Genomic DNA, 487,587 nt, shown 5'->3' with positions numbered 1-487,587 from the left:
TTTCTAACGTTACATGGTCTAATAAAGCCATTTCCAGCATGAACTGAAATTATCATTTTTGACTGCACAAATCCTTTAACAAATATGTTTCTGGTGCATGAACACAAGAAAATAAACTTTTAATCTGTAAAACTAAATATCAATAATATTTCATAGATGTAAATTTCTGCACGGCACAATATTGCATTTTGATTTTTTGATTTGTTTGTAAGTTGAACAAGTAGCTCTCTCGACTGACGATCAACGTTTACGGAAAATGTCGAAGATACCCGATTAAGCAATGTTTACATTTTGTTCAGTAATGCTGTGCAAAGGTCCGAGAGGTTCCGAAGACATTGTCTCTGCGCATGTCATGTATATAATGAGAGAATAATGGCGGAGAAAGTAGGCAAGACGAGTGCCGTGGGAACAAAATCCATGCCCATGAAATTATTTGCTACATGGGAAGTGGAAAAAACGTCTCCAAACTGCATACCAAGGTATGTTTTAATTGTTTTTACATGCATGCACTGTTTCCTGATATCTCGATTACAGCGCATGTCATCGGGTGCACGTAGCTGATTCATGATGAGAAACTTGCAATGATTGAAGAAATCTTTGGATTATAAAAGCATCGTCGATCGCATAACATGCATTCTATGAATATGTATATTTTATATTTGTTGTCAATATGTAACGAAAGATGCAAACGAATACTGCTATGATGTATATGTGTGCAGACGAGTCAGTGGGAAAGAGTGTTGATAAATTTAGAATCGTTTTGACAGGTGTAGACTGTGGTGTGTATTGAGGTGATTCAGTGTATTGACTGTCAATCTAACACTGCCACTGGATTGATTACGTAACAAAGTGATTAAGTAAATCCCCAGACAGTCAAAACTAAGATAATATTGCCGTTGAGTATCTCTGTAACCTATATGTTTTATTTGTCCGTGTTACTTCAATTTTTTTATTGTTAGGCTATAATTTTTCATATCCAATTCCTTATACTAGATTTAATTTCATAATATTTGAACTATGGAAAGACAAAATAACATGGTAGATTTGGTTGAAAGACTGACTCTTGATCCCTTTTGCCCCATACGCATACTACAAGGTGTCACCCGTAATCAACACAATTAATTGTTATACTAAAAAAAGTATTTATGAATTATTTAAGCCATAAGATATACCAATGAAATTAATGAATTTTATGTTGGAAAACAAGCTTAGTGTTTATATAATTCCTTTCCTTGAATGAAAAAAGGGAATGTTTAGTACATTTGTACTCCATGACTGGAATAGTATACAAAATGTACATACACACATATGATATGTTATCATCATGCTCCCTTTATACATATAGATGGTTTGTTTAATATAGCCTACATATATGTATACTGTCTGGTTTAATTGTTTAAGGGCCTCTATGGCCAAGTGGTTAACATGTCCTGACATATATACCAGTTTACCACAAGCCCTACCTCTCTTTGTGGCATGTTCGAATCCGATGTGGGGCAACTAGTTGCCAGGTACTGACTGTGATTATGACGTCAAGAAACTCACATCAAATGATGATGCCATAATCACCGGAGGATGGAAGGACTTATCAATAGTAAATTATATTTTACCCACATCATTTTGGGATCTCGAAACCCTCGTATTATAGCATTAAAAAATTCCTAGGGTCATGAACATAATTCAATCATAAACATTTACCAATAACCTTTTTTGACTTTATAATGTATTAGTACATGGGCACAATACAAATTCTATTGAGGCCTGAATGGACCTAAATTTAAGTATAACAATTACATTAGGGCTGTTTGTGGTAGAATAACTAAGTCTCATGGTGACCTATTCTAATCGCCTTTTGCCCGTCGTCGTCCGTCATCTGTTGTCCGTCGTGCGACGATAAACCATTACATTTTTGACTTCTTCTCCAAAACCAAAACCGAAGCAATTTCAATGAAATTTTGCACAAATCTTCTAATGCATAAGGCCAATCAAAATTGTGAATTATATGACCCCTAGCCCCCAGGGGGCTGTGGGAGGGGCCAAAAGGGGTAAAATTGGCTAAAATTTCAGAAATTTTCTTCTCCACTCATTGATTTGGTAGAATTGTATACTTTTCATGGATAGAGAGGTCTCAAGGCCCTTTACACAAATTGTGAATTATATGACCAATGGTTACCATGGGGTCTCAGGTTTCCCCCTGGGGAGGGGGTTTAGTTTACTATAGTTTATATAGGGAAAACACATTTTTGAGCATTATTTGGTCATTTGTAATAGGAAATTAGTCAAATGTTGTCAGAATTATCCCTATGAAATGGCCATTGAATCATATTTACAAATTTTCTATGACTGATCCCCACGGGCATATAATTAAAAGGGGCAGGGCCAAAAGGGGTCAAATAGGCTAAAACCTCAAAATTCTTCTTCTAAAATTCTGGAATTGGTAGAATCAAATACTCTTCATGGTTGAAAAGGTCTTAAGGCTCTTTACAAGAATTGTGAATTTCATGGCCCTGGGATCTCAGATTTTCCTTGGGGAGGGGGTCAAATTTACTAAATTATATATAGGGAAAACACATTTATGAACATTATTTGCTTAGTTTTCATAGTAATTGAGTCAAACTGGGTTAAAGTTATTAGCCTGAGATAGCATTTTAACATCTTATCAATATTGGTCCTAGCTGACCCCAAGGGGCCAGAGGGGCAGGGCCAAAAGGGATCAAAATGGCTAAAATTTCAAAAATCTGTCTTCTGAATTCACAGATTTGATGGAACCAAATAATCTTCATAGATTAAAAAGTCAAATTTATAAAATCACTGATTGACTTCAAAGGCCTGATGGGCTAATATATAGTGTTTATATGCCTTTGTTTTATTCTGTATCCGAACTCAGGTGACCATTAAGGCCCTTGGGCCTCTTGTTAGCTGATGCTTGTGAGCTTATGCCATACTGTGGCGTCCACCGTACGACGTCCTTCCGTCTGTAAATAATTGACTTCTTCTCCATAACCGTTGGTTGGAACTCAACAAAATTTGACTGGTAGCATCCTTATTGGTTACTGACTGAAAATTGTACAAATGATGGGCCTGAGGGGTGGGGCCAAAAGGGGTCAATTTAGCTATTTCCATATAACCGACTTCTTCTCTGAAACTAAGCATGGGATAGCACTCATAATGCAATGGTAGCATTCTTATAGAGTGGGGATTCAAAATTGTACCAATGATTGGGCTGACCAACCGGGGGCCTGAGGGGTGGGGTCAAAAGTGGTCAATTTGGCTATTTCCATATAAACGACTTCTTCTCTGCAACTGAGCATGGGATAGCACCCATAATGCAATGGTAACATCCTTTTAGGGTGAGCATTCAAAATTGTACAAATGGTGAGGCTGACCCCCCGGGGGCTGAGGGGCAGGGTCAAAAGGGGTCAATTTGGCGATTTCCATATAAACGGCTTCTTCTCTGAAACTAAGCATGGGATAGCACTCATAATGCAATGGTAGCATCCTTATAGGGTGGAGATTCAAAATTGTACAAATGATGGGGCTGACATTCCGGGGGCCTGAGAGGCGGGGACAAAAGGGGTCACTTTGCCTATTTCCATATAAATGATTTCTTTTCTGAAACTGAGCATGGGAGAACACTCATAATGCAATGGTAGCATCCTTATAGGGTGGGGATTCAAAATTGTACAAATGATGGGGCTGACCCCCCGGGGGCCTGAGAGGCGGGGACAAAAGGGGTTAATTTGGCTATTTCCATATAAACGATTTCTTTTCTGAAACTGAGCATGGGAGAACACTCATAATGCAATGGTAGCATCCTTATAGGGTGGGGATTCAAAATTGTAAAAATGATGATAGGGCTGACACCATGGGAGAACACTCAAATGGGGCCTTATAGGGTGGGGATTCAGTAAAATGATAGCACAGGGCCTTAAAAAAAAGTTTAATTAGGTTACTATTTTTATTTAAATTACTTCCTCTCTGAAACTATGTATTGGAGATAGCATATTCGTATACTTTGGTGATACTTCCATTAGTTTGGCAGCCTGGGGCCACAGGACCACTGCTACATCTGTACTATACAACTAGGTGGTCCCAATCCAGCATATGTATAGGTCGATCAATGTGTATGTGTAATGCAGTGTAAACAAGTCTTGTTGCTGATCAGTGGACTTGACCTCTGTCAGATATTCTCAGTATCATCAAACCATCAAATGGAATGCTGGTAGGCTAGGCTCCATATATACCTCTTACTACCTATGTACTTACAGTATAGCTCTAGATCTCTAATACTTTTCTGTGCTAAAATTAGTTCTAGATCTTTAATACTATATAATCTGTGCTAAAAAATTGTATACAATTACAATTAACATTTAAAATTAAAAATTTCTCATTTATGAATGTTTCCAGCCTTGATGGAGTAAGAAGTTGGAATTTCATATAAACTAATATTGATCTGTATAAATACGTGATGATAATATGCATCTTTTAGTTGTCTCAAACTCCTGAGAACAAGGTAGATGACTAACCTAAGAATGACCCTCAGTACATCTCTATATCACTGAGCCATTAAAACTTAGAGGCTGGTAACTAATTATAGTAATAATGTAGAATATCAGACGTCTGAGGCACTAATCTGGAGGGCTAATATATGGTAGTGGCAACATTTCACCTTCTTTATAGATATTAGTTTAAATGGAACTTAAATGGTAAAATTTTAAGTGTGTCTTTCATTCAAGATGCATGGCATATGTTTAAATCTGCATGAACACCGAATTCCTAATCATATCAATAAGGCATTTGCTGGTCAAGTTTGATGAGGATCCAAACTTAAATAAATAACAGTCCTGTACATGTGTCATATTCAAAATATCTGAAGATTCAGTGTTGTCAATTAAAACTCTCATTATTCTGGGGCTGCAGTGGTCGAGTAGTTAAGATGTCCTGACATATTACCACAAGCCCTACACCTCTCTGTCGTGTCTACGAATCCCATGTGGGACAGTTGCCAGGTACTGACCGCAGGTTGGTGACTTTTCTCTGGGTTCTTCAGTTTTCCTTCACCATCAAACCTGGCATGTCCTTACATGACTTAGGCTGTTAATAGGTCTGTACATATAACTAAACCTTATAGATTAATCAAATTCAGATCATTATTTTGGCTATCAGACTGTAAGGTAGCACCAGGAACTTTTCAAGTATTTACTATAGGCCTTAATTTTATCTATCACCCAGTGATGAAGTGACCATACATACTAGAATGATGTAAGACCTATAAGTATAACTATCACCCAGAGGTGAAGTGACAATACATACTAGAATGATGACCTTTAAGTATAACTATCACTCAGAGGTGAAGTGACCATACATACTAGAATGATGTAAGACCTATAAGTATAACTATCACCCAGAAGTGAAGTGACCATACATACTAGAATGATGACCTATAAGTATTACTATCACCCATAGGTGAAGTGACCATACGTACTAGAATGATGTCAGACCTATAAGTATAACTATCACTCAGAGGTGAAGTGACCATACATACTAGAATGATGACCTATAAGTATAATTATCACTGAGAGGTGGAGTGACCATATGTACTAGAATGATGACCTATAAGTATAACTATCACCCAGAGGTGGAGTGACCATACCTACTAGAATGAAGACCTGTAAGTATAACTATCACCCAGAGGTGGAGTGACCATATGTACTAGAATGATGACCTATAACTATCACCCAGAGGTGGAGTGACCATATGTACTAGAATGATGTCAGACCTATAAGTATAACTACACTCAGAGGTGGAGTGACCATACGTACTAGAATGATGACCTATAAGTATAACTATCACCCAGAGGTGGAGTGACCATTCGTACTAGAATGATGTCAGACCTATAAGTATAACTACACTCAGAGGTGGAGTGACCATACGTACTAGAATGATGACCTATAAGTATAACTATCACCCAGAGGTGGAGTGACCATATGTACTAGAATGATGACCTATAAGTATAACTATCACCCAGAGGTGGAGTGACCATTCGTACTAGAATGATGTCAGACCTATAAGTATAACTACACTCAGAGGTGGAGTGACCATACGTACTAGAATGATGACCTATAAGTATAACTATCACCCAGAGGTGGAGTGACCATACATACTAGAATGATGACCTATAAGTATAACTATCTCCCAGAGGTGGAGTGACCTTACGTACTAGAATGATGACCTATAAGTATAACTATCTCCCAGAGGTGGAGTGACCTTACATACTAGAATGATGACCTATAAGTATAACTATCACCCAGAGGTGGAGTGACCTTACGTACTAGAATGATGACCTATAAGTATAACTATCTCCCAGAGGTGGAGTGACCTTACATACTAGAATGATGACCTATAAGTATAACTATCACCCAGAGGTGGAGTGACCATACATACTAGAATGATGACCTATAAGTATAACTATCTCCCAGAGGTGGAGTGACCTTACATACTAGAATGATGACCTATAAGTATAACTATCACCCAGAGGTGGAGTGACCATTCGTACTAGAATGATGTCAGACCTATAAGTATAACTACACTCAGAGGTGGAGTGACCATACGTACTAGAATGATGACCTATAAGTATAACTCTCACCCAGAGGTGGAGTGACCATTCGTACTAGAATGATGTCAGACCTATAAGTATAACTACACTCAGAGGTGGAATGACCATACGTACTAGAATGATGACCTATAAGTATAACTATCACCCAGAGGTGAAGTGACCATTCGTACTAGAATGATGTCAGACCTATAAGTATAACTACACTCAGAGGTGGAGTGACCATACGTACTAGAATGATGACCTATAAGTATAACTATCACCCAGAGGTGGAGTGACCATACATACTAGAATGATGACCTATAAGTATAACTATCACCCAGAGATGGAGTGACCATACATACTAGAATGATGACCTATAAGTATAACTATCATCCAGAAATGGAGTGACCATACGTACTAGATTGATGACCTATAAGTACAACTATCACCCAGAGGTGGAGTGACCATACGTTCTAGAATGATGACCTATAAGTATAACTATCATCCAGAAATGGAGTGATCATACGTACTAGATTGATGACCTATAAGTATAACTATCACCCAGAGGTGAAGTGACCATACGTACTAGAATGATGTCAGACCTTTAAGTATAACTACACTCAGAGGTGGAGTGACCATGGAATGATGACCATAACTATCACCCGAGGTGAGTGACCATAGAATGGAGTGACCATATGTACTGAATGATGACCTATAATATAACTATCACCCAGAGGTGGAGTGACCATACATACTAGAATGATGACCTATTACTATCTCCCAGAGGTGGAGTGACCATATGTACTAGAATGATGACCTATAAGTATAACTATCACCCAGAGGTGGAGTGACCATATGTACTAGAATGATGACCTATAAGTATAACTATCACCCAGAGGTGGAGTGACCATACATACTAGAATGATGACCTATAAGTATAACTATCACCCAGAGGTGGAGTGACCATACGTACTAGAATGATGACCTATAATTATAACTATCACCCAGAGGTGGAGTGACCATACATACTAGAATGATGACCTATAAGTATAACTATCACCAGAGGTGGAGTGACCATACGTACTAGAATGATGACCTATAAGTATAACTATCACCCAGAGGTGGAGTGACCATACGTTCTAGAATGATGACCTATAAGTATAACTATCACCCAGAGGTGGAGTGACCATACGTACTAGAATGATGACCTATAAGTATAACTATCACCAGAGGTGGAGTGACCATACGTTCTAGAATGATGACCTATAAGTATAACTATCATCCAGAAATGGAGTGACCATACGTACTAGAATGATGACCTATAAGTATAACTATCACCCAGAGGTGGAGTGACCATACGTACTAGAATGATGACCTATAAGTATAACTATCATCCAGAAATGGAGTGACCATACGTACTAGAATGATGACCTATAAGTATAACTATCATCACAGAGGTGGAGTGACCATACGTACTAGAATGATGACCTATAAGTATAACTATCACCCAGAGGTGGAGTGACCATTACGTACTAGAATGATGACCTATAAGTATAACTATCACATCCAGAGGTGGAGTGACCATACGTACTAGAATGATGACCTATAAGTATAACTATCACCCAGAGGTGGAGTGACCATACGTACTAGAATGATGACCTGTAAGTATAACTATCACCCAGAGGTGGAGTGACCTTACGTACTAGAATGATGACCTATAAGTATAACTATCATCCCACAGGTGGAGTGACCATACGTACTAGAATGATGACCTATAAGTATAACTATCACCCAGAGGTGGAGTGACCATTCGTACTAGAATGATGTCAGACCTATAAGTATAACTACACTCAGAGGTGGAGTGACCATACGTACTAGAATGATGACCTATAAGTATAACTATCACCCAGAGGTGGAGTGACCATACGTACTAGAATGATGACCTATAAGTATAACTATCACCCAGAGGTGGAGTGACCATACGTACTAGAATGATGACCTATAAGTATAACTATCACCCAGAGGTGGAGTGACCATACGTACTAGAATGATGACCTATAAGTATAACTATCACCCAGAGATGGAGTGACCATACATACTAGAATGATGACCTATAACTATCACCCAGAGGTGAAGTGACCATACGTACTAGAATGATGTCAGACCTTTAAGTATAACTACACTCAGAGGTGGAGTGACCATACGTACTAGAATGATGACCTATAACTATCACCCAGAGGTGGAGTGACCATACATACTAGAATGATGACCTATAAACTATCTCCCAGAGGTGGAGTGACCATATGTACTAGAATGATGACCTATAAGTATAACTATCACCCAGAGGTGGAGTGACCATACATACTAGAATGATGACCTATAAGTATAACTATCACCCAGAGGTGGAGTGACCATACGTACTAGAATGATGACCTATAAGTTATAACTATCACCCAGAGGTGGAGTGTACCATACGTACTAGAATGATGACCTATAAGTATAACTATCACCCAGAGGTGGAGTGACCATATGTACTAGAATGATGACCTATAACTATCTCCCAGAGGTGGAGTGACCATACGTACTAGAATGATGACCTATAAGTATAACTATCACCCAGAGGTGGAGTGACCATTTGTTCTAGAATGATGACCTTTAAGTATAACTATCACTCAGAGGTGGAGTGACCATACGTACTAGAATGATGACCTATAAGTATAACTATCATCCAGAAATGGAGTGACCATACGTACTAGAATGATGACCTATAAGTATAACTATCACCCAGAAATGGAGTGACCATACATACTAGAATGATGACCTATAAGTATAACTATCACCCAGAGGTGAAGTGACCATACGTACTAGAATGATGACCTATAAGTATAACTATCACCCAGAATGTGGAGTGACCATACGTACTAGAATGATGACCTATAAGTATAACTATCACCCAGAGGTGGAGTGACCATACGTACTAGAATGATGACCTATAAGTATAACTATCACCCAGAGGTGGAGTGACCATACATACTAGAATGATGACCTATAACTATCACCCAGAGGTGGAGTGACCATACGTACTAGAATGATGACCTATAAGTATAACTATCACCCAGAGGTGGAGTGACCATATGTACTAGAATGATGACCTATAAGTATAACTATCACCCAGAGGTGGAGTGACCATACGTACTAGAATGATGTCAGACCTATAAGTATAACTATCACTCAGAGGTGGAGTGACCATACGTACTAGAATGATGACCTATAAGTATAACTATCACCCAGAGGTGGAGTGACCATTCGTACTAGAATGATGTCAGACCTATAAGTATAACTACACTCAGAGGTGGAGTGACCATACGTACTAGAATGATGACCTATAAGTATAACTATCACCCAGAGGTGGAGTGACCATACATACTAGAATGATGACCTATAAGTATAACTATCACCCAGAGGTGGAGTGACCATACGTACTAGAATGATGACCTATAAGTATAACTATCACCCAGAGTGGAGTGACCATACGTACTAGAATGATGACCTATAAGTAAGTATAACTATCACCCAGAGGTGGAGTGACCATACGTACTAGAATGATGACCTATAAGTATAACTATCTCCCAGAGGTGGAGTGACCTTACATACTAGAATGATGACCTATAAGTATAACTATCACCCAGAGGTGGAGTGACCATACATACTAGAATGATGACCTATAAGTATAACTATCTCCCAGAGGTGGAGTGACCTTACATACTAGAATGATGACCTATAAGTATAACTATCACCCAGAGGTGGAGTGACCATACGTACTAGAATGATGACCTATAAGTATAACTATCACCCAGAGGTGGAGTGACCATACGTACTAGAATGATGACCTATAAGTATAACTATCACCCAGAGGTGGAGTGACCATACGTACTAGAATGATGACCTATAAGTATAACTATCACCCAGAGGTGGAGTGACCATTCGTACTAGAATGATGTCAGACCTATAAGTATAACTACACTCAGAGGTGGAGTGACCATACGTACTAGAATGATGACCTATAAGTATAACTATCACCCAGAGGTGGAGTGACCATACATACTAGAATGATGACCTATAAGTATAACTATCACCCAGAGGTGAAGTGACCATTCGTACTAGAATGATGTCAGACCTATAAGTATAACTACACTCAGAGGTGGAGTGACCATACGTACTAGAATGATGACCTATAAGTATAACTATCACCCAGAGGTGGAGTGACCATACATACTAGAATGATGACCTATAAGTATAACTATCACCCAGAGATGGAGTGACCATACGTACTAGAATGATGACCTATAACTATCACACCCAGAGGTGAAGTGACCATACGTACTAGAATGATGTCAGACCTATAAGTATAACTATCACCCAGAGGTGAGTGACCATACGTACTAGAATGATGACCTATAACTATAACTACACCAGAGGTGGAGTGACCATACATACTAGAATGATGACCTATTACTATCACCCAGAGGTGGAGTGACCATACGTACTAGAATGATGACCTATAAGTATAACTATCACCCAGAGGTGGAGTGACCATATGTACTAGAATGATGACCTATAAGTATAACTATCACCCAGAGGTGAAGTGACCATACGTACTAGAATGATGACCTATAAGTATAACTATCACCCAGAGGTGGAGTGACCATACATACTAGAATGATGACCTATAACTATCTCCCAGAGGTGGAGTGACCATACGTACTAGAATGATGACCTATAAGTATAACTATCACCCAGAGGTGGAGTGACCATATGTACTAGAATGATGACCTATAAGTATAACTATCACCCAGAGGTGGAGTGACCATACGTACTAGAATGATGACCTATAAGTATAACTATCACCCAGAGGTGGAGTGACCATACGTACTAGAATGATGACCTATAAGTATAACTATCACCCAGAAATGGAGTGACCATACGTACTAGAATGATGACCTATAAGTATAACTATCACCCAGAGGTGGAGTGACCATACGTACTAGAATGATGACCTATAAGTATAACTATCATCCAGAAATGGAGTGACCATACGTACTAGAATGATGACCTATAAGTATAACTATCATCCAGAAATGGAGTGACCATACGTACTAGAATGATGACCTATAAGTATAACTATCACCCAGAGGTGGAGTGACCATACATACTAGAATGATGACCTATAAGTATAACTATCACCCAGAGGTGAAGTGACGGTACGTACTAGAATGATGACCTATAATTATAACTATCACCCAAAGGTGGAGTGACCATACATACTAGAATGATGACCTATAACTATCTCCCAGAGGTGGAGTGACCATACGTACTAGAATGATGACCTATAAGTATAACTATCACCCAGAGGTGGAGTGACCATACGTTCTAGAATGATGACCTATAAGTATAACTATCACCCAGAGGTGGAGTGACCATACGTACTAGAATGATGACCTATAAGTATAACTATCACCCAGAGGTGGAGTGACCATACGTACTAGAATGATGACCTATAAGTATAACTATCACCCAGAGGTGGAGTGACCATACGTACTAGAATGATGACCTATAAGTATAACTATCACCCAGAGGTGGAGTGACCATACGTACTAGAATGATGACCTATAAGTATAACTATCACCCAGAGGTGGAGTGACCATACGTACTAGAATGATGTCAGACCTATAAGTATAACTACACCCAGAGGTGGAGTGACCATACGTACTAGAATGATGACCTATAAGTATAACTATCACCCAGAGGTGGAGTGACCATACATACTAGAATGATGACCTATAAGTATAACTATCACCCAGAGGTGGAGTGACCATACGTACTAGAATGATGACCTATAAGTATAACTATCACCCAGAGGTGGAGTGACCATACATACTAGAATGATGACCTATAAAGTATAACTATCACCAGAGGTGGAGTGACCATACGTACTAGAATGATGACCTATAATATAACTATCACCCAGAGGTGGAGTGACCATACATACTAGAATGATGACCTATAACTATAACTACCCAGAGGTGGAGTGACCATACGTACTAGAATGATGACCTATAAGTATAACTATCACCCAGAGGTGGAGTGACCATATGTACTAGAATGATGACCTATAAGTATAACTATCACCCAGAGGTGGAGTGACCATACATACTAGAATGATGACCTATAAGTATAACTATCACCCAGAGGTGGAGTGACCATACGTACTAGAATGATGACCTATAAGTATAACTATCACCCAGAGGTGGAGTGACCATACGTACTAGAATGATGACCTATAAGTATAACTATCACCCAGAGGTGGAGTGACCATACGTACTAGAATGATGACCTATAAGTATAACTATCACCCAGAGGTGGAGTGACCATACGTTCTAGAATGATGACCTATAAGTATAACTATCACCCAGAGGTGGAGTGACCATACGTACTAGAATGATGACCTATAAGTATAACTATCATCCAGAAATGGAGTGACCATACGTACTAGAATTGATGACCTATAAGTATAACTATCACCCAGAGGTGGAGTGACCATACGTACTAGAATGATGACCTATAAGTATAACTATCATCCAGAGGTGGAGTGACCATACGTACTAGAATGATGACCTATAAGTATAACTATCATCCAGAGGTGGAGTGACCATACGTACTAGAATGATGACCTATAAGTATAACTATCATCCAGAAATGGAGTGACCATACGTACTAGAATGATGACCTATAAGTATAACTATCATCCAGAAATGGAGTGACCATACGTACTAGAATGATGACCTATAAGTATAACTATCACCCAGAGGTGGAGTGACCATACGTACTAGAATGATGACCTATAAGTATAACTATCACCCAGTATAACTATCATCCAGAAATGGAGTGACCATACGTACTAGAATGATGACCTATAAGTATAACTATCACCCAGAGGTGGAGTGACCATACGTACTAGAATGATGACCTATAAGTATAACTATCACCCAGAGGTGGAGTGACCATACGTACTAGAATGATGACCTATAAGTATAACTATCACCCAGAGGTGGAGTGACCATACGTACTAGAATGATGACCTATAAGTATAACTATCACCCAGAGGTGAAGTGACCATACGTACTAGAATGATGACCTATAAGTATAACTATCACCCAGAGGTGGAGTGACCATACATACTAGAATGATGACCTATAACTATAACTATCCCCAGAGGTGGAGTGACCATACGTACTAGAATGATGACCTATAAGTATAACTATCACCCAGAGGTGGAGTGACCATTTGTTCTAGAATGATGACCTTTAAGTATAACTATCACTCAGAGGTGGAGTGACCATTTGTTCTAGAATGATGACCTTTAAGTATAACTATCACTCAGAGGTGGAGTGACCATACGTACTAGAATGATGACCTATAAGTATAACTATCATCCAGAAATGGAGTGACCATACGTACTAGAATGATGACCTATAAGTATAACTATCATCCAGAAATGGAGTGACCATACGTACTAGAATGATGACCTATAAGTATAACTATCATCCAGAAATGGAGTGACCATACGTTCTAGAATGATGACCTATAAGTATAACTATCATCCAGAAATGGAGTGATCATACGTACTAGAATGATGACCTATAAGTATAACTATCACCCAGAGGTGAAGTGACCATACGTACTAGAATGATGACCTATAAGTATAACTATCATCCAGAAATGGAGTGACCATACGTACTAGAATGATGACCTATAAGTATAACTATCATCCAGAAATGGAGTGACCATACATACTAGAATGGTGACCTATAAGTATAACTATCACCCAGAGGTGGAGTGACCATACGTTCTAGAATGATGACCTATAAGTATAACTATCATCCAGAAATGGAGTGATCATACGTACTAGAATGATGACCTATAAGTATAACTATCACCCAGAGGTGAAGTGACCATACATACTAGAATGACGACCTATAAGTATAACTATCACCCAGAGGTGAAGTGACCATACGTACTAGAATGATGACCTATAAGTATAACTATCATCCAGAAATGGGGTGACCATACGTACTAGAATGATGACCTATAAGTATAACTAAAACCCAGGGGTGGAGTGACCATATGTACTAGAATGATGACCTATAATTATAACTATCACCCAGAGGTGGAGTGACCATACGTACTAGAATGATGACCTATAAGTATAACTAAAACCCAGGGGTGGAGTGACCATATGTACTAGAATGATGACCTATAATTATAACTATCACCCAGAGGTGGAGTGACCATACATACTAGAATGATGTCAGACCTATAAGTATTACTATCACCCAGAGGTAGAGTGACCATACATACTAGAATGATGACCTATAAGTTTAACTATCACCCAGAGGTGAAGTGACCATATGTACTAGAATGATGACCTATAAGTATAACTATCTCCCAGAGGTGGAGTGACCATACATACTAGAAGGATGACCTATAAGTATAACTATCACCCAGAGGTGGAGTGACCATACATACTAGAATGATGACCTATAAGTATAACTATCACCCAGAGGTGGAGTGACCATACATACTAGAATGATGACCTATAAGTATAACTATCACCCAGAGGTGGAGTGACCATACAATACATACTAGAATGATGACCTATAAGTATAACTATCACCCAGAGGTGGAGTGACCATATGTGCTAGAATGATGACCCATAAGTATAACTATCACCCAGAGGTGAAGTGACCATACGTACTAGAATGATGACATATAAGTATAACTATCACCAAGAGGTGAAGTGACCATACGTACTAGAATGATGACCTATAAGTATAACTATTACCCAGAGGTGGAGTGACCATATGTACTAGAATGATGACCTATAAGTATAACTATCACCCAGAGGTGGAGTGACCATACGTTCTAGAATGATGACCTATAAGTATAACTATCATCCAGAAATGGAGTGACCATACGTACTAGAATGATGACCTATAAGTATAACTATCACCCAGAGGTGGAGTGACCATACAATACATACTAGAATGATGACCTATAAGAATAACTATCACCAAGAGGTGGAGTGACCATTCGTTCTAGAATGATGACCTATAAGTATAACTATCACCCAGAGGTGGAGTGACCATACAATACATACTAGAATGATGACCTATAAGTATAACTATCACCCAGAGGTGGAGTGACCATATGTGCTAGAATGACGACCTATAAGTATAACTATCACCCAGAGGTGAAGTGACCATACGTACTAGAATGATGACCTATAAGTATAACTATCACCCAGAGGTGGAGTGACCATACGTACTAGAATGATGACCTATAAGTATAACTATCACCCAGAGGTGAAGTGACCATACGTACTAGAATGATGACCTATAAGTATAACTATCACCCAGAGGTGGAGTGACCATATGTACTAGAATGATGACCTATAAGTATAACTATCACCCAGAGGTGGAGTGACCATATGTACTAGAATGATGACCTATAAGTATAACTATCACCCAGAGATGGAGTGACCATATGTACTAGAATGATGACCTATAAGTATAACTATCACCCAGAGGTGGAGTGACCATATGTACTAGAATGATGACCTATAAGTATAACTATCACCCAGAGGTGGAGTGACCATACGTACTAGAATGATGACCTATAAGTATAACTATCACCCAGAGGTGGAGTGACCATATGTACTAGAATGATGACCTATAAGTATAACTATCACCCAGAGGTGGAGTGACCATATGTACTAGAATGATGACCTATAAGTATAACTATCACCCAGAGGTGGAGTGACCATATGTACTAGAATGATGACCTATAAGTATAACTATCACCCAGAGGTGGAGTGACCATATGTACTAGAATGATGACCTATAAGTATAACTATCACCCAGAGGTGGAGTGACCATACGTACTAGAATGATGACCTATAAGTATAACTATCACCCAGAGGTGGAGTGACCATATGTACTAGAATGATGACCTATAAGTATAACTATCACCCAGAGGTGGAGTGACCATACGTACTAGAATGATGACCTATAAGTATAACTATCACCCAGAGGTGAAGTGACCGTACGTACTAGAATGATGACCTATAAGTATAACTATCACCCAGAGGTGAAGTGACCATACATACTAGAATGATGACCTATAAGTATATATAACTAAATGAGAGTTATCTGCCTGTTGATACAATGGTATTATTGTAGATATAGGGTTGCAAGAATATGTTTTCACTGTTTTGTTTCAATACAATTTGTATCACGATATGTGTATTGCAATTGAAATGGATTCGTAAGTTTGTACATAAAATTATGATTAATTGATTGGAAGTTTTGGGTGGTTCATGCACTTTCTGTTCGACATATCTTTGGGATAAGATTTTGTGACTTACCATTTAAGGGTCAATTAATTTATTTAACATATGTTTCAAATAAATAACAAATAACAGTCATATATTATTTTGTATCAAATCAACATTGATGTATGAAATATTGTATTGTGTGGAAATTATCACAACTTGATATGTATGGTGATAAATTGTTGCGGCTCTAATTGTGGATGACTAGATGAAACCTATTTTATTAAATTGATATGGTACAAAATATAATCAATTGACTTCTACAAGTATTAGCTACATACATGTAGATATTATTAAATTGCAGGTACTAAATGCAGATCTGTATACATCACTTTATAGATGGATAACAAGTTTTCTTTGTGTTTCAGATTGTGTTCCCTGACACTGAACCGTCTCATCGTGTTGAAACCCCTGGAAAATGAAAATCATTCATTAATAATAGCAGTGAAAATGCAGGTAGGTCTTACACAGTTATCATTATCTTATGTTTTATAACACTGATGTATACAGTTTCTTTAAAATTTCATCAGAAGAGTTGGACACAGTGTTTTATATTTTCATATTACAGAGGTATCTGCTTTTGCAGTTAGTTATTTATTATGACATCATTATTTTGTGTACATGTAAAAGTCGTTTTCTCTGATATAAACATGGCATTACGCCTGTAAAGCCATGACAGCACATATGTACCAGCTCAATCAATACCTGCATGCAAGGACAGAGCATGACTGTACTATACAAATATAGAATAGTTTAGAATCAAAGCCATCATGTTGGATTCATGGAAGCTATATATTGATCAATGACTTAATTTAAATTCACAATTAAATCGAACACAAATCTGATATGTAGGTTTCTCTAAAGTTTATAACAAGGTATTTATGCCTTGAAATAGTGAAATTAGTTTATTAGGCTTTATGTCTTCTGAAATAAGCTTTAAATTTCAGAAATTATAAGGGTTTGTTTGAAATACTCTAAATGAAAGTTAAGCTAGATCTTTAGATTTGATAATGTAATAATTATGTTTTGAAAAAGTTGCCAGGTACTGATTGTAGATGTTCATGGTTTTACTCTGGGTACTCTGATTTTCCTACTCACCTTCTAAACCTGGCATGACCTTGAATTACAGACGTAAAACACAACCAACCAATTTAAACTAGCCAAGATAAAAGCATCGTCTGAGGACGTTTAATCAATACACATTTTTATTTTAAATAATGATATAAATTTGTTTAGCGACACGATATATAAAAACTTCCCGTAAAAACCTGAACAATAGAAACGTGTACTACTGAATGTAGCAATGTGATACATTGAACAGGGATCAGCATGCAGTAAGAATGGATATTGGAGTGAAAGCTGTTGGTAATTTGCCTCTAGACAATCAGTGCTCATCATGACACCACAATCATGTAACAAAGGAAATATTCCATTATTAGCTCACCTGGCCAAAAGACATATATGTGAACTCAACACGTAGAACTAGCTAGAGTTGAAACATCTTTGGGGGAAGGGGAACAGAACTTGTATAAAATTTGGCTCTGACCCCCCAGGGGCAGGAGGGGCGGGGCCCAATAAGGGAAATAGAGGTAAATCCTATAAATCGCTACTTGTCCTAGAGTTCTGCATAGATTTTAACCAAATTTGGCCAGAAACGTCCTTGGGGGAAGGGGAACAGAAGTTTATAAATTTTTGCTCTGACCTCCAGGGGGCAGGAGGGGCGGGGCCCAATAAGGGAAATAGAGGTAAATCCTAAAAATCGCTACTTGTCCTAGAGATCTGCATGGATTGTACCACCCAAATTTGGCCAGAAACATCCTTGGGGTTAACAGAATTCGTATAAATTTTGGCTTTGACCCCCTGGAGCAGAAAAAGTGGAGCCCAATAGGGGAATTAGAGGTAAATATTCAAATTCCTTCAGAAAAGAAACAATGAACTTGTATTCAGAACATTAATTGGCATTACAAACCAGGTGAGCGATACTGGCCCTCTGGGCCTCTTGTTTTAATAACTTTGGTACAGTAGTTGTTGAAAGTTCATACTTGTTAACATGTCTTCATTTTAAACTGATCGTCAAAGAACTTTCAATATTGTCGAGCGGAAGTTGGAAACTTCATGACCCGTTCTCAGAAGAGTTCGGACAGACGTTATGTAGTTACGGTAGTCACATGACGTTCTCGGCAGCGACGCTACAGTGTCGTCTTAACTTTGGCTAAGTGGGACCCACCTAGCGATGTTCAATATTTATTTGATTTTTATCAAAAGTTTCCGATCATTACCGCTCATTTTGACTTTGATTTAGTCTTGCCTCTGCATGATTTACAACAGGATTTTTTCCCCAACATTTTTCTAAATCATGAAAAAAAAGACAGAAATGGATATTGGGACTTTAATCTGGAACATGCTTATAAGTCTTAATTGACCCTGGCTGTTAATTAATAGGACAATATAAGCAATCCAAAGTAAACTTAACATTAAACATGAAATGACTGCTATACATTAGAAACACATTGACTTGGCTCAGCCAGGATGTATATTCCTAATACATGCTGACACATATAGATCAACAAGAACACGACTTTTAACTTGTGTTAGATGTCATTACATGCATTGTTCTATGAGGCTTATACAACATGTGTACCTACTAAGTTAGGCGCACCTATTCACGGTATGCTCGCTATTTGAGGATTCCATCTTTGTTGTGCCTTGTAAAAGACACCTTATGGATATACATTGTTTGAGCTTTGACATTGATTAGGACTGTTTCATCCCCATGGGGTTCAGGACGGGGATCTCAACATACCATTGTGGGCAGCAAATATAAGACTTTGAGAATTTCTGTTAGCTTCTGTTAGGTATGTAAAATTCTTCATTATTAAAATATTTTTAATACTATTACTATTTTCTATTTCTTTAAAATTGTTGTGCCTCCAGTATGTAAACAAAAACAAATAAAATATGACTGTAGGCTGTTAAAAAAAGCATGCCCCATGGGAAAAATATCCCAAACAAAATCTAAAAAAAAGATTTAAAAAAAACCACCCAAAACAAATTAAAATGACTGAAGGTCTGATACAGTGACCAGTGGCCTTCCTTTGCCATCATAACCTCTGGTGCCAAGTACCCTTTATAAGAATGAGTCAGCAATACAAAACAATGTTGAATCGTTGTTGTCAGCATGACATCACCATATTGTTAATTGGGATGTCATGATATTGGAGTTCCCATGTAGCTTGTCTAGATCTACCCTAGGGTTACCTCGCACCATGAGTAAAATTGCAGAGTAAAAAGGACATTAAATCTTGGATCTTGGTTATCAATAAAATCCCTTTTTTTCAGAACTCTAAGAGAACACTTCGCTCCAACGAAATTAGCATGCCGTCATCTGGACTCCTAGACGTGGAGTTAGATCTAGCCTTCTCTCTACAGGTAATGTATATCATTGAATTAATGTCTTTTCCCTGCACAATGATTGGTCATGCATCGTTTATAGATATAACTTAGTATTCCATTAAAATCTGCCATCAAGATTTGACTAGGCTAATATCTTGACCTTGTGAAAAATACACACGTAGCTTTATTTATTTTTATAAATTATTGTTTTATTCAATATTTGATATTTAACTTATGATAATTTCTGTCCCGTACAGACGACTTTGATGTTCTTATTGATTGATATCTGCAGGCCCTATACACCAGAATTCTGCTGATCACAATGTTCAAATGTGGTGTCTAAGGTCAGATGGAACTTGGATTAGTACCAGGGTCCAATTAAATAAAACATATACGTGTATATAGGAAATACAGGAATTATTGAAAATTACAGACCTCATAAAGTTACATAAAAGTGGGCCTAGAGATGTTGTACTGGTGGAGACACTTAATTATATATATAGGGTGTCTGTGACCTTTCATTCTCTCATTGAAACTTTAACCTATAATATAGACATAATACATGTTTGGAAATTTAAAATGAAATATTTGTGAGGATATTGGTGTACATGTATTGATCGCTGTGTACTGTACTAAACATAGTGTGAAGGTCAAAGTTAACAATGAAATTGAGGCAGACATTTTCATTGCATAAAAACCTCTTTTGTGTTAAGCCAATACAGAGATTGACTTGCATTGGCATGCACAAATCTTGTTAAAAATGACATAATACGATTACAGCCAAACAACTCTATGTTAAAAAATGTGAGTTTGGTACTCCCACCCTGTAAGAAACTTTTGGAGTCTCTTAGTGCAAAAGCTAGAAGAGTCCAAATTGACTTCAGGGGTAAATCAGTTAAATATTGATAACTGAGTTTTAGCATATTGACTTGTAAGTATAACATCTTGTTTCATGCTTTGGTGAGCTAACAAGACATTACCCAACTCATCCATTATGGATTACAGTCAGTGTTACGCTATAATTGCTCAATACAATTCATGGAAAGCAGGATCTCTTGGCTGTTTAATGGGAATTTTTCAGATTTATTATACTTGATGATAGGCTTCATATGATCAGATAGAGAATTAAATCTTAATTTTGCCAGGAGTTAATGTTTTTTTGCTATGAGTTGTTAGAGAACATGTTTAGGCATACAACATATCTATCAACTGATAGGAACACTTACTTTGTTATTGAAACAACAAATACTGTATGTATATTGTATATTTCTGTATAACAAGGAAGTTGTGCTCTCCCATTTACGAGTGTGTAGTATGTTTCCTCGTTCGCTGGCTGAGGTATAGAAGTTATAAACACTTTAAGAGCTATAAAGTGACTGATACTGGTTTAATTTGCCTGTTAAGCTTGTTGTGGGATGTCCCCATAATACTGCAGGCATTAGCCTATATAGTATGTGTGTGGGATTTGTTTTGTCTTAAAGCCTTTGAATACCCGATGTCATTTGAATTTGAAGATAGATTATCTCTCTGTAGTTAAAAAAACCCCAAACAGACACAAAATCAAAGGGATTTCATGAAAGTATTTGATGTTTTTACTGTAGACTGTTTGGGTATTGTTTAACAATCCTATAGATATGAAAATTAACTTATAATATACACTGTCTGCAGACTTTATATCACGATCAAATGTGAAAGTTTAGGTGGTCAGTATAAGGCTTAAAGCAATAAATACATCAGTGTAGTACGTACAGCTCATTTAGCTACATTAGCATTCTGGTCCTCAGGAAACTCCATCAGAGTTTGGTTATATATGAATGTATAAAAAATTGGACAGGCACCATCAGAAAATTGTATTGGCTAGTACATTAAAGAGAACACTTCTCTCGGGAACACTTCTCTCGGGACTAATTAACTCTAGGCTCATAATCCCTGGTACATTGGAGTACACAGGAACTCTGTGGCCGAGTCTAGTTAGCTATATAAATGTACCAACATTTTACCTTCACCTCTAGATCTAACTTCTGAGTCTGATGGCCTTGCACTGGTTTGTTGCCAGGTACTTATAGTATGTGACGGTAGGTTGATGGTTTTCCTCAGATACTTCATGGTATGGGCTAAATGGGTCAAATTAAGATTTTAGAAATTTTATGTCTTGATTTGATTTATTGACATGGAATTGAAACATGGAATTGAAAGAAGCCTATCAGAACCAAACGAACACTCAATTACTGGGCCCGGCATCAGAGACAGTTTTTTTTTTTTTTTTTTACTTAAGTCTATGTAAAATCATATACTTGAGTGAAAAATCAGTATGAGAATAGTTTTATGGTGCCGGGTCCTGGTCCTATTCTGACTCACAAATTGATATATTCACAGGGTACTGTAAACCAATTTTTTGAGATTAAATTTGATGTTTTTTGTGGACAATAAGAAATTGTGAATATAAATCAAAGCAAAAATTACAGTTCAAAATGAACAGTTGTGTCCTAGCTAGTGTTAAGATTCTGAAAGTGAGAATTATGAAATTCATCCTTTTTTGTCCAGCTTTTCAAACTTCTCTTGGTCTAGCACATATATTAAATGTGGAATTTTCGTTCAGAAATTAACAATGTATTAGGCAAGATGCAATTTAAGACTTCATTTCTTTTCATCCAAGAATTCTAGCTTTCATGATCAAAACTCATAATTTCCCAACTTGAGAATCCATTTCATCATTTCTCAATCGGAAAAAATGTCATATGAATCATGATCGTTAAATCAAGAGCATGTACAAGATTGGTGGTAGGGATTTCTAATGATAGGAATTGATACTCAGGTAGATGGGGATTCTGTAGTTAATGAATCATTTTACTTCACATCCCTGATCAAAAGTATGTACTGGTGTACTGAGGCTGTCTGCCTGTAGTGAGCTCATCACTGGATCAAAATTATTGATGAACATGTGACGATGATGTCTAGTACAACGCTGCTTTCTGTTTGTCTAAGATCCCTAGAGTAGGTTCGAGTTAAGTATCACCGAAGTATTTAACAATTATCCTTCATGAAAAGTAAAAACAATCGTAACAAACCCCTGGGGACCAGGAACATTAGTGTGGGAAATACATAGTTTACTAATCATGTATACAAACATTTCATATAGTGTTTGTTGGGAATCAAATATACTATGATATGCCCATATATAGTAACATTAAATAGGTTTGTTGAGTTACTAAAAACTGGGGCACCCATTTACACTTAGCTGTCGCAAACGTACATTTTATTATACAGCCCTGAAGCTTAATAAAAAAGTGTAATGTATGTGTAAAAAATAATTTTAGGCAACTATATATCTATTTTGAAAACTTAATGTTATCATTGCAGTATCCACATTTTCTGAAGCGGGATGGAAACAAACTCCACGTCATGTTACAGCGACGGAAAAAATACAAAAATAAGACAATTCTTGGCTATAAAACACTTGCAGTCGGCCAAATAAACATGGGACAGGTAAGGACAATGAGTTTATTAAGTACATATAAGGGTCAATCTCCAATAGACCATGTTACTGAAACAATTGATTTGTTTAATTTCGTTTTAGATTACGGGATATCTTTAGCATTTTAACAAATTGATTGTATTCACCTAAATTTTCACACATTTTCTCATCAAATGTCTAATTTTGATAATAAAAAGTCAATGTTTACTGATTTGTTGATTGTGTATGATCAAATATGCCTTCTTATGATAAATTTTTAATATGACCTAAAAAATAAATTTCTCGCAAGCCTGTTTCCAAAGTCAGAACAATTTTAGGCATATGAACTTTAATTGTAATTGTTTGCACCAGACTATAATATGAAGGTATCCATTTTGTATAAGAAATTTCATTGACATTTGTTTAAGTAGAGGTTTTATTCAAATCAACTATGATCCTTGCAATTAATGACAATCTCAATGTAATAATAATTTTGAGCTGATATATTCATGAAATTAAGTATATAAAGTCAGGTTTTATACAATGGTCTAAGTTAAATATGTATATTTATGAATATAAATAATTTATTTTCAATTTAGAGAATGATAGGTTACATGTTTTGACCTACCGTAGTTGCATATGGATATTTACAATTGTATGTATCCAGGTAATGCTGGCAATTAGTTATAATTATTTACTGAGATAAAGATGACTTTTTATGAACCCTTAAGTAGTTCTATTTTGACTTTGTGGTTTTCAGGTTCTACAGAGGTCTATAGACAAGGACCTGAATCTGTTCAGTGATACCAAAGAAAACAGTACAGTCCTAGTTGCCAAATTGACCATGGTGACGGTGTCCAGTCAACCAGTTGACCATGTCGAAAGTGACCAGAGGAAGACAGTGTCATCTGATGTTGGTAAGAGGTCATATTGCCATGTGGTTACAAAGTTCTTGTGCTATCATGCCATTTCTGTTCATTCAGAGTCTAAATTCATTTTTAGCCCACCATCAACAGATGGTGGGCTATTCAAATCGCTTTTTGTCTGTGGTCCGTCGTCCGTCCTTCCGTCCGTCCGTCCGTCCTTCCGTCCGTCCGTCCATCCTTCTGTCCGTTAACAATTCTTGTTACCGCTATTTCTCAGAAAGTACTGAAGGGATGTTTCTCAAATTTCATATGTGGGTTCCCCTAGGGCCCTAGTTGTGTATTGTATTTTGGGACCAATCGGTCAACAAAATGGCCGCCAGGCAACCATCTTGATTTTGATAGTTAAATGTATTTCTCAAATGTACTGAAGGGATCTTTCTCAAATTTCACATGTAAGTTCCCCTAGGGGCGTAGTTGTGCATATTGCATTTTGGGACCAAATGGTTAAAAAGATGGCCGACAGGCCGCCATCTTGGATTTTGATAGTTTAAAGTTTGTTACCGCTATTTCTCAAAAAGTACCAAAAGAATTCTTTCAGAAAGTAGTCAAGGGATCTTTCTCAAATTTCGTGTGTAGTAATATGTAGTAAAAGCTTGAAAAGCAGAGAAAAGATCCCTCTTTCCTTTGTCAGACAAAGATCATTCTTAGGTGGGCGCCAAGATCCCTCTGGGATCTCTTGTATTGTAAACATGTGAAGGTCTTTGACAACTAGTTGCTTGGATTACGAAAAAAATAATATGACCTTTGTTCATAATCCTCTTTATTAAAAAGACTATATAACATGTTTTATCAATTTTTTGTAACATTTTTGGGCTATTCAAATCGCCTTTCGTCCGTGGTCCGTCGTCCGTCCGTCCGTCCGTCCGTCGCCGTCCGTCCGTCCGTCCGTTAACAATTCTTGTTACCGCTATTTCTCAGAAAGTACTGAAGGGATCTTTTTCAAATTTCACATGTAGGTTCCCCTGGGGCCCTAGTTGTGCATATTGCATTTTGGGACCGATCGGTCAACAAAATGGCTGACCGGCGGCCATCTTGGATTTTGATAGTTAAAGTTTGTTACCGCATTTTCTCAGAAAGTACTGAAGGGATCTGTTTCAAATTTCATGTGTAGGTTCCACTAGGACCCTAGTTGTGCATATTGCATTTTGGGACCGATCGGTCAACAAAATGGCCGACTGGCGGCCATCTTGGATTTTGATAGTTAAAGTTTGTTACCGCTAATTTTCAGAAAGTACTGAAGGGATCTTTCTCAAATTTCATATGTAACTTCCCTTAGGACCCTAGTTGTGCATATTGTATTTTGGGACTGATCGGTCAACAAAATGGCCGACCGGCGGCCATCTTGGATTTTGATAGTTAAAGTTTGTTACCGCTTATTCTCAGAAAATACTGAAGGGATCTTTCTCAAATTTCATATGTAAGTTCCCCTAGGACCCTAGTTGTGCATATGGTATTTTGGGACTGATCGGTCAACAAAATGGCCGACTGGCGGCCATCTTGGATTTTGATAGTTAAAGTTTGTTACCGCTATTTTTCAGAAAGTGCTGAAGGGATCTGTCTCAAATTTCATGTGTAAGTTCCCCTAGGACCCTAGTTGTGCATATTGCATTTTGGGACCGATCTGTCAACAAAATGGCCAACAGGCGGCCATCTTGGATTATGATAGTTAAAGTTTGTTACCGCTTTTTCTTAGAAAATACTGAAAGGATCTGTCTCAAATTTCATATGTAGGATTTTGGATCAATCTTGGATTTTGATAGTTATCGCTATTTGTCAGAAATTACTGAAGGGATATTTCTCAAATTCCATGGAAAGGTTTCCCTTGGGCCTTAGTTGTGCATAGTACCTTTGGGACTGATCGGTCAACAAGATGGCCAACCGGCCTCTATCTTGGATTTCACCGCTGTTTCTCAGAAAGTAATGAAGCGATCTGTCTTAAATTTTGTATGTAGTATGTTTGAAAAAGTTTGAAAAGCAGGGGAAAGATCCCTCTTTCCATTGTCAGACATAGAATCTAGATCACTCTCTGGTGGGCGCCATCAATTTTTTGTAAACATTTTTTGTCATGGTGATTACATGTTCCTGTATAGATCGTTCCCCAGATGTAGACAACGACAGTGACGATGACTACCCTGATCACGAAGAATGGTCCAATGATGGCTTTAGTGATTGTGATCATACCCTGATGGAAGATGATGGGCGAACCAGACCTAGAAAAGTCAGTCGGGGTAACATACGACCGGTTCCTCGAGGACGGGTAAGTACAGAAAGGAAATGTTAGAAAAAGAGTATGCAACCTTGGGAGGGGGGGGGGGGGGGGATAGAGGTTACTTCCCCACTCAGTCTCGCTCTTATATATAGATACAAGGGCATTTATATGTTTCACAAATATTTCTAGTTTCTCTTAGAAATGACTTATCCTTGGTAAAAATTCTTCCTTTTTTACAGAATTTTCTTTTTCATTTATCTTAGCAACAAATTGCCAGAACTTTAATTTGATCTATAATTGTTAAAGATTTGCAAGAAAAGCAAAGATAGAGATAAAGTTGGTGTATCTCACACAGGCATAATTTCTATCTCCTTTCTGCAGGAATGTCATCTGTCAGTGTTATAAGTAGCAATGAAAGTGTGTGCAAGTATATATTAGCTTACATTTAGCTGGAAATGTCAAAAGCCATTTCTCAACATTTATGTTCTTTCTCAAATGTCAGAATATAGTGCAGATTTTAGGTAACACATGTCAATGTAATTGTGATTTTTATTATTTTATATCTTTCAGCTACAAAGAAATATAAAACAGAGATTTATAGCTTTACTGAAGAAGTTTAAGGCTTCAGAAGATGTAAGTAATATTTAAAATGCTATCAATTCATAAATTTACTGAAAGATATTCAAGGAGACATGGTGGCACAGTGGTTAAAGTGGTAGAATTTTAAAGTGGTAGAAATTCTACCACTACTGCTTTTGGGTCACAAATTGAGGTCCATACTGGAAACCAACCAGTTGTTGTGACGGAACAGTAGTCGTAATTGTATGCATATTCTATTGTGCATCCAGATTTACAAATGTCTGGAGATGCTGAGGAACATTCATGATGGTGTTGTTTTGTTTATGTGGAAATAATGTGTTTCATGATATGCAAACTTTTATTTTTTCCCAAGTCACAACTACAGTTCCTTCACGACTACTAGTAGGGACTACTAATAGGTCTATGTTTAGGTATATAAGTCTCTTTGGTTTTCCTGTCACATCTATAAATGACCTTTGCTGATCAGACTATATATATAAACACTGATACACAGACCAAAAAAAAAACGCAGTATGCTGTCTGATTATCCCTTTTTAATGACTTGGATATTGATATTTTAAGCTGGTTGGAGTGATACAGGTTGTCCGAGTCTTATGTTTTTGTTCACATGCCAGTTAAGTTTTACACTGAAGGATCATCTAAATGTGGTTAGAGCTCAGGGTCTCCTGTCATTGTTTAAATACACAGATCAGTTTAGTTTGAACTCTTAGGAAACGTCAAGTTGTAGTGAAATATTGACATGCTAAGCTGGTAAGTATACCTGGCGAAGACAAGAATGTGAAGAATGTTGCATAATAATCATAATCCATGGTAGTAAAGTATTGATATTCATGTAATGACACTGATCCGTATTCTCTGTATTGATTATTAAATACAGACAACAGTTGTCACAAATCCTGCAGGTCTCACAACAGCATTCATTCCCCACAACTTAAAGGTCAAGTAGGGTTAGGTTTAAAATTCTTCTACAAACGCTCTACCTCTGATTCATGGTTATATGTTCCTTGTTAGGTAGCTGCTGGATGTAGGTTGCTGGGCATTTTTTCAGTACTCTGGCTTTCCTCTACACAAGATCTTTCCTATCCTTAAATGACTAAGCCGACTTTCCTTATATGTACTAACAAGATTATCAAATACCTAATGAAGTATAAAATGTTTAAAAAAAAATCCTCAAAAGACTGAAAACGACATTAAAATTATAAATGTGCCTTACAATAGTCAAGAAGAAAATGTATTGACTTTATAAATGGTAGGAGAGTTGGTGTGCCGTAAATGGTGAGGTATTGATACACTTTCCCCATTTATGACTAGAAGGAAAATAATTCATTTAATATGTGTGCACCTTTGGGGGCAGTTATAGTTCCCATATTGTAAATGTATAATGGCCTACCAACTAATCTTCCAGATGTGGGAAGGATGCAGTAAATCCTGTAAGCGATACATATTATTCATATTCACCTAGCAGATCCACACGATAATCATAGAAGGGTTTCTTACTTTATTTTATGAAAGAGAAAATAGGAAACATTTGACTCCGACAGAATTCTCTAAGGATGACAATATCTTAAGGCATAGTATTTAAATCATACATAGTTTATTGTTTAGTTATTTAAAGTTAACTAATTATATTCCTTGTGTGTTATATATACATGAATATATGAACGTCTAAATCTGAATTGTACTTTAAGGGAAACTGAGGTTCATACGATAGAGCATGCATGGGTTTAGATGGAGATATACTAAAGTATGTGGTCATCGAGTGTGTAGAAGGTCAAAGTGTCATATGTCATTTGATTGGGTTAAAAGGTCATGAAAGGCCACATTGGAGTGCATAGGGTCAAAGTTGCAAAAGAAGATCATTAGGAGTCGAAAGAGGTCATTTAGACTTGAAGGGCCACATGGGTCAAAGGTCAAAATGCATCACTTTACCGTAATATCAACAGAAGATTACATGTTAAATTCAGTTAAAAAAAGGACAAAATTGAGGTCATTTGTAAGATTGCAGACTGTATATATTAAAACTTTTGATTATAATTAATCTTCATCATTTTGCCATCATTTCCAGGGTCTAGATTCAGAGGCTGACCATGAACTTTGTGACCATGATGCAAATCCAGATCCTGCTGATGCAGATGACATCGAAGATTTAATTGACGAATTAGAAGATTTGAGCGACAGCGGAGCAGAACCAGAATTGGATGCCGTCAGTGTGGTGTCGACACCCAAACCTAGATTGAGGTAAGGTCCATTTCATGTAGGGTCCTAAGAGAGGATTAATGTGTCCCTATCTCTGTATGTCCTTACTTTCGTTTCCTTGTCATTTTGCTCGTCACTATTGATTCATACTTCATGCATGATTCTGTGACACAGTTTACTTATATTTGAAATTTGATCTACATCTAAGGCAAATTTTGTCCAAAATCAATCTTTTACATAACTTTGCCTGGAATTTCATACATTGGTCACAGGTTCACTTAGAAATGGTAATATACCATGAGCTGAACTAGGTTACTGTGACCTATATTTTATTGGCCCATGACCTTTAAAAAAACCTCATTTCACAAATACTAATTATGTTACATTGTGTTGTACTAATTACATAGTGTCTAATGTTTATATTTATAGTTTTTGATACAAAAAATTGTGTTTGTTGCAGGCCATTTTTTACCCGTAATGGGTTTGACCCCTCCGAGTCAAGTAAGGTGAGTACATTACCTATGGTGGCTATGTTTATAATGCATGGTAGGGTAGTCGCCACCAGTCGTTACGCCCTTTGTATTAATCCTCTTTTGTTTTATGCTTGGTCAGTAACGGATAGACCTTTTACATATATATAACTTGTCTTTTTGTCTCTTGTTAAATTAAAACAACCTACTTGTAGAAGGTGTGTCTTTTGAAAGTTTCAAGTGTATAATTTTTCATGCATGTAGAATTGTCTGAATTTTAGTCATAGGTCTGAATTTCAGACATAGCATTCATCATACTGATACATTTGACACAAGTGTAATAAAACTATTGGTAGTTGTAATACCGTAGTGGAGTAAGTGTTTGTATCATTACTAGGTCATGTGTTGTAACACATATCATAAGAGGAAAATTGAGTTGTTGAATGTAGTATAATTGTCTGGATAAGAGATCTTTACTGATGTATGTGAATAAGATATTTAAGTAGTTATGTGTAAATTGAAGATTAATTTGTATTTGGATAAAATATCTGAGTGGTGGCTGCATGGGAATAAGATGGGTGTTTGGTAGTTGTGTGATTAAGAGATTGAAGTAGTTGTGCATTGATAAGAGATTTGTGGTGCAGTTGTGTGGCTAGAAGCAATGTATCTGGATTAAAATTATCTGTATAGTTTTGTGTGGATTGGTTTTATTTTGCAACAAGCTTCTGATAGCTAAGGTGTGTGTGTGTGTGTGTGTGTGTGGATCTTGAGTATATTATTGTGTCATTGATATGATTTTTGGGTAGTTTTATGTGGATAATAAGTTTTTATGTTATTGTATATGGATAAGAGCTTTTTTGTGTATGGATAAGATATTTTTGTGTGGACAAAAGACTTGTATGTAATTGTGTGTGGATAAGAGATTTGTATGTAATTGTAATTGGATAAGAGATTTGTGTGTGGACAAAAGAATTGTATGTAATTGTGTGTGGATAAGAGATTTGTATGTGATTGTGTGTGGATAAGAGATTTGTATGTAATTGTGTGTGGATAAGAGATTTGTGTGTGGACAAAAGACTTGCATGTAATTGTGTGTGGATAAGATATTTGTATGTGGACAAAAGACTTGTATGTAATTGTGTGTGGATAAGAGATTTGTGTGTTGACAAAAGACTTGTATGTAATTGTGTGTGGATAAAAGACTTGAATGTAATGGTGTGTGGATAAGAGAATTGTATGTAATTATGTGTGGATAAGAGATTTGTGTGTAATTGTGTGTGGATAAGAGTTGTATGTATGTAATTGTACCCAGTCTGTGTATCAGAAATCTGTGTTTGAAGTATGATATTAGTACCAACTAGCACATGATAACATTCTATTTGCATGACTTGTGTTGTTGTGACTATAACCCAGTAAATAACAATCTGTGTGCATGACTTCTGTGTTGTTGTACAGGAAAGTGGCAAACTCAGCGACGACAACAGTTCAAGGAAAAATGACTCAGACAGTCTAGCTGTAAGTACACTTTATTTAGCTCACCAGTCTGAGTGACAGTCTAGCTGTAAGTACACTTTATTTAGCTCACCAGTCTGAGTGAGCTTATGCTGTGGTGTAATGTATGTCCGTCATCATCTCTTACCATTAAGTAACTTCTTCTCAAATACAAAAGGCCAAGGGACCGAAAAGCCTATCTATTGAAATAATGTTGATGTTTGATATAATTACTATTATCAGGTGAGTAGAGGCCAGCAAGGTCCCTGTTAATTTTTATTTATTTCATACAGTTTTTGTGTTCATTGATGTGTATTTGACATAAGTTGATGAACAAATATCTTTATAAAGTAAATAGAACATAATATGTAATATGAGTGACATGTTCATCGCTTTTATTAGAAATGAATATTATGCATTTTCAAGCATTCAAAAGATTTATTGAGCTAGAATTAATTTCCTTTTATAAAAAATTAAAATTAAAGCAATCATCTTTAGGTCACCTGAGACGAAGTCTCAAGTAACCTATTCTAATCGCCATTTGTCCGTCGTCGTGCGTCGTATGTCTGTAAACAATTTACATTTTTCAACTTCTTCTCCAAAACTGCTGAAGCAATTTCAATGAAACTTTGCACAAACCTTCTAAGGCATAAGGCCAATCAAAATTGTGAATTATATGGTCCCCACCCCCCAGGGGGCTGTGGGAGGGGCCAAAAGGGGTAAAATTGAGTAAAATTTCAAAAAATCTTCTTCTTTACTCAGAGATGTGGTAGAATCAAATACTGTTCATAGATTAAAAGGTCTTAAGGTCCTTTACAAAAATTGTGAATTATTTGACCCTGGGGTCTCTAGTTTCCCCCTAAGGAGGAGGTTAAGTTTATTTTAGTTTATATAGGGAAAACACATTTTTGAGTATTATTTGGTCATTTGTAATAGGAAAAGAGTCAAATGTTGTCAGAATCATATGAGATGGCCATTTAATCCTATTAACAAATTTTCTATGACTGACCCCCAGGTGCCTTAGGGGCGGGGTCAAAAGGGGTCAATTAAGCTAAAACTTCAAAAATCTTTTACTGAAATTCTGGAAATGGTAGAATCAAATACTTTTAATAGATAAAAAGGTCTTCAGGTCCTTTACAAAAATTTTGAATTATATGACCCTGGGGTCTCTAGTTTCCCCCTGGGGAGGGGGTCAAATTTACTATAGTTTATATAGGGAAAACACATTTATGAGCATTTTTTGCTCAATTTTCATTGGAAATGAGTCCAACTTGGTTAGAATTATTAGCCTGAGATAACGTTTTAATATCATATCCATATTGGTCTAGGCCGACCCCTGGTGGCAGAGGGGCGGGGCTAAAAAAGGGTCAGATAGTCAAAAATCTTCTAAAATTCTGGAAATAGTAGAAACAAATTATTATAGATGGAAAGGTCTTAAGGTGTTTTACAAAAATTGTGAATTATATGACCTTGGGGTCTCACGTTATCCCCTGGGGAGGGGTCAAGTTTACTTTAGTTTATATAGGAAAAACATATTTGTGAACATTATTTGCCCAATTTTCATAGGAAAGTAGTCAAACTTGATTAGAATTATTAGCCTAAGATATAGCATTTTAACATCCATATCAGTTCTCGATAACCCCCTGGGGGACCAGAGGGGCAGGACCAAATAAGGTCAAAATGATTAAGATTTCAAAAAATACTTCTTAGTTCACAGGTTTGATGGAAGCAAATACTCTTCATAGTCTAAAAAGTCAAATTTATAAATCACTGACTAACTTCAAGACCCAGCATATAGTGTTTATATGTCTTTTAATTTGTTTCATTATTTGTTTCATTATATATTCTAACTCAGGGGACCGTTAAGGCCCATGGGCCTCTTGTCATTAAGGCTAAACAGCAAATGTTTAAAGAATTTTTAAAATAAAAATTAAAAATTTTGATGAAAATTTCATTGTTAGAAAATTTTCATTTTGAAGATAACCTAGAAAAGAATTGGTGAGACTCTTCAATGAAAACTTGTTCTTTAGATTTACTTATGAAATTTTAAGCTTGCTCTCTATTATCTCCCAACTCTCTCAGAATAAACAAAAAGGGGAAAATACTAGAAAATTAAACAGAAAGAACATCATTGTTTTGACATGAATAAACACTTTTAATGTGTTCTAGTGTAATGTCTCTGTGAATTTATGTAATTAATATGGCCTGGATGAGTTAGATCCCAGTAGGTTTATTAATATCTAATACAGCTTTTCAGCATGAGAACCGCATGTTTATCAGTCACATTCGGCTGTCCTGTCTCACTATAGTTGTACGAAAAAAAGTCTCTCGCTTTTTCTGTTAATTTGCTTGGTATGTCACTATTTCATTGTTTCATTGCTGACTCAAATCTGAACCTGTTAAGATCATTTGTAGGACTGTTTTCATTCATGCTATGGTGCAACTTCAATTATTTGTCGTCCATATTTATCAATTTTATCCTATGTCTGCAGAGAATTATGACTAAGGACGGGATGAAAAATGTATGCACTCATAATAGTAAAAAATGAAAGCATTTGTAAAACCAGAGGTTTGAAATTTTCTGAGAAATGTAAGATGACAGTCTTGATTTCTTTTGTGAAAATTCAGAATTGTTGGTTTTCAATTGAAATTAGTATACATTAAGGGTTTGGGGAAAGGGGCACTGCATATCATGGTTTTAGTTTTAAAAGAGTTTTGAAATTCCAAAATGGGTGCACTGACCCTTGAATAGGTCAAATTATGGAAATCTTTTGATTTCAATGAAACTAGTATTCTATATGGTGAAAGAAGGCTGCTTACTCAAGTTAGTAGGGACAGGGCCTTTTTGACGGATGTAATTTTTTCTAGTTTTAGAACTTCTTATGATTCTTTTGGTTCTGAAAAAGGTTTTCAAAACAAATTCTTTTCTCAAACAACCATAATTTTCTGATTTTTCCTCTGTCTTGGTGAGTGACACAGGCCCTCTGGGCATCTTGTTACATTGGAAATAAAAACAGTTACATAACTATATCAAAATATGATATTTTGCATGTTGTTCTTGAGTAAATGTCACCTAGGAAGAAGTATGTTTTTTTTTTTAACCAAAGCAGCTAACTTGTAGGTAGAATCAATGTTTATGTAATAGCGTGTTTTGTTGGTAACGCTTTTCAGATCAGCTTTATTAATTTTAGTATAAGGTTTTATTGTGGATAATAAGTTTTGAGATTCAACACAGATTCTGTTATTCAGCACATTTGATTTTGAACTGGGTGCATTAGATCTGTTAAGAATTACGGGAGATCGGATGTTAGTTTATAAACCTCTAAATCTATGGCCCATATTAATTGATTTAGGAATGCGTCATACAGCCCTCGATTCAGGGAAGCCAAGAGAAGGCGACGGCATGTGAGGTAACGTATGGCCACAATGTCCTTTTGTTCCTACCTTTTGTAGTTATATCTCCACCTCTCAGGCACCAACAAATGTCTGCATGGATTTACAGGTCATCAAGTTTTACTTATAAATAAATTGCCTTCCAAATACCTACAAAACAACAGATGAACGGTCAGATTCGGCTAAATCAAGCTCAGATGGTTGGAAAGACTTGGTTATATATGTATATGAATGTAATTTGATGGAAATTGAATTAAGAAAATCTTTTATTTTTTCAAATCTACATAATGATAAATTTAGGGTGAAATAATTTTGAAAGGTTCTGAAGAATTTTTCAAATTTTGGTTGGTTCATATATCTTTTTCTGTAACAATTCTTTCAAGATTTGTCAATCGATGTAAAATAAATAAAGTTTATATTTTAAAAGAAGATGTCAAACATTGTTTCTTTAAACCACATTAGGTAGTGCAATATTATTTCTAAAATGTTTTTGGAATTGCATCCCAACTCCCCAAAAAAATAAAAAGGATAAATGAAAAGGAATAAATACATGATTTGAAATAAATATTGATAAATGAAGCAATATACAAAAATTATTCACATGTTGGATAACATGAAACATTTCCATAGTATCCGGTATTTAGATATATATATATATATCCATTAATAAATTTATGTTTTAGTCTGTTTACCACAAAAGTCTTCTTGGGTTTATTTCCAACCATATACATATGAAATATTACTGTTAGGATATATTTAAGTACCTGCTTAACCAATTCAAGCACCTGTTTGTGTTGATGCATTTTGTTTAAGATTTTGTTCCTTTGCTTGGTGTGTGGGCGGGGTGGAATTGCTGCATACATTATCAGAGTATATTTCATTGAGGTCTGTTTTATGCATCATATTTGTTATAAAACAATATAACAGCTAGCCCATGCCAACTAATTACTGTATTAGCTAATTAGGTGAGTTAACTGTGATCACAAGCTCATCTGTTTGGGTGTATATAGGACCGCGATACTGATGCGGACCAGGTCGAATCGCACAGCAAGCCCAAATCTCCAAAACTGAAACCCAAGATGTCCCGCATGCGGAGCCGCTCATACCGAGAAAAACAAGTGAAGAAGGATGTGAAACAACTAGTTCGCCGGAATAGTACTGGAGTGGTTGAGGGTTCGGTCAGTAACCATTTAACACAGTGTGGTATTGGACTGACCAGACTCATTTGCATATTCATACCATTAGGCTGTCGAAACCTTGCCAGCATACATTTACCCATTGTTTTCTCATGCCTTTCACTCAGCTAGCTTTCACTGCACTGTTTTCTTCAGTCTTCTCTTGGTTTTTTTTTTAAAAACTTATTTTTTTCTCTCTTATTTTTTTTCATCTTTGGTGGTTTTGTTTCTCCTTTAAAAGAATGATAGAACTATACATGTATTTTAGATTTAGATTTCGGGTTTGTTTTTCATGTGTGCACTTTGAAATGTCAGAGACACACGCGGGAGTGATGGATACTAACCCATATACTTCACAATCGTATATATATACACCAAGCATGTTTTTCAGCTTGATTTCACCTGGTTTGGAATGCAAGATTTCCTGATTGAAGTGGAATTATTCTGTTTTTACTTTTTTTTCCCAAATCATGTATCTAATAAGAATCTGTAAAATGGAAAGACATTTTTTGGTTAAATTAATCAAGAAGATAGGTGGGAAAAGATGGGGGGGTACATGATTTACTTTGTTCATCAAATTGTGGTTTTATCAGTCATAAATGTATAGTGGGATTCTTTGACAGACCTTAATCAAACTTAATACATAATTAGGTCAATTAAATATCAATTATTTTTAGGGTGTTAAGGTTAATGCCAAGGTGATTGCTGCACTTTTGATTCATGAAAATATTAAGTAGCTTCCTACTTTAACAATTTGATTAACCTTCATCTTTGTGTTTCTAAGCCCCAAGAGTCTTGGTAAAGACTGACGATAACTATAGATATGAACCAAATAGGTTTGAACTTTTTTTAGTGTTAACCAGTTTTAAAGGCAATCTTGGTTATATATATAGATATTAAAATCCAACCCGATTATTTTGTACAGTACATTGTGTAACAGGTAAAGCTTCAAACCATGCTCTTATTGTTTGTTCTCTGCCAGTTTACAGTAATAGATAGACGTTTGTATTTAAGCCTACAGGACATTCGATACCAGATAGAATTTTGCAATTTTAGGTAAAGTTTCAGTTATTTGTCATAGACCTAACTTACTTTACTAAGTTACTTACGATGAGATAATCTTAATTGGTCCAGTTTAAATTCATTAAGACATCTAGATCAGTGATACAGGCCCAAAGGATCTCTTGTTCAATTTAATGTAATTTTGATTATATATTTTGAGAGGATTTGCTGAGAGAAAGCAGTGCTTGTGACTCTTGTAGAACCATAGATATCTTAATGCTTTATATTTCATAACTATTAATCATTTGATCAATCTTAACTGAATCTAGGCCAACAGAACAATTATAAGGGTAACATTAAACAAGAATATTTTAAAAAGAATTTTTATCTGTTCCAAGTACATGTATTTATTTGTGTATCACCTTCAATGTAAACACCATATATATAAGATCTTAAATGAGGGTTCATTTCATATGAGATTTAATAAAATGAGTCTTAGAAGTTTTTATTTTTGCATGCGTTGGGGAGCAAAAATTAAAACTTCGAGGCAAGTTTCATAAAATCTCATATGAAATGAACGTAAATTTAAGATAATTTTTCATCACATAACTACAACAACTTTCATTTCGAAGAATTTCACATCAAAAGGTATTGCAAAAATCCAGCGACATGGTCGCCATTTTGTCTCGTCATTGTATTGTTTCTGTCATGACGTCACTATAAATTTCCAACCAAGGAAAAACGCTCCAGGTCATATTATACTAGTGACAAAATATTACACAGGCAAAGTCACTTGATATCAAGAGGATTATGTGATAAATACATGTAATAAGACCACCACCACTTTTGACCTTTATTTCTTCTCTTGGGGGGGGGGGACTTCATGAAGTTTGATAAGTAAATTAAAGGGTTTCAACACCTATGAATTTTAAGATCGCCTTGATGATTCAGAATCCATATTTTATCTTAATAATTTTATAAGTTCTATGTGTGCTATATTACAGTTTTAGTTCACATGTTCTTATGCCTCAGATAAATGCCATCACGTTTTATGAGGAGCAGAAAAGCATTTATTAACCTTTAAATTTCATTTATTTTGTTTTTGCTTTAATTTTGTTGAAGCCTTCCATCAACCACCTATACACATTTCATATTGATTCTAACTGCGTTATGATCTCCTTCTAAAACAACTCTTCTTGGGAGTGCTATAGTTTAGAATTTCATGCAACAGAAAGTGCTTTCACGAGTGGCCATAAATTCTATCGCTCTTATCCATAGTCCTTGCTTGTAGTGTTCAGTTTTCTCCAAAGAAAGTTCGCTATGGACCAAACTCTGTATGACTGTGGTAGTTATAATGCCAGGATTCTACACATTCTATAGTACTATACACAACTTTCTAGGAATGTATTATGTAGTAGTGATCGAGGAGAAAATGGTGTTCTAAGACCCTTTGTCATTTCTGATATTAGGTAGATTATGATATTAGACCAGATATTTACCTGCTAAGACTTAACTTACATTATCTTTGTATAGTTATACCATACTCAATGCCACTATCGTTTGCTGATGACCTCTGTGTGTTTGTTTATCACGGAACACCAACTAAACACAAAGTGTGCCATTGTAGTAAGCTTGATGTTATAAAAACCTGAAAGTTGTAGGTTTATGCTTTTAAATAGGTTGTTTTCCCTTATTTGTGAAATTCAATATGTGAAGATTGAAAGTAATAAAAAGCGTTTTGATATATATGTTTTATTTTAAATATGAAATATTTCTGTGAAAAACTGAAAGTAAGGTTTTTTTTGATTGGTTGTTAGTCTTATGTAGAATTTGTTCTATGAGTAATTGAGAGAAAGGTTTTCTGATTGGATGTTTTTTTTTCACTTCAAATTGAATACATGTATGTATGTTACTCCTAATGAACATTATAACTCTATGATAAAAACATCAGTTGTCCTGATCTTTTTATTCCTCAATCATCTGTTGTTATTGAATTATCGTCTGATGTTATGATGCATGTATGAAGGAATGACCTACATACCCAATATATAAGGAGTGGTATGCATGTCAGGTATGAAGATCACATTTCCCATATACTAACCATTGTCTGTTTTATTGCATTTGTGGCTCCAACTTCAATACAGATCCACAATTTGACATCTCCTGATAGTTCTGCATGAGATATAATTAATTTTTAACTTCAAATTCGATGATAATAAGTAAATACACTCAATCTGTACAACATAAGATGATGTTTAGACCTGAATTTTGTACTACTATGAGACACAATTAAAAAGATAATATCAGTTTCTGCGTGAATTCAATTCATTCAATTTAGTATTTACATGTACATATTTCACTCAATCTTTTCCATATAAAATCATGAAGGTGCCTTACCTATCCCAAGATATTCTGTCATTACATAAATGTCATTTAATTCTAATATATTAATCCTTACATTGACTTCAATGAATTTTCTTTAATCTGTGAAACCACTTTGAAAATAAATGAATGATCTCCCTTATGTTATAAAAGGGTAGAACATCTATGAAATAAAACATCAGGTGTTGTAGTGTAGTGGAGTCTCATCTGTGTGGAGTTATACAATTTTGATGCTGCAAGTTCCATAAAATACCTTTTATTTTTTTTTAAGTTTTCAAATTAATGTCCAGATTTTATGCAGTAAAATAAAAGCATTTTGATTCTTGTCATTGTGTAAACCTCAGAAAAGTTATTTAGATTGCATAGTTCAGTGATCTTTTGTATTTAATGATCCATGAGTGGTCATTGATTCTAGAGTTATTGACTTAAAATCAGTCATATTTTGACTTTCAATAATTTACAGAGTATTTTGAAACTTTGATTTAATTAGTATTAGAATCCGGTACTCTACTGTATGATTCATTAATATTTTTTTCCTGTGAATATCATTATATCTAAGAAAGTGAATCAAGCATTTGGATTCGGCTTTCTGTCGAGTTGAATGTATTTATATAGATATTGTCAAAATATATTGCAAAAATGTGTTGATAGGAATTGTGTCACATCATATAGAATATATACACTTCTATATACAGACTTGTAAATCAATTGTATACACATGTACATTCAAATATTTTGTAACAACTATTTAGTGACTTAATTAATGAAGTGTTAAAATTAATTCTGGGCAATTAGTACAGTATAATATGTTTTGAGTTATATAGCTTTCAATTAACATTTTATCAAAACTGATTGAATTCTTATATTTAGTCCTAGATTGAACATTGCTTCTGTAACATAATATCAGCTTTATTCATTGTTTCATATTTTCCCATTTTTTCATCTTTTATTAATACAATGGTGTTCTAATTCCTACAGTGAAAGTAAATGTGATAAAATCAACTTTTAACCTAGACACTGATAAAAATGTATTATAGTTGAACCTCATTATCTTACACCCTATTGAGGATTTCTGTAACATTACATTCCAACTATAGAGTTGCAAAAATTCTTGGATGATCGATCTTGAAAATTAATTTTGTTTAAACGCTGCTAAAAGCAAGATAATGAGGTTGAGCAATTTGTTTCATGAATTTAACATATTTTTCTTAAAGTTGATGAAATATGTGTATAAAGATTATTGATGTGTTTTGTAATTTATTATTATGATATTAGAATAATTGATGCATAGTTAAAATATAGATATTGTTTCCTCCTTATGTTCTTCGTTTTGGTGTAATTTTGAGTATACAAAACTCGCTACCTTACCATTCAAATATACACAGACCTTCATCAAAATAATTAGGCTGATGTTTTGATGTTTGCAGGTAAAAAAAACCCACCAGGCTTTGATACATATACATGTTACTACATATAGTACAACTTAATCTAGGCTTAACAGAACAAAGCTTTTGTTTTTAGTTTTGCATTTTGCATGTTTTTGTTTTGCAGCTTGGTAAGTAGTTATAGCAACAGGTTCAGTGTAATTCAATGAGGCATTTCTGTGGTATATTTTCAGCAATTGTTGTAAAGTTGACGAACATTGATTTACCTAATCGTCATAGAAATTTGTTACAAGGTTTATTACCAACAATGTCGTTTTGAAAATGGTTAAAAACATAAAACAATGTGTGAACAACTAGTAAGCGCAATGAGCCACACAAATATCTCATTGAATCATGCATATGAACCTGGCAGAATTAAACTCATATGTCTTCTATGCCAGTTATCCTCTGTCTATATTAATACCACAGCATGACGATATTGGTTATAAGCTACTGACTATATATCTATATGGTTTTCTGTTTCAGCCCAGAAAGGCCTTGTTGGATCAGTTAAGTGCTGTTCTAGGAGGTTCAGATGATCTTCTTCCAGAGAATGTTGTTCTCGTCAATACAGTCGAGTGGCAAGGACAGGTTGGTATACCCTCAATGTATCATTATACATCCTCACTGTATAATTAATATATACCCTCAATGTACCATTATACATCCTCATTGTATAATTAATATATACCCTCAATGTACCATTATACATCCTCATTGTATAATAAATATAAACCCTCAAAATGCCCAATAATATTTACCCTTAATTAATATACCCTCAATTTACCATTAATATACCCTCAATGTACCATTGATATACCCTTAAATAATATTTTCCCTCAATGTACAGTCAAACCTCGATGATTCGAACTTCGATGAATCAAATTTCTCGCTGTATCAAACTTTTTGTCTGGTCCCGAATTTCTTCACTATATAACATTACTAACTAACCCATGTATGAATCGAAGTTTTATGAATCGAAGTTCTTGATGTATCGAACTTTCATCATGGACCATTTGTTATAGAATCATAGGTAACTGACACTCGATGATTCGAATAAAAATTTACCTGTACAGATCAGGTGTTCGCCGATACCCCGAGGCATGCTGTCACACCTAACTGTCTCACGACGGCCCTTTCCCGGACAATAGGGATTATGACAGCTTGTGTTGCTTGCTTGATATCATAAAGATATTTAATATCACTAATCAGGCCGATACCCGGTGCTTTGTTTTTACAAGCTGCGTTAGTAAATCATTAGTACGGCAAAGATACAGTCAGTCGTTTTCGATGTTCGCCGCCGCCATTGGTAGCGGTTTGTAGAATTTATGGAACGGTAAATAGCGAGCGACATTATTAGTAACTCATACTCAAAACTGTTACATTGCACAACTTTGGCATAAATACTGGAGCAAGTATTTTGAAGGTGTTGTAGCGCTTTCGGTTCCTCCTGTTTAGTTTATGTTTTTACAACTTGTCTTCGTTTTTATATTCATTCCGTAATATTAACCATCGCTTAAAAGTCACCAAACGAACACTTGTACATGGGTTAGGCCTAGGCCTAGTTCACGTAAGTCTTGTTTATAATATACGTATGTATTGCTAACGATAGCAATACATGTGATTAATTGCATACTTCGTTTTTATTTTGTTTTGCTTGTGGTAAACACAATAATTATAAAGTTTACGGAACGGAGACAACATGTAACTACACAACTACCACAGTTGGTCATGGGGTAAAAAAAATTGGTCTAATTTCAACCGCAAATAATTCGAAGTCTCGATGTTTCGAAGTTTTTCTGACGGTCCCTTGAACTTCGATACATCGAGGTTTGACTGTACCATTAATTATCCTCAATTTACCATTAATATACCCTCAATGTACTTTTATTATACCTCCATGTACAATTAATAAATCCTTCATTAATATGCCCTCAATTTACCATTGATATATCTTCAATTATCTTTATATACCCTTAATTAAGATAAACCCTCAATATACCATTAATATACCCTCAATGTACCATTAATATACCCTCAATTTATCATTAATATACCATCAATGTACCGTTAATATATACGCAATTTACAATTAATATGCCCTCAATTTACCATTAATAATATCCTCAATTATCTTTATATACCCTTAATTAAGATAAACCCTTAATGTACCATTAATATACCCTCAATTTACCTTTGATATATCCTCAATGTACCATTAATATACCCTCAATGTACCATTAATATACCCTCAATGTACCATTAATATACCCTCAATGTACCATTAATATACCCTCAATTTACCATTAATATATCCTCAATGTACCATTAATATACCCTCAATGTACCATTAATATACCCTCAATGTACCATTAATATACCCTCAATGTACCATTAATATATCCTCAATGTACCATTAATATACCCTCAATGTACCATTAATATACCCTCAATTTATCATTAATATATCCTCAATGTACCATTAATATACCCTCAATTTATCATTAATATATCCTCAATGTACCATTAATATATTCTCAATATACCATTAATATACCCTCAATGTACCATTAATATACCCTCAATGTACCATTAATATATTCTCAATATACCATTAATATACCCTCAATGTACCATTAATATATCCTCAATGTACCATTAATATACCCTCAATATACCATTAATATACCCTCAATGTACCATTAATATATTCTCAATATACCATTAATATACCCTCAATGTACCATTAATATACCCTCAATGTACCATTAATATATTCTCAATATACCATTAATATACCCTCAATGTACCATTAATATACCCTCAATATACCATTAATATACCCTCAATGTACCATTAATATATTCTCAATGTACTTTTATTATACCTCCATGTACAATTAATAAATCCTTCATTAATATGCCCTCAATTTACCATTAATATATCCTCAATTATCTTTATATACCCTTAATTAAGATAAACCCTCAATATACCATTAATATACCCTCAATGTACCATTAATATACCCTCAATATACCATTAATATACCCTCAATGTACCATTAATATACCCTCAATGTACCATTAATATACCCTCAATGTACCATTAATATATCCTCAATGTACCATTAATATATCCTCAATATACCATTAATATACCCTCAATGTACCATTAATATATCCTCAATGTACCATTAATATACCCTCAATTTATCATTAATATATCCTCAATGTACCATTAATATACCCTCAATTTATCATTAATATATCCTCAATGTACCATTAATATACCCTCAATATACCATTAATATACCCTCAATTTATCATTAATATACCCTCAATGTACCATTAATATACCCTCAATGTACCATTAATATATTCTCAATTTATCATTAATATACCCTCAATGTACCATTAATATACCCTCAATGTACCATTAATATACCCTCAATGTACCATTAATATATTCTCAATTTATCATTAATATATCCTCAATGTACCATTAATATATCCTCAATATACCATTAATATACCCTCAATGTACCATTAATATACCCTCAATGTACCATTAATATACCCTCAATATACCATTAATATACCCTCAATGTACCATTAATATACCCTCAATGTACCATTAATATACCCTCAATGTACCATTAATATACCCTCAATGTACCATTAATATACCCTCAATGTACCATTAATATACCCTCAATTTATCATTAATATACCCTCAATGTACCATTAATATACCCTCAATTTATCATTAATATATCCTCAATGTACCATTAATATACCCTCAATTTATCATTAATATATCCTCAATGTACCATTAATATACCCTCAATGTACCATTAATATATCCTCAATATACCATTAATATACCCTCAATGTACCATTAATATACCCTCAATGTACCATTAATATATCCTCAATGTACCATTAATATACCCTCAATGTACCATTAATATACCCTCAATGTACCATTAATATACCCTCAATATACCATTAATATACCCTCAATGTACCATTAATATACCCTCAATATACCATTAATATACCCTCAATGTACCATTAATATATTCTCAATATACCATTAATATACCCTCAATGTACCATTAATATACCCTCAATTTACCACTAATATATCTTCAATTTACCATTAATATTTACTCTGTCTACCATTGATATTTACCTTCAATTTACACCCTCAATATACAATTAATACACTTATTATACCATTACTATACCCTTTATGTTTCATTAATATACCCTATGTATTTTTTACAATCTGATATACCCTGAATGAAAACAAGATTTTTCGTCTTGGTGAGCTTTCCATCCTTCTCCTATTATTCAGCATGTATAGTAGGACTGTTTTTATTTAGACCCATAAAACATCTGAATATGAATCCAAATATACTGGGCCCAATTTCATGAACATTCCTCGACTTAAATTCCCCCATGGGAAAGCATTACAAAATTTAAGGAAAAAATCTTAAAGTTATGGAGCCTTCCTTGAAATCTGTAATGCTTTCCTATGGAGGATTTTAAGTAAAGGGATTCCTTAAATTTAAGGAATGTTCACAAAACTGGGCCCTGTTTATAAACTGTACCTAATACTAAGATCCCTGTGCATCATGCCACATACATTTGGGGGACTCCGTCTAATTTGTCAAATTGTCCTGTTTTTGAAAAATTAATATTTAACTGTATGGTTAATCAATTGATTTTAACAGACTATTTTCCCTGATTGAGTGCTGACAAACTTACACCAGTAACACGACTATTTCGTTATTTAGTGCATGTTTAGTAACTATTGACTGTGTTTCTATCCAGTGACTACATGATCATAATTCTTGGTACAGTTGATGGTCCAGAAACTTCAGGAGAAGCAGCTCAAGGTGATCTGTACGTGTGGGGATGCTGATGTGAAGGCAGCCATGAGTTTTCTTGTAACGAAAATACAAAAATTGTAAGTATGTTTTTCAGTGACACTGCCATAACCATTGTTTAGTTGTTAAGTTTCTGGATTTATTAATGTTTTGCAGAAACCAAAAAAATTACATTTTAACAATAAGACTACATAAAGGTTCAGGTTAGCCTGATTCAACTGTTTAAATTGTGCTTACATTAATACTGATACAAAAACTGTAGTTGTCAAACAGATATTGTAATGTACCCCCCAGTATGTTAAAAATTGTAGGCATTTGCATTGTGTTGTTTTGGGAAAATCTAAGCATTTGTGTTTTAAGACAAACAAGGACAGTATAGGATAAAAGAGTTGTTAAATTTCTATATTCATTATACATTTGATTTGTGAATCTGAGTTATCTCCCTTTACAGTTGTAACAGTAACTCCAAAAGTCCACATCCGGTGAAGGTCGGCATCGCTGGGGGAGATGGTTATATCAACTCAGTACTACGACCATATGTAGAACAGTTCTCGGCCAAACCTCATGACTGGCAGAACTATGTGCGCTTTCTAGTCATACCATTTGGTAAGTAAAGTAGGGATATGTAATGTTTGATAAACCCTAAAATCTCGATAATAAGCCACAGCTTATATTCTTAAATTCCAGGCTTATTTTCAGGACCGGCTTATTTTTAAGTCTGTCTTATCTTTGAAGTCATTTATCCTGTAAGGTATGATAGGCTTACTTACCAGACTGACTTGCATTTGACACTTGTCATCAGTGTTCAAATGGAATATTCACACCAAAAGAAAATAAATATATAAAAAGTACATAGATTATTTATGATAATTAAGTTCTCCAAACATAGTGGGGAACTTAGTGTGTTTGCTCCGTTTCTTCTTCTTTTTCTTCTGGTTCTTCTTTTCCACCGCGACTTTGTCTGACCATTTTCTCAAAAACTATAAGTCGAATCACCATGAAATTTTGCGAGGTCATATTTGGTGACCTGCAGATGTGTCAACCGGTGTCATTTTTTCCGACCAGCATCCAAGATGGCCGCCACAGCCTTTCATTGTTCAAAATTGAACCGCTTATAGATATTTAACTACTGTTCCGATTTGTCTGGAATCTGTTTCAATATGTAGTTTAAATCAGATTCTAAATTTTTGAAGTGAAAAATAAAAAAATTATGAGTAAGAAAACAAATTTTGTGACTGTTTCAAATTTTCTAAAACCAGTAAGAGTTATTATTCACTGATCAGCAAGGGATCCATTTTAGGTCCAAATTCATATTCATTGTATTTTTAGGTCACCTGAGACGAAGTGACCTTTTCTAATCGCCTTTTGTCCGTCGTCGTCCGTCGTATATCCGTAAACAATTTACATTTTCGACTTCTTCTCCAAAATTGCTGAAGCAATTTCGATGAAATTTTGCACAAACCTTCTAAGGCACAAGGCCAATCAAAATTGTGAATCATATGGTCCCCCCCCCCCAGGGAGCTATGGGAGGGGCCAAAAGGGGTAAAATTGACTAAAATTTCAAAAATCTTCTTCTCCACTCACAGATGTGATGGAATGAAATACTCTTCATCGATAGAAAGGTCCTAAGGTCCTTTACAAAAATTGTGAATTATATGACCCTGAGGTCTCAGGTTTCCCCCTGGGGAGGGGGTTAAGTTTACTGTAGTTTATATAGGGAAAACACATTTTTAAGTATTATTTGATCATTTGTAATAGGAAATGAGTCAAATATTGTCAGAATTATCAGTATGAGATGGCCATTGAATCCTTTTAACCAATTTTCCATGACTGGTCAAAATTGGTCAAATAGGCTATAACTTCAAAAAATTTCTTCTGAAATTCTGGAAATGGTAGAATCACATACTCTTCATAGAGGTAAAGGTCTTGAGGTCCTTTACCAAAATTGTGAATTATATGACCCTGGGGTCTCAAGTTTCCCCCTGGGGAAGGGGTCAAGTTTACTATAGTTTATATAGGGAAAACACATTTATGAGCATTTTTTGCTCAATTTTCATAAGAAATGAGTCAAACTTGTTTGGAATTAATAGCCTATAAATATCATATCTATATTGGTCCTGGTCAACACCCTCGGGCAGAGGGGCGGGGCCAAAAGGGGCAAATAGGCTAAAACTTTAAAAATCTTCTTAAATACTGGAAATGGTAGGTAGAATCAAATACTTTTCATAGATGGACAGGTCTAAGGTGTTTTATGAAAATTGTGAATTATATGACCCCGGGGGTCTCACGTTTCCCCCTGGGGAGGGGGTTAAGTTAACTATAGTTTATATAGAGAAAACACATTTTTGAGCATTATTTAGTCATTATAATAGGAAATTAGTCAAATGTCGTCCCAATTATCCCTATGTGATGGCCATTGAATCTTATTAACAAATTTTTCATGACTGATCCCCAGAGACCTTAGGGGCGGGGCCAAAACGGGTCAAATAGGCTAATACTTCAAAAATCTTCTTCTGAAATACTGGAACTGGTAGAATCAAATACTCTACATAGATGGAAAGATCTTACAGTCCTTTACAAAAATTGTGAATTTGATAACCCTGGGGTCTCATGTTTTCCCCTGGGGAGGGGGTTAAGTTTACTTTAGTTTATTTAGAAAAAACACATTTATGAACATTATTTGCCTTTTTTTCATAGGAAATTAGTCAAACTGGGTTAGAATTATTAGCCTGAAATAGCATTTTAACATCATATCCATATTGGTCATGGCCGACCCTCAGGGGCCAGAGGGGCGGAGTCAAAAGGGGTCAAAATGGTAATTTCAAAAATCTTCTTTTTGAATTCACAGATTTGATGGAACCAGATACTCTTGATAGATTGGAAGGACTTAAGGCCCTTTACAAAAAATTGTGAATTTCATGGCCCTGGGATCTCCGATTTTCCCCTGGGGAGGGGGTCAAATTTACTATAATTTATATAGGAAAAACACATTTAGGACCATTATTTGCTTAGTTTTCATAGGAAATAAGTCAATCTGGGTTAGAATTATTAGCCTGAGATAGCATTTTAACATCATATCCATATTGGTCCTGCCCAGCCCCCAGGGGCCAGAGGGGTGGGACCAAAAGGGGTCAAAATGGATAACATTTCAAAAATCTTTCTTCTAAATTCACAGATTTGATGGAACCAAATAATCTTCATAGATTAAAAAGTCAAATTTATAAAATCACTGACTGACTTCAAGGGCCTGATGGGTCAATATATAGTGTTTATATGCATGTCTTTGTTTCATTCTGTATCTGAACTCAGGTGACCGTTAAGGCCCATGGGCCTCTTGTTAAGTTCTAGATCATATTGTTACTAGTGACATTAAACTATTTTGAGGTCATTTTCGGTGACCTGTAGATGTGCAACTTTCGCAGTCCAAGAACCAAGATGGCCGCCACGTCATGCAATTGGTCAAAATTGAACAAAAAGGAACATGGTTAAGAACACAAATCATATACAATTATAGACATTGCTGTTCCTAATATATCAGATTTAAATGATGTGACTTTTCAAAAACCGTTTTTCTTCTGCAAAATAATTTGTTTACCGGTAAAACAATGTCACGTCATCATTCAGGAGAGGTCACTCTTGTCAAGTGAGGCTCTGTGGAGATTGCGGGAACTTTATGTGACAGCACCCGTCACAATTAGATCTTGTTAATACAAATATGCATGTATACGTATTTATGCATATAATAAAGTAAGGTATTAGATGTTTAAGGTAATTTTCTTGGAAGTAATCAAGACTTACTAATTAAGTGCGGCCTATTTTCAAAACCGGCATGTTTTCAAGATACAGTTGACTGTAAAAAATCTAAGGCTTACTTTCAAGAGCGGCCTATTTTCAAATCAGGCTTATTATGGAGATTTCAGTGTATGATATCTATTTGATTGTCTGCATTATTTCACCAGGGGAAGTAACCAAATTGTATTGGATTATTTCTATTAACATAGACAGAAGCCTGTGATAGCTTTATTTCTCATAGGAGAATCTTGTGTTGTTATTGTAAGTGAAGGTACAGTAAATTTATTGTGTTTTTGGTATTTAAGGGGAGACAACTATTTAATGTTGATATATATAGTATGTTACTAAAGGAGAAAACAATGTAATGTGTATCTGGTATAGCAATGTCTTGATGATTAAGCATCAAATAAAAATATTTTTGTATGTTATTTTATCGTTACAGGTGCAAGTTGTATAGGGAAACACCTGGGAGCCTTGGATAACATGTACAGTTCTCTGTTCCTGGATTCTCTATGGAAGGACACATTTGAGAAACCAGAGATATCTAAACTAGGTAAGAAACCACAGATATCTATGACAGGAAAGAAACAAAAGATATCTAAGCTAGGTAAGAAACCAGAGATATATATGATAGGAAAGAAACCAGAGATATCTAAGCTAGGTAAGAAACCAGAGATATCTAAGCTAGGTAAGAAACCAGAGATATATATGATAGGAAAGAATCAAGAGATATCTAAGCTAGGTAAGAAACCAGAGATATCTAAGCTGGGTAAGAAACCAGAGATATCTAAGCTAGGTAAGAAACCAGGGATATCTAAGTTAGGTAAGAGACCAGAGATATCTAAGCTAGGTAAGAAACCAGAGATATATATGATAGGAAAGAAACAAGAGATATCTAAGCTAGGTAAGAAACCAGAGATATATATGATAGGAAAGAAACCAGAGATATCTAAGCTAGGTATGAAACCAGAGATATCTAAGCTAGGTAAGAAACCAGAGATATCTATGCTAGGTAAGAAACCAGAGATATCTAAGCTAGGTAAGAAACCAGAGATATCTATGTTAGGTAAGAAACCAGAGATATCTAAGCTAGGTAAGAAACCAGAGATACTAAGGTAGGTAAGAAACCACAGAGATATCTAAGCTAGGTAAGAAACCAGAGATATCTAAGCTAGGTAAGAAACCAGAGATATCTAAGCTAGGTAAGAAACCACAGATATATCTAAGCTAGGTAAGAAACCAGAGATATCTAAGCTAGGTAAGAAACCAGAGATACTAAGGTAGGTAAGAAACCACAGAGACATCTAAGCTATGTAAGAAACCAGAGATATCTACGCTTGGTAAGAAACCACTGAGATATCTAAGCTAGGTAAGAAACCACAGAGATATCTAAGCTAGTTGAACAACAAAAGTAATTTATAACCTTTAACTACAATGTAGATGGAAACCCTCTGTTTTCCCCTGTTACCATATGGTGTCCTGTAATAGTACGTAACATGGTCACCTGGTTGAATATTTTTTTCACTGTGGACTCCAACTGTCCCGAAGGGTCAGGATGACCTATAGTCATCATGTTTCGTCCGTCGTCGTCCGCCGTCCGCCGTGCGCCGTGCGCCGTCCGCCGTGCGCCGTCCGCCGTGCGTTAACTTTTCACATTTTGAACTTCTTCTCAAGTTCTACCGGTGCGATTTGGCTGAAACTTGCATGAAATGATCCTGACATGGTCCCGACAAAGTGTTGTTATTTTTCGGGTCGATCCGAAATCCAACATGGCCGCCAAAGCCGCCATCTTGAAAACACATTTTGAACTTCTTCGCAAGTTCTACTGGTGCGATTTGGCTGAAACTTGCATGAAATGATCCTGACATGGTCCCGACAAAGTGTTGTTATATTTCGGGTCGATCCGAAATCCAAGATGGCCGCCACAGCCGCCATCTTGAAAACACATTTTGAACTTCTTCTCAAGTTCTACCGGTGCGATTTGACTGAAACTTGCATGAAATGATCCTGACATGGTCCCGACAAAGTGTTGTTATTTTTCGGGTCGATCCGAAATCCAAGATGGCCGCCACAGCCGCCATCTTGAAAACACATTTTGAACTTCTTCTCAAGTTCTACCGGTGCGATTTGGCTGAAACTTGCATGAAATGATCCTGACATGGTCCCGACAAAGTGTTGTTATTTTTCGGTTCGATCCGAAATCCAAGATGGCCGCCACAGCCGCCATCTTGAAAACACATTTTGAACTTCTTCTCAAGTTCTACCGGTGCGATTTGGCTGAAACTTGCATGAAATGATCCTGACATGGTCCCGACAAAGTGTTGTTATTTTTCGGGTCGATCCGAAATCCAAGATGGCCGCCACAGCCGCCATCTTGAAAACACATTTTGAACTTCTTCTCAAGTTCTACCGGTGCGATTTGACTGAAACTTGCATGAAATGATCCTGACATGGTCCCGACAAAGTGTTGTTATTTTTCGGGTCGATCCGAAATCCAAGATGGCCGCCACAGCCGCCATGTTGAAAACACATTTTGAACTTCTTCTCAAGTTCTACCGGTGCGATTTGGCTGAAACTTGCATGAAATGATCCTGACATGGTCCCGACAAAGTGTTGTTATTTTTCGGGTCGATCCGAAATCCAAGATGGCCGCCACAGCCGCCATCTTGAAAACACATTTTGAACTTCTTCTCAAGTTCTACTGGTGCGATTTGGCTGAAACTTGCATGAAATGATCCTGACATGGTCCCGACAAAGTGTTGTTATTTTTCGGGTCGATCCATAATCCAAGATGGCCGCCACAGCCGCCATCTTGAAAACACATTTTGAACTTCTTCTCAAGTTCTACCGGTGCGATTTGACTGAAACTTGCATGAAATGATCCTGACATGGTCCTGACAAAGTGTTGTTATTTTTTAGGTTGATCCGAAACCCAAGATGGCCGCCACAGCCGCCATCTTGAAAACACATTTTGAACTTCTTCTCAAGTTCTACCGTTGTGATTTGGCTGAAGCTTGCATGAAATGATCCTGATATGGTCCTGACAAAGTGTTGTTATTTTTCGGGTTGATGCGAAATCCAAGATGGCCGCCACAGCCGCCATCTTGAAAACACATTTTGAACTTCTTCTCAAGTTCTACCGGTGCGATTTGACTGAAACTTGCATGAAATGATCCTGACATGGTCCCGACAAAGTGTTGTTATTTTTCGGGTCGATCCATAATCCAAGATGGCCGCCACAGCCGCCATCTTGAAAACACATTTTGAACTTCTTCTCAAGTTCTACCGGTGCGATTTGACTGAAACTTGCATGAAATGATCCTGACATGGTCCCAACAAAGTGTTGTTATTTTTTGGGTCGATCCGAAATCCAAGATGGCCGCCAAAGCCGCCATCTTGAAAACACATTTTGAACTTCTTCTCAAGTTCTACCGGTGCGATTTGACTGAAACTTGCATGAAATGATCCTGACATGGTCCTGACAAAGTGTTGTTATTTTTTAGGTTGATCCGAAACCCAAGATGGCCGCCACAGCCGCCATCTTGAAAACACATTTTGAACTTCTTCTCAAGTTCTACCGTTGTGATTTGGCTGAAGCTTGCATGAAATGATCCTGATATGGTCCTAACAAAGTGTTGTTATTTTTCGGGTTGATGCGAAATCCAAGATGGCCACCACAGCCGCCATCTTGAAAACACATTTTGAACTTCTTCTCAAGTTCTACCGGTGCGATTTGGCTGAAACTTGCATGAAATGATCCTGACATGGTCCCGACAAAGTGTTGTTATTTTTCGGGTCGATCCATAATCCAAGATGGCCGCCACAGCCGCCATCTTGAAAACACATTTTGAACTTCTTCTCAAGTTCTACCGGTGCGATTTGACTGAAACTTGCATGAAATGATCCTGACATGGTCCCGACAAAGTGTTGTTTATAATTTTTCGGGTCGATCCGAAATCCAAGATGGCCGCCAAAGCCGCCATCTTGAAAACACATTTTGAACTTCTTCTCAAGTTCTACCGGTGCGATTTGACTGAAACTTGCATGAAATGATCCTGACATGGTCCTGACAAAGTGTTGTTATTTTTTAGGTTGATCCGAAACCCAAGATGGCCGCCACAGCCGCCATCTTGAAAACACATTTTGAACTTCTCAAGTTCTACCGTTGCGATTTGGCTGAAACTTGCATGAAATGATCCTGACATGGTCCTGACAAAGTGTTGTTATTTTTCGGGTCGATCCGAAAATCCAAGATGGCCGCCACAGCCGCCATCTTGAAAACACATTTTGAACTTCTTCTCAAGTTCTACCGGTGCGATTTGGCTGAAACTTGCATGAAATGATCCTGACATGGTCCCGACAAAGTATTGTTACATCTCTGGTTGATCACAAATCGAAGATGGCTACCATGACACTATATTTAATTAATTTCCTATATGTTAAGGCCCTTGGGCCTCTTGTTTGAAATAAAATTTGTTGAAAGAAATTGAAAATGATCCTGACATGGTCCTGACAAAGTGACACCATATATAATTAATTTTGCTATTGCCAAGGTAGTCAGATGACCGTAACATGGTCACCTGGTCGAATATTTTTTTCACTGTGGACTCCAACTGTCCCCACCACCTTTTCCTGGCACATCCTTTAATGATCCTGGCAGCTGATAAGACATTAAACAAATCAAACCAAAGAAACCATAAAGTGATACATAAGTTATGACTTTTCAATCAAATGTAGAATGAAAAGATTAGTAGCTTAATAATTGGTATATATCTTGATAAATTATTGTTTTCATCAATACTTCCTACTTATACCAGTAACAATAGAATGAGACTATCCTAGATTATTAGATAATACTTGCATTGTGAAATATTACATTGTGCATAAAATGTACATCAGGTCTGCAAAATACATGGATTTATGAGCCAATTTTTCCTTTTGTTTTATTTATGTTTGACTTAGGATTTGTTATTTTGTAGATTCTCAGGAAATACTGAATAGAGTGTCAAAGTATTTGAGTAATGCTAATGGGCTATTACAAATCCCAATCTCCGAGGCAATGGTCATGTGTCGTGGTAAAAGGTGAGTGTCACACCATGAAGTCTGCTTTGGTAGTCATTTAAACGCTCAATCTACTCCAAGTAATTAGGCTTTGACAGATAGATAGTCTTGTGTGTGTAGACAAGGGTATTCTGAGTGTTAGCTCAGTCAGCGATAATACTGAGTCTTGTGTTAGCTCAGTCAGTGATCATATTGAGTCTTTGAGTTAGCTCAGTCAGTGATAATACTGAAACCTTGAATTAGCTCAGTCAATAATAATATTGAGCCTTGTGTTAGCTCAGTCAGTGATCATATTGAGTCTTGAGTTAGCTCAGTCAGTGATAATACTGAAGTCTTGAGTTAGCTCAGTCAGTGATAATATTGAGTCTTGAGTTAGCCTAGTCAGTGATAATATTGAGTCTTGAGTTAGCCTAGTCAGTGATAATATTGAGCCTTGAGTTAGCTAGCTCAGTCAGTAATAATATTCAGCCTTGTGTTAGCTCAGTCAGTGATGATATTGAGCCTTGAGTAAGCTCAGTCAGTGATAATATTGAAGCCTTGAGTTAGCTCAGACAGAGATAAAATTGAGCCTTGAGTTAGCCTAGTCAGTGATAATATTGAGTCTTGAGTCAGTTAGTTCAGTAAGTGATAGTATTTAGCCTTGAGTTTATAGCTCAGTCAATGATAATATTTAGCCTTTAGTTAGCTCAGTCAGTGATAATATTTAGCCTTGAATTAGCTCTGTCAGTGATAATATTGAGCCTTGAGTTAGTTAGTTCAGTCAGTGATAGTATTTAGCCTTGAGTTAGCTCAGTCAATGATAATATTTAGCCTTGAGTTAGCTCAGTCAATGATAATATTTAGCCTTGAATTAGCTCTGTCAGTGATAATATTTAGCCTTGAGTTAGCTCTGTCAGTGATGATATTGAGTCTTGAGTCAGTTAGTTCAGTAAGTGATAGTATTTAGCCTTGAGTTAGCTCAGTCAATGATAATATTTAGCCTTTAGTTAGCTCAGTCAGTGATAATATTTAGCCTTGAATTAGCTCTGTCAGTGATAATATTGAGCCTTGAGTTAGTTAGTTCAGTCAGTGATAGTATTTAGCCTTGAGTTAGCTCAGTCAATGATAATATTTAGCCTTGAGTTAGCTCAGTCAATGATAATATTTAGCCTTGAATTAGCTCTGTCAGTGATAATATTTAGCCTTGAGTTAGCTCTGTCAGTGATAATATTGAGCCTTGAGTTAGTTAGTTCAGTCAGTGATAGTATTGAGACCAATCTAAAAAAAATAGTTTACCTTATTTCTTTTTAGAATGTGCTTCAAGTATTTAAAATTCCAATATTGTTGTTTAAAATATTCCTATTTCTTTTTTTCAGCTCAGACGATGAATCATCTCAGATGTTTCTACCATTCCTGAGTGTAAGTGAAGGAATAGTTTTGTCTATGGTCAAATACTAAATAATACTTGTAAGGATAATAACTTACTATAGCTTTGAATCATACTGTATACCTCAATCACTCACAGCGGGTTTACAGTGTAAAGTGATTTGATAATTTAAGCCTTGACCTGTAGATCACCCGTACAAAGGTTGATAAAAATGTCATCAAGATTTTTTCAAAATTGGTGCCTTACTTACATTGTTTTATAATTTATCTTTATCTTGTATCTTTACAGGAAGTAAAAATTGGAAATCCAGAAGTACTAAATGCATCCAGTAGGTATTCACCCAGTTAGGATATTTTACTGTCCTTTCTGAGTAACTACACATTTTTGCTCACTGCACTGTCTTAATTGACACCTCTTCCATCTGAAATTTAAGATATGGTGTTGTTGTACTTGACTAGCAGATATAATCAGAATTGATCATGGATTTGTTATTGAGTTATATGGTAGATGGCTATGGTCATTAACTGTTAGAATAAGAAATAATTTTGATAATTTTCTTCCATTTTGTAACAGTGTGATCACTATTAATCCAGATAACTGTCATACATCGCAGTAAAACATTGATAACCTCCCCTGACGGTCTCATTGTAGTGGACCTGGATGACTCAAGTTGTATGGTGAACTCCCCCTCCTTGTCCAGCTCACCTCCCTCTGCCATGATTCTTCTCGATAAACCAAAGGAGACTCAGACCCCTCCTAGCTCACCCAGTGTCAACCTCACACCCACAAACCAGAGGTATGTAATAAAAACCACCCACTCACAAATTAGAGCTACGTAATAAAAACCACTCGCCCACAAACCTAAAAAAAAATATAATTAGGGCCCAGAATCAGAGTTGTTGGATTCCTATTATTATCCCTGTGTGTATGTTTGTCTTTCTATTCATCTACAACTTTTTATTTTAGATTGCCTTCTCCAAGGACCAATGTGAGCTTATGCTAAATCGTGGTGTACGGTGCCCATCAACAATTCACAAAATTTTCTTCTTTTTGAAAACTTTGGTCAGAATATTACTATGACTGCAAGCATCCCAATGGGGTGGAGATTCAAAATTGGCAGAGCCTTTGTTTTACCTAATTTAGTGACAGCTTGAACAGAATATTCCTATCCTTCACACTTATATGAAATAGTCTTATAAGTTTTATCTCTTACAGCCAAGGAGGCACCAGTGGCCAGACTGGTACGGGAGAGCTTATGGAGCTCCAGGTTGATTACTGGACCGCTACCAACAAACCCGACAGTTCAGAGAAAACCGACAAAGCCAGCAAAAAGGACAGCAATAAGTCCTCCCTCAAATCTACCTTCCGATCCCTCCAGGTGCAGCGAACAACACAATTACCCATATCACCCAGCGACAGCCAATCAGCATGCTTCTCGATGGTTGTGGTCACGAGGGAGAAAAAACAAAAAAGTAAGTTTAAGTTGGATAAGTTGGAACAAACCAACAAAAAAAAAAGATTTTTTGTTTTGTTTTTTCATGATCCTGGACCCAGATTATTATGTTGATAAACTTAAGCTTTAAATAAGAAAAGACAAATAAAACAGATATTAAAAATATTCTTGTTTTATTTCAGTTATGAGGCTTGGTAAGAAGGCCAAAGAAATTGAGTCAAAAAGCCAGGTTGTCGAGGGAATCAATAGACTTATATGTACCTCCAAAAGTCAAAACTATTCCCTCAGAGGTGAGTAAAACAATTACATTACCCCAGATATAATCCAGCTTTTAAAACAATATTAATTACATGTGTCTCCTATAACAAATATTGTAAAAGAACTATTTATTTACAAAGCAAGGAAATTGCAAGGAAATTGCAACCCTAAAGAGTAAAACATTTTCATTTTCTGTGAGTTTTAGACACTGTTATTTTAATGGCCGAGGGGTATTCCTCTCCAATGGAATATAGTAGAAAGAAGTAGAGATAGTGAAAGTTATAACACTGATAGTAGATTTGTTATCTTTATAAACAGATTTCAGTTGTTCTATATATTCATTGAAAACTTTAACTTTGGGTGTATAAATCTGTAAATTAATGTGTTTAACAGTTATGGTGGATGGGACGGAGTGGAGAGGAATCAAGTTCTTCCAGTTGTCATCACAGTGGCAGACGCATATCAAATCTTTTCCTGTTGTTGTCTTCTGTAATACGGAAATCCTTTGAAGTATCTGGCAACCCAGTATCATCTATACTGTTTGGTGGAGCTTATTTCAACATCATGTTGGGTCAAGCTTATTATAAGCACCAATTAAAGCTTGCTCCATTTTACACCACATTGAACTCAAGCTTGTCTTGTATCACATGGAGCTCTGTTGTATTGTGATGTGGACAGTGAGTCATTACATCGTTTTATTGGGCTCAAGCTTTAATACAGCATCATGTTAAGCTCAATTGAATTACAGAAGAAGGTGGCGCTTTACCCAGACATTGTTGTGTTTATGTCCAAAAAATGAACAATACAGAGGTTGTTATGTTAGCCAAAGATACATGATTTGGATAATTATAATCCTTGGTGACTTGACTGTGACTAAGACATGGTAACAAAAAGTGGGGCTTCCTTATCACCATGGTTACCATGGTAACAAAAAAGCTTTAAAATATGCAGATAAAATGGTCTTCTGTACTGTAGACATACCAGTCTCCATGACTACTGTGACAATGTCCATAGGTCAGTGATGTGACCTCATTTGCATATATGTAAAAAGTGGTGATCAGCGGATAAGGATCTATCTACGATTGAGTGAATTTGGTGTAAAACACCAATAGACCCTCTAATTCACTACAGTTGACAGAGCTAGTTATTGTGAGGCTAGATTTGTTTGTACAGAACCCATACCCAGCTATATATTGACAAAGCTAATGTGTGTGAGGTTAGATTTTGAGAGAGCTGGTTCGTGCTAGGTTTAATGTGTTTGTACAAAATGTGTAAACTTTTTGATGAACATAAGAAATAACTTAACTCTATACTTTGTACTGAACTAGTTTTGAGGCTAGATGTTTGTAAAAAAAACATAAACCCAACTGTCAGCAGACCTATTTTGTGTGAGGTTAGTGGCATTTGTATAAGATTCACTATAATTGACAGAGCTAGTTTGTACAAAGTAAGCAGGTTATACAAAACCACCCCTATGATAGACTTAGTTTATGTGAAGTTAGCTGTTTGTACGAATACATACCATCCCTATGGGTGATAGTCCTAGTTTGTGTGAGGTTAGCTGTTTGTACAAACACATACCATCCCTATGGGTGATAGGACTAGTTTGTGTGAGGTTAGCTGTTTGTACAAACACATACCATCCCTATGGATGATAGACTTAGTTTGTGTGAGGTTAGCTGTTTGTACAAACACATACCATCCCTATGGATGATAGACTTAGTTTGTGTGAGGTTAGCTGTTTGTACAAACACATACCATCCCTATGGGTGATAGACCTAGTTTGTGTGAGGTTAGCTGTTTGTACAAACACATACCATCCCTATGGATGATAGACCTAGTTTGTGTGAGGTTAGCTGTTTGTACAAACACATACCATCCCTATGGGTGATAGAACTAGTTTGTGTGAGGTTAGCTGTTTGTACAAACACATACCATCCCTATGGATGATAGACCTAGTTTGTGTGAGGTTAGCTGTTTATACAAACACATACCATCCCTATGGATGATAGACCTAGTTTGTGTGAGGTTAGCTGTTTGTACAAACACATACCATCCCTATGGGTGATAGAACTAGTTTGTGTGAGGTTAGCCGTTTGTACAAACACATACCATCCCTATGGGTGATAGACTTAGTTTGTGTGAGGTTAGCTGTTTGTACAAACACATTGATACCATCCCTATGGATGATAGACCTAGTTTGTGTGAGGTTAGCTGTTTGTACAAACACATACCATCCCTCATCCTCGATACTCCAGGTCACTTACGATCTCTACACCCCTGGACTATCTCATCGTAAAACTGGAGGCAACAGAACAGAACAGGTAATTTAGTCCTTTGATGTACATCAAAAGAACCGTATAACGGTACACTGTGGTTGACTATGTGGCTTTGAAGTTGGGCGTCGCTCTCTCTGTAGTCTTCAAAGGAAATCTTTGCTGGTCTGTGATTGGTCAAATATTTTCAGCTGAGCTGCCTTCAATTTCACTATGAGATAGTCCAGGGGTGTAGAGATCGTAAGTGATCGGAACCCCTGGAGTATCGAGGATGACCATCCCTATGGATGATAGAACTAGTTTGTGTGAGGTTAGCATGGTTTTTTACACTGTATTACCCAGTATTGTTTATGGTCACTATATTTGTGAGGTTGTACACCAAGGCCAGTAACGGTCCAGATTGCCAAATGGTTATTGTGATAGTGCTTGTGTGAATGTCCTGTAAATAACTATTTATTTATGATACCCATGGCAATGTGATCAGCTTTTCTATATGTTGTACCAATGGTCTGTGTCTCTCTCTTATATGGTCCCCAGTTACTGTATTCACGATTTAACGTATTGACTTCACGCTTTCAACGGACACCTTTCAGATGGGACACAAGGCTTTCATGCAGAGTTAACACACCTGTCCTCTGTCCTCTTATTTTGATACAATGAATCCTAATACGTGTACAGGATCTTTTTGTGCTCAGCAATCCTGAGATACTGTGAATTGTTTAGGACATAAGACTATTCCAGTGGTAGGTCTTGCACCAAAGAGTTCAATAATAATTGCGACTTATTGTCAAAATACAGTTTCAATAACATTTGATTTTCAAAGGGCCACATTAGTTCCAAGTACATGCCCATTATGTTATAACTACATGTCCATTATATATTATCTACATGTTCAGTATATTATAACTACATGTCCATTGCGGTACTTCCAAGAATACACACAAGATATTGTTCCTCCAGTTGTATTTATTATCTCTTTTTAGCATCACACCTTTTCCTCTGTTAATCTGTATATATACAATATATGTTGCGTGTGTTTGTCTGTCTCTTCTGTGTGGCTTTTATGTGATAACTAGTGCAATAGTTTTAAGATGGAGTCAACCTATCTGTATTCGCTGTTTATGGGGGGGGGGGCTGTTGTATTACACACTAAATATGTAACTCAATACCAACCTTTATTTGGAGTTGTAATCCGTAATTTTCTACGCATAGACCCACCTTTCATTTACTTTTGTTTGCTGTATACATGTGGTTTTATGGTGAATTACATATTTTATTGCTCTGTCCAGTCACACAAGAATCTATCATAAAATTATATCCCCAAATTTATATTCTGTATTACGCACATATTTCAACATGGGATGGAAAGTGTGCCAAGTCCCTGTGACTGACAGCACATTATCAACATTGAATTTAATTTTGTGATTCCCATCACATCTTTATATGTAGGATTGAAGACAAGTACTGTGCAGAATGGTTATTCCTGCAGATGTGTATCAACTACTGATAGTTTGTATGCCACTCAACTGTAGAATCAAAGAGTTCAAAGTTTATATGACGTTTATACGTCTCTATGAAATCCTACCACTTCTCTCTATACCAGTATTAATTGGCTAACAAATTGAAGTCTACTTCTCCTGACCTATTGATATAATTTCAACCAAATCCTTTAAAATGACTTACATGGGAGTGGATGTTATGCTAAGGCAAACTATGCTAGCCAAATAAAAGTTTCCCTGATAATTAAACTAATGTTTTGATGGACAGTCAGGTAGTACAGAATCTTCCCAGAGTCTGTCCTATGAAAGTGCTTTCTAAGTTGATCATCAATGAATTACTGAGTGAAGTACGAGTATGCATGGCATTGTTTTCATTAGTGTGTGGAAGCAGAATAATCCATGAAAGGAAGAAATATCATTGAATACTAGATGTTATTGATGATACAGGTTTTGTTTTAATATGCAGGTCTTCTGTGCCGCTTTTGTTTAAATCATAAAGCATTAAAAGTTATCATTTGAAGTTTGTATCTATCTTTAAGCAATATAATATGATTAGTTTTGCGGTTGACTGTAGATGTTTGTTTTGTTGGTACGTTTGTATTTTAATTGTTCAAATATCTTCTTTTTTTTCATCCATATTTTTAATTATATGATTTTGTTGTTAAATATTTTGTCATCCTTTCATATTTTTATTTGTTTTGTTGAGTACATTTATCTTTACCAACCTGCTGATTTTAAGGCAATATCTGAACATCACTCCTTTACCCCTTAAGACACATTTTGACTCTCTGAAATCTATAACTGGAACAGTATGAAATTCAAGGGTGAATGAGTAAAAGTCCTGAATATCTTATATGCTGTGTTATCAACTATACCTTCTAGAAAAACCTTTGATTCCAGATACATTTCCCGCTATATATATACTTTGCTTCAAGCTCATTTTTCCTACCTGCAAATGAAGATGTTCCTGTGTTAGTATTGCACATCATGTAGAGTAATATTCAGATGATTAACATGTTTGAAAAAAGTTATTCTTTGAAACATGTACTGAAGAAGTTTGTTTGCCAAAATTCCATATTGATGTGTATGGAGAAAATATTTGATTAAACCTGAACTCTGTACAAATACAAAATTGTACTTCATAATTTAAACCAATGCATAGATATATTGATTAAAATCTTTGGTTAAAAACTACCACAATGAGTACGTAAAGTGCTAGAAAGGTTGATGCATTATTTAGTTGTAATGTTTTGAATTTGTTTGATAAAAATTTCAAATTAAAGAAGGATAGCAAAAAATGTTAGTTTCACTTGATCTAATTTAAGTTGAGTGATGTTCACATATTGATAATGTTTTGATATTGCATGATGGCTTTTCAAATGAATTAACATGTAAGTACCGTTAATTTGAATGACTTGTGCCATTATGTTGATTTGTGATAGTATTATTTGCCCTGTCAGATTAATTGATGGGAAGCTCATTTTATTTTTTTGTCATTGTAAAAAAATGTTGTCATCTTGCCAGAATACCAAAATAGATCTTCAGTATTGACTTTGAGTTATCTCCCTTGTTCTCTTAGGTGTGACTTATGAATTGCCCACCCACCTACCCACCCCATTGTTCCTTATGAGTTAACTCCCCTTTGACTAACACTGTTCCTTCTGTTTAAACTGAAGTTACAAGAATATCCCCATTGTCCTATCTCTCCTTTGATTTATTATATATCCTATCTTAGTTTCAATTTGAGTTATCTCCCCTGATCCACTGCTGTTTGCCTTGTTTCTGAGTAATCCCTTGTTAGCTCACCTGGTCCGAAGGACCAAGGTGAGCTTATGCCATACCGTGGCGTCCGGCGTCCGTCGTCCGTCGTCCGTCGTCCGTCGTCCGTCCGTCCGTCCGTCAACAATCGACTTCTTCTCCATAACCGCTGGTCGGATTTCAACAAAATTTGACTGGTAGCATCCTTATGGGCTACTAACTGAAAATTGTACAAATGATGGGGCTGACCCCCCAGGGGCCTGAGGGGCGGGGCCAAAAGGGGTCAATTTGGCTATTTCCATATAAACGACTTCTTCTCTGAAACCAAGCATGGGATAGCACCCATAATGCAATGGTAGCATCCTTATAGGGTGGGGATTCAAAATTGTACAAATGATGGGGCTGACCCCCCAGGGGCCTGAGGGGCGGGGCCAAAAGGGGTCAATTTGGCTATTTCCATATAAACGACTTCTTCTCTGAAACCAAGCATGAGATAGCATCCATAATGCAATGGTAGCATCCTTATAGGGTGGGGATTCAAAATTGTACAAATGATGGGGCTGACCCCCCGGGGGCCTGAGGGGCGGGGTCAAATGGGGTCAATTTGGCTATTTCCATATAAACGACTTCTTCTCTGACTAAGCATGAGATAGCACTCATAATGCAATGGTAGTATCGTTATAGAGTGGGGATTAAAAATTGTACAAATGATGTGGCTGACCCCCCGGGGGCCTGAGGGGCGGGGCCAAAAGGGGTCAATTTGGCTATTTCCATATAAACGACTTCTTCTCTGAAACCAAGCATGGGATAGCACCCATAATGCAATGGTAGCATCCTTATAGGGTGGGGATTCAAAATTGTACAAATGATGGGGCTGACCCCCTGGGGGCCTGAGGGGCGGGGTCAAATGGGGTCAATTTGGCTATTTCCATATAAACGACTTCTTCTCTGAAACTAAGCATGAGATAGCACTCATAATGCAATGGTAGTATCTTTATAGGTTGGGGATTCAAAATTGTACAAATGATGTGGCTGACCCCCGGGGGGCCTGAGGGGCGGGGTCAAAAGGGGCCAATTTGGCTATTTCCATATAAACGACTTCTTCTCTGAAACTAAGCATGGTATAGCACCCATAATGCAATGGTGGCATCTTTATAGGGTGGGGATTCAAAATTGTGCAAATGATGGGGCTGACCCCCAGGGGGCCTGAGGGGCGGGGTCGAAAGTGGCCAATTTGGCAATTTCCATTTAAACGACTTCTTCTCTGAAACTAAGCACGGTATAGCACCCATAATACAATGGTAGTATCCTTATAGTGTGGGGATTCAAAATTGTGCAAATGATAGGGCTGACCCCCCGGGGGCCTGAGGGGCGGTGTCAAAAGTGGTCAATTTCCATATATATATGACTTTTTCTCTGCAACTTAACATGGGATTACGCTCATAATGCAATGGTTACATCCTTATAGGGTTTGGATTCAAAATTTTGCAAATGATGGGGCTGACCCCCCGGGGGCCTGAAGGGTGGGGTCAAAAGGGGTCAATTTAGCTATTTCCATATAAACGACTTCTTCTCTGCAACTAAGAATGGAAGAGCACTTATAGTGCAATGGTAGCATCCTTATAGGGTTGGGATTTGAAATTGTACAAATGATAGGGCTGACCCCCGGGGCCTTAGACGGCAATAGATGCGAGGTCAAAAGGTCAATTAGGCTACTATTTTCATATAAATTACTTTGTCTCTGAACCTATGTATTGGATAGCATATTTGTATGGTATCAATAGCATCATTGTATGGTTGTGATTCAAAATTAAACTTTGGGAGTCAATTTTGCTTATTTTTCTAATTGTCAGAGTCTTGTGATAATTACTAACAAAAAACCAGGTGAGCGATACAGGCCCTCTGGGCCTCTTGTTCCCACTGTGATATCCCCTAAATACCTATGTGAGTAAACTATTATATCTATCCCCTTATCCCACTGGAGTTATCTCCCGTTTGCCAGTGTGATTTATATCCCCATATCCCCTGGAGTTACTTCTTTTATCCCTAATACTAGTTATTCCCCTGATCCCACCCTCCTATGTACCAAGTGGTGTAAGCGATGGTGCTATTTTTGTATTGATTTTTATCCTACAGACAAGGCTGTCCTTGTAGATATGAGTGTTTTTATTCTTTTATTACTGTGCTAAATAGGCTGGATTTTTGGGCAAGAATTGTGAAATTTGACCGTAATTGATAAAAATATGATGTTCTGTTAGCAAGCCTTTCCTTTGAAGCTATACAACAAAAGTATCCAATTTTTGTGAAAATTTCATAAGATGTAGAAGGATATGACGAAAGGAATTTTGATTAATTACTTGTTGTGAGAGATGGAATTGATAGGCCAAAGGTTCATTCATTTCATATCGGTGTTTAATTTCATTTGGTACATGTGCTTCATTTTACTGGTACCCAATATAATTCATGATGTACTTTCATTGAGAATTAATTCTCTAGTCTTAAAGCTATTGTCATGTAGTCCCATGATTAAACATAAAATGAGACCGATCACACTTCTTTTTGAGTTTTTTTACTGTTATTCTTGGATTGACATATTTTTGTCAGATTTTGCTGCAATAGTTATTAGATCCTTTGTGATAGAGCTTTTAATTGTTATCGAGGTATCACAGTTGTGTGCAATGTTTTTTTTTTTAAATGCAATGAATGTGCTGATGTAAAAAGTAGTAGTACTGGCTCAGAGTTATTTCCCTTGCGTAGTTACCAGTGTAGTTTAGGTATGGGCAGTTGATCAGTAGGAATTATTTTATGAGGTTACTATCTCATTCCAATCATCACTTTTTGAATGTAGTTATTTCTTGCAATGCATTGAGATTTTTGTGAATAAACTTTTAGGGAGATAAGTGCAGCACTGACTTGGGATTAGAACAGACAAATTGAGTAGCAGATAGATAATATGAAAAATGTCAAATTATTTAAGTTAAAAAAGTGTTAGAAATTTGTCATTTAGTTGTCAGATTATTTTAGATAAATGACAGTTACATCTTGTAGTATTATGTCACCGAAAACAGCTGTTTTCTTTTGTTAATTATCAATGGCCATGATGTATCATGGCCAAGACCTGATGATGATTTGCCCAGAATATGTGATCAATCACAAGGGTAATCATTTAGTTATAGCAGATTTTCTGTTGTTTTGTCATATATTTTTTTCATGTTGTTTTTAAAAGTTTATATTTTTGCATTTTTATTCATCAGAAGAGTGCTTTGTTTTTATTTTGATGAAAATGTACAGCTTTTTCACACAGAAAAAAAATAATAGTGTGAATTGTTGGAAAAAGTTCCCAGATTTCAGAAATGGTGGTATGCATCCTATAGAATTGGTGTATAAAGGAATGCATTTGTAAAAATAGTTCACACAATGTCTCTATAGATTGATTTTCTTATTGTCTCTGTAGACTTTTAGTTTCATAATAATAACATTTGTAGTAGTAAGAGATTCTAAAGTTGCATTTCTTCCTTCTGCCACACACATTACACAGAGGATTCTGTCGATCATTAAATATACTACAGGTACCCGAGTAGTATTTTATGTGTGTAGTAGTAAGTGGCTACCTCACAGCTTGACCATATTATTGTATTTGCTGTAATTAGCGCCCAGGTAAGGGAACCAAAATTTTAAGTTCATGTGGACGAGAGAAAAAATGTCAGCAATAGTTTTAATTCTTTCCGTACTCATAGAACATTAATCTGTCACATTTGCCTTCTTTCCTTGATTTGATACACATTATTATGTCATGATTCAAATGTGAAAGACTGTAAGATTATTTAATCCATGGGATGAGGGTTGTATATTTATATATATAACACTGTAAGATTATTTAATCCATGGGATGAGGGTTGTATATTTATATATATAACTTTAACTTCTTGTCCACAAGCAATCTCTCCCAGGGTGCATTGCAGTCCCAAAATTTCACCTCTGTAAACGGCCCAGCGAAATTTCAAGATTTTTGAAAAACGTATTTCGGAGACATACTAAATTCTCAAATACATACTGTATGTTTCCTTTTGTATCCTTTTCCTGTAAATAACTGTCAGTTCTGACATAATATAATATCATTTAATATCAAACCACACAATTATGGATTCTTTTGCAGATACACTTAATTTACTTGTGAGTGAATAGTCACGATTTGCATATGATGCCCGTCGTTTCAAAAACAATCATTGTGACGTCATATATACAGGGGGTGCAATGTATTAAACAATCGTCAATGACGTTATGTTCTGTGACCCGAGGTCAACAGACAGCCAGTTCGTGAGCTGTTGACAGAGGTGAATGTGGGGAACCAATGAACTTTGGGAGAGATTGGTCCAGAAGAGGGAAAGAGACCTTATAGGAAGACAGATGCTAATTATGGCAAATACACTGTGTGGTTACACTGCACCATTACAGAAATCTCAATTTCTCATACTCCACAATACATAGTATACTGGCATTGATGTTTTCAGTAAAATGTTATAAATTCTGTATTTATTCAAAATTCTTCTGAAATGTATACATTCTCATACCAAAAAGGTCACAACTAGCCTGAATATATGGATATTGAATCTTTGAAGATGTTGTAAGTTCTGATTTTGGAGTTATGTTAATTAAGTTATTGTACACGGACATGTATAACAATTCTGTTTGAATCCTATAACTTTAATCACACATCTTACGAAACAACACTCTGTCACCTAAACATATTGTTAAAAACAGTTCTATTGAATGTTTCCATTACTATGTGAGACATGTCACTCATGCACATCACACAAGGGTTCCTTTCTAGCCATGTTAGTCATATCATACAACATAAGCTGTGTTTTCTGTTACTTAACACATTCTGCTGCACTTTCTATCAAAAACCACATTAATTAAGTATTCTGTCAAAAAATGCTACTTTGTCAAACGATTGATATTCTGTCAAACAACACATCCTATAAAATAGCACTTTTCCTGAAGCAACCCAATCTGAAAAAGCAACAGTTACACAAAAAGATGTATAATTGACTAAACTTACTTTCTATATAGATATATGTTGTTTGATTGTTGTTGTTAGGTTTACAGTCTGCCTTGTTTGTTTTCTGATGATGATGCCCACTATAATCATGGCATTAAATATTAGAAGTTGTGTGCAGTACCAAACATTTGTCAAATCATGATGAACTATATAATGTAATGATGTTGTAAAATGATTGATGGTAGTTTTGTCTTTTCCTGTGTCAATATATATATCACTGCTGCGGATGTGTATTACTAATTGACACACTAATTAACATGCTTTTAATGGAATACAAACCTGTCATCGAGAATAATTACAAGATTTTTTTTATGAAGAGAGATGAAATGAAAACCCGAATTTTAAGCATGTTTTATGGATACTTACTCCCACATACAATCTCCCTGTACCAAATATAGGTTACAACAGAACAATAGGTGATTGTCTCATGATGTCGACCTTTCCATGACCTTTGTATTATAGAGTTCATGGAGATTTAACAAGGTGACCTCTAACTAACACAGGCCTTAATGGCTTTTGTTACTAATAGACTGATAATTCATGTAAAACATTTTTAATGAACAATAAAAGATCAGTCATAGAAATGTTTGTTATTTTCATATGTGTATGCATGTATGAATTGTATTTGTTGTTGTGTGAATGTATATGGGCCTAATTAAATGATTGTATTTATTTACAAAGACATAAAACTTACAGCACATTCTGTCAGTCAACCTTATCTGTCACTATGTAAAACAAATTCTTTTTATATCCAAAGTTAGGGACTCAAGGGTATTCTGATATCATTCTGTCCATCCATAGAAGAAGTTTTTCCTGACAACTCTTATTAAACTACTGGATCAATTTAAATGAAACTTGCCAGCAATCAATGTTGAGGGCCATATGTAAATCTGTAGGGTGTTGCCACAGGTTTTTGTTGAGATAAAAATGTTCAGATAACTCCACATAAACTACTGGGTTTAATTTCAATGAAACCTTACAGCCAATTTGGAGACCATGTGTAGTGTGTATGCAGGTCATTTTTTTGCCGAAATTTTGGTTGCCATTGTAATTATCAGGCACCATACATAGGTTTTGTAAAATGTAAATAGACTTATCAGCTTTTTGATCAATTTTCTTCACCTTTAAATTTGTGGAAAGTGAATTGTTGTAACATATGGATGTCTATAATTTGACACATTCCATGTTTCATTAATCTCAATGAAAGATACAGTAAAACATGTTTATAATGAACATGCTTACAAATTCATAGTTATAACATAGGTATATAGATATTTCTCTCATACTTATGTAATACTGGCTGGTCCAGGGCAATACACTCATGTCGCCTGAATCTTTAGTGAAGGCTACCCATGCAATAAAGCCTTGTGGCTTCAACAAAATTACTATAATACAAACACTGCGTTGAAAATATCACGCATGTTTTCATGTATGGAAAATTGACTTGCAGTCACTTTTTTTCCAAATTTATTTCAAAATGGCGGAAAATTATAGAAGGAAAATTGTAATAAAACGTCCAGGCATAAGAGAAAAACACTCTTTCATATGCTGATATGAAAGATAGGGATATAAAATTCTATCCTCGGGATCAAAAAATGTTATAAAACCCTCGGCAAGCCTTTGGTTTTACACCATTTTGTGACCCTCGGGTAGAATATCCCTATCCTTTATATATATATATAAAAGAGTCTTATAGTAACCTGATTCCCTGTTAAGGTTCATACAAGATGTTTAATGTACTATACTTATAACAATGTAATTTTGTTGGTCCTCGGAAAATTAAACCTTACTGTTATGTGTACAACACTTGTTATCTGACTATATGAAGGCCAAGGTAGAATTCATTTGGTAACTAAATATAACATGAAAATATGACACCTGCATTAACTTTAATGTACACTACTACAAATCTACTTGACTGTAATTTTAATGGCATTTTTGTCCGACACAGTGTACGAGTCCCATCTCTTCTCTGGATCATAAGGCTCCCAGCGACTGGCCGGGAAGATATGTTTATTTCTGTCATACCAGCTACGTAGACACACTTTACCCGCGTGGGATTCGTCTTTCTCTACAGTAGCGTCACTAATAATCCTGACATCAGCATGAACATCAAAACTGAACAAGGGTCCACTCTTACCGCGCGCTTTGGTGACTATGAAATCATAGAAACTGTAGTGATGTGGTATTATCAAATCCTCTTTGACATACATGAGTTGGTCAACAGTCACACACTTGAGGTCATTAAACTCTCTTCGTAATGTCTCAAGACATTTTTGCAAGAACTGTTGCATCGTGTTTCCTTTCCGCATCCTCACCTGTCTCCGATGTCCTGACCCGTCCCAGTAACTGTATGTGATGTCTATTTCTTCATTCTTCAGCTTTTCTTGTTTTGCCACCCATTCTTGTCGAAGCTGCTCTCTGTAACATTTAGTCAAAGAACTGGGATTACTAAATTGTCGGGTGGTGTAGTGGTTAAGCCACTCGCCTTTCACCTAGCCAGCCGGGGTTCGATCCCCGGCACGGACGTGAAAAGGTTAGGGGGTCACCTGCCCGATCACGCGGGTTTTTGTCCGGGCACTCCGGATTTCTCCCACATTAAGACCCCTCGCACACTTACATCCGGACCATCGAGAGTGATTTACATAAGTTGTATAACATGTTTCTCAATCGATGTAAAATAAATAAAGTTTACATTTACATTACTAAATTGTCAACAGGGTGCCAACCTCATCATACCATCTGGTTTTTTTGTATACTGTATAAAAAGTCAATGAATATAATTATGCATAAGGTTGGAAATATCCTCCCAGTATTGTCAACTAACATTAAAAGCTACATAAAAGGGAAAAATGTCTAAGACAAACATCCAATAATATCATTTTGGCGAGTATTTCATCCAGAAAATGACCGGAGACTACTGAAAACAAGAAATTTGTATCCTATAACTACAGGTACCATACAATGTCAGTATAAATCAAATCTTTCACACATTACATAAGATTATCTCAAGGACAGTATTTGATTTAATGTGGCAAGTGTTGAATGAGATAAATGATGGCTATTTTTCTCATTTTATAAATATCAAAGGTCATCGCGACCTACTTTTGGTACGTGACAAACTCCCTTGAATGGGTGAACCTGTGATTCAAAAATGAATTTCTTAAAACTTTAGAGATAAGGCTCAGACAAGTTTGAGTGGCAGAATTAAAAATCCACAACAATAGACTTCTTCACGGGTACAAAGGACTAATCATAAATGGACATGTTACCTGAGTTTATTTTCTTCCTCTTCCCTGTCTCTGTCAGGTAAAAAGCTAGTGTCTACATGAGGATCTTTACCTGAGAGAAAAAAAGTAAGAAAATTAAGTAACGTTTCATCTAGAACACTGCTGCTTGGAAGTCGATATTTGATGCCCAGAAATCATCATGTACAACATCATCAATTTTTGCAGTGTTGATCTTGATTCTTGAGATAATTTGACTCCACTTTCAAAATCTACGCAAACAAAAGATTTGCCAATTTAAATAACAACAGCTGATATTTAATTAATTCTATTGGTCTTGTAACTCATTAGAAGCCAGAGGGTACCTTGATTTGCCCTCTTCTTCTTCTTTTCATTACTCCGTTCCTTTTGAGAAGAGCGTAAATCGAGTTGGCCTCAGTGCTTGAGAAAGCTGTTATGGCTACAAATTTATTGAAGGGAAATAAGCTCATGCCTAACTCATTGAATATGATTTATATGCAAGTAATGAAATAAGTTGCATGCCAAAGGAATCCAGCCTACCAAGTCTTTTCTTTTTTCCTTTTTTGGCATCTTTTGTTTCTGTTTCTTCTAATTTCTCTTTGTCACCTTCTTCATCCTCTTCCTCTTCTCCATCATGAGGATCGAACGACAACATAGCCATCTGAAAAGTTAAATTTTTTATCTCATACCTCAACTACAAGTGCATTAATTGTTAGGAATACAAACATAAAACAATACTACCACAATTAATTAATTCTGTTGAAAGGGATCAAACATTCTTTAATGTCACACAATTGGAAATAAATTGTCATTTTTCTTTCTATTTAATACCTACATATTAATCCTTTTTGACAATGAGGAAAGTGTGAATGTTCTAAACTCAAGGTAGCAGTCTCTCTTACCTTCCTTTGCTCTTTCTTTTTCCTTTCTTTCTTCTGTTGATCCAGCAGCTGTGCCTCCGAGTGTTTCTTTGCAAGCTGTTTTTCTCGTTTTTTAATGACATCTTCCTGTTTGGCTCGCATCTCATCCAGGGTGACAAGACCTATCAGGGACAGAAATTCAAGGCATCCCACAGTATACTCCCATAACATGAGAGTCAACTGGTCAGCCGTTTTTTCATCGGACGTTACTTTGCTGATTTACACAAATATATTAGACCCTGTGCCACTTGAAACTATGTAAATTATTGGTAAAATATTAACACAAATATATTGGACCCTGTGCCACTTGGAACCATGTAAGTTATTGGTAAAATATTTACACAAATATATTGGACCCTGTGCCACTTGGAACCATGTAAGTTATTGGTAAAATATTTACACAAATATATTGGACCCTGTGCCACTTGGAACCATGTAAGTTATTGGTAAAATATTTACACAAATATATTGGACCCTGTGCCACTTGAAACTATGTAAATTATTGGTAAAATATTAACACAAATATATTGGACCCTGTGCCACTTGAAACTATGTAAATTATTGGTAAAATATTAACACAAATATATTGGACCCTGTGCCACTTGAAACTATGTAAATTATTGGTAAAATATTAACACAAATATATTGGACCCTGTGCCACTTGAAACTATGTAAATTATTGGTAAAATATTAACACAAATATATTGGACCCTGTGCCACTTGAAACTATGTAAATTATTGGTAAAATATTAACACAAATATATTGGACCCTGTGCCACTTGGAACCATGTAAGTTATTGGTAAAATATTTACACAAATATATTGGACCCTGTGCCACTTGGAACCATGTAAGTTATTGGTAAAATATTTACACAAATATATTGGACCCTGTGCCACTTGAAACTATGTAAATTATTGGTAAAATATTAACACAAATATATTGGACCCTGTGCCACTTGAAACTATGTAAATTATTGGTAAAATATTATTAACACAAATATATTGGACCCTGTGCCACTTGAAACTATGTAAATTATTGGTAAAATATTAACACAAATATATTGGACCCTGTGCCACTTGAAACTATGTAAATTATTGGTAAAATATTAACACAAATATATTGGACCCTGTGCCACTTGAAACTATGTAAATTATTGGTAAAATATTAACACAAATATATTGGACCCTGTGCCACTTGAAACTATGTAAATTATTGGTAAAATATTAACACAAATATATTGGACCCTGTGCCACTTGAAACTATGTAAATTATTGGTAAAATATTAACACAAATATATTGGACCCTGTGCCACTTGGAACCATGTAAGTTATTGGTAAAATATTTACACAAATATATTGGACCCTGTGCCACTTGGAACCATGTAAGTTATTGGTAATGTATTTACACAGAGTCAGCAGCAATTATTTTACAAAACCTTTAGATACACAGAAAACTCAAATTATTCAACAGGTCAAAATTTTGGAGGCACCATAAAATCTCAAATAAATTCTTTAAAAAATCAAGCAATTAGGAGATCACCATAATCAGAATCAAACCAATTAGTATTATATTATTATTTACCAATAGTATTTGATTTCAATTGCTGTTCAATAGCATCATAATGCGTTGCAAATTTGTTCTGTATGCTGCCAATTTTCAACTCCTCTTCAATTTTTTTCTTCTTTATCTCCATCTCTTCCTGTTCTTTCTGTCGTTTCTTGATAAGGTTGGCGGCTCTGCCCCCCTCCGATGCAGCACCCTTATACTGAGCCATGGTTGAATGGGAAACGTCTTTGTAGCTTTACCTGTAAACAGTAAATTGTTTCTTTGGCAAGTCAAGCATTATATAAAGGTGAAACTAAAGAATGGATGTCATCAACAATAAATTCTTTTTAAAAATTGACACTTGGGACAGATAGGATATATTGTATGGAAAATTATCACACTGCTGGCTACTCATCGATCATGACCACAAATTGGAGTTCTATGGAATCAAATTAAAAATAAAGCTAATTTAAACTTGAATTCAGGATTTTTTTTCTTTTTATCAAAATTAAACCAAAGCTGGAGTCAGTTCATCAACTTGCACTAATAAAGTTAAAAGTTATGCACAGTGTACCAAATTAACTTCAACAAGGAAGAGTATTCAGACTCGTGTTATTATTTTATTTAAGCTAAAGACATTCTGGAGATTATCAGATAGTGAACTGTGTGAAAGAAAACTATTTGCTGACGACACCAAGTAATATAAAAAAAACATCCCAACAAGACTGACAGGAACTCCAGAATAACTGATATTATATATCGGGTTGGACAGATATATGGTTTATGGAACTCCCGTAACTACTAGCAGTAAGCTGCCAGATTTGTACTACAACCCCACCTTTTCAAGAGCAGTAGGTAGCTGACCATAAAGAGGCAATCAGTCAAAATTTTGAGTCTGCAATTATGCTTTGTTACAACCCGGCCCTTCCAATATATAAGGATTTCGATGTACTACAGACATGGTTTTTAGTCATTTTGGTTAGGTCTGGTTCACAGTCAGCTGCAGGGTTCTGAGTCATCATTGGGGACTTACACCAAGAGTTTTAACTCAAAGTTAAAATTTCTCTGATGTCCCGTAGATTTTCATTATTCGCCATATAGATATATGTATCCTTCACACATTGTTTGATATCTGCAGCACTGGGTATCGAGTGATACTGTAATCACACAGCCCGACATTTCTAGATCTAGGCTTGACCTGATACAGAAATCGTTCGCTGTCCGTTGGATATTCAAGCGATAGTCGTAGGATGTCTTGAGAATATAGGCCAGTTATCATTCCGGAGGTCATATGATAATCGGTCAATTAGCATTTGAATGTTCGGTCAGTATTCACTGCCTCATCGCCCGCTCCACCCCCCTAATGTTTCACTAACTACCGGGATAAGCCGAGGCATAACTTAACTAACGTTACATGTAGGCAGCTTAGGGCAGTTTCAGATGTTTGAGGTTCTCAATGTAAAATTAGAGTACACAATAAGAGTCAGACGTTCAAACACGCGTGTTTTTGGCGAAGTGTATATACCTGATTTACCCAAAGTATTTGGGCGGCTCTGAAACCGTTTAATTTTAGCGGATTTAATACCTTTCGCCTTACCTAAACAACTGATGAACAAACCAAAACGTGTGTATCCGAAGTCGTTATCTTTAAAATAATCACATAATTGAATTGTCCGAGATGCGTAAACAAATTGGTGTTGAAGCGGAAGTTATTGCAGGAAGTTCGTATCCACGCGCATGCGCGATTTACATAGAAACAAAATGGAGTTAATGACGCGCCTGAAACAGGCTTCTGATGAAGCAACTCCCGTAGATATTGCTAACAATTTAGAAACATTACAGTTTGAAAGTGCGTTGTCTGCAGAAGAAGTTGAACTTCTTCACCTCCGTAACAGAACTCATGCCATCACAGTATCTTCATGTGCACAAGCCACATATTTCGCGAGTATTCTACATGAAGCAAGGTACTTGTTTATAATCAATGTACAATATTTATTATTGGTTTCACATGAAATTGTAGGCTTTAAAATACATGCTGACCTTTATCGATCCGCAGATGAATGTTAAAATTAATTCCAATATACTGTATTTACACATTGTATTATGATAATGGGGTTCGAACCTGGGACATTCAACAACATTGAACAACTTGGACCACTGTACAGTAACGATTCTAATGTAAATAGTTATGCTACTGTACTGTAGAAGAACAGGGAAAAACACACATATGTTTCCTGTCGTGTGTCCTAACCAGGAATCGAACCCGGGTCTCCGGTGTAAAAAACTACGGCTCTACTGACTAAGACAAAGAGGCATGCTCCATCAGGTGATTGACAGACTGTATTTAACATTAACATGATTATGTACAAACCGCATCGACCCACTCGTTTAACACTATTCCCCCTGTTTTTCATGAGATTTCCTAAATCCTCATCCCGAGACTCTCTAACTACCTTCAATGGGATATTTATTGGGGTGTCAATGTAGAACAGGGGAAAACACAAATATGAATTTTTGTCCCAACCAGGAATTGACCCCGGGTCTCGTGTGAATAATTACGACTCCAACGACTGAGACAAATAAGCATGCTCCATCAGTTGAGTGACAGAGACCGTATTTAACATTATTTACAAACCACACCGACTGGCTCCTTTTACAAGTTTACATGTACGTAGGTTTGTAGTAGGTCTTAGATATCGCTAGTATGATGCTGTGGTGGCAGTTCATACACTAATGCCAGAATCCTTTGGGCTAATATAAGCCAGATGCTCTACCAATTGAGCTATATGTACATTATGTGCATTTCATTTGCGGGTTTGTACCAGTTGTATCAGTACACATCTTCTGTATCCGTTAATGGAATGCAATGTACCTGCCAAACCAAACCGGTACAAGTGGTCATTTCTTGATGCATACCACTTGGATCCAAAAAATTTAATGTCGGACCCTTGTTTTTCTTTTGTCATCAAAGCTGTATCAATTCGGTACCACTGGTATGAATCTGCAAAAGGAATGCACAGAAAGTCACTGATTATCAACACCCATCACCTATAGTAATTACTGTAGTTATGTGCCACCAAAAGTTCAAGTGTAGGGGAACATCTAGTTAAGTGTTGGCTAACACCTAAGCTTAAAAATTAGACTGTGTTTTGAACCCAGAACTTCTGAATGCTGGCTTGTGATCATTGATCTATCCTGTTAAATTCCATGAACGTATGAAAGATATCAGATATCAATGTGATAGGAATAAACAAATGTTATTTCAAACATTGATTAAATTGTATCGATAATAGGGGAATATGTGCAAACTGCATTAATACTTTGACCCTCCAAACTCTGAACAGATGCTCTACCAGTTTAACTAGATTGTAGGCTATATCTGATTGCTGACAGTTGGCCTTATCTAATTAGAGAGAAATTCCCAGTTATATCAAGGTTGATGATACAATGTCATTTATTATGTTGTTTTTGGTGAATTTTTATTAAATAGGTTTTATTATTGGAAAACACATTGTGTACAACGTGTACACCTAAATTGTACTTGCAGGTAGAAATTTCTAACTACTTTTTCTCCAATTTATTATATTTAGTTCAATGAGTTGCAAGTATTTTGAAAAGTAGTGAATGTATTGCATTTTTTAAGCATTTGAAATGTTGAATAAATTTTCTTTGAAATTCAGTGTTACAATATACCTATCCGTTATTAATTTTATAAGGAAAGCTGCAAATTACAATTCAATGTTTGTTTTCATCTCATGTAGAGGTCTGACAGACTGTTCTGCTAAGTTTTGATATTGGTAGAGGATAACTGTTCAGAAATCTTTTGTCTATTATATTAATTTTAAAACTCAGAAAGTTTAGCAACATAAATCCACAAGTCTTGATTGAGAGAAATATTTGCGAATGCTTCAGTTTGAAATGGTTTATAAATTCCAATATCATTCCAGACAACTGAAAAAGCAACTTAAAAGTCCACAAAAAAGAACTGCGAAGATCTTACAGGATCGTGAACCCCGTGACCCTCTGAAGGTGGGAATCATTGGATGTGGTCGCCTGGGCAGTCAAATTGCCCACTGCCTTCTTACTTATGGTGATATGAATCCTAAAGACCTAAAGATTTCTACAAGGCGACCAGAAACCCTAGGTAATGAGATGTTTTTGCTATCATAGGAATTAAGATATAATGGTTCATTCATGTTCATGTTAAAAACTTTCTTTTAGTACAGAGATCCTACTTTCTCCTGCCTATTTTAAAACTTACAGTATTAAATAAATTGTATTGTTTTTGTTTTGTCTCCAAATCTTTACTATCTGCTTTTAATATATTTGTTTATTTTTGTCTTTTCTCTGCTTTTTGTATCGCCCGCAACGACATTTCACTTTGAAGTTTTGTGTTTAGCTCTGTTTCTCAAAAAGTGATGCTAAACTATACTTAGCTCTTTTTCTCAAAAAGTATAAGTCCAATCCTCACCAAACTTTAAGCATAGCTGAAGGACATCATTATCACCTGAGCACAACTAATTTTTGCAGGATTCATTTCAGGGTGTGGGATTCATAGGCCGTGAAACTTAGTAATGCTAACTATACTTAGCTCTTTTTCTCAAAAAGTATAAGTCTAATCCTTAACAATCTTGGAATATAGCTAAAAGCCATCATTATCACATCAACACCCAATGCAGTACGGTCCATACTTATAATTACACGTAATTCTTGTTTATAATTCACTGGTTAGTTAGTTATTAATTGTAAAAAAAAAACAGGAATTATTTGTGGCATGGAAAGTTATGCTTAATATATTTTCTAAATGCATTATTTTGTATTGATCTCTTATTTTGGAACAGAATATTTAAGGAACAAAGGAGTAGAATGTTGCCATGACAACATAAAACTGGCGTCAACCTCCCATCTGATATTTTTGTGTGTGCTTCCATCACATATACAGACAGTTGCTGAAGAAATTTGTGATCATTTACCGCGGGCATCCATTGTTTTCTCCTTTGTCAGTACCTATACAACAAAAAGACTGAAACAGCTTCTAGGGACAAGCAATGTGATAAAACCGGAGTATAGCTGGTCAGAGGAAAGTGAGAGGAATTCTTGGAACTGTAACATTAATGTAAACTCGGCCCTTGAGGATCCGGACATTGTTGAAAAGACATGTCCTATTGGACACAAAAAATCAGGTAAGGTCACATGTTCATTTTTATGTAGATATTTGATAATACATGATTGCACAATCTACAAAGATAGATTATTAATTTATAAATCAAAAGACAAAACCTCAGAAACCCCACTAACTGGCAAAAAACAAAAGGGAATTCCAGATTTCTTCCACCATTAAATTATGATATGCCCCAAAATGGTAATTATTAACAGTTTATAAAATAGAAAATAACTAATTTTAGCAAGAAAAAAAATGGTATCCTTTACAGGTTTGTAAGTTCTTTGTTTCTTTTACAACTGGCTTACATTTGTTCCAGAATGTGTTGTAATGACTGCGGAGAAACTTGCAGAGATAATGATCTTTGCATTTATTAACATGGTGACGACTTTACGAGTCAATAAAGAGGATTCTTTAAGTATCCTCCACATTGTCATGTTTGAGGATGCACCAGAGGATCATTTACGAGAGGAGGATTTTATACGGAACTCACAAGACCAGACAGGGTAGGTCATGTCTGACTCAAACAGGATAGGTTATGGCTGACTCAGACAGGGTAGGTAATGTCTTACTCAGACAGGGTAGTTCATGTCTGACTCAGACAGGGTAGGTCATGTCTGACTCAGACAGGGTAGGTCATGTCTGACTCAGACAGGGTAGGTTATGTCTGACTCAGACAGGGTAGGTCATGTCTGACTCAGACAGGGTAGGTCATGTCTGACTCAGACAGGGTAGTTCATGTCTGACTCAGACAGGGTAGGTCATGTCTGACTCAGACAGGGTAGGTCATGTCTGACTCAGACAGGGTAGGTTATGTCTGACTCAGACAGGGTAGGTCATGTCTGACTCAGACAGGGTAGGTCATGTCTGACTCAGACAGGGTAGGTCATGTCTGACTCAGACAGGGTAGGTCATGTCTGACTCAGACAGGATAGGTTATGTCTGACTCAGACAGGGTAGGTCATGTCTGACTCAGACAGGGTAGGTTCATGTCTGACTCAGACAGGGTATAGGTTATGTCTGAGACAGGGTAGGTCATGTGTGACTCAGACAGGGTAGGTTATGTCTGACTCAGACAGGATAAGTCATGTCTGACTCAGACAGGATAGGTTATGTCTGACTCAGACAGTGTAGAATATGTCTGACTCAGACAGGGTATAGGTTATGTCTGGCTCAGACAGGAAAGGTTATGTCTGACTCAGACAGTGTAGGTTATGTCTGACTCAGACAGGATAGGTTATGTCTGACTCAGACAGGGTAGGTTTGACTCAGACAGGATAGGTTATGTCTGACTCAGACAGGGTAGGTCATGTCTGACTCAGACAGGGTAGGTTATGTCTGACTCAGACAGGGTAGGTCATGTCTGACTCAGACAGGGTAGGTCATGTCTGACTCAGACAGGGTAGGTTATGTCTGACTCAGACGGGTAGGTCATGTCTGACTCAGACAGGGTAGGTCATGTCTGACTCAGACTCATGACAGACAGGTAGGTCATGTCTGACTCAGACAGGTAGGTCATGTCTGACTCAGACAGGTAGGTAGTGTCATGTCTGTCTGACTCAGACAGGAAGGTATGTCTGACTCGACAGGTAGGTAGGTCATGTCTGACTCAGACAGGGTAGGTTATGTCTGACTCAGACAGGGTAGGTTATGTCTGACTCAGACAGGATAGGTTATGTCTGACTCAGACAGGGTACAGGTTATGTCTGGCTCAGACAGGGTAGGTTATGTCTGACTCAGACAGGGTAGGTTATGTCTGACTCAGACAGGGTAGGTTATGTCTGACTCAGACAGGATAGGTTATGTCTGACTCAGACAGGGTAGGTTATGTCTGACTCAGACAGGGTAGGTTATGTCTGGCTCAGACAGGATAGGTTATGTCTGACTCAGACAGGGTAGGTTATGTCTGGCTCAGACAGGGTAGGTCATGTCTGACTCAGACAGTGTAGGTTATGTCTGACTCAGACAGGATAGGTTATGTCTGACTCAGACAGGTAGGTTATGTCTGACTCAGACAGGGTAGGTCATGTTGACTCAGACAGGGTATGTTTTGTCTGACTCAGACAGGGTAGGTCATGTCTGACTCAGACAGGGTAGGTCATGTCTGACTAGACAGGGTAAGGTTATGTCTGACTCAGACAGGGTAGGTCATGTCTGACTCAGACAGGGTAGGTCATTCTGACTCAGACAGGGTAGGTCATGTCTGACTCAGACAGGGTGTCATGACGGGCAGACAGGTAGGTCATGTCTGACTCAGACAGGATAGGTTATGTCTGACTCGGGCAGGATAGGTCATGTCTGACTCAGACAAGGTATAGGTTATGTCTGTCAGCTAGGCTCGAGCAGGGTAGGTTATGTCTGACTCAGACAGGATAGGTTATGTCTGACTCAGACAGGGTAGGTTATGTCTGACTCAGACAGGGTAGGTTATGTCTGACTCAGACAGGGTAGGTTATGTCTGACTCAGACAGGGTATAGGTTATGACTCAGACAGGATAGGTTATGTCTGACTCAGACAGGGTAGGTTATGTCTGACTCAGACAGGGTAGGTTATGTCTGACTCAGACAGGGTAGGTTATGTCTGACTCAGACAGGGTAGGTTATGTCTGACTCAGACAGGGTAGGTTATGTCTGACTCAGACAGGGTAGGTTATGTCTGACTCAGACAGGGTAGGTTATGTCTGACTCAGACAGGGTATAGGTTATGTCTGGCTCAGACAGGATAGGTTATGTCTGACTCATAGTAATACAGATTTATCTGCTATTGTATTAAAGATAGACAGGATATTTGTAATCAATACTAGCCACAATATACCTCTTGGCTACAGAGAACCTTGCTTTAACTCACTTGAGAAATATACTAGTAAGTCTAGAGGTTCTGATTTGATCCCTAGCAGAAGTAGTGATTAAACTTGTATGACCACTCTGTTATATATGCTTATCGTTTTTGCTGTAACATGTAAGAAATTGTAATCTTTTACAGGATGTTTCCAAGGTTCCAGCTAACCCAGCTTACAGAGGTCACCACATCTGTTCTCAAAAGAATAACAACATGTGCACCCCTCAGAGCAGCATTTGTGAAAAAATACCTGGGAATTTTCGACAATTATGTGCAACAAAAAGCTTACGAAATGATGAATGGAAATATTTGACATCCATTTGAAGACACTGCAGTATTACAAAATGTGGTATATTGATGTTTTATGTTATATTTATATGTCATTAAATGTTGTATTTTTGTCTGATGTTGTTGAATTTTATTTTGGCATACCGGGTTTTCATTTGATTCTTTGTCAAACCTAATGTTACTTGTCTAGGGCTGTGTACATGAAACCATTATCATAAGTAAAGAACCCTGGACACCTGTTCAAGTTGGCCTTCAATCTAGATCTAACAAGATTTATGTGACTTGGTTAATTAGTAGACTTCATCATTATTCTATTATCAGGGAAGTTAAGTTATCCCATTCGATAGAGGCTATGGTCAAATCTAAGGCAGCAATGTGAGGTGTAGGTGATAATTACTCATTATCAATGTCAAAGTGTATTCAGAGATTACATTATTTGGTATAACTAGATGTTATGTAATTATGATGGAACTAATCTTTGGGTTACAGTGTAATGGTGTAACTGGAAGTTACATTATATTGTTAAAGTGTAACTGGACATTACATTGTAATGTTGTGAGTGGAGTTTACACTGTAATGGTATAACTGGAGGTTACAATGTAATGTTGTAAGTGGAGGTTACACTGTAATGGTATAACTGGAGGTTACAATGTAATGTTGTAAGTGGAGGTTACATTGTAATGGTATAACTGGAGGTTACAATGTAATGTTGTAAGTGGAGGTTACATTGTAATGGTATAACTGGAGGTTACAATGTAATATTGTAAGTGGAGGTTACATTGTAATGGTATAACTGGAGGTTACAATGTAATGTTGTAAGTGGAGGTTACATTGTAATGGTATAACTGGAGGTTACAATGTAATGTTGTAAGTGGAGGTTACATTGTAATGGTATAACTGGAGGTTACAATGTAATGTTGTAAGTGGAGGTTACATTGTAATGGTATAACTGGTGGTTACATTGAAATGGTGTAGCTGGAGGTTACATTGTAATGGTGTAACTTGAGGTTACATTGTAATGGTATAACTGGAGGTTACATTGTAATGGTGTAACTTGAGGTTACATTGTAATGGTATAGCTGGAGGTTATATTGAAATGGTGTTGCTGGAGGTTACATTGTAATGATATAGCTGGAGGTTACATTGTGATAGTGTAATCATTTTACTGATGAAACTTGAGTTTACAGTGTAATGGGAGGTTACATTGTCATGGTGTAATTGGAGGTTACATTGTAATGGTGTAATTGGAGGTTACATTGTAATAGTGTAATAGGAGGATACATTGTAATGGGGTAATTGGAGATCACATTGTAATGGTGTAACTTGAGGTTACATTGTAATGGTATAACTTTGTTTGTTTGTTTGTTTGTTTGATTATTTTAACGTCCTATTAACAGCCAGGGTCATGTAAGGACGGCCTCCTATGTATGCAGTGTGTAGCATGTGTGAAGTGTGAGGTGCATGTTTTGGAAGACTGCAGTATGTTTGTGTTGTGTCTTCTTGTATAGTGGAACTGTTGCCCTTTTTATAGTGCTATATCATTGAAGCATGCCGCCGAAGACACCAAGCAACACACCCCACCCAGTCATATTATACTGACAACGGGCGAACCATTCGGCCCACTCCCTGTTTGCTGAGCTAGTAGGAGTAGAAACTACCACTTTTGTAGACTTTGGTGTGTCTCGGACAGGGGACAGAACCCAAAGCCTTCCTCACAGGGGCAAACCCAAGGCCTAAAGTGAGGCGGTGCCAAGGTAGCCATTAGGAAAGATAAAGTCAGTTAGGAAGAAGAGAAAAGATTAGATCCTGAATTTAGTCGCCTTTTACGATCATGCAATAGGGGCAGCAGGTACAATTCTAACGCCCTACCTGCAGGGCAAATGGTATAACTGAAGGTTACATTGTAATAGTGTAACTGGAAGTTACATTGTCATAATGTAACTGGAGGTTAAATAGTAATGGTGTAACTGGAGGTTACATTGTAATGGTGTAACTAGAGGTTAAATTGTAATGGTGTAACTGGAAGTTACATTGTAATGGTGTAACTGGAAGTTACATTGTAATGGTGTAACTGGAGGTAATAGTGTAACTGAAAGTTACATTGTAATGGTGTAACTGGAGATTAAATGGTAATGGTGTAACTGGAGGTTACATTGTAATGGGGTAACTGGATGTTACATTGTAATGATGTAACTGGAAGTGACATTGTAATGATGTAATGAAGGTTACATTGTAATGGTGTAACTGGAGGTTACATAATGGTGAAACTGGAAGTTACATTGTAATGGTGTAACTGAAGGTTACAATGTAATGATGTAACAGGAAGTTACATTGTAATGAGGTTATGAAGGTTACATTGTAATGGTGTAATTGGAGGTTACATCGTAATAGTGTAATAGGAGGTTACATTGTAATGGTGTAACTTGAGGTTACATTGTAATGGTGTAACTGAAGGTTACATTGTAACGGTGTAACTTGAGGTTATATTGTAATGGTGTAACTGAATGTTACATTGTACTTGTTTAACTGTAGGTTGCATTGTGATGGTTTAATTGGAGGTTAAATTGTAATGGTGTAACTTGAGGTTATATTTTAATTAGTAACTGGAGGTTACACTGTAATAGTGTAAACATTGTACTGATATAACTGGAGGTTACATTGTAATAGTGTAATGGGTGGTTACATTGTGATGGGTAAATTGGAGGTTACGTTGTAATGGTGTAGCTGAATGTAACATTGTAATGGTGTATCTGGAGGTTACATTGTAATAGTGTAAAGTGAGGTTACATTGTAATGGTGTAACTGGTAGATACATTGTTAAGGTGTAACTGGAGGTTACATTGTAATAGTGTAGTTGGAGGTTACATTGTTATAGTGTAATTGGAAGTTACATTGTAATGGAGTAACGGGAGGTTACATTGAAATGGTGTAGCTGGATGTAATATTGTTATGGTGTAACTGGAAGTTACATTGTAATGATGTAACTGGAAGTTACATTGTAATGAGGTAATGAAGGTTACATTGTAATGGTGAACTTGAGGTAACATTGTACTTGTTTAACTGGAGGTTGCATTGTAATGGTGTAATTGGATGTTACATTGTAATGGTGTAACTTGAGGTTATATTTTAATTGCGTAACTAGAGGTTACACTGTAATAGTGTAAACATTGTACTGATGTAACTGGAGATTACATTGTAATAGTGTAATTGGAGGTTACATTGTGATGGGTTAATTGGAGGTTACATTGTAATAGTGTAGTTGGAGGTTACATTGTTATAGTGTAATTGGAAGTTACATTGTAATAGTGTAACGGGAGGTTACATTGAAATGGTGTAGCTGGATGTAATATTGTTATGGTGTAACTGGAAGTTACATTGTAATGGTTTAATTCGGGGTTATATTTTAATAGTGTAATTGGAGGTTACATTTTAATAGTGTAAACATTGTAATGGTGTAACTGGATGTTACATTATAATGGGGTAATTGGAGTTTACACATTGAAATGGTGTAGCTGGAGGTGACATTGTAATGGAGTAATTGGAGTTTACGTTGTAATGGGGTAATTGGAGGTTAAATTTTAATGGGATAATTTCAGGTTACATTGTAATGATGTACCTGTAGGTTTCAATGTAGAGGGATATACATTTTTGCTGGAATTGTTTTTTATTATACAATTATGATGAAACGGAAGGCTTAATTTGTATTTGCCAATTGGCTAATGCTTATTAAAATTGTTATACCTAGGTGTTATATTTAATGGTGTAATATTTGTTCAGATTTTATATACTGGTTAAGATAGTCATTAAGATGTATTTGCTGAAAGAAGTGATTGCCAGTACATTCTAAAAAAGACAGTGATTTTTTTCAAATACATTTTTATGTAAGAATAGTAATTTACATATCAGAAGAAAAGTTGTCTTATACATTATTTTCGGAAAATATTTGCGATGTTTTCGAGTCTTTATTAATTCAGTAAGAGTTGCTTCCCTTACAACGGTTTTTTACACTTTCACAGTCGTGTATTTCAAGCCGGTGCCTAACTATTTTTCTTCGCTTTAAAAGTAAAAGGATGAATCAGATAAATAAATTGACAAACACAATAAACTGTTATGGAAATTATGAAGTCACAAATGCGACAGTTTTAATTTTGGATTGAAAACAAATATAGGGCTGTATCAATACATAAATCTCTGGCTTCAATTTTCCTAAAACTGCAACCAAGCTCCAGGGAAAACTTATTTACGATACTTATAGGTATTAAATTTCTCATCAACTTTATGGAATTATCTTAATAACTGTATTATCGTTCAACTTTTAAGCAGAATTATAATGCTTTCAATATATGTTATATCAACAATGTTAGCAATGAAACCCGTGTCATTTGGTAGGTAATAATCGTAGGTCAGTGGTTTTTCTTCTGATACTCCAGTTTCCTCCACACCCAAACCCTGACACGCCATTAAATGGCCATGGCTGTCAATCGGACATACATAATTTTTAAAACCCTCTCTCTTTTGCAAGATTTACTGCCAAGTTGTAATGCAGTGGACAAGCTTTTTAAAATGTCATCAAAGAAAAGTTTTTTCATTAATTTATCAATGAAATAATTTTATTTATAAATATTTACTTAATAATTTCATAATTTTTATTAATCTCAAATATTTAACCTTATATCAAAATCTAAATAAGAAGGTGAGTGAGTGTCTTCAGTTAGTCAATTACTAGTTAAGTAACTCCCATCCACTCACCAGAGTGAAACAATGAGCTTTTGAAAACAAGTAAGGACAGTTGTTTTTTTAAGCTAAAGTCTTTTCTATCTAATTTATTTTTTTGATATAAAATAAAATCAACCATTATACTTAATTTTGGTTTCAAACTATACTGTAATGTGATAGCTATATGAAAATAACTCAAACCATTTGCCGCTATGCCATGAAGCACCACTTTGTCTGGGTATAAAGCACGACTTCCTCTGTCTTCAAAACCTGGTTGCTTAATCAAAGCATTCATAAGTATCCGGGCGATGCTTTTTTGTGCAATTTTATCCCGTCGATTAGTATACGAAAAACGAAAACATATATATAAAACATGTACGAAAACAGCTCAATTAGATAATTTTGTGTTTTGAAAAAAAAGCTTCGAAGAACGTTTTCAATTTGAACAAGCAGAATGAATGTCAGATTAATTATTATATGGGCAAACCTCAATTACTACTTCATGCGAACGATAAGAGCATGAGACACGGAGAAATTTAAAGCCATTGACAAATTATAGATCATCTAATCAAAATTAACAACTGTAATCCGCAAAGATTTTTCTCACTGCAATTCAAAACGATCGATAGTAATGATTTCCGCTGTCAAATTTCCCAAGGTTTTGTTTATTTAAAATGAGAACTGTCCCGATTTTCACCCTTTCGTTTAACCCGACGCACTTATAGTTTTAATTTCGATGTCTAAAACTTCACTGTTTAAATAAATGCTCGTAAAACGGGAAGAATGGCGTGCTCGATTTGTCCGTGATGTTACTAGGCAATATACAAATATTATCCACGACCTCCGGAGATGGTGTATGTAATTTTAAAGGAAATTGGCGGTCAGTTTCGCGAACAACGGGAGCGGGGTTCATTAAAAACTACACATTAAGCCCACTGGCAAATATTGACTCTATCTACAATTGCATAATGCCTTTCCAACCTTTAATTCTACACTTAATGTTTGTTCGAAAGCCTTTGAATAACACTTAAATACAGATGTTGAGTGGTACTAGGGATATCGAACGATAATATTAAAGATCGAACGCGCCTGATCGGAGGCAATGACCATGGTTGGATGCGTCCAAAACAAGAATTTCATCATGTAAACGAGATTGGACGTTTCTAATCATGAGCTTAAGGAAGTACATTTATCATATGTCAGAAATTGGACGCGTCTAAACCATAGAAATTCCACGAACAGGAAAATGGGCGCATCTGTAGCAATGCCACATGGACCTATGACATAGAAATCAGATGTGTCCAAATACTTTATATCCTATAGATATATACACATGTACTTGAAAATACTACAATGCAAAAACTTGGGCGCCTCTAAGAGGTGACGTTCTTCTGTAATGACCAATAAAATAGACGCGTTCAACGACCAAGAAATATTAGACACGTCTGAATCATTCAGTGGACGCATAGGAACTGACATCAAAATTCATGCAGAACAGAGCAGATTTTGGATAAGTCCTCTTTTGATACGCCTGGATCCGTCAATATATTCATGCAACAAGGGAAACATAAAAAAGACACTGTTAATCAAAACACAATATCTTTTATTCAATCAATTTTGACGTTTTGCCTGATATTCATACTTAATAATGAAGTATTAATGACGTCACGAAGCGTCTTGACAGCCCCGCAAAAGTGCATTAAGTTTTGCCAAAAGTGCACGCGCCCTATGGTATACAGAATACATGTAGTTTGTTAAAGGAACCAAAAGGACGCCAGATATTGACAAGGGCAGACAACTGTGCACTGTTGAAACTCTGAGTAAACAAACAAGCAAATACTTCTAAGACACCTTTCTGTACAACTAGATGACACGAAATAATTAAATGTTGAATACGATGTGCACACATATTAAATGATCATTTATGCGTTCAAATTTGACACTATCTTCTAGATTTTTCCCCATATAAGGTATGGTTCATAACGTCAATATTTATTAGTCTTATCGGTCTAGTCTATAATCTTTCCATGTATCAAAGAACTTCAAGTCGGATTTAAACAAATTAATATTCGAAATTTGAACATTGATGAGCAGATCTAATATGCATGTCAGTTAAAAACACGACAATGTTATGTTCTCTTTATAGAAGTATATATGCTGTAGAACTTTGATCATTTTTTCCTCACCACAAGTGTATCTATTAAACGGAAATAAGACTGACACACAGATTTTTCACGACTTCCTTTTACCTATTGTAATACCACAATATTTATGTCAAGGTTCGAGTTGAATATTGTGATCTCTTCAAAACAAGGTTTATATACGGAAAATTATAAAAAAGAAAATAAAGGATGGAAAACAACCACATTGAAACGGCGACTTAAAACAAAGTGAAAAAAACCCAATTATATTAAGAAATAAAATAAGATTAAAGAATCTACAAAGTTTTATGAATAAATAAAGTGTATTTCAAAAAGGCCTATAAGAAAAGTACGATAAAATTTACAAATGTTGCTATGCAACCAACTCTTGCGATCAATGTTATTCAATCAAATGTTTATATCACGAATTCATGCTATCACCAAAAGCTTTTTTTCTAATACAGATACTGAAAAGTTTGGACAGGAAAATTGAATATTTGAAAATGTTGACAACTTTATTTCAAAACTCCTTTTGAAAACTAATGTCACGCTTGACTTCTCTGAAAGGAATCCCCAAATGTTTGAAAATGTAGAGAATTCAATTCATTCTGAAAATTATTTTCTGTTCGAACTTGTTTTATTATAATCGAATATCTATATTTCTCTAAAAATAAAATTTATTTAGAAGAAATCTTTCCTTAAAAGTGACAGTTGCCGCAGCAAAATAAACAGCAAAAGTATCAGTAGAAAAAGCAATCTACGTAGCTGCAGAAACAGTGAAAGCACATCAGCAACAGTACCAACAACAGCAAAAATATCAATAGGGAAAACAACTCTTACTGTATCTGCAGAAACAGCAGCAAAACAACATCAGCAAAAGTAAGAACAATAGCAAAAACGTCAACAGAAAAAACAAATATAGCAAAAAGCAAAAACAGCAAGAAACAACAACAACATTAGCAGCAACAGTAGCAACATCAGCAACAGAATAATTACTTTATTTATTTCAGAAATTGGAACCGTAACTATAAGCAACCTCACCAACAATGGCCAAACATAACTACAATCCAGTAATTCCTTATTTCGGTCAAATTGAAATTTAGACGTGGCCGTTCACGACCTGTTGACCATGTACGTACTTGTCTCCGGCCATGTGATGTCCAGCAACAAGGGTCACCGGTACAGTACCAAAGCCGCGTATTGACACAGGCGGCCGAACAGAGGAGGTTGGCAGACTAACTGGCGTCCAGGTTCCATCTTAAACAAACATCTGACCACAGTGTCCAGTATTGACTTATGTCAGCACTCTCTCGTCTTTGTGGAGCGTGACGTAAAACGAAAACCTACACCAAATTCAGTCTCATTAATAATTCAGAAACAAGTTTCCGACCTCCTTCCGCCGTGTCAATATTTTTGTGAGACAGAACTTTACCCCATTACACCTTTAAAGTCCCCCTTCAAACACAAAGGTACTTAGCTTTGAAGAACGCTTATGACTTACACGAATTAGTTGTCTGACTTACAACGCGAAACATGATAGTTAAAATAACCTAGTAATCCCTGCTGACACTTCTGAGTACACCAACCGTGTCCCCACAAGTTAGAGACCAACCCGTGTTGATTGTAAGCCACAAGCTTTTGGAATTTCCTATGTACCCACAAGTTTGAGGGATGCAACTCCATCTTGTATAAACCACTAACTCTGGGTTTGGAGGACCTTCGATAATGCCAAAAAATACACCATGGTCATGTTGCTACACAACATATCCCACTCCCGTTAAGAATTTCCAAATTTACAAAAAAAAAAAAAATAGTGCATTAGAAATGAATAAAAGCATACAAAGATGAATGGGAAACAATGCTTTTAATTTTCAATTTCGACCGATTGCTAAAAAGTCATTAAATTGCTTCTTTGGAAAAAAAAGAGCTTAGCACAGGTTGAAAATGTTTAGAAAGCAGGTCGATGAACGTTTCTTGATATTTACCAACTCGGTTAATCATTTTCTTGATTAAATACCAAAGTAGGGTTCATGTCATGGCATACCTTGGTTTGTCTTTGTATTTCTGGAGAAGAAAATCCGACATGTTCGCCACACTACCTTTTGGTGCGAGAGAACCATAAACAAATGAAAATATTTCTGAATTCGACTAATTATTTCTTTTCTAGCTTTGATTTTTCTTGAACCATAGCCTTTATAATATTTATAATCTTTATAATATAATACATTGTATCTTCTGTTTCCTAAATCAAAGCTGGTGTGAAGTAACTGTATATTGTACTTAACTTTGCACGTGATCTCAGTGTTAATATCCCATTACTTAAATATAAACATTTGTTTATCTCATACACCATTTAAAATGAAAAACATTTTAATTAAGCAAGGACGTAAGTGATCTACATCCTTAAATTGAGCAACACACATCGTGAAACTGTAGAGAAAATGAGTTGATTGCAAAGTTTTCCTATGATGTTTGTATGGCCGTGCCATCGATGAAGGTGACAACGCTCACCCTTTGTACCATCTGTCTCTATTCTTTCGATATAAATCTGTTCATCTATCCAATATGTATCTTGTTTTTGAGGTTAGTTTATATTATTATGTGGATATTTGTTGTTATTACTATCATTATATCATGAGACTTAAAGGGAGGGAGAACAATACTATATTTAAGGATGCTCCACCGCAGACAGAGTATAAATGATATTCGTCATTTGAACAATAATTGGTGTTTAATCGTGTATATATATGCCTAATTAACACAAAAATAACATAAAATAATTTATTTCGCCTTTGGTGCATGCGCAATCATCACTTCATTCCATATAAGATATAGTACCACGGAATTTTTTCGGGATGCAATTAATTACTTTTTATATTCTTAACTTGAAGTAAAATTAGAAGCTCAAACTTTTCAATGGTGGTAATGATGTAAAGTAAGTAACTTTTGTAACTATAGAAAATACTAAATCGTCTGCTCTTGTTTTTGATAGTGAAAAATTACCACTTGTCAGCGGTGGAGCATCTTTAACTAGACCATAATGTTTCTAGGGTTCATCTTCCCATCAAAAGTGTTTGAACAGTCTACCATTTCACACATAATATGTCCTTACATAATAAAACGGGCGTGAAGTACTGTCTTACTTCAGATTTCATTCACTCATCTTTCTCATGTTTTTATAATCCTTTGGTGGTTTTTTATCTTGTAAATATTCTCTGTATCGGTCATCACACTTGTGTCCCATGCTTTGTTTTCCATTTCTTTTTAAAGCCCACTCCAATAGTATTTTAAAACTATTTAACTGACAATTATTGTTTAGAATATGGGTCAGAATGTTATTTCAAGGCCAAACACGTTTGTAAGACAGTCGGGATACCCGGAGAGTAGAACATGGCTTGGCAACCAAAACATAATAGGTACGCAATGTATGATATACTGGTTTGTGTAAAAATTCAATGATATAATATGTAAATCGTAATTCGCTATATGATATGTGTATATATTTGTTTTAATGATATACAAAGTTGATACCTTTTAATTATAATAATTATTGTAAATAATTATACTAAATAATTTATACATTGTATGTAACCATGTTATTATTTCACACCTTCCACAAAGAATGTCTATTGTAAACAATCATATACTTTACTTAGTATATTTATTCCGTGGTAGTCTACACTCAATTGCTATATTACATATTTACGTAACGTTTGCGTGAATTGTAGATTTAATCGACCGCCTGAAGAACTGAAGCTGTCACGAGATTTCATGAAAAAGCAAAACATTTACTAATCACAAATAAAAACCAGATACATGTTGCTCGTGAATAAGTGTTTAACGCAAACAGATTAAGGTGTTTCAGAGATTATCACAAAACAAAGGTCAATATACAATACAAGTATTTGACAAATCAAACTTACTCAAAGCTAGTTCAAACTAGCAGTGTGTCTACATAGAAAGAATGCCATCACCTGCTTGTTTTTGATCAAAGATTTGTGTACATAGTTCCGATATGTATGTATATTGGTTGAATGAGTTAATATCAAATATTGCCGTGTTTGATAGGTTTACATGTTTAATTAATGCCAGTGTTTGATAGGTTTACATGTTTAATTAATGCCAGTGTTTATGGGTTTACATGTTTAATTAATGCCAGTGTTTGATAGGTTTACATGTTTAATTATTGCCAGTGTTTGATAGGTTTACATGTTTAATTAATGCCAGTGTTTGATAGGTTTACATGTTTAATTAATGCCAGTGTTTGATAGGTTTACATGTTTAATTAATGCCAGTGTTTGATAGGTTTACATGTTTAATTAATGCCAGTGTTTGATGGGTTTACATGTTTAATTAATGCCAGTGTTTGATAGGTTTACATGTTTAATTAATGCCAGTGTTTGATAGGTTTACATGTTTAATTAATGCCAGTGTTTGATAGGTTTACATGTTTAATTAATGCCAGTGTTTGATAGGTTTACATGTTTAATTAATGCCAGTGTTTGATAGGTTTACATGTTTAATTAATGCCAGTGTTTGATGGGTTTACATGTTTAATTAATGCCAGTGTTTGATAGGTTTACATGTTTAATTAATGCCAGTGTTTGATAGGTTTACATGTTTAATTAATGCCAGTGTTTGATAGGTTTACATGTTTAATTAATGCCAGTGTTTGATAGGTTTACATGTTTAATTAATGCCAGTGTTTGATAGTTTACATGTTTAATTAATGCCAGTGTTTGATAGGTTTACATGTTTAATTAATGCCAGTGTTTGATAGGTTTACATGTTTAATTAATGCCAGTGTTTGATGGGTTTACATGTTTAATTAATGCCAGTGTTTGATGGGTTTACATGTTTAATTAATGCCAGTGTTTGATTGGTTTACATGTTTAATTAATGCCAGTGTTTGATAGGTTTACATGTTTAATTAATGCCAGTGTTTGATAGGTTTACATGTTTAATTAATGCCAGTGTTTGATAGGTTTACATGTTTAATTAATGCCAGTGTTTGATAGGTTTACATGTTTAATTAATGCCAGTGTTTGATGGGTTTACATGTTTAATTAATGCCAGTGTTTGATAGGTTTACATGTTTAATTAATGCCAGTGTTTGATAGGTTTACATGTTTAATTAATGCCAGTGTTTGATAGGTTTACATGTTTAATTAATGCCAGTGTTTGATAGGTTTACATGTTTAATTAATGCCAGTGTTTGATAGGTTTACATGTTTAATTAATGCCAGTGTTTGATAGGTTTACATGTTTAATTAATGCCAGTGTTTGATGGGTTTACATGTTTAATTAATGCCAGTGTTTGATAGGTTTACATGTTTAATTAATGCCAGTGTTTGATTTTTACATGTTTAATTAATGCCAGTGTTTGATGGTTTACATGTTTAATTAATGCCAGTGTTTGATGGTTTACATGTTTAATTAATGCCAGTGTTTGATAGGTTTACATGTTTAATTAATGCCATGTTTGATAGGTTTACATGTTTAATTAATGCCAGTGTTTGATGGTTTACATGTTTAATTAATGCCAGTGTTTATGTTTATAATGCCAGTGTTTACATGTTTAATTAATGCCAGTGTTTGATGGGTTTACATGTTTAATTAATGCCAGTGTTTGATAGGTTTACATGTTTAATTAATGCCAGTGTTTACATGTTTAATTAATGCCAGTGTTTGATGGTTTACATGTTTAATTAATGCCAGTGTTTGATGGGTTTACATGTTTAATTAATGCCAGTGTTTGATAGGTTTACATGTTTAATTAATGCCAGTGTTTGATAGGTTTACATGTTTAATTAATGCCAGTGTTTGATAGGTTTACATGTTTAATTAATGCCAGTGTTTGATAGGTTTACATGTTTAATTAATGCCAGTGTTTGATAGGTTTACATGTTTAATTAATGCCAGTGTTTGATAGGTTTACATGTTTAATTAATGCCAGTGTTTGATAGGTTTACATGTTTAATTAATGCCAGTGTTTGATAGGTTTACATGTTTAATTAATGCCAGTGTTTGATAGGTTTACATGTTTAATTAATGCCAGTGTTTGATAGGTTTACATGTTTAATTATTGCCAGTGTTTGATGGGTTTACATGTTTAATTAATGCAAGTGTTTGATAGGTTTACATGTTTAATTAGTGCCAGTGTTTGATAGGTTTACATGTTTAATTAATGCCAGTGTTTGATAGGTTTACATGTTTAATTAATGCCAGTGTTTGATAGGTTTACATGTTTAATTAATGCCAGTGTTTGATAGGTTTACATGTTTAATTAATGCCAGTGTTTGATAGGTTTACATGTTTAATTAATGCCAGTGTTTGATAGGTTTACATGTTTAATTAATGCCAGTGTTTGATATGTTTACATGTTTAATTAATGCCAGTGTTTGATAGGTTTACATGTTTAATTAATGCCAGTGTTTGATAGGTTTACATGTTTAATTAATGCCAGTGTTTGATAGGTTTACATGTTTAATTAATGCCAGTGTTTGATAGGTTTACATGTTTAATTAATGCCAGTGTTTGATAGGTTTACATGTTTAATTAATGCCAGTGTTTGATAGGTTTACATGTTTAATTAATGCCAGTGTTTGATAGGTTTACATGTTTAATTAATGCCAGTGTTTGATAGGTTTACATGTTTAATTAATGCCAGTGTTTGATAGGTTTACATGTTTAATTACTGCCAGTGTTTGATAGGTTTACATGTTTAATTAATGCCAGTGTTTGCTGCTGTTCAGATAATCTACTAGACCCTTACCTACTCTGTTTGATGTTAGAAGGAGGAGATACAAATTTAAATCATTCAATGGTGAATCACGTAAACTATAATCTGTCTACGTGCACATCACATTCACAAAACTCAACAGATTTTCTATATATATTTGCCTATAATGGATATATATTTTCCTTCAAAAACAAATTTAATTCCTTCATTCATTCATTCATTCATTCATTCATTCCATTTTTTAGTTTATTCAGAAAAAACATAAATGTTTTATTTAATAGTGTATACAGCTTAATCAAGATTTCCAAATGTTAAACATTTCTATACATGGGTATTGACAGACATCGTATGGTCACATTACGCTGTTCGGGAGTTGTCGATTCCAATCACACCTTTGTTACTCTCTTGTTTTTCTATAAAATTCCATGGAGTCAGCAAGCTAAGCAATCGTTCCTATGAACTAATCATTATCTTGACATTCTACGAATGAAGATAGTATATTCTTTAAAGGGAAATATAGTATATTCTTTTATTAAAGGAAATATTTTAGCTTCAAAATAGGTGTTATAAACCAATGTCCCCTTGCCAAACGCGAAAAGATAAAAAAATGACGAAATTGATAAAAGTGGACGACTGATTTGTGTTAAAGATGTTGCAGCAATGCTGTGTTGAGATAAGGAAATGGACACGCTCAGCACTGAAGCTATTCCAGCTAACCATCTGTACATTGTATATACCATGCTAATGGGAGAACAAATTTGTTCTTTATTCCGTGATCATTTACCAAATATGGGAATGTGTTATTTGGCAGTGTTTACTTACCGTGGCGGGACTACGAGAGGGCTGGACTTCTTAGTGATACCGGGGTTGTTCAGGCCACGCCCATCTCACACCAACTCAATGCTGTCAATCAAACTGAAAACTGGCTGCTCAATGTAGGACGAGCAGGAACAATGATTGACAAAAAATAAAGTTGTGAAGGTAAACACTACTGCTTTATGGGTATTGCATACTGAATATTTAAGGAAATATAGTTAAGTTTGCACAGCATTGTGGTTTTTTTCCAAACAATCATAAAAAATAATGCGAGGAATGACGTATTTGTGTCAATAATTTACAAGTAATTACAATCACCATTATAATAAAGAACAGCAATTGTATATAGCATATACTAACACGTAGCTAGAACAAAAAGAAAAGTGCAATTGGAGGTACCATGTCTGTAGGTTGATCTTTTTCTCTCTCTCTCTCAAAACTCGTATCTTAAAATAACATGTGGTGTAAATTACGCATAAAACTAAAACCAACAAAGATGAATGTATTAACTACAGTTGGATATTTCGAAATAATGTTGTAATAGAGGGACAAGTTTGAAGCTAAACATCTAACTGGGGAAAGAAGCATATTTCATATTTTTTTGGAACATATATCAGATCACAGATATGGACCAATAGTGAGAAATTATCTACGGAGATATGTTGTAAAGAAAGATGGAAAATAAAACAATTCCATACATGTCACTTTTTCATTTTTTCTTTTCACATCTCCTGAATGTCAGTAAATTCAAATTAAAACGATCATCTTGATGTTATTATCTTCATTTTTTTAATTAAAAAAAAACTAATATAATCTGTACATACATCACATAGAGTGTACACGTTTTTTAAATGTCCTCTCTACCTGTTATTCAATCACCAATACGTAGCGATGGATAAAAAAGACATAGTATGTGGAGGCATTCTCGAGCCCCCAGTCTGTAACGTTTATTTACACGGGAAGGATTATTGTACATTACACAAAAATAAGTGATTGCATACATATGCTATGTGAGTGATAAAACACCAAACTCAGCCAATGACCTACTGTTACTTAAAAACTTAAAAAATATATACTACCGTAGAGCTGATATGCCTAGATGTGCAAACTATCATTTAGCATTTAGAATGGAGAGTTTCTCACATGGACCCATTACTGAGTGTCCGTGGTTGATGGGAAGGTTTCGGGAGCTGTATTTGGAAATTACAAAGGTTTATATGGAAAGTTCTTAGTTATTTGTTGTAAGGTCGAAGAATTGAAGGCGAAGTAGATAAATCTGCTGACAAAACAGGTGAAGTATGAATATTTGATGAAGAAACAGGTGAGATGCTATGTTGTATCATGTGACACTCATCATTTAAATCAGATATATTGGTATATTGTGTACAATCACTATCTCACGATGAACGTTACCATCACTGGCAATGTATAAAGAATTAATAGAGCCATGTCACTGATGCCGAATGGATATTTTACATTTATTTGTTTTGTTTTATAAAAGCTTAAAATTTGGAAAATATACTTTACATATGATTATACACGTAATATTTTGTCTTCTGTCGCGAAAGACCAGAATTAACGTTATATCAAACATACAACCTTTTTACAATTTGATATTTATATCAGATCTCTCCACAAAATTATGATTTGTTTCATATACAAAGATTTACAGAATTGCATATAGATTCCGACTCCGAGCCTCAACAAAGTATGTTTTACAATGCAGCTTTCGAAATACACTTTAAGTGTAAAATTTCCACCTGTAATTTACAATTTGAGTGCAATTATGTTTCACGTACATTTTGATAAAAAAAGAACACCAACATCTATTTATATTTTGCTTAATCTCTATTGTAAATCCACATAACTATAGAATTGAAAAAAATGTTTCTTTCCCTCGCCTGGAAATACAACAGAAATATTGTTTTTATTTGTTGTTTTTTTTTTTTTTTTTTTTTTGGGGGGGGTGTAAAACTCATATAAAATGAATATCGAGATAAACAAAAACCAACACGGGATACAGACATAATAATTGATATATATCTTTGATGAAATATCAAATAACATAGGAATAAACATTAGGAAGCAAAGAACGCATATATAGATGTACAGAGGTCATTTAAGTATCATCTTTATTTCTAACACACTACGTTACTAAATTGGTCTTCATCGTAATATCATGCAAAAACATATATCAATACCAGAGTATACAAGATGAAATAGAGTGCAATGTAAATTGAAACAACGTGAAAGATGATACGTTTTATTATCCGTAATTTTGACATTCAAGTCTTCATGTTTGCAATGTTTTGATTAGAATGACGTATTTTCTATGTTTTACTAACACCAAGTTAGTGTTTTACTTACATACATAATTTATAAATTGTTATTGTTTTTAAAGTTGTTTACATTCCCAGTCCATGGTAATAAGATTTTTACCTTCAAGTTAACAGTTTTGATTTACATGTATATTTGATTTGCTACCGTGAAGAATTTTAAAAGTACTTTTGAGTAAAAAAAAATAGTTTGATGACGTTGCCAGGATGCCAGGAACACCCCCCCCCCCCCCACACACACACACACAAATGACTGTATTCTCCCTCCCTTCCAGGAAATCTACTCTGATGGCAGTGGTTAAATTGGAAGTCTTCGTCCATCTGTGTTTGTCATGGAAGCTCAGCAACACGACCCGAGTTCCGCTCATACGTGAATATGATATTATTATCTGACTTGAAATGGTTTATTTTGATTGCTTCAGTATGACCGTCAAGTCATGTTGTTTGTATAAGGGTATATCTACTGATTACTGTTTACTGCGGACGGTGATGGGGCATCGTCATAAAAAAGAACAAACTTATAAGGCTAGAAATAGTCTAATGCTGTAGATTAAAGGAAGCTCTTTTTATATCTTAAAGATTAATCGATTTATACCAAAATTGATGAATGTAGCTGCACTTAAAGAGAAACAACAATCAATCTGACATTTATGTCATAAACATTAAATTAATTGATATTAAATTAATCATCCTATTAATATTACCAATCCATCAGCACGGATTATGAAATGCACCTTCTTCTAGTAAACGTGGAGCAGGTAAATCTGCAATACTTCAGCTGAAAATCTTGTAAATTGAAAACTAAGAGATGTTAATCACATAATATAAACATGCTAAAGCAAACATTTCTTACTGTTTAAACGAAAAAGAAGAAATACTACGAGTGAATTGTGTATAAAACACAAAGCGTACTAGTATTAGCACACATTAAAAATAATTTTTGATCTTAACATTTCAATCATCAATAACATGAAAATTGCAAAAGCTGTACAGCAATTTCTGGCAAGAACTGGTAGATTCGATTGATCGTCTCTCTCTCTCTCTCTCTCTCTAATGGTATCACACGAATACTAAGAGTACAAATCAATTGCTTAACGCAATGAATGGGAATAATCTCTATCTTTCTCCCTCTCTCTCACTAGTTTAATGTTCTTGGTGTTTTATTTGAATTCATACTGTTTTGTTCCATGTAATCACGTGACTATTCATTTATGTATGTGCATATTCTATATTTCAGGAGAAGTCACATATAAGTTGGAAAAACTTAATGACTTATCCTTTTGTCATTTTATGTCAATAAAATATGTTTAAACTAAATTAAAAATAATGCACGTCTAATTTCAATCAATGTTATGCAATGCACTATGCTATACAGACAATTATTATACTTTTCAAATGTCATGTCATTAAGATTAGAAAATATCAACTATGGGGAAATTGTGTCTTTATTACAAATATAAAGATTAAAGATATAAAATAAAGATTTTAATCTTATAACATATATTTTTTATGACGAAAAATTTGCTTCTTTCAGTAACATGTAATTAAAATTGATAAATTACCATGAAAATGTCTTCGTGTATATTGATGATTGGAAGTATTACACTGCGAGACAATTACTTAGATGTTTATTATAACTTTTCTCGGAAAATTAGATTTGAAATTTTCAAATTGATTTTACATACTATTTTCAAGGTTTTAATGCCAGATTACTAATGAATTTGTAACCAAGCGAAAGTTGTTCTTTTTAGCAAGTTTTCTTACTGTTTAAACGAAAAAGAAGAAATACTACGAGTGAATTGTGTATAAAACACAAAGCGTACTAGTATTAGCACACATTAAAAATAATTTTTGATCTTAACATTTCAATCATCAATAACATGAAAATTGCAAAAGCTGTACAGCAATTCCTGGCAAGAACTGGTAGATTCGATTGATCGTCTCTCTCTCACTCTATAATGGTATCACACGAATACTAAGAGTACAAATCAATTGCTTAACGCAATGAATGGGAATAATCTCTATCTTTCTCCCTCTCTCTCACTAGTTTAATGTTCTTGGTGTTTTATTTGAATTCATACTGTTTTGTTCCATGTAATCACGTGACTATTCATTTATGTATGTGCATATTCTATATTTCAGGAGAAGTCACATATAAGTTGGAAAAACTTAATGACTTATCCTTTTGTCATTTTATGTCAATAAAATATGTTTAAACTAAATTAAAAATAATGCACGTCTAATTTCAATCAATGTTATGCAATGCACTATGCTATACAGACAATTATTATACTTTTCAAATGTCATGTCATTAAGATTAGAAAATATCAACTATGGGGAAATTGTGTCTTTATTACAAATATAAAGATTAAAGATATAAAATAAAGATTTTAATCTTATAACATATATTTTTTATGACGAAAAATTTGCTTCTTTCAGTAACATGTAATTAAAATTGATAAATTACCATGAAAATGTCTTCGTGTATATTGATGATTGGAAGTATTACACTGCGAGACAATTACTTTGATGTTTATTATAACTTTTCTCGGAAAATTAGATTTGAAATTTTCAAATTGATTTTACATACTATTTTCAAGGTTTTAATGCCAGATTACTAATGAATTTGTAACCAAGCGAAAGTTGTTCTTTTTTGCAAACTTAAGCTTGGCAATTACTGTACACGTGATAATGGTCAATCTGAACTACCATTTGAAAGGGAAAGTAAACCAATCACAACATTAATCTAAATATATATATAAATGTACTTATGTACCTGGTAATGTTATGTAAACGAAAAGAAAACATTTTAAAACATGCTTTAAACTATCCCATACATAACAAGAACGTATATACGCAAATTACATTTAGAAGACATATTATACACGTCAGTGAAGGGCTGAAAAGTTGATATTAGGATAAATACTAAAAACATATTATCAAGGTATGAATAGAAAGGGTATGCTACTTGCTGATAATCGTCTTCTTCTTTTTTTCTCCATAGATTATTGTGGAGAACTTCGTTATTCGTTTGTGTCTGGTCTACTGGAATACCCAAGTATATTTTCTAAAAAAAAATTGATACCATCAAGGAATTCAAAGGGAAAATGTATCATCTGATGAATTTTGAAATAAATATCCGGTAATGATACTTGTTTAGTTTCATGCTTGAAAATATACAACAGGACACTGTGAAATGCGATTGTGCAGAGGTGTGGACCATCCTATAAACTTCAACTGTATAGACAGCTACGTCATCATGGATATCCTACAAGTTGAGGTAAGGACAATTAATTTTGTATGTATATTTTAACGTATGTTTTGTCTGTGATATGTTTTTGTTTTGTTCACTATTTATTTGCCTCATTCACAATTTCATCTGTATTGATTGTATCCACAGACATTTTCTCCTCAAGGTCGGTGATAACAGATAACTATATAGAATCCACTCCACAATTGACCACTTTCATAGACAGGTCCAGCTGTTTTGTTCTTTATTATCTAATAATTAATTTTCTCTTTGTTACAGGCTTTCTGATTGGTCTTTTCATTTTTTTCATTCCACGATGAAAAAAAATCCGAGAATGGCGCGGAATTCCCAACGTTATCATGACGTCACAATAGAAACATTGACGTTGCGTATTGATTTGGAAAAAATAATCCCTTGGAAAAAATCAATGGAATCGTACGTGTAAATGTATTTCATTTAATAAAGTAGCCTGGGAAATTAATTATAAATATTGAAGTCACTATTTTTTAAATTTCATCGGGGTATTAATTAATTATTTCATCACAGAAAATTTCCATACCAAAGTATGTTTGACTATTTTCTGAGAATAGCTACAACATCAATATGTAAATGCAATGATCTAGAACATGTATCATTCATATTCAATATACATATTAATATTCACAATATTCACTATGCTAAGATCTTTCCTAAAGTGTACATTTTGTTTTTGTGTACGATGCATATTTCACTGAAGAAATAGCACAAAAATGTTTGAAAAATTATTTCTTTTAGTAATCTATTGAACCCTACACTTAAAGATGCTCCACCGCCGACATAGCATAAATGATATTCATCATTTGAACAATTATTGGTGTGTAATCGTGTATATATCTGTCTAATTAACACAAAAACTAATATAAAATAATTTATTTTGCCTTTGGTGCATGCGCGATCAGTACTTCATTTCATATAGGATATAGTGCAACGGATTTTTTTCGGAATGCAATTAATTATTTTTCATATTTTTAGCTTGAAGTAAAATTAGAAGCTTAAACTTTTCAATGGTGGTAATGGTGTAAAGTAAATAACATTTGTAGCTGAAGAAAAATACTAAATCGTCTGCTCCTGTTTTTATAGTGAAAAAATATCATTTGTCAGCGGTGGAGCATCTTTAATTAGTTAACGTATTTTATTTAAAAAAAAGAAAAACATTAGATCTCATAATTTCAAACAAATAAAAAGTTCATGATTTACAATATGTTGATTTTTGGGGGTTTTTTTCGAGAAAGATTTTCGTCATTAAACAATAATAAGCTACGCATAGATGATTTTGTTTTGTTGTAAAAAAGATTCGCCTAATACCTTTAGTTTCGACAAGATAAGATTACTGGTAGTTTTATTTGCGTTGCGGCATCAACAAAGAGGGTTAGCAACACACTTTCTATGAAAAAGACAGTCGTTAGTGGGCTGTACAGAGTTTGATATGGTATAGTTTAACTATTCTAATTCTACAGAAGTTATATATAGTGTTAATTCATTTGATACCAGGTCTATGTTATTATGGGTATTAAAGCTTTGAATAGTACACCATTCCCTAAGTCTTCAGGAAGTTCAACCCCAAGGTTGACACATAGAAAAGAGTTTTGATAGAAGTTTGTTCTACAGCGGACATCTTTTTACATGTATTTGCATCTCTAATGTTTTTTGGTGGTTCTAAAAAATCATTCTGATAAAATGTTTCTACGATATTGTGGTGTAACATCATGTATTAGTTTATGGAAATTGCATCTATCAGAGATTTAAAAAGATATGAAGTAAGTACATTGCTGAATGCCTGTGATAAAAATTTGTTTATTTAGGCAGCCAATCAGCTCAGACAAGGATTTAAAAGTAATGACAGTACATTATTTTTATTTTCTTTTCTGTCGATATTTACAAATATCCGCCAAATGAAATGTGTATGGCATGCGCCGACGTTTAAATTAACAACACAAGGTTTTGATTGATCGACATTATCATCTTACTATATATCATGACTTATGTGTGGGTTCTTTTTTTTCGTGGATAGAAACTTTTTATTTTGTGGGTAGAAATATTTGTGTTTCATCTTTATAACAATGATTCCTCTATTGCATTTAACACATTTCAATGTTTTTATTTTCATGGAACGATTTTATTTCCATTGAAGGAAAAGTTTATGTTGTACACTACTCTGAACTTAGATATGTCTATATCTGGATATTTCTTTTATTTATTTTTTTATTCATTTATCATAAGTAGGTTTTCTATTATAATTTTGTGCTGCACATCCTTTGTCGAATTATTTGCTTGTCAAATCTTAAGGTTGCTAATATACTCGCTTATAATACCATTTCTACAGTATATAAATACCTTTGAAGAAAATATTTTATTTGGCCCATTTACACTTGTGAAAACCATGCGAATCACAGCAAAATACATGAAAATTTGCCAAAGTTGCATACAATTTTTTATTACACCTACCTTAACTTGAATATTTCTTTCCTTATGGCAGAGTAGTGTATATGTTAATTTCACCATAACAATCATTACTGAAGACTAATGGAAAGTTTTAAGGTGGGCATGTTTTCATTGCGTTATTCTATATGGTATGGTGTAAACTTCAGTGTTTAATCACAATAGTAATTTTCTTTCCACTATTCCTAACAATAAAGGTTTGGTCATTATTATATATTTCAGAAGATCTGTACAACTTCAGATTTTTATTTTTGTTTTATTTTATTTTTATTAATTAATAGAGTTTTGTTAATAACTGTATAGCTGGTCATTTTTGTGAGTGTTTCGAAAATTTAATCAACGGAATAAAAGGATTAACCATATAAATGTATACAAAAAAATATGTATGCATATTTGTTTTACAATTTATCTTTTAAATTTCTTACGTTAAATGAAAATTGTCAGCGAAAATACGTGTGCAGATTTTGGTTTTTTACAGTAAGATATTGTTAACAGATTTTACCAAGATACAGGTATATCATTTCAGAAGACCATTGCACTCTATTTCTAATAGCTTTTTGACTGAAACATTTTGCCGAAGTAAACTGCATTTCATTTTTGTGACGTGGCATAATATTGTTAATTGGCAAGTGGTATGACATTGATACTTTATATGCCTATGAATAATCCAATTGCATATTGAAGTTGAATGATGTAGAAAGGTTAGGCGGACTTGTCCGGTCATAGTCCTTTTTCGTGACAAATAAGGGGTTTAATATCGAGAAAAGATATATTCGATTAAATAAAAAATATGTAGTCATTCATAATCGATAAGGGGAAATAAGTGAGAAATCAGATAGTAAAACGCCGAAATAGCCCTGTATTGGGAAACGGTACAGAAAGTGTTGGTTTGTTTTATCAAGATCCTTTCATTTGAGAAGAAATCGATTAACATTTTCGTAGTTAAATTGATTATATCGTCGAAAACGTAGAATAATCAGAAAATTATATTAAATATTATTGATATGGATCATTAAACTGTTTTTTATGTATGCATGGAGAATCTGATATCCAGGTCAACTTTAAATAAAGTAAGGAGATCATGTTCATGACACACTTATGTGGTGTTGGAGTATATGCACTCGTGTGTCACCATGAAAAGTGATATTTTACGGTCAATTAAATATTTCTAAGATATAGATTGCTGTAATTTACGCGCATACTTTGGAAAAATATTTTGAACGGAAAGCACTTTTAATCAAATCCATATTAGCATATTTAGGATCCCTAGAGTGAACTAAGTATGTTTCTTCTTGTTTCCTAATAATTATCGAACATGTAATGATGTCATGACCAATCAAAAATGAATGACCAGTGAAACATAACAATCAAACGTACCAGTGCCACCAGGGGAAGCGTGTTTTAGAAATTTAAAGATAACTGTTATAAAGTGCATGCATTAAATGGCATTGTAAATATATCGATAATCTTTTATTAACTTCCGTTTTAATTAAATTCGGAGTTCGTCTAGAACAGCATGAGAACATTTTGATTTAAAGAAGTAAATGTTCAATGATTATTTATTAATTAAACATCGTCTGCATTGTTATCACACATTCTATCGTCACTTTACCAATTACAGTGACAACAGTAGTAATTAAGCGTAATTCATCATGTTATATTTTTTTTATCAACGTAAAATTTGTATAACGAACCATAAAAAACAGTACTATTCCTGCTACTTCACAGCTGAGGCGCTGTAGGATTCTATTCTCTAGTATCCTAGTTCTAAACTAACTTTAGTATTTTACTGAAATATATCTTAATTTCAAAACATTTACTTGTACAGATCTTAACAGCTGGAAATAGATACTCAGACAGAAAATAATTACAAAGAGATATTCTTATCTTTGAATAAAAGCCACAAAATGAACACTAGGTCTTGATAGGAAAAGTATGTATTCTAACGTTACATCAATATTTACATAAATGCATTTGAAACAAAAGAGCTGGCGTCATTGTCTCCCTATGTACACAGCTGAGTTCAAATCAATAGTATGTCGGTGTTATTTAAAAAAACAAAAACAAACAAACACTATGGTATTTAAACGAAAACGAACCTCAAGCTCAAAATGTATCAAATGAAAATATGACAAAATATCACTACAAATTCTTCAAACCTTTACGAAGGTTCCCGAAAACACTAATTCTTTCATTAATAAAATAGATATTGCGCGTATAAGATAAAAACATCCATCTCATGTTATTCTATCACACACAAAGCACTAAAACTTTATCATCTTAAGAATAACTTTACAAATTGTTTTTTTTATAAATAAGCCATTCACTTATTATACCCCATAATACCCCAGTGGTTCCTACCAGGGAGATTTACCTCCCCTGCCACCGTCACCATGCCCAGTAACATCTCTTTTTTACGTCTCTGTTTCATTAACTGATATTTCTGTCGTCTTCTGTCTTTCTTTTTGTGGGTCTATCGTTCTGTCTCTCATAGAATCCCATTCAACATCCACTCTGATGAATGAGAACTAGCTGGTATACTAGTAATATGATAATTGCTGATGAACTGTTGTTTTTGAACTTAACGTTAAGCCAAAGTAATTATTACCGCAGAAGGACGACACGATGAGGATAGAATCGACATATAGTAATGGCATAGATATTGGTATTTCACAATACACTCTAAATAAACAAAATTAATAAAGATATCAATTGAAGTAATTCATTTTGTGTTTATTTGTATTTATTCTTAATTGATGTATTTTTTATATTTGCTTATTTATTGTTTGTTTGTTTATCCATTAATCTGATTTCAGAAGAAAATAAAACATGAATATGTAAATGATTGTTGTGCTGTCCTGTTGTAAGGGTACATTTTAATCAATACGGACTGAGAACGGGGGTCCATTGATCAGGGGATGCTGGTGAATATAGCACTATTGTTATATATGATTACAAACGTTTGAAGTGGAGATCCCTTCTCTGAGTACTTAGTCCCACTTTATGTCACATGGAATCGCAGGTGTCCTATATACGCGAGCCACGCCCCCAGGTTCACACCCGTACCCAACTATAGTTTCCCGTACAAAGTACTCTTTATAACCCATCTCCGGTTAAATGGAAACCCAACCGTTCTCTGTATGTGCTATATGAATATAACTGATCAGAGATATCGCTTATTCTCGAGCACATATTGATCCTGACCTTACGACGGTATTTCGAGTTTCAAGTGAATGGGTTCTTCATAACGTTATGATGATCAAAGAGTTGCCTGTATTGTTATAGTCAGCTAGATTCGATATTGCCGTAGATCGGACAGGTAATATAGAACAACTTGTTTCATACCTGTCAGTGTCTATCAAAGTCACGTGACCACTGCTAGCTACATTTAATGCATATATGTCACAAATCGTGTCAAAGTTTTTAATAACAAATTTGTATCGTTCCTGGGCAGTTTTCATTGCCGGTTAAGTTAGATAAAGAGTTGAGTGAAAGGTGTTAATCCAGAACAAAATTGTACCCCTTTAATACCAAGGAACAATTTACGCCACATATATCCCACTGTTTTAGACCTAAGAGGAAGATGAACCCATGATATACAATTTGATCGGCCTTTATTGACGTATAAATCTACGTTTTTGGTTCAAAACATAAATGTCATTTAAACTTCTCATAACGATGTCATTGCTGGTATTGCATTAACATTTCGGTATTATAGTGCTGTCCCAACGTTATGCCATAACCTGTGTCGAGCATGTGAGAAAGTGTAAATTCCGTATTTGCTTATTACAGAGTTATCTGCCCTTGCGGATAGGTATTGATTGTGACGTCATGTGTTTGTGAGCATAACGTCATACTTTTTTAGTAAAAATGACGTGAGTTTCACTCACAAAATAATAACGTCACAATGGAATACCTAACCGCAAGGGAGGTTACTCTGTAGTATACAAAGACGTAGTAGTGAGTGTGATTAGGATGACTGTCATCTGTAGTGTACACCGTATTGATGAAAAACTCAATACAATGGAAATTGTAAAAAAAAAAAAATGTTATCAAAACTGATCAACTCTTAAACTCATGGATGATCAAGTTTATCATCAAATGAAAGTGGTTGCTATAACATCGTTATTTTTCAAAACACGGGACAATCAAGGCCATGTTTTTATTTGGCATCATTAAGAAATTCCATATCAGTAAATAAAATCTTAGACATGTCAAGTTAAATGATCACCAGCAAGACATCATTTCAATATACTATAGAAAGACGTATCATTAGAAAATATCGACAGTCAATCTTTTCACAATACAACTATGTAAGGAAACCGCAGATGCGGAAGCAGAAATGCCACAAATTATCCAACACAGGACAATAATGTTATATAATGGAAATAGAAAGGTCAGGGTCAAGATCTGCCACAGATAATTTAATTACAGATGTTTTGTTTGGGATGTTGGGGGTTAAGTCCAAGCTAAACAGCTGTTACACAATGTAGATAACTATAAATGATCTAGTAAAGTGTACTTTAAAATATCAATATATCTGTAATGATGGTAGATAATAACCGCAAATGATTAAAAATATAATGGTTTTAATAAAGGGAACAACCATCTAAACGAAAACAGGACCTTCGAAACGACCACTTTTATCTCAGAAAGATTGAGCCAGAAATAGAGTTTTGTCGGAGCACTGGTTGGCTGGTTAATTATTTAATATCTAAATAAAAGTAAAATTGTTTTCTAACCGGTAATTATCTCTAGATAACTATTATATGAATTTGAAAAGTAAAAAAGTCAAAATATCAATTACACGTTGAATAGCTTCAGGTAAAACCATGAAAATTTAACGATTATTTTAGTGCAAATTTTAGTGGTTTTTTTTTCAAAATAGCTACCCTGGTGAGAGTTTGAGCTGAAGGACCCCTTTTTTCTATTACGTATTATATGAGAACCTTGATTTTAATTATATACCATAATACCTGAATTTGTTTTAACAATTTTAATATTTCATTCCAAAACTTTAACACTGTGGTATATGGAAACTCATTTCGTTGGTTGTTCTCTATATGATGTTGTACAACAATTGGAAATACATCATTGGTTAAAGTTTTTAAGAGTTGTAAATGAATAAAATTGTGATTTAAAGACGTGAGAAAGAAAGATTGTTAAAGAGTAACACATCTATGGCCAGCAGCTGTGTTTATTTATGTAAGAAGATAAGCATTATTGCGATACAAAGAATGATGATTTGATTCAAGATGGAAAGAATTGATCACTCTTTGCTTAGCATAAAGATAAATTATACCATTGCAAGGAAAGAAAACGGATAAAACAGTTATGGTACAAAGGTTATTGGAAGAGGTCTTTGCAAGCTATAACATTTTTATGAGTAGAACCTTTCATCAACAGTTCGAAATCTTCTCTTTTCAGCTTAAACGACAAAATGATATTCCATTAAAGATATGACGTTGCTCTCGGATACAGAACCGTCGCATTTTGACCGAAACTTCGGTCTCGGCCAACACACGACAACGAACGGCCACACGTGCCAGACAGAAATTGCATAACTTATCGTTGACACGAGAGCTTCACGAGAGCTTGATATCAACATATCACATGACAAGAGGACAGGACAAAGCTCTGACATTTCTGGAATTAGTCTCTGTTGCATTCGCGCATGCGTGGTGAGACGGACACAGTCTAACCTGCATCATGCCAGAGCTTATCGTAAAAGGAACACGTATTTGTTTTTCAGCTTATTGTGATGGTTACCAATCATCAATCACTTTAAGTAGAACATTTTAGCAGAATGAGGGAAAACGCATTGGGTTTTGAGAGGATAATCATCCATTAATTGTACATAATCCAGCCGTGTGTTGTCAACGTCAAACAACAATTACGGGAACCGCTCTTTAAGATGTCTTTATCGAAACACCTTTCTTAATTTCGTGACATTTCAATTCATTAAGAGCCACATCAACTCCCAAACAGATCACATTTATCTTTATTTCACTAAATCGTCTGTATCTATGTTGAGCGGATACCTTATCAGTAGTTGATACAGAAAACCAATTTAGGCAATACAGCCCGCAACATTGTTTTAAATACATATGTTCTGCTGGATATAATTCTTAGCCTTTTATCGAATTATGTGTATTTTTATATCATCTCAGCCGTCAAAAAGTTTATGTTTTCACATAAGGATTACCTTTTTCTGATTCATTTATCTGCTTTTCCCACAAAAAACACTCCAACTATACTTTTATGTGATCTGTATATTCTACTACAATTGCTCTTGAAAAATATCCGAATTTTTATGGAGAATCAATTAGTGTCTTTTGAAATATATCTCAATTACGAATATGTTCTTTATCTCATATCTTTCCTTGATGTGAGAAGGTTAGCCTTTTTTGTGATTGTTCTATACATAATGCTTTTTAATTTGATCATCCATTTACATTAATTTTTTGCTATTGATTATTTGTGGACGACAAATGAGTTTTCTGCAGAATTTTTAGTTTCCAGCTGCCAATTTTGCTTGTATCAGAAACATATATACAAAAGATTGGAAACTCCTTCTTTGTAGACAGGCAGCGGGGCCTCCGGTTTATAAGCATTTCCCCTTGGCTAACAGCTTTAAAGTGTATTTTTGCATCAACACAAAGTCTAAACATTATATCATGGTTTGATGAGACCAGTTTTCCGAATTGATGTTATTTAATATGATTTTAGAAAGCATGATATTCAGTAATTTTACCTGGTTTTCCGAAAATCAGACATTCAAAACCGGAAGTGCATTTTGTTTTATGGATATAAAAGTTGATCTGAAAACCCCTAAGCACATACAGAGGTACATCTGCCGATCGTAAAAATTGGCGGAGTTCCCAATCTCTATGTAGATATGTTTCTGCTTGTATCATTTAATATTCTTTTCCATATATTTCGCTAAAGCTAAGTGAAGATGCGTTTTAAGATTGAAATATTCAGTATATATAATGTATCTGAGGTACCAAAACAGTAACAGGACTGTAATAAATATTGGTATAGGTCTCACGGATGTGGTCAACGATTTTAGTTATATATATTGAGACGTAGGTCACAACATTCACGCGTGATTTTACTATCAATATATCTATATACATATAGCCCAACTGCATATCAACATTTTGCATGATAACCATACAATCGTTATAGATATTACCGGTCTATCAATAAACATTGTGAGTTATCTGCTCTCATTTTCAAACAATAGAAGGAAAACGTGGTACCATTATTACCTGTATGGCATTGTCGGTAGTATTCAGTTCTCTGTATAGGGCCCATTGGTACCTCAGATGTAGGAATTGTGCAACTACACAAGTACGTCTGTACTGAAATCCTTTTAATGAATATTGAATTATTTAACAGTAGCACATAGTTAAAACTTGTCGCGGTTATTGAAAAAATTTCTTTTATCAACTTGATAAATATTCTTACAATCATAAAATATATATTGAATATATTAATATTTTAGGTTTCAGAAGCGCTAATATTTTCTAGAAGCACGAGGACAATGTATGGAGTCACACGAGTCCTAAGGGAACATAATAATTTGCAATTCAATTAATATTGGTGAGTCAAAATAAGTCTTCTGTTCTGCTGTGTTTCTCACACATTTTCTAATATGTTTTTCTGTTTTAATATATTCTTCTTTGGCAAACATGGAATAAAATATTTACCATTCTTTGTTGTGTCGAACATTTTTACCACAGTGTCACGTCTACATTAGATTTATGTTGCATGCCTTGCTCCTTGATATCGTGAATTACCTTCGGTGATATTCCACATGTATTTTTTCTATGGACAAATGTATTTCAAAAGTAGATTTATTACCAAAACATGTTAGTATATTAAACCGAAAATGTAAGCATCTCACAAGATACAAAAGCTGATACAAACATTTTTCATAGTTTAAACAACTATATACAAAACTAACATTTGAAATCAAACACATGATTATGAAAAGACAGTGATCTTAAACATAAAAATATGCATGATTGATTATAAAACATGGAATCCAGCATAGTAATGTCAAGTAAAGTCATAACGTAAAAACCTCGTAAACACAGAAAATGCATCTCAGAACATTATACAAATAAATTAAATCTCAATATCTTCTATTCTAAAATTGTGAAAATGGATAAAGCGCATTTGAATGCAAATGGTAATATTTTCCCAAGTATTATCATAAACTCAATTAATTAAAATTTTATCATCAGATTTATTTCTGAAATTATTAAATAAAAAAAAACTTGTTTGCTGTAGATGCTACTTTACATATATCTACACGTGTTTATCTATGTTGCAAATGCTCGTTATAAAAACAACATGGATTTTTAATTGGAAAAGACGTGGATCTAAATCAACAGACTGATCCCAACAATACTTACTAACAAGCATAAATAAGATAATAACTTTTGACATTAAACATGAGGATTTATGAAAGCCCTGTAAAGCCTACTACAGAATGTGGTGTCTAGTCAACGCTAGTGTTTGGTTTACCCACAGATGCTAACGGTGTAATACACCATAGCTTTAACTTGTTTGTGTGTACTTCCACTATATTACTGACAAAGTTGTGTGTTTTTTCTTCTCGTCGCCATTGACAAAGTTCTAAGCCTTTATATAAAACTCAAATACAGTTGTTTGCCCTCCACATGCCAGCTGAGAAGTCTGCAAACACTCGCTCAATGGAGGGGTACATAAATAGTTAGCCATTACGAGCTCCGCTGGTTTAAGTCTGAATAAGCTTAACAACTCTTACACTCCAAATATCTCCTTCCCTGTACCTCTTGAAGGTAAAACTTAATATGAAATGTTTTAATAATTTGCACATTTCATAATGTAAGTGAGATTTTTAAAATCAATTATCTGTCAATGTTTAATTATCGTTACATGATTTTGTAAAGCTTAATAATTCGGAAACCAATATGACCCGGAGTTTGATATCACATTGAAAAAACCCAAGTCAATCAAAGTCTGCAAAGTTCTTCATCAATAACCAGACAAAACACTTCCTCCAAACCCCTCTCCGACCCTGATCAAACATCAACAGATAGAATATGCAAAACATATTTGCATGTTTATCAAGCAAATAGTTTTGACGTGGTAAACACACAGTGACAACTGTCAATGATATATGTGTGTATGATAACATTATATACTACACGTGAGTCAACACTTTAACTCAATTAGCAATCATATGTAAATAAAACTATGTTTTATAGCAAAATCCAACATGTATTATTTATGTTGTTTAAATCGGCAACATTGTGATATAATTATTGAGAACAGCGAATCATCATTCACACTCCATGTGTACACCCTTGTGGAGCTCTCAAAGCCACAAAATTGGTTCAATCGGGCGAGGAAAATCCAATTTCATGGCAAATAAAGCAATTTGCACGCCCAATTTAACTTCAAATCTTTGTTAAAGTATAATAGCAAATCGAACAGGGGCCAACATTTATTTGAAGAGATGCTAAAGTAAATGTTATTATGGGTTAAATTAACCATGTAATATTTACTAGAGAGATGAACTAGAGAGAAAAATGAACGAGGTCCTAGAACAACTGGTTCATATAAGCAGGTCTAGCTGTGTTGTAAATGGTACAGCACTCGGCAGTGATTATAGATATGATAATGACCGGAGAAATCACAAAGAGAACTTTGGGATTAACGGGGTTATAACGACCCCACAGATGCCCGGGTTTAGTGTGTAATTTCGTTTTTTTCGTGAGTGCCTGATCGCAGGGCCTAACACGAGCCTCACATTCCATGTCCCATTAATGTCCTCTATTTTTCAAGCCACTTATTTCTCTTAAGACTGAGTGGAATAAAACCGGTCCATCTGTTAGAATAATAATGCAAAGAAAAAAGAAGTTAGACATCTTTAACCCGGGGCAAATTTAGAAGAATTTGCCTGTGGCCGAGACGGCTTTGTATCCCAACACAAAACTGCAATAACGTGGAAAGTCCCCCGTGCACCTGAGTAGTATCAAAAGAAGATCTGAAGTGCTTTCAACTGCGGAAGAGCAACTGCCGACGTTTTTCTAGATTCACAATGAATAAAAAGCTGAAAGGACATAATGAGTTGATTGTGGAGCGTGATTGGCGGGCTATCTGGGTGACGAATGTTCTCCTCTGTGTCCTCCACAAGTACTGGGGAGGGACGTGACTGTGTGTCAGGGCTATATAGCATCCATACCACGTGTATTCCGGGCTACTTGACTTTTTCGCTCCCCCTTAGTTCTTGGCTTAGTGAGGCGTGAGAATACATTAGCTTTCGAAGTGTCCGTACTGAACCCCGTGCTTCCATTACTAACGCCCTGCCTCATAATTACTTGTCATACATTATTTGTTACACACCATCACTTAATTTTTATTTCTTTATTTATCTCGTAACATTTTCATAATAAATATTATTTCGCCAAACGTAAGAAATAAATTAATGTGTTTTCCACATGTACCTGTATAACAAATCAAACTTTTGTCCCAAGAAAACGAAGCAGGTTTAGAGAATATCATGTTATTCACATTAACTACATCTAATCTTTGTCTTGCATGATTGTTTCAATGAAAGACATATATAATACTAAAATCATCTTTGCAGTCTTGCAATTCACAAAATTGTAGTCATCTTTTTGAATATTTTCTCCGTAGTATACTTCTAAAATTCGTCAGTCATCAAAGACTTAGGCCAAAAAAAATAATATGTCTGTTTAGGGTTACCCGACCGACCCTTATTTTTTTCCACTTTTCTACGGAAAAAAAAGAAAAGTCGGGATTTCTATCTCAGACTCCGGTTCTGTCCATTATTTTAGAGTGGAAGACACTAAAAAAATCCACCCGATCTACCGACCCTTTTTTTTGCCAATGTAACCCTAAACAGACATTTTTATTCCGCCTTAGAACATATCAGTTTTTTTTAATATATCAATGTGTCCAGTGTATCTTTTAAATATTCATTAAACTATTCAATAATTTTATTATATCCCCCTGTTTATCTTGCGCTTTGAAGTTGTTGTTGCTTCTGTGCAAAAGAAAAAAATATACAAATTATATACATTATTCTGTTCATTCAGTCACGATAAATATTTCAATACTTATGATAAATGATTGGAACATTTTAATGAGATATAAAGAAATGTCATACTCCGATATCACGTAATGATTTCTTTTGGACAATTTTAGCTAGACGTGTGCCTATACATGGAATGAAGGCGAAGACAGGAGTGTCATTACGATGGCTGGGTGTGATTTTGCATGTTAATGATATCAGATCACGAAACCTTGTTTATTTAACCATCTTCAGTGTTTGCATTCGGTCTCGATTCGCTCTTGGTAGTTCCGTTTTGCCACCTTGGAGAAATGTATTCACTATGAATTGATTTATAAAAGTATATTTCTAAATTTCCTTGTTGGCTTTTGTTTTATATTTATTGGAGCCATAGTCTCCGGTGATCAGTCGGATTCAGTCTATTGAAAATTAACAATAAAGAATTTCGCAATAACTTTTCTCGAATCTTGACACGGGTCACAGTATACATATTGTACTTAAAGTTATTTTGGAAATCAAAATTGCTAATCAATTATATCGAAATAATTCTCTATTAGTTCTTTTTAACTTTCCCTTTCCATGTACTTGACATTTTTTAAATTATAAAGTTTCAACTTGATTTGTCTCTACTATCATAGTGTTAATCGATACTTTGTCGTATTGTGCTTGATAGTTTTATATATTATGTACAATCTGGTAGTCATTTAAATAGTGACACTGCTCGTAATAAATGTACATGTTTATATCTAATTTCATGGATGATAGAAAACATGATAAAAATGGGTTTGAAATTACTTTAGAATATAACAAATTTATTGGTTTTATTGTATCTTTCTCTATTTTGATTAATCTTGCAATCTTAATTCTTTTGAAAAACTAACGACGTAGAAAAGGCAGTGTCATTATTGACTATTTTTACCTTTTTTTTATTTCCCACTTATATTTCCCAACAGGACACTTTTGGAAAAGTAGGTACTAGGGGGAATATTTTATTTTATATTTTCTAGTTGATTGTATTATGCATATAGGAACAATACAAAAGCATGTGATAAAACAAGAATGGAATAGTTGATTAAAATGTTATCACTACCCCCCAACCGTAGAAATTAAATAGTCATGGTTTGTAAAATGCCAATGATTTATAATTTGGGAAGGAGCTATTTTGACAAACAAACAATACTTAATTAATGTTTTACTTTGCAGTCTTTTCATTTTTAAAATATAACATTGACGCACTCTTCTGTTTCTAACTAACCATATTCTATAAAACAAACCAGTTTTATTTTCAAAATACCATATTTAGCAACAGTGAACTGCATTTGAACTTAGCAAGTCTTGTAGTTTCGAACCCAACATTATTTAGCGTCTAGCATATTAATTACCAGGTATATGGTTTGGTTCTGCAGTTGATAGATCTGTGGACATGAGCATTACTTTTTGTGTTCATTAGGATATTAATGTAACTGAAGCACTGAGACGTCTCTGCCCTAGGCTGTGACGTTGATGGGAGATGCTCGTGTGCTGAACACTAAAATATTTTATTGTTCGGTAATGGAAAATTGGTGATTTATTAATCTTGTTGTAATTTTGTACTTTGAATTCGATTATCGTTTCCAGTTCCGTATCAAAGCGTACGCTGACATTTATGTTTTCTCGGCAATAAAGCAAACTGCTAATGGCGGACATGATGCACTCCAGGGCGAACTGTAGCGTGACGTGTCTAGGGTTACATCACTCAGATGATGCATTTACCTGGATGATTTTTACCTGTGTAATTTCATTGGGGTCACGGAATATTGACTTGCAATTAGTGTTAATTGTATCCTTTTCTGACCTAAAAACTCTATTCAGTATAGAGTGCCCCTGACTCGTACAATTACTGTGATGTTTAGAGAAATGACTTTGGGGAGGGGGAGGAGCGGGTTAACGGTACAATAGGTGATGACAGCGGGTAACAATAGGTGTCAACCTAGATCCTAGTAATGTTAAACTTCCACCTAGTCCGCCCGGGGATACATAACCCAGGTCTCGTGACCACGTGAGGAGGAAAGGGAACTACCCGTAACAATAGGGAAACCGAGAAGCCAAATGGGGTACATTGTTTGTTAATTGAAACAATCTTTTTTTTGCCACGCGTCCTTTGTATGAGAACAATAGGGTCGTCTACAATAGGTATAGGTAAAAGTATTGTCCGGAGTAGCGGAAGGTAAACATCGGTTGTCACTCTGGCACTATCTCTTTCCGTTAAACTTTCACCAGGCTGTCGAGAAAACTTTACTTATGTAACGGCTAACTTGGATAAATAAGTTCAATTTACAGTTACGTACCAAGTGTCAAAAGGTAATAGGTTTCCGTTGGATTTTCTATTCTTTAATTGTTTAGATCAGGAGAAGCTTTCGGAGTTGACACCAGAATAACGGCCAGAATTTGATACAATGGAATAAAATAGATTGAGGACTTTTAGTGTATATCCTGTCCATATTCTTCTGGAAGTAAGAAATATCCGGCATCTTTTGTCTTACATATTTACTGTAGATAACCACAACACAAGGCCTTCAACACCCTCAAGACTCGGATAATTTCTTTTTCGACTGCATCGATTTTCATTACAACCAACATTTTTCTAAAATCTGATAATTTTGCTATAGCAAGGAAAATAACGAAAAAATCTGGGTCATTCTGGTATTGTCATTAAATTGTCATTAAAATAATTTCGAAAAAATGAAAATGATCAAATGTTCAAAATGAAATGCTTTGACATGAAGGTGCTATAATCGACACTTTTTGTTCCGTATTTCTGAATATAACTAAACAGGTCAAATTATATCAACTCCACTACATGGTATTTTTACGCAGAAACAGGAACAGAGGATTTGGCAGTTTTCTTCAGTTACAAAAGTTAATTACGTGTACATTACACCATTCCCACCCTTGACAAGTTTTACTTCAAGATAAATACACTAAAAATAATTAATTGCAATCCGAAAAAAAATCCGTGGCACTCTGTCCTATGGAATGAAGTATTGATTGCCATTCACCAAAAATGTTTCATATTATTTTTTGTGTTAATTAGACTTATAAATTCACGATTCAACACCGATTATCGTTCAAATGATGAGTATCAGTTATGCTATGTCGGCGGTGGAGCATCTTTAAAGCGCAGGTGCATGAGCACTGAATTGATGCACGTAATATGTTTAGTGTATAATGGATTCAGCATAAATGATAGCAGATGATGATAAAATATAAGATTTTTTCTTAGCCTTATGAGTTTCCGTTTCGATTTAACCTCGCCGTAGCATTAATACAATTGGTCTCAACATCATTGACAAGACTAAGATAGATGTTAACCTTTAGTATCCATTATTTATATACTTTCAAAAGGATATTTGGACAATTTACATTAATAAATCCTTACAATTTTACACACAACTCGAAACTATTCTTAGATAAAAATACATACCATACTTTTCAACTACCATTTCAGATGTACAATAAGTGAGAGATATCTAACACAAAACATTATCACATTGAATAAAAGATGTTCTGCAAACTAACTCTCTCTCGCGTGCGATTTATTTCGCGAATTTACTAGAATCCCGAAATTCGCGAAAGTTTATCTATTATGTGTACGGCACTTTCAATTCTTATCAATTTTTATTCAGTTTTAAAATCCGCGAAAGTTAATCTTCGCGAACTTGTTCTGAAATCGCAAAATTTAATAGCCGCGAAAGATAGTTGGTTTATAGTAATTAATATAAGCACTGATGACGTTTTGTATCACACAACAAACTATTTGCGTTATTTCATGGACAAAAAAATACAAATTGACTTCCGATTTCCATCAATAACTAAAAAACAAAATTTATATAACCTAAGTACAAAAACTGTACTTAAAATAAGGTGTTTGACCCTAGGGACCCTGTGTATAAATGACATTAACAAATAAAGGAATTAATAATGCATTCATCAATCGTGTTAGTGAGGCATCATGGTGAATGAATTGTTATCCACAAATGCAGAAAACACCAGAAACTTCACTAGCTTTTATTGCTGCAAGTTTTACATAAGCACTGTAAAATATTTATCGCATACCCCTCCTTTAAAATATGCAAAAGAAAATCCTTATTAAATCTTCTTGACATTAACGAGTCTGACAAAGACAAAAGTGATGCACGGTAAAATCTAATTTATCTTTTGCTCTCATTTCAAAGAAACCATCATCAAATTTGCTTTATATTAACATATTATACATTCCGCATTTTCAATTTTGAATTGTTGCACCATGACCTTATTATGACTTTATTCCGGATGGAAACCACTCGGGTTAGATTATTTTGGTTTGTTTGCATAGATCAGGATGTAAACCACTCGAGTTAGACTATTTTTGTTTGTTTGCGTGGATTGCATTTAAAATCAGGAAGCATTCTTTGTTAATTTCTTTAACAGTGAAACTGGTTATATTCTAGAATATTAATAATTCCACTTTATGTACATATTTTGCTAATATCTATGGCGCAAAACCAACATAGCCCCAATAAAGAATTAGGATGATTATCCCGCGTTTGGCCTCATTCTCACGAATTTTCCAAAACATAATGAAAATGTTAGTTTATGACTAATAATAGACAACACATTAGCTGATTAGTCGCTTGAAACAACGCTATTAATAGACGGAATTGAATAATATTCGCCTTCTACACCTTGGATACGACATGAACTGGTTTTCACTCAACATCACATTATAAGTACAATATGACATAAATATAAGCTGACACCAAAACATATTGATATTTGTAAATGTGAAACAAATTATTGCGAGAAAACTTATCATTAAAACGGCTTACATATTTTAATGGCACGATCAGAATCGCATAAAAAGTGGGAAAAAAGCCACAAGGTTTCATTGTCTTCAAATTATCAAAATAGTATACTAGACATTAAAAAAAAACTGTCATGTCAAGGTTTCATAAATACAAAATGACCAGAACGTCAAAAAGTCTACCATCTCAAATATTACTCTTGAATGACAAAGGCTGTGTGACAAAATGTACAAGTCATGTAAGTATACTCGTTATATTTGCTATCTGAAGGTTTTGTTATTTCAGTATATTGAAAATGTATTTGACTATTTATAATTGTTTTCAAAAGCGTGAAGTCGTTTGACAAAAAACAAGACCCGTAAAAAGTATCTTGCCACCCGGCCTTTGTATTCGCCTAAATTACTTAATGAGTAGTCTACAATTTGACATGTTTTACTCCATTCATTGTCACTGTTAGTATTTATTCAAATGGAAACAGTTGAAACATCGGAATGTATGCATAACGTCTGAGCAGTTTTCGAGATCTTGCGCGCGTGGTAATTTGAATTTGTGAACTTTTTTTAGTTGTTCAAATATTCAGTAACCTTTTTTCCAGATATATGCGCTAGTGGTACTGCAGTTGTTACTGTTGGCAATTTTATTGAACCGTATGAAAGATTGAATTTTAGTCACATATGGCTTTCAATTAATAATAGACAATTATTATATTTTATTATATTGTTATTGCATTATTTTTGTTATTTTTAAAATCCTTAACAATTACTGGACATGCGCTTATTATTTTAAATATGTTTCATAATACCTTTTCGTGTCCTTTAGACTCTAAAGAATTTGGTGCTGGATTGGTACTTGGTGTCGTGTGAAGGTATGGAGAGCGACAGTGGTATTCCACGTGTGTGTTTTGATGTGCTATTGTAATGATAATTATTATACCAACAATCGCATTCTACCACTTACACTCTACCGCCTTTAGGAAGAGCTGTTTACTTTGTAAATACATTGCGAAAACATACGTAATTAAATAACTTATGTATTTATCTTATCTGCTGGAACGGGCTCTTAATCGTTAAAATAACGATAAAATGCTTGTTTCGCTTGTTTTCATTACGTGAACACATTATAGGCAATGTTTGGTGACGTTGTCGTTTGGTGTGCTTTATGGCACTAAAAACACAACGTAATGGTTCGTCGTTGTCTGAGCAAGATCTGTCAATGCCGAAATTAACAGTATTGCACCAAATCACAATTGCCAATCGCTTTCCCGAGATTTAAAACACCTGTAAAAACACGTGGCCTGTCGGGACCTTTCACTATCAAAGTGTGATCTAATATCCGACAATGCTAGTCGCCGGGGACTCGGCCAAACTAATTCTGTGTATGGAAAACAATCGCCGGTTTAATGATTCCGGACCAACATCGCTAAAACCTGCCGTATAGCCATTACCAATAATGAGTGAACCTCTTTCTACCAATTTCTACAACACAATGCAAAATAATTGCTTTTCGCTCGGGTACATAACAGATATCGCTTAGATATATTTGTCAACTTAATATTTCAATACATCATTAAAAATTTTACTTTCAAAAAAAATAAGCACAATGAGTATTACGGGTTTTATTTCGGGATCATTACTATAAACAGATGCTCAAATAACGATATGTTTATTTAACTGACACTGTCAATATACACCAGAAAATAAACAAATTTTCTGAGGACCAGTTTAGGGCTGAAAACGATCAAGACCATTGATCAACTGAAAACGAAATCCAAATCGGTTTCGTTGCTTTACCAAATATAGTCATCGACATATCGGGTTCAAACATGACAGCGCGTTTAGCTGTGTATTACGATGACGTCATTTGTTGATTAATCAGGCAAATTTTGAATTAACCGACATTCGCCACCCATGTCGGTGGGGTTTTAATGTGTAACTAACAGGTGTGATTTGTGTCTTGCTCACCTGTGGCCTTTCACCAGGTATTAGACAGGTATGTTACGAATACCATGACTCTGATGAACACATAGTCTCGTGCCTTATCCAGATTTACAATCTCCATGGCGATGGTTTTCTAGTCGACGTGCACCGGTGCTCGGCAACAAAACCTACCACTCGATGTCGGCGCTTTGATGACAAAACACTATGATAAAGCGTTTCGGAGAATGCATATCTTGACCAGTGTGGTCATTCACTGTATTGTTCTATCGTGACGAACGGTCACCCATGATTAGGGTGCTAAAAGCTTTATAAAAGAAGTTTAATCGGCACACGTGCAGCTTAATTAAAACTCAACAAACACGGAAATCAAATGAAGGAATCGTTGCATTTTCAGTTACTTGTTGCTAAATTCGAATATCTTATGCTGATGGCTTTAGAATATGAAACCGTTCTGGAATGCCATTGCTGTTCTTTCTTTTGTTTATGATTTTATTCAAATATACATGAGTAAATAAACGAACTCACGAAAGAACGCATGCAAGAACGAACGAATGCTTGAATGAATGAACGAATACGAACAAACGAATGAAAACAGAAAACGAATCAGTTCAAATCTAAATGAAGTACGAATATTCTGGATAAATCCGACACGGCTTACTGGTTTTGCCACTTTGCGTAATTCCTCAAACAGAGGTCATTCACATTCTGATACAATAACATTTTTATAATTAATCGACAGGTATCGCAAGTACAATTCCAATAAAAATGGTTTATCCGACAACGAGTTATTAGATATTCAATATTAGAAGTCCCTCGTTGTATATTGGCGATGGGACTGAATTGAAAGTGTTGGGAAGTCTGATCCCAGTGGGGGTAGAAACGTGATTTACATTTCCTAGAACTTATGTAAATTAAGTATGATGTGAGATTATCACCATGACAGTTCGTGTCCATCTCTCGCGTCCGTGATTTCACGAGATACGGCTGCTGATTTAGGTGGCTGATTAACGTCACATCTCCGATACCTGTTCAATTTCACCTGTCCGACGCCATATTGGAAAAAAGGCACCAACAATGGGATTTATCCGAGTCCGAGTCAGATTTCCATGGACGATTGAATGAGCTGAAGTAATGCATAGCTCTGTCCCGGGTCGGGAGATGCTATCGGAACAAACTTGCGCGACTAACTTATTGTCCTGTATGTTAGGCAAAACAGAAAACAATAGTTTTCATTCATAAATCAGATCTAAAAACGCATTCTTAAAAACACAAGGTATATCATTTGGGAAAATGAATGCATATCTAATACAATATGATCACTTTTTCTTTAAAATTTTACTTTTAAGATAAGAATTTTGTATCCGATGGAAATTATAATTAAACATAAAGCTGACAGTACTAGAACCAGCAGTTTTAATGTCCATCAATGAATAGTGTAGATGAGTTCGTTTTTAACGATAGGGTGAAATAGAATATTTAATTACTGCAGAAAAAAATGTCGATTTAACAAAGCATTAAATGCATGCCATTGTGAACCCCGATCATCGCTCATTCTGGAGCGATAAGAATCAATGTTTATTGAGGGGGAGGGCTTACAAACAAAACACGGACAGTTTACCAACAGCCTTCATACCGAATCGAACGCACCAATTACATGGCGTCAACAGCGGAAAAGAAGATCCGGTGTATACGGTATCAAATAATGTAAAAATGTTTTTAATGTTTTCCATTGCTGTATAAACTGTAACATATATAGTTAATGTTAACGTAGATACTTTAATCTGCGTGTATACGTATTTGTGCCGTTTGTGTTTCAACAGAAAGTGGCATGCGGCATATTCAGTAATGTAATTAAATTCGATGGAAATGACACACAGAAAATTGCATTTTTTTGGCTTTCGTACAGTCCATCATAAAAAGAATTTATTTTATTTCATTTTATTTTTTTTTTTTTTTGTGAAAATTAAGATAAAAAATAGTAATTAAAACAATGCACTTTAATAACACTAGATCATCGACGTCACACCAATTCTGCAAAACATAATTGTTGATTTGTGAATATTATATAGGTCGTCTGGTATTTCAGATTCTCGTCATGATATGGAACATGTTTATGATAAGAGAGAATGTTTTAATAAACACAATGATGACTCGCCAAACAGGAGGTGTTCGAGCACTCGACAAGTTTATATGCTCACCAAACATGCTTATTCTTTATACAAGATCAATTCTCATTATAACGGGACAACTTCTTTAATATGGCGGACTACACGTGCTAATACCATAAACAAATATTAAATATTTACCAGCTCTCTTCTTTATCAATCTTGGATTATGGCGGTAGCTCCGAGTAGGCGATTACAGCAACTGAGAGAATGACAGATGCACTATATGACTGGAAAGTTTGATGGAGAAATATAACAAATCTAGGATAAACTATTTTCTCGAAAATGTACGACCAGTTTACACGCAGTTTTTTCTCAAGGTTTTAATTTAGTTTTCCACTTCAATGAATCGCGTTTTAATAACAGCTGCCAAACATAGCAAACAATTGTAGAATATTTCAATTGATAAAAATGGATGTAAAGGGAACCCTTGTCTTAGACCGTGCGCGAATCCCTTACATTCAATGGGATAATGTTTTACGGCATTCATTTCCAGTATTTCAATTGTGCAGTCACTATTTCAGGGTTAGAGAAACTGATGAAATAAATTATATTGTCGAAAAAAATGTGAGTAGGTATTGGATTTCTAACATTGCCTGCAACATTAATTAATGCCTGTAGGAAATGCATGTTTAAATTATCGGGGCCTGGTCGCACAAAATTGGACATAAATCCAATCAGTAAAAATTAAAAATGAGTGTTGATTGGTGATGATGAATTAACGCATATAAAACAGAATGTAGTCGATAATAAATCGCATAACGGAGTGTGGGTTGATTAGACTATAGGCGAGGTGATGATTTAGCGAGGATACTGATCACACCTGTGTAGACTACCTGGCTTTTTAATCGTCCCGATGATGGACGCCAGTATCACTAGCATCTCTCAATTAGTAAATCTAGGAATAACATTTAATTACATTTGTATATAACCGGGTAACAGACAAACGTCCGATAAGGCCTGTCCCCCGGGCCGGCTCGCGCGCGCGGGTATGCACGACAACCATTATGAATGTGAGAATGTTTATTTTTCCTCATACCTCATTGGTGTTATCGCTCGATTCAATATATAATCTATATTTTTATCATTCTGTCAAACTCACCTGAGACCGGCCTGGCCGCCATTCTTTTTAACTTGTTACGGCCGTCGCGCGCTTTGATCTCATTCATCTAAGTTACACCTGTGCTTTAATTTCCCAAGTTGAAGCCTTTAAATTTAATTGCTGAGAGGAAATAATGACATGAAATCGATTGCTATTAGCGGAGGCAATCGGGATTACGTACAGGTAAAATGTCATTTTTAAAACGACGAGCAGTAATGTAATCAGAAAAACAAAAAACGTCCGATGATAAAGTACATCTTTAATTATCAAGCGAAAGGGTGATTGTCTCGAGCCACAGGGAGCTTTATGATAAAATGGTACTTATGTCGAGTAGGGCAACAACATGAAACGGTACTGATGCTGACTTTGACAAATGTACTAAACGTCATAATTATACTGATGCTAGGCCGGAAATAAGACCTTAATATTTTTCTTTTGTCCCTTTCTATTTCTGTATTTAGTCTTTCAAAATCCCCAGAGGAAGTGTCCGAAATACATAACAACTCATCGCTTTAAATATCATCATTGTTGTCGTTATCGTCGGCGTTATACAAGCCATTACCGACAAAATAAAAATCATCATAGAATCAAACATTTATATTTTAAGTATAACATTAAAATAAGCATATGTATTACTCTCTCTCTCTCTCTCTCTCTCTCTCCCTCTCTTTCCCTCCCTCCATCCCTCTCTCTCTGGCCTCCACGAGGTTATTTTTAATTTATTGTAAATGTAAAGCTAGTGTTTTCGTCTGTATCTTATTTATAAATGTTTTTCAATGTAAAATCATGATTACCAACGACCCCTGTCTCTAGGGTTGCATGGATATCTTCTATGTCCAGCTGTTACGTTTCTAACACCAACTGAAGATCGTTTTTAGGAAAATATTTGTTCTCTAATTATTGAAAATATTAATTACATGTTTATACTACAATCAATTTCACTCGGCAGGTGCAAATGAATACAGTAGAGGAATGTTTACATGTATGTAATCAATCAGAAGTACTAGTGCCCCCTCCCGCCTTGGCGCGGGTTGTATTAGTGTCGGGAGGGGTACTTCACTTGGCTGTCAGTCAGTGACAGATCCCTGTTACGTAGTGGGTATATAAGCACCTTTTAGGACAGGTGTCAAACCTTTGTTGCCCCGCGATAAAGCAATAAACAGATCTATAGAGTTGTAATGGTCCCTCTCACTCACTAAGCCCCGTCCCCACTCAACCATAAACATTGTCTGTTACCAGAATTAGCATCACCTCCTCCAAATTATTTAATTAGTAAGTTATTTGGGAAAACACGAAAGCTTCAAATTTTGTACGCCGATTTTTGCATTATCTGCAGCGCACCTTATTTTTGGAAGATTTGTAGCATATGCCGTTTACATTGTTGTAAGCGCCGATATTATAGAAGAATATAATAAGTTCGCACACTAATTTTGTAAGCCAACTGCGGACATTTAATTGTGTAGGACATGTAATGTTGATAACGCAAAATTTTGTAAGACCTAAGGTACCTTGTTTTGAAGTGCATGTTACAGGAACATTGAAAGACATACAAAGACGTACATTTTATGCAATTTCCGGAAATTGCATAAAATTCATGCAGCTTATTGCAATGTTTCGGAAGATTTGACATGCACGATCTTTGTGCTCATGGTAAGTGTGCCCGAGCTTTACCAACATTAACACGTACAGTAATACCTAAGCCCGTGGGTAGGGGGGATACTCCGTTACCACCCCGGGCCTTCTACAGTTCCGGAAATTGCATAAAATCTACGTGTTATAGTGACATCGAGGAGCCCGATTACAATTTACTTAGAAATGAACTGTCGAACACAATGGGATGAAAATCCCTTTTATATAATGTCTGTCTGGACGAGAAGGGGACAAGATAAGGGGAGCTCTGCACCTCGATTAGATGACATCTTTTGCTAATGGCCCCACGTGCGCGAGGTGAGGAACACCTGAGATATAATCGGCTGCCCGGAGACGGATGTATTTATCCGGAATACATCTCTGTCGGCTCCCTCCCTAATAACATCACCGTGACCCGCTAACCTTCCGGTTCATTCAAACTCACAAACCATCATCAATCAGACTTTCTAATTTATTATAAATCGAAAACATAACTTTCTGCCGGGTTTTTCTCCTAGATAATTTCGATGATAAATTTTGATTAAACTCGTTCCGTTTTATTAATAGTTTGACGCCTTAAACTGATTGATGATTTCCCATTTAATTATAATAGCAACCCTCTTTTATTGATTTAGATATCTTCCTTTCTTAACTTGGTCAGAATCATAAGCATATATACTAATAACTTTCGTAGAACATTTTACACAAACTACACACAAGCATTTCCACTTTAAAAAGAACAAAATAAGAATTAATTGTTGAAGAAATAAATGGAAATATGAAATATGATGAAAGGAGAATTGTTATAATAGGCCATTGTCATGTGATCGTTTTTTTCCAATAATTTTAAATACATAATTGGCAAAACAATAATTAAATGAAAATATAAATAAACGAAATAAAAGATTTTCAATATGCTTTCTCTATTTCCCTTTCAATTGCTTCTATTGTGAATAGGACAAAATTCCAATAAAATATGCAGATATTTGATAACTTTGTACCGTTAGAATACAGCCGATGAACAGTCATGATATTGTGATATCAAAGTTTTTGATGACGACAGGTGCGCTGCGAGTTAAGAACCGAGCTCGAACTGCTCCGTAAAATACGGTACCACATTTAAACCTTTACGGCGAAACATTCAATATCTCTTTTAACACCGTGGTCTGACAATCAATGAACGTTTTCACCCAAACCGGACAATGGAACAAGCAACTAAATATAATAGTGATCAATATTAGGACGATTTGTGTTGTATGTATCCCTTTAAGTGTGGTGTACCGGGCCTCGTGCCCCTCGGCTGCGGGGATAAAGTGGGACTTTTACGTTGGAACAATTTAAACGATCTTAATCGAAATAGGTTATACGTATTTTATATGTGGATTTATTTTATACGTATAAAAATATGTGAGAATATAGTGTCACTTAATTTATCCAAAAATTAAGCATTTTCAATATGATTCATTTTAGCGCTAAATCGTAATTAACTTTGCTAATTACAATACAATTAAAATGTAAAAATAAAAAAAATAATAAACCAATTTTGATCAAGATAACAAAAGGCTGTTGCAATTTTGCATTTTTTTGTGTGTTCATGACAATAAGGTTTAGCAAATAAACAGTACTGAAAAACTGAATGCTCTTGGCATAGTTAACGACATGAACAATACAAAAAAAACTATTTAATAGTTAAAACATACTAAAATTTTATTCTTTGAAGCATAAATCTTTGTTTGCAGGTAAAGAAATAAATTAGTAACACTACCAAACAATACTGAACGTATGCTTCATACTAACTTACGTAAGGTAAACATAGCAAATTAATCAAAATAATCGTCGATGGAATTTTATGGAATTTTGCCCTTCCGAAAATATGTTTTTCCTCAAAACCGAAGACTGCTGTTGCTGTGTTCATTCTAATGGAATGGTCCGAACAAATTACAATTGGTTTCATTCCTGAAAAATGTAGCTTGACTGTTGACTGTATTAGTGTTTGTGATGCTTCGCTTTGATTTTTGTCAACATGATGTTATAAAAATCTTTTAGTTTAACTCAATTACGTTTATTTGGCGAATTCGGACATAACATTGGTGTTAACATGAGGAAATGTTTCTTTAAGTGTCCTGCAAACGATAGGCCGACAGTGAGCCGAGTAAATCTGACTGACTAGGAAAGTTTATCTAACAATCATTGTAAATTAATCATTATTAGTGACATTCAGTTGATGTAGATATTTGGTGATTTTGTGTACTGTATACCGTACTGTTATTTACCCGGGACAACACTACAGAAGGAGGGCTAAATCCAACCATTGACAGACAGCCAGCCTGATCGAGCGACGTCAAAAAACGTCCCGGTTAGTTCAATAAATGGGCGGGGCTTACAACCGTAACGACCGCTACCACTGGTGTCGTAGTTCAATATAAGTAGGCGGAGCTTAGAACTGTCACAGCCGCTATCACTGGCACTCGTCGTAAATTTACATAAGGGGGTGGAACCTTACAATTTGTTGGTCCAGGTACATTGTATATTTACCCGGGGTCAAGCAAGTTTGCTGATATCGTTTGGCGTTCGTTGTCGAGTGCTGTACTATAGACTACACAGTACTTTGTGTGTTTAACTTACCAGTGTATTCAAATGTACGAGAAACAGCCTCTCGGACCTGAGTGTCCGCAATCTGGCGACTATCTGACAATGTTGACCACTAAATCTCCGTATGATGCGGTCAGCGGCAGCAACTATCCGACATCTTTACCCAGCATGAACAGCATCGGTAACATGGGTACAATGACCACCATGGGCATGAGTAACGTTAGTTACTCCCCGCCAGCCATGGGAGGTATGGGCACCATGACACCCCCCGGGATGACAAGCATGGGAATGGGCGCACCCATGGGCATGCACGGGAGTATGCACGCGGGAATGAACTCCATGAACTCTATGAATGGCATGTCCGGGATGTCCAGCATGGGACAAATGCCCATGAACGGGATGAGTGGAGCAATGTCCCCAATGAGGATGGATACTTTTAACAGGGCCCAGGCCATCAATCGAGCCAGGGACAAGACGTACCGACGAAGTTATACTCATGCCAAACCGCCATACTCCTACATCTCGCTCATCACCATGGCTATTCAACAGTCGCCAAACAAAATGAACACTTTGAGTGAAATTTATCAATTCATCATGGACTTGTTCCCGTTCTATCGCCAGAATCAACAACGTTGGCAAAACTCTATCCGTCACAGTCTATCATTCAACGACTGTTTTGTGAAAGTTCCACGGACCCCCGATAGACCCGGCAAAGGAAGTTACTGGACTTTACACCCAGACTCTGGAAATATGTTCGAAAACGGTTGTTATCTCCGGAGACAAAAACGTTTCAAGTGTGTGAAAAAGGAAATGATTCGTCAAGCTTCCCGTCATGGAAATTCCGTGGACGGAAGTGAGGGTTCCATGTCCCCTAGGGGTGATCCTTGTTCGCCTCCTCCGCCTCCTCAAACTCCACCAGGAAATGTGCCTGTTACTCTAACGGAGACGAAGAGGGAACCTCTACAGCCGATCGAGCACACCCCTCCTCCACCCCCTCCGCCTCAGCATCAGCAGCAGGCCCAGCAGCCCCCTCCAGCCCCGCCCGTGTCCCTGGGGCACGAGATGCCGCCACACTCGATGCGACATATGCAGCATGACCCTATTCATCAAGGATACCATCCTCACCACAATCCCACCCACTCATTCAACCACCCGTTCTCCATAAACAGTTTAATCACAGATAGCAAAATGGACCTTAAAATGTATGAAATGCAGGGTGGTTATGGGTACAACCCCATGGGACTCCCGGTGATGGGAGGCAAGGACACTATGGGGGTCGGGCCCATGCAGCCCGCCCCTGACGGATATTACAAGACGTATGCACCCCACTCAACGGCAGCGTTATGACTATAGACATATAAACAGACTTCTATAATTATGAAGGCAGGAACAAATGCTACGTACCAAAGATTTTATTGTTTTATTGTTCACAGATGAATTTTGAAGAATATGATTTGCATTTGAATTCCAAATGACGTGTATATGTGTATGATAAGTGATAAATATATGTGTTGCAGCGCGGTGTTTGTAATATGACTGGATGTGTGCGAACTATTGTCCGGGAACGACTCGGAAGGTGACTTACGACATATATTTCCTTGGGAGGTATGGTTTAATTTATTTGGTCTGGACAAAAACACTAAGAGTTGACGCTATTTGTGTAAATGGATTTCTAGAAGATACTCTATTCTTTCTCTATTAATTGTGATCGGTCGAAATGACTGGCGAGTACGACCGCTTTCTACTAGAATGTGAACTCTTTATCATTCAGATTTATATATTATTATATATATTTAAGAGTTATTATTTTTGCTGTTGTAGAAATGGTTCGTCAGAATTATACTATTTTCAAGATAAAATCTGTCTTTTATTTATATTTATGAGTTACCGATAAGACATTTATGTTTAATAATATTACAGACGCCTTTTGAACATTTTTTTATTTTCTATAAAATGGGGCTAAGTCCTTTTAGGTGTGTAGGTATGATGATGACCGTTCGGCGAATTTCGGGCGGTATATGGTTCTAGATAGGCCAACCTAATCCGGGTAGAGCGGGTCACTGTTGCTACGCATTCAAAGCGGGTGGACTATATATCCCAGATTGTACGAGATACGATTTGATAAATGTTTAAACTGACAGTTTTGCCCTAACTCACCAAACCTTCAACTCAGGCTGCCGGTAAACTCGCTCATTTTTAGCTAATATATATTCTCAAACTTGAAAATACTGTTACACTAAGGTCGATTGCTTAAGCGCGGTGACTGACGAATTTTCACATTTACGAGTGAAACTCTCGTCAAGTTGCCAGCTTGTAAAAGCGAAAGGTGGGACTCTTTCCTACATAAACAAATATTTTGTCACTGCATTTTTAGCGATCATTCGCTTAGTAGGGATTTATCTGTTCAGATTCGTGTGTTGTGTGGATCTATCTAAAATGTTTATTTTATCTGGGCTGTGATTTTCTACTTGAATTGATTAGAAAAGAATACAATATAACGTATACAAAAGGATGTTAAAATGTAAAGAAATATAACAATTATCAAAGAGAATCTTTAAATAAATTTCTTATGGCAATTTAGGAATTAATTTGTATGAATAAGGATCAATTTTTATCTGGTTGGCGCTATGAAAACAGTGCGGTTTGAGCGAGTGATGACTTTCAGGTAAAATATTCACAGGTGTTGTAAGAAATCCGCAGGTATTATCTCTACATCTAAAAATTCAAAAGAGTATTTATTTGTTTAAGGAATCAGAAAAAATATCAACAATAAGGCAAAACATATAAGAGTTTGTTTAGAGATTTTCAGGGGATAAATACTTATTTTTGTAATAACCGCTTGTTTATAGATCTGCTTTATGGTGTCACTGTCAACTCTAGTACTAAAGCATTGATTTGTCGATATTTACAGTCGTGAAATTATATATCTGTTCAAACAAAAACTTTGTAAAATACATGTTATGTATAGAATGATTAACAGATCGAAATATTAAGCTAAAGAGAAAATAATAATGATCAATTATTGTATAAAAACACACTTTCACATGCTTCACAAAAATGAGCGCTGAGCCGTGAGTTAATAAGTTAATTGTGGCATTTAGTAATGGGTTATTAATTTCACATTGTTAATAAATACTGGTTGTCGAAATAAATATATATAGGTCTATCAAGTACGAAATATAAATAATAAATTTGGTGAGAAGGTCGAAATTTGGGACGATGTAGCCGGTTTGAATCTGAAATTGAAACAGTATTCCTACTAACAGAAGTTTCAAATACTTAGATAGAATGCTAACTTTCATAACAGTAATGATACTTATACATTTATACATTTTTAATTTTCATGTCTATTTTGTGGAAATAATTTTATTCTTTTATTGAAAAAAGTATATATATATCAATTCTTATAAATCAACTGTAATGTCTTTTAGAAAACAAATTCTTGTGATAAAAAATATCAAACAATTCGAAACAATATGTACTTTACTCATATTACCATTTCAGACTTTATCTGCTCAGAATAAATTAAGTTTTAATGCTTCAAATTAATCTCGCTAAAACAATGCACTGTAAACTTGCACTGGATTTAGTGACGATTTTCAGATAAATTTAACGGCCCCTATCAAGGAGTTAAAACCCTATACCATTACAGAATTACACTGTTGTGGTCTCGTGTCGTAAACACGCAAACATTAAATTGTCTGCTTCCTGGATAATTTGATTAGTAAACAAACTGATGTCGTTAAATTAAAACGGATGACAGTCACGATATTTGGATGACTGCTCCCTATAACTATGATCATTTGAGCTTATAGGGAATTTCTAAATATTCTATTTGAGTACATCAAAATATTATAATGAAATGAAAAAATCTAAACAATTAATTAGATAGTGTTCAGATATTACTGTGACTATTATTTGACTGTTATACAAAGTTTTAGAAATTTTTCTTCATATCAATATTACAAAAGGGAAAACAATATGAATATAGTAATCATTGGTAAATATAATAAAATAATTTATAATTTTGATATTATAATGCTAATTTTTGTCATACTTCTAAATAAGTCTTCATTACCATTACCAGAAATGTAAAACTAGATACAATAACATACAAAACATGCAGTATTTACTTAGATATAGTTACTTATAAAACATACTGTTGGTACATTGTATATGATCGTAGCATGATATCCAAATTTATTTTCGTAATGTATGTAGAGAATTGCATATCTTACATACAGAGGGGAGTATAAAACAATGACCTTTTGTCTAAAGGAGCTGTTAAAATTAGATGGAGTAATATAGAGAATAAGGAAACATTCATTCGATAATTCTGTTATTATTATCAATGACATTTTTCTGCGATAACGCACGTCGCCTTCCTTCACAACGAAAATATGCCTTCCTGTAACGAGTTGGAGCTGTTTAATTCAGGAGGCGAATTCTTTTTTTTTTCCGCCGCGGATTTTAGACTGCATAATCTGCACAGAAAGATATCGTTTAATTATAAATAGCAACAAATGAATCTACTGGCTCATTTTAATATCACATACGTTGACCATTCTTTACATTCGAAAAATATTTTCAAATTCATCATGTAACTTTAAAGCAATGGTTTTAAACACCAAACTTGGAGTGGATGTCCTAAGTATGGATTGTTTGTCTAACAATTGCTAACAAAGATATTGTTAAGTTTTATTTAACGTGTATATAGTCCAAAAACACGGACATTTCGGCAGAATTTACTATAATTTACTATACATACATTACTATACAATGCAACTGCAGAGCGAAATTATTCGAAGTACCATTTTATATAATGACAAAAAATTATTTTCTTCAAGCTGATTGAAATAATGCGGTATTGGTGCATATTCCAACGTCAAATACCCATTGTTTTATTTTCACAAACAATACAATCTAGAAAATAACCAAACAATCATTTGTCGACAATACACATAATTATAAAACTGTTCAAGTTTTTGATACTATAAGATATTTTCTTGGAACTGGTGAGAAGTCGAGAACTTTTTCCGGAGGTCAAGGCCATCCGTCTACGCCAGTGTTCAGAAGTGTCCTGCTGTACGCGTCTCCAACATGGCCGCTCTGACGATTCTTTCACAGACAACCGACTCGGGCCCAAACCTCCTTTGAAACCCAATGCTCTATATAAATGTAATGACTGTCACCAGCGCTTGAGCTATAAATATGTTTTTGTATCATTCAAAATTTAAAACGATGCTATTTAAGAGAACCCTTTTCTCAGACAATGGTACAAACTCTCTAGAAATCTTGAGGTCCGCCCCCAATGCAGAGCTCTGAATGGAGCTTAGTGAATTGTGACCGTCCGGTATTGCCCATTTCTCCATTTCTCACCGTGCTAATAGAATATGTTTGGCCGGTTTTTATTTCCACAACTGTATAAGGTATTGTTCTCTCGGCTCTTGTGGCGTTCGCACAAGACTATAGTGATATGTCTAATTTATAATTTGTTTTTCACACTATGGCTCAATGCTTAAAGGAAATATCATTTCTTTATGTGCCGACGATTTAGCGCTCCAGTTTAATACTCTTTTTAATTTGGTGATTTAAACGTAATTTTTGTAACGGAATTGTATCTCAATGATCGTCAGTGTACGTGACGCGACGGGCAACACCCGTCTAGCGAAATCAGCTTTTTTCTTTGGTTCCTTACAAAAATGAATGCCTGTTCTTCTGTTATTTTCAATACCGATTTAAAACCTTTTCATGTTAAGCCCTTTAAGTGTAGTTTATATTCCTACCACCAATTACCAACCTCCGGGACTCGGACCGTGTCATCAGAGTAAATATTCAAAGACATAAAATTGGATTTCTTCTCAGTACTCATTTCCCTCGCCACATGACGTGGCCGACGGCGTAACCAATAAGCGATTGAGTACTCACTGTAATCGCGTCACATTTAATTTCAAGTTTTTTTTTTCAATTTCTCCCAAAAAGTAAAGAGAATACGGTGTATTTTTTATATTGGGTAACGTACTTCGCTACCCTGGTGATATTGAGCGTGTCTCTGGAATAAAGGAAAGTTATTGACCGCCTCGTGGGTAAGTGCTGTTCGATACTCTCCTCAAGGGATCACAGACTCACGAAAACAATGGCAGACGACTGAGGAGGCTGGAAAACACTTTTCCCGCCTTTCCGTGCCAGGCTACAGATGGTCACGTGGTGTCGATATGTCACGGACCGCGGCAAAACAGCAGCAGTTTCAGATTTTGACGTCAAAGCAGAGTGTTATGACATAAGTAAGAGGATCTTTACAATGAAATTTATTGGTAAAAACATAATCGATAAGTAATATACAAAGGCATTAATGTATACATCAAAACTTCACACACGAATTTACAATGTGTTTATGGACAATTGTTATCAAAATTAGTATTTCAGTACAATACTTTTAGTTGCTTTGAAATGGTAGCATAATATGTACAGTGGAAGTAAATGTCAAAGTTGACTATGAGGGTATTACACAAAATCACATTGGTTGCTAGTATTCCGTATTTGCATATTACAGAGTTACCTGCCCTTGTGGGTAGGTATTGATTGTGATGTCATGCGGTTACGAGCGTAACGTCATACTTTTCGGAGAAAACGACGTGAATTGCGCTCACAAAATAATGACGTAAAAATCGATACCTACCCGCAAGGGAGCTTACTCTGTAATATGCAAAGACGGTATAGCAAAAAACAAATGGTCACACCAGAATTCGGATGAGAAACACAGGAATCAGTTACAACGTACTGCACAAATTATACCGTTAATCCGTTACCATGTACAACCATAACGTGATGTACATACAAGGACGTAGATCCTTGCTACGTATAAACCATACCGAAACAAAACATACTATCCATTCCGTTACCATGTATAAACCATATCGTTACCACGTACAAACTATACCGTTCCAATGTATAAAACATGCCGTACCACGTAAAAACATACCGTTACCGCGTACAAAACATACAGTTATCATACCGTTACCATCATTACGTTACCACGTACAAACTATACCGTTCCAATGTACAAAACATGCCATACCACGTAAAAACATACCGTTACCGCATACAAAACATACAGTTATCATACCGTTACCATCATTACGTTACCACGTACAAACTATACCGTTCCAATGTACAAAACATGCCATACCACGTAAAAACATACCGTTACCGCATACAAAACATACAGTTATCATACCGTTACCATCATTACGTTACCACGTACAAACTATACCGTTCCAATGTACAAAACATGCCGTACCACCTAAAACATACCGTTACCGCATACAAAACATACAGTTATCATACCGTTACCATCATTACGTTACCACGTACAAACTATACCGTTCCCATGTACAAAACATGCCGTACCACGTAAAAACCATATCGTTACCGCGTACAAAACATACAGTTATCATACTGTTACCATCATTACGTTACCACGTACAAACTATACCGTTCCCATGTACAAAACATGCCGTACCACGTAAAAACCATATCGTTACCGCGTACAAAACATACCGTTACTGCATACAACACATACCGTTTATACCGCGTACAAATTATTCTGTTAACCAAGAACAAACCATCATGTATACAAGCCACACTATAGTACCACCCAAAGTAATACACTTTACCGCACACAACATACAAACCATAGTGGTTTCTACTTTCTGTCTTGTAGTCACTAAAAACCGGTTTGGTCGTCTCCAAATGTACTTAAATATATGCGATCATGCATGTAGTTCTCTCTTATACCCGGACTAAATCACACATACCCGTACAGTTTACAATTTGAGATGTATAATACATGCATACATTGATCCTTCTCTAGTGAAATAATGTTCCATTTTTTCAACTTCACGATGGCAACAGTGAATAGAGTAGACCATCGATAATCCGGAATTTTACTATTGCTAAGTACATCCCCTTCCTAAAATGGATTAGCTATCCGAATTTCCGGATTGGTGAGCTCAAGTACATGTACCATTACGGAAGTTCGTTCTCTGACATTTCTATCTAAATTGTGAGTGTCGCGAGTCCTCTGTAATACAAATCAAAACCATTTCTTAACAGGACCCGGAACTCTGCAATGATGCGGAGGCTGCGCATGAGGAAGTTCCGGTGTGATGTTCCAGGCGGGATTGACTCCAACACATCCTTGGGTCGAACGTCCTCTGTCCCCTGTACGACAATTTGACTGGTATCGCACACAGCCTTTGGACCAGTTTATATACAAATGCGAACAGCCTGATAGCAACTAGCAAATATTTCCCCATGTCTAGTGTTTGCAAACCTGAACACACATATTGCCTGATTGGTGTGTGGACACAGATAGAGATGTCAATAGCTATATACCGCGCGCCCTAAGAGGGGTTAGCTTGTAACAATCCTAGGTAAATTTGTTATTTGTGATAAAATGATACTGATCGCGAGCTATACGTGCCTTGGTGTCATTGAGTTTGGGAGGGGGAGGGGTTACACACTAAATACATATTTACAGTAGCAATCAAAACACATGCTTCTAATGATAAATTAGATTCACGCGCGAACTCTGATAAAATACCGTTTAATAGACATATATAAACAATCTTTATTTAAACACTATAAAAACAAAAATTTGTTATCACATAGGGCTATCGGGAGCTCACCTTAACATAATTCTCTTGTTTATTTAATTTTGTTGACTGATCGTATTGTCATTTTCATTCGCTTATTTGTACTGTTTATATTTGAATTTACACCCACAACTGAGTTTTATCGCTCTGTCTATAGGTACAGTGACATATATAAATCATTATCCTAGTAAACAATAGGCGGAGCCGAGGGAGCGCGCTAACCGTTATAGAAGTCATGTAACGGCTTATTTCATGAATGATGGTCTTCGAGACACTGATACACGCTGCTGTAGCAAAATAGTAAACATCGACATAACAAGACAATCGTAATTAGCATTCAAATTAAATCGACAGAGGATGGAAAGTATGAAATAATTGTAGGTTTGTCGGGAGACACATGAAGAAGTACAAGACCGAGAGAACCATTAGCTCTGGAATAGGAAGCGGTCTATATCGTCGATGATATCCGTCATACAAATCTAGGTTATATATAGTTTTAATAAAGTTATTGTGGCGACAAGATCTAAAGGTTTAATATTAGAAACACGAAACAAGTCTGGTTTCATTTTGCGAATCAGTCCTACTTATTCCGCGATGTGATCTCCTTCTAATATAGGTGTTGTGTTCATCAGCTCTAGTCCATGAAACAGCAGTCCGACTCATCGCGAATACACAGATGATGAAGAATCACTGGACGCCTTAAAGAATTTCTTATTTGTGATGGTAAATTTTGGCGAGATTAATTCGTGGTTTACACACTTCTTTAAATGATTTGAAAATGAAATTTAAAAAAAAAGCAAAAAGGTAAATTACATCGACATAATATGCACCATGTGTCATGTTTCCCCCAGTGATCTCATAATCTCAGCAGATACAAATAACCTTGACCTTGTCAAGTGAACCACTTCTGTACTTGTAATATAAAAATGACAATAATGTCTGTACAGCAATATTACAACCTTCATTCTAATATCATCACAGATTCTAAGGCAAAACATACTTAAGTGAAATAATTCTGAAACATTTATTTCGGAGCAAGCTACAGTTAGATGTATTTATCTGTTAGCATCATATTAACGTTGTTTAGGAGTAAATCTGGCGACATTGTATTTTGCATGATGAATATATTTTTCACGTTAATCTAGGTATGGAATTTCATGATGATCAGATTTTAATTATTTTAGGCGTACAGATTAGATTGATGATTAAGATTAATTATAAAGCTATAGGCTTTTCATTTTGACATTGAAATATTAAATATAATATTTATAAATATAGTAAATGTGTACGCGAATTTGTAACAGTACAACATTATCTACATACATTAAATATTATATCACAAATTATCGTCTTTCTTTTTATAAACTTATACATTCGTATGGTTTAGTTATCGATATCGTTAGTAAATGGCACTCTATTTAGCCTTAACGACCAGACAAACTGCCTTTGTATAATTGTGCACGTGTTTTCTGACACGTGAATTCCCTGTCGTGTGTTGTGCGTCCGTGAGCATGCGTAGTACTCGTGTTGCCAGTACCCGCCACAGACCTGTGTATCGCCTGATCACCCGTCACGGCTTTGATACCCCTATCTACATAATCTGGCTCTGACGTCATAGTACCCGATAAAGTCGTGCCATGCCCGTCCGTGTACGATACGGTTGTATCCGAAGTGGACGTGCCGGGTCATGCCTTAGGATGGAGCAGGATGGAGACGTGATGACGTATCTGGGGTTCATCTTTGGACTGATGCCAATGTTACAGTATTCGAACGTCGGGCCATGGCTGTATGGCCATAAGATCACGACGTAGTGTTCTATCCAGAATGCGACGTAAAATTGTAACTCCAATACAGTAAATAGAAGAATCTTGATGTTTTGAAACATCTAACGCAAATATTTTTCATTATCTTTATTTAATTATGTCGGATAGAAGCATTTCAACTCCGTCTAGGCAAACGGCATCTAAGTTCTCCTAATTCAGAAAATCAGTTCACGGATATTGTCTTCAGGACGGGAACTTTAACGTTTACATAATTGACAATTGAATGAACAAAGAATAAGATAGTAGCATTTGGCCACATTCTACATACGTCTGCTAGATTGGTCACAGAGAGTAGATAGTAAGGTCAACCAATGTCCATGTACTCTGAGGATACTTTGTACACAGAGCTAGCGTTGGGTTAGGACACACTGGGTTAGATACCGTTCTAGTTTGACTTCAGTTGAAAGCTAATAATACAACTTATGGTTCCATTTATCAAAATACCAATATGACAAGACATTTTTGAGATTTTTTTGCTACGATGTCTTTGGATATGTTATCTACGTCAGTCAATATCCCTGAAAAACAAAGACACCATGAGAGTGAAAATGTTTGTAAAACTGAGATTGAGGATTTTAGATTTATTACGACTGCGAGGTTGCTAGATTTACAAGCAGGAAATAATGACTCGACACCAGCATTTGATGAACTCATAGTGACGTGATATATTTTTAACATATCTTTGATACTTAGGAACATCGAAGTGTTTTAAGATTTTTCTTAACTTTTGTCAAAATATCCTCCTTGTCAACCGAAATATCCTTCATCGTTTTTAATTGCGATATTTTGGTTTCGGTTTCCCAGGAGGAATTAATAACATACGTATAAGGGGGAAGAAGGAAATGTTCACAAACAAATTTCATTATTGTCAAAGGCAACTTGTGTCATTTAATGTTGATATGCGCATTAAATGCTAAATAGTCCAAATCATATTCACTGCACGCACCATTAACATCCGAAGCGAACCCTTTTGCTTGAAATCAAAAGTGTTTTCTGTCTTTTCCATTGAGATGATAAGTACATTGCATCTCGTAATGTCATAAATTTAGAATTTAAAATTACCTGAACATAAATTTCAAATGAACACGTATAAATAAAGTGACGATAAAAGAACAGTAAACTAATCAACGAATAAAACTTTTAGATAAAATACATAACGATAAAAACAAAATTGAACATGAAGGAAAATGCTTAATTTCTTCAGACCATGTACACTCCTAAAATTAGTGATAAACAATTTTTACTTTAACAAAACAAAGGTCATACAATACACCGTACAAATGTAAAGAAAATCTAATCAGTGGCTTGTCACATTCCTACACAAGAAACTGGGGTACTTTCGTCTGGACCGATAAACCAGGAGCTGGAAAGCAGCATTAATAAATGAGTTTCCGGGGACTGTGACCGCCAGTCTTCTGACCAGGACAAACCTAGAGACTGGCAACCGAGCGATTACGTTCATTTATAATCACAGCTAATCTTATAGCCTATCTGAGCGAGATAGAAGTTCTAGGCAACCTCAAAATCAGGTCCACCAATGTCCGAGACACTGGGTCCTTAAAAGGATCATTATCTGCCCTTTTTGGATTGTCGGGCATGGTAACGACTGCTATCAGACGCTCTGGCCCCTAGTGACTTTTACCGCCTCTTCAGACCCCGAGTAAAAGGGGTTGGCGATCGTAGAAGATTAAGTTGGATTTGGTCAATACTGGATAGATTGGTGACAGCTCTATATCAGGACTTAGTAAGGAGAGATATGGACCGTTAAATACATAATCAGGGTAATGAGTAATGATGGGCAAACTAAATAACTCCTATATAGGGAACTTCATCATAGATACCTCAAAGTTCTTGTGCATATGGAGGAAATTCGACACCGATAGCTCAGATTTGGGGTATACAAAGCAAATGGGGATGGTCATCATGTAGATCTAGAACACTATTTCATCCAGAAACCTAAAAATCAATTCCTCATTGATATTGCAATTTTTTCTTCAATAAAACCTAAATCTCTTATTCATATTGAAAATGACACACTGTACTATAGAACACCTCAAATTTCTTTAATAATTGTTAACTCTATCATTGAGACATTCATTTTTTCGGTATGTGTAGAGAAAGATTATCATGAAGACTAACATTGATGGTTCCGTGGAACATAGTATTGATATCACTGTGAATGAGCCGAAATAATGCTTACTTCATCTGAAAACCTAAATCCATTCATTTGAGGACTTTTCTACCACTGTGAAAACTTAAATATCTTATTCATATTAACCTGCAATATCATAATCGAAATGAAAACTATATCCAAATCTATGGCATGCAAAAAATGAAAACACCATACTCTTATTTGATCATGGTGACCTATCTGAATTTACAATAGAAAAGTCAGGTTCTACTGTTGACTTCCTACTGAACTGTAGTTAATAAGAAAAGCCGAATACAGGAAAAGAAGATACAATAGGTAGAATCGGTTTAGCGCTCCTTTATCCAAATAGAAGGAGCTATAGATATTTTGCGGAACAAAATGCCGATAGTTGATAACTCCTAGTTTGATGGACCATGTTAGCTGTTCACAGACTTCTTTTGAAACTAGGGACATAATGTTTAGTTTGTTTTGTGAACCTTCTATGCCACCTAAAGAAATATCACTTTAATTAATAATTTGATTCTTGGTTATGTTTCAGGTAAAATAAAACATATTCAAAATAGAGACTATCTAATTTGATGAAACCGACACAGATCGGTGGATGGGAAGGTACCAATACAAACAATTTACAAAACACAATAGATGAATTCAATAATTTTTTGTCTGTATCAACACTTAGTAGTCCTTGTTTAATCTCTCACTTTCCATATGAAGGTTTGTAAACAGGTTACGACAACTTAGGGACCGGAACTTCACCAACAGGCCTAAAAGGATCGCACAGTTGACGCGCACGATTATATATTAGATAAGAATGAAAAAGTTGAATTCAAAATAAACCGTGTTTATTATATCAAAATTCAGACCATGTTTTGTATCACCTAAGGACACCGAAATTATTCTACCTGAGATATAAAGTTTAATTTTATTGTCGTTAAACGTGGCTATAAAAGGTCTGTCAAGGTTAAAAGTGGATAGATGGACACTCATGAGCTATGACGTCACCAAATCACGTGGTATTGTCAGATCTTTAACGTTATTATGGAGTATCATAAAGAGAACGTAAAATTCTTCACCATTTTAAAAATAATCTCCTTCCTTTGAAAATGACTTCATTTTGAGCCAATAAAAGCGATAGGAGGACTTGTTGAGACGAACAGTCCACCCTGCTTTATATCCATATCATACGGCGCGAACTGAGCAGACGTCATAAACCTGGCAATAAATGGCGGCCATATCGATGTCGCTTACGCTATCAACAAGTGTTGCGCACCGGTTTACTGCCACTCGTTATGGAGAGCCCCATGTCAAACGTTTTATAGACCCTTGGTTTTCCGGAGAAAACTTTCTCATTGTCAGGGGTCACATGCATATAAATTCATTACAACCAAATGTTGTCGTTTTTTCCATCTTAAGTGTCCCGCTTGTTTTATTACATCCTAGAAATAAATTTATAGATCTAGTACAATCACAGGCTTGGTTCATTTGTACTAAATCTTTCAAATAATTCTAAAAATAAAATATGAAATTTTCTTCACAAGTACAAATCCACCGGAAACGGAACATCCTGTTTTACGCGCCAAAGTTTCTGTCGTCTGCCGTCGTCTGCTGATTTGGAGGGTCTGAGGGAAAAGGGGTAATCCCTGACGTGTCGTGGGGATCTAGCCCGATTAGGCTGCCCCAGTTCCACCCTGCCCGCTGTCAGACACTTTATCAAGGTGTTATCAGCTAGCCTAGCATACCTTCCTCACCAACCCGGCTATCTGTAAGTCAGGTGCGCCAAGGCTCAATCCTTACTAGCTTTTATTGCCTGATCAATAATTGGAGAGCACCAGTAAATATACTTAGTTTGGCTAACTTTATTTTCTTAGGAAAAGTCAACACAAGCAAATTCAAATAAAAGTTTGAGATTTTACTAGCCACAGTAAGTGGCAAAAAGAGCTGGGTGACAGACCAGGCCGAATTAGGCTGCATGTCATTTCTGTTTATGACAGTTTAAACTGTCTTGTTTGGAAATATGTTGTAAGTGTTTCGTTTCACATTTATCGGTTAAAGCGGATTACTGAGGACTAATTTCACTACAATATCTGCTGTTTAATGGACAACTCGGGTCGTCTGCCATCAAACTTTCATTTCCAATGGCTAATTACGGAGCAGACTTGGCGCCAAAGATCTGGGTAACCCTTTGTTATTCATATGCCTTTGCTTGAATCCTCTTCCCATCTAACCAACGACGCTATATCTCTATGCCAGAACGAACCAGTCTTAACTGTCCGACGTTTTATTTTTTCCTTCCTCAGCCTCTGGCTTGCACAAATCGACTTAGAGTTACTAGGTTCTTTCTTAGCTTATTATGAGAGTGAGGGAACTAGATCGGGTTCCAGATTGAATTTAACCTTTGACAAATGCAGTGTGATTATTCAAGTATATTTTATCAAATCGGGACGGGATCAGAAGTACAAAGTTTGAGATAATATTTGGCCCGAGATACTAACAACGGCGTGTACAATGACGGGTTATCAAATCTACTCCCGGCACGTCACAACTCTATACTGTCCAATTGAGTTAAATACACTCCGACTGACGGTGGGATTGAGAAATATTATTCTTTATTAAGTTACTTGACGAGATAAAGTGGAGTTTTCACATGCTCTATAACTGCAAGCCCCCGGTCAATCACGATGAGTTCCTATGAATGTTGGTGATTCCCCGTTCGGCGGCAAATTTTATTCGATTTTATCCCTAGAAATAACATTATCACTATAATTACCTGGGTTCTGACCCGACTGTGACATATGGACTTAGGACGGCCAGTTGGCGAGTTCCTCAAGCTGAGACCACTTTAAGTTTTATTTCAATCAAAGATGCATCTATTTTCACGCATATCTCATCGTGTCTGTCTCGACCTGGACTAGAACTAACTATACAAAGGTATAGAATACATTGTGCCTTTGACGATAAAGGATTATATAACAATCTTTCTTGGTCGGTGGTACTTCTGACCTAGTCTTAGGACATAACAATGATAGTATTTTTGAGCTTCATTATAGTTTCAAAGCTTGAATATTTGTTTTATGTTTGATGCACACGTTTTATAGTTCATTTCACCCCCCCCCCCTTTTTTTTAGTTCATTTCACCCCCCCCCCCTTTTTTTTTTTAGCCTTCCTATGTGTAGTTTATTCCCTGGATATTTTTTATGCTTGTAACTCTGTTCGGATACTTTCTTACTTTTTATTCCTGTATTAATGAATTATTTCCTGGTGAAATTGATGATTGTATTCTTTGTTTATATTACTTGACTGCCCCTGTACATTTGTAACTCCTTAGTTCTTCCTTAGTACTCTTCTCTGATATATTGTATTAGTTCCTTGATGCTTAGATCCCTGAGTCTTAGCGCTTTTGATGCGTTTAACTTTGCGTTATTTCATAAATGCTCTCTATGCTTTAGTTTTTTTTACTTGGAGGTTTTGTTAATTTTCTTAATTAATTCCATTTTATTTAAGTTTTTTTTTGTTTATGGTTGTTCTTTGGTGTTTTAAGTCTGGCCTACACAGAGTCATGCATCTCCCTAGTTAAGACTTTATTTATAAATTGCTAATCATACTGGATGTCATCTAGTAAAGCTTATGACGTTATTTGGTTTACAACATCAGAGATATAATTCTAAAGTAGCTGGTATTACCTTAACTGCTGCAAGTGAAGAAACATCTAATTCGCTGGTGGTTATGTTTAGCGTTTATCAGCTGCACATGTGAATCATTTGTATTTAATGTATTAGATTTGTTGCTTGTTTTTTATATACAAACCCACCTTCGATACTCTAGAGGATGATACAAGCAATGTCTTAGTCCTAATTATTTGAACATTAGCATTCGTGTTATAATGCAGAACATCAGCATAATGATAAACTGGTAACTGTCGAAGTATAATATTTCGAATATTGTCGCGTGCGACGCACGTGGATGTCTCCGCCATAATGTTTACCTTATATGGACATGTAAAAGCATTGAACACCCGGATAACAGTGACCGGTACATCGAGTTCCTTTATCATCACAAATTGAGGCGCGTGTTCATTTCTATAGAGTCCTGGTCGAGGCGAGAAGAAATAGTTTAATTAGCCATAATACAAGGGCTTAGGTTTGTTGACAAATTCTCTAATGATGGACAAACCGATAAAAGATTATTGCAGCGCACGTTTATGCATTGCTGGAAAATAATTTTATTTCAGAATATTTTTATTGTAATATTATAAAAGGGATTGGGCAACAGGCAATACCTATATATCAGCCCTCTCCCGGTAACTACATGAATAAAAGTATAATACATAAAACACATAGATAGAAAATAGAAATAGCATATCGTTGACGAAAATGACAAAACAATTTAGAAGCGTCTCATAAGTTGAAAATAAAGCATGAAATCTATTGTCAGACAAGTAATCACATTTTTTTTATTATGTAAAAGATGCTCCACCACCGACAAAGAATAAATAACTCCCATCATTTGAACAATAATTAGCGTTTACTCATGTAAATATATGTCTAATTAACACAAAAAATGATGTAAAGTAATTTACCATATATTTGGTGAATGCGTTCATATAGTGCATAGTGCCATGGACGTTTTTCGGGAAGTAAATAAGAAGTTCAGACTTTCCAATGGTGTTAGTGGTGTTGCTGGAAACTCCTGTGCAAAAAAAAGAATATTTCGGAAGTGGTACGTAGTACGGCCTTACACAGGCATAAATGTGTTGCCGCCGTGCAATTTTATTGTCTTCTAACAGATAAATGTTGCTAGGTAACTTGATTGGGTTAGTTGGGCGATAAGATTAACGTCCTATTAAAATCACGGTTATTTAAGGACAGACTGCCCTGTATGTAATGTGTTGCCTGAGTGAAATGCGTGTATGTTTTGGGAGACTACAGTATGTTTGTGTTGTGACTCTCTGTATTGCCATTTTTACAGTGCTATCTCAATGAAGCATGCTGCCTAAGACACAGAGCAAGACCATTTCTACCTGGTCACATTACACTGAAACGGGCAAACCATTTATCTCACTCCCTTGATGCTGAGCGCTAAGCAGCAACAAAAACTATCACTTTTATAGACTATGGTATTATGGTGTGTCTGGACCAGCAAACAGAATCCTGAGCCTTCGTCACAGGAACGAGCGCTCAGCTCATGGCCAAAAGCGAGGTGGTGGCAAGGAATATGTTTAGAAGAAGAAAGTCAGTTAGGAAGAATAGAAATGATCAAATTTAGTTGTCTTTTACTGTGTAAAGGATCTGTTTGTACAATTTTACTTGTCTTCGATAGATAAGCCGTATAACAGAATACACTGTACTGTTTCTTTTTTTAGCTTACATAATAGACAATAATCAAACTTGATACAAACCATTTCTACCATGCAGATATGGCGTTAAAATTATATTGCATCCATCGTGCGATAGTAAAAGGCGACTAAATTTAGGATATTTTTTTTTATTAACCGATATTGTTCAGTCTTTCTTTAGCTGAGCTCTGAATATGGAGGTCTGCCCTGTGGCCGATACATATATCCTGCTTAGCGCTCAGCAAAAAGGAAGTGGGACGACTGGTTTGCCGGTCTTCCCGCCCGGTTACAGTATGCTGAACAGCATACGGTCTGTGTGATATTTGGTGGCTTTGGCAGTGAATTGACACTATAAAATGGACCGGGGTTTCCTAATTACCAGGTGACAGAACATATTATGTTTATTTCTCTATTTAAGTAACGGATTAAGCACATCCCAAGCAAAACTGAGCTTACATTGATATTTATGTTGTGAAATGTAACGTGATATGAAGAGTCGTTGATAGACGTAAATCATTGCAGACACTTCCCCACCCTAGAAAAAAGTGAGACGAAGTTTACATCAAATATTGTGAACTGTATCCTTGATAATAATTATACAAACAAATGATGAACATTTTTTACTACTCAAAAAGGGCATACGTACAGATAAATGTAGACTAGACATTCTCTGAACGAAAGTGAACTGAGATTTATATAAAAAAAAACTTTGGTTTGACAGCCATACATTTTAAAAGAAGACTTGAATCGCATCTATATATTACGTAAGATTGTAGGCATCGTACTAGGAGTGAATGATAAATCTGTTTATTGAGGGTAGCGCGTGCGGTATGTTCTGTGACGTCAGAATGGGTGTTACCCGTCATATATTTCTCCTGATGAAATTTCACATTGATAAAGTCATCTGGTATACCGGACATAGTTTAGGGACTCTAAACCTTCTGAATTCAGAGACATACGGACGCCTCGTAAAGCCGTACGATTTTGTTTTTGTTGTGGAGCCCAATGTTAATATGGATTAATTTCGTACAAGAGGAATAACATTTTAGAAAAGGGAAGCAACAGTTCCATCCTTTCAGTTCATACAAAGCTTGGATATGACTCCATAATTACCCACTTCAATGCAAATGAATGGACTATCGCTCAACATCAGATTCAAGATGGCGACAAACAATAAGAATGTGTCACAAATCTCGTGTTATCAGTTGTAACATATTATCACCACAAATATCCTCACTCTTCAATCAAGACATGCTGAGCCAGATCAATTCAACAAAACGGATTCTGACAATTTATTAGCTCGATGGGTCTCTGTAATTTCACAGTCATATTTTCGCTCTCAAATATCAGTAAATAAGACGGGGAACATGACAACCTCAGCTATAAACGGCGCTTATCTCCCTGTCTATAACCCGGGATTATAAATAACTGATACCCGGGGGCATGGAGAGCATTTTATCTTCTCCTGTATCCGACGGCGTAAAATATTTCCCAATAAAAATTATGAGGGATTACTGCGCCTCGGCTCTTCTAGAATCCGTGCTCTTCAAATATTCCAACCTTCCACCGTTGATATGTTACCTATGACGTTGTCATGGCGATGTCAAACGCTTGCATTACGGGTATAATGCAACATTCGAAATTACCTGTGCTATCTCTTTGTTTTCCTCCGCACGGCGGAGAGCTACAAAATCCCGACTTCCTGTTTGACAGTTCGTGCGTCACATCGCAACACCTGTTGTCCGTTTTGCTATGGCTCGATTTCCTGACATTTTATTTTCGTGTTTTTTTTTTCAAGGGTATATGTTTTTATTCACAAGCTGTGATACTCAATCGATGTCCGCTGATAAGACCCCACAAACCACCGAGCCATGTAGCCATTGATGGTCTTGAAACTCAAGGTAAGAGTTCAAGAATCATGATCCCTGCTCTAACGGTCAATGTTTCTCGGTAAAATGATAAACAAACCAAAAGACGGAGGTATTTTTGCCCTTCAAGAATTTCAACATATCCCTGGACTGTTGTTCGGGGAGATTGTCATTATAAAGAACGGAAAACGAGAAAAAACCTATCTTAAATGGAGATTGAGAAAAGTAGGAGAAAAACCATCGACCTACGACCAGTTCTTGACAGACTCACATGTTCTTTGAACTAGCAAAAATAGATGGAAGGCTAGTGGTAAGAGCACCTTAAACACCTGTCCAGTCGACCTTTTTGAGCAATGAACCAACTAAGCAACTAATTGAATAACCAAAATACTAGTATAGATATAAAGTGTAAAGTGTATGTTTAATTGATTGAAAATTTTACGTAGGTATTTGAAGATATTTCAAGGAAGCTGAATGAAAATTTTGTTATAGACCTGGCGCCACGTTTTCCGGTGAAGGATGAATTCTAACGACCAGTAGCGAGTCATAGCAGGCTGGGTCGCGGATGTCAGAGAGATATTTGTATACCTATTCACGAAAGCACGTGTCGAGTTGTAAGGCTGACAACATTTTGTATGTGATAAAGGGTTTAGAGAAAACAGTCTCATAAAGCATGCTAACCTTGTTGTTATCTAGCTGTCAATGAGATAAATTTCCCGCAAAAAATAGATGACAATGTGAGTCACGTGACAGACCGGAAGAAGACATGGGATTGCCCATTTAACACCGAATCGGGCGAACTTTGTGGTAGGATCTCGAGATATTTCTCACTAGCCGTGTCAACTGTTATCGTCAACTCAAAAATAAAAATAGTCTTATCTACAGTTCGGGGAAGTACCCGTTTGGTGGTTAAGGGGATGGCCAGTGCTACTTTGATTGACAAGTGACAGTAGATGAGAAGGACACATGCACGTGTTGCTGGGTGTCTCTAGACTACATTAGTTCATTCGTCAATCAGAATTTATTGTAGCTTTTGATTCTCAGTTCACAGATGACCATATAAATTCATTTCATTTCCGTCATATTACGTATCCGGGTCAAATATCATCTAATTACAGAATCAAACACACTTTACATTTCAAGTCCAATTAACATGCCCCTTTCATGCCTGTTAACAAGTTCACGTGGGAGTAATATTTTGATTAAATCGTAAGACAAAAAATTGAAATGTAAAGTGATAATTTTTCTTCAAATAACAAAATCAATGACGTAAGTCAAGGTGATGCGATTGGCTCAATACTATTTACAAATGGTTAAAAAGGAGGCAATTTGGTCATGGAGCGTGCTTGTTCTTTTGTTTTTCTTTCGGCATGCTTCGGTGATACAGTACTATTAAGGACAAATGTTCCACTATTGCAAAGAGCTAATAACGAACATACTGCAGCCTCCCAAAACACGCATGCACTTAAACCCGTAACACACCGCATACAGGGCAGGTCAACCAGTCAACCAACCAATCAAGGAAAATATCTTTTTGTTCCTGAAGCTGATAATTATGTATATGTGACTTAGACTTTTACCTTGGGGTCAATCATTTTAATCACCGTGAAACTGTGGCATTCGTTTTGACGTCATCTTTTTGCTTTCTTTGTGTCGTCTAAGGCATTCATGTTAGGTATTTCTTTTTTTTCTCGGATATTCTTACAATCAGGATTTTATATCAAATGGTAAATACAACATATGTGATTTGTATTAAGCCTATGAGGAGATATTGCTATTGATTTTTTAGAGAATTGAGATATACATCGTTTTCAATTGAGCATTTTGAGATTGGTATCGATTTCAGAATTTGTTTGCACCAATGTATATTTCAATCGTGAGTAGATGATTATTTGTGAGATCAACACTGCACTTTTAGAGTGCAAATATCTTTTTAGAGTGCATCACCATTAAACATCTATATATGATATATACACTTATGTATTTGTTTAGACGGACGTAAAATCTAAATATCAATATGCCCATGTCACACCCATCCATATCGGTCACATGTACTATGGTAGGAGGCCCTTTCTTGTAGAAACTCCTTGTGCGTTGAAAGGGATGTTCATCACACTGATGAACGAAAAGAGCATTTTTCTCTCAATCTTCGTAAAGTTAGCATATGGAAAAAGTACCAGATGAACTTTCATAACATTTGATCCATAAAAGATGGAACTAAGTCGATGGTGTGATGGCATTGTATATGAACCATATTGGACAAAACATTAACCGAATTTAAACACAAATTTTGAATAGTTGATTTAACTATGGTGATTTTTTTAATTATTGATCATACGTGAAGTGTATGTGTCGTATTAAAAGCTTGTTGTAATAAAATATAATCGAAAGTGATCACTTCATATAATCTAGGTTGTTTTTAGGTCTGTATTAATCTGGGTTATATTGCGAACAATTAGATATAAGCAAGTCATTTCGACCTATTGCAATGCTACTATGGTATTACATAGCTTTGTATATTCAGCAGTGCCGAAATCGACATTGCATATCGATCTTCGACTTTTATTTCGAAGACAACTCGTACACTTTTACACATTTGTTTAGTTATGTTGCCTTGTCATTTGTCTGATGAAGGTGACAGTGTACTTGTATACATCACAGTAGTCATCGAAACGTCACGCATACAAATTTGCATTACTTGTGTAGCAATATCATTACACATGTGCCGAGTTAGCAAATGTGCTTTCAACGTTAACTACCAATGGTGAGTTCCACAGGGCAGTGTTCTAGAAGCATTGCTGTTATTTATACTAAACAGTAAAATGAGTCCTTTTTCAAAATGATTCAATATGTCATTGAAAAAGAAAAGGAACTTTAATTCTGTCAATATCGTGTTATATGCTAAACTAAAAAAAATAAAAATCACTGACTGGACTTTAAAAACAATATTTTCGGGCGTTTGATGTGGTCGGGATTTGATATTTTTGTTTAAGGTTTAACATTCTATTAACAACCATGGTGATTAAAGATATGCCAGATATAGGAAGGGTGACGAAAAACCTGAGTGTCCGGAGAAAAATCACCAATATACGATCAGTATCTGGCAACTGTTCCACATGGGATTAAAATTGGCGACCCTGAGATGGATGGCTTACGATGCTATTAAACACTCAGCCCTGGGTTAACTAGTCTATACACTGAACTCGTCAACATTTCTAATGTGATGTGTTATCATGACACAATCACAATCTATTTCGTTAGGAAACATTTGCTGAGATATAATTATTATTTGAAGTTGACAATGAAACATAGGAAACGTCAAAAAATAATAAAATTATAAAGAAAATAAAACAGAACTAAATAGAATTATCCTCTCTCTATGTGAACAGCTTCCTTTACTCACCGGAACTGCATTGACTGATCATGTGTTTAACATTCTACATACGTTTAACACTTACGGTCAAACTGTCTCGATATTAGGCACCATGGAACAGAAGTTTTTAAACGACGTTCTCGTATTTTGAGAGAACCGAACGAGAAAGAAGTAAATTAACGCCATCAGTGCTATCGTGTTTTACATTATCCGTGAGTTGTTGAACCCTGGACCAGGGCCCTCCCCTTACCCCGCGGCGTGGCGCCCTAAGTCTGCTCGAGTGTGCCAAGTCACGTACCCGGGTCTGACAAAGCTGAGAGAGGGAAGCTTACCCCACTCACGCGCCGGGTATCAAAGGTTCCCCATATGGCCCCGACAGTTGTTGGTAGAACTTAAGGAGCAGAGGGGTCAGTCAAAATAAGGAGGTCCCCATTTCATCAATAACAACATTTCTTTTCATCCCCGAGATAACGGCTCTATTTCATTTATCATATTAATGGCTGTTTTACACAGTCTGGCCTTTCTGGGCTATCAACAGGAAATTAACATGTCTTATCCTTATGTCCGGAAGTAATTATTGATAATATATCACCTATTGAATGTTTATTTTATTAGATTTAAATCATTTTTAAGAAGTGTCAGTCGACTAGTGTTTTTCTAATTAATCATGGGCATTGGTGCAATTTGAAATACAGGTAACAATTACGCAAATAATTTACATTTTTTCAGAATTTACCTATGGAAATAGATTTTGAAAGAAATGCGCGTGATTTAGATCCATGTTTCCTGTTTTAGCATGCCTTAAAAATTGTGTCCGGAAAAATGAAAATACTTGAATATATGTAAAAGTCCAGACGAATTGCTTTCCCGAATGCTTATCATTCTAAAAACCAGAGGGATTGACCCTCTGATAGAAGGAAAATCTCTTCCTCGAAATATGTACTTTAAAAACAGGATATGAACCACCAAGTATTTTTATCATCAAAATAGGGAAAGTTAAAAAGTAAAAAAATATATAAACCGTTACTTACAATAATAAGAGTGAGTGGATTTTTATTTGGTGTATGGCTATTCGCACAGGAAACTAACATAGATCTCCAACTTACTCCCCATTTACGATAATATACTGATGTATTATCTAACATTCACGCCACCGTCACTTCTTAAAACAGAAGTTGGCAATTGCTCCACTTATGTTTTGACACTCGCGACAGTGATGTAGAGACCTACTGGTAATATAAGACTTTCATTAATATTATGTTGATATGAATGATAGGGATATTATACCAGAGATTCACAAAATGTTGTAAAACTCGAGGCTTGCCGTCAAAATTTTGCCGATGAAATTGTGTTGACGCAATGACGTCACATATTGCACGGGTATTCATGTACGTACTACACCCTCATACGGCATGAGTGTATTGCATGTGATTAACCGTAGGTATGTGAAAATAATATTTATGTCGATACAACTAAACCTCGGCTACCACTGCCTCTTCATTAATTTCCATTACCACAACGTGAAAAGATCAAGTACCACAGCCTCCAAAACACAAATGTAATTAACGAACAAACAATTCAAAACCACACATGTAATTATAAAAAAACCTCACGTATGTGACATCATAACTTTCCGAAACATATTTGAATTCAGTACATGAAGCATATGTCACTTACAATTAACGATTTCTTTATCGACCTCAGCAGTTGATAGGATGTTAAGTAAAACCAAACCAAAACCGAACCTCTTACGACAGTTGTACAGTAACAGCTGTCAATTACAATGAGATCGATGCTTGGTCTTCTTTTCGGTACTATGGTATGAAATCATGAAATGTTTCCTTTTCTATAACCACAGAACGTAAGCAAGTTAATATTGGTGTGGGCATAAGCGTGATGAAGGCAAGACACGGAGATAATTGTTTAACTTTGAAAGCAACTACTACTGACGAGATACCCGTTGAAAAGCTAACGTTACCTTTATAAGAAACACGCGATTTGGTGTGTATCGATGTCTTATGTTTTAAACGCAATTATAAACTGGTGTATGAATTTATGATTCAATTTTGTCCAAAAGACAAAGCCAGGCCGTTGAGAATAAATCCCGGATTTGTTTACTTGGGTCTTTTCCGCGGATTTAATGATCATCGATAGGGACTTGCTTTATGGTTTTATAGGCTGACAAGTGATATGTAGCGTTGTTCCCTCTGAGGACTTCTATCGCCAGAATTCATTATGCTCCCGATGCAAGGCTGCAATCAGAACGATGTTTACCAACGGCTTAAATGGCAAACACATCTATATTTATTGCCGAGCGCCCCCGAGGAACAAAGCCCACTCGGTTTGACGGCTGAGCTGATGTTATGTGGTAAGGGTTATAACTAACCTGTGCCAAGAGAAACCTCAGCACCTCTAATTCAAATACTACTTCTAGTAGTTATATTTCTCCTTGTAAACAACTACGATTTTACGTATCAAAACAAACTGAATGTTTGTTACATTTAAAATGGATAGTATCTGTTGTTAGCTCAGTAAGTCGTCATAATTTGCTTACAATATTTTGATATTTTTGCGACATTTTTAAGGAATGACTTAGGTTTGTAAGTCAGGAGTCTGATGAGACAGATAACGCATTCACTTCCAGGACACCTGATTCAACTATCTTTATATAGTATTCATGGCTCTTCGAACAATACATGATTAATGTATGTAGCGGATGTCAAAGGCATTTTGAAACCGTTTTTATCGTATCGTTTCTTCTCTTATCATCCATCTGTATTCCGTTGTACTCATTGGTTAATGTTTTCATTAGTTTTCTTTTTCTTTCTGTGTGCTCACCCTTTATTAACGTTTGAACCATATAAGCTTTGAGATTGAGTATTTTGAATCTTCAGGGTATTAGTTTTAATAATTTGTTGTGGGTTTGCTGTCATCAGTCATTAACGTTCTGTGTTGGCTGCTTCTGATTGCAAGGGATTCATCGGGATGAGTGACAGTTCTCTCTTCATTTGTTTTTGTTTTGCTTTGCAGATATTATTTCGTTTGCATCACTTGCTCTTTGTTTTACAGTTGTATCCGCTTGGTTACATGATCTATTTTTTTAATCTTTTTGGTGTACATAATAGGTCGAAACTATTACCTCCGATCATGTTGGGTTTAATCCACGCCATAAAGATGTTGTGATAAAGTGACATCATGTTATCAAGAATGACTTTAATTGCACAACTAAATGAGTAATAACTAATGAATATGAGTAGAGTAGGTAAATAGAACCTGTAGGAATCACATATCCTTTAGACATGTGGAAAGTATATTTCCTTGTTTTATCTCTGTACATTTGTTTCATTTTGGCATTCTGAAAGCATATCTGATATGGTATCAATTTCATTTATATTATAGAAAAGGTTTCCCTTTTAAGGATATCTTGTCAGCTGAAATAGAGACTGAAACCTTTATTTCGGTTCTAGTATTAACTCATTCCGTCAATTTTAAGGACGTACTAAGTTTTGGCAGTGGGTCTTGCAATTCAACGAGAAAAAGCATCAAGTCACCCACTTATATACGGTCAGTGGCCTCCAACTATCTAATATGGTCAACTAACTCTGAGATAGTACGTTATTCACATAGCAACCGCGTTCCTTAGATTAAAACGTATGAAGTGTAGTCAACATAACCGTATGGCAACAAATGACATTCCAGAAGCTATGTTCTGATACCGTCTGAGCGATGTGTTAAAATGGACACAAAATAACAATTTAAATAAAAAGTAATCTTGTTAAATGTAGCCTAAGTACCTCTGACAATTTGATTATGGTTTGATGACGTGTTGGTCCTCATACCGTCAACAAACCCCTAAAACGTAAGAGGCTAAGGTTAGCCATACTCGGCCCCTGCACGAACGATGGAGATGTTTACATAAACATGCAAGTCAGATGTTTAACAAATAGCCTATCCCACAACCCCCGGTAAGTGCAAGGTGCTGCAGTGTTTAACAGACGTTTGACAATCTATACTTCTCGTCTATAACTGTGAAGCATTCAAACGACCCTGATGGATGAGAGCCTTTGGCCCTATTAGTTGACACATCGGCGGATTGTTAATGATTGTGGTATTTTGGTTAGTGAAAAACTTTGTGTTTGTGGTATTTTGATTCAATCTGTTAATCTGTGAAATTATTAATTATCTCCATGTTGATACAGTCAACTTCGAAAATAAAGATGTCGTGAACAACGAAATTTCTGCATGTATCTTTTGTCCTATAAGTTATATGGCAATTTAATCAACCTTATTAACTGTGTATCATAGGTTTGGTATTGTAGTTTTCACGAATGTGATCAGATTAGCTAGAAAAAGAAAAGTCCTGGTTGATATTTTCCCTAAGATGTTATTGATGCATTCGTCCTCTCATGATGATACCAAGCACTTTGATCTGGACCGAATATATTATATCCTTTCTTTTGGAACAAAATATTGGATCTTCGTCTATAATGATTGTTTACAAGATCCTTTATCAGTACGCTGCAGTTACGTTTCTCCAATGTCTTTATGTGCCATTTTAATATATGACCACTTCTCTCTTTTGTTCTTTTCTGATGCTATACGTAAATGGACGTCTATACTGACTGAACAAATGTCTTTTTCGAAAAGCGATTTATATTTCTTCAAAAACAATGTATATTTTAGATACAGCTTCAGCATCACGACAACTTTTCAACCTAAACAATTAAATTCACAATTGATTAGATGACTTCTGGAAAAGGCGTTTTGCTATGTAATATCACATTTTATGTATATTTGGAACGATACCTTTTTGTCAATCTAATACGGAAATGCTTACGGGTCATGTTCATGATTTTTTTGTTTTCTTTTTATTTTGACTGACATGTACTTTGTCGGCCTTTCACTGTTTTAAGCATTGTTGGTATTCAGTATTTAATATTAGTCTAAAGGTATATCGTTTGGTTCAAAATTGGAAAACAGCTTCAGAGTTTACATAGAAATATATTATTGATAATTTATATACTACAAAAAGGAGCATTTACCTTATTTTACTGTGTTGCCAAATGCCAAACAGTTTTTTATTAATGTAATATCTAAATGTCTAAATACTGTTAAAAATGTATTGGCAGTTTCACATCAAAAATATATAAACCGTAATGTGCTTATATAAAACCAGTAATAAGTACTGGTCAAGGGGCCGAGGGGTTCGTTTGTATTGTCACAAATACAGGCACTGAGCACAAATCCATTGACAAGATATGGACCTACGAATACATGTCGATTGATGTTATAAGAGTAGTCTCACTAGGAACAGTCTTAAAAACGCCAAGGTATCGATGAATTATACTACAATGTACAAGCAAGCACCAAGATAAACTTAAAACTGTTTTTTTTTTATTTAAATGCACATGTAACTTATCAAATATAAACATATATGGTGGTTTGTAAATAGATACAATATACATATAATGAATAATACAAATACTAGTGGCCATACACGTTGTTAGGAAGACACAATTACCAGGACAATGGACAGGAATAAACAATGAAGAAAACCATGTCTTATTCATCGTCACTTTCGTCGTTGTCGTCATCATCACCGAAAAATTATATTCTGAAAGTACATATTCTTATGGGACCGCAGAATCAAACTATTAATAGATTTCAGGAAAACTCCTTGTGGGCACAAGATTTCATAGAGAGGTGAATGTTTCGGAGCCTGCTGAGTGGGTATTAATGGCGCATCAGTTTCAAATGTTTAATATGTGGGTTGGGCAATATATATAGATGTTAAATATGTAAAGAAATTTTAAAATTCTGTTAAATCTGTTTCTGACAGGGGGAGGTAATCAATATTGGAATTTTATGAAAATTTTGGTCAATTTTTGGTGTGGATTTCAACACAAGAGGGCTACCCCACATAAAAGTTTAGCAAGATGGTATATCTTTAAAAAAATCACAGGTGATTAAGATGACCTTCTTAAAATCAGTGACGGTGACCAGACTTGAAAACTCCATTTAAACTTACAGTTGCAAACGTTAACATTATCGTCTATGTGAAATCATGTGGTTCTGCGGTCTCTTATAAGCACTCTGTGTATCAGAGAATCTGGCAACATCCCACTAAAGGTCACGTTCTGGTGACCTTTACTTTCGAATTGACCAATCAATTACTACCTTTACAAATTCTTGATTGGGATGAATCAGTTTGCAAGAACTCTCAGAATCATTTTCGTTTATGTCGTCATCTCGACAAAAGAGCACAACGTGGCTACATTGTCGTTTCACCTGATGTAACCAGGTGTAGGTGGAGAAACATAGATTTAAATTGAATTAAAGGGAGTATAAAGGTCATCAGAACGTGAGCCGTAATGGGATGTGTCAGATCCGCTATGTGACCCGTAATGGGCTGTTGTAAGATCCTCTATGTGACCCGTAATGGGCTGTTGTAAGATCCTCTATGTGACCAGTAATGGGATGTTGTCGGATCCTCTATGTGACCCGTAATGGGATGTTGTCGGATCCTCTATGTGACCCGTAATGGGATGTTGTCGGATCCTCTATGTGACCCGTAATGGGATGTTTCAGATCCTCTATGTGACCCGTAATGGGATGTTGTCAGATCCTCTATGTGACCCGTAATGGGATGTTGTCAGATCCTCTATGTGACGACCCGTAATGGGATGTTGTCAGATACTCTATGTGACCCGTAATGGGACGTTGTCAGATCCTCTATGTGCCCGTAATGGGATGTTGTCAGATCGTCTATGTGACCCGTAATGTGATGTTGTCAGATCCTCTATGTGACTCGTAATGGAATGTTGTCAGATCCTCTATGTGACCCCTAATGGGATGTTGTCGGATCCTCTATGTGACCCCTAATGGGATGTTGTCGGATCCTGTATGTGACCCGTAATGGGATGTGTCAGATCCTCTATGTGACCCCTAATGGGATGTGTCAGATCCTCTATGTGACCCGTAATGGGATGTTGTAAGATCCTCTATGTGACCCCTAATGGGATGTTGTCGGATCCTCTATGTGATCCCTAATGGGATGTTGTCAGATCCTCTATGTGACCCGTAATGGGATGTTGTAAGATCCTCAATGTGACACCTAATGGGATGTGTCAGATCCTCTATGTGACCCGTAATGGGATGTTGTAAGATCCTCAATGTGATCCCTAATGGGATGTGTCAGATCCTCTATGTGACCCGTAATGGGATGTTGTAAGATCCTTTATGTGACCCGTAATGGGATGTGTCAGATCCTCTATGTGACCCGTAATGGGATGTTGTAAGATCCTCAATGTGACCCTAATGGGATGTTGTCGGATCCTCTATGTGACCCATAATGGGATGTTGTCGGATCCTCTATGTGACCCGTAATGGGATGTTGTAAGATCCTCTATGTGACCCCTAATAGGATGTTGTAAGATCCTCTATGAATGAGGAATATTTTACATTCTTTTAAATATATCAACTACCATAGTTTAATTTCAATCAAGCATTCTAATAATTTCACACTTTCTTTACTAGATTTTAATTATTGCTTTCCGTTGAATATTCATGTAGTTGATATGTTGTTTTTTAAGATCTTACAGTAGTTAATCTTTGTTGAAATATTTAAAAAGAACTTATAATTGTTATCGGATAGATTATCTTTTCAGGTGGTATATAAGCACAGCTCACAAGCAGTGAAGTAAACATATATCGTTCGGTCGTGACGTAAGATAGTTGCTATTTTTCTCTCAGTTATGTGATATGCTGTAAATTCAGAACTCCCATTCGCTGCTCTTGGACGTAAAATGGGCTCTTTATAGTTTCGTCCTGGCAATTTTCCCAGACATGCACCGTTACCTTAGTGTTGTATGATATATGTGGTACTTCAGTACTGTTCCTGGCCACTTAAAACTAGTGTGTGTGTTGGCCTGCAGACGGACTTGTCATGTAAGAAAAAAGTAACAGTACTATAACGATAGATTTAAGCTAAATGTTATTTCTAAAATTAATACGAATAGTTCTAAATTTTCACCATGATATTTTCCCAAAATTTCTCTTTTTTCATAATTTATTGGAAGATTTCTGATAATTTTGAGATTCATTCTGCCTTTTGTTTGGTTGCATCCTTCTCACAAAACGCCTGTATGATACGGTTGAAATTAATTTTCTACGCTCTCGTTATTTAACGTTTGTTATCCCTTTTAACATCACAACTGTATTAGATTGTGATTTAATATTTTACATCTAACAAAATTCCTGAAAGAACAAAATGATAGATAAGATACTCCTAACCTGACACTATGCTTTCCGATTCAGTCTTAAAGTATTTTGGTGATAGCTTCATGCAAAAATTCAACAACCCCATATTGTAATGAAAATAATGAAACATAAGTTCACTGTAAATGTAGACTCTGTGAAACATTGTCTGCCTAAAGTTCATAATAAGAAATTTGTATATTTAGTTTGAAAAAAAAGACAGCAACTATATCTTTTGTAATTGTGTAGTGATGATTTAGTTATAAGAAGGGTATCATTCCGTGTAGAGTTTACTACTGTCAAATATTTGCTCAGCAAAATGTATTTCTTCTAGTTACACGAATTGTCTGGCTTGGGGTTCTAAAAATAACCTGGCGAATCCAGCACCAGGCACCATTGGCGAGTGGAAATCAAAATTTAGCTTATGTAAACGAACCAAAATTTGCAACTGAAGACATGCAATAAACCACAATCTATAGGGCATTTTTGAAATTAAGAACATGAATCCAATTTCTCGGTAATATTTTGTTACTCTTAAGCTTGTATCCAGTTCGTCTCCAAATTTATTACACTTTAGTAATTTTCTCATGTTGTGAAATCAAAGGAAAGACGCCAACCTAATTATAAAGTATTTAAGATTTTAAAGATGTCAGATTTTTCCGATTTTTTATTGAAGAAGAAAATTGAACACAAATCGTTATTCCTCGACGTTCAACATTATGTAAACCTTACGAAATTCCCTTTGATAATTTAATGTTTTACGGAATCAGAATGTGGTGATTGGGTTGTTTTCAATTTTGTATATATATTTTTTTTCTCTTTTTCTTCTTTTTCTTTCTTTTACTGTACTGCAATATGTTTTCTACATACATTTGTCACTTTATTATATAACCTTTTATATTACTACTGTGTTTAAATTGTATTTGGTATCATTTTTCATCAATTATTTTCTTTGCTTTTGGATTCCTCTTAAACTTGCTTTTTTCTAATTGACGATGTTATTTTATTGCTAGTCTTTTTGGAATTATTTGTAAATATCATCCCTTAAATAAATCTATATAATTAACATTGGCATTTTTCGACACGTTCTTGTTTTGTTATATCCATGTTGATGTATATAAAATGGAAAAGATTGTATTGATGGCCTCAATATGATCATTTATACCCTATTCTCTTGTTATATCTTGAAATCAGAATAGTAATATCCTGTCACTTGTTTTGGGAAGAATTAGGTTCCATGGTCTCATGTCAAATGAAGGTGAGTACAATACGGTGGTAATTTAGAAATATCAACAACGCTTTGACGGTAGAAAATGGGAAATCGTAAACCATCTTTGTAATTTAGCTTTTTGGAGAAATTCTAATTTTTGTATGCAAACATAATCAGTAAGATTTTATGTTTATTTCAGGCAGTAGCCGGACGAGCCATCTGTCCCAGAAGTTTTAATTATGAGAACAAACGAATACTCAATGTCCATTTTAGTCTGCGTGGCTATTGTTGGGATGTTTTCAACAAACATCTCGCAGACCCTGAAGGGGAGACTGCTTGCGGAAACAAACACTTTAGAATTTGGCGTTACTCCCCATCGCCTCATCGAGAAATACTCACCCGAACAGTTTCATTATTAAATATGTGATTTTTGTGTTGGGACCGGGAGACTGTACTTACGGTATTGACTTAGCTTTGTACAAATATCATCAGAAACGTGGGGAAATAAAAGCGAGGGTAACCCAACATTTAAAGCAAAGGGCACATGCCATTTGCCAAGGAAACGGCTTGGACCGTAGTAGACCCAAAATTAAAAGAGACAATTTATCTGAAAAAAATTCCTAAAAGAGCAGGAATCCCAATATTTTGTACAAGGTGTGACGTTCAATTTCGCAAATGGTGAAAAATATTATCTTCTCAGAGCATCAGAGGAGGATTTCCAGACAAAAAAAAGAGCATCATGCATGAACATATATTTTTCAACATGCACTTCGATGACCACTGGGCAAGAATAAAAACATCGGAGTTTGTTTTCATTCTTGAGAATGGCTGACCAGTGACCCCGTATCTTCAAAGAGAGCCCGTGCGGACACGCCCTTCAGATCGAACTTTCTGTTGGTGTAAGTATTTATGATTATTAAACATGCTATCTTATTGCTGACCTTTTAAATGAAACACGCTTTTTGATTCATTTAGACTTTTGAAGGAGAACTAATTTATCTTTTATATCAATATTATTCCAGTAAAAGTATGAAAGTAAAAATATTGTACTAAGATGCCTCTCTGAGTAAAATTGCTCTACTTTTAGGTTACAGAAGTTCAATATAGAAAAGGTACAATAGTTTAATTCTTTTTAAATAATAATCTTGGAATATTTGTTTTATAATGCAAAAGTGATTTTAAGAATTTGATAAATTAATAATATTGAAGTTTGCATTAGATGCATCAAACATCTGTTTCATCCTTCTTGGATATTTTTTACACAAGGATCATCTTTGAAATATATCTTATAAAAGGAGATATCATAGCAGACAATGGAGATATCCTAATGCAGCTGTTTCAACACTCTTAAGATATTGCTTGGGGTGAAAAGATAGAAAATTAATTAAACACGCAGAAACAAAACTTTTAAAGAATATCAATATGGTCATAAATTATGCATTTTTAGAAGATATCTTAACATTATTGATGTGTTCAAAATCTAGGTTCAGTGTAGAGAGGTGAGTTATGTTATTAAAAATCCCTATTACCTACATAGTGAAATTTATCAATGATTAAAGTGTGGTTGATCCATATATATATCTTAATATTGTCAGCTCATTTTATTTATAGAGCTTTGATATAGACCAACGGAATATCTTCATCTTTAGAATAAGGGATATTTCCCGCAAGTCTAAATGTATTGTGAAAAAAATTTCATTTGCAATCTTATTTCAAAATATTTGCATAATTGTTTCATAGAAAAAAACTCAAAAATAAAATGGTAAAACTTTGTTATTCCTTACTTAGATTGTTATAACTGCACAACCTTATATAAAACTCCATATTCAACGAAATAAAATGAATATTCCTCTTTGCCAATTCTTAATATTACGTTTTTATTTAATATGATGGTGGCCGTTAATAAAACGTATTAAATATTTAAGAATTGCCCATTGTAAATTATGGCGGTGGTTTTAAATCATATTACGGTAATAAATTTGATCAAGTTCGGTCTGTGTAACTGGTAAAATATTGTTTACCTTCTAGAAATCTTTTTTATAACCTCGTACCAGTCAGGAAATAAAAATTTGATCTTCAATAACATACGGTTTTAATATTCAATCAGTTATTTCAGCATATGAGAGATGTATTTTTGTTATCAAAATATTAAAATCCCGTTTCTCGTTTCCTTTATGTATATACATGAGCTTATTTATGAATACTTCTACTTTTATGGCTTTATATTAAACATTGTATAATCCCTAACAAAACTGGTAATACTAATCATATAATATTAACATATCTTCTCTGTCACTAAAAACATTATCACATCTTGGAATATTGTTAATTGAACTATGGTATTTAGCAAACTTTTTTTCTATTGTTGTAAAGGTTTGATAAATATAAATTATATATCTTATAAGTCTTTAACTACTTTTATAGATCACCAAATCCAATAACGGTAACCCTTGGTGTAGAAACTATATTTTCTTTACAAATCACATAATCCCTGAAAAAAATCCTTGTTGTCTCTGCAGCTTATAGTTATTTTTATCTTTCTATGCTGTTATACTTTGGTGTGTATGGAATGAAAGTATAGTTAATATGAATATAAATATTGAATTATAGCTTGGGACATAAGCATAGCATATACACGTAGTTCATATTTACTGTAAATTTCTATTTAGGAGAATGATTTTAAATTGATTGACAAAATATATGAAAATTCATTAAACTAATAAAAAAAAAGAAGAATATAACATAGCCTAAAGGCCTTGCTAAATGGTGCATATTCATTGGAATAAATTGATTATATTAAACAGGCAATATTACAGATGACCGATTCAGAAGAGCTGTTCAGTTTCCAAAGGACAATTACAGAGAATTAATCTGGCTTGTCGCTGTAGGCGGTGTTTCTCCATATCACGCAAATTTCCGACACAACACGCTTTAATTGTCATTCTACGGCTATAGGCATTCTAAAAAACAAAGACTGTTTCATATGAAGTGTTATTTGCAATTACTAAGCCCGAGCAAGCCTGAGATCAGAGAGACACGTAATATATTGTAGTATTAAAACGGCTTAGTGGCACATGTAAGTCAAAAAATAGGAACATGCTATGACTAACGGTTTATTATCATTAACTGCTAATTATTATTCAAATAATTGATATGCACTACGTGACTATCTACACTGTACATGTTATATATACGATAATTACAATGTACTAGAAGTAAAGAAAAAAGTTAGTTTTTTTGCGTTTTTGGTATGTGTGTGGGTTTTCAACTTACGCCTTTTTTTCATTTCACTTGATATTATAGTGTTTAAATGATAAGAAGAGAAATGATCTTGATTATTTTGACTATTTTATTAAAAAACAATTTGGCTTTATATATGTGTAACATTTACTATACGTCTTATTGCATCTATAGGTTAATATTCAAATGTGCAAAATTGATATTTATGTATATAGCTATTATATATCACTATTTACATTTTTTAAATGTATATGGTATCATTGCTATATATGCATATCATATATTTCCGCATGTCTGTGATAGTTTTATACAATATTCTTAAACATTTCTATCTACCATGTATATCAAAAATATTTTCACTAATCAAAATTTTGCATTGTCCTGATTATTATAGTGCTTAATTTTCAAAATACTAATTTGTAAAAATGTCAAAATTATAATTTGTTTCGGACGAGATGAATACCTAGTGTAATACATTATGTATTTTCTTATAAATCTAACGCAATTGTTAGCTCAAACGGTTTCCTAAAAAATGAAATTGCGATTGGAATATTTTTGAAGCACTGGATATATAGGGGATTGGGGAACACATTTAGTTGTTGATAGACATTATCTGACCCCATCTAATCCTATTGGGTTAAACTTTCCCGAATACTACTCAAAATATCTGCAACACTACATGGCGGAAAGATTAATAATACAACCATCAAAGCCACACTGGCGCAGCTCACTCTCCCTTCTTACCTGGATTTACCTATGTTCTTTTTTGTTTTATGGTTCGTCAATGACGTCATCGTATGTGCCAGGTGCAAATACTTCAGTGTTTGTCATGAATACTGATCGTTATCTCTGGGACTGTTTACAGCACTCGATATATTAAACATCAATAGTAACATATCGAAATAACAATAAACTAGAATCTAACAAGATGTCCGCCGTTTCTAATAAATCGTCTAATGTTCTTCTTCACTTGAGTTTTGAATATTTCTTAATGTTTAAAATTTACCAAATTATGTTTGAACATTTACAAAAGTTACATTAAATCTCTGTTAAAATAGTATTAGAAACACTTTGTTTTCTAGATCATGTCGGAAATCTCCGTACCAGAAAAGAATTCCCCGATCGCGAATAGAAAACCTTTATCACATATAGCTGATGCCTCATAGAAAATGTTGGTCACAATTCAAAGTAGGTTTAATATGCTTATCGTCATAAAAAAATAAGAAATGAAAAATAATATAACAAAAAAACAACATAAAAATTTCCAACAACTGGGAGTTTTTCTTTATTTTTATTTTTTTTTTTTAAATTTTGTTAAAAGTTTTCAATAAAATTCTGGCATATCTATCTTGCAGACATTAGTGTCTAGCATGCATGTTTTGTAGAAATAATATCTCTTCACTCAAATACATACCAATACAAATACACCCGGGAAATATTTCAACCCAATGGTTTCAAGTTGTTGCAGAATTTTTCTCGTGCAGTTTTGAACATTTATTTTGAAAATAGAAAGAAAGGATTTTTTTTTATTTCAGCTTTATTCGTTTCATAGCATTAAATTCACTTCAAGTTTCGTGTTTTGTCACTTTCTTTCCCGTCAACCAGAGACTCCAACCATATCAGACATATCTTATCATAATTTGTATGTTTAAATGTACTTAAAGTCTCTCTCTATATATACTTTAACGACACAATAATTCGAACAGTTTGACATTGGTTTTGAATAATTAAAAATGTAAACGTGAAAAAAAATCCGTTACGAACCAATATCTTTCTGACGATGATCGCAAAAATATGATGCTATACCCGTATACAAAATTAGACATTACTAAAAATGCGATTGCCCAGACTAGTGAAATGGTAGCAAAACCCAAGTTTACTACCATTGATCACACCGCAAAAATGATAATATCTAATCTCTCATCAGAATGTATTTGATCAGGTTTCGTTAGTTTATAGCTGTTTAATTTTATCAACTCTGCCTTGCCAACATGTGCGTTCAACCTACATAATTCGTAAATTACTTATTCAATAATAATAATATAACGTTTTACATTTTTCTTCCAAGTCAGTAACATTAAATCAACAAAATACAATGCAAGACATATAATAAAACATATTCAGCAATATATAAGCATTTAACTAAAATATGAGACATCTCCCATTTTACCGTGAAAATAACATTAGTTAGCGACCTTTCAGTCACAGAGTTGTAGACAAGGCCAAGAGTAATATTTTAATGAATGATGTACAATATATGGATATTCGATCGTCGGTGTTAGCAAATGTTTACACAATACTGGACGATGGGGCCAGATATCGGCCACGAAAAGACTTGGTCCTGGAGAAGGTTCCACCGCCCATTCTTTTGGTAACACCTGACATGATCTATAGTACAAACTTGGCGTGGTCTCTACGATTCTGGTGAGAAAATCGCCTCAGCATTCTTCTGCCTCACACAGTACCGAATTCTGCAATCATGTCTATTTCCCGTTTTGGCGAATTTCCTCGGCCTGTTTGTTTGCCAATATTAGCTGATGTTTGCCCAAGAATGACCAATGTTTGTTTACTTGTAGAAGTAAATTCGTGTTGAATGCCCGCTGCCTTTCTCGGCCGTCCAACACCATGTCCTTTGGTCACACCAATTAAGTTCGCATCAGCTTATGTCAACATATCCTAATTAGGCTGTATGTACCAAATTCTTCTCCTAACGTTTAAACAAACATTCTTACTTACAGCTAAACATGAGCCGGTTAAAGGTGTCACACTAGTTAAGCCGTAAGATGGCCGCAAGGGCACTTTCGATGTGAACAGGTGACAAGACTTACACAACAATAAAACCACAGACGCTACAATGTTTTACAATATTTTACAACAAAATCTGAATAAATGTCACGAAAGTCTAGGTTGTTATACGCTAAAGGCTTGAATGCAATCACCATATGCTATTTTCACTAAAATTCAATTCCACAGTCATCTACAACTTCAAATTAAATGCATAGTTCCAATGTTTTAACTTTAGTTTTTTACGAAAAAGTATATAGATATAAACAATTATGACTATCACATTGTTCATTGTTCTAAAATTTCTTTGGGCGTAAATGAATATATAGGTGTATTTGTTAAACATAATTATAAGAATTTTGTTATCATTATATGTGAATATCATAGCTCATGCAAATTGCTGTAAACCACTTATTGAAACGAGCATTTCGTCGTTAATACATTTGCATGTCTCCTTTCTTTGGTTAATTTTATCTTGCGGATAGTATGTTGGTTTAAAACATATATTATTGTTACAAGAACTTATTATTGTGCTCTACACCCCTTTTGCATTTATGTTAATGCTGTCGTTTGAATATAAAAACCCGCCCAACTAAATATGTCTAATTGTCGACCATCAGACCATGTGATGATGGAGCTAATTTATACAATGACAGTCTAGCGCGTGCAGGGTGATATGTTAAACGAGCTCATTAGAGTCAGACTGTCACATGACTTGTACCTAGGGGGCGCCACTATCGCAGGGTCGACCAACAGGACACTTTAATTCCATCAAATGACGTTAGATGATTATCGTCTGCTAGTGTTGGGAACAGTTTTTGATTAGATGATTAAGGCTTCGTCTGATATTACACCAGCTTATAAACGACTTAGATCATTTAATAAGAGACTTGTCAGCTTGGCTCGCCCACGTATGACACAAATATTCACACAAAATTTTACTAGTAAAGCAATTGTACAAACAATCAATGAATCAAATAAATTTGCTGGAATTATTAAGATGAACAAAATTATTAACTAAAAATCAAATATAAACCAAAAGATGTCAACCAATATTTTGCAACAATCACTTCTAAAATGAAAACCGAGTAGGCGATGTCGTTTCTTTCCGGACGATGTTTCCGTTAAGATGAAATGATTGGTTGACAAGTGTTTTATACTAATGCGTGATAATGGACCGAGACATGCAATGTTGTAATCAGAAACAAAGCATGCAACTGCTTGTAAAATGCCGATCAGAAAATAACTTTTCTTCGCAGTCACGCTCTCTTCAATATTGTTGTTAACATATCTTCGTACAAACTTGTTTTTGTCTTTATACAATGGTTTAAGGAAAGTAATAGTACTAAAAATATTGAATTATATATAAATAAAAAGATGATGAGGAGTTCGAATCCATTAATCTCATTTTAATCTCTGCTCAGCTTTAAATAGACATGGAGATATATATGATTATCATGGTTTAGGCGTCATACGTCATGAAGTAGTAACATACATTTAGGAAAGAAATAGTAACCGTTTTGAAAGTAATAATAAAAACCTAAAGGATTTTACACAATTTTCTGTAAGATTTGAAATGAATTTCTTTAAAAACCTGCTAAGCTTTTAAGGCAAAAATTGATGTGTTTTATGTTTTAAGATCGGAAAATAATGGGTTTTTTTATTTCATAAATGATTTTTAACTATTATTTACGATATTGGTAATCGCTGGTGTAAATATCACTTTAAGTCTTTAAGGTGATTTCTGGCTTTAATTTTATCATCCAATATAAATGCGCATAAAACATGAAATACTTTAAAGCTGCACGTGTCGTTCTCTGAGATTATGTCGTCGAGGCGATTTAAACATTCCGTCGTAGATTTCTGTAGTAAGGAGCGCATCGCTACTCAGGAGTCATACAACATCGCTACATTTATCTCCCAAATACAAACTTGTAAATAAATCGATGTGATAAATTAATGTTATATTTGCCTTACAAGCTGTTGAAATTTGGTAAACACAAATGGAGAGTGTCATGTACATAGCTGCAGATATTTACTCTTCTGTACACAGTCGGCTTTACCTACTCCGTACGGGCTGTAAGCTGTGTCTACACATATAAAGTCCTCATGGCCTGACGTTTAGAACTGTACAAGCGATACTTTAATCACTGTCAATATTATTTCTCTGATAAAACTGTTGATTGTCTATATTTATATTTCAGATCCGAGTATCATAGATTACGATTCATGAACTGGATAAAAATTCACCAACACCGCCACCAGTTCTGAGAATGAATAGGGAACACGTTGGAGGAAAAACAACAGGAAAACGAGTTGAAATGACAATGCATCAATTCACCTGCATTAAAGATGTGATGATGTAGTGGTTCAGTATAGTGTGCACGTTGAGTTGCCAACACATAAGGGATATTTTGACGATTAACCCCTATTTTAACCGACGGCCTTGTGATTTTTGCTTGATGGATTTTTGGAAGTTAAAGGGATTATATCATATTAAAACAGAGAAAAAGAAGGACAGGTATAGCAATTACAATACATGCTGATTATCAAAAAGTATTATGTCATGTCGTTAAAATGAAAAAAAGATGGTAAATATATGAAAGTTAAAAATCGCGATATCTAGGTAAAACTCCAAGGTATTCCATTTTAAAATGTATTGTTCCATTTATATTATAAGTAAAATTTTATCACGATGTGAATGTACAATTAGTACAAACGATTATGTATAAAAGGTATTGTTCTATTGTACAATAATTTAATAGGCATAAAGAAATACCAGTTCTACATTTTTTAAGTACATGAAATTATTTGGTGCTCATCTTCGCGTACAATTTGATGTTGTGCTTTTATTTAAGGTACCATATATGTTTCTGTGTTCATTATAACACTTTGTTTCAGAAAAATGAAATAGGGAAACTGGTTGTACTTTGTTACATTCCGTAATAGCATTAATAATTTAGCAAACACCAGATACGTATGCGTAATGCAGATCTGGTTTTAATCATATTTGCAAGATTAAGCACCAGTAGGTCATCGTTTACAAATGGTCCTGTTGTATGGATAGTTCGCAAATATCTTCACCAATTTTTATGCTCCTAAGTTAATCAATATCAATATTGTATTCAATTTCAACTCACTGTCTTATTATTAGTCTATATCGAATCGTATTCTTTGCAATTACTTGTTTATTTCATTAAATATCATACGCATTATTATATATCATTTCTCTTGTCAATTGTGTTGAAGTATTCTTATTCTAATTATATAATATTTATTGAGATTATTTATTCTTAATTTCTTATAATTATTTCTTTTTTTTTATGGTTGTGTTTGAGATTTTGAAAAACAAAACTTTTATTTACATGTTATTAAGCATTAACTGTGATTTATATACTAAAATATAACTATTTGTTGGTTTTCTTATCCATTGATAAATAAAAAAAAATTCTCTGTAGCTAATGCCTTTATCGGATTTCCATTGAACAATGTTATTTGGTAGATATGTTCTTTATTGTGCTCAGAGACCGTATGCAATTTAAGATATTATCTCGGCGTTTTAATAAGGGAAGAGTTTATTTTTATGTCACCATTAAACTGCTTAACAAGTATCACATAATCAAGGTATGAAAAAGATCTAAATGAATGATTTATCCAAGATATATTTTCATCGAATCCCGGATAATTTTATTTTAGCGAATCTTGGTGAGCGAAAATGAAAACTCATGTGGTCTAAAAATGTATAAAATATACACCTATTTCGGAAACGTTTATCATTAAACCAGCCACTGACTTTAATCTTCATGTCAAAACAGAATAATGATAATGGATCCTCCATCTTATATAACACAGCATTGTTCATACTATATACATGTATTCATATAAAATCAGATACAGAGCTAGATATCCATTGTTTTGTAAACAATTCATTGTATATGTACATAATAATATGTATTATATGAAATCAATAATTATATGTCACGTATGAATATATGTATAGTATATTAGATCATAGCAATCACCACGTGCACATTTCTTATTGCTATTGATGTTTATGTCTATGCATACTCTCCTCGTTTGATTTCTAGGCTTGGTTTTTATTAACTCTTATCTATGATAAATACTGACATATATGTTATATTTTATTCTATTTTTATATTTATGACTATAACTCATTAGGTCATTCTAAATTAGTTCTTCCATTGTCATTATTTTTAAGTTATGGTATTTCATACTGTAAATAATTGTTCTTCGATCATTATCTTAACAATTCTTATATTACGACTGCCAAATACAAAATCTTTATTTATTTACTTTTATAAATACCATTGTTTAGTTTTCCTTTGATAAAAACCGTTGTTCGGTTTGTCAATTCTTGTCAATTCATCTTGCTCGACTTTCCCATATGAATCTTTATATTTTACAACTTATAAAAAGTCATGGTTTGAATGCCACTTTGTATGGATTTATATTGTTCAGAGTTGACCTATCACAAAAGCCTTGTTAAAAAGTTTGATGCAAATTACTGCTGTTATGGCCAATGCGTCTTGTTGGACGGTTCTTCTCGCTGATGGTCTCAAATATAGTATCAGCCATAAGCTTTGTTTTTTTAATGATGTATCTTTCTATGTACGGAAATCCACGGTTTTGTGCTATATTAATATTTCAATTTTTGTTTTGGTACATGTATGTATAATGTTCATGATCCATTCAAGATTTTTGCTTATATTATATCACTAAAACTGAAATGTATTTAAAAAAAATTATTATGTTGTAGAATTTTTATAAAAAAAATGCGGAAAACAGTAAAGATGAAAAAAATTGACAACGATTTTTGTTTTTCTTTTTATCATTGATGTTGGATGCTTAAAAGAGAAAAGATGTGTGATAAAATAAAAGATAAACAAAGTTGACAATGCTAAAATGTAGAAGGTGAAAATTATTAATTTTGAAAGGATTTAGAAACAGGTGTAGCCTGATGTTCAGTCACTTTGATGCATGTGATAAAATTTTGTTGAAATCAAAAAGTTACCCGTAAGCATTTTAAAATATTGTATTAGAGGTTAACCTTTTTCTTCTTGTGAATATTCTGTGAAGCAATTCCAGAATAACAGCTTATATGATTATTCTTTAATAAATTTTATCGAAAACTTATTGAATTAAACAAAGTGATATAATTTGATTTTATTGGAGTCATATACTTATGTTTTAGTTGACGAATATTTGAGAAGATGTCACCAATTTTAAGATAACGACCGAAGCACATGCTTACTAAAAATGATTTTTTTAATCTTTCTGTAAACTGTAAACTTTAAAAGCACATATGTTTAGTGTGCACCAGTAGACCTTGTGTTTTACTTTTCACTCAACAGCGTTTCTATCTTCCAAGATCAACGATCTGTATGTGGTGAGAGGATATGTACATGTATAACTATGAAAGGCTGATATACACAAGTATTACATTTTTACCATATCTACATTAGTTTCGTAACTGTAAAGGGAAAATATTACATAAGTTCAAAGTTTATCCTAATTGCTTTATTCAAAGGAAATGAAATAGAAAATAGGAAAATACAAATTATTCAAGAATAGAACATGATAAAGAAATCGTCTTTTAAGTAAACATCTGTAGATTGCATGAGTTATTGTGCAATATTATCTTCTAAAACAAGAAAGGATCTTATTATTCTGAAATAATTAATTTTTATTTGTTTTCATACAAAATCTAACTTTCTGATTAGATGATACTTTTTCTTCATATACTATGAAAAACAAAATCCGAGAATATCGCGAAAACTCGACGTTATCATGACGTCACAATAAAGACGTCGAAGTTGCGTATTAATTTGGATAAATAATCCATTGGAAAGTCAATTGAATCACACATTTAAACGTGTTTTATGTTAGCAAGTAATCTGAAAAATTAATTATAAGCATTAATGTAACTATTTTTCATATCCCGATGAAGTTAAAAAAACAGTAACATCAATGCTTAAATAGTAAACCTGTTACCTTATTGTTTATATATGAAGCCCATGAAAACAATTGTCGATGTTCTTTCCAAAATCTTTCTAGAGAAAAATTTACCAGGATTTTGAATACTTTCCTCAATCATCTAGATATTTTAAAACTTAATTATCTATTTGGAAAGAGGTATCCCAATTTTAATATAAGCGACGTTTGCTGAATTTGAGGGGACCAAAATCGTTGAACATTTATAATATTTGAAAAAACACAGTTGAAATATCAATAGCATTTTCCTAAGAATTATTCAAGTATAATTTGATTATCAAATAGGCTAGGTGCTATTCAAGATTCATTCAATAGAGGTGAGATATGAACACAAATGGAATGCAAAGTAAGGGACAATAATTACGTAATCAAGCTTTAATTAACAAAGGTTGCTGAAGTCTCCCCTGTTAAAATTACATGTATGTAGGTAAGAAAACGCCTTGTTGGCACGGTATACAGCTTATTTCTTTTATATGTATACATGTATATTTGCTATTGTTAGAATCCATTATCATGACACATGTATAATTCCTTACAACCTGTAATTACATGCCAGGCCAATATTTACTAATCTAAGAAATGTAATATATATATAATTAACTGAAATTTTACAGAATTTGAAGAATTTTTTCAAATGTTGATTTTTTTCCTAAATTCCAACCATTTTCTGATAAAACGATGTATTCTTTTCTTAAGAAAAGGCCGTATGGGTAAAACGGAACCTATATCAGACGTTAATTCAATATAGATAACACACTATTTCTTTATTTAGCATATATAGTTACGACGATACCAACAAAGCCCCGGGAAGCATAATCCCTGGGTAAATATTACCTCATATACAGGATTTCAACTAAAACAAATACAAATATTGTATTTTATATTGTAGGGTGTTTATTTAGCGATCGTGTTGAATTACTCAGCTGGCATTCATAAAAAACACTTAACAAGATAAAGCTTTAAACATGTTTAATCTGATTTTAGTATTATAACAACAGGATATAATAATTGTTATATAATTTAAACATATCTTGTGATTTTTTGTTTTCTTTACCAGTGATGCTATTTCATTAAGTGAATAAGTATCAAGTTCAATTGGAAAATTTATGTCATTTTTATCATGGTATTCATGTTACTATCTAAACTAATAAACTCTATTTTAAAAAGAATCTATTTAATTTGTAATTAATAATTGTCATAAAACAATTTAATGTTCGAGGGTTTAAAATATCAAACTATTACCATAATTCAAATTAAATTTTTCGCAACACGTTGAAGACAACACTATATTTATTTATTTGTTTGTGTATCAGCTTTATTTGTGTTTCCCGTCACCCTTACGATTCAGTGATTTTATAGCATGTTATCAGTTGATTATATAAACAGCTCTACAAGTTTCAATTGATTTCGGTGGATTATTTGCCCAAACATGGCCGCCGTCTCAATACACTACTGTACTATGAGAGGAGTCCGTATTGGGTCCGTTTAGGCTTCATTTGGTTCATTACTCTGCCTCCCTGGAGGATGGGACGATAATCCCCTAATCGTATGGCCTCTACAATAGAATAAAAAAAGGCTGTTAATGGGAGCACTGTCGAACCGTGGTCATGAAAGACCGCTGAATGACAATACCAGCCTCCGGTTGGGGTTCAGTGACAGCAAACATATACAAATAACCACGCCTGTCTGCTCGCCATTCTCATATCGATCTCACTATGGGTTTGGTTAAAGGAATAGTCGCCAATTTAATCAACATGATATTATAACTATTACCATCAAAGCTCACCCAGCCGAGAATATTATCATCTGTAAAATGGAAGTAAAAATCATGGTAATTGTTCGTCCCATTCACCGTGAACGCAATTCTCCAGCTGGCTTCTGAGGAGAGAACTCGATCCTCTGTCTGTATTGCGGTCCCGTTAGACATGATTAAAAATCATTTGATGATATTCTTCAAAGAGCACAAATAGATAATCAAGCACCTGCAAGTATGAATAACCAGTCAAATTCATTAACGAGATCTCGTTAAGGTAAAATGTCAAATGAAACAATAAGAGCAGTTTATTGGTTTGTTTTCATTAAACCACACCATTTTAGTCCCAGTGTTAAACATTGTTTTCGACATTTTAATTGAAAAAATAAATTAGTGAACCGATCGATAAATCAACGGCACGTGAAATGGTTTCCAATTTTCAGCAGTAATATATATGCAGCGGAGATACGTTTGTTAATTGATATCAAAGACATCGAAGGTCAATATGCTTTTGTAATTTACACTTGAAATATCGCTGTTTGATTCAGCATGTAAATTGGTTGATGGTATTGTATTGGCAGATATTATTAAACCTCTTCAGTTTCCTATTCAAGAATTCGACCGGAAAGATTTCATTTTATGGACGAAAACTACTGCATTATTGTCATGGCTTGTTCAAAATAAAAGTAGTATTTAGAAAAAAAATAGATGTAAAATGATATTTCTCTTCTCCAATGATATAGGATACATGCAATTAGTTTATCGGCAACTTTTACTGTTTTCGTAATTGGCAATTATATCTTTGTTGAACTTTTTGAAATTATACATGTGTTTATTAATAATTAATCAATATTATTAATTTTTAACAGCTCGTAACAATGTATGTATGGATATAAAAATGACAATGAAAGTAAGTGTGATCTATATAATTACAAGAATCAATGCATATGTAGTAAACAATTACAAAAGATCGGCTTGTGTACCTCTAAAAACCTCAGTTCAAAAATTACATTACTTACATTAATTACATTAATTTCATCAAATACTTGTAGTTCAGATTTTTTTCATGTTGTGTCCTGAAAGGTGATTGAGTTCCAATGAAATACGATACTGTAAACTACATTATTTTCGTGAGATACAAATTTTCGCGTAATTTCGCGGGAGAGTCAAACGCGAATTTAAATATTGTAAAAACGTATATTTTATTGTCCAGTTGTCCAGTAAGAACACTTGATCACTAATTTATGTAGAGAACATGGGGAAAATAAGGATATTGTATAGGCAAAAAATAAAATGGTGTGCAGTAATGTTGAAACCTCGGTCACAAAAATATAGGTATCTTATTAATATATATCAGTAAGCTTGTTTAGATCCATGTATTCTGAACAGGAGTATGAAAAAGGTTAGGAGTTGAACAGACTACCCGAACAATGAATCTTCACATTTTTAATCAACATATTGCGTAAAACGTAAGGATACTACTGACGTAAATTTTAGTACAATAAGTATACCTGGAACAGTCACTAATACCATGACTGAAAGGGAGGATTAAAGACAACCACCCAGAGGTATCCGTAGATAACATCCAGCTAAACCTTAATAGGTAATATATTGAAAGTATCGATAGTAAATATATTTAGAAATAGATACCAATAAACCTTAACATACGTAGTGACTGTGTCATGATTAAAAAACAAAGAAAGAACGGAAGAGAAGAAATAACTATGACAAAAAAAAGTAAAATTGAGAGATGGATGCGTATCTGCTACGAAAAAGGCAAATCTCAAGGGAAAGAAACGAATTTGTTTTGTGTCCATAATCTGTTATGCATTTCAGCAATTTACAAAAAAGTGTAATTAGATAAATTTGTTTAATTAGAAATGGTTATACGGACGTGAAACGGGAGTGATTTTTATTTATAACAAATAAACGTGTTCTCTTCAACAGTGTTTATTTTGGAAAAATATATCATTTCTTCATGAGATAGATATCTCATATATCTTATATATATATAATAGATTAGTCTAAGATGTTTCAAAATATGTTCAAAATTACGTATTTTGACAGGTTTTTTTTCATTTTGTAAACATAACAATGCCACTCTGTCATGAGTAGGGAATCTCTGTTCATTATTACTTTACTACTTAAGTATATGGATCGAGTGTTTACTACGTTGAATACAGAACTAGTTCTCTGTGTGATGTTCTGGGCGAATGTTATATTGCTGGTGATCTTATGTCACCATTATGAAGTCTCACCGTTATGACAAAAACACAAGAAGGACAGGCTAGGATATCATTACGTTAGTTGCATCTTCATCATCTCATCCATATCCATGTCGTTTATTAAAAAGATCAGTGGAACCCTACCAATTTAGTCGGCTCCTTCTATCAGATTGATGGCGGCTCCAGAAATCTTGCATCCACCCGGATACTTCAGAGTATCTCACGTCTCTCGCTATGGTGAGGGATTGGATTTCTAATCCGACCCAAATCCATCCCGAACTCTCCCAATATAACACGGTCCCGCTTAATGGCTTTCTGTACCTTGGAGGGTTTAACAAACAAACAAAATTTGCTCGACGAAAGGTGTGGCTTCCCTATGCCTGTTTTAGACTAGTTTGATTGATTCCAGACATTTAAAATCAATCTTGTAATCTACAACTGGCACATTGAAGCACCGTGACTGATGTGATGCCATCATATAGGAGAAATATGATATTCCGCAATCTTGACTTGATGTAACGGAAGTCGACACTAATTGATTGCTCGGAGACGGGTCAGAAAGGTCCGGATGAGAAGAGTGTGTGATTTATACACTACCCATGGTAGACCTGACTCGATTTGACCGCGACAAAGAGCTGGTATTGAAATCGTGTTTTTAATTGGTGTATATAAGAAAGTGACATATGAGTCTTCATTCATAGTATTTGAATATCCATTCAAATTTTCCCCTACAACATTAATTTGTGTTGAAGGGAAATATGACATTAGCAAAATATGTTGTAAATATCACGCTCACCTTATACGTCTAGAAAACATGCTCTTAAATGAAAAACTTGGCGTTTACATGCGTCTTTAATTGAACTTGAGATTTTCATTTTGATTTAAAATTAGCTTATAATTTAAGGATCGTGTTAATTAGTTCATATTTTGTACCACGCCTCCAATAACGCATAATATATTGTTGTAAGTCAAAGAAATTGTATAGACATTAGTCAATTGTTATTTTTAACGAAATATATTGGATTTCTTTTCTTTAAAATTTATTTATCATTTCTAATTATGATAGTATAAAGCAAATTCATTTGATATATAGAAGGTTTCGATTGTCTTCGATAAACGACATTCATTTTGACATAACACAGAAAAGCAGTTTCGAAGAAACTAGTTCAGTTTAGGATGAGTGCTAGGATTGTTGATAGGGTTAATTTTGGTTTAAGAGTGTATGCTTAAGAGTTAGATATAAGGTTGTGGAAACAACATTGTTTTGAATAAGGGATAAAACAATTTAAACTTTTTTAAGATCCCTTAGGAACTTTTTTTCCTTATACTTGAGCCTAACATATTCATCGACTAAAATGTTCAGTTGCTCTTCTAATTGTTTTGTTTCGTGTAGTAATATGTCTAAAAATTCAAAAATTAAGATTTGACTTTACCCGAGCTTGAGTTTACGGTGGAACAGAGAATGCTTAATCATTTGGAATACCTGGCTATTATTTTTATTTCAATTTGATTAAGGTCTCATTATTGCTTTCAAAAGAACACAAATCACTATTTATCAGGAAAGACAGGAAATGCGCAATCTAATTGACTAGTTTTAATTAAATAATTCAGAAAGTAGACTTGAAGCCATTTGTTATTACTTAATATTGTTTGGGTTCTATTCCTTGGGTGTTTTTTTTTATATTTTATTCAGTTTTCATATTAATAACACTTTCAGTATATAAACATTAGAAATAAATGTCTTGCTCGGAAATCAAAGTGACTGTGTCAGCATTAGGTAAGTATAAATAGTATTTTTGTAATCAAAATTAATAAAATTAACAACTGCATCTTGTTATCTTTACACAAAAATCTCGAACACTCTGTTAAATTAAAAGTGTCCCAGTTGTTCTGTTCAAATTTCGTTTCAAGCAATAGTTCATAATGATTAAGATTGTATTGCGAATCTAAACCTAAATATGATGAATACATGCTAACAGCATTCTAAAATCCATAAGAAAAAGTTCAGTATAAACTTAAATTAAGTTCAGAAGAGATTCTTGAAAAAGAAAAAGGAAGACATTATTAGCGTTTTTCCCTTAAATGACATCCGTCTTACAGACGATCATCAAGTCAGGAACACGTCATATACATTATACTGTGATGTAATAAAATCTAGTGCAGATGATACGAAAATGAAAATTTTTGGGTTTTTTTTTCACGTACGTGTGTACGTATGTTTTTTCCATATCTTTTTGATGAAGGCAAGGCACTGATCACCTATCAAAACGAGAGTGAATAAATTGATAAACACATGCTCTTAAGGAAATATTAGATTTAATGATAGTCCATATTCTTTAATATGATTTACAAACTAAACATTTTACGAAATTAGACTTTTTAAAGCTTATGATAAAAAAACCTAACAAAACATGTTTTGAGCAGAAAGCAATTTTTACAAAACTATAAATGGGATCGTAAAATCAGTAATAATGCCATACTTATGACGCAAATATGTCATGTAATAATTTCATATGTAATATCTCGATATATTATAAATCGACAAAATACAACTACATCTGAAAATGCAATATAATTGTTCGTTACTCGGGTGATAATTTATGAGCACGTTTGATCTGGGGTCCAGTTTGAGATACGGGTACATGGATTGGCCTTATCGCTGTGTCCAACTGAGGGGGCTTACTGGGATCAAACGCATAGCGGACACACGGGCACCGACAACTCTCTCATCTCTACGATGACGGAAGACATTTCCCTGTCCTCAAACTCACGACGTTGTCAAAGGAACTACATTGCTTGATGTACGCTCCTACGTAAGTGGATTGGGTTCGACTAGGGTAGTGCTTAGCGCGCCAAAAATGCTGTCATGGTGAAAAGGCGTTAGTTAGCAGTAGTATCGTCTGATTTATACCTAGGTAATACGACTTCAAAGACAATCCCAACTTGGTATGTGAGCAGGCTTTCACTGGTTGTGATATGTAGCAAGGGAGATGAAACAAAGCCTGGGAACTTTGAAGTGAATTGGCCACGTCAGATAAAATGATATTCCGGACTCCAGACGTTTTTCTTTTTAGTGTGACAACACGATCCACACGCGCACAGAGCATATGGCTGTCAGCTTTCTTTTCTTCTCGGAAGGAAAAAATAGATAGGTATACATTTCCAGATTTTGTTTATATTATTAAAAGATTTTAGATTCTATCTTGTGTGTGGTAATATTTCATTGTGCAATGAAACAACTGTCAATCATATTGATTCATTTTCTTCGAGAAACACTTTCTCTGATAAAACCTTGTTCATATTTTAGTTGAATTAACCTTTAATAATAAAATGCAACAAAACAATTGTGGTTTACAAATCATTCTGCATCTGTCCAAAAGTTAAACTCGCAACTATTTTTGGTACGGAAAATTTTTGTAAACTAATAGTTTCCGTTTCTTGCTGAAATAAGGCAAAACAACACTTGCGTTAACTAGAAGAAGGGAAATTGGAAATAGGCGAAACACTCTTCATGGGTTTTTTTTATCAAACTTTCAAACTAATTGAGAAGAAAGATAATTTTGTTAATGGTATTTTTCACAACGCCAAACTGATTATATTGGAATATTAACCGGTGTAATATTGTTTCAAAGAAAAATGCATAATTTTTATCCTTATTTTCTTGGCATAAAATAGCAGATAACTGGATCCGAAACAATGAAAAACCTCGTAATATTGCTAAAATTAAATAATTCACAAATTCCTTTTTAAAGTTATAAAGTTATTGTATATTTTGTCATAGTTTAAGTATCAAATGAACTTAAGTCCAGATAAGATATATAACGTTCTAGGTGATATCCTTCGTTTTCAAAGTCTTTTGCGAAAATTACAGGCACGGTATTTTTCATTAGATATGTACCTCTAAATAATGATTTGTACTATATAATTGTAAGTATTTAAAAAAAACGTTTTTGTAAGGATAAATAGCACTAAAATAATAACAAAAAATACATGTAAGAAACCTTTAAGATAAATTACGTTAAAACCGAAATGAACGAAAAAAAAGTTACTGGGGATGTTTCTTGCAAAAAAGGCAACCAAAACTAAAAAAAATATCTTTTTGGTCTCATTTCTGCATCCCCTAATTGAATATGGATGACATTTTTTACGAATGTTTCATAAACTTCAGAGTAAACAACATTCAGTATTTTTTTTTTAACAAATTTAAATTTATCAATAATATCAATGATGATAAGAAGGTATGTGAGGAGAGTATGGAGCCTGTATGAAATGCAAAAGATATCAGGAAATGTCGTGATTGGCTTATTATGATTTTTTTTCTTTTTTATTTTTTTTTACGCAGAAAACAAAGATAAGAATATTACTAAAAAAATCATTGCTAACACAACAGATGGAGGCAAACGACTTTAAAACAGTTCTGAAATCTTAAACTCATAATAATCTTAACGTTTATTTAAATTAATTACTCACGTTTTATGACATTTTTAATGATGAGATTTATTAATGTTGACAAGAAATCAAATTGTCAAGTAAAACTACCGGAAAAAACCGCTTATTATCAATAGTATATATACTAAGATAATATATATATATATAGTATGTAAGTGTTGCGCGCAAACCAGTATGAAATCGCATAGTAATAAGGCAGAATAAACTACATATTTATATGCTTTCTTTATTGCAATACGAACTTTCACAGCAATATGAATATTAACTATAAAAACAAAGTCAGTTTTCCGACATCAACACAAATACAACGGATTTTGAAATTAAATTGCTTACACAATATACAATATCAGCATTATTATTTAATCAGCAATGCTGTCACTGAGACCACCGGGGAAATAGTGTGGTGAAAATACTATTTATCAGCTCACGATTGGGAATATCAAGTAAAGAAATGCAATAAAATATATTCACACGGACATCATCATCGTCAACTGTGAGTTACTAATCATCTGCCATTTTCAAAATCTAGATCTGTGGTCGTTGTGTCAATACTTAACTCATGGATTTATTCGTATTTGAAACTTGAATTTGAATGAAAGAATTTTATTTACGAATTGCAAATGTTTCAAAACACCATAAAGTTCTTAAAGTACTCATTTCGGAACATTTATATGAACCTTATTTACAATTAAGTCGCCATGTCCTGCATTGTGGTGGACTCACAACACTGCATTACAAAATTAAACTAGATAGACATCCATTTGTGGGGATTTTATTGGAAAATATAGACTGAAATATATTGTAATAATTGGCATACTATACAATACATCAATAAGACATTAAAATTATTTGAAATGATCTTCAGTCATTTAACTCGACGGAAACATCTAAACTTAGTTAAACGATATCTACTCACTCAGTTTCAACTTTGCAAAAAGGCGAAAAAATATATGGGGAATTAAAACCTTAGACAAGAACTAGTGTTTAGTGGATAGTTACAATTTGATTAAGCTTTGATTGCAATAGCGTTAAGAAATAAATGTTACGCGGATATTACAAAATACATCAATAGTAGTAGGCTGTTTGCAGTGAAGGGACTTTTTGTAATCATGAAAATAGGCAATATAATCAATTCATTTTTAAAATTATATTTATTCATTGCAGGTATTTAAGTTGCTCTTATATTTTTTCTGTTCAAATAATTCTGCAAATAATAAAGTTAGTCTGTGTATTCAAAGTTATCAATCAACAACATTTTAACTAGAAATGATAGATGATTATCATTTTATGATCTACAAGCATTTCATGTCTTTTTTTTTCATTTATCAAAAACAATCACACGAAATTTCTTTCTTTTCTAGCCTGTAGAAATCAAAAGAATGGAAAAACGAAAAACGATGACAACTATATCAGCAATATCCATTTAACACAATATTTCTGAAAACATAGCCAAATGGAAACAGGTGAAAATAAGACCTGAACAAAAAAGGAAAATCAACATCTGTATGTATAATATTTGGTATTCCCTGTATTAATTCAACAATAAATGGTTGGGTTACCTTTTGTTGCTCCTGTGACCAGTGGTCCATTAGGTCTTCCCACCAAATTGTCCAGTTTCAATTGTCTGACCACAATTAAATGATTTCTAAGGGTCTATCTAAACGAAAAACTGACTTAATAGCAAAACGGTTGGCATCGTTAAATCTGAAGTACATCTGTCTTTCATCAACTGATGTCTAAGTGGATTTAATTCTCCATTGAGTATATTGTGGTGAGATTTCGAGGTGTAGCTTATGGCTGACCCTTGGTCAGAAGGATGTGGCTGGACTGCCCCCTATCTACATGTGGTCAGTGTCATATTGCGAGATAATGAGGGTATTATTGTTATTAGTATTTAGTATAAGTGTAATGAATTAGCCCGACATTGAAAAAGTATAGAGTCACTGACCCTAGCTCCCCTTGTGTCGCACGGGAGAGGTGGTGGTCATACATACACCTTATAAGGACATGACACTATTCTGGCCTCATGTGTTTATGGGGATCTCTTGTGGAAAACAGCCGACCACAATGGTATCCTTGTTTCTATAAGTTTATATAGCACCAAATTAAAGAGAGGAGAACTGCCAATTACTGAAAGCTTCCACCTTGAGCTCAATAGAATATCGGTCTATTTTGTATGCCCATTTGGCTATTACCTCTACAAATGAAGAATTGAAGAAAGCCCTTCTTTAAAACTAAACGATGTTTAAGGCGTGCCAAAAACGAATTTCACGACGAGGCGTTGAATGCAAGCTTTGCCATCCAGAGGACTCTGAACGTGCGGACAGTGTTGAGGCTATAGAGCGACAAATTGGCTGTATTGTCTGGCAGAGCTCTGTACGTGCCCAGATCTTGGAAGCTATATCCGTACCATGAAGCGACTTCCGCTCTTGTTCTGAGGTTTTTTCTGCAACATTGGTGGCCTACAAAACATAAAAACCGTCCACCTCCTCAAACGTGTCATAAACCGATTGCAATTTCGATTAATACCTCTTAGGATTCAAATTAAAAATCCGTTCAAAATATCTTTGTGAACACCCTCTTACGAAATTTACTACAGGATAATCGGCGTGGTGGGGTCATTATAATAAAAAGCACTGTGAGTCATTCTCCAGAAAGTTATCCTTTGCCCAAACAAAGTCGAAAATTATCTCCTGAAACAAGTGTATTATCAATTCATATGGGAACACAGAGATTTCCAAATTATCATATTTCATGCCAATTTTAAGTGTTAAACATACAGACTAAACAGAAAACACACTTACGAACTCACAACACTGTAGGTTATACATGATGTATATCATAGACGTTGGCAAAAATTCATCTTTATAGAATATAAGAGCCGATTCCGCTACGGTCAATTTTATTGGAAATTGTCTCCAAGTATAATTTCAATAGCCTTCTGACTATCATTTGTCGAATCACATTCTAAAGAATTTAAAACCAAACGAACACTACCAATCATAATAGTTTTCTCTTTTTATTTCCATTCCAACTTGCAATGATTCTTAATCAGGTTTGGTTTTCCTTTCAGATATCTACCATGGTTTTAATGCTCAAAGTTTAATTTTAGCTTGTTGCTGCTTTAATAGGTTCATTATCTTAGATCCAGTAAATCTTTTGTTGTTATTATTATTTTGGTGTATTTGACTACATTATTCAAACTGTTAAACATAACTTAAAGTCTTACGTAACTTTTATTTGTGTTCATACATATGAAATGTGAATAGGCAACTGCAAAACAAAACTGATCTTATTCAATTTGTTTCTTACCAAACTGCTTCAAGACGGCATCATGGTATTGTGTATAGCAATTGTTTTCTTTTTTAAGGATTGGATAAAAACAGGTGGAAATGATATTTTATGATTTTGATAATAATTCACCGCCATTGGAAAGGCAAATGACTTCATCTATTGTTCACTGTGATATTTAGATAATGAATGAGATAATGACGCACAAATATTCCTTTCGAACGAAGTACAAAACAAAGCCTTTCAATCTATGCAAAACTCTACTAACATTTTCATCCCAGTCCAGAATTGTGTTTGAAAATAAGACTACCGCCAAAAAAGAAATAAAAAAACTATTTTTCATTTTTACAAAAGAACAAATTTTTAGATAATATATCGACCCGTATGAAAAGGATAATAATCATATTTAATCATTTGTTTCAGCATATATAGATGCGGTGCAAAAGGTGCCTTGAAAGTAATTGGGGAAAAAAATCATTAAATGTTTTGAAAGTTCACAATTTTTATTTAACCATATTTTATTTGTATCAAATATATACAATGGAATCGGGCACAAGTTGTCCAACTCTCTCAGTTCACTAATTTTGAAACATTATTGGTCTTTTTCTAGAATTTTTTGTGATCTTGAAATATCTATACATCCTAACAACGTACACTAGGACATTTACAAAATTGCACAATAATATAAGTTGCAACCTACTGGAATAGTATAGGGTATTCCCTCTCATTATGCTAAAGATATCGGTGATCGTGTGCGTTTGTCGTACAGACCCGAGTGAAGATCTACCGCATCCCACCTACATGACAGTTAACCACAAGGTTTCGGCTACCCTCAATCAGTACTAATCCCATTACCTACCCCTAAACCAAACTTTACCTCTGCTGTTGTGATTGGTGATTTACTTTTCCAAACAGGTGTTTCTTGTTTGGACATTCGAGGGTACTTGAGAACGCCTTACGGTTCGGACTAATGAGCTTAAGAGACTTTGTTGGTTCCCCTAGGGCTCATCTTTATAACCATAAATCGGTTAACAGAAACTTGTTTGCTTGATATACAAAATATTCATATTTAATATATGTAATCTGTGTTGTTGTTCTAAAACAATTTATAAGGCGTTGAGGTTATTTCATGATTTGATACTTCAAAAGCAATGACAATTTTGCTGTACCTGAAATCAAACCAGACGTTGGTCTTACCCGAACATATCAAGCGGACAACATTTAAAACGGGGCAAACTTGCGGTAGGTAGAGTGGGAAGAACATTTAGCACCATCTTGTTTCGGAAGTACTTCAATATTATCACCAAATTTGTCAAGGAAACGCCGTCATGCCTTGAGGGCAAAATTTGGTACACTAGCGTCGTAGTGAACGATATATCATTGAAAATTCTGTTATTTTACAAGTTTTGCATAATTCATATACAAATATAAGATTTGTATATTATTATATTTGCTTCATGTATGACAAACACCATGATGTTGGACGCCAGAAATAGAGAAATTTTACTTTGATGGAAAGCATATGGCATCTAAAACTACAACTGATAAAAAAATATCTAAAAACAATATTTAAAGATTAATGATCTTCACAACAATAAGTTTAATTATTTGCGATGGTTCCTATAAATTAAAAAAAAACTAAAAACATCTTTTCTAAGCTGGAAAATAAAGAACAATTAAAGTAGATGTTCTGTAATATGAATGTGTGCGTTTTTGTATTATATTATTTTTTTACTTTCTTTATCAAGTCAATTTTTGAACATATACAGTATAAGCTTATGATGAAATCATTTCTGAATATGGTGAAAAAAAGTTAGAATGTGTCACGCTCCCGTTATTCATGTATGTATACGAAATGGGTCTTTGGATATTCAATAGGCCTAGTAAATATTATCACTTATATGGATATGAATACTAAGTAGGGGGTTCTTTGTAAATATTATCACTTATATGGATATGGATATGGATACTAAGTAGGGGGTTCTTTGTAAATATTATCACTTTTCTTTTCCATCTTTTTCCTTTTACTACGTCCACCTCCGTTACGAAGTGTATTATTTTATGTTTGGTGTTTATTGCGCGAAGTTTTGTTGACTCTTACTGAAGTACAGGAGGTTGAAATAACTTTATGTTAATGTTGTAAGGTTTTATTGATGCACTAATACTTCATATATGTATATATTGTATGTTGTGCCATCCATGAATGTATTTTTTCTTTTTCATGTCATCAAAACTTTAAAAAAAACCAAAGAATTAATATATTTTCACAATTTATCTTCAGTTCGGATTCGTTTTATCGATGCTTCTTTATAAATACTGAAAACAAACGTGTTACTTGTCAATAATCGTTTGTTCATTTGAAGATTCTCCTTATAAAAATAATAAAAAGATTTAAAAAAAAACATTGAACCAATTTAGACTAATAGAGAGCTTGTCTTTAAACCAGGTATGTTTGTAGAAAAGAAAATCCTCATTCGATCAATATTTTTTCTCAAAAGAATTCCTGTTATATGACAATACATTGCATAACCTAGAGTGGTATCAGAGCAATGAAGAATTCAGAACTAAATCTATATTCCGGAAACAGATATTGATTTTGGTATTTTTTTTAATCATTGGCATACATTTCAGATAACCAAAAGCAATCATTTGCATACCGCGTTAGATTTTTTTTCAATGCCAAACTTTGGCATGAACATTAAATTGTTTCGATCGTACTAATGCTCTGGAATTGAAAAAAAATCATAGAAAATATCTAGAAGCACTTTTATAAATGGTTTAAGAAAACTAGGAAAGGTTTCAAAAGAGTATTGATGTTGTATCTTTGATAGTATAATGCCGAATAATATTAATTCGTATACATGTAAATGAATATTGGTTTGTTTACGATTATACATATACTTTGATAGATATGACATAAATCATAAACCATTCCGCAGCTATATGTACTTTTTCCACTGAATTAATAAATATACAATAAATACATAAAACTAATTTTAGAACTAATGGGTAACGTAACTGTACGTTACTCACAAAATGACAAAGGTAGAAGACTTAAAATACATGGTTTTATCTTTGTATATACTTCAAGATACTGAATTAGATTTTCAAACAGAAATACAAATAGACCAAAAAAAGTGTGACATTTTAATTTTCTTTAACCTATATTTAATTTTATATCTAGGACGTATATCTATTAAAGACCATGCGTGTGAATCATGAATAAAAAGAAAGAAAAAAACACGGATGAAAAATATTTTTAGACCTTCAAAGCATCAAGAAAGTCTATAATCTCAACTTAACGTGTCTGTCCTATGTGATGCTAACTAGTGTATTATATATAGTACACACAAAGGACAGGTCGGAATGATAATAGAACATTACATATTGTCTATGTGTTTACTTATACACGTATTTCTAATATCACGAATAGCATGAGAACACAAATAGGGCGATTCTATCCATTTGTTCGATATGTCGACGGGGATCCTCACGTCTCGTGAATCCTTTGAGGAAATGTGTTTCCAGTTTGCTTATAAGAACAGACGAATATGAAAGGAGATTTTCAATGCACCTCAGCTGTTTATTTTTCATGACAATGAGGTTCAAAGACGCGCATTATCACTGGCACCATTCGTTTAGTCAACCTTTGTCAAATAGAGCTGCATTCATGATTGCGACTCTTTAGTATAAGTGTACCGAGAATTATGTCACTCAAGTGATAAAGACAAATATAACGACCTCAATATATATTACATACAGCACTTTAATCAAGTGTTTCAAACTTGTTTAAATCAGAAGATAGTCTTTGTTAGATGCATGTTGTTTTTACGTGTGACTTCTTTTTTTAAACTTTTTGAAATGTTTAAAGCATGTTGAAAGATGCCAATACAAGGCAACAGCAAATACAAGATTACAATCAGGATTGGTTTATATAAGTAATTATTGATGATCCGAAAAAGTAAAAAAGGGCTTCTCCACAGAACAAATCTTGTTATATCATCACATTGTCCACAAAGCAACATCAGTGAGCTGGAGAAGATCTCAAACGGACTGAACAGGCTATTGGGCAGAAAAGGTTTCTAGAAAGGTTGTGAAGCTTAAAAGAAGCATATTCTTATTGCATTTTTTCAATTAGTCGCATAAACGGAGAGTCCTTTAGATAGTACTTCGACGTCGATCGGTTACAATTATACATGGTTTGTGTAGGTTTCAAGCGTTTGCTGAAACGTTGGACTCACTCGAATCCAGAAATGGAAAATGTTATTGTATTATTGTTGTTTGTCTATTTAAATTAATATCATTATACTTAAATTGTTTTTGAATTATGAGTAGACTGTCGTGAAAGAATGAGTGAATTACACTGAGTAATGCGATAAGTTAGAAGGGAGTATCCTCGTTTTCAGGTGTGATTCTGCCGCATTCTTTCGATATCGCCTTGAGCCCAACTAACAGAACTAAGAACTGAAGAGGGCACTTAAATGATATATAAATCCTGCTACTCAACAATAATTCTTTTTCCTCGCCTTTCAACATTTTATCTGGATATCACTAAATGCTGGTATTTTTGGTTTTTTTGTTTGTTTTTTTTATTTTTTATTTTTTATTTTTTTTTTTTTGGGGGGGGGGGGTATAGAATTATTTTCGCCATGTATAAAAGAGACAAAAATAGCATGAGAGACATTCTTAATCAAAGTGATGTAATATAAATTGCAATTACAATGACAAATTAAATACATTTAGATCCTTACATATTGTATATAGATATCATGTAGCATTACACATGTGCTATAGCAGGACTTTCTTAATAGAGAAAACAATCGGAGTAGAGACAAAAAAGGTAAGTGTCACATGAATTGTTTTATGAATCTTAGTCGAGGAAACAATGCTGTCTTTTGACGATTTCCACCTGTCTGTCCTAGTTTGTTAAGTCATGAGTGTGGGTGGACAGTTGATACTTGACCAAAGGTCCAGTTTTTAGCGCCGTAACATATACCTACACACCTGTAAAATTTAATTAGGTCACTCAGTCAGCCAGGTATATACCCGGTACTTAAGAAACCACAGAACACCAACATTTCCTCACCTCGGGCACGTTGTCCTCAAAAGTGTGTTTTATTGGGGTTATAAGTCCCTGTCACATCAAACAAATCTATTGTCTATGTGAAACCTCTGTCAAACCATTCACAACTTTTGATGACGTCAATAAACAGAGTCAAAAACAAGGACAGCTACTTACAGACTTCCGGTTGTTTATGCTACCAAATAACATGGAAGATACAAAAAAAACCAAAGTCATGCTTGATTGCTGTTTTCATGGGTTTGGCATTTAAAGAAGAGCCATAAAAGTAATTATGACATTCGTAGATTTACTTTCAGTTTATTGAAATAAAATATTAAACCATTAAAATCGTGTCAGCTCATTATAACTTATATATGTTGTTGTATTGTAAAATGAAACCTGAAAGTGTTTTAAATCGAATTGTGCGGTTTTTGTGGCCAAACATTAGCCCGGGGGTATCACTTCCACAAAGGGACACTTCCGGCCCACACAGGTGTCTTCAACGACAGCCTAATAAAGGTGTCTTCAACGACGGCCTAATAACGATCGATTAAATTCCCATTCAAGTACACTGTAAAACATCTAAATGAAGAAATTACTAACGATAATTCAACATGACAGATTTAAATTGATCCGTATGTGAAGATGCGTGTAAGGAGCAGGCGAATGTGTGAGGTATGACAATGAAAGTGTCAGGTTCGACTCATCATGGCCCGCGTTAGTATAACCTTACCAGATTACTTATACTTAGGGCGACTTGTCATGAACGTACATTGTCAATACAGACGGACTATCTTGACCTGTTCTGGGTATCAAATTCTGTAAATGATGAGTTCGTGTTTCAAAAACGAAGAGTCGTAAAATTAAAGGGTAGATTTGTGTATACATAGATAAATGTCGCTGAACAATGCGATACCTTGCTATGTGTTATTCTGTATCGTTCATTATAATAAATATTGGAAAACGCTCCTAATTAGATCTACATTAACGATTAACATCAAAGATTACGGCTGTACATATTGAACATACAAATGGAAAACTATGAGATTCTACTACAAAAATTTGAAATATTCCCTTATGGTTTGTACACGAAGAATCCGAGCAATATTAATTCTGAAATAGCACTTAACCTAAATTATACAGATAAAGTAGGTCAAGGTTCGAAGTGAAATCTGCTTGCTGCTCCCAACCTTGTTGGTCTTTAAGGTATCTGAGACTTAGTTCAACTATTGGTAACGCTACCACACTGTTGAAATTTTTAAGACGGGTTTTGGTCTCCATTTTGGATTTCTATTGTCATTTAATGTCTCTCCAAAATTTTCGTTGTTATCCAAAGATTAGCAAAAACGTAAATGGTTTGTTTTTTATGTAGTGATGTTTCAAGCACACATGAAAATCCTCTTAGCTGTCTTATAGAGCACTGACTATACATATAGTCGATGAAACTAACTCCATTTAATGAAGATTCGCCTACAATTTCTTTTTCGGATAAAAATAATATCATGGCATTAGAAATTAGAAGTTAGAAAAACGTTACCATCTAGGATGAGCATCATCACATTAGTATTGACATATTTTAAAGACAAAAACTTGTATTTGAAGTGTGATAATTCACGACCTAACATGTGTATTGCACGATCCCAATAAACACTTGCCTGGAGCTATTTCGGTCGGTACCGTTTCCATTAGGGCACACAACAGTGTAACTTATTGTTGTTCTAAGGATTTGTAACAATAAAAATGGAGAGTTTACTTCAGCACTTCTATACAAACAGATTTATATATCTGTTTCACCAATATTGATGTTTAAAGTGTGGATTCCCAGGCTGAAGGTGTTCGGCTAGGGCGCCATGTTTTGATTAGAGTTAGGCCGAATGTATTCCGTATTCAGCTATCGTGTTTTGATTAGGGTACATTGGAAGTAGGTATGGGTGTTTTAGGTTCCCGTAATTAAAGTACATGCATTATATTTAGAGTAGATGCGAAGATAACGAGACCAAATGGGTTGGACAGGCGTTATTGATCATAAATACAGTTATGTTACAGTCATGAACTTTCGTAAAAAAAGAAAATATAAATACATGAAAAAAACATGCTCTGAAATATTTGTACAGTCGTAATGGTGTATTTACTTCTTTTTTCTCAAATTAGGAGACCATTTCATGCAACAAAACAAAACAATTGGCTTTGTTTTGATTATCATTATTTCGCTAGTCGAGAAAGTTTTTTGATAAAATGACGGAACAATAAAATCACTTATTTGTTATTTTAAACTCCAATGATTTGCTAAAACTAAATGAATACTGTATGACGACTAATCTTTGAATTACTAAAACACAAGAAAAATATTTACCCTCGTTAAAGAAATCTCGGTATATTAGAGAAAATGGCCAGCATGGGAACGTGTTGTTATCCCCAGTGTACACATCTAGTTTGTATCTGAATGGTGTTATAATGATCAAAAGGTAATGGCCGACAACTCACAGCGTCATATCGCACCTCGCAACCTATTCTCGTAACTTTCCGTAATACCGCTGGCGAGGTGTCGTAAAAAGGAGAAATCTTCTTGAATCGCGAGAATATATCCGATTAGAAATACATTCCTAATATATATATTCTGATTTTAACCAGGATTTGGGTTGACTTCTTATTTTTTTTTTTTTTTTTTTTTTTTTTTTTAATTTTATGACCCTCACCTCAGAGGCTAAAAATGAAGCACCCAAAGGTACAGTATTCGCCAAGGTGATGTTATGGGTACGTTAAACTTCACTCTAATGTCGTTAAAGGCTGGGACATGCGTTTGTAGATTTGCTTTTTAAAACAAGCCTACTTCTTGATAGAAATTATCTAAATAATTTCTTTATTTCCAAGACGACTTTATTTCGCGCTTTCATACTTAACTTTTTCACTGCGGGTTTTTTATTTCTGTTTTACCAATTCCAATCACACATGAAATACGCGAATTTAGTCGTATACATGTAAGGATTAGTTGGCTACCACTGTGTAGATTTCTAGACTGCACTCATAAACACAATAGCTTGAATCCTACAGAGGACTAGAAAAACTAGGACAGTCAATCATGTTTAGAACGCAACATACAGACAATAACTGTTCGATACTGCAGACATTAAAATGGTGTTTCACTCTTAAGTCATTTATCATTTTAAGTTTAAGTCATTAATCGTGTCCGACTTATTTGAAAAATGGTGCTTCCTTTCGATAGTTTTAATAACGCCTTAACTTCAAGGTCAGTTCAATATCTCTGTTAAAAAACGAGAATGGAGTGATGATAAATGTATCGACCAAGTCCTGAATGACGAAAGATATATTTCTAGAGAAGGAGGTACATTCATTAGTGATCGAGCATTTGTGACAACTGTATGTGAAATCAACATATGGTGATAAGTAAAGTTACTCTTGTTTGGTTTATAATGTTTGATATAAATGGTAAACACTGAAAAGCAGTACGTGAATGGGTCGGAGTGGAGTTTTCGATATTTACATCGGCACATTCGTGTATTTTGGGCGATTATTTTCCCATGTTGTTTTCAGTGTATTCATAATTGTTCATTGCATGTTTTTATTTGCATATCACCTTAGTAACAGAAGAAAACAAATCATAGGGCTTCTTCATTCTTTTGACTGGAATACTTTTAATTATATATGTACTGATTCATATTTATTTATCTATTTATTTATTTTTTATTTATTTACGTCGTTTGTATATTTTGACTTCTTTATCATATTTCAGATAGAGATAAATAGATAGATAGGATTTCTTTGTTTCCTCTTGTTAGAGATTTACATCAATCCTATCTTTTGTTTACGTCAAATCAAAACAACAAAGTATATACAAAATCATAGAAGAATGTCATCTGTGAGATCATTGCAGGCACCAGGTCAGCAATATTCACCACCATCAAAGCCCACTTTTTGTGGTCCGTATAAAGTTACATTGTCTTTCGTCTGAACTCTAACAATACATCGCGACTTTTGAATAGTGAAGGACACTGAACGAGAAAATGAACCGTTATATTATCAGTTTCTTGGCTTACATATTTTACATGTCACTGGGTTTTTTTTTTTCTTATAACGGTATTATAATTTTACCAGTTCGCCAAGCTTTCATGTATATTTGGGATATTCTAGACTCAATAGTCACATCGGGTTAGGACCAGTACTTCATTCCATATATGGCATAGTCCAGTGGGTTAGGACCAGTACTTCATTCCATACATGGCATAGTCCAGTGGGTTAGGACCAGTACTTCATTCCATATATGGCATAGCCACAGCAGGTTAGGACCAGTACTTCATTCCATATATGGCATAGTCCAGTGGGTTAGGACCAGTACTTCATTCCATATATGGCATAGCCACAGCAGGTTAGGACCAGTACTTCATTCCATATATGGCATAGTCCAGCGGGTTAGGACCAGTGCTTCATTCCATATATGGCATAGTCCAGTGGGTTAGGACCAGTACTTCATTCCATATATGGCATAGTCCAGCGGGTTAGGACCAGTACTTCATTCCATATATGGCATAGTCCAGCGGGTTAGGACCAGTACTTCATTCCATATATGGAATAGTCACAGCGGGTTAGGACCAGTACTTCATTCCATATATGGCATAGTCCAGCGGGTTAGGACCAGTACTTCATTCCATATATGGCATAGTCCAGTGGGTTAGGACCAGTACTTCATTCCATATATTAGGCATAGTCCAGCGTGTTAGGACCAGTACTTCATTCCATATATGGCATAGTCCAGTGGGTTAGGACCAGTACTTCATTCTATATACGGCATAATGCCATGTACTTTTTTTGGGGATGCAATTAATTATATTCAATACTTTTATCTTGAAGTAAAAAAAGAAATTTTCAGTGGTGGTAATGGTGTACATTAAGTAACTTTTGTAACTAAGGAAAATACTGATTCGTCTGCTCCCGTTTTGATAGAGAATCTTTAGCAACCGTGGAATGGTATTTTAGTATTCTGAACGTATACCTGCATTGATCTACTGATATTACTTTTGATATTTGGCTCCCATACTTGATTTATAAATATTATTTACTGATGGAAGATGGGGTCTCGGAAAGTAACTATGTCCGGAGAATATACTAGTAGTGACTAGTGGTAAATGATGAAAGAAGATCGACATCAAATCTCCTGTCTGGAAATGGAACGCAATTCCTCACCATTTGGCGACACCCAGATTTTAATTATTCTTGGAATCGAGCACCTGTCATATCGGTCACTGCTTGAGGAATCCGTACTGCTTGGCGCTGTGGACCTCGTCACCAGCAGCTGTGTGTTGGGCAGGTTAGACCAACTTGTTTGCCATTTCTCAAGTTTCCGGTGCCACGAGAGTCGGCGGGGCGATACATAATCGAATGGTGTGGTCTGCAAGATTCATCTTCCGCATCACAACCATCAGTGAGCGTGTATTACACGATTCTAGTTAATTTGGATGTCAAAATTAGTTTTAATATCCGCCGCACAACAGTTGAACTTGCTGGAACACATCCGTCGTAGAGACGAATCGCTGGCAGTTATCTCATATCACAGAGAAAGATTTGTCAACTTCGCGCGTTATAAAATGGATATTCGGGAAATGTTGTTTTCAGAGACCATTTGAATAAAGTGAATTTATGTAAAAAAATGCATAAAAGTATACATTATGTCATTAAAGTGTTTTCAATGAATACGATTGATATTACTATTAAAGCGTTTCAACGGTCGGGATCATACTAACATGGCGACACGAAACAAACGCAGCAATCAAGATGAGCATGACGATCAAGCCCGCGGTTATCTTTTTATCTTATCGAGTAAATCACGAAAAAATATGAATCCAACTCCGTCATTACTGAGCTTACAACACACAATTAGAGCTCCATCTTTGTTGCTATCACAGGTAGTTGCCGCGGGGTCGTCGGTACTTAATCAGTGCCCACAAATTTCATTTAGAGCGATAAAAATAATACTTTTCCAATCAAGTTATCAAAAAAACGCCTTCCCTGAGGGAATGACAATTGGTAGCGCGTGGAAAATGCGCGAGACCAGCTCGCTACTCAGCTGTTATTGGGCGCTGTATTAAATCGTCTAAGTTAGATGGAGCTGTGTTAAGCAACCAATCAATACTCGATCTTTGAAGTGTACAGACGAGCGCGCATCGCCTGTCAAAACGCCCCATGGGAAACAAACAAAGCAACGCAAAATATGGGATTTATTAAAACAGTTAAGATAACTGTGTTCCTGTGTGATTTTCGTAGTCCATGGGGACAATTGTCATGGAATACCGTTATTTATCACTGAAATGGTCAGAATGCCTAGGAATGAATTGGCTTTTCATTGGTTAAAGCCTATCGGATCATGTTTCATGACGTCACAAATGGTATTTTCGCACCTGTAAATGTATTAGCAAGACAATAATGACGATTTAAGTACAACATTTCATCATTTCTGATAATCAAAAACGTTGTTCTAATGATCATGTATAAAGCACTTGGCATAATCAGTTGACATCATTAACACATATTTATCACGTACTCCAATATTAAAGTACATTACATGTATATCATTTGACAGAGTCTCAGAAACACAAGTGATGAAGGAAGACATTTCATGACTATCCGGGCTTCAAAGTCATGATCTACGTCACCAAATCGCCCGCCACATCCACACATCCTCGTCACTTTATACTTGATAGCATTTTTTCTTGTATTTCAAGCACAGTGTCACAAAACTGTGAGGGACATTCAGGTGGCCCGATAGTCCGCTAACCTACCTATATTATTAGCTTTTTTTTTTTTTTTTTTTTTGTCTAATATATATATATTAGGCAAAAAATGAATAAATAAGGTTTAGCTGATTAGAAGTTCGACTGACCTAGGTTTATGCTTTGTAAATATTTAAGCAGATGTTTGTCGATGTTCATTTTTTCCGAGGGAAACCATTTAAACCAGAATTTTTCTTCAATTTTTAGTTCAAAAATTCTTATTATAATTACACAACAATTATGAATTGTTCATTTAAATTTTCACACCTTACATCCGTAGTGATGTTTTCCTATGCTTCTTCTACAGCGCCTGTGTAAATTACAATTTTACATAAATTTAAAACTATTACAAAATATTTGTTCTCAATCAATTTAACCTGATAATTCTTTTATTCAAAAAAATCATTATTCTGTCTATGACTGAATATATGTGATCAAAGATTATGTTCAGTGGTTACCAGAAGTAAATTAACACAATATGCTTCTCATTTTAGTATTACATATAAAAGAGACCCACATGACCTTCCCTTATCAGCATGTAACCACCTTCTATCATTCCCGCTTTTACTACGAATCCTACATTTTTTCACCGTTTTGCCAGGCTACCTGTGTAAGTCAGTCGTTGACGATAAATATCACAAGGTCTTCGATTTCCGGAATTCTCTGATTTCGGTCTGGTTCTATTTTCACATTATTAGATAAAGTATCAAGCATAATGTTCTTATCAATATAGTGTGCGACTTGAATCGAATTTCTTATATCAGACATTCCTTTACGAATTTCAATTAAGAAAACCAGACAGTAGATCATAACTAATCGTTACTGTTTATTTATGAATCCTCATTTAAAGATGCTCCACCGGTCACAGAGCATAAATGGTATTCATGATTTGAACAATAATTTATGTTTAATAAATGCCCAATATTAACACAAAAAATAATATAATATAATTTATTTCCCCTTTCGTGCATGCGCAATCAGTACCTCATTCCATATAGGATATAGTGCCGCAGAATTTTTTCGGGATGCAATTAATTATTTTTCATATTTTTAACTTGAATCAAAATTAAAAGATCAAACTTTTCAATGGTGGTAATGGTGTAATGTACGTTACTTTTGTAACTCGAAAAAATACTAAATCGTCTGCTCCTGTTTTTGATTGTAAAAAAAAATAATTTGTCAGCGGTGGAGCATCTTTAACTCGAATGCTCTTAACTCGAATCATAGCACCGGTGCGCCTATTTCGAGATTACGAAGTTCACTTAATCTCTGCGCATATATACTACATATGTCTGATTCAGAGAACTAAATCGTGACGTCATATAATGGAAGTATTCCGACACAGCAATTAAAAAATGCCGTTACGTACATCCGCGTAACATGAAATGTTTACAAACTACTTGTATATGTTTATCCAGATTTTCAAGAGTGAGGTTACACATAATGGTTATGCCAGAATCAGATTTTACCGCGGTCCTGTGGAAAATAACATCTCGATCAAATATCCTATGTCACGTGACTAGCGCTGAATGGACCGGAAGTAGACCTGTGTGTGCTAATGTGTCGTCAGATTGGGTAAACAAAGTCCTCTTAGGCTACGAGCACCCTTAATGGAAAACAAACATGTAAACAAAGCACGTGATGAAATTTCGGACCCTTTTACCCGAAATAGAGAAGGTGGTATGAAAAGGTGTCGAGTCTTTCAAATCTCAAAGCAGATCTTCACTTTGGTGTTATTTCTAAGTTTGTCCAAAGTTTTAAAACGTCCCCTAACAAGGTCTGCCGACATGTTTGCCTTGTCCATAATTCGGCTGTGTCGGTCAACACTGGAGAAATACTCCACTTTTGTGTCCACGTAATACGACCCTGGTCATCTCGGACATGTGTCTGGACACCCAAGCTGGTCAGGAATGACAGGCAATGTGTTGGAGAAAATAAAATAAAGCTTCTAATTAAAAACAATGTAAAATGCATGCCAATTCAAGTGATGCACATTTTTTTCTTCTTCTACGTTTTGTATGTCATATGCAGTTGATGTTATTTTTATCGAACTTTCAGCAAAATTCCCATACATCATATACAGTACATGTAAGATGTACTTTTATCTCTTTGAAAAAGTTCGCCCAAATAGAATTGTTTTCTAGTTTCATTTTTGAAATATCACCAGGCATACTGTCCCCACTGCTACTGCTAATGCCTATCAACAATAGAATCGTTACACTAATAGCGCGGGATACAGCGTAAACGATAACTTTGGATCTACATGTTAGGTATTTTGCGCATTCTACTTCTGAAATATCATTCGGATCACTTTCATGAATGTATATATCAACTATGCAAATATTTGAACTGTTCTAGAAAAAAAACCAAAACAAAAAAAAAACAGAAAATATCTCCGTTTTGTCAGAGATTTAAATGGCATATTTAAATCTCTGTTTTTGTGAACTAAAGGAAGAGTATTACCTATTATTAACTAATTCATATATACTATTGATTTATATACTTTAAATAATATGATTATTTATGGAATGAAGACACATGTTTACGTACCGTATGTACTTTATGTTTCAGGTTGATCAATGAAGGATCGGAAAGTATACGTAAATGATACCGGTGTGTATATTGGCACGGTTAGCAAAAATTTATATTTATATACGATAATGATAATAACAATAGTATACACGGTAAACCGGGAATAATTCGCTGAAATCATCCGTGGGCTGCTCAACAATGAATTCACACACACCCATACACTATAGAGTCAACAGAAATATCTAGTTAGATCACTTACTTTAGTGATAACTAATATGTTTCCAACTCAAAAATCGCCACAAAAATAAACATTTCCAACCCCACTTCCTCTTCACTCAACTGGATTGAGTTATCTGAATTAAATTATAAGCATTATTCTCAATATCTTTTGGGCTTTGCGTATATGAAGAATGTCCTTCCGTTTTTTTGTCTATGACTTCATACCCCCAAAATACATTGAGGATAATGCTTAAATTATGTACTGATTACATCGGGTTTCCTCTTTTTACAAATACGACACAAACTAATTCTACCGATCATTTACGGAGGCTCTATAACGGTGTGTACCATATTAATGAACAAGAAACCCAAGTTATTGTTAAATTTGTATTTACCATATTAATGAACAAGAAACCCAACAGTTATTGTTAAATTTGTATTTACCATATTAATGAACAAGAAACCCAACAGTAATTGTTAAATTTGTATTTACCATATTAATGAACAAGAAACCCAACAGTAATTGTTAAATTTGTATTTACCATATTAATGAACAAGAAACCCAACAGTAATTGTTAAATTTGTATTTACCATATTAATGAACAAGAAACCCAACAGTAATTGTTTAAATTGTATTTACCATATTAATGAACAAGAAACCCAACAGTAATTGTTAAATTTGTATTTACCATATTAATGAACAAGAAACCCAACAGTAATTGTTTAAATTGTATTTACCATATTAATGAACAAGAAACCCAACAGTAATTGTTAAATTTGTATTTACCATATTAATGAACAAGAAACCCAACAGTAATTGTTAAATTTGTATTTACCATATTAAAGTGAATAGTCGGGCAAAGAAAACCAGTCTAAATGCGTTCATTGGCCTTCCAAAAGTTCTCACATATTAATACGACAGCCAAGTTCTGCTTACGTTTCCCAGTTCTGACCATTTAAGTAAAGGAAAGTTGAAAGCATTGAAAGCGAGGCTGCGTGTAAATGTAATTACGGACATAGTCAGCCGGGAGGACGTTTTAGGATTCCTATAATTTAAATTAATTTCTTCGTACGCAGACAGATTTTGGCGAGAGATTTTATTTTTCTATTTCATAAGAAATTATACTGGATACATTCACACCATTTTTACCGACTTTAGCCATCCTTGCCCGACTGTTCACTTTAATGAACAAGAAATCCAACAATAATTGTTAAATTTGTATTTACCATATTAATGAACAAGAAACCCAACAGTAATTGTTAAATTTGTATTTACCATATTAATGAACAAGAAACCCACAGTAATGTTAATTGTATTTACCATATTAATGAACAAGAAACCCAACAGTAATTGTTAAATTTGTATTTACCATATTAATGAACAAGAAACCCAACAGTAATTGTTAAATTTGTATTTACCATATTAATGAACAAGAAACCCAACAGTTATTGTTAAATTTGTATTTACCATATTAATGAACAAGAAACCCAACAGTTATTGTTAAATTTGTATTTACCATATTAATGAACAAGAAACCCAACAGTTATTGTTAAATTTGTATTTACCATATTAATGAACAAGAAACCCAACAGTAATTGTTAAATTTGTATTTACCATATTAATGAACAAGAAACCCAACAGTAATTGTTAAATTTGTATTTACCATATTAATGAACAAGAAACCCAACAGTAATTGTTAAATTTGTGTTTACCATATTAATGAACAAGAAATCCAACAGTAATTGTTAAATTTGTATTTACCATATTAATGAACAAGAAACCCAAGTTATTGTTAAATTTGTATTTACCATATTAATGAACAAGAAACCCAAGTTATTGTTAAATTTGTATTTACCATATTAATGAACAAGAAACCCAACAGTTATTGTTAAATTTGTATTTACCATATTAATGAACAAGAAACCCAAGTTATTGTTAAATTTGTATTTACCATATTAATGAACAAGAAACCCAACAGTTATTGTTAAATTTGTATTTACCATATTAATGAACAAGAAATCCAACAGTAATTGTTAAATTTGTGTTTACCATATTAATGAACAAGAAACCCAACAGTAATTGATTAAATTTGTATTTACCATATTAATGAACAAGAAACCCAACAGTAATTGTTAAATTTGTATTTACCATATTAATGAACAAGAAACCCAACAGTAATTGTTAAATTTGTATTTACCATATTAATGAACAAGAAACCCAACAGTAATTGTTAAATTTGTATTTACCATATTAATGAACAAGAAACCCAACAGTAATTGTTAAATTTGTATTTACCATATTAATGAACAAGAAACCCAACAGTAATTGTTAAATTTGTATTTACCATATTAATGAACAAGAAACCCAACAGTAATTGTTAAATTTGTATTTACCATATTAATGAACAAGAAACCCAACAGTAATTGTTAAATTTGTATTTACCATATTAATGAACAAGAAACCCAACAGTAATTGTTTAAATTGTATTTACCATATTAATGAACAAGAAACCCAACAGTAATTGTTAAATTTGTATTTACCATATTAATGAACAAGAAACCCAACAGTAATTGTTAAATTTGTATTTACCATATTAATGAACAAGAAACCCAACAGTAATTGTTAAATTTGTATTTACCATATTAATGAACAAGAAACCCAACAGTAATTGTTAAATTTGTATTTACCATATTAATGAACAAGAAACCCAACAGTAATTGTTAAATTTGTATTTACCATATTAATGAACAAGAAACCCAACAGTAATTGTTAAATTTGTATTTACCATATTAATGAACAAGAAATCCAACAGTTATTGTTAAATTTGTATTTACCATATTAATGAACAAGAAACCCAACAGTAATTGTTAAATTTGTATTTACCATATTAATGAACAAGAAACCCAACAGTAATTGTTAAATTTGTATTTACCATATTAATGAACAAGAAATCCAACAGGAATTGTTAAATTTGTATTTATTTGTATATGAGTCAATAACAACAACAGTTTGTGGGACGGGATTGAATGACTTACATAATTATTATATATCACACTCGTTTGTAGAATTTGACAATAGATATCAAATAGACAATATATGGTAATTAATGTGTAGGAAAACAAATACAATTTGTTGTAAATTACAAATCATACAGTAATAGTTCAATGGAATGTCTGAAAGTTTTCTTTAACAAGGAAAAGGCTCTATAGCTCTGTAACTGGGATGTAAGATAAAACATTTCTCTGAATGTGGTACAAAATCTGAACTTGTGCTCATCATTAAATAAGCATCGTTTATGTATAAAGACCACCTGCTTTCATGTAATAACAACCACTTCCTTTGGATTCAAAATGGCCAATTGCAACAAACATTTATCCAAGTATATTAACCACTAGACTACAAAGACAATTTGTAATAGTTCTTTAGTTGGTCTTTATAGACAGGTTTTTGACTGTAGATACATTCTTTGGTTGGTCTTTATAGACAGGTTTTTGACTGTAGATACATTCTTTGGTTGGTCTTTATAGACAGGTTTTTGACTGTAGATACATTAAATTATCAACATGAACTGTTAGCGTACCATCAATATGTCTTTATAGACAGGTTTTTGACTGTAGATACATTCTTTGGTTGGTCTTTTTAGACAGGTTTTTGACTGTAGATACATTGAATTATCAACATCAATATGTCTTTATAGACAAGTTTTTTGACTGTAGATACATTTATCTATCAACAAGAACTGTTAGTCTACCATCAATATGTCTTTAATATTGTAGCCTATACTGCAATACACAAATATTGACCATTGTTCAGAAATCTGCCCCTCAGTACAAAACCCTGTGTTGACATGGACATTTTGCCAAGTTCCTGTGCTATAGCCAGACATCTGTTTTGTGAATATATTTTGGCATTAGTGAACATAACCTTGTATATATTAAACATGATATATTTTCTTCTGACAGAAATACAAAACACAGGAACTTGGAAAAAATATTCCATCTCAGTAATTAAATGTATGCAATTTATGAGGACAAGGAATATTTATGAGGACAAGGAATAGATATTTGTGTCAAGTCCCTGTGACATCAACATGAACGCTTGCATATAAATATGGTCTGACTTTCCACAGTTTTCAATGGCTTAAATCTTATGTAGAGTCTGATATTTTTTAGTTATTACACAATGTTTAAATGTTTAGAAATCTTAAGTTCATATTTTCTTGTTATATTAACAGTTACTAGCCTAGGGTACATGTAATGACAATTCCAAGGACTTTTGATTCAGTCAATGGAACTTGTTTCAAACTATATCCTGGGTCAATATTTGGTTTTACCAGGTTAGCATAAAAGTATATTAACCTCCCAAAGATTAATAGCTAATAAATATTGCATAGAACACATGAAGAATGTGAAATTTAAAGCTTAGCACCAAACAGCTGTCCTGACAAGTACTGATGTATTTTGGTGAATTTGGATAGTAGGTATTCATTATACAGTGACACCCGTCTCCTATATTGTTCCCTGTACTGTGAAACCTGTCTTCACTGACAATGGGACAATGGATTAAACAAAATTATGAAATATGTAACCATATTCAGAAGGAAAATGTCATACTCTACAGTCATTATCAACACTGACTTTACTGACCACTGCCCTCAAGGACCTCTGAATTTACCAGCCACTGTTTTCACCAACCACTGACTTTACTGACCACTGCCCTCAAGGACTTCAGAATTTATCAGCCACTGTTTTCACCAACCACTGACTTTACTGACCACTGCTTTCAAGGACCTCTGAATTTATCAGCCACTGTTTTCACCAACCACTGCCTTCAAGGACCTCTGACTTTACCAGCCACTGTTTTCGCCAACCACTGACTTTACTGACCAATGACTTATGTATAATTGCCAGTCACGGACCTTACTGACCCCTGTTAACTGACTACTGACCAATGGCTTATATATATAATTACCAGTCACTGAGTTAACTGACCACTGTCTTTATCAACCACACACTTCAAACCTTCCTACATGACACATAAATTTCATTGAAACAAAATATAGTTCCAGACTAAAACTAAAACTTGTGCATAACATTGTAAAACATTATGACTTGATGTCCAATTTAATATGATAACATTTACAAAGGAAAAGCACTTTAAGGACACAATCATGATCTTTCTCCTAATTCTCTTTTAAATATTAGTATAATATACTAATAATAGTATTAATATAACTGTTTATAGGTTTGTAGCTCTTCTATCTCTACAAAATTAGTTAGCCTGATTATAATTTGATTATAACACCAATCACCAAATGTTATATTATAAATACCTACAGATAAAACTGATGTCAAGCCAAGACAATGTCACTATCTGATAAGTGCAGCTACAATACATGTATATCATGATCATATCTCTAATACAACTGAACCTTGTTTCCCACCACCAGCTACATGTACAATACACTGGTATCTTTATCATACCAACAGATAGTCACCATATCCCTCTATTAAGCCCAATGTATCTGACCCAATTAGCACCCAGGGGACCAAAACAATTAGAAAATTCTGAGGGATGGTTCTTAAGACCAGAAAAGACCAAAGGTTATGAAACTGAACAAAAATAAATTAAGATAATCCACAAAAATGAATAGTGAACAAGTAACCATAAGCTTCTTTGTTGATATTGGTTTTCCCCAGACATAAACATATATTATAGATAATGAATACTTGGGGCGGTACTTGAAAATTGGGCATGATAAAGGGAAGGATAAGGGAAAGGTGTGCCTGCCTAAATTAAAGGTCAAAGTTTCTTATGGTTTAGAATATAGTAATTTCATACAGCTTGCAACTCATGCAGCGAAAATAATCACAGGCAAATAAATTGGTCCTGATTATAGCTTATCCTCTACTCTTGAGACAATGGTAAATTAATGGCTTCTTTAGGATAAAGAACTGCTCAAAATCAAAATAAACAGAAAACAGTTCTGTTAATCTCTCACCTTGTTGGTAGCTGATGGCTACTTCGTCAGTTGTTTAAATTCCATTGATTTTATACATCTTAATAATTATACATTGTGCTAGATAATGATATACATGTACATATTTGGCCCTGTGGTTAAATCAGAAGTATTTCAGAAAATGTCATTCCTTCCTTCGTCACATGTATTACACTATTACTGTTAGTAAGTAAATATTTATACCTAGGTATGCTCTATATATTCATATATCTATAAATATTTATATAAGTCGATATTATATATTAATTTATTATCATACATACACATTTTATAATTATTTGGTTATTAACATACATATGCAATTTCATACGTAACAATGACAAAAATAAAATATGTGTAGATAGTGAAAGTATAGGTAAAATAAGTTAACGAGGAAATATAAAGTATATAGTGTAATTGCTATAGGATGGTTATGACTATACAGACACACCTTGTCATCTTCAACTCTTCAAAAATTAAGATTCAAAATCACCATTTTTAAAAGTGTTTCCATGGTCGCAAGCAAACTTGTTTTATACTGAACATTTAAACTAATATATTTCCAATCCTCAGACAACTAAAAGATTGTTGACCATGTATGATCTCACTGAATCCAAGATAACAAGGTCTGTCTCTATATGGAAAAGGAATGGCACAATAAGAGGAAAGTAAAGGTTTTGTAGTACATAAATAGTGTTATTGCTAAAACAATAAAGATTTTTATATATGTAATAAATCATTTTGTAAACAAAATATCTACAATCTAAAATTTTCACAATATAATATCAACAATCTTAAACATCACAGAAAACAAGGAATGGTTGAAAATTGTCATTGAAATTAAATAGAGTAATCTGCCCATGTGAGAATAAGTCGCTTTAATAAGACATTGGTTTACACATGAGAGAATTACACTGCCTTCTCATGATGTATGATGTAATACCCACAAATTGATGACATAACAAGCAATATGTTTTGGAACAAAAGCAGTCTACTTGTGTTCCTTTGATTTCTTTTCTTATTCTGCTTATTACTAAATTGATGTTTTTTCACCCTTTATTTAATTTAGATGATGATTACCTTTCAAAGTGTTTGAGTAAATAGCAATCTGACAATCACAAAAAGCTTAATACCTTTATATTTTTACATCCTTCTCTGGTATGCTTATTTTCTGGAATGTATCAATAAAATATTCATTTCAAAGCACTAAAATATTCAAATAATAAGCATTTTCTTATGAAGACTCTAGAGTAATCATTATAATTTAGTTTAGCAATTAGAAACAATAATTGCATAAATAAGTGAAATATCAGAAATAAATTATGCAAATCATTGCACATAGTTAGAGTAAATGTAATGCCATTGGTTGTACAATCACCATGGAAATCTGAAGATCGTTAAAATGATACGGCGATGAAATAAGTAAACAGCTTCAGGAATATATGACAACATATAGAGATAGTTGTTTTATACGAAGCCAAATACTGAACCAATTCACTGATATGTAAATGATCACAGTTTGGTATGTAAAAACATATTTTGTAGAAGCACATGATAATTATATATGTAGTATAAGAAACAATTTTGGACATCTGAAAATAAACCTTTCAAATGCATTATGGCATATGTATTGCATTAGAAGAGACAGGTAAAAGAAGAGTTTAGTACGTAAATTAAGTTCAATTCAATTGCATTCATAGCGTTATATAAACAAAATATCACCATCATATTGTGATAAATATTTCATAGTATATATTACGCCTTAAAGAAAAATAATTAAAATGAACTCACATAATGGATGTAAATAGAACAAACTATTTAGATAAAGCAATAATAAATATATATATATGTGTATAGACATGCAGATATTTTCTTATTCACTCTCTCTTTCACTCAAACAAAAACAGTCTCACAAAATAAAAGAGACAGAAATAGAGGATTAGGTTAAAATTCACTTTCTCTTTCACTCAAACAAAAACAACCTTACTAAGCAAAAGAGACAGAAATATGGGGTTTCTTTCTGAATATATAAATATATGTATAACCAAACTATTAATAGTAAATTATTCATTGTTAAATTGAACACTTGAGACACTGTATTACTGGCAAAATGAACAAAGTCTACAATGCATCACCTAGGTAATTTGTAAAAGAAAACCAAACAACCAGGTATTGAGTATATGGAAACAGAAAACTCTTTGGTTAAAATATTATCATAAATCATGTGTTTACACTTCACCTAGCAGGCTGCCTTCCTGATGTAACCTTATTCAGTTTATAAAAGTTAATTAATAATGATCAGAAGTTGTGAAAAAATTTTGACTTCATGTGTAATTTTTCCAATCAAATATTTGTCATCTAAAAAGAATGTAAATTTTAAGGAACTTCCAATCAAAATATAAATTTCATATTTTTAGAAGAAGGATGTACATTTCAAGTCAACTGAGCGTTAGCCTGGTCCTCTTCTCTCTCTAACTCTAGGCCTTTCAGCTTCCGACGCAGGATATCTACCAGTCTCTCCAACCTAAATAACAAGCAAATAAAGTCTTAAAGTTTCTAAAAGAAAACTATATATGGTTATAAGTCAATCAAAATAGGAGTTAGAATATCAATTGATATAATAATTTGTGTATAATCAGTCAATGAGGAGGTAGCTCTATTGATAGAAGAATGGAAACAGAAAAAGCTACTTACTTCACAATCTTGTTCTTGCTCTCCTGATGAGCATGCTCCAACTTTTGAAGGTCTGCCTCCAACTGGATATTTTCATGCTCAGCCTCCCGGAGTTGTGCCATACTGGTATTGCTCTCCTTTTTCTCCTGGTTTCCCTCTCCACCGCTATCTCCCAGCTTTGAATTGCCACTCTGGAAAGTGTTCAGCTGATCACAGGAGTCTTGTGATAGAGATTTGTGAAGACTGAAAAGTAAAAACTGACCATGAAAACAATTTCTTTATTGAAACAGTTTTAAAAGAGCCTACACTAGTGGACATTAAACATGTATACTTATAGCTTAATTAATCTTTTAGAATAATTAATTGCATGCCACTGCTGCAAATCATAGTTGTCTCTCCTTAAAGTGGATTCATAAAAACAATATCATGTACTTTTGTTTGTAAAATCAAAGTCTGAAATAGTCATTTGCTGGTGACGATGCTATAAATATAAATTTTATGACTATTACACCCTCACATACATAGATAAATAGATTTATATAGTCATTTACCTCCTCACAAATAGGATATGCTATAAATAGATTGTGTGGTGATTTGACCTTCACCAATGGGAGATGCTATAAATAGATTGTGTGGTGATTTCTCCCCTCACCAATAGGAGATGCTATAAATAGATTGTGTGGTGATTTCCTCCTAACCAATAGGAGATGTTATAGATAGATTGTGTGGTGATTTTACCCTCACCTATAGAATATGCTATAAATAGATTGTGTGGTGATTTGACCTTCACCAATGGGAGATGCTATAAATAGATTGTGTGGTGATTTTACCCTCACCAATAGGATATGTTATAAATAGATTGTGTGGTGATTTTAATCCTCACCAATAGGAGATGTTATAAATAGATTGTGTGGTGATTTTACCCTCACCAATAGGATTTGTTATAAATAGATTGTGTGGTGATTTTACCCTAACCAATAGGAGATGTTATAAATAAATTGTGTGGTGATTTTACCCTCACCTATAGGATATGTTATAAATAGATTGTGTGGTGATTTTACCCTCACCAATAGGAGATGTTATAAATAGATTGTGTGGTGATTTTACCCTCACCAATAGGAGATGTTATAAATAGATTGTGTGGTGATTTTACCCTCACCTATAGGATATGTTATAAATAGATTGTGTGGTGATTTTACCCTCACCTATAGGATATGTTATAAATAGATTGTGTGGTGATTTTACCCTCACCAATAGGATATGTTATAAATAGATTGTGTGGTGATTTTACCCTCACCAATAGGATATGTTATAAATAGATTGTGTGGTGACTTCACCCTCGCCTATAGGATATGTTATAAATAAATAGATTGTGTGGTGATTTTACCCTCACCAATAGGATATGTTGTAAATAGATTGTGTGGCGACTTCACCCTCGCCTATAGGAGATCTTATAAAAAGATTGTGTGGTGATTTTACCCTCACCTATATGATATGTTATAAATAGATTGTGTAGTGATTTTACCCTCACCAATAGGAGATGTTATGAATAGATTGTGTGGTGTTTTACCCTCACCTATAGGATATGTTATAAATAGATTGTGTGGTGATTTTACCCTCACCAATAGGATATGTTATAAATAGATTGTGTGGTGATTTTACCCTCACCAATAGGATATGTTATAAAAAGATTGTGTGGTGATTTTACCCTCACCTATAGGATATGTTATAAATAGATTGTGTGGTGATTTTACCCTCACCTATAGGATATGTTATAAATAGATTGTGTGGTGATTTTACCCTCACATCTATATGATATGTTATAAATATATTTTTGTGTGGGTGATTTTACCCTCACCAATAGATGTTATAAATAGATTGTTTGGTGATTTTACCGTCACCAATAGGAGATAATATAAATGGATTGTTTTGTGGTGATTTTACCCTCACCAATAGGAGATGTTATAAATAGATTGTGTGGTGATTTTACCCTCACCAATAGGATAATAATATAAATAGATTGTGTGTGTGATTTTACCCTCACCAATAGGAGATAATATAAATAGATTGTGTGGTGATTTTAACCTCACCAATAGGATATGTTATAAATAGATTGTGTGGTGATTTTACCCTAACCTATAGGATATGTTGTAAATAGATTGTGTGGTAATTTTACCCTCACCTATAGGAGATGTTATCAATAGATTGTCAGTGATTTTACCCTCACCTATAGGAGTGTTATAAATAGATTGTGTGGTGATTTTACCCTCACCAATAGGAGATGTTAAAATAGATTGTGTGGTGATTTTACCCTCACCAATAGGAGATGTTACAAATAGATTGTGTGGTGATTTTACCCTCACCAATAGGATATGTTATAAATAGATTGTGTGGTTATTTTACCCTCACCTATAGGAGATGTTATAAATAGATTGTGTGGTGATTTTACCCTCACCAATAGGTAATAATATAAATTAATTGTGTGGTGATGTTACCCTCACCTATAGGATATGTTATAAATAGATTGTGTGGTGATTTTACCCTCACCTATAGGATATGTTATAAATTAATTGTGTGGTGATGTTACCCTCACCTATAGGATATGTTATAAATAGATTGTGTGGTGATTTTACCCTCACCTATAGGAGATGTTATAAATAGATTGTGTGGTGATTTTACCCTCACCTATAGGATATGTTATAAATAGATTGTGTGGTGATTTTACCCTCACCAATAGGAGATAATATAAATAGATTGTGTGGTGATTTTACCCTCACCAATAGGAGATGTTACAAATAGATTGTGTGGTGATTTTACCCTCACCAATAGGATATGTTATAAATAGATTTGTGTGTGTAATTTAACCTCATCTATAGGAGATGCTATAAATAGATTGTGTGATGATTTTTCCTCTCACCTATAGATACTATAAATGTATTTAATAGTGATTTTACCCTAACAGGAGTCACCTATAGTGGATGCTATCAGTAATTACTGTATGGACATTTGCCCCTCACCTGTAATAGATACGAATTGTCATTATCTCGTCCTTGAGCTGTTTAATTTGGGCCAAGGCCATGTCTCTCTCCTGGGTCACAGCAGCAAGTTTGGCCTGAAACAAATGTAAATAATAGATATTATTTCCCGTTGTCTGTAGTCCCCAAAAAATGTAAAGTTCAAGTTATTGTAACAGGTGCAGGATTTTATATTAAATTTAATTACTGCCTCTGTTAGGGATAGAACTTGGGACCTCTGGATCACTTGTGTGAAGCTCAAACAATTGAGCTTAAGAAAAGTTCTCTCTAGACGAGTGATATATTGCAGCTAGTATTGACCAGAGTTACATAATAATTATTTTTTCTATGTTTTCATACTAAATCTGGCTTTTTGATTTACTTTTTTGCATACCATTATCAAAAAAAATTCTGAAAATGGCTTTTTATTTTTTCAAAACCCTGACGGTCGTTATTGTGATGACACAATAGAGACATTAACATTGCATATTGAAAAAGAATCCCTTCAAAAATCACTAGAATGGTATATTTAAACATACTTAATTTTATCAATTAGTTAAGAAAATTAATTATAAGCATTAATGTCATCATTTTTTAATTTCATTGGTTATGAAAAATAAATTATTTGCAAACTTTTGGATTCACACATTTTAAAAACAAAATATTTTTCATACCCCAATGAAATTAAAAAATAGTGATATCAATCCTTAAAAGAAAAGGGGAAAAAACACTGGGGAAAGAAAATCTAGGACTGAGTAACAATATTAACAGTTTTAAATCAAGTTTGTTTTTATTTTCCAACAAAAGTAATCGATACTAAAATCAGGGGTAACAACTCTATATATTTCATGAAACAATTAGACCTTTAGTAGGATGTGACAATGTTTTTATCACAAACACTAATTACTTCTTGTTAATAAAGATTAAAGAAAAAAATAATCAAACATTTACACATTAAAGGAGATTTATGAAATTTAATGGAACAGTCATTCTGTTCTTCCAATTACAGTTTTTGATATCACATCGCTGTCTATATCATGTTGACAGCTTCAATATTTGAAGCTCATGCCAAATCATGCCTATGTGAAATATATATGTAGTAAGTAAAAACTGTTACATGAGCGAATTCACTGGACAACAAGCAAGCTTTCTGTGTTTATAGTAAATATTGTACTGTTATTATCTGGTGTTAGAATGTTGTGGAATACTAACAGCAGATTAAAATTGATCCCCCTTCACTTCAGAGAGCTGTCAGCCAGTCTATTGTTAAGTTGGTGATAAGAAAAAGTCAGAGAAAGGCCAAGGGAGGTAACTCTTTCTAGAGCCTCTAGAGAGGTGTAGATTATCAACACAGGCATACACCACCATGAATGAATATATATATAGGGTAATATAAAAAGAAATTTATTGATAAAATGATACATTAATTGTTTTTTCTCTTTCTTACGATCAGCTAGCAACATTTGGATATAATTCTGATTACTGTTGAGGAGAGTGATGAGCCTGAGGAAATGTGAAATTTTGAATACATTGTATAACCAATATTGCTTTTATCACCTGCAAATGAAATGCGTCTTTGATGACCACAAAAATTATCAATTTCATCACAAGTTTATCACATTTGATTAGCAAAACACTCAAAATATTTTTTCTAGAGAGATTGCAGTAACTACAACAATTTTGTATTTTTGACTAGTATAGAATAAATGCTTTTATTTCACATTTTTTTTAAAATATGTGAATATTTTAAATATGAATTTCTGGATATCAATATAAAGCTTTTAATTTAGACCAAGTAATGGTCAGCCACAACTCTAGGTTGACAGTCCAATCGATACAAGTGGCTCAAGTAGTGACCGCTACCTGGACAACAGTGGACGACTGAAGTAATCTAAAGTCCAGCACACCTAACAGGCCCACTCTAATGAACGTTGTTTGTTTTCACTGGGCTGCTAATAGTCCGTTATGCAAGATCCAGGTAGTATACTTGGTCAGACCGTCGATCTCAAACCTCTTATTTCCACACTAAACCGTCCCCTATTGTCATCGGCAGCCGAGCAGTTTTATGGCTATTAAAAGTTTTATTAATAAAATTCCCACCGACCAGGTTTGATATTAAAGTATGAGTTGGTCACCCGCTGGATATTGGTGCGTACAATATGAGAAATCTCCGCCAGATTTAGGTACGATTAATCACAGGAAATTTCAATAACATTACATATGAAGCAGGAAATTAATAAACAATATTTATTGGGAGTCATAAAGACATTCTATCAGGATACAACAATGAAACCTCCACTGGAAATTTGTTCCTTTCTTCAAGGACCACATCTATAGGTACCCCATAATATTATCATTAAAAAGATAAGTAGTGAAACAAGTTTTTACAACTTATAATGTTCACTAAGTCAAAAGTTTACAACAATATCAATATTATCAATACCACTACCTATTATCTATGATTCATGAAAATGAATGGCAATAAAAAACAACTGAATTACAACCTTGTAGATAATTTGTTTTTTCTTTACTTTTAGTTCCATTTATGGATAAGAACTCAAAGTATGTGTGAAGTATATTGTAAAACTCAAAAAAAATTTTTTTTAGATAATTATTTATCATATCCTTATGCGCGTGTCAATACCATGCTGTAATATTAAGCTGCTATTTTAGAAACTATGTTATTTAAGCAAACCTTATGATTTTTTGTCTTATTTCAGTTTAAATATTATTAATTGTTTAAGCAGGAGATCACCTAATTTAAGTTGGCATCAGCAAAGTTATTTTCAGGTTTATAATCTCATTATCCTAATTAGGTCATTTTAGAGAAGCTGTGCAGTTTGAATAGCTTCCTGAATCCATTTCTTTTAAATGGTTGTGCTTATTCACTCCTCACAAAAATATTGAGCACGAAAATAAGTACATCTACAGAATCCAAAGTCCCTACATAAAGAGGAATATTTGAAGTATAACATCCCCCCTGTGCACCACTGTTCTGGGCCTATGTTACAATATAGACACTAGAAGTCTCTCCACAAAGCAATAATGTTTCCTCACCATTGTGACAGGGTGTAGTAGGACCTCATTAACTATCAGTTGTTTAACTCTCACCATTCTGATAAGAACCAAAATACAAATTTACACAACACAATTTATATAAACACTCGACACTAAACACTGCCTGAATGATAACAAACACTTGATCATTTACCATATCACAACGTACATATATACATTTCTGCAGATAAACCTTTCATTAACTGCAATTCCTTTTTTGCACAGGTCTGAATTGATAACTGCATACACAATGGCTGATAATAGTGTGAAAAAAACCAGACCACCTACAATTCACTGTAGAGTTCATTAAAATGGAATTTTGTCACTTTCCCTGTTGTTATTTTACGTTGGTGATTAGTGATGTCAGATCGTAGTGTTTGTTCATCGTGTTTGCCTACATGATGTTGTTCACAACTCGTACACAAAACCTATTTGTCCTGGGTAAAGCTCAGGCCAATCTATGTCAACATTATTTGGCTCTATAGCGAGATCACACGGCAAACACCCTGGCCTCGACTGGGCAAATAAAGTTTATTCATGGCCCTTCATCCTTAAAAACACTCCTATAAAAACATGGACAATTATCCCATCAATAGATTTAGATATTCTCCTACATCTCGGAGCCACAAGCTATTAAGCACATCCCCCAGATTCATCCCTCTTGGTGTCTGAAACTCCCCCCAAACACCCATCATAACATACCCATGTGTAATTCCACATGTCTGAAAATGCTTCATATTCAAACACTGTGATGTTTTAACTGTTTACTTAAAGCTGTTAAAAAAGCGATAATTCCTTTTTTGTGTACAAACAGATCAGTGGCTGTTGATATTTGTCAAACATTAACAGTGTTCAGTATAAACTGGGTTAACAGTCTAACAACAAAACTACAATAGGTGGATACAATGGTAAATAGCTGTGGTACAATGGTACATGTGTCTATAGCTGATGATAGTGGATAAATACACCTTTAAATACATGTGTCTATAGCTGATGATGGTGGATAAATACATCTTTAAATACATGTGTCTATAGCTGATGACGGTGGATAATACACCTTTAAACCTTTAAATACATGTGTCTATAGCTGATGACGGTGGATAATACACCTTTAAATACATGTGTCTATAGCTGATGATAGTAGATAAATACACCTTTAAATACATGTGTCTATAGCTGATGATGGTGGATAAATACACCTTTAAATACATGTGTCTATAAGCTGATCTTTATGTCTATAGCTGATGATGGTGGATAAATACACCTTTAAATACATGTGTCTATAGCTGATGATGGTGGATAAATACACCTTTAAATACATGTGTCTATAGCTGATGATGGTGGATAAATACACCTTTAAATACATGTGTCTATAGCTGATGATGGTGGATAAATAGCTGTGGTACAATGGTACATGTATCTATAGCTGATGATGGTGGATAAATAGCTGTGGTACAATGGTACATGTACATGTGTCTATAGTTGATGATGGTGGGACGATCTGTGAATGATTCCTATGTATGTATACAGGAACTTTTTAAAAGGATGGTACAACTTTAGATCTATTAAAACAAAGACCTATTGGCCCTAACAATCACCCGTGTTCTGATGCAGAATTCTCCAAAAAATGCATTGATAAATTTTGGCGACATGCACCTACCTGTCTGAGTCTGATGTCTGTCAAGGCTACAAATGTGTACATATACATGTACAATGCAGTATAAAAAATGGCCAAAATGTCATTTTGACCCCCTCCCTCTGAAATAGGACCATGAAATTCACAATAATTGTAAAAGAATTAAGACCTTTTTATATATGAGATTCCATTAAATCTGTGAGTTGAAAAAATGTTTTTTAAAATTTTTGGTTTTAATCAATTTGATCCCTTTTGATCCCTTACACTACTTTCTTGGGGTGGGGTCCATATATATAATTCAAAATTTTAATTGAACTTAGGCCACAGAAGTTTTGTGTGAATTTTAATTTCATATTTTCAAAAGGTGACTTAAACATTTTTTAATTGTTTTTGTGAGCTGTGATATAATGACAGACATGAAATATGTGTACAGTAATCAAGCACAAAAAAGAATAAAAATGAAAAAAAAGGCTAGCAGTCTTAACATTCTGGACCAAAATGATTGTGAATGAAACAACATTTAAAATGTTAACACTTGAAACTCTCCCCAGATTAAAAGTGAATGGGAGTGTTTTTTAATATGTGTACCTTATATTGCTCTAGTAAATCACATGAGACTGGAGTTTTATTTATTGGATACAGTTATGTTCTGTCTGTATAATCCTTAAACGGTTTACAACACGGGCCACATATCGTCTGTACTCAAACGCACCTGACAGCTGTTACACATATAAATCCCTATCAAACTTGGATACAATTCTCCATTTTATCCGTGGGATGGTCGAGTTTTATGTCCGTTATCAACCAGGTAGATGCAAGTAGAAAACAATAAATAAATAATAATGAAACACACCCAAGATCAGTGCCAAAACCGCAACACACAAGTGCAGTGTATTTCTGTTTTCATTGTATCAGAATCGTGTTGAGGACAGTGCGAGATAGCAACACAAGTCCGTAATAAATTCCTAAATATTTGTTTTGGAATTCAGAAGGGATCTGCGATGTAATACTTGGGCTTGTTGATATCAGGGGGAAACACTGTGCTATAGAATGGGTGACGATTTAATGTAATCATAGGGTTAACATTAACACAGAAACAGAATTATGTAACTGAAGCCTCAGCTTATACCTATATCCCATAATACTGCATTCTCAATCAAATATAACGAACATTTATCAATCAATGGAAGTAAGAGATACAGAAATAGGTGGTAATATAGGACCATATTTTTCTGTGATAAAGAAATCAATGGAAGAAATTTGAACAGTTTCAAATTTAATTGTTATTGTACCAGTCATGTTACTGTTAATTGTTCATATCAGTGTTCATGTCAGTGTTTGTGTTTATGTCAGTGTTTGTGTTCATGTGTTGTGTTTGTGTCAGTGCTTGTGTTCATGTCAGTGTTTGTGTTCATGTCAGTGTTTGTTGTGTTCATGTCAGTGTTTTGTGTTCATGTCAGTGTTTGTGTTCAGTCAGTGTTTGTGTTCATGTCAGTGTTGTGTTCATGTCAGTGTTTGTGTTCATGTCAGTGTTTGTGTTCATGTCAGTGTTTGTGTTCATGTCAGTGTTTGTGTTCATGTCAGGTTGTTTGTCAGTGTTTGTGTCAGTGTTTGTGTTCATGTCAGTGTTTGTGTCAGTGTTTGTGTTCATGTCAGTGTTTGTGTTCATGTCAGTGTTTGTGTTCATGTCAGTGTTTGTGTTCATGTCAGTGTTTGTGTTCATGTCAGTGTTTGTGTTCATGTCAGTGTTTGTGTTCATGTCAGTGTTTGTGTTCATGTCAGTGTTTGTGTTCATGTCAGTGTTTGTGTTCATGTCAGTGTTTGTGTTCATGTCAGTGTTTGTGTTCATGTCAGTGTTTGTGTCAGTGTTTGTGTTCATGTTCAGTGTTTGTGTTCATGTAAGTGTTTGTGTTCATGTCAGTGTTTGTGTTCATGTCAGTGTTTGTGTTCATGTCAGTGTTTGTGTTCATGTCAGTGTTTGTGTTCATGTCAGTGTTTGTGTTCATGTCAGTGTTTGTGTTCATGTCAGTGTTTGTGTTCATGTCAGTGTTTGTGTTCATGTCAGTGTTTGTGTTCATGTCAGTGTTTGTGTCAGTGTTTGTGTTCATGTCAGTGTTTGTGTTCATGTCAGTGTTTGTGTGTTCATGTCGTTTGTGTTTCATGTCAGTGTTTGTGTTCATGTCAGTGTTTGTGTCAGTGTTTGTGTTCATGTCAGTGTTTGTGTTCATGTCAGTGTTTGTGTCAGTGTTTGTGTTCATGTCAGTGTTTGTGTTCATGTCAGTGTTTGTGTTCATGTCAGTGTTTGTGTTCATGTCAGTGTTTGTGTTCATGTCAGTGTTTGTGTTCATGTCAGTGTTTGTGTTCATGTCAGTGTTTGTGTTCATGTCAGTGTTTGTGTTCATGTCAGTGTTTGTGTTCATGTCAGTGTTCATGTTCATGTGTCAGTGTTTGTGTTCATGTCATGTCAGTGTTTGTGTTCATGTCAGTGTTTGTGTTCATGTTGTTCATGTTCAGTCAGTGTTTGTTCATGTCAGTGTTTGTGTTCATGTCAGTGTTTGTGTTCATGTCAGTGTTTGTGTTCATGTCAGTGTTATGTGTTCATGTCAGTGTTTCATGTTTCATGTCATGTCAGTGTTCATATTCAGTCAGTGTTCATGTTCATGTCAGTGTTTGTGTTCATGTCAGTGTTTGTGTTCATGTCAGTGTTTGTGTTCATGTCAGTGTTTGTGTTCATGTCAGTGTTTGTGTTCATGTCAGTGTTTGTGTTCATGTCAGTGTTTGTGTTCATGTCAGTGTTTGTGTTCATGTCAGTGTTTGTGTTCATGTCAGTGTTTGTGTTCAGTGTTTGTGTTCATGTCAGTGTTCAGTGTGTTCATGTCAGTGTTCATGTTTGTGGTTTCATGTCAGTGTTTGTGTTCATGTCAGTGTTTATGTCAGTGTTCATGTCATGTCAGTGTTCATGTTCATGTCAGTGTTCATGTTCATGTCATGTCAGTGTTCATGTTCATGTTTATGTTCAGTGTAGTGTTCATGTCAGTGTTTGTGTTTCATGTCAGTGTTTCATGTTCATGTCAGTGTTTGTCAGTGTTTGTGTTCATGTCAGTGTTTGTTCATGTCAGTGTTGTTATTCAGTCAGTGTTCATGTTCATGTCAGTGTTCATGTTCATGTCAGTGTTCATGTTCATGTCAGTGTTCATGTTCATGTCAGTGTTTGTGTTCATGTCAGTGTTCATGTTCAGTCAGTGTTTGTTCATGTCAGTGTTCATGTTCTGTCAGTGTTTTGTTCATGTCAGTGTTCATGTTCATGTCAGTGTTCATGTTCATGTCAGTGTTCATGTTCATGTCAGTGTTCATGTTCATGTCAGTGTTGTCATGTGTGTTCATGTCAGTGTTCATGTCAGTGTTTGTTCATGTCAGTGTTCATGTTCATGTCAGTGTTCAGTTCATGTCGTGTTCATGTTCATGTCAGTGTTCATGTTCATGTTCATGTTTCAGTGTCATGTGTATGTCAGTGTTATGTTAGTGTTTTGTGTTCATGTGTCATGTCAGTGTTCATGTTCATGTCAGTGTCTGTTCATGTCAGTGTTCATGTCAGTGTTCATGTTCATGTGTCAGTGTTCATGTTCATGTCAGTGTTCATGTTCATGTCAGTGTTCATGTTCATGTCAGTGTTCATGTTCATGTCAGTGTTCATGTTCATGTCAGTGTTCATGTTCATGTCAGTGTTCATGTTCATGTCAGTGTTCATGTTCATGTCAGTGTTCATGTTCATGTCAGTGTTCATGTTCAGTCAGTGTTCATGTTCATGTCAGTGTTCATGTTCATGTCAGTGTTTGTGTTCATGTCATTGGCAAATATATGCAGCCACTTCCTCTGTTAGCCCTATAATTACATGTAGTAGGTCCTGAATATATACATAAAGACAAGAGACCTACTTTGAGGTTATGATCAGCTCCCTGCCTCTGCTGTCGGAGTAGTTCCTCTTCATACCTGCGTGCCTGTAAGACGAAAAAATAAAAACTTCACATTTGTGTGATATTGGATTTCAATTTCAATGGTATTTTCTCCATAAGATCTTCTTCTTACCCTTCTCCCAATCTTAAAGCGAATAGTCGGACAAACAAAGGCTCAAGTCGGTAAAAATGGTGTTAACATATCCAGTATAATTTCTTATGAAATAGAAAAATAAAATCTCCCATCAAAATCGCTCTGTATGCGAAGAAATTAATATATACTAAAGGAATCCTAATACGTCTTCCCGACCGGCTATCAGTGCAGTTCACTCTTAACGCATATCCACGCAGCCTCGTATTCAAAGAGTTAGGCGAATTTATATTTAGAACTGTGCTAAATTTACACGGGGCTTCCCCATAATTTCAATGGTCAAAACTGGACACCGTAAGCAGAACTTGACTATCATTATGGTATACAAGGACTTTTGGAAGGCCAAAAAACGTATTTAGACTGGTTTCCTTTGCCCGACTATTCGCTTTAAACTCTTAAGTACCAGTTCGTTTATATTACACTGTACTGTCCTGAACATCCACCATCTGATTCATTCCTTTCCTAACCTGACTGTGTTACCCTTCCAATACTTGCCCCTTACCCTACACCCTGCACCTTTCCTCCCTGACCCCTATCTAACCCCTACACCCGACCCATTCCTCCTTGACCCCTATCTTACCTTTGCCAGAGCAGCGTCCCGTTGTTCCAGTATAACCTGCATCTCCTCCGCGGTGATCTCCGCCTGTCTCCTCTTCCTCATCTCCAGTCTCTGTAGTAGAGTTGTACACTCCTCTTCCACTCCGTCTCCAGAATCAGGACCTCCCAGTCTTGCCAACAATTGTTCCACTCCCTGTAATACAAAAATCACATTCTGAATGTTTTTACGGTACTGGCAAATTCAGGTTGACTATCAGGGTAATTGATGAAACCTCTTTATGTGTCAGATATGGGTCTTTTTTGGGGGTGGGGTGGGAGTGTGGGGGGGGGGGGTGTTCTCTTTTTTTTTTTTTTTTTTTAAATTGCAGAAAGTGTTTATTTGTCTATTTGTGAATTATAGTGTAAACTAAATACTACGGCCTACTTCAGATTTATAGAACTATCTCACCGAAGTATACTGTGTAAGACATTATAACAAAACAGCCAATCTGCTTGTATTTGACTGACAATTAACCTAGAGTAATCTGTCCGTATATAAAACGTCCTATGTAAGTAAGTCTCAGCTAAAGTGGAGATTTTTGTTCAAGAAAATTTCCATTAATGACCTTTGTCAAAATATTAATTATTGCATGAAATCATCACTGCACAATAATTAGTTCAAAATCAATTCTTGTTATTCAATTGTACTTAAATAAGTACTTATATGATTTACAACAATTATTTTCACAGAGATATATGCTTTTGTTTCTTAACTGTTGTTGCAATGGACATCATTGAGACTCGATTAAAAAGTCAGTAATACTATACATGAAGTGATTAAAATGAAAGACAATGTAAATGGTTATATTGGTAAATAGCTAGGTGATGACATGTTATTTTATACATTTTGCTACATTTCTGCTGACCCTATGACTAATGTAGGTATGCTGAATAAATCCGACAAATTCCATGACTTGACAATATTAACTCACCAGGATCAATTGTGCGTTTGTTTATCACACTATCAAAGACATATACAGTCTATGAGGGGTTCGGGGTTAGATCGACGTTGAGCTTCCCGCTGTTTGTAATTCAACGCCCTATATCTTAATCAATAACCGTCATAAAACTCCACTACACTACGGCTTTGTTTTAGTTCAACATTAATCCATCACTGATTATTAATTTCTCTGTATAAAACTACCATTATTCCATGATTTAGAGAATCATATATTTATATACATGTAGTATCAATGTAAGAGGATAACTGGCCAAAATTCTTTCATAATTTCTCTGGTGTTTCTATACCACATATTATTTGATTTACTTCTACCTAAATTAGACTCTTTGGCATACTTTTAATTTTTATTTTATCAATTTCATCAGTTTTCATTTTATTGATTTCATGAAAAGATTGGTCTTGGGAATTTTGTTCTTCCTTTTCTTACTAACACCTCTGGCCCTAATGTGTTGGTCACTACTGCCCTTTAAATATGACCTAATTACCTAGAGTCAGAATACTTTTGTTTTAATACTTACCTGGTCATCATCATCTAAATCTTCATTGTCTGATCTCTCAGGTGTTCCGTAGCCCCTATAACATATAGATATAGCACACACTAATTCTAAACACACAAAGTACTAGCGCACATGTCTAAAACAATATCGGAGTAATTAGTATTTAAGCTACATATGTAATTATGAAGCACAGGTAATTTATCACGTGGCACAATTTATATGATGCATTTTTATAAAGCACATATTTTTATAAATACATTCCTATTACACATTTCTATAGCATATAGCACAAATATCAATGGCATAGCATATACAACTACAAGATATAACACATATACACACAAATTGATGACACAACAGTACACAATGTGATGACATCACTTACTGATCCTCAAGTCTGATCTCTGCCTGCCGTAATCGTAACAAAGCCTCGTCTCGTTCCTGGTTAGCAATCTTGATTCTGTTTGATGAAGATTCATCTCTTTTCTTCTGAGCTGACCGTACCTCCTGAACGAGAGCTAAAAAGATAAAGGAATATTTTTTGTTTTTAAGTATCCTCCTAAAATATGCCGTCTTTAGCGTATGTACACTGATTGGACATTTTGATTTGGTTAAGGTAATTTTCTCTGTGGCCAATCTTCTTTGTAGTGAAGAAACTATATATAACCAAATAACATACAATGTTTGCTATTTTATATTGCATATGGAATATTAATTGTTTTATAGCAAAGTTTGCAACTTTGATACAATCAGTTGAAAAACAATAACACAAAATTATACAATGTAATAGACTCTCCTTTTATATAGAAAATAAAGTCTTTTGAGAAATGACACACTACCTAGAGTCTAGACAAGATAAAAGGAAGAATAGAGGATGAACAGACATACTATTCATATACATATACTCCCACCATCAATCCTCATTAGTAGACTAATATTATGCCAAGATGTATTTGATGATAAATTTGCTGCCATAACATTTGAGACATTAAATAAAAACACCTACGTCTCATCTTTTCTTAATGTAAACATTTCAATCAGATTTTGTCCTTTCCATTGATTTGTTGGCACTATTTTTAACAGTAATGTACATGTATCGTTACATCAAACTGTAAGCACAAAGTTATCTGAATTGTATTTCTGGGGAAAAAATTGTGTATCATCATTCTTAATATTCTCCTCATTAACAAACATGGCACCAAATGGACTCTTTAGAAAACAACTCACAACCAGTCAATGTGTATTCATTAAATATCCTAACAATTAATACACGTCAATAATAAAAGAAAAGAAATATATACTAATACAAATATATAGATCTTGTTTTTTTAGATAGTGTAAAACAAAATAAATTCAAAGAAACCATGAAAAATTTAACTGAAGATACTAATCTAGCTTTATATTAATTTCAGTGTGGGTATAGATTTTTTTTAAATCAATTACTTTTTCGTACAATTGAAAATATTGAAATAGTTTCTTTTTTCCTCAATTCTGTTGAGGAGATGATGTTTTTAAGGAGACAATACGACTCGCTGACGTTATTGAACGTCACATTTAATTCATTTTGCATTCGTTGTGTTATCAGATGGTGTCAGGTTATAGACAGTAATAAAACAGACCCGACCGACATGAATGGCCATCCCGTGTATTCAGGAAACCGTTTAGAGTCATTAATACAGGATAAATGGTTGCACCTGCTAATTCAATGGCGATGATTTGTCTCTGACAGTCAAGGTAAAAAGCAATAGACGTTGACATCATTACAGAACAATACTGTGATCCTCCATGTAAGCGGACGTGATGCCGGCATTCTAATGATTGATATGTGCTGTGTTTATATCCCAATCCGAGGGGAAAAATGACAATTTAAAACATAAAAATGTGCTATGTAGGGCATCAGAACTACCGTGTCAATCAATTGTTTGTGACTAAAACATGCAAGAATGATACATGTGTTCATCTGCACGATTGAACGGGACGGGATCGTTCAGACATCAAAGTGAAAAATTGTCTCTTTAAATGGCAAGTGTAACAGTAGTATTAATTGCTAGGAATCAATAATCACATTGAAAACATGTATCATCAATCTTGTCGTCACGGTAACTCAGCTGCAGAAGCCAATCAATAGAGCTGACCCAACTACCTGAGACTGTGATAGGTCATTCTCCGACCAGGATGTCGCTCACGAGTAAACAGCTCCAGATTTTTATTATGATCTCTGACATCACAGATTTTTGATATATCAGATATTATAAAAACTGCTGAGGAATAATGGATAAAATCAGAAACAGTATTTGCTGATTTCCTTTTTTCATATCACAGTGATTGATGTCCCAGTAAAAATGGAAAAGTTTCTATCCTGAATGTTGCAATCAGAATTCTTTAAATTGGTTTTCCATGTTAAGTTTTAAAAGTTATTCTCAATAAAACCACACTAATTTATTAAATTAATTCAGAAGAACACATTTGACTTACGATAAATTTGTATTATTTAAAATGAATATGTATGACTTCATATGAATATGCATGACTTCAGACGAATACAAAATAACTTCAGATGAATGTCATATGAATATGTATGACAAGAATATATGTGTCAGATGTGTATGACTTTGATAATTAAGTACAAATATGCATGACTTGACTCACCGGCAGCCTTTTCAGCATCTGTAGTATGCTGTCCATCTGAGTCCGAAGTCTTTAGGGTAAGTTTCGTTGTCTCAAGCTCTATTTCCATGTCCGCCAATCGGTCCACCAGCTGTACATGAAGAACAATGACCAATGGTCAGTTAATGTTGACATCTTCAATACTTGTGAGGAAGATTAGTTGAAAGTCCAAATAAGTTTGAATGGATTTTTATTTTAGTTCTGTAGAATATCAAAACTAGTGTTAAGCATGTTAATGTGCATAGATGATGACATGTACTTGGGCAAAATTTGTATCATTGATGACCCACCGCTATTACCTGAGAAACTTTATATCAGTAATGACCTACCTTTTTATTACAAGCCTTTTCTGTCTCAAGTTCAGCCATCAATAAAGCAATCTGTTTGGTTTGATCTTCTGGCCGAATCGGACTGGACAAATGACCAGCTAGATTCAGACCACTTGTGAATCTGGCGTAATTTGGGTCAACCATGTATGGGCTGAAAGATGGTGATGTATGACTTGGAAAAGGTGAGATTCGGAATGGAAGGCCGTTTGATGCGTCCTTGGACTGACCTTCACCAGAAGGACCTGGGAGGTCTCCACTCTCTCCCCTAACAGGCGGACTGGACTGTAGATCTCCAACCTTGAGCGGGTTGTCGACATGGTCCCCAGAGGTGTTTGCTGAACCAGATGTGCTGGGACTATACCTCTGAGGGAAAGTTGGTGTCGGAGGCCGCATCCCAGGATTTAAGTAACGAGGGGGAGCCATATAACTTCCGGGATGATAGTTGGGGCTCATGTAGTTATTCATGTATGGGGCAACTGGCTGCATGTACATTGATGCTGTTGGCATGCCAGGTATATATGGAATGTAGGGGCGGGGAGGTACACTCTGACCTGGACTAGATTGGTTGCCATGGAGACCGGTATTTTGAATCGAAGGTCCAGATGCTGTGCCATTTTCCTGAGCTACAACAACGAATTAATATCTAAGATGGATAATACATGTGTAAATGTACAAGGTTTTTCCAATGGCATTACATTGTACATATTTTTGCTACAGATTTTATGATTTGGATTATCTTCTTCTGATACCCCTGGTACTGACCTTGAAGACTTACAGGAATTTCAAGTTTCTGTCAATCTTTGAAAATCGGTTCATCAATAAAGATTATCTGATCTTGCCCAAAGATCTATTTTAATCATACAAAGTTCTCTTTGATAAATGATCTTGAAGAGATCTGAATTATGTCTCTTCAATAATGACCTTGACCTACCTGTTAGAGTTGGTTTATCATCCTGGATAATCTGTCTCTCCAAGTCATCTAATACAGAGTGTCTGAAATGAAAGAGGGAAATATTGGTATACAGGGATTCCATAAAAGTTATTAAAAGAAAAACAACATGTTTTTTAATATAATTCAGCAAGTGACCTTGACCTATGAAACTGAAAAGAAGTCAAAAATGGAGTCTAATTGGCCTAAGGGATCTTATTGAGTTATTGCACAAAAAATCCTCCATGCAGACGGCTCTACCACCAAAGGCACTAAGCCAACACAGTAATTTGAGTTTTACGTTCATTTAAGGACATTCAAGAATTAGGAAAAGACAAAGTTCCCCCAGACAAAACACCAACTAATTATGTTAATGCATGGCAACTGCCTCAGAAAGATCTCAAATGTGGAGGTATAGATGGGCTAATATGAATTCTCATGTCTGACACTTTAACCACTGGGCCTCATACAAATCCGAGATGGTATCTGTAATGTTTTACACATTAACCACTAAGCCACACTAGCCCCTTATGCCTTCAGTAAGATGTCACCCCTAGCTATACCCAGCACATTTCTAGTTGACATAATGACAGCCCTATAATTGATATTCTATTAGTATTGTTCTAGGATCAATGTTTACATTGAAAGCTTCTTGTATTCTAAACATTAATTTTTCTTTTATTTATCATATTCCCTTATCAAGGAACTGCTAGATTACACAAGAAAGTAAAAACAAATAGTACACTGTAACCTATACACTAGATGAGCTATTGTTTTCCTTGTAAAATAAACATCAATATCAAGATAATAAACAAATTTAAAGTGGATTATGTTGTGAGTAAACACAGAAACATTGTCTCAATATTTAAACATGCAGCTCTTTTATCACAAATGCCTCCATCATCAGTGTTTGTCTGTGTACAGTGCTCGGTGAAGTTTGTGTATTTGAACGACAGTTCTAACTCTACTGTTTTCCTACACAACACAAATATTTCTGTGTATGTCCAGTAAATCTTGGCAGATGATGATAACTCCCTCTTCAAATATGCCTGACAGATAATTTGTGTTGATTTAACAACACTGGACAAACAGGCCATCTTTACTTTGGGTAAACTATCAGGAGGAGGAGGGGGTTAATGTTTTACCTTGATGAGGTAATAATGATGTGTACAGTAGTAATAACGATAAAATCGGTGACGGATCCCCCACCCCACACCCCCTCTTCGATAACTCCCACCCCAATTCCCCACCCGCTACTCACATGTACACTGCTCTCTATCATATCAATAACAATATTTATTTGTTAACTACAAAACAATCAATCTACTTTGTATCACTCACCACCGATTGCTTACACAGCTGAATCAAGTATTTATCCTAGATAAACCAGACAAATTTACCCACAAACAAAAACGTGACGCTGAGGTGTGTGGCCGCAATTCACCAACCAATCCAGAAGCTGTCTGTCCTAATGTGTATTCTAGATAACTACCCTGTTTAAACTGGAGTTTTACAAATTTGTTTTCTGAGATAAATATGATGTGGGATATTTCCTGCGTCGTATTTGTATCAATATTGTGGACCAGACATTGCTACACTCACGGACCAGTCACAACATTGTCTAGGGTTTGTACAAGAGTATGTGTTCATTGAGAACATCACAATCACTGTTAGAGATCAGGTACAATGTTACAACAAAAGTCAATAAAGGGTTATCTAAATAGATATAAACGGGGACTCTAATAGAGAGGAAAAGAGAACCAGGCACTCCAAAAGTATAAGAATTCCCTCCTTCATTGATATTCCCATCATGCAAATCATAGCCTAGGGTAGGCCAAATTTAATGAATGAAAGTTCAGCATTTTATATGGTACTAAATCTACAAGGAAAATATGTGGCGGTCTTATTTGCAGACAATTCTCCTAATTATGAAAATTTGTAAAATAAGGTGAAGGGTGCAGTCATTACAGTACCTTTTCGACAACCAAGCCCTTTGAGGCCACTAGGTTATAGTAGTGGAGTAAAGTTAAGAGTTCTGTCAGTACCAGGTTACATCTTAAAATGGGCAACAATTTTACAAACCATAGTAAAACTAAAAGGCCTAGTGGTGTAGTGTTTACCTTAAATAGTAAGCTTCTAAGGCAGAAAACGCTAGCTAGTATTTGAATATATAAGACATTTGCCAAGAGGCTATCACTGCCCAGGCATGGAAGTATGAATATTAGACACACTAACAACTAGGCCATCAATGCTCAGCGATTGAGGGTAAATGGCAACGCGAGATGTTTAAATAACTTGGCCACTGCAGCTGATGTAAGATGGAGGGCTGGTGCACATTATGGTAGGATGTTTTACAATTTAACCACTGAATTAGCCATGCAGTCAAAAGATAGACAGGGAAAGTGTTAGAATGTCATACACTTGGCCATGGCAACCCTCTTATATTACAGAACTACCATACTTGTAATATGGCTGTGATGAGTTGTTTTTGTTGTGACAGAAATATTGAGCAGGGATTGTCTTCTGATCAGGCACTGAATTCATCATTTTGGCCAAAATAAACATATCATCCATCACATACAACACAGACTGATTACATACCTAATATTTTCAGAGTCGTTACCACTTAAAGTCAGCTTGATAAGGGAAACATGCAAATAACTGTGACCCTCTTTGACCCTTTGCCAGCCTGATGGAAGGAGTTTAGTGTAGAACTCTCCATCCAGGGAGGTTAATTATGGTATGGGTCCAAATTTACCTCTTCAAACAAAACTGAATTATTGTGTATTGACAGAGGAAAAATTGCACAAATTTCATCAAACATAATTGAATAAGTTGATGTTTGCTTTGCGAGAGGCTTCTGACAGATCAAACAGTCCCTGCTAGATCGTTTGTCCGAGGTTTGACAGACATGAGGCGCAAGGCTGAACCTGTGGGGAATAGAAAACCACCAATCTAATCACCACCTCTACAAAGCAAATCTCATTTATACCGACTCAAGTGCTCTGTAACGGCTTGAAAACTCTGGTAACTGAAGAAAAATTATCGTTTTTTCCACCTGAGGTAAAAACAAAGCCTTTTAGCACTCCCGAAGGTGCGTACTGAGTTACGGACTATATAGTCTCCTACAGACTTATCATATTTTTTTTGTATAAAACGTTCAGCCAATGACAATAGGCTTTACAAACCAAACCATGCTGTCGAATGAGGAAACAGGAGCAGAAGCCCATTCAAGATAGCGGACTGAAATGACAATAAAGAAGAAATGTAAACACAACCCATTCTGCTGCACTGAACGATATAACAATGAATTCGAAAAATAGCCATCATTAATTCTCCACTCTTTAGAGTCATTGTACTCAGAAACCTAGCTCAATGATAAAGCTTTAAATTTTTTTTTTATTCATTTGTACGTTGCCGTAGCAGAACCATATTCAGACAGTTTTCATATCACTAGGTCTGTTCTCGTTAGCAATCAATACCACACTCGACTGGACCCAACTGATTTCACATTCAAAACACAACCAAGATATGATATAGTCATTAATACATGGTGCCGTTCGAGCTGTTCAGATTGGACCAATAGAGGGCACTGTTCATGTCTGATGTCGAATCGTCCAGTTAATTACTCTGAAGACAAGTTTCTCATCAGTTATAGCCGTGAAAAATGACAGAACGATTTGCTGAAATTCATCACAAGACCTCCAGAACAACTTTAACATTAAACCACATGAATATCTTAGAATTAATTTGGGTTTTGGGAGATTAATTGCGAACTATATACTTTAACTGAAAGACACATAGGAGAATTGACAATTCCGATGAAATATTTCATAACTCTTATATGGTGGAGAGATAGAGTAATTGATTATACAGTGTACTTTAAACTAATCAAACACCAAAATGATCATGTTTGATGATAAATCAATGTTAAAACCTCCATGACTATTATCTGGGAAAAAAAATACATTTAAAGATGACCTTGAATAATCATTGGACAGTGCTAGCCTACTAAAATACCCATCTACTGATCAGTTAATATACAAAATGTACCAGGGCCCGGTTGTTCAAAAGGTGATAAGCTTAATCACATGATTAGTGAAATATTCATTTCTCATTTGCTGCAAACTTGTGAATAGTGGACAAGTAGGTAAAGAATTGGATACATAAGAATTTTTATGAAATTTTGTCAAGTTTGTTAACAAAAATTAATTCTATCCTGATTGGAATATTGTCGTTTTGAACAACTGGGCCCGAGTAATTATTCCCCAGTGCCCTTCGAACTATACAGACAAGTGGAAATACCTCTTTAAAATTAATGTTGAACAAGTTGCAGGATAAATATATAAATGTTCCTTGTATTCTGACTTTATACTGTACTATGTTGGACTTAGAAATTGTATGTTTAAGTTTTCTTAAAGAAGTAATTCTTTCATACAAAGATAGTGTTGCCCCGTTCAATATGTAATAAAGAAAATATTTCAATTCCTACCATTCTATCTAATGTAAACATTTTTTGCTATTTTTCCTTCAAGAACAAAAACCTACATACAGAATGATTCATTCCAAAATGTATCCTTAACATCTGTAGTTTAAATTCTCTGATGCAGATGGACAAACAGAAGGAGAGAAGAACAAAAAGAAAAGCCCAATCTTTGATTTTTTTTGTTTACCATATTTCAACCTAAAAGTTCCCCCAAATTGACTTGTAGTATACTTAATTTAGTCATAGGTCTGAATTCAGTCCCATTAAGTGCCAGCTCAGTTTTCAAGAATTTAAGCACCCTGGGCACTTATTGGGTCGAATATGGTAAGTGAATTGGGGAGAAAGATACAATACTTTACATCCAATATCAGTGAAAATATCCAGATGAAATATTATCACTCTATTCTCTCTATCTCTTAAACCTGGCTTTATCAGGAAGTAGAGAGAGAGATGACAGCCTCCTATAACTACACTGGCCATCTCCTGATATTTAGGAGTCGGAAAGCGCAATATGTAGGGGCACTAAATATGTTACCATGGACCCCTTATCTACGTCCTTCAGCTTGATTGCCATTCTGTCAATAAATATACAGCGGAAATCCATTGAGGACGGGGTTTTACTTTCCAATCAGGCTGCTATCGTACACAGCTGGATTACAGAACAATAATGTAGGACTCTGAGGCTGTCCTCGACAACATTACCTCACCTTCAAAAGTGTTTGTTTCCCATAAATTCATTTTAATTAAAATCTACTCTGGGTGGAAAGCCGCCTGCCAACCATCTGTTGGATTGGCTATCACTGGACAACCAACATTTCCTTTTGAACTTTGGTCAGGGCATGAAAATGTAAACCCAAGATTGTATTATATGACAAATTCCTCAATTCTGAGTTTTCCCAAGTGTCCTAATATCAAATATGATGCTGTTTTAGTTTGAGAAAAAATAACCTATGACATTATTTCACTGGTCTGAATTTGTTGCATACACAAAATGATACTGTCATATATAATGTGCCTTCATAAATTGATAATGGCACACACAAGATTATTCATATAGAGTAGAATGTCAGGTGTAGTTTGCATTAAGAAACATCTATCAGATTCGGACATGTTCATCTCTCCATATTTAACAACATACAGTATTGCTAATGTGTTTAGGGAGGCTTCAGTATATATTTCCATGTTGTCAAGCAAATATGACATCAAATTTCAAAGTGCTATTTCAATGGAACATACTGCCAAAGACATCAAGCAGGACATTGTACTCTATTACATTATTACATACTGTCCCTGGACAAATAGGTGGTTCTACTCTCGGTATATCGAGTGCTATGGTAGACTGGTAAATCTGAGTCAAGGGACATAACCCAAATAGAAGTATTCCTAACATCCAATAGTCAGATCTATCTTAAATAACTATTTTAGATTTCACATAAAAAGAGGATCTTTCCTTGAATGAAACTTATGAAAATCATAGTAAATTATCAAAAATATTTCTGGGTACCATACATGATGTCTAGCACTTAGTCAAGGTCAAGAATGTATATATATATATACATTGTATACTGTAATTGTATACTGTAACCAACTTTCTTTCTTGGCTAATAAAATTTCGCAGTTTCCATATCAAAACAATTTCACAGATTTAAAAATTGTCCAGAAATTGATATCTGAATCGATGATGAAAATTTTCAATTCGCAGAGATAAACTTTCAAAATTTGCTTTGATTGCAAAATGGTACATAGGTATCTCCTTATGGTTCTGACACCTCATTCAGGTAAAGATCATTTCAGTCATCAAAGTCAATTTGCTTAAAGACGTGTATCATACAAGGATCTCACCCTAATTAGCATCTGTACTTAATAATTTTATTGTAATTATTAACAAGTCACATGGTCAATGACAACCAAAAGGTCACCAAGCAAAGTTCACATGCTCTTTGTTAATATGTGGGGTAGTAATAAAAATTCCTAATTTATAACCTGAGTAATTAAAAAGAGAATTATGACAGACAGTATACAGAAGGGCTTATAATGATGTAAACATTGAAATAAAACTATCAAGAATTGATGTAATTGACCAGAACAATCCACGCCTTATGTCAATGTGATAAATACAAAATGGTGTCATGTTATCTTTTATCATAATCATACCCTGTCAATATCAGCCGCTCAAAAACTTCATAACATGAAAGTACGTCGTGAATAAAAGATTTTAATTTTATTATCATTATATTAAAAAGGGGGTGTAACTAGAAAACACCTTTGGAGCTTCTTCATTGACATTCTATCATGTATCTTAACATTATGAAATTGCACACAAGGGAGTGGAATATGATTCAATAATATTAATATTCTACCAACAAGTAGTCTTTCTTTTCAAGTATTGCTTAATCTTTTTGTATGAAATTTCGTGCCTGGTACTTTGAACACGTAACTTTCAACTTTAACCATCCTGGATTTTTTTTCATTATAAAGCCCATACAAAACATTCCTTTGTATGGTACTTGTCAGACAATCAGCATGCCAAAATGTTTTACGAAACACTCCATACAGATGGAATAGTAAAACCTCAGTAGTTGGTAAATATACATCTGGTTTTATTTCCAATAGCTCTTTGTGACCCTTGAAATTGCCTAGTTGTGACAATTTCAGTCACATGTAACAGCATATGAAACAATAGTCATGAAAATGTGATCTGATCATCATGTACCAAGTATCCATGATAAATAAGAGTTGACATCATGGACTTTGATGATGGATTAAGCAGAGAGTGAACAAAGTCTTTTTAATTATACCATATTATCACAAAATAAGTCACAGTAGTTCATAAACCTGTAGATAATAAATTAATAACTTTACAGTATTGTTGTAGGGGAAATAACTCTTTCTGGGGTATAGCATATCCACATCTATACATGTAAATTATCGCTGATGTGTGTCACATAAAGATTATCTATCATGTTATTTATAGGTGCCACAATGTTTCAGTAAAATATTTATAAAAAAACATTTGTTCTAGATTTTTTTTTTTAGTTAAGTTTTATGTGTCATTAGTCAACCATCACCCCTACACCCCCGCCCAAAATTTTTATATGCTTTATTTTGCACATTTTTTATTTATTTTTAAATTTTCTTCAGAAATCTATTGAAAACCATGAGGTTTAATGAATAGAGCTATGAAAATCATTCAAAGACACAGACAAAAATGTATGATTCCTTATAAGCATTAGTTATACATGTAATAAAATATTTTTTAACTTTAAATTTTTTTTTTTTTTTTCATGCTTCATGTATACCAGTATTAAGATGAAAACGTTTCTGCATATTAAAGTCACTTTACAATTAAAATGTACTTATTAGACTGTGAAAAAATGTGAAATTAAATTGTTGACCAGAACTTGACTTCATGATCTGACAATATAGGTACAGTTCTTCCAAAATGAATTTTGAGCTTTTATTTGACTTAATAAAATTAAAACCTATGCATTGTAGATATTGTTATAAGTATTATAATTCTTGAAATGCTGGTATCTTTTGATATTGAATAACATATGAAAAACTTCTTGATTCGCTAGCATGAAATTTATAGCACATATAACTTTTAACTTTTTTAAATGAAGATCATCAATCTACAGAGGAAGAAAATCTGTTTAATGACATAAAGGATTTTTCTAATTACATTTGATTGTAAGTTAAACAATAAATTATGTGGTATATATCCAATCATTTAAAATTATATTTAGAGATCCTGGTAAATAAATTATTACAATTAATATCACAAAACCATTGATTTTAATTAACAGAGAAATGAAAACAAAATTTTTATAGTTAACATGGTGGAGAAAACAACTCTTCAAAGGGGACAATTAATTCTCATCTAAAAGTATACAAATTTTTAATAGCTTCAATCCTAAATTTTGAAGTTTTACCGTGAGTATTGGTTGGTAATCACCATATATATTCATACCTAGGTAACCTTTGACATGCCTTAAAGAAAAAGTGTGTACACCTGTAGCAGAACATCTAGAAAGGTTAATGTGCAGAATGAATGAATACACGTAGAAGATGGACAGACAGACGGACACAAAACAGATGGACAGACACAAAACAGATGGACAGACACAAAGCAGATGGACAAAGCAATTGGACAGACCCAAAGCAGAGAGACAAAGCAAATAGACGGACACAAAGCAGATGGACGGACACAAAGATGGACAGAAGGAAACAACAGACAGATAGAAGAACAAAGATAAAGCAGATAGACAAGCACAAAGCAGAAAGACATACACAAAGCTGATAGACAGTTAAAAAGCAGATAGACAGAATGATAAACACAAAGCAGAAAGACAGACACATAGCAGATAGACAGACATATACAGACAGACAGAAGGACAGACACAAAACAGCTGGACAAAAGGACAGACAAAGCAGAAAGATAGATACAAAGCAGATGAACAGGCACATAGCAGTTGGACAGATGGACAAACACAAAGCAGATGGACAGAAGAACACAAATAAAGCAGATGGATAGAAGGACAGACACAAAGCAGATGGACAGAGGGACATACAAAGCAGCAGATAGACAGACACAAAGCAGATGGACAGACACAAAGCAGTTGAACAACAGGACAGACACAATGCAGATGGGCAGACACAAAGCAGTGGACAGAAGACAGAAAAAGCAGTGGACAGAAGGACAGATATAAAGCAGATGGACAGAAGGGCATACAAAGCAGATGGACAGACACAAAGCAGATGGACAGAAGGACAGATATAAAGCAGATGGACAGAAGGGCATACAAAGCAGATAGACAGACACAAAGCAGATGGACAGAGGGACATACAAAGCAGATAGACGACACAAAGCAGAGACAGACAAAAGCAGTTGAATAGCAGGCAGGACAGACACAAAGCAGATGGGCAGACACAAAGCAGTTGGACAGATATAAAGCAGCTGGACAGAAGGGCATACAAAGCAGATAGACAGACACAAAGCAGATGGACAGAAGGACAGATATAAAGCAGATGGACAGAAGGGCATACAAAGCAGAGAGACAGACACAAAGCAGATGGACAGAGGGACATACAAAGCAGATAGACAGACACAAAGCAGATGGACAGACACAAAACAGTTGAACAGCAGGACAGACACAAAGCAGATGGGACAGACAAAAAGCAGATGGACAGAAGGACAGATATAAAGCAGATGGACAGAAGGGCATACAAAGCAGATAGACAGGCACAAAGCAGATGGACAGAAGGACAGATATAAAGCAGATGGACAGAAGGGCATACAAAGCAGATAGACAGACACAAAGCAGATGGACAGACACAAAGCAGTTGAACAGCAGGACAGACACATAGCAGATGGGCAGACACAAAGAAGTTGGACAGAAGGACAGATATAAAGCAGATGGACAGAAGGGCATACAAAGCAGATAGACAGACACAAAGCAGATGGACAGAAGGACAGACAAAAGCAGTTGACAGAGGGACATACAAAGCAGATAGACAGACACAAAGCAGATGGGCAGACACAAAGAAGTTGGACAGAAGGACAGATATAAAGCAGATGGACAGAAGGGCATACAAAGCAGAAAGACAGACACAAAGCAGATGGACAGACACAAAGCAGTTGAACAGCAGGACAGACACAAAGCAGATAGACAGACACAAAGCAGTTGAACAGCAGGACAGACACAAAGCAGATGAGCAGACACAAAGCAGTTGGACAGAAGGACAGATATAAAGCAGATGGACAGAAGGATATACAAAGCAGATAGACAGACACAAAGAAGATGGACAGAGGGACATAGGGACATACAAAGCAGATAGACAGACACAAAGCAGTTGAACAGCAGGACATACAAAGCAGATAGACAGACACAAAGCAGATGGACAGACACAAAACAGTTGAACAGCAGGACAGACACAAAGCAGATGGGCAGACACAAAGCAGTTGAACAGCAGGACAGATATAAAGCAGATGGACAGAAGGGCATACAAAGCAGATAGACAGACACAAAGCAGATGGACAGACACAAAGCAGTTGAACAGCAGGACAGACACAAAAGCAGATGAGCAGACACAAAGCAGTTGAACAACAGGAAAGACACAAAGCAGATGGGCAGACACACAAAGCAGTTGGACAGAAGGACAGACACAAAGCAGATGGACAGCAGGGACATACAAAGCAGATAGACAGACACAAAGCAGTTGAACAGCAGGACAGACACAAAGCAGATGGGCAGACACAAAGCAGTTGGACAGAAGGACAGATATAAAGCAGATGGACAGAAGGGCATACAAAGCAGAAAGACAGACACAAAGCAGATGGACAGACACAAAGCAGTTGAACAGCAGGACAGACACAAAGCAGATAGACAGACACAAAGCAGTTGAACAGCAGGACAGACACAAAGCAGATGGGCAGACACAAAGCAGTTGGACAGAAGGACAGATATAAAGCAGATGGACAGAAGGGCATACAAAGCAGATAGATAGACACAAAGCAGATTGGCAGACACAAAGCAGTTGCACAGAAGAACAGACACAAGGCAGATGGGCAGACAAAAATTACATTGTATACAATTTTTTTTTTCTTCATTCTGCAAATATTTCTACTCTACACAAGGATCCAACCTTAACCCCCTGATTGAAGATTGATGGACAGTGATAATAATGTATCATACTCTACTTACCTTGCAGCAGACATATTTTCACCACTTGCTGCTAGTACATCATTATTAGCTTCTGCCTCAATTTGTCCCTCCTCAACTTTCTCTATTTCCTCTTCAGTCTTGAGTGGGTCTGTTTTATTTGCCCGTGGTAGTCGATGGCGGAGTTCGTTAGCTACCTCCCCATCATTATCATACATATCCACAAGATAGGCATGGAGTCTATCCTCAGCAGCCTCGCGACGCTTCCTCTCCTCTGTAATTTCCTTTTCTCTGGAAAGTTTGTGAAAATCTTTTAGTTTCCATTCTTAACTGTAGAGCAAAACTGAATGTTTGAAGAATTAGATGTTACCGATTCACTAATGTCCAAGTCAAAACTATAGCAAAAAAGTTTATAACGAACATGTTTAGAACGAATTCATGGTTACTGGGGTATACATGTAGCCTTTTGATTTTCATTCCATTTCAAGGTTCCTATAAGATATCTTTAATATGTGTATAACAAACTATTCTTAAAAGATAGTGATTTTTTTGGTCCCCAGAGGTTCATTATAACCATGTTTTACTGTATCACACACAGGTTTTTGATCTTTTGAGACCCAGAAGTGGTAGTTGTAGAAAGTCAGACATAACCCTTCAACATGGGAGGATATATATATCTCGAGTGTCTACCCTACATGCTTCATCAAGTACATCTAATTTGTAAAACAATTAATGAAATCTGTGACATAGTGACAGACATACTGCAGTATTGATTGTAACAGGGCGAGAGTAGAGTGCCATCAGCCGCGCTCGAACCTGCGACCCTGGACTTATTGGTATGCCGCTCTACTGACTGAGCTAAAGGGAAATTGCCCCTAGTGCGAAGCTAGAACGCAACCGTATCATTATGTACAATTAAAACCTGCTACACTGCTCCCCTCTTTCTACGTGTTCGCCCCCGGATATAGACCAACCCAGGTTCTGTCTCTAACGAAGCCTTGCGAATCTTGTATAGCTTTTGCTTGGAGTGGTCAAAAGTATGCAGTTGTTGACTGGGGGTGAGGGCAACAGACGATTTGTTGGACCCGAAGACAAACTGTTGCCCGAGGCCGTAGGCCGAGGGCAACAGTTTGTTTGAGGGTCCAACAAATTATCTGTTGCCCAAAAACCCAGTCGATAACTGTTTTGTTATGCCCCATTGTGATGTCACTCCAGTCCAACAGCACATTTTAAAAGTTAATTTTAACAGTTCTTTGGACCGCTCGATGGAACAGTTCATTTGTTGGCATTTTTGTTAATAGAGTTTATATAGGAACTATCTTATAGGGGTATAACAACATCAAATGTAACAGGGCGATAGTAGTGTGCCACCAGCTGCGCTCGAACCCGCGAACCCGGACTTACTGGTCCGCCCTTCTACCGACTGAGCTACAGGGATATTCCCCCTTCCTAGTTGCTACATAATTATTAGAGAGTGCAGCGAAGAAGGCCCGTTCGCGAAGCAAACTCTTGTGATAGAGGTGTCTCGGTAACGTTATTCTATGTAAATCATCCAATATATGAAGAGTTGGAAAACTTTCTCAAAAACCGGAAACAGGAAGTCAACACGAGATCCAGCGTTGCGCAAGACAGTATCCAAAGTCACTCTCGCGAGATTACAAAATCACACTCTCGAGTGATTACAAACAAGTAATGCTTGGAAAAAATTGAAATGAAAACATCACTGAAAGATTAACCTTCCAATTTATTCTTACCTGAATCTAACAATTACATTTTGTCCTGAATCTTAACTTGAAAGCCGTTTTACGTGAGCAAATCCTTCGGAATTTTCCGCCTGGCGACGGAGAATGACGTTGAGATATAATTTGTAGCCGCAGTCACATATTTTTCAGAAAGTGAACGTAGAAGTATTCTATGTTCAATATTGCTTTCTTGTTATACACTCAATGCCTATAATTCAGCAAAGCTATGATTCTAATAATTGATAATTCTATAGATGATTTCTAGCAGTACAGTTATTCAGCCCACCCAATAAGCTATAAAAACAAAACACATGTCAATATCGACAAGACTGATGGGTCAGGGGAGATTACTCTTTCGCCGTTGGAAATCCTTTATTTACCTGGCATATTTCTATTTAGTTACACATTAAAAAAAATCAACAAACGAAAGAATGGATTAACTGCTGCGCTCTCAGATAGGCTTTGCCTACAATTATATTATTTATTATTGTTTTCAATGAGTGGAGTTTGATAACATGAAATTGTAAGTATCTACGCAATAACTGCACGGCTGAATTTGATTTATTTACTATTGAGACATGGTTCGGTTGATGAGACAAATATTTGGATGTTTAATTCGTGACATATTCTGACGTGCTCCAGATCGATACTGGGCGTACAAAGTGTGCTAATCTCGAGTACCTGTCATCAACATCGTCCTGAAGACGAGTTATCTTTGTGTGAACATTTTCAAGAGTCCGACGTAATTCACTTTTCATTAATTTTGTCGTTCCACAAAATTTATCATCATTTTTCTCTGGTGTTCTGTCGACTCGACGGTGATAGTGTATGATCGTAGGTGATGACAGATCTGCATCCGCCATGTTGACTCCGTAGTAAACTAAAAATTGCATTGTGGGAAATTAAACGGCGCATTCGCTTCAGTAATAACAAATGACAGTAATATTTTAAGGATGCAACTGCCTTACTTTTCCCCCTCGTAATGAAAATCATATCCCACGCAAAATTATAGCTGTTGAAGCATACCCGAAGTAAATGTTATATTGATGCATATTTTTTTATCTTAAGTACACGATTGGTCGGATAACTTATGGTAGGTATATTTCTCAAAGGACTAACTAGTGCTGTATTTAAGATTCTTTGATGGAAATGCTTTCCATCGATGTACATTCCAATATTTATGAACACATATCGTACTTTGTTCAGTTACTGAAGCGGTATCAACAACATGTAGAAAGGACTATGCTGGTACTGTCATTACATCAGTACAGTTTCGTAAGTATGTATACAAGTACATTATGTATGTACTCGAATAAGAATATTATGGTTGAATGAAATATTAATAGTTAAGTTTTAATTTAGATTTCGATTATATTTTTAACACACAAAAAATTGTATGTCTGAGTTGCCAGAGGACGAGTGTACTATCACTTGGACATTATTACAAGTCCAACACCTTAGGGTCGCGAGTTCGAATTCTTTGTTGGGCAGTTGCAGGTCGGATGCGTTTAGGTACTCCGGCTTTCACTCACCTTATAAACAGGCCTGGCACGTCACTATATGTCTCGACCTGTTTATAGGACGTTATTTCAATTAAACCAAACCAAAACCGCTCGGTTTTTAACACAGTTAATATGTGAATCGGTTTATATGTGAAAGTACTGGGACAGGTTTTGAAAATAATTAAACTTTAATACATGAACGCATCATATATCAACATTAATTTTTACTTATGTTGAGTCGATATATAAAGAATGCACACCGACTAAACAATTATTATTTATACAGTTCCAACTTTAATTCGTTTTGAAACAATTGTGAAACAAGCCATACAAACCTAAACTAATTACGCTTATTAGTCCTAATGGACGCGCACGAGGGGTCGTAATGTATGTGGGATCGAGGATATTGGAGTCCCGAAAAACAGCTAAAGGCTATAAGTGGTCGTAGAGCAAGTGTCCTTTATCTTTATCATGTTTTACATATATCAGGGCGCATTCAAAAATCAACGTTATGTGTTATAAATAATCATTAAATAATTAATCACGGCGTTCGTTAATAACGGTCAATTCTGTAATAGTTCCCAAAACACAGAGAAAGCAGATAAATGTTAGTACTTACCTTTATTTCCATGTCAACTTTTCTGGTACTTATATAACACATAGCCGATAGAAATCTAACTTTGGCTAGTCTCGGACAGCCATGAATGCGATTGATTTTGTTACTAGAATATATGTTTACTGATTCAATGAAACGTTTAATTAAATCTCGAAATCCACTACCATATTATACAGTAGCACTAACAATAGCGCAAGTCTGAAAACTCATTGTGGATATGATTGGATGTTTAAAACCCTTTTTACATAAAGCCCCTTAAGTTTTATCCAATTCAAATCCAATAATCGGCTGATTATATTTCACACACTAAGATTTTCTCAGCGTTAAAGAACACAACACTAAAATCTTGTTGTTCTGAAGCTATTGTGTATACATAAAACATGTGCATGTGTCGAACTTTATGACAATAGCGACTGATAGGCTTAATGTTTGTCTGTAATATAACACCAGTACATACAAAATGTAGTTATTAACACACGGGATATATAAATAGTCAAATGTCTTCAGTACAAGTAAAGTGCGTGATATACACCACAGGGACCTGGCACGATTTTTTTAACTAACAGTATACATATATATATTATACATTATGTATATTTTTGGTTAAAATTTTCTTGCAAGATCCCTGTGATATACACATATAGAAACAGCATTACAATTTATCTCGAAGAAAATAAGCCATACAAATATCTTCGAGATTCATAGTGTTTGGGATAACGGAGTAAATCGACGTTAGTCAAAATTTTACATTATATATATCCAAGGTATCATCTGATCTGCTGATGGTTACTGGTTTTGACCAGTCGTCAAGTGGTTGAGATCTCGATGTATTTACATTGTACCTCTAGCTCTCCGCCTCTCGGTTTAAACCTTTAAAAAAACTTTAAGATGTGGCGAAGTTGCCAGGTACTGCCACAGGTCGGTTGATTTTCTCAGAGTACTTAGTCTTTCCACCATGACACGCCCTCAAAGGACCCAGGTTGTTGATGGAAATGAAATAAAATAAACATAGACATATGCCATAGCTCTCCACCTATGGAGCGCCAAATCGAAACCGATTGAGATAGGTCGTACTGGTAGTAGGTCGGTGTTTTCTTCTCAGGATACTTCGGCTTTTCTCCACAACCCGAACCCGTCACGTCTTTTAACTAACATAATTACTGTTAACATGGCGTAAAACACACGGAACAAACCATACATGAAATTTGAAAATAAAATAACGATTTTATCTCAGGAAATTTCAAAGGTTTTTCAACAAACTTACTTTTTTTCATATACACATATAATTGATTATCAAAGGAAATGTCCTTACCTCGAGATTCGCTTGCAGTCTGTGAGTTTCTGTAATACAGAAAGTGTTATCAGGGAAGAGAAGGGTACAGCTGTACCGTATACATATATACACAATACTAGTCTATTGTCATAAGTTATCGAAAATGTTATCTTGTCCGCAGGTGCCGCGAATATTACTACTGCACATATACCTTACCTTTGCAACGACAAAGCGAATCAACCCACAACAATATATTTGTATCTGTTAAAGGCCCACTACCTTACCAAAACCAAAAATTAAAGTTTCGTAAAAACATTAATAACATCAGGAAATATATATCGATGGCCTAAGATGAAGTTACAATACCAAACAAATTTCCTATGTTAACTATGTTAACAGTGAAGATTCATTTCGCTGTTTTGCCGTCTGGCGCAGTGATAGTCAACTAACGCTCGGTAATTAGAACGACGGCGGGAAACATAATACGACCCGCGTTATGAAAATTGACATTTAATTTATTTAGATATAATTGTTCAGAAGATGAAGATAGGTGTAGTTTTAACGGTAAGCTAATAACTTTTGCGACTCTACAGAATTATCAATCTCGTTTTACATTCCAATTTTAAAAATTCAAAGCCGTTTCGGAAAGGTAGTGGGCCTTTAACCGAAAATTCACCCACTATTTATAAACTAACGTTATTTCGACCAGGTACGCGAAATAACGCATATTTTCGCCCTATTATACCGTATTCCTTGAAACTCTAGTTTTTTCATGATATCATGGCATGCCGAAACGACGATTCTATGGAGACGAAAACATGTCTAGATTAGGAAAACATCTTACCAGACACATATAACCCATTTAGTAGACAACACAAGACGTTCAATGTTGCCAGTGTTTACATAACTTTTAATACTGTTTTCAGTGTGTGAAACTGGCGTTTATTCTAACATGTCAAGCACAAATACAGTAACATAAACGGATTTTCACTGGCTAGGATTTTACCAAAACTTGAACTCCTCAAATATTCTAAGTTATAAGCCAAGGTGTTGTTATTGGTCCCTCACTCTTTAATAATCAAAGGAGAGACCGACAAAAGTTTACAAATCATTTCCCAAGTTAATACTATTTTCCTAATTACGCACTTATTTTATTTGTTCATAAGTTTGGACCAGTTCTAATCTATTTACAATATCGACTTTGTTATGTCATCTAAATCTTACACAATACCTTGTAATGGCCGAGCCAGCGCTCTTTTAAAAGATTAAGTAAAGTTATATAAGACAATGAAATAAGCAAGTCGTTATAGGGTATATTTTGTGTATCGAAAGTCCTATCGAAATTCTAACATCAAAATTTCTCTTTGAAGGAGTAATAAACCTTGTTGCTAATTCGTAACCTTCAGTTCAGTCATAGACACTTGAGGATCTGGAAAACGGTAGGTAACACATATACTTGTAAATGATATTTTTGTAATTATACATCCTTTTGGAATGAAGTGAGGAATATTTTAATGAAGTTTTATCCGGGATCTCGATCTGTACACTGATGCTTTATGTATGTCATTATGGTTGACGAGGTGACAAACCGAACGCGCACGGTTATTTCCAGTCTTGATGTAAATAGTATATAACTTTTAATCGTTTTAAGTCGTATAACTTGTTTCTAACTTGATGTAATATAAATACAATAACAAGGGTTTTTTTTTTGTTTGTTTGTTTGTTTGTTTGTTTGTTTGTAAATTATTATAAAAAGGGCTTTTCAATTTTTAACTTCGATTAGAAGTCAAAATATCTTAAATTTCATATATTCAAAGGTTGCATTGGCCCTTCATTTTTGGATAGTGAAAAAGGCAGATTCTGTATTTTCTATTCAAAGTGGAAAAAAATCACGATTTTATCTGGTTTTTTTCCACCTACATGACACAGGTTTTGTCTGCATGACTACAGTTAGCAGCCTGTTGGTTTACTGCCTACATAACTCCGCCTATTTTAAGTAGACTTCGTCTCCCCTTTGATATGTTGACAAGAGGAGATTATTGAAATACATTTTCATATTGCGTGATGTCATTGTTGTTGGCCGTATATACATTTCGGTATGCTGTGTGGGTTTGCTAATGATTTTTGTATTGGAGCACAAAGATCTTCTGTGATAATAGGTAGTCTACATAAAGAAGAATTTCAACACTTCATAACTGGCATTAATTGCAATGCAATCATACTGATCAAAAATTTAGCTAATCTTAAATCGACAACAGGATAGGTTTTGAGTCACAACTATACATGAAGTTGGACACGAATCCCTGAATATATTGTATCATATCATATTAGTCACTTCATTAAATCTGGACTTCCGTGAAAAAACAAAGATACGCCTCTTTCAGCCTGTTGTCCGGGTTTGCTGACATCCACCTGTAAATTATGGCCCATATCAGACTGAAATAGATCGTCGTTTTTATTAGCGGAAATTTATAGACTACAAGTACTTAATTCCTTTGTGTAATCAGCCGAGTTTTGGGGTTGGTCATCAGATTATGTGATGTGTATTTTACAGCACCATTGTTTGTACTTTGATGGTTCTGTTTATAGATAGGCAGTGTCAATGACAAGCCACGTGGTGTGAATATATACACTATACCTACATCAATGATGTGTGTATTGGGTATACAAACACCTTCACAATAAACATTAATTTGTATACATACTCCACGTCTTATGTGAGGTTATTTAAACGATTCACAGCTCCCCATATCTCATGATGTCCAGCTGAGCTATACATCTCCGAACCATCCCTTCCAGGTACACGGGGTGGTGACTATTGGGACCGAGCTTTCTGTCCGAGAGGAAAGGAAATATTATCCCGGGGTACGGAGATTCACTGGAACCAAGGATATTTTTCTAGAAGAAGAAGGGTTTCAAAAGCCGAGGATTTGGAGTATTCCAAATATTCTCAACAAACAGGGACGTTTTAAAAAAGAAAGTGTAAGTGGTACAAGATATACAAACTATATTATAAAGTTTCTGGTGCTTTTAAAATTGTCTTAGATTAAGAATATACATATACATGTGTATAACCATCTTAAGGTGTGCATTTTATTTGAATCAAATTATTTCTAAGACCTTGTTTGCATCTTTTACAACAAAAGTTCCAAATGCTTTAACGTATGTTACATCGTTATTATGGTCAAAACTCGTAGTGGTGCATGTAGTCAAGGGTGAGACTTCTGATAAGCAAATTATAAAGTTACATTGAAAAGGTACATGTATTTCCAAATTAAGAAGGTGTTTTATAAGTAATTTCTTTCGTGCAATTTCCTGTACACATAATTGTCTCTCAGCATGGCGTTCTGTAGTCTTTTTATTTAGACCTTGAGTCGATGGACGTCCCAAGGCCTATATAAACAGGCGAGGAATGACATCTTAATTCTGACTAAGGGATATGATAATTAAGTTTGGTTAAAAAGACAAGTAGTCGATTGCGAAAATCGACACACCGTTTATTGTGACACTTATTATGTGCTATTACTTTAACACCTACTTCGCATACGTGTGGTGAACATTTTGGTGCCCTAGTCTTGTGACTGTGGAAACCGTTGCTTACATCATAGCGTTACCTCACTGAACCATACCTCAGAAGAGAGCTATTAGAACACACGACGTTTAACGCGGAACCAAGTCGCAAAATACTTCACATATCTGTCTTCCACTATTATGCCCAACAATTAATTAAGCATACCTGCGTAAGCTGTAAACAATATACAATGCTATTATGATTTGGTCGTTTTGGTTTTCACCCAAAGGTCATAGATTTTTTGGGTGGTTTTTGGAGAGATTTTCATAATCTATATCATTTGTTCATAAAATTCGCTACGGTCCACAAATTACGTTAGCACAAATTGGTGAAGTTGATGCAATGTGATTCCGTCTTCAGATGGATGTCCCTTCCTCGATTGTTTTGGCGTGTGTCGCCTACAACCTCCAGCGTTGTGCCGACTGGGGTAACCAGGTCCCAGTCCAGGACACAAAAGGTCTAACATGCGTTGCATTTTCCATTGCTCGTTTTGGTTCCTTCACAGTCACAAATGAAGTCATTGTTGCCTCTCTGTGTAGAAATAATGCTAACTTCCTTCCCCCCTATCCAGTGATAGCGATGATTCTTACAGTCCTCCAAATCGTTGCCCCACAAACCTTCAACATTTTATCCTATCTTTCTCTCGTACACCGTCCATCCGTTCTGTCCACGGTTCTGCAAACTCTACCAAGATCACCTGCTTGGGAGACAAAGACCAAATAACAATATGTTTCCTTTGGTTCGTCGTGGAAACTACATACGACATACCAAGTAGCCCACTTAACTTCCACCACACCATCTTTTGTACTATTCTCCCATACTGGGACAGTTGACAAATTTTAGACTTCTTTATCCTTCAATTTAGCGTTTTCCTGTTCTTCTCTGATGTATCTGCTAGGACTGATAACATTTTGTTTTGGCGAAAACCGCCAACGCAACTGACTGTCATGAAAGACAGGATGCAATTGAGTTCATCTGGCATTTGCGGTTGGTTGAGTTTTATCAATAACCAATATCTTCTCATGTTTTATAAATCAAATAAAGCTTTAGAAAAATGTACGGGACAAATGTTGATAGTACTTCGATATTCCACCCAAATGCAGCAAGGATCAAAGATGTAATTCTGTTTCATATTTGTTATACCTCACATGACAATGTATGATCTGGATTTGTTCTTGATATAACAATATACATGTATTAATTAGTATTTCCGTATATATAATTCAGTTTTGTTGTATTTAACTATTTATCAATATCCAGTTCGATGGAGCTGCCATTTCGACAATAACTAGCAAGCAATGCACTATCGTGTACCATTTATAAAAAAAAAAAGGGGGGGGGTTCATTTTTTTCATCTTATTGCTATGCCTATATAATTGGGCCAGCTTAATTAATATGAGCAAATATCATGAATTTGGAACTTGTGAGGTTTGTTTGCTGTCTGAAAGTCAAAGGTTTAGGTCACCACTCAAGGTTCGAAGTCAATACTACTTACAATACATGTATATATAACGGCGGAGTGAACCTTAGGGAACGAGAAGGGGTACCAATGACGCTTCTTGTGTAATCTAATAGGGCACTGTAAATAACTGTAATAAGTACAAGACGTATGTGTTAAACATATATAAACTGTCTTATCTTACAGAGACAGTTTGACGCAAAGGGATATTTATTTGGAAACGGGTATAGGATAGGATAGATATGCATTTATACTGGTATAGGATAGCCATGCATTTATACTGGGATAGTAGGTATTTTTCAGGGGAGTTACTTTCGCTATATCAAGGAGTCTGACATTCCACTCTAGTCCTCCATCTTTAGGTCGTTATTTGGAGACCTACACTGGACTGTTGCCGGTGTAAGTAATTATTTAACTCAATATTTCATTTTTCAAACACAAAGAATTAAATCTATCTCGACCTTGGAAACACAGAGAGTCGTGCTTTTGGCATCTTCTGCAAGGTGACAAGCAAACTCACGTCTCTATCCTACGGCGGCACAGAAGTTATATATTTTTCGTGTCACTTCTGTGCCGCCGTACTATCCGTCGGTTGACGATATAGTCAACATCAATGGCAAGGTTCGACAATAGTGTGCAGCCAACATAACATCTAAGAAGCGATAGGTTGAGGACTGGTCGTCATTGTTCTGTTGTTATATATCGTCTTCTTCAAATTGGCCGATTGCTGAAGGCCACTTTTAAAAGATGATACAACGGAGGAAGACTCATGTTTATATACTAAAATAGATCCTTCAGTTTGAACTGAGCATATTTTAGTGACTTGTTGCGTAGTTTCATAACTTTCAATCGCATCATTATTACATTTTAAAACGAAGGGTGCATGATTGAAGAGATTGCGAATAACGGAAGGACGATGTATGGGGAGGGGCGCTCTTTTGAAACAGATACAGACGCATACAAAATGTACAAATTATATGGAAAGAATGGTTTCCTTGCTTTTCATTGCATCGTTATAGCAAATCACGGATATAACTATGGCTGATTTTACAATAACAAAGGATAAGAATTATAATAGTTGGTAGAGAAAAGTTGCGATAAATAATGTAAGAAATTGCCAACGGAACTTCGGCTATCTACCAACATATAGTATTCAACAAGACCTTCATTTATATAGTATATACAGCATATCAGACTTCATTGTCAAAATAAACAACAATTTTTTTCTGTAGTGTGTTAAAGTAATTCTATAAAACAAATAGCAGGTTGATCTGCAGTAATCAATAAGATTAATTGTATTTTAAACATTTTATACATGTAGGTAAACAATTTATAGTTATGTAATGTTTACAACTCTTTTACCAATGACAAACACGAAAGGCTGAGGGGTGATATTGACGCAGGTAGATATATATATAGACTTGAAATGTTTAATTATGAAGTAATTTGATGTTTATTGCCAATTATGTGACACAGTGGTGTAATTGTTGTGTATAATAAGACATAGCTTTGTTAATGCTCAGTCAACCCGATACCACAGAAAGGAGGAAATACAGATAACATTGATCTCCATACACAGAGAAAATCGCAAATAACAAAAGCCGCAATATATGTTGTACAACTCCTATATCTACCTTTATGAGATTTCCCACATTTCAAGGGCTAGTTGGTTTTGCATAATACGTAAAGGCCGAGGGACCACCGAGCGCCTTTCAGAGTACATACACCCAGTTTAATTAGAAGTCGTTGAGTGTTTTGTTTCGACACAAAGAAGCGTCACGCCGTGTAGATATTAGATCTATCCGCTATATAAGACACTATCTTGACACTAACAAACAGACAAATATCTACACGACACGCGGCTACCTCACGAACAAAGATTCTCTCACGATCCCCCGTCCCCTCTATAATCATGGATGCTTCTTCCCGGCGTTCGTCCGTGGACTCTATTCCAAATGGTAAAACGTAAGTATCGCTACGATTCCTACCGGGTTCGTTTAGTTCAACCGAATTTGTACTGTACGTGTACACATAACATACATAGTAATTAATGGAATGCTTTTGAATCTGAAACGAGTTTCAAAGAAGGCCGCATTTTATTTTTTTTCATTATGTTCTTCAATCATTAATATTCATTGTATGCTAAACAAATGTAAAATCGGTAGACCTACATGAATAATTCCAGTCGCCCGTGTTACATCGAAATCCGATATTTATTGATTCATTGTAAAACATTATAGTAATATCTGCATAGCAGTGTGAGTGCGTTCCTGATTAGCATGAACATTGAACAGTGAAGAATCAAACTTCAGCAATTTATATTGAATCCACTTTGACAGTTATCGGAAAGTTGGTCGGAAGTTGTACCACGTGGATAAATTTAAATGGCGCGAAAGTGTCGCGTATAATTCACTCGGGGCCGTTATAGTCAATGACGTAATTGTCAACTTGGGCAAGGATGGGAAAGCCGGATAGCGATGGTGGCATTTTAATTTTACGTACACGTGTGAAAATTCGTGTTGACATATTTGACAACACTTATCTTCTTTATTATCTGTTACAGTTCTAAGAGAAAGCCAATCTCCAAGGACAAGATTTGGGAAGAAATGGACCGGAAGTACAATCTTACTAAAAGGAAACATGCAGCCGTTAACAAATTCAAGCAAATCAACAAAGTGGCTAAAACGAACTTGGACAGTCAACTGAATTCTATGAAAACAAGTTTTGCCAAAAGGGAGAGACAAATGGTCAAAGAGAAACGCGCTATAGAGCAAGAACTTTCTTTGATCAAAGTTGACCAAAAGTTGCCGCCAATCCAAAGTATGCCTCATGATCAGGATCCAGAGAGCCCGCCATCTTCGCCACATAGCTCAACATCTCACTCGGAATCGGATGATTTCATCATTCCTGTATTGGAGTGTAATGAGTGCAGATTCGGGACGTCTAAGCGAAGATGCAAAAACTTTCCATGCTTTCTGCCTAAAACTTATACAAGTATCGGCTATCAAATGACATCGCGATCCTATTCCTCCCTTCCTAACTATTGGGAGATGATGGGATACAGTCAAGGCCTTCGTCCGCCCACCCGTGCTAAACAGGAACGAAAGTCATTCGACGAGGACGTTGAAGTCAATAAACACAAAGCTCCGCGCGTGACTGTTCAGGATCGCGAGAGAGGACTAAAGCAGCTCGTTAAGGAAATGCGTGAACGAAACGAAAAGAACAAACCACGAGAATGGGCCGTCAATTATGGCCAGCCACTCCCTCGCCGGACAATCCTCAAACCAATAATGTTCTCCTCGAGTGTTGTTGTGTAAACGTTTCTGGACTATTCCCAATAGATATATATACATTGTGCAAGATTGTAAACACGGGTTAGTGTATCGAATGGCAATGTGAAATATCTGAGATACAAGAAAGACCGAAACTCGATCAGTAACTGTTATATCTGTCTAAATAGTTACTGGTTTGTGTCTACGTTAATTAATGGAACTCTTTTGCGAACGATGTTTAAAAAACGAAAAGATACAATCGTAATTTCCGCGATCATAGAAAATGTTTGTATTTAAGTTAGAGAATCGTCTCGTGATGAAAGGTACTATTCCATCACATCGTCCACCATTATTATTTCAGAAAAGACCCTCGTAAGCCCAAGTCATAAATCTGTCAAATGTCTTTCAAAAATGCATGTACAAAATGTATTATTAAAGGTAACTTTTACTTATACATGTACACTTTTTGGATGTCTCCGTATTGCTGGCATGACATAGACTTATATATGTACAAATGTACACTTTTTGGATGTGTCTGTATTGCTGGCATGACTAAGACTAATATAGGTACACTTTTTGGACGTGTCTGTATTGCTGCCATGACTAAGACTTATATAGGTACACTTTTTGGACGTGTCTGTATTGCTGCCATGACTAAGACTTGTATAAGTACATTTTTTGGATGTCTCTGTATTGCTGACATGACTAAGACTTATATAGGTACACTTTTTGGACGTGTCTGTATTGCTGACATGACTAAGACTTGTATAGGTACACTTTTTGGATGTCTCTGTATTGCTGACATGACTAAGACTTATTCAGGTACACTTCTTGGGTGTCTCTGTATTGCTGGCATGACTAAGACTTGTATAGGTACACTTTTTGGATGTCTCTGTATTGCTGCCATGACTAAGACTTATATAGGTACATTTTTGGATGTCTCTGTATTGCTGCCATGACGAAGACTAAAATATATTTGCCTCGAAAATGAAACAAGCAAACAAGTTCAAACCGTAAACGTAGCTTTTTGTAGCTTAGTTAAAATAATTTGAATTTTTCTGCATCTGTGAGAAAACAGTTTTAAAAAGGCACTATCATTACTTTTGTTTTGTGTTTCAATAAACAGAGCAACTTTTTACAGAATAGATTGGAAAATATAAACAACCAAATGTTATTATGAGTAATAAGCCAAATCAAGGATGGGCATATCATCTGGATAATTAATTAAAACGGAACAATGCTGTTTATATTGGGATTTAACAATTGATTTATATAAAATTCGATAATTAATTAACCAAAACTGCGACCGATCTTTTAATTGTAAACAATCAAAATAACTATTATGGTGTTGAAATTTCAAAAGACTGTTTCCTTAACATGGATCACGTTTCACAAATAAGTACGTCAATGTGCACGGATTTATGTTTATATCTTAAGAAGTCATGTTGGATTTCTGATCGATTTATTTGTGGGTCAAAACACTGAAACTAATACTGTGCACTTCAATGATTGAGATGCTTATAACATTATTGATGACGCATAAGAGTACACTGATTGGTATATATAAACATATTTCTAATTAGGTCTGATATAGAAGAACTCAAAGTCATAATGGAATTGGATCTATTGTTTATGTATGTATATCCGAGCGAGTGTAAATTACTATTATAAGTGTAGATTCTCCTACGCGGGCGGGATTTAAACTGAACTGAACTGCAAATGGCATTTCATATGTCATTATAGATCTAGAAAGCCCATTCATTCATCCCATAATTTCAGAACATTCTATATACCATGTCAATTATCATTAGTGTATAATAATTTGTTTTCGCGGCGATTTAATGTCACAGTACAAAGTATTATGATTAACATGTACCGTGTACCTGACTGTATATGTACTGATATGATATTATTATGGTTTACATGTTCCGTGTACGTGACTGTACATGTACTGATATGATATTATTATGGTTTACATGTACCGTGTACGTGACTGTACATGTACCGTCATGATATTATTATGGTTTACATGTACCGTGTACCTGACTGTATATGTACTGATATGATATTATTTAACAATTACAGGATTGTGAGATTGCATTTACTGGAGATATAAATGCAATCTGGCATTGGCAATCAGGGTGGAAGATAAATAGAATAGCGCCCGTAAGGATGTTATTATGGTTTACATGTACCTTGTACGTGGCTGTACATGTACCGTCATGATATTATTATGGTTTACATGTACCGTGTACGTGACTATACATGTACCGTTATGATATTATCATGGTTTACATGTGCCGTGTACGTGACTGTAAATGTACCGTTATGATATTATTACCTGACTGTATATGTACTGATATGATATTATTTAACAATTACAGGATTGTGAGATTGCATTTACTGGAGATATAAATGCAATCTGGCATTGGCAATCAGGGTGGAAGATAAATAGAATAGCGCCCGTAAGGATGTTATTATGGTTTACATGTACCTTGTACGTGGCTGTACATGTACCGTCATGATATTATTATGGTTTACATGTACCGTGTACGTGACTATACATGTACCGTTATGATATTATCATGGTTTACATGTGCCGTGTACGTGACTGTAAATGTACCGTTATGATATTATTATGATTTACATGTACCTTGTACGTGACTGTAAATGTACCGTTATGATATTATTATGGTTTACATGTACCGTGTACGTGACTGTACATGTACCGTTATGATATTATTATGGTTTACATGTACCGTGTACGTGACTGTAAATGTACCGTTATGATATTATTATGGTTTACATGTACCGTGTACGTGACTGTACATGTACCGTTATGATATTATTATGGTTTACATGTACCGTGTACGTGACTGTACATGTACCGTTATGATATTATTATGGTTTACATGTACCGTGTACGTGACTGTACATGTACCGTTATGTATTATTTACATGTCTGACGATGTACTGTACGTGACTGTACATGTACCGTTATGATATTATTATGGTTTACATGTACCGTGTACGTGACTGTACATGTACCGTTATGATATTATTATGGTTTACATGTACCGTGTACGTGACTGTACATGTACCGTCATGATATTATTATGGTTTACATGTACCGTGTACGTGACTCTACATGTACCGTTATGATATTATTATGGTTTACATGTACCGTGTACGTGACTGTACATGTACCGTTATGATATTATTATGGTTTACATGTACCTTGTACGTGACTGTACATGTACCGTTATGATATTATATTATTATGGTTTACATGTACCGTGTACGTGACTGTACATGTACCGTTATGATATTATTATGGTTTACATGTACCGTGTACGTGACTGTACATGTACCGTTATGATATTATTATGATTTACATGTACCGTGTACGTGACTGTACATGTACCGTTATGATATTATTATGATTTACATGTACCTTGTACGTGACTGTACATGTACCGTTATGATATTATTATGGTTTACATGTACTGTTATACGTGACTGTACATGTACCGTTATGATATTATTATGATTTACATGTACCGTGTACGTGACTGTACATGTACCGTTATGATATTATTATGGTTTACATGTACCGTGTACGTGACTCTACATGTACCGTTATGATATTATTATGGTTTACATGTACCTTGTACGTGACTGTACATGTACCGTTATGATATTATTATGGTTTACATGTACCGTGTACGTGACTGTACATGTACCGTTATGATATTATTATGGTTTACATGTACCGTGTACGTGACTGACTCTACATAATGTACCGTTATGATATTATTATGGTTTACATGTACATGTACCGTGTACATGTACGTGACTGGTTACATGTACCGTGTACGTGATGTATGTATATGATATTATTATGGTTTACATGTACCGTGTACGTGACTGTACATGTACCGTTATGATATTATTATGGTTTACATGTACCGTGTACGTGACTGTACATGTACCGTTATGATATTATTATGGTTTACATGTACCGTGTACGTGACTGTACATGTACCGTTATGATATTATTATGGTTTACATGTACCGTGTACGTGACTGTACATGTACCGTTATGATATTATTATGGTTTACATGTACCGTGTACGTGACTGTACATGTACCGTATGATATTATTATGATTTACATGTACCGTGTACGTGATGACTGTACTGCTTATGATATTATTATATTGATTTACATGTACCGTGTACGTGACTGTACATGTACCGTCATGATATTATTATGATTTACATGTACCGTGTACGTGACTGTACATGTACCGTTATGATATTATTATGGTTTACATGTACCGTGTACGTGACTGTACATGTACCGTTATGATATTATTATGGTTTACATGTACCGTGTACGTGACTGTACATGTACCGTTATGATATTATTATGATTTACATGTACCGTGTACGTGACTGTACATGTACCGTTATGATATTATTATGGTTTACATGTACCGTGTACGTGACTGTACATGTACCGTTATGATATTATTATGGTTTACATGTACCGTGTACGTGACTGTACATGTACCGTCATGATATTATTATGGTTTACATGTACCGTGTACGTGACTGTACATGTACCGTTATGATATTATTATTATGGTTTACATGTACCGTGTACGTGACTGTACATGTACCGTTATGATATTATTATGGTTTACATGTACCGTGTACGTGACTCTACATGTACCGTTATGATATTATTATGGTTTACATGTACCGTGCACGTGACTGTACATGTACCGTTATGATATTATTATGGTTTACATGTACCGTGTACGTGACTGTACATGTACCGTTATGATATTATTATGGTTTACATGTACCGTGTACGTGACTGTACATGTACCGTTATGATATTATTATGGTTTACATGTACCGTGTACGTGACTGTACATGTACCGTCATGATATTATTATGGTTTACATGTACCGTGTACGTGACTGTACATGTACCGTTATGATATTATTATGGTTTACATGTACCGTGAACGTGACTGTACATGTACCGTTATGATATTATTATGGTTTACATGTACCGTGAACGTGACTGTACATGTACCGTTATGATATTATTATGGTTTACATGTACCGTGTACGTGACTGTACATGTACCGTTATGATATTATTATGGTTTACATGTACCGTGAACGTGACTGTACATGTACCGTTATGACATTATTATGGTTTACATGTACCGTGAACGTGACTGTACATGTACCGTCATGATATTATTATGGTTTACATGTACCGTGTACGTGACTGTACATGTACCGTTATGATATTATCATGGTTTACATGTACCATGTACGTGACTCTACATGTACCGTTATGATATTATTATGGTTTACATGTACCGTGCACGTGACTGTACATTTACCGTTATGATATTATTATGATTCACATGTACCGTGTACGTGACTGTTGTCAGAACATATTTTTCGTTACTTAATAGCTCACGAAATTAAATAGCAATGAATCACGCAATTAATTAATCGCACCCGAAAATACGTTGATTTACAGTATAGTCCAACTATATTCTTTTTCTTATCTCTCTTTATCGTAGTAACTTTTTATTAACGTACACCAGGTTTTTTTCCTGATTTCTAATTCACGACCGGTGCTGTCTTTCTGAAGTATACTGACCATATTCAGATCTATCCGAGTTACTTCCATTTGTTAATACTTGAATGAAACGAAGGGAAGTAACTCTTATAGATCAGACTAACTGACAAAGGTTAAACCAATCATTCAAATCCTTCTTTAGGTTGAGTTGTACACAAAACACAACTGTGGCGCTTCGTACAAATCCACTTAATCCATAAGTTTGATTTTAGATTTTATTTATTTATTTGAACAAGAGATCAAAGAGGGCTCATGGTGCCCTGCTCATTACGTTGAGCTGAAAATATCAGAATAATGCCAATAGCATGTCAAGTTGTATAAACAGTAAATATGAACAAAAGGAAAATTGGATTGAATTTTAAGAATTACATGTTTCATGCCATTTTATTCATGAGCAATACATAATTATGGTTGAGTGGCAGTTGTGGACGGTATTTTTAGTTATAAATTTCTTCACATTAAATTGAAATACTATATTATACATGAATTAAGTCATGTTTCTTAATAAAACATACAAAAGTTCCAATGGGTTGTAAGTGCTCACCTGTTCATAAATATGACCTATTTATGCTATCAAAAGTCGGCGTCACCGATTTAAGAAAGTGCCATGTCTTTGAGATAAATGGAATATGTAACATTGGCTCAGGAATGCTAGCTACATTGATCACTTGCCCCTGTACACATGTAATGCTAAAACAGATTTATGGGTGTCCATTTTTAATTTTCAACTATTTTCATTTTAAATCAACAATACTGGGATATTCCCATCAAACTCACTAGTTTTAAACATTATAGCACTTTATATTTTTATGTTGTATTATTGGGTGAAGTAACAACAGAGGAAGTAACATCAAGCTATTCCCAGATCTTGATTTCAATATATTCACCAAACCAGATTATCATTCAGTTATCTGGCAATGCCTCTCCCCCATGCTAGCACTTTACTAGTAATGACTGTAAATTCCCATCACTGTCAGGCTTAACCTCTGAAGAAGAATTGGTTACAAACTCTGAGAAATAAAGCAAATACCATTTCCCACACTACTACACTTCACAAGTGTTCTGTAGAAAATGTTGACGGATGTTGCACCACAGCTAAACTTCTCACTAATTTCTACCAGAAATACATTTATGTGTTATATAAGTTTTCTCACGAACTCATCATTAACAAAACACTCTCTTGCTTTCTTTCTCTCTCCCTTAAACATTAATAAACCAAAATGTCAATCAGGCATACAGATAATCAAATTATCTCTCATGCAGAAATAGGACACTATTATCAGATATAACATGATCAAATCATCTCCCATACACAGATTGTGAAACATAAAAATACCTCTCAAGACCTAGTACATGATTCAGAAAAGTCTCCAACAAGGGTTCTGAGACACAACCCAATACAGTTTTCAACACAGCACTATATACAATGTTGGTGTCATTTCTCTTCCGGCTGCATAGACATGGATATGGCTCTCTTCAGCATTTCTTCTTCACTCATTTCACCTATAAAGCAAATATACTATAATAAATCATACCTTATTCACATCCTCATTGTTACTTTCCAGCTTAGGATATACATTTGTATATCTATTTTGGTTGCATTTGCCCTTGTTTAAAAAAAAACAGATTTTTTGTTTGGATAATGGATTTAGGTATTGTTTGTGTGTTTTACATTTTACATCAGGATCTTTGTGAAATCCAATAAAGTGGATAGTTTGCTACGTTTTGACTATCATGCATTAATTATGAGAAATGTCTACTTACTGGTATCAGGCTGTGATGCCTCCTGGTTTGTGGTAGATGATTCAGATTTACTCAAGTCTTTTTCTGTCTTTGATTCTGAAACGTCCTTTTTGTTTTGGGATATAGAATTTTGTTCTGTTTTATCACATGTTTTTGAAGAATCCAGTCTACTGAGGTAGGCTAAACGTTTTTGTCGCACATTTTCAGGATTGGGACTTTCAGGTGGAGGGGAGGTTTTGGTTACTGCTCCTGAGGCAGCCGTCGCACCAGCAGGTAATGAAGACCCGCTGGCAACAGGTTCCCATGTATAACCTGTGAAACAAAATGTGGCTATCATATTGTGATATTTCATATTACTTTTACACTTGAATTCATATGAACTTGTGATAAGCATCCTGTCATTAAAATGCATCCCCCATTCCGTGGAGATATAAATTGTATACACTTGGTAAATGCCCTACTTCTATATTACTAAATTTATTTTCATGTCAAAGACAAACTTTGCAAATCAAAGCTCAAAGAACAAGGATGTTATCTAACAACAAGTTAACATTTTCCATGGGGTATTACTGCATGTGAAACAATTTTAAGGAGTCAAAAGGAAACTTTACAGAAATGTCTATTTTCCCAAAGAGTATCAAGTACATATGTTACATTAATACTACAATTATAAACTCAGGTAAACCTAAATTTCTTATAACTGTAACGGCCATGACAGATTATCTGGATAATCATCTAACAGTACTTAACAGGTTTTTTACTGAAATTCACAAAATTCAATCACTGTGAAAATGTTTTTAACCGTGAAAAAATATAATGGTTTCACAATAAATTGTTAGAATTCATAAATAAACCCGGAGTATCATCTGGTATCATCTGGCACTAATACCTTCCATACTGAGCTGTAAGGCCTTCTGCAGTGCCTGGTCATCGTTTTCGTCAGCACGTCGACTCTCCGCCAGCGCCCTCTGTAACTGTTGATCATCTTCCTCCTCCTCTGCTGGCTGGCCACTGGACACCGACAGGTTCTCATTGATCAGTTTGGGTTTCACTTGTTGTACGACCGGTGCAAGTTTTAGTAACATGTCTGCCTCACACTCTGGTAGAATCCCTCCCACAATAAATATAGAGTAACCTGTAACAATCATCATCTGCAGTTACACAGATTACAATAGAATGTTTATCAATTACACAACAAACAGCTGATCGGCTGACATATTATGATGAAATGTTAGATATTAATTAATGATTAATTGTCACCATTTATCTCTCGCAAATTCTGAAATACTGAACTCCATGGTATCTTAAATATATGGATTGAGGTCTATAATATACAAACAATTAAATTCTTCTATAGTAATTTTATCAACTTCTTCCTGGAAATATTTCATATAAACATCATTAAAGTTTATGATATCAATTACAAAACAAAGAATAGGCATTCCATATTGTTTTATGGTATACAAGGGGCCATAACTCTAAATACATCAGAATTGATAATGAAAGTTTATGAAAAGCTGTTAACAACAGAAAATTTATATCATGTTTAAGCCTTCTCTACAGATATCTCAATAAAACAGACCTTCTTCCAGTAGCTGTTTGAGAAACAGTGACAGGTAGGTGTTAGATATGAGCTCTGGACCGGTCAGTAACGAGTTGAGGTTAAACCATTGATGTCCAATCTTCCTGATGGTCAACCAATGGCCACGGAAATTACAAATGTATGCTTTCTCTGCTCTGTAAATAACAATTTATATGAACATATATATAAATATAAAAAAATCCTGAAGTATTCACCAAGATGAAGATATCTACACTGCCAACACCGAATATCACCAGTACGTTTAGAGAATTAATGTGAAAAATCTCAGGGTTTTTTTTATTTAAAAGAGGACCATCATTTATAATTACATCAAACTATTGTATTACATTATGCACATGTATATCTAATTAGAAGCAATTTTATTCAAAACCTAACCCCTATCGCTATAAAATCAAGACTACTTGTTCATAAGCAAAAACGAATATGCCAGGCACTTTTTTTAAACTGCCAATCTTAAAAGCCAATTACATATATATACATGAATTTGCAGGCACAGACATCCAGACAGATTAAAATTCTATGTAGTTACACTGGATCGTTCCTGGCTGCTATGGCGACGGGATCAGGTGAGTTATAAAGGACAAGGTCAAGGCCCCACACAGACAAGGCACGGTCTATCACTTGTATGGAAAAGAATCCGCTGTCATCTAGGTTACTGGAAGGCTCCTAAAACAGGATCATTAATGGCTGGTGATGGTACATGCATCAAAAATATTCTTCCTGTGACAAGTTAATTCAAGTTCACATAAGAACAATACTTCAATTACATTTATGCTCTCTGTATGTATGGTCATAAAACTTAATCTGCAAACATATACCTGAATTCCATAAAACAAAGACACTCATTAGATATTTCAATTCCTTTCAATCTAACAAAGTGCTCCACAAATGCTGCTTAACAACTCTTAAAAGTGTCATTGTAAATTGGTATATATTCTAGAAGTAAATATGGTAATTAAGCATATATACAATTGTTTACATTCATTACAATAGTTTTCTTGCCTTCAAAATAAGATAGCAGTGTTTTATATATATATGTTCAAAAAAATGCCTTTAGTTAAGATTTGTGCCATGTCGTGAAAATATTTAGATCATCAATAAAATTGATTGACAGATAATTTAATTTTTTTAAGTGATAAACTTGAGTATTATCATTTTAGTTTCTACTCATGATCAATTAATTGATTCACAGCTTTTATCTAGGGGGAGATAATCAACTAGAGAAATAAATCAACAGGGCACTTGTTTGTACCTTCAGGAACTTTTTGTATTCCTCTGACTGTTCGCCTGCCATAGCCATTTGCTCACGCTCACTTTCATCCAGTTGCTTAGCGAGGTCTGCCAAATCCACTGGGCTGAAGTACTGTCCCTGCAGTAAGGCATTCAGACAGTGCTGGGCACAAAGTGACCCCTCTTGCTGTAATGCAAGAAATAGTTCATAGTCAATTCAATATATTCAAAGGGACCTAAAACTTATCAAACACAATAAACACCAAAAACATAACTGAAATATTTATACATAATTACTGATGGTAACAACCACATTCTATTCAATATACATTGTAATTATAAAAGCCCCATGACTGATTGCATACTATATATATATTTCCCATGTATTCTATGCCAGTACATGTATGCATTATTTACCAGAGGAAATAAAATTGCTTAATCATAAAAATAATATTGAATGTATACATAACTACATCTGTAAAAGTGTTTTTGTTTTTCAGGGCTCGAATTTCAGGCTGTTTTACTTGCTTTTTGCAAGTATATATACCAGAATAGCAAGTGAAAAAAAAAATGCACTTGCTTAATTTAGCAAGTGGTTTTTATTAGGGACAACTGTAAAAATGGTATAATGATTGAAAAATTGTTGTTTTGGAAAATATGGGGACCCAGTTCTTACTAAAATGTTGTTGATATACATTATGTACCGTTTTACCTCACAACATCATACATGATATGAATGATTTTATATGTAACAAAACTGTAATTTAAATATGGAGATTTAATTATAAGTAAAAATGCATTTTAGCAAGTACAAATTTAAGGCACTTGCTATTTTTAGCAAGTGACAAAAATTAAAAAATTTGAGCCCTGTTTTTGGAAAGGGATGCATGATGATGGACCACACCTTTCATTATTTATGAAACTTGATCACCCATGTAACAAATTAATCCAAGAAGTTTTATTATTACTGATAGTTAAGAAATTAAAGTATTTATGATTTTTTAATTTGTAGCTACTTAAAGTGAATCCTTACTCTTCAATGGGAGATAATTTGTCATAAGGTCATAAAACCACAAGGGGAGATAATTTGCAATATTTTTTTCTATAGAAATCAGATCACCTCATCATTATCTACAAACAAGACTCAGAGCTAAGTATACATAGCAACCATTTAGAACCCGTGAATAGAGTAGAATCCAAGGGGAGATAATTTGCTTTAAATGTTTGGTTTTTTTTGGCAATACATGTATATATACATTGCATAGTTAATTCATAAAGCTTATTGAATTGGTGGGCTTGGTGGTTGAACACTGAACACTTATTCTTACACTTTTCAAATATTGAGATAGGCCTATATATTATTTTACTATTCTGAAAATTATACCACAAACATCTTCCATGGTTTGTAGTGTTGGCTGTGTGCTTAAACTTAACGTTAATCGTTATGAACTTAACTTCCATACAATGTATATCACAAGAAAGATATAAGCTTATAACGGATTTCAGCCGGTCAAGTTTCTGATTACCTGTTCATGGAAAATTGTATCCATGCTTTATCACTAATTCTTTGTTTGTCGAGGATATTTATATCAAACGTTTAACGTTTGAGGTGATTATCTAGCAAATCCTATCAACACGTGTCATACATATCCATTTGTGACTTCATTCCTTATCATTTTTTTTTCGATGAATAAGCTAATTCACTTTCCTCTTCTTGTTTAGTTTTCCATCTCATGCGTTGCTAACCTTAATAATATAGATGTTGAACTTTGCGCGAAACTGTTGGAAATTACTAACTAATCTAAATGCGTTAACCTTTTAAGTTCATTTCAAGGGAAGCAACTTGCTTGTCCTAACACAATATTCGTTAGGTATCATGATATCGTTAAAAGATGAAATAGCAACAAGAAATGAAAATATTAGGAAACCTTTGAAGAATCTTTGCGTCCACTATTTAAAGATGCTCCACCGCCGACAGAGCATAAATGATATTCATCATTTGAACAATAATATGTGTTTAATCGTGTGTATATATGCCTAATTAACACAAAAAATAATATAAAATAATTTCTTTCGCCTTTGGTGCATGCGCAATCAGTACTTCATTCCATATAGGATATAGTGTCACGGAATTTTTTCGGGATGCAATTAATTATTTTTCATATTTTCAACTTGAAGTAAAATTAGAAGCTCAAACTTTTCAATGGTGGTAATGGTGTAAAGTAAGTAACTTTTGTAACTGAAGAAAAATACCCAATCGTCTGCTCCTGTTTTTGATAGTGAAAAAAATCCAATTTGTTATCGGTGGAGCATCTTTAAATGGTCTATATGAAAGATTCAAATAAGCGTTTCTTTTTTAATATAGGCCTGTATGCAGTATATAGAATTACCGTACTGCATTAGATATGCAGTAAATGTTTCTGTTATGTATATTATTAGGTTAGTCACAAGAAAAATCCTTTCACCGCCACATAGCAGGATTTCTATGATAAACATAACTTTTGTCAGAAACGTGTTTCTGCTTTTGTAAGAGAACCAGATGAAAAATCAGATTTCATAAAAATAATTTCGGTGCAACGCAAAAAGGTCCATTCTGATAAGCATTTGTAACCATCAAAATTGAATCACTAGTACATTCTACATGAAAAGGTAAACACCAAAATGAATTAATATTAATTTAGAAAACATTTTTAAGTAACAGTGTCCTTTCCAGTAAGTATGAAAACGATTAATGTTTGTGGAGAATGAAAAATTAACGCATAATGTACAAATAATTAATGCTTACGATAGGCCAATCTGTGTGTTTATTTTTACGGCATTATTTTTTTTAGACTTTTATGAGCTATGTGATTCGATTTCGTCATGATCTTTATTATTATTTAATAGATACCTTTATCTGCGCTGCATTATTACAATGATAAGATTTTGCAGCCATTTAAGCAATATTCATGTGTATGCCTCTTTAATCTTGGTTGAATCATCGCCAAATTATCGAACGCGCCTAAACAAGATGGCTACCAAAAAGACCGAAAACATGCGATCAAAACTGCACTAATTGCATTCTACCACAGGACACTTTTTGAGCTTTAGTATTCGTCGATAACAGACGAGATGATCCAGACTACATGACAGGAAAGAAAGCAGTTCACACATGAACTTATTGCCATCTTCGCGTATTGTAATAGTTCGCATTCTAATCAGGTAAACAAAAACTTACAGGTGTAAACATGTCCAACAGGTGCATTATTATGATCTATGATTTATGACAGTCTGTAAACATAAATAACAGAGCACTAGGCCAGTTACATTAATTTGTTCTGTAAAGGAGGAATTTTTAATAGATGCACTATAATGAGATAATTATAAGTAAGTAGATCTACATCTTTGATTTATATTTTGTGTTTTGATAATTCATCAATATTAATAACACTGATCTATGAATAATATTTCAATCATGCTAAAATAAGATCTTTTTATTTTACATGACTAAGAAAATTATTTGGTTTAAATGTTTACATGCACATACAGATGTAGTAATCGGGGCATGCATTGAATAATATATATTTTTTAAGATACATAATTATGATTTATTCTGTAAGAAAGGTTTGGTTCAATTCATGCCAATAAATTTAAATTTATTTTAATAAATAATGTAAATTCAGGTATGATTTTCTTTTGAAATGTAATTATGATGCATGTACTAAATAAGACACCCCATCCCCTTGAAAAACAGATTAAGCTCATGTCATGTGATCATTATGTAATTTGGATTTAAATTCTTCAATGATTTTCAGTTTATTCATTAGCTATAGGTAAAACACATGGCTCTGGAAATGGATGTAAATCAGGCTTTTGACCAAGGAGAAACAGAGAAGGATGGTTTAGAGTGTGATCTGTGTAAGATCTCCTATTCTCATGAACAAGTGAGTTTTTTTTTCATTTTTTCAATCTTTACACCTTGAATATCCTGAGCATTTGAGACTACATGTAACAGTCAAAAAATGCTGGTGTTACTTTTCAATATTTATCTTGGGAATGTTTTACTTTGAAATCATATGTAATTATTGCGTTACCAGTTAATTATTATCCATATATTATTATGTTGATGTATAATTTTATTCAGTCATCGATACTACATTTATATACTTACCTTAATTATAAATGACAACACTATATCTTTCATCCCTGTAGGCACATTTAAACATTTCTAACTCTAAGGTTGGAACAGTTCATTATGAAATGTCAGGGAAGAATGAGTTAAGCTAGGGTTACAATTTCATTTGACTGACTTACTAATATTCTCTCTAATTTTTCCATCTCTAGGAACTTGGAGATCATGCCTGGTCACTCATGCATCACATTAACATGGAGAAGAAGAAAAAGTACGTATTTAGCTTTATGATCTCATTTAGTGAGCTCATTGTGGTGCTAATGGTACCAGTATATTTCTTCAATGTATATTTTATAATTATGTATATTTTCAAATTATGAATAGGGTTATTTCATTTGTTAGCAGGCACTCATTTTATCTGTTAACACATCTTTATGTATTAAATTGAAAAAGATGCAAGTGCTTGTGGTAGCTTACACATAATTTGAATCATATAGTGATGCCACAAAAGTATCATCAATTCTATATTTCTATATATAGAAACATAAGGTTAATGTTATATGACATCTGCAATCTTCATCAGACCAGAATTTAGTAAATGAGAAAATTAGGAAGTCAAGACACCTGTTTTGTATTTAAAATTGCTAAGGAATTCTGTAACATTTAGTAATTTGTAAGTACATTTACGTAGTAATCATGTATATTCTTTCAGAGGGTCCACTCACAACTGCACCCTGTGTTTTACCACCTGTCCTAATATAATTGAGTATGGCAAACATCTGAATGGGGAGAAACACAAAAGGGCAGCTGAAGGACAAAGACGTCAGAAAGAAAGAGAAGCCATGACTTTTCAGAAAGAGGCACTGCTCAACAAACGTGTCCAGTAAGTTTGTCATATGGTGCAAAGTTGTAAATTAAGTATGGGACTGATCCAAAAGGGCATGCAACAGGAACAAATGGGGCCATTTAGCAAAGTTAACATAAGTACATTTAAACTCTTCTAAGGAAATAAAGGAATGAATATCATTCTTAATTTCCAGTACATTCTCAGGTATTGCATTTGATAAACAATGTGCTTATACAATATAGATAATATGATAATGGACAAACAGATGCAATGGAATACTGGTATTTGAAATCATACTGCAATATATTGTTTTCCATTTTTATATTTCAATAACTGATACCAGTCATAATATCTCTGATATCTCAAAACGATTTGGGTAAAGTATGATTGCCATCGATTAGTCCCACCTTGCGGTGATTGTGACATCACAAAATTCATGTCAAAATATGACATCACAATTACCGGATGATAGGACTTATCAATGGTAAACTTTACTTCAATCACATTGTTTTATTATCTCAAACCCTCCTATTGTACTGTACGTATTATAGAATATCCATCAATTTTACTTGTTAAGGTTTTGAATCACATTTACTTTCTTACAGGGATGACATCGTGTTACCAGGACAACCAGAGAATGAAGGGAATATGTCTGATCCTGAGTTATCTCGTCAATACAAGTCATTACGTCATGGGAAGTCACATCAGCGTTCTCTCTCCCAACCCTATGTCAAAGGAAAAGGCAAAAATAGGTCCTTTAAAGGGAAAGGGGACAAATTTGATGACAGGTTTCAGTCAAATGACATGCCAAGGTTTCATCCCAGAGATATGAATACAGACTTCCATGATCATAACCAAAATAATGCATTCTGGGAAAATGATTACCAGACAAACTGGGAGGGTGGCGGATTTGTTCAGCAGTCTGATTGGGGTTTCCAAGGGGGACAACCCAACTGGAAAGGACCTTGGTGGGGTGGAAACATGGATTCCCGTCAAGATGAATACTATACTAATTACAACCACAGGTACCAAACACGTTTCTCACAAGGAAACCAGTACGACAATGGCAAAAATAAACAGTATAAAGGAAAGAAACAATTTAATCGGTGGAACAGACGAGACAATTCAAATGAAAGATATGAAGGAGATAGTAACAATTCCTATTGGAATGACGGCTCTGAGTCTGGCCAATATTACAGAAACCGACGTGATCGTAGCTGGGATCGGTCTTCAGAAAAATACGATAATTCTGACCGACCCAGTCGTGATTTTCCTGATCACACGACTGAAACACAGCATGATCCTTCTGTAGAAAGTGATATGGCTGGCCAGAAACGCAGGTGTACCACTGACTTACAGAACAAGTCAAAGTCTCGAAAAAAGACAGTAAATTTCGAAAATGCTATTCATCAGCGAAAAAGTTCCATCGAAATGGACCCTGATAGTCGAGTAACAAGAGATATTGAACATCCTGAGGTTAGAGGTAAAAAAGCAGACGTAGTTGTACAGGATGCACTGGAGCCTGACAGTACCACAGAGGAAGTCACTGTAGATAGAAAGATAGGCAAAGGGAAGAAAAAGGAAAAGTTAAAGAAAAAGAAAGGTAGTAGTGGAATGTCAATCGTGGAGGACCTTGATGTCCAGCAAGGCAGCAATGTATTGGAGCAGGCTGAACAACTGTGTAGGGAGCTGAGGAATAAAAGACAGCTGGTGAAGAAAGAACGAGAAAAGATTGAAAGAAAAAAGAAAATGGAAAAAGCAGAAGAGATAAACTCACAAATACAAAATTTATCCAAGATAAATCAAAGTTATTTGAGAGGTCATATTGCAGGTTGTGCCGACCAGATAGCTACAGAACCTGAAGAAAGTGTCAAGTCATCTAAACTGATGAATACTAGTCGGTCAAGGAGTAAGAAGGAACATGACATTGATGACATTCGGAAGGAAATTGAATCAGTTGTTGATGCAGGAAAGCAGTTAATGGATAAAAAAGATCTGGAAAAGGATTCAGATTCAGGTGTGAAATCTTCAAGCTCTACTAATGAAAGTGTTGCTAGTAAGAAATCCAGCAAGTCAACATCTGATAAGAAAAGCAATGATTCAGATGTTAGAATAAACACTGAAGTAGCACATTCAACAAAATCTCCTGCCAAAGCAACAGAGCATGAAAGTGTTTATTCTCTCAAACTTGGAACATTGTCGCCATTTCATCAGGAAAGTCTTAGTCGGCAAAGCAGTAGGGCAAGCTCTGACATGTCAACAGATTTAGATCCGGAATCAAAGAAGGATACTTTATTAAAGATGGTGAACTCTCCACGCTCACGTAAAGAAAGAGAGCGTCTCGCCAAAATGCTGCGATCTTATGCATCATCTCAAAACAAATTGTCTCTTCCAAGATTTAATTTCCAAATTTCAGATCTAACTTCTGAATTAGATGGAGTGGCAACAGAGCTACGACTGGAAGATTTATCAGCTGATGTGCAGCTACAAATTGCTGAATTGATAGAAGCAGACATTAAGCCTGATCTGAATTCTTTAGAAAATTTTGATTTTGAGTCTCATATCTCCACCACAGTTAATCAAGAGCTGACACAAGATGCGGACATGGAAGCATCAAGTGTTGATAATGTGCCGACCAGAGACTTTGTTAAAAGAAAAACTCCCCAAGAACTGAAAAAATCAGCAACAGAATTACATGCAGATATTCAGAAACTTTTGGATTCATCTGCCTGTAAAAAAGACAAAGGAACAAATTTCAAAAAGGATTTGTCTGTGAATGTGAAGTCCGAGCCTGATTGGGATGTAGAGGATTTCAATGTTAACAATTCAAAATCGGCCAGCAGATCTCAGAACAAAGATTTGAGGGATACCATTAGATCCATGCATTCTCTTGATGATTCAGAACCTATTTCATTGAAGGGCAGGTCTGAACCTGTCAAAGATTCTTCTCTGTCCGTGAGCAAGCCACCAGCTGAGTTGGTCTCTCTTCGTAATAGTTCAGAATCGACACAGTCCAGAAGTAGTGCTGAACATCTCAAGCTAAGGTCTGAAAACAAAGTATCTCAGGGCTACTCAGAACCTTCTAAAGATAGTTCAAAACCTACAAGATTAGCAGACAAAGATAAAACCTCTAGGGGGAAACATACTCAACAATCAAAGGACATCTCAAGTCTTTTACAAGATAATTCAGATTCAGTTTTGGGTGGAGAGATGTCCGTACTTTCAATGGCAGATTTGTCTAGTAGCCCTTTACCTATTAAACAAGAGTTTACCCGATTGGAAGACCTAATGTCAACTAGCCATTCAGGTGGGGGGTCTTTTGTTTCCAAGGACTCCGGAAATAGTAACTTGACTTCACCGACACAAGATACAGGCAGTGTGACCACTGTGAGACGACAGGAAGCATCCCAAGGTAATGTGAGATATATACACTGTAGTGTTTGTCAGTATTTTGTAAATTTACTTAAGGAGATACATGTGTATCATCAGGCTGCAATGATATATTTAATCCAACTCCAGGATTCTATCATGATTGCAGTTTACATGATTCATATTTTCTCTTTCTGAATGACTGGTATTGTAATTCAGGGAATTTTATTAAAAAAGTTTTCAAATTGAAAAGACACACACTTTCAAATCCAAATTTAGAAGAGTAGATAAGATATGATAAATATATGTCTATATTGCCTCCTGCTGTAAATGATGCCCTTTGTTTGTAATACTACATTACAATATTACAGTTCTTATTTATACAGATTTGATCACTAACTTCATTTCTTTTCTTGCATACTTGCAGGATTGGAAACATCTAACATATCCACACCAGGAACAGTTAGTCATGACAAATCTGACCCCAGAAAGGTTGTCGATCAGGACCGATTTAAGTCTGGAAAGCATGACCTTGATGTCAGTCATGACCAAACTGGCCCTAGCAAGTTTGACCTTGGTGGCAGCATACCACAAAAAGGCTACTGTTACCAACAGGATTTTAGGATGGTTGGTGAAACTCACCCTACAGTAGGATCTGGAATGATAGATCATAAAGCAGGAGAAGGACACACTGACAGCCACAAACCTGGCATGGTAGATCACAGAGCAGACGGAGGACACACTGACAGCCACAAACCAGGCATGGTAGATCACAGAGCAGACGGAGGACACACTGACAGCCACAAACCTGGCATAGTAGATCACAGAGCACGAGGAGGACACACTGACAGCCACAAACCTGGCATGGTAGATCACAGAGCAGACGGAGGACACACTGACAGCCACAAACCTGGCATGGTAGATCACAGAGCAGGCGGAGGACACACTGACAGCCACAAACCTGGCATGGTTGATCCTATATTAGGACACATTGACAATCATAGACCTGGAATGGTAGACCAGGGAAGTGAAGCTCGTCCTGGTTCTCTGTCCAGCTCCACAGGCAGCGTATTTGACCTTGTGTATGACCTCAGTGTGGAGGAGGACAGTCTGAGACAGGAGATGTCGTCCACAGAGTCTGAGATCATGCGTCTCACAGCCCTCATACAAACAGCTACAGAGCAGCTCTCTAACCAAAGGTCACGCCACTTACAGGTAAACAGAAAATCAGATTCTATATCATTAGTTTTACAATTGTCAATTGTAACAGTAATGATATTTGAAATTATGACATTGCTTGTTTGTTGTTTTTGTTTCCCTTTTTAGGGTCCACATGCATATTTATTTGAGTTTTGTCTTTTGTACAGTAGTTGGAGTTATTGAAAATGACTGGTTTCTGAATAGGTGGACAGTGGACACTATTTCCATACATTTTATTTTTTCAAAAATATCGCTGATTGTGATGGGTTGTTACACATTTAGACAGTTTGAAAGGTGAAGTTTATATTGAAACTGTTATAAGGTACCTTAGATACAAACCAGAAGACTGTATCTTATACAGTCTAACCCGCTTATATTAAACTTGTATATTTTGAAATTTTGTTTAGTATGAACAAATAAACAATCCCCTTCCACAATCCTATTTAATCTATGTATTTTTCCCCGGTTAAGTTGAATCTGCTACTATATGAAATTCTGTGTTTTATGAAGTCTTTTTTTGTCCCTGTCATTACTTTTGGTTTAAACTAATTTACCGAATATTATATTAAACATTTGACTGATATGCATCAGTGGGTCTAGCACAGACATAGTGTACATTGTATTTGTTTTTGAAGACTTAGATTTTAGTGCATTTAAATTTTGGTACCAAATTCAAATAGATAAATGCAATTATAAATGAGTAACCAAAACTTACCTGGTGTATAACAATTGAATAAAATCAAAAGTATGATAAATACAACACTAATTTAATAGAATTCGTCAGTTCAAAAAGTTCAATAAGAAATTCATCACTTTTTAGCCCACCATCAACAGATGGTGGGCTATTCAAATCGCTTTTTGTCCGTGGTCCGTCGTCCGTCCTTCCGTCCGTCCGTCCGTCCGTCCGTCCGTCCTTCCGTCCGTTAACAATTCTTGTTACCGCTATTTCTCAGAAAGTACTGAAGGGATGTTTCTCAAATTTCATATGTGGGTTCCCCTAGGGCCCTAGTTGTGCATATTACATTTTGGGACCAATCGGTCAACAAAATGGCCGCCAGGCAGCCATCTTGGATTTTGATAGTTTAAGGTTTGTTACCGTTATTTCTCAAAAAGTACCAAAAGAATTCTTCTCAAATTTCATGTACAGGTTCCCTTAGGGCCCTAGTTGTGCATATTGCATTTTGGGACCGATCCCTGAACAAGATGGCCGACAGGCCGCCATCTTGGATTTTGACAATTGAAATTTGTTACAGCTATTTCTCAGAAAGTACTGAAGGGATCTGTCTCAAATTGCATGTGCAGGTTCCCCTAGGGGTCTAGTTGTGCATATTGCATTTTCGGACAGATCGGTGAACAAGATGGCCGACAGGACGCCATCTTGGATTTTGATAGTTGAAGCTTGTTACCACTATTTCTTAGAAAGTACTGAAGGGATCTGTCTCAAATTTCATGTGCAGGTTCCCCTAGGTCCCTGGTTATGCAAATTGCATTTTGGTACTGATCGGTGAACAAGATTGCCAACAGGACGCCATCTTGGATTTTGACGATTGAAGTTTTTTTCCGCTATGTCTAAGAATGTACTGAAGGGATCTGTCTCAAATTGTATGTGCAGGTTCTTCTAGGGGTCTAGTTGTGCATATTGCATTTTAGGACCAATCGATGAACAAGATGGCCGACAGGTAGCCAACAGGACGCCATCTTGGATTTTGACAATTGAAGTTTTTTTCCGCTATTTCTCAGAATGTACTGAAGGATCTTTCTCAAATTTCACATGTAAGTTCCTCTAGGGGCCTAGTTGTGCATATTGCATTTTGGGACCAATCGATTAACAAGACGGCTGACAGGCCGCCATCTTGGATTTTGATAGTGTAAAGTTTGTTACCGCTATTTCTCAAAAAGTACCAAAAGAATTCTTCTCAAATTTCATGTTCAGGTTCCCTTAGGGCCCTAGTTGTGCATATTGCATTTTAGGACCAATCGGTGAATAAGATGGCCGACAGGTAGCCGTCTTGGATTTTGATAATTGAAGTTTGTTACTGTTATATATTTCAGAAAGTAGTCAAGGGATCTTTCTCAAATTTCATGTGTAGTAATATGTAGTAAAAGCTTGAAAAGCAGAGAAAAGATCCCTCTTTCCTTTGTCAGACAAAGATCATTCTTAAGTGGGCACCAAGATCCCTCTGGGATCTCTTGTTATAAATACAATTTGTTTGTTGTAGTTGTCCAGAAAGGAGGAATCTATCAGAAGTCGACGTCTTCATGTACTGAGAGGTAAGGATAGTTGAGTCTTTCTTCTTCTCCCCTTTTATCTAATGAATCAAACTGTCATGTCAGTGAATTTTTGGATTCTTACTAATACAGTTATGTTGATACAAAGAAATGTGAACAGTAGTTATTCTGTATGCTACTACATATATATGTCAATTTCCTGATTGTTTGTAAAGTGTGAAAATACTATTGAAGTTTTGTTTTCCTCTGGATTTGAAGTCAAGTTTATTTCAATTGTTGCTGTTTGACATTCATGCAAGTGATCACTTTTTCTTTGTTTAATCCTTCTAATGTTTTCTTCCCTGTGATTCATTTGATATATTTTGATTATTTCCAGAAGCCAAAAGCCTCCAAAACTTGTCGACCGTGGAGACGCCGGGCAAACCTTTAGACAGAGGAGCCACGTCAGATGTTGGACCGTGCCGAGTGTCTGCCATGATGGGTGACTCTAGTGATCTCAACTCTAGCAGAGACTCTAATTTCACCAGAGTTTCACCATTGTCTTCGTTTTCACATGACCATCGAGGACCATCCAGGAATGACAATGCTTCAGACTGTCTTGTGTTGAGTGATTCTTCTGATTGTAGCGTAAGCCGTAGAGGCATGGACAGGTTTCCCTCGTCTCATGGACTAGCCTATAACCAGATGGGTGGTTTTCCTTCATTTCAAGGACAAAACTGTAATGAATTTGGCAGTAACAATCTACCTCAGGGACAAGATCGGAGGGAAATCGGCAGCATCTCCTCTGCCATGAATAGTCAGAGGACAAATCAGAGAGTTTTTCAAAATTCTCTTCCTTCCCAAGAGCCAATCCGAGATAATGAAGGTTTTATTGAGCCAAATAAAAACACTTTAAAGACATATGAAACTAGCAAAGATGGATTGCGGGCAAGTGAGAGTAACAGATCTAGATACACATCCGGTCAAGAAATTGTCAGATCTGTGTTACCCAGCAGAGACACTGTCAGTTTGGATGACAGAGATAGAGTAGTAAAAGCTCAGGAAAAAATTGTAATATCAGCTAGTCCAGATTTGGGTACCTTGAAATCAGTTGATCCTGACAGAGGTGCCTTGAGATCAACTAGTCCAGATTTAGGGAACTTGAAGTCAGTCTACCCTAACAGAGGTGCTGTGAGGTCAGCTAGTCCAGATTTAGGCAACTTGAGATCAGCTGATCCTAATAGAGTTGCTGTGACGTTGACAAGTTCTTTGAAAGATGATGATACAAAGAACAATCGAGACAGTACAGAGTCATTGGAACCTACAAAAGACACATTCGAAAGCACAGTGGGTCAGGATGAGGTAGATCAGTCTGTCTCCGTAGCATCAAGCGCAGAACTCAAGGAAAACAGATTTGTTACTCTAAAATCTTTACTACGCTCTAGTCATCAAGAAACGAAGCCAGAGAATGATATTTCCCAGTCTGAAACAAAAATGTTAGTAGAAGACCAACCAGGTGGAGCATGTTCCAGTACCTCAACAGAGTTTACCCTACCTCAACCGATGAAATCTAAAGTTAGCGAAACCACACAGCCTAAAGTTAATGTGCAATACATGGGGCAACTACCTGGGAATTTACTTATTGGACAGAAAGAAAATATGTTTGAGAAAATTCAATCATTTCTTAAGAGTAGCAGGTCTGACCAAGGCTACCGCAGTGAATCAAGTTTAAAGAGTGATGAGATTGTATTAGATACTGACTCTAATCAGGAGAGCATCACTAGTAATGTGTCTCTAGGCGAAAAGATACGTCAATACTGCCAGGAAAACCGACCAGGATCCACCCAACTAGACTCAGGCAGTGATCATACACTCAAAGGTTCTAACAGTGAGACTAACACACCGGGTCGACAGAGCAAACCTCCTGTGTCTCCATCTGTCTCGGACGACAGGAATTTATCACCATCTCGGAAACGGCGGAAAACCAAGAAAGAGCGAGACCAGTCATCAAAACGTAAACAAAAAGAAGAATATGTGATAAACAGTAGTTCGGAGTGTAGCGGGCAGGATGAAGAGAAAACTTCAATCACAGATCTCCGACAGAGAATACAGTTCCAGGTTAGTACTAATAGTCCAGACTCCTCCCTAAAATGATTTTTAATGTCCTTCACATTATGATGATTCCTATTCCTCACATCAAACTATAATGACATCATTTATTATTTGACGCCATAATTTAGAATGTTATAAGCTGCCATCAAGGGGAGATCATTTATAACTTTTCGTTTTAACTTCTTGTTGCTTTAATGTAAAGAGATGCTAGATTGGGTTTATTCTATACAGTATGTATCGGTTGGTAATAGAAATTAATCAGATGAGAACTGATAAATTACTCCAGACACCATTTTGTACTTCAAAACATATTATTATATACAACATTAATGAACATGATCAATATTATGGCTTAATCAATTGTATTTGTGCTTTGGGTAGGATGTAGACAAGGAGGAACTTGATGACATCTGTATGGTCGAGACTGGCTCAGATGACTGTGCTGTCCGAGCAACTGAGCAGAGGCGAAGTCTCCTAGAGGAGGTTCAACTGGACAGTCCTAATGAATCGGAGGAAAGCTTCAACCAGGTCAAGAGTCAGAGGTGAGAGGTTACTGGAGGTCACAAAGATCACATCAACAAGACCAAAAATAAAATGTTGTGTACCTAGCTACTAGCTGAAATACAAATGCCACAAAGATGATTATTATTTTTGAAATTGTAGAAAGAAGATAAAAATAAAATAGATAGAAGTGTAAAATTAGTAAATCATAAGGAAATATTGAATTTGTTTCGTTTTATCAAATATGTGATTTTAATAGCTGTTAGTAGGATGTTAATCTTAATCAACTAAAAAGTAGTTTATATTGAGTAGCCAGTGGCATTGTGACTAAGACATATTAAGGGTTAAATAAAGTTTACAATATTTTTGTAGATTCAAACTTGGGCCGGAGAGGCTGGCATCTGTTCGGGCTGCAGTGAAGAGCACAATACATCGAACAGGCAAGACGGAGGAGAAACAGTTGGTGGGACCGGCTGATGCCGTTACCCACATACAGGTGGCTGGTCAGAGTGTTTTTGTGGCATACCAGAAATCCAATCCATGCCGATTCAACTTAGAGGTAATCACATTTGGTCTTTAGGTCACCTGAAATCAAGTGACCTATTCTAATCGTTTTTCGTCTGTCGTCGTCTGTTGTCCGTCGTGTGCCGTATGTCCGTAAACAATTTACAATATACAAATGTACATTTTCAACTTATTCCCCAAAACTGCTGAAGCAATTTCAATGAAATTTTGCACAAACTTTCTAAGGCATAAGGCCAATCTAAGTTTTGAATTACATGGTCCCCATCGCCCATAAGGCTGGGGAAGGGGCCAAAAGGGGTAAAATTGACTAAAATTTCAGAAATCTTATATTGAAATACTTTTTGATAACTTATCTGTTTTTCTTTTATCAGACTGGAGTCTTGGTCGGCCAGTATGACTGCAGTCCTTGTTGTGTCCGAAGTCTTGCTGTTGTCAGCATTGATAGCAATTTTTGTCTATATGCATGCGGGCCATCAGAACGCTTGTTTTTGTTTGATTGTGAGGTAAGAAAATGCACTTGTTTGCTGAGGTCAGGAAAGAAAATTTGACATTATCTTGCATTTCCTATATTATGTTCTATAGGGTACAAAATAAAATGTGGAAGTTTTACATTCTTTTGCATAAGTTTCACATACTTTGTAAGTTTCATACATAATATTAGGAATACTGAAAACTTATTTTCATGTGCGATTAAATTTCATGAATGGTCAGAATTCACTTAAGTAAATTGCTTTTAAAAAGCTACAAACTGTGATTTGATAAATTAAATAATCGTGAAAATGTAGTGAGACATGAAAGTATTAAATTAAGTTGACAAGAAAATAAGTTGGTCTATAGTCCTTATAGCAAAGGAATGTGAGGTCCTTTAGATAATGTGTATGATATAATAAAGTGTTTATTATTATGGAATATATTTTATTAACCAATTTCATCTTTTTAACAGACATACACCATACTAAAAGACATGGAGTTAATATATCAAGTACAATGCATGCATGAATCTTGGGGCCGGCTCTATCTGGGGACTGACTATGGAGCTGTTATTGGAAAGGATGCAAAAGTAAGTCAAAAATATACTGAGGAAATATGGTTACTAAAGGATAATTTAGCTTTATTATCAGAAATAAATTGATTGTGAAAATTCAATATAAAATATTCTTATTCTATTATTATTGTGTTTGATCCTGTTCAATTTCTAGAATAATTATGTCAAATGATACAGGTCCTTGGGGCCTCTTGACAGAAGAGATATTATTATTTGTAATAGATTTGGTATTTTATTTGTAGACAGGGAAGACATTTGAGAGTTTCCAATGCTGTGACCAGTCTGTGACCTGTATCACCTCTGGTCTGGAGGGTGTACGTAAAATCCTCCTGGTGGCTGCCTACACCTCACCAATCTATGTCTGTGATGCCATTTCTGGTCTCCTCCTCCGTATGCTGGAAGGTCATACCAAAACTGTCTTCTGTATGGAGGTATGTTAATTATCACACAGGTTCATGATAAGTGAGTCAAATTTGACTCATTCCTTTGACACTTGTTCTAAATTAGAATCATGTTCATAGAAAACTTTATTCCATGATAATTTTTTGATTCAACTATTAGCTTAACGGTTCAATTTGTATCCATCAGACATTTCATAATGTAAAGCATTGCATTGTCATGATAGTGACAGAGAGATATTATTGTTTTCAAACCTGTCTATAAAGAACACCCAAGGGACCTAGAAAAGATATTCTCTATTGCCATGAGGTCTTTATACTTAGAAAAAGTGTTCATATTGACCATTTTGGACTCTGAGAAAGTCGTAATGTTATGTAAGATGGCCTTTATACAGAGAAGTCCACAAAGACAGATTTGACTGCATATTGTAACCCTCCAAATCATATGACACTCACTGTTTTTAGACAAATGATGTGAATATTTACATATTTTATTTGCTGTAGGTTTTTGGACATCTGGTGTACAGTGGTTCAGGAGACCGGAAAGTGATGGAACACGATTTAGTGGTAAGATATCAGTAATCAATGTGAAAGCAAAGCATATATCATATATAATGCTGGGCTGACTTCTAGTTTGGCGTCCATTTGATTTGTTTTCAATAACAAAATATACATAAACCTTGTCAATACAAGTCGCAATATACCTTTCAGTTAGAGAGAATTTCTCTTTAGCATGATCTGTTTAGTGTAAGAATAGTAATCCAGTGGTCCCATCTTTGATCTCTGGGGGAGGAAATGATTAATTATATAAAATACTGCACTCTGTTGCATATGTAATACTAAAGCTATATATATGAATATCTTGCAACAAAAGTTAGAAGTCCAGCGCTGATTACGTGTTGTAGTAATATTTACAGAATGTTAGATATAGCTAGCCTGAGAATACGTTGGAGACCAATAGGTTCACAAAGTTTGGCTAAAATATTGCTGAAATTCTGAATGGTAAAAACTAGAGGTCCATGTAAAATTTTCTAAATTAAAATGTAAATTATTCTGGTTTCTATGACAGAACAATGAGGTTTCCTGGTGTTACGGGGACAGTGAAGGTTTGGTTCGCGGTGTAACCACAGACAAACATGGACATGTGTTTTATGGAGGACAAGATCAATACATCAGGTGTCATAATACACAGGTAAATATACTTAAGGTGTTACAACACACAGGTATATATAATCAAGGTGACACAATACACAGGTAAATATACTTAAGGTGTTACAACACACAGGTATATATAATCAAGGTGACACAATACACAGGTAAATATACTTAAGGTGTTACAACACACAGGTATATATAATCAAGGTGACACAATATACAGGTAAAAATACTCCAGGTGTCACAATACAAAGGTAAATATACTGTAAGTGTTACAATACACGGTAAATATGCTCTAGGTGTCGCAGTACACAGGTAAATATACTTAAGGTGTTACAACACACAGGTAAATATACTCTAGGTGACACAATATACAGGTAAATTAACTTAAAGTGTCACAATACACATGTAAATATACTCCAAGTGTAACAATACACAGGTAAATATGCTTTAGGTGTCACAATACACAGGTAAATATAATGTAGATGTCACAATGAACAGGCAAATATACTCAAGGTGTCACAATAAACAGGTAAAAATACTCTAAATGTTACAATACACAGGTAAATATACTCTAGTTGTCACAATACACAGGTAAATATACTCTAGTTGTCACAATACACAGGTAAATATAATCTAAGTGTCACAATACACAGGTAAATATACTCTAAATGTTACAATACACAGGTAAATATGCTCTAGGTGTCAGAATACACAGGTAAATATAATCTAGGTGTCACAATACAAAGGTATATATACACTAGGTGTCGCAATACACTGATAAATATAATTTAAGTGTCCCAATACACAGGTAAAAATACTCTAAATGTTACAATACACAGGTAAATATACACTAGTTGTCACAATACACAGGTAAATATACTCTGGTTGTCACAATACACAGGTAAATATAATCTAAGTGTCACAATACACAGGTAAATATACTCTAAATGTTACAATACACAGGTAAATATGCTTTAGGTGTCACAATACACAGGTAAATATAATCTAGATGTCACAATGTACAGGCAAATTACTCAAGGTGTCACAATAAACAGGTAAATATACTCTAAGTGTCACAATACATAGGTATATATACTCTAGGTGTCACAATACACAGGTCAATATACTTTAGGTGTCGCAATACACATGTAGATATACTCTTAGTGTTACAATACACAGGTAAATATGGTCTAGGTGTCAGAATACACAGGTAAATATAATCTAAGTGTCACAATACAAAGGTATATATACACTAGGTGTCACAATACACTGATAAATATACTCTAAGTGTCACAATACACAGGTAAATACAATTGAATGTATACTCTAGGTGACACAATACACAGGTAAATATACTCTAGGTGACACAATTCACAGGTCAATATACTCTAGGTGTCACAATACACAGGTCAGTATACTCTAAGTGTCACAATACAAAGGTATATATACTCTAGGTGTCACAATACACAGGTCAGTATACTCTAGGTGACACAATACACAGGTCAATATACTCTAAATGTCACAATACACAGGTCAATATACTTTAGGTGTTGCAATACACATGTAAATATACCCCATATGTCACAATACACATGTAAATCTACTCAAGGTGTCAAGGAATGCAGGGGAATCTACACCACCATACACAGGTATATCTATCCATGTTTCACAATACGCAGGTAATTCTATCTCCTGTGTCACAATAAAATACTACTGTTAAAAGACGTTAATATTTATTTTGTTTTGCAGACCCATGACCTTCACTGCCTGTTCTATGTAGGGAAGTCCCCGATGGTATCTAACATCGCCACATATAAGGATAAGGTCAGTATAGAAAGGTCCTACTAAACCCGAAAAGTTTGAATTATTCTTGGTCATCACCCTATTCTTATTTACAGAAAGAGCTAAATAAGGTATAGTGTAAATTGTCTAAACTGGATATAACACATATTTGACCAGTATAGACAGGGTTCTGGATTATACTGGTTTATTTACTATAAGATTAAGAAAGGAAATGCCATACAAATACGTTGGAATACACAGAGATTTGGATTAGACAAGGGTCGATTTTGACAAGTTACAGGGACTTTGTTTGATAACACCATCAATTTTGAAGCAAAATCGACTGTCATCTAATGTTTTCATTTTCTTGTGAACAAGATATAATTTCATTTTTGTCTTTGGGAAAATAACCATTAATGATATATGAAATTAATTCTAGGATTATTTTACAGATTCTGTATGGTAACAAAGATGGAGTAGTGGAAGTTTTACCTGTTGAGAAGAACCCACATAAATGTCAGGTAAGAGGAAAACATACAACAGACTTAATTATCAAATTCCTTACCTGTTTTATTAAAATATTTCGTTGATCCGAATAAACTGGGCTTTGTGACTGTTGAGTATGACATCCTAATTGAACTGGATTATATGACTGTTGCTGCATGACACTTGACTAATTTGGACTCTGCAACTGTTGCTGTATGACACTCTGATTAAACTGAATACTGAGAACTCTGTAACTGTTGATTAAGACAACTTGATTCAACATGATTCTGTGACTGTGAAAGTATGACATCTTAATTGAACTTTCAGTAATTTTGTGACTTTGTATGGCACTTTTATTAACGAAATATGACCTGCAATTATGCATGTACCTTTGACCCACACACTTCCATCAAATTCTATTGCTAGACTACATACCTACAAGAAAGTATATTGCTAAGCTACTTACCTGCGTCAATGTCTGTTACTAAGCTGTGTAATTTAATATTTTGTAGTATGGCTATAATTCAGCAATTTCTCTTGTTATCTTGCCTTTATAAACTTCACAGAGCATTGACTAACTATTTTATAAATATCTCAGCAAATTTTGCTAATCAGGTAGATGTAATAATGTAGTTGTTCTTTCTGTAGTGTGGCGATTGTTCCTTCAAGTTTGGTCTGAAGGGACATCTACTTCAACATATGGTATCTGAACACCTTAAACAAAAGTCTCGACTGTTTAACTGTCCCTGGAATGGCTGCACTAACCGACTCTCAACTTACCAGGACAGTAAGGTAACTCTAATGTTAATATAATTTTACTTAAAATGTTACAGAAAAAGAAAAGATTCCATAGATTCTGCTTCTTTAATTTCGTATTTGGATGTAGAAGATAATAATGATGATTAAAACATTGGCATATACAAATCTTCAATGTCTTTCTATTCTAATGAAATGGAACCATTTGACTTGTTTTAAAGCTGAAATCAATTTCTCATTGAAAAGTTTTACTGATAATTCAAAGTTATAAAATATGCAATATATTTACAGGAAGCTGAAGAACACCTTAAGGGACACCTGGAGTAATTAACAATTTTAAACTATGTAATGATATCACCCTGTGAATGATGCAGTAATGTGCCGTAACATGCCATCCAAGTTAATAGCTCAACATGGTTTATGCCTGTGGATGGAAATTACAGGAATTATTCAATCTTCTCATAATGAAAAGTTACCAGATTGTATGAAATATGGCTGTTTTGTTATTAGTCACTAACATACAATTTTTTATTAATAAAATTTTTTTTTTTTTTTTTTTTTTGTTGTAATTTGTGACATAACAAAGTATGTTCTGCTCTTAAGATATCACTCTTTGTAAAGGAACACCATCCTAGTTCATTTCTATTATTCATTAATAAATTACCTCCCCTTTTATGTTTCTATTTCCCCCCTATATTTTTGATTGAAATTCACTCTTAACATCATCTCCCCTTTTACTTTTGAAAAGTGCTTTGCTGTGTCACATGGTCCTTGTATGCTTGATTGGGAGAATTAAGACATCTGTATTGTGACCTTCAGATCAAGAGAGGTTAACAAAACTTGAAACTGAGATCTACGTTATTTTTATGTACATCGAGAAGTTCATCTTCCAAGGAAATAATGGCTGCACTGTAGCTTTCTTGGTTTTGATAGTTTAAATTTTGTTGTTACTATTTTTCTGAAAATATCACACAGATTAGTCAATATGAACAATATTATTTAGGAAAGTGACTTATGGAAACGATAAATTATAAGTTTGATAATTATAAAATATAAATTTGCAGAAGACATCCAAGTGTTTTACAGCATGTTGTTAGGTTTCCTACGAACCAATTATGCATATTGTATTTTCACAAGATATAGGCGGCTATTTTGATTGTTGACACTTAGATTGTTATGACTAATTCTGAGAATTAGCCATCAGATAGGATCATTCTTCAACATAAATCTCTCCCGATCCTTTGTTGTGCCATTTTACTTACAAATTTGAATCAGGAATTACAATGCCAGTTTTAGATTTTGACATCAGATGCATCATAGAAAGGAAATTTTCGAATCAATGGAGTGGACTTTTAAGGTAGGATTATGATTTAAAGAAAAAGAAGAAAAACTCATTAAATTGACTTAGTTTTATAAAGCTGGGTACCAACTTTCATTTGGAATGTCTTTGAATGCTTGCCCATATATTCATGTTATATTTTTTTTTAATATTTTATCATGTTTTCAATTATTTTGAAATTTTATTTGCAATTACATTTCCTCCATACTCGTATATTATAGATTTTTGCCATACCAGGTATATATTTTTATTGCGTGGCTATATGCATATAATGTCATTGTTGATCAAATTACATTATACAATGTATGATTATGTATTAACAATTCATATTCATTTGTTAATACAACTTTTTAACTACATGGTAAATGTCTCCGAGTTTTTTGTTATCTCACGGTAACTTCATTGACTGTAGTGTACTACATTGGTCTTGCATAAAGTTTCCCTTCAACTTATTACCTAAAACAAAAGGATCAGGGATCTGATGAAGTCAATGTGAGGGATGCTGAAGAGACACCCAAATATTTTAGCAACTTTTATGCATGGTGTCATTGAGCCAATGGAGATTTGACTTGCTTTTGACAAACACAGACTAAAATTCATTGCCAAATGTTTTGGAATAAACTGCCGACTATCATGTTTTAATCCAAAACAATTTTTCAAAAGAGAACAGTGTATCAAAACTTCTTTGTTTTTGATGAATGAAAAATCAAGAAAACTATAAGCATTTCAAATGGCTTTAATAAGCATAACATTCTGATATTAAAATTGTTAAGTAGCCAGCACTTTTAAATCTATATTCCATGGAACAAAAAAGTATCACAAAGTTTGATAACAGATTACAAATAAAAGGAAATTTTTCTTTCTCTGAGAAGTTTCTCTTTCAGTTCTCATTCCTCCAAACTTGGCCATGCATCATCTTGTGGCAGCGTTATCTTCAGAGCTGGAGAAAGAAATGAAGATAAAATAGTAAAATGTAGTCTAAAAGAGTCTGTCTTGCTTACTTACTTTTATTAGTACTGTTAGCTGTCCCTAAGCAGCGCTGTAATATTAAATAGTAACAAATAAACTTTTCATCATGACATTCATTAATTCATATAAGTATGATAGTCTTAGACAAAGAAAAGAAAAAAATATATATAATTAAATTGCAGTATGTTTGTAAGTTTGATACATTTACAATGGTTTAAAACTTTTAATATGTAAACAGACAAACAAATAATGGTAAAATGTATATTGAAAAGCTGTAAAATTCAGTTTTACTGATATCCTTTAATACCGTTCCTTTAATTTTCTTGCTGTCAATTTTTTTTCTATCTTTCATTTTTTCAATGTGTCTTTCTAAGGTTTTTACTTGACCAGAAAGCAGTGTTCTAAAAAATTTGATTATACTATTTGCATTTAACACCTTTGTGTTAAATTCACTTACGTTTCATATCAAAAGTTGATTTTTGCCCATCAAAAATTAAAGGAGAACGTTCCGCAGAAGATAGAATACATGATGTTGGACTAGCAGTAGAATGGTACTGACTGTCATTATTGCAGTCTGGACAGGGCCTTGGAGATGCATCTGGTCCCCTAGGGTACCCATCATCCTCTGGATCTTTATTGTAGCTCCTCACTGCCCCGGCATGATGAAGTGGACGATTTCTCCTCCATAACATGGAATCCTTATCTATTTCCATTATCTGTAATGAATACATAATTTTATATTAAATTCAGTCATTTTAGAAAGTATAAATAACCTAGATTCCAGTCCCAGTTAGCTATTGAGAATAAAAAGGAATATAATGAGCCTGCTTCCAGTTTCTTACCCGACTCCTTGTGTGTAATTGACTGTGTGAAGTTTTAACTTTTAAAGGGCCACTACCTTTACGAAACAGCTTTTAATTTTAAAATGGAAATGTTAAGTGAGATCGATAATTTTGGCGCAAAAATATAGCCTTTAATACTGATAATGGTACTTTCATCATTAACTTGTGGAAAACATAATTAAAACAAGAGCTGTTGGAGAACAGCAAAGCCTATTCAGAAAAAGTTGATGTTTAAGTATTTACTATTTAAACATGGAAATATGACAAATTAACAGACTCAAAAAAACCCTAAAGGGCCTCAAATTGGTTGTATTATCATGTTCAGCATCCATACACCTTAGGAAAATAAAATCATAAACATTTATGATGACTTAAGCTTAAACAATTGACAAAATAGAAACTTCCTCAAAAACTTTAACATGGAAATATAACAAATTAACAGACTCAAAAAACCCCTAAAGGGCCCCAAATTGGTAGCATTATCACGTTCAGCATCCATACACATTAGGAAAATAAAATCATAAACATTTATGATGACTTAAGCTTAAACAATTGACGAAACAGAAACTTGCTCAAAAACTTAAACGTGAAATGGGACGCCAACGCTGACGCCGACGCCGACGCCGACGCCGGGGAGACAACATTAGCTCCCCCTATTCTTCGAATAGGCAAGCTAATGAAGAAAATGTAAATTTTCATAATGCGGATTGTCTTATGTTTCCCGCCATCGTCCTAAATACCGCACAATAGTTGATTATTACAGCGTCAGACAGCAAAACAGCGAAATGGATCTTCAGAGTTATCCTATATTACGCAGGAAATCTTGCTTATTTTGGTGTTGTTACCTCATCTTAAGCCATCGATATGTGTTTTCAAAGAAACTTTTAAATTTTGCTCCGGAAAGGTAAATTGTGGGCATTTAATGTCAAAGTACATGTATGATTAAATAGAGGTTTGATAAAGTTGAACTTTTGAACAAAAATGTCTCAAAACTTTGGATTAATGGAAGCTTAGGACAAAATGCAGATGTTACCTCTTCACAACAACGCTTGCTCACAACAGCTTTATATCCAATCTTGGCCCAGAACAAGTCCCTTCTTCTGAGAAATCTAGGGAATCTGTCTCTCCATTTATGACCAAGTGCCCATGGAAAAATTTCATATTTGGCCTCTTCATCATCTTCTTCCATGTCATTTGCTAAATATCTTAAGAAACGAATGCAACTTTAGAAATTATCATTTCCAGTTTCAGTACAATTAATGAGCAGTAAATATTCTTGCGGTATATCTGGTTACTTTCCATATTTAATGAACTTTTAAAATATTTCATTTTTTTAGTTGCAAGACATGTCATGATGTGTGATGAAATGATTACTGATAAGTGTAACTTGGTTTCTAAATCACCATGTGTCAAATTGCGTCATTTGGGTCTGATGGCTTACACCCTAATGTACAGTGACAAACTCCTGGTGCCACTGAAACAATCTTCACTTACAATGCAATGAAAAAGTTCATTCTTGTGTACTCTCTGATCTTCAACTGTGCTCTTTTGAAAAAGGCAAACACCATGGCAATCAAATACTGAAATAGGAGAAACAGCATTTTACATCAACTATAGAATTTATACTGACAGTGATAGATTAAACCATTAATTACCTAGTTACCACACAATGTAAGTGGCTATAAACAAGGCTGTAACTATCGATGATTAGTGGTGATTTTGTTTAATGCTGGTTATCATTTATTTGTTGCACTTTTACAGGTCTGTATATCTCAGCCTTCATATCTTATAACTAACCTTTATAACCATTTAGATTAATTAGTATATATTATTACACTACTCTACTGTAACAAACAAGTATTTTATAATTAAGACAAGAACTTGAACATTTAATATGTAGTTATAAGTTACTTGGCAGATACAGTACCTTGTCGGAAATCCTTTTACATTTGTCCATGTAAAGGAAGTCTTGCACATGTTCATCATCTGAAATAGAACAAAACGTAGGCCCAACAGAATAAATTATAATTTATTATTATTAAAAAGTAAAGCAAAAACCGTGAAAACTATAAATGTTCAAGTCCTTTATCATTCTAGATCAAGGTTTAGTTACTGTTGCTGCTTCTGGTGCAGGACCATTACAATTTACAGGCATTTGATTTTTGTTTTAGGCCTAAAACATAAAAAAAAACATATATCGTGTTAGCCTAACAGTAGACTTAGGCTATTTCTTACTAGTAGTTAATTGTTTTCACTAGTTCATCATGTCTTTGACATGAGTCATTGATTCCATTATCGTGACTTATTCATCTGTATTACAGTGACAATTTTACTAAAGTGAATTCACAAGTGTACCCATTACCAAGAGTGCGAAGCACATTTGTACGAAAATATCAGTACATACCCGTAAGTTTGAAAAATGCAGTCATTTCCTTTTCTTTTACAACGAAACATTGTTGATTTGATTGGCTAACTTCTGAGATTTTCGAAGTTTTGTTGGTTGAAAATATCGCCCCTGTGCTGGGAAAAATCCTTGATTTGTGTGATGGTCTTGGTTCTTGTATGTTCATTGGGTGATGATCACCGACGTAAAATCTACGTCTTTTTGCTTGTGGATTCTGTTCGATTTTTTGCTGTTCACATCCTCTCATCTGACTTGAAAAAAGGTAATCATTATGAATGTCCGGCATTTCTAGTACTTTCACTTTTTCCCAAACCTTTGAAAATGGTCTCTTGATGGCTAGCTTCCTAGACCTTCTAAACAAATCGTCGCATGATTTTATGTTATCATTTGCTCGTTCATCCTTTTGATACTTGATGACATCCGCTGATGGCTTCAGGAAAGCGTCATAAAAGTTAGGCAGCATCTCCCTATCGCCAAACAGCTGATTTTGTCGTCTGCGAGCTTCGTCACGCGCACTTTCTGTGCTTTCTTTTCCTCCAATTAAAGAGTTCCTTAAATGACGTCACTACCATCTTGACACAGGGACATGGAAATTAGTTACAGATTAGGCTATGTATATATTTCGACCCAGCAGTCTTCATAAATCATTTTAGACATTTTAGGGGTCCAGATAAAAATAATCGATAAAAATAATCATACTTTTCGCAAATCCCGATGTCTGTAGACCTGTAGTTTGATAACACGTCAAATTAAATAATGTCCAATCTCGTTAGCACATTCTTGCATTTTGCTTTGTTAGGAGTTGGAGACAAAGCGTTCAGAAAACGGTTCTTTTTATATGCATCTTTTGATGTTTAGCTTGCAAATTTGAACAAATGGCTTGTTTCAAGCTTAAGGTAGCCCGCTAACCCTATTTTATTTTTGTAGATTTGAAATATACATGAAAAATGCAACAAAATAATACCCATTAGAAAAATGCCATAGGCAATGTCAATAATTTTGTTCATCAAGCACTCATTGGAAAGATAAATTATTTTTCTTTAAGGTAATATATGCATCACTGATATCTAGAGCCCGACTATTTAAAAAAAATCACTGATTAAACAAATACGTCGGTTTTTCTTTACCGTGTAGAGTTCATAATTGATGCTATATATATAAATACTGTTGGTTAGAAATTCGATGCAAATGATGACGATAATGATGATTGATGACGAATGATTGCTTTTTTGTTTTATACTACATGTATATATAAATGACAATTACAAAAAAAAATCGTGTGATCAAAGCTATTGTTCTTTGGTTGGCATTGAAATATCGAAAGAATTTATTTTGTTTTTCATATTGAAATACTTTCAACGCTTAGAATCTAGATTTAAAATTCGGCAAAACCAATAGGTTGCTTCTTTAATTCTAGACTAGTAATTTGGTTCCTGTGTCCACGTATAGTAATATTTTCAGGTTCCTGCATGTTTTCTTGTATTCAATATACTTGTAGTTTTATTCTCGTTATATTATTACAATTTTTCGTACTCAGTGGAATTTTTTCCCATTTAACCGTGTATCATCAATTTTGTTTCAGTCTTGCTAGATTATCTCCACCTAGATGGTGTTAGACTGGCCACCAGACCCTTGCTAGATTATCTCCACCTAGATGGTGTTAGACTGGCCACCAGACCCTTGCTAGATTATCTCCCACCTTTTGGACCAACAAAGAAAAAAACGTATTTATATAAAAAACTAAAATATCAATGTGTAGATCAACCTTTGTTTGGACTGGTCATCAGACCCTCGCTAGTGTAACAGGGCGAGAGTACTGTGCCGCCAGCCGGGCTCGAACCCGCGACCCTGGACTTACTGGTCTGCCGCTCTACCGACTGAGCTAAAGGGAAAGAAGCTAGAATGTGACCGTATCACTATGTAGGCCTACTATTAAAACCTGCTACACTAGAAGTTCTCCCCCTGATATGATTAAGACTGGTCATCAGACCCTTGCTAGATTATCTTTCCATAATTGGATTTAGACTGGTTACCATACCCTTGCTAGATTATCTCAACTAGTTGAATTTAGATTGGCCACCAGACCCTTACTAGATTATCTCCCCTTAAATGGATTTCAACTGGCCACCAGACCTATGCTGGATGATCTCCCATTTAATTGATTAGACTGGTTTCAGACCCTTGCTAGATTATCTCCATTAGTTGAATTTAGACTGGCCACCAGACCCTTACTAGATTAACTCCCCTTCAATGGATTTAGACTGGCCACCAGACCCTTGCTAGATTATCTCTACTTAGTTGGATTTAGACTGGCAACCAGACCCTTACTAGATTATCTCCATTAGTTGGAATGAGACTGGCAACCTGATCCTTACTATATAATCTCCCCTTAAATGGATTAAGACTGGCCACCAGACCCCTGCTAGATTATCTCCCCTTCAATGGATTTAGACTGGCCACCAGATCCTTGCTAGGTCATCTCCATTAGTTGAATTTAGACTTGCAACCAGACCCTTGCTAGATTATCTTTCCTAGTTGAATTTAGATTAGCCACCAGACCCTTGCTAGATTATCTCCCCTGCAATAGATTTAGACTAACCACCAGACCCTTGCTAGATCATCTCCCCTTGTTGGTTTTAGACTGGCCACCAGACCCTTACTAGATGTTCTCCACCTAGATGGAGTTTGGAGTTAGACTTGCCACCAGACCCTTGCTAGATTATCTCCCTTGAAATGGATTTAAACTGGCCACCAGAGCCTTGCTGGATTATGTTCACCTAGATGGAGTTCCGAGTTAGACTGACCACCAGACCCGTGCTAGCTTATCTTCACCTAGATGGAGTAAGACTGGCCACCATACCCTTGCTAGATTATCTCCCTTAGTTGGATTTAGACTGGCCACCATACACTTACTATATTATCTCCTCATAAATGGATTTAAACTGGCCACCATACCCTTGCTGGATTATCTTCCCTAGCTGATTTAGATTGGCCATCAGACCCTTGCTAGATTATCTCCCCTAATTGGATTTAGACTGGTCACCATACCCTTGCTAGATCAATCCTCTTGCATGGGTTTAGATTGGCCACCACACCTTTGCTAGATTATCTCCCCTATTTGGAGATAGACTGGCTACCAGACCCTTGCAAGATTATCTCCCCTAGTTGGAGTTAAATTGGCCACCAGACCCTTGCAAGATTATCGACCCTAGTTTGAGTTAGACTGGCCAGCAGACCCCTGCTACATTATCTCCCCTTCAATGGATTAAGACTGGCCACCAGACCCTTGCTAGATTATCTCCCCTTCAATGGATTTAGACTGGCCACCAGACCCTTGCTAGATTATCTCCTCTTTAATTGATTTAGACTGGCCACCAGACCCTTGCTAGATTATCTCCCCTTGAATAGATTTAGACTGGCCACCAGACCCTTGCTAGACTAGATTATTTCCCTTACAGACCCTTACTATATTATCTCCTCTTAAATGGATTTAAACTGGCCACCATACCCTTACTAGAATATCTCCCCTTCAATGGATTTAGACTGGCCACCAGACTCTTGCTAGATTATCTACCCTATTGGAGTTAGACTGGCCACTAGACCCTTGTCTCCCCCTAATTGGATTTAGACTGGTCATCAGACCCTTGCTAGATTATCTCCCCTAATTGGATTTAGACTGGCCACCATACCCTTGCTAGATTATCTCCTCTTGAGTATGGATTTAGACTGGCCACCATACACTTGCTTCATAGATTATCTTCCCTTTGGAGTTTAGACTGGCTACCAGACCTTGCAAGATTATCGACCCATAGTTTGAAGTTAGACTGGCCCAGCAGACCCTTGCAAGATTAACTCTACCCCTAGTTTGAGTTAGACTGGCCACCAGAACCGTGCTAGATTATCTCCTCTTTAATTGATTTAGACTGGCCACCAGACCCTTGCTAGATTATCTCCCCTTGAATAGATTTAGACTGGCCACCAGACCCTTGCTAGACTAGATTATTCCCCTTCAATTGATTTAGACTGGCCACAAGACCCTTCCTAGATTATCCCCCTTCAATTGGATTTAGACTAGACCAGACCCTTGCTATCTCTCCCCTTCAATGGATTTAGACTGGCCACCAGACCCTTGCTAGAATATCTTCCCAGGTTGATTTAGATAGGCCATCAGAATCTTACTAGAATATCTCCCCTTCAATGGATTTAGACTGGCCACCAGACCCTTGCTAGATTATCTACCCTATTGGAGTTAGACTGGCCACCAGACCCTTGTCTCCCCCTAATTGGATTTAGACTGGTCATCATACCCTTGCTAGATCACTCCTCTTGTATGGGTTTAGATTGGCCACCACACCCTTGCTAGATTATCTCTCCTATTTGGAGTTAGACTGGCTACCAGACCCTTGCAAGATAATCTCCCCTAGTTGGAGTTAAATTGGCCACCAGACCCTTGCAAGATTATCTACCCTAGTTTGAGTTAGACTGGCCAGCAGACTCCTGCTACATTATCTCCCCTTCAATGGATTAAGATTGGCTACCAGACCCTTGCTAGATTATCTCCCCTTCAATAGATTTAGACTGGCCATCAGACCCTTGCTAGACTAGATTATGATCTCCTTCAATTGATTTAGACTGGCCACAGACCCTTGCTAGATATCTCCTTCAATAGATTAGACTGGCCCCATACAATTGCTGATATTTAGACTGGCCACAGGACCCTTGCTAGATTATCTCCCCTTCAATAGATATAGACTGGCCACCAGACCCTTGCTAGATTATCTTCCCTATATTGAGTTAGACTGGCCACCAGACCCTTTGCTAATTATCTCCCCCTTTGAGTTGACTTTGTAGATTATGGGAGTAGACACCAGACCCTTGCTAGATTATCTCCCCTTCAGATTGGAATTTAGACTGGCCACCAGACCCTTGCTACATTATCTCCCCTTCAATTGGAGTTAGACTGGCCACCAGACCCTTGCTAGATTATTATCTCCCCAATAGTTATGGAGTTAGACTGGCCACCAGACCCTTGCTAGATTATCTCCCCTTCAATTGAGTTAGACTGGCCACCAGAACCTTGCTAGATTATCTCCCCTTCAATTGATTTAGACTGGCCACCAGACCCTTGCTAGATTATCTCCCCTTCAATAGATTTAGACTGGCCACCAGACCCTTGCTAGATTATCTCCCCTTCAATGGATTTAGACTGGCCACCAGACCCTTGCTAGATTATCTCCCCTTCAATAGATTTAGACTGGCCATCAGACCCTTGCTAGATTATCTCCCCTTCAATAGATTTAGATTGGCCACCAGACCCTTGCTAGATTATCTCCCCTTCAATAGATTTAGACTGGCCACCAGACCCTTGCTAGATTATCTCCCCTTCAATAGATTTAGATTGGCCACCAGACCCTTGCTAGATTATCTCCCCTTCAATAGATTTAGACTGGCCACCAGACCCTTGCTAGATTATCTCCCCTTCAATAGATTTAGACTGGCCACCAGACCCTTGCTAGATTATCTCCCCTTCAATAGATTTAGACTGGCCACCAGACCCTTGCTAGATTATCTCCCCTTCAATTGATTTAGACTGGCCACCAGACCCTTGCTAGATTATCTCCCCTTCAATTGATTTAGACTGGCCACCAGACCCTTGCTAGATTATCTCCCCTTCAATTGATTTAGACTGGCCACCAGACCCTTGCTAGATTATCTCCCCTTCAATGGATTTAGACTGGCCACCAGACCCTTGCTAGATTATCTCCCCTTCAATAGATTTAGACTGGCCACCAGACCCTTGCTAGAATATCTCCCCTAGTGGATTTAGACTGGCCACCAGACCCTTGCTAGATTTCTCTCCCCTCAATTGGATTTAGACTGGCCACCAGACCCTTGCTAGATTATCTCCCCTAGTTGGAGTTAGACTTGCCACCAGACCCTTGCTAGATTATCTCCCTGCAATGGATTTAGACTGGCCACCAGACCCTTGCTAGATTATCTCCCTAGTTGGATTTAGACTGGCCACCAGACCCTTGCTAGATTATCTCCCCTAGTGGAGTTAGACTGGCCACCACCAGACCCTTGCTAGATTATCTCCCCTAGTTGGATTTAGACTGGCCACCAGACCCTTGCTAGATTATCTCCCCTAATGATTTTGAGTTAGACTGGCCACCAGACCCTTGCTAGATTATCTCCCCTGAAATGGATTTAGACTGGCCACCAGACCCTTGCTAGATTATCTCCCCTAGATGGAGTTTAGAGTTAGACTTGACCACCAGACCCTTGCTAGATTATCTCCCTAATGGAGTTAAGACTGGCCACCAGACCCTTGCTAGATTATCTCCCACTAATTGGATTTAGACTGGCCACCATACCCTTGCTAGATTATCTCCCTTCAATTGATTTAGACTGGCACCAGACCCTTGCTAGATTATCTCCCCTTAATTGGATTAGACTGGCCACCAGACCCTTGCTAGATTATCTCCCTTAAATTGATTTAGACTGGCCACCAGACCCTTGCTAGATTATCTCCCCTAGTTGGAGTTTAGACTGGCCACCAGACCCTTGCTAAGATTATCTCCCCTAGTTTGATTTAGACTGGCCACCAGACCCTTGCTAGATTATCTCCCTAAATGGATTTAGACTGGCCACCAGACCCTTTGCTAGATTATCTCCCTTTAATGGATTTAGACTGGCCACCAGACCCTTGCTAGATTATCTCCCCTTAATTGGAGTTAGACTGGCCACCAGACCCTTGCAAGATTATCTCCCCTAGTTGAGTTAGACTGGCCACCAGACCCTTGCACAGATTATTCCCCTATTTGGATTTAGACTGGCCACCAGACCCTTGCTAGATTATCTCCCCTTCAATGGATTAAGACTGGCCACCAGACCCTTGCTAGATTATCTCCTCTTTAATTGATTTAGACTGGCCACCAGACCCTTGCTAGATTATCTCCCCTTGAATAGATTTAGACTGGCCACCAGACCCTTGCTAGACTAGATTATTCCCCTTCAATTGATTTAGACTGGCCACCAGGACCCTTGCTAGAATATCTCCCCTTACATGGATTTAGATTGGCCACCAGACTTTGCTAGATTATCTCCCCTATTGGAGTTAGACTGGCCACCAGACCCTTACAGACTATATATCCCCTAATGGATTTAGACTGGCCACCAGACCCTTGCTAGATTATATCTCCCTAGTTTGGATTTAGACTGGCCACCAGAACCCTTGCTAGATTATCTCCTCTTTAATATGGATTTAGACTGGCCACCAGACCCTTGCTAGATTATCTCCCCTTGAATGGATTTAGACTGGCCACCAGACCCTTGCTAGATTATTCCCCTTCTAGAATGGATTTAAACTGGCCACCAGACCCTTGCTAGATTATCTCCCCTTCAATAGATTTAGACTGGCCACCAGACCCTTGCTAGATTATCTCCCCTTCAATAGATTAAGACTGGCCACCAGACCCTTGCTAGATTATCTCCCCTTCAATAGATTTAGACTGGCCACCAGACCCCATGCTAGATTATCTCCCCTTCAAATGGATTTAGATGGCCACCAGACCCTTGCTAGATTATCTCCCCTTCAACTGATTTATGACTGGCCACCAGACCCTTCTGCTAGATTATATCTCCCCTATCAGTTGATTTAGACTGGCCACCAGACCCTTGCTAGATTATCTCCCCCATTTGATTTAGACTGGCCACCAGACCCTTGCTACATTATCTCCCCCTTCAATAGGATTTAGACTGGCCATCAGACCCTTGCTAGATTATCTCCCTTAATTGATTTAGACTGGCCACCAGACCCTTGCTACATTATCTCCCCTTCAATAGATTTAGACTGGCCACCAGACCCTTGCTAGATTATCTCCCTTAATTTGATTTAGACTGGCCACCAGACCCTTGCTAGATTATCTCCCTTCAATGGATTTAGACTGGCCACCAGACCCCTGCTAGATTATCTCCCCTTCAATTGGATTTAGACTGGCCACCAGACCCTTGCTAGATTATCTCCCCTTCAATTGATTTAGACTGGCCACCAGACCCTTGCTAGATTATCTCCCCTTCAATAGATTTAGACTGGTCACCATACCCTTGCTAGATTATCTCCCCTAGTTGGAGTTAGACTGGCCACCAGACCCTTGCTAGATTATTCTCCCCTTCAATTGGATTAAGACTGGCCACCAGACCCTTGCTAGATTATCTCCCCTTAATTGATTTAGATGGCCACCAGACCCTTGCTAGATTATCTCCCTTCAATTGATTTAGACTGGCCACCAGACCCTTGCTAGATTATCTCCCCTTCAATAGATTTAGACTGGCCACAGACCCTTGCTAGATTATCTCCCCTTCAATAGATAGACTGGCCACCATTTAGATACCCCTTCAGATTAGATGGCCACCAGACCCTTGCTAGATTATCTCCCCTTCAATAGATTAAGACTGGCCACCAGACCCTTGCTAGATTATCTCCCCTTCAATTGGATTTAGACTGGCCACCAGACCCTTGCTAGATTATCTCCCCCAGTTGGAGTTAGACTGGCCACCAGAACCTTGTTAGACTTATCTCCCCTAGTTGGAGTTAGACTGGTCACCATACCCTTGCTAGATTATCTCCCCTAGTTGGAGTTAGATTGGCCACCAGAACCTTGCTCATTATCTCCCCTATAGATTGGCTACCAGACCCTTGAGTTATCTCCCTTTAATTGGCCCACCAGACCCTTGCTAGATTATCTCCCCTTCAATAGATTTAGATTGGCCACCAGACCCTTGCTAGATTATCTCCCCTTCAATAGATTTAGACTGGCCACCAGACCCTTGCTAGATATCTCCCCTTCAATTGATTTAGATTGGCCACCAGACCCTTGCTAGATTATCTCCCCTTCAATAGATTTAGACTGGCCACCAGACCCTTGCTAGATTATCTCCCCTTCAATTGGATTTAGACTGGCCACCAGACCCTTGCTAGATTATCTCCCCTTCAATTGGATTTAGACTGGCCACCAGACCCTTGCTAGATTATCTCCTAGTGAGTTAGACTGCACCAACCTCTAGATTATCTCCCCTAGTTGGAGTTAGACTGGCCACCAGACCCTTGTTAGATTATCTCCCCTAGTGGATTTAGACTGGCCACCATACCCTTGCTAGATTATCTCCCCTTCAATTGATTTAGATGGCCACCAGACCCTTGCTAGATTATCTCCCCTTCAATAGATTTAGACTGGCCACCAGACCCTTGCTAGATTATCTCCCCTTCAATGGATTTAGACTGGCCACCAGACCCTTGCTAGATTATCTCCACCTAGATGGAGTTGCCACCAGACCTTGCAATAGATTTAGCCCACCAGACCCTTGCTAGATTATCTCCCTTAATGGAGTTAGACTGGCCACCAGACCCTTGCTAGATTATCTCCCCTAGTTGAGATTTAGACTGGCCACCAGACCCTTGCTAGATTATCTCCCCTAGAAGATTGTAGAGTTAGACTGGCCACCAGACCCTTGCTAGATTATCTCCCCTTCAATAGATTTAGACTGGCCACCAGACCCTTGCTAGATTATCTCCCCTTCAATAGATTTAGACTGGCCACCAGACCCTTGCTAGATTATCTCCCCTTTCAATTGGATTTAGACTGGCCACCAGACCCTTGCTAGATTATCTCCCCTTAATTGGATTTAGACTGGCCACCAGACCCTTGCTAGATATCTCCCCTAGAATGGATTTAGACTGGCCACCAGACCCTTGCTAGATTATCTCCCCTAATTGGATTTAAGACTGGCCACCAGACCCTTGCTAGATTATCTCCCCTTGTTTGATTTAGACTGGCCACCAGACCCTTGCTAGATTATCTCCCCTTAATAGATTTAGACTGGCCACCAGACCCTTGCTAGATTATCTCCCCTAGTTGGAGTTAGACTGGCCACCAGACCCTTGCTAGATTATATCTCCCCTAGTTTGATTTAGACTGGCCAGAGACCCTTGCTAGATTATCTCCTCTTAAATGGATTTAAGACTGGCCACCAGACCCTTGCTAGATTATCTCCCCTTCAATGGATTTAGACTGGCCACCAGACCCTTGCTAGATTATCTACCCCTTGAATAGGATTTAGACTGGCCACCAGACCCTTGCTAGATTAGATTATAATCCCTTCAATGGATTTAGACTGGATCCACAGGTTAGACCCTTGCTAGATTATCTCCTCCCCTTAATGGATTTAAACTGGCCACATACCCTTTCTAGAATATCTCCCCTTCAATGGATTTAGACTGGCCACCAGACTCTTGCTAGATTATCTACCCTATTGGAGTTAGACTGGCTCACAGACCCTTGCAAGATTATCTCCCCTAATTGGATTTAGACTGGTCACCATACCCTTGCTAGATCATTATCTCCTCTATATGGGTTTAGATTGGCCACCACACTCTTGCTAGATTATCTTTCCTATTTGGAGTTTAGACTGGCTACCAGACCCTTGCAAGATATCTCCCCTAGTTGGAGTTAGAATTGGCCACCAGACCCTTGCAAGATTATCTCCCCTAGTTTGAGTTAGACTGGCCACCAGAACCTTGCTAGATTATCTCCCTTACAGACCCTTATAATTGAATGATTTAGACTGGCCACCAGACCCTTGCTAGATTATTCCCCTTCAATTGATTTAGACTGGCCACAAGACCCTTGCTAGAATATCTCCCTTACCCTACTTTATTTAGACTGGCCACAGACCCTTGCTAAAATACCCCTTGCTTGAGACTAGATTATCTCCCCTTCAATTTCTTTAGACTGGCCACCAGACCCTTGCTAGACTATTATCCCCTTCAATTGCTTTAGACTGGCCACAAGACCCTTCAGACTCCTTACAGATACTAATATCTCCTCTTAAATGGATTTAAACTGGCCACCATACCCTTGCTAGAATATCTTCCCTGGTTGATTTAGATAGGCCATCAGAACCTTACTAGAATATCTCCCCTTCAATGGATTTAGACTGGCCACCAGACCCTTGCTAGATTATCTCCCCTATTGGAGTTAGACTGGCCACCAGACCCTTGTCTCCCCCTAATTGGATTTAGACTGGTCATCATACCTTGCTAGATCACTCCTCTTGTATGGGTTTAGATTGGCCACCACACCCTTGCTAGATTATCTCTTGAATAGATTTAGACTGGCCACCAGACTCCCTAGTTGAGTTAAATTGGCCACCAGACCCTTGCTAGATTATCTCTCCCTAATTGATTAGACTGGCCACCAGACCCTTGCTAGATTATCTCCCTTCAATTTGATTAAGATTGGCCACCAGACCCTTGCTAGATTATCTCCCCTTCAATTAGATTTAGACTGGCCACCAGACCCTTGCTAGATAATCTCCCCTTCAATTGATTTAGATTGGCCACAGACCCTTTGCTAGATATCTCCCCTTCAATAGATTAGACTGCCACAGACCCTTGCTAGATTATCTCCCTTCAATTGATTTAGACTGGCCACCAGACCCTTGCTAGATTATCTCCCCTTCAATGATTAAGACTGGCCACCAGACCCTTGCTAGATTATCTCCCTTTAATTGATTTAGACTGGCCACCAGACCCTTGCTAGATTATCTCCCCTTCAATAGATTAAGACTGGCCACCAGACCCTTGCTAGATTATCTCCCCTTCAAGTTGGAGTTAGACTGGCCACCAGACCCTTGCTAGATTATCTCCCCTAGTTTGAGTTAGACTGGCCACCAGACCCTTGCTACATTATCTCCCCTTCAATGGATTAAGATTGGCTACCAGACCCTTGCTAGATTATCTCCTCTTTAATTGATTTAGACTGGCCACCAGACCCTTGCTAGAATTATCTCCCCAGTTTGAGTTAGACTGGCCACCAGACCCTTGCTAGATTATCTCCCCTAGTTGGAGTTAGACTGGCCACCAGACCCTTGCTAGATTATCTTTCCCAGTTGAGTTTAGACTGGCCACCAGACCCTTGCTAGATTATCTCCCCAGTTTGAGTTGAATTTAGATTGGCCACCAGACCCTTGCTAGATTATCTCCCCCATTTGAGTTAGACTGAGTTAGATTATCTCCCCTAGTTGGAGTAGACTGGTCACCATACCCCTGCTAGATTATCTCCCCTATAGTTGGAGTTAGACTGGCCACCAGAACCTTGCTACATTATCTCCCCTTCAATGGATTAAGATTGGCTACCAGACCCTTGCTAGATTATCTCCTCTTTAATTGATTTATATTGGCCACCAGACCCTTGCTAGATTATCGACCCTTCAATAGATTTAGATTGGCCATCAGACCCTTGCTAGATTATCTCCCCTTCAATAGATTTAGACTGGCCACCAGACCCTTGCTAGATTATCTCCCCTTCAATAGATTTAGACTGGCCACCAGACCCTTGCTAGATTATCTCCCCTTCAATAGATTTAGACTGGCCACCAGACCCTTGCTAGATTATCTCCCCTTCAATAGATTTAGACTGGCGACCAGACCCTTGCTAGATTATCTCCCCTTCAAGAGATTTAGACTGGCCACCAGACCCTTGCTAGATTATCTCCCCTAGTTGGAGTTAGACTGGCCACCAGAACCTTGTTAGACTATCTCCCCTAGTTGGAGTTAGACTGGTTACCATACCCCTGCTAGATTATCTCCCTATAGTTGGAGTTACATTGGCCACCAGACCCTTGCTAGATTATCTCCCCTTCAATAGATTTAGACTGGCCATCAGACCCTTGCTAGACTAGATTATTCCCCTTCAATTGATTTAGACTGGCCACAGGACCCTTGCTAGAATATCTCCCCTTCAATAGATTTAAATTGGCCACCAGACCCTTGCTAGATTATCTCCCCTTCAATAGATTTATACTGGCCATCAGACCCTTACTAGATTATTTGCACCTAGATGGAGTTAGACTGGCCACCAGACCCTTGCTACATTATCTCCCCTTCAACAGATTTAGACTGGCCACCAGAACCTTGTTAGATTATCTCCCCTAGTTGGAGTTAGACTGGTCACCATACCCCTGCTAGATTATCTCCCCTATAGTTGGAGTTAGACTGGCCACCAGACCCTTGCTAGATTATCTCCCCTAGTTGGAGTTAGACTGGCCACCAGAACCTTGTTAGATTATCTCCCCTAGTTGGAGTTAGACTGGTCACCATACCCCTGCTAGATTATCTCCCCTATAGTTGGAGTTAGACTGGCCACCAGAACCTTGCTACATTATCTCCCCTTTAATGGATTAAGATTGGCTACCAGACCCTTGCTAGATTATCTCCTCTTTAATTGATTTAGACTGGCCACCAGACTGGCCACCAGAACCTTGTTAGATTAGTTGGAGTTAGACTGGTCACCATACCCCTGCTAGATTATCTCCCTATAGTTAGAGTTAGACAGGTCACCATACCCCTGCTAGATTATCTCCCCTAGTTGGAGTTAGACAGGTCACCATACCCCTGCTAGATTATCTCCCTATAGTTGGAGTTAGACAGGTCACCATACCCCTGCTAGATTATCTCCCCTATAGTTGGAGTTAGACTGGCCACCAGACCCTTTCTAGATCATCTCCCCTTGTTGAAATAAGACTGATCTTACTAAAGAAATCAGCTAAATTAATGCTAAATTGCCCTGCTTTAGTTGGGAACTTCGTAACTGTACCTTAAACTCTGTTGATATGTTCTAAAGACCGATGGCCTGTCTGCGGCTCTGCATGATTTCAAAATGGATGGCGCACGCTGTCAAATAAGTTAGTGTATATTGGGTTCTTAATTGAATATGTATTCAGAACAGCAAAACTAGAACAAACATACATTGCATTTCATAAAGTCCACACGAGTATTCTATATGATGGGATTTTAATTTTAAATATTGATCACTCCAGCAAATCATATGTTATAATGTTATGTATTTTGATTGCTTCTTTTAAATTAAAACTTTGATCAATATGACCAGGTACAAGTTTTACATTTACATTATGAAAATATTTCCCCAGTATTATCATAAAATATCTATACTGGGGACTTAATTGAAACATAATTAGAATTAGGTAATTTAACCAAATTGACATTAAGATAGTTCATCAGATTTTTAATTACACAAAATCATAACTGTGGCCCAGAATTAATTTCTTATACTCATCACTGAACCCATTGATACCCAAGATTGAAGAACATCATTAATATACTTCATCTTTAAGTACAAAGTAAAACTAATGGAAATTTTCAATTAATGATTCCTGATAAGGTTGCTTATTAAGATGGTAATTGTTAAAACCTCACTTAATTACCTCAAATGTGGTAATTACTTTTGCATTTTCGATAGGCGTCAATGTCCCATGCTGGAGTTATTTGTATTTGTTAAACGGTTTGAAGGGACACTCTAGGAGTTGCTTCCATTATCTAAATCTGTTAACTATACCAGAGCCATACTCTTAAAATTAGACTTAACACACTGATGAATACTATTGTTTAACTCAGCGATGAATAGATAGCTTGACACAATGAACTTAATTGTTGTTTTATTTTTATATAACGTACTTGTTGCTCCAGTTCCAGTGTCGCAACGTGCCTCAAATTATAGCTACTAGCCTTCCATCTTTGGTTGTATGTGGGTCGATGATTTTATACCTTTTACGTAAAACTGATTTACCATGCATGTCAAAATGGTTTGAAATATATGAAAGTCGATTGGGCTCATTTTAGTAGAAAAGAAATCGCTTAATAACGCCAAAGTTTCGCGTAATAACGCCAAAGTTTAGCGTAATAATGCCAAATTTATTTTTTATTTCTTCTACCAAAAAGAGCACAATCGGCTTTCGTAGAAATAAGACATTTCACCAAAATTGTGCATATCATATAAAGTACATGTACATATACAGAGAGAAATGCTACATTGACCATAAACAGAAAAGATGATTTTGACTAACATGAGCAATGTGTAATCAGAGGAACCTGATTATAACTTCATTATCGAATTAATTAACGGTCAATCATACTATCTGTAACGACCCCCATGGTGAGGCAGCAATGCCAGTTAGTGTGTTTTATCTAATCTTGGTATGTTTAGGATAGAGAAAGACGTAAGCGTCCAAGAAGGACCTGGCTAGCGACGTTGAAGTAGGCATTATTTTGCATACGATACGTCTTCTCTGACCCTGAAACCAGACTTGGACATTTTGAAAGATAAATGTTTCATCCATCGCCATGACATGTAAAGTTGTTAAGAGTGCCAAACCAAGCAACACGGAAGCATCGGAACATACCCTTATATGGACAATATTAAGAATAGACAATATAAGAAATGGAAACCCTTGGCATGGACGAGTGTCCTTACTATTGCATTTCGACATTGTCAATCATAATATTTAATGACAGCAGAAAGATAATTTATTCATATTAGTAATTAAAAGATTTTCCATTGCCGTTTTTCCATTCTGATATGCTCTTCCACGGGGAAATGGTGATTAATTGAAGACTACCAATATTTGCTTTATATCAACAGAAGTTTTTAACTGGTTTCGGGGTTCAGAATACGGTAATTTGGTATTAGCTCTGTGCATGTGTTATAGATACTAGATTGGACAATAACTATTTCTCAGTTCATTACGAACTGTTCAGTAATACATGACGGCCAACACAAAGACAAGTACTACTATAGTCTTTAAGTTCTCGACAAAATCCACTAACTTAAGAACCCAAAATCACCTGTATCTTTACAATTATATTCGCAGATTTGATATTTGATCTTGTTTGCGACTCTTTTGAAAGGCAGCGAGAGTGAATCACCTTCTTATACATTTAAACATTTCAAATGATCATGCATTGTGACCACTGACCTTTAAAACGACTTATTAATAATGGACACCGATGACTGTCTATACTTGAATTCTACAAATTTCATAGTTATATCTTTAACGACTTAAGGACATTGCATTGATAATAACTAACACTGCGCTTATTTAACATTGGCAATTAAGGTCAAGATAACACTCGCGTCCAGATGGACTATCGAAATGAATTTTTTTTACTAATCTTAAGACAACAGTCTACAGGAAAATAAAACCATTATTGAAACAAATCCGTGATTTGTCTTTTTACATTTTTTTTTGTCTTTGTAGGGGCTTCGTTGCATGTTTAAGTTTTTTCAACTTCTGCCTTATCCCAGTGCTCGTGGCTCATATGAAGCATTTGTTGCGTACTGGTTGGAGGTTTTTCTCCGCGAACCCATGCTTACTTCACTCCATTACAGTAACCTACAACCATCACGTCAGCTTACTATCGCGCTCAAGTGTGCTTCACACATGTTGACATGCCATACAATCTGTTATTCAACACTTACAGTGCAACGTATACAAGTCTTGTTTTCTGTCTGACACACCGACACCCATTAACTGATCAATTAGATCAATTATCGACACAACACCTGGTTGTCATGACTACCAAAGTGTAAACAATGTTTATAACTATCCAATACAGATAAAATCACTTATAGAATATCATGGACATACTTTTATGTCCCTGCTTGAATAAATATTGAAACTCTGTGATGTTCATAAAATATTCAACGAGATTTCTATGTACGAGTCGAAATGCACATTGATGAACAAAATTCCCCGACGAGCTGTACAGTACCTAAACGAAAGATAAAATCAATGAAACGTGAGTTTTAAATGTTTAATCATCCATAGACATTGTATTTTTATAAACAGCAGAAAATGTTCAATTTTTTATTTCTAATATATTTCAAATACATGCATTAGGCGGACCGATTTCTCGATTCGTTAACAATGCGAACGTCCATTGTATATATGTATATCGATGTATATATCTTTAGGATTAACTTTCAGTTTGTTTATATTTAAGATTGAAGTTTGAGGGCAAATAAATATGAGGTTTTGTATGAGGTGAATACACGTACATACTGATAGCTAGGAGGAAGTGGTGGTCACTATTGTCCAGTATTGGTCAGTGTAGTAATCCTTCGCATGAACCCACATTCTCAAAACGAAATGATTTAGCCACGGACAACAGGGAGTTGTTGATTGAATAAACACTTTGATCGAATACACATTACCGATACATAGCCAATTCTCCAAGGAAAACGCGACAAGAAATACATATCACAATACATTTCATGATTCATTCAGTGGGTCATTTTTGTCGGACTTTTTCGCACACATCTTTAAATTTCTTTCAAAAAATGTTACATGAACTGTTCATATGCTACCAAAGTACATGCCATAATATATGACAATGCATTCATCCCTTTAAACCAGTACATATGTCAGAATAAATTACCGAAGGAGTGAATACATTCATACGTATTTTGTACAATCCCACTGACATTTAACAAAAACTTGAACGAGAGAAACTTTGAGCTCTGAGCTTTGACATCAACAATTACAGAATTCCTTAAAATAATGACAAAATCCATTGAAACTCAGGAATCCCATGAAAATGAAACAATCACAAACAATACACATGTAGTAAAATTTAAACTTTTCTGTTTGACCAAAAACTGGACGGAATGTTATACGACGAATGTAATATCATATCATATGCGTTAAGCAAGCACCATATATCACAGCACTAATGGATAATTATTTAGGCGAAAAATGTGGCGAATACCGATCCTACGGCTTCGAACCCGTCTCCCTTGAATACAACAGTCGCATGATTGTCGTAAGCCGTGTCCCAAAGACACCGACTACCCAGTCTCACTGATTGGCCACAATCCTCGACAATTAGAACTGTTGCTACAATTTTATACCGATGGATTCCACTTTGCTTTACTCTTTCTTTAATCATGTCTGCTAAAGATTTAGATAAAAGTCGAAATTTCTTAGCGTCGTATTGCCGTCCTTTAAGATACGCTTCAAACACATTCGTAATAATCTTCTCCGCATTTGTGATAGAAAATTGCGTTCCTTCTTCGGGTTCTAATTTGTACGTGTTCTCCAACGGCCTTACGGATTTGTGACCCACCTCAGATCCAGCTTTTGATAAACTCGCGCCAAAAAGACTTTGCATCTTAAGTTTAGTCCTTAGTCGACTGAATCTTGTTCTGTTCATACTGCTCGATAACTTGGACCCACTCCCACCATCACTTTTCTTGTCGTCCATTGAATTCCCACCGACAGTCAATCTGTCCTTAAGACTGAGTTTATTAGACAGCAAGCTCATTTTGTTGGACGATTTAGTAGAACTAGTTGCACCCGCAGTAACATCCGCTTGTACTGTAGATTCCTTCAGGTGTGCGTTGTGCGCTTTTAAATTGTCAGTGCTTAGCTGTCCCTCCATCGCCGTGACGTGCGAGGTATATCAATATAATAATAAAAGGGTTATAAGTACCCAGTGATGGATGTGTATTTACACAGACAGAATGATCGAACACCTATAATAAAGCAAAAGTAAGTCGAGTTTCACACAGCGAAATCAACGGGTGTGCTAGTCAGGCGGTCCGCTCGATGGATCGTAAGCGCTCTGATCAAATACGTTTTCCCAAGTTAACACGTAATGTCAATATTTCCATTTACGCTTCACACACAGCTCCTAGTTTCACAGATTGTCGAGTATCATATCTCGGCGCGATTGACTTTCCAATCCCTATTTCCTGCTACCAACATACATAACTTTGTTTTTTACGCTAAAACTGTCGCTCGTGAAATTAGACACGACGTCGGTAGATGGTGCTGTGCCCTCAAGTATAAAAGGTGCCTGTGTTTGAGTATAATATAAACCCAGTGAAATGACTTGTTTGTCGCAACCCCCTCAGGTGACCGTCTGTTCATTGTTCCGTTCGGTTACTAGCGACGGAAGTATACAGCAATTGGCACCGCCCACTTTCAGATCAATTTCCACCGTAAGAGTGAGTGACCAAGCCGCTATTTAGAATGCCAGTGATAATGTACTATGATAGGTTAAGATTGTCACAACTTTTCCACAGCTGTAAGAGCAATCGTGAAATGCAATTACATGTCGCAAATTGAGTTTTAAAGTCGACCTGATTCACCGCAAGCATATTATGTGTGGAGCGGTCGAGAGGGCTAACGAGTTTAATTTTCTGCTTTAAAAGAGATATGTTTCATGTTGATCGCATTCAAGGACATTGTATGGGTTTGTCATATATAAACCTCACCCGGTGTCTTATTTACCTATTATCTACCTATGATTTGTCAACTTAATTGTAAGAAAAATTAACAGAATCCTGTCGAATTCAAGACAACATTTCCTCCATTAAAGATGCCATTAGTAAATAAGTTTTTATATAGACCAATATCCATATACGTTTATTTACATATCGAAATTGAAAAGTTTCCTTTAAGAACATGTAGAAGAGAGATATGAAACACAACAGACCTAAAGAATGTTAATTCTTAACCCTCCTTAGTGTAAAGTTACATAAAGAAATCTCTCTGACCATGAAAAAAGTAATTTAGATGAAGATCGATTAGGAATAGCTCTAACATTTCATGTTTTTCAGTCTATTGGAAATATTTAAATAGCCTAAAATCATTGAATTTTTAAATCCCGAAAAATAATGGATCAGCTTGGTATCAAAACATTCGAGTGAAGATTGGGTACAAAGACCAGTTTCATTTCACTATTAGTGACTCACCACTGACACACGATTAAATATTTTACTACTTTCTCTTCGGATATTACAAATTACAAGCATGTTAATATTTAGTTTGGTTTGATTAGTTGAACATCTGGATCAATTAAGGACTTGTCAGGTTTAGATGGTTATGGAAAGCCGGAGTACCCGGAGAAAATCCCCAATCATTTAGGCAGTACCTGGCTACTGCCCCACATGGGATTAGAAATTGCGACCCTGAGATCGAGGGCTTGTGGTAAAATAAAGAAACGGCAATGGTGGATAAAGTCCAGGACTTAGGTGTTTGATTCATACTGAAGTGGACAGAGAAACAATGGACAGAAAATTAATCACAATGATTCGACAAATATGGATGAGCAATCAACAAAGAAATTGATTAGGCTACATGAAATTATCAATAAACAATTAAAAGAAAATAGACAATCATTAAAAATTCAGAGAAAGTTCATTGTGGTTAGCAAGTAAAGATAAAAGTTCTGTTCAAATAGCAGTTACTAAACAGATCACGTATAACTAACTTGACAGACAGACATCTAAACGGGTCGATATATAGTTAACATGTTAGCAAGGTTTGTTAACTAACTTGACAGACAGACATCTAACGGGGGTCGATATATAGTTAACATGTTAGCAAGGTATATTTACTAACTTGACAGACAGACATCTAAACGGGTCGATATATAGTTAACATGTTAGCAAGGTTTGTTAACTAACTTGACAGACAGACATCTAAACGGGGGTCGATATATAGTTAACATGTTAGCAAGGTATATTTACTAACTTGACAGACAGACATCTAACGGGGGTCGATATATAGTTAACATGTTAGCAAGGTTTGTTAACTAACTTGACAGACAGACATCTAACGGGGGTCGATATATAGTTAACATGTTAGCAAGGTATATTTACTAACTTGACAGACAGACATCTAAAGGGGTCGATATATAGTTAACATGTTAGCAAGGTTTGTTAACTAACTTGACAGACAGACATCCAACGGGGGTCGATATATAGTTAACATGTTAGCAAGGTTTGTTAACTAACTTGACAGACAGACATCCAACGGGGGTCGATATATAGTTAACATGTTAGCAAGGTTTGTTAACTAACTTGACAGATAGACATCTAAACGGGGTCGATATATAGTTAACATGTTAGCAAGGTATATTTACTAACTTGACAGACAGACATCTAACGGGGGTCGATATATAGTTAACATGTTAGCAAGGTATATTTACTAACTTGACAGACAGACATCTAACGGGGGTCGATATATAGTTAACATGTTAGCAAGGTATATTTACTAACTTGACAGAAAGACATCTAACGGGGGTCGATATATAGTTAACATGTTAGCAAGGTTTGTTAACTAACTTGACAGACAGACATCTAACGGGGGTCGATATATAGTTAACATGTTAGCAAGGTATATTTACTAACTTGACAGACAGACATCTAACGGGGGTCGATATATAGTTGACATGTTAGCAAGGTATATTTACTAACTTGACAGAAAGACATCTAACGGGGGTCGATATATAATTGACACGTTAAAAACGTTTGTTAACTAACTTGACAGACAGACATCTAAACGGGTCGATTGATATATAATTGACACGAAAAACAGTTAACTAACTTGACAGACAGACATCATAAACGGGTCGATATATAGTTAACATGTTGGCAAGGTATGTTAACTTACTTGACAGACAGACATCAAACGGGGTCGATATATAGTTAACATGTTAGAAAGGTTTGTTAACTATTTTTGGTTTGTTTAGTTTTACGTCCTATTAACAGCCAGGGTCATGTAAGGACGTGCCAGGTTTGTTGGTGGAGGAAAGCCGGAGTACCCGGAGAAAAACCACCGGTCAGCGGTCAGTACCTGGCAACTGCCCCACATGGGATTCGACCCGCATCCCAGAGGTGGAGGGCTTGTAGTAATATGTCGGGACATCTTAACCACTCGGCCACCGCGGCCCCTATAACTTGACAGATAGACATCTAACGGGGGTCGATATATAGTTAACATATTAGCAAGGTTTGTTAACTATCTTGACAGACAGACATCTAACGGGGGTCGATATATAGTTAACATGTTAGAAAGGTTTGTTAACTATTTTTGGTTTGTTTAGTTTTACGTCTATTAACAGCCAGGGTCATGTAAGGACGTGCCAGGTTTGTTGGTGGAGGAAAGCCGGAGTACCCGGAGAAAAACCACCGGTCAGCGGTCAGTACCTGGCAACTGCCCCACATGGGATTCGACCCGCATCCCAGAGGTGGAGGGCTTGTAGTAATATGTCGGGACATCTTAACCACTCGGCCACCGCGGCCCCTATAACTTGACAGATAGACATCTAACGGGGGTCGATATATAGTTAACATATTAGCAAGGTTTGTTAACTAACTTGACAGACAGACATCTAACGGGGGTCGATATATAGTTAACATGTTAGCAAGGTTTGTTAACTAACTTGACAGACAGACATCTAAACGGGTCGATATATAGTTAACATGTTAGCATGGTTTGTTAACTAACTTGACAGACAGACATCTAACCGGGGTCGATATATAGTTAACATGTTAGCAAGGTTTGTTAACTAACTTGACAGACATACATCTAAACGGGTCGATATATAGTTAACATGTTAGCAAGGTTTGTTAACTAACTTGACAGACAGACATCTAACGGGGGTCGATATATAGTTAACATGTTAGCAAGGTTTGTTAACTAACTTGACAGACAGACATCTAACGGGGGTCGATATATAGTTAACATATTAGCAAGGTTTGTTAACTATCTTGACAGACAGACATCTAACCGGGGTCGATATATAGTTAACATGTTAGCAAGGTTTGTTAACTAACTTGACAGACAGACATCTAACGGGGGTCGATATATAGTTAACATGTTAGCAAGGTTTGTTAACTAACTTGACAGACAGACATCTAACGGGGGTCGATATATAGTTAACTAAGGTTTGTTAACTATCTTGACAGACAGACATCTAACCGGGGTCGATATATAGTTAACATGTTAGCAAGGTTTGTTAACTAACTTGACAGACAGACATCTAAACGGGGTCGATATATAGTTAACATGTTAGTAAGGTTTGTTAACTAACTTGACAGACAGACATCTAACGGGGGTCGATATATAGTTAACATGTTAGCAAGGTTTGTTAACTAACTTGACAGACAGACATCTAACGGGGGTCGATATATAGTTAACATGTTAGCAAGGTTTGTTAACTAACTTGACAGACAGACATCTAACGGGGGTCGATATATAGTTAACATGTTAGCAAGGTTTGTTAACTAACTTGACAGACAGACATCTAAACGGGTCGATATATAGTTAACATGTTAGCAAGGTTTGTTAACTAACTTGACAGACAGACATCTAAACGGGTCGATATATAGTTAACATGTTAGCAAGGTTTGTTAACTAACTTGACAGACAGACATTCAACGGGGGTCGATATATAGTTAACATGTAAGCAAGGTATATTTACTAACTTGACAGACAGACATCTAACGGGGGTCGATATATAGTTAACATGTTAGCAAGGTTTGTTAACTAACTTGACAGACAGACATCTAACGGGGGTCGATGCATAGTTAACATGTTAGCAAGGTTTGTTAACTAACTTGACAAACAGACATCAAACGGGGGTCGATATATAGTTAACATGCTAGCAAGGTATATTTACTAACTTGACAGACAGGCATCTAACGGGGGTCGATATATAGTTAACATGTTAGCAAGGTTTGTTAACTAACTTGACAGACAGACATCTAACGGGGGTCGATATATAGTTAACATGTTAGCAAGGTTTGTTAACTATCTTGACAGACAGACATCAAACGGGGGTCGATATATAGTTAACATGTTAGAAAGGTTTGTTAACTAACTTGACAGATAGACATCTAACGGGGGTCGATATATAGTTAACATATTAGCAAGGTTTGTTAACTATCTTGACAGACAGACATCTAACCGGGGTCGATATATAGTTAACATGTTAGCAAGGTTTGTTAACTAACTTGACAGACAGACATCTAACGGGGGTCGATGTATAGTTAACATGTTAGCAAGGTTTGTTAACTAACTTGACAGACAGACATCTAACGGGGGTCGATGCATAGTTAACATGTTAGCAAGGTTTGTTAACTAACTTGACAGACAGACATCAAACGGGGGTCGATATATAGTTAACATGTTAGCAAGGTTTGTTAACTAACTTGACAGACAGACATCTAACGGGGGTCGATATATAGTTAACATGTTAGCAAGGTTTGTTAACTAACTTGACAGACAGACATCTAACGGGGGTCGATATATAGTTAACATGTTAGCAAGGTTTGTTAACTAACTTGACAGACAGACATCAAACGGGGGTCGATATATAGTTAACATGTTAGCAAGGTTTGTTAACTAACTTGACAGACAGACATCTAACGGGGGTCGATGTATAGTTAACATGTTAGCAAGGTTTGTTAACTAACTTGACAGACAGACATCAAACGGGGGTCGATATATAGTTAACATGTTAGCAAGGTTTGTTAACTAACTTGACAGACAGACATCTAACGGGAGTCGATATTTATGTTAGAATCTAATGGTTTGTTTATTTGTTTGTTTGTTGATTAGTTTAACGTCCTATTAGTCATTTAAGGACGTGCTAGGTTTGTCGGTGGAGCAGAATCGGAGTAACAGGAGAAAAGCCACGGAAGAACAGTCGGTACCCCATGCGATTCGAACTCGAAGCGCAGTTCGTTTGTTTTAATATATCGGGACATCTTAATCACTCGGCCACCGAGGATCTAAAGGGAAAGTATTAATGTTAACTTTCAAACATTAATATGTAATATGCTTTACTCAAAATGTAATGCAGTACGTTAAACTGTAGAGTTGATATAAGATTAATTAGATGATAAAAAATAAATAAATAAAAGAACATAACAATGAAAATTGAAGACATGTTAGGAGTACTTAAATTGACGAATCTATTTGAAGTTGACGGCGATTTTAACGTGAAAGTTAAGAACAGGGTACGCCTACTTTATAGAATGATTATAAATGCCAAAGACATTTATCCTTTTATTTACCTAGATCTATATATATATATATTTATCATCGTCAAGCGGCGAGTATCACTCAGTGGTGTTTGAAGTATTATTTTACCGAGGATTGTAAGTGGTTTAAAGCTTTATGGCTATCAATAAACTAATTTATATATTTACAGTACATTTGTAGCCAATCCACTTAAGGGTGATAAAAACGTATGATTTGGTATTTAGGAGCATGCGCGACTTGACTTGTGAAGGCAGATGAGGTACGACCTATGCCAGTTTCTCTATTTACCATGAAATGTCGATAGATCCGGGTTCACACGAAGGATTTTAAATAACATGTTCAAATCATTGAAATGTTTCAACCCCATTTATACGCGTGGTCGTTCTGTTGATGCCCATTTTAGAAAATCTCAAATGTGAACGCTCATTGTTAAAGGTTTCTTGTACTTACATGCATTATGTCTAGGCTTTTCAAATTGGCATTTAGAGGCAGTTTTATTATTAGTTTTCAACGAGTATATATTATCCAAATCTCTGAAAAGCCTCATCGGTCACAGTGCTAGTGCAGCCACTGTGTAAAAAGACACGGGGACTTGGGTTGAGCGACAATCACTGAGCAAACATGAACAGAGCAGGAAAAAATCGAAACTAAAACGGTATCGTGAATTGGATTACCCTTTTCACTTTTCACCGTCAATTAAAGAACAGCAAGGCTTGTCATTTTTGTCCAATATTAATATAACTGACAAAAACGTCTAAAAGTGCCTTAAATCTTGAAAGGCCTAAATTTCCATTGTTTATCTTGGGTTAATTTTTGTTCTAGTTTATAACCAGGATTATTTAAGGATATTTTGAGAAATGTCAATTAAACACCGTACCGATGTTTTGGTTAACTTCGCCATGTTGAATTGATGACGTTTGCTATGACTTATCATACCCCTGTGTATTTACACACTGTATGTCCATCTGCACATCCCTTAATTAGTCCACACTATTTCTCAAGGCAATATAACATTGATTTAACTCATGAATATTTTACATTTAATAGATCCCTGGATAGTTTTATTTCCAACACAAATGGACGGTCGGTGGTATTTTATCAAAAATTTGCTGTGCGGCCGTGTGATTGAGGCGCCTTAAATTCTACTACTAGCCTATCACAGGCCGGTGATTTTTCTCCGATACTTCAATTTTGTAACCTTAACACAACCACTGAACAGGTCATGAATCATACTAAAACACACAAAATAATATCCAAACAGAGTACCACACATAGCTTAATTTCTTCTCTTGCCAACTTGAGTTATCAAATTATTATTTGCATATTCTTTTTGTAGTTCCTTTCAGTTTCAAAGGTCAAAAGTAGAGGTCAAAGAATCAAATAGTTGTTTTCAATTCAGCACCTAATAGCTGACTTAACTTGAAACGCTGGCACTACAAGAATCGACACTTTAATTCAATGTTGACGTGACAAACGTCGTCAGATACGGGTTGGAAAAGATTTAATTTCTTTCCATGAATGAGTCCATTCAAGAGCCTTATGGAAAGTTGATACATCGATAATTATTTCTATTTTTCCCATGGAAGGTCGCAACAGCCCGGTGTAGATTTAATGATCTTGTAGTCTACGGAAGAATATATTTCACTGAACATGAAATTAACACGCTTTTATAACCAGCGACAATAAATCTTTTATTCTGCGTGTAACGGTGTCTCTATATTTCATAACATATTGTACACATATAGCATGTACACATGTATTACATTTATGCTATTGTATAAAATTGTAGATATATATGTAAAGTCAATACACCTAATGGTACAAAGCACTCTATATTAATACAGACATGTAAATATATTTAAGCTTGTTGTATGTTCAATGCAATCAGTGCCATTGGTCAAAAACAATACGCAATGCAATATTAATGTATACACATGTATATTCTTAATTTCTTTGTTTCCCTTATGCATTGATGTACACTTCAAATCCAACTTTAGTGCGCAAAATTCAACAACAAACCCAGTTCTCAAAAACATTTTGAAGCAATTTAAGCGTTTCAGTCAGTTGGTATAAATCATCCTCGATATTCCACGGGTTAATAGCACTGACGTTATAACCACCTCTGGAATATCTCATAGTAAAACTGATTGGAACAAAAGACATAAATAATTTTGTCCTTGGATGTACATAAAAAAATAATTGAATAACGGTACACTGGTTGACTGTGTGGCTTTGAAGCTGGGCGTCGCTTTCTCTGTAATCTTCAGATGAAGTCTCTGCAGGGATGTAGTTGGTCAGTTAAGTTATTTTTCTCCCGAACTGCCTCCAGTTTTACTACTAGATATCCCAGGGTTGGATATTACGTCAGTGATAGTAACCCATGGCGTATCGAGGATGGTATAAATAGGTACAACAGAAATGTTATCAACAAAATTAACAGTTTCGAACAAAAAAGAAATAACCATGTCGATATACACCCTCATATGACCTTGGTTGTTTGTATAGCATTGACCAAGGATTTATAAGTGAGAAGGATTCGTGACTGTCTCTTTACATTACTAAACACCACGCGAGACGCCTATGAACCGGTAATAAAAACCGTTTTTCTCAACAAATACTTATCTTATCGAATCAAATGAAACACCAATGTAAAGTTTATTAAATTCCACAACGTTTATCGCTTGCTTTAAGAACGGAAGATTTAGAGGATAAGTCTTAAATTTTTGTTAAAAAATACGACAGCTCATGAAATGACGGCCGGCTTCAGAAAGAAAGACGGTAAGCATCTCGCACCCGCAAGCTACTTCAAAGGCTGCGCCGGCGGATATCAAAGGAAAATCAGTCGTCGCCCAACGTCAAGGTCAGTGCACAAACACAAAAGCGCCTGCCTTGGACTTCCCCAAAACCCAGTGTGACTTATCCTTCTCATATACGTCCTTGCATTGACATAGCTTAATGTGACCTTGGCCTTAGGTGTTACCATCGCATCCGTCTTCATATGACCCTGTGCCAGTGGTATCCTTGATATCATTGTCATATAACACTGGCAGTTTGTTATGACCTTGACATAGTTCTTGTCTGATCTTGGCATGTCTTTCCATGACCTCTACCTTCACCTTACACTGTCCGTTGGTATAACTTTGATATTTTGAAATTTCCGCCCTTGACACAAATCTTCATATGACCTTAGTTATTGTCCTTAATTACATCTGTCTTCACAAGATCATTGCTCTTGTAATTTGTTTCTCGTAATATTTTCAAACGACGATATACAACTAAAGTCGACGGGTTAATCCTTCAAAAGAATATAACAATGACAATCCCGCAAATAAAAAATGGCAGTAAAACAGGAAAAATACGCAATAGATTTCGCAATAGGACACATGGGATTTGTGAACTTTTGACAAAAATCGATTTATCACGTTGTTTATTGCTTTTCATGATATCTCATTTCAATAATTGAAATGATCGTTAATGAATGTACCCATCTTTAACACTTAGTAATTATTCAAAGTGTAGGTATATCATCCAGGCAAATTACTTCTCTGGCTCTAGTGATATAAAGTGAATGGATACTTGATAATGCATTACTACTGGAAGAGTCACAAGTGGTACCCTTGAGGATTGACAAGCTACACGATCCATTATAGTAAACTGTCCCAAGGATATGTCATATACTTCTCTGACAGATCTATTAGAAAATGTCTAATTAGTATACAGGGAATATAACGTATCCATTCACACCATGGTTCTAAAACGGGTCATCCAAGTGTTTGAGTAGTCGCCTGGAAACTTTATGAATTAAAGTGGTGATTTGTAGGCAATCTATACTACTATTGAACCCGACGACAACTGCTAGTATTATTAACCTCACAGCATTGTAAAATTTAAAACTTTTTAATTGTGGAACATTTGAAATGAAGTTAATTATCATGGAATGAAATACATGTATGAGAAATTCCAGATTGTGACGTCTCTTGTTTGAAAACATTTAGCATCAATTTATATTTGACCATTGTGACTTTCATTCGTAAAACTGAATTCTAATGACAATTTAAGTTAATATATGGCAAAGCAAAACTGAATATACCAGGATTGGTTGAGATAAATTCCAAGCTTTTTATGAATAAGTTAAGGATGTACATTCGTACATTCGTTTTCATTCTATTTTTCAGACTATTGTTTCAATTAGAAGAGTGATGCCAATGTATAGGTGTCTCTCGCTTAAAGTTAACCAGGCAAATGAGTCTTTAAAAATGAAAACATCGCGGAATTGATGAAGTTGACCAACTAATGATTTCCATACTGAATCGGAAACTAACTACATTATATATTGGTGGCGGACTATAGGCGAGGCAGACAAAGCCTTGGGAATGGCGTCCGTCCAAACCTCAAAAATATGGAACATAAAATCTGTGAGATTGGTATACCTGACAGGCCAGTAGTGATTTCACAGAAAAATAGGGACACTGCTTTTATTGATGATCTTCATCCGGTGGGTACCGAGAGTTTGGACATTATTATACAAAACTTTCACAAACAATTGATATTATCCTTCTGCAGAGCCGAATTTTTGCCAGTGTACCTCAGACACAAATCAATGGTTCAAACAAAGGAAACAACCAATAGATTGTAGTTCAACATCGCAAAAGAAAGCAAACCATGGTTCACAACTAGACGGTTATAATCAATAAATAAGGTTTCACCTAAATCCCTGGACCTCAGTCCATCAGACTGATCCATGGTCAGTATCCGTTTTCGGTCGGAAGATGACGTCTGATTTGATAAATGGACCATGTCTTGACGTAATGTAGTCTCCACTATTTTGAAAACAAGCCTTCCATCTAGGTCCACTTTGAAGTCCTTTCCTCCATCCAGCAATGATGTTGTAGCTGCCTTCTTCCGCTCCAATGTCTCATCTTCCCTTGCGAAAAATCTCCATCTCCTTTCTTCCTCCACAATGATTGCACTTCTGATCATGATAATTCCCACTTCATCCACGCGCCATGCTTTCAAAGCTCAACAGTTTTTGTCTTCCTCCTGACCTCGATCTGAACCAACACACGCCTCTCTGGCATTGATGTGTTCTTTCACTGTTGAAAGTGCTGCAACCCTAGTCACACGTGTTTCCAACCACATCCCGTAGTTTCAGCATACTTTCAACCTGGTTTACAGATGTCGATGACCACCACTTTCTTCCTGTCCTTTTCTGGAGACATGCTACACTGACTCTTGCATCAAAGGAATCCCGCAATGTCATGACTAGGCGACACTTTGCTACATTGAGCTTCCCCTACTATTGGTGGAATCGGTAATTGTAACTGGTTGGATTTCCCATACAATCCTACGAAAATAAATCCTAGTGGGACTCCAAGCCAGCGCCGCAGATAACTGCTAACTGCTCTCTCCAACCCCTCAACTTCCGTCACTGGGACCTCGTAGATCAGCAACAGCCATATCAGCCTTGGAAAAAAACCTGTTGGTACATCAAAGCTGTGTACTTCCAAGGTAGTCCGCTTCCATCCACCTTTACCCTCCATGATCTTGCCTGTGAGAGACATCTTTATCGAGTTGTTATCTGAAAGTGATTCACCAAACCACTTCCATAAGCATTTGATTGGATTGTTGACTCGAGTTGAGATTTCTTCGTTCTGTACCCTCGACTTCCTCTGCTAAATTGCGTCCCTTTTTCAGTTCAGGACAAGGCTCCGTGACTTGCGAGGCTTTAACTATTTTAGAGCCCATGATACATTCTTCTTTAGTGTGGTCAATACCCATCTGGCTGGTACGAGGGATGCTGTACGGCCAGGTTGTCCAAAAAGCCTCTCAAAGGAGGTTGGTATATTTCAGAGCCTATCATTGGACCTCTCGCGTCTATTTTGGCGGCCTTGGTTACCAGGCGCATTCCCAAGATGAACATGCTGAACAGGATTGGCGATACGGTACAACCTGCCATGATGCCCTTCTCCAGTCGTTGCTACTCTGTAGTCACTCCATCCACTGTAAAGCGGAACTTTATGTCACTGAAGTAGCTTTTGACAACGTCTTTGATTTCCCTTGGCAGATTGTAAAGATCTATTGCAGATTTAATAAGCTTGTGTTGGACTGATACATAAGCATTGGCAAGGTCTAACCACACCGCCGCAAGGTTCTTTTTCCCCGTCGTTGCTTCTTTGATTAGCTGACCGAGGACGTTCACATGTTCCACACATCCAGATAATGCAGAAATACCTGCCTTCTGCACGGATGTGTCGATGAAATTGTTGTCGACCAGGTATGATGCCAGGCGCTTGGCTATTACAGAAAGGAAGAGCTTCCCTTCAACGTTCAGTAAGGATATTGTTTTGAACTGACTAATGGTCTTTCCATCCATTTCCTTAAGTAGGAAACATCCCACAGCTTTCCTCCAACACTGCCTCTTCCACACAACTTTTAGCAGTTGCCATAACTTCCTCAACAACCGTGGGCACCATGTAAGAAATACCATTAGATATCTTGCCTTCTTAAACTTAGGATACTTCCATCCATAGGTTCTTTTCATTCATGTAAAATAAATAACGTTTGTATAAATATGCCCCTTGTTACTTGTATGGTGTGATCGAGCATAGCATTTTCATAGTAGGAAAATGTTCATAATTTGGTCCAATGTTTCATTGCAACAAACAGGCAATGTTTAGTGAAGCGTGACTCCACTGATTAATGTGGCTTGGGAGCTCAAATAAGTTAAGTATCCATCAACTTTTGGATTTGGAAGTCAGAATACCAGTCTTGTCTCTGAATTCCCTTGTAACCCTGGGTAATATAGGGATCAACCATGTCCACAAATCACGGCATGCACACCAAATCCACAACCATCCAATGCACTGATATGTGCTACTATATACAAACAATTGTTTCCAAAAGAAAAATTAAACAAAGTATAAGTCATACATTCAATTTATTCAATAACATTTCAATATTAAGATCTTTTTAATACGCAGAACTGTACAGATAATAAATACAACAATAGTTATAACAAAGACCTGCTAGGTTACTACAGAGAACATGATATAACAATGAGTTAGTGACAATCTGTGGATATAAACAACAGCACATGATCTTATAGCAGAACAAGCAAGTCCAATTTTAACTGTATTTGTAACTTTGCCTCAAACCTTGTATTGACACTCAGGAGGTTGGTACTCGGTGAATACTTGGTGATGCTGTTGATACAAGCTTTTATACAGCTTATTTACCGTATTAGCTTATTAGCAGACACAGACCTAAATACCAAATGTGTGCTTATTCCTTGGCACATACATGTAATTATCACCAGGTTTTGTCTAATATAGGAGATAACTCCTCAAAGACACAGTACAAGGAGAACAGATATAGAGAATAGAGAAATGATGGTTAGGTCATCACAAATTCATATACAGACTTACGTCATTTGGACAGAGAGATGCAGGTCTTAATAGACATTTTATACCAACAGTGGTATTCCATAGCCAATCCATGGCCAGGTAACGAGTACAGTATCAACTCAACAAAACATCTGATAATTTTTCATTGTTTCTTTGACATGGAGTCAAATTCAGTTATTTGTGTATGGCAAAATTGTCCTTGGGCGATCCTTGGGTTATCAAACCAACTAGGTAATCGATTTAAAAAACAATTTACTCTGGTCAAATCAGGTAGCGGCATGCACTAGTTATTACCAATTCAATTGGGACTTCCAATTATTTTTTTGATTTAGATGAATTTCCAATCTCTATTGTTTCAATCATAATCAGTATTTTAACCATTTGGAAGCACAGATCTACATTCGTAAGTTACATAAGGTATGGAAAAGGAGCAAATATCTTAGAAAATGATATTCAGAAATTGACTTCTCCTAAAATTTAAAAAGGTAAAAAATATTGAAATATTGTCATATGGCTACATTTTAATGATTGAGTAAAATAAAAGTAAGTGAAAAATAGATTCACAACACAAGGTATTTCCACTTCCTTGGAGAGTTCTTATTCAATGCGAACATCAACTAAAAACCAAACTCCCCCATCAACAAGGACAATAATTTATTACTTTTAGCTTTTGTAGACCAGAACATACATTAAACTCATATGGATGAAATCTCTAAATTATTCATTATGAATTTTTTTTTAAACATCTGAAACACCAAGATGCCACTAATGATACATATTTCTTTTATTCCAAACTATAATAGCTAAATCTCCCAGTAGTCTTAACACAACAAAACAATGCATATGACTTCAAGACAATACATCGACAACAAAGGGTGCAACAGTAAGAAACACCCCAGACAAAAGTCCAGGGCTTTCTCCTAGCAATGGATCTGTGTCCTTGCTTTCTATTACAAAACAAACACAAGTGTCAAGTATACTGATTATTGTAACAAGTGGTCACACAAGTGAATAAATCTCTTTTTAAATTCAACAAAATTCACACAATAAACAAAAATGTATCATGTTGTAAATTCTTAATGTCCTAGCTGTTAGAACTGGTAAAACCCAGTCTATTTGTATAATAAGCACTCAAGCTGTTTATATTTTTAAACAAAAGGGTCAATAATTTGTAAGTTCAATATTATGAATCTCTTGGAAGATAAAACCTTTATTTATAATATGAAATAAATCAAGCAATTCAATATACATAACACATACCTGCGTAATTGAGGTGTCATCACAGCACACATGTAATGATCACAACTGGTTTTACCATCTACTTTTGTCAAGAAAAAAATTTGTTGTTGAGTACATAAGTGTCCAGAATAAACAACTGAAACAGTTCCCAAAGCAGCAAATATCTAATCTATTCTTTTTTTTTTTTACATAAGTCTTAAGGGTTCTTAAAAGTCAATCTATGAACTTGCTAGATCCAGTCATCTTCTGAAATGTATGAAGACTATTTTAAGGTAGATCAGATTAAATATTAAGCAATAATCGACTAATCCTTAAGCATGTGTATATATGGTTAATATTTAAAATGATTTAACAAGCCATGAGAACGTTAGTCATTTTTAGATATAATGACGGTGCAAGATGTACAACAAATGGTAGCATGTCCCAGGCAAACCAAGGGGCATAACTCTGTACACGGTCCTGTTTCTAAGACATCCCTGCTAATGTGATGAAATATGTAAATAGTGTAAGTTAAATAATCTATCATACTTAAATACAAATCTATGATCAGCCAGTGAATTAAATTATGCACAGCATGATTAATCTTTTAAATAGAACCAAAACTATATTCTCATAAATGATAATTAATTTGTTCCTCAAGAAATATATACAAATAAAATAAATGCAAAGTTTAATTAATTGAATAGTTTAATTCCTATTTACAATAAACTTCAGCTAATCTGTGTCTGCCTGGGATTTCAATAAAACTTCTCTCCCACTATCTGCATGTTATTTTCCTTATTCCTTATACATGCAATTTCTTTCCCACAAAACAAGAGGCAGAACTGGCCTATACTTACCACCTGTACACTACATACACACATAGGAATTTGTAGCTTACCAAATATTAAACAACCTTTATATCATTAATCGTAGACACCAATAAACACCTTCTGAAATTTATATTATAGCCTTTGGATCAATTTTGATGGACATAATCCTTGGAATTAAACCCAACAGGCACTTGTGTCCAGTGAGCTGTACATCTCTGGCATTTCCTTAATGACACAATAAGAGGATCTTCTTCTCATACAGCAGACTGTCTCTCATACATCGATCTAGTGCTAGCAAGCAAAATGACCAGATGGATGAAAAGAAAATCATAAGAATATTTTTTGGTAATTTGGTACATTACATACACTAACCATGTTAATTAAAGACTTATTTCATTCCACTGGTCACTGCCCAGCTTCAAACACAGCATTCAAACTTGTATATATAAGATTTTTTCCATGACCCATCGGCTTTGAGGAAAAAAGTTTACACTGAACATATATAATAATGTTTGTATCAAATTTGGATCTGTTTGTTCTGTGACACCATGTTCTATTTATGATGTTTGGATTAATTTGATTTTCTTTAGCAATGACAGGATAAGTGACCAAACAATAACTAATCACCTCTCTTTCTTTTGTTTATAAGTGTACCTTATTATACATCTATAGTTTGGCTGTATACCTGTAAACTTATCACTAGGAAATACAGCCAATGTCACTGCCAAAGAACAATATCTTGGAATTCTCTAGCTCTGTCAAAACTCAGGATGTTTGCATAAAGATTTATCTATGAGAATGTACAAGCATTAAGTAAATCACAGAGAGAGTTGGTTTACAGACGTCAACAGACAGTATGGCAACCATAGATAATATATAACACACACGTATTAGGTCTGTAACTCACACACACAAAACATACCACTCCTATCAAAGCTCCACTGTAGATTTGATTATTATATATATTAAGTAGCTGATAAATCAAAAGTTCCATGTTGTTACATTCAGAGATGACAAAGAGCTTAGAGCATACCATGACTGAACACATGTAGCTAAAGCATGTCGAGAATGAACAAGTAACATTACACATTACAGCACTTTTAACCTTCCTCAGAATGACACTTTCACACACAAGATCTGAATGCCCCAGGCCTGACGGTGACGTCACTATCTGCTGTAGTATACACGGTAGTATAGAGTCTTTGACCGCCACAGTGAGTAGGAGTTATCAAACTTGAGAAGGTACACGCCCTGTCCCGGGTAGGCGTGACTACCACAGTACACCTCCTCGTGGCTGTCACGTCTGTACACTGGAATGATCTCGTCTGTCGGCGGTCGGTCGTCCCGTTTGGATCCCTTCTCTATATCACCTTTTTCCTCCACTGAAAAATGATCAGAGTTGGATACTGTGAGTTATGAAAGGTGCAAAAGCATCCATTGTTATAATTTGAAACATTTTTTGAGTGCAAACTTCAAATCACAAATGCTTTGTCGGTATGACTTATGGAACTGTAAAAATAAAATTTCCATACAATGAACATTGTATTACAAAATGTATTTTTAGAATTGCTTTGTTTAAACCATATATTATACATGTACATACAACACATTATGTAATTAAAGATATCACCTGGTATCGATGATAATATGGATATATATATATATATGATCTCACCTGGCTCTTCCTCGAGCTCTTCCTCATCGCTGGACTCGCTGATGTGGACACTGACCGTGTTGTTTGGGGCAACTGACCATTCAAAGTACACACCAAAGCCGATATCATAATAGTCTGTGGCAAACTCCCAGAATAAGCATGTCCCATCTATATGTGTTGGCACTCGTACCTAAATTATACCAACAGAATATCATTTTTATTCCTTATCACTGGAAACATTTTTTACTGAATCAATGTACAGTAAAGCATGCGTCACCATAATGGTGTCGTCTGTCTTTCATATATGTATATATGTATAGGATCACAAACTAGATTGCACAATGGTAAAATACAACCAATTGGTAATAAATTGGTCTTTACATTAACGGCCTTTTGGTAAAGGCTTTCAATTTAAAAAAAAAAATGTATAACGAGATTGATAATTTTGTAGAATCGCATAAGTTATTAGATTACCTATAATACTACACTTATCATCACCTTTTAATCAATTTAATCTCCATAAATTAAATGTTAATTTTCATAACGCAGGTGGTTGACTATCACTACCCCAGACGGCAAAACAGCAAAATGAATCTTCTTCACTGTTAGCATAGATTACACAGGACATCTAGCATTTATTTTGGTGTTGTAACCTAATCGTAGGCCATCAATATATATTTTATTATGTATTATTGTTTTAAAGGGCCACTACTTTTCTGAAACGGCTTTTACGTTTTAAAATTGGAATGTAAAATGAGATAAAATAATTTTGTAGAGTCACAAAAGTTATAAGCTTACCATTAATACAACACTAAATTAAACAAGAGGCCCAGAGGGCCTGTATCGCTCACCTGGTTTGTAATGCCAAGTATGTTTTGAATACAGGTTCATTGTATCTTTTCTGAAGGAATTCCAATATTTACCTCTATTGGGCCCCGCCCCTCCTGCCCCCAGGGGTCAGAGCCAAAATTACAAAATTACAAAATTACAAGTTCTGTTCCTCTTCCCCCAAGGATGTTTGTGGCCAAATTTTGTCACAATCCATGCAGAACTCTAGGACAATTAGCAATTCATAGGATTTACCTCTATTTCCCCTATTGGGCCCCTTCTCCTGCACTCGGGGGGTCAGAGCCAAAATTTATACAAGTCCTGTTCCCCTTCCCCAAATAATGTTTGTGGCCAAATTTAGTTAAAATCCATGCTAAACTCTAGGACACGTAGCAATTTATAGGATTTACCTCTATTTCCCCTATTGGGCCCCGCCCCTCCTGCCCCCGGGGGTTCAGAGCCAAAATTTATACGAGTTCTATTCCCCTTCCCCCACGGATGTTTGTGGCCAAATTTGGTTACAATCCATGCAGAACTCTATGACTAGTACCGATTTAAAGGAAATGTTGACGGACGGACGCCACGCCATGACATAAGATCACAAGCCCTTCGGGCCAGGTGAGCTAATAAAATGGATGTCCATGACAGCTAACAAGTGTTTTACCATGGTCATGTCTGATAATATCATGGAAATTCTAATGTCTAAATATGGTTAATTTCTTTATTGTATTTATGTAAAATCTAAAAAGCTGTCAACAAGATTTTCTAAAAGTTTGTGTTTGATTCACATGATTAATGTTTTACTTAAAGTTGTATTTCTGGTAATTTTCACTGTAACGATATGTCGTTTTAACATTTGATATTTGAACATGGACATGTAACTTGATGATTTAGCTCCCCAAAAGCATATGTCGGCCTGTAAGAGAGCCGAAATCTAGGGATAATATATTCCTGGTTTTTAATAAAACACCTCCAATCTCCGCCATATTCAGTAACCTTCGAGTTTTGTCGGAATTCCGAATCGTATCACGTGACTGGCGTCAACACGTCCTGCACGTGGAGATCCAGGTAACTAGCGTAAGCCCACATGTGTTTGTTTACGTTTTCCTTCTGGCTAATATGAGCAAATCCTGCTGGTTTATGTCCACAGAGCGATAATTTGAAACATCTCATTCACACATTGCCGTAATTCAATATTGTATGTATCAAAAATCGTAATGTTTTAGCATTAATTTCTTTGTACATCCAGTCTGCTGAGGTCGACCACGTGTTTTGTTTACGAAAAATTGTTGACATTTCTCTTGGTTTCACAACTTTCCTATTACTTCGCGATTCTCGCGACGATGTTCGGAAGAGTTCGGAATGATTCGTATCTTTCGAGCCTATTTTTTACGTGCACACGTTAAAAAGATTTTTTTTACTTTTGTAATTAAAATACTCCCATTGCTGCAACTTTATAAAAAGTGGTAAAATTAGAAAGTTTAAACCTCGGACAGACAGAGAAAAATGTGTATAGCACCTATACAGTTTTTACTATGACAAAAAGAGCGAAAGTGATAGACCATACAACTTTAATACAAATTGAATTTGTTCAAATATTTGCCCAATTACACTTCTAGGTATACTTTTACATTTTTTACACTTCTAAGAATACTTTTACATTTTTTTTTCACTTCTTGGTTTACTTTTACATTTTTTACACTTCTTGGTATACTTTTACATTTTTTATACTTCTAAGTACACTTTTACATTTTTTTACACTTCTAAGTAAACTTTTACATTTTTTTTACATTTCTAGGTATACTTTTGCATTTTTTTTCACTTCTTTGTTTACTTTTATATTTTTTACACTTCTTGGTATACTTTTACATTTTTTTTATTTATATTTTTTTACACTTTTAAGTATACTTTTACATTTTTTGTTACACTTTTAGGTATACTTTACATTTTAACAACATTTAATCAAAGCACATCAAGCATAAAAACATAAAAGAGAGGTACTACATAATAATTATTACATGAATTAATTATGTTGTAAAATTGAGCAAGTAGATAATATTTTGTATCACTATCAGTGTATAATTGGAGGTTTGTGTTCGTGTCATGATTACTTTACAAAACGAGCAGTTGAGCTGTATTAGTTGAGCTGTGGTATACACTAGCTGTACAAGTGTGAGGTGGTAAAAACATGGCCAGATTGACACATTTTTTTTCTTCTATGTAGACCATGTACACTGAAGTAACAGTTATGTTATGTATAGATCTCTAATTTCCTCTACTGTTTGTTTAATTAGAAATAATCTTGTTGTAGATGTGAAAAACTCTTTCATGTTGTTTTTCTTCCCTTTTCACATAATCAGTAGTGTAAAACTGGTTCAATTCACACACTTCTGCTGTTGTTAAAGTAATCCTAAACATTTACATTCTTACACAAGTTTGGTCTGCTCTGAATGGGCCATATAGTCATACATTGTATCTGGTGATTGCATGTGTGGAAATTGTAGAATATCTTAGATTGTTATTGTTAATGTGTGGAACAGAAACTGACTATAGTGCTATCTTACTGAACCCTACTGCTGCAGAAAACCCATATAAGACATTTCACAAGGTCATAAACAGGCAGGCCAAGTGCATTACAGGAATTCTTTTTTTTCTCTTTTAATATCAGTAGTATAAATAGAGAAGAGTCAGATTTGCAACCACTTATGGGCAGGTTTGACAGTATAAAGAAATAGCAAAAGAAATAAAGAAATATATCACAGGCTGTTATATGGTGAATAAGTTACAAAACAAATAGCTAATACAGTATGTGCAAAAAATAAATCAACACAGAGAGAAAGAATTCAATAGATAAAGAAGAATTTTGAGCCTGTGAGGATTTGTTGTGAACAATGCTTTGCTGTGATTAATCAGAAATTTTCAGTACTAGAATAGCAGATTTCTCCTTCATACAAGACCAAAATTATTTTCAGGAAATTGAGACAAAGAAACCAATTGGATGGAATATCAAAACCATCAAAAAAGTTGAAGTTCACATTTAACTCCAAAGCAAAGTAAATTATACTAGATTTTAGAAATATGTGTCAAATGTCATCTCTCCTTTTAATTTGATTTTTGAAAGGACAACATAGAATTAGCAATACTTACAGTGACAGTTTCTCCTGAACCTATTTTTATAACAGCATCTTTTTCTTTACATAAAAGTTCCTTGAACTCTTTCATGTCTTTGCGTGTCCACATGGACGCCGCAGCAATGGGAGGTAACTCATCTAGAAACACAACACAAAAAAGGTTTGCTAACTAACAAAAATAAAAACAGAAGACTTTCACAAAACTTGGCATGCAACTCAGACATCGGACATTCAAAGTCTTGTATCAACTCAACACCATACCAAGGGCAAAAGAACTTTTTGGTGCAGTTTTTGTCAAGAATCTTTATTATCAGATTTTTGTTAATGGTACCAATCTTTAGTATGTGTTGATTTGGACAAGACTTTGAAGAGAGAGGTCTAGCACATACTACCTACCGTGGCAGTCGCCAAGGAACCAATGTATATAACATTTTCTTTGCAACCCTTAACAGAATCTTTGAAGCCTTGTCCACCCTTACGGGTCCAGACCGACGGAGGCATCAAATTAGGCATAGGAGCCGGGATTTGGTCTGAAATGTGGGACATCATAATCAGATTTAGGCAAAGGAGCCAGGATTATGTCTTAAACATGGATATAAGATTAAGGTAGGGGAGCCAGGATTGTGTCTTAAACATGGATATAAGATTAAGGCAGTGGAGCCAGGATTGTGTCTTAAACATCGATATAAGATTAAGGTAGGGGAGCCAGGATTGTGTCTTAAACATGGATATAAGATTAAGGTAGGGGAGCCAGGATTGTGTCTTAAACATGGATATAAGATTAAGGCAGTGGAGCCAGGATTGTGTCTTAAACATCGATATAAGATTAAGGTAGGGAAGCCAGGATTGTGTCTTAAACATGGATATAAGATTAAGACAAGGGAGCAAGGATTGTGTCTTAAACTTGGATATAAGATTAAGGCAGTGGAGCCAGGATTGTGTCTTAAACATCGATATAAGATTAAGGTAGGGGAGCCAGGATTGTGTCTTAAACATGGATATAAGATTAAGGCAGTGGAGCCAGGATTGTGTCTTAAACATCGATATAAGATTAAGGCAGTGGAGCCAGGATTGTGTCTTAAACATCGATATAAGATTAAGGCAGTGGAGCCAGGATTGTGTCTTAAACATCGATATAAGATTAAGGTAGGGGAGCCAGGATTGTGTCTTAAACATGGATATAAGATTAAGACAAGGGAGCAAGGATTGTGTCTTAAACTTGGATATAAGATTAAGGCAGTGGAGCCAGGATTGTGTCTTAAACATGGATATAAGATTAAGGTAGGGGAGCCAGGATTGTGTCTTAAACATGGATATAAGATTAAGGTAGGGGAGCCAGGATTGTGTCTTAAACATGGATATAAGATTAAGGTAGGGGAGCCAGGATTGTGTCTTAAACATGGATATAAGATTAAGACAGGGGAGCCAGGATTGTGTCTTAAACTTGGATATAAGATTAAGGCAGTGGAGCCAGGATTGTGTCTTAAACATGGATATAAGATTAAGGTAGGGGAGCCAGGATTGTGTCTTAAACATGGATATAAGATTAAGGAGGGAGCCAGGATTGTGTCTTAAACTGGATATAAGATTAAGGCAGTGGAGCCAGGATTGTGTCTTAAACATGGATATAAGATTAAGGTAGGGGAGCCAGGATTGTGTCTTAAACATGGATATAAGATTAAGGTAGGGGAGCCAGGATTGTGTCTTAAACATCGATATAAGATTAGGTTAAGAGGCGATGTGGTCTTAAACATCGATATAAGATTAAGGTAGGAGGGAGCCAGGATTGTGTCTTAAACATCGATATAAGATTAAGGTAGGGGAGCCAGGATTGTGTCTTAAACATGGATATAAGATTAAGGCAGGGAGCCAGGATTGTGTCTTAAACATCGATATAAGATTAAGGTAGGGAGCCAGGATTGTGTCTTAAACATGGATATAAGATTAGGCAGGGAGCAGGATTGTGTCTTAAATGATAAGATTAAGAGGGAGCCAGATTGTGTCTTAAACATCGATATAAGATTAAGGTAGGGGAGCCAGGATTGTGTCTTAAACATGGATATAAGATTAAGGCAGTGGAGCCAGGATTGTGTCTTAAATGTGGATAAAAGATTAAGGTAGAGCCAGATTGTGTCTTAAACATCGATATAAGATTAAGGTAGGGGAGCCAGGATTGTGTCTTAAACATGGATATAAGATTAAGGCATGGAGCCAGGATTGTGTCTTAAACTGGATATAAGATTAAGGTAGGGGAGCCAGGATTGTGTCTTAAACATGGATATAAGATTAAGGTAGGGGAGCCAGGATTGTGTCTTAAACATGGATATAAGATTAAGGCAGGGGAGCCAGGATTGTGTCTTAAACATGGATATAAGATTAAGGTAGGGGAGCCAGGATTGTGTCTTAAACATGGATATAAGATTAAGGTAGGGGAGCCAGGATTGTGTCTTAAACATGGATATAAGATTAAGGCAGGGGAGCCAGGATTGTGTCTTAAACATGGATATAAGATTAAGGTAGGGGAGCCAGGATTGTGTCTTAAACATGATATAAGATTAAGGACAGGGGAGCCAGGATTGTGTCTTAAATGTGGATAAAAATATAAGGTAGGGGAGCCAGAATTGTGTCTTAAACATCGATATAAGATTAAGGTAGGGGAGCCAGGATTGTGTCTTAAACATGGATATAAGATTAAGGCAGGGGAGCCAGGATTATGTCTTAAATGTGGATATAATAAGAATAAGGCAGGGGAGCCAGGATTGTGTCTGAAATGTGGGACATCAGATTTAGGCAGGGAAACTTGTATTATTGACGTAACACATACCACACCTGAAAGTCCCGGCCCACAACCAATTTTATTAATTCAAGACACAACAACAATTTATGATCATTACCTTCATGTTACCCAGTCAATCCCAAAACAAAACCCTATCCCATAAATAAAAATTTTCTATAAGATTACAGGTATGCAAACACCTGAAGAAATTAAAACTGCAGATTTTTTATAAATAGCAACAGTGATCATGACCTTAGACTTTGACCTGATACCTGAAACTCTGTCATCTCCACTGACAATATCTGTAAAGTTTCATTTAGATACAATCATCTTGTCCTTAGATTACTCCAACTGAAGTGACCTCAGTAAATGACCCATTCGCACCCAAAATCAATCTTGGTCTTTGTTACCTCATATGCTAAACCAAATCAAATCCAACTCCAAAATCATATCAATGAATTTATTTTCTTTCTAAAGTTTCCAAATTTATTTTCTTCCCAAAGCTATAAACCAAAACTGTATAATTTTTTTTTTCATACCAAATCTGGCTTTCTGATAGGCCAATATTTTTTTTGCATACCACTATGAAAAAAAATCTGAGAATGGTGCGAAACCCCGACGTAATCATGACTTCACAATAGAGACATGGACGTTGCGTGTTGATCCGGAAAAAAAGAATCCCTTGAAAAACCACTATAATGTTACATTTAAACATACTTCATTTTATCAAATAGAGTATAAAATTAATTACAAGTATTCGGATTCACACAGTTTGCAAAAAATTTTTTTTTCATACCCCAATAAAATTTAAAAATAGTGACATCAATGTTTAAATGAAAAATATGTTTACCTGTTCTTAGCAACAGTTGCTTTCAAAGTTGACCTTTTCAACAAAGAAATCAAAGTTTTGTTTAAAGTCATTAATATTTTCTAGAAATGGTGTTGAAACACAGACAAATGCAAAGGACTACCGGTACAAATAGCATACCTGGATGGTCCTCTTCTGTGCCGGGAACATTAGCTGGAGGTGGGACTGATAATGGTCCGTTTTCTGTGGCAGCAGTAGTAGTTCTATCACCATTCTGTGGGAGAGGTGTGGCTGTTTGTGTGACCTCTGTGTGGGTGACCTGTGGGGCTGGAGGTCGCGCCGACGTCTGGGCCATGTCCTGTAGCTGTTGGTACTGCTGTTGTTGGTGGAGTAACTGCTGTTGGTACACCTGTTGCATATACTGCTGGAAGTGCTGCTCCTGCAACTGGCGGATCAGCTCTTCTTGCTGTGAACAGAAATCAAAGTGGTTAGTCTTGTAAAAAAAAGATTTCTTTCCTTATATCAAACATTTTGTAAAGAAATAAATATCAAAGTAGTGAAGGTCTTGTATGGAAAAACACACTTGACACTGGCCATATATATTGACAATATGGAGTCCTACAAGTTTACATAAAGAAGTGCTAATGCTATTTAAAATCAGAGCAGTTCAGAAATCATAATCTGTTTATCCGAGGCCTGTCAAACTGACCATATTTATCTATCTTTTAGAGAAGTTTACATCATTTGGAGCTGTCATATTGGTACCAATAACATACAAATTTACCAACTACATTTTTCTGTCAACTCGACCAATACATACTCATATACTGCTGAGTCAAATGGAATTTCAATGTAATAAAACCTCTTGTTCAAGGATATCCATGTACAACATTGTTCCAGTGTCATCATTCAAACAAGAGCATCTTTTCTAACCTTTTCTGTTTGGCTCTATAGACATTTTTCTCTCTATATATATGTAATACTGTGTCAAGGTCTGTAACTCGGCCGGCCATATAACACTACCTCATTTCAGAAAGAGTATGATTATTAACAAACCGTATAAGATGTGACAATGGGAATAATCCCCACCAATTGACAGCCAGATAATCTATCTTTAATTTGGTATATGATACAATATATATCATGCCGTATAAATGTCACTAGGTATCCAGAAACATTGGAAAACAGACAGATTTCAACTGGTCGGACACATGTGGTGTCCTTCGATAATCACGCCAGGGCTCAAATGGGTAGCTCAAAATCCCACTGCATGTCAACACTTCAGCTTCATAAGAATGGAAGTAAATATCAAATTCCATTTTACATTGAACAAGAGGCCCAGAGGGCCTGTATCGCTCACCTGGTTTGTAATGCCAAGTAATGTTCTGAATACAGGTTCATTGTTTTTTTTCTGAAGGAATTTTAATATTAACCTCTAAATCCCCTATTGGGCCCCACCCGTCCTGCCCCCGGGGTGTCAGAGCCAAAATTTATACAAGTTCTGTTTCCCTTCCCCCAAGGATGTTTGTGGCCAAATTTGGTTACAATCCATCCAGAACTCTATGACTAATAGCGATTTAAAGGATTTACCTCTATTTCCCCTATTGGGCCCCGCCCCTCCTGCCCACGGGGTGTCAGAGCCAAAATTTATACATGTTCTGTTCCCCTTCCCTCAATGATGTTTATGGCCAAATTTGGTTACAATCCATCCAGAACTCTATGACTGGTAGCGATTTAAAGGATTTAACTCTATTTCCCCTATATATATATTGGGCCCCACCCATCCTGCCCCCGGGGGGCCAGAGCCAAAATTTATAAAAGTTCTGTTCCCCTTCCCCCAAGGATGTTTGTGGCCAAATTTGATTACAATCCATGTAGAACTCTATGACTAGTAGCGATTTAAAGGATTTATCTCTATTTCCCCTATTGGGCCCCACCCCTCCTGCCCCCCGGGGGGTCAGAGCCAAAATTTATACAAGTTCTGTTCCCCTTTCCCCAAGGATGTTTGTGGTCAAATTTGGTTACAATTCATGTAGAACTCTATGACTAGTAGCGATTTAAAGGATTTACCTCTATTTCTCCTATTGGGCCCCGCCCCTCCTGCCCCCTGGGGGTCAGAGCCAAAATTTATACAAGTTCTGTTCCCCTTCCCCCAAGGATGTTTGTGGCCAAATTTGGTTACATTCCATTCAGAACTCTATGACTAGTAGCGATTTAAAGGATTTACCTCTATTTCCCCTATTGGGCCCCGCCCCTCCTGCCCCCGGGGGACCAGAGCCAAAATTTATACAAGTTCTGTTCCCCTTCCCCCAAGGATGTTTGTGGCCAAATTTGGTTACATTCCATTCAGAACTCTATGGCAAGTAGCGATTTAAAGGTTTTACCTCTATTTCCCCTATTGGGCCCCGCCCCTCCTGCCCCTGGGGGATCAGAGCCAAAATTTATACAAGTTCTGTTCCCCCTCCCCCAAGGATGTTTGTGGCCAAATTTGGTTACAATCCATGCAGAACTCTAGGACAAGTAGCGATTTATAGGATTTACCTCTATTTCTCCTATTGGGCCCCGCCCCTCCTGCCCCCTGGGGGTCAGAGCCAAAATTTATACAAGTTCTGTTCCCCCTCCCCCAAGGATCTTTGTGGCCAAATTTGGTTACATTCCATTCAAAACTCTATGACTAGTAGCGATTTATAGGATTTACCTCTATTTCTCCTATTGGGCCCCGCCCCTCCTGCCCCCGGGGGGTCAGAGCCAAAATTTATACAAGTTCTGTTCCCCCTCCCCCAAGGATGCTTGTGGCCAAATTTGGTTACAATCCATGCAGAACTCTATGACTAGTAGCGATTTAAAGGAAATGTTGACGGACAGACGGACGGACGGACGGACGACGGACGGACGGACGACGGACGACGGACGACGGACGCCGCGCCATGACATAAGCTCACCGGCCCTTCGGGCCAGGTGAGCTAAAAATTATCAAATATTACGATCAATGTTGATTGTTATGGATAAGGGTGTTAAAATTTCACAACTTATACCAAAACTTTAATCTATAACAATGCCCATGAGTTTTCTTGAAATTCTCTATATCTTGTCGTTTCCCTTTAAAATGGTATGATAAAAATGATATAAATAACAACAATTGTCATTCTAAGTCAAAGCAGAAATCAATATATCAGTTTTTATTGATAACAGGATTTAACAACCTGCATGAAAATGTTGTAACCAATGCCAACAAAGAATGATTCCATAAGCCTCTTTTGAGAGGCACTAAAAATGGTACACAATTGTGTTCAGCTTCCCTCAAATTTACCACCTTAAAGTGAATAGTCGGGCAAAGGAAACCAGTCTAAATACGTTCTTTGGCCTTCCAAAAGTCCTTGTATATCATAATGATGGTCAAGTTCTGCTTACGGTGTCCAGTTTTGACCATTTAAATTATTAGGAAGCCCCGTGTAAATTTAGCACAGTTCTAAATATAAATTCGCCTAACTCTTTGAAAACGAGGCTGCGTGGATATTCGTTAAGAGTGAACTGCACTGATAGCCGGTCGGGAAGACGTATTAGGATTCCTATAATATATATTAATTTCTTCGCATACAGAGCGATTTTGATGGGAGATTTTATTTATCTATTTCATAAGAAAATATACTGGAAATATTAACACCATTTTTACCGACTTATGCCTTTGTTTGTCTGACTATTCGCTTTAAACGATTTTGACCATCATAAGCTTTAATTTTGTTGCCATGGGAACAGAGGACAGTGCAAATGGACGATATGTTGGGCATCCTAAAAATCAAAATAAGACAATGTCTTAATTTTGACTAAACAGAAATAATTTTCTTACCATATTAACAAAAATTTTCAAATTTTTTTTTTTAGATGTTCAATGATTTATTTTTAGAAAGCAGACTATTGCCATTTGCAATATCAAAATCTTAAGGAAAGGCTGGAAAACAGATGTGAATAAATTTCAACCAATAGACAGACAGAGATACAGACTAACAATTAAATATAATGAATTCAATTTTATAATTACTGGTAGTCCATCCACTTACCAAGAGGTTTAGCTGTTTATATATCCAGTGAAAAAGACACTATTAAACACTGAGCCAGAATACACCACTATACACCAATGTATGTCTTCATCATCATATCCATTATTTTCACCTACTATTACTGTTACTGCAAAATCAGATCGTACTGAAGCACAACAAAACTCAAATTGTTTTCACCATCACATTTACGTTTTTATCCAAATATCCACTAATGATATTATGTAACGTATGCCGTTACCATAACAAATCAAATGTTTTACATGTCAATTGTGATACAGAAGCGAACAGTACTTCTGTTAGAAGACAGTGGAATAGAATCCTACAGCAGAAGGTAACAACATCAATATGCCTTTATCATCACCACAGCCAGTGGTTACGTCCAAACACCTACTGGTGAGGTTGAGTGCAGGGCCAGACAGACACAGACAATGACACAGAAGTGATCATCAATATGTCCTCACTAATAAATCAATGACATAGTTATCATCCGTATATAAATAGCTGAGGTAGGATCAACAAAGGACAGCTCAAGGTCAATAATGTTTGTCAATACCGCCTGTAGATTCTGATTAAATAGATCTTACCATTACTGGCTACAGCTATAGATCTGTACTGAGCAGACTGGTATATAATCAATAACTAGTTCTTCACACACTACAGGGGCTCTATACACTGTAACACAAGCCTTACCAGCTTCTACTGCTTCTCTTAGGATTCCATTGCTGTTACTAAGGTAATTCAATGGCTAGATCCTGTTACACAGTATCCATACCTATTTACTGTATGTGTGGCTGAGAAAAGAGAAAATTCTTCAATAGTATTACAGTATAAATCTATATGAATAGGAAGACAAATGAAATCTACCATGTAATGTGTATTCCCTTTTGGTATAAGTATGAGGCCGACAGATGGGGACAAACAACTTGTATCCACTAGTGTTAATGGCAGTGGAGACTGGCAGCCACAATAAATAATGGTGGGTGCAGGTGTATGGATCAGAGTCTGTCGTGTTAATGACAGAGAACTTTCGATAGCCATATGAAAATATCAAGTCTTCATTGTAACCATAAATAATTGATACTGGTTTTAAAAGTATATATGCATACACCAACCTCTTATTTAAATGCCAGAAGACAGACAGACATTATATTGTACTGTATAGCAGATTATTTTTACAACTCAAAAATCTCTCTCAATATTGTCAACTTAAAACAAGACAAGAGGCACAGAGGGCCTGTATCGCTCGTCTGGTCTATTTAGTAATCATCACAAAAACTTACAATTGGAAATATTCAAATTGACCTCTTTTAGGCCCGCCCCTCAGACCCGAAGGGAGTCAGTGACCCATTTGTAAAATTTTGAATACTCCCCCTCCCCCTCTCCATAAGGATGCTACATATGCAATATGAGTGCTATCAAATGGTTTTAGTTTTAGAGAAAAAAAAGTTTCTATGAATATTGCCAAACTGACCCCTTTTGCCCTCCCCCTCAGACCCCATTTGTAAAATTTTTAACCCCTTCCCCATAACTTAAAAGGATCCTATAAATTCAATTTGAATGCTATCGAATGGTTAGTTTCAGTGAGAAGTCGTTTGTATGGAAATGGCCAAATTGACACTTTTGGCCCCATCCCTTAGGCCCCTGGGGGTTCAGCCCGACCATTTGTACAATTTTGAGTCACCACCCTATAAGGATGATGCTACCAGTCAAATTTGTTAAATTCCGAGCAGCGGTTAGGTTATGAAAAAGTTGATTGTTGACCGACAGACGAAGCAGTATTATAAGCTCACTTTGGTCCTTTGGACCAGGTGAGCCAAAAACTGTTTCAGCAGATTCCATCTGATTGGTTCTGTCAAATTTTCCAGTTTTTTTTTTTTAGCTAATGAGATTGAACGTTGTATACGCTTGATATAAAACACATAATATGGCGTTGATTACTACTTTAACTCAATTGAGTTTATTGACACACAAATTACATGCCATTCCAATTTTGCATCATTTATAACATATGAAACACATTACAATGTTATAAAGTTCTTGTTTCTGCCTCAGTAGACCTGTATAATTTGTTGTTTATGATGTTTGTTGATAAAGCAACAGACATTTCACTGATCACCATCCCCTCCAAATGTGCATTCTTATTTGTAACGGTTTGTTGATTATGTTTTTAAAGTTTTGTCATCAAAAATGATTTTTATTGTCCAAAATGCTTGATTCCATCCAAACACCCATACATACTTTAGATTTATTGATGATATACAGGACGAGAAGAGAAAGATAACTCCTTCTCTTCTATAAGCACCATGGTATAAAATTTACTATCGATTACTCGAGGAAATTCCATCACATTCCTAAACACATTAACTTTTCGTATTGGAAAAATTCCACCTCTACACCAAACCAACAGACAAACACAGTTACCACCACTACACTTCGTTCTCACCATCCTCATTACTGTAACAAGAGGCCCATTGGCCTTAACAATCACCTGATATAAATCAGTTATGTCATTTACTAGCCAACTGATGTCTTTTGTTCACAAAATAGGAACATAAATCTAGAGTAATAGGTCTACATACAAAGTTTCAATAAGGTTGGTGCATAATAACTCACATTATTGTGTTTACAAGGTTCATAAATCATCAATGCAAAGGACAATAACTCTGTAATTACCATATTTGACCTAAAGAGGGCACAGGGCGCGAGTAACTGGCATTGGGGGCGCCCTTATTACGTTCATTATTTCTAAAGGTATTTGAAACAGACTAAAGCCCAAAAGCTTGCAGCTAGACAGTCGTCACTTCAAAGGGAAATGTTGCAAACTTTGAAATGGACAATAGCAAGTTTCCCCCGGAAAATCCTTTGATGTTAATTTCCTAGCACGTGGACCCTGTTGTCTAGACAGAATACTAGAGTGAAAGGGAATGAACCAATGTTTGAAGGTTTAATATTTTAATCAGAGCGATGTGGTATGTTGCTCAAGTTGAGCAGTGTACAATGTTGACATTGAGCTATCTGAAAGCAGTGGCTCTAGCAGTGATTATGGATAATATGGCTGACGACTACTACGCCTGTGCCAGTCCAGGTCATTGACATTTAAACTATCTAATATTGGATATATATGTGGCTGTTATTTTATTTTGTAAATTGGATAGGAAATAAAAATAAAATTCTAACGAATGGTAAGTGCGTTATTCATTAAAAAAATGATACAAGATAGCTGGACAATGCAGCATTTTACATTATTTTAAGAAAAAAAGGCAGGGGTGCCCTTATTACAGCAGGCGCCTTCTTTAGGTCAAATACCAGAAGTTAGAGTAAAATCAAGCTGATTTTCGAACTCAAAGATCTTTCCAATGTTAGTCTACATACAAAGTTTAAATTAAGCTGGGTGCATATTTACTCAAGTTCTTGTGTTCACAAGGTCCAATAATAATCATTATTGCAAAGGGTAATAACTCTGTCAATTACAGTCAATTAAGCTAATTTTATATACTTGTTCTGGTATTTCCAATGTTAGTCTATATGCATAGTTTCATTTAGCTCGGTGCATATACTAAAAGTATCATGTTCACAAGGGCCAATAATTATTAGTGCAAAGGGCAATACCTCTGTAAGTTACATTTGAATCAAGCTAACTTTCGATCTTGTTCGAGATCTTTCCAATATTAGTCTACATACAAAGTTTCATTAAACTTGGTTCATATTCACTTAAGTTATTATGTTCTCAAGGTTCAATAATTATAATTGCAAAGGGCAATAACTCCGTAAGTTACAATCTAACCAGGCCGATTTTCAAAGTCATCCCAGATCTTTCCAATTTGAGTCTCAGTACAAATTTATATGAAGCTGGTGCACCGTACTCAAGTTATCATGGTCACAATATCCAATAATAATTATTTGTGCAAAAAGCAATAAATGTTACTGTCGTGGTAGTTTCTGCTCCTGCTTAGCGCTCAGCAAACGGGGAGTGGGACGACTAGTTCGCCCGTTTTCAGTATAATGTTACCGGGTGTGGTGTGTTGCTTGGTGTCTTCGGCGGCATGCTTCAGTGATATAGCACTATAAAAAGGGCAATAGTTCCACTATACAAGAAGACACAACATGAATATACCGCAGTCTCCCAAAACAAGCACCTCGCACAACACACACGCAACACACCGCATACATGGGAGGCCGTCCTTACATGACCATAGCTGTTAATAGGACGTTAATTAATCAAACAAACAAACAAACAAACGCATCACGCTAATTTTCAAACTTGTGCAACATTTTTCTTATTTTAGTCTACATACATGTTAGTCTACATATAGCTGCAATATTGTAGCTCAAAAGACTTTTTGACAGAAAATGGTGTCGTCTTTAGAGCTACAATTGGTGCCTATTACTGCTAATGGAGCAAAGTAATGATTATGCAAACCATTATAAAACGTTTATTTGCATTTTTATAGTACTTGTTTGATATCGCTTACCTACTAGGCAATAAAATTGAACCACATAAAGTATCGAATTCTCATCGAGGCATTATTTTTTTACATAATCCATATGAAGGTCTTAAGCTTTCTGAAGAGAATTTATACGGCAAGTCCACAAATTGTGAATTTGACGTCTTGTGAGCGGTACGATGGGTACTAAGAATGGTAGATATGTTTGTTTTGGATAAAAATAATATGTTAATGCATGTATATGCATAAAATAATTGGAAACCTACAAAAAAGTATAGAAAACTATGCCCGAGTGATTTTCGGAGGCAGTCCTCCACTACGACACATAGGGACCAATTCCTACCCGGCCGAAAGGTATAGCAGGTCGGGTACATGTATTCGTACTAGTCTACATACAACGGTTTATTAAGCTCAGTTCATATTTACTGATGTTATTACGTTCACAAGGTTCAATAATAATTATTAGTGCAAAGGTTAATAACTCTGTAAATTACTGTCGAATCAAGCTGATTATTGAACTTGTCCGAAATCTTTCCAACGCTAGTCTACATATAAAGTTTCATTAAGCTTGGTTTAAATTTACTCAAGTTATCGCGTTCACAAGGTCCAACAATAGTCATTAGTGCAAAGGGCAATAACTTCGGAAATTACTGTTGAATCAAGCTGAGTTTTGAAGTCGTTGAGGGATCTTTTCAATGTTAGTCTACATACAAAGTTTCATTAAGCTCAGTTAATATATACCTAAGTTATCGCGTTCACAAGATTCAATAATAATTATTAGTGCAAAGGGCAATAACTCCGTAAACTACTGTCAAATCAAGCTGATTTACGTAATTGTCCGAAATCTTTCAAATGTTAGTCTACATTCAAAGTTTCGTTAAGCTCGGTTTATATTTACTCAAATTATCGCGTTCAAAAGGAAATGTTTATGAACGTCACATGACGGACAACACATGACGCATGAACATGGACAAAAGACTATTGCAATAGGTCACCACGACCTATGGTCAGGTGACTTAAAAACTCATATATAGAAAATTCATACAGATCAAACGAATCTGTTCCAGATCTCAAGACTTTGAGAAACATGCCAAAAACGTTGTAAAATTTCACACCATTCATGGCTACCCCATTCAACTCCTTGATAAACTGAAACAAGCCACTAACAGACCATGCGAAATACGTCGGTCCGTCGGACAATGTCAGGTTAATTTGCCGTCGGTCCGGAACCGTACTGTAAAGTTCCGGACCGAGTGTCCGGTTTTAGAATCTACCCGTGTCATGGTCCCGAACATGCTTGAAAGTTTATCATAGCTGCCGCCATGTTACGATATTTCGACGGGGCTATACCCGGCAAAGCTTTGAAGCGTAGGGCTTCAACACCGGAACGAGAAGCTAAAATTCAGGCTTCTAACAAGAAGTACGAGGAAAAACGACCTTCTCGTCGTGTTAGTAGTAAGTGGCAAGACGGAAGACCATGGCTTGACCTCGATTTCTCCACTAACTCGATGACATGCAAAATCTGCATCGAACATTATCGTATGCACAATACGAGTACATCAGCTAACCTGAGAGGTAATAACACTTTTGTAACAGGTTGTAAGAATGCTAAGATCTCGGCTGTTGTTGATCACGAAAATAGTTCAGGTCACAAAAAAGCGGCGGAGCTCCAAAATAGTAAGAAAATAACATCGACTGAACTAAAATCAACACCAGCAGCGGCGGCATTGCTATCACTGAAGCTAGCCAAAACCATTATAAAACGTTTATTTGCATTTTTTAGTACTTGTTTGATATCGCTTACCTACTAGGCAATAAAATTGAACCACATAAAGTATCGAATTCTCATCGAGGCATTATTTTTTTACATAATCCATATGAAGGTCTTAAGCTTTCTGAAGAGAATTTATACGGCAAGTCCACAAATTGTGAATTTGACGTCTTGTGAGCGGTACGATGGGTACTAAGAATGGTAGATATGTTTGTTTTGGATAAAAATAATATGTTAATGCATGTATATGCATAAAATAATTGGAAACCTACAAAAAAGTATAGAAAACTATGCCCGAGTGATTTTCGGAGGCAGTCCTCCACTACGACACATAGGGACCAATTCCTACCCGGCCGAAAGGTATAGCAGGTCGGGTACATGTATTCGTACTAGTCTACATACAACGGTTTATTAAGCTCAGTTCATATTTACTGATGTTATTACGTTCACAAGGTTCAATAATAATTATTAGTGCAAAGGTTAATAACTCTGTAAATTACTGTCGAATCAAGCTGATTATTGAACTTGTCCGAAATCTTTCCAACGCTAGTCTACATATAAAGTTTCATTAAGCTTGGTTTAAATTTACTCAAGTTATCGCGTTCACAAGGTCCAACAATAGTCATTAGTGCAAAGGGCAATAACTTCGGAAATTACTGTTGAATCAAGCTGAGTTTTGAAGTCGTTGAGGGATCTTTTCAATGTTAGTCTACATACAAAGTTTCATTAAGCTCAGTTAATATTTACCTAAGTTATCGTGTTCACAAGATTCAATAATAATTATTAGTGCAAAGGGCAATAACTCTGTAAACTACTGTCAAATCAAGCTGATTTTCGGAATTGTCCGAAATCTTTCAAATGTTAGTCTACATTCAAAGTTTCGTTAAGCTCGGTTTATATTTACTCAAATTATCGCGTTCAAAAGGAAATGTTTATGAACGTCACATGACGGACAACACATGACGCATGAACATGGACAAAAGACTATTGCAATAGGTCACCACGACCTATGGTCAGGTGACTTAAAAACTCATATATAGAAAATTCATACAGATCAAACGAATCTGTTCCAGATCTCAAGACTTTGAGAAACATGCCAAAAACGTTGTAAAATTTCACACCATTCATGGCTACCCCATTCAACTCCTTGATAAACTGAAACAAGCCACTAACAGACCATGCGAAATACGTCGGTCCGTCGGACAATGTCAGGTTAATTTGCCGTCGGTCCGGAACCGTACTGTAAAGTTCCGGACCGAGTGTCCGGTTTTAGAATCTACCCGTGTCATGGTCCCGAACATGCTTGAAAGTTTATCATAGCTGCCGCCATGTTACGATATTTCGACGGGGCTATACCCGGCAAAGCTTTGAAGCGTAGGGCTTCAACACCGGAACGAGAAGCTAAAATTCAGGCTTCTAACAAGAAGTACGAGGAAAAACGACCTTCTCGTCGTGTTAGTAGTAAGTGGCAAGACGGAAGACCATGGCTTGACCTCGATTTCTCCACTAACTCGATGACATGCAAAATCTGCATCGAACATTATCGTATGCACAATACGAGTACATCAGCTAACCTGAGAGGTAATAACACTTTTGTAACAGGTTGTAAGAATGCTAAGATCTCGGCTGTTGTTGATCACGAAAATAGTTCAGGTCACAAAAAAGCGGCGGAGCTCCCAAAATAGTAAGAAAATAACATCGACTGAACTAAAATCAACACCAGCAGCGGCGGCATTGCTATCACTGAAGCTAGCACAACAAAACCAAATGACATATCTTTTTAGATATGCTGCACATGCTGTTTTGAAACAGAACAAGCCATTGTCAGATTTTGCATGTTGAGTCAGAGTCAGAGTGTAGTAAATGAGGGTGAAAGGTCTGGTGAAGAGGAGGAGAGCATGCTAGAGATAGTGGAAGAACAGCTGATGATGAGACTTGATTTTATTTTTGGAAAGGATGCAGATGAGTTTGACTTCTCCGAAGACTATCAGGATGAAGAACAAAACTTTGAAAATGTAATGATGTTTTCAAGGAGTTGTTAGTTTTAAGAATAAAGGGTATGGATGAAATGACTGTTTGACATTTTGTTGTATTTTGTTGACAACATTGCCAAACACTACAGCTGGGTTAATCTTCTACACAGGAAGACTCTTATCACCTGGAAATAAAAAATGTTATAGTATTGTAAGGCATGTAATGTATATCAGAGACAGACTCAATGTCCGGTAAACCATTAAATTTTGTCAGACCGAAATGTCCTGTGAAATTTTTCCCGGTCTGGTAAACATTCAGAGTTCACCAGACCGAATGTCCTGTGAAAAAATATCATATTTCGCATGGTCTGCACTAACAAAAGCCGGGGAAAAAACCCACAGCAATTGGCCAAATAAGCACTGATTCACCACTCATACCAGTAATGCTGACATATTATTGGAAATTACCCTCCATCAACTGCTTCATCCGACGATTTTAGCCCATACTGCAAATTACACTCCTCACCCTCTTTCCCCTATCCTTGCAATCTGTAACGGCAAAAAACTTTCTAACTTCCTTGTCTGGGCTAACTTCCAACCCTACAGTATACCAGGGCCAAGTTCGGCAACATACAGTAATCAAGTTGACGCAACCGACTGCAATCTACCCAATTGCAAAATATGTAAGTTTGTGACCAAATCTAAAATTTTTGCCAGCACTGCCACTTTTACTGGCGTGCAATACCGCACAACCTTGTCCGGGACATTATCAAACATAGGGACAAACTGATTGCCCACGACTTTAACCTACGTGGACATGATCATATATGCCTCCAATGTCAGATCATCGAGATTATCAAATCCGAACCCAACTCTTCCTCCGTAACCAATATCAGAAGAGGCAGAGAGTTAGAGTGGATACACCAGTTACATATACATTAGATCCTGTCAGGATCAATGTCTTTTGATAAGACTGGGATCCATCTGAAGATGGTGGGCTAAAAACAAAGATCTACCATATTTTGTTGTCTGGAAATTTTGGTGTTTTTGTATCAAAATTAGGAAGTTAAATTTGGTGCATTTAAATCTAGCGTTTCACTGTGCCCTGTAAAATGTTTAAGGCACAACTAAACAAAAGATTGATATTCTGAAATTATATTTCTTTCATATCTACGGGTGTAATACTGGCTGGTCTAGGGTAATACACTCATGCCGCCTGAGACTGAATTGCATGGCTACCCATGCAATAAAGCCTCCTGACGTCATGGCATCAACAAAATTTCTATTTCCTCGGTATAATTTTAACATTTTTTTTCACAAACTTAACTGGTTTTACAATAAAAGATGCAAACAACGGATTTTTTGTTGAAAATATCATGTAATTAAAATTGACTTTCAGCTGTGAATTTCTTCGAATTCATTTCAAAATTGCGGGGTATTATAGTTGTAAAATTGCAATAAAACCTCGACGTATGAAAGAAAAATACTCTTTCATAAGTGGATATGAAGGAAAGGGATATTCTTCCCTCTGGATCACAAAATGTTGCAAAACCCTCGGCAAGCCTCGGGTTTTACTGCATTTTGTGACCCTCGGGTAGAATATCCCTATCCTTCATATCCACATACGAAAGAGTCTTATAGTATTGCATAAGGTAGCAGCCGCTTTGTCTAGATACACAGAGATCTATACTTCAACAATGGAATATTAGATTTGAAGCCATATTTATACAAAAGACAACACTTTGAAATGTTGGTCAATACAAGTGATTAATAATCACATACCTTACCTATCTTTTTTACAAAAGAGAAAAACTCGCCAGTTATCAGTATTTTTTTTTTTTATGGTTTACAGGACTTACCTTAAATACATGTAACGTGATTGAGTACCTGGTAACTTACCCTAGAGTACATATATATGTAATTAATAGTGTGTAGATGTATTGATCCTAATACACAAACAAATAAATAAACAGTCAAATTTTGGTGTGTCAAATTTCTGCCAAATTCCAAATAAGACAAAATATGACCACATCCAAAATATCCAAAGATACGTTATCAGGTAAGGTTGGAAAATCAAATTCAAAATATGATAGTTATGTATCATTGCAGCTGTAATATATGGTAACCATCCTAAATACCATATTTATTCCATTAGAAATTTTTTCAAAGAGGGGGTAATAATTGGTATGGACATTTTAAAACAATTTCACTTGATCATTAACATTGTATCATTTAGCTTAGCTGGTAACTTGTGTGTAGAAAAGACACAAGGTCGACCTCCGTCCCACGATTGTGACAATTTCTGGCCGGCTTGACACTTTAATAAGGTCATGACTGTGAGTTCTCCCATATCATTAACATTTTGCCACAAAATGTGCCATAAAATCACTAGTCATTTAATTCCAAACAAACGGTATCACTGCAACAATACCAGAAGAATTATCAAGTACATTTTGGCCCAGTGAACACATGGCTTCGATTCTTCATTGATTTATTACCTTTACAGTGTAAACATTTGACATTTTGATGGGAGGTTTAGTGACTTATGGTTGGAAAATTTGACATATTGGTGGAAAGTTTTGTGACTTAGAATGAAAAAAATAACTAAGAAAACATGTGGGGGCATTTATTAGAGACGGGGCTTCTAACGGAATAAATACAGTTTGTAAAAATTATGAAAATATGGAAATTTTGTAATTTTGGCCATTATGCTCTAAGTTTGTTATCTAGAAACCAATAGAGCACATTCTTCAGCAAAATTTTTATTTTTCTCAAAGATGTATCTACATATTCTGAATAAATGTTAAGTTCGTTCAAGATTGCTTTTTTTTTCTTAAAGATGCTCCACCGCTGACAAATGGTAAATTTTCGCTATCAAAAACAGGAGCAGTCGATTTAGTATTTTTCTTCAGTGACAAAAATTACTTACTTTACACCATTACCACCATTGCAAAGTTTGAGCTTCTAATTTTACTTAAAAGTTAAAAATATGAAAAATAATTAATTGCATCCCGAAAAAATTCCGTGGCATTATATCCTATATGGAATGAAGTACTCAGTGCGCATGCACCAAAGGCATATTGAATTATTTCATATTATTTTTTGTGTTAATTAGACATATATATACACAATTAAACACCAATTAATGTTCAATTGATGAATATTATTTATGCTCTGTCGGCGGTGGAGCATGTTTAATAAAAAAATACTATCAAAAAATAGGCAAATAATGACAAAATTTTCAAATTCAGTTAATTTATTGCAACTTGAAGCTGCAAAACTAAAGTTAATAAAAATTAAATCATGGATGTACTAAATATTTCAAATACAACAATTTTATTTCTTAAAACAATGTACTTATAGTTTAAAAGATGATGAATTTCGGGGCAAAAAAGGGCACAAACCATAAAAAGGGCACAAACCATACATAGCCCTTTCAGATAATATTCTCTATTGTAGTTCTTGTGGCAGGAAAAAAAATAATGAACATTTTTCTTTATAAACAAACATGAGAAATTTTAATAAGCCTAGAAGGATCCTTGTCACCTTTGCATGAAAATAAATATTCTGTATTTGAAGAAGTTATCTGCCCTTGCAGATAGGTGTTGATTGTGACATCATGTGTTTGCAATCGTAAAGTCTAATTTTTCAGAGAAAATGATGAGAGTACCACTCACAAACTAATGATGTCAGAATCAATACCTATCCAAACGGGAGGTAACTCTGTAATCTACAAAGATAGAGTCATTCATAGTAATATCAAAGTGCCAAGGCCACCCTTAGATGCTGTGAATGAAGGACTCAAACAAAGGAATAAAGAAATTGGTTTTTCATTTAAATATTGAATTTAGTATACTAATTAAGTATGCAGTGTTGAATTTTCATCATCTCTTCAAAGACAAAAAAAAATCATAAGTTAACATGGGTTGCTTTGACGACTTTTGACTAACAAGTCATGGCCAGATACTTTTGCCAAATAAAAGTTACATTATTTCGTTACATATAAAACTCAGATTTATTTTAAATTCACAAGAACGCTAGTCGGTAACATAAAAAAAACTTCATGTAATGCATCAGACTTTAGCAAGTCTTCGTAAGAACTGTACTGTACTAAATCCAGATCATGTGTGATGTTTGTGATGTGTCGTACCACACTGTGTGTGTAGAGTATAATGTGGAGGAATAGAATTTCATTTGTAATGCATGTTAAATCTGGATAATTTATTAGCAGCTATAAGTGTGTATACATAAATGCAGATGTCAACATATAATATACTTGCTGAAAAAATAAAACTTAACAACAAACTTTAGCTTCCTACACTAGGAACAATGTACATCTGTATACCTGTATCTGAAGCCAACAAATTTAATGGCATAATTCATTTCAGTAAATGAATTTATATGACTGTCTCTGAATCAAATATTGTGTATAAATGTCGCTATTGTTTCAATTATTTTGAATTTCAAATACATGCATTATTTTAATCACCTATCTTAGCAAATATTTGATGATGTATGATTTAGTATTTCCTAATAGAAAAACTTTTGTAAATGTCATGTACATGTAGCTGTGGTTTAAACATGAAGAAAAGTGAAAAAATGATAATAACACATTGATCACAAATCACAAAGTTTTTTGTTGTTCATTAATATACCTGGTAAACCTTAATCTTTGTTTGTTTGTTGTTTATTGATATATCAAGCTCTTTTGATTGATTGAATGATGCATCCTTGTTCCGGTTTACCGTTATAATCGATCGGTGATCAAGCTCAATCTGTGGTCCGCTTTTTTGCTGAAATGCTCAAACGTCGGTGAAGACACCCCAAAGGAGCATGGGATGGATTTCGCCGAGAGGAACAATAATGTTACCATGGGATACCAAAGTTATCTGTTGTGAAAAGTTATACAACACTAGGCCATCTGTTTTTAGATTATATATTTTGATCAAGCTTACTTCGTATGCATCGTAAAATTCTACTAAGTTGAAAAATCACGATAACTGGTACAGTCGATGTCGGAACAGGTCCGATTTAATGCATACATTGTATATTTCGTATGATTCATCTCAAATATAAAAAATGAATGCTATTTCCGAAACTTTTTGGACTACAGATAGTTTATGCGAATTTTAAGTCTTCAAAGGTCGCTTCTTTTTTAATAAATCCAAAAACACAACGAACAAATCACGATAACTGGTCGCGACCCAGTACTGGTTGGCGACATATTATATATATATATATATATATCGTAAAGAACATATTATCGTGATTTTTGCTTTGCCGATTTTTGAATAATAAGAAATCATGGCCAGATATTTTTGCCAAATAAAAGGTACATTATTTGGTTACTTAAAACACTAAAATTTCTTTTGAATTTATAAGAATGATAACGTCAAGAAAACTTCATGCAATGCATCGGACTTTAGCAAGTCTTCGTAAGGCTAACGTACATTACACGCCAATATAAGTTCTTTTGTCACTCTTAGTAGCTCGTATGTTTATATAGATTTATATTATCATTATATTTTGTAAGTTCATGTTAGTAAACTTTATACTTTTTCCCTTTCAATATATAACGCAGTTGTCGATAAACAAAAGGCACAACTAGCTCCCAGTGACAGAAGAAGGGAGGAACCTCATAACTATTAACTATTACTGCGCAATAATATCATCAAATATAGTTCGTCAATGCAACCGAAACAAAAACATCTATAACCGTTATAAGAACTTTCTTTTGCAATTATCTTCCTAACATTTCATTACATTAATCGTTCAGTAGCATGAATTACGTAAAATTGAAGAAAAAAAACCCATAAACAATCCAAAATCCACCGAAAGTTTGCCGCGGAGGAAGACATCGTAGAATGCGTTGTTCGTGATTTTTGGGACCATGCATGACGCGTAGGTATACATAAATCATAGAGTCCCTACTGAACACTTAAAACATACCGTCTATGGTGCATATGTATGTACAAATTCAATGTTTGTGATTTTGAATACCGATGTTTGATTTATTCATACTATCAAGTAATGTGTAAAATGAACTAAACAACCTTAAATTTTTATTGCGGAGTGGTTTTATTGCTTAGATGTGCACAGGCTCTCCGAGCGTACCTAAGAATGCTGTTTCACAGCATCAATAAAACCTACTTGTTGTTTGTTGGTGGGGTACTGCTGCTGGGCGTACTGGCTAAACTGTACAGCTGTCTGCTGGTTCAATGCTGTCCGGATCTGCATTCTGCCATGACAAAACATAAAGTCAAAACTGTGAGTCAAAAAACATTTATTCAATTATCAAGAAAAAAATTCTCATACCCTGGCATATATGTCAATCATTAGTCATAATAATGGCTAAACATAATTAATGCAATATTTTTCAACATAACTGAAGGATGTATTGTTTTTATCAAACTGCTATGATCATTCAAGGAAGGGCAGGCTAGCCAAAGTACCTAAAGGAAAACCACCAACCTACGACCGGTACCTGGCTGGTCATACCCTTCTGGTTGATTGGTAATTTTAAAGCATACTCACTCTTGCTCCATCTGTTTTTGTTTTTCCATCTCCAGCTGGCGTTTCGCTTCCTCTTCAAGTCTTTGTTTTTCTCTCTCTACCTCCTCTTGTCTCTTTCTTTCTTCCTCTTCTTTCCTTTAAAACCAGAAAATAATTGTTATTTTGTGTCATATTATTTCAAAGAAATCTTTTTTCCTTATTATATCTAATTAATCTTTAATGCAATAGGATATCTCAATTATGATGTATTTATAATATTAACATATTAACATAGTTAAGATGGTGAAAGTACATGCACGTGCAGGGGAGATGACTATAGTGAAATGAATAAAAATATATTTCTTATCATATCCCTGACTTAGGTCCCAGCTAGATTTCGAGAGTTCATACAAAATCAAGCAAATTGACCTGTTAAAAAGTGTTCAAAGATGTGCCACCAGATGCCTGCCCAGACTACAGGAATTGTCATACGAGGAAAGGCTGCAGAAACTGAAACTACCCACTTTATCATATCTGTGTATGCGCGGGGACATGATCAAACTATTTAAAATGATCTCTGGAATCTATGATAAAGAATGTTGTACATGTATAAGTTTATGATCAGATGTGGCCCCCAAACACAGTTCAAAAGGGAACTCAAAAAAACTCTACCTACAACATTCAAAATCTAAGGTACACTGAAGAAACTATTTTACTGTGCAAACTATCAGGATTTGGAACTCTTTACCGGAATCGGTTAAAACGGCAACAAATATTAATTGTTTTACAAACGGATAAGACAAATTCTGGGAAAATTAGGATCTCCTCTATAATCATAGAGCGGGAATATCAATATGAACTATATGGGACAAAGAAGTAATTCCGTGTGGACAAAAAAAATTGTCAAAAATTCAAGGTGATCTGCCCCTTTATCAAGACACACAAAACAAACACAATTATATAATACGAACAGTAAAACGGGACAATGAAAGAAGACAAATATTTAACAGCACAATGGAGCGCAATGAACCCTTTGGCAAGTGGCAGCCAAAGGCCGGATCTACCAAAAAATATCTATGCTGTTCGACAGAACGCTACAATGTGAGCGGTGACTGAAAAGTGCCATCTTTATCAACATGGAAATCATACATTTTTAAAACTTAATTTAACGAAACTTAAGATAAATACCTGTAATACTACTATATCATGTACATATAAGGTAAACCAACTTTCTTTCGCTTGCGATTTACTTTCGTGAATTTCGCGATCCCAATTAATTTGCGAAAGTTTATCACGGTGATCTAACATCTAAATCATTGATACTGATAGGAATTTACAGTCATTTTTTAAAATCCGTGAATGTTAAACTTCGTGAACTTGTTTTGAAATGAAAATCGCGAAATTAAGCAGCCGCGAAAGACAGTCGGTCTACAGTATGTATTGTATGATTATATGAGTCCAGTGAAGAGGACCACTTCTGTAAAGGAAATAAACTTAACTTATCGAACAGTTTTTCAAGAGAATTTCTTGTTTTCAAAAGTTGAAATCAATGGAAAAAAAAATGTAAAATAATTTACCAGTAAAAACTAGATTTAACATTTGTAGTCATATTAGTAATTATGGAAATTTTTAATTTGTACTTACTGTTTTCTGATTTTCTCTAGATGTTCAACCTTGTGAGCATCTATAAAAGGTCTAAACAAGGTACTAAGACTGTCAAGCAGTGTGATAAACTCCTCCATGGCCTTCTCTTGTGACATGTCACCAAGCACTTGCCATGCCTGTCTGTCAAATAGACCAAAAAATCAGTTCTACACCCAAAGATTAAACTATACATTTCCACAAGGGCAACATAAAAAAGATTGTTTAACATGCTAGCAAGTTGTGGATATATGTGTAGCTTATCTATTATGTAAAAAAATCCTCAAAAACAACACCCCCTCCATACTCATAGTATCTGGTCATGTTAGAAAAAGTATAGACATTTATGCCCCATCATAAAGAATAGAGTGGTACATGTGATACTCATATAGGACTTTAAATACATGGGACTGTCGATAATTACAGTACTTTTAGATGAACAGAAGTTGGTAAAGATTCCTGTTAAGTACTTAAATTATTCATATAATGATAACAGGTAACTATATAAAATGACAAGTAAATGGCATGAACAAATATTCTTACCTTCGATCACTGCCAACAACATCAAGGAAGCCTACCTCGGGTGAGATATCATTACGATACTTTCCATGTGAGGCTTGCTTTGTGTAGGCAACTAACTTCAACTTGTCTTTGTAAGTGAGATGAATGGCTTTTCCATCCTTTTCTGTTGAAAAAAAGAAAAATTAATTGTAGTTGATATAGACTATATATATCATCATTTATCATGACAGAGGATCCCGGATTAAGGGGTCACAGTGCTTGATTGGTTCCAGCATATTACCACCTATAGCTGACCCTTGGCCACTTTATACCTTTTTGAGTTCAAATGACGCATTGGGGCAGATCCCAAGTACTGGCCTAAGTTGGATTTATTTTGACTTTCCAAAACCTCCTAAACCAACTGGTAAAACAAACACTAGAATAACAAGTACTCATTGTAATGACACCATTACATAGTCCCCCAAACGTATCCCCAATTGCAACAGATCAAGAATGCAGTTGCATAGTGTATATGAACATCTTGGGAGAATTTTGATGTACTTTTATATAGGAATTCAGGTTCGCCTTTAAATGTACATAACTACATAACTCGGTGATCATGACCCAGGACCTGGCCATGCCTTGTACCTCAACTTTTCACTTGATAATTTATGAAACAAGAGGCCCAAAGGGCCTTAACGGTCATCTGACTACCTTGACAATAGTAAAATTAATTATATATGGTGTCACTTTGTCAGGATCATGTCAGGATCATTTTCAATTTCTTTCAACAAATTTTATTTCAAACAAGAGGCCCAAGGGCCTTTAAATATAGGAAATTAATTAGACATAGTGTCATGGTAGTCATCTTCGATTTGGGATCAACCAGAGATGTAACAATACTTTGTCTGGACCATGTCAGGATCATTTCATGCAAGTTTCAGCCAAATCCCTTCGGTAGAACTTGAGAATAAGTTCAAAATGTGTTTTCAAGATGGCGGCTGTGACGGCCATCTTGGATTTCGGATTGACCCGAAAAATAACAACACTTTGTTGGGACCATGTCAGGATCATTTCATGCAAGTTTCAGCGAAATTGCACCGGTAGAACTTGAGAAGAAGTTCAAAATGTGTTTTCAAGATGGAGACTGTGGCTGCCATCTTGGATTTCAGATCGACCCAAAAAAAAAACCACTTTGTCGGGACCATGTCAGGATCATTTCATGCAAGTTTCAGCCAAATCCCACTGGAAGAACTTGAGAAGAAGTTCAAAATGTGTTTTCAAGATGGCGCCTGTGGCGGCCATCTTGGATTTCAGATCGACCCGAAAAATAACAACACTTTGTCGGGACCATGTCAGGATCATTTCATGCAAGTTTCAGCCAAATCGCACCGGTAGAACTTGAGAAGAAGTTCAAAATGTGTTTTCAAGATGGCGCCTGTGGCGGCCATCTTGGATTTCAGATCGACCCGAAAAATAACAACACTTTGTCGGGACCATGTCAGGATCATTTCATGCAAGTTTCAGCCAAATCGCACCGGTAGAACTTGAGAAGAAGTTTAAAATGTGTTTTCAAGATGGCGGCTGTGGCGGCCATCTTGGATTTCAGATCGACCCGAAAAATAACAACACTTTGTCGGGACCATCTCAGGATCATTTCAGGTAAGTTTCAGTTCAATCCCACTGGTCAAACTTGAGAAGAAGTTCAAAATGTGAAAAGTTAACGCACGGCGGACGGCGGACGGCGGACGGCGGACGGCGGACGGCGCACGACGACGGACGAAACATGATGACTATAGGTCATCCTGACCCTTCGGGTCAGATGACCTAAAAAAAGTGTGCACTATATACGCGCAAAAATACGGTAATACAAGGCTATTTTTAGAGGAATTGATTTGGCAGTTATCATGACTGTATGGCATCCCTTAAAATTTTAAGTTAAAACCCCCATTTACCAATTTTCAATGAATTGCTGACAAAAAATTGAAAACAGGAAGTTGGCCCAGCGACAATCTTTTTAAATTTTATCATATTGATCAGCATTCCTTAATACCCCTATATACTAATTTTTAATTGTGCAAACGCAATCATTTACAACACACGTATCCCACAGTGTGAATCAAGTGTGTGAAACTGTAGAAACCGTAAGAAATTTGGAATTTCATTCATGAGTATACTTGGAGTAAACATGTGAACTGTGAACTTTGAACTGTGAACTTAATTAATCCAAATGGTCAAACCTTTCCCACGATGATACAGCGTGGACATCTCCTGATGCAGACACACAGCATGAAGATTTATGACTCAATAATGACAACCCCGTTAGCCATCCAAAAAGGAGAGGGTTGTAGTGTCACGAGTATATCAGTGTTATCATACCAACAGTTAATTGAACTGACATGACCGTAACCCGACAGCATCTTATTCCAGACAGAGCCCGTCTGATTGTCCAGTACCTAATAACACACCAATTAATTGTCCAGGCCCTGTACCCTGTATATTGTAAATATAATCATGTACTGTAGTTAGATGCATTGTTTTAGGCAAGGCAGTTCCCACCAGTACCCAGGCGAATAAACATGTACATAGTGTAATCTATGGAGTCTGTTGTCATTATACAAAACAACGAGATATAGCAATGGCGACGAGATGGGATCAATTGGCATCAAGCTAATCACAGAATCATCTCTATGAAGAGGGATTAGAACAGAACTGTTCATCATTGCGAAGGAAACTACTGTGTTATCCATTTGTAGTTTTATGTGAAGTATCACCCTTCAAAGTATGGCAACAGCGTTACCAGTATTCCCGCCCTTTGTGGTACAAGAACCTGCTGCAGATATAAGGTGGCAGAAGTATGTGAAACGCATTGAAAACTTATTTGTGGCAATGAACATTAAAGATGTGAAAAGACAAAGAGCTATGTTACTGCACTACGTAGGAGAAGAAGTCTGATATTTTTGAAATGTTACAGGATACAGGAGACACATTTAATGAAGCCCAAATAAAACTAATGGAATATTTTGCTCCTAAAAAGGCAACAGAGTTCCAGGTCTATAAACTTAGACAAATTTCTCAAGAATCTCGAGAATCAATCGATGCTTTTACAACCAAACTCCGACAACAAAGCTCCCGATGTGACTTCGTGGATCCTGAAAAGGAAATAAAATCACAAATCATCCAAAGATGTAGTTCGTCAAAACTACGAAGAAGAGCGTTGCAAGAAGAAATTTCTCTGGATAATCTACTTCAACTAGCACGAAGTATGGATATAGCTGACACACAAGCAGAGGTCATAGAGAAAAGAAATCAACTTGACACAGGCATGTCAGAAGAGGTCAATAAGCTTAACAAACAGCCAAAGAGCCAGTTCTGGAAAAACAAACCTCGACTTCATAATCATCATCGAAAGGCGGCTTCAGTTTTGACAATGTGTAGAAACTGTGGAGGAAATTTAAAAGAAAGGCCATGTCCGGCTAAAGGAAAAATCTGTAATTACTGCAAAAAAAAAAAAAATGGACATTTTGCGAAAGTATGCAGAGCAAAGAAAACTAAGAATATCATCAAACGAATTGATCAGGAAAGTGACACTTCAAGTAACTCTGAAAATGAATACAGTTTTGGGTTAAAAACGGATGTTACAGTCAACAGTGTAAAACCTGGCCAACCCAAAATCACATTATCTATCAATGGTTTCCAAACTTAGCTTCTTGTCGACATAGGATCAAGTGTAAACATCATCACTGAAGAAACCTACAAAAGGATGAAAGGAACAACTGTTCTAAAAAAATCAAAGATAAAGGTATTCGCGTATGGATTGTCAAAACCATTACCACTTTTGGGAACATTCGAAGCTACCATTGAGACAAAAAACAAGATTACGACTGGATTATTCTTTGTTGTGAAAGGAAAACACAGAAACTTGCTTAGCTACGAAACAGCACTTAAGCTACAGATTATTCCCACCATAGCGAATGTGACACACAAATCAAAATGTGATGAACTTTGTGACCAATATTCATCCATTTTTAGCGGAATTGGAAAGTGTAAAGATGTCAAAATCAAGTTACACATCGATACAGATGTTCAACCAGTCAGCCAACCCCACCATCGAATTCCTTTCCATGTGAGGAAACAAGTAGAAAAGAAATAAAACGGTTGGAAGATCTGGATATCATTGAAAAAGTATCTGGTCCTACACCATGGGTATCTCCGATTGTTGTAGCACCAAAGCCTAAGAATCCAGGAGAGATACAACTTTGTGTTGATATGCGCCAAGCTAACAAGGCTATACAAAGGGAACGACACATAACGCCGACAATTGATGACCTTATCGTTGACCTGAACGGATCGAAAGTATTCAGTAAACTGGACCTAAATGCTGGTTATCATCAACTGGAACTAGACAACGACTCCAGAAATATACGGTAAACCTTCGGTTAGTTCGAACAAAATAAAATAAATATTGATGGACCAGTTCGAATTATCCGAAATTAAGCTTCAGGAAAAAGTCGTGAGTTCGAACTATCCGAGTTGAAATCGGTAAAAACCAGTTTTGAGTACCGATGTACCTGGCATAAGCAATGTTAGGCAGAAAATCTATAGGGAAAGTATTTAGTTTCCTGAAGATATTATATTCAATCATTTTCTCGTAAACATGAGCATTTAATTGGTGAATTTATAATTAATTGCGTAGCAGAAGCCGCATGCATATGTGCACGTGGACAAGGCCTAAAACAGCACCGTTCACGATCACGGTCTATATAATTTACATCGACGTCCGTTAACTGGGATAGAAACTTTATCTAAACCACAGCAAATCTAGTTAGATCTTTGTCATATTTCGTAACAAACGTAAATTTATTTATTTACTTTTTTAGTAAAGAAAATCCGGTTGCATTTACGAAACTGCTGTTGAAAATATTTGTTTACATATGCATTCATTTCGTAAAATTAGGTCACAATCGCACTGTGACTGTCAGATTGTCCAAAACCCGGTTGCATATTGTCTGCTTCTAAAATTACGTAACTAGTTAACCTAATGAAAAGCTGTGTATCTATTGTTCAATTACCCAACACGTGGATTGTTTTGGCTGGAGCTGAATATGTAATCACACTCACTTGCTGTGGCCCAGTGGCTCGCTGTGACACCTCGTAACTGGCCTGTCCAAGCCAGCATGAGGCACGTGTTTACAGGTAATTTAACACCTTGATTGGCTGATTAAAGATAGATTGAATGCATATTTTAATGTCGACTTAAACTGATTTCCGTATCTCGATTGGACTTAACAAACATTGGCGATTTCTTCCACGTGTTTCCTTCAGGTACAGCGAATTTAAATATACATTGTCGGGGCCTAAGATTAAATTTGGCCTTGCTGCTTTGTGTACGATATATCGGCATAAATAATTTGTATTTATGGCTTAAAATGTTCATTACTTATCTGTCGTATGGTCATTATAATAATGATCATTTATACAATCTTTATTCCAAACATCAAAACTGTTGCAATATGCAAAATATATCGCCATATTTAGGGACTCCATTGCGCCGATCTGCCGACAAAAATCTTACTTTTACGTTCATAATTTGACGTGTTCGAACTATCCGAAATAGGATTGATTATAAAAAGTCATTGTTCTAACTATCACTAGCTAAAAAATTACCGTTTTTCTGGAAAAATTAGTGTGTTTGAACTATCCGGCGGTTCGCATTAACCGGAGGTTTACCGTAACTACATTTACAACACATGTAGGATTACGACGATATAAACGTCTTACCTTTGGAGTATCATCTGCTGCAGAGATTTTTCAAAACACCCTCAGAACTGTCCTTGAAGGATTAAATAGTGTGAGGAATGTAAGTGATGATATCATAGTTTATGGCAAATCACAGCATGAACACGACACAAACTTGAAAGCCGTGTTCGAGCGACTCGAGGAGAATAACTTAACTCTCAACAAAAGCAAATGTGAATTCAACAAACAAAAGCTTGAATTCTACGGCTATGCATTCAGCGAAGAGGGAATATCAGCAGATCCTAAGAAAATCAAAGCAATTAAAGATGCGCCGGTACCAAACAACGCAACAGAGGTACGTAGTTTTCTTGGCATGACCAATTATGTTGGCAGATTCATTCAAAACTACTCGACAACCACTAAACCACTCAGAGAGTTGACAAAAAGCAAGAAACACTGGGAATGGACATCAGCTCAACAAAACGCTTTTGAAAAGCTAAAGAGAGATCTGACAAGTGACACAGTGATGTCATACTTCGATCCAAACGACAAACAAAACTTGTCGTGGATGCTAGTTCTGTTGGATTAGGGGCTATACTGTCACAAGATGAAAAGATCATCGCATACGCAAGTAGAGCTCTGACAGATGACGAACAAAGGTATTCTCAAACCGAGAAAGAAGCACTGGCAATAGTATGGAGTTGTGAACACTTCCATCTATATCTTTTTGGACATTCTTTTATCCTAGAGAGTGATCACCAGCCACTTGAATGTATATTCAACAATCCAAAATCCAAACCCCCAGTGAGAATTGAACGTTGGAGATTAAGACTTCAGAGCTATAACTTCAAAGTTATATACAAACCAGGGATGAAAAACACTGCTGACTATATGTCGCGACACCCCGTTGAAACTTCAGATAACAAACATTCAAAGCAGGCAGAAAAATATGTCAACTATATTGCTGTGAATTCTGTACCAAAAGCTATGACGCTTGCAGAAATTTGCTCTGCTACGAAAGCTGACAGTACTCTACAAAATACCATGAAATGTTTAAAGAGTGGAAAATGGAACAGAGCTACTAAGCAAAGTAAAGATATGGAGACATTCTCAAGACTGAAACATGAGCTAACCATAGCGACAGTGGATGAAAGTGAAATCCTACTGCATGATAGGAGAATCGTTATACCACAATCACTACTACAGAAAGTCATTCAGCTAGCACATGAAGGACACCAGGGAATAGTTAAAACCAAACAACTACTCCAAGAAAAAGTATGGTTTCCTGGAATCAACCAAAAAGTTGAAGAAGCATGCAAAGGATGCATACCATGCTTAGCCTCAATGCAGAGTCATACAACAGAGCCGCTTCGTATGACAGAGCTACCAAAAGCACCATGGATTTTTGTGGACCATACCCATCCGGAAATAATCTAATGGTACTTGTTGATGACTACTCAAGGTACCCAGTTGTTGAAACGTTAACAACGATCACCGCCCGAGCTGTCATACCGATATTGGACAAAATCTTCGCTACCTTTGGAGTACCTGAGATCCTCCGTACAGACAATGTACCACCATTCAACAGTGAAGAATTCGCTAAATTTTCATAATACATTGGTTTTCACCACAGAAAAGTGACACCATTATGGCCTCAAGCCAATGGTGAAGTGGAACGTTTCATGAAAACAATAGGAAAATCTATAAGATCAGCGACAGCAGAAAATAAAGCATGGAAACAAGAACTCTTCGTATTTCTCAGGAACTACAGAAGTACTCCACATACAACAACTGGTATTCCTCCAGCAACATTGATGTTTGGAAGAAACATCAGAATCAAACTTCCATCGTTAGATGCAGTCCCAGATGACAAAGAAATCAGAAAAAGAGATCAACAGCAAAAGGCAAAAATGAAAAGGTATGCAGATACTAGAAGACAGGCAAGAGATTCAGACATCCATATTAGTGACACAGTACTTGTCAAACAGAATAGACGACACAAAACCACGCCGCCGTACAACCCAAATCCGTATAGCGTAATCGCCAAAAAAGGAAATATGGTGACGGCACAGAGGCATACACACAAAATTACGCGAAACTCGTCAGTCTTCAAAAAGGTGTTAAATCAGAACTTCACCGCATAATCGTGAGGTGACAAGAAAAATACCAGAGACAATAGCTGTCCAGATAGACTGAAACGAAAGGCAAAGGCACCTAAACGGCTAATAGAAACTATGTAGATTAGAAATCCACTACGGATAGTTACAGTGAGTCGTGTAGATAAAGGCATAATAATCCTTGGGCTCACTGAAAAGCATTTATTGCTTTATTAGTACTATGCATGAAAATATAATGTAATTATATATATATGTTAGACTAGCTGTATAGATTTGTACACAAACATTTTGATAGATAGTTAAGGCTAAGTTTGTTTATAATTGTGCAAACGCAATCATTTACAACACACGTATCCCACAGTGTGAATCAAGTGTGTGAGACTGTAGAAACCGTAAGAAATTTGGAATTTCATTCATGAGTATACTTGGAGTAAACACGTGAACTGTGAACTTTGAACTGTGAACTTAATTACTCGAAAATGGTCAAACCTTTCCCACGATGATACAGCGTGGACATCTCCTGATGCTGACACACAGCATGAAGATTTATGACTCAATACTGACAACCCTGTTAGCCATCCAAAAAGGAGAGGGTTGTAGTGTCATGAGTATATCAGTGTTATCCTACCAACAGTTAATTGAACTGACATGACCGTAACCCGACAGCATCTTATTCCAGACAGAGCCCGTCTGATTGTCTCTGATTGTCCGGTACCTGATAACACACCAATTAATTGTCCAGGCCCTGTACCCTGTATATTGTAAATATAATCATGTATTGTAGTTAGATGCATTGTTTTAGGCAAGGCAGTTCCCACCAGTACCCAGGCGAATAAACATGTACATAGTGTAATCTATGGAGTCTGTTGTCATTATACAAAACGAGATATAACATGACCTAGCTATAGTCAGTCCCTGGCAACTGCTTTGTGTGGGTTTTGAACTCAAGGTGTAGAGAAGATGCTGCCAAGCAGATTTGCCCACAAAAAAATGCCTAAAAATCAGTGTTTTTCATTATACAAATAAATTACTAACTTCACAAGTAATGGCAAGACTTGTTATGATCATACATACATGTAGGGGTAGGTGCAGACCTACATTTGTAGCTACATGGTCACAAAAAATGGCTGTCAGATGAAAAAATAGCCCCTCCTGAGTACACCAGTCCCAAGCTATTTCGTCATCATTTTTAAAGTAAAGAAAGTGTCAAATTAGAACAGATCACTTCTCTGTCTATAGAAAAAAAGATACATCAAACTCGTAATTAAAAAGGTGTGATGCATAAAGAATCGGCCCAATCAGGTTGGGCACATGTAAATTTATTGCTATTAAAGCGATATATAGCTATACAAAACTGACAGTAAACAACATTTTTGAAGATAAAAATTTTGCCGCTCAAAACCGACTCCTGAAACTTGCAGTGGTTGTTTATAACAATTATTCAAACATATCAAAAGCAGTTTTGATAAGGTATAATTAAGTTAATTATTGCTCTATTGTTTCGAACGAAAAGTGGTTGCATAGTGTTCAAATGATCCCTATACACATTCCCTGCAAGTTTCAGGAGTCGGTTTTGATAAATAGCTATTATAGCTATATATCGCTATAATAGCAATAAATTTACATGTGCTGCCCATTGGCCCCCTGGCACTCAGAGACACACGGAATCGGCCCCATAGGTCCCCTGGCACTCTGAGACACACGAAATCGGCCCCATCGGCCCCCTGGCACTCTGAGACACATGTGATCGGCCCCCATCGGCCCCTGGCACTCAAAAGGTTAAATGAATGCGATTTGTGGAAATAGTTTGGAACAGTTAATGGTTTCCCCCGACCTGTTTTTAGGAAACTAAAAGAGTATACGAGTTGGGACACAATTTTTATATTATTCTAATTAAATATAATTATTTCAGATGACTGATCTATTGGTTCGGTTCTTAAAAATTCTCCACGTGTAGGATATAGATCTACATGAATTCCGCGCAAAACATTCGATGGATTCGTCTGTTCGCCGGCTATTTTTCCTGCTTTACCTTTGTAGAATTTCAGCGCTAGCTTGTACACTTCTGAAAGAGTGAATCCCCACTTTTCTAGAAATGTGTTCGATGTGTCTACAGTTTTAGTGTCCTTATTATCGCTTACTGTCAGCGAGCCGACATCGTTAGCTAGCGCTTCATCAGCAGCAGCCGCCATTTTTGTTGTCCACGTAGAGCGAGGCTGAGCCTCATTCCTGATTTCAAGGGAGCATGCATTGAACTGGTTCTGAAAATGAGACCTCCCTCAGCATAGCTTGTTCGTAATGGATCTATTTTTATTGCTTATATGTCTGGTATTTTTAACAATTACACGTGTAGAATCTACATAACATTAAAAATTATTGAGTGATGAAGAAACAAAACATTTACGCACCATAGGTACATTGTTACTTACTAACCTAGCACAGGGACATGGAAACCAGGTTTGGTTTGACATGTTCAGTGAGGTCAGTTTTAGTTACAGATTATATTTGATATTTGGATTTATAGTTAGCCGAACGTACGCAGTTTATCAATTGACCTAAATGCATAACTTTTAAAATACAAAAATGGATTTATAATTTGGCCATTTGATGTACATCAAAAGAATTTAATAACAGTAAACTGTGATTGAAACCCCGAGATACTCTGGCCCTGACACCATACTTAGATATAATGACAGATTGTATGTCTGGTGTAGTGCCAGAGCGCGGTGCTATATGAAAACGTGAAATTCGCCGACACCGTTTAATTGGTGTCGAGCCAGTCATCTTCTATGCCGACTGCTTACAAAATATTACCACCAGGAAGCGCCACCGTTACCTTGGTCTTTTAAGCAAATGAAAAAAAAAACCAAAAAACCCACCTATAGCAATCTGTCTAGTTTTGATCATTTGAGGCGATTTGCATATCACGAGAAAATGGCGACAACACGAGGAGGAAAATTTTAAGTTGCATGAAAAAATAACATTTGTATTGACACAAAAGAACGTGCATGCGTAATTTAATGGATTGCGGTGGTAATATTTTGTAAGCAGTCGTAATAGGAGATGACTTGGCCCGACAGTACTGAAAAGTTTTTTCTAAGATTTAGTTTTTCCTATTAGAAAAAAGCGGTACCTATCGCACGATGATATTTTCACTATTTAAGGATTAACTTGAATATATTTTTTTATGTTATGGAGATATAACACAAAAATCGGAGTGTACTCTCATCATAAACCGCTTCGCGGTTTATTTAGAGTACACTCAGATCTTTATGTTATATCTCCATAACATAAAAAATCTATTCAAATTAATCCTTATAATTCAAATTCGCGGTTTATTTAGAGTACACTAAGATTTTTGTGTTATATCTCCATAACATAAAAAATCTATTCAAGTTAATCCTTAAATAAACCGTTATTTAAAGATGCTCCACCGCTGACAAATTGTATTTTTTCACTATAAAAAACAGGAGCAGACGATTTAGTATTTTCTTCAGTTACAAAAGTTACTTACTTTACACCATTACCACCATTGAAAAGTTTGAGCTTCTAATTTTACTTCAAGTTAAAAATATGAAAAATAATTAATTGCATCCCGAAAAAATTCCATGACACTATATTCTATATGGAATGAAATACTGATGGCGCATGCGCCAAAGGCGAAATAAATTATTTCATATTATTTTTTGTGTTAATTAGGCATATATATACACGATTAAACACCAACTGTTGGTCATATGATTAATATCCTTTATTCTCTGTCGGCGGTGGAGCATCTTTAAGGATTAACTTGAATAGATTTTTTATGTTATGGAGATATAACATAAAAATCTGAGTGTACTCTAAATAATGATGAGAGTAGATTTTTGTGTTATATCTCCATAACATAAAAAATCCATTCAAATTAATCCTTATAATTCAATTTATTTAATATAATCTCTTCAATATTCAGAATTCATTTTGGGACTATTTTGTCTATGAAATCATTACGCCGTCATCTCAGCCAATCAGAAGCAACGTTACAAACAGCGACGCCATTTTTTTCCTTTATGGGCTGATAAAGTAAATTTTTAAGCCAATGAAAATGCTCATAACAAGCAAAATTGAATTATGATGAGAGTACACTCAGATTTTTGTGTTATATCTCCATAACATAAAAAATCTATTCAAATTAATCCTTATAATTCAAATTACTAAAGATAATCTCTTCAATACTCAAAATTCATTTTGGGGCTCCTTTGTTTATGAAATCATTACGCCGTCATCTCTGCTAATCAGAATTAGCAACGTCACAAACGGCGACGCCATTTTTTCCTTTATGGGCTGATAAAGTAAATTGTTAAGCCATTGAAAATGCTCGTAACAAGCAAAATTGAATTATTTGTAAATAATTTAATTTCATGTGTTACACTCATTTCTATTGGTTAGATCTTTGAGGTTGTTTTTCTATAGTCCGAAACAATTGTACGTCAAGTAGCCTATTATGACGTCATATATACAAAACGGTTTCGCGGAGAATTTTAAAAGCGGCACAGCCATTGGCCAGACTGAATTATTGAGTAAGATATCACTGCGCCACAACACAATTTGTTTTATTGTAAAAGTAAGTACTATCATGGAAATTTTTACCTAATTAGTATCCAATTGAGTTATCTGAATTGAATTATAGGCATCATTATAATAAAAGAAACGGACGGACATTCTTTTGCGTCTATGAACAAGGACGTATATGAGAAGGATAAGTCACACTGGGTTTTGGGGAAGTCCAAGGCAGGCGCTTTTGTGTTTGTGCACTGACCGTGAAGTTGGGCGACGACTGATTTTCCTTTGATATCCGCCGGCGCAGCCTTTGATGTAACGTTAGCTTGCGGGTGCGAGGGTTACCGTCTTACTTTCTGAAGCGGGGCCGTCAGTTCATGAGCTGTCGAATATTTTTAACGAAAATTTAAGACATATCCTCTAAATATTCCGTCTTTAAAGCAAGAAATATACGTCGTGAAATTTAATCAACTTTACAATGGTGTTTCGTTTGACTCGATAAGACAAGTATTTGTTGAGAAAAACGGTTTTTATTCCCGGTTCATAGGCGTTTCGCGTGGTGTTTAGTAATGTAAAGAGACAGTCACGAATCCTTCTCACTTATAAATCCTTGCTATGAAGAATGTCCTTCCGTCCAAAAGATATTGAGAATAATGCTGAAAACCAGTTTTTGTCTCGATACATTGTATCAGATTGGAGCAGCATACATTCCTGGACTTTGTATAAGGTAATAGATCTATAACCCGCTGTGCAACATTAGTTATGGAAATCATTATCGATACCTTAATTTACAAAACGTGACAAAATTTACTTACAACGATGTGGATTGAAACTTGAGCGAAATATTACGTTTCACTTAAACATTGATTACCCTAAAAAATATCAGATCATATTTAGCGGATAAACAACTTGAATCAACAATACTGCTTACCGTTGAATACCTTTGGTTGGAAATTCATGTCAGGTCCCTGTGCTGATAGCTACAAGCCTCAAATCGAATGCGCCTCAAATGTATTGTTAGACCTTTTTGTTCATATGTTGTCGACGCACCTTTCCTCCCGTATTCTTAGCTTAATTTTGTTTTTAAACTGGTTTAACAGTTAACTATGGTCAGCATTAAACATAATAAAACACAAAACAAAGCTGAAATGAGTATGAAATGTATTCCAGCTCTAACTGTTCAAGAGTAAGATGGCGGACCTAAATCGAGTTTTCCTATAATATTGTATGGGGAAATGGAAAAAATATCTTATGGCATTTTGATGCAAAGATCAAGATGTCTTAATTCCTAAATCAGACAAATAAACTTTTACACTCAATTTTTGATTGTGCCTGACTTTGCAATTAAATGTCAAGTTATTTTTATCTTTGAAATGATAATTAATTCACCGGAAGTAGCTGCGAAAATATTATGTTCTGCGTGACGTCATATTTCGGCAGGAAGAGGTGTCCGATCTGGCAGCCCAGAAAATCGTAAATATCATCATATATATCTTCAACACAAAAACTTTTATTATTTAATCGTAAGTATGATCGTTTTAAATATCTTAAATTACTAGTAGGTACTTTAATAAAATGTGAAGAAATGGTCGATTTCATTTGGTAAATTTTGACAGCTTCATTTGATCGATCGGCTGTTCTTACACTCAGCATTGTTTATTCAGTTCGATATCGACATATTAATAATTTGATACATTCCAATGAGGAATACGATGTCTTTAAGCATTTATAACAATTCTGTAACGATACACGCATTGATGTTCTATAATATAATTCTATTGGTGTGAAATCGGCCAAAAATTGTTGACCGAACTGGTATATTTGCATTGATGTAGGCTACATGTAACACATTAGAGGGCCGATAGACACCCTAACGTTATATATATCTATAAGTTACCTGGAATAATTTGCACAGGCCTGTGATCCAAATTATTTGGTGATACTGTAGTCTGTTTTATTAAATTCTTATGCATAGATACCACAAAATATAGATAAAAGCGTTTTCTGAACCCTCATCAATATTTTAACGCACAATCGCGTCACGTCCGGATTCTCTCGTCAATATAATGAGACGTAGTCACAGACTACTACCCTTGAAGATGTACGTAGGACACTATGTCAGCTGGTACCAAATACCAGGAATAGCTGTAGAGGTTCTGCACCCCAAGCTTGTCAACACAGCCTTTAACAGGGGTTTCAATATCAGGCAGTACCCGGTACTTTTTGCCTGTTGAACCTGGCTGTGGTACCGCCTGATTTAGGCTAAATTACATTAGATAGCATACAGTTGGTATAGAAAAGTAGACCCTAAAACTGCATTTGTACCGCCTCTGCTGAAAGATAATAAAACCCCTGCTTAAAAGCTAAAAAGGAGCTCAGTTATCTCCACTTTATAATAGCTGTCACAGCTAACAATAAGTCAATATTTGGTAGAATGAGAGACTTTGTATCTCAATAGCTTCTCATAATATAAACTCAATGCAAGAACAACTAGTAACTCCAATATAAAAGACAAGAAATGTTGATTATTGATAAAACAGTAATAAATTAACAAGTTATATTTACAGAAAACTCTCACATTCTTATGATCACTCCATAACTATGATTATAGAATACACAACAGATCAATCTTAACTATTCCAACAATATGCCATATATTCCAAATAACAACTGATCTAGTTAATTCTAAAGGATGCCAATAACGGTTGGTGATGCCACCAATTCCCCTCTTCTGTCCACACTTGGCCAACTATATCGGTGATTACACCAAATGTCCACAATACAAACACATGTACAAACGCCACGCCCCCAATGATGACACCAACTGCTGACCGACTCTCTTGAGATCTAAATTATTCCAAATATACAGTAAATAGCATTGAATTAATATCCACAAGACTAGCCTTTTGCCTTATTAAATGTTTCCTAATAATAATAGAATAATTCCAAATATTGACCACGGCGACACAGAACCTGTGTGACCCGGAGCAGATCTAATGCAAAACTGATCTCCGGCGCGGAAATCCGCCTTTTATACCCTTCGATCGTATCTCTCGCTCCGCCCCCTTTTACCATACATGGAACATCGTATCCCAGGGACCAAAGCATTCCGTTTCCCCAATACAATTCTTAGTAAAAGAGTACGCTGTCGCTATACAATATAGTTATAACAAATACATTCTTAATAAACCTTTATTAAACCTTCCTAGTCAGAAATATTGTTTCGATACTTATAATAATAGATATAAACAATATCTAAATACATTTCAGCTTATAAACATGCCGAAATAGACAAATGACTAAGTATGTCACTGGTTCACTCGCTCCGCCATTTCTGAGAGTTGACTGAGGGAACCAGATGAACGCTGTGCAAACCTTCGCCCAATACAGCACTATTAAACCTTTACTGAAAGAAAGATTGGAACAGTTATGTTTCTGATAAGGTATTGTTACAATCTTAGCTAATCTTAACTACTATACAATATCTAAAACCTTACATTTTCTCTCCAGTGAATGTTTACTCTCAGCCTTGTTGACGTCAATGACAACAAAGATGGCGCCGATACTAAATTTAGTACGACTCGCCAAAACTACATAAAATACAAGTAAATACAAAAAATCATTACAACTTAGCGAAACCTTAGCCAATGTGGCACTTACATCTTGTTCTCATAATTACATGTTCACATTTACAATGAATAACGATATAAACTCTCAGAACACACAATTAACATGCCGTACAATGCAGTCAAACATCAGCTGATTTTACGATCAGCTGATCAGCCACAGTACTCGTAAACAACACCGGGTATTAGATAACTATAACCAGATTCTAGAATAACCATTACCAGTACATAAATGCAACATAGAGCATAAAAGATGCAGTCACTATATATTCAAATAATGAATTTACAGGATATTTTTAACATTATGTAGCATCATAAACTATATGATTTATAAAAATCCATGCAAATGTTGTACAATATTATAACAATTTTCTAAATTTTTTACAATATATTGAATCGCTACTGTTATAGCAGATAAAATATATCACCTTCAGATTCTGAATGAAAATTTTCAGTCGAAAGGTGATATATTTCCACTACAATATTGTATCAATTGAATGACAGAATATCCACACTTGCTAGTAGCCAAAAGATAGAATGAGACACCAATAAGATATTTTTAAGCTATTTCACAAAAGCCTAGTAATGGGGTACTTATATAACATAAACAAAAAATGTGTTAACAGTATATAATCTGAAAGGCTCTGACTATAATGTAGGTTGTCATTAAAAACCCATAAAACCTAGGCTGACAAGAGGATACTGTATTGTAAGTTTAATATCATAATTTGAATTCAGATTAAAATTGATCTTTAGCCACTTGTTTCATTATCCCCTGCCCAACGAAGTTGGCGGGGGATATACAAATGGGTTCCCTCCGTCCGTCCATCCGTACGAATGGTTTCCAGAGCATAACTCTAAAACCAGTAGAGATATTTCCACGAAACTTCATAGACACATTGGTCTTATGGTCTAGTAGTGCCTTTTGCTATTTTTAGGTTTTCACTTTTTGTACTTTTTTCTGTAACCATAGAAACATTGCTGAAAATATATTTTTGTAGCAGGTTCATTTCCGGAGCATAACTCTAAAACCAGCAGAGATATTTCCACGAAACTTCATAGACACGTTCTTTTTATGGTCTAGTAGTACCTTTTGCTATTTTTAGGTTTTCATTTTTGCACTTTTTCCGTTACCATGGAAACATTGCTGAAAATATCATGGTAAATGGTAAATGTTACTTTGCAAAACTCCACCCATCTTTGTGTATATAGTCTAATATAAATGTCAAGGCTGTATACCTGATTCAACAATTGCAGCCCCGCTCTACTTGAATTATACTCCATCTTTCTTTAGCTCAACTTCCTTTTTCCTGGTTTTTTTTTTCATACACACAAGTCTCCACAATCAAACTTACTTCAGCTTTGATATCTCCATGGCGGGGGATCTGAATGACTATGTCCTTGTTTCTTTGACAGATGAGTAACAATAAGCTGGCTGATGAAGCCCCTGCTGGAGGTGGAGTTACTGGGTCAGGAAGTGCTGATGACATGCGACGAGAACTGGCAGAGATTCAAGCACAATCCAACCAAGTCACTGATGATGTAAGATTTGATAAATATCTTAATGAGAAAGTTTTTTTGTATTTTGAATTATATTTCTAATACAACGCGACTAGCGTTTGTATTAATGCTATCCGGTTTACTATTGATGTGTAGGACTGAGTAGGACTTGCCCTACAATGACATCTAGTGGTGACCTCTTGAACCATTTCATTCATAAACTTCCATTCATAAATTCCCTATTCATTGGATACTTTTTCTTTGGACCAATCAGTAGTCAAGGGAAGACTGCCTTCTGATTGGTAGAATACACAGTGTGTATAGAATACACAGATTTTTATATAATACACAGCCCATCTAGGTCAACTGTTGCCTGCTGGTGACTCCTCTGTCCAACTTACATAATCTCTGTTAATGATCATTCAAATTGGACTTACTATCTAAGGCTTATGGACATAAGAGTTTTAAAGTAAACTAAACATATGCCCTTTTTGTGTACTTTAAAATAATGTTTTTAAATGAATGTTAAACACAGATCTGAGGTAAAGGCAAAATAACTTGTAAGGCTTCTCTCATATGCATGGTTTTACCAAAATAAATGTATGTGCAACGTAAGAAACAAGAGTATATTAAGGATAAAAACTCATTTAAATGAAGACTTTTGTTTTCTTTGTAATTTTCATGTAGGAACTTTAATTAAGAAAAATGTCAAACAAAACATATGTATTTTCTGTGATCAGTTGAATGCTCTTGAAATAATTGATATTAAAGTCTTTATAATATGGTTTATATATTTTGATTTTGGAAATTCATTTTTTTTTTCTGTTTCTGCTGCGTTGTATTTGCAGTACTTTGAGTACTTTGATTTAATTAAAATGTTCGCATTGTTTTTTACTTAGGCAAGTGATTTAGATATAAGAGTATACATACAGATGTATATTTTATTCACACCTAACCTCTTATTTCATAATTAGCCTAAAAAATTATGAACATGTAATACAGGGGTTTCAAGATCCCAAAACAATCCGGGTAAAGTTTGATTTATTAGTCCCACCTGCTGGTGATCCTGACGTTACAAAAATCATGTCAAATGATGACGTCATAATCACTGGATAGTAGTACTTATAGACGATAAATTATACTTTACCCATTTTGTATCTCGAAACCCTGTTTTAGAAGAGTTCATGTGTGTATTCAGAGTGAATGAGTTTTGGATTAAAAGCAAGTATTGAATAAAAAATTATACCCAATAAATAAAAGCAAAGATAAATTTTGCTTTTTTTTTCTAACAATTAATAATCATAGATCTTTGGCAATTTGCATTAAAATTAGACTTTAGTTTATTAACTTATACAATTAAAACATTACAAGAAACATTTAGAATTATCAATGTGACAAGAAATTATCATTCTTCCTTTCTGAGTTACTTCCCTTGGTTTAGATTTGGTGCCATTTGAAAATCAGTGGACCGGGGATGGGGCAAAACATTCTGAAACATTACCGATAATTGAAGTCAACATATTGTTTAAATGGATCAATGTTTAATTTTTTTGTGTGTATAAGCTATGGTTGTTTGTGGTTGACATAAAGTCATATAGCTATTTAAAGTTCCAATATCCATATTTGTCTTATTTTTTTCATGATTTAGAAGAATGTTGAAAAAAATCCTGTTGTAAATCATGTAGAGACAGCACATCAGTCAAGATGAAAGATTATGATTCGGAAACCTTTGATTAAAATCAAATTAATATTGAGTATTGTTAGGTGGGTCCCATTTAGTCAAACAAGCCAAAGTTAGTCAACATTGTAACGTCATTGCCGAGAACATCATGTTACTACCATCATTACATAACGTCTATTCTAACTTTTCCGAGAACAGGTCATGAACTTTCCGACTTCCGTTCGGCAATAATCGTAGCTTCTATGACGACCAGTTTAAAATGAGTGGATATTTACTAGTATCCACTTTCAACAACTGTTGTACCAAAGTTATTAGGAAATCATTATAAATATTCTTTCATATTACTTAATTTCAACTACATCTACAAATACTAACAATATGGGGGTCAAATCTAATTTTACATTTTGTTGATAGTTATGTAAAGTGTGGCTTAAAGCTAGAGTAAGTTGGGCACATTTTTGTGTCATGAACTTATCAAGGATCCCGGAGCTTTCTATTTTTATCCCCCGCCCAGCGAAGTTGGCGGGGGATATACAAATGGGTTCTGTCCGTCCGTCCGTCCATCTGACCGTACGAATGGTTTCCGGAGCATAACTCTAAAACCAGTAGAGATATTTCCACGAAACTTCATACACACATTGGTCTTATGGTCTAGTAGTGCCTTTTGCTATTTTTAGATTTTTATTTTTTGCATTTTTTCCGTAACCATGGAAACATTGCTGAAAATGTCATATTTTTGTACCAGGTTCGTTTCCGCAGCATAACTGGAAAACCGGTTGAGATATTTCCACGAAACTTCATAGACACATTGGTCTTATGGTCTAGTAGTGCCTTTTGCTATTTTAAGGTTTTCACTTTTAGTACTTTTTTCTGTAACCATGGAAACATTGCTGAAAATGGCAGATTTTTGTTTAAGAATCGTTTCCGGAGCACAACTCTAAAACCAGCAGAGATATTTCCATGAAACTTCATAGACACATTGTTCTTATGGTCTAGTAGTGCCTTTTGCTATTTTTAAGTTTTCATTTTTTGCACTTTTTCCGTAACCATGGAAACATTGCTGAAAATATCATATTTTTGTACCAGGTTCGTTTCCGCAGCATAACTGGAAAACCGGTTGAGATATATGCACGGAACTCCATAGGCACATTAGTCTTATGGTCTAGTAGTGCCTTTTGCTATTTTAAGGTTTTCACTTTTTGTACTTTTTTCTGTAACCATGGAAACATTGCTGAAAATTGCAGATTTTTGTGTAAGAATCATTTCCGGACCACAACTCTAAAACCAGCAGAGATATTTCCATGAAACTTCATAGACACATTCTTTTTATGGTCTAGTAGTACCTTTTGCTATTTTTAGGTTTTCATTTTTTGCACTTTTTCCGTTACCATGGAAGCATTGCTGAAAATATCATGGTAAATGGTAAATGTTACTTTGCAAAACTCCACTAATCTTTGTATATATAGTCTAATATAAATGTCAAGGCTGTATACCTGATTCAACAGCTCAACTTCCTTTTTCCTGTTTTTTTTTCATACACATACCGGTAAGTCTCCACAATCAAACTTACTTCAGCTTTGATATCTCCATTGGCGGGGGATCTGAATGACTATGTCCTTGTTTAGTTTTAAGAAGAAAGATAGAATTGATTAATTTATTGAGAAAAATGTCCAATGAACATTTATGCCAAGTATGCAGTATACTTGATGTGCATTATGTATATTAATACATTTTTATAATATTTCAGTCCCTGGAGAGTACCCGACGGATGATGCAGTTATGTGAGGAGGTAAGATCAAGTCTTTGTATATCTATCTACAATACACATATATTTATCATTTTAAATGTATATTAATTCACAAAAGCTAATTTTTTTCTATCCAGATTTCATTAATTTCACTCAATCTTTCAGGAAAAAACCTGATAAATGTAGTTTTGAACATGTGATTAACCAGAAATCTTTATTTTCTTGCTTTTCTGTATTGTTTTCTTCACAAATATATTCAAAATGCTTTGGAAACTTAAAATAACATGCAAATGTATGGCATTATATGTACACTGATTGAATTGTTTTTAATACCCAAAAATTAGTTTCCATAGAATAAGGAAATAGATTAATCTCCGAACATTTCATGAAATACCGTATTATTTCTCTTTAAGTAATTATATATAATGCTGAATTGATTGCAGGTGTTAACTACAGATCTGTGATGTAAAGATATCATATGATGGGTTTATTCCCAAATCAATAAATGGTTTGACTTTTCTGATGCTTACACATGTGCTAATACATCTAAATGTATATCTAAATATGCAGAGTTTACCTTTAGATCAAAGAGCATTGTACATTTATTTCCCAAATAGATCAATTTTACGATTGCCAGGTTTTGGGAAGTGATAAATGATTTCCATATTTCTATAAATAATATTTATATAAAATTTAATTCTCAGTCCTAGAATGTCTCATTACTTTTGAAAATAAACATGTGAAACACTTTTACATTTTGGATATCACCTATAAGTATCTATTAGGGCTGTCACGGGTACTAAATTTTGTCCCCGGTACCCGAATTTTAGTACCCGACCCATACCCGGGTACTCGACACAGATCTACTGCTTTTGTAACAAATTGGGTTACGTTATGTTTGCTGTTTGGGAAGATCGGTTGATAGACAGAGATTCGATGAAATCATATGTGAGTTCAGTAAAGATAGCTTCCGTAAAGTGTCAGTCTAACCAGCGTGTCTGTAGCATATACCAGTCCTTCCGGTCATGTGACATAGTCTTCATTCGGATGGTCTCTAGTGTTATCGGATATAACTATAGTGTGACCTATTTAAGTGCACATATCCGTCAAGTAGATTGTTCTCGCATCAAAAGATGGTCATGAGAAATAAAAATTGGAACAATATTGCATGTGAAAATGTTGTGAAAAGATAAGGTAAGTGTCATCCTTGGTGAGTGAAAACAAAACAAATGAGTTGGATTTTGTAATACTTTTAATATAAGTTCTAGACTTGTTTACGTACATCCAGACGAATTGTCCTATTTTGACGTGTACCCGGGTACACATTTTTTGACCCGGTTACATCTCCAACCCGACCCGTAACCGGGTACTCAGGTACTCGTAACAGCCCTAGTATTTATATGCAAAAAAATATCTTTCAATGAAAAGTTTCATATGATTGCACTTAGCTTAGTGATCACCAAAAGAGCCTGTGTTCAAACACAGGAAATAAACAATAACAATTAGGAATGGTATTGATTTCTTTATTTTCTCCCACTTTGCCTGCTAGAGTAAGGAAGCGGGCATCAATACCCTGGTCATGTTGGATGAACAGGGAGGTAAGCGTGGCCTATATTTGGAATGCACCTGTGTCGTGATTTACCTTGTTTTTGTGGCAGTTTTTTTTTTAATTTTCATTGAATTCTATGTAGCTAGATGCAAAACATTTTTTTACCATATTTTATATTACAACCGTTATTGTTTTTCTTTGCATCCTCATCGTGGTCTCTGTGTCTTATATAGAGTAAAGAGGTTGGCATCAAGACCTTGGTTATGCTGGATGAACAGGGAGGTATGAACCTATACTGTACTTGTACGTGCTGCTTACCTACTAACTGGCTAGATTCTATACCACTGCAGTCATCTGTCCAACTGGTTAGGGAATCATATGCATCACTTAAAACTCACTGGTGTTGGACTTCAAAAATGATGGATATTATAGATTTACTGTATTCCTGATCCAAAAAAAAAATACTTGTTTTGCAATTATTCTTTATCAATGATCTTTTCTTGAGGAGCTTACAGTATTTCATTTTTTTAGCCAAGATTATGGTGTGGTCATATGATAGACTAAAATTTTTAATTTATATTAACATATTTCTAGCTAGCGTGTAGCAGCTTAATTGTAGGATTAAATAATATTTGTGGGTATAACTAAAGGGGAGACAACTCAATTTCTGACATAACTTGTATTATTAGTGCTGGCTTAAGTTTGAGTCACTGGCTATGGTATAAGATATTATTTTGGAAAAAGTATGAAGTACATAGCTAAAAAAATGACTTTGACTAATAAGTTTCATAAAACATTAACATTATGGTAGTTGGTAGATAAGAAAACAAGTTGCAGATATTTTGATGGTAGATTTGCTTGTGTGTCCATTAAATCCAATGTGAGATCCCATACTCTTTGCCCAGTCTAGTTATAACTACTCTGTACATGTGTTTCTGTTCAAGGATTACTGCTGACGATCTAAAGCGGTCAGGTCTTGGTGTTTTCCTAATATTTATATATTGCATGCATTTTACCTGTTTCCTCACCACCCCTATTTCTCTCCCTTGTTTTGTCTATTCCTCACCAGGTGGAGTCACTCCAGGTTGTGTTACCAAAATAAGTGGCTTTCAACCTGGTAGCATTTTTCAGTTACACTGATAATGCAGATTATTGCACATTAACACATTTTGAGTGAATTATTTGTGATTTGTTGTATAATATGTATTATTAGTCACAGTGATTTATGTTTATTCTTACACTAAAAGCATGTATCTACAAGTTAATCTGAAGGTATCGGAAATATTTCTATATTTATTAATATGCAAAATTTCTTATTTATATCAAAATAGGTTCTAATAGTTCAAAGTTAAAGACGGCTGACAACTTAATGGGAGTTGGTCTGAATGCCACAAAAAAGGGTTTGACCCATGGATGCCCCAAATATTTATAGCTATAGCCCCTAATGGTTTAAGACAGATGACTCTTTATTCACAGACATCATCTTTTATGGTAATAAAATAGAAAATTGAAATAATATTGAAGGGGTTACCATCATTTTTGGCTGCTTTTAGATTATGAAGAAAATACATACCTGGTAGTATAACTCTTGAAGTATCAATGATTTATATACACATATAAAGATGTATACCTCTCAGTCAATTATTTAAGTAATTAATATAAATAGAATGTCTTTCAGGAACTAAATATGTGGATGTTTTATATTGCTTGTCTCTAGACCTTTAATAAAAAATATAACACTAAATCACATGTACAAGTACAAAATGTATTTACAAAATTTGTAGCTCCAGGGCAGCCATTTTTTCTATAAAAGTTTACATTTATTCACATGCATGTAGTTTAGATCTTTTGTATTTTATATCTTTACATGCATTGAAAAATCTGAAATCAGACAATGTTGCCTGTCATTATTGTTTGACTGGTGTCAGTCATATTGCTATTTGTTAGTGAAAAAAATCATATGAATTATTGAAATCAGGGAAAATAGATTAATTGATGATATTAGAGACTTGGAGAAAATAGATACTCCCTGCAGACTTGGGAACGAATGTAATCATTCTAGCCTTGGACAATAATGGATAGCAAGAAAGGAATCATTTGGAAATAACAGGGATTTATTAGTTGTTAAGGTCCTGGTCATCAGTAGTTTGTTCAGGTGTAATTCTTTATGAAATATGAATGTGTCAGTCATGTTAAAATGATCTGTTTATTAACTGTATTCAGTTGGAAGTTTGATTACTTAACAATATCTGGTCATCGAAGGACATGCCAGGATAACCTGATATGGTGTTGATGGAAAGTCTCCTGCCCATAATCATTGACCACTATACGCAACAGCCCCATTTTATCCATGAACTCCTAATATAGAGGTTGAGGGATAGTAGTTGAATGCCAGACATATATTAATTAACACTTAGATACCACAGCCCAAAGAAAATGGATTTGTTATATGTGTATATTTACAGTTTTCACTGACATGGACTCAATCACCATGCTTTCTAGTATTATTATTATCAGTGTATAATGAAAGAACAACACATGCAGCGATTCTATTGTTACGCGAATAGTCGCTGGTGTGGCAAGGTGGGGTCATGACCCCACTTTTGGTGTGAACATATGAATGACTCGATTCCAATCAGCTGTTCAATCAAATTTGTTGACGATTACGGGAGAGAAAATAATATGGGTATTTCAATAGAAAAATATGTAACTGTTGCAAGAATAAATAATAATATTCGTTTACGTGAAAAACTGTAAATATAAGAAATAGATTTTTATTTTGTTGAGGTTATGAGGGTATAATGATAATGGAGCCCGTGTAAGTTTTATGTAACCCAGGTTACATAAAATTTACACAGGCTCCATTATCCGGTTACATAAAATTTACACGGGCTCCATTATCATTATACCGTCATAACCTCAACAAAATAAGAATCTCTTCCTTTAATATACAGTATATATCTGTAGTTTGGAGTTTGGCCGATTTTTTTAGATCTATAAAACCCTTAATGTATTTCATTCTAAGGATCCTTACTCAGACATATGTGATAAGAACTATGTATGTACATACATATGTAGAATATATCTGATAAACTCTTAATATCCACATTTTATTGTATGATATATTAATGATAACTAAAATAAGCTTTTCCCATGTATAATTAATATATGTCATTTATTATCTTCTCAATTTATGCTGATCATAAATAAACTTTTAATTATCTTCCTCATTGGTTTTAATGTAATGGTCCTTGGTTATTTGGTATGCACAAATATTATAAAATAACCTTATAGTTAGAAAGAAATGCTCAGTTACATCTCATTTCTTTCAACTTAACTTGACACCCTCTAAATTGGAAGTAACTAGTCCATTGTAATTATATGACTTAGTTGCATACGATCTCAGACATACTCTGAATTAAAGATTTTTATTAACTTTATCTCTCAGATATTAACCCTAAGTTAAATGACAGTTCTGCTGACTTAGAACAACTCAATTCAACATATGATATCCTAGTTATCTACCAATATCTGCTGACAAAGCAGGTAACTCAGTATAAAGGAAGGTTTCAATTAGACATAACAAATGTCAGAAGCCTTAATGTTTTGTACTGACAAGATTTATGGGCTTACAGAACAGCTGGATCGGATAGAGGAAGGTATGGACCAGATTAACAAGGACATGAAGGATGCAGAGAAGAATCTGGAAGGCATGGAGAAATGCTGTGGTCTGTGTGTGTTACCATGGAAAAAGTAAGTCATTCAGTCAGCTTTCATGGGCTTGTGGATCAAAAACACAAGACTTTTACAGGGCTTTTTCTCTCTGAATTGGAAACAAAATTCATGTTGGGAAGAAAATTTGTTAAATGTCTGAGCTATTGATGAATAAATACAATATGGCAGTTGGCAACATAACTTACCAGTAAATGTTCAGTTTTGTTGTCTACTGGTACTCATACTATAATCAAGAACCAAAAAAGATTTCTGAAAGGAGACAAAAATGTACTTGGTAGTATAACTAAATCTGGTATATCAATAACAAATGAATCCCTTTACACTTAACTCATTCACACCTATAATTTCATAATGGAATGGTCTAGTCTTTGATTTAGAAGACTCTAAATGCAATTCAGGGGTGAAAGTGTTAATGAAAGAGATGATTAGTTAGATTGTGGCATACAGTGAAACATTTCTAATTTCAGAACAAAAAATTTTGAAAAGGGTGGTGAATATGCAAATATATGGAAGTCTTCTGAAGACGGCAAGGTGAATACAGATGGTCCGCGTATGATTGTAGACTCAAGGAATGGGGCTGGGCCCCAAGGCAGCTTTTTACCAGTGTAAGTACTTTTCACATAGCTAACAAACAGATGGATTTATACAAGTTATTGTATCTAGAGGAAACAAATGCCTTCAACAAATATACCTATATTCAAAAAGAAAATTAAGAAATTACATGTACTGCACACTTTGGGTATTGAATAAGTTTAAAGAGCATTTTTTGTCAGAAAACTAATTTATTTAGATTAAGAATGTTAAAATTTGAATATTTCATGGAGAAGATGTTGAATGAAGAAAATGTTCTCTCCTCCAACTTCTTTAGATCCCAATTCAGCCCCTATCTCCATGTTTTTCTCCAGGATTTGTCTATTGTCTCTGACAGAATGAGTGCAATCTAAACCTAGTCAACCTGTGGGAGTCAGTGTTCTTGTAAAATGGCCGCATTTTGTCATCAGGACTTACTTATAAACTACTTTATCTTCCGTCAAAAGAGACACAAAGCATGAGCTACATGTGCTATATGAATTTCATTTGGTTTACAATAGAATCACAAAAGATGCCCGTGAGGAAGAAATGGAGCAGAACTTGACAGAAGTCAGTGGTATGCTTGGTAATCTACGAAATATGGCTGTAGACATGGGTAGTGAGATTACTTCACAGAACAGACAGGTGGAGAGGATCCAGTCAAAGGTAGGTCATCTCCCGATAGCTTCTTTGTCTCACCTTAATGTCTCTGAGCTTACTAGCCATGAAGCAAACCAAAAGCAAACTCTTTAGTCTGTGTGTTTATTCCTTCCTCATTGTTAACTACACTCCAAAAAGTATCTTATTCCACAGCATTTGCATCATAATTTAAGAGTGCTTTATTTTAAAAAGAGTTTCAGTTATTTTGCCAAAGTGATATGATGTTAGAATCATTTAAACACAAGAATGTTGAAATTAAATACATGAACTATTTTCTACCTAATGCATTTTTTTACACCAAAGTTCATTCCATGTGTGTTCTGTTTAATAATTGAATGTCCAACCTTTGACAAAAGTGACATTAAATATCAGACATTTCGTAGTCTATTCCCTTTACATAAAGCTAACAGTGATTGTTATATTGTTTCCAGGCTTCATCAAACGAAGTACGAATACAAGAGGCTAACAAGAGGGCAACAAAGATCCTGAAGGAAAATTAAACCTGTATTCTTCAGCTCCAGTTTTTGTTTGTAGGCAGCTTCATGTCTTAATCCTCTCCTCCCCATTTTCTCGCCTCGCCATAGTGTTTTCACCCTCTGCTAAACCAAGTGTAGTCCTATCTAACCAGTCATTTGTAGATTCTATTATAACAATGAAATTTAATTCCATTGTGAGGAAATTCAGTGTGAAATCTGTACCATTGATAAGTTTTAAATTCCCTTTTTAAACCTAATTGATGTAAATTTCAGTAGATTTCAATATTTCTAGTATAATCCCATATATACTTTACATTTGTAGAATATTTTCATCATCAATTCTTGTAGAACATTGTTCAGATTCATAGAATAAGATCATGATTAATAACTTGAATGACAAAGTCCTAGTTTAAGGGCTCGAGGAAAATGACCATAACAAGAAACTTTTTCTTCAGCCAGATTTTATCTGAAGTTGTTTCACATAATAGATGTGCAGTAGTATTAAGTCATTTATTTCAAAAATATTCTTTACAACAGTCAAAAGATTGTTTTGTTTGGTTTTCAATGATGAGTTAAGCTAAATATCATTTTAAATTTCACAAGGTATAAACCTTGCTGCTGATTCTAGGGGAAATAATAGATATCTGAACTAAGGGAGGTAATAAGTAAACTAGGGGAAGTAATAGATAATCTCAACTAAGAGAGATAATAGGTGTTCTTTTAGCCAATAAACTTGGTTTTAAATAAATTGATGGAGATTATTTAAATCTCCTTGCTCATGAAGTGAGGCATCTGTAAATTCATGAAGGATATGGTTAAAGTAGACAGTTAAGGCAGAATAACAAATCTCTTGGTAAACTCTATTGATGGGAACGAAATGAAGAGATTGAGTACAGAAAATCACCTGAGAATATTATCATGTTGACACTTTCACATCTGTATGGATGGCATGAATCACATTCAGTATTACCAACTGAGGCATCCACCTTTCACATCCATTCTTTTTCGTCCTCTTTTGTGGTGCTGGCACTGTTTTCTCTCGGTAATTTGCTATTTTTTCTTAGATGTAGAGAAATGCTATTTTCATATACAGTAAAAGCATGTGCCAAATACCAGGTAGCAATAACATTTTCATTTTGAAGCTGAGAACATTTTCAGTTGTTTATAGAAGATTTTCATTTTTAGCTCACCTGGTCCGAAGGACCAAGGTGAGCTTATGCCATACCGTGGCGTCCGGCGTCCGTCGTCCGTCGTCCGTCGTCCGTCGTCCGTCGTCCGTCGTCCGTCCGTCCGTCCGTCCGTCAACAATCGACTTCTTCTCCATAACCGCTGGTCGGATTTCAACAAAATTTGGCTGGTAGCATCCTTATGGGCTACTAACTGAAAATTGTACAAATGATGGGGCTGACCCCCCAGGGGCCTGAGGGGCGGGGCCAAAAGGGGTCAATTTGGCTATTTCCATATAAACGACTTCTTCTCTGAAACCAAGCATGGGATAGCACCCATAATGCAATGGTAGCATCCTTATAGGGTGGGGATTCAAAATTGTACAAATGATGGGGCTGACCCCCCGGGGGCCTGAGGGGCGGGGTCAAATGGGGTCCATTTGGCTATTTCCATATAAACGACTTCTTCTCTGAAACCAAGCATGGGATAGCACCCATAATGCAATGGTAGCATCCTTATAGGGTGGGGATTCAAAATTGTACAAATGATGGGGCTGACCCCCCGGGGGCCTGAGGGGCGGGGTCAAATGGGGTCAATTTGGCTATTTCCATATAAACGACTTCTACTCTGAAACCAAGCATGGGATAGCACCCATAATGCAATGGTAGCATCCTTATAGGGTGGGGATTCAAAATTGTACAAATGATGGGGCTGACCCCCCGGGGGCCTGAGGGGCGGGGTCAAATGGGGTCAATTTGGCTATTTCCATATAAACGACTTCTTCTCTGAAACTAAGCATGAGATAGCACTCATAATGCAATGGTAGTATCATTATAGGGTAGGGATTAAAAATTGTACAAATGATGTGGCTGACCCCCCGGGGGCCTGAGGGGCGGGGTCAAAAGGGGTCAATTTGGCTATTTCCATATAAACGACTTCTTCTCTGAAACCAAGCATGGGATAGCACCCATAATGCAATGGTAGCATCCTTATAGGGTGGGGATTCAAAATTGTACAAATGATGGGGCAGACCCCCGGGGGCCTGAGGGGCGGGGTCAAAAGGGGTCAATTTGGCTATTTCCATATAAACGACTTCTTCTCTGAAACTAAGCACGTTATAGCACCCATAATACAATGGTAGTATCCTTATAGTGTGGGGATTCAAAATTGTACAAATGATGTGGCTGACCCCCGGGGGGCCTGAAGAATTTAGCTATTTCCATATAAACGACTTCTTCTCTGCAACTAAGAATGGAAGAGCACTCATAATGCAATGGTAGCATCCTTATAGGGTTGGGATTTGAAATTGTACAAATGATAGGGCTGACCCCCGGGGCCTTAGACGGCAATAGATGCGAGGTCAAAAGGTCAATTAGGCTACTATTTTCATATAAATTGCTTTGTCTCTGAACCTATGTATTGGATAGCATATTTGTATGGTATCAATAGCATCATTGTATGGTTGTGATTCAAAATTAAACTTTGGGAGTCAATTTTGCTTATTTTTCTAATTGTCTGAGTCTTGTGATAATTACTAACAAAAAACCAGGTGAGCGATACAGGCCCTCTGGGCCTCTTGTTTGTTTTGCTGTTGTAAAAATTACGTTTTGTAAAAATTATGTTTTGTGTTTTATGCATTTAGACATTATCATACTATTTGTACTACAGGACTTTGCACACATGGTCGTACTGGCACGGACGAATATGATGGATATAATGCAAGGACCATGTGACATTGAGGGACCAATGAGAATCACTACATTCATTTATTCCGTGCTGAAAAAAACTATGGCTTGAAAAACAAAGAAATACCTAGGTTTGATGTGGGTGAGCTGAAAAACTAAGACTGAATGGTTTATGGAGCTCAATTGGATTTTTCCTGGAGTCTGTGATATTATTGAATCTAGATAAAGTGTTCACAGAAGTCGTAAGGGATATAGTGTGAAGTGATGACGTTCACTTTTACCGCAGAAAAAATCAAGATTTCTCTATAGGATTATCTCCCCTTCAAATTTCATCAATTGTATTTGACTACGCATCAATTTTAGCAAAACTTTCATGGATCTATATTTGGTAGTCATGTCACTTCAGAGTTTTGTTGAATTACAATAATGAGCTGGATACGATATATAATTTAAATATGAATAAGGATTTGGGGAGATGTCATGAAAACAAATTTGGAGTACCATAAGCATTATTATTTTTCACCAAATGCTTTGTAAGCATTCCTACTTCTTCATTTCAGTTTATTCACATGCAAGAATTTTGCTTGCGGTTTAAAGCACTAAAATGAATGTCATTATTTCATTTTTCAAAGCACATTTGCATGCCTTTAAGATTATTTGAGGTAATTTGCAGGAATCAACAACTTTAATTAAGATCATAATCTTACTGTGAAATTTACTTACAATTCATTCATTTAAAGAAGTAGAGAAAAGCTCCACAAAGTGTATTGCTATATAATGTATATTACTTGAATTATTTATTATTGAAAGGTTAAAATGGAAGATTTAATAGAAATGAAATTTCATATAGTGTACTTTTAATTTTCCAAATAAAAGGTTAGTAGTTTAATTTTTTTTAACTGGTTGATAATATATAGTTATGAGATTTAGTTACTAAAAAGGGATGTCGCAGTGTATTCTGTAAGCATGTAAGCATTCAGTAAGCATGGGTTCTGTTAAAAAAACAAGACCTATAATTTAGGGGATCACAGCTGATTTAGACAGTATACAATGTAGAAAATTGGTTGTGATGTCATGATTTAGGTGTGACCACGGGATTGGCATGAAATTCCAACTTTTTATTCACTATTGTACATAATGGTGAGTTGGATATGCTGCCAAATCCCTGTGACTATGAGACAGCCAATCAATTAAAAGTCGCTCATTTTTATTTCTTGAGTTGATAATATTATTAAACTCTAATTTTCTAGCATATTATGTTATTTATTGGAAGAGCAATTACAGTTAAAAATATACAAGATGGAATTGTGTGTGAGTGTTAGGGAGAGTGTGTACATATGTGTTTGCTAAATTTATGAAGCTTTGAGTTTACAGTAACCACTGTTGAAGTATCGCAAAGCTATGGTCAGATCATGTGTTACTACTGGTAGTACATTCTTATGGTCTGGTTATCTAGCTCTTTGATCCAAAACAAAGCCAATTTTACTGATAAAAAATACACAGATTTAACTTGTATGTGCTCAAATTACAGAGATTTTATTTATAATCAGCAGTATTGTTGTTTTGCTTTCCTGTAAATTGTACGTGTTGAAATATTTTGTCCAAAATTAAGGGAAAATTTGAACAAAACAAAATTAAAAAACTATTTCTATCTGTACAATTTTTGGATTTCTATTTCAACTGACATGTGAGTTTGTTAAAAAAAAGTATTTGATATTCCTTGCTACATTTTGCTGTTGAAATGTTTTGCATTCATTTTTATAGGTTCCTCATTATTGGTGATCTCTCTTATCCTTAACAGTTAGACTTGTTTTATGCTGTAAAAATTGTGTTCATATAGTCATATTCACAAAGAGAAGTTTATTCATATATGTATTATTATCATATAATATTTTCACATGGTACATCTGAAATACATGTATATTTAAGCATATACATTTCCCATGTTATAAGCAGATTAATTAAATGATAAATTCATGTTATAACTTAAAATTAACAATAAATGTTCAAAAATGTATGATGATTTGTTATTTAAAAAATACTTAATAATTTCACTACACTTGACACATTATTGATAAGTTTATTTGATGTAAAAAATATTTGTCAAAATCATAAAAGAAATTGTTTATATTTAACATATTAAACCTTAAACACAATTTGGACTCTTCTAATATCCTATTGTTTGAAAAGTTCATTTTAGAATGACATGGTTGAATATGTTAACAAACTCTTTTCACAAATTTGTATTTCACGAGTTCTAAATTTATAAGTCACAATCACAATTAAAAACTTAAAAACAAAAACTATTGCATGTAATGTCAATAGATGAAGGCAAAAATGAATTGAAGAAAAAATTAAATAGATAAGGGTAAGTTCATGATCAGTTCTGAACATGAACTCTGAGCTATGGATTTTGTTTACACTTCATTGGAATCTTACATGGCTTATTCAGACTTGGTCTTCATTCAATGTAACACAGCATATACCAAAATAAATGTCCTTGAAATTTGTACAATGATGTTTAAAATTGATGTCTTGTAGATGCAAGTAATACATGTGTTTTGTTGGCCTAGTTAAATTTTCGGTGGAGTGTTTCTGATTTTGTAGATTAAATGTATATAGCAGGGTAGATAATTTTACACAGATAAAAACAACAGTAGTGGTCAATTTAATCATCTATTCCTTATACCATATATAATTATATACTCTGCTCTCATTCCATGTTCATCACAATCATTCATATGAAGTCATTTTGTTGTTGTTTTTTTCACTGAATCATGTCTTATCCCATTTACTGTAATTCTCGACTTTGTTAAACATGCATGCTTCCGCTGCTGATAATACTCCTGATGTTCCAGATAACAATGCACATTCCTTCATCCTTATATAACAATGGCTTAATCGTGTTGTTATTTTATGTATCATCACTTCAATCCAATTAAAGTTAGATTTGTTATATCCTCGACTTTTCTATGATATGATACACTTGGTATCGTGGAGGCGTGGGGAGTAACAGGTGTAATTTTAACTACATAGAGCAACATTTGAATCAGTAGGAAGATAACTTCGAGGTATGAAGCATTTTCACTTCAAGGTAAATTGATTATTTATCATTGGCGAATCAATTTTGTACTATGGTCCAACATACCACTGTAAACATCCTTATTTTGACTCAAATGCTATGTGGAGTTGTCTGCCCTTGTTAAAAAGTACCGTAATATAATTATGTTGCCAATTCATTTGAATTGTGAGGAGAAAAAAAGCAACCCAACATCCAACTAAAGTAAAGAAGAAAAACTTGGTTATAAGGGGGGAAGATAACTCTATGTAAGTGAAAATATTCTATCAGGATTGTGTTTATCAAAATTAAAAACTTTATTATATTCAACACTGTGCTAAAACCTAAAATATGAATGTTTACAGTGTCTGTTTATGAAGGTTAAAATGTTTCAATATACATGTACTAAAACTTGTAATTGTGACTAGATCACATCACACCTTATGAACAATATTAGAGGTACTGACATTTAAACATGGTGGGTAGCTCACAATCATTAAAAAGTGTACGAAATCGTGTCACAATGTTGTGAAGTAAAAGTTACAGTGACATTAAGGAGTATTATACTTATTAATATTAGTGTTCACATACTAGAAACAAGTGACATTTCTTCATATTTCGAATATAGCTGAAGTAATTTTGCATTATAGCAAAAATATGTTGTTTTTTTTTATTATTGACAGAAATCCATCTGTCATGGTCTTTATGGTGTACCAGTATGGAGTAATACAAATAGAAGACCGAAATCAAGCGTGTCAATAAGCTAGTCTACAAAAATTTAAAGATCCATTCCATTTTAACTCCTTCACCCCTGAAATTTAACAATGAACTGTTCCATCCTTAGAATTGAAGAGTTCAATGAGTGTTAGGGGTGAGTGAGTTGAATCATCTTGATGTACATGTATTTGTGATTGATATTCACTCTTACATTGATTTTAATGCAGTTCTTCTCTTTTGATGAATACTGCTTGATTGTCCTAATAGATCAGAATTAGAGTAGATATGTTTTGGGGAGATATGTGGAAATGTCGCTTTGACTGACCAGCAATTTTCGGTCAGACATTTTCTTTTTAAGGACAAATTATAACTTTATTAAAATGTTATGTTTTTCAATGTATGATTCACCATTTTCTTGATCAATAAACTTGGTTATACAGAAAATCATATCTATTGTCTGTTGAGACTAGATCTTGATGCGTTTATTGCATATTCGATATTGGTAGTGTTTCAATAACGACAGATAAAGTAGATTTCAGTTTAAACAGTCATTTTTGAATTTTGATCAAATCATCTTGATTCTGATCATGTAAACAAAACTTCTTGCACATTTGGAAAAAGTTTGTGTTCTGGTGTTGTCTGTTCAAACAACGTCATATAAATCAAGAGCCTCAGAGATACTTTGCCTGTATTGCGATCATACTAGGTTGTAGACAAATATTACCTTCAGTCTACTATATATTTAGCTATTAGTTTTCTAGAATAACAAGCTATTTTGTGATTTTCTTTGAAAAGTATGACATTAGACTCACAAATGCCACGACATCACAACCAATACCTACCTGCAGGGGCAGACAACTTTAATGTGCAAATAATCTTTACTTGTAGTCTGCTGTGGTGGTCCAATACAAATGGCAGCAATTGTTACTGAACAGATAAATCAAACACAAGGTTTTGCTCTTATTTGTTTATAATGTGTATACATCTTATATAACCTATAACATTCATCCAAAAATGATTAAATCATATACACCATACATTTATAAAATCAACAAATTATTCATAAATACCTAGTACATAATATAGTAACCACTTAACACCCAAAGACTTGGAAGGGGCGGACAGATCTCCTTGATAGTAGCTAGAGTATACTCTAGCCGTGACACCAGACATTTACCTCTCATAAAGTTTCAATTTGGTGTAAAGTTTAGGTCAAAGATTGGCTATAAAACAGCCATTCTGAATCTGGTTTCAGGAGGAAAATATATTACCGCTCTCAAACATACACGTCCATTACTTTTCTAATGAAAAAGGTTTTTAACCAAACACTGGTTCTATGCATTAAGCTTCATTTCAGAATCCTAGTGGAGAAAACTCGTATGAACATCACGAATACGTACTGTCAACCAACTTACTTGGTCTCTCATTACACAGGTGTCAATTAAAATTTACAAAAATAAATGGCTACAAACTAAGTGCTTCAATTACAAGAACAATAGCGCTTTTTAAATTGTAAATCATGAATATAGATCATTCTGAAAACATCTTTCAACATGAAAACACAAAACTCAGTCACCTCAAAACTAAACAGTTTATAAGAATCTTTCCACTCCCAGACTTCACTGTGGCTATGTTGGATCCTTTACCTAGCTTAGTACAGCCTACGTTCCAGGATAAGATATAGTGGTATAGATAAAAAGGTATCATTCTTGGAAACACATTCATTCTGCAATGTGTTACCTTAGCTGATCACTGTTATAATGTCATACAAGTTATCAGTGATCAGCTTTAAGTCAAACTTGGATAGTTTTCGACTTATTACCAGATCCCTGAGCTCTGGATGAGTGATGTGAAAGGTAACAAATGACAACAATTTTCCCGTCATTATCAATGTCTAGCATCCCTGATAATGAGGAAAAAAATTATCATTTTCATTAAAACACTAAATGATTTGAAAAGATTGAAGGAAAACAAATGTATACCCACTAGATTATACAGGTTACTTCTACTAAATGCAACTCTAGCTTTCTGTGAAAAAAAAAAAAAAAAAAAAATCCTCGATAAATCAGTTGATAAATGACCTTTTTATATGAAAGAATATTCAACATACTGGGTACTGTGTCTCTCGCATACCACCAACAAAGTCTTCGAATTGATTTAAAACAAATACCCATCCCCCTCCCCAACCCCTCATTAAACAAAGATATACACATATTTTTCATTAGAAAAGTTAATTGAGACAATTTGTTATTGCTACAACCATAACTATATAAAGATGCTTAACAACAAAGAAGATCATAAATATCTGAATAATATGTAGATGAACAGCATATTATGTTCTACGCTATATTCATGTGGATTTCGTAAAAATGATTTTAGCCTTCACAGCCTCTACATTAATTGGAAAGTTTTATCGTTCCAGTAAAGATATTTGAACATAATTTGTAAGCTATTTGTTCTAAAAACTAAACTTTCTCACATATATCAATATGATGAAGAAGCTATAATTTCAATTAAATTGCCAGTTCTAGTGTATTGTGATTTCATTGAGCTTGCTCAAAGTCCTTATCACGTTTCATCCCTAATATACTATGACTAAAGGTAATGGACTAGAAGATCTGTATGTACATTATAAAGGGAGATAACTCTAGTGTCAGTCTGTAAATAGTAGATCTTCATCACGGCCTTCCTCCAGTAAGTTAGCAGAATTATCGATGACTTCACCACTTTGAATCCGTGCTTTCAATTTCTCTTCAGCTGCAGCTTTCATCTTCTTCTTTTTCTCCTGTATTTTCTTTAACCTGAGTGAATTAACCAGAGAAAAAATATGTATAAAAACAAAATAAAGATCTTGGTGGTAGCATTATTGATATTGATTTTTGTTGCAAACTAAAAACACCACAACCAAAATCTGGTAAAACATTTTGCATCACATTTTACAAGGTAAGTGAAATATTTTAGTGCACTAATTTGCAAACCTGTTAAAATCTAGTATAAATATATAAGCAGTCAAAAGTGCTCTAGAGGCATCCTCAACATTCCAAAGGTTACTATTACTGTAATTATAAACTGAAGGCACTGAGTGTGACAACAGATGAGTCAGGTAGTTTAATCTTTTGATGTACATTGAAAGAATCAAATAACAGACTGCTTTGAAGTTGGGTGTCACTCTCTGTAATCTTCAAAGAATTTCTCTGCAGGCCTTTGATAATTTGGTGAGTTTTTTCCTCCTGAAATGCCTTCAGTTTCACTATGACATAGTCCAGGGGTAAATATCATGTCAGTGATAGTATCCCCTGGAATATCGAGGATGCTCGTACTGAAAAGTTCTTCTGTGAATAATTAAGTATGATAAGGTAACACAGAACCAAGAAGTAAGTTTTACCTATAAAACTCCTCACGTTCTCTCTCATCAAGTTCTGTGGTAATATACGCCAAAGTACGCTCGATACGGGGAATAATTACTGCAAGAGAAAATAAGTTATTTCTGTAAAATACTGGTATATATCAATCAGGCAGATGAAATTAGCTGTATTTAGTCATAGGATGAATGAAGTACCATTTTTATTTAAAGGCCAATATATATAATTTGCCATGATGGTTTTAAATTATTTTCAGATTATTTCCTTTAAAAGCGACCAATACTGGACATAAACAAGTGATTATGCCTACAGTAAAAGAAAACCTAAATCAGCCTGTAGGTTTTTGACAATTACCATGCTCAATGGCATTCACTCTTCTGTTAGTAATTTTGATGACCTCGTCCAGGGTGACGAATGATGTCTGTAAAGAAGCCAGCTCTACCAGGAGTTTGATCGCTGTGGCGTAGTTTTTCTTCAGTCTGTCAATTTGCTGTCCACCCCTTGATAGACCGGTCAGCTCATAACCTAAAAGTAACAGGTATGGTTTTGTATACTCCTTTTGACATCTCAAAAGTTCTAAGCCATGGTGTCTTGAATTAACCACTTACATCATTAAATGTAAAACTAGAAATAGCTAATAGGGGGACACAATATGAAATTCATATGCCCTCTTTATTTCATGGCGAAGGCATGAAAATACCATGCACTACCAGTTTATTTTTTTGCTTAGTAACAAAATGTAATATCATTTACATAAAGGAATCTCCTTTTGGTGAAGCCAAAGAATGAAAAATAAACTACACATAGCGACGTCACAACTTACTGTCAGCACCATCTTGATAGTGTTCAAATACAGGTAGCTGGACACCTGCAACAAAAAATATATTGGTCAGTTACGTCGTCTCCTTTCTCAAATTAAGCAAGCCTCATATTCAATCCAATCTATATATATAACCTCTCTTGTCTGCATGAAAGGCGTCCCCAAGAAATTGTTTCACAATTTCAAATTTCCCCAAATTTTTCAGTCGCCTAGCGATGGGAAGTTAATGGATCCAATACACGTTCACATGTTCAGTTATCTAAAGGAAAGACACAGATTTTATGGGTTGAGAAAAACTGAAAAGCCAGACTCAGCAGAGAAATTTCATCCTTTTAGTCTGTAGTATAATTAACAAGGTAAGTTGACCTTGATATTATGACCTACAGACAGACTACCTTTATGGTTACTGTTTACAGTAAGTGAACACTAAACAAGTATAAGTTGTGTATTAAATGATATTTTATCAGCGATTTTTAACATACCTGCAACATTTTCTTTTTTTGATCGGACTTTCAGCTGAGCTTTGTTGACATTCTGTAGCACAATATGGCCAAAATCACCGGAGGTAAATTTTGCCTCAGCAAGTGAAAATGCTGCCTCTCTCATCACTTCGCCCATTTTTACTTTCGTCTATGAAATAAAAAAAATATTCTTTAGTCAATTTTTACCTAATGGAACAGAAATATGGAACTTTAAACTAGAATGGTATAGTGTATGTGTGTACCACATTACTTAATATTTCCCTTAGTTTTATTTCCCCCTTTTTCACACATCATTGATTTAGATACAATTTGACAAATAATTATAAGAAATATGGAAATAAGAAATGTAAATTTGACAAATAAGATATGTGAATTAAAATAAGAAATCTTCAATAATCCAAGAGATATGGTACATTTCAATCAAATTCAATTCAGATATTTTTTATCTATGTTTCTTTTTTATGTTTTAGATACATATATACATGTTTATTTCAATTAACTTTATTTTCATAATTCCTGGTTTGTCAATTGAACCACACAATCACATGTTTATCCAGGTACTGGTAGTTAATTTTACCACAAACAGAACAGGCTTCTCCTACTCATTGATACAACATTAGTCTAGAGTTCAGAAAGTGCTTCGTTCAAATAAAGTTTTATATTAATTCTTCTGCTCCTATACATATATGTTACACCCTAAGAGAATATTGAAGACAAGACATGTAGAAAAGGAAAATTTTCTATTTTTTTATACCTACAAAGTATATTTACATTAAGTCTAGACACATCAACTAGATAGTCTGTAAATGTCCTTTAGCAGCAATTCATACCTCTATAATTTTCTTGAGGATCATTCTGAACCTCAACGTCAATGCATCTGCCTTCTTTTTCAGCAAACTGTGCCCCTTCTGTGCACCCTTCAGTCTTCCCTTCATGATGGTCAAGGCCCTTAAAATAATATAAATATTTTTTAAAATAAAACAAATGATCAATATCCTTTGAAATAAAATAAAAACAGCAAAAAACAAACAGAAGTCCAGGCCTTTTGAAAATCATTTGGTAGAGCAACTGGGTATATAATATAGGGAGTAGGGGCCGCGGTGGCCGAGTGGTTAAGATGTCTCGACATATTACCACAAGCCCTCCACCTCTGGGAAGCGGGTTCGAATCCCATGTGGGGCAGTTGCCAGGTACTGACCGTTGGTCGGTGGTTTTTCTCCGGGTACTCCGGCTTTCCTCCACCAACAAACCTGGCACGTACTTACATGACCCTGGCTGTTAATAGGACGTAAAAATAAACAAACCAAACCAAACCAAAGTTGACATGTACTGACTGCTGGTTGTGGTTTTTCTCCGGCTTTCCTCCACCAACAAATCTGGGACATCCTTAAATAACCCTGGCTGTTAATAGGATGTTCATGGATATGGGTCATTCAATCGAATATACATGTATAATATGTATATATACATTTAGGTTAAAAGGTAGCTTGCCTGTATTGCATTAAAATTCAGACTTCAGTGGTCATGCATGGATTCAAAATAAAGTCTGGCCATGCATGCCACTACATTTTCTCCTGTCTTGTGGCAAATTAAAAATTTGCCAACTTGTTTCATGCATTGGGATTACACTTAATTAAAAAGGAGATATGGAAACTTGCAAGTTGTTATTTAACTGAGCTACAGTTATATGTACATGTCTCCATGTATTGGTAAGCTCAATCTTCAGCAGAGCATCAGATCGAACTTGTGTTTGGAAGTTGTGGTTTGAATCCTTGACTGGCCGCCACATTTTCTCCTCTCCTATTGCATATTAATGTCAAATAAATGTAACAGGGTGCAGTACTTATGATGAATTTAATGCCTGCCTCTGCCAAGGATCAAACTCAGCACCTCGATCTGGATTACTAGTCTGACACTAAACCAATCGAGCTAAAGAGAAGTTCTTCTTAGCTGAGCAGTATAATGTGGCTAGTATCGCGACCAGGGTTGCATACTCCCCCTCCAGGAAAGAACTAGTCCTCAAATTCCCAGGGGTGTCGGGGTCACAGCTAATAATGCTAAGGCCACCAAATTGTCCAATATATATATAGTGGACCAATTAATTAATACAGAACTTTTTATCTATCAGCAGAAATCTGCATACTACATTGTACATGCTTTATGATGGTAGTCTATAAATGCAGGTGGGTACTTCAGTGGATGAGAAGATAACATGCAAGTAAACATACATATAACCTTCAATCTATAATATAAAACAGCTGTCCAATATATTTTAGTTGCAAGTTATCATAAGGACATCTTGTATCCACAATATGTATCTGTTACTGAAGTTATATGCCTGATGTGACTTGAACATGATATCCATATTGTAAGCTCTGTGTAACAATGTGTCTGTATTCAAATGTCAGACATGCCTAAAAACGACGTACCGAAATCACCGGTTATGTATCTGGCGATTGTCCACTGACATGTCAATAATCGAATCGTGGCCATGTTTATTTGTATAAGTTTACCAGTTCCCATCCAATTTTAGGCATAACATTTGGCACAATCACAGTATATGTTAAAAAATATGGACGATGTTGCTTTGTTACATATAAAATAAATTACTTACATCCTAGAAGGGAAAACGTTGATTCTGTCACCCGACATTTTTGCTTCTCCAATATATGACTAAGGTCACATGGCCAATCACGTGACAGCATACTCAAAGGGCGAGCTCGATTGAGGTCTGTCGCGGACTCCGTCATTCCCGGCCCATTCCTATCTGCTGTCTAGAGTTACCCCCGTTTGTGTTTCCACTACAAATAACCCTCTTCAATCCAAATTTATTCTTATTTATAAATTAATTGTCAATAAATACAATTAGTATTAATATACACGGTTTAATAATATAATGTTAACTGAAAAAATATTTGTAACGGTACAAACGTAGTTTAACGTATTACTTACATGTGTATCTGAATCTCTATAATTACACCAATAGGTTTCGCAAAAACAATTATTATTTCTTAAATATTGCAATTTGTTTATTCATATCTATGATTGTTTCTATTATTTTATAATTCCGTTTATTTTTAAACCATGAAATAAAAAGTCTTTAATTCTCTCAAAAATAAAAAATAAAAAATAAACGACAAATGCCACCAAAATTAGGCTTGGAATGGATCTTCCACAACCTACATGTAATTCCGCTTGTAACTAAACCGTTTATAAAGTCAGAAACATCCCTAGTATCGATAGTCGTACTGAACATATGATTACCTTTATTCTTACTGTAACTGGTTCAACTATAGAAACTCTTAAGATAAAGTGTCCTTTTCTTTTTTCAATACTGCATCCATTTTGTACTTGGCCTTTTTCGATTATGCGGTTTGACTGGTTGGACCTAGTTGTTCGTTTATTAATTAAAAATGGACCTGGTGATTTAATATTGTTATAAGACGAGCTTTGACAAAGCCCTCACAGGCCTATATAAAAAAAAGCAGGCCCATCATGATTTATACTTGAAATAATTAATGACTTTAACCAACGGTCGAACCGGTTGTTCAGAATAAACAAAAACGGCCCTGGTCAACAAATTCAATTCTACGTACGTTAATTTGTTATTTAAACACGTGCAGGCCTACTATCAGAGATTTAGATATAATTAAGTGTATGATATCATCGGGAAAACCAGACAAAATAAAAAGGTATCAATCTTTCTTTTCCAAAAGACCACTTACGGCTAGAGATTAAAATAATAATTCTTTGATTTATAAGGCATATTAATTATAAAATCTTTTATAAGTACACATGCATGTACATATTAAGATTTACTTCATGCAAGTTTTACATAAAATTAAGTTTCAATGAATATATTTTATCATTGATCTTTTGACACATTTATATGGCTTTAGATGAAAGTATTTTACTATTTTCCCGAGAAAAGGTCTAGACCTAATATTATTTTTGTTGACTAAATATCTACAGCTACATCGTATTAAAAATATCATATTAATTATAACCAGGGAAAACCCAGGGGTTTGAGAATTATTTACTGATCAATTAGGATAATTAGATTTAATTAATTATCATATCCTCGCGGGAAAAGTTTGTATAAAAACATTATATTTATCTCCTCACACCTATCAATGCAGTAGGGGACCCCAACCGGAGCTACCGAGGGGAGATACATGTAAATCACAACATTATGTGTAATGCCCGATATCGTTCAGGTTGTAGGGGACCCTATGCACGATGTGTCTCGGTCTAAGGGAAGTAACTCTTGCGCGCACTGTGCATTCGTGGTCTTGACAATCATATGTAAACAATATGGCGGATACAACGCAAGCTGGTGTTACCGATGACATAGCGGATGCTGCAAAGGCCGAAATAGAGAAGGCTATGAGCCTTGCCCTAGGTGGTATGTCGAATTTAGGAGGCAGTTCCCAAGAGGCTGACAAATCCGGTACGGAAGATCAAGAAGATACGTCCAGGGTTGTCAAAGAAGAGGTCGTCTATATGGAACCAATCCAAGATCCATATGGCAAAGCAATAAAGTATTTGGAACAACATAATATCCTTCAGTTATTTCAGGTATGTTTCTGAAGACTATTCTCACCCGCCCTTGAATTAAGAAGAAAAAAAAGAAAAGAAAAAAAGAATGAAAGTAAGAATGGGTATCACATACATTTCCCCATTTTTATAGTCAATTTCTCATTTTTCTGTTAACAGTTATTTCCCAGAAATGGAGTAAAGAAGAAGGAACTTTGCATAACTTTTCTTCATTTTAAATAAACGATTACGTTTTTATATAAGAGGTAAATCCTATAAATCACTACTTGTCCAAGAGTTCTGCATGGATTGTAACCAAATTTGGCTAGAAATGCATCCTTGGGCTAAGGAGAACAGAAAATTGTATAAATTTTGGCTCTGACCCCTGGGGGCAGGAGGGGTGGGGCCCAATAGGGGAAATAGAGGTAAATCCGATAAATCGCTAATAGCCATATAGTTCTGCTTGGATTTTAACCAAATTTGGCCCAGAAATATCCTTGGGGTTAACAGAATTTGTATAAATTTTGGCTTTGACACCCTTGAGCAGAAAGAGTGGGGCCCAATAGGGGAATTAGAGGTAAATATTCAAATTCCTTCAGAAAAGAAACAATGAACTTGTATTCAGAACATTCCTAGGCATTACAAACCAGGTGAGCGATACAGGCCCTCTGGGCCTCTTGTTATATATCAGTTTGAATATATTTGAATGAATCATCATGAAACCCTTTTTCTCTAACTGTTGGATACCTTTTGATTGTTGGTATCTCCTTTATAGCTAGACACAATATTTGATTGTTGGTATCTCCCTAGCTAGACCCACTATGATTGTTGGTATCTCCCTAGCTAGACCCAATTTGATTGTTGGTATCCCCCTAGCTAGACCCAATTTGATTATTCGTATCTCCATGGCTAGACACAATATTTGATTGTTTGTGTCTCAATAGAAACTCTTTAGTAGTTGGATGTCTTAAGGAACACCATTTATATATTGATGTCTCTCTAGATACGATTATTTTGTTGGTGTCACCCTAGACACCCATTAAATGTCGGGTGTCTCTGCATACACCCTTTAGTTGTTGGTACCTCCCTCAACACCAATTAGTTGGTGTCTCCCTAAACACTCTTTAGTTGTTGGGTGTCTCCACATTGGACCCATAAATCATTGGTGTCTAGGGAGACCAATTAGTTATTGGAGTCTCCCTAGATAAGAATGTTGGTGTCTCCCTAGACATCCTATAGTTGTTGGTGTCTCCCTAGACATATCCTTTAGTTGTTGGTGTCTCCCTAGACATCCTTTAGTTGTTGGTGTCTCCTAAGACACCCTTTAGCTGTTGACTGTCTCCCTAAACCCTCTTAAGTTGTTGGTATCTCCAAAAGACATCCTTGAACTGTGGATTTTTAAGCTGATATTGCAATGCATTATTCTGAATACCATATACTAGCCATGTCCTCCTTTCCCCAGTACAATTGTTTTACATCAGAAATCTCCCTCCCGACTCACTATTCAGGGTAATCCCCTTATACCTCACCATCCCCACCCCTCTATCACTTGAGACATCCTTCTGTACAGCTGTAGCATATTTTTGGTTTTGTGTTGTAGTCATTAACCACAAACATAGTGTATAGAAAACCAGAGGACCCACTGGCCTACATGATGAAGGAAGTCAAGAAAATGCAGAAACAGAAGGAAGAAACATGAAGTGATATTCTCTGTTGTATGATCTTGAAAATCTGTTTGAGGCAAAATGGCCACTTAAAACTGCCAAAAGTGAATAGAGTGATGTCCTATCACATTTGTCTGCAGGTGTTAAAACAATCAATGTCTTTCAATGTGTACATACTAGTTGTTCCAGCATTATCATTTAACAGAAGAAACGAGGATGAAGTTGAAAAAGTGGAAAACTCTCAGAGAGACTTATTGTGTGTTTGTGTGTGTGTGTATCATGGATATTAATTTATTGTAATCTGTATATAGAATGTATATTTATGGCTTCCCATTTAACACCATACTTTAGACATCACTACACCAACACATGTATTTGTTGACTTGTTACACAATGCCTAAGGTAAACCTGTGTTTCTGATACATGACAGAAAATAGGAGTACATTTTTGTATTTGGGTATGGGTAATGGTTTTCATTTTTATAAACATTCATATTTAGATAATACACTGTATAGAAACTAAGCTTCTCTTTGCTTAAAAAACCAAGACACAGAGTAGACACAGAAACTGTCAGTATTGTTACCTATCACACATACCCAGTATAGACACTTTGTATATTTGTCAGTAAATAAAACAAAAAATCTGTATCTTTCTTGTTTGTTAGACACAGCTGTTTCTTTTGTTTGTTGTTGACTGGATGAAGGACACTTCATTTAACCATTTATTTCTGAGTTATGTGTAAATATAGAATGGTACACGGTGTCATTGTGGTCAGTGGTTAATATAATACAATATTATGGTGTGAGTAAACTCAGCAGTATATTCCTTTTTCACCTTAATATTCTTTGGAATATACAGACTTGTGAAAAAATCATTAAAATTAAATGTGCTAATGCTTATTTATGTGGTTTTTTTTATTGTTTATGCATGGAAAGAGATATATTTTTGCCCTAAACAGTATCTGAAAAAGAAACAAAGTTATGGTCGACACACACAAGGTACAATGTACTTTGCATTGTTATACAGAATATAAAATTTGTTTCTACTGTTCGATAGGAGATGAGTAGTTATAAGTATGGTGGTGGTTTTTCTTTGGGCATTCTGCCTTTACAGTCAAAGACGGGCACATCTTTGTCACATGTTCTATAAACTTTGTTGGTTTTATTTCCTATCAATCATCACTATGTATAATCCGCTCCGTGGTACCAGACGAACTGGAGAAGTTTAAATACTGAGGAACAATTTCGCCACAAGTTTGCTACATTGAATTAAGAACAGCCAATACAATGTATCTACACTTTGTCAGGACCACCTACATTCTTAATGCCATTTCAGGCAAACTTGAGAAGTTTATAGAATTGTTACAACGGATAGGAAACCATTGTGACAATAATGATAATCAAAATGAGTAAATGAAAGAAGGAAGAAAAACAAAATATCATTATTGTTAATTAATTTATTATCTAACAGTTATATACTGAAGTATTTGATTTATAAGCATGCACATAACTTATATCAGAACAGGTAAAACAGTTTGTAGAATGGCACTGATGACCCATATATAAACAATGATAAACCATGTAGCTCAATAACCAAATTTCTACACTTCACATTTCTCACTTATCAAGACATTAATTCAATCAGTAATTGAGGTATAGAATGGCAGCCAGAGTGAGATAGAACATACTTTCAGTTTAAATAAATTGGGGCCATCAAATCGTACATATACCCCAATATATTAGATCTATCATAACACAGTAGTTCACAGTAAGGTTCACAAACAAACCAGTTCACAATTACATAATGTATATCCTTCAAAGTTCTCTGAATTATCTGTACTTGTTATACTTTAGTAATGAAAATGTAGCAGTCTTATATACCTCAATATCAACATACATGTATACCATTACAATTACATAACCCTACCCTACATATCTAATTCCTAATAACTAGACTATTAAAGTATGATATATAACAGGAACTTAGCACAGATTCTAACATCACAGTTTAATTCATACCAGTACATGTATATTAATTGCTAATAGACTGGTTTTGGGAAATTATACCAAGCCCCTTTGCTGGATAATGTAAAAGTAGTTTATAGACCCTAATGGTCACCTATAACATTAAAGTGTGTCTTTCTGCCCCAGGGGTTAAAGTAGTTTCATCTATATATAGCATAAAAATGATTTTAGTCATTTAATGATGTTTCACATCAGTTTCAAATTTTTTTTACTTATTATCTCAATATAGGTGTTACATGTACTTATTTTGGCGCAATTACATCTCAGTAAAGAAATGCTTTTTGAACCAGTTCGCGGAATGATAAATTTGAAAAGCTATTTAAATAAGTCGTACAGAAAACGGAATTTGCGCAATATTTTGGGGCAAAACTTCTAGAGTGAGAAACGCTTGATTAATTAACATATTTATAAGTATGTATGCGTACAGCATGTATCCTGTATTCAGTTCTCATCTAGGATACAGACAATCAAAACAATGACTAACAGTATAAAGGTGACCTACAGGGTATATGTAAGTATTTATTTATATATTTTAAATGTAAAAAAAAACCAAACCAGCAAATAACTGGCATTTCATATAAATGGATTAAAATGTTAGAAAAAATAAATATTAGCATGTACCAGCATACACTGTCACAACACAAGGAATGTGTGTATCAAAATGTAAAACAATAGGCCAAAAGGGCCCGCAAGGCTCAGATCTATACATTGGATGGAATAAATTTCAACTCATATAACATATTTTAAATGTAACCTAGTTTTAGACAGATTATGCATCTTGACACTTTGAATTTCATAAGACATCACAATTTACATGATATAAAATATGGATATGCTTTGTGGGCAAAATCTGTAGTATCCTACTATAACAGTCATGGGGCCTATTCTGATAGGACAAAACCACAGTGCACTGCACATAGCCAACATGGTTTTATGATTAAGATTTAATTAAAATTACCACATATTAACACTTAATTGAAAAACATTGCTATCTTAATCAGCTTAAAAGACAACAACTATTGAATTTTTTTTTCTAAATTACTCTATCTATTTGACCTTATTTTGAGGTGAAGGTCACAGTGATCCAACAGAATTTTACAGCACATTATGATCAGTCAGTATTAGCTTATGCAGGCATCCTTTAAATTATGTTGAGATAGTTGTTGAGATAGTTAAGTAGAGAATTATTTGAAAGCTGGACGGAGACCAGACAACATTAACAACCCGTCCTTCAGACATGGACGACAAACAACCGATAAACAATCAATAGATATTTCCTCTGTAAACGAATGTAAATAACGACAACAAAGCCAAAAATTAACTGTATAGGTATATTTGCACTAGCTTGCTATAAATTGTATCTTCATATCTTTACCATTCTTAGCTTTCATTCTTCAGCACATAACAATATACATAATGATAGTGATATGGTCATTGTATACATTGCTCAAAAATACAATATATAGAAAAGCTTAAAATTTTGAGAGCAAATGGAAGATAAATATGCTAATATGAAATTTGCATGATAAATTGATATGCATAATTTCTTGACATAAAACTAATCATAATATTCATAACATAATTTTCAAATTTTTCTAAAATAACAAAAAAAATTGCAAAAGGTAACATTGCATATACATGTACATGTATTATTAAGTTCACATTCTGTCTAAACCAGACTCAATTGATGAGATTTTTTCATGTTAACTAAATTAAAAGATACTATACTACAGTTCACATTTCTTTGTAGACAAGTTGTCCAGTGGAGTCCAGTTTAGACAGAGAATACATGAATACAAGGCCATTTGGACGGAAATTCATAAGAAGACACTAACATATACAGAACATTTGATACTAAATACATTCGGAACTCATTATCTTAAAGCCAGTGGTCTATGGCAAAGCTCATGGCTTTCAAGCAATGGAGTAAATTCAATTGAATATTTAGTGTAAAGTTTTACATAAATATATAAATAATGAGTGACAGGAATTTATGTTACAAGGTCCAATGAAGTTACTCCATTTTTAAGTTAACTGAGCTGCCTTTTATGTACATGCATGTAATCATCATCCCAGTCAAGGGTTCCTATCTGTATACATTTGTGTAGCGTGAGAGAACACAAGGCACTTGCTTTTTTCCACTACCATCTCCTTATGGACAATAAAATAAAGTCCTGTCTGTTTCAAACAGCTCTCTAAGACGAGTAACTGGTCTTTCCACATTAGCAAATATCTCTCATACTTAAACACAATCCTGGCAGTCTGCTGCTGAAGGCTGGTATCCATGGTAACAAAGTCCTGAGATCAAGTCCTTCAGTATTCAGGAAATACTATTATAGGCACTTCCAGACAAATACACTGTAAAGAAAAAATAAAGCAAGTTTAATTATGGCTTCATTTTTTCAATTGGTTTTACAGATAACATACAAACAATAGTTTACATTCATGATAAAAGGTCTTTGTGAGCCTTAACAGGTAACTGAAACAGCACATACCTCGGACATTGTTTAATGATAATTACATTGTACAGTTCAGTTTCTTCAATGAAACAAATACAAATTTGGGAAATTAAAAGCATGGCTTAAAGATTTTTCTCCATTTGAATCAGCATTGTCTGTAGGATTTAAATTCACCTGCCTCCAAATATCAAAGCAGGACATGACACAATGAGACAAGGACATGACTTGGTAGGATTGACGTGGCTAGGTTCTATCTCCTCCAACATTTTATAGCAGATAATAAGGTCTTTCTGCATGAACAATATATCACAGATATGAAAAGCAATCATTTAACTTTATGTTCCTCAAAATCACATGACAGAATGACAAAGACTTACCTGCAGTCATCACCACCTGTACTGATGAGGTACTTGTCATCAAACATGAACCGTACATTTGTCACATGAGCCGAATGACCTACAAACGACTTGTGCTGTGCCTGTAGAGATACAAACAAGTTTACAGGTATGTATATTATTGTTGTATATTCATAAAGAGTAACTGGAGAGACCGACATATTCTAGCACTAGTTTTATAGTTAGGCAAGTGGGCTGAAAAATCTTGCTACTAAAAATTTTTTCCCATAAAATCTTGTATAACATCACTTTGAAATTTGAATAACTACCCACATACAATAGACCTTTTGTTGAAATCAATGACTAGAATTAAATCTATGCTTTATGCCTTACCTGCTTATCTGGGCATGGGAACTCAAACAATTTGACAAATCCAAAGTCGTCACCAGTTGCCAGGGCATTACCAAGGTGAGAGAGATGTGAACAGTTAATGTCTCCACCACTGGAATCCTTGGGCCAGATACCCAGTACTTCATTTCCTAGGGTACTGAAATAGAGATACACTTATATATATATATATGTACTGTATGTAAATCAATCACAAGATATTCATTTCATATCTATGAATATATTGTATATAAATCAATCACAGGATATTTATTTTTAAACAAAAACATATTAGGATAGAATATAAACAAGAAACAAAACATTTATTTTGCAATGATTAATACTGAAAAATAAGGTATTAGTCTACCATTATCACTGGAATTGTGTGGAGACCACATTACTGAGGTATTTGGTACAATAACCGATGAGGTTAAAATTGTGTACAGTAACAATTCACTAAATAACCACTTGGTGAAATGTTGAACTGACATGATATTGCCTTATATTATGCTGGCTAGTGCAGTTTATTTATACAAACCTTGTCCAAGAGGCCCATGTAATATTGTCTATGATTTTCTCATCGCTGACCAACACTCCACTGGGTACTTTAAATATCTGATGGACGTAGGCTCCAGTGCTTACCTGTAAATATTTATATCAAACATCGGATACTAACACTACAAACATGTAGATATGTACCTCTGTAGTACACAGCATATGATATAAAGCCAGCTTTAATGTGACTTTTATGACACACTGCCACATCCTACAGGTTGGCTCGATCTGTTTCAAACAGTATACCAGTAAATGTCTGACAGGTGTTTACTTATCCAATAAATTCTTATTTTGATGTCTGACTTTTTCATTGTTTTTGGGCTTTTCACTGATTTTGGAATATGAACTACAAAGCTACCCTTCTTTCATTTCTGTTGTACCAAAGGATTTCTCCATTGTTATGTGCTTTACCCTCCAAATCTACACACACATTCCTGTAGTGATACTCACCCTGATATACTGGCTGTCTGCTGAGAAGTCCATCTGGATGACAAACGTTGGAATGCCTTTACAGTAGCCAGCTCGCTGCAGTGACTGTCCTTTACTCAGGTCATAGAAATCCACACAACAATCTTCTGACCCAACAGCAAGTATCTTACCATCCGGACTAAATCTGTTGAGTTTTAGAATTAAATTTTAATATTGGTGATAAACCAGCAATTAATACACGAACAATTGGTACCTATCTATTTAGAATCACAAGTGAACCTTGTTAACACAAACAAGTATAACTCAAAGGCCCTGTGAATTTGTAAAATTTTGAAAGATCAATATACCATGATTCAAATTACCATGCTAAATCAGTAATGTGTTGTCTCTTGTTATCTGGCAACACAACTCAGAAGATGTTGATTCAATGGTTTTACCTATTATGACCAACATACAATTTTATTGCAATTATGTAGGACGTAAATAATTTCACCAAACAACTGTAATCTTAAAGTGAACGTCATTTAGGAGTTGTAAACCTGAAGACAGCCATCACTTTACCTGACATCGTTGATGGCCCCGGCTCTGTCTCTACGTTTCCCCCAAAGCTTCAGTCCATTAGTCGACAGTACTACAAACTCGCCATTCTTCAGGCCCACAGCCAACATCTCACCGTCCACACTGAAGGCTGTAGATCTGGCAGCTCCAATATCCAGTCTGGCTACAGTAGTCTATAAGAGAGGGAAATATAGGAACAACATTTCATACCATGCATCTGTTTATCATAGGCTTATCAAAAGGTACAAGGAAAATGAACCTGAGATTTAATTAAGAAACTGCAAAGCTATGACGCAAACAAATCTACACATTATCCCACACTTGTGCGAAATCATATAGACATTGGTTAACAGCAGAGTTGTTTAGATAGAGTGTTTTGTAAAAAAAGGCTGTTTGATTATTATACCTAGTAAATACTATGGAAACCAAAAGTTCTGTACACACACTTACTTGTGGGATCATAATTTCATGTAAAGATTCATGGAAAGCAATCAAAAACAGTCAAACCTGACATAGCAACCATCTCTGTATAAAGACCACCTGCTTAGTAAGACCACTTTCTAAGGGTCCGAAATGTCAAATTTCCACACAATGTGACCTGTGTATAAAGACCCCTTGGCTGTGAAGGCCATGTTCCTTGGGTAGTCTTTATAGACAGGTTTAAGTTACAAATTATTTATCATCTTACCTTTTTAGCGAGGTCCCAGTACCGCACTGTACCATCAAAGCTAGCAGTAATAAAACAGGGATTGGAGGGATGGACATCCAGGCCCCATACCTCTCCCTCCGCGTGGCCTCCGACTAACACCGACGTCGTGCCACTTTTCTCAGCCACCTCCACAACTGTGTTTCCTTTGGTCCCTACTAGGATCTTACCCTGACAGAAGACAATGTTAATGTAGATATCCTCACCAATTAAAAGGCAATCACTCACTTCCTAACTGTCAAAAGATGTCAATGTACATGTATAGCCATGATTTAACCTAAACTAGTTAGGGGGGTGGGGTTAACCTAAGCTGGTTAGGCGGGTGGGGGGGGTCATTGCTAAAAGTCCAATCTATAGCATATAAAGTCATTTGATCACTCTTGTATTGAAAAAGTACTATAGTATGCGTTCCCAGTTAAAGGCAAAGTGCTGTGCTAATGATCTTAAGTAATGGCTGTTTTTTTATCTCTAATTAGTTATCACATCTGTAAAGAGACAGATTGTTGAGAGACTTCATATGTAGGGTGATTTAATGATGTGAGATATTAGTTACCTTTGTTTGGCACACAGACTTGGGTGATTTAATGATGTGAGATATTAGTTACCTTTGTTTGGCACACAGACTTGGGTGATTTACTGATGTGAGATATTAGTTACCTTTGTTTGGCACACAGACTTGGGTGATTTACTGATGTGAGATATTAGTTACCTTTGTTTGGCACACAGACTTGGGTGATTTAATGATGTGAGATATTAGTTACCTTTGTTTGGCACACAGACTTGGGTGATTTAATGATGTGAGATATTAGTTACCTTTGTTTGGCACACAGACTTGGGTGATTTAATGATGTGAGATATTAGTTACCTTTGTTTGGCACACAGACTTGGGTGATTTAATGATGTGAGATATTAGTTACCTTTGTTTGGCACACAGACTTGGGTGATTTAATGATGTGAAATATTAGTTACTTTTGTTTGGCACACAGACTTGGGTGATTTAATGATGTGAAATATTAGTTACCTTTGTTTGGCACACAGACTTGGGTGATTTACTGATGTGAGATATTAGTTACCTTTGTTCGTCACACAGACTTGGGTGATTTAATGATGTGAGACATTAGTTACCTTTGTTTGGCACACAGACTTGGGTGATTTAATGATGTGAGATATTAGTTACCTTTGTTCGGCACACAGACTTGACAACAGAAGGTTTCAGATTTCCTTCCTGTACTGAGAAGGCACGACATCTCTTCATTTCCTGATCCCATAACTTTACCGGCCCACTCTCTCTGGACCTGCTCCAATACAGAAATGAAAAACTCATAGAGAAGAGGAACAAGGTATAGGAATTAGATAGAACCTAACGAGACTAGTGGTAATCATGTGGTTTAGTGGTTAAGCCACTAGCCTTGTCAGCATGGGTTAATTTGATCCATGGCATAGACATGAAAAAGTCAGGAGTCACCTGCCCAATCAAGTAAATTTTCTCCAGGTACTCAGGTTTTCTTCCTTGCACGCTTACATTCAGAAGCCAGTACTATAATAAGACTTACGCCGGTTCTTTGCCCCCAGTGACAATGAGTCCATCTCGAAGAGTTGTAAACATTGTGAAGACTGGACCACTGTGAGCTTTCTGTACCAGTCGGACAAGAGTGGTATCCTTCCATACATAAACATCTCCGCTCATGGCACCAGTGTATGTCAAGTTATGCTGTCAAAAAAACAAAATACATACAGAGAACAGATACCCACTTTAAATTCTTCATATTAGTATTGTGGTGAATATGCTCAATGTGCATATAGTGCCGATATGGGCAGTCGTAGTCTACGGTCACATGCGAGTACAGATTCGTATGATACGTCCGAATACTAGCATGACAAGGTGTAAACTACACTGATAATGGTCACAGACTTCAGCAAATCACCTTTGGCCGAATTGACTCCTGAGAGGTGAAACCCAAATCTTTGGAACCCCAACTCGCCCAGTGTTCTTACAACACTATTTGTGATGAAGTGGATAAAGAGAAAAGATTTTAACATTGGGCACTTTGTTAATCTGCAATCAAAATTTCATTTAACTAGTTTTAAGTAAGAGATTATAATTGAAATTAAAGAGAAAAGAAAGAAAATAGGGTTATGATTTACAATCTTTGAAATGGGTTATAACCTCATTCTCACTTTCACCTCATCGTGATTTAGACAGTACTTTCTGAAATGTTAATAATTAGTCATCACCCTAACTAAACTTACCGCCCCAAAGGCTAAGGACAGCATGGTCTGCATCTTGACGTTAGTGCCTGGTTCCATCCCTGCTGTGGTCAGTATGCCTCGCTTACCCCTCAGCTCACTGCCCGCTACTGTCCAGAACTTGACATGTTTTACACCCACAGTTACAAACTGACTATCTGAGTCAGGTCTGAACTCGGCCTGGAAAATCCTCTCATTATGTCCAGGGGCAGCACCAACCTTAGATCCTGAAAAAGAGTATTATTTATTCAAATTCATTATATGTAATACATGTATAATATTGATGGGCTGATGATCTGAGACATTGAATTGCAAAGCAGAGCCAAAATGGCTTATTTGCAGTCATCTTGTGAGACTGGGGAAATTGTAAAATGTACATAGAATCCCTATTTAAGTATTTTGTTGGGTCACTAGAGCAAAACTTCATATCAAACATTCCAGCTCCCTTATAATAACCAATTACATAAACTCCACTAACTATTAGGGCTGTGGATTGTCTAACATGTGGCGATCCGATCCGATCCACGATTCAGGGTTGACGATTCACAGATCGGACCACGAATCACCAGTTAGATACAAGCAAAAGATTCAATTGCAGTAAAACTGTTTTTATTGATAAATCAATAATGGTCTTATATATTGATAAATGTTTGATTGATAATAAAACCAATTTTAGCAGTTTTACATTCCTTATCATTAAGCAATAGAGTTACAGGTGAAGTACAGTAGGATTCAGTCACTGTAACTGTAAAAAAATCAAATCATTTGAATTTTGAAATAACGTCATTTCAAAAATACTACTGCACATCAATTACGGCATGAATCAAAGTCAAACCATCTGTGAACAGGTACACTGTATATACATTATCATGGTAAGTCATAAATCACCATATCAAAACATTTCATTGTTACTTTTATTTTGGTCAAATACAGAAAAACATTGAAATTAAGAAAAAAAAATTTAAAATCTATAAGAGTAGTTACAATTTACTTTGGTTCTAGGCCTATAGTTTTTATTTCTAATCAGGTGATTTATGATTTTGACTCATAATTAGCCTACCTTTCGTTTTTGACATGGGGTTCACATCTACAGTACTCAGTTGCCTAATATAATATATTCGTATTTTTACATATTTCCGACCCGTAATGAAAACGAAATCGATAATAATCTTTTACATCTCTAGAAGTCAATAATTATGTTTTATCATTATTATTTTATGAAGAATTCACAACATTGCATCGAAGCGTGGGTACGAAAATAACATGTTGCTAGCTTTACTTCACGCAGCTCATGTGTACTTCCGGTCTACTTCAAAGTGAAAACATCGATGATATTCAGACTTTAGTGTACATTCCTTCACATTTTTGAGCTATGACAGCATTAAAGAAGGTATTATTTTTTGCTTTTGAAAGATCGCGATCCACAAATATCAGGAGTAACGAATATTCGTATCCGATCTTTCTCAATAATTCGTGAATACTCGAGTACTCGGATACTCGTTACAGCCCTATTAACTATGGTTTTACCACAGTGCCAAAGAATTCAAGAGAGTTTTTAATCCACACTGACCTTCTTGCCATCTCCACACGATCACATTATGATCATCCTCTAGTCCGACTGACAACAGGTATTTTCCAGAGCAGGAGAAGTCCACAGCACACACCCCCTTGGAATGACCTCCTTTTAGAATGGACTTGGTATCTTTATTGGCAGCATCCCAAACATGAACTGAAGGCACGCTCCCGATCTGTCCTGACGCCACCAAACCTTTAAACTTCGGGTGTTGATTTACGGCCAGACAAATGATGTCATCGGTGTGTTCTAGATAGAAACTCTGCTGACCTGGAATAAAATTATTATTAATGCAAATGATGTCATCGGTGTGTTCTAGATAGAAACTCTGCTGACCTGGAATAAAATTATTATTATCACGATTAACAATGATTATTTCTGCAATTTTGTAAGACAAAATATCAAGAAGGAAAGTGGATGACTGTCACACTTTCTTCTGCCATTAAGTCAAGGTAGGTATAAATCCCATTAGAAATCCTGCTTTTGTTTCATACAACATGTTATTGTACTTGTGTAATTTGTCCATATATTATCAAAATGTTGTTTAAACATGACTTTTACCAAGATCATCGATTTCACTTCCCCAATCAGGAATATACCCTTACATGCATTGGGTCACCTGCAAAATTTTCTCTGGTACTCAGGATTTCTCCCAGATTATTAAGCCCATTTACATGCTTCTATCTGTTCTAACAATAGTGAGGAAACTTATTTTATTTCAATATTGAGATATTATATATTATGACTGTTTTCTCAATACGTGTCCCCTTCAAAGCCAAGTTTTAGGTCCCTGGATGACAATTATTGTCAATACCATAACATACTCACCAGAAGACAAGTTTTGTACTATGCCTGCTCCAGCAGTATGGAAGATGATATCAGCTCCTTCATTTATATAATGCAGGTTGTTACGCGAATCAAATCCACGGTAACCAAATACATAGTCTAACTGTAGATCCTGTAAAATATGTTTAATTATGACATAAAGGAATGTTAATACCAGTTACAATAGAAAATTATCAAAACTATGCAACATATCTATTTCTGAAATTAAAAAAGTAAAATTTGAAGTAATACTAGTTTTTGCTACCTTCTACACATTATGTCTATTAATAACCTGATAACAATATTGTGCTAATATGCTTGAAATGTTTTTCAATAATGCCTAAATTTCCACTATTAAAGTTATATGTGCCGTAACTGGGCGATTATAATTTTGACATGCTATTTTTTCATCATTAATTTATTAAAAACCATAAGGTTTGATGAATAAAGCTGTAAAAATCATTCAAATGGCTTCAGATGACTTATAAACGTTAGTTATAACACAGAAATTTTGTACTGTAAAATTGTTGTTTTTATGCCTTAAATATGTTTAAATGAAAACATACCTGCAGAAGTCACTTTACAATTACTAAAAACATTGTAAAAATGTGTAATGAAATTGTATACCACAATTTGGCTTCATGGTCTCACCGTATGTACTCATTTCACTTCACTATTGATGTAAATAAATGATTTTTGGCAGTACTGCCAAAAATCATTTTCAGCTCTTATTTGTACATGTAAAATTAAAACCTATGCATTGAAAGCACTGTAATTTTCAAAAAGTGGGTAATTTTTGGTGCTGAATAACATATTAAAAGCTCATCTTGATTCGTGAGTATGAAAAATACGGCACATATAACTTTAACTTTTAACACCAGATATATTGGGGCTGCAGTACAAAATACATCTAAGTCACCAGTTGAAGGCCTACATGAGGCAGTTTCCAAACACTGACCATTGGCTTTCATGCACACATAAAACTGATCAAATCCTTCAAAGGCATTTTATATGTATTGTGGTACTAACAACTTACCGTCACCTGTGTAGTCTTCTTCCTTTTTGATCCTGCTGACGGAGCCTCTGACCTCTGAACTTTGGGTGGTTTTGGAGGCTTTCGGCGGAAACCAGGTCTTTTTAAATGAAGAAACGAAAATGTTACAAGAAATGTATCTGGTAAAACTCCTGTGTTATAATATATTTGATTTGTAATTCTATCCTATGAAAACTGCAATCCTAAATACTGAGAACTGTGTGTCCATATGGTAATGAAAGATGCTAATACTTCCTTCTTGCCAAAGTAAACGTTTACATACACTTATTTCAAACAATATGTTCTACTTTAAATGTAAGTCAGATTCTTACTTGGTCTGCTCCCCAGCTCCTTCTTGTAGATGTGGTTTTACTCCCTTCCTTTCTCGGATTGGATTTGTGTAGCTCTTGCTTGCATAGTCCAGGTTCTTCTCTCTTTCAACATCACTATCATAACCTACAAACACAACAGATCCGATATTGACAGAAAAGCATTAATTATCAAGAAAATTACTGAATAATGAAATTCTAAACAAGACAGATCAACAAATATTACAGTCTAATTCTGTGAAGATTGATAAAATTAAGATCAATGCAAACATCAATGAATGTGAGACAAAGTGCCTCATCTACCAGGGCATATAAAGTATCAAATTCAGGAGACAATGGGAATGAAAAATATTGCCAAGACAAGAATTCATGCTGAAGCATGGACAGAAATGGATACATGGACATACCGGTAACAAAGCACTATATTCCTAACTTGGGCACTAGTGTTTGTTTCTTACATTAAGTTAATAACAAGACAGGCCAGGACAGTGTACTGTATACCCATTTTGAGGTGGCGCATAATAGAAGGTTCATAGAAGAGATCAAATCTATGCTTAATTATCTCCCTTACCACCCTCTTCTTCAGAGTCTGTGTCGGAGTCATCACTCTCTCCACATGTAGTAACTGGCCCTTCGGATGGATTACCATAGCGCCACACCATGATGGCTGTGTCAGCTCCACCGGTCGATACCAACAGGTTATCATCCGAGGTAAATCGTACATTGGTCACGTGTGCACTGTGCCCAACATACTTCTTGTACTTAGCAAACTTTTCCTGAAAACAAAACAAGAATAATTTTGTTTTTGAAAAAAGACAGAATTAGGGAAGAACAAGCTGATTCTCATACGAAAATTGGAAAATGGTTCAGCATAGTATTAGTAAACCATAAACACAAGTCCTTGGGTCAGGTAAATATTTCATGGAATAACTCTCCAAGAAAAATAAAGTTTAACTCAAATATCAATATCTATAAAACCTGTAAGAAAAATAAAGTTTAACTCAAATATCAATATCTATAAAACCTGTAATAATTGCAATATTTACTTTTTTCACCTTATTATCAAACGTTTAGAACCTGTTACATATTGCCTTCAGTGTACAGTACCCATCATCACCATTTGAATATTCATGCATCCTCTAAATGAACTAAACAGCTGTATTACATTGTTTCACTCCATTTTTGATACTATCATTGCACCTATCTTCATTTCTTATCATACCTTAACAGGATACTGGAAGAGTTTCACAAATCCAAAGTCGTCGGCTGTTGCAATAACACTTTTGTCACTGCTGACACAGACAGCATTTACATCTGTAACATCACTCTTTGGAGGCCACACCCCCTCCGTTGTGTGGCCCAACACCGACGTCCATGTCATCCAATCCAATTTCTCTATTTCTGCATTTCGCAGTGTGACACGGTTACCCCGAGGTGCCTCGTAAAATAGCTGTTCTTTAGCACCACTGTTTACCATAAGCACTTTTCCTGTAGAGATTGAATGAAAGAAAGAAATGTAAACCATTTTATTTTTGCAAATTCATATATAATTATGGATGCAACATTTTGTGTCTTCATTATTTTCAGCAATGCATAAATTCCCCCTCCTACCAACTATCACGTAATCGTAAAGTTTAAATAAGGTCTGTTAGATTTTATCAATTCATAAATACAATGCAACAATGGAATTATTTTACAAAATATATTAGCCTTTGCTTGTTCTTTTAATCAATACAGAGAAATGAAAAAATATTTTTTTTGTTCATGAACAAACCTGTGACTGTTGTTCCAAACTTATGGTATTGCAACCATAGTTTACAAATATTTAGTTATGCTATGTATGTCTCCTCCCCGACACATTTTTAAGGTATTTCTGTTCAAGGTGCTTTCAAGATATGTATGAAATTCTGTACATTGACATGTATAATGTATATTATATATATTTTTAAAATTATTTTCTATTTCTTAATTATTACTATTAAATAAATTTGATGTACTTGCTCATAATTTGTCCATATTTTATCAGAAGAGTTTGATTAGTGCAGTCAATAAGTTTACATTATGCTGACTCACCGGTACGGTCCCAGTCTACATGTGTAATGTAACTGGAAGCTCCTTTACATGTCCCAACTCTCTTCTGGGTGAGCACATTATAAATATCCACAAAGTTGTCATGAGAGGCTACAGCTAAATACTTCACTGGGTCTGAAAATGGAAGTACAAAAAATACATACATAAATTAAGAAAGATCCTTTGTGGCCTAAACCCTCAGGCCTTTGAAGTTCTGTACATATATTATATTCAAATCTATCACAAGGAATATTAAGTCTGCATAATTACAAAATTATTTGAGTTCGGTCTTACATGTACTTAAAGTATTATCTATCTTATGCATACTTTCTACCTCTAAGTTACATGTTAAGCTCAGGAGCAATGTCTTAAAGCCAAAGATCAGCTGAAAATGTTTTTTCCTCATTTGACTACTGTATAACATAAATATTTGTGCAGTTTATTCAAAATTATTCTTGAATTATTTTCAAATTATTTTAAGTGAAGAAATATATGTAGTTTGCTTTTGTAATTCCAATACTGTAATGTATAAAACAGATTTTTTCTATTTAATTTTCGTGGTTCCACAGCACTCGAAAAAACAACAAAAATTTCTATACAGCAAATATTTCATATTATACAGTATGTAAAAGTAAAATTAAAATAAATAAAGTTTGAATATTAATTGAGATATTGTGATATTGTGTTGTATGTTGTGAGCAACATTGACATAAGCTATTATAAAAGGATATGTGTAGTGACAGATGAACATATGAAATACATGTGTACAATGTCATGTACCCTAAGTGTTTAATGGACAAACAAGTGATCCAACAGGGACCTTGGCATTCACTAAAAAATTATCTATGTCAGTCAAAGGAAAGAAGAATATTTTCCTGTATTTCCCTATTCACATTTAATTGAAAAGTATCTAAAACCCACAGGAAAGCTATAAATTATGCATAGCAGCAACACACTGAAAATCCAAGACGGCCTCCACCAGCCATGCTGTGTTCTGCAGGGTCCTATAAGACTAAGAGGAATATACAGAGACCCCTATTTCTGTGAAATAGTGATAACAACAACTGTTTATAGACAACAGATGACGGTTGATGGACTACAGGCAAAAGTAATTATAGTTCACCATCTGATGATGGTGGGCTTAAACGTTGAACTAAACTGAACATGCAATGGATCATACACTCATAGTGATGTAAAATTCTGCATCTGGCATAGCTTGCAAAATTATTCTTTAAAAGCAAAATCAGTCATACTTCTTTTGATCTATGTTTTTTGATTAAAGTGATGTCAAGCAGTTTTGCTTTCTTCTACGTAGAAAATTGTGCAACGTCACATTTTTAGGACAACATCTAATGGATACCAATGTATGGCATCATAACAGCATTATTACACATGTGTCTTACCATATGTTTGACGGCCATCTACATGATAAAACAAGAAGAGTCTGCTGAATCTTCTTTTTTTTTTTATTTTTTTTTTAAATGAGATAGGATTTGAGCTGATCTTAGCACAGTAACATAAACCTAATAGATAAAAAATGTAACACCATTATTGCATTCATGATTTATACATATTCATAGCTAAATCAAAATCATACTGGATTATACTCTTTCCATGACGGATTACTTATACATGTTATTATTCTGTACAAACCAGGAGAGAATTTGATGTCTGAAATTTCTTCTTTTCTATGATGGAACGTCAAAACATCATCCATTGTGTCAGAATTCACAACCACAAAACTTCCTGGAAGACAAACAAAAATTACATTTTGTATTTCAAAACAAACTTAAGTTTTTTTTAAATCAGACTTGACATTTCATAGGACTTTACCCTAAGCCAAAACTATGACTAAACTTTATATGTATTAATATCTGACTAAATTACCTATGTATGAAGATCTGACCAAACTACATATGTATGAAGATCTGAACAAATTACATACGTAATAAGATCTAGTAATAAATACAGTAAGATATTGAGAACCCCAAAACATAAAGTAAAGGAGAAATGAATAAATACAAAGCAAATATTTAGTCCTCTTCCTATCTATAAACACCTAAATCTCATCATTCAGTACATCATGAAACTTTTTCTGTTATTTTAAATGAGATTACCATCTTTAAGGCCAACAGCCAGAAATTTGCCGTCGTAGGAGAAGTCAACACATCGGCCTGCTTGTTTGAGCTGTTTGTAGTTGATCATTTTATGATCTGTTAGATCCCAGATACGAAGAGTCTTGTCATCGCTGACTGTGGCACATATCTTTTTGCGTGGATGAACAACTAGGCCCCACAGTTCTCCCTCCATATGACCCTGCACAAAAGTAATATACATTTCTTTGTATGTCTTATTTCTTACACATTCATTATCTAATACATTTTTTATAGAATTTCTTAACTGTACAGATAGACAAGAATTTCAACACTTTTTGCACTAAAAGTGTTTTGCTTAATTGTGATTTTTCTAAATACAGTATATATTTGTATACAAATTTCAATAGAAATTATATCTTTTTACAAGCTAAATTCATATAATCCAATATAATGTTCAAGTTCAATCTAATTCAAAGCATATCATCTATTTAGATATGTGCACAAACCTGCCACCTCCACTCCCCTAAATAATCATCTTTCAAGTTAAAATTATGGTTTTCCACAAAAAAAAAAAAAAACACCCCAGAAACAGAAGGCAGTAACCGTCAATCTTTAAGATTAGTTAGATTAGTTTTTGTTATGAATACAGACGTCATTTAGGTAAAAACTATATTTAGTAATAATATTCGCCCTGATTTCCATATACTTTATACAAACCTGTGTAAGCAGTGTCATAGGACCAGCCTTATCCACCTCCAGTACTTCTCCGTTGCGGGTCCCCAGAAGGATCTTTCCATGGCCCAGGACAATAGCCCTGATGGCTGGCGACTCAGATATCAGCATTCCTCGTGAGCTCTGGGCTATGGAAGCTTGTTTGATTGAATAGGTTTTGAGACATCGCTCAAACTGGTCATCCCACAGTCCAACAACACCATCCTTTCCTCCTGTTACAAAGCCCTGATAGGGGATATCAAATTTAGTCAGCAACAAACACCAAATAACAAGATATGACCAGCTTGGTGATGAAATTAGTTCTTTTCTTAGTAAAATTACAATGTATAATAAAACAAGTTATATAGATGATGAACTATGTATATTCAAAAAAAGCTTTTGATGTACATGTATCAATGTCAAAGATCAAAATATTGGTAATTATAAACGAAACATTTACTGACGACATAATGTGAGAGTAAGCTCTTTCTTTCTGTCTCTTAAAAATTATACCCAGCTTTCTGGAAAATTTTAGTAAAGAGATTTCTACTAGCCATGCTTTCAGATGGCATCATATTGGGATATCTATTGATTTTGAATTGATTACAAAAACACATGTTATACCTATTAAATTATCATTTTTTTTTTAAATCACAAGAATTCAGTTGTCCTTCAGTAATCCAACTTTTTCTGCATTTATTTCTAAGACCTTACAAATGGAATAACATCTGGTTAGTATATTACCTTATCAAGAGAATGCATGGCGAACACAGGACCTTCATGTGCCTTCACTATTCGTTGTAGTTTGGTATCCTGCCACACAAACACATTTCCATCACTGCCACCAGAGTAGAACAAATCCACTGTCTTACCAAAGGTGATACAAAGCATATCACACAACTTGGCCACATTCCCGAATGTACCTCGACTGGATGTGAAACCTCCACCTAGAAGGAATGGGTCATTAAATATATTGCTGGTAACAGAACCACTCACACACAGGTCACAGGCCTGTAAGGACTTCTCTTTCCAAGCATTTAATAAATGATTATAATATTACACAACACATACATAAATATTTACATGAACCAAGAGCTTTTCTTAGGATCAGTAATCATGTCATTTGATTTACTTTACATTTTATATAATTTCATTACTTATGATCTCTATTTTGATAACTGTTTAAAGTTTCACGGGTGCAAAGGTTTTTTCTATATCATATTTGATACCTGTTTGTGTCCAGAACTTGATGTGTTTTACTCCAACTGTGATGAGCTTGTTGGCTTCAAATGGATTCCACTTTATCACAAATATTTTGTCTTTATGGCCCCTGTAAACAAAGACAAGAAAGATTTTACTTCTTGTTGTACGGAACTATTCTTAAATTCACTGATTTATCTCCCCTTTTTAGGATTTCTCTTTCAACCCCCATTTATTCAAGATACACCATAGCTGACAGAGCATAAACAGTATTCAGTATTTCAACAATAATTGGTGTTTAAGTGTGTACACATGTGTAGAATAAACACAAAAATACATATGAATTTTTTTTTTGCTTTTGGTATTAGCGCAATCAGTACTTCTTTCCCTATAGGACATAGTGCCAGGGATTTTTTTCGGGACTCAATTAATCATTTTTAATATTTTTATATTAAATAAAACTAAGCTCAAACTTTTAACTATGGTAATGGTGTAAAGTAAGTAACTTTTGTAACTGAAGAAAAACGCTAATTTGTATGCTCCTGTTTTTGATAGTGAATAAATACTATTCGTCAGCGGTGTAGCATCATTAATTTAACTATTTGACCTTGATACTTAATTCGACGTGAGCTCTATATAATAGATTATTTCTTTATTTATTACATTCAAGAATTCTTTTTGATATCTATTTGATCATAAACTGGGACTGTATATAAGACTATCAATGTATTACCTGGTGGTGGCTAGTTTCTCTCCCTTTCTCCAGTCCCACACCACGATACAGTGGTTATCATCCAATCCGATCGAGGCTAGTCTTTTACCGTCACCTACAAACAGCACCATATGATTAAATAACAAGAGTTCCATGAACGTAGATGTGTCGTCTGCACAGAATTTTAAAATACAGCAAAGATATAAAGTTATTTTCAGTAAAAAATATTGTTAATGATATACCCAGCTGAAAGTTATTTCTAATTTTAGTAATGGTGACTTTGACTTTATGTCCTGGAACAGGATCCCAAGCTAGAACTTTTACTTATAATTGTTTTCACAGATTGTACCTGAGAAATCGACAGCACAAACTCCACGCTGATGCTGGCCCTTCAGGACAGACACTGTTTTGAGGGTATCAGTATCCCAAATGTGTACTTCAGGGTCACGGCCAACCTATCAACAACAAAACATGGCATAAAATAGCTACAATTAAATTGACATATGAAATATGGCATAAAATTTCTGGATACTTTTTAAGGGAATTCCTATTGGATTTTTTTTCCAGTATTTTTTTTTCTTTTTTTTTTCTATCTTTAAATCAACATTAGTTCTGATCATGTATAAAATGATGACCATACAATTATAATGGTTCCATGATAAGATTGTATTCTGAAACAATTGTAAAAATCATTACTGAGTGCATTAAAATGGAACCTGTGGTGCACTTTTTAATCAACTCATGCTAGTAGTTTGGAAATTTTTGGAGCATTGAAGTCAAATATACAAACATATTAACCATTTGTTATGTCATCTAAAGAAAAACGATAAAACTCTTTGTGACTAACCTGACCAGTGGCTACTAAGTCTTTGAGTGGATGAATACACAGACAGAGGATGTCATCTGTGTGCTCCGTATAAAACCTCTGGGTGTTGTTCTCACGGTTATAAACGATGCCAGCGGCAGCTACGTGATAAACTACTTCACCATTCTGTGTGTAGAACAGATTATTCCTGCAGTCATAGCCACGGTACCTAAACACAATAATAATATGTTCATCATGTCATGTAAAAATTTAAAAAAACATATAGTATGTATACAACAAATCTCTTAGAGTTAAAGGAATTACTTACCTGTGAACATAGTTTGGGAAACACATGTTGCAAATATCTTATACAGATCTTGATGGAAAAATATTTTGTTATAACAATGAATTTGTTATTATAAGAATTAATGTTTGTTCTAATAACCCAACTAATCTACTGTTCACTAGTTTTATTTTTTGAAGTAAAATTTTTACAAATCATGTTATCTTGATATTTGCTTCTAGACTTCCTTAGGGTAAAACAAGTCTAGAGTTCTGCTAATTTAGTAGATATCTTCATTATAAAAAGATTTCCTATTTCTGTTGTCGGTATGTCCTTGATTTTATACTTACCCATGGATGTATTCAAGATGCAGTCCAACATTTGGACCTTTCTTTCGTTTCTGACCGCTGCCTAGCTCAGACTTTATCATCTTTTTGAGAGTTTTTGCATCCTCTTTGTAAACAGCACGGTCGTATCTGATCTGCTTCTCCTGCTCAAGGTCCGAGTCCACCTCACCCACATCAGAGAGGTCTGAGTCACTGGCCTCGCTGTTGGAATCCAGGTATCCTATTGTGGAGAAAAAGTTGATACAATCTGTTATAGGGTCTATAGACAAGTGCTCCTGATGGACAACTGCTAATATTTAACCAGTTATCAATCTATTATTTGCAACAGAAAAGTTAAATACTGTATGTTACAGGGTTAATTTGTAGTTCAGGTAGCCCATTCAAAGAATACCTGAAAAGCAAATCAATCAAAAATTGAAAATGAAAGGACATTGATAATACTCCTCAACATGCAAAAAGTACATTGTATGTACTGCCATTTTAGAGCAGAGACAGTATTAAATTCATATGAGCTGCACAAGTCTTACATTTTCCCATTACATACATATGGGAACTCAATTACTTTGAAGTATATTAGATACAGAAGTGTTGGTGCCAAGAACTAACTGTAAATGAACTGATTTTGCACTTGTGATTAAATTTTGTGTGCGATAAAAAATTCGCGAAAATTAATTGCAGTGAGGATTTCTCAACTACATGAACAATATCGTTTTTAAACTGCAAAGCACAGAATAAAATCACTGTGGAAATAAGTAAGTTTACAATATAACCCTTCAGTCACTGCCTCCTTCAAACACCGGTACAAATTTTTTCCTGAACATCTTTGTGTTTTTTGTTGTTTGATGCCAGACTTACCACTCTGGGGATCCACCAAGCCCTGAGCTCCTACGCCATCACTGCCGACAAAACGCCACTGAAACACACTATGGTCCGCCCCTCCCGTTGAAATCACACGACTCTTGTCATGAGAGAACCTTACATTGGTAACGTGAGCCGAGTGGCCAATATACTTCCTAAACTTGGCACCTTTAATGAAAATTGATCAGAATTCAGTGATAATGCTTCTCATTCAGATCTTAATATCTTATTTACCATCTTCATCGGACACTATGCAACAGTTTTCAGCTACTTTTAATGATAGAAGAAGTGTACTGAGTCACAATGTTGGCATTAAATATATATTCTACGTTTTATTTCTATCATAATATTATTTTAAACAAAATAATAAAAAAAAACTTAATGAGGGTGGGATAATCTATAATTTAATATATTCCACTTTAATAAGCGTACTATGAAATTTGATAGAATCAAATTTTGTATATCAAGCAGTTAATATACAAGCATACAAAAATGTATCAAATGAAAACATTCGTTGTAATACAAACCTTTCTTTAGGCAAGGAAATTTGAACAACTTGACAAGACCAAAATCATCACCCGTGACAACAGTCTCTGCGGCAAAGTTAGCATCGACAGCATTGACATCGTTTGTGTCGGTGTATTTCTCCCAGATACCGTTGACCTCTGACCCCAGGACTCCAGTAAATGTATGCCATCTAATGTTGACTATCTCCTCTCTGTTTGTCAGCTGTTTTCCAACTATAGAACAAATCAGATCAATTCAATTATGATTCATTTCCATAATTTCCTTCATTGAGATCTTAGGATTTACATCTTAATACCTGTACCATATGGTTTGTTCAATGTATGAAATTATAATATTGGAGACTTCAACAAGGCCAGAAGAGAGCTTAAAAACTTGATTTGTAGTGAACTTAGTGACTTGACAGCAATAGTTAAACTAATAACTTGTTAAATAGTGAAAATAATTGATGTTATGACCAATAGACTAACTGGCCATACTGAAATGACCATTACCTGGCATTTTGTAGAAAAGCCTTTCTGCAGCACCACTGTTTGTCTGGAGAAACTTGCTATCCTCAGACCAGTCTATGTGTGTGATAAAGCTTGAGCTGCCTTTACACATTCCCACTTGTTTGTAACGCTGCTCCACAGAGTATATATCCACAAAATTATCGTTGGAAGCCACAGCGAGAAATTTTCCACAAGGTGAAAATTTCATTTCATGAATTACTTCTTTCCTATCTTTGATGTGTACAACTTCAGCGAAATCTCTGTAGAGTGGAAGGATGTTGAACAATTAATCGATTCAGAAACTGATTTTTATTTAAGAGTAATGAGCTATTAATACATTCATGAAGGATCTGATTTTTTTGTGTGTCTTTCTCAATTTTCAAAGAAATGAGGATAACTTTAAAGCGTAATCAAGAAACTGTTTTGAAGATGGGCTTATTTGGCAAGGAAAACATAAATACAGTGTGATCCATCAGAAACATGCACACCTATAGCTTACAGAGAAATAAAAATAAGTTTGTATTAAACCAACTGACTGAAGTATAAATGGTTATATGTTGTGCACAATTGTGTCAAACAACCATTTATATAACATTCCTTACCGACCTGAAATTTTTTGTTTCACAACTGAATGAAATCTTTGATATAAAACATACATATTACCATTATACAGAAAAACAGACTTAATGCATTTCCTTAAACATGTAGCGGCCCTTACAAATATAAATATCAATCCTTCAAAGGAAGGTGAAAGTCACTTAATTACACATATAGGGACATAATCACATGGCTGTTTCAGCATCTTCTATCTATACTTACCCAACTTTCAACACTAAAAATGAGCCATCCATGAGACCAACAGCTATGTGATTCCCTTCATTATCAAAGGCACAAGATCTAATCTTATGGTCGACAGAGGTCTTTGAAAGAATTTCAAAATTGTTCATGTTCCACAACCTGCAAAGAAACACATGGTTTTATGACATATTTACCAGGAGTATACTATCTATAACAAGAATGCTATAAGGGATGGAAACTATAATTTTGCAGTGACTATATTAGTTTAGAAGTAATAACAATATGAATTTTCTTCTTGTTCCAGTGAAAGTTATGCCACATGGTGTATGACATGTGATAAGATAAGCTTTATGCAGCCAACAAGTTCTCTCCCCTGTGCTCATGTCTGTCCAATATATCTGTCCAGGTGTATTTAATGAGCTATCAAATGGATATTTGCTCGAGGTACAATAAAACTCTAATCAACTATACAAGAGGAAATCTGTAACCAATTGTACCAGACGTAGGACTTACCTGAGTGTCTGATCATCACTTCCTGTGGCAAATAAAGGTTTGCGAGGATGAACTGCCAGTGCCCAGAGTTCACCCTCAGCATGACCTTGTACAAGGCACTGAGGCTTGTCTCGTTCTCTAACAAGAACCTCAAATATCTCACTGTCTTGTGTCCCGCATAGAACACGCTCTCCCCTCCAGCATACACTTCGAACACATAAACCTGTTAAATGTAAGAAGGATATTTTTAGCAAAGTTTGTTAGCAGTTGTTTTCGTGTTTAAGTTCTTTCAACAACAAAAAAAGATTAATGACCATAAGAAATAATGACCATAAGAAAATCATTAATGTTTTTCACTGATGGTTTGCAAATTTATCTCTTTCAAGTAGATCAATTTATTCTTATTTGTTTGTGCTATATAATACACATCAATATTCTGTATTCAAAACTGACCACAGAAAATGTTTTTGATATTACCCACCTTGGTAGCCTAGGTGAGTATTGACCAGGTTGATGGTAGTTATAGGTTTGAAGTCTGAGTCCCAGAGTTTTACACATCCATCTTTACCACCTGTAGCAAAGCCCTCGTCAGCATGGTCAAGTGAATAGATAGCGCCCTATGAAAATGTAAAATTTGGGTCAACAATGATATATCTAAGCTCCAATTGCAAACAACAATTAAGAAATGAAAAGAAATGATTAAAAAGTCCCGATTCCTTATATTATGTAATTGGCAAATGTGTTGCCATATATTAAAGACACAAGCTGATCAGAATTTTTGATCAGATCAGAATTTTTGATCAGCTACCAATCCAACATCATATAGGCTAATCCAGCAGCTAAGAGCATATGGTTGTGGATGAGGTAACTTGCTGGAACTCGATTCTCAGGTCATGTATACATATGTTACCATTACTGTAGTTATGAACTCTAATGATCAACATTTATACCTGAAAACAATTGTTTCTGTTGTTGTGCATAGAGTAAAGTATTGAAGGGTTACATATTGTGTAATAAACATATATCCAAAAGGATTGGCTGCTGTAATAATAATTTTTCATTTACCTATCAGTTCTGTCTTTGCATATTACATAATTATCTCCCTTTTGGGTAGGTATTGATATTGTGATGTCATAAATTTTGAGCAAAAATGACATTGTTTTCTCTGGAAATATTGAACAATAATCACAATAATCAATATCTCACAGCAAGGGTAGTTAACTCTGTAATATGCAATTACAGAATAACAAGGACATAGTCATTCAGATCCCCCACCAATGGAGATATCAAAGCTGAAGTAAGTTTGATAGTGGAGACTTATGTGTATGAAAAAAAACACAGGAAAAAGGAAGTTGAAAAGAGCGGGGCTGTAATAATTGTTGAATCAGGTATACAGCCTTGACATTTATATTAGACTATATACACAAAGATAGGTGGAGTTTTGCAAAGTAACATTTACCATTTACCATGATATTTTCAGCAATGTTTCCATGGTAACGGAAAAAATGCAAAAAATGAAAACCTAAAAATAGCAAAAGGTACTCCTAGACCACTAGACCATAAAAAGAATGTGTCTATGAAGTTTCGTGGAAATATCTCTGCTGGTTTTAGAGTTATGCTCCGGAAATGAACCTGCTACAAAAATATGATATTTTCAGCAATGTTTCTATGGTTACAGAAAAAAGCACAAAAAGTGAAAACCTAAAAATAGCAAAAGGCACTACTAGGCCATAAGAACAATGTGTCTATGAAGTTTCATGGAAATATCTCTGCTGGTTTTAGAGTTGTGCACCGGAAACGATTCTTACACAAAAATCTGCCATTTTCAGCAATGTTTCCATGGTTACAGAAAAAAAGTACAAAAAGTGAAAACCTTAGAATAGCAAAAGGCACTACTAGACCATAAGACCAATGTGTCTATGAAGTTTCGTGGAAATATCTCTTCTGGTTTTAGAGTTATGCTCCGGAAACGAACCTGGTACAAAAATATGATATTTTCAGCAATGTTTCCATGGTTACGGAAAAATGCAAAAATTGAAAACCTAAAAATAGCAAACGGCACTATTAGACCATAAGAACAATGTTTGTATGAAATTCGTGGAAATATCTCTACTGATTTTAGAGTTATGCTCCGGAAACCATTCATACAGACGGACGGACGGACAGAAGGAACCCATTTGTATATCCCCCGCCAACTTCGTTGGGCGGGGGATAATAAAGACAAGACTACCATTATAGCATTTACCTTATGTGCCTCTTGTATGACTCGGTCGAGATTGTTTTCCTTCCAGATGTAGATGTCTCCACTCATCGTGCCAGAATATGTTGTGTTGTCACTGTAGCTAAAAGCCATGCACATTATGGTCTGGATCTCGCCTGTCTTGCCAAATACTCCCTTTCTGGAGGTCAGAGAATTCCCACATAATGTCCAGAACTTGATATGTTTCACACCACAACTCACAACAGTGTTTTCTTTGAAGGGGTGAAATTGTACGTCAAATACCTGGAGAGAAAACATGGGACCAGTTGTATATCAAATATCCAAAAGAAGAGAACAATAGGCTTAGAGAGCCTGAATTACTTGCATTAATATTTCATTGATTACGACAATACACACCCATTTGGGTGATATATCAAAAACATTTTTCTAATTGTCTTCACTGTTTGAATTACTTCTTTTCCACAATTATATCTTTTATATCTATAGCTGTCTGGTTCCAAAGAAAATTAATCTTAAGGTAGCTCCATACTTTTGGGAAAACCCATGTCATTTTTTTCTAACAGGTCTTATTTTCTTGCATTTTTCATGTAGATTTCAATTCTGAAAAGATAAATGGGTGTTCTCGAACTACTTTTTGAGATATTTAAGCTTGAAATATACCATCAATGCAAATTTGTTGGCCGAAAATAGAAAAATTCATAAAATTTGTTTTCTGAGTTAAGAGAGATGTAATTATACAAAGTTATATGGATGGAGGCTTAAAAATGATCAATCTCACAGCTTTTATAGATTCATTAAAAATTGGGTGGATAAGGAGAATATTTAGATCTAATGGTAAATGGCGTATGATTCTAAACTCTAAAGTTAATTTTCATCATTTGGCGAATTTTGGAAGTGAATACCTTAGTAAGATTTTGACAAATTGTAGAAATGCTTTCTGGAAAGATGTTTTTACAGCATGGTACAAATTAAGATCAAAGGGGAACCAGTTAAAAGCAGAAGAATACTCTGTATTCAAAATTCCGATTTGGTACAACAAAAATATTATTGTTGGAAACAAAACTGTTTGTTACATATCTTGGTTTAGAAAGGGAATCATAACCATACAAGACTTATTAAAAAGTGTTTCTCCATATTCTTTCTTTACGTATGATGAATTCTGTAATATTTATGGTGCGATAAGTAATTATCTTCAGTATCATGGACTTATATCTAGCATTAAAAAGTATCTGAAAAATGTACATGTACCAAATGAAAAATTATTTTACCCAATTATTCCTTTTAGCCTTGAATTAATATTGAAAAATAACCGTGGAGTCCAAGATTTTTACAGAGTTCTAGTTAAAAATGATACGGCTATAACTGGCCAGCATAAATGGAGAACCTCTTTTGACTATGCTCAAGAAATGTGGAAACAAATATACAATATACCCTTCATGTCTACTAATAATACTAAACTTCAATGGCTTCAGTTCAGAATTTCCCATCATATTCTAACAACTAATACATATCTTTGTAAAATTGGTCTTTCAAATAATCCTCACTGTATGTTATGTGCATTAGAAAGGGAGACAATCATACATCTTTTTTGGGAATGCTCTGAAGTTCAGAACTTTTTAGCCAATTTTGAAAACCTTTTGGATATTCTTTTTATTCCTTTTGCTATTAATAAAGAAACTATGCTTTTTGGGAAACTAGATCAAAATTGTATATATCATAGGATTGATAATGAAATTGTTCTTTATATTAAACATTATATTTACAAAACTAGATGCTTACATGGTTCATTAAATGCGACAGCTTTTTTGACTGTCGAATCTCTGACGTATCTCACAAAATGCAATATGCACAACTAGGGCCTAGGAGAACCAACATATGAAATTTGAGAAAGATCCCTTCAAAACTTTCTGAGAAATAGCGGTAACAAACTTTAACTATCAAAATCCAAGATGGCCGCCAGTCGGCCATCTTGTTGACCGATTGGTCCCAAAATGCAATATGCACAACTAGGGCCCTAGGAGAACCAACATATGAAATTTGAGAAAGATCCCTTCATAACTTTCTGAGAAATAGCGGTAACAAACTTTAACTATCAAAATCCAAGATGGCCGCCAGTCGGCCATCTTGTTGACCGATTGGTCCCAAAATGCAATATGCACAACTAGGGCCCTAGGGGAACCTACATGTGAAATTTGAGAAAGATCCTTAAGTACTTTCTGAGAAATAGCGGTAACAAACTTTAACTATCAAAATCCAAGATGGCCGCCAGTCGGCCATCTTGTTGACCGATTGGTCCCAAAATGCAATATGCACAACAAGGGCCCTAGGGGAACCTACATGTGAAATTTGAGAAAGATCCCTTCATAACTTTCTGAGAAATAGCGGTAACAAACTTTAACTATCAAAATCCAAGATGGCCGCCAGTCGGCCATCTTGTTGACCGATTGGTCCCAAAATGCAATATGCACAACTAGGGCCCTAGGGGAACCTACATGTGAAATTTGAGAAAGATCCCTTCATAACTTTCTGAGAAATAGCGGTAACAAACTTTAACTATCAAAATCCAAGATGGCCGCCAGTCGGCCATCTTGTTGACCGATTGGTCCCAAAATGCAATATGCACAACTAGGGCCCTAGGGGAACCTACATGTGAAATTTGAGAAAGATCCCTTCTGTACTTTCTGAGAAATAGCGGTAACAAGAATTGTTAACGGACGGACGGACGGACGGACGGACGGACGGACGGACGGACGGAGGACGGACGGACGGAAGGACGGACGGACGGACGACGGACCACGGACGAAAGGCGATTTGAATAGCCCACCATCTGATGATGGTGGGCTAAAAATATATAGCTTTTGGTAAAGGAGAAAAAGAAATAAATAGATTCAATAAAGATTGGCAAAATGGTTAAAACTAGTGGAACTTGCAAACCCCTGACAGTTTGTCCATATTTTAAATTGAATTAAAATAGTTATTTATAATGTTTTTCCATGTGTCATGCTTGCACTATGTATATATTTGTATAGAGCTGTGAAGTGATATCCATTCTCTGTCCTTTCCCCTCCCCCCCCCCTTTTTTTTTTTTTTTTCTCTCTCTATCTCTTATGTTAATTGTTTATTTATTAGTTTATATACCATCCCTCTTCATACCTTTATCCCCCTTTACCTTCTTCCCATCTCCCCATCTGTTTTTTTTCTTCTTACCCCCTGCCCCTTTTTCATAAATAATAATAAAAAACAATGTAAACAATAATAATGTGTATGAGAGAAAAATGCCAGAATGGATGGAAATGGAAGTAATATGTATATATATGTATGTGGCAAATGTAGTCTTTGTTAAAACATTGTTTGGAAAATAAAAAATTAAAAAAAAAAAATTATGTTTTCTGTAATATAAGGGTGAATGTTGTCTCGATCCTGTTGATTTTTTGTCCTAAATTTCTAACGATAGAACAATATACAAAACTCTTGTATTTTTACAAATGCTAACTATTTTTTGTTATTTTCCAGGACCGTTTCTATACGTAATTATCATGTTTTGCCATATTTTCGCGCGTAAAAAATCAATGAATAGGCCAAAAAGGAAATGAAAACCCATGTCAATTTCACAATATTTGTATATGATATGCCGAAGATAATATATTTTTCAAATATCATATAAAAACATGGGGTCCTCGATCAAAATTTCACAATTTTGTAAGCTTGAAGTTTGTAACTCACAACCCTACCCCCATTTCATCCAGTGCTAAGATGGGTCATATTTGACTATTTTTTGAAAATCATGCAGCAAAAAAACATTCCACATCAGTTCATATGTTTTTGTGATAGTATATCTGGTTTATGTCTGTTTGTTTTTATGATTTTCTCCAAATTTTGTGTTTAAAGGAAATCCGTATGCGATTTTTTTAGAATTCCGGAATTTCGGTCCGGCCGGATCCCCTCTTATCATTTATAGCGACGAATTGCACTTCCGGTGTTTGAAAATTCATTCCCATTTACGACAGGGAACGCAAAAACCTCTGAGATAGCATATAATTTTCACTTCACTGCTTTTATTTGATTTATTTGATGATTTTAAACATTTAATATTATATGTAGACAATTTTCATCTATTGAAAAAATATCCAGGTGGGATGTCGTGGCGTATCGGAAACCATTCCGGAATTCAAAACAACCTCTGAAACTTCCGGTATAGCGTCATATGAATTGGCGCGGTTTTCAAAAGTATGGACCTACCTTAAGCAAATTAATTGATATCTTTCACTTCATATTGCTTTACCGAGATGAATTGAAGTGGGATGTGATATCACAAAATTGATTCCAAACACCAGGTACCTGCTTTTGTATCTATTCAAATTTTGAAAGTTCTGCAGGTTTTGGATCTTCTTTCATAGCCATAATACATTCATAATTCAGATTGTCTACTTATATCAATGTGTACACAGCTAAAAATACAACACATATGTCTTACATTATGTACATACCCGATCAGTGTGACCGCGGACAGTTGCCAATATTTTTCCTCTCTTCCAGTCCCACACATTGATAGTTGACTGCTGGTCAAGTCCTACTGATACCAGACGCTAAAGAACAAGTCAATATACACTATAGATATATCTAATAACAGAAAAAAGACAATCTGTGAATTATGGAATTTCATAAAAGATGAAAGGTTTGTATATATATCATAGACAGACTAACAAGTAGGGCTTATGCCTATGACTGACTATTTCAAAAAGTGTCATAGAATAAAGTGATATTGGTAATTGTAATAAAAGCATTTAAAACAATGAGAAAAGGTCAAGTATCTTTTAACATTTATTTATTTCAAGTACTTTAATTGGTACGACTTACAGTTCCCTCCCTGTCAAATGCCACAGCAGCCACTCCATTTTGGTGTCCATCCTTCAGTATGGATACTGTGTCCATGGTGTTGGAATCCCACACACAGATGAATGGGTTTTTCCCTGTCTGACCAGTGGCCACCATAGATCTATCGGGGTGGAGATTGAGGCTGAAAACAAGTGATATTTAGGGGCTTTTACTGATTTAAGTCAGTCATATATTTTTTATTGCATATATAAAAATACATTGAAATCAGACTTATTTTGAATGATTTTAATTTAAAGTAAGAATAAACAATTTAACAGATATAATAACTGGGTAAAAAAGGAAATGAGATGTGAACATACTGCAATGTAAATGTTTTTTTATTTGTACAATTTGTATGGTTTTGCTTCGACTTCTATGACATAAGACATATATAAACAAGTTTCATAATATAATAATTTATTAAAAAGGAAATTTAAAAAGAAACCTGTCCTTACAAATTAAAATGGTTCAATACACAGTACGTCTAAGCTTCCATCTAACTTAGTTAAAGTTCGAATTTATGAGTTGCTTCCCTTAGATTTGTATTCGGATATCATAACTAGTCTAAATATGCATATACATGTATTTATATCTTTTATTTTTGTGGGACAAATAATGATAATTATAAAGAAGTAGTATGCCTAAAAAGTCTAATCGTAGCGTGAAAACATGACAGGACGCAGATATACAATTGGGCCAGCGGTAGCTGATATTAGTCGTACCCAAATGTGGCGGTGTTTTCATTTGTTTTAGTTTTGTTATCTTCAATCTCAGTTCGATTTGCTTTATTTCAGCATTAAGATATGAGCAAAATAATTCTGAAATATAAAATTCGTTCCCGCCATGTTAACTTTATTGGACAAAAACTGAATCGTTTAATCGAACCCATGCATGTTATAACATGCCTTTTCTCGTCTGCTAGGCTAACTTTTAATTTCGGTCTGAACAAAACAAAACGCCAACATCCTCGTAAGTCCCATAGGTACAATTAAAGAAGACATTTCGACTTTACTAAACATTATTTCCAAAATATATGTTATCCAAAAAATATTTACCATAAGATGTCATCGTCATGACCAAGATAGAAGCGTTGTTTATGATTTCTGTCGTTATAGACGATCCCGATACCGGCAGCAAAATAGATGACATCTTTGCTTGTGTTATAAAATAGATTGTTTCTGCACTGGTGCCCTCTATATCCATATACCCACTCAAGTCTCAGCTGAGAAGCAGGTGCCGTTTTTGTCGCCATCACGCAAATACAGGTTCTCCCTCGGCTCTAAAGCATCAACCAGTCTTTACGCGGCCATTTTGAATTCCACAGTCGGGACAACTGGGTGTGGGTAATATCAGGAAAAAGACAGTAAAGCCTACTGATCATGAGTAACTTTGAAATGGTCATGTAAGTTAGGCCTATATGTTATTATAAAAGTTGACATTATGTCAGATTTATTGCGATTCTTCTCACATTAAAGTGATATTTGTAGAAATAAGAACAAACAAACAAACAAAACTATAATACATTATAAGAGTCTAAAAAATATAAGTTACTGGCTGGCGACATATTATCGTGAAAAAATGCCGATTTTTCTCTATTTTTTTCTAAACGTTGTATTTAAATTTAGATTTTTAGAGTTGTAAGTAATCTTTAGTTCACAACACTTCAAATGAATAAGCTTTAAGTGAATTTATCTTACTGTCACAGCTTTGAATACAGTTATGTTATAGAATGGTATCTATACAACGTATATTTTATACATTAAAATCTATTTGAATACATTATCCATATTTCGCTTTGAAGTCTTTTAATTTGTCCATTTATTTAAAAAAATAAAATACGCTTACTTTCGTTTCCCGTATACTTTACATGAGAGTTGACCCGAAAGTGACCCTATTATTTGTATTACGTGGCCCGGATAGTGTGAAGTCACATCGTTTCCCACATTTTCCCAACTTGATCACTGAACTTTCCCATTTCTGTAATTATGTTAATTTTACCACGTGTATCCACAGAAGAACAAAGTATTTCAAAAGAGACCATGTTGTTTTTCATACAAAATGCATTCCGTATGGAAAAAAAAAACCTTAATCCTTAATTCTGGTTAAATTTAATACTTTATAAACAACTTTTAAATGTCAAATTTCTGCGATTCAGTTTCATTCAAATTTTCTTTTTTTTTTTTTTTTACGATTTAGGCCTAATAACGATCGAGACTATGTAAAATTAAATTAAATACTGAAATTCGGAATTTCTATTCCTGCATTTCTGGACACTTTCCAGAACAATAATTCACAGTTTGTGGAGAAATAAAACAAAAATAAAAATCAATGACAGAATTGGCAGAATAAACACCAACAACAGTCATGAAATCCTCGATACTCCAGGGGTTACTTTCACTGTGGTGATATAAAACTGGAGGCAGTTCAGGAAAAAAAAGCACCAATAATGATCACAGAAACTTCCTTAAGAATTACAGAGAGCGACTCCTAACTGCAAAGTCACAAAATCAACCACAATGTACCGTTATTCGATTCTTTTGATGTACATCAGAGGACCAAATTAACTATACATCCGTTGTCAAAGACAGAACCTTCAGTTTTGCTATGGCATACATATATAACCAGGGATGGTTATTTATATTACGACAGTAATAGTAACCCTTGGAATGTCAAGGGTGTAGTGATTATAGATACAGTGATACTTTTAATTAATTGTCTATACGAATGTCATTACCTACTTATTCGTCCACTCAGCTTCTCTGTTTTACTAACCCAAACTCTCCCGATTTCGATCACCCATTGCATCACTACACAACAAAAGGGATTCCCATGTCTGCTGTATTAGTGTAACCTACGAGAAGACCAATCGGGGGAGCTTTAGGGTACATTATGTATCTGTGTTTGAAAGAAAGAAAAAACATAGATCAAATGAATGGTTTCCTTTTCCCGATTATTCATATATAATATAAAATCGGTCTTGCTAAAAGATTCTCATTTATAAGATAAATATTAATATGTTTCAACAGAATATATTTCAGTAAGTTTCAAACATTAATAATTTCACATGGATGTTTATAATAACAGGATAAAAATAAAACAGAAGCCTGTATTCAGAAAAAGCTATACATTAAAGATATGTTTATATGTTCTCACGAAGAAGTCTAACAATAATTATGATGTTAACGTTCCAAATAATATGTTTCATGAATTAGATGAACAGATATCTGAAAGTGAAGTTATAAAAGCCATAAATAAATTAAACAACTCTAAGGCATGTGGACCAGACTTACTGATAAACGAGTATTTTATAAAGGGTAAAGAGGTAATTTTGCCATGTCTCGTTGTTTTGTTGATTAATATTTTTAATTCTGGTTTTTTATCCTAAAAACTGGTCTTTAGGTAATATTATTCTCATTTTTAAAAAAAGGAGATAAAAATGATACAAATAATTACAGAGGAATCACTCTAGTAAGTTGTTTAAGCAAAATTTTTACATCAGTCCTTAATGAGCGTCTTATGAAATTTGATAGTGATTATTCTAAATAAAGTGACGCTCAGTTTGGTTAAAAAAAATTATCAACTATTGACGCCATTTTTGTTTTACAAACATTGATAAAAAAAAAAACAAGAAAAAGATATATTGTTGTTTTATTTATTACAAAAAAGCTTTTGACTTTGTAGATAGACAGAATTTGTGATACAAACTTATTAAAGAAGGTATTGAAGGAAAATTGCTTAATATCATAAGAGCATTATATAAGGATGTAAAATGTTGTGTGAAAGGACCTCTTTCACGAACAATGGAAATTTGCCCACGAACCAATTTTATTAAAACTAAATGTTACATGTAGCAACATTAATGCAAACCCTTGAAATACGTTTAAAAAATTCAAAAGGTCCCAGGGGCCTGTGCTATGGCCAAATTAATGTTGCCAAGTAGAGGTGTATGACAGGGTTCCCTTTTTGATCCAAAAAGGTATCAAATAATGTTTTATGTCATAAAACTGTATTATTTTCTGAAGAGTATAAATAATTTCATATTATTGATCACAAATATGTAGGCAAAATGTGACAAATGAAATTTTTGGCTACATTTTAAAGACAGAAAATATCGAAATTTTGGGTGTTATTTTCGGCAATGTCAATTATTAACAATGGTGATTCACCCACTTCCAGTTTGAGTGCACCAAAAATATTTTATAAAAAGTTGGCTTCATTACCCTGAAGTTAATATTGTGAAAATTTCAGAAAAAATGTGACCGGTAAATGTGTCGTTTAAAAGTCTTAGTGAGGCAAGGTCTATTTTTAGCAGTATTACACCACGGTCGAACCACGGCCCTTTTCATTCATAAAATTGAGAAAACAAAGAAACTAATTTTCTTAATTTTGTTTAATACTCCATTAGTTACATTAAATGTAAAGTAGTATATGATTTCATAACCTATATATTGTAGAATATATCAAAATATTGACATCACAATAACAAAAAATTTCGGAATTTTTAGGGCATTATCGTTCGCTTTTCAAGCTAGATGGTGATTGCAACTGCATTCTCAGAAATATTCTTTTTATTTACAGCTGAAAGGCATATAAAGTAAAATAATAACAAAATCTAGAAAAAACATGGGTGGGAGTAGATTATTATGTAAGAGAATCAAGTTTTTACCAATTTTCACACATCCAGTATATTAGTACATATGTATAATGTTGTTGTTTCTCAAAATATTGTGCTTTCAAAGTGTTGGCAATGGAATCAAATCACACCATTACAAATTTTTGTTTAAAAAAAACATAGACAAATTGATATATGATTTTTTTTCCGTTTCCGTCAAAATTGTATTAGTTTTACTATATTAAGTATTTCTTAGCAGTTTAATATTTAGATTGTTCAGAACATTTTGTGACCAATCAACTGAAGTTTGATTTCGAGTTTTTGAATTTTCTTCAAAATTTTCATGAATTCAATAAAGATTTTTTTTTCAATTAATAAAATAACAGCATCTTTTATGGTTATTGAAACAGTCAAAAGTTTTTGAGGTCCACAGTTTTATTTTTCATTATTAGCGGGGGGGTAGGTTTTGTGTGTCGTAAACACATCATACTATTAATCAAAATGGCATAAGGTTTATCATTTCAGGTAATACATTTTGATTTTATAAGAAATTTGGTTATCACAACATAAATTATACATGTCAGGGGCATCCAAATAAATTAATTTATACGTGACACAAAGCTAAGTAACCATACAGTTACATTTATATGTAATACACTGCATTTAAATGATTTCCAGTTTGATCAGACACTCTCATTTCCTGTTTGACTGTTTCTCCATTGTCTCTGTTTCGATTAATACCATACCCGCAAAATTAACATTTTTAGAGATGTTTTTGTCCATAAGGATTACTTCAGAATTACTTATAAAACTCATATAATTCTAAATTCAAGTCATATATAGTTTATACAGTTTATATAGTATGGAATAAAACGGTTTCATCGCCACACACTCTTTACCACGGGGATATACACTATGTACATGTATTGTGATCGAATCCTTTCTTTTGTGTCTAATACTCTTTACTGTTTAATTTTTCTAATTACATACTAATACTATACATGGAATTCAAATATGATTATTGACAATAAAGATAAATCAAGTTTTGATGATCTTCTTACAGATGACGTCTTTTTTCATTATTAAAAATGTTACTTCAATTAGTTATTTTGCTAATTATAACATAAATTTATACATGTCAGGGGCATCCAAATAAATTAATTTATACGTGACACAAAGCTAAGTACCATACAGTACATTTATATGTAATACACTGCATTTAAATGATTTCCAGTTTGATCAGACACTCTCATTTCCTGTTTGACTGTTTCTCCATTGTCTCTGTACGATTAATACCATACCCGCCAAATTAACATTTTTAGAGATGTTTTTGTCCATAAGGATTACTTCAGAATTACTTATAAAACTCATATAATTCTAAATTCAAAGTCATATATAGTTTATACAGTTTATATAGTATGGAATAAAAACGGTTTCATCGCCACACACTCTTTACCACGGGGATATACACTATGTACATGTATTGTGATCGAATCCTTTCTTTTGTGTCTAATACTCTTTACTGTTTAATTTTTCTAATTACATACTAATACTAACATGGAATTCAAATATGATTATTGACAATAAAGATAAATCAAGTTTTGATGATCTTCTTACAGATGACGTCTATTTTCATTATTAAAACTGTTACATTCAATTAGTTATTTTGCAAAATTAAAGAAGTATTTGCCATAAATGTATCTAAATCTGAAATGATACATAAATGAGTTTCACAACAAAATTAAACTTAAAATCTAAAACAATATGATATGTAAAAGTGATGAGATTTATATTTGTTAGCATGAATCAACATAAATGTTAATCAGAAGTGTTAGCCCTGCAAATGATTGAACTACTGTAGGTTTGTAACATGTCCCATGTAACCTGGTAACTCTTCCCTCTCAAACCACACAGTTTACAGAATTCCATTTTAATCACTCTCTTCACTGTAAATATGCTCTATAATTACAAAATAAATCATTAGAACAGGACATGTTATTGAAGCTACTTCAAATGCAAAACAGCTTATTGTGGTCATAAAACACCCAAATGTTTTGTAATTTTGATTATGTAAAACTTAATTTTTTTCTACAAAGTATCACTAAATAAATCAATTTGAAATCATATCAAGCGTTACAGATGAGTATTAGATTATACATTAATGTTGACACCGTTAGATTCGTGATTAATGATCCAAAATAAGCATATTCATAGCATTATGTAACGTTACTAAAAATAGACCTTGATATATTATAACCTTTAAACGACAAATTTACCGGTCCACAATTTTTCTGAAATTTTCACAATATTTTACTTCAGGTAATGAGCCAACTTTCTGGAAAATATTTTTGGTGCACTCAAACTGGAAGTGGGTGAATCACCAATGTTAATAATTGACATTGCCGAAAATAACACCCAAAATTTCGATATTTTCTGTCTTTAAAATGTAGCCAAAATTTCATTTGTCACATTTCGCCTACATATTTGTGATCATAATATGTAATTTATTTATATTCTTCAGAAAATAATACAGTTTTATGACATAAAACATTATTTTGATACCATTTTGGATCAAAAAGGGAACCCTGTCTTACACCTCTACTGGGCAACATTAATTTGGCCATAGCACAGGCCCCTGGGACCTTTTGAATTTTTTAAAACGTATTTCAAGGGTTTGCATTTATGTTGCTACATATAACATTTAATTTTAATAAAATTGGTTCGTGGGCAAATTTCCATTGTTCGTGAAAGAGGTCCTTTGATAAAAATATGTCTGATTTCTTCCAGTGTCAGAAAGGTTTATTCCAAGGGGAAATAATGTCTCCCCTCCTTTTTTCATTATATGTTATTGATTGTGAAATTGATTTTTTAACAGAAGGATGTCCTTCTATAGAGTTACAAAATATTAACCTGTTTTTAATGATGTATGCTGATGACATGGTGTTATTGTCTGAAACTCCCGAGGGATTACAAAAAATGCTAGATTCTCTTCTATTATATACAAATAAATGGAATCTTATTGTTAATACTTCTAAAAACAAAGGTAATGGTTTTCCGAAACGGAGGTAAATTGAAAAATGAAAATGTATGGTTTTATGATGGAAATGTTTTAGAAACGGTAGAGGAATTTAACTATTTGAGAGCCTTACTTAACTTCAATGGGAAATTTAGAAAAGCCCAACAAAAAATTGCTGAACAGGGAAGAAAAGCTTTGTTTTCTATAACAGGAGTATCTCAGAAAAATTTATTTTAACGTTGAAACTCAACTTAATATTTTTGATACATATGTCAGTAGTATCCTTAATTATGGAGCTGAAGTGCGGGGTTTTCATCAGGCGCCTGACATAGAAAAAATCATTTAGGTTTTTGTAAACGATTATTGGGCGTTAAAAAAGCTACAGCAAACTTTATGGTATACCAAGAATTAGTAAGAATGCCTTTAGAAATAGAGAGAAAACTTAAAAATTTTAAATATTGGATAAAACAGAAAGAAATACGTATTTTGTATGTAATTCCTGTAATAATAGGCACTTGTGCTCGTTAATGGACTCCACCATTGTTTTCTTATTTCCATGGTAATATCATACCGGTATGACGACTATTCCCACTATGCTTTTTCATTCCTCTGTCCTTGAACACCTTTTTATTAATTTGCAAGGTACAGGTAGACTTGAGAGTTGCTCATACTGTATAACAGGTAAGGTATTGATTGAGTTTTATTGTCTTACTCGCTTGATGACCGTTATACACGTTTTAGTATGTAAATTTTAGTGAGGGCTTTTTAGGCGCTAATTGAATCCACATAGTGAAATTTGAGAGTTCTCATCTTGCTTGATTTCATAGAAAATAGTTACGAGTAAGTGCGGATATGTTTCAATTATTAAAAACATAATTTAGTGTAAATGCGTAAAGGATACATTTCATTGTATCAATAAGTAGACACACTGCCGTACTACATTTACTGTGTGATGAAATATTAACATTTCGCAGTACCTGTTGGTGCTCTGTTATAAGTGGTCCTTGACATAGCTGCTCATTTGGTTGCGTAATAAGAGAAAGGACCATGGTTTGATAGAACATGTGTGTTTAAGAGAGAATTTTATTTCCACAAATGCGGAATATATGGAAAAATTTCGGTCGAACACACAAGGTAAGAATCTAAGTACAGTGTATTGGAACTTTTTTGAAACATGTTATAAACAATATTTATAACTAATTTGAAATATTAAATTTTATCCTGCAACCGACATTCTCGTGTCTACCACATATAGCTATATATATATAACTTCACTGTAAAACGGAAACAGGTGTGTTGTAGAATTTCAGCTTGTGCAACGATTCATTGTTTGAAAGATATTTTTAACATTGTTGACATCTTCAAACTTTGGTATGTTGTTTTTAATGAGTGTCTTTAAATATTAACTGTAATTTTGACTCGTAACAGATAGGCAAAAGTGACTCGTATACTTAACTTCAAGTCAAAATATAAAGTGAAAACGAGGAATTGAAAAACAGAAAAATATAAATATGCCAAAATGTGTTTAATATTTTTCTTTCCCTTATTTTCTTCAAAATTTCATTTTCCCCCTTTATTAAAAAACACTTTTGGTCAGAGTCAGAAAATATTATTTAACAACCATGACGCAAACAGCTTACTAATTGCAAAGGAACGGTTGAAATAAACATTGATTTTTTTTCGACATATAGCCCAGGGCAATCTTCCAGTGCGAGTAATCTGAAAATTATGATTGAAAATCATATACATAGCTTTGCAATACATCTTGAAGCTATCCCTTGGATAACAAGTAGGATATTGATTTATAAGTTATGACACGACAGTTAAAGATGCTCTGCCGGTGACAGAGCATAAACGATGCTTATCATTTGAACAATAATGGGTGTTTAATCGTGTATATATATGTCTAATCAACACAAAAATGATATAAACTAATTTATTTTATTTTTGGTGCATGTACAACCAGTACTTCGTTCCATATAGGATATAATGTCATGGATGTTTTTGGGAGGGAATCATTTTTTTTTTAAATCTTTTTTTATTTGAAGTAGAATTAGAAGCTCAAGCTTTTCAATGGTGGTAATGTTGTAAATTATATAACTTTTGTAATTCTTTAAACCTTCTGCTTTATTCATCTACCTCTTCTGAGGTTGTCAAATGTAATAATAGGTAGGTGTATAGTTGTTCAATATTGATCAGATCGCGACAAGTATTTCAAATAGGATACAAATGAACACCACAATATGTTTTCTGCAAGTCGTATTATAGTGAAATATTCGTGTCATAAACGAATGCTCAGCAAGACCAAATAATAATATAGTTCAAAAAGTCTCAAAGGATACCAAAAAAAATCCCTATCATGAAAAATTTGAAGATTTCTATTAAGTTGCTCAATTTATTAATGAAACACAACAGATGTCTGTAAACAATCTGGGCTATTTAATGACACTGTACAATAATTTCTCATGATATTGCATCTCAGATCTGTGGATAGGCTGTGGCGCATCTCCATATAACGAATAAATCTTTGAACATAACAGAAAGGAGAAACCAGCAGCTAAATTCAAAACACAATTTTAATTATATATACAATATTATACAGAGATGGTTTACAATATCTAAAGTAATTGGTGGTGGTACAAGAGTAGTACGATGATTTAAAGTGTTACTTATCTGTATGCGAATGTCCTGGTATAATCCTTGGTCCTTCCAGGTTTCAAATTAACAATAATCACAAATCCACAAGGAAATTGAATGTCCACCGATGATTTGTAAAGTTCCAGGCAATATGAATAAATCCACACAAAGTGTTGTAATAATCCACAGATAAAGTCACAATAGCTCTCCCAATAGAATCTTATATGGCGCTGTACAATTCTTGATATGTCTTATTACAGGTCTCATTACAGTTCTGATTAGCCTTGGACAGCTGGAGTATATATAGCTAAACCGTAATTCAAGAATATTGGAGAACCTTCTACTTCTAGAAATATCTAACTAAAAACAGTAAACAAGTAAACACACATAACTTTCTGGAAATAGATCATTCTAGATCTCTACTTAAAATCAACATGTTTACAAACATATTTGTTTATACATGATTATATTCTAGAAAGTTCTATAACCTAAATCAATGATATGACCTTCATAGGATGTATTGATAAAAAAAGCTATAGGAGTTATCTCCCTTATCTCATAACTACATGTATTTAGTGTCATACATAACACACCCCTCCTTAAAGAAAAGAAAGTTTTCTTGAAAAGGAAACTTTCTTGACATATCAAGTAATATTTAAATCCTTGATAAAGCATCTGCTAGAATATTGTCTTTCCCTTTGATATGTTTGATGTCAAGATTGTATTCTTGCAAAGTCAAACTCCACCTGAGAATTCTTTGGTTTTTGTTTTTCATTTTCCCAATGAATGTCAAAGGGTTGTGGTCGGTGAAGACCAACACAGGCACAACTGTAGTGCAGAGATACACATCAAATTGGTTCAAGGCCAAAATCAACGCTAAACATTCTTTCTCAATGGTGGAATAATTTCTCTGGTGTTTGTCAAACTTTTTCGAGAAATAACAAATTGGATGGTCAATTTGTTCAGTACCTTCTTGCATCAAAACAGCACCAACACCTACATCACTGGCGTCAACAAACAGTTTAAACTGTTTATTAAAATCTGGAGCAGTCAGAACTGGTGAGTTTGATAGTATGGCTTTCAATTTCTCAAATGCAGACTTACATTCGTCTGACCAAACAAATTTGACATTTTTCTTTAACAAAGCAGTAAGTGGAGCTGCTATAACAGAGAAATTTTGACAAAATTTTCTGTAGTATCCAGCCATACCAAGAAACCTCATCAGCTCTCTCTTGCCTCCAGGAGCTGGAAAATCTATAATTGATTCTACTTTGGCCTGAACAGGTTTAACTTGCCCCTGTCCTACAACATGGCCTAAAAATTCAACAGTTGCATGACAAAATTCACATTTCAATAAGTTTACAGTCAATTTCATGGTAGTGAGTCTCTCGAAGAATTCGCGAATCCCGCGTAGATGGTCTTCCCACGTGTCGTGGTAGTTGATGACGTCATCGATGTATCCATCACAGCCTTCCAGGTCTGATATCACGCTGTTAAGAAGACGTTGAAATGTTGCCGGGGCATTCTTCATACCAAACGGCATAACTTTGTACTGGTACAAACGTTGTGAGGTTACAAATGCCGACACTTCTTTAGCTCTTTCTGTTAATGGCACCTGCCAATATCCTTTCAACAGGTCAAACTTGCTAACATACTTGGCTTTGCCAACTTTGTCAATACACGAGTCAATCCTTGGAATTGGATAAGAGTCTGTTTTACTGACAGAGTTTACTTTTCTGAAGTCAGTACAGAACCGGTATGTCTTGTCTGGCTTTGGTACCAGAACACATGGAGAGCTCCATTCACTTTTGCTTGGTTCAATAATATCATTGTCCAACATGTATTGAATTTCTTTCTTTAAGTGTTCTTCTTTCAAAGGATTGACACGGTAAGGATGTTGCTTGACAGGTGGCGCATCGCCTACATCCACGTCGTGATAGATAGCATCTGTTTTGCCTGGTGTATCCGGAAACAAATGTTTATACTCAAGTATCAAATCTTTAAGTTCATTGCGTTCCTTTTCCGATAGATGACATAGTTTCTTGTCCAAGTTCGCGAGCACATCTGAATTCCTTAACTTAACACCACAGTCTAAACCTACATCTTGTACACCACCATCTAAGTCTAATTTACAAATATCAGCTGTACTTTCACTTTGTGATGGTACAGAGGCCAAAGTAGCACAATAGGTTGAGAGGTCTTGCTCTCTTCTCTATCTACATATTCCTTAAGCATATTAACATGACATAATTGAGTTTTCTTGCGCCTCCCTGGAGTTTGTACAATGTAGTTAACATCATCGACCTTTTTCTCAACAATATAAGGTCCAAAATATCTAGCTTGCAAAGGCTGACCCGGTATTGGTAATAGAGCCAAAATTTTGTCACCTGGATCAAAACTTCTTGCACGGGCATCTTTATCATACCATGTTTTCATTTTGGTTTGAGTAAGGGCCAAATTTTCTTTTGCCAATTCACATGCCCTTGTCAACCTTTGCTTAAAGTTACACACATAATCTAAGAGATTCACTTTAGAATCTTCGTCCAAAATTTTGTCTTTCAAAATTTTCAAAGGACCACGTACAGTATGTCCAAACACAAGTTCAAAGGGACTGAAGCCAAGAGATTCTTGTACAGATTCTCTAACGCCAAACAACAACATGTGTATACCTTCGTCCCAATCTCTTTTGTTTTCAAAACAATAAGATCTCATCATATTCTTCAATGTCTGATGAAAACGTTCTAAAGCACCCTGAGACTCTGGATGATAAGCACTAGACTTATACTGCTTGATCTTGAGCTGGTACATGACTTGTTGAAAAATACCAGACATGAAATTCGAACCTTGGTCCGATTGGACAGCTTTTGGAAGACCAACCAGTGTAAAGAATTTAACCAAAGCCTTGACTATGTTAGGGGCTTTAATATTCCTGAGTGGAATGGCTTCAGGAAAGCGTGTGGAAGCACACATAATAGTTAAAAGATACTCATTCCCAGACTTAGTTTTGGGTAGAGGACCTACACAGTCTATAATGACTCTACTAAATGGTTCCTCAAATGCTGGAATGGGGTGCAAAGGTGCAACAGGGATTTTCTGATTAGGTTTCCCTACCACCTGACAAGTATGACAAGACCTACAAAAATCAGCCACATCCCGTTTCAACTTGGGCCAAAAGAAGTGATCTAAGATCCTGTTATAAGTCTTGGTCACACCTAGATGCCCTGCCATAGGTACGTCATGAGACAAACTTAGAATATCTTGCCTATACCTCGGTGGGACAACTATTTGATTGACAACCTTCCAGTCTTCCTCGGGAGACACATCAGGGGGGCGCCACTTGCGCATCAACACACACCTGACTGACGGAAGTAACAAACCGGGACTTTCTCAGCCTCTTCCTCACTCAAAGCCCGATTACACAATAAGGAGATTTCAGGATCTTTCTCCTGTTCTACTATAAGCTCCTCTCTAGACAAAGATGATTTACTCATCATGTCAGACAAAGAAGTACCCTTGTTAGGAACAACTCTATCACTATCAAAGTCTACAGGATTGCTCAAAAGATCACACTTGCTCCCGACGTCCTCTATATCATGAGCCAAGAAAGTGTCACCTAACCCTGGACTATAATGATCCTCAACTACTGCAACATCAGAAACCTTCTTACTCATTGAACGAGTTACAGCACAAGAAGGGACAATACCAGGAAATTCCTGTTGAATAGTCTCAGCATCATCTGTTTTATCTGGAATACTGGACACTAAGGGATCTACCCTAACTTTCTCTCCAGCCAAGTCATTGCCTAAAATGAGCGACACGCCCTCTATGGGAAGTTCCGGTCTAACACCAATGGTGACAGGCCCAGTAACCAAGTCTGACTTTAAATAAACACAATGGAGAGGCACATTAACAAAACCTAACTCTACACCTTGAAGCAAAACACTACTACCAGATGAGGTCTCCTCAGACAAAGGCACTACGCCATCTAATATCAAAGAATGAGAAGCCCCAGTATCTCGCAAAATCTTCACAGGTTTCAAGTTGGTAATATCACTAGTAAGTGAAACAAAACCTTCAGAAATGAAGGGAGAGTACTTCTCCAAGACACTATCAGACTCTGAGCTCTTAATCTCAACAGACACTTTAGAATCTTCCACAATATCACTAAGTTTCTGACTAGGCTTTGACATAGCTAACACAGAAGGAACTGACTGTTTACGCCTTTGCTCCTTACGCTGGAGAGAATAACATTCAGACATAACATGCCCTACTTTCTTGCAGTAATTACAAACAAGACCAGAAGGAGACCCCACACCTACCCTATCATCTGTTTTAGAAGCAGACTTAGTTTTATCACCTAATTTAGGTTTGTCGTTGGAAGGGCCACTAAAGGTTGGGTTCCTAGGCTGACCAAATTTACTAGTACCTGTGGTACTGTTTTTGTCTTGAGAACTGTTTTTAACAAATGAGCCTTTGTGGGTGAGAGCGTAATCATCAGCCATTGTAGCTGCTTCACTAAGTGTTTCAACTTTTCTCTCATCTAAATGAGTTTTTATGTTTGTGTGGACACAACGTTTAAACTCCTCTATCAACAATAATTGCCTCAATTTACCGAAATCCTCATCAATTTCTTTAGAATCACACCACCTATTAAATAATTGTTCCTTTTCTCTGGCAAATTCTACATGAGTTTGTTCATCTCTCTTTCTCGAGTTTCGAAATTTCTGGCGGTAAGCCTCAGGAACTAACTCATAAACTTTCAAAATAGCTTTCTTGACTACTTGGTAATTTGAAATCTCATCTACAGATAAAGAAGAATAAATGTCTCTAGCTTTACCAATCAAGACACTTTGAAGAAGCATTGTAAGCTTATCTTCAGGCCATTTCATACTATCAGCTATTTTCTCAAAATGTAGAAAATACTTGTCAACTTCTTTCTCTTGAAAAGGAGGAACTAACCTAATATTTCTACTGACATCAAAACCTCTGTTTCCTTGTAAACCCCTAAAAGTATGATTACTTGAACCGTCTTGAGAAGCTAGCTCTAATTCTTTAATTCTAAGTTCTGTTTCAGCTTGAATTTTCTGCTTCTCTAGTTCTAACATCTGATCTCTCTCGATCTCTTTTTCTTTTAATTTTCTTTCCATTTCTTTTTCTCTTAACTCTCTTTCTTTGTCTATTTCTTTTTCTCTTAACTCCTTTTCTATTTCTCTTTCTCTCATTTCTTTCTCTATTTGTTTCATTTTCATTTCATTCTCTATTTGTTTCATTTTCATTTCATGTTCAAGTTCCATTTGTCTAATTTGGATTTCTGAAGTGACTGTTTCCTCTATACTATCTAATGCACTAGAGTCAAATTTGCCATTGTCAACAAAATATCTTATAATTACATTCCTAATTTCAGCTTTCCTCAAATTAGTTTTGATAGTAAGGCCTAAATGTTTACCCAATAATAGTAAATCCTTCTTACTAACTTGCAAAAGAACTTCCAGGGATGGCGCTTTAACAAACTGTTCTACCTGCATAGTAGTCATATTTATCTAGCTGTTGGTTTCAAATGTAAACTCAAAGTTTGTACACAAATTTTGAAAATTTCTTAATTAATTTTTCAAAGTTAGATTTCACAAATTGAATATCGATCCCGGACACGAGCCCCCAATTCCTGTTACATGAACGAATAACAGAAAGGAGAAACCAGCAGCTAAATTCAAAACACAATTTAATTATATATACAATATTATACAGAGATGGTTTACGATATCTAAAGTAATTGGTGGTGGTACAAGAGTAGTACGATGATTTAAAGTGTTACTTATCTGTATGCGAATGTCCTGGTATAAATCCTTTGTCCTTCCAGGTTTCCAATTAACAATAATCACAAATCCACAAGGAAATTGAATGTCCACCGATGATTTGTAAAGCTCCAGGCAATATGAATAAATCCACACAAAGTGTTGTAATAATCCACAGATAAAGTCACAATAGCTCTCCCAATAGAATCTTATATGGCGCTGTACAATTCTTGATATGTCTTATTACAGGTCTCATTACAGTTCTGATTAGCCTTGGACAGCTGGAGTATATATAGCTAAACCGTAATTCAAGAATATTGGAGAACCTTCTACTTCTAGAAATATCTAACTAAAAACAGTAAACAAGTAAACACACATAACTTTCTGGAAATAGATCATTCTAGATCTCTACTTAAAATCAACATGTTTACAAACATATTTGTTTATACATGATTATATTCTAGAAAGTTCTATAACCTAAATCAATGATATGACCTTCATAGCATGTATTGATAAAGAAAACTATAGGAGTTATCTCCCTTATCTCATAACTACATGTATTTAGTGTCATACATAACAATTGAAGCACTCTTTAGTTTATGAAATAATTACACAACTGTTCCGGTCAATCAGAAGCGACGTTACAAACAGCGTCATTTATCATTTTGAGCCAATGGAAATGCTCGTTACAAGCAACATTGAATTATTCCAGCATCAATACTGCCATCCTCGATACTCCAGGGGTTATTATTACTGACGTTATAATTATTTTTCGGAACTTATCATGATAAGTCGACTTATCATCTTGCTACGTCGACATGAATAACGAAATCTGAAACAGGAACCAAGAAATCTATTGAAATATGTCGTTTTTGGCAAGACAACTAACACAGTAAGTCTTCGACAAGTCGACATAATTATCACGATATCTATCAAGATAATTGTTACAAGAGAAGAATCTCGCTAAATATTAGGCGGTGGCAGGAATATGCCACAATCAGTTTTAATCTGCTGAGTATTATGTTGTATAGATTTAGTTTTACTTTCACGTTTCAGATGGCGGATCCATTGCATATTGTCCTAAAACTATTGTTGATCTTCAATATAGTGACAAGATATACAGGTAAATAATGACTTTTTACTTCTATACATATAAACATATCTTTAATGTATAGCTTTTTCTGAATACAGGCTTCTGTTTTATTTTTTTCCTGTTATTGCCATAGACTATGATCTATTCTAAGATTTTATTCATCAAACTATTTCCAAATATGTGAATGGTAAACTATCAACTTTGCATTGACCATTTATTGTCAGGTCATGTATAAAAGTTTCCTGAGTTTAGACTACTTTAATTATATAATGCAGATATGCTGATACATCAATACAAATTATTCGTTGTATGTTTTAATTGCCTCCCCTTTATTTTCAGGCAATCATTGCCAGGAACATTTCGTACATGCACATTTCGGGGTGTGCGTTGGTACGTAGCCAGGCTATGAAATTGATAGCAGAGGACGATTTTTTTTATGTTGAAGATTTATAAGAATGCCGCTTAAAGATCACGTACATGTATATAAACTACAGAACCAATTGATTTCATAAGGACGATAATGCTATATTTAAACATTGTGTGTTTAATAAGGTTTTTACTACTAGTTTTGTAAACGTTATTTCATTATGTGTAAATAAAAAATCGAAAAATGCTAATTATTTGGATATGTTTATTTTGATATCCAATAAAAATGTTGCATGTGTCTCATAATTTATCCGTCATTATTAATTAAAATTTTAAAATACACTTATTTCAGACTATAGATGGTGCATGTATCAGTTCTACACAGATCCGAGATCCTGGTCAGAAGCCAAAGAGATATGTAAACAGAACAACAGGAAGTTAGCGCACATTGCTGACACACATCAGCACTATTACCTGACGTCAATAATCCAATCGAGCCTGTCTACCAATTTTGCGCCTCCACCAACGTGAGCTGATTTTATTGGCCATGGTATCATAGTAAAGAATTAAACATGTATTTTTGAAACAAAAATACTAGTACACTATAAATATCGTTTTTATTTTACTTAGTGATAAACATTTTAATAACTCTACAAGAATGCTAATTAATTAAGTAAAGGAGAACTTGAACCGTTCCACGACATGTTATTAGGTTTTGTTTCATACTTCAATTGAATTCAAGGATAACTTCATAGTCGGGTTTATTTTTGAGGTTGTCATTAAAATGTTGCAGTACCATGTGGGTTGGTCTATATCAGACGCCGTTAGGAAAACCCGTTTGGCATGATGACGGCGCTAGTCTCGACACCAAAGTATATAATCCTGTCCCGACAATCAGCCCCGAGGAAGCATGCTATATGCTAGATGGATCGGATACAGCGTATATAGCGGAGGATTGCGCAGTGTCAAGACCATTTTTATGTCAAGCGGAGACATTCGGTAAGTAAACAGTATTTGACAAGTTTTTTTCATTGAAGATACTATTTTGTGAGAAACGATAACTCATATAACCTCATACCAAACAATACGGTCCATTTTATTAGCAAACTAGTCGTAATTACTAAGTAATTACTAAAGACGAATTATTCTGTCGTTTTATCGGCAACAGAATGATCTCATTAACGAATCATACATACCTTCACAAGGAAATATTCTTTGTAATCATGGAGCCAGGATTGCTATATAGCTTACTGCATTCCTCTATACAGTCACAAATACCTGTAACCAGTAAAACAACCGAATAGGTAAGCCATTCACGAATATCAGATTATTTGTTGTCAAAGAGTCAAAACAATGATTAAATGATGGGAAATATTTCTTTTTTTTTCTTTTTTTTTTACTTTTGCAGTTTTGATGATATTTTTTCAAACATATAATTCTGCATTTATTACAGATTTTTGTACATGCTACATATATGCTCCTGAAATACAAAACGCCTACATCATGGGAGGATTTTCCTATACCGAAAGTGCTTCTACAGACTGCGCGCTAAGATGTGACTACATGGCGAAATGTGTAGCGTACATTTATAAGGATCATGTTTCTCAATGCAGTATTGGGTATGGCTCGGTTGGTAGGTCTCAGACGGGCATGACATCAATATTCATGAAAGGTACTGGCTAAACATTTATCTACTTCTCATTTTAGGATGACAACCCCATTGTCGAATATAACGCTTTGCATGTATGTTTACTGGTTATCTTCTAGGTATACGAGATTGACGAGGATAAACGATACTAAATATTTCGTAGGTATACTAGATTGACGAGGATAAACGATAAGGTTATCTCGTAGGTACATTAGATTGACGATGATAAACGATACTAAATATTTCGTAGGTATACTAGATTGACGAGGATAAACGATAAGGCTATCTCGTAGGTATACTAGATTGAAGAGGATAAACGATAAGGCTATATCGTAGGTACACTAGATTGACGATGATAAACGATAAAGCTATCTCGTAGGTATACTAGATTGACGAGGATAAACGATAAAGCTATCTCGTAGGTATACTAGATTGACGAGGATAAACGATAAAGCTATCTCGTAGGTACACTAGATTGACGAGGATAAACGATAAAGCTATCTCGTAGGTATACTAGATTGACGAGTGATAAACGATAAAGCTATCTCGTAGGTATACTGGATTGACGAGGATAAACGATAAAGCTATCTCGTAGGTACACTAGATTGACGAGGATAAACGATAAGACTATCTCGTAGGTACATTAGATTGACGATGATAAACGATAAGTCTGTCGCGCAGGTACACTAGATTGACGATGATAAACGATAAGTCTGTCTCGTAGGTATACTAGATTGACGAGGATAAACGATAAGGCTATATCGTAGGTACACTAGATTGACGAGGATAAACGATAAAGCTATCTCGTAGGTATACTAGATTGACGAGGATAAACGATAAAGCTATCTCGTAGGTATACTAGATTGACGAGGATAAACGATAAGGCTATCTCGTAGGTATACTAGATTGACGAGGATAAACGATAAGGCTATATCGTAGGTACACTAGATTGATGAGGATAAACGATAAAGCTATCTCGTAGGTATACTAGATTGACGAGGATAAACGATAAAGCTATCTCGTAGGTATACTAGATTGACGAGGATAAACGATAAAGCTATCTCGTAGGTACACTAGATTGACGAGGATAAACGATAAGGCTGTCTCGTAGGTACATTAGATTGACGATGATAAACGATAAGGCTGTCTCGTAGGTACATTAGATTGACGATGATAAACGATAAGTCTGTCGCGCAGGTACACTAGATTGACGATGATAAACGATAAGTCTGTCTCGTAGGTACACTAGATTGACGAGGATAAACGATAAAGCTATCTCGTAGGTACACTAGATTGACGATGATAAACGATAAGTCTGTCTCGTAGGTACACTAGATTGACAATGATAAACGATAAGTCTGTCTCGCAGGTACACTAGATTGACGAGGATAAACGATAAAGCTATCTCTTAGGTACACTAGATTGACGAGGATAAACGATAAGGCTATCTCGTAGGTACACTAGATTGACGAGGATAAACGATAAAGCTATCTCTTAGGTATAATAGATTGACGAGGATAAACGATAAGTCTGTCTCGTAGGTACACTAGATTGACGAGGATAAACGATAAAGCTATCTCTTAGGTACACTAGATTGACGAGGATAAACGATAAGGCTATCTCGTAGGTACACTAGATTGACGAGGATAAACGATAAAGCTATCTCTTAGGTATAATAATAGATTGACGAGGATAAACGATACTGGATATTTGGTAGATACACTAGATTGACGAGGATAAACGATTAAGCTATCTCTTAGGTACACTAGATTGACGAGGATAAACGATAAGTCTGTCTCGTAGGTACACTAGATTGACGATGATAAACGATAAGGCTATCTCGTAGGTACATTAGATTGACGATGATAAACGATAAGTCTGTCTCGTAGGTACACTAGATTGACGATGATAAACGATAAGTCTGTCTCGTAGGTACACTAGATTGACGATGATAAACGATAAGTCTGTCTCGTAGGTACACTAGATTGACGATGATAAACGATAAGGCTATCTCGTAGGTACACTAGATTGACGATGATAAACGATAAGTCTGTCTCGCAGGTACACTAGATTGACGATGATAAACGATAAGTCTGTCTCGCAGGTACACTAGATTGACGATGATAAACGATAAGTCTGTCTCGTAGGTACATTAGATTGACGATGATAAACGATAAAGCTATCTCGTAGGTACATTAGATTGACGATGATAAACGATAAGGCTATCTCGTAGGTACACTAGATTGACGATGATAAACGATAAGGCTATATCGTAGGTACACTAGATTGGCGAGGATAAACGATAAAGCTATCTCGTAGGTACACTAGATTGACGATGATAAACGATAAAGCTATCTCGTAGGTACACTAGATTGACGAGGATAAACGATAAAGCTATCTCGTAGGTACACTAGATTGACGATGATAAACGATAAAGCTATCTCGTAGGTACACTAGATTGACGATGATAAACGATAAAGCTATCTCGTAGGTATACTAGATTGACGAGGATAAACGATAAAGCTATCTCGTAGGTACACTAGATTGACGAGGATAAACGATAAAGCTATCTCGTAGGTACATTAGATTGACGATGATAAACGATAAGTCTGTCGCGCAGGTACACTAGATTGACGATGATAAACGATAAGTCTGTCTCGTAGGTACACTAGATTGACGAGGATAAACGATAAGGCTATCTCGTAGGTACACTAGATTGACGAGGATAAACGATAAAGCTATCTCGTAGGTATACTAGATTGACGAGGATAAACGATAAAGCTATCTCGTAGGTACACTAGATTGACGAGGATAAACGATAAAGCTATCTCGTAGGTACACTAGATTGACGAGGATAAACGATAAAGCTATCTCGTAGGTACACTAGATTGACGAGGATAAACGATAAGGCTATCTCGTAGGTACACTAGATTGACGAGGATAAACGATAAAGCTATCTCGTAGGTATACTAGATTGACGAGGATAAACGATAAAGCTATCTCGTAGGTACACTAGATTGACGAGGATAAACGATAAAGCTATCTCGTAGGTACACTAGATTGACGAGGATAAACGATAAGGCTGTCTCGTAGGTACATTAGATTGACGATGATAAACGATAAGGCTGTCTCGTAGGTACATTAGATTGACGATGATAAACGATAAGTCTGTCGCGCAGGTACACTAGATTGACGATGATAAACGATAAGTCTGTCTCGTAGGTACACTAGATTGACGAGGATAAACGATAAAGCTATCTCGTAGGTACACTAGATTGACGATGATAAACGATAAGTCTGTCTCGTAGGTACACTAGATTGACAATGATAAACGATAAGTCTGTCTCGCAGGTACACTAGATTGACGAGGATAAACGATAAAGCTATCTCTTAGGTACACTAGATTGACGAGGATAAACGATAAGGCTATCTCGTAGGTACACTAGATTGACGAGGATAAACGATAAAGCTATCTCTTAGGTATAATAGATTGACGAGGATAAACGATACTGGATATCTCTTCGTAGGTACACTAGATTGACGATGATAAACGATAAGGCTATCTCGTAGGTACACTAGATTGACGATGATAAACGATAAGTCTGTCTCGTAGGTACATTAGATTGACGATGATAAACGATAAGGCTATCTCGTAGGTACACTAGATTGACGATGATAAACGATAAGTCTGTCTCGTAGGTACATTAGATTGACGATGATAAACGATAAGTCTGTCTCGTAGGTACACTAGATTGACGATGATAAACGATAAGTCTATCTCGTAGGTACATTAGATTGACGATGATAAACGATAAGGCTATCTCGTAGGTACACTAGATTGACGATGATAAACGATAAGTCTGTCTCGTAGGTACATTAGATTGACGATGATAAACGATAAGTCTGTCTCGTAGGTACATTAGATTGACGATGATAAACGATAAGTCTGTCTCGTAGGTACACTAGATTGACGATGATAAACGATAAGGCAATCTCTTAGGTATAATAGATTGACGAGGATAAACGATACTGGATATTTCGTAGGTACACTAGATTGACGAGGATAAAAGATACTGTCTATTTGTTTTTGTAATTAAAACGTTCATGCGATTACGACGGGTTGTGATCTGTCTATAGTATAGAAAGTAGTATTCTTACACCATTCTCTAAGGTTTATAACATACTATTATTCATTTATTTGCCTTCTGTTTTAAAATACCATGTATATATCCCTCATTGTTTTCGTGGTTTTTTTTTAAATTTATTTCCTATTTCGTTTTAATCGGTGTTGAAACGCAACACACATATTTTGTTTTCCATTGAAGATTTGATACGAACAGCGGTCATGCATTTATCACAACCAATGAGTACAATTACACACTGTAGACAAAATCGTCCTACTATTGTAACAACTTCGGCGCCAGACCCTGTTAACTCTCCAACCCCTACACCATGGCTAATGACGTCCACAACTGTGGCACTGTCTAGGTCTTCCTCAGTAGAGTCTACATCGACCAATACCCAAACAGCTACGACAGGTAAAATCGACAAAGAGTTACAATATCTCGGAGGTGATGTTTCCATCTACCCGGATAATCTTTCGACGTCACAGTTAGATTACGATTTCCCAATGGTGTCAATACGCATGTGTCTTATGATATGTTTGATATGGCCGTAAAACATAACTGAACGGACCAGTTATATAACAAATAGGTTTATATGATTTGTAGATTGTGAAGTTTAATTTCTTAGGCATAAAAGTGTACTTTTTAAAGAAAATATTCTTTATGTCTTCATACATTGTATGTATTTTATAGTAGATATATTTCTCCATTATCCCTACAACTTTCTAAAAAACCCATTTAAGTCGATTATTTTTATTTTCCGTCTTGAATCATGTACCGGTGAATTTCATTTTTTTTAAGTTTCTGGACAGACGCTGCGAAAGCCAACCACAGATCTAGTAAGTCCAAGTCAAACTTTACCAATGACAGCAACAACTTTGTCAGTTAATTCGTCGACCCATACTCAAACAGGTATGAGAGGTTGTCCAACTTTAAACAAAATTAACAAAAGTTAATAATAATGAAATAACTATTATTGTGCAAATCAAAATATAAAATTTATGTGATGTTACGTTTCCATCTATCAGCTATAAGCTTTTGACGTCACATTTTCAATATGAGGTCATAACTACCTGTAATGTGCCAATGTTGTCAATACGCACGTAAAATAGGCCAGTTATGTGACAAACTGGTTTATATTATTCTGAGGTGTAACGTTTGATTTCCAAGGCAAAGAAAAGTTCTTTTTAAAGATAGTTTTCTTTATGCAAATATAAAAGAAGAAGGACGCACCCGGAAAATATATCTATAATAAATGGCTTAAATCTCTTTTTTTTCTCCTACTTGTTTTGAAAACAGTTTTGTCTTTCTACTAAAAGTATCTAACCTAACCATAATACAGTTTATTCTAATACATTCTTTTTTCTATATACAGTGCACTTCATAGTTTACTTTGTTTATAATATGTTTTTCAAGTTGATGTGAGAAATAATCTCACTTTATACACATCCTTCCCCACAAACATTTTATATTGGACAAGTCAGTGACACATTGAGAATGTCCACTTGCTTCACTTTTGGGTTTCACCTCGTATAATTACGTTCATTGTGATTTTGTATAATATTGACCACCCATCTTGTATTCGATATAGCCTTATAAGCTACAATGATGAGGAAAGTGTAATTTAATTTCTGCATTGAATCTCGAACTTAATGCATTTTCATATTCATCACTGTCGGTTGAAACCCCTATTATTAGTCTTTATATTTGCTTTAAACATATGTACCCGTGAATGTTCTACCGACATTTCATTATCTTTTTTAAAGCTTCTATTCAGACGATGTCAAAGCCTCCCACAGATCTAGTAAGTTCAAGTCGACCTTTACCATCGACAGTTATAGCTTCGTCACCGGATTCCATTGATGCTCAAACCTCAACATCCTGGCTGATGCCGTCCACACCCGTGGCAGTCTTAAGTACAGTCGTGGTGGAATCTCCACCCCATAATACCGAGACAGGTATGGCTTTTAAAGACTCGCAAAAGGTAACAGAATAAAGATAAGTACGTCAAACAATAAATGTAGTCAAAATTGTGTTGCTAATATTTTGGTTTGGTGAATTTCTCATTTTGTTTTATTTTTTTTTTATTTTTAAGAAACAAATTATAGCAAACAACTGTATATTGTGGTTTCTCGTGTTATCACCCTATCCGCGAAGTTTCGGCATGTATAATATCAAGAACAGCTTTAAGCTTAGCCACCAAATTTGGATTCGCTTAAATTTCAATACACTTGTTTGGTTCCGAATCCCGAAACATTGGCCCGCGATAATAACCAACTATATGGCATTGGCCCGCGATAATAACCGGCTTTATGGTATTGGCCCGCGATCATAACCGGCTATATGGTATTGGCCTTCAATGATAACCGGCATTATGGTATTGGCCAGCGATCATAACCGGCTATATGGTATTGGCCTTCAATAATAACCGGCTATATGGTATTGACCCGCGATAACAACCGTCTATATGGTATCGGACCACAAAAATAACCGGATATTTGGTATTGGCCCGCGATAAATTACCGGTTATATGGTTTTGGCCTTCAATAATAACCGGCTTTATGGTATCGGCCCGTGATAATTACCGTCTATATGGAATTGGCCAGCGATAATAACCGGCTATATGGTATTGGAACACAATAATAACCGGCTCTATGGCAACTGGCCGGCGATAAGAACCAACTATATGGTATTGACCAACGATAATAACCGGCTATTTGGTATTGGACCACAATAATAACCGGCTATATGGTATAGGCCTTCAATAATAACAGGCTTGTGGTATTACCACGCGTTAAAAACCGGCTATATGGTAATTGGTCCGCGATAATAATCAGTTATATGGTATTAGCCCGAAAAAATACCGGCTATATGTTATTGCCTCGCAAAAATAACCGGCTATATGGTATTGTCCCGCGATAATAACCGGCTATATGGTATTGGACCGCAAAAATAACCAGCTATATGGTATTGTCCCGCGATAATAACCGGCAATACTGTGTTGGCCCGCGATATTAACCGGCTATATGGTATTGGCCCGCAATAATAACCTGCTATTGGTATTGGCCCGCGATAATAACAGGCTATATGATATTGGCCCGCGAAAATAACCGGCATTATGGTATTGGCCCTCGATAATAACCGGCTATATGGTATTGGCCCTCGATAATAACCGGCTATATGATATTGGCCCGCAATAATAACCTGCTATATGGTATTTGCCCTCGATAATAACCGGCTATATGGTATTGGCCCCGCGATAATAACCGGCTATATGATATTGGCCCGCAATAATAACCTGCTATATGGTATTGGCCCTCGATAATAACCGGCTATATGGTATTGCCCCGCGATATTAACCGGCTATATGATATTGGCCCGCAATAATAACCTGCTATTGGTATTGGCCCGCGATAATAACAGGCTATATGATATTGGCCCGCAATAATAACCTGCTATATGGTATTGGCCCTCGATAATAACCGGCTATATGGTATTGCCCCGCGATTTAACCGGCTATATGATATTGGCCCGCAATAATAACCTGCTATATGGTATTTGCCCTCGATAATAACCGGCTATATGGTATTGGACCGCCATAGTAACCGGCTTTATGATATCGTCCGCGATCATAACCGGCTATATGGTATAGGCACGCGATATTAACCGGCTATATGGTATCGTCCGTGATAATTACCGGCTATATGGTATTGGCCCGCGATCATAACCGGCTATATGGTATCGTCCGTGATATTAACCGGCTATACGGTATCGTCCGTGATAATTACCGGCTATATGGTATTGGTCCGCGATCATAACCGGCTATATGATATAGGCCCGCGATTAAAACCGGCTATATCGTATTGACCTGCGAAAATAACCGGCTATATGGTATCGGCCTTCGATCATAACCGGCTGTGCGGTTTAAGCCCGCGATAATAACTGGCTATATGGTATTTGCCCGCAATAATAACTGGCTATATGGTATTGGCCCGCGAAAATAACCGGCTATATGGTATTGGCCTTCAATAATAACAGGCTTGTGGTATAACCACGCGTTAATAACCGGCTATATGGTAATTGGTCCGCGATAATAACCGACTATATGGTATTAGCCCGAAAAAATACCGGCTATATGTTATTGTCTCGCAAAAATAACCGGCTATATGATATTGTCCCGCGATAATAACCCGCTATATGGTATTGGACCGCAAAAATAACCAGCTATATGGTATTGCCCCGCGATATAAACCGGCTATATGCTGTTGGCCCGCGATATTAACCGGTTATATGGTATTGGCCCGCAACATTAACCTGCCATTGGTATTGGCCCGCGATAATAACAGGCTATATGGTATTGGCCCGCGAAAATAACCGGCATTTTGGTATTGGCTCTCGATAATAACCGGCTATATGGTATTGGCCCTCGATAATAACCGGCTATATGGTATTGCCCCGCGATATTAACCGGCTATATGATATTGGCCCGCAATAATAATTTGCTATATGGTATTTGCCCTCGATAATATTCGGCTATATGGTATTGGCCCGCGATTATAACCAGCTATATGGTATCGTCCGCGATCAAAACCGGCTATATGGTATAGGCACGCGATATTAACCAGCTATATGGTATCGTCCGTGATAATTACCGGCTATATGGTATAGGCTCGCGATATTAACCGGCTATACGGTATCGTCCGTGATAATAACCGGCTATATGGTATTGGCCCGCGATCATTACCGGCTATATGGTATAGGCCCGCGATTATAACCGGCTATATGGTATTGGCCGTCGAGAATAACCGGCTATATGGAATCGGCCTTCGATCATAACCGGCTGTGCGGTATAAGCCCGCGATAACAGGCGATATGGTATTGGCCCGCGAAAAATAACCGGTTATATGGTATTGACAAGCAGGTAATAAACGGCTTTATGATATCGGCCTTCGATCATAACCGGCTGAGCGGTATAAGCCCGCGATAATAACCGGCTATATCGTATTGGCCTTCAATAATAATCGGCTATATGGTATTGGCCCGCAATAATAACTGGATATATGGTATTGGCCGGCGAAAATTACCGGCTATATGGTATTGACGCGCAACAATAACAGGCTTTATCGTATTGGCCTTCAATAATAACCGGCTATATGGTATTGGCCAGCGATAATAACCGGCATTATGGTATTGGCCAGCGATCATAACCGGCTATATGGTATTGGCCTTCAATGATGACCGGCTATATTGTATTGACCCGTGATAACAACCGTCTATATGGTATCGGACCACAAAAATAACCGGATATTTGGTATTAAACCCGCGGTAAAAACCGACTATATGGTATTGGCCCGCAATAATAACCGGCTATAAGGTATAGGCCCGCAATAATAACAGGCTTGTGGTATTACCACGCGTTAAAAAGGCTATATGGTAATTGGTCCGCGATAATAACCGGCTATATGGTATTAGCCTGAAAAATAACCAGCTATATGGTATTGCCTCGCAAAAATAACCGGCTGTATGGTATTGTCCCGCGATAATAACCGGCTATGTGGTATTGGCCCGCAATAATAACTGGCTATATGGTATAAGCCCGCAATAATAACTGGCTATATCGTATTGGCCCGCAATAATAACAGGCTATAATGGTATTGGCCCGCGAAAATCACCGGTTATATGGTATTGACCCGCGGGTAATAACCGGCTATATGCTATCGGCCTTCGATCATAACCGGCCTGTGCAGTATAAGCAGGCAATAATAACCGGCTATATGGTATTGGCCTTCAGTAATAACTGGCTATATGGTATTGGCCCGCTATATAATACTGGATATATGGTATTGGCCGTCGATAATTACTGGCTATATGGTATTGACGCGCAACAATAACCGGCTATATCGTATTGACCCGCGATAACAACCGTCAATATGGTATCGGACCACCAAAATAACCGAATATTTGGTATTTACCCGCGGTAATAACGGACTATATGGTATTGTCACGCCATAATAACCGGCTACATGGTAATGGCCCGCATTAATAACCGGCTATAAGGTATTGGCCCGCAATAATAACAGGCTTGTGGTATTACCACTTGTTAAAAAACCGGCTATATGGTATTGTCCCGCGATAATAACCGGCTATATATGGTATTGACCGCAATAATAACCAGCTATATGGTATTTCCCGCGATATAAACCGGATGTATGGTGTTGGCCCGCGGTATTAACGGCTATATGGTTATTAGCCCGAAAAATAACCGGCTATAAGGTATTGCCTCGCAAAAATAACCGGCTATATATGGTATTGTCCGCTACAATTACCGGTTATATGGTATTGGCCCGCGATAATAACAGGCTATATGGTATTGGCCCGCGAAAATCAACCGGCATTATATGGTGTTTGTCCCTACGATAATAACCGGCTATATGGTATTGGCCCTCGATAATAACCGGATATATGGTATTGCCTCCGCGATATTAACCGGCTACTATGGTATCGTCCCGCGATATTACTGGCTATTTGGTATTGGCCCGCGATCATAACAACGCTAAATGGTATTGGCCTGCGATCATAAACGGCTATCGGTCTGGTATGATAAATGGGCCGCGTAAATCATGTCCGGCTTATATGGTATAGGCCACGCGATATTAACCGGCTATATGTATCGTCCCGATAATAGCCGGCTATATGGAATTGACCAGCGATAATAACGGCTATATGGTTATTGGCCCGCGATTTAACGGCTATATGTTATTGGCCCGCGATCATAACCGGCTATATGGTATAGGCCCGCGATTATAACCGGCTATATGGTATTGTCCCGCGAGAATAACCGGTTATATGGTATTGGCCCGCAATAATAACCGGCTATAAGGTATTGGCCGCAATAATAACAGGCTTGTGGTATTACCACGCGTTAAAAACCGGCTATATGGTATTGACCCGCGAGAATAACCGGTTATATATGGTATTGGCCCGCAATAATATACCGGCTATAAGGTATTGGCCCGCAATAATAACAGGCTTGTGGTATTACCACGCGTTAAAAACCGGCTATATGGTATTGGACCGCAATTATAACCAGCTATCCCCAATGGTATTTCCCCGCGATATAAACTGGAAATATTATGTTGTTTGCCCGCGATATTAACCGGCTATATGGTATTAGCCCGAAAAATAACCGGCTATATGGTAATTGCCTCGCAAAAAAAATAACCGGTATATGGTATTGTCCGCGATAATTACCGGCTATATGGTATTGGCCCGCAATAACAACCGGCTATATGGTATAGGCCCGCATAATTACCGGCTATATGGTATTGGCCGCCGATAATAACCGGTTATTATGGAAAATCGTCCGCGATAAACAAACTGCTATATAGTATAGGCCCGCGATATTAAACCGGCTATATGGTAATGTCCGTGATAATAACCGGCTATATGGTAATAGGCCCCGCGATAAATAACCGGCAATATAGTATTGGCCGTGATAATAACCGGCAAATATAGGCTATATGGAATTGACCCGCATTTAATAACCGGCGATATGGTAATTGGCCCGCGATAATAACCGGCTATATGGTATCGACCCGCGATCATAACCGGCTATATGGTATAGGCCCGCGATAATAACCGGCTATATGGTATTGGCCCGCGATAATAACCGGCTATATGTTATTGGCCGCGATCATAACCGGCTATATGGTATAGGCCGCGATTATAACCGGCTATATTGTATTGGCCCGCGCGATCATAACCGGCTATATGGTATAGGGCACGCGATATGAACCGGCTATATGGTATCGTCCGTGATAATTACCAGGCTATATGGTATTGGCCCGCTATAAAATAACCGGCTATACGGTAAACTGGCTATAAAATAACCGGCTATACGGTAAACTGACTATAAAATAACCGGCTATATGGTATTGTCCGCGATCATAACCGGCTATATGATATAGGGCCCGCGATTAAAACCGGCTATATCGTATTGACCTGCGAAAATAACGGCTATATGGTATCGGCCTATCGATCATAACCGGCTGTGCGGTTTAAGCCGCGATAATAAAACTGGCTATATGGTATTTGCCCGCAATAATAACTGGCTATATGGTATTGGCCCGCGAAAATAACCGGCTATATGGTATTGGCCTTCAATAATAACAGCTTGTGGTATAACCACCGCGTTAAAAACCGGCTATATGGTAATTGGTCCGCGATAATAACCGGCTATATGGTATTAGCCCGAAAAAATACCGGCTATATGTTATTGTCTCGCAAAAATAACCGGCTATATGATATTGTCCCGCGAAATAACCCGCTATATGGTACTGGACCGCAAAAATAACCAGCTATATGGTATTGCCCGCGATATAAAACCGGCTATATGCTGTTGGCCCGCGATAACCGGTTATATGGTATTGGCCCGCAACATTAACCTGCGGTATATAATAACAGGCTATATGGTATTGGCCCGCGAATAATAACCGGCATTTTGGTATTGGCTCTCGATAATAACCGGCTATATGGTATTTGGCCCTCGATAATAACCGGCTATATGGTATTGCCCCGCGATATTAACCGGCTATATGATATTGGCCCGCAATAATATATGGTATTTGCCCTCGATAATATTCGGCTATATGGTATTGGCCGCGATTATAACCCAGCTATATGGTATCGTCCGCGATCAAAACCGGCTATATGGTATAGGCACGCGATATTAACCAGCTATATGGTATCGTCCGTGATAATTACCGGCTATATGGTATAGGCTCGCGATATTAACCGGCTATACGGTATCGTCCGTCATAATAACCGGCTATATGGTATTGGCCCGCGATCATTACCGGCTATATGGTATAGGCCCGCGATTATAACCGGCTATATGGTATTGGCCGTCGAGAATAACCGGCTATATGGAATCGGCCCCGATCATAACCGGTTGTGCGGTATAAGCCCGCGATAACAGGCGATATGGTATTGGCCCGCGAAAAATAACCGGTTATATGGTATTGACAAGCGGTAATAAACGGCTTTATGATATCGGCCTTCGATCATAATACCGGCTATATTGTGTGCGGTATAACCGCTATATGGTATTGGCCGCGATAATAACCGGCTATATATCGTATTGGCCTTCAATAACAATCGGCTATATGGTATTGGCCCGCAATAATAACTGGATATATGGTATTGGCCGGCGATAATTACCGGCTATATGGTATTGACCCGCAACAATAACAGGCTTTATCGTATTGGCCTTCAATAATAACCGGCTATATGGTATTGGCCAGCGATAATAACCGGCATTATGGTATTGGCCAGCGATCATAACCGGCTATATGGTATTGGCCTTCAATGATAACCGGCTATATGGTATTGGCCCGTGATAATAACCGGCTATATGGTATTGGCCCACAATAATAACCGGCATATTGGTATTGGCCGCGGTAATAACCGGCTATATGGTATTGGCCCGCGATAATAACCGGCTATATGGTATTGGCCCGCGATAATAACCGCTATATGGTATTGGCCCGTGATAATAACCGGCTATATGGTATTGGCCCGTGATAATAACCGGCTATATGGTATTGGCCCGCGATAATAACCGGCTATATGGTATTGGCCTGCACAAATAACCGGCTATATGGTATTGGCCGGCGATAATAACCGGCTATATATGGTATTGTCCCGCGATAATAACCGGCTATATGGTATTGGCCCGCAATAATAACCGGCTATATGGCCTATAGGTGCCCGCGATAATAACCGGCTATATGGTGTTGGCCCGCGATAATAACCGGCTATATGGTATTGGCCCGCGATGATAACCGGCTATATGGTATTGGCCCGCGATAATAACCGGCTATATGGTATTGGCCCGCGATAATAACCGGCTATTATGGCCTATAATACCGGCTATATGGTATTGGCCCGTGATAATAACCGGCTATATGGTATTGGCCCGCGATGATAACCGGCTATATGGTATTGGCCCGCGATAATAACCGGCTATATGGTATTGGCCCGCGATAATAACCGGCTATATGGTATTGGCCCGCGATAATAACCGGCTATATGGTATTGGCCCGCGATAATAACCGGCTATATGGTATTGGCCCGCGATGATAACCGGCTATATGGTATTGGCCCGCGATAATAACCGGCTATATGGTATTGGCCCGCGATAATAACCGGCTATATGGTATTGGCCCGCGATAATAACCGGCTATATGGTATTGGCCCGCGATGATAACCAGCTTTATGGTATTGACCCGCGATCATAACCGGCTATATGGTATTGGCCCGCGATAATAACCTGCTATATGGTATTGGCCCGCGATAATAACCGCTATATGGTATTGGCCCGCGATAATAACCGGCTATATGGTGTTGGCCCGCGATAATAACCGGCTATATGGTATTGGCCCGCGATAATAACCGGCTATATGGTATTGGCCCGCGATAATAACCGGCTATATGGTATTGGCCCGCGATGATAACCGGTATATGGTATTGGCCCGCGATAATAACGGCTATATGGTATTGGCCCGCGATAATAACCGGCTATATGGTGTTGGCCCGCGATAATAACCGCTATATGGTATTGGCCCGCGATAATAACCGGCTATATGGTATTGACCCCGCGATATAACCGGCTATATGGTATCGTCCGCGATAATAAACTGGCTATATGGTATTGGCCCGCGATAATAACCGCTATTGGTATTGGCCCGCGATATAAACCGGCTATATGGTATATGGCCGCGCGATATGGTATAGGCACGCGATAATAACCGGCTATATGGTATTGCCGCGATAATAACCGCTAATATGGTATTTGCCGGCGAATATAACCGGCTTTTATTGGCCCCATATGAATAATATGTTGGCCCGCGATAATAACGGCTATATGGTATTTGCCGCGATAATAACCGGTATATGGTATTGGCCGCGATAATAACCGGCTATATGGTATTGGCCCGCGATAATAACCGGCTATATGGTATTGCCCGCGATAATAACCGGTTATATGGTATTGGCCCGCGATAATAACCGGCTATATGGTATTGGCCCGCGATAATAACCGGCTATATGGTATTGGCCCGCGATAATAACCGGCTATATGGTATTGGCCCGCGATAATAACCGGCTATATGGTATTGGCCCGCGATAATAACCGGCTATATGGTATTGGCCCGCGATAATAACCGGCTATATGGTATTGGCCCGCGAGAATAACCGGCTATATGGTATCGGCCCGCGATCAAAACCGCTATATGGTATTGGCCCGCGAGAATAACCGGCTATATGGTATAGGCCCGCGATAATAACCGGCTATATGGTATCGGCCCGCGATAATAACCGGCTATATGGTATAGGCCCGCGATTATAACCGGCTATATGGTAATGGCCCGCGAGAATAACTGGCTATATGGTATCGGCCTTCGATCATAACCGGCTGTGCGGTATAAGCCCGCGATAATAACCGGCTACATGGTATTGGACCGCGATAATAACCGGCTATATGGTATTGGCCCGCAATAATAACTGGCTATATGGTATTGGCCCGCGAGAATAACTGGCTATATGGTATTGGCCCGCGAGAATAAATGGCTATATGGTATTGGCCCCGCGAGAATAACCGGCTATATGGTATTGGCCCGCGATAATAACCGGCTATATGGTATTGGCCCGCGATAATAACCGGCTATATGGTATAGGCCCGCGATAATAACCGGCTATATGGTATTGGCCCGCGATTATAACCGGCTATATGGTATTGGCCCGCGAGAATAACCGGCTATATGGTATACTCGATCATAACCGGCTGTGCGGTATAAGCCCGCGATAATAACCGGCTACATGGTATTGGACCGCGATAATAACCGGCTATATGGTATTGGCCCGCAATAATAACTGGCTATATGGTATTGGCCCGCGATAATTACCGGCTATATGGTAGTTGTTTTCTACCACAAATTATCCTATCAAATGTCTTTTCCATATAAATGTATGACACTATTTGGAACACTTGAAATATCTGAGTGTAGGATATAATTGATGTATGACAGCTTGAAACGAAAAAGGAAATGATAACGAATTAAGATATATAAAATCCTCATATCAAAATGGATGATCTAGTTTTAGAAGCTGAATTACACACTCTATCAAACAAAATTGACAAGATGGGAGCAGCAAAGATGAGTCAACTGGCAGTGTTCAGCGAAGATCTCTATCAACTCCTATCGGATAACTCCGACACCATGTGCTCAAACCTGGTAAAATTAAGGTTCATGAGTAGTTTTAGATAAGGTCGTCCAGCTGTTTACTTTAGTAAATGGATGTTTTAAATTGGCATATTATGATAATCATTTAATAAATGACTTCAAAAATCTCTATACTATTGAGAAAATGTGCATTATCGTCTTCGGTCAGAAATGTCCCCAAATGATTGGCGGAGAGCCGCACGTGGTGACCCCCTAGCACTTTATAGGGGGTCAGTTAATTTTAATAAAGTGAAATTACAGGGGGCCAATTTAATGAAAATGGGTGTTTTCATACTTGTTTTTGTATTTTATATTTGGTAGATGGACTGATGAATAAAACTAACAGTCTTGTGATTTTCCCCCCAGAAAATACGAGATTTGAAAAATTATTAAAAACTGAGGATATTTACTGTTTTATTAGTAAATATCCCGTTTTAAAAATAATTTTTCAAATTTCGTATTTTCGGAACATGGTAATGATTTTGGTCTATGTTATTTAGTATATGTTTTGATATCTATAATCACAGGTAATTATAAAACAGATTGAAGATCAAATTACACAGAAATTGGAAACTGTACCTACAGATGACCTCGATACGAACACAACTATTATATGTAAGAAAATGTCATGTAATACCTGTTAACTTACACTAAAAAAAGATCTTACTGGATACTTTTAAGTTTTTTTCAAATCAAACAAATGTCTGTCCGTAAGTGATGTAGAAATTAATTTTTTTACACTTTTAAGATCAATACTTATTTAAATATATCTAGGATATATTTGAAATGGAAAATAGTAACTGTTATATTTCATCGAGTGAGGTCGAAACTTTGATATTTTTTATGAGTGCTAAGAAACAAATGATATTCTATATAATACAATTTCACGTGTTGGTCCTAGGTCTAGAGACTCTAGGGTATTCCTACTGATACTAGTTCGTGTATTTCCATATGTTGCGATATACGTTTACCCCTTTTAATTATTTCTAACTTACTAATTTAATTCCTCATATGAGGTTCAAATTTTAATGAAATTTAACAGATAATCTAGCGAAAGTAAAATAAATATATATTTTGGTATTATATTTAAAAACAAAAACGATTTTCCGCCAAATCGATATTTTCACTGTAAATGCTGTATTCTGATTAGCCAACAGTAAGTGAAAATATCAAAACCGGGTTAAAAGTCCACTTAATTTTCATCATAAACATTGTACTTTTACTTAAAAAAATGTTATGAATTTATATCATCTGCTATCCTATAATCTACATTTTTTTATAATTAATCAAGTTCATGTCGTATTCATCTATCAGTGGTTTCTGATGATGGTATTATACCTAATAAAATCAATCAATCGGCGTCTTATTTTCATCGAAATAGTTTTCTTTAAGTTGCGTTTTATTTCTTTTTCAGCCTATCTCCGCATCTTAAACTTACTGTATGGATTCGAAACCGATGTGCCAGGATGTCGAGATAATACTGACAATCTAGTACGTTAAATCCATACATTAAAAATTACAGCATTTTTTACGTAGCTTTGTTACATACCTGTCTCTATTCTTCTAATACCTCGTCAGTTGTACAAAAGGTTGGTTTATTATGACCGTCAAGGTATATGTATTTCTTTTTAGAAATATGAATATATATTTAAATAAATAATAAAAAAAATATTGGTTGGAAAAATAAAGTACATCAATGAAAATAAAAAAATGAATAGAGAGTCTTCGGGTACCACCGAGCAGTAGGAATTTACTCAGCACTTGTATCAATACGAGGTTTTCAAGATCCCAAAACGACTTGGGTAAAGTACAATTTACAATCGATTAGTCCCACCTTTCGGTGATTATGTCGTCACGAAACTCGCGTCAAATGATGACGTCATAATCACCAAATGGTGGGACCAATCGACGGTAAATTGTACTTAACCTACGTCCTTTTGGGATCTCGAAACCCCCGTATTAATTGTATATTTCCTTTACTTTCAAAAATTGCTGTCCATTGTTTTGTGATACTTCTTTCTTTTCCCCTGATATATGACATAGTTACACGTTCGTTTTTTGTTATTTCTGAATAAATAAATATCATTGAATCTTCATAAAGTGATCATAAAGAAATCATGTATATGATTAATTATCAATATTTTAAACTTATGTAGGATCTTTCATAAAATGAAATGAACACAAATTTAAAATTCTTTTTATCACCTAACTACAAATACCTTCATAACAAATAATTTCACGTAAAAATGTATTCCAAAAATCCAGCAGAGGCTGCCATTTTGTCCCGCCGTTCTCATAATCCTGACGTTGCGTCAATTTTTCTGCCTTCATTTTATTCTTTCTGTCTGAATTCACAATGAATTTCCAGCCAATGAAAATCGCTACAGATCATATTACACTAGTTATATACGAAAAAATATTACACGGCCGAAATCACTGAATATCAGGTGGATTATGTGATAAAGCTTATGTTATATTATCATGTCTTAACATAAAACATTCGTTTTGTAACTCGAACTCGAATTGGCAGATGCACGGCGAGATAATTTTTTTTGAAATTTGTCCCTTCAGATATCAGATTTAAAAATGAATTAATAAATATATTATAATAAAATAATCATAAATCGCTTCACTATGTATCTACGGTACACTTTGATTTTTGTTTACTCTCATAGGATTAGAGAGTAAAAAATAAAAGAAACTGTTCAAAAAAGTAATACCAACAGTTGTAGTCGAGGTAACATTCGATAACTTGAATAATATGGGGCACAGAATGGTAAATTCAACACTGTGGATAAAATTATATTGTCATTTTTTAATAAACCCTTTTGACTTTGGCATTGTTATAGCTCCCTAAGGCTTTTTGAATTTCTATTGCGATATCTATATTATCAAAATTAATTTGTGTTATACGTGTCTCGATAAAGGGGTAGATTGTATAGAAAAACATTGTTTGTAAACACTGCTTTACTTAGTCTGTTGTATAACTATATATGTCAATCCTTAAAGTTATATGTGTGTTATATATAACTTTAACTATTCGTCAAATATGTTGCTGATTGTATCCATACGATGATTGGCGTGAACAAATATATAATATAATAATATTACCATATTAAAAAAAAACACTTTCTACAACAATATAGTGTCTATTTTTGGTTTTAGTCCTATTTATTGGGACTTCAGGACTCCTTTCTAATGCATTCGAAGTTGTATCTGAGACAAGAAAGCTTTCGTCATACCTTTGAACACGGTGGGATATCGGCTATATCTTCTGTCGGAGAATGGTGTGATCTTGTAGGAGAATACTCGACATCATATGGTTGGATAATAGTAGAACACATGTGCTTTCCGGAGCGGAATCAAGCCAATCACAAGCGGATTTTAACGGTCTGTGTACCACGCTAATCCTACTAATCCTTTCAGCCCACCATCAAATCGCCTCGTCTGTGTTCCGTCCGTTATTCCGTCCATCCTTCCGTCTATTAAAATTCTTGTTGACGCTCTTTCTCGGAACGTTTTGAAAGGATATGTCTCAAATCATAGGTAGGGCAGGTTTCACTTGGGTTCAATTTGTCCATAATGCATTTTGGAACCGATCGGTCAACGCTGAAAGAACGCCATCTTGGATTTTGATGATTTAAGATTATTTTCGCTATTTCTCTGAACATATTTTAAGGATCTGTGTTCCATATGTAGATTTAGTGCCCTAATTGTGCATATTGCATTCAATGACTGATCTCACAACAAGTGTCGTCATCTTAAATTTCGATAATTGAAGTTTATTACCGCTATTTCGCAGAAAGAGATCTTTCTCCAATTTTGTAAGCAGGTTCCCTTAGGTTGCACTTGTGCATAAAGCATTTTGAGACCCATCGGTCAACATATGGCCGACAGACAGCCGGCTTGATTTTCCTAGTTGAAGTCTGTTACCGCTACTTCTTAGAAAGTACTACAAGGGTGTGTCTCAAATTACATATGTACATGTAGGTTTCCCTAGGTCCCCACATTGCATGTCAGGACCTAACTTGATCATGATCGCTTAGTTATAATTGCAACAAGAAAGTTTGTTTGAAGTAAGCTGGTCATAATTATATATAGATAATTGTTCCGTCATTAGTATTACTCGATTGCCACATATTTGTTTGTATCTTGCAACCAGCATAGGTGTTGTCGGAATACATGAACCATATTTTTTTCTGACGGAAAACATCTGTTTTTAGCATGTACGCTGTTTCCGACTAACGTACTTCCGAGTCAAAATATTGTTTGAAAGTCGGCCTTACTTGCAGCTTGATATCTTTATGTATGTTTTTAATAAATGTTGTGTATAAATAGTATACATGATATACATGAATTTAATTCCTTAACCCTTAGTTGCCTAAATAAAGCTTATAAGTTAAGACACTGACCATATTGTCTATGTATTTCAGGTGATAGTTTACAAAGAAAACCCGTTCAACTCTTTCGAACGTTCTGATCATGTTGGTGGGTCTGTCATAACAACTTCTGCTTTTGATAATGACGGAAAAGAGGTCCAAGACGTGCCTTTTCTGATGGGGTTCACTGTACAATCTGAAATCCTTGGTAATGACAGTGCGATAGAAATGACTCCAAACGGTACCCAGTACATGGCCGCCATTCCTGGCGGGTTCTTTAACAATTCCCCGGCAATGTTGTATGTCAACATTTCCATGATGGGATCCTGCCGTACCTATGGAAAATACGGAACCACATCACCTACTCACAAGGACTTTGATTTCTACGTTTTCACCAATGAAAAGATGTCAGTTACAAAATATCGGCCATATCACTTCATGTTTTCGTTTATATCAGGGATAATACAGCTTCCAATTTATCAGACACCAGTAGTCATCACCGCTGAATGTGCAGGTGGGTTGTATACCTTTGTGATTGTAGTCGAGATGATCTTTCTCAAGGGTTGTCACCAAATCTGATAAGAAATCATAGATCTAGAGATTCACAAGGCTAAACACTTGCCATCCCAGTCAATACCTACCAGCATTGGCATAAAGCTATGTAACATATAAACACGGGATATGACGAACTCGATCAGATCGCAAGTGATTTTTTTTCTTTATCTAGATTTGAATTGACATGTTCTAATAACGATGCGATGATAGTTTTTTTTTCTTTCGTATCCTTTAACTATTCTCTCCCGATATAGTATGCAATTTTAACCACCATGGTAAAGTAATCCCGTTGTCAATTTTCCATGAATCAAAATACCATCATACTCCGGTACATTTTAGAAGTCCTCGTGAACGTTTTTACATACGGCTCTTCATTTGTTGCATTAAAAGTTTTTGATATGATTAATATAACTTGTTGTTTTTGTTTTTGTTTAAAAACAATTGAAAACGAGGAACACTATTTTTAAACATTACCGATGTAAATGGTTCTCAGCAAATATATATAAGATGTTCAATAATTGTTCATTTTATACGAGTTTTTATTAAGAAGTTTTTATTTTTGCGAGCCTAATTACAACATAAATAAAACAATCTACGTTTCAACAAATCTCACGCCTAAATGAATGTATTGCGAAAAATTCGGATTTCACAATTAATTTCCAGCAATTGAAAATCTGTCATATTACATTCGTGACGTGCAAAAATATTATATGGGCGAAATAACTGGATATCAGGCGGATTTTATGATACAAATATATGCTATATACAGAATAATATGATAATTTGTTCTGTTCATGATTCAGATGACACGTACTAAAAAAAAAAGAAAAAGAAAGAAAAAAAGAGGTCCAGCAAAGGAATATCTTCAGAAAATTTTGATGCAAATAATCGTTATTGAGGTTTTTTTTTAATTTTAAGGAAGAGTAGCGTACTGGAGAATAATTGATATGAAATTATCTATTTAATTTAAAGTAACTTAATTATACTATATATATATTGTATTACAAGTTTAAAAACATATCACGGCCAGAATATATTTAAAGTACAATTATGTAATTGTACATTGAAGGTAAATTAATTGTATATCATAACTAGCTTATTTACAAAGTATTATTGCTGTACTATTACAGGGAACAAAAAACATCGAAACGTTCCAAAAATATTTATCAATCAGGTTTCAACTAAAGTCATAGACAGATCTTCCCAAGAGTGGACGTCCTCAAACGGCTTACAGGTTCGAGTGTCAATTCTATCATTGTATTGTAGCCTTAACACAGCATGTTCTAACTCTGTAAAGCTGTTCATTTCTATCATTGTATTGTTATTGTAGCCTTAACACAGCATGTTCTAACTCTGTAAAGCTGTTCATTTCTATCATTGTATTGTTAGCCTTAACAGCATGTTCTAACTCTGTAAAGCTGTTCATTTCTATCATTGTATTGTTATTGTAGCCCTACAGCATGTTCTAACTCTGTAAAGCTGTTCATTTCTATCATTGTATTGTAGCCTTAACAGCATGTTCTGACTCTGTAAAGCTGTTCATTTCTATCATTGTATTGTTATTGTAGCCTTAACACAGCATGTTCTAACTCTGTAAAGCTGTTCATTTCTATCATTGTATTGTAGCCTTAACAGCATGTTCTGACTCTGTAAAGCTGTTCATTTCTATCATTGTATTGTTATTGTAGCCTTAACACAGCATGTTCTAACTCTGTAAAGCTGTTCATTTCTATCATTGTATTGTAGCCTTAACACAGCATGTTCTAACTCTGTAAAGCTGTTCATTTCTATCATTGTATTGTAGCCTTAACAGCATGTTCTAACTCTGTAAAGCTGTTCATTTCTATCATTGTATTGTTATTGTAGCCCTGTAGAGGGTAGTCTTTGTATTGTAGCCTTAACAGCATGTTCTAACTCTGTAAAGCTGTTCATTTCTATCATTGTATTGTAGCCTTAACAGCATGTTCTAACTCTGTAAAGCTGTTCATTTCTATCATTGTATTGTAGCCTTAACACAGCATGTTCTAACTCTGTAAAGCTGTTCATTTCTATCATTGTATTGTAGCCTTAACACAGCATGTTCTAACTCTGTAAAGCTGTTCATTTCTATCATTGTATTGTTTAACGTAGCCATTAACACAGCATGTTCTAACTCTGTAAAGCTGTTCATTTCTATCATTGTATTGTAGCCTTAACAGCATGTTCTAACTCTGTAAAGCTGTTCATTTCTATCATTGTATTGTTATTGTAGCCTTAACAGCATGTTCTAACTCTGTAAAGCTGTTCATTTCTATCATTGTATTGTAGCCTTAACACATGTTTCTAAAGCTGTTTCTGTAAAGCTGTTCATTTCTATCGTTGTATTGTTATAGCCTTAACAGCATGTTCTAACTCTGTAAAGCTGTTCATTTCTATCATTGTATTGTAGCCGTAACACAGCATGTTCTAACTCTGTAAAGCTGTTCATTTCTATCATTGTATTGTAGCCTTAACAGCATGTTCTAACTCTGTAAAGCTGTTCATTTCTATCATTGTATTATAGCCTTAACACAGCATGTTCTAACTCTGTAAAATCTGTTCATTTCTGCGAGAAATTAATTTTGCATACTTCGCGAGCGAAAAAGGTTCATGAAAATAATTTCCGTGAAAAAGATTCAACTTCATGTGCAATTCAGTATAACAGTACTTCTTATACCCGTAGTATATCTTTTAATGCAATCGCTCGTGGACGTTTTAATTTTTTGGGGGACATAGTAACCGATGTTGCTATGCATGGTATATATACAGCAGTCTTGTTTTCAAATATGAACGCGCACATGTATTCAGTATAATATCAGCCCGATAACTCAACTCGTAATACGCATTACTTACTTGACAACGTTCATGGTCAAGATAATTTTTTTCACTAAAAAATTCCCGTGTAATGACTTAGGTTGCAGGTAACAAATCCACTATCGAGGAGTTACAGTTGATCAGTAAGTAAAATAATATGCTTACTAGATATTTTTATTGGTATATAATCGTTTTCCGGGTTAATTATATTTGACTTTAGATTTGTTGGATGTATGAAATTTCCATTAATCGTATATAATTTTGCGTGATCACTTTGTCCATATATAAGGTACATGGGATTTTGTTTTTTGTAGTTGATTGGAGGAAGACTGTCCGAGATATCTCTGAAATCATACTTCTTTGGGACATTCACATCAAGCGTGAAAATAATATCGCCCGATATGATAGATTTCCAGTCTGTGTTTTTTAATTTCTCTGAGAAGCTGACTGACACGCCGTACGTGTTATGTACCGTGATAGCAGTCCTAACCGTCCTTGTCCTCGCCACTCCAGTTCTGTACAGACGGGATAATACCGACACTGCTCTGGTACGTTACCTATATCAAGTTTTCTTATGCATAATATAGCATATCAGTATGAGTCGTAACTATATTACATCGAATGCTGAATTTTGTTTACTAGTATGTAAGGATTAACCTGAACTTATGTTTGTAATGTTGTTTTATCTCCATAATACGGAAAATCTAGCCAAAGCAATCCTTATACTATAATTAACTATAGATAACCTCTTCAAAAAATTATTTTTGAGGGGTTTTCTTCACTCTTAAATCATTAAGATTGCCACTATATCAGCTTATCAAAAGCGAAGCTACAAACGACGATGTTTTTATGCCTTTATGGATTGATAAAGACCATTTTAAACCAATTTGTTACAAGCAAAACTGAAATATATTCGCAGTGGTCATACAGACATCTTAAAGACAACAAAGCAACGCCTGCCTTCCCTTATTACATCTGTGTATCAACAGGAGTAAGGTCGAGTAGGACAATGGAATCAACAGTGTTTATCAAAATTATTGGGACGAGAGGGGAGACTGGGGCACGACAGTTGACAGCAAATAAGAGGAAGGTAATATGATGGACTGGGTACTTTATTACCCTAAAACAAAGAAACAATCGAAACGATCAATATACATTTACTTTCAATATATATCACAATAGCTCTATAAGATTTTTACACACGAATTTATTACTTTTCTTCCAGAACTTCAGCAACGGAACATCGTCCTATTTTTGTTTGATAACTGATGTTTATATCGGAAATATAGAAACCGTCCATATTTGGCTCGATGATAACGATAAAGTAATGTCTTGGTACCTATCAAAGGTTGTTATAATGGACGGAACGACTAGAAATGCGTACGTATACTAGTACAAGATACATTCGCTATGAGTCTATCCTGTTAACGAACATGTACATGTACATTGAAGCTGAATAACTAACTTCTTGTTTTGTTCAAATTATTTGAAATTGCTGTAATGACTTACGTAGTATAGTTTACAAAACGGTTTAACAAGAAAGGTAAAAAAGAAATATTGAATGCAAATTATTTATCTTATTTGCTCGTGTATTTAGAAAATGACATTTGGCAAACATCAACCCAATACCTCTTTCTTATATCTTGTAGCACCAGTCTGAAATGCAACCGATGGCTATCGCTTGAAAAGGGAACAGGTCAAACCTGGTGTACTTTGAGAGTCGGGCGGAAAATCGACAACGCGGGGAGTGTTTCTGAAGTCAGCGTCCGAAACATCTTTGACGACAATCTGTGGTTGTCATTGTTATATCGACCAAGTTTCAACCGGTTCACCAGAGTCCAGAGACTTTGGAGCATAGTGTCACTTCTATTCCTCTCAATGGTCGCCTCAGCCATGTTTTATGATACACCAGATGATACATCCCCCTTTTTAAAGACGGCTTACTTCGAGCTTGGGTATAAAGAGGTTTATACAGGATTAATGTCCAGTCTTATAACAGTGGTACCGTCATTCATTATGACTTACATTTTCAGTAAAAGAAAACTGTATGGCGAGAAACCCCAAAAAGTTATGCGCGATGGTGATACCATTCGCCCCGCTGGAATTCTGCCATGGTGGTCAATATTCCTAGCATATCTAGTACTACTGGTCTGTATTACGTCCGGCTCTTTTTTCACACTTCTGTATTCACTCGAATGGGGACCGACACTCACAATTAAATGGATGTCAGCTTTTTTTCTCGGCACAGCAGAAAGCGTTATTGTGATAGAACCAGCAAAAGTAAGTTCACATTAAGGGGGGTAACAAAGCTTGCTGTTGATATTACTAACATTCACATTAAGGGGGGGGGGGTGGGTTAACAAGCTTGCTGTTGATATTACTAACATTCACATTAAGGGGGGGGGGTTAACAAGCTTGCTGTTGATATTACTAACATTCACATTAAGGGGGGGGGGTGGTTAACAAGCTTGCTGTTGATATTACTAACATTCACATTAAGGGGGGGGGGGGGTGGGGGGTAACAAGCTTGCTGTTGATATTACTAACATTCACATTAAGTGGAGGTAACAAACTTGTTGATATTACTAACATTGCAAATATTTGTCGCATTGTAGTATCAAAATGTTTGGAGAAAAGAACAACAACAAATCAATAACAAATAAAAAGACAAAAACTCAAATAAAAACACTCACATGGTCTACGTAAGCTTAGCGTTTGCGTTTGGATTTTACTGCAATTTACAGTAAAACAAACAATGTTTGATCGGCTGTCACGATTATCCATATACAATGCCACTTTTGAAGAAAAAACAACAGAAAAGGAGCATTCATGAATAAGTGTAGAGGGATTTTATCATTAACAGTGGTTTATATTATACATATTTTATTTATATTTACAAATATTATTTTAGGCTATCGTCCTCGCCGCCTTTCTCGTCTGTCTCTGTACAGAATCGACTAGGAAATATGACTTTTACCTTCCTCCTACCTCATTATACACGATGAAACTAAAAATCAACAACCAAGGTTTGTGATGGGTTTTTTCTCTCTCGATATGTAGTATTAACTCCAGACATTGCTATCTCTACATTTTTTTCTCGATAAGTTCGTAGTATCAACTCCAGACATTGCTTTCTCTATATTTTTTTTCTCGATATGTTCGTAGTATCAACTCCAGACATTGCTTTCTCTACATTTTTTCTCGATATGTTCGTAGTATCAACTCCACACATTGCTTTCTCTACATTTAAAAAAAAATATGTTCAATGAAAGAGCATAACAGAACGTTTTGGGTTATTTTTATTCTATGAAAAATGGTAAAGATATAATGAAAATTGAATAAAAAAACAATACAGGTTTAATATTACATCAATTTAATATACATGGTTTTAAGTGTTAATAATTCATTTTAAAATTTACTAAAATATCAAAAACAGAAAATGGATGTTTACAGCTAACAAGGAAATGAAAGAGGAAAAAAATGAGTCAATTTAAAGATGCACCATCCCTGACAAACAATATTTTTTCAATATCAAAAGCAGTATCAGACTTTTTCTTCAGTTACAAAAGTTACTTTCTTTACAGTATTACCACCATTGAAAAATTTGACCTTCTAATTTTACTTCGAGATGAAAATATCAAAAATAATGAATCCCGAAAAAAAATCCCTGGCACTATGTCCTATATGGAATGATGTACTGGTTGCGCATGCACCGAAAGCAAAATAAATTATTTCATTTTATTTTTTGTGTTAATTTGACACACATATATATATATATACACGATCAAACAATAATTAATGTTCAAATGATAAGTATCGTTTATGCTCTGTCGGCGGTGGAACATCTTTAAGACATATAGATAAAAATCTGAAAAAATAGTAATCGAACAAACAAAAAAATCTCCGTGACTGAATATAGGTATAAACCATATAGATAATCGAGGGCAACTATTGCTGCCATTTGCTTTAAATAATTAAAACCCTATGAATACGAATTATTTTCTCAGAAAAGCTAATCAGACGAAATGTTAATTGTCCTTGTGAGAGACCTTTAACAACTGACCAGCTCCATCGCCGCCATTCCTTGCGCATGAACCGGAAGTTGAACAAATTACTGAGAAACTTTGTTGCTGGTCTGACATACGTTGGCATTCTGTTCCTGATAGGTTCACAGCAGAAAGTTTCAGATGTTTATAGACAAAATGCCCAGATGAAAGAAATTCTAAAACCAGACAGAGAGGTAATCAGTTTTACAATTCTCTGCCGATATAATTTGACGTGCAATTTCACTGAAATACGTTATATTACTCATACAGACATCGTGCAATGTAGATAGTCTGTCGTTACAACTGTTTCAACATTACCTTAAATATGTTGAATAAATGAAAACAGATTTTTATTAGTCGTTTGTTTATTGATGCTTTTAAATGTTGAATGTTTTAAATGATTTAATACAGATGCAATCTATGACAGCAGTATGGGTGTATATCAGTAATACAATCCTGCGGCGTCTCTATCCAACTGAGTTTTACAATGGCGACATGAAACCAGAGGATGAGTTCAGATTTGTCGAGGATAATTTAAAGATGGGGCCTATTCGTTTACGACAACTTCGAGTTTCAGGTAAGGAAAACTTGACGAAAATCAAAAAGGAAATAAGCCAGACGGTTAACAGAAGTTTCTTGATAATTCGAAAACATACAAGTATCCAGCAACCCAGTTTATCCCTAATATTATAAAAAGTAACCCAAATATGTCACAAAAAACAAACTTAAGTTGTTAAAAAATAATCATTCGATATAAAATGTATCAAGAAATATATTTATCGATTTTACCAATAAAACGTCATGCATTTTAGCATTTTTACACATCTTGATATTACTTTTATTTAATCTTTATCAGAGTACGATTCATTTTGCAACAACAAGATTATATGATGTCATTACGGACTTTATTTCAGGAACTTGTACATCTCCGGCGTTGTTAAGGATCCATGGTATAACTTGTGTCCCTGACTACGATACAACTACAGAGGACAAACAAGATTACGATGAAGGTATCGCATTAGTACTTCTGTAATGTGTCTAAAACGTCACTCATTAAATCGTTAGCAATGTTTCAATTCTGCTGTTATGTGATATGAAAGCCCTCTGAATTACATGAAATTGGTTAGATGTGTGTAAGACGCCACTCTTTATTATTTTTTGTAACGCATAAAGTTAGAAAATACTTAATACTCACCGTACATTCCTTTTTTTGATTCGTGAAAGTTGTACTGAATCTATACAGCACCACGGAATGGAACGCGTTTGGATTTTTCCAATATGGCGACACGCTTCATATTTAAAAAAAACTGATTATTTTCTGTCTTAAGAAAATAACGGATACAAAAGCAATACCTAAAAGGTTTCAAAATGCATTGAAAAACCATAATAATTCAAATTACAACTAATATAAATCTATTTCTTGTTGTTTTCCACAAAAAAAAAACAAACGAAATTTCGATGACAAGTAAAAAATATCGTGTCCGCCATCTTGGATCCATGTGGTACGCCTCATGAAACACTCCACTTTTATCGGTTCGATTCGGCTAGGATATCTGTAAATGGAACGCGACGTTAAATTTTTATTTCATCAAGTAAATATTAATGAAGACGTTGTTCAGCATAACTAAACTTAATGCATCTGCCAGGGAGCTCTGCAATACTAAATAGTTATAACAGCCTCATAACATGTGAATATTCCCCGAAATCAAACTTTTTTTTGTTTTGCAACAAACTTCGATACATCTTTTCTATATATAGACTGTGAGGTCTATATTTATTTTTCATCCATGCATTATGCTATTAAAATTGTTGTAGGTTGGATCCCATTAAATTCATCCGATTTAAAGAATGACGTCACAACACCATATCGATATCACCACACCAACACCAAGGACACGCCCATGTACTGGGGTCAATTCGGGACCTATGGTAGCGGTGGCTACATCGCTGATTTGGATAATTTGCCATATAAGGCGCTCGATTTATTAAATGAATTGAAAAGCAATGACTGGCTAAATGGGAGAACCCGTGCTCTTTTTATAGAATTATGCCTAATGAACAGAAACAACCGGTTGTTTACCCAAGTCCAAATTGTATTTGAATTTCTTAGCACAGGTGGAGCATTCACAGAAACAACTGTTATATCTTCCAATCTCTACCCATACACAGATGCTTTTGGTTATATTATTCTGTTCCTACAAATGTGTTTTGTAATTACTGTATTTATTCGGATCGTGCTAGTAATGGTCAAGCTGATAAAGACCAAAGGTAGTTCCCTTCGTACAGCGAGCCAGGCCTTCGACATATTATATACAACAGTCTCCGTTGCTGTTGTAGTATGTCTTGTCATGAGATTTACGACCACCATCAGAGTTCTGAACACTCTTAGACAAGATATGGGTAACTATACTTTGAAATTTTTAGGTTGTTGTTTGATAGCATATAAACTTATTTATTCGATGTGGATATCCAGATCTTTGCTACATCACCCATTCTATTCGCCTTGTGAGCAGAGTACAGCCGCTCCATTGCTCATGTAACAGTAATTATAATTATAAAGAACTTAATTTAATTTAATGATATATCGTTTGTCTTAACGTTTTAATATGACAAGCTTTCGATTTGTGATTTTTGTGTTAAATGTTCTAATCTAAAACTTTATCATAAAAATATTGATTGATAATATCAATTAATCCTTAGGTTTCCACAGACTCGAAAGGTATTCAATGTACATGATTTATGTCTTTTCAAAACCGTTTAATTTGTATTAACAGGGTTTTACACATCGTTTGGATGGGTTTTCCGATGGGACGAATACTATTCCATATCTCTTGGTATGACGACCTTCATTGGTATTCTGAATCTACTCAGACAATTGTCATTCAACTATCACTTGTTCCTAATGCACAAAACAATGCTGGCGTTTCGTTCCGAGGTTTTTCATTGTACTTTAGTGCTGTCAGTCCTGATTGTAGGCTTCGCCAGCCTAATCAGTCTTATATACGGTCACACGGAGAGTGAATTTAGAACCATTCCAACCGCAATCCTGACTCTGTTTCGAATGACCATTGGAATGATAAAGTTCCGTAATGATATACAAGTGTCGGTAGTGGGTATACTAATCATATTTGTGATATATGCCTTAGTCGTGTCAATTGTCTTTGTTAATTTCTTCATTAGTTCTTTGAACTTAAAGTTGTCACACATAAAGCAGCTTATCAAAGACGGCTTGACAACTTTTGACTGGTATCTCAGTGACCACTTCTGGAACAGACTGGTCAGCGTATTCTCATTATGTGGAGTTAAACCAAGGAACCTACAAACAGAGAAAGGTCAGTTGCACATACATTACAAAGATATCCAATTGTTTCATCGATTACTATAATTGGTATTAAAATATGCTAAACAGAAATCAGACTTAATCAGGTTTATACAGTGATGGTTGTAGCAATTATAAAAATCAGTGTTAACTATTCTTAACATATAATGAAAGAACATACCGATTTATTCGTTTTAAAATGTGCCTTATTCGGCATTTTCGAAAACAATTTCAGGATTTAAGCATGGCATCAATCTTCAACAGGTAACAGAACTTTTTTTCAATATAATCTATTTTAATAATTTGTTGTCCCTTTGTGGTTCGATACCATCTTTCCTATTGTTATTATCTTCTAAATCATGTATACATTTTAACCAGCTTCATTAAAACAAATGGTAAATTTGTGTTGATTCCTAGATTTTTTTTCTTATATTATTACATTCAGAGCTGAGACGTCAGACATCACCAGTGCCAGCATCTTTTTTGTCAAAACTCAAAATACCAATACATTCACACCCGTCGGCGGTCATCCGTCCCATTTTTGCGTATGATTAGAATCATTTTCCCACGCTCACATTTTTTCTATCACTTCCAGATCTACTACACTATTTTACTCACACGTTTTATTGGTAACAGCAATTACATAATACAAATATTCTTTCTGTCATTACTATTTTTTTCCTTTTCACTTCAACCCATTTATCAACAGTTGCGTTATACGTACAAATATTCTTTTTTTCATTACTTTTTTTCACTTCCACTCATTCTATCGATCTCGCTTTCATATCCAAAGGTCAACACAATTGGCAACGCAAATTCCTCCACACCTGTATCCATACATAAACACATTTTACTTTCTAATCACGTTTTTAAGTTTCATTCTTCGTTCTTTTATTTCCTTTTTATGCTACATTCTATACAATGGTGTTAATGATACATCTTACCATATTTGGCTTATATAACATTACTACCACTTAGCTATGAACAACATCTAGTAAAATTATGGACTAGAAATTTGCTTTTTAAGTTTTTTTACTACTACTAATAGGACTTGCTGGAACAGTTAGTAATATATGCAATGATTTTTTTTAACTATGTGATTGTTAGATTTTACTGCAGAATAAAGTTAACATTGTAAAATGATATAGTGCGAGAATTCTGTTGTATCAAAATAGATTAGTGATTACGAAATTGCAGTACCATATATATATACAGGATGCAACTGGGTCTCTTATTTTCAAAGTTCGATAAAAATGTACTGTTATCGTTGTGTAATTGATCGATCTGATTCATGTTAAGTCCCCGGTGTATCATTTGCATGAACTTTCTTTATAAGGGAGAAACACGCCTCTGCCAATTTCTGTCGAAAATTACAATGCGATTTGAAGAAGACACCGACTTAGACCAAAAAGCACTTCAGTTAGTATTGTTGCATCTCAAACGAAGATGTAGAAGAAGGACAACATATAATGGCATACAATACAGGTAGTATATATATCTAGTAATCGGATGTTAAAAGGCAACCATATCTCATGGCAAAATTGTGTGACTTTGCATTCATGTCGATTTTCAACAAATTCTGTTCTTTAGATTTGCCAAAATTCTTAAAAACAGATGAAAAAATCACGATAGCTGCTCGGCGACCTTAATACAAAAGATATTGAGGAAAATGATTGACACGGCATTACTATTCAAACTGATTTCCAGGTATTCTGTAGACTGGGAAAAGGAAGAAAACACATTAACTGTCGAATTCCTTGGTGATACAATGATGTGTGATCTATACGTCGACAGTTATACAATAACAGAAGCCTACCGACGAGGTCTGGTTCCTTATGGTAACTCCACTCAGCCACTCAGCAGGGTGTTCAGTATCAATCACTCAACAGGACGACATCGAAATAAATATAGACAAAACGCTGCCGTCACAGTATGTACACACTGATTTCAAACAAACGAAATAAACAATGATAGAAAACAGCATACATTTCCTCCAAAGCACCTCAAATTTTAAGGCGATTTTATTACCTAGTTTGTCTCGATCTCGGTGATGACAATATTATATCATTAAACCTAATAAACCTTAGCCTTAACTTTATTTTTTCTGGCAGTGCAATGTGATGATCAAAGTACCGTCCATGGCATTGTCCTGTCGACCTACGTTCCTCATCATCCGCAGCAGTAACTTTGGTGACTGGTGTCAAATTACAGCAGACCGTATTACTGCAAACGAAAGAGAGGTAACTACATTTACATTGATTTGTAATATTATACAGTTTTTGACTGGGATTAAGGGCAACAGATGATTTATTGGACGCGAAGACAAAGTGTTGCCCCACAATATACAGTTGTTGACTGGGGTTGAGGGCAACATATGATTTGTTGGACCCGAAGACAAACTGTTGCCCGAGGCCGAAGGCCGAGGGCAACAGTTTGTGTGAGGGTCCAACAAATCATCTATTACCCGAAAACCCAGTCGACAACTGTTTTGTTATACCCCATTGTGACGTCACTCCGGTCCAACAGCACATTTTAACAGTCGAATTTAACAGTTCTTTGGACCGCTCGACGGAACAGTTCATTTATTGGCATTTTTGTCAATAGAGTTTATATAGAAAAGATTGTATAGGGGTATAACAATGACAACTGTTTTGTTATACCCATTGACTCCAAACAATTCATTGACGTCACGAATTGAAGGTGTGACGTCACGCTGGTCCAACAGCACATTATAACAGTCGATCTTAACAGTTCTTTGGACCGCTCGACAGAACAGTTCATTTATTGGCATTTTTGTCAACAGAGTTTATATAGCAACGATTGGGTATAACAAAAAACGTTATAACCAGAAAAGTAACAAAATGAAATATCATTGATTATTTACAAAACAAAAGTTCTGAAAGGCTTGATTAATCAAATAGAAAGTTTGTCACTTTTCGTCCGTGATATGATATACAGTTGTTGACTGGGGTTGATGGCAACAGATGATTTGTTGGACAAGAAGACAAACTGTTTGTGTGAGGGTCCAACAAGTCATATGTTGCCCGAAACCCTAGTCGATAACTGTTTTGTTATACCCATTGACTCAAAACAATGCATTGACGTCACGAATTGTAGTTGTGACGTCACTCCGGTCCAACATCACATTCTAACAGTCGATTTTAACAATTCTTTGGACCGCTCGGCGGAACAGTTCATTTATTGGAATTTTTGTCTTTAGAGTTTATATAGAAACTATTTTATGGGGGTATCACAATAGTATTTGTTATACCTTCACTTTGTATTCCCTATACTATTCTAATAGTAAAACGAGTCCAAATTTTTTGATGTTTGAAATGTTGACTGGTCAACATTGAATTGTTGACTGCTTACGTCAGCATGACGTCAATGGCGTCACAATTTATTAGTATTCGGCATTACTCGGCAACTTCCACCAAAATAAGTAAACTAATCGCGGCACTCATTACTTCTCGGCATATGTCTGTATGTAGTGAAAACAGGCAGAACAAGACAAAAAATCACCTTTTATCAATACTCTATCGTCCTGTGTCCTGCATTTATTTCATTTGCTACCACGTGAATTACAAATTTATGAATTCATTTTTGTAATATTTGTTTTGCAAAACTAATGAAAATGTCTGCATTTATTTCATTTGCTACCACGTGTTATTCTTTCGTATTAATAATTTTGATAAAATGTATGACAAAACATTCGCACACTGAGTTTTCGGTCAACATGTCAACATGTCTTATGTTGAACTCTCGGAACGTACTCTTGCCTGAGGAATCCGGCCTCAGGCAAAATTTTGGTCCTTTAGTTCAACATAATACATATTCACCGACAACTCAGTCAACAAATTATGATGTTTCACGGTAATAAATCATGAACAGTAAACTTTTTTTTACATTTTAGTGACATTTATATTGTTTAATGCCTGATGTAAAATTACAGGTCTACCTGTCTGCTTCCATCCAGTTTCCCCCACAATACATTTTGGCGGTCACCTCGGATGTTTGGCCTGGTATTCCACCGGTTATTCAGCACAACACCGCAACAGAATATGTCCTCAATAGACCGGAATATGAAATCTACATTCCTGGACTTTGTAAGAAGATAGCATTGATGTTCCCCGAGGACAGTGTATCGCTAGACACGAAGATAACAATATTGGTATATTATTTTCTCCATAATAAATATACACATACGGTATATTTTACAGTTTTTGTAAATACAAGCGTTTATCTTATATTAATCTTTACAATACATTAGATGTAGCATTAGATTGGATAGTTCTCACAATATATAACATGTTACTTTACGATCAAATACTAATCCTAAATAATAACAAATAATAAGTCGCATTAACCTCTATTACGTACAGGTCACTAGGATACTAAAACATGCTAACTGAAATAGGATTTATTGTCCATTTATGGAGTATCGATTTAGTATCATGAACATGATTACATAAGCTGATACATACATTATCAAGTAGTCTAAATATAGTCTATTTCAGTTATTTCAATTGCTTATCATACTGGTATATTCAATGAGCTTTCGTTTCCTTGTTATGTTAGCTGGAGTCATGGGAGAAGTTTCCCATACTACACATTCTTGGCAACAGGGATATTTTAGGACCGATTCATTTCCAGTTTAGGATGAAAACCCATCATCAGATACAGACTGGTGAGCCTAAGACAATAACATATAGGATATATGTGAATTCAGTTGATTTTTAAGCTATCCTCTTTCTCAAATACCTCTAAACATCAAAAGAAACTATTTAAAAAAAACCAAATTATTCTCTTTTTTATCACGCAAATATAATCATATAGATATATATGACAATGTAGATTTCTCCTTAAAATGAAGCAAATTTACAATATTTATGTCTGGAATTAGTTTGCAAACATTCTCTTGGCAAAATAAATGTTTACATAGAATTTCAGCATTGTGTTGATATGAATAACAATTAAATAAATTCACGTGGATGATACATGTGATTTTTTAAATCAGGAAATAGCCCAGAAATCAAACTTCTGACAAAAGAAGGAGACCTGGAATGGAAAGAAGGAGTTGCTGGAGAACGAACTATCCAAACTGACTTGAGCATACAAATCGGATGTCTTAGGAAAGGGTAAGATAATTTAGTGAGTGTAGAAAAAAATTGAACTCAGTTGTTTAAAAAAATGAAGAATTGCAGTCAGCTGGTGGTGATTCTCTGATGCTCTGAGTGAAAGCAAATCTATCACATCTTCAATAACATGCGTCTATAATTCCATAATAATGTCTTCAAATACAATGATACATGTTATCATACATTTCATTTCGATTTTACCTTCTTGGATATGAATATAACGGGAACGAAACAATTCTTCAAATATCACAGACATTGTTTTGACATTCACAGCGCCGGCATGAATGTATGTACTTGGGTCAAAATTATGTCATTTAATGTTTGAAGTATGTTATCCGATATCCAGTTATTTTTGAGAGTACCGTTACATATACCATGTCCATCAATACTCAGGTTAAATAGTGTCAATACCTCACATAAAGTATTTCGTTCCGAAATGAATAGTAGAAAATTGTAACAATAAGCAGAGAATAATTAACATATCAAATAAAAGATAAACAAAAGATCAGCTAGGAGAAAGAGAATACAGGTAACTATTTGATTTGTAAGACGACGAAGTCTTTCTCCGTTTCTTAGGTTAAAGTGGCATTCCCTCGTTGATAAATCAGGAGGGAGTGAGATGTTAATAAGTGATGTTATATTTCCAATATCGTTTTATTTCGGTACCTTGAAACCGACTCCATAAAAGAAAGCATGCCGTCTTAAATAATTCTTGTACTTATTTATTATACTGTATTTATTTTTTATGATAAAATGTATTGCAGTGTGAAGACATCAGTAACTGTATGTGAGTCCGACTACATAGATGTAAGTTTTCGCTGCCATTGATAGATCAGAAACAACCAAGTATTAATGTTTCGTGAAATATATCGGCGTTCATTTATATATAAGGAAAAATAATGGTCTGAGTGTAGTGAACGGTATTGTTAACGATTGTTAATAATGTTACTATCCTCGATGCAAAATATATTGGCAATCATTTTCACAAATTGAAATTTTCTTCATTTTTTTTTCAAATGAAATCGTTATCTTCTTGTCAATTCTCCATAACTAAGATAGTACGGTTTCATTTTTTTTTCACTTTCAGGTATTGCAAGGGAAGGCTGGTAGACATCTTGGTGAGTTTACATGTTTTAAAGAATACAGAAATAATATGCCTTTATTCTTCATTTTATACATATGTGAAGAATTATTTTGATTTTTTTTTTAATAAATTTTGAAATAAAATAGATAGACAGAAAATGGTAATTTCAGATATCCTAAACAGCTGACGAAGAAGGCCATCAGATAGCTACAATAGGATATTCCGCATATAACGTAATATTCTTATTTCAGAACATGTCAAAGGGATTCTTTCTGGCATATACAAAAAAACAATCCAAA

The 487,587-nt window shown here is 35.4% G+C and overlaps 16 protein-coding genes and 1 long non-coding RNA gene across 32 annotated transcripts in view; 9 read left to right on the top strand and 8 right to left on the bottom strand.

Annotated features, from left to right (window-relative positions):
- The first annotated feature begins 357 nt into the window (after nucleotides 1-357).
- Nucleotides 358-375,484, top strand: LOC138318556 (phosphofurin acidic cluster sorting protein 2-like). Of its 7 annotated transcripts, XR_011207887.1 has the most exons (24): nucleotides 358-479; nucleotides 17,414-17,501; nucleotides 20,385-20,474; nucleotides 23,799-23,924; nucleotides 24,653-24,809; nucleotides 26,909-27,075; nucleotides 27,598-27,660; nucleotides 29,693-29,865; nucleotides 30,284-30,329; nucleotides 31,749-31,808; nucleotides 35,138-35,194; nucleotides 36,188-36,355; nucleotides 41,647-41,751; nucleotides 46,028-46,134; nucleotides 46,506-46,660; nucleotides 50,289-50,399; nucleotides 54,826-54,928; nucleotides 56,263-56,305; nucleotides 56,562-56,601; nucleotides 56,925-57,069; nucleotides 57,489-57,745; nucleotides 57,909-58,016; nucleotides 58,378-65,423; nucleotides 375,335-375,484. XR_011207887.1 is itself a non-coding variant. In XM_069261013.1 (23 exons), the coding sequence occupies exons 1-23, from the start codon at nucleotides 373-375 to the stop codon at nucleotides 58,491-58,493; spliced, it is 2,592 nt and encodes an 863-aa protein (XP_069117114.1). In that variant the 5' UTR covers nucleotides 358-372; the 3' UTR covers nucleotides 58,494-69,163. The 7 variants fall into 7 exon arrangements, 6 of the variants coding, with proteins under 6 accessions (XP_069117114.1, XP_069117116.1, XP_069117115.1 ...); XM_069261013.1 differs by lacking the exon at nucleotides 375,335-375,484 and having other exon boundaries at nucleotides 58,378-69,163; XM_069261015.1 differs by lacking the exons at nucleotides 31,749-31,808; nucleotides 375,335-375,484 and having other exon boundaries at nucleotides 58,378-69,163.
- Nucleotides 70,456-76,002, bottom strand: LOC138318558 (protein FAM50A-A-like). Of its 2 annotated transcripts, none has more exons than XM_069261021.1 (6): nucleotides 75,891-76,002; nucleotides 74,330-74,553; nucleotides 72,730-72,869; nucleotides 72,368-72,488; nucleotides 71,852-71,921; nucleotides 70,456-71,000 (listed from the first exon to the last, which is right to left on the bottom strand). In XM_069261021.1, exons 2-6 carry the CDS (start codon nucleotides 74,520-74,522, stop codon nucleotides 70,490-70,492), a joined length of 1,035 nt encoding a protein of 344 aa, XP_069117122.1. In that variant the 5' UTR covers nucleotides 74,523-74,553; nucleotides 75,891-76,002; the 3' UTR covers nucleotides 70,456-70,489. The 2 variants fall into 2 exon arrangements, with proteins under 2 accessions (XP_069117122.1, XP_069117123.1); XM_069261022.1 differs by having other exon boundaries at nucleotides 75,819-75,907.
- LOC138318557 (NADP-dependent oxidoreductase domain-containing protein 1-like) lies at nucleotides 76,018-82,696 on the top strand. Its single transcript, XM_069261020.1, has 5 exons — nucleotides 76,018-76,257; nucleotides 78,241-78,437; nucleotides 79,135-79,476; nucleotides 79,774-79,960; nucleotides 82,438-82,696. The coding sequence occupies exons 1-5, from the start codon at nucleotides 76,031-76,033 to the stop codon at nucleotides 82,604-82,606; spliced, it is 1,122 nt and encodes a 373-aa protein (XP_069117121.1). The 5' UTR covers nucleotides 76,018-76,030; the 3' UTR covers nucleotides 82,607-82,696.
- On the top strand, nucleotides 130,364-132,262 carry LOC138318555 (silk gland factor 1-like). The gene has a single exon (XM_069261012.1). It carries the CDS (start codon nucleotides 130,449-130,451, stop codon nucleotides 131,748-131,750), a length of 1,302 nt encoding a protein of 433 aa, XP_069117113.1. The 5' UTR covers nucleotides 130,364-130,448; the 3' UTR covers nucleotides 131,751-132,262.
- Nucleotides 144,948-176,167, top strand: LOC138318554 (uncharacterized). The gene is made up of 3 exons (XR_011207886.1): nucleotides 144,948-145,209; nucleotides 163,274-163,973; nucleotides 171,303-176,167. It is a non-coding gene; the product is annotated as an uncharacterized lncRNA (long non-coding RNA).
- Nucleotides 208,633-243,292, bottom strand: LOC138318553 (mirror-image polydactyly gene 1 protein-like). Of its 2 annotated transcripts, none has more exons than XM_069261011.1 (12): nucleotides 242,897-243,292; nucleotides 239,076-239,324; nucleotides 227,889-227,950; nucleotides 226,958-227,580; nucleotides 226,611-226,719; nucleotides 224,347-224,479; nucleotides 223,983-224,037; nucleotides 222,487-222,657; nucleotides 221,738-221,800; nucleotides 213,113-213,207; nucleotides 210,117-210,338; nucleotides 208,633-209,946 (listed from the first exon to the last, which is right to left on the bottom strand). In XM_069261011.1, exons 2-12 carry the CDS (start codon nucleotides 239,249-239,251, stop codon nucleotides 209,856-209,858), a joined length of 1,800 nt encoding a protein of 599 aa, XP_069117112.1. In that variant the 5' UTR covers nucleotides 239,252-239,324; nucleotides 242,897-243,292; the 3' UTR covers nucleotides 208,633-209,855. The 2 variants fall into 2 exon arrangements, with proteins under 2 accessions (XP_069117112.1, XP_069117111.1); XM_069261010.1 differs by lacking the exon at nucleotides 242,897-243,292 and adding an exon at nucleotides 241,457-241,682.
- LOC138318552 (uncharacterized) lies at nucleotides 246,880-252,922 on the top strand. 2 transcript variants are annotated; one of them, XM_069261008.1, is made up of 2 exons: nucleotides 246,880-247,148; nucleotides 251,760-252,922. In XM_069261008.1, exon 2 carries the CDS (start codon nucleotides 251,803-251,805, stop codon nucleotides 252,511-252,513), a length of 711 nt encoding a protein of 236 aa, XP_069117109.1. In that variant the 5' UTR covers nucleotides 246,880-247,148; nucleotides 251,760-251,802; the 3' UTR covers nucleotides 252,514-252,922. The 2 variants fall into 2 exon arrangements, with proteins under 2 accessions (XP_069117109.1, XP_069117108.1); XM_069261007.1 differs by lacking the exon at nucleotides 246,880-247,148 and adding an exon at nucleotides 250,915-251,161.
- Nucleotides 258,491-264,492, bottom strand: LOC138318551 (ataxin-3-like). Its single transcript, XM_069261006.1, has 7 exons — nucleotides 264,242-264,492; nucleotides 262,738-262,902; nucleotides 262,015-262,151; nucleotides 261,465-261,619; nucleotides 260,772-261,017; nucleotides 259,904-260,194; nucleotides 258,491-259,642 (listed from the first exon to the last, which is right to left on the bottom strand). Exons 1-7 carry the CDS (start codon nucleotides 264,263-264,265, stop codon nucleotides 259,575-259,577), a joined length of 1,086 nt encoding a protein of 361 aa, XP_069117107.1. The 5' UTR covers nucleotides 264,266-264,492; the 3' UTR covers nucleotides 258,491-259,574.
- Nucleotides 265,561-284,911, top strand: LOC138318549 (serine-rich adhesin for platelets-like). 2 transcript variants are annotated; one of them, XM_069261003.1, is made up of 19 exons: nucleotides 265,561-265,916; nucleotides 266,510-266,638; nucleotides 267,039-267,097; nucleotides 267,539-267,709; nucleotides 268,279-271,085; nucleotides 271,470-272,257; nucleotides 274,462-274,513; nucleotides 274,848-276,568; nucleotides 276,944-277,104; nucleotides 277,436-277,622; nucleotides 277,960-278,091; nucleotides 278,532-278,648; nucleotides 278,876-279,064; nucleotides 279,536-279,598; nucleotides 280,101-280,223; nucleotides 281,939-282,013; nucleotides 282,424-282,492; nucleotides 283,106-283,249; nucleotides 283,505-284,911. In XM_069261003.1, the coding sequence occupies exons 2-19, from the start codon at nucleotides 266,537-266,539 to the stop codon at nucleotides 283,538-283,540; spliced, it is 6,996 nt and encodes a 2,331-aa protein (XP_069117104.1). In that variant the 5' UTR covers nucleotides 265,561-265,916; nucleotides 266,510-266,536; the 3' UTR covers nucleotides 283,541-284,911. The 2 variants fall into 2 exon arrangements, with proteins under 2 accessions (XP_069117104.1, XP_069117103.1); XM_069261002.1 differs by having other exon boundaries at nucleotides 265,562-265,916; nucleotides 266,522-266,638.
- LOC138318550 (speedy protein 1-B-like) lies at nucleotides 285,273-289,290 on the bottom strand. 2 transcript variants are annotated; one of them, XM_069261004.1, is made up of 6 exons: nucleotides 288,768-289,290; nucleotides 288,291-288,349; nucleotides 287,858-287,943; nucleotides 287,397-287,568; nucleotides 285,979-286,237; nucleotides 285,273-285,492 (listed from the first exon to the last, which is right to left on the bottom strand). In XM_069261004.1, the coding sequence occupies exons 1-6, from the start codon at nucleotides 289,228-289,230 to the stop codon at nucleotides 285,440-285,442; spliced, it is 1,092 nt and encodes a 363-aa protein (XP_069117105.1). In that variant the 5' UTR covers nucleotides 289,231-289,290; the 3' UTR covers nucleotides 285,273-285,439. The 2 variants fall into 2 exon arrangements, with proteins under 2 accessions (XP_069117105.1, XP_069117106.1); XM_069261005.1 differs by having other exon boundaries at nucleotides 286,081-286,237.
- Nucleotides 305,423-307,659, bottom strand: LOC138318548 (dynein light chain Tctex-type protein 2B-like). The gene has a single exon (XM_069261001.1). The coding sequence runs from the start codon at nucleotides 307,060-307,062 to the stop codon at nucleotides 306,367-306,369; it is 696 nt and encodes a 231-aa protein (XP_069117102.1). The 5' UTR covers nucleotides 307,063-307,659; the 3' UTR covers nucleotides 305,423-306,366.
- Nucleotides 320,381-363,076, bottom strand: LOC138318547 (Golgi resident protein GCP60-like). Its single transcript, XM_069260999.1, has 9 exons — nucleotides 362,881-363,076; nucleotides 353,035-353,176; nucleotides 352,495-352,635; nucleotides 350,893-351,006; nucleotides 350,509-350,596; nucleotides 332,292-332,577; nucleotides 328,544-328,665; nucleotides 324,590-324,758; nucleotides 320,381-324,296 (listed from the first exon to the last, which is right to left on the bottom strand). Exons 1-9 carry the CDS (start codon nucleotides 363,038-363,040, stop codon nucleotides 324,082-324,084), a joined length of 1,437 nt encoding a protein of 478 aa, XP_069117100.1. The 5' UTR covers nucleotides 363,041-363,076; the 3' UTR covers nucleotides 320,381-324,081.
- LOC138318560 (synaptosomal-associated protein 25-like) lies at nucleotides 366,793-388,002 on the top strand. Of its 4 annotated transcripts, XM_069261025.1 has the most exons (10): nucleotides 366,799-366,910; nucleotides 368,658-368,830; nucleotides 370,430-370,555; nucleotides 373,942-373,983; nucleotides 375,724-375,772; nucleotides 379,126-379,243; nucleotides 379,693-379,830; nucleotides 380,317-380,461; nucleotides 380,887-380,985; nucleotides 383,767-388,002. In XM_069261025.1, exons 3-9 carry the CDS (start codon nucleotides 370,430-370,432, stop codon nucleotides 380,953-380,955), a joined length of 687 nt encoding a protein of 228 aa, XP_069117126.1. In that variant the 5' UTR covers nucleotides 366,799-366,910; nucleotides 368,658-368,830; the 3' UTR covers nucleotides 380,956-380,985; nucleotides 383,767-388,002. The 4 variants fall into 4 exon arrangements, with proteins under 4 accessions (XP_069117125.1, XP_069117129.1, XP_069117126.1 ...); XM_069261024.1 differs by lacking the exon at nucleotides 368,658-368,830 and having other exon boundaries at nucleotides 366,793-366,910; XM_069261028.1 differs by lacking the exons at nucleotides 368,658-368,830; nucleotides 375,724-375,772 and adding an exon at nucleotides 375,491-375,539 and having other exon boundaries at nucleotides 366,793-366,910.
- A 1,590-nt stretch (nucleotides 388,003-389,592) lies between these two features.
- Nucleotides 389,593-394,985, bottom strand: LOC138318559 (V-type proton ATPase subunit D-like). Its single transcript, XM_069261023.1, has 7 exons — nucleotides 394,837-394,985; nucleotides 393,053-393,170; nucleotides 392,223-392,370; nucleotides 391,744-391,788; nucleotides 391,275-391,445; nucleotides 390,944-391,022; nucleotides 389,593-390,359 (listed from the first exon to the last, which is right to left on the bottom strand). Exons 1-7 carry the CDS (start codon nucleotides 394,872-394,874, stop codon nucleotides 390,212-390,214), a joined length of 747 nt encoding a protein of 248 aa, XP_069117124.1. The 5' UTR covers nucleotides 394,875-394,985; the 3' UTR covers nucleotides 389,593-390,211.
- A 1,447-nt stretch (nucleotides 394,986-396,432) lies between these two features.
- On the top strand, nucleotides 396,433-399,321 carry LOC138318546 (testis-specific expressed protein 55-like). The gene is made up of 2 exons (XM_069260998.1): nucleotides 396,433-396,800; nucleotides 398,359-399,321. The coding sequence occupies exons 1-2, from the start codon at nucleotides 396,537-396,539 to the stop codon at nucleotides 398,455-398,457; spliced, it is 363 nt and encodes a 120-aa protein (XP_069117099.1). The 5' UTR covers nucleotides 396,433-396,536; the 3' UTR covers nucleotides 398,458-399,321.
- Nucleotides 399,322-399,860: 539 nt separating this feature from the next.
- LOC138318545 (echinoderm microtubule-associated protein-like 6) lies at nucleotides 399,861-431,682 on the bottom strand. Of its 2 annotated transcripts, none has more exons than XM_069260996.1 (36): nucleotides 431,422-431,682; nucleotides 430,349-430,508; nucleotides 429,979-430,077; nucleotides 425,516-425,773; nucleotides 423,752-423,887; nucleotides 423,292-423,493; nucleotides 422,800-422,937; nucleotides 421,984-422,240; nucleotides 421,492-421,704; nucleotides 420,962-421,132; nucleotides 420,110-420,326; nucleotides 419,519-419,705; nucleotides 419,021-419,126; nucleotides 418,693-418,786; nucleotides 417,989-418,089; nucleotides 417,504-417,706; nucleotides 416,766-417,005; nucleotides 416,070-416,268; nucleotides 415,606-415,698; nucleotides 413,956-414,087; nucleotides 413,105-413,370; nucleotides 412,454-412,658; nucleotides 411,886-412,009; nucleotides 411,557-411,653; nucleotides 410,524-410,653; nucleotides 409,693-409,965; nucleotides 408,126-408,349; nucleotides 407,429-407,586; nucleotides 407,053-407,173; nucleotides 405,858-406,046; nucleotides 405,173-405,342; nucleotides 404,633-404,795; nucleotides 404,166-404,269; nucleotides 403,634-403,787; nucleotides 403,283-403,383; nucleotides 399,861-402,804 (listed from the first exon to the last, which is right to left on the bottom strand). In XM_069260996.1, exons 1-36 carry the CDS (start codon nucleotides 431,616-431,618, stop codon nucleotides 402,780-402,782), a joined length of 5,907 nt encoding a protein of 1,968 aa, XP_069117097.1. In that variant the 5' UTR covers nucleotides 431,619-431,682; the 3' UTR covers nucleotides 399,861-402,779. The 2 variants fall into 2 exon arrangements, with proteins under 2 accessions (XP_069117097.1, XP_069117098.1); XM_069260997.1 differs by having other exon boundaries at nucleotides 407,053-407,170.
- Nucleotides 431,683-479,592: 47,910 nt separating this feature from the next.
- Nucleotides 479,593-487,587, top strand: part of LOC138320045 (uncharacterized) — an 8,443-nt gene continuing 448 nt past the window's right edge. The window contains exons 1-12 of the mRNA XM_069263136.1: nucleotides 479,593-480,147; nucleotides 480,522-481,079; nucleotides 481,302-481,330; nucleotides 482,403-482,551; nucleotides 482,774-482,996; nucleotides 483,178-483,306; nucleotides 485,019-485,237; nucleotides 485,645-485,753; nucleotides 486,084-486,204; nucleotides 486,969-487,011; nucleotides 487,292-487,322; nucleotides 487,540-487,587. The exon at nucleotides 487,540-487,587 is cut by the window's right edge and continues 448 nt beyond it. Of these exons, the coding sequence (XP_069119237.1) occupies nucleotides 479,649-480,147; nucleotides 480,522-481,079; nucleotides 481,302-481,330; nucleotides 482,403-482,551; nucleotides 482,774-482,996; nucleotides 483,178-483,306; nucleotides 485,019-485,237; nucleotides 485,645-485,753; nucleotides 486,084-486,204; nucleotides 486,969-487,011; nucleotides 487,292-487,322; nucleotides 487,540-487,587 (2,158 nt within the window). The 5' untranslated portion in view covers nucleotides 479,593-479,648. The remainder of the gene's footprint in view (nucleotides 480,148-480,521; nucleotides 481,080-481,301; nucleotides 481,331-482,402; nucleotides 482,552-482,773; nucleotides 482,997-483,177; nucleotides 483,307-485,018; nucleotides 485,238-485,644; nucleotides 485,754-486,083; nucleotides 486,205-486,968; nucleotides 487,012-487,291; nucleotides 487,323-487,539) is intronic.

The sequence above is a fragment of the Argopecten irradians genome, chromosome 3 (genome assembly GCF_041381155.1).
Source record: "Argopecten irradians isolate NY chromosome 3, Ai_NY, whole genome shotgun sequence".
Taxonomy (NCBI): Eukaryota; Metazoa; Mollusca; class Bivalvia; order Pectinida; family Pectinidae; genus Argopecten; species Argopecten irradians.
This window is presented reverse-complemented; position numbering and strand designations above follow the sequence as displayed.

Excerpts from the sequence above, each read along its gene's own strand:
- LOC138318557 (XM_069261020.1), top strand. The coding sequence starts at position 76,031 with ATGCGCGATTTACATAGAAACAAAATGGAGTTAATGACGCGCCTGAAA. Across the intron at positions 78,438-79,134 it reads AAGGCGACCAGAAACCCTAG|AATATTTAAGGAACAAAGGA; the intron begins GTAATGAGATGT and ends ATTTTGGAACAG. Across the intron at positions 79,477-79,773 it reads TATTGGACACAAAAAATCAG|AATGTGTTGTAATGACTGCG; the intron begins GTAAGGTCACAT and ends CATTTGTTCCAG.
- LOC138318559 (XM_069261023.1), bottom strand. The coding sequence starts at position 394,874 with ATGTCGGGTGACAGAATCAACGTTTTCCCTTCTAGGAT. Across the intron at positions 393,171-394,836 it reads AACGTTTTCCCTTCTAGGAT|GGCCTTGACCATCATGAAGG; the intron begins GTAAGTAATTTA and ends TATTATTTTAAG. Across the intron at positions 391,446-391,743 it reads CTATCAAGATGGTGCTGACA|GTTATGAGCTGACCGGTCTA; the intron begins GTAAGTTGTGAC and ends TGTTACTTTTAG.
- LOC138318548 (XM_069261001.1), bottom strand. The coding sequence starts at position 307,062 with ATGGAGGGACAGCTAAGCACTGACAATTTAAAAGCGCACAACGCACAC.
- LOC138318546 (XM_069260998.1), top strand. The coding sequence starts at position 396,537 with ATGGCGGATACAACGCAAGCTGGTGTTACCGATGACATAGCGGATGCT. Across the intron at positions 396,801-398,358 it reads ATATCCTTCAGTTATTTCAG|TCATTAACCACAAACATAGT; the intron begins GTATGTTTCTGA and ends TTTGTGTTGTAG.
- LOC138318549 (XM_069261003.1), top strand. The coding sequence starts at position 266,537 with ATGGCTCTGGAAATGGATGTAAATCAGGCTTTTGACCAAGGAGAAACA. Across the intron at positions 276,569-276,943 it reads GACAGAGAATACAGTTCCAG|GATGTAGACAAGGAGGAACT; the intron begins GTTAGTACTAAT and ends TGCTTTGGGTAG. Across the intron at positions 278,092-278,531 it reads TGTTTTTGTTTGATTGTGAG|ACATACACCATACTAAAAGA; the intron begins GTAAGAAAATGC and ends TCTTTTTAACAG.
- LOC138318545 (XM_069260996.1), bottom strand. The coding sequence starts at position 431,618 with ATGGCGACAAAAACGGCACCTGCTTCTCAGCTGAGACTTGAGTGGGTA. Across the intron at positions 423,888-425,515 it reads TCATACAAGAGGCACATAAG|GGCGCTATCTATTCACTTGA; the intron begins GTAAATGCTATA and ends ACATTTTCATAG. Across the intron at positions 408,350-409,692 it reads CGTGTGGAGATGGCAAGAAG|GATCTAAGGTTGGTGCTGCC; the intron begins GTCAGTGTGGAT and ends ACTCTTTTTCAG.
- LOC138318556 (XM_069261013.1), top strand. The coding sequence starts at position 373 with ATGGCGGAGAAAGTAGGCAAGACGAGTGCCGTGGGAACAAAATCCATG. Across the intron at positions 31,809-35,137 it reads ATGACTCAGACAGTCTAGCT|GAATGCGTCATACAGCCCTC; the intron begins GTAAGTACACTT and ends TAATTGATTTAG. Across the intron at positions 46,135-46,505 it reads GTAACGAAAATACAAAAATT|TTGTAACAGTAACTCCAAAA; the intron begins GTAAGTATGTTT and ends CTCCCTTTACAG.
- LOC138318547 (XM_069260999.1), bottom strand. The coding sequence starts at position 363,040 with ATGGCGGCTGCTGCTGATGAAGCGCTAGCTAACGATGTCGGCTCGCTG. Across the intron at positions 352,636-353,034 it reads GTTGTTGGCAGTGATCGAAG|ACAGGCATGGCAAGTGCTTG; the intron begins GTAAGAATATTT and ends TCTATTTGACAG. Across the intron at positions 350,597-350,892 it reads CAAAAACAGATGGAGCAAGA|AATGCAGATCCGGACAGCAT; the intron begins GTGAGTATGCTT and ends TTGTCATGGCAG.
- LOC138318553 (XM_069261010.1), bottom strand. The coding sequence starts at position 241,668 with ATGCAATTTTTAGTTTACTACGGAGTCAACATGGCGGATGCAGATCTG. Across the intron at positions 227,951-239,075 it reads GAAAATATGTCTGCTGCAAG|ACACTCTGTATTAGATGACT; the intron begins GTAAGTAGAGTA and ends CTTTCATTTCAG. Across the intron at positions 209,947-210,116 it reads AGCAAGAACAAGATTGTGAA|GTTGGAGAGACTGGTAGATA; the intron begins GTAAGTAGCTTT and ends CTTGTTATTTAG.
- LOC138318560 (XM_069261024.1), top strand. The coding sequence starts at position 370,430 with ATGAGTAACAATAAGCTGGCTGATGAAGCCCCTGCTGGAGGTGGAGTT. Across the intron at positions 370,556-373,941 it reads CCAACCAAGTCACTGATGAT|TCCCTGGAGAGTACCCGACG; the intron begins GTAAGATTTGAT and ends ATAATATTTCAG. Across the intron at positions 379,831-380,316 it reads CAAGGCAGCTTTTTACCAGT|AATCACAAAAGATGCCCGTG; the intron begins GTAAGTACTTTT and ends GGTTTACAATAG.
- LOC138318551 (XM_069261006.1), bottom strand. The coding sequence starts at position 264,265 with ATGGATACAATTTTCCATGAACAG. Across the intron at positions 262,903-264,241 it reads ATACAATTTTCCATGAACAG|CAAGAGGGGTCACTTTGTGC; the intron begins GTAATCAGAAAC and ends CTTGCATTACAG. Across the intron at positions 259,643-259,903 it reads GGCATCACAGCCTGATACCA|GTGAAATGAGTGAAGAAGAA; the intron begins GTAAGTAGACAT and ends TTTGCTTTATAG.
- LOC138318552 (XM_069261007.1), top strand. The coding sequence starts at position 251,109 with ATGGATGCTTCTTCCCGGCGTTCGTCCGTGGACTCTATTCCAAATGGT. Across the intron at positions 251,162-251,759 it reads TCTATTCCAAATGGTAAAAC|TTCTAAGAGAAAGCCAATCT; the intron begins GTAAGTATCGCT and ends TATCTGTTACAG.
- LOC138318558 (XM_069261021.1), bottom strand. The coding sequence starts at position 74,522 with ATGGCTCAGTATAAGGGTGCTGCATCGGAGGGGGGCAGAGCCGCCAAC. Across the intron at positions 72,870-74,329 it reads ATTGAAATCAAATACTATTG|GTCTTGTCACCCTGGATGAG; the intron begins GTAAATAATAAT and ends TGTCCCTGATAG. Across the intron at positions 71,001-71,851 it reads GAGGAAGAAAATAAACTCAG|AGAGCAGCTTCGACAAGAAT; the intron begins GTAACATGTCCA and ends TAAATGTTACAG.
- LOC138318550 (XM_069261004.1), bottom strand. The coding sequence starts at position 289,230 with ATGCTGCCTAACTTTTATGACGCTTTCCTGAAGCCATCAGCGGATGTC. Across the intron at positions 287,569-287,857 it reads ATGAACTTTTTCATTGCATT|ATATTTAGCAAATGACATGG; the intron begins GTAAGTGAAGAT and ends TCGTTTCTTAAG. Across the intron at positions 285,493-285,978 it reads ATCAACTTTTGATATGAAAC|CTCTGAAGATAACGCTGCCA; the intron begins GTAAGTGAATTT and ends TTCTTTCTCCAG.
- LOC138318555 (XM_069261012.1), top strand. The coding sequence starts at position 130,449 with ATGTACGAGAAACAGCCTCTCGGACCTGAGTGTCCGCAATCTGGCGAC.